Source organism: Solea solea, chromosome 17, assembly GCF_958295425.1.
Source record: "Solea solea chromosome 17, fSolSol10.1, whole genome shotgun sequence".
Lineage (NCBI taxonomy): Eukaryota > Metazoa > Chordata > Actinopteri > Pleuronectiformes > Soleidae > Solea > Solea solea.
The window spans coordinates 9,192,354-9,706,547 of NC_081150.1; the positions used below are offsets into that span (position 1 = coordinate 9,192,354).

The window sequence follows — 514,194 nt, forward strand, 5'->3', positions numbered from 1 at the left end:
TTGTCTTTATATAAAGAGGCCCGGAGAGATAATATTGAGGATTTTTGTTCAAAATAATAAATGAATTAGCCTCTAACTCTTTAAACAGGGAGGTTGTGTCCCGTTGCTGTTATTTCTCTAATGTATAAACATATAATGTGATTCATCAAGCTCAGACTATTGTGGAATATTATTGTGGGGAAAATAGAAAACGTCAGTTAACTCTTGTTTCATGTCACCTTTTAATCATAGAGTGTTTGTGATTGATTCACCCGTGGCTAACTTAATGGTGTAGTTATTATTCATATAGCGGGAAGCGAAATCTGTCCACTCAGCAGTCATATTAAGGGGTTTTCTTATGGGGGCCATAATAAAGGGTGCATTTTAAGGTTAGGGTTAAGTTTGGGATGAGCTTTATATTTTAAGGGTCAGGTATGGGTCTCTGTGAGGACCAAAATGCATATGGGAGTGAGTACATTTTGGGGACATTTTGGCTAAAATTGGCCTTTTTGAGGGTTAAGACTTGGTTTTAGGGTTAGGGTTAGGATAAGGGCTAGGGTTAGACACTTAGTTGTGATGGTTAAGGTAAGGGTAAGGGGCTAGGGAATGCATTATGTCTGTGAAGGTCCTCACTTTGACTGCTGTGCAAAAGTGTGTGTGTGTGTGTGTGTGTGTGTGTGTGCGTGTGGGCTACATTTACTTTTCCAGAAAGAGCTGTTGACCCTTATGTCTCATAGATTTAGTTGATGATTCATATATTACAAATATCAGGGGATTTCAAGCATGATTTAGGATTGATCAAAAACATATTCGTATGTGTTTTGGTCAAATGTAATCTGAGAAGAGTAATGTGTGATTTACTGGTAATGATGCGTTTCCGCTTCCTTGAACAACCAGGTCACACTTCCAAACTTCTCATATCGTTTGTGGTCATAATGCATTTTTCGATAAGGCTAGTGTGAACGTCTGCCAGACAAAACAAACCCCACAGAAGATGGCAAGGTAAGTCATTTAACTTAATAGTTCAATTCAAAAATAAACATGGGTTACTATGACACTGTGTGAAAATAATCTCATATGTCATAACAACATGCTGTCCTGTAAAAGATCTGAAATAGCTTGTTTGCGTTCATCTTGTGAAGGCTATTGTCTTTGGACGCTGACGGCAGGTAATCAACTTCACTTCCAAAGACAATGTTTTTAAGCACCGACAGTACATTCCTTTTGATTTTCTTTTTTCCGGAGAAAAATGCCTTTCTTGAGCCATCATTATGCAGCGTCTGCCCAATTTTGAGAAAATCTGACAATCCTAGATTATCGTTATAAACAACTTAAATTAAAATCAGCTGATGTGGCAACACAAACAGGGAGTTTTTTTGGACCACAACTGTAACACAGTATCGGAGCCAGCTATTGAAGAGGAAAGGAAATGTGCTTGTTACCAGAAGGTAGCCAGTTTAATCTTTAAGCAAGGCAACAACTCCTCTTTTTGAATTGGCATCTGTACCATGAGCTGAGGTGAAGCAAAATCATGGTATGTTGTCTTCATCATGCAAGTATTGAGAAAACTGCACATTCCCAGTCATTTGTTGCCAAACAGTATTAACCATCCACTCCTCGTGTGTATACTTTGCTTTTTTTTTTTTGCAGGATTCCGGTTCTTTTTTACACCGTTTTGTTAGATTTGCCAAGCACACGTTAAACTTAAGTGAAGGTACGGGTGTTTGGTGCTGCACCATCTGCATGCTGGAACCTTCAGCCCTCGCTGAGTCTGATTCTGTGTTGTCCACCTCATCATTGGGGCTGTCCATCTCCACTGAGGTTGATACTCACACAAAAGACCAGTAAAGGTGTGTGTTCTTGTGTTTTTTCTTTTCTTTTTTGGACAAAAAAAAAATTGACAGTGTCATGCTGTTTTCTACAGTATTTACAGCTTCAAAGAGCTGCTTATATTTAATAAATACTTGCGCTCCAAAGCGTAGGATACCACATTAAGGATGGATCAGGTGAAAATCCTTAATAGAAGAACCGGTGATTAAAAGACACTTAGCTTTTTATGACGTGAGCCCAGGCAAACGTGCTCACACGCAGGTAAATCACCAGGAGCTGATGAGGTAAGCCAGGGGAAATCACAACTCAGCGAAAACCCCTCCTTAAGGCGTGTCTGCATATGTGCTCACTCACACGTACGACATGTGTAAGGCTCCTGATCTATATTTGCCCCCGTTTCCTTATGATTGTGACACTGGGAAATATCCTTGAGTCATGAGGCAGGGAATCAGAGAGGTGTGGGGGGGGGGGGCTGGGTTATAAGTCCGAAATCAGTTTTAAGAAGGATCAGTTGAGCAAGGTAGCAAAGAGACTAATTGAGCAGAAGGGGGGGGGGGGGGGGGGTGATGGAGCAGAAGGGGGAACAGAGAGTCTGGGGAGCTGCACTGATGCTGTGTGGCCTCAGTTATACAGGTGGATGCTTGCCAGAGAGTGATATGAGGATGTGTGAGAATGTACTTTCCTCCTCGCTGTAAACCAAGAGCAGGAGAGAGGGAAAGAAAAGAGAAAAAAAAGAGCATGTGAAAATGTCTTCAAACATGCTACGAGTATAAAAAACATGTCTCAGTCGTTTACAGGGCTGATCAATTGTGGGTTTGCCAGACTGGTTGCACCCACTCACCCCATTACATGGGTGTAGTCCAGCTTACACTCATTACAACGGCATTAGCATTCACCAGGCATATCTGTGTGTGTGTTCTTGTATTTGTGGCTTTTTAAGGACCAAAAAGAAAAAAATGAAACTAAGGAGAAAAATAAGGAGTGAGGACGTTTTGCCTGGTCCTCACCTCTTTAAAGGACTTTTGGGGGTTAAGACCTGGGTTTAGGTTAGGGTTAGGGTAAAGGTTAGGGTTAGGCACTTAGTTGTGATGGTTATGGTTAAGGTATGGGGCTAGGGAATGCATTACGTCTATGAGGGTCCTTACTATGAATGAAGCGCAAACGTGTGTGTGTGTGTGCACCTGGTATTCCTCATGTTGTGGGGACATAAATCTGTCTAGACCGTCACATTTTCGAGACTTGGAGAGAAAAATCAAGCCTCCATAACGTAAGTTACTAGATTTTAAGTGTTTTAAAATGGGAATAAGTCTCCAGGAAATGAATGGAAGTCAATGCAATGTCCTCTTTAGTCATGGAAACCAGTGTTTGTGTGTGTATGTATTGGCCAGTGGCGGTGTTCATTGATTGGTTGGACACCAGAAAATATTTCTCCTTCCTCCCCCCTCTTTCATTACAAATCTGTCCACTTCTAGCTCACTAATTAACACATTATATATATATAATAAAATGTGTTAAAAAAAAAAAAACGTTTTTGGGCACACTATGAGTCTATTGAGAGTCTGGATTTAAACACCAACATTTAAACAAAGAACAAAAAAAAGTGGCATCACTTGTATCTGATGAAAATGCCACACTAACGCTTTCTTTTTCTTTTCTTTTTTTTTTGCAGAACAGAATCTAACATTTGTGGCGTTTGGAGCTGCAAACCCAGGAACAATAGAAAGGGATTCAGTGTCCGTTTTAACAATATTACAGCTGGGTACTGAGGGATCCAAATCATCCAACTGTGAGACCTTTTGAAAGACACTTTTTGTTTGGTTTTCTAAAGTAATTGTTTAAAGGCATTGTTGTTTCGAATGCATCTGCTGTGTATGTGCGAGATCTGAGGAGAGGAAGTGATGTGAGCTGGTGGAATTAGTGCAGATCTGGCAGAATCGAGCTGGATTTGTGATGTGTTCTCATATTAGACAGGCCTGGCCTTGTTAGAGAATCCACAAGGGCTCAGTGTTAAAAATTGGCAGCGCCATCCAACTCCTGATCAACCACAAATCACTCAGGAAACAGGCAGGGAGGCTGACTTTAAAGGAAACGATTAAAAATTTAGATTAATGCAGAACCCAACAAATGTACTTTTTCATTCATGAAAATTGAAATCGCCGTATGGAGAGTTGGGTAAGCTGACAAGTGAGGAGCTTTTGTTGGAGGTGTTGAAAGGAAGGCTCTCAAAGAGAAACTTGACTCCCATAATCCCAAAGTCCAAAAAGGGAGCTCTGACTCTGCAAGTGTGTGCACGCAAGTTATTGTTTGACTTCTTATCAACCGCACTCATGCTTATTTCTCATAACCTATAAAGATAATTTATCAGAGTCCGATTGTATGAAATGTGTCACACGTCCTCTTTTATGTGTCTAATGAGTATTGATCGTTTTTTTCTGCAATGAACCCGGGAATATAAGTGTGCAATCCGGCCAAGTTTGCGGTTCAATCTTAAATACTTTTGGAACAGAAATCCAATATCTGTGTTGTTTCACACAGTAGAACAAGCTCGCTGTGAATTTATCAAGACAAATAACTATAAATAATGTTTGCTTGACTTTGTTTCGAATGAGAAAATGTACATAACAGCCCTGTGTAAATACAACCCCCGGCTCTGTCGTACAGATTTCTCCTCAATGTAAACATTTAGCTCTTTCTCCCACATACACTATAAATCTCACATCTCCGCCCTCCATAACATTTGACCTACATGTCGGCTCCCTCATAAGGTGCTTTATAGAAGCATAGAAATGATAAATGATGCTGTTTCTATCTCTGATCTTGCACCGAGATTACATTCTCCTTAATTACTGTCATCTTTACGTTGCCCTTTAAAATGTTTAAAGGCAACTTGAAAGAGGCGACGCTCCCCAGATTTGCTCTCGTGTTTGACTGCAATTCGACCACTGTGATATAGTCATTTGGTCAAAGTTGGTTACTGCTATTCATCAACCTCTCCTTCTTTTAGTATCCTTTTTTTCCTCTCTCCATCTTCCTCTTTCCTCTGATTTCACTCTCTGTATCTTTCCTCTCTCTCTCTCTCTCTCTTCTGAATGACCGCAACAAACTCTGACCAGAACATTTCACCGGCATCTGGTGCCCAAGAGAATAAACATGCCGCTCCGAGCCTGCTTGACTTTTCCCATAGAGAACAGCCCTCATGACATCCTCTGACTGGATAACATTTCACCAACAAATCCCTCACTGTGCTGTGACGAGGGGTCACCCCGACTAGGGGGTATTTCTGCAGTTGCAACACCACGTGGTCTGTGGAGAAGCGTGAGCATACAGTAGTTTAAAGCAAACATAAAACAGCAAACTGGTAAACAAGTGGACGACTGATCAAACAACAGCAGTAAACTGGACTTTAACTGGTGGAAAATGTCGCTGCAGAGGAGCTCACGTGTATTTTATTATCACGCAATCAACGTGACTCTGTTCAGTCTGGTTTTTGCAAAATGTAGAAAAAGACCCTCCTAAAAGTCACAATGATGGCTGCTGCTGATAATGATGGGAAATGTTCTGCATTATATTATTATTCGATCTTAGCTCTGGTTTTAATTGTCTTCTTTTTTTGGAAAAAAAAAAAAAGGCTGAGCCACTTCATCAGGAATGTCTGGATCTGTGATTGGTTTTCATTTTTCTGTTGCCTATGATTCCTGTACTTAACAACTAAAAATGGTTTCATTCCAACACATTTGGCTGATCTGATGTTAGGGTTTACCTCCTTATCTTATGTGATGCATTTGGATTTTCGCTACCTTTATTCCAATAATTGTTCTACTTCTTTTTAGAACTTGCACTTATCTTAATGTAAAACATTCAGATTAAGTTGCTATGCAAAAAAAAAAGTCTACTAGAACTATATGTTACAGCTAAAGTAATTAAAGCTGTAGTGCGTAACTTTTAAATTAATCTGCACACGACTTTCACTGTGGCAGTGTTTCGTTTTCCGGGTTAGTCTGTGACGAGATTCCCACACTGTACACAGAGTGGTGCGTTGGAGGAAGGCAGAAGCATGCTGCTATGCTACTAAAAGGAGACAGCAAGTATTAGGAGAGATGGTGAGATAGCAGCAAGCGGTTGGAATATAGACTTGCAGAGACTGCAGGCTCATCTGAGGAATGGGGGGAAAGTCTGATGTCACTGTCCGCCTCCTTGGCCGAAAGCACCGAGGAAGCACCCACAAAAAGTTTCCTCCGAATCCTCATTTTCGTGACTCGAGCACACAAAGCAGGAAAAGATGAGTCTCAACTGCATGGCAGCGCTGCTGTCACTCACTGCAGAAGCTCATGTCATGTCTGTTTTTAAAGAGGCCATAGCCCGGAAGTGCCAATTAATGTTTGTGTGTATCTGCGTCGTTACCTGGTTTATGAAGCTCTAAAAGTCCATAACAATCAGTTCAGCCACTGCTGAGAGCACAGAGTTTACGTCACATCCGGGGACGTACTTTCAACCGTAGAAGAAGAAGAAGAACTACTCTCGTTGTAGCTGCTGAGCTCCGTACAACCGATACGCTCAGCAGCTACAACGAGAGTAGTTCTTCTTCTTCTTCTACGGTTGAAAGTAGCAATATAAAGCAGGACACAGCACCAAACTTCATCTAAAGGAAGGAGCAGTGCCAACAATACGTATATTACAATTTTTACAACCCATGAAACTGCTTTTGTGTGCTTGTTTTGTCCTTTAGCATTAGCAATAGCCGGCTACAGGCTAAGCTACATGATTATGGCATTACTCAACTCAACTCAACTCAACTCAACTTTATGAAGCGCTTTAAGCAGCCGTAGTTGAGACAAAGTGCTGTACATGAAAAGAAATAAAACAAAAGAAGTTAGTTAGTGAAATGAACCACTTGGGGCTAGCATTGTTGCCTCACAGCAAGAACATCTCATTTCAACTCAGTGCCTTTCCGTGTGGAGTTAGCACGTTAGCATGTGTGCGTGCGGGTTCTCTCCAGGTACTCCAGCTTCCTCCCACAGTCATGTGCAACATGCAAATAGGAGATTAGGCTTAATGACCATTGGTGTGAATGTGAGAGTGAACGGTTAGTTGTTCATTTCTGTGTTGGATTGGCGATCTGTCCAGGGTTTACTCCGCCTTTGGCCTTGTGTCAGCTGGGATCGGCTCCAGCTCCGGCTGATAGTAATAGTATTTCCTGACCACGCAAATAATGACAAATGTTGTCTTCATGTGCTTTCTATACATCATACCCCGCAGCGACCACAATGTTCAAGCAGCTTGACATTGTGTCATGGAGCCAAAACCAATGGCTGCGATTTTCAAAAGATATAGGTTCCTAATGAGAAAGTTTGGTGAACCATTGTTACAGTTCCACTCACTCTCCATTAGATGGCACACTTTTATTTCGCTCCCCTTCTAAATTCAACTTCGTCGCTCTGACCCATGGCGCCGCTAATTAGCCACGGCTAATTGTTGGTTACGTGTAGCACAAAGACACAGTTTTCCGAAGCAGCAGATATTTCTGAGAGATTAGCAGTTTGAGGGGCCAGTAAAAGTTGCAATTAAGACATTCCGGGCATGTTCTCGGTGAAAGCAGCCTATTTGTGACCACTTAAACCATTTACACGGGATTACTTTCTCCTCGCCGATGCTCGCCGGCCAGCAAAAAGGCTCAAGTCACCGATCAGGAGTGTGATAAAAAGCGATGATCTCATTTACAAATTCAAAAACCGAGCATTCTCAATGTTGCTCCTAAGTCGCGATGCGGGTTTCTTTTGATTTACACTGAAACCAGGAGTCAGTAATTTGCAGCCTCTTTGTTTGAGAGTATACAGCTGATTGGTGTTTACAGTGGAACACTGAAATGGATATGCTGAGCTATAAATGTTGTGTATACAGTTTAGTCATTTCTGCTGCGTTCACTTCTTCCTTTTGCCTTAGTTAAGTTGCTTATTTCTTAAAAGCCACCCATCATGTCGTATGTTAACATCATAGAAGAGCCGTATTCGCACAGTAGAAGTCTCATTGAGGTTCATTTGAATGACACAATGTGTGACCATGTGTGCATTGTATGTTTAATGTTGTGATCATGCAGCTTATTGCCTATACATGAGGGCAACAATCTGTAACCCTTATTGGATTAAGTGTAATCTTCTTACCGTGCCATAATTAAGGGTTTTCACATACATGGATTGATTGCTACTGCCAAATCCATTCAGGAACTCTCTCATCTCATCGCTCAAAAGCCATGCTAACGTGTAAATCTCGCTCCTGCATCATGAGGCCTTCTGTTGCATCACACGTCAAAGTGCTGCCTCATGAAATGCACACCTGCATCACGGGAACCAGGACTGCGAGGCCAGCAGAGAAATAAAGCAGAGCAGAGCAGAGCAGAGCAGCCTTTGCTGTTGCTGCTGCTGCTGCTGCTGCAGTGTCGGCTCACAAGCCAAGTCGAGTGTTGCGGCACCCACAAGCAGCTGGTGTATGTTAAAGAGGGAATTGGCTGCAGCGAAGTGAACTGTTGCATCAGAGGAAGAGACACAGTGAGATTAAGTCTGTGTCAGCAGCGAGACTAAATTGGAAGCTGTATGTAGGTCCAGTCACCCATTCACCACTGCGACACTATCAAAGGCACTATTATGGCTTAATAATGAGCGGCACGTTCAGATTTTAGACACTTACTTACCGTCATCACTTTTACATCATCACTGTCAGCTGTGGAGTTGCGCAACATTAAAGCGTAAAATTTCACAGTAGAAATACTCCTACATAAACTCCCTAACATTTCAACAGCTAATGTGTACGTAATATAAGATATGAATAATAATAACAATTCCGCCGTGGTTATCGATATTCCAATGATTCTGATTTAAACTAAATGTATATGCGCAGTTGAGAATCAGATATAATCTGTGATGATGGATTTCCACAGAGACAAACCTCCAATTATTCCCGTTCTCTTCAGCAACAGCGTCGTCTCTGTGAACGTGTAATTCAATCATCACGATGACAATCATGTCGTTTTGCTCTGACTGAAACCCAATTTGCTGTCTATATTTGGCCTCTTCCAAAAGGACTTTCCAGGAATTCAATTCCTTAAGTCGATTTCCACTGCATATGCATGTCGCTTTTTTATTTTTTTATTTTTTAATCCTGCGTTCCACTTTAGAGTGCAATATTTAGACAATGATGTTTCCCTTCTCAATTACTGTTTTATCACATCTGTCAAGGACAGTCGACTGTGTTGTCTGACTGTGAGCAGCACAACTCAACAAAAATGAAGATCATATTTTGTCCTGTCGACATGTTTTTGTGGATGTTAAAACAGAAATGATTAGATTTCGGTGTGTGTGTGTGTGTGTGTGTGTGTGTGTGTGTTGACACGGTGGGAAACTGAGAAGCCCTTGGTGGAGGTTTCACCTTCTGAGCGCTTTTTAAATTAGGACTGGAAGACGAGAAATTCCAGACAAGGATTATAGATTTTTGAATCAATGTACTTGCTAAAAGACAATGTAATTGTGTGGTGTTGTTATAGACGTGAAGGTGGTTGGTGGGATAAAGAAAACACTGGAGGCCTCTTCTAATTTCCTGTTCCCTATTCTCACAGCGAGCACGGTTTCTTGTTACCGTGACTGTAACGGCCTCGTCATTCCCAAACCAAACCATTATCTGTGTACGATCTTCACGTTGTGCTTAACCCTGACCTAACCAGAACCATGTGCAGGTAACACTACGCCAAACAATGCCAACCGACCAGTGATCAGAAATGGTTATATGCGTATGTCGGGACTCTGTGGCCGTGATGTAATTCATCTCCAATTATTCCTTGCTCTGTTCAGGAACAGTGTCATCTTTGTAACTGTTGTTATTCAATCATCATTCCGAAGAGAATGAATGTCGTTAGTTATGTAAGTCTGCTTAAACAGTCTTGTATAAAGTACCTTAAAGGGGAACTTGAGTAAAAGTACAAGTATCTTCACCAGAATTAAAATAGTAAAAGTCTGTGAAGTGTATGACAGTTACTGTACTTAAGTATCAACAGTCAATTTCTGATATAAAATGTACTTAAGTTTTAGAAGTAAAAGTATTAAAAAAGTGAAAAGCTCAGTGGTAGGGCGAGTAGTCTTTCAACTGGAAGGCTGTGCGTTCAATTCCTGACTCTGCTATATGCTGTCTATATCTGTCCTTGAGCAAGACACTTAACGTTAATGTTGAAGCGTGTGAATGGGTGAAAACTGTAGTGTAAAGCAGCTCATCAAGCCTAGAAAAGCCATTACCAGCTCTTTAACTCTATTTTATTTGGCAGTAACGAGTAACAAAGATAGTTAGAGGAAATGTAGTGGAGTAAAAGTAAAAGTTGCTTGTTAATTAAGTAAAGTACAGATACGTGAATGTTGTACTTAAGTACAGTAACGTTTCGTGCAAGTTTGGCATGTTTTAAAGGAATTTTAAGAAAGGCATCACCTTAAAAAAAAGAAAGAAAGAATAAAGCATGACTGCAACTGTGCTCTGTTTTCACAGGGTAAGTCAGGTCTGTCTGGCAGACTCAAGCTCAAGGACAGACAGATAAGAAGAAACCTTCACACACACTTTAGATTCCATGACAAAATCAAATATTTATCAAATCCAGGAATAAAACACTCGTGCCTTGACAATAAACCAAGGAGTGGGCCAGTATTGTCCATAGAGTATTCATTAAAAAAGGATGCTCTGCCTTCCTTGAACTCCTCAAGGCCCCTTTGAGCAAAGCGCCCTTCATGAATGTAACCAACCTATCAACAGTCGGTGGAGCTTTAATGATAGTCCACTTCCTGTGGTGTGTGCTCAGACTGTACACACAATGCAAAGTCAAACAAGGATAAAGGTGGCCTGACCGTAACCCCCTTCATTACCAAGGAGATAACAAGAGGGAAGGAACCGTGCGCTGGATTCACCTGCAGGAGTGAAGTAAGACGAGGTAAACATCAACTCACTTGTATCTCAATCCTACCTTACACGTTCCCTTCATCCTCCCTCTGACTCTCATACCTCCCATTCCTCGCACACTGTCCCCCCCCCCCCTCGCCGCCACTTGCCTGCCTCTAAGTGTATCTCATTTTAGCATCGGCTATCTGTAAACCAAGAGCTGCTGTCACCAGATCCTGCAGGGTTCCTAGGAATGGCATGTGTTCCCAATTGGCAGCTTAAGCAGACAAACCAGGGTCTTTCTTAGAGGCCAAGGTGTGCTGCACCGCGGGTCACGGCTCTCAGTTTATGAGTCCCCACCGTGCAGAAACCTGAGCGCTGCGATGCACAGGGGAGCCGTTCCTTGAGATTCCTCAAGAAAGCATTGCAACATCTGGGAGGCGGCTCTGTCACAGAGGTGCACGCAGTGTATCCGCAGTCATGTGACGGACAGGTGTTACCGCTTTGGTTTTCCAATGACCCCCTATCACTCTTTTCCACATACAGTAGATAATGTTAATGTTACTGATCGGGTTTCGGCCAGAAGTTGCTCTCACCATATGACATTGTTGACTGTGCCTATGTGGGTGTGATTTTTAGCTGCAGAGCTGCTCTCTGGTGAACACATTGACAAGAGCAGGGATATGAAATTAAAGGATTTGTTGTTTTTCCTATGGTCCTATTTTTCTTCATCGTTCCTTTGTCCATGAATCGTCTATTCTATTCTATTCTATTTCTATTCTATTCTCGTCTCCACCCCACTTGCACGATTTGAGCTTTACCTTCTCCTTTTCACCGATGGAATCGTGAATTCACATCCATTTGACCTTAAAATCTCAAAATATCTCATGAATATCATCAGTGAGTGAAGATGATGCTATATTATCGTTCCATCTAGCGCCATCAACAGGTCATAAATATAATGAGTCTACAGTATAATGACATTATTCCCAGCATCACCTGGTGCTGCTCTTGTGGGAGACGTGTGTTTAGATGCAGCCGCACAGTAACGTGTACTTTCAGTCGCGACTCAATCCATCCCTTGGCGAGGGAGAAGAAACTCCTGAGCTGCGGCTGTAAAAAAATGACATTGGAGCAAGTCCATGTATTTCTTAGAGAGCAGCCGGCTGCAGTACAGCTGGCTACATGACTTATTCAAAGCTCCCCCCTCGTCCTCTTGGGGTCGCTTTCCTGCCTTATGTCGAATTTTTCAGACCCACCCTGGAATGTATCTCCATGTCATTTTTTTATTTGTATGCAGCAGCAGCAGCAGCAGCAGCAGCAGCAGCATGTGCACTATTATTGTCCAAAAAATGCATTTCGTAGCAGGAGGTGAAGCGTGCAGCACCTTCATCCTCAAACCTCTGTCTCCTCACTGCTGCAACAGAGATATGCACACACACACACACGCAGTCCGACATGCATACACTCACAGAGGTAAGCCAGTAATTAGGGGTGCTGTAATTGTGACTTAGCATTGTAAACTGGCAGCGCAGAGTTGCCAGGGAAGGTTTGTTGACTATAGGATTATGAAAGGGAACTTAAATGGCAGTGTTTGTCCACATTCTACAGCGGTGAGAGCTGCCAGGTTTGCCATAATGGAGTTGGCTCCGACTGTAAAGTTTTAGCAGTCATCATCATTATAGTCATCATCATCATCATCATCATCATCATTGTAGCTGGAATCTGTCCGAATTTATTTCAGATTGGACAGCGGGATGTTGGACATGTGTGTGTCATGCACATGGCTTGACTTTTTTTTAAATGTTTGAAGTGTTTCCATTGTTTTCTTTTTACAAATGTTATGCAAACATCAGACTCAAGGTCATGACAAGTGAAGTCAACGTTATTCCTTGGATAAATAGCTGTTCCACACATGGGAAGTAATTAAGTTCTGGGGTTGAGATTTGTCTTATTTTTCTCATTTCACTGCTTAATGTTTAACATAAGTGTGTGTTGGGGGCCGCTGTGGTCACGGCTAAGTACTGCACAGAGTGAATGCCAGAACCAGGAGCCATGAAGACAAACCTGTTGGACAGAAAGAGTGAAATGAAACGATACCTTCAAATAGAACAAAACAAACCCCACTTACTTTTACAGTGGTTTTGAAAACATGCCGGCCAGACATCAGAGTTAGAGCCAGCGCAGCAAAACTTCCATTTTACATTCTTGGACAGTTAAAATAAACTTTAAATGGTTTAAATAAAGAGAAGTCCAAAAACCTGCTTCAGAAATATGCCTGCTCAGTGATACTGCCATGTTTTCTGGAATCCACTTTGTACTTCACTGATGTAACAGAACTTCTGTCTTTTGACATGATTTATTATTGCCCTGTCGGCTTCCTGGAAATAGTTGTATCTTTTGTTCATACGCCTGTTAATCTCTGTGTCAGACTTTAAATACCTGACTCCATCGTGATGTGACATGATGTAATCAAAACGCCAAGAACAACAATGGGAGACTTTATTGATCTGCATCCCTGACGGTGTCTCTTATTTCTTTTTCTTTTCTTTTTCTTATAAATACTGTGTATTACAAAACCACAAAACAAAGTCTCCTGGGAAATTATATCCTCTTCTGTGGCATATGAACCCTTCAAACAGGAGCAAATAAAGGGGGGTGCTGGGGGTGCTGCAGCACCCTCTACTGACAAGAAGTGGAACACAGCATGTAAAATAATAGTTTTCTTCTTTTTTTTTTATCAGAAATTGAATTTTTTTTTTAACCCTGAATTATAATTTGTTTGTCCGATAATATATTAAAACATGTTTTGAATTATGTTGAATTAGCACTCTAACGTGATGACACTTCAGCACACTCAGGTCAAAGTGTAAGGGTCTGTAATTGAGGGAGCTAAATGGAACTCGGCCATCGGTTGAGTGGACGCTTCTCACCTTCAGTGGTTCAATGTTTGCCAGCTTGACTGCACAGAGGATGGTGGTCAAGGAAGGGACACCTCGTCTTTGCCACTGGTGGCATTATTTCCTTGTTGCAGGACATGGGGAGCTCATAAGTAAAAACATTTATTTATATCAGTGACAATCATGGTCACATTTGTGTGGCGTGCCCTATCAGACTTCATGCTCTTTGCCAGTGAGTGCAGTTTGTAACACAGTGTGCTCTGCATGTAAATGTATTAACTGAAATATCAGATTTGCGACGCTGTGTGTGTGTGTGTTGGGGGGACCGATTTGTATTCCTCATGGTGTAAATGATTACATTTTAAAGTGAACAGATGTTGTATGGTTAAAGTTAGGTTTAGGATTAGGGTTAGTTTAGCGAGTAGTGGTTAGGATTATGGTTAAATTAAGTCTCCAGGAAATGAAATGAATGAAAGTCAATGTCATGTCCTCTGAAATCATGTAAACCACACTGTGTGTGTGTGTGTGTGTGTGTGTGTGTGTGTGTGCGTGCGTGCGTGCGTGTGTGTGTGTGTGTGTGTGTGTGTGAAGGGGGTCTAATGACCGGTGGTTGAAATGACAGTGTCAAGTATTTGACACAGGCTAATAGCAAAGGTAGTCTTGTAACTTTGTACAGCCATATTTCCTGAAGGTGTTGAAAATAAGGATTTTGTTCTATCCAGTGTTATGTTGTTAAACTCGAAATATGAATCTATACATAATCATACACACACACACACACACATGCATATACCATGTGTGTGCATGTTCATACTCCGTAACAGCAGGAAACACAGCATCAGATAGCAGTAAACTATATGATATTTTCTTTCTTTCCTTCTTTTTCCGATAACAATATTTCCATTCATGCCACTGCAAACATCCATCAAAGCTATGCATTGCCAGGCTTATTATTCCATTTCTATAAGACATTCTCATTTCCATATCCTTCACATGAGTGGCAGATCGGCAGAGATTTTCCCCACCCTGCTATGAAATAAACAATGGCTGCTTTTTCACGACTTCAAAGTGCTGGAGGGGGGAGAGATTGGCTGCCGAGTGGCATAAATATCAAGGTGAGAGATGGGGGGGGGGGGGTTATCAGAGATTCCCTTTCAGAATAAAATATTTCTCCCTGTGGCATCTGCTCGCCTGAGCCGAGCAGCATCCACTGTGTCATAACAGGGTCAGAGGGTCAACCGCAGGTAGTTTATTGTCTTTTAATGAGTTTTATGACTCTGATACTCAATATCTCTGCCTTCCATATTTATCACCATCTTTGCTGATGTGCGTTTGACCGAACGTACACTCCAAACTTTTCACACACTGCGCCACACACTTTTGAATGCCATGGCGTTTTGGAACCAGCATGGCAAAAGGGCAAAAAAAGTAAACAATATGATATCAGAACAGCCTCATGACACACGCGTAAACTTGCCGAGTCCAGTGGAAAGGATTCAGTTCCCAGTGTGATTCACAAGTTCCAGGCACTGGAGACAAGGTCGGCTATAACTGACGTGACTCCGGATGCCAGTCATTCACAAAGGTGTGGGTCACTCAGGCAGCAGTCATGTGGCGCTGTGACTTCTGAGTGGAATATTTATTTGGATCTGATCCACTGTCTATCATAGGTCAGATAATCCCCTGCTGCCCCCATGTGGTCGTGGGGCAAGTGGAAATGACCTTGAAAGTTGGGTCACTGAATGTTTGAGTAGTAGTATTGTTTCAAAACAATATATAAAAAGTGTTATTATTATTATTATTATTATTGAATAACACTACAACTACAGGGCTAACTGGTGTTCCTTATCGTTGCCCTAATGCCACCTCATATTCATACATACATACTGTATTTGCATAATCATTTTCATCTAAAGGCAAGACAAATATTTAAATTTGAGCAAAATGACGTCGCATTGATAACATCCTGTGACCTTGTTAATTATTCACGTGAGTGCTTACACTCTTCAGCCGAGCAGCGGGCTACAGTAAATCTGATTGTGTACCTGTGTGACATAACGGTGCCATAAGTCACGCTCGGCGTCGTACGTGACAACGTTCACACTTGATCCCGAAAATCTCTCCTGACATGGCGACACAGAGCAGGGGACTTTGACGTCACATTTTCTTTCTTTCTTTCTTTCTTTTTTTTTTTTTGACAAGCAGCTCTTTTCTTCGCCACACACAAAGCCCCGACTGTGCTCATAATGGACTGATCGAGCAGCTGCTCACATGTCAGCTCCAAGACTGTGAACCACGCTGGCTGGTGAAAAAGGGCCCCCCCGCGCGGCAGGTGGTAACGGTGGATGTGGCCTAAGAGGCACAGGTGGATTCCCAAGTGCAGGTGCACACCAGGCCCCAGGAGAGCTGGAAGGACTCTGATCAGGCTGTGCCAGTACAGCAGCTGCTTCCTGCACCCTGAACTCTGTTTCTCACTTGCACTGCAACTAAGCAATTATGACCAAGATTACAGATTACAAGCAGCAGCAGCAGCGGCGGCGTACTCTTCCTGCATCTGTCTGTTTTTTAGACGTCTTCTTACAGACTTTCATAGCATGCAACTCTGACTCCACACTCATGCACGCGCGCAGTGTGTACACAGACCATGAACACTCAAAGTCAGGCCATTTCCATTAGACTCAACTGTGCCCAGTCCCTTGGAGTTAATGTTTAGACGCTCTATGCCTGCTGAGATACGCGGTGAGCCCTGGGGGGGGGGGGCGCAGGGCTGAAGGTCAGCCCCACATGTGCTGTTTGATCTTTTCCAGTCAACGGCGAGTGAAATAACATGGATTTAAGGACCCGCGGGGGTGGGGTGGCTGGGGTGGGTTTCTGTGATTGGGGCGGGTGAGGGTTTTTACGTAAAGGAGACACAATCACCTCGGGAAATATAGGTCGACCAGAAAGAGGGAAAGTGGTAACATGTTGGGATGTATCCACCAAGATGGGATACTCAGGTGTGCCCAAACGTGTGTGCACTTGTGTTTGTTACGTTTTCACGACCTTTTCTGGCATAAACACTGACCTTGTCCGGACCAGTCTTCCTTATGGAGACCAAAACCTGGTCCTAACGAGGCAGAACCTAATTTCTGAGGAAGTTTTGAATTGTGGTTAGGTTAAGGTTAGGGTTAGACATTAACTGGTTATAGTTTTATGTTTAGGCTTAAGACTTTATTTAGGCTGTTCAAATGAATTTAAGTCCATGTGGTTTTCTAAGAAGACTAGCTGTGTGTGTGTCTGTGTGTGTGTGTGTGTGTGTGTGAGTGAGCGAGAGAGAGAGAGAGAGAGTGCTATTTTCCATTCACTTTCACAAGAACTGTTGCCAAGCAGCAGAGTAATAGACGCCTTTATTGTTGTTAACAACGTATCCACTAAATAAACAACAGCGCTTCATTGTTTCCAGTCCACTTCATAATACCTAGGTGTTCCTGTAGGGATATTTTTGTTATCGGAATTAAAAAGAAGACATTAAAATACTATTGATTGTGGCACATGTTGTAGTTCAGCATCAACAGTCTGTCATAAAATCTGAGAATTTTTTTTTTATTGTAGCTGCAGTCCTTTTATTGACATGTAAAAAAAAAAAAGAGAGAGTTGGTGCTCATGATAGCAGATTGTGAGCTGCTATGTGTGTGCTTTGGCACAGTGATGCTTTCTATATTGTACTTTATTGGAAATGCTTATTTATTATTTATTATCTTTACTGTCTTTGCTGCTGTGACGAGCTTATCTTATCTTATTTTAGAGATAAATGCAAGCATAGCATAACATGTTCATATATGTATATACTATGCACTCACACGTTTAGCAAATACGCAACCTGCACTTTCTGCCACGACGGATTGTCATTCGTTATGTCGTTTGCAACATTTGCGCCTTGTTTGTCTCCCAGATGCCAGCATTATAACGCGGTAACGCTCAGCCGGTACCATGCTCACCATCTTCCTTTGGCGTGTTAACATGCTGACATTTGCTAATTTGCACAAAACAAAAAGTACAGCTAGGGGTAATACGGATTAGCCAACGCAGCAGATTTACACTGTGGGTATAAGCCATAATTGGGCAGCTACATCAGGTGGAATTAGTCCCTTTCCACTCTGGCCTTTCAAAATCCCAACTCCAACAGGAGTCCGACCTCTGAGCTCATAACCTTTTCAGGCAAAATGACACATTTTGACAAAGACTTAAATCTCTGTACTGTTCGTGGCCCGTTCTTTGCACAGAATCAGCCGTTTTAATGACAGCACGAGGCCTAAAGGTCATTTAAAGTCAGTCAATTAATGAATCATCTGGGAACCAAATGAGCGTCTGAACAAAGTTAATTAGCCTAGCACTGGCCAATAGTGAATCAGCAGCGTGATAAACAATGACCTTTTCCTCAGGAGACTAAAGCAGTTCATCACAGAGCTACTGTACAAACAAGTGACAGCTTGATGGACAGTGAGACTAAAGTGGTCTTAATGACAGCCTAGCCAGCCGAGAGGGATGAGATGACAACTTTTAATGTCAGCGGCAACAATGAGCGCAGCAGCACAGAAAGGAAAGCCTAAACGCTGACAGAGGCAAACAAAAATAGAAACAGAAAATCATGCACGCGGATATATATTCACAGACCAATGTCAAGGTTACGAGAAGAATCGTTGACCGATCACGTCTCCATTTAGGCTGGCTGCCCCCACACATTAACCCCATTTTGCAGACTAATCTTCCGGCATCATGCTGTGCTTCATTATGAGCGTTTCACCAAAAATAGATGCACTATCAGCAGTGGCTCATATGGCACCTAACAAGTTGTTGCGGTGTGAACACGTATCGTATATCTGCTGGAAATCCAACATGCCTCTAATAGTGTGACTCCCAGCACATGCGCGCACACACACACGCACACACACCAACACAAATACACACTTGCCAAAGAACTCCACCTGCTCTTCTCTTCCCAGTCCTTTGCAGCCATTCTTCACCAAGCCAATTCAGACCAGATCCTGCTGATGTGTTGGCTCTGCTCTGCCCCAGCCAGTGAAAGGGAAGATGAGGTTTTGTTCCGTTGCCCAGAAAGACTTGTGACGAGGAAACCTCAGGCGAGGAATAGGGTGGATCAAAAAAAAATACAGTGAGGGACACACACGCACACACACACATACACATTCTTGTGCAGCATTCTTTGTGAGGACACTCATATTCCCTTATAAACCCTAACCATCACAACTAATGCTTAACCCTATAACTCTTAACCCTTAAAGGGCTCTTTTAAAGTTGTGAGGACCAGCCGAAATGTCCTCACAAGGTCATAATGTCCTTACAATGATATGTTTGTGGACTCACAGCCTACTAAGGACATGCACGCACACACAGACACAGGTTTGTGCGGGACATTGCGTTGACTTCCATTCATTTGGACAGCCTAAACAAAGCATTACACCTAACCATAACCACAATTTACATTACCGCTAACCTTAACCAGGGCCTCAGACATGAGGTTCCACCTCATTAGGCTTTGTTCCCAATGAGGACTACTGGCCCTGACAAGGTCAGTGTTAATGACAGAAAAAGGTCCTAAATTGGCAGCAACAATGAGCTCTCTCTCTCTTTTTTTCTCTCTCTCTCTCACACACACACACACATACAGACAGATGAAAGTAGTCCTACAGGAGGGTATACGTGGTCACAGTGACCCATGGGATCCAGGATGTGCACCGGGGGGAGCAGAGAGCGAAATGCAAAGACAAAGAAAAGAAACCCGGGATGTGTGAATCTCTTTATGGTGCAAATGTGTGCGCACAAAGTCAGGGGAGATACAGAGTTGAAGGGAAAGAATGAGATCATGACAGGAGGGTATGTGTGTGTGGTAAAAGTGAGAGAGAGAGAGAAAGACCGACACAGAGAGAGAGAGAGAGAGAGAGTTGGCTACAGTCTGCCTTTGACCCACACTAGCTGCCAGTAAGCAGGCAGCTGACAGCCTGGCCTGTTGCCATGCGAACCCAAACGCCTCAGCAACGTGCAGGCTGCCTCGTACACAGCAGCGTCGTGGAAACAGTTACCAGGCATGTCTGTTTTACTGAGTCAACAGCAGCCACTGGTGGACAAACCCAGACATTCATTCATAAAAACTGTAACCACAGATGAGGTGTCATAAAAATTTAGTGTGAGGGGCATCAAAGTCTGGAGGAATAAGCTGCTCTCCCGGGAGAGTCCTCTGCACTGATGCCATGTGAAGTTAATGAAATGATCTTTACAGCACAGTGTTGCCATCATCCAAATCCTTTTGCTATATGTCTGTCTGCGCCAGTGTGCTGTATTATGTACATGTCCTCACTCCAGCTGAAACAACAGCGTCTCCACACAGCCAGCAGGACATCCTCTGCTGTAATAGCATCCAGGGCAGAAAAAGGACAGAACAACCTCCACAAGGTGTCAAAAAGTCAGGAACCAAAATCAATTTAATGCCCCGGTACATTTGGATTAAAGGGGAGAGTAGATCAAACAATGAATTAGCAGCAAGCCTGCTGTCCTTTGCTGGGTGGGTCATCGAGTCCAAATGAGTCATGAGTCCAAAAGAAGAAATGCAAGCCAATGAGGCCAGAAAGTACGTATTAGTCTTTTACAAATGCATGAGTCTGTGAAAAAAGGACGTCAATGCCGCGTTGCAAAAGTGCAGTGGCAACAGAAAAATCCCTTTTAAGTAATACCATAATACCATGCAGACTTTCCATGTTTGCATAAAATAAAACTGTCCAATATGGACTCATGCAATTACTAAACCAGTGGCTTAAATAATAAAGCGGGGAGTTTAGACCAGAAGGTTAAGGTGGACTTTTAGTTTTATAAAAAGTTGCTAACTCTGACATAGGGAGAAAAAAAAAGTGCGGGAAAAGGTGGAAAATCATGTTTAAGGATATTTTATGAAACAAGCTATATATAATAATAAAAACACATGCATATTTCTTCAGACTGAGTAAATAAAATGTGTAAATAATCAGTCTGTAAAGGTGTCAATGAACCGATCACGCCTTCCAGGCTACCTGTCGACTCGGGCTCCAAACCTTTTAGTCACGTTATGAGTCAGCAGCCACGCAGACAGACAGACAGACAACACCAGATGCCACCAGGATGATGTCACCAGCATGGACAAGGGGAGCACAGTGGCATTGTTGGCAGTGCATAAGAAAATGTGTTCGTAGGCTTTTGCGTTGTGTCAGAAAGAAAACTGCAGTTTTCTGTGATGATGCGGCGACGTGACATGTCCGCAAAGACACAGAAGAAGTGCTGCTCAATGACTTCTTTTCTCTTTCTGTATCAGCAGCAACTCCCAGGGGGTGTTTGAGTGCGTTGCTTCCTTAGAGAGTATGCACATATTCTGACCTATATGAAAAAGCTCTGTTTGTATCTTAACAGATAACCCCCCCCCCAGTGCAGCTGCATGTGTTCAATCCCCAATTCATGTGAATTGAATTTTTAGAGGCACAAAGTGTGACTATACCAGCATGACAGCAACGCCTCTGTTGGTCAAAAGTGAGGGGGAAGAATCAACCGAACTGATTTAGAGGTGTGATTTTGGTGGTGGTGGTGGTGGTGGGGGGGCGTGGGGGGTGCAGTTGGCCAGTGGCACAAAAGACGAGTATGGCAACTGTGCCTCTGCAGCTGCGGGCGTATGTGAGCACTGGCAGGAACACTCTCCGCTCATCGTCTCAAGCCCGCCCTGACTTGTTCCCTCACCCTCTCTCTCATGTCTCCCCCGCACACGCCTCGTCTCTATCACAACTCCCTCTTCTCTCCTTCATCATGTTACCAAATGGCGTTGACCTTGACATTGAGAGATGCGTCGTGATCGCACAGCCAACGGATATCTGAGACAACTGAAAGGGAAAGACAGTGATGTATTTTCACACACACACACACACACACACACACAGAGCCAGTCTGGCCCAAAATGACCTGCTTGGGTGTGTTTGTCACTGAGAGTCATACATGCGCACATCATGCCAACACACACCCATGGGACTACTTCACTATATTGAGTGAGTGCAAACACAGGGCAACCAGGCCAAGGTCAGAGGTGCTACTATATGCCCAGTAGAATGAGAGGAGGAGGAGGAGGAGGGCGATGAAGAAAGAACGACGGGAGGAGTGAAGATGAGAAGGCAGTCTGAATGAAACTGTGAAACGTGAGAAAACGATGGGAAAGAAGAACACATCGCTGTACATGAGTTCACACATTCTGTTGTACCTGCGGGGGAAAATGGGGGAGGATGATGACAGAGGAGACACAATCATAACAGAGATAAAGGAGTGAGACAAATGGGCCGACTGTCCTTGTGCTGTTCAGCAGGTGCATTTCTTGGCAGGGTTTTGGGACAGGAAGGCCCGCGTTGCCACGTCTGTACAAACAGAAGAGCAGTGCTGACCTCTGCTGGCACAATGTGTCTGTGTCTGCCAGTTTAAATCTTTTAACAGGCACACTGTTGTTATTTTGTTGGGCTACAACAATGACAATTAAGTTCCATTATCTATGATGAAATATGTGATGCTTGTGATGTCTCATTAACAAAACAAGATCTTCATATTTATACCTTAAAAAACACACCACTAATCGTTCCTCAAACAGCACTAAGCCATTTTAAGCAAAGGTTAATCACTGATTTACCTACTAGTAGTCGGCATCTCTAATTCCCCCCGCGCAGTATGAGAGAGTGAAGTGAAACCATGAATTGAACAACATTCCATAACCGTTTCTGGTTTTAAAAGCAGAACTTAAACCTCTTTAGATGAATACAGTGATATAGTGAAATAGCACAACACAGCTGAACTGATGTCGTGCAGCTTCTTCATCAGGTTTACTCATTCATAAACATTCATTATTATATTCCTAATTTTGTGTCCACAGTAGGATCGTTGATGTCATTTCTGACGAGCGACGCTGTTGCAAGACTGTTACAGCAGCACACTGGTGGTTCTGAGAACAATTATTGTCCAATTATGTTTTAAGGGCAGTGAAATGCTTCAAAACATACCAAGACAGTTTCTTCACTGGAAAAAAACACACCATTTTATTCCACTAAAGACATTCATTGACTCATTTCTTTTTCATTTCTTAAACACAAACGTTAAAATTGACCTGAGCAGCGCAATGTCAGAATCTTGACAGAATAAAACATGTATCCTTAAAAACAAAAGCAATGTGCTTAAAAAAAAAAAAAAAAGTTGCATCCATTGGCCTTTGATAGACTTCAATGTTTTTGGAACAACAAAATAGAGCAACATGTGTCCCATATCAACTTCTTCATTTGACTCACGTTGCAGTGCAGAATTAGAGAGAGAGAGAGGAATCACTGACAATTTCAGTATTTTACACTGCTGTCATTGGACCTTAAGGGGGTTCATTGACAAACACATCCTTCCAGCACCAGATCAGAGACAATTATAAGAGGAAGTTAAGACAGTGGGAGGTCAGAGGATGAAAGAAGGAATGGCTTTTCCTTCATCACGGCTTCGGCCGCCTTTGTAGAACTGGCGGAGATGACGTTTGGCCGGAGAGGAGAGATACCACATGACCACACCGGAGGGGTTCACTGACACCACGAAGTCAGTGGAGTCTTTCAGCATCACAGTCTTCTCAGCGAATACATCAAAGGCCTGAAGAGGAGTAGAAATAATATGTATTAAGATGAGCTTTATTTGGTTTGATTTGATCAGGTCAGGACCGAGACAACCACACAAATGAAAGCGACTACTAACAATAGCCAGAAAACATCAAATGGCAAAGCTTTTAAACAATAAAAGGAAATGTACACATTTACATTAAAAGTTCAGTACCTGAAACTGGCCTTTAATTTCAGAGAGAGAGAGCTCTGATTTAAACTTATTTGTATGAGTCAGCAAGACCGATGTATGTATTATAAAGTTAACATTATGGCAGTTAAACTTAACTTAAACTTAAGCTTGACTCTGAGATTGAGTAAGATAGTATCTGTCGTTTCTTTGAGACCAAACCTTGTAGCTGCCAGTCGGGTAGTTGAGTTTGCTGAGGGACGTCTGGTAGCGGAAGGGCATGTCCTTTCGACGACTGAAGAACACCAGAGCGCTGGCGTTGCTTGACAGGGGGCGCCAGAACACCTCAATGCCATTTTTCTCCTGGCGGGACAAAATGGTTGAGACAACGTGAGTGTCTAATGATTTAAAAATGTGGAGTTTTACCCTGAGCAGTTGAAAGAAGATGCTAAATAAAGTGCATCACCTTTACGATCCGTCTTCCCTGAATGCCCATAGGGTCCTGGTTGATGGTGATGGCCATTTTGTTTTGCAGGATGCTGCGGGCCCCGCTGCTGATGGTGCGAAGGTCATTGGACATGAACAGCGGAGCAGCCATGATTGCCCACAGAGCCATCTGAGCACGAGACTGGTCCATGCTGAGGCCAAAGTCGCCTATTAACAGCTTATCAGACAACAGAGACATGAGATGGCAGCATCTCAGTTCAAATAATAGCCAACCTTTCCAACTGACCGACAGTAAACACATAAATGTGGAGTATTCAGTCAGTTAAACAGACCATGTCGGGGTCGTTCCATCTTCCAGGTCCTGCTACAGGTATGAGGACTTCCTGGTTATTAAAGAACCAGTCAATAACGTTCAGGACGCTGTCCCAGGAGTCCTGGATGTCGCCATAGTTACGCCACAGGTTGCAGATCTTGCCCAACTGCGTGTAGTTTACCTGGAATGGAAAAGTCCAAAAAAAAGCTCAGATTACAGATATGAAATATTTTTCACTTCAAAATTCACATTCAGATTATACCTTCGGGGGCAGACCTCCCTGGTAGGCGGGCCAGCTGCAGGAGTAGCCAATGGGGCGACCCGTCGCATTCAAAGCCTCTGACATAAGAGGGTAACCTGTCCATGAGAGAATTGTGTATCAACTGTGATCGAATCAAAGAAAAAAAGTCTCCGTAACAACGACGATAAAAATCCCTTCAGCGCTTACCCTGCTCCTGCTCTGTGACATTAGAATAACAGCCGTCGTATTTTAACATATCCACCTCCCAGTCTGCGAAGGTCTGAGCATCGATCTTGATCTTGTCCAGCGGGGTGCCAGGGTAGCCCCCGCAGGTGTGCGTGCCCATGTCCCCATAGATCCCCAGCTTGAGTCCTCTGTCGTGCACGTAGCGAGCCAGCTTGTGGATGCCTCCCGGGAATCTGAGGTAAGAATGATGACATGTTAAACTGGCAAACCAGCGCGCACCATGAAATCAACTGATTACGGAGGTACCACAATTGTTGCATGTTAACAGTTCTACTGTTTATTTGAATATTTCATTGTGTGAAGCTCTAGCTCATGAAAGCCTACAGTTGTTTATTCATGAAAATAACAATTGTGGGATTATTTTTTTTTGCTGAGCACGTATTTTTCACTTCCACTTGGTTTTATCACACGTATGCTGATGCTGCACTGAACACAGGCTGATGCAGCGACGCTGCACAAAAATTTAAACCACCAGTAAATGTTTTTGTGTTGGTCATATGATTGCATGACTGTCACACCCTCAACTGTTTATTTGACTTGACATGTATAGCAATGACTGATGAGTGTTTGCACAGAGGAGCAAGAGGCGTCGGAGTGTGTGTGCATGTTTGGGCGTAGGTATGTATGCACACCATACCTTTTCGGGTCAGACTGCAGCCGTCCCTCCTTATCTCTGTCCATGGAGGACCAGCAGTCGTCTATATTCACATAGACGTAGCCAAGTTCCCTCCAGCCGTCCTCTGCGAGTCTGTCTGCCATGTCAATGAACAGATTCTCACTGGAAGAAAGACGGAAACGTCTCGTTAGAAACTGGCCCGAGTATTTCCTTTAGTAAAATATTTCTTCCTCAATGATGACACTGCTGTATTTAATGTGGTGTTTGTGTTAAAATAGATGACGATTCTTAGATTAAACTCACTTTTGAGATTGATCAATGGTGTGGGATTAGATCAAGTAGAAATAAGCATATCTAAATTATTCAAAATTAACATTTTTTCAAAGAGAAATCTGATGCCAACTGACAAATTCACATTGTTAGGTGTGCATGCTTTCTGTTGTTGCCACACAACTGGTTTGGCTGTCAGAGCTCCACGCCCACTTTACACTATAGCAGAAAATACAGGGACAACATTTCTCATTACATATATACCTCAAATTCATTTTCAATCCTCTTAGATGACTTCAGTCGAGTACGTGCAGCTGACTACAGCCAGATGACTGAAAACCTTACACTGCTAATTTAAATATTTTAAGATTACTTCTCACGGAATAAAACTTAATCCACACCTTGAAATGGAAAAGCTACTCTGAATATGTATATGCATCATTTTAGACGAGGTATCATAGTATTTTTACTAAAAGCAAGATTCAATACATTATAGCTTAAGCTTGAGTGAGATTGTCTAATCTTCACATTATGTTATGCCTTACCTGATGCAGTTCTTGGGGTCATGTTCACAGTCAACATCACAGCGAAATCGTTCCCACGCCAACCAGCCCATGGGAGGGGTCTTCATCAGTCCATTGTCGAGGGCCACGATGGTCAGCGGTAGCGCCGAAGCAAACAGAAGCACCGCCACATGCATTCCTGCTGAGGAGACAAACATTACAGTAAATCAAGCGAATGAAGGTGAAACACACTGGTTATACCTGCCCTGTACGACATCACCTGCAGCAAGTTCAGCCAACCACCTCCTGGGATGTGCTGTACTGCAATGTGCACTGGGTACTTTAAAAGCCACCTTGTGTACATGCGACAGGGTGAGTCAGGTGAAACCTCCTGAGTCTCATATGACTGGGTGTGACTTCACACAGTCCTGTTATGTCCCTGTTGTGTCTAAATCAACTCAGTGCTTATAAAAGGATAGTAAGAGAATCACACAACTGCATTATGATTGTTGCTAAAATTAATATTTTAAGGAGGAATGATGATATGCCTTTGTACAAGTCCTAGTATGTATATCGTGTATGTGAGCATGTAGGGGTAAAGATAGTGTGGTGCATGTAGCTTATGAAAAATACCTTTTATTATTTTGAAGCCTACATATTTGTAGGCTACGTCCCAATACGCTGGAAATATTTCAATACATCTCAACATACAGGTGGACACTGTTTCTTGGAGCTCATGATAAGTTTTCTTTCTTTCTACCTTTTTTTTTTCCACACACGAATACAAAAAGAAAGGGAAAAAAATGGTAGTTTTGTCAACAGTCAAAGGTCATTTCTGCAGTTTCTACAATCATGTCAGGATATCGATATAAAATCAATACATTGCGCAGCCTTAGTGTGGTGTTGATATTAAGTTGTAAACATCTACTCAGTGGTTGTTGTTGTGTATTACCTTTTTCTCGTATTTGAATTTAGTTTTTTGTAACAGTTACTGTTATTTTGCTGCTTGTTTATGTAACTGATCATTTATAAATGATGTTCACACAACATGGCAACCTTTGGAACGTACATGCGTTGCCTATTAAAAACAATCTACCATCACCTTTCACAGTTAGGTTTATAGAAGTCAGTAGATGGACGACATATACTATAAACAACTGCCCAAATAAACTGAAAATATTCAAACAATAAACGGTGTGAAAAGACAAACTTACTGAAACTCAACGGCTCAAATGCGAAGCTAAACGAGGAAAGGAGGAGGAGGTCGCGTCCTGCACGTCAAATCTGTGCTGTTTTGGTCGCTACTTTAAATAAACCGCATGAACTAAACTGAAGACCGTCATCGACTACAGAATGTCGCGTGAAGCCGGAAGTAACTGTCATGTGAGACACGATCAGCTGACCTCAGACCAGGAAGCTGAGGAGGAGGAAAGTCCCAAGCATCCATGGTCCAAAGGCTGCGAACCGTGTATTATTTATACTTTATTTAGCAGGTATTATCCATTTATAATGTCACTTCGCAAGGGTTGCCAGGTAATAATAATAACAACATTAATGAAAATTATTATTATTATTATTGTTGTTATTATACTTGTTTACTCTATGTGTTTTTTAATGTAGAGATCCCCACAGTAAAATGTCAAATAACTATGAGCAAAATGTAAACGTAAGCTGTTTCTAATTAATAATAAACATACTAACAGGGACAGTAGTAGTCAAGGTTTAACTCTGACACTCTCCATAATGTTCTGGTTCTGGTTGGCTCTGCCCTCTGCAGGTTTAATATGACATCAACCAGGAAAAGGTGGAGCTTCACGCTCACACGCTGAGAGCCATGGCAGAAACAAGCCTAGGTAAGATCACCTCAGGAAGACACAGCAAATAAAAGATTAAGCATTTAACTGTTTAACAAACATGTTTACTGTAAGTAGAGGGACTGTGTCCTGACATGTCTGTTTCTGTTTGTGTAATTCAGACAGACTTTCTGGTTGTAGGTTTCAGCATATACACCTTGTCGGGAAGTTTCACTTTCTTGTTAAAGTGACAGCTGCAGAAAACAGTCACGGCATGGTGGACACATTTTTCAGATAATTGTCATGAAAGTAGCAAAAGCCCCACATTAAAAAGACCTGCACTCATGTCTTTTGTAAATATACAAATCTCAGTTCAGCTCAGTTGTTGTGGTTTAGGCATAAAAACAATAAAAACATCATCCATGAGCATGGTTCTGGTTATTAAACCAGCCTTTCTCTCTTCTTAACTCACCAATAAATGCATAAATAAAACCGTTGCTAGAAATATGTTAGGACTAAAGTGAACTGTATTTATATTATTGTTATAGTTGCTTTCAACCAGCTTTGAATTGAAATACTTGACTTGAATCCTCATGTCTTCATCCCTCACAGATGCCTATAGTGTGGCAACAACACTCCTAAAAAGTGCCGTGGCAGGTTTTGCGTTTGGAGAGGCTGCGTTAATTACACTTAAGCCTGCACTGATGGAAGATGTGGTTCTGCTGAATGCTGCAGCTCGGGCTGCTGGTCGAGCCAGTTCTACGGGTGTCGGAGTTGTGACCTCGTGCCTCATGTTCACCTCGGTGCTAATTTCCCTGGGAAGCGGTTTCCTCTTTGCCGCCGTGGTGATGAAGCTGTCGGCCAAAGTCGGAGGGAGGTTGCTGTGGTGGGCAGAGGCCACAGCAGGAGCCTCTGTTGTGGTGGGTGCTGTCACTACTGGAGTGTTAGTGGGCATCCTTCCACCGTGGATCTACTTTGCAGGCCAAGCTATTCTCGTCCTCGCCGTCTACTCATGCTCTAATATCAACGACATGACCACAGCTCTATTAATTATCTTCACCACTCTGTATCTCAGTGTCACATACGGAAGGATGGGTGTTTTAGTTGGACTCTTTTTTATGGGATTGACTATCAGTGCCCTCTGTGCTCTACGGAAAGCCCTGACAGAGAGGATGGCACATAGACCAAAAGCTGAAACAAGGTGCCAGCTGTTAGAGAGGATAGTCTTCTACTGTGTTTTTGTGGGGATACTGGGGTTTTCAGTGGGTTTAGTAGCAGGTGAGGCAAACGATGGGTCAGAGGCAGAGGTGGTATTGATGCTGCAGTCAGTCCTCTGGGTGGTATTTCTCTCTGCAGGGCTACTAGGAGGTGGACTGGGAACAGTGGCCATGGTTGGAGTGGGAACAGAAGTGGCTGGAAAGGTTGCCATGGGAGCTGCTATAATATCATCTGTGTCTTTGAGAATTATCCTCCAGTCGAGCTCTACCCTTGAGGCCCGTGGCAACATAGGGGGAACTTTAGGAGCAGCAGCAGCAGCGGGGGTGTCACTCGGAGCTGCAAGTGTCGCAGCAAAGCAGTCATTTGGGTCAAGGCGATCCACGTTACTAGTTTTATGTGCTGTTGTTGTTGGTGTGATACTGGCCGTGCAAGGTGTAGCACTGAAGGCAACTCCACTGACAACATGTGAACTTCTGACCGTCACTTTTGTTGCAGTAGGGACATTTGTTCTGGGCGCACCAAAGAGCCCATTCCACACTCATGTGAATCTTCAAAGGGGTCTTCTCACGGGGCCAGATCTAATAAAAGCGATCGGCATGGAGACTGTCACCGCAGCAGCAGCACCTATTGGAGCCGGGGCACTTGGGGCTGCAGTGTTAGGCACCGCAGCCCTGGGGAGACTGGGGAGTGTGGGAGTTCTGGTGGCTATACTGTTGGCGTGTGGAAGCACTCTGAGTGGCAGGATAGGAAAATCACAACCAACAGCAAGTGCTCACAGAGACTGACGGACATTTTACATCCTTCTCTCCTGGTCATTACATTTATGAATGCAGGAAAATTTTATTTTTATTTTTTGCAAACCCTATTTTCCCTATGTTGATGCCATTCTTACATCATACAGCTTCTTTTTTTTTTCTTCTCAAAATAGAGTAAAACTATTTTGCTGAATTCACCAATACAATAATGTATGGTTTCTCTATGTTCATTACACACAGTAATGTGTCCGGTATGTTATCATCAAAACTGTGACTGTGTTGTTTTCATCATCCAAATCCTTCCTTCATGCTTCTGACTTTCCCTCTGATGAACACTGGGAACAGAAAATGAATAAATCACTAAAAGACAAAATAATAAGTAAACAAAAAGTGATGACTATCGCTTTAATTAGATTAAATTGAGCCAATTATCGGATGCACTTATTAATCACAATCCACAGTTTCATAAATATGTGTTAATGTGTTGAATAAACATGAATAAACAACACAGATACATTGATGGCCGTGTTAATGTGTTGACTTTTTTTTCACAGAGTAGCTGTAATTATGTCTTTCCTTCACTTCTTCTCACATCGCTGCCCCATTTCCCAAGACGTGATTACAGACCAGCAGTTACTTTGGTTTCATCTTAGCAACAGTAACAGAGGATTTGCTGGATAGCAAAGGGAGGGGAGGAGTGGGAGGAGAGAGACGACAATCATCTTACATCTTAGACTAGATGTTTGCTTTTGTGGAGAGCTCACCAGTGATTAAAAGAAATATGAGTTTGTTCACCAGAGTATGGAGTCATTCTAACCCTGTCTGAAGACATGGAATGGACATCCACCTGTGGATCGTGTTTTTGTTGGTCTGTCGTGGCATCAAGTGGGACTTCAACTGTGAGAAGAAGCTGCAGAACGGTTTTCTACTGAAACAAACTCCAGTGTGTGTGTGTTAAAAAGTCAAATGGCAATGTAATTACATCAAGGAACATGGTATTTAAGTCAAAAGGTAAGAAACATTTCAAATACGCTATGTTGGATGTAAAGGAGGTGATGATTTTGGCTGTGAGTCTGTGAGCATCATATCTCACAAAGCAAAGGATGGATTTAGATAACGTTGTCTAAGGAAGCAGGTTGAAGTGCTACTTCACAATGCTACTTCACAATGTGGGAGACTGAAACCTGGCCTTGGCGCAGGTTTACGCCCTCTGGATGCTTTCTCTGATTATCTGCACTGAAGTTACTCCTGTGCATGATTTGTTTGCACCATTAAACATTTTGATCATGTAGTTAACTCCATGTGTAAACACTGAGATGGACCGCCTCACAGCTTTTCCATGGATCTGTGCGTTCTGTGCACTTCAGGATCAATAACGCAGTATTACATGAATCAAGAGGATTACCATTAATGATCCAAAATGTCCCTGAACCGGATTCCTACAACGGAGACGGATCAGTCTACGGAATGCTCTGTCGAGTATCCAGTGCAGATTACCACTGACCCGGGTCATGGAGCGGGTCGGACGCGGGAGTTGACCGTGGTGCAGTCGCGCTGCTGCAGGTGCCTGCCGCGCGCAGTGCGCCTCACCTTTACGCCCGACTCACTGGAGAGGCTTTACCAGAACTACTTCCGCCGCCAGAGACAGGATAACCTGCTGGTTTTGGCGATTTTTGCTGCTCTTTTCAACAGCTTCATCATCATCATGTGCGCGGTGGTGTACACCGACGACAAGCTGGCGATGGTGGTGGTGGCAGTCGTGGGTTTGGCCGCGGACATAGTCGTGTACGCGCTGTGCAGGTTCCAGAAGCTCCCCACATCACCTGTCTCCCGCGGAGCTGTGCCATACGTACTGTGGCTCATGATCAGCGTCCACGTCTTATGTTATATGGGACTGAACTATGAGCGTTTCTCTCATGCCAGTGACTCAGTGGGCTGGCAGGCCTTCTTTGCGTTCTCCATGTTTATGACCCTTCCACTGAACCTGGTGTCGCTCCTGCTGCTCACCGCCCTCTCCTCTGGGATACACACCCTGGTTTTAGGGGTGACCGTTGCTCAAAGGTTTGGTGCCAACCTGGAGGGCCCCATGTTGGTGAGACAGGTAAATACTGCGTCTGAAAAACGTGTCAAAAGCACATCACACACACCTGTGCCTGTTCTTGCATTATATCATCATCTTCCGAACTTTAAAATGATTTTTTATTGAGTTCAAGACACAGTGTTCAACATTTGGAAATGCATTGCCTTAAGCATTTTGGACCACAAAACATTCACACTAAATCCAGTATAACTCATTATATGATCTGTATATACAGTATAGCACTTTTTTTTAGTCTTGGTGACCCCTCAAAGCACTTTACACCAAGGTTCTCCCATTCACACATGCCAGCAACCTGGGGTACAGTGTCTTGTCAAGGGCATTGAACCAGGGAATAGAAGAACTAGGGATCAAACCCCCAACCTTCTTGGTTGGGGAAGATGACCTACTACCCAAAGCTATCCCCTGATGAAAAAAGATAAAGAAACTGCCCTTTCTGTATTTGTTTCTTTTCCGTCACATGTTTTATTCATGTGGATAAATTGCAGTTTGTTTGATTTAATACTGTACCTTTATTCTGAAAGGCCAAATCCAACCATGTTTTTGTGGCATCTTGGTTACATTTAAAAAACAACAACACCAAAAAAAAACAGTTAATCTGCGTTTTGCAATGTTTATGGGATAAATTATTAATTCAGTAGCTACAACAGTTCAGCATAAAGTTGTACACATTACTTTATTCTCATATACTTAAAACATTGGAACACGCTTGATAATTCAATAACTATTAACTATTAAAATAATAACAATTCAATAACAAATGTGAACATGCATCTTCTCTTATTCTTCATCCTTCAGCTTTTAGCCAACATCATGCTGTACCTGTGTGCAGCCGCAGTGGGTGTGATATCGTACTACATGGCGGACAGGAAGTACAGGATAGCGTTTCTGGAAGCGCGTCAGTCATTAGAGGTCAAAGTTACCCTGGAGGAGCAGAGTACCCAGCAGGTGAGTGGGACACACATTGAGGACATTGTCTTAATTTGGGTAGACTGTATGCACTGCACATATGCACAGGCACACAAATACTCCTGCAGGTAGAACACCCTGTGCTGCCCTCATTATGATGTGTTTTGCTCAGTGTTAGACTAATGGGTCGATTAGAGAGACACTTGTTTTCTCCGGCAGAGACACCGTCAGGGACCTGACACAGTTCACAGTTCAGTCATGTGACTTAAGAGTGCAACCTTCAGAAGAATAGCGGGAAAGTGTGGTTTGATGTTGTAAAGCAGTGTTTCCCAAACTTTATATCTGGGGACCCACTATTTAAAGATGTCTGTAACATTTGAATGAATAAACCAGATAAACCAGTAATTTCCAAAATATATCTGAGTAAATATGCATGTTTTATTTAATAATTCTTAAGTAAAATGCTTGAAGATTCTGCAATTTTATTTGGTGATGCATCTGTGTCTCTGGAAAAAAATATGGATTTCCATTTTTTATATATGTATATGTTATATTCATCTGCTCATTAGATAATGTAACCAGTCTGGTATAGATGAAGGCTTTCATTTTCATTATTGGGATGAAAGACTGAAGACACAGTTGGCGCTTCAATAGCATTTAAGTGGAATCAAATTGTCAATTAACCGAAAATTATACAGTTTTTCTTTCACGGCCATTTTACGCTAAATACTCTCATTCCCCAGTGGTGCTGGTATTTGAAAACTGATCTAATGCGTTATTTATTTAAGTCAAAGACAATGTAATCTATGCTGTCTCCAACCTCGATTATGCTCCTTTAATTCATACTCACTCACTTCTCTCCCGACTGTGACAATGTGAGGAAAGACGGGTGCAGACCCATGAGAGCTGTTTAGGTGGTGATATGATGGACAGACACAAAAGAAAGAGTGGAGGTAGAATTCCCAGACTGCCTTTTTACTGGGAAACGAGACAGATACGAGCAGCCAACCAGAAGACAATCTAACAGTTGACAGCATCTCCTGAGGATTCTATGCTGTGTATACACACTCGGGACAGTTTATTCTTGCTGTCATTTCCGAAACATGACACGCAGGATCTCACACTTTTCTTGACCTTGTTTCCATGTAGGAGGAACTATTGCTGTCCATCCTGCCCAAACATATCGCTGATGAGATGCTGCAGGGCATGAAGAACCAGGCCAATGAGAAAGAAGTTCAGCAGCAACAGTTCAACACCATGTACATGTACCGCCATGAAAACGTCAGGTCAGATTCACAAAATCATCTTTTTTTTTTAAATAAAACATTTAAGACGTAATGAAGAGGTTTTTGTTGAGTGTTACTTTGCAACATACGATCTCTCTTTGCAGCATCCTGTTTGCTGACATCGTGGGCTTCACACAGCTGTCCTCAGCCTGCAGTGCCCAGGAGCTGGTGAAACTGCTCAATGAACTGTTTGCCAGGTTTGATAAACTGGCAGATGTGAGTATCAGTATCTTACTTGATGTAGATAATCGTGACTTTATTGTTTTAATGGCTGAAAAATGCGTGTTTATAACTCCCACTCTTTGAGTAATAAATCAATTTAATTTAGCATTTTTGGCCTCGATTTACAGCTACATTACCAACTGAGGATTAAGATTCTTGGCGACTGCTACTACTGTATCTGTGGACTTCCTGACTTCAGAGACGACCATGCGGCCTGCTCCATAATGATGGGCCTTGCAATGGTAGAAGCCATATCGTAAGTAGTGAATTGTCTTATAGGTTAATTATGGAGCTCTGGGGAAAAAAAGGCAAGTGGATGCAAGGACAGCAATGTCAAGGGATTAAAATGGATTTTAAGTATGGACCTTTACACCATTTTACCGTTGGCTATCCTTCTTGTTCTAGTTACGTACGAGACAAAACAAAAACTGACGTAGACATGCGTGTGGGCGTCCACACGGGTACAGTGTTGGGAGGAGTGCTGGGTCAGAAGCGATGGCAGTTTGACGTTTGGTCCACAGATGTCACTGTGGCTAATAAGATGGAGTCTGGAGGGATTCCCGGGTAAGAGAGTAGAACATGCAGAACAGTCAAGTTCCTTCATGCGTTTTATTGAAATGGCACGTCTGCTGCTACACAGGAGAGTGCATATATCCCAGAGCACCAAGGACAGTCTGCACGGAGAATTTGAACTGGAAGAGGGAAATGGTGGAGAGAGGTGCGAGTACCTGTTGGAGAAAGGCATCGACACTTACTTGGTTCTAGACCCCAAACAGGAGGCAAATGTGAGTGCATTCTCAGTGCTGTTCTTTTTATGTAAAACTGTATGGAGTAATGTTTAAATATAAACACACTCCTGTTACATTCAAACCACTGTCAAATGAGTTCACATGACCACACTGCACACAGAAAACGATATTCTATGAGAAGATCTCCAGTCAATGAAGATGTATCACACACACACATATGTATTAAATGGCTAATCTTTATTAACTCAGCATCAACAGCTGATTGTCCTGCATCTCCTCCCTTAGACGCCCAGCAAACTGTCCAACAGAAATTCAAACCAGTTAATCAACACAACGGCGACCAATGGAAACGCGGCCTCACCCCAGACAACACCCACCGAGTCAAGACAAGAGGTGATCGACAATGAATGTCTTTATAACATATAACATTCATCATTAATCTGTGTTGAAAGCAAACCGGAGCTTCAAATCAGTGAGTGAAAATTTAAATGCCAAATGTAAAGATATTGCAGATGTTGTTTATAAATCACATTTAAGCCCTTGATAATTGCCCTTGATAATTGCCCTTGCCTGACCTGTTTTTCATACTCTCAGAGGAATAAGGTGATTGAGGAGCGAGCAATCAACAGACGACTGCAGCAGGAGCTACTGGACAGAGAAAGTCAACAAATGTAAGAAAATGTGGGACGTTTTAAATGAGTGAAATTAGTGATCATGGCATTGTAATGGTGTCGGCATAAAACTGTGAACCTGTGTTTCTCACAGAATGAAGGATCATCAGATCAACCCTGTAACTATGTGGTTTGTGGATGGAAAGCTAGAGGAGCATTACTCATCGGAGAAGGAGAAACGAAGTGGAGCAGCCTTCTGCTGCTGCATGGTGGTGCTCTTCTTCATCTCAGCAATGCAGGTGTTCATAGACCCAATGTGAGTTTGTCCACAAGCTGAACGGCCTTTATAATATTACTTTAATACACAAATACCTGCAAACACTGAGGTTGTCAGAAACTGAGTGAAATTTTTTTTTTCTTGTTCTAGGTTGGCTGTAAACTATATCACTTTTGTAATAGGAGAGCTACTGTTGCTAATCCTCACAGTGTGCTCCTTGGCTGCCATCTTCCCCAGGGTGAGGAACAAATTGATGTTGAATTGACGTCAACTCATAATCACACAGTATTCAGAAGATCTCTGTCATTGTACGCTCACCTTATTTGTTCAAGGTTCCTTAATTTGCATTTTCTTTATGTACTTCCATGGTTTTTAAAATTATATTTTAAAACATGGTCTAAAAATAGCCATCTATAGAACCTGTGGGGAGTGCAATTCAGTCAGTAGAAAACTGAAATGAGTCATGGTTTAAAAGTAAGCCAGGATTTATTTTTTATTTTTTTGTCGCTAAGTGCACAACACTTGATAACTTCAATCATGTTCTCACAGATGTTCTCCAAGAGGTTGGTGTCGTTCTCATTGTGGATTGATCACACGCGCTGGGCAAGAAACATATGGGCCATGGCGGCCATATTTGTTCTTACCATGACTGTGATCGCTGACATGGTAAAACATGACTAGATTCTAAAAACTGTAAATGTGTGTGTGTGTGTGTTTGTGTGTGTATCCATGTTTCAGAAATGTGCCAAAAACAGTTCTCACACGCTACGTTACAAAATAATATGCAACATTGTCATAGAAAATGGTCATTGTGACACAACTAGAAAAGCAAAATATAAATAAACAAACTAGATATGTGGCGTGCACTTTGGTTAATTAGATATTTGAATTTTAAAGGAAATGAATGCCAAAATATTGGACTCAGACCGTGCTACCACGCCGTGTGTCATCACATCACCCATCCCCAGTGTGCGTCTTTCCGTTTGTGTGGTTCTGCTTTTTTTCCACATCAAAATATCACTGCCTTTTATGTGTCTGAGTGTGTGTTCCCAGTGGGGTCCATTAGTTGTCTGTCTTGCTACATGCTGGTTCATGAGGCACGGCCCCACAGGAGCAGCGTGTTGCACACACTGCTGCCTTCAAGGTCTGACAGGAATAGAGGACACCGACATGAACATTCATTATTCTGTGTTAGAGCTGTCATGTTGAGGTGACGCTCACACTTTAAAATGTGTTCTATTTTGCCACGGTAATAGTTTTATTCTCAGCATATATACACATGTTTAGAATCGTATTACACAACATTACACTGTTTCATATATTCAATGTTCAATTAGAAATGTTTTTGTGCCAGGTTTATGTTTCAACAAATACACAAATTAACACTGCATTTGTTTTTTCCCCCATCTTGCCACAAACATGTCAGATTGTGACCTCGTCAGTAAACGGATAAATACACCACATCTGATACTTACTATTACTATTTCTCTTTCTATTTTCAATGTTTGCAGCTAAGTTGTGGCCTACCGTCCTTCCACGTCTTCAACAGCAGCTCTGGCGCCATTTTGGAGTCATTTGGTGACCAAACCTGTATAGCGAATCCAAAACACTACAGCTTCATGGCTGTGATGTCACTCATCGCCACCGCCATGTTGGTGCAAGTCAGCCAGCTGATTAAACTGGGCCTCATGGTGCTGGTGGTGACAGCAACTGGAGCTGTCAATATCTACAGCTGGCGGGACATTTATGACCTGTATGACTTTATACAGTTTGGCTCCTACAGGTGCGAAATAGATTTTTGAAAATAAATAAACAGGTATAAGGTAGTTGATAATGCCTCTGCTATGTGTTTGTGTCATGAAATGCAACATGAGATCAGTGTAATAAGTGGTTAATGTCTTTTTTGTACAGAACATTGATAGTGCCGTCTAAGTACCTGATGACCATTATGATAATCATCATGATGATTGGTTTCTACTTCTATGCCCGTCATGTGAGTAATTTGTGTCCTGCACACCTACACAGTGTCACTTTTAGTTGGCGTAAAACCTTTCTTTTGGGATGGAGATTCGGTATCTTGGAGAGTGTTTTTCGGGAGTAAGAATGACAGGAATTTTGGAGTAGTGTCAACAGCAAAGCAGATGATGTATTGGACTGTTATGGCGATCAGGAACCTGAGCTGGAAGGGAAAGCTCTCAGTTTAACACCGTATCTTCTGTCCAACCATTTACCTCTGCCCATGAGATTTGGGGGAAAAGAAAGACAGATTGCAGATACTATAGTGGATAAATGAGTTTCCTCCCCATGGGTAGCTGTGCTCAGCTCTAGAGAGAGGTTAAGGAGCTCCAATATCCAAAGGGGAGCTCAGAATAGTGTAGTCAGTTGAGGGGGTTCAGACATTTGATTCGTATGCACATTCTGTTAGACGTCTTCCAGGCACACTGAAGTGGTAGGGGTCCTCAAGGTTGACCCAGAAAATGCTTGAGAAATCATGTATGTCATCTGACCTGGGAATGCCTTTGGATACCCCAGAAGAAGCTGGTCCTACTTTTGACCTACTGCAACCATGACCTGGAAAAATAACAGATGTGGATGGATGGGTGGACACATACTCACGTGTCTTGATTAATTATTGTTGTCTTGTCTGTGTGTACAGCTGGAGCATCAGTCCAGACAGCTTTTTCTGTGGAAGATTGGCATCCATGACCAGAAGGAGAAAGTGTTTGAGATGAGACGGTGGAATGAAGCACTGGTCACTAACATGCTGCCAGAACATGTGGCCAAACACTTTCTGGGCACTAAGAAAAGAGATGAGGTACATATGAGTTACAGTATGGTTTAAATATGTGGTTGTTTCCTGTACGTCTTAGATGGAGCATGTATGTCATATGTGGGACAGTTTAAGCCAACCCACAAGACAATTAATAAATAATTAAGTCAATAACACTGAATATTTTCACGACAGCCCTTTATTGTAATAAAAGAAAACATAAAATAGTAGACTTAAATGGCTTTCAGGGTGGTCCCCGCTGGCTGTATGTTTGTTGGCTTACGGTCAGTGAGCAAAATATTACATGCCAGCACTCACATGCTTTATGCAGAGAGAGAAATGAAGGCCTTTTTTTTTCTTTTTATGAAGAAGTAAAACACAAGCCTGCCTCCTAACATAATTATTCATCTTAAAAGTCAATTAATGATCTAAAGTAACTTGAGCAACAACCTACATTTTTGCTAATTGCCTTCAAAAAAATAATGATTTCATACATGTGACACTTGCAATGCAAACTGTTGCATATTAGTGCCATCTTGTGGTGTATAGTATAATTACATGTAACTTACTGCTCATTTGTTTTTTTTTGATGTTCTCACTGCATAAGAAAGAACTAATATCTTCATTCATTACTCACAGGAGCTGTACAGCCAGTCTTATGATGAGACAGGTGTGATGTTTGCTTCCATCCCCAACTTCTCTGACTTCTACACTGAAGAAAGCATTAACAACGGAGGCCTTGAGTGCCTCAGGATTCTCAATGAGATTATCTCTGACTTTGACAGCGTGAGTGCTGCCAGTAATCCTATAGCAGTTTGCACATATTGAGATTTAACAGTGTTAATAACAATAACCGCAGAGTTTTAAAATCTCTGAGATTCACAACTCACTGTCTCCAACAGCTACTAGACAGGGAAGAGTTCCGATGCATCACTAAGATCAAGACAATAGGAAGCACTTACATGGCAGCGTCAGGACTCACACCAGAGAGCAACACAAATGGATATGGCAACCGCAAGGTGTGACACTTCTGCAGCTTCTATCTGTGCTGGCAATGTTAATAATGATTAATAATAATCATGGACAATATATGTTGTTGTTGTTGTTGTTGTACAGCCAGAGGACCAGTCAGTAGTCGAGCGCTGGCAGCACCTTTCTGATCTGGCAGACTTCGCCTTAGCTATGAAAGTCACCCTCAGCAACCTCAACAAACAATCCTTCAACAACTTTATGCTACGAATTGGTCAGTGCATCTGCCTGCCTGTCTGTCTATCCATCTGTCTGCCTGTGTGCACAATTGCATGCTTGTATGTTCATGTTTCTATGACGATGCCCTTCAGGTCTGAACAAGGGCGGCGTTCTCGCTGGGGTGATTGGAGCTCGTAAACCTCACTATGATATCTGGGGCAACACAGTCAATGTGGCCAGCAGAATGGAGTCCACAGGAGTGATGGGAAACATCCAGGTAGCACAAACACACGTGATATACAACAAACTGGAAAATCGTCATGTATGCCTTTTTTCTTATTTTATCTTTATTCTGCCCTCAGGTGGTGGAGGACTGCTATGATATCTTAAAGGAATATGGCTTCCGCTTTGTCCGAAGAGGGCCAATATTTGTCAAAGGGAAAGGGGAGCTACTAACTTTCTTTATGAAAGGCAAAGACAAACCCAAAAGCAATGACAGTCCAGTCACCACTACCCTTCCACACCAAGTCGGGGACCTTTGATGACTTTTCTCGTGTGGGGAAATGTAATTCACACAAGGACAAGTCTGGGCACAATGATCTTTTTCCCCCATTTCTCATATAAACTGTTAATTTACCTACATCTTTTTCATACATACTGTAGCAGTGTAAAGCTTATGGAAATAGAACAGTTCAACAAAATAATAATATGGCATATGAGCACAGAAACTGATTTTGTAGTTAATTATAATTCAGAAACACATGCTAATGTTTCACAAAGCTTCTGCATCAAGGATTTTATCACTTTGCACTTAATTCATAGAGTGTTATGTGAATTGCAAACTTGGAATGGACAAAACATGTCTTTCCTTTGTTGTTTTACAGAAAGCCCAGGTTTTATAAAGTAATGTAGATTGATCACTCTGTATTAAAAAATAATTGCACTATGTTTTGTGAGGAGGTCTGGTTGTAAAGTATAGTATAGAAATATTAATAACAATAATAATAATAACAACAATAATAATAATAATGATGATAAACAAATATAGAAATACAAAGTTGTGTTTTAAATCGAGGCAGCAGCCTAAAATGTAAAATGTGTTATTGCATTTTATTTTGGTGGGGAAATATTAAATGTAATTGTATTCAGTATTTATTAGCATCATACAGCATCACTCAAAGATCAAAGGATGAAATTAAATTGATTAGGTTAAAGCAGGGTCTTTGGAATGTAGGTTATGATCCAAGAGGAAATAATTTGATGGTGTTAGCGACCTGGATCTGGATTGAACATTTGTTTCTTTTTATAAAACAAATGACGTGATGGCAAAGTGAGCCTTGGCAGAGGTTTGTGTACTTTCTCTAGTTCATTCGTGAAGTGTAGCTGATATTTATAATAGTGTGCAAACTGATCTGATTATGAAAACTGTTGATGCTTTTATATTCAGTAGCTACTTGTTTATTAATTCATTAATTGATTCATTCATTTGCACACAGGGTCTGTCCTCAGTTAGTCGCCCTAAACCCCATTTCAAAAGACACAGGAACAATTAATAATTAAATACTTGCTGTTCATTTCTAACTTTTAAATAACTTACTAGATTTTTTGCAGACAATTATGTGGGGCTTACTTGTGAATGACAAGAACAAAAAAGGGGTTTCAAAAACTGTTTAAACATTCGGCTAATGTTAAATTCCGGATTTATTGTCAAATCTCTAGGGACGTTCAAATTATTTTAACGAGTGTGTTATTGTTGTCAGATAATTATTATGCTAACTAAGTACTTATGCGCCACCCAAGGATTATATTCTACCCGGAAGCTTGGTAGTGTAGGAATTTCCGGTTACGTCAGGGCGTGAGGACTCCATTAGAGCTGCAGCTGTTTTGAGAGAAACAACAACAAAAACGGGCTAACTGTCAGGGCTTCTGTAGTGACAGTCCGCTCACAGCCCGACAACGAGGCCTCAAATCTGGAAGCGTAACCTTCATTTCCCACCCAGAGCTCCGCCGGCTTCTAACCACGGCCGCTCTCGGTGAGGAAACTCTGGCCTCCGCTTCCTCCTCCTCCGACTCGGACACCGGCGGAGCGTCGCCGCCCCCGCGGAAGAAGCACCGAGCCTCGGCGGCGGAGGGAGCAGGAGAGCCCGGGGCTTCAGCAGTTGTAACAGGCCTCTCTGGAGTTGTTCTAGGACTTGCTTCGCACTCTCCACACTCTCAGGCCACCTCTGCCATCCAGTTTAACCGAAGTGTTGTCAATATCCTCAGCGGCAGCATGCAAGCAAACGGGGCAGGACAGGGACAAGAAACCTCGGAGCTTTCCTGCCTGAACAGCGCACAGAACGGGGAGTCATCCTCGGCCGGCGGATCCCATTCCAATGGGCTTCTTTCCAGCACAGACAACGGGAACATTGTCGGTACCAGTAACGGGTCTTCAACCGGGCCCGGTTCGGGGACTTCGACTGCTTCTACGACTTCGGCCTCCGAAGTCGGTTCGCTGAAAAAGAAGAAACGACTAACGCAGGCTGAGGAAGATGTCATACGATTAATAGGGCAACATCTCCATGGACTGGGACTAAAGTAAGTTTATTCAGTGTGTCAGTCGAGAGAATAGCCTCAAAAGTATGTAACATTTGCTTTGAACATATATGGTACTGTTCATATCAGCGGTGTTTGGTGTGAAACTGCGAAAATGCAGCTGGTAAAGGCGATGTGTGTGCCTGACAGACACAAACATGGGGGGATGGGGCAGTTAGTTAGCCTGTGAGCTCCGCAGTTGGTTGAAAGAAGGGGTCCATCTTGCACAATAAAGCAGTTAGCTTGATTGCTAACAGCATTAGCCTGCGCTGAGATGATACGTACAGCCCCGACTTTTAAACCCTCTCACAAACATGTAACACAGTCCATCTTTCTGCCTCAGGACTCCGTCGAGGAGTGAAAGATGACTTTAATGCGAGAGGCGCCATGTTGCGTTGATAAACGTTATACATTTAGCACAGAATCAAATGCATTACATCATCTAGTATTTATAATGATATATTGTTAATTGTTGAAATCAAGATCCATACACTGTTTCAGCGGTTGGCAAAGCATAAGATCAATGTATTAAGATTTGGAAAAACTGTATTAATTTTTTTTTTTTTCGATTATTCATTTGAGTACGCTAGCAGGATAGGATTAGTGTTTTTTGTTTTTGCGTTTCATGGGCCATTGCCGAGGTGATGTTAATGTGCGGTTTGTCAACGTCGTTTTTTGCGTCTGGTTTTCTTAGTTTTCCAGCTTTGGCATCCATGCGATGATCATGAATAGATCGGCCACACGGTTAATAATATCGAGCATGGCTATGAAGACTGGTGGTGGTTATTTTAGTATTCACTGCAGTCTCTCTGCACGTTTTTGAACTGTCATTCCGAGCAACTCTTTTATTCATCAGAGTAAGCACCATTTCATGACCAACATGATCCACTCTTAGATTAGCGTCTTTAGTGTGTCACTGTCACAGCAACGTGTCAACGATCAGTCCGTTTCAGTGACGGGCATGCATTTATTTTAAGACAGCAGCAGTCAATACCATGGGCGACAGTTGCTCCTGAGTTGAGCAGAATCGTTTGCTTTCATGGCGACTGAGGAATGCGCCTTACACCAGCTGTTAAAGATGGAAAGGCAGTGTTTGTATCTTAAATACAGCCAAGTGTGATTTTTGAAAAGATATACAATATGTCTAACCCTCTTCTTTTAAGTGGCTGTGTTACTTGCCACTGTTGGCTCGGCCTATGTGGGTGTCTGCTTTCCAGCAGAGAAAGTGTAGCTTCCATAATAAGGCATTATAAAAGCCAGCCTAACATTACTATGTTTACAAAGTGGGTGGGTTGAGGGGGGTGAAAGGCATTCCCTTCTATGAAACAGAGCCCCTACACTTCAGCTGGTTAAATGCAATCAAATGAGTATAGCAACAGCCAGCTGGATGAGAGGCTGCATACAAAGCTGCTGCGCCACTCCATTGATACCTGAGTATGATGTCATCATGCTGCTGAAGGTGTCAGCCCCCCCATTTCACTTACATTATCACACACCCCAGCAGCCCTGTTTGTGATGGTGGTGGTGTGTGTCTAGCAAAGAGGTGCTGTTTGGACAGATGCATGTGGTTCATGGTTGACAGGATCTGAGAGGGTAATTTTAACAGCAATGGAAGCCTGCTTCATGGAAGTGGACCTCCCACTGTCCACAAATAATGCTGTTGTGGCACCTTTTCATTGTCGCCATGCTGAAACTGCTGTTGCAGACATCAGTTTGTCATCCATAAAAACATGACCGTATTCCACAAGGTGAAATGTCATATTATTAAATTATTATAATTCATATTTGGTCTGGGAGTGCCAGTTCATATGATCACACTTTCAATATTATGTTGATTGAGCTCACATTCTCGGAATAAGGACTGACCTTTGATAGCTGAAATATAATTCTCAGACTTGGTTTTTAATGTATTGTGATTGTCTTTTGTTTTATAACACCTGTCTTGAGTCTTTATGTCTACCTAACTGTCTGCCCTTCTTTTCTCTGTGCCTGTGCAGTCAGACAGTGGACCTGCTGATGCAGGAGTCAGGCTGCAGACTGGAACACCCATCAGCTACCAAGTTTCGCAACCATGTCATGGAGGGGGAATGGGATAAGGTTGGTCTTGGTTTACTATGGTTACATAATAGTTTGATTAATACCTTCTCCCATGTTGTACTGCAAAATGGGCACCAAAACATGTCTATCAAACTCAACCCATATATAAGCTATCAATACATTATGATTTCTGAAAGCATCCTGTAAAAGCATAATCAGTGTACATTAAGTCGTAATCCGGTCACAGTTTATCACATCCAGACATGGCAGATCATAAGCCATGTTTTACCAGAACTTTGAATGTGACACAACAGACAATAACAGCTTCTCGTTTTTTTTCCTTGTTGGTTTGTGGCTGTTTGTCTCAACAACACATCAAGCTTTGCATGAGAATAGACTGCGGGTGTTGAAGAAACACTGGTCACAAAGGAGTGACGCTTTTCTGTCGCCCCAACCAGCTGACTGTCTTGTGTCTAGCTCCACCCGTATCATACCATTACTCTGGTCCCCCAAGGGAAGGGTACCGAAAAATGGAATGATTGGGGCTGGTTATTTTGGTACTATTCCTAATGGAAACGCAAACAAATATGTACCGTAGCAAGCTTTATCTTGCTCATATTGAAAATGAATATGACCACCTATATACACTTGATGCAATTTATGTTTTCCAGTGAACGTATGAAATCCGCTGAACTAACCTTTTTCTCTCCCTGTCTCTCCCCTCCACCAACCTCCCTTTGTTTTGGTCCAGGCTGAGAATGATCTCAATGAGCTGAGAGCGCTGATGCATTCTCCAAATGCTATTGTGGTAAGCTCCCTTTGCCCAAACCTGAACCAGGCTGTATGACAGTCCGTTTAACAAGCACAGCTTGATGTTCTAGAAACGTGTCATTTCAGTACAGAGCTGCAGGTTCTTGTTATGAAACAGTGAACACTAAAATGTTCTGGAAGATGCCTGGGAAAGTATAGTGACAGTAATAGATTTCACATCAGATTCAGAGAATGAGTGTTAGTCTGTTTGACACATAGCTGAAAAACAGTTGATGCATTTTTTCAGCAATAGAAAATTGAAACATTGATGATTCATATGTTACTGCGAGAGTAATAAATGAACAATATGTCATACCAGGCCATAGTTCTACCTTGGTTTTGAGTATGTGCTGTGTCTACTGTGAAAAATTAAAACGGCAAGAACAAAAACAATACATATAGAGACAAGTGTTTGCTGTTTAAGAGCACCAACACTTTGTCAGTGGTTCTCAGTGTAAGGAAGACAGTTACTGATGCTGACAATACCATGTCTCCAGGGCACATCTATAAATATACTCTAATAATGAGATTGTGCAGCCTCTGATACTACCACCATGTTTTGTTGACAAATTATCTTATATAAATGAATTCTCTTTTTATTTGATGTCAGTGCACAGCTTTACCCCTATAAAGTGATTTTTCTTTTCTTACTACTCCTATGTCATTCGTCTATGTCATGATGTGCCCTCTCAGACCACTGTGTTAGTGGTCTGAGAGGGCACATCACTGAGCAGGGTGGGATTGCAGCAGATTAAATTAATCGTGTCATGACTGTGGTTTTTGGGAAGGTGGGACAATTGAGACTCCATTGATGACAGATACTCAGAATTCAACAACCTACCACACCGGTGACCTTCAGGGGGCACCGTTAAACCGAGGATCCCACACAAACCAAAGAAACCAAGTTTTTTCTTGCTTTCTCTGAACGGAAAGATAGGGTTTCAGCATGTAAATGACATAATTTGTGGAGATAGTTTGCTCTCCACAACGTATGGACCTGAGAAAGGAGCAGAGAGCGCAGAGCCAGGCGTTGGCAAAAGGACCAGCACTTTGTCCCCGGGCCTGAAACTGACGCTTCACTGCTTTTTATGTCAAACCTCTTCATGCTACCCTGGGACCTAGCAAGAGCCTCTCTAGGCAGTGATGTAGCACGATGCAACCTTTCTCTAAGCTGCGAGACAAAACCCAGCACATTGATTTTTATCATAGGAACCCGAGAGGAACTGCTCCTTTTTGGGACTGAACACAAGGGACTCCTGCTTAGCTTCCCGTATGGCAAAAAGTACAAATGGTATTCGCTCATCCCATCCTTTTCCTTGGTCAAAGCAATATTTATGCAACATTGACTTTAAGGTTTGATGCCAACACTCTAATGCACCTTGTGACTTAGTGACTCAGTTGACCAAGTCTGCTTAAAGGTTTTAGACATAAAATTGGTTTCCTGCACATGTTTTGGTAAACCGAAAGTGATGACAAACTTTATTAAGGCTGGTGTTTAGATTTTCCGTAAAGGAATTGCCTCAGGAAACCTAGTAGCTGTGCACATTAAATTTAGCAAGTATTGGTTACCAGCCTTTGTTCGGGGCAAGGGGCCGACACAGTCAACAATTACATGTTCAAAGGGCTCACTAGGTATCTGCTCGGAGGGAGAAGAAAAGGAGGAGGACAACAGAGAAACTGACAATAACGTCTGTTTTTATATTTCTCTTCCTCTGCTCAGCGTATGAAGTTCCTGCTGTTGCAGCAGAAGTACCTAGAGTATCTGGAGGATGGCAAAGTCCTTGAGGCTCTGCAGGTGCTCCGGGGAGAGCTGACGCCTCTCAAGTACAACACAGATCGCATCCACGTACTCAGCGGGTATGTTTTCAAGTTCAATATCTCATCGCAATCATCAACCAAAGCAGCCTGCCTAGTGCCTACACACAGCTACTATATATACCAATGAAGCCTTACTTTTGTAAACACTGATATTGAGCCTCAACTGTTGAGATTTTATGTTTGTTGAATAGTTTCTTCCAAATTGTACATTTTTAGGTTGTTTAATAGCCAGATTTTGTAAGGTATGCTGTAGTATACCTCTATGAAATGATTTTTACACATTCAAAATCTGCTTGAAAATACTGTAATGTTCATAGGCATATTTTTTATCCTTGAAAGAGCCACCAGTGTCACACGGATGAACTCGTAGGAAGGGTGAATAGTTTTAGTATTCATGGGGCTTTAAGAAAAATTATTTTACTAATTTAGATCTGACCTTGGTGACATTAAATCAATGGCTTGAATCCATAGTTTTTCCTTATTATGAACTTGTGCAATATGCCATCAGTTTGGACTTTGATCATTGACTACAAGAGTTTGAGTAGCTATTTAGTGAGAATTGAGTACTGACATCTTAACAGTCTGTCTCTTGTTTATCATCCCATTCCAGTTTCCATATTTCATGATGTTCTGCACCATTCTGTAGTTCAGGCAGTTATTGTTGTGTAGCTATTTTTAACATAAAATGCTTATCCCATAAGTTCATGGACTTTGCTTCTGTGAAGTGTATATATTGTTTTGCTTGAAATGGGTTGTATTTGTGCAGGTACCTAATGTGTAGCCACGCTGAAGATCTAAGGGCCAAGGCAGAGTGGGAGGGCAAGGGCACTGCATCGCGCTGCAGACTGCTGGACAAATTACAAAGTAAGCTGTGTCCTTGTTTTCACTGACCCTTGTAGAGCTACACGCACAACTAATGAGTGGTGTCAATGAGTCTCATATCTTTTTTGTAGCGTACCTGCCACCTTCTGTGATGTTGCCCCCACGACGACTGCAGACCCTGCTGCGGCAAGCGGTGGAGCTACAGAGGGACCGCTGTCTGTATCATAACACCAAGCTGGACAGTAGCCTAGACTCAGTCTCTCTCCTGGTTGATCACGTCTGCAGCAGGTTGGTTTTGCAGGCTGCTCTGGTTCCTCAAGACCCTGCGGACTCGTACTGCAGCATCTTAGTTTTATTATGTTGTTACCAAACTAATGTGCTGGTCTTTGTTCCTTGTTACAGGAAGCAATTCCCCTGTTACACGCAGCAGATTCTGACAGAGCACTGTAATGAGGTGTGGTTCTGCAAATTCTCAAATGATGGCACTAAACTAGCGACAGGCTCTAAAGACACTACTGTCATAATTTGGCAAGTTGACCCGGTGAGTGTAAAATTGTCCTTATATACTAATGTTATCTTCATTGGCTTTAGATATTATCTTTCATTGTTTCAGATGCATCATAAATTAAGGTATGAACCATTACATACTGTCTATCAAGGGGAATTAACACTTGTAGCGGTTTGTCTGTTTGACATTTCACCAATGTGCAGCTTCAGCTTTGGTTGAACACTTGTAATCTTTGTACGGCTGCACATGAGAGCACAGCTCTCGTGGGTCGAGATACATTTTATCATAATCACCTTAATCCTTCTCCTTTGTGTAGGAGAGCCATCAGTTAAAGCTGCTGCGAACCCTCGAGGGTCATGCATACGGAGTTGCTTACTTAGCCTGGAGTCCAGATGACACTTACCTGATCGCTTGTGGACCTGATGACTGCTCTGAGCTCTGGCTCTGGAATGTTCAGGTAACATTGTTATGATCTGGGCTTTAAACTGTACAAGCGTCCACTTGTGATACCTCTTAGTGTTTTGATATGACAGTCCCTTTTTCTCGTTTACTTGATACAGAAGTAGAACATATACTGGCCATTTCAAAGAGTTGAGCTCTCTAATCGAAATTCAGTAAACAAGTGGAAGAGAAAAACAAACTGCAAGTGTTCAATAGATCGACTGTGTGAACTCGATGAACTCTCCTCTTCTATCCCATCGCACCCCTTCCCCTCCCCTTTCTTTTCCTACAACACAACCCTCCCCCACTCTTACCTAATGTTTCTTCTTGCTGTCTCCCTTCCCCCCTACTTTTATCTCTGCTGATTTTTTCACTGTCTCTGACAAACTCTGTGTTGACCAGACGGGGGAGCTGCGGACTAAAATGTCCCAGTCTCATGAAGACAGTCTGACCACTGTGGCGTGGAACCCCGACGGCAAACGCTTTGTCACAGGAGGGCAGAGGGGGCAGTTTTATCAGTGTGTAAGTTTGAAAACAACCTCTACCCTTTATTTTTTACTTGATAATGGCTTTAATGTGAAGTATGTTTTTCTATCGCAAGGTAATGTATGCTTTCTGTAGTGTCTTGTGTATATATATATATATGTATATGTATATGTGTGTGTGTGTGTATATATATATATGTAATGAACTATATATGTGTATATATATTTATATACATATATATTGTTAAATGTTTTCATTCCCCTGTCAAAAATAAGAAATGAGCGCAATCTGCTGTCTGTGTTGTCAGGACCTTGATGGTAACTTGTTGGACTCCTGGGAGGGCGTGAGAGTGCAGTGCCTGTGGTGCCTGGGTGATGGTAGAACAGTGCTGGCCTCTGACACCCACCAACGTATCAGGGGGTACAACTTCGAGGACCTTACCGACAGAAACATGTACGTGTCAATCTTCGTACCGCCTTTGTTGATTACATATGTACATAGAGATTTAATGTTTAAGATAATAGATAGGAGATGTGTTTTAAAATGTGTATTTTGTGCATTTACAATTGAAAAGGGGGATCAATTCAGAAAGCATGCATCAAATTTCAAAGAAAAAGAAAATCAACCTGCTTTCAATCTTGGATCCATTTGTCGCATAACATATTGTGAACTAAATGAACTGTTTCCCTTTCTACTACATTATAGCTGACTGTTTGATTTACATTTGCTTTACAGAGTTCAGGAGGACCACCCTGTCATGTCTTTTACTGTTTCAAAGAATGGAAGATTAGCTTTGTTAAATGTAGCAACTCAGGTAAGCCTTTTAACCAATTTTACCTCTTGTAATGATAGGTTTACCTGTTCTTAAATCATGGTGGCAGGATATTATATTAGCTTCAGTCACATCTTCTCTAACCTTTTTGTAGGGAGTACACCTGTGGGACCTTCAGGACCGGGTGCTGGTGAGGAAGTACCAAGGTGTAACCCAGGGCTTCTACACCATTCACTCCTGCTTTGGAGGACACAACGAAGACTTCATTGCAAGTGGCAGTGAAGGTACAGTCACAATATCAGAAGTTCTAAAACCATAATGCTGTTCAGACTAATACGCTGCAGTCTCACTTTCTGGTCATTCTTGAATTGTTCATTGTCTAAATTGTAGATAAAATAGAAAGTGTTTCCCTGTGATTCACTTGTTTGCTTTTAAGCTGTTGCATTTTTCTCTTCTCTCAAATTAAATCCCACATGTCTTTCCTTTTGTACTCAAAGACCACAAAGTGTATATCTGGCACCGGCGTGGTGAGCTTCCCATTGCTGAGCTAACAGGCCACACACGCACAGTTAACTGTGTGAGCTGGAACCCAGCCATCCCCGGGCTCATGGCTTCTGCGTCAGATGATGGCACAGTACGCGTCTGGGGTCCCGCGCCCTTCCTCGAATCGCAAGAGGTGGATGGACTCAACGGTAAAGCCCCTTTTTACCATAGTGTTTGGCTCAGAAATGATCATGGGTAGCATTGAATTAAGCTGTCAAACTGCCTTAAAGATCGGTAAAGCTGCACCATTTAAGAGATAAAATTAGTACTTTTACTGCTCAGGTTTTAACCACTAAAATTATCATGGCAGCTTAATTTACCTGACGTATTCTTTTCGTCCTCAGAGAACTGCAGTAACATGGACAGTTGATGGTCACTAATGGAGAAAATGACATCTCTCTTTGACAACAATCCAAGAATCCCACAATAAAATGAAATCGAAGCTGGCAAATAAAATCCAAACGAAGTCAAGAATAACAAACAAAAGCCACCAAGACAAAAGAGAAAACAAAAAGTGAGAAAAACTTGTCTCCAGACTGGCCTAGACTAAATGGTGGAGGTGATGATGGACACTCTGAAAATTCAAGTCCTCATCCAAAACCTGATCTTGACCCAGGGGCCTGGAAAACCAGTCAGTGCCAGTGGGATGTGGCGCCATCCTCTGGTGAGCTGTAACCGGCTGTTCTCCTCCTTCAACTGACCTTTCTCCCTATCCATCTTGCTGCATGGTCGCAAGCCGTGCCAGTTCCTCGCAGAGTTTCCCAGGAAGACCCGCCTCTACCTTGAGCTTGGAGCACATCAAGTCCCCGTGATGCCACCAGACTGACATGGCAGACGAGCCGTCTACTTATTGGACTACATCTGTCTGCCTGTACTGTCTTTCACGTTACCTGTATATGTCTCCATGGACATGGGTGGGCTGCTGTTGGGGGAGGATAATACGTATGGGGATATAGCAACACTTCTGTATGTATTTTTTTTTCCTTCCCCCATTTCTTGCTATACACTTTGCATTGGATATGTTGGACAAAGGCTGCAAATCCACCATAGAAACCCTGACCAATCAGTTGAAAGAGAACACAAAAACAAGGCTATGCTAAATGTTGGAATTTTTTATGATAGTCATAGCGTTTATTCTCATTTAAGAGGTGAATCTTAGCTTGAGTAGTGCCCGTGGAAAGCTTTAGTGTGAAGTTTCCACTTTCTGTTTCTCGACATTAGGAAAACAAATTTTTTATTCCTTAATTTAACTTCTAACAAGGACAGTCACTGTATTGTTTTCCAACTGACAGCCCCTCCTCCCTGAAACACCCTCTGTCGAGCTAGCTACGGCACAACTCCATTACATCTGCCTAAGAGGAGATGGAAAGGAGATGACCCTTCTCTTAAGACGAGCTTTTAATGTGAGAGGGTTCTGGTGTGATTGAGATTGTAGGCCGGTGACTGCTGTCCCTCCTGTGTGTGTGTGTGGGTGTGTGTGAGAGTGGCTGAGAGCAATTATGCATACACACATTAATGTGAGAGTTGACATTTGTGGGTGCGTGTTTTTGTATGTCTTAAATTCACACCAGCAGAAAATAATTCCCTCTCCCCGATGCTCCAAAACCCACAATAAAATTGTATAGAGGATTTTAAATCAATTCTAAGTTATCCAAAGCCCCATAAGGACCTCTATCTGTGGAACAAAAAAATTACTTGAGAGCCATTTTGTATAAGGAAGACTTTTTTTAATCTGGGGCTTTGATTTTTACATTTAACTTTTTTTTGTTTCTCCTTACTACATGGCATTCAAATGGCACTGTGTTATTGGTATCTTTTTTGGGGGGAAAGAGAGAAAGGAAATTAAGAAAGAGCAATTTGGTCAAAGCATGTTAAAAAAAAAAGTGTTGTGTTATTAGCAATGGGTCATTACATACGAGAAGTAAATGATTGTTAAAACTTGATGAGTAGTTTAGCACGGCCCTAGAGGGAAGAGGCACCAATAATCAGAACCAGTCTCTGAGCCCAGTGTTGGGGAATGTTGTTACAATCCTAAAACACACACAAACTGCCTTTCTGTTCATACAGTTGCACACAAAACACTTCAGTATGTATGACGCCCTTTCCTCCACCCAACTGCACTTTTGAGTGGTCTTTTTTGCTCTCTTGCACCTACTGCAGTGGCATAAATTCACGAGGTTTTCTTAGCCTCCTCGTGTCCTACCACACAGAAAAGGTTGCATTGGGTAAGATTTAAAACTGAATGGGAGATTGCTAAAGGAATGGAGCCCTCTCTATGCATCCCAATAGCAGTGACTGATTATCTTGTAGATGTCATAATACGCAACCTCTTGCAAATAAAGCATTAATAGAAGCATTGACTTGAGGGTATTGCTCTTGGAGCTTAGAGAGAATTCAGCATTAACTCCCCCATTTGCTCTCCAGCCAAGTTCTTCAGTGGTCAGTGCACCATTCAGAGCTTTCTTCCTCCCTTTTTCAGGGTATGTAATGACTATTTGCTACAGACTGATATACAGTGAAAATGTTTGAGGAAACAGTGCTTTTCTGTCTGTTTTTATTGAACTTTTTGTTACTTAAATTTTTTTTGTTCACATATATCATTTTTGGTTGACCTCTATCCCTGTATGATCATATTAAAATATAACCAGACACTTTGAGTCCTCACTTTTTTATCTTTACAATCCCTGTTTAACTTTCTTTTATACTTTTTTTTTTTGTTTGTTTTTCCCTTTGTCTTCAGTTGAATTTTATCTCCTATTACTTTTACAAATAAATATGCACAGTAACACCCATGCCAATAGGAGCGGAGAGATTCTTTTAGGAAGTGTGTTACCTATAATCAAATCAGGTTTGAAATATCCACCCCTCGCCTTTAAAGAGTTTCCTTCATGTGAAAATCTCCTTTATTGCATGTCTGTGTAATTGACTGAAACGGTGTGCCAATGTTGAATGATAGTTGTTACTTCTCTGACCCATATCAAAGCCAAATCAGTTGTCATGATCTCATTCACTCTGTGGAAACCTCAACTCCTGGACTGCAGAATTGACTCCTCTTCCACTCCCCACATTATTTCACGACTTGAGGCATGACATTCTCTCAAAGAACCCAAACAAGAGTTTCAGTAATGCCCATCAATCACCTGCTGATGGCAAATAATGTCTGTATGCAAACTGATGGGTGTCTTCTCTGTTTTTTTTTTTTGAGTTTACCAAGGGATTGTCTGATTTAAATATGTCTTATTTCTCTCTTTCTCTCTCTCTCTTTGAGGTAAAGGTGGTGGTTGTGGGTTGGGCTTGGTGGGGAATACTAAGGGCTTGTTGTAGCATCTTTAAGTTCCTCATTCTCGGGTGGGAAGGGGTGATGTGTGGGTTTACGTTCAGTGTGTTATTTACAAAGGTGATTGTACTGTTTTGTATCGTTGTGTAGGAAAAGTGTTATGTATGCATATTTTCAATAAAACATTCAGGGTTTTGAAAACAAAAAACAAAAAAAAAAAGAACACAGTCCGTGGAAATTTGATGGGGCAAGACATGATGAAAGTGACCCATCAGAAAACATCTCTCCCACCCCGCACAACTATGGGTGGACAGATCCAGGTTGTTCTAATGAAGAGTCCTGTTTTTAACGGAAAGTATGTGTTGAGGTGGAAAACACTGTGCTGAATCTGTGTCAAACCTCTGCTTTGTTTTCAGTCACCATTTCTCTGTCAGAGCAGCTGGTTTAGGGGTGAAATCCAATGCCAAATTTGGAATGAAAACAACAATTGTTAATAAACTAACGTTATTTTATGTAAGCCTTGTTGTTGGCTACAAGCGTTTATTGACACTAGATACTGGTGTAAGCTTGAAGACCTATGGAATAAATCACATGCATTGATGCAGACATGTATTTGAAATAAAATCATGAATCTGAAAAACAAACAAAAATCAGGAGATTTAACTTGTTTTTCCAGATAGTGAATGTGACTATTTTTTTAATGTCCTGGTTACATACTGTATTATTGCTGATGTTGTCATGTGATTCTTTCTGAATATATAGCAGATTATGTGCGCCACCTGGTGGTATATTTCCAAATCTAGTTATCTTCTAAAAGTATGTTATTTAAGGCATCCGTTTGGGTAATATCACATATTGAAATCAGTAACTGACGCACATAACCAGTCTTTCAGGTCTGAAGCTACAGCAGTTTTCCATTGTCTCAAGAGAATTCTGAAAGCTGTGACCAAACCTTAATAACAGAAAATGTCCCCTTTGTACAGGCCTGCATTTTCTTTTCTCTTTTTTTTTTTAATCTCCACAAAGCAAGTTGTGTTTTGCCTGTGTCTGTTTGTTTGTGAGCAGCATTAATCGACTTTTCTGGGGAAATCGGTTATTTTATTCACAAGAAAATAGGACCCCATGAATATATGCTATGATAATTAGAGACGTAATATTTTATGAATTACATTTTTTACTGCAGAAGCCCGTCAGACATGACGGTTTTGTTTTGTTTTGCTCCATCTGGAAGGGGAGGGGCGTCCCCACTGACGTCACAGCTACCCCTCAACTCTCTCTCTAGCTCTAGTAGTTCGTGACTTCCAGTGTCGGAGCGCCATCGTGGAGAATATCAGGCTGTTTACCCAGCTCCCGCTGTAGTTATGGCGGCGCCGCTAGCCCACTTCGATGAGGACTGGCAGGACTTTAACGAATTCAAGCCGTCCTCGGAGTCCGCCGAGCAGCTGGACCAGCTCAACTCTAACGTGGGCGACCCGTCGTCGGGCCTAGACGACTTCTCGGACCTGGACAACAGTTTCTCGGGGGAGATCTGCAGCTTCAAGTCGATGGAGGATCTCGTCCACGACTTCGAAGAGAAGCTGACAGTTTGCTTCCGAAATTACAACACAACGACGGAAAACATCGCCCCCATTAAACCTATCTCGGAGGACAACTTCTTGAAAGACGACGAGTGAGTGTGAATTTTTTCTGTGGGATTTTATTGACGATAACTTTTAATCTCTTAGCGAGCTAGCCGCTGTAGCTCCGCCGGGCTAACCTGCTGTGGATGTTAGCAGGTGAGGGTCAGGAAACCGCAGCTTATCTGTAAATCAGGGTCAAGTGAAAGTTTAGCTTTTGTGTTTTGCTAAAGGAGAGAACACTTAATACAAGACCGCAAATTTCACCTTTTTTTTAATTTATTCTCTTAACTTTAGCTTGAATTTACGAACCGTGAAGTAGTGTCAGGCTGTGAATGTCAAATACAGAGTTTAATGCACTTGTGCACATGTTTTTTTCAACTATTAAGTTTTTAATTGATTGTGTATCTGTTTACTTTCTGTCTCTGAGTGTCTGTATGTTTTGTTTTTCGTTTTAAAATGTGGGTTTCTGTGTTTTTGTTAGTGTATCTGTATGCATGTACCCCAGTGTTAGTCTCTGTGTATGTGTGTCTGTGTTTGGATTCCATGCCACATTGACTGCTGTTTAATCACTTTCATTAGTTGTTTTTTAATTCATTAAATTATTTGTGAATGTGCACTTCTGGTCAGATGAAGAGCTAAATATGTCATCTTGGACACCCTTTTAGTAAGTGTAAAATCATCATTGTTCAGCTCAAGCTTATTTCGGTTCTTTTTGATGGCTTTTAAACTGCTCAAAACATCTGGGAAGAAAACATCTATTAGAGGCTCAGATGCTGAGTTTTGTTCAAGTCAACAGCAAATTGTCCCCAGTGGGAATCTTAAATTAGAGCATGCTCATTATAGGTCTACATATTGGTATATGTAGACTGTATAATGATCTAATGTTAGGTTATCACCACAAACCAAATATAAATACATTGCAACATGCAATACCTACAACACAGAAATAAGCTGATTATTTAGATTTAGTGGAAGTGGTGCATACTGGGTGTGAAGTAGCCTTAATTGATTGGACATCACCTTCTTGGACATGCTTCACTGAAACTGGAGCAACAAGTTAATGTTCATACTGAGGAGAGCTTCTTGAAACAGCACTGAACTGTTAATGGTGTTCTTTTTGTCAGATGGAGGGGGAAAAGGCCTGTGTGCTTGTTACAGTTAAAGAAAGAGTGGAAGGACAGGGTGAAATAATTGGACAGAAGCCTGGTGAAGCTCAGAGAGCAGTGCCAGGCTCAGTTAGGGTCTTTTCTGGATGGCTGCGCCTTTGCACGACGTGCCCAGTTGCTTAAGTTCTCTAGTCAGAACAACAGAGGTTGATGATGATGGATGATGAAGTGGCTTTTGGTTAGTGTGTGTGTAGAAAGAGCAGAGTGTTTATGCAATAAAGTAAAGTTGTGCACGTTAATGACATGTTCACTTGGATGAGATGAAATGTCCGCAGCATAAATGTTTTCAAGTGTGTAATTCAGGCAAATTGGGACAGGGTTGAAATGGAAACAAAGAAATTGGTGCCATGAAAACTTGACTCCACTTTAAAAAATGCTCTCAGTGAAACTGAAGCTAGTGGGTTTTGTTTTTGGCATACACTCACGTGTCTAAGACAGAGTCGTGGCCTGTGGCACAATAGTTCCTGCCAGCATTTGTCCTATTTAGAAGAACCCAACTGCCCCTCACTCGCCAAGCTGTGCATGAGCACTTCAGGGAGAAACCTGCAAGTTACGTAAACATTTGTGTGTGCGTGTGCAAGCGAATGACGATGTAGAGCCACTCTGACACATGGGTTCACAGCATCCATCCTCCCTCTGCTCTCAGCGGTTGGGGCCAGAAAGAAAAAAAAACACACAGGGATTTGCATGTGTAAATGAATTTCATTTCCTGCACCTACTCACTTTTGTTTGTTGTTTAATTTGTTAGGGAAAAATGTGAACTACCTACCGTTTTTTTTTTCTAGTACCTGGAAGAATCATAAACTGTAGCCAGTTACTCTAGTAACATGCATCCACTTTGTGTTAAGTTTAACAAGCACTACATGATTTTGATATTTTACTATTTATTTATTTTTGACCAATTCATGTCACAACTTTAAAATATCTACTATGCTTCGACAAAGAAGCCTATCATCTCATTTAGACAGAATGTACGGCGAATTATCCCGTAAGGTCAATCAACTTAAAAGAGAGTTTGAAAAAATGATTGCAAATGTTAAAAAAGACTTCAGCTTCAAGGTTGAAGTACCAGATATGAGTTAAATATCCTCAGGGAAGCGTGTGATTAGAGAGTTGTTACATTCGTCAGTGGGTTGAGGCGACAGCTGTGAGATGCTGCAGCAGGAACTCGGTGAAGTGGTGAGGGGGTGTTCAGATAAGATGATACTTCCAACTATTGCTGTGTCACCACAAAAAGAGAAGAAACCGGGTTTGTCGTATACACTGTGTGCTTAAGATGAAAATTTAAAACTGTATTTTGTTTATTGTTGTCCAGTCCTGATTAAATCACACATTTTTTTCCCTTAGAGTGTGGAACGCTCTGACAGATAACTATGGCAACGTGATGCCTGTGAACTGGAAGACATCGCACACTCGCTCCTTACACCTGCCTGTCCTCAACCTAACGGAACAAGAGGTACAATACACACAGACATACACTGTAGCCTGTTCTAGTGCAATTTTCCAAGCACACTGACTGATTTCCATATCTGCACACTTTAAGAAATGCTTACCTCTTGAGGAAGAGCAAATACACAAAATATAAGCAGGCCGCTCTTCTCATTTCTACCTGTTTCATTACTCATCTGTTGTCTCACCCAAAGTTGTCTCTCCCTCTGCCTCTTCTCCATTCTTGCTGGGCAAAAGTTGGATAACCAGTCTCTGGATTTGTCGGATGACGAGGAGCTGAGGGAGCAGATGGATATGCACTCAATAATCGTCTCCTGCATCAACGACGAGCCACTCTTCACAGCTGAACAGGTGACACATTCACACACGCGTGTGTCACGTTTATGTTCGCACATAGTCCGTATGTTGTATCTGGGTTAGTTTAATGTCGTCTGCGTCTGAGCTGAGGGACAGGTGCACAGAGAGGGGAAGGTGTCATGGCTGTGTCTGCTGCCTGCTGCACGTACAGCCAAAGCAAAAACCACCACCGTTGGAAAGAAGTCTGCCTGCTAAAGACAGTTGAGAGAAGCAGCGCGATGTCCCCTTGTGCTGTTGACGGCCAGGTGGACTCAGACTGGTCAGCGTGTTTGTGAGAAAGACAGAAACAACTGCGCAAAGAGAGAGAGCCACATGCAGTGACAGGTGCATCTGAGACAATGGTACAAAATAATGATGTTGCCTCTTTTATGTGACATAGTAAGTGTTAACATTTTTAGTTCAAAGAAGCTGTCAGGACTAGAAAGTGGACTATAGGTCAAGCTGCTACATTCTAGATAGTTCATGGGAAATTCATGATTAGAATCTGGTGATCACAGGTTTGCAAGGTGTGGCCTCACAAAAGCTTCAGATTGAAAGAATCATCAAACAAAAACAATTATTATGACAAAATACACTCAAAACCTGAATGATGAATGTGTACTTTGTGTGTGTATTTTTGTGTGGCGTGGTCCAGGTGATAGAGGAGATTGAAGAGATGATGCAGGAGTCTCCAGACCCAGAGGATGATGAGAGTCCCTCCCAGTCCGACCTGTCCATGCTCTCCCAGGACCTCCACGCTCTGAAGCGCTCCGCCTCCAACACCAGCTGCGCCGACCGTGAGTATCAGCGCAGTGTGCACACTTAAAGTTGCGATGATGGCTTTTAAGAGAGCGACACAGTGGCAAGAAGGAAACATCGTAAATCTCATTGAGTTCTGTTTCTCGGCTGCTCGAGAGACTCGTGTGTGTTTGACAGTTTTCTAATTGACTCAATGAAGTGTGATAGGTCAGACAGTCTCGTACACGGGAAACAACTACGCACATGTGATACCAGTGTTATGTAATGTGTGACAAATACAAACAGACAGCCGTGTTGTTACTGTGTGTTTATGTAATCAACATCATTTACAGTATTTGGCTTGGATACTAATTCTTATTATAGAGTGATGTAGACGGAGCAGTTGCTCCCAGTTTACCTTAAGCATATAGATTTTTATCCCACATATTTTCTGTGTATTTACTACAGTATGGTACAAAAACTCATTTACCTTAATATGTACACACTGGAATCTAGTGTTTGTCACAAAAAGATCAGAACAAGAACATTATTTATAGACTTTTTCCAGACTTTGCTCAATGATAATTGTGTTGAAAGACTTACTATTAATTAAATCATTAATAGTTCAAAAATACAAGCTTGAACAAAGTGTCTGTATTTGTCATATTCATTGCGAGTAATGTGTCTGTACACCAATCCTCAGGGCTGCGTCAGCTGTCTGTGTCTGAATTGACCGAGACTCTGGAGGAGGTGGAAACAACCATTCGCCGCTTCAGTGAAGAGCTGATCCAGGCTCTGGCCCTGCGGGATGAACTGGACTATGAAAAGGAGGTATTTTAATCTGCCTCACTTAGTTGCCTCAGTGCCACTACAGCAAGGCGAGAAATATTAACTGGAACCATGTCTGTTGAGTTTTTGAAAAGCGGAGAATCAGAATAAAAATGACTCCATTAACAGCATTTAGCTGACTTTAAAATCACACATCTTCAGTGATGATTCATTTTTTATCAAAAATAAACACTTGAAAGCTGAGCCAAATTGGACATCTGTTGTACATTGCGAACAGACTGCAGCGCTCGAGGCTAATGAGAGAGAGAGAGGACGTTTTTGAGTATAGTTTTGCCTCGGTGTCTGCCATGGTGTCATTTTTAACAGCAGATGTTATTTTTATGGTGTTCTCTTTAAAACAAACACGATTAAACCTGAATTCCGCCTTAAAACAGGTGAAGAACAGCTTCATCTCGCTGATCATCGACGTGCAGAACAGACAGAAGGAGCACCGCGAGCTGCTGCGCAAGAGGAAGAAAATCAGGAGTATGACGACGACCATGACCAACGGCCAGAGGACAACCAGCACACACATACCAGGCACTGTGAGTCAAAGTGTGGGAGGCATGAACTGAGATGAGCACGGAACACTGAATGCATGCTGACGTTAATGACAAGTGAAAAAGATACGTGTACACGCAGCCACACACTTGTAGATAAGTGTGATGTGTTTGCAGTTTTGCATGACAAAGCTGCTTTTATTCTAGCACTCTAAGCTTTGTGCCAAGAGTTTCTTTTCCTTCTGTCTTTTAATTTACTCTCTAGAAACTTCCTTATCTCTCTGTACTCTTCTTTTCCCTCCTCCTTCTCACTCCTTTCAGCTCCTCACTTTGGAGGGACTGTCCAATGTCATTCAAAATGGCCTCCGTCAAACTTTTGGCAACACAGGAGGGGACAAACAGGTGCCCCTGCTCTTTCTCTCCACAGCAGTAAACAAAATAATGAATATTTTACTTTTCTTTCTTTCTTTTTTCCACTGTGGCGTATTTGTTTTCTACAGCTCGTGCCACCAACGGAGTTTTGTGCCATTTCTTATAGCCGTTTCTTTCATTTGTTCACTTTTTTCTCCAGTTGCTTTTGAAAATATGTTTTTTTCTCTCAACTTTCTTTCAACAAAGCATGACGCAATCACTCACCATTTTCATGTTTGCAGCTTTCACTCATGTCAATATACTGTTGCATAATCACTGCTTTATTTATCATCATTATCATTATTTTTTGTTGTTGGACTTTTGCTCCAAAAGACTTCGGAAACCAACTTACAGTTAAATATAAGTTTGCTGTCACTTATCACAGAAAAAAGCTTATTTCAGATCACTTTGGGATATTTTTGTGCCAAAAATAAATTAAAAGACTAGAACCAAAGTGATTAATGACAATAATTGTATGTTCTTGTTTATGATCTTTTCCCCTTAGTACCTGACCACAGTAATCCCTTATGAGAAGAAAGCAGGCTCGCCATCAGTAGAAGATCTTCAGATTCTCACAAAGAGTAAGTGTACAGAAACACACACACACACATTATGACATAATCACTTTGGTTTGTTTTTTTTAATGTAAACTAATGTACTGCTCTCTTGATAGTCCTCCGTGCCATGAGGGACGACAGTGAGAAGGTACCTGCCCTGCTCACAGACTACATTCTCAAAGGTAAATATCAATTTTTTATGCTTTGACCACAGAAAGTAAACAGCTGGCTGGGCGACAGCTGTCATGTCCAGTCACGTTTGTTTTGAGGATCAGTGAGCCTTTATTTCTAAAACGACATCCATATACTGCTGTGATTTCATTTTAAAAACAGCTTTTTCCCCTTAAAAACAATCTGCGCCCAGAATATTAATACATCTAGAAGTGTACAGTATGGGACCATTCAGGTACACTGGGCACGTGCATGCTGGTGTAAACAGGAAGTTGATTCCTTCCTCTGCAGTTGTTTGCTTAGCTTCAGTTGGTATTACTGACAAGATACAACAAAAGTGGAACAACTGACACTGAAATCAAGTTTTGAGGAAACTTGTTCACAGCCGAGAGTCGAGTCATGGCCGAGGTGAACCAATTAGGAAGTGAACGATGGTAACTGCGTCATTGTTTCCACCGTTTGTCCAACTAAACTAAAACACAGCCCCAGTGACTTCTGATTCTGTCACTTCCACCTGACACTCAGACACTCTTCCCTCCTCTGCTTGGAGGTGGAAGTAAATGTTCAACATTAACTGGTAGAAAAGGAGTATCACAAAAAAAACGTTCATTTAAAGGAAAAGAAAAAGCCATGCTTGTCGTGCCACCCTTCACTGTTGACCATGTGCCTTCCTTGTCTCTTGTCTGTGCTGCATTGTCCTTTGGGTAGCTCTGGTATGAGAGCAGTGGAAACTGAGGTTTGTGAGGCACTCACACATTAACAGACTTTTCACCTTCAGTCTTCACCCATGAGCCTTTCTCTTTCTCTCGTTCTCTCTCTCTCTCTCTCTCTGTGTAGTAGCACCTTCTCCCTCACTCGCTCTTCGCTGTCGCGCCTGTCGTGCCGTGCAGCTCGGCGCTTGTGGCTGCAGCGCACCTTCCCCCGAAAACACCCAAACCCACTTGCACCTCACTCTGTTTTCCTTTTGCCACAGTCTTGGCAGCAGCTCGTCGCTCTTCACTTTTTTGCTTCTTATCCATAGCTAGATTCCTCACCACACCCCTCGCTTCTCCATGTGGTAGTTGCTCTTCCACCCTTGAAGATCTCACTGCTCCTGTAGAACAACACAGTTGACATAAATATGCTTTTTTTTTGTTGTCTCCACAGTTCTGTGTCCCACGTAAATCCAACGGTGTCGCCTCGCGATTCCTGGACCTTCCACTGGACCATCAGAGGAGGGTTCTGGTAACCTGGAAGAATTCAGATCATGGATCTAAATCCAACCCTTTCTCCAAACTTTTTCACAACATATACTTTCTTTTCACTTCTTCAACTGTTGTTGCGAAGATTTTTAACTCTTAGATATAGCTCCTTGGTCTGTATAGTCATTTTTAATTTGTAATATTTAAACTTTTTATTGCCTGATAATTTTCCACCCTTTGCATGATGACTTATCTACAGATGCCAGTAATCAGTATTAATCTCAACACCTCACTTCCTGATATCCTAGTGGCTTGTGAACAGGTCAAGGAAGTATATCAGTTTTTTTTTTGTTTGTTTTTTTTAATTATCTGGTATCAACTGTCATTGTGTATTTTTTTTCTTCCTCTTCAGTTTAAGAACAAACCCTTTCATTTAAAAACAATCTTAAATTGTAGCTCCACCTGTCGTCTCTGCATGTTAGTTTTAACTTTACGCTCTATATTAGCAGTTTGTGGAATGTTAGAATGAAAAAATATTTTGGATATGATTAAGTGAATTTGCACAGTTTTGGGGAATGTTTTACGTCTTGGAAAAAGGGGAATTGACTTAAGTAAATAGCTAGATGAACAAACATGTAAAGCATATTTTTGGATAAGGAGTCTGTTTTTTGAATGAGATTAGGGACTTGCCAGTTTCCACTTGTAGTAAGTGCTGTCCATTGACCTCTGAGCCCTCAGGTAGTGACCCCAGCCCCAGCAACTGTATCACTTCCCTCACAATCATCGTCGCTGCAGATTCCTCACATTTGTGTCGTTGCATTAGTAGTGTAGTTATGTCAGATTGGAAAATTGTGTCGTTTTAAACTTTGTGAGTTGTGGGTGTCATTTTTCTGTGGTAGGACTTGCGTCTGTCAGTGATCTGGTCACGTCGTAACTTAAGTGTAGTTCTACCTGCATTACATTATTGTTAGATGAAGCGTAGAAATTTAGGATGCAGAAAACGTGTCCCGCGTGACATTGTTGCTGTCGTGCGTATCCTGCGCCTTCTCTTCACCCCTATTGTGAACCTTTTTAAACAGCTTTAAACCAGATCCAGAAACCACACTCATCAGCAACTCACATGGAGATCACCAGCTATTACAGATGAACCACACTCGTCTCTAGTTCAGCTCTCAGGTACAATCATTTTGTGTTTGAGGTTTAACATCGTGTTTTGAAAAGGTACTGACACGCAAATGAGCTTCCTGTGTTCCTGACAACAGCTAGACTTCAAGTTACTGCACTTTTAAAAAAAAAAAAAAAAAAAAAAAACTTTGTCACACTCTGAATACCTGGGCGAGGTGATCGGGGTAGCCTCGATAACGATAGTGGCGATAACTTGAACGCAGGTATAAGAGGAAGTAAAAGGTGGTGGGATGGAGATGAGGGATGTTGGGCGAGGATTGCACAAAGGGTTGCTTAAATGTGAGGGCTCCATTTATGATTTCATAAACGCTGAGAGAATCTCACTTTTTAATTATTTTTATGTACTGTTATGCCAGCTTTTGAAAACATTGACATTCACAGCCTAGCATGCGCTGCATGCACTTTACCGCTGCAAACAACATGTTCTTGTTTTGTACGTTTGTTTGGTTGTTTACAGATATAGTCATGTCACACTGAAATCTCAATTAGGTGTGGCAATGAAATATCAAAAAAACCTTCAAACTAGTTAAATATGAACAGAATTAAAGAGAACAAACACAGAAGCTCGGGCCTTTTTAAGAAAACGACCCTGAGCTCATCTTAATCTGTAAATCAAACGCTTCAGTTCAAATCGTTTTTGACACCGACTGTGTGAATTGTTTTATAATGACGTGGCAGTCAGCATGGAGGTCAGTGAAGGATCTCGTCCCAGACCGGAACCCCTCATCTGGTCTCTTAGACATATCAGTGTAACTACAGCTTAGAGATTTATATTTATATATAAGTACAACAGAGCAAGCAATAGATAAGGAGGCTGCCTTTGTAAATGCCTGAAAACCTTTTGTTTTTGTACTTAAAACTAGTTACTTTTTGTGTTTAATGCAGTATAATTCCCCAGGATGGGGTTTTATGTTTACTGTCACAAGTGGTACTGCAGTTCATTAATTTATTATGTAACGTTCATTCATTTTATTTTATTTTTTAACCATGTTAATGACTGTAATGGTACAAGTGTTTGTGCCCACATTGTATTTGTGATTCATTTCAAATAAATTAATATGTGAAGATTTTAATGTGGTCTCCGTAACGTGTGTGTATGTCTTTGTGAGGACCAAGCAACTTATAAACCATAGGAAGCGAGGACACTTTGGGACATTGAGGACATTTTAGCTGGTCCTCACTTAGTTTATGGGATATGACATGGTTGTAGTGTTAGGTTAGGGTTAAGCAAAGCGGTAATGCATTAATTCGTTATATTTCAGTTATTGTCCTTATGGTTAAGCACTTTTTCAAAAGCCCCTGGGTTAGAGCGTTGAGTTAGGCTTTTATTTTTGATGGTAAAAAAAACATTACGGCATCCATATATAATATAGAATAAGAATCTTCAGATGGGCCAGTTCTGCTATTCCAAAAACAAAAAAAGCATAATATGCAAAAAAAAAAGTTGATAAAAAAAGTAATGTGTCTGCGAAATAATAATAATAAAAAATGTTACAAAATGATCGACTCCCAAGAGGGGGGAAAAACTCAATTACGCTGGATCACCACACAATATTTTTATATCACAGTTTTTCATGAAAAAGTTTTCCCAGATGCTTCTTTCATCCACTCCGTAGAAAAGTCTCTTAATATTTAAATGTCAGACTGGTAACATTTTACAATCACCAGTTACTCCCACATGAATAATGGCTCCTCCTCCTCCTCCTCCCTGGAACTTCTCCTCGGCTCAGCTGTGGTTGACCTTCATGACTCTGGACCAGCGACAATGACACACTTTCATCTGGTGAGCATTTTGGCCGCAATCCCAACAAGTTCACGGACCGTCCCGAGGTCACAGGTTGGTGTCGGTGAACATGGTGTGCTCCTTCCTCACGGTGCTGAATCCCTTAATGGTGTCCACAAACTCTTCATCCTCCATGAACTACGAAGGAGAAGAACAGAGTCAGTGCAGGATACGGGATTCACCCCATTCACTCATCACCTGTGTTAGTGCTCATAGTTTTTCCACCTGGATGTTGTGCTGATGTGAGATTTGAATACTAGGCGTATGCAGCAGTGGTGGCTGTTTTCATTGGACAGGATAAGCATATATTTTTGGGGTCTCTCACCATCCCACTGTCATGGCCTGAAATGTTGGGGTCCCACGCTTCGTCGTCTCCCGTGAGGGACTTGCCGTCCATCACCTGGCTCACGCTGCGCCTCAGAGAGTTCACACTGAGGACACTGAGGACACCCAGCTCACCCTGCGGAGGTAGAGCCTCATCGGAGGGCTCACATTTAGCCTCCAGCACTTCCTGGAAGACGGAACAACCCAACCGTGTTATACACAAGCACAACTTAACAGTTGTTTCTGTGCTTTAATTATTAGTTAGAGCTGTACCTCAATCTTCATGGTGAAGCCCTTGAGTGTTACGCTGGTGGAGAAGCCTGTTGTGTCAGGGACAGTGTCAAACTGAGAAAGAGAGGGTGAAATGTAATATACTGGTTATAGTGTTTGTCAGTTATTGGAGGTTATGTTTTTGGTCGTGTTTGTCAGGGAGCAGCTTAACTCGAAAGGTAAAGAATGGATTTGAACTGTAGGTTGTGGCCCAAAGAAGAAGAAGAAGTGATTGGATTTTGGTGGTGATCCAGATTCTGTAGTCTTTGCAGAAGTGTGTGCTTTCTTTAGTAATTTGAGGAGGAGGAGGAGGAGGAGGAAGTGGGGGTGGCAGTGGTGAGCGGGCCGAGGGAGGTCAGGGAGTGCGGCCAGTCGCTCAGGAGCTGTGGTTCATCGTTATCTGGTCTATTTTCTATTTATAAATGCATCAATAATGTGTCTTGAAGATGTTTTTTATACTTTAATTGATAATAAGCTGTCATTTGTGCTGGTCTTTCTGTGTACAATGCCCCAGAAATCAGCCACTAACATAACATTATGCAAACAGAGGAAAGGAATCGGGCTTGTAACTGGGAAGTCACCAGTTCAAATCCCAGCACCCAATCTCTCATTGCTCCCCAGACACAGATAAATAGTTCCCACTGATCCTGCGCCTGGTTTGTATGTGTTCACTACTGGTGTGTAATAAACTAATAAACTAGTGTAACACACTAATTGGTGTGTGTGCACAAACACTTACATTATCCATGTAGGAAGCTTATGTACCGTATTAAATTGCAAAAAAAGTTTTAACCAAATAGTGATTAGTAAATATTCACTCACCAAAACAGAGTTACTGTGTGGGTAGACAGCCATGGGGCTCCTCTTCTGCATGGGCATGGCCACCAGTGGGGGTCTCTCCCGGGTGAAGGGGGGTTTGTTCAAGGCCTAGTGCAGGATGACAGAGAACTTCACTGAGATGTGATTTAAGGACGTGTGACACTGACCCATCACGGATGGCTCTCACCTTATGAAGCACGACGCCCAACACGACAGCCAGCACCAGCAGGGCGATGGCCGCCATCAGAACGATGAACCACAGCTCCTGAATGACCGGCCGCTCTCCCTGACCTCCCTCGGCCCGCTCACCACTGCCACCCCCACTTCCTCCTCCTCCTCCTCCTCCTCCTCCTCCAGGAGGAGTGGGGCTCTGTGAATCTTGAGTGTATACAGCACATACACGACTTGTAAGTTTATCCATTTTCCTTTCTTAATATGTTGTTAGCATCCAAAATGTTTGAATGATTCCAGTATTTGACTTTGCACACAGAAATTAAATTATTCCACAAAAAACAAAAACTACCACTGTCAAAATGATGACCCCGACTTAAGAACGGACCTTTTTATTGAGCAATGTCGTGCTGAACTTTGTAATGCTCCACATTTTTTAAAATCAAGTTAAAACTGAGGGTTTAATGCATTGGTTGTCTAAAGATACCTCATTTGCAAAAAGTAGAAGATGATTTTATATGACCATGGTAGAAGTTGAGGTCACTTTTTTTATAATATTACTTAAGTATAGGTCTTAAAGTTGACATGAGAAGTGAAAGTATTAAAAAAAGTGGAGAGTAATGGTTGAGCAATGGTAGCTCAGTGGTAGGGCGAGTTGTGGGTTCAATTCCTGGCTCTGCTAGTCTGTATTTGTCCTTGAGCAAGACACTTAACATCATGTTGCAGCATATGAATGGGTATGAAAGACGGCTCATTCGAAATGAGTAACAAAGATAGAGGAAAGATAGTGGAGCAAAAGTAAAAGTTGCTAGAAAGTAAAGTACAGATACGTGAATTTTGCACTTAAGTACAGTAACAAAGTGTTTGTACTTTGTTACATTACAACACTGGTATCACCTTATGCAGATTATGTATTTCTTTTGAATACATCTGAGTGAACCAATAATGAAGCCACATTTTACTAATTTGATTGTATTTTTTTGCACCTGAATGAGACAATTTCATGTTCATGCTTTAGACATAGGCAAAAAAGAAAGAAAGATAGAAAGAAAGAAAGAAAGAAAGAAAGAAAGAAAGATGATCACACATACACTGTGGAGGAGATAACAGTGTAACTGGAGACATACTGGCTTGCATGGCCTAGATTCTAGCTTGCAGATAACACCACACACACCTTAAAAAACCTTAAAAACTCTTATATCATTTATATATACAGATCAATAAGAAGTCTTGAATATGTCCAGACTGTAAATATTATATATTGTTATAAAAACTGTATATTGTTTGGCCCTGAAGGCCCAGAAAGGTGCCAGTAACTCTAACTATTTCATGCTCCTTTCCAGGAAAGACTCTCCAAGACAAACCAAGTTCAGTCCAAGATTCTTGTTATAAATTTACAGAGAGAGAGAAAACCTGTCAAAGCAATATTAGAAAAGAAACTGCTGAAGTGGACGTATGTCCAGGCAGACACTCACCAGTGCTGAGGTCCGTGGTTCTGCCTGTGGCGGGCGTTCTGGCAGCCCCTCGCTGTGAGATACATTGATCAGAAAGGCAGAGGCATTTAGGATCACACCTGTCAGCCCATCAATATTTTACACCTGATACTTTTACTTGCTCTCTCTTCAGCACCACACAGGTGAGACGAGAGTGGACGACGTATATCCCCGTGTCCTCTTTCCTGTCCCTGAAAGCACGACAAAGAAAACATAGAAATGACTATCTATTAAAAGAGCCTCAAACTAAGTGACAGTGTGTGTTTGCACACTTGATCATCTGTAAGTCCCATCAACCTTTGCTCTTCTCCAGCAGTGCCATGGAAACAGCCAGGTGTCAGGTTTCAGTTTTGCCCGCAGAGGCATGTGTCACCGTTCTGCTCCTCAGGTGCACCGTGTGAGTCTGTCCTTTCTTATAAGATGATGTCCCTCTTATTTACAGTATATCTACAGTCCAGGACAGTTTTTACATTTCACTGTATATATTTCATAGTATCAGAACAATACTAATACTAGTAATTCCCGGAGGCTGAATATAGTTGCATTTTTAAAGCATTCTATTCTAGGTGTCACATTTTTGACAGTGGCCTCGTTTATGTTTTTACATTCTGTCATTTTAATAAATGCATCTAAAAGTCTTCTAATCTAATCTCAAAAGTTTATAAAACATTTTAAGCTTGCAATAACATCTATCTATCTATCTATCTATCTATCTAATTTCCTTGTAATATGCTGTATAACCACATGATGGCGCCAGACAGCTGCAGCTGCTGGTTGTGTTGTTGTGAGGCAACCTCCAGCTTCATGAGTCAGAGAAATGAACTCATTAGTCTGTCAATGTTGTGCTCAAAGAATGCAAAAGAACAGTCAGCGATGTTCAAGTTTTGAACTTTAACCACTCGTGTTTCATTTTAGGACGGAGCAAAACAGTTCTACTCAGATAAAGGCCCTGAATCTAAAATGTGAGAAGCCGGATGAAGGTCTTTTAGGATTGAAGGTATGTTGCTGCTCTGTGGTGTCATGTTTTGTTCTTTTAAAATGACTGAACTGACATGATGCTTTAAAGTGTCTGTCCTGGAGAGGGTTTGTCATAGTGTGTTAAAAGAATTCCTCAACACAGAAAAGTGCTTTACATAGAAACATGATCTTTACTGAGCCCAAGCTTTAATGTTTTAATGTCTGTCAAATGCTGTGATCATTGGCATTTAGAGTGGAAAGTCGTTCTTATACATCAGCAAACTGCCAATGAGTTTAACTCGTACAACAGTCTCCCCTACCTGACCTCACACTCCAACAATCACACCAGTGAAATAAACCGTGAACTGCACTTTTGCATCACATTGTCGCACTCCACCACACGCAGTATCTTTTTCAGACTAATGGACACTGATGTACAATGTTAAGGCACTTGTTTACATGGTTTGCACTCACAGTTTAGGTTTAGGCTACAAGTTGCAAACATGTTATCTCACAATTAACAGTGACACAGTATTGAAAAGAAGATGTGTATGTCATGATCAAACTGGTGTAATAGAGCTTTTTCACAGCATGGAATAGTAGGACAAACACAGGTTTTTACCAACAGGGTTTCAGAGAATCAGGCTCACACTAAATACTTGACACTTTAACCTATAAAAGCTTTTTTTTTACCCCCCCCCCCCAAAAAAAATGGTCATTTAAAACTTCATACATTTCCTGTATTTTCTTGCATGTGTTCCAATAAAGTGATTGAGAAATAATTATACTGTACGGTCATTATAGCATCGAGTTTGACTCCTATACAATTGTACAAATGGGCTCTAACTTTGTGGCTCATCAGTGGTTACATGGTTATATTAAAACTTCCTGTATTCAGTCCTTGGCCTCAGTTCCAGACATCACCAGTCTGTATCAGAAGCCCCCCCGCCCCCCCCTGCATTAACTAACAGCTCATTTGATTTATTTTTACAGACCAGCTCTCCTCCGTCTAATACCCTAATCAGCATTCATACCTTGCCGTGATGATTCGGGACAATGCTTTTTTATTGAGGAAGTGATCTCACCCTTGAGTGCCAGAATCAGCCTTTTTTACAGCCCATCTCCTCGGGGCCTCATCCATCACCAAGGTGTCAGAGCGACACAGCCACGAGACACACACTAACTCATTTAGGGAGCGAGACATACGGGGACGAATCACTCAAGATCACTAACTCACTTACTGGAGGCTGATGTGGTGAAAAATGCCGCCGGGCCTCGGCGAGCTCGGTGAGTCCTAACCACAGGTAAATAAGGAGACTATTTTGCTCTTGCTGACAGATTACAAGAGTGAAGGACAAATGGGATCACTAGGATTTAGTCTGTCTGCCCATCCATCTTTATTCTATCTATTGTTTTTTGCCCCCCCCCCCCTTTCCCCCCCACCTGTCTGAGACAGAAAAGTCCATCCATGGCAGAGCACATCCTGGACGTGTTGACTATTTAAAACTTGATTTACATTGTTATTGTAAAAAATGAAGTAAATGTCACGCTTGGTGTAACAGATGCAGTCGTGACTGATTGCCAGTGAAAGCAGTGTGTCCCTCCAGTTACTACTTCCTTTATCAACTGTAAACTCAATCAGAAACCATGTAATCCAAAACGAAATATCTGTCTCTTCAATCACCACGCTAATAAAAGCGACGCGTTTTCCCAAATATCTAATCACATTCTCAAATAGATGCTGTAAAATACGGTGTTGACATCGATCAAGCTACGACAAATGTGCGGTTTATTCATTTTAAAAACCTCCACCAGCTTATTTGGTGGCGTAACTTTGTAATGTTTATGAAGCTCTTGCTTTCAGTTTTGTTGTTTTTCACCAAACTTTGTCTGGTGTCATTTTTTTTTTTAACAATTTAAAAATGAACTGAAGTAAAAAAAAAAAAAAAAACTGCAAAAGACATAAAAAAAAGATGAATGTGAGTTTAATAGCCGTCTTAAATAGAAGTCTTTAAAGTCTTTCAAGCTTAAATGAAGTTTTCTAACTGAGATTGTGCTGAAGTTGTTGAATTTCAAAGTGGTGAAAGTTTTGGAAAAATGAAACATTCCTGTCAAAGCTTTGAATATTTTGGAAAGTGTGAGATATGGATATTATTATATTTCTAATTAATGCTGAAGGTGTCTGGGCTCGTGAACGACTGTGTTACATTTCTGTGAATGTGGTAAAGTGTAAAAACCCTTAAAGGGCCACTTCAGCCATAAAATATAAAGGTTTTCTTTGTTTCTTTTGAACTAATTTCCAGAGATAAATGTGTTATTCGATCATCAGACATTCAGTCACATTCCCAAACAGCAGAGGACGTTGGGATTTAAAAAAAACAGTTATAAAATTGACAAAAAGTCGACGTCAAAGTCACTTCCTTCAAAGAAAATAAAAGCTCTACACTGCCCTACACCTAGTTTTATGAATGAAAGATCAGGAAACAATCAAATAAATTGGTCAGATTTAATCCGACTCTAGAATGTGAATTTAACAAACACAGCAGCATCCTACTGGTTTTAAGTTTATTCTTCATTTGGACCAAGTGGGAACAAAATGGATGATACGGCCCTCTAATAAATGTCTGTAAACGTGACACTGAATCATTAGAAACAAGATAAACAAACGTATTCTTGTACGCTGTGTATTAAGAACACTAACTCCTCTGACAGTGAATGAGTAAATGATGACTCGGCTGCATCTTTGTCATCTGATGACCAGCGCTCCCCGAAGCCACTGTTCACTTCATTATATTACAGCTGTTAATTATAAAACTCCGTCCAGCTGAGCTTTGGTGGCCTTAATATGACATAATGAGCCTTAGTTGGGGACGACAGTCTGTTGTCAGACCATGCAGAATAGACTACGACGACTTACCAGCCTCTTAATGAATTCGTTTCAAGCTTCCCCCTCTTGTCTCGTCATTAAAAAAAGAAGAAGATGACACTCGGAGATATAATGAGCTTTGCATTATGGGGAACATCTTTATTGCCCAAGAATCCACCTGAGAATGAAATAGCACGGCACAACTCATCCAAACACAGCTTATTTGCATCTTCAAACATCTCTGTTGGCATAGGAGGACATGATGTATATACAGCAAAAAAGTACAGAACATACATTTAACCTGCCATAGTGCTGCCCTCGCCAAAGAATATGGACATCACAGTACCTTGCATTAAGGAGTAGAACGAGGGGCCACGGCTTTCTGCAAATTTAAAACTCCTTCGAAATTGAATCCCTTCATTTAATATGTGCAGAAAAGGAAAAACTCTTCACACTAAACACACTAGATTTACACAGTGTCACCCCCCTACACTTCCCCCAAAACCTTATGGCTAAAAAAGCAAAAGTAGTGCACACGTTTTTATCCTACACACAGATTTCTACCATAGAAAGGATATCAAGTGCCTCCCTAATCCGGATTATACAGTATGGCAGCCATTTTTACATAGTTAAAGTTATATCTATGGGCGTTCACAACCCTACAACGTTATGGATCTTTAAATTCAAGTACAAGACTCCACTTATGATCATGTCGTCTTGAATCTCGTGATATGGTTTTTACGTACAGTAGGTATCAGTGCTGCAGCGGAGAAGCTAGTAAAAAAAAAAAAAATTATCTTACAATGATATCGTTTAAAAATCTTAAAAAGAAAAAGAAAGATCCACTGTAATTGCTTCAATAGGAAATAAAAACAGCAAAAGAACAAGAGACGCTTTTAAATAAATATCACATTGCTGTAGTACCGCTGTATCATGACATGTTAAGTCCCTGAAATGTTCTGCTAAAATCAGGTTATTGTGTGACGAGATTCTGATTCTTTGATTATTCATATATACGGTGTAGTGACTGGATAGATAGATAGATAGATTCGGGACACACGACAGAGCGGGGATGTATAGGTTAAGTGAATGTCGTGGAGGCCACGTTATAATGCTGTGGACGTTTGCTGGTATTATTCAATAGTATGAGTCTTTACTCTTTGGCAAGACTTTACTGTACCTCTCAGGACACATGACGTTTTCTATACAAAAGGACAAATCAAGTCACATTATGAAAAAAAGGCTTCTCTAAATGCACTAGGATGCATATTAACAGGCTTCAAGATGGGGGGGAGGGGGAGGGAGAGACATAATCCACGAGGATCTTCAAGTATCAGGTGGTCATTTGATGAAAGAAGCTCTACTTTTGGCATGAAAGTGTAAATATCTCTAGAAGGCGATTTCCTCTGCTTTAAACTGTCTGTCCTCTGCTTCCGATGCAGGTCAACACATTTAAATAAGTGTCACACACAGCACAGATGACAACGTCCATGGCGCCAAAGACACTAAAATGCGAATATGACTGTTTTTTTTCCCCAAATGTTCATTGGAAATAGGAGGGGTGGAGGGGGAAGGGGGGGTGCAGCTCTAAAAAGTACTCCAGCTGCCTTCTGGCAATTGCAAATTTGAAACAATACAGTCAAATGCAAGCTGAAATGGACAAATACATGGCGTTATACCCCACTGTTACCCGTTATCCTTCACTTCCTCGCACCCCGACCTCTGCACCGGAGGTCAGGAGGATGAAGCTGTGTTCGGGGGGTCAGGCTTTGGCCTCCAGCAGTTCGAGGAAGAGTTTGTGCATCGGCACGCGGCCGTCCTGTTTGATGCTGCAGAAGTGCTGGACGGCACGGGCAGCTGTCTGACGCAGGAGAGGGAGGGTCATGATCAGTTTGCCCGCACGCCGAGGGTCCTCCGGGTGGTGGGTGGCCTCGTAATCCTGGAGGGCCCCATGAAGGACATCCTGGAGTCTCTGAACTGCCTCCGAGTCCTCAATTTGCATGGAGTCTAATAAAAGAGATGGACATGAAGGTAAAACCATAACACACAGAAGACTAGAAATACACAAAGATAGTGTAGATAAACAAAGAAAATAACATCTATAATCACTAACAAGCGGCTGATACCTGAGTTAGAGAGTGCTATGGCCTTGAGGACCACAAACTCCTCCTTCTCCAGCCCCATGGTTTTGTACTTCTTCACCAGCTGCAGGATGGCGTTGTTAAGGTCGAGCAGACCTGCCAGCTTGGACTGCTCCTCGTCCATGATGTAGTCCTCAGCATACACCAGCTTGTCCTCCAGGGCCAGCGAGCGGAACACCACCCGCAGGATCAAGATCTCCATCCAGCCACTCTGCAGTAGACTCATCTGGTCTGCCAGGGAGAGGGAGGGAAAGCCTGAAAAAGAAAGGTTCAAATGGAGTTACAACCACTTTTAATTGCTTAAAACATACAGTATGTACAGAGTTTCTAAAAATGTGCAATATAAAGTGTCTTATATCCTTTTTTTCAGCACAACCTATAGGCAAAAAATCATTTTCACCAACTATATAACACAGACATGAGTAAAAAGTACTAAAAATCCGATTGAATTTGTGAAATTTGGAAATATGCCACAGTTCAAAGTTCACTTGGCTCGTTTTTATGAACAAAAAAGAAAAGTAAAAACGGTCAAATTTTGTGACTTCTGCACAATTATTGCTACTTTATATCACTACTGAAAATGTGATATAAAATTAATCATAACTTTGACTCAGCAACATATAAGAAGACAAATGAACACGTTTTTTAAAGCCTGAATATGTGACCCTCCCCCAGGATGTCCATATAGTTTTGTGTATTATTCCCATGGCAATTTACCATGCACCTGCGGCACAGATCAGTGCTGTGTGAGCACTAAGGGTTAATGAGTTATGGGGTACTGAATAGGGAACATAAACATGCTTTTTGCATAATTTGAATATGAGCTTATGGACCTATACTGTAATCCAAGACTGACATTTGTGAAAGATACTAGAGGTTAAGGGCAAAAATCTGTATTGTGAAGTACCGGTGACCTTGACCTTTGACAACCAAAATCGAATCAATTCATTCCAAGTGAACATTTGTGACACATTTGTGGAAATGTCTTCAAGGCGTTCATAGCTGAGAGCTCATCTTGTGAAGTCAAAGTGACCTTGACCACCGATGTGCTGATGGATGGATGGATGCCTCTGACCACAGCTGTCACCGACAAGGCATAAACAGGACAATAAACTCCAGGTATGAAGGTCAGTAGCAGGTAAGAGAGCATTCCCCTTTTTGAGGGAAATGTGGGATACAGTATTTTTAATCCATGCATTTTGACTTTGATTAAATCCTAATGACAACAAATGTGACGTGTAAATGACAGTGTTAGTGTGAGAGCCCTGAGTATCTTTGGAGATGCGGGATTTGTTTGTGGCAGAATGAATCATTTCACAGTCAGCCACACGCAGCAAAGGGCGTGACAAAGGACAGTGAATATGAGGTGAATTTAATTACACTGTGTGGGACACACACACACACACACACCTACTTTGATTGACAATTACACCCCACAGGAGCATGATTAAAAGTGATCCCCCTCCCCACATAAACCTGCATACACACACACACACACACACACACACACGGACTGTAATTAAACAGATGATTTTACAGAGCGAGGGGAGGAGGGGGTAGATGTTTATGTTTTTGACACCATCAGTGATTGTTATCAGGAGCCACTGCTCTTTACAATCACCACAGGGATGTCAGTGGCGCCCATTTCCCCACTATTGCTGCCTGATTGATTGGAAATGCTGTCTGTGCACAGTTTCATTGGTCGATAGGGATCAGTATTCTGGCACCAGGCCATCGATCAGCAGGAGAGACCTGTATGAATGCTAGTGTGCGTGCGTGCATGGGTATGTGTGTGTGTGGGCCACTGCAATGAAATCTCAGGCAATCCACTGATATATTTTAAGGTCAAATACAAAACTATCAATAAAGAGACGGATGGCAGCGGGGAGGGGTGTTGACATTTGGGCAGAATTGTGTTGCCAGTGTTTCTTATCAAGAACAACACGGAGCCAGACTCACTACAGTCACATTTGACAGCCAAACTTGCAGCAGCGCAGACTCTAAAAAGGCCAAAAGTGAAGAGGGCAGTTGGTCTTTAGCCAGCGCATCTGCCTGTCTGGCCCTCAGACTTCATACCGCATCACTGTCAATCTGCGTGATAAGAGCAGATGCAGAGGAGGGTGAGCAGCCAGGACAGTAGCCCCGTCACACTCATCTCCCCCTGGGCGGAGAACTCAGATGGCCCAGGCCACTTTGCCCTGGACCCTGGTTCTCACAGCGATAGGACCCCCGTGGCTTACCACTCATCCAGAGCTGATGTGACATGGCTATTTTGCTGCTAGGAGGAGGCAGCATTTTAATACAAATCTCCCTATGTATTTGTCTGTTTCACCTATTTTTCTTTGTCTTTGACTCTCCAAATATTTTCTTGTAGGACATTTTCTTTTTTATTGTTATTTTAATGTGTTTTTATAGTCTAATCAGTTTTGTCATCTGTAATTGGTGAGCCAAGGACAATTTTCAAGTTCTATTCTATTCTACATCAGGTAACTACATTTTTTTATATATCATTTGCCATCTGCCCTTTCCTCTCTTCCTCTCTTTCAATGTCTGTCTATTTTTATTTCTTTTTCAAGCAAACTGAAACAGCTGATCAGTGACACCAGCCAAAACGTCCCAGATACTGGATGTTTTAGGTCCGTAACAGATAGGACAATGACTCAACGCAGACTGAAATTACTATCAATTTTATGGATTGTCTCTGAATATTTTTATAGCTTAGTATAGTTTTTTTGTTTTCAATAAATGTCATGAAAAAACTTTTGAAAAAACAACAGTGACCAGATAAACCATTTTCTCCTTCATTTAGATTAAAATATGACTTTATCTTTAAAAAAAATTTCCTTTAGGATGTCATCCAAAATGCGACAAAAAAGTCATACTATAGAATGTCGTCCAATTTTTGACAAAAAACTCATAGTTTAGTATGCTGTCCAAATTTTGACAAAAAGTCATAGGTTAGTCAGTCAGTCAGTCATCATCTACCGCTTTATCCTCTGCTAGAGGGTCGCGGGGGGTGCTGTGCCAATCTCAGCTACATCGGGCGATAGGTGGGGTACACCCTGGACAGTTCGCCAGTCCATCGCAGGGCCACACACAGATAGAGACAAACAACCATTCACTCTCACACTCACTCCTATGGTCAATTTGGAGTGTCCAATTTACCTATCCCCACATCGCATGTTTTTGGACTGTGGGAGGAAGCCGGAGTACCCGGAGAGAACCCACGCACACACGGGGAGAACATGCAAACTCCATGCAGAAAGGCCCTTGTTCCAACCGGGGCTCGAACCCAGGTCTTCTCGCTGCAAGGCGAGAGTGCTAACCACTACACCACCATGTGGCCCTCATACATTAGTATGTCGTCCAAAATTTGACAAAAAAATCATACTATAGCATGTCATCCAAATTTTGACAAAAAAGTCATATTTTAGTATGTCGTCCAAAATGTGATAAAAAGTCATATTTTAGCATGTCCTCAAAATTGGACAAAAAAGTCATAGGTTAGTATGTCGTCCAAAATGTGACAAAAAAGTCATATGTTAGTATGTCGTCCAAAAATTACAAAAAAATCATACTATAGCATGTCGTCCAAAATGGGACAAAAAGTCATAGGTTAGTATGTCGTCCAAAATGTGACAGAAAAGTCATATGTTAGTATGTCGTCCACATTTTGACAAAAAAGTCATACTATATAGCATGTCGTCCAAAATGTGACAAAAAAGTCATAGGTTAGTATGTCGTCCAAAATTTTAATAAAAAAGTCATAGGTTAGTATGTCGTCCAAAATTTGACTAAAACGTACTCCTATAGCATGTCGTCCAAAATTTGACAAAAAAGTCATACTATAGCATGTCGTCCAAATTTTGACAAAAAAGTCATACTATAGCATGTCGTCCAAAATGTGACAAAAAAGTCATACTATAGCATGGCGTCCAAAATGTGACAAAAAGTCATAGGTTAGTATGTCGTCCAAATTTTGACAAAAATGTCATACTATAGCATGTCGTCCAAAATTTGATAAAAAAAAGTCATACAGTAGCATGTCATCCAAATTTCGACAAGAATGTCTATAGCATGTCGTCCAAATTTTGACAAAAAAGTCATACTATAGCATGTCGATAAAAATTTGACAAAAAAGTCATACTATAGCATGTCATCCAAATTTTGACAAAAAAGTCCTACTATAGCAAGTCGTCCAAATTTTGACAAAAAAGTCATACATTAGCATGTCGTCCAAAATTTGACTTAAAAGTCATAGGATAGTATGTCGTCCAAATTTTGACAAAAAAGTCATACTATAGCATGTCGTCCAAAATGTGACAAAAAAGGTAAAAAGTTAGTATGTCGTCCAAAATTTGACTAAAACGTCATACATTAGTATGTCGTCCAAAATTTGACTAAAACGTCATACATTAGTATGTCGTCCAAAATTTGACAAAAAAGTCATACTATAGCATGTTGTCCAAAATTTGACAAAAAAGTCATACATTAGTATCTCGTCCAAAATATGACAAAAAAGTCATACTATAGCTTGTAGTCCAAAATGTGACAGAAAAGTCATAGGTTAGTATGTCGTCCAAAATGTGACAAAAAAGTCATACTATAGCATGTCGTCAAAATTTTGACAAAAAAGTCATATCATACTATAGCATGTCGTCAAAATTTTTACAAAAAAGTCATAGATAAGTATGTCGTCCAAAATTTGACTAAAACGTCATACTATAGCATGTCGTCAAAATTTTGACAAAAAAGTCATAGATAAGTATGTCGTCCAAAATTTGACTAAAAAGTCATACTATAGGATGTCGTCCAAAATTTGACAGAAAAGTCATACTATAGCATGTCATCCAAATTTTGACAAAAAAGTCATACTATAGCAAGTCGTCCAAATTTTGACAAAAAAGTCATACTATAGCAAGTCGTCCAAATTCTGACAAGAAAGTCATACATTAGTATGTCGTCCAAAATTTGACAAAAACGTCATACTATAGGATGTCGTCCAAAATTTGACAGAAAAGTCATACTATAGCATGTCGTCCAAAATTTGACAAAAAAATCATACTATAGCATGTCGTCCAAAATTTGACAAAAAAATCATACTATAGCATGTCGTCCAAAATTTGACAAAAAAGTCATACTATAGCATGTCGTCTAAAATTTGACAAAAAAGTCATACTATAGCATGTCGTCCAAAATTTGACAAAAAAATCATACTATAGCATGTCGTCCAAAATTTGACAAAAAAGTCATACTATAGCATGTCGTCTAAAATTTGACAAAAAAGTCATACTATAGCATGTCGTCCAAAATTTGACAAAAAAGTCATACTATAGCATGTCATCCAAATTTTGACAAAAAAGTCATATTTTAGTATGTCGTCCAAAATTTGACAAAAAAGTCATAGGTTAGTATTTCTTGTTGATTGTTTACTTCATGTCTGTTGATTGTTTATTGTTGATTGTTTATTTATGTTTACTGCCTGTTTTGCACCGTGGGTCTGAGAGGACTGCAATTTCATATGTGCTGTATGTCGTACATATAGTACATTTGACAAATAAACTACTTGAAACTTGAACTTGAAAATGTCGTCCAAAATTTGACAAAAAAGTCATACTATAGCATGTCGTCCAAAATTTGACAAAAAAGTCATACTATAGCATGTCGTCCAAAATTTGACAAAAAAGTCATAGGTTAGTATGTCGTCCAAAATTTGACTAAAACGTCATCCTATAGTATGTCGTCCAAAATTTGACTGAAACGTCATCCTATAGTATGTCGTCCAAAATTTGACAGAAAAGTCATACTATAGCATGTCGTCCAAATTTTGACAAAAAAGTCATACTATAGCATGTCGATAAAAATTTGACAAAAAAGTCATACTATAGCATGTCGTCAAAATTTTGACAAAAAAGTCATATCATACTATAGCATGTCGTCAAAATTTTGACAAAAAAGTCATAGATAAGTATGTCGTCCAAAATTTGACTAAAAAGTCATACTATAGGATGTCGTCCAAAATTTGACAGAAAAGTCATACTATAGCATGTCATCCAAATTTTGACAAAAAAGTCATACTATAGCAAGTCGTCCAAATTTTGACAAAAAAGTCATACTATAGCAAGTCGTCCAAATTCTGACAAGAAAGTCATACATTAGTATGTCGTCCAAAATTTGACAAAAAAAAATCATACTATAGCATGTCGTCCAAAATTTGATTAAAAAGTCATACTATAGCATGTCGTCCAAAATTTGACAAAAAAGTCATACTATAGCATGTCGTCCAAAATTTGACAAAAGAGTCATACTATAGCATGTCGTCCAAAATTTGACTAAAACGTCATCCTATAGTATGTCGTCCAAAATTTGATAAAAAAGTCATACTATAGCATGTCGTCCAAAATTTGACAAAAAAGTGATACAATAGCATGTCGTCCAAAATTTGACAAAAAAGTCATACTATAGCATGTCGTCCAAAATTTGACTAAAACGTCATCCTATAGTATGTCGTCCAAAATTTGATAAAAAAAGTCATACATTAGTATGTCGTCCAAAATGTGACAGAAAAGTCATACTATAGCTTTGTCGTCCAAAATGTGACAGAAAAGTCATAGGATAGTATGTCGTCCAAATTTTTACAAAAAAGTCATACTATAGCATGACGATAAAAATTTGACAAAAAAGTCATACTATAGCATGTCATCCAAATTTTGACAAAAAAGTCATACTATAGCATGTCGTCAAAATTTGACAAAAAAGTCATAGGTTAGTATGTCGTCCAAAATTTGACTAAAACGTCATCCTATAGTATGTCGTCCAAAATTTGACAAAAAAGTCATAGGTTAGTATGTCGTCCACAATTTGACAGAAAAGTCATACTATAGTATGTCGTCCAAAATTTGACAAAAAAATCATAGTATGGTTTGTCGTCAAAAATTTGACAAAAAAAATCATACCATAGTATGTCATCCAAATTTTGACAAAAAAGTCATACTATAGCAAGTCGTCCAAATTTTGAAACAAAAGTCATACATTAGTATGTCGTCCAAAATTTGACAAAAAAGTCATACTATAGCATGTCGATAAAAATTTGACAAAAAAGTCATACTATAGCATGTCGTCAAAATTTTGACAAAAAAGTCACATCATACTATAGCATGTCGTCCAAATTTTGACAAAAAAGTCATAGATAAGTATGTCTTCCAAAATTTGACAAAAACTTCATACTATAGGAAGTCGTCCAAAATTTGACAGAAAAGTCATACATTAGTATGTCGTCCAAAATTTGACAAAAAAGTCATACCATAGCATGTCGTCCAAAATTTGACTAAAAAGTCATAGGATAGTATGTCATCCAAATTTTGACTAAAGTCATACTATAGCATGTTGTCCACAATTTGACAAAAAAGTCATAGATAAGTATGTCGTCCAAAATTTGACTAAAACGTCATCCTATAGTATGTCGTCCAAAATTTGACAAAAATGTCATACTATAACATGTCATCCAAATTTTGACAAAAAAGTCATACTATAGCAAGTCGTCCAAATTTTGACAAAAAAGTCATACATTAGTATGTCGTCCAAAATTTGACAAAAAAATCATACTATAAAATGTCGTCCTAAATTTGTCTAAAATGTCATAGGATAGTATGTCGTCCAAATTTTGACAAAAAAGTCATACTATAGCATGTCGATAAAAATTTGACAAAAAAGTCATACTATAAAATGTCATCCTAAATTTGTCTAATATGTCATAGGATAGTATGTCATCCAAATTTTGACAAAAAAATATTGCTATAGCATGTCGTCCAAAATTTGACAAAAAAGTCATACTATAGCATGTCGTCCAAAATTTGACAAAAATGTCATACTATAGGATGTCGTCCAAAATTTGACAGAAAAGTCATACTATAGCATGTCGTCCAAAATTTGACAAAAAAATCATACTATAGCATGTCGTCCAAAATTTGACAAAAAAGTCATACTATAGCATGTCGTCTAAAATTTGACAAAAAAGTCATACTATAGCATGTCGTCCAAAATTTGACAAAAAAGTCATACTATAGCATGTCGTCCAAATTTTGACAAAAAAGTCATATTTTAGTATGTCGTCCAAAATTTGACAAAAAAGTCATAGGTTAGTATTTCTTGTTGATTGTTTACTTCATGTCTGTTGATTGTTTATTGTTGATTGTTTATTTATGTTTACTGCCTGTTTTGCACCGTGGGTCTGAGAGGACTGCAATTTCATATGTGCTGTATGTCGTACATATAGTACATTTGACAAATAAACTACTTGAAACTTGAACTTGAATATGTCGTCCAAAATTTGACAAAAAAGTCATACTATAGCATGTCGTCCAAATTTTGACAAAAAAGTCATACTATAGCATGTCGTCCAAAATTTGACAAAAAAGTCATAGGTTAGTATGTCGTCCAAAATTTGACTAAAACGTCATCCTATAGTATGTCGTCCAAAATTTGACTGAAACGTCATCCTATAGTATGTCGTCCAAAATTTGACAGAAAAGTCATACTATAGCATGTCGTCCAAATTTTGACAAAAAAGTCATACTAAAGCATGTCGATAAAAATTTGACAAAAAAGTCATACTATAGCATGTCGTCCAAATTTTGACAAAAAAGTCATATTTTACTATGTCGTCCAAAATGTGACAAAAAAGTCATATTTTAGCATGTCGTCAAAATTTGACAAAAAAGTCATAGGTTAGTATGTCGTCCAAAATTTGACAAAAAAGTCATATTTTAGCATGTCGTCAAAATTTGACAAAAAAGTCATAGGTTAGTATGTCGTCCAAAATTTGACAAAAAAGTCATATTTTAGTATGTCGTCCAAAATTTGACAACAAAGTCAAAGGTTAGTATGTCGTCCATAATTTGACCAAAACGTCATCCTATCGTATGTCGTCCAAAATTTGACAAAAATGTCATACTATAGCATGTTGTCCAAAATGTGACAGAAAAGTCATACTATAGCTTGTCGTCCAAAATGTGACAGAAAAGTCATAGGTTAGTATTTCTTGTTGATTGTTTACTTCATGTCTGTTGATTGTTTATTGTTGATTGTTTATTTATGTTTACTGCCTGTTTTGCACCGTGGGTCTGAGAGGACTGCAATTTCATCTGTGCTGTATGTCGTATATATAGTACATTTGACAAATAAACTACTTGAAACTTGAACTTGAAAATGTCGTCCAAAATTTGACAAAAAAGTCATACTATAGCATGTCGTCCAAAAAAGTCATACTATAGCATGTCGTCCAAAATTTGACAAAAAAGTCATAGGTTAGTATGTCATCCAAAATGTGACAAAAAAGTCATATTTTAGCATGTCGTCAAAATTTGACAAAAAAGTCATAGGTTAGTATGTCGTCCAAAATTTGACTAAAACGTCATCCTATAGTATGTCGTCCAAAATTTGACAAAAAAGTCATACTATAGCAAGTCGTCCAAATTTTTACAAAAAAGTCATAATTAGTATGTCGTCCAAAATTTGACAAAAAAATCATACCATAGCATGTCGTCCAAAATTTGACTAAAAAGTCATAGGATAGTATGTCATCCAAATTTTGACTAAAGTCATACTATAGCATGTTGTCCACAATTTGACAAAAAAGTCATAGATAAGTATGTCGTCCAAAATTTGACTAAAACGTCATCCTATAGTATGTCGTCCAAAATTTGACAAAAATGTCATACTATAACATGTCATCCAAATTTTGACAAAAAAGTCATACTATAGCAAGTCGTCCAAATTTTGACAAAAAAGTCATACATTAGTATGTCGTCCAAAATTTGACAAAAAAATCATACTATAAAATGTCGTCCTAAATTTGTCTAAAATGTCATAGGATAGTATGTCGTCCAAATTTTGACAAAAAAGTCATACTATAGCATGTCGATAAAAATTTGACAAAAAAGTCATACTATAAAATGTCATCCTAAATTTGTCTAATATGTCATAGGATAGTATGTCATCCAAATTTTGACAAAAAAATATTGCTATAGCATGTCGTCCAAAATTTGACAAAAAAGTCATACTATAGCATGTCGTCCAAAATTTGACAAAAATGTCATACTATAGGATGTCGTCCAAAATTTGACAGAAAAGTCATACTATAGCATGTCGTCCAAAATTTGACAAAAAAATCATACTATAGCATGTCGTCCAAAATTTGACAAAAAAGTCATACTATAGCATGTCGTCTAAAATTTGACAAAAAAGTCATACTATAGCATGTCGTCCAAAATTTGACAAAAAAGTCATACTATAGCATGTCGTCCAAATTTTGACAAAAAAGTCATATTTTAGTATGTCGTCCAAAATTTGACAAAAAAGTCATAGGTTAGTATTTCTTGTTGATTGTTTACTTCATGTCTGTTGATTGTTTATTGTTGATTGTTTATTTATGTTTACTGCCTGTTTTGCACCGTGGGTCTGAGAGGACTGCAATTTCATATGTGCTGTATGTCGTACATATAGTACATTTGACAAATAAACTACTTGAAACTTGAACTTGAATATGTCGTCCAAAATTTGACAAAAAAGTCATACTATAGCATGTCGTCCAAATTTTGACAAAAAAGTCATACTATAGCATGTCGTCCAAAATTTGACAAAAAAGTCATAGGTTAGTATGTCGTCCAAAATTTGACTAAAACGTCATCCTATAGTATGTCGTCCAAAATTTGACTGAAACGTCATCCTATAGTATGTCGTCCAAAATTTGACAGAAAAGTCATACTATAGCATGTCGTCCAAATTTTGACAAAAAAGTCATACTAAAGCATGTCGATAAAAATTTGACAAAAAAGTCATACTATAGCATGTCGTCCAAATTTTGACAAAAAAGTCATATTTTACTATGTCGTCCAAAATGTGACAAAAAAGTCATATTTTAGCATGTCGTCAAAATTTGACAAAAAAGTCATAGGTTAGTATGTCGTCCAAAATTTGACAAAAAAGTCATATTTTAGCATGTCGTCAAAATTTGACAAAAAAGTCATAGGTTAGTATGTCGTCCAAAATTTGACAAAAAAGTCATATTTTAGTATGTCGTCCAAAATTTGACAACAAAGTCAAAGGTTAGTATGTCGTCCATAATTTGACCAAAACGTCATCCTATCGTATGTCGTCCAAAATTTGACAAAAATGTCATACTATAGCATGTTGTCCAAAATGTGACAGAAAAGTCATACTATAGCTTGTCGTCCAAAATGTGACAGAAAAGTCATAGGTTAGTATTTCTTGTTGATTGTTTACTTCATGTCTGTTGATTGTTTATTGTTGATTGTTTATTTATGTTTACTGCCTGTTTTGCACCGTGGGTCTGAGAGGACTGCAATTTCATCTGTGCTGTATGTCGTATATATAGTACATTTGACAAATAAACTACTTGAAACTTGAACTTGAAAATGTCGTCCAAAATTTGACAAAAAAGTCATACTATAGCATGTCGTCCAAAAAAGTCATACTATAGCATGTCGTCCAAAATTTGACAAAAAAGTCATAGGTTAGTATGTCATCCAAAATGTGACAAAGAAGTCATATTTTAGCATGTCGTCAAAATTTGACAAAAAAGTCATAGGTTAGTATGTCGTCCAAAATTTGACTAAAACGTCATCCTATAGTATGTCGTCCAAAATTTGACAAAAAAGTCATACTATAGCAAGTCGTCCAAATTTTTACAAAAAAGTCATAATTAGTATGTCGTCCAAAATTTGACAAAAAAATCATACCATAGCATGTCGTCCAAAATTTGACTAAAAGTCATAGGATAGTATGTCATCCAAATTTTGACTAAAGTCATACTATAGCATGTTGTCCACAATTTGACAAAAAAGTCATAGATAAGTATGTCGTCCAAAATTTGACTAAAACGTCATCCTATAGTATGTCGTCCAAAATTTGACAAAAATGTCATACTATAACATGTCATCCAAATTTTGACAAAAAAGTCATACTATAGCAAGTCGTCCAAATTTTGACAAAAAAGTCATACATTAGTATGTCGTCCAAAATTTGACAAAAAAATCATACTATAAAATGTCGTCCTAAATTTGTCTAAAATGTCATAGGATAGTATGTCGTCCAAATTTTGACAAAAAAGTCATACTATAGCATGTCGATAAAAATTTGACAAAAAAGTCATACTATAAAATGTCATCCTAAATTTGTCTAATATGTCATAGGATAGTATGTCATCCAAATTTTGACAAAAAAATATTGCTATAGCATGTCGTCCAAAATTTGACAAAAAAGTCATACTATAGCATGTCGTCCAAAATTTGACAAAAATGTCATACTATAGGATGTCGTCCAAAATTTGACAGAAAAGTCATACTATAGCATGTCGTCCAAAATTTGACAAAAAAATCATACTATAGCATGTCGTCCAAAATTTGACAAAAAAGTCATACTATAGCATGTCGTCTAAAATTTGACAAAAAAGTCATACTATAGCATGTCGTCCAAAATTTGACAAAAAAGTCATACTATAGCATGTCGTCCAAATTTTGACAAAAAAGTCATATTTTAGTATGTCGTCCAAAATTTGACAAAAAAGTCATAGGTTAGTATTTCTTGTTGATTGTTTACTTCATGTCTGTTGATTGTTTATTGTTGATTGTTTATTTATGTTTACTGCCTGTTTTGCACCGTGGGTCTGAGAGGACTGCAATTTCATATGTGCTGTATGTCGTACATATAGTACATTTGACAAATAAACTACTTGAAACTTGAACTTGAATATGTCGTCCAAAATTTGACAAAAAAGTCATACTATAGCATGTCGTCCAAATTTTGACAAAAAAGTCATACTATAGCATGTCGTCCAAAATTTGACAAAAAAGTCATAGGTTAGTATGTCGTCCAAAATTTGACTAAAACGTCATCCTATAGTATGTCGTCCAAAATTTGACTGAAACGTCATCCTATAGTATGTCGTCCAAAATTTGACAGAAAAGTCATACTATAGCATGTCGTCCAAATTTTGACAAAAAAGTCATACTAAAGCATGTCGATAAAAATTTGACAAAAAAGTCATACTATAGAATGTCGTCAAAATTTTGACAAAAAAGTCATACATTAGTATGTCGTCCAAAATTTGACAAAAAAATCATACTATAGCATGTCGTCCAAATTTTGACAAAAAAGTCATATTTTACTATGTCGTCCAAAATGTGACAAAAAAGTCATATTTTAGCATGTCGTCAAAATTTGACAAAAAAGTCATAGGTTAGTATGTCGTCCAAAATTTGACAAAAAAGTCATATTTTAGTATGTCGTCCAAAATTTGACAACAAAGTCAAAGGTTAGTATGTCGTCCATAATTTGACCAAAACGTCATCCTATCGTATGTCGTCCAAAATTTGACAAAAATGTCATACTATAGCATGTTGTCCAAAATGTGACAGAAAAGTCATACTATAGCTTGTCGTCCAAAATGTGACAGAAAAGTCATAGGTTAGTATTTCTTGTTGATTGTTTACTTCATGTCTGTTGATTGTTTATTGTTGATTGTTTATTTATGTTTACTGCCTGTTTTGCACCGTGGGTCTGAGAGGACTGCAATTTCATCTGTGCTGTATGTCGTATATATAGTACATTTGACAAATAAACTACTTGAAACTTGAACTTGAAAATGTCGTCCAAAATTTGACAAAAAAGTCATACTATAGCATGTCGTCCAAAAAAGTCATACTATAGCATGTCGTCCAAAATTTGACAAAAAAGTCATAGGTTAGTATGTCATCCAAAATGTGACAAAAAAGTCATATTTTAGCATGTTGTCAAAATTTGACAAAAAAGTCATAGGTTAGTATGTCGTCCAAAATTTGACTAAAACGTCATCCTATAGTATGTCGTCCAAAATTTGACAAAAATGTCATACTATAGCACGTTGTCCAAATTTTGACAAAAAAGTCATACTATAGCATGTCGATAAAAATTTGACAAAAAAGTCATACTATAGCATGTCGTCAAAATTTTGACAAAAAAGTCACATCATACTATAGCATGTCGTCAAAATTTTGACAAAAAAGTCATAGATAAGTATGTCGTCCAAAATTTGACTAAAATGTCATACTATAGCATGTCGTCCAAAATTTGATAAAAAAAGTCATACATTAGTATGTCGTCCAAAATGTGACAAAAAAGTCATACTATAGCTTTGTCGTCCAAAATGTGACAGAAAAGTCATAGGTTAGTATGTCGTCCAAAATATGACAAAAAAGTCCTACAGTAGCATGTCATCCAAATTTCGACAAGAATGTCATACTATAGCATGTCGTCCAAATTTTGACAAAAAAGTCATACTATAGCATGTCGATAAAAATTTGACAAAAAAGTCATACTATAAAATGTCGTCCTAAATTTGTCTAATATGTCATAGGATAGTATGTCATCCAAATTTTGACAAAAAAATATTGCTATAGCATGTCGATAAAAATTTGACAAAAAAGTCATACTATAGCATGTCGTCCAAAATTTGACAAAAACGTCATACTATAGGATGTCGTCCAAAATTTGACAGAAAAGTCATACTATAGCATGTCGTCCAAAATTTGACAAAAAAATCATACTATAGCATGTCGTCCAAAATTTGACAAAAAAGTCATACTATAGCATGTCGTCTAAAATTTGACAAAAAAGTCATACTATAGCATGTCGTCCAAAATTTGACAAAAAAATCATACTATAGCATGTCGTCCAAAATTTGACAAAAAAGTCATACTATAGCATGTCGTCTAAAATTTGACAAAAAAGTCATACTATAGCATGTCGTCCAAAATTTGACAAAAAAGTCATACTATAGCATGTCGTCCAAATTTTGACAAAAAAGTCATATTTTAGTATGTCGTCCAAAATTTGACAAAAAAGTCATAGGTTAGTATTTCTTGTTGATTGTTTACTTCATGTCTGTTGATTGTTTATTGTTGATTGTTTATTTATGTTTACTGCCTGTTTTGCACCGTGGGTCTGAGAGGACTGCAATTTCATATGTGCTGTATGTCGTACATATAGTACATTTGACAAATAAACTACTTGAAACTTGAACTTGAAAATGTCGTCCAAAATTTGACAAAAAAGTCATACTATAGCATGTCGTCCAAAATTTGACAAAAAAGTCATACTATAGCATGTCGTCCAAAATTTGACAAAAAAGTCATAGGTTAGTATGTCGTCCAAAATTTGACTAAAACGTCATCCTATAGTATGTCGTCCAAAATTTGACTGAAACGTCATCCTATAGTATGTCGTCCAAAATTTGACAGAAAAGTCATACTATAGCATGTCGTCCAAATTTTGACAAAAAAGTCATACTATAGCATGTCGATAAAAATTTGACAAAAAAGTCATACTATAGCATGTCGTCAAAATTTTGACAAAAAAGTCATATCATACTATAGCATGTCGTCAAAATTTTTACAAAAAAGTCATAGATAAGTATGTCGTCCAAAATTTGACTAAAACGTCATAATATAGCATGTCGTCAAAATTTTGACAAAAAAGTCATAGATAAGTATGTCGTCCAAAATTTGACTAAAAAGTCATACTATAGGATGTCGTCCAAAATTTGACAGAAAAGTCATACTATAGCATGTCATCCAAATTTTGACAAAAAAGTCATACTATAGCAAGTCGTCCAAATTTTTACAAAAAAGTCATAATTAGTATGTCGTCCAAAATTTGACAAAAAAATCATACCATAGCATGTCGTCCAAAATTTGACTAAAAAGTCATAGGATAGTATGTCATCCAAATTTTGACTAAAGTCATACTATAGCATGTTGTCCACAATTTGACAAAAAAGTCATAGATAAGTATGTCGTCCAAAATTTGACTAAAACGTCATCCTATAGTATGTCGTCCAAAATTTGACAAAAATGTCATACTATAACATGTCATCCAAATTTTGACAAAAAAGTCATACTATAGCAAGTCGTCCAAATTTTGACAAAAAAGTCATACATTAGTATGTCGTCCAAAATTTGACAAAAAAATCATACTATAAAATGTCGTCCAAATTTTGACAAAAAAGTCATACTATAGCATGTCGATAAAAATTTGACAAAAAAGTCATACTATAAAATGTCGTCCTAAATTTGTCTAATATGTCATAGGATAGTATGTCATCCAAATTTTGACAAAAAAATATTACTATAGCATGTCGATCAAAATTTGACAAAAATGTCATACTATAGCATGTTGTCCAAAATGTGACAGAAAAGTCATACTATAGCTTGTCGTCCAAAATGTGACAGAAAAGTCATAGGTTAGTATTTCTTGTTGATTGTTTACTTCATGTCTGTTGATTGTTTATTGTTGATTGTTTATTTATGTTTACTGCCTGTTTTGCACCGTGGGTCTGAGAGGACTGCAATTTCATCTGTGCTGTATGTCGTATATATAGTACATTTGACAAATAAACTACTTGAAACTTGAACTTGAAAATGTCGTCCAAAATTTGACAAAAAAGTCATACTATAGCATGTCGTCCAAAAAAGTCATACTATAGCATGTCGTCCAAAATTTGACAAAAAAGTCATAGGTTAGTATGTCATCCAAAATGTGACAAAAAAGTCATATTTTAGCATGTCGTCAAAATTTGACAAAAAAGTCATAGGTTAGTATGTCGTCCAAAATTTGACTAAAACGTCATCCTATAGTATGTCGTCCAAAATTTGACAAAAATGTCATACTATAGCACGTTGTCCAAATTTTGACAAAAAAGTCATACTATAGCATGTCGATAAAAATTTGACAAAAAAGTCATACTATAGCATGTCGTCAAAATTTTGACAAAAAAGTCACATCATACTATAGCATGTCGTCAAAATTTTGACAAAAAAGTCATAGATAAGTATGTCGTCCAAAATTTGACTAAAACGTCATACTATAGCATGTCGTCCAAAATTTGATAAAAAAAGTCATACATTAGTATGTCGTCCAAAATGTGACAAAAAAGTCATACTATAGCTTTGTCGTCCAAAATGTGACAGAAAAGTCATAGGTTAGTATGTCGTCCAAAATATGACAAAAAAGTCCTACAGTAGCATGTCATCCAAATTTCGACAAGAATGTCATACTATAGCATGTCGTCCAAATTTTGACAAAAAAGTCATACTATAGCATGTCGATAAAAATTTGACAAAAAAGTCATACTATAAAATGTCGTCCTAAATTTGTCTAATATGTCATAGGATAGTATGTCATCCAAATTTTGACAAAAAAATATTGCTATAGCATGTCGATAAAAATTTGACAAAAAAGTCATACTATAGCATGTCGTCCAAAATTTGACAAAAACGTCATACTATAGGATGTCGTCCAAAATTTGACAGAAAAGTCATACTATAGCATGTCGTCCAAAATTTGACAAAAAAATCATACTATAGCATGTCGTCCAAAATTTGACAAAAAAGTCATACTATAGCATGTCGTCTAAAATTTGACAAAAAAGTCATACTATAGCATGTCGTCCAAAATTTGACAAAAAAATCATACTATAGCATGTCGTCCAAAATTTGACAAAAAAGTCATACTATAGCATGTCGTCTAAAATTTGACAAAAAAGTCATACTATAGCATGTCGTCCAAAATTTGACAAAAAAGTCATACTATAGCATGTCGTCCAAATTTTGACAAAAAAGTCATATTTTAGTATGTCGTCCAAAATTTGACAAAAAAGTCATAGGTTAGTATTTCTTGTTGATTGTTTACTTCATGTCTGTTGATTGTTTATTGTTGATTGTTTATTTATGTTTACTGCCTGTTTTGCACCGTGGGTCTGAGAGGACTGCAATTTCATATGTGCTGTATGTCGTACATATAGTACATTTGACAAATAAACTACTTGAAACTTGAACTTGAAAATGTCGTCCAAAATTTGACAAAAAAGTCATACTATAGCATGTCGTCCAAAATTTGACAAAAAAGTCATACTATAGCATGTCGTCCAAAATTTGACAAAAAAGTCATAGGTTAGTATGTCGTCCAAAATTTGACTAAAACGTCATCCTATAGTATGTCGTCCAAAATTTGACTGAAACGTCATCCTATAGTATGTCGTCCAAAATTTGACAGAAAAGTCATACTATAGCATGTCGTCCAAATTTTGACAAAAAAGTCATACTATAGCATGTCGATAAAAATTTGACAAAAAAGTCATACTATAGCATGTCGTCAAAATTTTGACAAAAAAGTCATATCATACTATAGCATGTCGTCAAAATTTTTACAAAAAAGTCATAGATAAGTATGTCGTCCAAAATTTGACTAAAACGTCATAATATAGCATGTCGTCAAAATTTTGACAAAAAAGTCATAGATAAGTATGTCGTCCAAAATTTGACTAAAAAGTCATACTATAGGATGTCGTCCAAAATTTGACAGAAAAGTCATACTATAGCATGTCATCCAAATTTTGACAAAAAAGTCATACTATAGCAAGTCGTCCAAATTTTTACAAAAAAGTCATAATTAGTATGTCGTCCAAAATTTGACAAAAAAATCATACCATAGCATGTCGTCCAAAATTTGATTAAAAAGTCATAGGATAGTATGTCATCCAAATTTTGACTAAAGTCATACTATAGCATGTTGTCCACAATTTGACAAAAAAGTCATAGATAAGTATGTCGTCCAAAATTTGACTAAAACGTCATCCTATAGTATGTCGTCCAAAATTTGACAAAAATGTCATACTATAACATGTCATCCAAATTTTGACAAAAAAGTCATACTATAGCAAGTCGTCCAAATTTTGACAAAAAAGTCATACATTAGTATGTCGTCCAAAATTTGACAAAAAAATCATACTATAAAATGTCGTCCAAATTTTGACAAAAAAGTCATACTATAGCATGTCGATAAAAATTTGACAAAAAAGTCATACTATAAAATGTCGTCCTAAATTTGTCTAATATGTCATAGGATAGTATGTCATCCAAATTTTGACAAAAAAATATTACTATAGCATGTCGATAAAAATTTGACAAAAAAGTCATACTATAGCATGTCGTCCAAAATTTGACAGAAAAGTCATACTATAGCATGTCGTCCAAAATTTGACAAAAAAGTCATAGTTTATAGTACGTAATTCAAAACTTGACAAAAATGTCATAGTTTAGTACAGAGGTTCTCAATTATTTTCTGTAATGCCCCACCTGAAAAAAATTCTGTCCTCTGAATTTTTTTCACTCCATCCCTGAATTGAAATACTATTGAGAACCATATAAAATGTATTTAGTCATCTATATAAACCACTGTATGAGTTGTCCCGCCCTGCCTCTGACACCCCCCCCGACACCTAGTGACACCTTTCGTCTCTATTATTTGAAGAAACTCACCTGCTGGAAGTTCACCTTTAGTTGCACTTTATATTTGTGACAAGATTAATGTGCTCGACAGTTTGATGAAAACATTGCTTTTTTCACCACCCTCTCCCTCTTTCCCCCTTAGGTGGGTGTTTGTCTTCCACCACTGCTCTACCCTCACAGCCTAACCCTCCACTGGCAAAAGGCTACAAATACACCCATCAGTCGGACTATGTCTGGCTCATGCTCAGACAGTAAAAAAAAAAAAATGGCACGAGGAAAGGGACAGACAGCAACAGCCTGGAGGGGTGAGACAGCAGGACAATGGTGAATGGGGGGGGGGTTCTTTTTTAATAAAGCTATGGAAAAGTGATGAGGGACAACAAACACACTTTCTCAAACATTTTTTTCATGTTCTCTTTATAGAAAGACACATGGGGACACATAAGGTAAAGTAAATGTACTGAGACACACATACACAAACACACCTACTTTGTTTGTTTTGTAAGCATCTCAGAGAGAAGATATCAACAAAAAAAAAACGCAGGTGTTTCCCGGGTGATGTTTTGGGTTAGGACAACCTGATAAAGCGATCAGTTCTTCAGTGAAAGCAAAAACATGAAGATAATACTTGTGTTCCGGTCACTGCTCAGCTGAATTATCAGTGTTTTTTCAGTTCATTGTTTTAACTCCTAAACATTCAGCTTTTTTGAATAACTCAAAGTTTTGTGAATGTGAGCAATGTTTTTCTCCACAGCATAACTTTGTAACGCCTACTGCTGAAACAGTAATAATAATAATATTGATCAAAATTGCCAGCCTTGTATGATAACTGCTTCAAAACTCAAATACATGATTTATAATGATATAAATTATAGAAAGATTGGATATTGATTGGCTGATTTTTTAATTGATAAATAAGCTGAAAATTATTAATGCTGAAAAAATTGACAAAAATTTCACTGTTTCCACTGTCCCTGTTTAAGTCCTTTAATTTAAGTGCTTTTATCAGCTTAAGAACATTTCAAACAAGGCATCTTTGTGTTTTTGGACAGTTCGTGGAATAAAATCTGGCTTTTTCATTGTTTATGGAAATAAATGGCAGATAAACCAGTTGTGATGTAAATAACCAATCTGTTCAGCAACATAAATTCAACACTAGTATTTATTCTATCTTTCATTTATTAATTAATATCAGTTCCCCATAAATATGTTTTTAAGTCATGATCAAATTGTTGCTTTGAGAGAAATTAAATTTGATTCCAGAAATGACTCTGAATTTAATCTGTGAGTGTTTTTTCAAGCAGACCCTCTGCGACCGCTGCCAACCACGGTCAACATTGCTGCATAGCAGCATTTTAATCCCCCTAAGATGTCAGAACACACCTCACCTCAGCTTTCCACTGTCTCATCCAAAAGGGGGGAAAAAAAGAAGCTCTGAACATCCCCTCTGCTGTTCACGTGTCCAAGGAGAAACTAAAGTGTGTTCCAAGTGTCAGAAGGATTTCTGTAATTCAGACAACACAGGGAGATGGCTGCTGCCCAGGAAATGAATTAAAAGCTCCAGGTGGCCACTGGTCATCTGGTTGATATATTAGGAGCACACTCCTTGGCAAGGGCATGGCACGCACACACACACACACACACACACAAAAAGGCAGAGGATGACTGACAGATAACACCAAGCAGCACTAACACGACCTCCTCTGAGCATCCAGTGAGCATCTTGGCAACCGCTCGTAGTAACAATCTCTTCCTCTGATCTGATTATAGACTTAATGTCAGCTAATGTGTGTTATGGATTGTGAGAGTGAACTGAGTGAGATAAGTGAGACTTTGGTCCGAAATAGTACCTGGGATGTGTTTGGCCCAGCCGATGTTGACCACCAGCTCCCTGTCAGCCAGGTCACACAGTGTGGTCAGAGCCTTGATGTCGCTCTCGGGGACAGTGGGGTCCGGCATGGCGAAGATGCCCTCGGGCTCGGCCACCAGCAACAGAGACACCACCTTGTTCTCCACCATGCCACCGATAAAGACTACAGAGAGAGAGAGATTATAATATTTATAATAACAGTTTCAGTAGTGATTGCGGTAAATGTTTGAAACCGTAAAAGGTCACATATTTTCCATACACCACCCTTTTTTTTGCCAGGCCTTTTGTGACCTTAACCTTTCACCTTTGGCCTTGGTGAGTTCAAGTGCAGACAAATAATGATACATGATAAAGCACAGCAGGCATTTAAATCACAGATCTCGAGGAGACAATGTCCATTTTTACACACTGCCTCTGGTCCAAGTCAATGTCTGTGTCAAATTTGAAAGAATTTAATTGAAATTTATAGAACCCGAATGCCTCATCCAAGTGGGATGATGTAACTCCAATTTAGGTGATTTTTGAATTTTAAGCGTTCCTTTAAGGGTTGAGAAAATCGCCCCACTTTCAGCGCTACACAAACCGTTTGAAACCCCCACAGGATTTTTCCAAAAAGATGGATTTCATCATCTACTGTAGCAAAGCTGAAAGTGGGACAGTTTTTTTTTGTTTTCACTCAAGAAGAAGAAGTTGATGTGCTGGAGATACAGGTCGAATCTGCTGGGTTTTCACCGTACGGCAATGTTGTTTTATGTTTTCCGAGTGCAAAGTAGACTAGGAGTTCATCACAGCCATTCAGAGTGTCCCACTTTTCACTTCAAATGTTGCAGCAGGCAGTGATTAATGCCGGCTCATTAGCAAACACTGGCTATAAAAGTGATTAAGTGCTCTGATGGACAACGGTACAGAAAACATTATTGAACTGTTCTGAACTCACAGGCCACAATGCAGATAAAATAAGAGCCTGCCATAGCAACAATACACTCATCTGTTAATGTAGGTGTTATGTATTGTAGTCATGTTCATATTTGCCACAGCTAATAAAAGTGTTTTAATGATATAAAATCCCATCTCTTGTGTATACCTACATGTTTTTTTCTGGGGCAGGACATTCTGTGGGTGCAGATAAGGGCTGTTTTCTGCATCTATTCTCCTCTTGTACTTCTGCCGGCCGCCTCGCACTCGGTCCAAACGCACACCTATCGAAACACAAACACAGGATATTAATGATGCACGACCGTCGTGATGTAAATGTACACAAGCGTGTGTTGTTGTATAACAACATCACATCGACATATCATCACTTCAGCATGTGACATAAAATACCATTTTTAGTGAGCATACAAAGTGCATCATCTGCTAGAATTGTTGAGTAGAGCAATAAAGAGTCATTAAACAAAAAAAGGTTGTTCACTTGTTGGAAAATTCAGAAGATTTTGGAAATAAACAGAAAAGTAAATGAGTATTATTTTAAATGAAAAAAGACTTAAATACAAGTAAAAGTATTGGTCTAAAAATGTACTCAAGTTAAGGAAAAAAAAAAAGTAGCTTGTTTAAAATTTACTCAGAGTAAAAGTTACTTTGTTAACAAATCTCACATTAATTGTTTTTAATTAAAGACAAAACTTTACAAGTAATGTATCAGTCAAAATGGGTCAAAGGTCACAAATGCTTCAACTTTCTCACTCACTCACTCAGGGACCTTAATTAATGACAATTCACCCCATCATCATTCACCTGTCCTCGTCATTCGCCTGTCCTCATCATTCATCTGTCCTCACCTTCACTCATCATTCGCCTTTCCTTACCTGTCCTCATCATTCGCCTGTCCTCATCATTCACCTGTCCTCATCATTCGCGTGTCTTCACCTGTCATCATCATTCACCTGTCCTCATCATTCGCCTGTCCTCATCATTCACCTGTCCTCATCATTCGCCTGTCCTCATCATTCATCTGTCCTCACCTTCACTCATCATTCGCCTGTCCTCACCTGTCCTCATCATTCACCTGTCCTCATCATCTGCGTGTCTTCACCTGTCCTCATCATTTACCTGTCCTCATCATTCACCTGTCCTCATCATTCATCTGTCCTCATCATTCATCTGTTTTTTTTTTATTCAGGCCAACATTTTCTACCTTTTCTTTTACTCAGTATCAGATGTGATTTACAACGTAGGGAAGTACAGTACTTTCAAAAAAACATACTTAAGTAAAAGCAACATAACACATTTTAAAAATGGCTTTAAAAAAAAGTACACAAAAAACCTACTCAGTTACAGTAACGCGAGTCAATGCAATTCATTACTTTCCACCTCTGCTAAACAGATCATTTCACTTCATCTTGGATGTTCCTGAGGTCAGTGAAGTAAACTGAGGCGTGGACATTGCTTATTTTAATCAGTAAAGACCGTGATGACAGATTTAAATAAGCCATCAGTTATTAGAAATCCAAAAAACATTGGTCACTCATCTGCCCACACGTCTTGATGATCCCACGGAGACTGAACAGGACATGTCTGACCGGGGACGCTGTAACACGACGCCCAACTGATGACAACTGCTAATCTCAATAAGCATTGTGGCAACCTCATCACCAAGGCAATGGGGATTTAAGTCTCTCTCTCTCTCTCACTGTGTGTGTGTCATTGCAAGACTGAAAGTCACAGTCACCAAGTAAATCTCCAAAGAAAACACATGTGTCCAGTGAGTGTGAACGTGACTCAGGAAGCCTTCAGTAGTGGCGTTGGGTTACCTGATCTACACGGTGTAAATGGCCATAGTGGCCCTGAATAGATCTATAATGGCACTTGTGACTGTAAGAGACACTCTGAGAGTATTATTATTTGTCCACTTGACACCTTGCAATGATCCGCCCAATTCCTTTGAGACTGCGGCCTCCTGTGCTTATTCTCACTAATGCAGATATTTATGGAGAGCCTGCATCTGCTTCCACGGCATGGAATAACATAATGTCCTTTTAATCAGGCATGTTAATTGTGCTCCGGTGTCATATCAGTTTATGGGCAGGTCCTTCGTTTTTTGCATCGTTGGTTTGTAAAGCTATTTTCCTCGTTTTATAGTTTGTGCTATTAACATTACAACAATTTCACACAACTCCGGCTTTATTAATTTATGGTTTGTGAACAGGAATGAGAGAAAAGGTAAGGTGGGGGGAAAAAAGGAAGAAGCCTGCTAATAACAATGTAATGATGTGAGAATGTGGCTTGTGACCTTTGCTGTAAGCCAGTGTGGTCATCCATAAGACGACCTGTAAATGTCATGCTTGGATGTTGTGTGAGAGTACTCTTCCGTTGAGACTCCCACTGATCTACATTTACATTTAATATAGTTTTCAAAGTAAGTAAAGATGTACAAAGTACACACATCTGTACTTTACTATTTATATGTCTAGCAACTTTTACTCCACTACATTTTATAGTATTTATATAGAGCTTTTCTAGTCTTGATAAGCTGCTTTATACTATAGTTTTCACCCATTCACACATTTAATCATGGGGTGAAGTGTCTTGCTCAAGGACACATATAGACTAGCAGAGCCAGGAATTGAACCCACAGCCTTCCAGTTGAAACACAACTCGATCTACCACTGAGCCACAATGGCTCAATCCTAACTTCACACTTTTTTAATACTTTTACTTCAAAAAACCAAAGTACATTTTATATCAGAAAATTACTTTTGATACTTAAGTACAGTAAAGTCATAGACTTTTACTTAAGTAATATTATAAAAAGTGACTTCAACTTCTACTAAAGTCATTTTCTGGTGAGATACTTGTACTTTTACTCACGTATCCCTTTAAAGTAATTAATACAAAACAGCGTCCTGTTAAATAATTAAGGATGCTCCCTTGAGCTGAGATATTTTGGGGCCAAATAAGCTTAAAACCACATAAAATGATCAGCTCCAAAGGTCATATTGCAATTAATCCAGGGAAAGGTATACCTTCAAAGACAGAAAATACTACTATATTGTCAATCTACCCATCACTTTTGGGCAGTCTTGTATAAAGTACCTCAAAAGGGAAAGTATCCTACCAGCTGATTTTATTTGATAGTAGCGAGTAACAAAGATAGTTGGAGGAAATGTAGTGGAGTAAAAGTAAAAGTTGCTAGAAATATAGATAACAAAGTAAAGCACAGATATGTGAATGTTGTACTTAAGTACAGTGACAAAGTATTTGTACTGTGTTACATACGCTGGTGGGTAGAAGGGGGAAGGAGTGAGTTTGCATCTTTGGGAGTTAAGTGGGAAAACAGAAGAGTTAGCACTGGAGAAATCTGGTGTGGTATTAAGGGAGAGATTTGGCAGGTAAAGCCTCCCTCACACTTTGGGTTTTCACAAGGGGCAAAGAGTAAGAGTTGATCAGCACAGGCACTTGACAGGTGCCACTCTAAGGTGTGTAATGAGGGATGAGGGACTTTTTTTTTTTTTTTACTTGTGTGTGATCAGATTTAACACCAACTGTTGGCAAACGCTGGATTAAATCAAACTCTGGTTGTCAACGATTAGAGGAAGTGTGCTTTATATGGGCATATTTGTGTGCATTTGGATCTGACATTCACACACACACACACACACACACACATAAGTGTAACTCTTCACAGTGAAATGTGCTGACAACCAAAAGGCCAAGAATAGCTTTGGTGGATAACAAAACAGACACACACACACACACACCTCCTCCCTGTTCTTCAATACAGCCCATCAGAGGTCGATAAACACAGACTACTAAGATGTCGATCTATTTTTTCCCCCCCTTTCATCATACGGCCTTCTTTTGAGGGTGTCTGGGTGTTCACATGAGGAGCTTTACAGGTTCCCAAAATGCACATAGTGCAGCAGGAGGAGGAACATTGCACATCCACACGCTGATCCTGACTCATCCAGGCTACCGTGTCCAGTATCGTTCATTGCTGCTTCCGCCCGCCGACCAGCATGTGTCCACTGTAAACAATCTCACGCTTCTCATATATTGTGACAAACGTACACATGGCTGCAAACCAGCGCCGGTGTGGCGAAACTTTCCCTGCACGCACACACACACACACACACAGACACACACTCCCTCGGGTTAGCACATGAGAAGAGATTTGGAAAGTTGGCAGCGAAAAAGAGCACATGAAATCTTTTCTCAGAATGTAGAGAACAGCGTGATTAACGCACCGGAGACTGAATAACATTAGCTTAAGCGGACGCAGGGATGAGACAGTACAATAGATGGGAAGAGAGGAGGTTATTGATAAAGGTATTGATTAGGGCTGTGTGTATTGGCAGGAATCAGGTTATATGATGGGGGTAGCTATCATAGAACGTATATATATATGTATGTATATATATATATATATATATATATATATACATATATATATATTTAGGTGTGAAAGGTTTAATGCTAATACTTTTGAATAAAAGTCTATGGTAAAATAAGTTTTCCTCTCCTTAGATTCTACAATATCAGTAAACATTTTTGTGAGGCGTTAATGGTCTCAATTGCTAGTTTCAGGTTTTCTCCAATAGAAGTGATGATGTCAGTTTTGTAAATTAAAAAACAAAAAGACAATAAAGTACAGACACTTAGCCTGGCTGATAGCCTGGTTGCAGGCGTCATCTGTGAAGTCTTTCATTTGTAAAACGGCAACATTGTGGCGGCCCAATCGTGAATCTCAATGCTTCAGATACTTATGGGTGATGTCACGGCCGATAATCATTTGGTGATGATACAATATATTGGGCAAACTATGGAATGTGATATATTACTATCTTCTCCAATCTATGTCTAGTGAGAATAGTGGAAGAATAGAGTCAAATGGCCAAAAAACCTGCTGCCAACTAGTGGTCGGAGGCTCAAATATAATAATATTTGCATCATGTATTCGCAGCACTTCAAAGAATCAATACTGAAGAGGAAATTGCAATATTTTAGTGTATCTATACTCCCTGATAGTGATAGAATTTCTTGGCATTAGAAAAGGTGACATCACAAAGCTCTATACAGTAAAGTTATGTACTTAAAATATTGCACACCCTTTTGTTTAAACGCACGTTTTTACAGCCCTAAGAAGCAACAGCAACAGCAGAAATGGACACTAAACAGGGTTTAATCAAATCCTGCCCGGGGTCTACATGTCCTTTAGCTATGTATTTAATATGGCTCTGACTCTCCCCCCATTAAACCTCACATCTCCTCTGTCTCAGCCTTTACTGCCACCACTCTCCGGGGAAGAGGGGCATTACGAGACACGATGAAGCGCGTTAGGAGGGCGCTTACGATGCGAGTTATGAGGGGCAGTTCGCATTTCACGGAGGTCTAGGAATCCAAAAAGGCATCTGGAGGAATTTACGAGGGGGGAGGGAAAGCAAAGAGGGTGTCTATGGAGGTGGGGGTGAGAGGGGACTGGGATGCTATTGATGCCCCTGCCCTATTAAAAGCAGCTACTTTAGAAAAAAAGGCAGACAAACACGCACACTTAGGAAAACACACCGAGATGTGTGCATAAATGTGAGTGTAGCCCGACGTGTTTAAACAAACTCATGTGCACAAAGTGACGCGCATGTAAAAATGCTATAACTCCACGCATGCATAACTCAACACACACACACACACAGACACACAGCTGCAATAAACAGATGCTCCTATGTGTTTAGAAATTTGAAGGTGGCATTAAAGGATCATTCCAGTTTATTGCAGCCCAGGATTTCCATTTCTGTTGGTTATGATCCATTTCATGAATGTCATTGTTGAGAAGTGGGAACACGGTAAATACGAAGTCTGACAGGCCCAGAAACAAGTCCACCATCTAGTGTCCTTCGGAGGATGTTCAGTATCTTGTTCTGTATCAGTAATCCATTGTGTCAGACAACGGGACACTTTTATAAACATTTCACTTTGTCTATGTTCTCGCAGCTTTGCGGCAACAACAACCAAACACTCCTGTCACAAATTCTCCAACTCAACACTTCCCTACAAACTGCAACTACACTGGTTTGTCTAAATTATTGTTGGTGTCTTGTGGACATGCACGATATTCCACGTAGAGTGACAGCTACTTTCAGTGTGTGTTGTTTTCACAGCCGACCAATGCTGTAGACATGATAATACATAAATAAATAATTTTTCCTCTACTAGAAACCTTTCTAGAATTAGGGAAGCAATGGGGGTTGGGTACCTTGCTCAGGGGTCCCCCAACCCTCCAATTACAAGTCAAGTTCCCTTTCCACTTGGCCTTGTGCTGCCATGATAGTAAACTAACACTGTTGTTTTATTTTAGTGTAAAAATATTATTATTATATTATTATATTTATAAACTATCAGTGATCTAGACCACTTTTAAAAGATGAGGAACTACCACAAGCCAGGCCCTGACAGTTCTCCTATGACCCATCTAGTTAGTCCTAACTCTGGGAATCACTGGTCTAGAGTTTACCCATCCTGGTTTTCAAGGATCACACAATACTGAAAGATCAGCTTTTAACCTTTTAACCACCGTCTTTAATTAAATGGAGAGCCTAATAGAATAGAATAGAATAGAAGAAGCCAACTTTGGATTTTGTATTGATTTGAGTATTAATGAGTCCAAAAAGAGTCATGGTTTGCATACCACCATCAATATAAGTGTCATGTTTTAAAATGAATCGTGCCATCCTCTTTAAGAGCAGCATACTCTACCCTCTTAAAAAATGATGTATGATTCTGAATAAAAATGTTAAACTCTTCGTCTTTACATGTACTTTCCTTCTGTCCCACCGCACACACACACACACACATTTTTTATCCCCCCTTTCTTTCCTTCTTTATTATCATCTCTTGGCCCCGCACACCAGGCAGCCAGTGGCCGATACAGTAGGAGGTGGCTAATGTTTTCCTTTTTGAGTCACTTCTAAATCTGGACAACAATATGTCAGCAGAGAGGCACACGGTCAAACTAAAGGAGCACCTGACCACTGCTGCTGACTCTGTGGAATGTATACATGCCATTGTCATTTTGTTTTTACAAGTTAAACACTGGAGAACTCAAACTAATTTGTATGTTTAATTATTAGGCGGTTTGGTGTAGTCTATGTTTTTGATTTATTTGTCTCTAAAATGTTCCAGACTGGGGAGGTTTAGCAGCAGAATATAAAACTTACATTTGAATATTTGTTACAATTCCCCTAGCAACAACGTCCTGGCTGCTGAAGTGTTGCGCACACACACACACACACACACACACACGCAGACACACACACTCTCACTGGCACATTTCCAGAAGTTATTTCTGAGGAACACTGGCGAAGCGAAGAGCACTTTCTTTCTCTCCTCTCTCTCTCCTCCCTCTCAAAGACATGGCGAGGCATTGTTCCGCCGTGTTTACAACACACACACACACACACAAATCACAGCTGGCATGAAGGGCCAGCAGTTTAACTGTCACAAGGTTTAGGTTTCGCTGGAGTTTACAGTACATGCCATCAGCAGCTCATCAGGTGGGACAAATCTCAGCTGGAATGAACCACAGAGAAACAGCTGTCAAACATGTTACTCTTCACTCACTGGCTGCATCTTTTTGTTGTTGTTGTTGTTGTTGTCTAAAGTTTCCCACGTGATCACTCCCCAAAGTATACTTTAACTGAGGTGTAACAGTGATTTCACATTATAGGACTGACCTTCTCTCAACATGCCCACTGCCAGACACTTGACAAATCGACAGGCCTGGCAGGACTTCCTTCTTCTCTTGGTGATTTCACATTCGTTAGACGCAGGGCAGCTGTATTCAATGTTACCTGGAGGAGGAAAGAGAATAAAGAAACACATATTTAGACTTCTTTTTTTTTTTTTTTTTTCCTGTGCAGCAATAATGTAGTTCTCCCATGAAAATTGACGGATGCGTGGTGAAGAGCATGGAATTAACAGCGGTACACTATACTTCTTTTTTTTGTTGTTGTTTTAAATGCATCTTAACATGTAGCCCTGACATAATGTTAGCTGGAGTGTCAGGCTTATAGGGATGTCATCAGGTATATGTTGTTTGAGAGGAGATTGACTGCCTGACAGCAGCGTCAGAGAGAAGGATGTTGTCCAGGATTAGGTCCATACTGGACAACTCTCTCCATCCTCTCCATGATGTGCTGACCAGCCACAGAAGCACATTCAGCAAGAGACTCATTCTACCACGCTACACCACAGAGCGCCACAGGAAATCATTCCTGCCTGTGGCCATTAAGCTGTACAATTCTTCTGTATAATAAATAGGCTTATATTTCCTCTGTATATATTGTTAATATGGGGGGAGGGGGAGGTACAAGTTTTGAGGTATATTCTGGAAATTTTTAACCTTGTAAATTTATTCTTATTTTATTCGTATTCTTTTAACTTTGTAATTTTATTCTTAGGTTTATTCTTACTTATTCTTATAGTTTTTAACTTTGTAATTTTCCAAAAATTGCTGCTATAACATTCGTTTGCTGCTATAACACTCGTTACCTTTGTACACTGGAGCGCTGTGACGAAAGAATTTCCCGCAAGGGATTAATAAAGTATATTCTATTCTATTCTATTCTATTCTATTCTATATCACGGACGTCATCACTTTGTGTTCATAAGAAAAGCTTCCTACTTGCGACACAGATTATATTATTTAACGGTTTTAACAACTCCTCAAGGCATATCAGCTGAACTCCATGTGTAAAATTACAGAGTACTTAAATATTCTACTCAAGTAAAAGTACCACTATTCTGATAAAATTAAAAGGTACTGGTCTTAAATTGTACTCCAGTTGAAGTAAAAAAAAAAAAGTGAGAAATTTACTCAGAGTAAATGTTACTTAAGTACTTTCATAACAAGGTTGGGGTTCTTTCTTGGGGACACAAATCTCACATTTAATTAAAGGCAAACCTTTACAAATTAAAGTGCTGACAAAATAAAATATGTAAACACATAATGTATCAGTCAAAATGGGTCAAAGGTCACAAATACTTAGGGTTAGTAGTAACGGATGTGACTAAAAATGTTGTAGTATATATTGTAGTAAGTATATATATATATATATATGTGTATATATATACACATATAGATAGATAGATAGATAGATAGATAGATAGATAGATAGATCTGTATATTGTAAAGTAAATAAAGATGTGAAGGGAATGTTAAGCTCAGTGGCGTTCAGCCAGGTGCCGGCGCTCTCAGCTGCCACCCTCCATCAGAAGCAGGAAGTATCTGAGCCAGACATTAGATTTCCCTGTTTGATCTCGTATAGTCGCTCCATCATGTTCCACCTTTGAACCCACCTACAATAGCCAGCCTCTGGCAGCCTAAAGGCACCGCACTCTGCCAGGACCTTGACCCGGGCTTTGGGCCAATCCACTCAAAACACGACTTCCAGCGCCGGAGCAAACGCACACACACACACACACCTTCAACACCATATGTTATCTGTGGCTTTATGGTCTAAACTCAAACATGTTGACTATATACATGACGCGCCGCAAGTTGAACTGCATATCAGCTGTTTGCAAACAGGTCTTGACTTAAAGCTTATCTGCGGTTTGGGCGGCAGAAGCTGCGAGCAAACTGATCAGGAGTGTTTATACCAAAACAGACGCTCACGGTTCTAAAACTGGTTTATACAAAACAGGAGAGTATTATCAGTCATGTGTAAATAAAAAACACGTATAAGGTGCCTATACATTCACATGCCACTTTATTAGGTACACGGGGCACCTAATAAAGTGGCAGGAGAGGAACCCTGTGGATTCCCTGCTGCTGAAGCCCATCTGCTTCAACGGGCAATGTTTATTTGTGGTTTTCTCTAACCTTATTTGTAGGCATGGGACGAGTTTAAAAGTTTACGTCACGATTATCCTGACCAAAATAACTGAGATTAACGATATTATTGCTTTTTAGGTTCTTAGACAGGTGCGGCGTTCTGTCTGCACTTACAGAGGTCAGGATACATATTTTTTTAGTGAAAAATTATTTAATAAGAACATAGATGACGAATGAATGAATAATAAGTGATGAGGAAAGATGTAGCACCCCATAGACACATTAAGAAGTAGATTATAAGCACTGGAATTTCAAGTCACACACGTTTTCCTTCTTTTACGATTAACATGGTGATAGACCACAGCACGGCAATCTCGGGAGATCAGCGGCAAAACCATGCCATGTTCGTAGTCATTTCAAATGTTCTCAGTTTGAACTTCAGCGAGTCATCTGCCCCATTGACATGTGGTTTGATAATTAGATGTTTGAGATGTGATATGTGTGTGTGTGTGTGTGTCTGTCTTACCCTGGATGGTTCTCTTGAAAAAGGCCTTACAGGCCTCACAGGAGGCCACACCGTAGTGATAACCTGAGGCCACATCGCCGCACACCAGACACAGCCGCTTGGCCACCGTGCCCAGCATGAACTCACACTTCACTTGGCCTTCTTCCTCGCCAAACCTCCTGGAACCAGATGAAAAAACAGAAGGAGAGGCTTGTGCCATTATTGTGGTACCACTTCCACTCCAAGACCTTAAATGGAGTGAAACGCCACAAAATATGGGATGTCATGCTGTAAACACAAACCTGTTGGTCGTTCCGTTGTTGGCCACGGTGTGACCACAGAGTCCTGGGGAGTCCAGGCCATTGCTGAGGCTGTGGCCCTTTATCAGGGGCCCATAGCTTGAGTTTGTGTCCGAGGAGGAGCTTCCTGGGCTGGGCTGCGCCGGGCTGACGTCTCCTTGGGAGCTGGGGCTGGGACTGGAGGGCTCACACTTTATAGAAGAGGGACAGGTGGGGTCCAAGCCCCTCACTGACATCCTGCCGAGGTGACTGAAAGAAAAATGAAGAGATGTTAAGACATAATGTTATTGTGTATGCACATTATTTTAATACGTATTCCTGATGGTGAGAGATGAACACTCCGGTGCTCTTCATGTAGTGAGTCTCCTTGGTATTGTCTTTACATAAATATTAATCACTAGAAGTTCAGATCTGAGGGCTGTGATTAGTTTTATTAAACCAAGCATCATTTAAACAGATAGTAATCATGGGAAGTAATAAGCAGCTTGGGGAAAACAGGTTATTATTAAAAAATATGAGTTCCTATGTATTTTCAAAGCAAAAAAAAAAAAGCTCATATCAGCTTTTCTCCTTTTTGGACGACCTCCATGCCTTTATCTACGCATCCATCCATGCCTTGAGTCTTTTCTAAACCAGCCGTTTGTGATTTTCCCACATATGCAAAGCTGCTGTCTATTACACTGCTTTGTTTTCACAGAAGGGGATTGCTTAAGCAAACCTATGGAAATACCCAAAGCCACCAATCATCTGCAGTACTGTCACCACTATATTCAATCCAAACACGCTAATCTTTCTATTGTTATATATTCGTGTTTTTCAGTTACCCATCTCTTACCTGTCAAACACGGCAGTCTATGACAGTTAAGGGTTCACTCTATGTGGGGAAAATGTGACGAAGGGACAAATGCTTGGTAATGTAAAGATAAAAAATGTTAATTTTGTGTGTACTATACACTGGAAAACCAATCCCAAACTCACAAATTCACACTCTGTCACTTCACCAAAAGAGAAAACATATCTGGGACCAGCTGAGGTTTCACAGTCGGCTCCCAGGCGTGTGTATCTGCCCTCACACACATACTTAAAAAAACACACACACACACGCGTTGTGGCGTCAGACACTGTGAATGTAAAAATAAAAAAAATCATAGACAGTCTCCTACTTCCCCACATGCGCTTCACATTCACATGACCAGGGACATGTCAAAGTTCCCTGCACACACACACACACACACACACACACACACACTCACACTCTTATAGACACATTTTAAAGCATGTGTCTTCATAAACACCCCGATACATACTTGTAGTCGCCAGGCCAACCCTCTGCTGAGACACACGCACGCACGCACGCATACACACGCACGGTGCATACACACATCACATATGTCTCTCCCAGTCTTATCTTGGTGTGGTGAGGGTGATGTCCACGCTGGTCTGTTTCCTGCCATGTAAATCTGCGTGCTCTCAGCCACAAGTCATTTGGTAGGCAAAGAAACTGGCTGATTTAACCACCCCCAGAGTAAACCATGGTCATGCGCTGCTGACCCCTCTACAAGCCCACAATCACAGACATGCATAAAAATGAGAAAACGTAATTATTTATTTTTTTTAAATCTTTCAAAACCTGTTTAAAACTAAAAAATAATAAACTGAATTCGACTTTTTTTATAGCCAAATTTGACTGGGCTTCTCTGAGACGTCAGAAATGAACCAACTATAACATTAAACCACTAAAACTAAAACTTTCTTTCCAGGAATGCAAGTAAATAACTATAATTTAACATCTTAATCAAGAGATAATAATGTGCTTCACTATTATTTTGCATTTCGGTTAAAGAGCTTCTACATAACTGGTGTATTAACCATTACGGAAACATAAAAAATGATTTTAGTCTAATATATTTGTTACGCATTGTACACACACACACACACACACAGTAAGAAAACACCAGCGAGTGTCAGCGAGACGCCTCTATAAGAACAGCAAGCAGATGTAGTCACGTTTAGGTCGTAACCAATATCTTTTCGCTATATAAGCATAACACTGACAAATGGTGACTGACAAATAGTGAAATCCTGGGTGATTTTCATATTGAATGGTCACCATCTTGCCCACATAGTGGAAACGCTCTGTTAAAAGTCATGTAAGAACATATTGTACTCTGTATTCTGAAGGCGTAAGATAGTTTCATTCACACACTCCAATATAGCCTCGACTGTCTTGTTGTCCAACACCTTCTCAAGGAAACCTGTCTCTTAAAATGCGGCGCTATGTGGCTGCTACAGTTTTTTTTAGTGAGAAGAACAACAGCAAATGAAACTTCATTAAGAAAAATATGCTCAAAGAAAAAATGTTGTGTGGAGCTTTTTCATTGATTTTTATTGATCGGTTGCAGAAGAAACTCCCATTCTGAAGATTCTCAGGATTCACAGTTTGAACTGGTGTCTATGCATATTATGTGTCGTCTCCTCTAGATATTAACATGTTTTACAAAACCAGGAAAAATGTTTACTGATAATGTTTAAGTCAAGTCAATTTTAATTATATAGCCCAACATCACAAACAAAATTTTAACAGGGGAAAAATGGGAGAAAACCTGTGTAAGTTGTTGATGTCATTTCATTTTTAATTGATTTATTTTCATATTTGATCATTTTTTTATGTCTTCTATTTCAGTTGTTTCTGATGTATCTTGTCGCCTCCTGTGAGCTTCTGTGCCTTGGATTTATTGTGTCTTTTGTTTGTTATTCTGTACGGCACTTTGGTTCCCTGTGGTTGTTTTAAAGTGCTTTACAAATACAGTCGGATTGGATTGGAGTGGACACACTAATGTGTTCACTAATGAATCGTATGAGAGATAGACTCATTTTTACTTCCAGGCTTCCATTCAAACAGATCCGCCCCCCCTGGTGGTTAACCGTTACTACGTCCATTTTTATGTGCAGTTTATGAGCTGCTGGAGTTATTTTCATCAAAATAAAGAAACAAAAAGTATAATGTGTACCGTAATTAGTACAAGTGTCAACTCAACTCAAACCTGTCCCACCTCCATTTACTCCAATCCACTTTCGAGACCATAAAAACAGTACAGCGGTGAAGAGATTTCAGTTTCCTTTTAAAGTGTTGCTGGTTGCCTTATTGGCCATCAATCACAGGCGTCAATATCACAGTGTCAAGTGTGACAGGCGCTGAGTGAGATACGCTTTGTGTTCCCCCGTTATACTGCATCACGAGAGAGGACGAGGGGAGAGGGGAGAGGGGAGAGGGGAGGGGCTGACGTTTTGCTCTCATAATGAAATGGCATTAAGAGTGAGGTGATCACATGTGATGTGATATTCACTCTGACAGATTACTCATCCACAACTGTACATGAAAGGCCATCACAGGACAGTTGCTGCGTCTTCTAAAGGCCCATACAATGGGGATAAACCAGAGCTTGCGTGTGTGTGTGTCAGTGGTTGTTCAAAATGATCAAACCTTCCTCCCTTTGTGTCCCAGACAGTATCCAAAACAACTCTTAATTGCACCCTGGCAACAAAGGCCAAAATGCAGCGTGAAACGACAAGGAAGGAGAAGAGGAAGGAGGAAAGTGGGAGGAAATTACAAGAGAGAGGCAGACAGATAGAGGGAGTGTTGAGCGGGGAAGGGAGGGAGAGAGAGAGAGAGAGAGAAAGAAAGAAAGAAAGAAGCAGCCCAGCGGCTCATTAACCTGAGGGTGTTGAAGAAAACAGCCACGGCAACACTCACTTTCAAATGAGCAGAGTCATAATGCAGACAATGACCCACTGGGAGGGAGTGAGGGAGGGAGGGAGGGAGGGAGTGAGGGAGGGTCGAGTGAGAAAGGAAGAAAACAGTGAGGAAATAAAGACAAAAAGAAGACACTGACCGAAAGATATATATATATAAAAAAAGACAAAACAAGACCACAGGGACATAAGAAAATGAAACACAAGGTGACAAATATTCCCTCTGCAGTGTCCTAAAAGCATTTCATAGGTTATTCTAACTAACCCTTGGGCTCTATCTACAGTCCAACCCCAAGGAGCAGTTATTGAGGTCAGTGAGGTCTCAGTGGAGTTTTTTTTTTTTTTTCTTTACTTCTTTCTTTCTTTCTATTTTTTTTATTTTGTACTAATGAGCCAACAGGAGATGAGCAGGGATCAGTGGCACCCCCAGCCAGCAGTAAGAGTCTTAGTCAGGCTTTGGATGAAGCTGTTAGCTGGGAGATGAGGTGCCTGTGACTGGAGCTTGAACCTGCAGGCTGTGGAAACATGGATCGCGTGCCTCACGGGGGGGATCATCTGCAGCCGTCACCTCCTTTTCTACTGTTCTTTATCTGCTCGCATCTGTCACCGGCAATCAGCCGACGTGTACGTCCACATGTCTGCTCAGCCTGTGCCTCAGTTTTTCCTATCTGATCACTTCACGTTAACCTTCTCTGCCGGGGGTGGAGGTCATTTCAACCCTAAAATGCTCAGTGAGATTTGTTCTCATGTCTTTTCACGGGCCTTTATACGCATGTCCCACACCAGGACAGGCTTCCACCGAGCTGGTTTTACCCACTTACCATCACTATCAACAAACAAACAAGGCTGAACAATGACTATTGTAAGCAGAGCATGCAAACATCCACACCTGGGGAAAATGTCACCTTAATTAAACTCCCCAAAGCATGGAGGGAAAAGTAGTTTCTATTTTAACTTTTATTTATTACATTGCAGTAGAGGTTTTGCAGAGATCCATGCAGCAGCTGCATAATTTGATGCCAAATAATGTAAATATTCTGTAGTTTCAGTTGCTGTGTGAGAATGAAATGCTTTTCTACCAAGTTTGAACTGAATATTTTGGAGGGTTTGGGCTCATAGTTGGATAAAAGATTCATTTTTAAGGCATCTTCTTGCTGTGGCTGACAGCTGTGACACTGAGTGAATAATTAGATAAGACTTATTAACCACTATAAATGCCAAATAAGGAAACTATAAGCAACTCCAAATGAACGAGATTGAAAAATATATGCTCCTGTGCAATTTTCCTCCTCTGCACAGATATGATAATGATGCATTAAGAAAGACAGGAGCTGAAAAGTCTGCCGTGCAACACTTTTGTGATTTGTGTTCTTTTTTTCCCCACCGCACTCCGGATGAACCTGAGTCTCTCTCACACTTCCCCTCTCGTGCGTGATACGATATTTATAGGGAGAGTTTACACGCATATGTGATTACAATCTGTGGCAGAAGACGATCATAAGCAATCACAGGCAGTGTGCTGTGTAATGAGGCGCACAGCACACACACAGCACACACACACAGCACAAATAAATATAGACAGCAACAAAATAACCTGTGTTGGCAGATACAGGCACTTGTGTTGTAACGTAAAAAAAAAAACACACTCAAAAGACAATGTTCCATGACGCTGTCATTGTTTCACACTGAACCTTTCACACATAATACAATTCACAGCTGAGTGGCACCTCTTCACTTTTGAGTCATGCACCAGGGTGTCACTTTTCTATGAGAAAGTACTTACTCTGTGTCAGAGTGGTAGGTGAAACACCCTGGGAGGTAGAGGTCGACTAAATCCATGTGCTCTCTGCCACCATGCTCCAGGGGAAAGAGGGGAAATGACGCCTTCTCTGTCTCCCTAAACAGCTTTTCTGGTCTCAGGTGTGTCACTTTCTCTGTGCTCTGCCTCCAAACTTTATGTCCATGTACTGGCCTCTGCTCTGCTCTGTTCTGCTCTGCTCTGCTCTGTCACACTCTCTCCACTCCGCTCATTGTCCCACTGTCTGTCCTCTTGCCACTCACACTCCTCACCCACAGCCCCAGGCCAGCTGGCTTGCCTTTGAAGTCCTGACTGTTGTGACAAGGGTCTCCAAGCAAACACCCAAGCTACACCATTTGAATGGCCTTCCTCTCAGAAGGCTGAGCTGGCTGCTGATTGGCTGTCAGCTGAGCCAATGAGTGCCGGGCTGTCACTGGGGCAGGTGGATATGAGGAGTGAGGATGTGGGTTATGGGATATGTTTTATTTCTCAGCACACACGAGAGAAGACGATGGTGAATTCTCCCTTATTAGCTTTGCTTTTGCTTCCCAGGAGTACACACACAGTGGAAATGATTTGACATAGGATGTCAGAAACAGCTGCAAAATGTGCACTACATGTGTTTTAAGGTTAAAATCTCTCGCTTAATTCATTAAAAATTAAAAAACCTCAACCTGGGTTCATTTAATTGCATCTCGAAATTTGCACAAGTTTCCTGTGTGTGCAAAATATGTGTCTGCATGTAGAGGATTTTTGATGACTTGTTGGACGAATCATGTGTGGATCTGTCTTTTAAGTGGATTAGAGTCCGGTGTGCACGGGTTAGCACAAGACTCGTGTAACTCTGGGCAAGTTTATTGTTACTTCACTCTCAGAAATTACACAACATGCAGAATTACTAATTGCAGATCATTTAAAACCAAATATCTGCAGTAAATTCCATGTAATGAATAAAAAATCATTATTAAAGTGCTCTGTTTCAGCACTGGCATAGCAGAAAATACAGCCAGATATATTGATATTACAGTTTTTCGGTCATTTATACCCCATTACACCTGTTAACCTTTTTGTTTTTTGCACCACAGGCACGACTTACTATGCTTCTAATTGCGTGTGCACGTGTGGCTCGTAAGTGAAAAGCAAAAGGCATCACATTTGGCAGAGAGCCCACACAGGTCATTAGATCAGATAAATGTCAAAAAGCTGGTCGTCACTTAAGGTTTCTAACTGTGAGTGTGTTCGCCAATCAAAATGTGTAACACGCTGGGCTGGATTGGATAAATTAGGCTTATGTTGCAGGATTATATTTAACACAATGTTAAGTACCAGCGTCTGAATGGAGCATTTTCCCCTGAGCTTGGTTGTGAAATATGTTCTCTTTTCAAGCTCATCATGGGTTTTTGGGCAGAAAACCCTGCTGCTGCGAATGCACCCTACAGCTTTTCAACATATGGTGATGGAAGAGTCAAAACACCTTCCAGATGATCACAGTTTGAATTCATATATCAGTTGCACCTGTGGCAAAGGGAGTTTGATGCCCCCCTTCTTTTTTCTTTTTTTCCCCCATCTCCGTCTCAACCTGTCGCTCCCTCCGCCGTCGTCATGACGTCGTGACCCCCACTGAAGCAGTCTCCTCAGGAATGAAAGCACCTGCACTAATCTGCTGCTCAGATAAAAGCCAGACAGCAGACTGTGTGGAGTGGGGCCTTATCTCATTATGCACCGCATGAAACGCCCAGCCCAGAGACATACACACCGCATTCAGGCAGCCACACAAGCACAGCAGACCGTGCTGCATGTGCGGAACCAACGCAACGCATGTGCAGACAGAAAGGAGAAAGCACATAGATAAAAAAAAAGAAAGAAAAAAAGTGTGATTTGCAACGGCAGATCCTTTTTATCTCATCTGTGAAACACAAAAAGCCAGACAGAGTGCTCCTATCATATCAGAGGAAACGTTAATACAACACGTAAGAAATGATCTACACAGAGAAGTTATCTTCTATAAACCATTTAGGAAACTGAACGTTGATGTTAAAGTGAAGTGGCTCTTATCTTCCTCAGAGGTTTTTTTTTTTTTACTTAGCCGGCTCCTATCAGTGTATTTATTATTTGCTCAAACAAATGTGAAATGTTTTTCACATCATCATAAAGAGGGAAATGTGTGTGTGTTGAAATTAAAACATCAGCGATAAGTGATTTTTATCGGTGCTTGATATTTTCCTTGGCACCAGCTGAGTGGTCCTGAGGCGCTGCACGACAACAGTGGCGTCAAGTGAAACACTTGAAGGAAACAACGTGCCTGCACCGGTTATTTATTCTGATCATTTCCTGATTACTCTGAGCAGAATTTTGTTTCGACGGCGGTCTGTGTCACTCTGCAGTGGCTCTCTGTCAGAGTTTGATCTATAAACTATTAAGTAACAAGTATTAGAGGTGTGGGGGGGTAGTGTTTCACTTATTGAATTCCACATGATTTATCGTTTAATAAATCCAGAATGAATATAGATTACAGATAATTTCCCTATCAGACTTTTGGCTCCTGGCTTTAATTGCCATAAAATCTGATGCAGACATTCAGTGTGTGTCCCGAGGATGAAGCCTAAGGACCTTAGTGATTCTCTGACTTCAACTCTAGCACCACCATGAGGTGAACAATAAGGATTTTATATGGGATTGTTCCTGCAGGATACATTTCAATGCCTCTGGAGATTCCTTAAAAAATTCAACCAGTGAGAAATACATAATATCTCAGTGTTAATCAATTAATCAACAGGGGCCACATTTGATCTCAAGTGGGCCGGACCAGTAAAATAACAGCATAATACTCTGTAAACAACAAGAACTCCTGATTTTTCCTTTTTTTAGTTTTACAAAACATACTATGGACAACCAGACATTTGCTGAGAAAAATAAGTGCAACTTCAAGAATATTGTGCTTAATTTACCATGTGCACATGCGCATTACAACGTACAGATCACAGTGGATCTATAAAGGCACAGAGCATTTAGTCACAGGTATCTGGAACTGAGAAATATTTTCACAAATTCATCTTGCGGGCCAGATTGGACCATCTGGTGGGCCGGTTCTGGCCCACGGGCCGAACATTTGCCACCATCTGCTTTTACATTTAAAGAGATATTAACATCCTAAAGGCCCCACTTAAAAAAGTGACACCTTCAAACACACACACAAAAACAAATCCAGTACAGAGGACAACAACACGGACCAAAGCAAAAAAAACACTCAAATGAAAAGTAAGAGAAACAAACCAAATGCATCAAACCTATTTTTACCCTGCAGAGACCGTGTAAAAATGCAGAGGCTAAAATAAAGACAGGAGTTCAATAACAGCTCGCAGCTGCCAGCTATTGACCCGACACCAGATGCAACCAGTTTTCTTTGAAGAAAAGGAAAGATGCGAATGAAGAGGGACCGTACGTACACACACACACACACACACACACACACACACGTCCAGTTTTGGTAGTCAATTCGACAGCTGTCCCTGAAGGCCCAGATTTGGTGGTTGTGAGGAGAACACACATTAGCATCAGCCCCTCAGATCTAGTGAGCGTAATCTGCTTAGTTCATGCCTGAACTCACAGTCATCCATCAATTACTGAGACAGAGCGAAAGACTATTGACACTGTGTGCAAACACCACTGTCTCGCCGCTCCAACACACGACGCCTCGCGCACAAAAATGGTTTACAAAAAAGGGGCGGAGACAGAAGGGAGTGAGAGGTTTTACACTTAAAAGTCCCTTACATGGGCTACTGTGGATGAGAGGGATGTCATACATCAAATGATGCGCCAGACAGATGAGCACACACGGAATCAGATCGGTTTCACTCTATTGATCTGTAACGCACAGTGGTGGGATCAGAGGTCAGACGCACACATCCACGCTGGAAACCTGAGAAATCCTTTGGGAGCAGCTTAAAGCAACATAACCGTATAGTAATGTCACATAGAGACACTGGGGCCTCCTGCTGCTGCTGCTGCTGCTGCTATTCTCAGAGGGTCAATGGTCATCAAATGGTTTTCACTTATCTTTGGAGCCTATACGGTCCCACTGCGGAGGAAGTGAGTCACTGCAACGGGAAATATACACGCACAGGAAAAGCGTTCAGGCAGCCAGGGTTTCATTACAACTAATTTGGGATTTTGTTTTATGACTATTTGAAACGCAGAAAGAATAACTGTGCAGTTGTGTGAGCTCCCACAGCTGGTCTGCAGAGTTTTATATCACTCGCCTGCACTGCCGCCTAGTGGAGGACTTTCCTTGAGCTGATGAATTTCAAAAGCACCGTAAATGGAAAGAGTTTGAGACTGCGGGCTCATAAGCGAGGTCTGGATGGTCTTAAGGTGGTCGGGTAATCAAGGCTCTTCCTACAACATAAGGTGGATAACCATAGCAACAAGCACCATCAGATTATCTGGTCAGCTCTGGACAACAACATAAGCACCAGATCACCAAGCTCTCAACGATCCTAGCAGAATGTTGCACGCATAATTGCATTTAAATTTGCAAAGAAAATATTTAATTTAAACACTTTGAGGCACATATACTGTATACTCCACATAATCCATAATCCATACCGCTCATTGTTTAAGGTTCACACTCGGAGCTGAAGATAATCGCAACTAAATCCCAAATAATCCAAACCATTAATCTCCTGTGGGATTCCTCAGATTTATTCTGTGAACGTTTGCTTTGTCTCTGACCTTTGGGATGAGAACCACCGACTAATCCACCAAACTGTAAACACGGGGGTTAAAATTAGCTCGACCTGGAGTTATGACGACAGTAAAACACTCATGCTCGTGCTCTGATAAAACCAGAACTAGAATTAATCCTGACTTAAAAACAAAGAACTTTGATGGAGTTTTCTGGGGAATGAGGGTTATGGACCAAAGACGACATAATAAGATTTTAATTGGTGATGTGGGAGACTATTGTATTAGTCGCTGGGTCAGGGCCATTACTTTACAGGATAGTTTTTATTTTATTTTACTTTACATCACAAACACAGACCTTGTTGGTGTTATCCCTAACCTTAACCTAACCGCAATTCAAACAGTCCTGTTAAAATAAAGAAATTGTTTTCAGAGAGACACGTATTTATCTATGTATCTATCTACTGTATCTATCTGTTCCTCAGAAATTAGATTCCTCCTCCTTAGGAACAGGTTTTGGTCTCAATTAGGACTACTGGTCCTGCCAGAAAAGGTCCTTAAGAGGTAAAAAAGTATCCCTAACCCTCACCCACATGTTTTTTATACACACATATACAGGCCTAATGCATTACCTGGCCCCTTACCTTAACCTTAACCTTAACCATCACAACTAAACCACTTCCTAAACCCAACTATAACCCTTACCTAAAACCATGTCTTTTACACACACACACACACACACACACACACCTGCGCCTAGACATATCTCAGGTGAGGATCTGCCAGTATGGGTAAAACACAGTAAAAGCTGGGAGTCAGCACCACACACACATACACACACACCTACTGCTGATGTCAGGAACTATTTAAACCTCCAAACACACACACACACACACACACCATCTAAACACAGTCTATCTCATCATATTACTTTTATCTCCACAGGTGGTAAATTTATCCCTCTGGCTGATTGTCAGCATGTCTACACTAAACAAATCAACACAGACACACACAAACAGACAAAAACAGCTCCTCTGTCAGGGTTTTTTTTTTGTTTGTTTGGTTTTTTTTTTTTAAAGGTGCGCCTCATTCAGCTTCCAGCTTTCTTTATATCTTCCCATCCATCTTGGCACCCCTCTAAGGTGGCCTAACACATTCTGTCAGCAGCTCCACAGGTGAGCCAGTCTCATCTCACAACACCATCCCTCACCACAGAGAGAGAGAGAGAGAGCGAGAGACAGCCGACACCAGTCTGTCTTTCTCTCATTTCGTCATCTCCTTTTCTTCTTTTTTCCCCCGTTTCTTTCATGAAAATGCTGTCATAATTCACTCCCGTCTTTCCTCATCTTACGGCTGCACCCACGGGCGACGCCAAGAACAAATAAGCCCTCTTCATGGTTCCATTCATTCCATTCAACCCCACCCCAGCTCCAGGTTTTAGGGTGTCCCCTCGCAGTAACCTCGCCCTCAGCCACAGTCCAGCGATTCCTGGCCCTGCCAAGGTACACCAGTCCAAATGTAATTTTCTGCAAGATTACACATGATAATGACTCGCTTTGGAGGGTGGCCACGAACGATGACGTCCAATTATAGATGCATAACTATCGATCTGTCAACAAATGATGGAACGGAAGAGGGAAGAGAGAGGGGGACGAGGGCAGGGAGAGGGGGACGAGGGCAGAGACCGAGCTGCTGAGACGTACAGTAGATGTTGTCCGGCGACATATTTCTCTAAAACAACACACTTATGCACTCACAAGAGAACACGGTGGACCCTGTCGCAGACAAACTGGAGGAGCTGATGGAAATTTTGCCAAACTGCTTACAAAGTCCTGTATGAAGGCTTGAAAGCAAGTCCTGGTGGGAGTCAATAAAAAGCCTCACTGATGAGTTCACCTGGGAGCAGTGTAGACCTTCACCTGGTCAGGAACACACACACAGACGCTGCACACACACACTCAAACGCCACACTGGACTGTTTTTAAGCAGACAAGAACAAAGACACATTGGTCCATTTGCTGCAATTAAAACAAACTGTCTCTCCTTCTTCTTCTCACCATCATCCGCTCATCTTTCCTTTCTTTCTTTCTTTTTTTTTTAATGTTGCTTTTGCTCAGTACTCACTGTCAGTTTCATCCACTGGCTCGTGCTGCCTGCCTGCTCTCTCTCTCCGCTCTACAGCTGCAGTCAGTCAGTCAGTCTCAAGGACAAACGCTCCAGCTCTCCTCGCCTCCGGTCTCTGTAGCTCAGCGATGCAGCAGCAGCAGCAGCAGCAGCAGCAGCACACACATACTCACTCACTCACACAAACACAACACACACACGCGCTCCTCGCTCCGTTCTCTCCCCTCAGCAGCTCACTCTGATCCACTGCTGACTTCACCTACCTACCTGCCTCGCTTGCACACAGGAGGTAGTGGTAGTGATGCTGGTGATGGGGGGGGGGGGGTGTCCTGAGAGAGTGTGTCAGACAGAAAAGTGTGTCTCAGGGCTGGGGTGGTGGTGGAGGGGAGGTAGGAGGGTGGTGTGTGTGTGGAGGACACAGCCAGCATTCCCTCACATGCAGAGGGATGTTGGAGAGAGAGAGAGAGTAGAGAGTAGAGGACACACAGTGTATCCTGTATTCCTATGGATACACAGTTTGCTGTTGCAGCCTTGCAAAGATGGGGGCGGTGTCATATTTCAGCGATGTTGAGTCAGCGCGTGAATGTGATGAGTGTGTTGACAGAGTGGGAAATGTTAAAGGACATGTTCCTCAGAGCGGTTATGACTGGGAGCTCTCGCTGTCGATGCACGTGTTGCCTCGGGAAACACTTGAGACGACAGAGTTTTTGTGTATGTAACGGACGGAGGCTGCAAATGACACTGGACATGAAATGAATTTCAATAGGGTTCATTTTTACAGTCTTTTGTTTCTGTGACAGTGAAGTAATCAACAGGGGCGGGTTTTGTTCTCAAGTGTTTCAATCTGGCGAGTTCATGTTAGAACTCAGACTTGGGCAAAATTAAAACATGATGATAAAGGTGGCTGTTTTTTGTACAGTATTCAGTTTTGGTGAAAATATTGTCCAATAACAAGACATTACAGTTCAGACAATCTAACTTGGAAATAATGATTATGATACAGTTAACAAAAAAAAGTTTTAAAAATACATACATTGAGGCGTTAATGATAAAATTCTTATAATATTATGGTTTTTATTCTTAGGTTGTAAAAATAAGTTATTTAAAAACTAAATTCTTCATTTTCTTACTTTTATATTTACCTGATTTACCTTTTTTAATCAAAGCCAATTGGTGTTCTTTGGTGGTAAATATTCAAAAAAATCCTAACCCTAACACCTGTACATTTCCTGTCGCATCAAAATGTCTGCTGTGAGAAAAGGCCAAACACAGTTAACAACACTTACAAACAAGACTTCATGACAATATCCCAGAGTGAAAAGTGATAAAAATTAAGAAAAAAAAATCTTAGTGGTAGTACTTCTTCAGTTGCTTTAATTGTAATTACGTTTTTGCACATCATTTGTGTTCATTTGCATCAGATTAGATGCCATTCACAGTCTGTTTGTGCCCACAGTCCTGACAAAGGTCTAATAATCAAGCAAATCAAGTGAAAACACCAGTAAACTAATAATAATTGTGTGTATGTCGGGCTTTTTGATGCGTCTTATGACAGCAATTATACATTTTCTCAAATTCTGCACACACTGAAATGAGCTATTTGTATGATTTTTTTCCCCCCACCATTTGCAAACCTGGAGGGGAGGAAACCCTCCGAAGTCTGAACTACATAATCTGACAGTCATAGCTACTTGTTACATTAGTGTGTGTACACTCACTAATACTGCAGTCTGCAGTACAAACATTGGTCGGGGATAAAATACCAGACAACAATTGAGAAAACTGTTGGCAAAACATTCCCTCGCATATCCACGTGTGTTGTCTCTGTAAACATGAGCAGAGACCTGCAGCAGCCGCAGCTGCACATGCTTACATAGTGGTGGGACATGATGGGCGGGTTGTGGTTTTGATTTTTATCTTTTTTTTTGTTTTGGGGTAGATAAAGTATTTCTGATGACATTACACCAATCATTAAACGAACAATAAAAATGGATGGGAAAACTTTATCCCCAACACACATCCATACAGTGTGCCCTAATTTCATGACAATAAAAAGGAACCTAAAATACATCTTGAGGTACGTCTGAAACAAAACAGCCTTTCAGTTTCGAAAACATTCTCGCATCAATATTGGACACAACCATTTATCATGAAATCGATAACCAATACCGCCACCGGAAAAACAAACCGATCTGTCATCGCGGCTGCTCTCACTACAGGATCAACAACAAAACTCTCGAGTCTGAAATGCTGTAACGTTGGTGTGTGAGGTAACAGGTCTGAGGCAGCATGCCAGCTTAAACCACTAACAATGAGCCATCAATGTCATCCATTTCCTCCAACATGGAGTTTCTCAACAGGACGTGTTTGCAAGAAGTATTTTCTCCACCTCAGCTGCAGTCACTCACACCCGTGTGTGTGTGTGTGTGTGTGTGTGTGTGTGTGTATATGTGGATATCACAAGCTTCTTGCAGTTTCCCCAATATGGGAAGGTTTCTGTTTCAGGTCAGACTATGTTGCTAGGACGAGCCCCATTCGCAGATTTCTAGTTTTGATTCTTCATCGTCATCATCTAAGCAGCATTATATCTCTGTTACTCCTTGTCGCTCCTGGAGCATCTCGTTGAAGTCTGCTGTAGGTTCAAGATCCAGAAGCTGGGCGTTCAGTTGAAGCCTAAACCTGTGCCTTTGGGTCTTTGTGTGGCTCGGATGGGCTCCGTGATGCCCCTTCCCTCTGGACCCAAGCCCATCCCCGGGCTCCAGCCCATGCTCTGCAACATGCGGCTCCCCATGTTCGTGTCCGGGATGGGAGGAGCGCTCTCCCCAACCACACCTGAAAACAGAAAAAAGCCTTGGGTTAGATAATATGCAACATCACTGTATTTAAATATCTAAAAACCTTTTTTTTTTGGTGTTTTGAATGAGAACATACCATACTTTAAATTTAGAATCTATTTTTCAACAATATTCTATAAGCATAAATTGGATAATCAAGCAAATATTTCAAATTTGCTGTTTGTTTTCAATGACAGCGAATGTTGAGGCTGCCATAACCTTTGAAGGAGTCAATTTAGCTCATGGTTTATTTAATGATTGAGACATTATAAACACAAAATGCTTCTTCACATTTCACACACTTGTGACTGTGCGGCCTCAGCAAACTTGCTGCACCAACAACTTTCGTCCCAGTGACCTCATCACTCACATTAAAACTGTTAAGGTCCCCCGAAGGCAATAAATCCCTGTAATAAGTAACACCAATGCCCGTCTGAGAAAGACAGTAGTCGCTTTGTCCTCTCCCTTTGACTTTCTTCCTATTAAATTCAAGCGGCCCGTTCACTCACACACACACACACACACACACACACACACACACACACACACACACACACACACACAAACGATGGGTCCCTGGTGAGTTGATGCCAAATTGGCACGACGTAAATCTCCCATCTGACGAGCTTGATACTGAATATGTCACTCAAGAAGACGCAGTTTTTTAGACAACACACTGAAACAGGGACCAAATCTTTTGTGTTTCAGTTAGTGTTTGTTTTGCTAACAACTTTCTCTTTTTCATTTTACTATTGACTGATTTATTTGTGTGTGTGTGTGTGTGATGGTGAATAAACTGAAAAAATTCTGGCATCAGGTTGTAAATTATTAAGAATTGACTTCAACCTAACCGCATTAGGCTTTGCTACCTCAACCTTCCTCTTCGAAAAGCATCAACAAGCCCAGGAAAGTGGTTTAGGGGAGGGGGTGGTGATACATTAGTGTAACTGGCTAAGAGCTAATCCAGCATCTCTGCTATGACAGCTGACACATGTCCAACAAAGCTTAACAGGAAAGGGGGTTTGGAGCTAAAGCTGGGTTTAATAACAGGAAAACAGAAGGGCATTATAAATATTTACTCTTAATTAAGCCCTTAGAAAATATAAACTGAAACTTTCACTTCTAATCCAAGTCCCTTGTCCTTCAGCTTCTGTGTGATGCAGTCAAAGAGCAGGAATGTAGGCTGGCGAAAAATAGCAAGTTTGACCAAGAGGGGGGATGGGAACAAGACAGAAAACGAGAGCCAAAATACAATAAAGGGGCAGTTGGCAAAATGTGCCAGATGGTGTGTTAGGTGTATCGAGGTGTGCATCCAATACCTGGGGGGGCAGTGGAACCGAGGGGGGCTGCTTTTCGCCTCCGCTTGACATCTCCCGTACATAGAGAGCCCAGGTGCCCGCTGGTCTGTCTGCAAAACCAGCCAGGACAAAAATATGCCAGCATTAATGTGTGATCTCACATAACACTTTGCACAGTATCCATGTCCGTTTGATACACAAACCTATAAAAGGAGCCGTATCAATGAGAATGCAACGGAGAATAAAAATAAAAAAAAGTTAGAGACGGAAATGAATCAGAGGTGTTTTAAGTTACATGTGGTTCTCACCTGCTGGCTGTTTTTACTGAACAGCTTCTCCGATGCCCTCTGTCTGCCCGTGGGTCCCAGTGCAGCTTATGTGAAAAAACATGATATAATGTTTAAGCTGTTAGAATTGTAACCTTTCAAATCACACTTGTTTCACACTTTTTAACCAATCAATGCACAAACACATGCCTTACCTGTCCATGATCTCTCCTTGGGCCTGAGCTAAACCACGGCCTGCTGAAAAGATAACAGTGCTAGTGAGGACTAGAATTGTCATCAATACAGCATTTCAGAGACAAAAAAAGAACCACACCTCTATTCCAGTATTTACCCTATCATTGACCAACTGGGATAACAACCCCCTTACCTCTTCCTTTTAAACAAAGTGTTAAGAATTCCTCTAAAACCAAAGATGGCTATAATGAGGATGATAGCAGCTCTGCTAGTCCTGGGAGTAAAGCTGCTCCTGACAGCACTAGCAGCTCTCCTGCTGTTACAGTTGCATGCCCACAATAAGCAGACTGGCAAAGTGAAGCGCAAAAGTAAATACCGTAATGTACACTCAATTCAGCTCTATACAATCTCTATTTGGAAACACCCTTAGACATAACCTAATCTAAATTATATCAACCACTTTAGAGCAGATTAAAAAGAGCTAAGAAAAAAAACAGAATTAACAAGTCAGAATCAACTACTTATAGAAAGACAGGGACACACTCATGGGAATCCTGGGTTTGTCTACCCAGACGGTCATTGAAACCCTGGCCAGAGCTGCCCTGCATTCCGACATCAGACGCCTGCTGGTTTCCATGGAGACGGCTCAGTCTGGCGTGGAAACCTGACGAAAATAATATAGGAACATAACATAACAGAATTTGTGTTTTATGGAAAATAATAGTTTGATCCAGAACAATTGTTTCTTTTTGAATGTTTCAAAAATCCAACACTTCACATGCTACAATGTTTTATCTCCCTGTATGTACAGTAAAACTACCCTAAACCTTTGTTACTAAAATGCTGATCATTGCCTTGTTTGTCTGTGTGAAGGGGTTGCCTCCTACTGGTCAGGGGTGAAAGTGCAACAACATAATAACAGTCATGAGTGTACAACTCAACTTGGTCTTCAAATAATAACTTTACTGTAAATATTAACCATATATACATAATACTTCAGCCTCCACTCTACCTCTCTGTTGTCCAGGGCTCATGAGTGGGAAGGATCCCGTGAGAATACTATTGAAGACTGGGTCAGCGAGGTCCAGCTCCTCTGACCCCGTCTCCCTCTCCCACCACGGAATCACTCCTGCTATCCCACAGGCGCCTCCGGCTGCTGTAGCTGAGCCTGGGTCACCTTCATAGAACCAGTCGCTCTGCTCGTCGTCACCTAAGAGACCCGAGAGAGACCTCTGGTTAGTACCTTGCTGTAAAAATGCACAACCCCTAATTTACATATACCATTACACCAAATACAACATACATATGAGCTGAGTTTTCAATTTAACCTATAATCATTGATTTTTAATATTATCAGAACTCATTAGAAAGCACCTTGTCTCCCCTCATCATTGGTGTAGAGGCCACCGTCACTGCTGTTACTGACGCTGCTAGTTTCACTGCAAAGGAAAAACAGAAATAAGAAAATAATTATTTCTATTCTGAGAAAAACATGCAAACATTGGGCTGAATATTACTAAAGACACTTCGTATTTCATTTGACCCAGGAACAACCTGATTCTAACTTCTAATATTTGTGTTTTTGTCTCAAACAACCTTACCTGCTGTCCTACAGAATCGCACACATACTTGTACATACAAATGTGGAAATAGAGGAATTACAACCTCTGGAAGCACATGGCACTAAAAGAAAACAAAAGGCAAAACACTAACCACCTGTCACTCATCTCCTCATCTGAGCCCTTCTGCTCCTCCAGCTCCATTTTGTCTTTGGACCCTTCCACCGGGGAGGATATGGGGTCCTCACTTTCCACCACCACCCCTTCATCCGCAGCCTCCACTCCCAGCCTGATGGTGGCAAGTTTCCTCTTCTTCACCCTGTTCTTCCCTCCCATGCTTCCTCCACACAGCTCCATGGCAACCCTGTCCTCATTCAAACCAAGTCTATGAGGCCTTACACCAACACGGGCTTTGGGCACAGGTGGCGGCCCAAGCATATTGGAGGAGGAGGGTTCTGGTTCCACAGGTGGATCTACAGCCATTCGTTTGACCTTACGTCGCCTTCTGAGGCTGCGAGTTCCCTCTGCAGAACCAAGGACACCCATGTCATCCGGCCAAAGCGGTCTCTTGTTTCGGCCCACATCAGAAGTGAGGGGGGTACGCCTTTTGGGGCCAAGCTGTTCATCTGAGTCACTGTTGTCACGGCCATGACTGTTGGCAGCAGAAACACCTCCTGTACTTGCACGGTAGTCCTGCAACAGTATTGTTAATACTATTATTACTATATTATTGTTAATAAGCCCTGTTTAATAAACTCTACTTAAGAAACTTGGATACATTTACGCCACTTACTGTTGATTAAACAACAAAGAAAGACCAGTGAGTGGGCAACTGCAACTTATCCACAAAAAGTTTAATGTTTATCAGTTTATAAAAATTATACTGTTTGGAAAAAAAGTCCATGGAAAACTAGCCCACGTTCCACTTGATTGATAATGTAGTTTTCCTCAAGTTATGGTATTTATTGCTCGTTTCAGGTCTTCTTAATAATACATGATGTCATTTTTGTGATTTATATTCTCATTTAGAGGAAAGTAGACAATAAAGAATGGCACATATGCGTGTGACTGACAGCTGGGTAAATACAATAGGCACCAGATAGCAGGTGATGCCTTTGAACTTCATTGTGCAAAAACTCAACATGACACAGGATAAATAGCGAATATCGAGCTTCAAAATGGGAGGCCACATTCTTTATGGGTGACGTCATGACCAGTTGCCACTTCAATGTAAGAAATGTAATAAATAAACAGAAGAAATCAGTGTCTGTCAGCTCCAGTGAGACATTAAACCATGAAAAACAATTTATCTTGAAAAACATTGATTAAATCTGATTTTTATTTCAAAAGGCACAACACCTATGTCTCTCCTCTTACAGCAAATTGTCCATTACTTGTCCTTCTCAAAAGAGCACAGTGACTTAGACTTGACATCTTGTTATTTTGCTCGAGGGCCCCTCAGTTGACACAGAGGGTTAAAGTGAAAGGAATTATTATCATCATCATCATCATCATCCTGTCTCACCTTATGTTCTTCCACACTGGATTCTGAACCTTCACTGAGGTGGCCCGTCTCCCAGGGTGGATGTGGATTGTCTGAGCGCCTCTTCCTACCCCTCCTCTTCCGAGCCTGCCTCTTCAGCAGACAGCCCACTGCCAGTGCATGGTCTCCTCCATCTCCAAATCCACCACGAGCAGCTTGCTCTGAGCTCTCCTCCAGTGCCGACACCAGGTCATGGACCAGCTCGTCCATCGTCCGGTGAAAGTGCCTGAAATGTAAGAATTACAGGGGTGATGCTCAAAGCCTGGCGTATGCCCAAAGAAATCTGACAGTCAGAAATTTAGGATGACCGTCTCTATACTAACATGTATTAACGTAAGATTTAATAAGCATGATCAAACTTAAAGCCATACCTAAGTTTATTAGACCTACATACTGTGTACATTTCAGGAATTTAGTGGAAGTTGCAGTTTGACAGAAGCGTCATACAAGCACTTAAAGATAAACTTTTGATGACTAAATGACTAAATAGCGATGTGCTCAAGACGCCACTGGGATTGATTATTACAAATAGTACAAATGTAAGTTGACATGAAATCTATGTTAAATCCACTGGTGGAAGTACTAACGGACAGGAGTTGAGTTTACCTTCCTTAGCATTAGAGCTGGCAATAGTGATATTGACCGATTTACATGAACGAAAATCGGCTGTCAAACTAACCATTTACACAATTAGTAAATGATAACGTATTACACATTAAGAAATTATTCTCCGAGCCAAAACTAAATGAGGTCACTCCCATTACTTACACAAATAAATCCCTTAAGAAGTCTCGACTCTGTTATAGTTAGCGACTTTTGTTATTAGCTTCACATGCTAACGTTTGTTCGCTAGCTAGCCAAGTCCCCAACAACACACGGTCAACTGTAGTGTCATAAAAGATAAACAGCTGATAAAGCTACAGACAGTAGACAAGTACCGATAGTCGCCGTGTGATTGAGTTTTGACAAGTGTCGCCGGTTAATATACAACAAAGAAACACTCTGATTTTCAGAGTACCCTAGCTAGTAACCCGGCTAACACCGTTAGCTTCATTTCCTCAGCCGGCAGATTCACGAGAGTGGAGTGGACGTGAACAATATGTTACGTCTCCGTGATTTCAAAGACCACCTACCAGCCGGTTCCCGCTTTGCCGATGGTTTTTAAATTAGCTGCACGGGACATTAAAGCCGCAAAATGCCAGATACCTTTAGCCAGAAACAACCGACAAACAGTTACACACCACAGACACCATCCTGACTCAAAAGCTACAAATCAACTGACTGCTGGATCAATACGCGACAAGAGGACACCGTGAAGGCAGCGCAGGGTACTATGTTGCGTTCAGGAACCGTAGGAATTTCTAAAAATCGAAAGAATGACATAGCCAAGTATAAATAATGTGTCAGAGTTGTATGTATTTGCAATATTTGTTTTTTCTGTTTTGTAATTTTGTGATTGTTACTATATTTTACACATTAATTTTATTGCTTTATAACAGTTTTCTTGTCAAACTCAATTGGGTAATTGCTGTGTTATCACTACCCCAAACCTAAAGTGGATTTGCATGTTGGTATACAGTGAATTTAAGCTAGACCAAACCTTTACATTAGACATTTGCCAAGACCACTGAGCAAAGTCTGTTCTCTAATAAAGACTCATTATTACCTTGTGATCAATTAAACCCAAACAAAATTTGAGAAAACACTCAGAGAGCATAAACCTAATGTCATCACAACAGAGTTTTTACAATACTATACTACTGTAAAAAAGTTTTGATGCTACAAGTGAAGGCAACTCTGTGCCCTTTATTAGTTTCAACTCTGCTGTATTTACCGTTTCAGAACACTAGAGGGCGGTGTAGTCTAAAATTGAATGGACTCCATATCACAGATAGGATGACATGTACTTCCAAGCGATCAGCTGCTATGTCAAATAAATACAAAATGTCAGCAGTTCAAACGCATCAGTAACAACAGGGTTCATATTAATTGCAGTGGTCGTTGGAAGCATCACTGGGTTCAAGTGAGACTTGGACTTTAACCCGATGTAACAGGTGTTTTGGTGTTTTCTGAATGTCAGTGACTGGTCACACACTGACCGGTCACACATTGAGAGAAATTACACTGTGGAAACACAAGATTAATGCCAGGGTAATTCTCCATCTGATTGGGTGTTGAGTGGCGTGTGATCCCATGTAACTGAGGAAAACTAACATTCAAACCATTATTCTACCAGATGTCCCCTCCTTAAATACCTTAGAAGTCACGGGGTCTGGTGGTGACCTCCCCAGGACCGTCTCAGGTTTCTGACCCAGAGGCCCAGGTAAATTTAGTAAGACGCTGTCCACTTGTCCACGGCAGTTGGACACTTGACATGCTTCGAGAGTGGAGACTTACTTAACTAGAGAGGATTTGTCAAGTTTTATAGAGAGCGGTCGCAAAAGTCCATAGATCTACAGGTGGGATCGAACACATTATGGAATCATGACATCAGTAGAGGATGATGACGAATTAGAAACTGTGAATGAGACTGTTGAACACTATGGCAATGACACCACCTGGAGTTGGGTAAAGTGGATCTTAAATCATCTGCATGCAGGAAAGAAAAACAGATGCATGTCCTTTGGTGTAAAAGAGTCTCAATGGGTTTAATCAATGTACTGTAAAAGGTTTACAGGAGAAATGAGGAAAACTAGTCTACATGCAAACTCAGCTGCTGTCTTTTGAAAGACGAAAGGACTTAAGATTTAAGTTTGTGTCATTTAATATGTATCCATTAGTTTTCAGTCAAGCTTAACTTGAAGCAAAACAAACGAGGGACAACTTAAACTTAAATGTGGAGACTGATACCACAATAATTACCCTGCAAGACAATCTGTCTCAACTGAAACTTGGGAGGGAAGTGAAGTGGAACAACATGGGTGTGCTTTTACTGGAACAATACCTTTTGTCATATAAAATTACAGCTTGCAATATTAACACCTGATACATACGTGACAAACATGTATCTCATGACCGATAACTCCATGTTTTTGTAAGGCTGATGTTCATTTATCGGGGTAATTTATTTATAAGGATTTTTTTAATGTGTTATGAAGTAGAGACCATTATGGACGGACGTTTTAATTTGTAGTTCTCGATCATGTGGCCATTTGCAGAAGTAGATTTCTTCCTTTTTATATCACTACAGCTACAAAGCCACTGATTCTGCATATGGTTTAAACCCGTCACACATTTCTTAAATCAGGTTTCATGATTCTCAGGCCAGAATGGTGTGAGCCTATCAGAGCCTGTGATACCAGAGGCCTTGATATCAACCCACTGTGTAAATGAGATTATTATGCAATGAATTTGCAACATTCTTTCGCTGAGTCAACTCACATGACGTCCATACACAATGTCAAGTACTTACACATCCTGTTTTTGATAGCAAATTCTGTGGAGTTAGTCAAATTTGATGTGAAACTGGTTCCTAAATATGATTGTCAGTGTCATGTTGTTGGCTTTTTCAGTACTTTTAAAGTGCATTCACTTTTTCATGACAATGCAAGCAGGGATTTAACTAATAAAGAAGGACAAATGGTTAAATATATAACAAGTTGCTGGCTGGCTGAATTGTGTGGTTGTTTCTCTAAAAGGATACTTTTATCTAAAATGTAATTTGTGTAATTAGTGCTAAAGTTCTGGACTCAAATTTGAGTAAGTGAAAAACATTTGTTTTGTCTTTTCCATGCTGATAAATGCTGTTGAGTGGCGTAAATTATATCAGCTTGTTTATTGTAGTCTGATACCGCCTGTTAATGCACTCGCTATGTATGTGAGAAGTGAAATTGCCATCATGTGCTGTTTTGTGTACAGAGAATATTGGCTAAGTTTACATCTTCCTGGCAAAACAGTGTGTCCTTAGAAACATGTCAGGAGGGCAGCTGTGTGGCTCATGTATCTGTGAAGAATTCTGTGACGCTGAAGAGTGATATGGGGACATGCTGTATGTGGCAATGCCTGAGCGGGCTGACCACTGGTAGTACTTTGATATTATGGTATGCTTCATGCTTAGCGTTGAATCGTTGCTGCTGGAGTTGCGCAATTATTTGCAAAATAAACCGAATAGCACTTTGTTTTGTTTGACACCAGACTCCAGAAAAGTCGAGTCATTAGGATTTAGATTTTTCTTTTTAGTGAAAATGAAAGGCAAGATGCAAACATTATCAATCATAGCAAATTTGAATCATATCACAATCACTGTATCTGTCAAAAATGAGTGGTGAGGCATGATTTTTCACTTCACACAGTATGTCTCACGGAAAAGATCAAATTGAAACCCAGGTGATTTTCTTTGTCTTTTGTGGAGTCAAATGAAGAACAATTTCCTCATTCATAAAAAGGTCAGCTGAGGCTGCACGCTACACCAAGCTTTATATGTGTAGTGGTGAACTTAAACTTTATGCAAGAGTGATCATGTAAAGGCTTTGCACATTTATTTCCACTCGCCATCCATCCTAGTTACATCTCCATCCAGATATATCCCAGCGTCTCTTGGATCAGCAATACATGAAAATATTCCTTTGATTTTCCAAACTGTAGAAGACTGCTTCATAGCTTTAACAGTAACATAACGGTCAACAAAACCTTTTTCGAGCACATATCTACCTATCTATTTATCCGTCTATCATAGCTATCAAAGATGTCTATATTCCTCAGACACCAAGGCACGCAAGAGTCTGCATGTAAAGGCTTTGCCACATTTATTTCCACTCACCATCCATCCAAGTTACATTTCCATCCAAATATATCCAAATACCAAAGGCCCACAAGACAAATTCCTTTGCCTTTAAATGCAACTGCTCACTTATTACACTATAACATATAAACCTACATTGATTAAACTAAATCTAAACTAAATTAACACAATATTGGCTCCTACAATAGGGCTGAGACAGCAGCTGTCACTCAGTGCAGTGTGACTTGCTGACAGACACTTCCTGTAACACAACCTTTGGTTTTATTTCATGAGTGAAACGTGCTCTTCTTGGTATCTCTCTCTCTCACACACACACACACAGACAGACACAAATGTCATTCATGATAATGTCAACAACAGACAGAACAGCATGAACAGTTCACAGTTACACAACAATCCAGAAATGTAACAGATCACATAGCTCACCTTTGACAGACTGTAATGGGGAAAAAACCTCAAACACAAGGACTCACATTCTTTCTCTTCTGGTTTTGCGCAGAAAGTCTGGAAACACAAATACCTCCTGCACACACACAGCAAATTGACACATGTTAAGTAAGTCTATCAATCTATCAAATGTTTGGTCTGTTGCTAAGAGATCAACCATGAAAAAATGATTAAGTGTCAACTTTTTTTCTGGCTTCACTTTCATACATTAAGGACACGTGTCTTATATTATCTTTTTTAAATGGCAGTGTGTATTTGCACTACCTCTGTGCAGTGCTTCCTCAGGTCACAGAAAACCTGTAAATACAGTCATCAGTCAGGGTAACTGCTTACATCGCATGTGCCATCAGTCTGGCCTGTGATTGGCCAGAAAGATCACCTCACTGCACCAGCCTGACTCCGGTGAAGCTGCTGACGTGCTGTAGCAGCCACACGACTTCCCGCCGTCACAGCACAACTGTGATGTATCCGCTGCTGGTGCGTGCTGTTTTCCTGTCTACTGTTCCTTTAAATTGACTCTTTAACTAAACAGCGAGGCTGTCGCATATACTGTATTTCTGTTAGTGTGTGCTTCATTTTGTGTCTAGTGACACCAAAATAAAAAATATTACGAAGATAAGTCATGAAAACAGCCACTTTGGAGTGAGAAGTAAAGTAGTAATGTGCCGCTGAAGCGAGGAGTTTGGCAACGCAACAGCTCGACGCTGATTGGTCAGGAGGCGGGATTTCGCTGCAGGTGACGTCAGACACCGGCGAGACTGACATACAGAGAGAGAGAGAGGGAGAGAGCGCGAGAGACAGAGGGAGGGACAGAGTATTGCGTTCTCTCCGCTTGTCTTTTCATATTTAACTCTTTAAGTCGTTGTTGTTATCACAGTCCCAGACGTCACCGCTAACTGGAAACACCAAAAACTCGTCTACAATGGCTTGTTGTGCTGTAATACGCCACTGAAGAAACGCCTGCCTCTAATTGTATTCGGCTTTAAAAGGTAGGAATTGCCACTGTATTATTGTGCGTTATTGACAGCACTGTAGTGCGATGTATCTGTTTTTTATATGTGAATTCTCTGAGCTACACACATATTACATGATCAATACTCGTGTCCCGTAGTCATCAACCATTCATTTCTAAAACAGTATCAACCATTTTCATTGAAATAGGAATTTGGAAAAAGCTGTTTGTTTCTGTTATACGCGTGCTACTGTACGTGTCACACAAACTAATCACTTAAGTTAAGGTTTTTATGTTGATATATGGGTATTTAGAGGATGTGTTGATTGCATTTTGTGAAGCATATAGGTTTTGCATGTAGGAGTGAAGATTTTCTGCATGACCAAGACAAGTGGCTCAGAGCCAGATTCCATTCTGCAAGAACATCTTCACAAGTGCAGCTTGTAAAGCCAATTTAACTAATGAGCATACACCTCAGTCAAACACCTTTTTCTAATGTTGGACTTTTAATAAAAAATCTTTTTCTTTCGGAAACAGTATCATGGCTCTCTGTGTTTTGAGACTTTTTTTCCCCCTCTTTGTTTAATCTCATCTGTAAATCAAGTCTATTTTTGGAGGCGCCTCTTCAGCATGCAGCAGTGTTTTACAACAGAAGTCATCTGCTTTGAAAGTCAACAGAGTTGTCGGGCATTTTCTGTGCCCGACAACAGAATACAGTGAGCGCCACCTACAAGAGGCAGATCAAGATTCAGACATGGTTGTGTCTTCTCAAATTCATCTGCAGCTCTAAAATTAGTGTATTCTGTTAGGGGGGCCTCTTCTCAAGGGGCTGGTGTCTGTTTCCGGGTGCTGCATTCATTTTGGAGGGGCCCACTTCCAACTGAGTCAGGGTCAGAGTCAGAACACCTTCCCTGTTTCAGACTGCCATTGTGAAAACTGTAAACATGGGATGGATTGGAAGTGGGTTGCATCACCAGGAGAGAGCTACATTGCCAGGCCAATGTCCAACTCAATAACTGAGGAAATAACATAAACAACAAGGATTTAATTATTCAACTAATCAGAAATACTGTACATTTACATGCCCCAGAAAACCCAGGACAAGTTGAAGTATGACTCCTCTCGGGACAGCGCGGATGTTCTTTGATTAGATCTCCGTTTCAGTGACCAAACAACAACTGTCATCAGCTCCTGATTCAAGTGTTGCTTAATCCCAATTGAGGCCTGTAAACAGATGACATCACATTTGTCCTATTGTGTCCACCTCCACAAAAAGGCACTTCCAGAATGCTCTTAACATGAAACAAACAGAACTTAAGCGAAAAACAATTGTGTGTTAATTTAGGATCCCACCACTGTTACTATGTTGCTATCACCCACCCAGAAACAAATATCCAGTCCAGTGTTTGAATAAGAGAACAATCATCATACACTAAAAATGCTGGGTCATTTTAATCACCCAGCAATTTTTTTGATGCTCTGCTGTTCTCAGCTCGGAATAACCATCAAGCACAGACTGGTCTAACTTGGTATGACCTCTGGTGTCTGGATTAGCTGAATGGAAAACACTTCCAGACCTGTCAGGAAGTGTAAAGGAAGGTGGGAAGGTCAAAGTGCAAATATGTGCACTTTTTTTCTTTTACAGTATGTAGGCCACAGACAGTTAGAGGAGAAATGACATAAGCACTGAACAGGAACCGGCCTCCATGTCCTCTCTTCTTAGCCATACCAGTCATAGTGCTGCTCATTTCACCTTTCTCCACTGAGGTTACTGTTACTGTATATATCCTCAATGGTGACAAACAGAGGGATTGAGGTCACAACAGGTGCTGGATAATTAACACCTTCAACTTTAAAGGTGGCCTAAATTTGAGCTATAGTTATGGCCACTGGATAATTTAAAGCTTTAGTGCCTTTGGTGATTTTTGATGTTGTTGCTTCTGTGATGATTTAACAGGATTTGCATGCTGCATCCTTCATCTTTGTCCTTATTTCTCTTTCCCCTCCCTCAGACCCTTCAGACCATGAACTACGTGGGGCAGTTGGCGGGCCAGGTGTTCGTTCAGGTCAAAGAGCTGTACCGAGGCCTCAATCCTGCCACCCTCTCAGGCTGCATCGATGTCATTGTAGTGAAGCAGCCCGATGGCTCCTTGCAGTGCTCGCCCTTCCATGTCCGCTTCGGCAAAATGGGCGTCCTCCGCTCTCGGGAAAAACTGGTAAAGACATATCAAAAACAAACAAGTAATATGGCTTTTAGGTAAACTTTAAAAGTTCAATTTATTCACCTCTGTCTCTCTCTCTTCTCCCTCCTCCAGGTGGACATGACGATCAATGGAGAAGCGGTGGATCTGCACATGAAGCTCGGGGACAACGGAGAGGCATTCTTTGTGCAAGAAATGGAAAATAATCAGGTATGGCAGGAACTACTTTAGGGTAGTGAGAGCTGTAATTGCATCCGCATGGCAATGTAGCTCAGATGTTGATCAGCATTTCTGTTGTTGTTGACTGAGGAGAGAGGAAAACATCATTATTATTATATTTTTAAATGTGTGATAATGGTTTGAAATTATTTGTCACGTAAGTGGAGCCCTTTGTTTATTATCCGAACAAAATAAGCAGGAACCGTTGTGGCCTTTTTTGTATGGCAAATGAGTCTCTACCACTAAGTCATCTTCATTTTGGAGTGGCAACACTGGAAAAAAGTCAACTATTATAGTCATTTGTAATTCATAGCTACAAAAGACCTGAGGTGTTTTACACAGTGAAAATTGTTGCCCTCTGGTCACAATTAAGTACTGCTACTACACATGCTAGTACAAAGAGATTCAAATAAAAACAAGATTCAAACGAAAACACACATTATTCTCCACCTCATGATGCCTTAAAACCCAGACACACCCATGTTTACAATCGAGAAGCCTCGATATCCAAACTGTCTTTCTCCTCCCACTCTGTCATAGTATTTCAAACAAGGTCATGCTGTGTGCAGAGTTGGCACTGCAGCCAGGAATTTCTTCCTTTCCTTTTTGTCTGAACAGCAGTCCTCTGTTCGTCAGCAAGTGAGAGTCCTCTCAGTGTAGCGCTTTGACATCTAAGTCAGACAGTCTGCCCTATATCAAGTGTTGTGGGTGTGGAGGATACACTAAATGTATGTAAAGCTTATTGTGTTTATGAATTAGGCTTAAAAGAAATGATAAAAGGTTAAAAAGTACAATGGGTCAATCTGAAAATATTCATTTCTTTCTTGTTTCACAAAGCCATGAAAGCATTTGAACCTTTCTGGAAAACTATGTAAAACAGAGCCATTCAAATTAGTTACGAGCAACATGGTGTCTCCAGTGTTTTCGTTTGGTCGAGGTCTTGAGTAGCAGATTTAAACAGCCACGTCATGTGGTGCTGTTATACTGCAGGATACTGTTGTGGTTTCTTCTTCTGCATGTGAGGATGTGTGTGCGGCAAAAAGGCATAAACAAAACGGCGAGCTACTCGGGCTGGGGCTCCAACAAGGGAAATGGCTGATTTATATTCCCCAGAGTGGTGTCAAATTATTCCCAGGCCTGGAAGATAAAAGGAGGTGGGAAAGAATGCTGCGTCTTTTGAAAAAGACTTGGCACAGATGAGAAGAAAAACGTGAGGAAGTATATGATCGTCATAGGATTATAGTTTTTCCTCCATGCTGCCTCCGTGTTTTTCTCTCTTTCCATACGTCTGGCGCACACACACATACACACATACACACGGAGAGAGAGAGCGAGAGAGAGAGAGAGATTTATACTCCCCCCTCCCTTGCTCTGACAGCAGGAGCTGCTCCTGGAAAGCATTTTCTTTTCCTAGAAGGAGGGAAAATAAAAAAAGAACTAGTGTGGAAGGGTTTAGAGGAGTTGTTTGGGGCTCTACAGAGAGTCTTTCTGCAAACTGTTTGGCAGCGATTATACATTTTTGACTCTGACAACAACAAAAACAACAAGAGCAGAGTTGTATTTCAAGTTTCACTGCCTTGCATAAATTGTTTGCTTAAATAGTTAGAAAGACAGTTAATGCTAAAGGTAACACAACATACAGTTTTGAGATTTACTGACACAGGCTTGCTCCCATAATCCACAGAAACGTCCTGTAGATGCTATATCAGCTGGGTTGGACTCCAGCTTCCTCCACAGACTTAGACCAAGTCTATTCTTCATATCATACTTTATGAATTTAAAAAAAAAAAAAATTCTGGTTGCCTCCTCTTCTTAACAGGAAGTGGTTCCATCCTACCTGGCCACCTCACCCATCATGTCAGACGGAGCTTCACTCATGAGCGCCGGCCTTCGAGCCTCGAGCTCCGGGCCACAGGTACAGACTCTGGGCTCCACGGGAGTCCACGGAGAGAATGGCGGCGGAATGATGAAGAAGAGGAGGAAGAGGAGGAGGAAGGTTCGGGCGGACAGCTTGCGGCGGGAGGAGAGCGGAGACTACTCCGGAGACGATGACATGTTCACCATAGACATCAGCTCGGATGAAGGCGCGGAGATGGAGAACAACAGGTGAGAAGCGACGGAGAGATAAGTGTTGGGAAGAAAAAGGGTGCTGTGGTGGGGAGGGGGGGTTGGTAGATAATGGAAAAGCAATAAAATACATGTGAGGTGATTGTAAAGAGAAACAGTGATACACGTGACAGAGGAGGACAGTGAGGTCAAACAAAACGGGCCCTGAGAGCAGCTGTAATGGAGCAGGAATTTGTCTGGCATAAATAAGAGGCCTCCAGCCTCGTTTCACCATATGGAAAGCAGCTCTGTGATTTTCACTGGATAAGAAAGTTTTACAACTATCTTCACCGAGTGGTTCTGTGAATTTTTACTTTTGTTGACAGCCATGAAATGTGGAGTGCACAGGTCACGCCTGCAGCTCCAGTCATTTCAAATGTTGTCCGTTTTGAAGTTCTTTCATCATGCTTGAATGCAGCAGCAGTTGTTGATATGTGCCCAATGACAATGCCTGTGCTTGGGAGTTTCAATCTCAACTGCACATTTTTTGTGCAACATCGATCCATATGGTTTATATTATTCACATACATGTTTTTGTTGTGTAGTGGGGATATTTATGTTGTTTTGTGCTCCTTTGGTATGAATAAGGCTGCAGGCCACATTTTGCAGCAGACTTAACATTGAGAAGACGACACGTTGCGTTTAGAAACAGACAAGTTCAAGCTTGAGCTCCGGGGGGGTCTTAAAAGATACATACCAACATAGCGTACAGTTGTATGATGTAGCTTTTTGTCTGTGTTTCAGGTCTCGAGACGTCTTAAGAGACGAGACAACCGCTTGTTCAACCAGTGATTCCTACAAACAGGCTGGCATTTACACTCGCTCAGATGGTGACTGGAGTCCAGTGCAGAGGTGACCAAAAAAGAGCAAAGATCTACATTGATACGTGCCTACGTGATACAGTAAACAGAATTTAAGCAGATTTACTCTGATATAATGGTTGTTTATTTTCTCTTCTTTCTCAGCCCAGGAAACTCACGTCCCACTTCCCCAAAGAGTGACTCGGAACTAATGAACAAGCCGTCCGACAACCAGAATCCAGCAATGCACTGGGCGTGGGGAGAGCTGCCACAGGCTGCCAGGGTAACCAAACTGTCAACCGTGCACACACAGAATGACTCTGAATACATTTGTAGCAGTTTTAGATCTTATCTTTCATTGCATATCATCATCATCCTCGTTTTCCTCGTCTCTGCAGCCGTCCTTCCTCCCCGTGAAACCTGACCCTCCGCCAGTCTGTCCTGTGTCCATCCCTCTTTCTGAAAGCACACATTTCCGTGTGATCACTCGCGAGACATCCTCTGAGATACCAGCCCTCAGACTGCTGATGTTAGGGGAGACCACAGTCACGGAGGAGACGGTCATCGCAGACGGGATGGAGTCAGAATCCACGAGGCTCGAGTCACACACGGTAACCTCACAGGCGCAGGTCATGGCTGCGGAGAGCGTGGCTGCTCGTATGATGGCTGACATGGAGGAGACACTGCAGCGCCCTCTTGGCAAGACTGACTCTCCGTCCAAGAGAAAAGGTGACACAGCAGTCAAGTGCATAGGGTTGGGGGGCTTTCAGTTGTAGTTGGTTTTAAAATCACCAAAAAATTAAGAGTAAAAGAATAATGTTTTTGATTCTCCATGAACCAGCTGCAACTCCTAACAAGCAAACCAGAGCATTATTATTAGTTAAGTCATACATATTGCAAGCAATTATTTTGTATTTTTCCTTCTTTCTTTTTTTTGAAACAAGACTAACTTCTCATAAAAAGAATGTGAGAATTTCACTGAGTCTCACTGGTCTCACTGGGCTGTTGCAGACAAGAGGAGCCGCCATCTTGGTTCTGACGGCGTTTACCTGGATGACATCACAGAGCTGGAGCCTGAGGTGGCAGCTCTTTACTTCCCCAAGAGGTACTTGGACACAAACACAGACACATTTTTTTCAACACAGTTGTAACATAGTGAAAGCAACCTGCCTCTTTTCCCTCCTTTTATAGCGACGGCGGTGCAACAGTGAGGAGCATGTCCGACCTGGGCTTCCACAGCACCAGTATGTCCCCACAGTCGCTCAGCTCCGGAGGAGACAGCGAAGTGGACAGCTCCTGTGACCCCATGTCTGACCTGCCGTCTATCGCCATTTCTCTGTGTGGAGGACTCAGTGAAAATAGGGAAATCACTAAAGGCAAGACAGGATATAACTTTAGTCTATATATATATATATATATATACTGTATATATATCAATGACAGTGCTGTAATTTGTAGCAAGGGGACAACCAGTGTGACGTGTGTGTCTTTACAGAGCAGTTTCATGAGAAGATCATCTCCTATCAGCAGTTCATAGAGAACCCCGCCATCATCGACGACCCCAACCTAGTTGTTAAAATGGGCTCCAAGTAAGTTGTGACGATGTGAAGTTTTGTTGTGTTTTTTTTTTTACAGCCTTTATGACTTTGCTATAAATACATTTTATTTTGTCCCTCAGGTATTATAACTGGAGCACTGCAGCTCCACTTATGCTGGCTATGCAGGCCTTTCAGAAACCTCTGCCAAAGGTAAGACATCAATACATACACACACACACATACCGCAAGCATTTATGACTAAAGGTTGAATGAGGTACTTGAGTACCGTCTCCCCCTTTTGGCTGTAAACGGTACTGCACTGTGCATGCACATGCAGTGCTGTTATGTGATCTACCCCCGTCATTCCTAGAAAGGTGTGACTGGCAGATATTTTTGGGATTGACAAATAAGCATGCGGAATAACACATGTATAAATTATGTTGTGATTGATTTATCAAACACATATCTGTAGGGAATTGCTGGTAAAGCTGTTTTTAAAATAAGGCATTGCAGAAATACCAGTAAATAGTCAGAACCAGACTACAGCCTAACAAATAACAAAAATCCTCTGAATCTGTTCTTCTTGGGTGCTCATGTTGAACTTTTTCTCCCTCTCTGCTCCCCGTCCTTCTTATTTTATCACCCGCTCCTTATTTACTCCATTGCTACATCCATTCATCCTCTCATTAGTCCTCCTGGCTCACTTATTTTCACTCAGCCTTGGAGTTTCTTCTCTGTTGTCTGACTGGCGTGCTGCGCTACAGCTCAGTACGTCAGAAACAATCCTCTCAGCTCATGTTCATGTCATCCCGAACCTCCAGCGCACTCCCTCCCCTCTCAAACACGATCAACTCACTCCCATGTTGTTGTTTTTTCCTCCTCTTTCAATGTTCTTCCTTTTCTCAATTTCAGCTGCAGTTTTATTGTTGTTTCTGAGTTACAGTACGTTGTTTTGTGGTCGTGCTTCAGTTTTTTTAAAGTGTGTTTTTATTGTGTTGTGGCTGTGTGGGAATTGTGTGCGCTTCACTCCAGGCTACAGTGGAAAACATCATGCAGGAGAAGATGCCCAAAAAAGGAGGGAGGTGGTGGTTCTCCTGGAGAGGCAGAAACAGCAGCACCAAATCGGTATTTCATACATTTCTGTTGATAGAGTGAAACTTTTCTCTGGTTGACATTATTTCTGGGTGTGTGTGTGTGTGTGTGTGTGTGTGTGTGTGTGTGTGTGTGTGTGTGTGTGGCAGGGGAGTAAACCACAAAACATATTTAAGAAAGTCAATGAACTTCTGTTTGTACTGTTGTAGAATTCGATGTCTGAATGTGGGGCCTGTGGCTCCGTTGAGCAGGCTGTGAATATGACGAGCAGGTAAGAAGCTGCCTAAAAAGAGTATCACAGCAAGGACTGGACAGCACTGGCCTATAAATATCCCCCTCTCACTCTGAAAATAGGCATAAAGAAGAGACGTCCTCGAGTGATGAAGACCACAGAGCCACCAGCCAGTCTTCTCCCGCTGTCCAATCAGAGCCCGGGATCGCACAAGGAGGCGTGTCTTATAAGAAAACCCTGCGACTCACGTCAGAGCAGCTGGTGAGAAGTTTCAGTGTTTCCCACAAATTTTGTCCAGTCACAGTCTAATAATGAACCATAATTCTTTTTTACTGTTTTCATAATTTATTTAAATATAGTATATGATTTTAAGTTATATGAATAGATCATTATAACCTTTCCTCGGCCATAGCTGCAGTACAGGCAGATGACAGAGGAGTCTTCACTACTTTTCTTCTAAACTTTACTGAGGAATATAATTTATTTTATTTGCATGTCACGCTGCTTAAATGTCATATTCACTTTACTGCCGCTACTTTAGAGACAATAGTAAGTAAAGAAACTTTTTTGTCTGTCTCACTCTCTGTCTCTCTCTCTCTTTCTTTCACACACACACACAGATGTCTCTCCAGCTGCAGGAGGGTCCTAACGAGGTCGTGTTCAGTGTGACGACTCAGTACCAGGGAACGTGTCGCTGTCAGGGAACCATCTACCTCTGGAACTGGGACGACCGGATCATTATCTCAGACATAGATGGAACCATCACCAGGTGAGAGATCTGCTTTGACAACTCCGTTACAGATGATATATGTTCCAATGGCCCCCGAGAGTCGGCGGCAAACTGTGAACTGCTGTGGCCCAAATGACTTTTTAATGGATACAAGGATTAAGCACAACGAATCAATCTTTTCACAGCGGGGTCATTTGTCACTTTCATTCACTGCTGATAGTGAGGATTTTCATCGAAGGATTAAATAGGCAGATTCCTGCATGGCGAGATTTTCTCCAGTTTTATAAATGCTCTTCATCTAACATTTACTGTAAACATCTACCATTTTTTTTCTTTTATGCACGTGTGTTATGATCAGGACAGAAAGCTTCATATTAGTCTATTTGTTAATTACTTGTTCAAATATCACTTGTTTTCTCTCCAGGTCGGACACACTTGGACACATCCTGCCCACGCTCGGGAAAGACTGGACCCACCAGGGTATTGCACACCTTTATCACAAAGTCAGCCAGTAAGCACCCATTTAATCTATCGCAGCAACATTTTCTGAGCAAATTGTAAGAGAAGTTTAACATATTTGAAAGCAGACACTCGAATTCTGAACATGGAAGAAATTATTCACAACTGTACCTATAGTTATTGCCACCAAAAGGTCGATATTAATATTAATATTAATGCCTCGCTCTCTTTCTTGTTGTCAGAAATGGCTACAAGTTCCTGTACTGCTCCGCTCGAGCTATCGGCATGGCCGACATGACCAGAGGTTACCTGCACTGGGTGAATGAGAGAGGCACCATGCTTCCTATGGGCCCTGTGCTTCTGAGCCCCAGCAGCCTGTTTTCAGCTCTGCACAGGTTTGACATCTACATGCACATTTATATATGAAGCTGTATGTCTAATGGTGAGAATGTAGATGGTTGGATAGTAGAGGGAGACTGGTTCACCTCTCTTTATTTTTATTAAAAGCAAACTTCTCCCTCCTAAATGTCTTAACCCTTTAACACCTAAGGGGGCCAGAAAATGTGCCGTAAGTAAGTGTTTTTGAATAGAATAACCAATATCTGGCAGTTATTTACGGCATGTTTGTGTGTCCAATTTGAAATATGAACGGTATAAAACATATTTAAAATAACATTTGTTTGAGTCTTTGACTCAGTGTCCAAAAACAGACCAAAAAATGGAAACTATGTCCTCTCCTCTCTGGTGACAAAGACACTGAATCTCCAGCTTCCTGCAACAGCGCAAGTGCCATTACTGTAATAGTCTGCGATACGCTCGGTGTTAAAGGGTTAAATGTTACACTCCACCTTTAAGGGTTGTTTTTCTATTCTGATTGTCATAACATCCTTTATTTGTGTGTGTGTGTGTAACAGGGAGGTCATTGAGAAGAAACCAGAGAAGTTCAAGGTGGAGTGTCTCAATGATATCAAGAACCTCTTCTACCCCAACACAGAGCCTTTCTATGCAGCGTTTGGCAACAGACCAACGGTATATCACACACACTGTGCACGGTTATTGAGCACTATGTATTTGTATATAAATCTCCATCTAGTTAGATCAGATCGCTGTAAGTGAAGATCATTTTCAGCAAAAGTAATTATTTCTAAGACTGCATCGTCTTCTCTTACATGGTCATAGGACGTGTACGCCTACAAAGAAGTAGGCGTGCCGCTGAACAGGATTTTTACTGTCAACCCCAAAGGCGAACTGGTGCAGGAGCACGCCAAGACCAACATCTCATCGTAAGTGTCGTATCTAGGTGACATAAGATGTATATTTGGGGAAATATGCTCACACTTTAGTTTGATGTGTCCTGTTGTTGTGTCCTCCTCTCATGTCCTCAGCTACGCACGCCTCGGCGAGGTGGTCGACCACGTGTTCCCTCTGAAGATGCGTGCCTCGTCCTCAGATTTCCCCTGCTCCGACACTTATAGCCACTTCACGTACTGGAGGGATCAGCTCCCCCGGGTGGCTCATCAGGGAACTACACCTCCACACACTCCCGGCTCCAGGAGCTGACGACCTGTGAACCTGCTGAATGACTGAGTGACAGACACATGAGTGTAATTTATGAATGTTTGTGACAGACAGGAGCACTTTTGTAGCTCGCAGTAGAGAGTCACCGCAGTCGGCCATTCTGCTGTGAATAGTCTTATCATGCACAATATAATATATAAGAGCACTTTTAATCGAAAAAGATGGCAACGCTGTCATCTGTTTGTATATGAGAGATAATCATGAGAATATATTCAGGCAGCTTAGCACGTATATATTATTTTTTTTGTGAGAGATTGAGTGCACATTTCAGTAGCTAGACTTCAAATTGACATACGCTCATAGTTTCATACTTATATGTAAGAGTGTAAGCGTGAGAGAACACGATCATACTGTGCAGACTGTGCCAAATACAGAATTTATTTTCTTACTCATAACCTTTGTCATTAAAGACTGTTACAGATTATCGTCAATCAGCACGAACATGCAAGCGAATATATGCAAGATAGTTTAACTTTGTAGCGACGTACAGTACTGTATATATTCTGTTTGACAGAAATTAGTCAAGTCAGTATTTATTATTCTGAGTGGCAGTAAAAATGTATCGAATAAACAAGTATCTATGTAGTTTTGTTAGTTGACAGTTGTGAATGACTATTTATTGCCGAGGAAAGAAAATGTAATAAGAAAGCGCGGTTATCAAATCATGTTTTCATCAGAAACGAAACCTCTGCGGTGCGCTGCATTCCTATAATTTATTTATACGGAAAAACAAGCCGATCGTCTCACCTGTGTCACGTGATGAGCAACTGACTGATGGGGAAAATGTAGCTCAGCACTGGTTCTTTTCACCGCGTTGTAATTGCCGTCCTCTGCAGAATACGACTCAGATCCAAAGCCCTGCTTTAAAAAATCATTATCAGACTCCGACAGTGCAAGTTACAATATCACAGACAGTGTGAGGTCATTAATGTTCACTGCTATCATGACAGCCTGTGTCACTGGCTTTATATTGAACAAAAAAACATCATACAAATACAGTAGCTGTGAGTAAACCTATAGTTTATATGAAGATGTGTTGTATAATTGTTATTCTTTCCATGAAAGAGATTGAACAATGTGCCATTCTTCTGTCTTAACTGTGAGCACGATCAATAATTTGCTCTTTTGCTTATACTCCTCATCCTCTGTTGACCAGTTCACTGTTAAATTATTACAAATCATTAAAGAAAATACCCTGAAAGAGCAACACGTGTGTGTGTCTGTGTGTGTTTACTATTATAGCATCCATGCATCTCCAGCAAAATCCATCTCTACATTGGATCCTTTTTTCATGTTCCACCCTAAATCCTTGTAGATGAATGCTCAATGCATGGAGCTAGTCCTTTCTTAATCTTGCCAATTGTACACATTTCTATAAAGGCTGCAATTAATTTGATTGCCATTAGTTTTTCTTAACATTACAACATTTATTACCAACATAAAATACAATGAATGTTTTATTCCAGCCTGTGATTGATGCACAGTTCAAGACGTTTATTGTCATGTGCACAGCAAGTGGTTGGGCAAACAAATTCTTTCTTTGGAGTTTCCGTCACACTTCAACTAAAATAAAGGAATGACTGTAACTGTAAGCATAGAAAAATAAATAAATTAGAGTGAGTACTGTGTACAAAATGGAGTGTAGTCTGAATTTAAGGTGCAATCAGTTGTGCAATACTGTCACATATGCACACACAGTATTATTAGTGCATACATAGCTGGTTACATGTTGCATGTATGGTATAGTTATGCATGCATGCACAGCACATACTAACACCTCTGTACGTAATAATCATTATTATTATTATAGCACTTTTTCCAAAAACAAAACTGCTAAAACGACAAAAATACAACAATGTTAAATCATTTAAACAATCAAATTAAATGGGGGCATCTAAGAGTTCCACTGTCTATGAGTTTTAATAACACTGTACATTGGGTGTGCAGTATAAAGTACATTCTGTATGTTATTATCTATACTATGGAAAAAGTACATGAGGGTACTGCAGACAGCTGCTTCTCATGCACCTCACTACATAAACACCATCATGAGCACCAGTGTGATGTGCGGGGGTTATTACAGGACAAAAAAAACGGGCTGCACATTATAATATGCGGGAGGAGTTTCCAAAACGCAGCGACGCCATTGGCTCAGGCCACACACACACGCACACACACACACGGACTGGACGTGGATGGACTCGAAAGAGACCCGCATGTATAAGGCGCAGCTCCTGCACCTGACTGGAGTGCGTGGTCTCTGTGAAGAATGACGCACACGGTAAGGGACATGTCAGCCTCTCTGTCTGTACTATAGACCTCACTTGTTGCTTCTTTGTATAAAACGGTTGTGCGCGAGGAAGGCACGAACTAAAAAAAGTTATTTTCAGTGTCCAAACTCAGGACTTGTTGCTGGAACTAAGTTGGGTTTGAGTAAATGATACAAACTACCAAGCATGAGGCGGTCATAGTACAAAACAGACAGATAACGAATCAGTCTGTTTTTTTTTTTTCTTTTTCACAAGAATGGTTGCAAGAACAACCATATCTGACGTGGTTTCTATGCTGGTTTTAATTTCTTATTTTATAACTTTAAAGTTACATTAAAAAAAAACTGTTAAATCATTAAAAAAAATATATTATAAAATTACAAATATTGTTTGTTTAATTCAAAAAATTAACTAATGTCTCCCACTCATTTTGAAACGTCACAGGTGTAAATAAATAAAATTAAAAATGTTTGAGTTATATTTAGCTGCCTCAGGTTTAGTGTGTATTCTGTCCTGACACTCATTCCTATGTCGGGCTGTGCTTACATGTCTCAGACTCTGATTTAAGTGTTTTTTTTTTTTTTTTTTTACTGCAAATTCATGTGAACTCAGCCATGTAAATGTTCCCACTGTCTTTTAAACTATTCTAAAGCTTGTAATATAGGCCTGCAACTAACGATTATCTTCATAATCAATTAATCTGTCGATTATTTGTTACATGTTTGGTCTGTAAAATGTCAGAAAATGTTGAAAAATGTTGATCTCTCGTTCCCTAACCTCCAAATGAAGGCGTTCTCAAACGTCTTGTTTTGTCCACGAACCAAAATTATTGTGTTTTACTGATTTCTGTGTTATACGGAGCGAAAAAACATATTGATATAGACAGAATTGTTATATTCCATCCCATAGTTTTCCTTTCCATCAAAGGTGTCACTTGTCAAGCATGAACTTTCACTATAACATTAGCTTGGCTCCTCTTTCCAGTACAGAGGTTCAGGCAGAGCAGGCCTGTATCAGGATGAGGAGTTTGTGGACATATTGGAGGAGCGGAGGCGCACCAGTGACCTTGGCCATGCCCTCAGGAGCTTTAAGCCCCTCCCCTACCTAGGAGCTCCGCCCTGCTCTGTGGCTGAACTCAACCAAGCAGTGCTGGACTCCCACTTTCTACGCCATGTGGCCAGAGAGGTGGGCACTCTAATAAATCTGTAAAGCAAGAAGTTTCCAACACTTTATCGACATGGACTCAGGCCTCTTGTTGCATCCCTCCTTAGGTCGCCATGGAGACAGGGTCGTCTGTGGAGGAGGTGAGAGAGGAGGCTTGTGGGATTTTGGAGGAAATGTCTCAAAATTTGCAGCTGGGGTTCATCAGGCTGATGGGCTACACCCTCACCAAGGTGTTAAAGAGACTCTTCACCAGCGTCTTCGTCAACATGGAGGGCCTCAGCACGGTCAGGATCACCAAACATATAAGAAGACTGTATTCTTAAGTTGTTATTGACATATTTATGCATTATAAAGGTTGATATCTGTTCTTATGTTGTTGTACGTAATATTTTCTTACTGACATCTTCTACTCGTCCTCTTCTTCTCATCACATTCAGGTTAATTTCTTTTTTTATTCGTAAAATAGTTTGAAATTATCACCTTGAGGCCTGTGATATTTTCTACTGCCCTTCAACTTATATAACAGATACGAATGTTGTATCATTCAGTCAAGAAACTCTTGCTTTAAGAAAGCCTGCTGTTACTATTAAAATGGAGTCACTCATTTTATCAGTAAAACATGGAGAAACGCACATTGAAATATGTGCTTCAGTATTTTAATGTTTCTATTTCTATTTTTTTTTTCTGTTTTCACAGCTACAACAGGCCATGCAGCAGACTCGTGTCATCCTGATGCCCAATCACAGGAGCTACGTGGACTTCCTCATTATCTCCTACATCATGTTCACCTACGACCTCCCTTTACCTGTTATTGCCGCAGGAATTCGCAAGTATCTATTTGAGTTAGAACAGCATCATATCATTATAGATAAAGACTATTCTATTCTATTCTATTATTATTATGACGTAAACGTCTCTTCTATTTGTTTATTTATACGTTTTCCTCTCCTCTGTAAAGCTCTCGCAGGGATGAAGGTGATCGGGGAGATACTGCGTCGCTCTGGAGCGTTCTTCATCCGACGTGCCATCGGCTCTGACAAACTGTACTGGGCAGTGCTTTCAGAATACGTGAAAACCATTGTCAGGGTGAGATAATCGATTAAACTTGTTCACAATTGGAATTTCGTAAAGCTGTTTTTTTCCTGACCAACTATAAAAGGCACTTCCAACACTGTTTGGTGTGTTTTCTGTAGAACGAATTCGCTCCCATGGAGTTTTATGTGGAGGGTTTGAGGAGTCGCACGCTGAAGTCTGTGACGCCAAAGTTGGGTGAGTGTCCATATGTTATCACAGACTCTCACAGACTGTTTGTGTGTCACAGTGTAGTTTCCTTGTTGCCTCAGTCTCAGTGTAAGTATTGTTATTTTAATTAATTGAGGAAGAAACATTGATGAATACAAATGGTGTCCTTTTTCACACCCACTGGGTTAAATCACCCCTATAGTTGACAAAAGCTGCATTCATTTATTAAATAACATGACATAAAATGTAAAAACCACTATAGTACTTTTAATTTCATATTATCTGTATGTATCTGTATTATCTTATCTTCAATGGTGATTTTTGTTGTTATTGATAGAAAAGATGTCACATAATTTGTGTGCTGTGTCCTTCAACTGAAAATGGGCCTTTTCGGCACTTTTTCGCGGGTGCATCTTTCGTGTTTTCAGTGTCTTGCTTTATTCTTAGCGCAATGTGGCTGTTGCACCCATATGTATTGACTTAAAACAAATCACTTCCTGTTTGCAGTGTGGGACAGTACTGAGAAATAAATAGTTTGAACTCATTTGAGAACAGTTTTACATCCATTTCTTTATTACTACACTTTTTATAAACAATCCCATATTTTAGTGAAGATGTGCATGCACAGTATATGCTCCTCTGTGTCTCTCTGTTTCTACAGTATCTGTATATGTGTCTGCAGGGATGATGCACATGGTGCTGGAGCCCTACTTTAAAAGTGAGGTCTTTGACATCACACTGGTTCCGGTTAGCATCAGCTACGACCGAGTGCTGGAGGAGTCGCTGCTTGCCCATGAGTTACTGGGCGTCCCCAAGCCTAAAGAAAGCACCGCGGTAAGTCCCGGTCACATGATTTCACTGCAGCAATAATTCATAATCAGCTCATTGTTAGAGGCCTGACCACCCTCTGGCATTCACTGACATGTAAAGTTCTTTATACTGAAGGTAAATGGGGTTATTCCTGCCCGTTCTCAGTCTTTATTACTGTTATATAATAAGATAAATCTGTCCATTTGTTGTTTTGGCAAGTAACACGTCCACATCACTGTGAATAAGAGCAGATTGTTCTTCCTTGTGATTCTGCAGGGTCTGCTGAAGGCCAGCAAACTGCTTCAGGACAACTATGGTTCCATGCATGTGAACTTTGGCCAGCCTGTGTCAGTCAGACAGCTATGTGAGGGCAAGATAAACCGCTGCCAGTACAACCTCATCCCCAGGTCGAAAGGTTCCTCACACATCTGTTCACATCTGTTTTTTTTCTCTCTCGCGCACCACACTCATCGTCCTACATGCAGGGTTAAGCTGGGGGATTTTTTCTAGAATTGCTGATGAGGTCATGAGGTCACATTCCTCTATTAGCTAACAATCGAAGTGTCAAATGAGTTCACATCATGGTGATGAAGTCTATCAACTTCACGCAAATCACTCTGTGTTTAGATCTCAGGTCCCCCTGGCGACATTGGTACATTACTTGACACAACCAATTTTCAGATGAAGGACGCAGCAAAATTAAACATTCTACTCTTTAATTTGTTTGTATAATTTATAATTATTGTTTGTGTAAATTATACTTTTCTTTCATTTTGGTTTATTTCATTTCAACATATTAAAGTAAAATTAAAGTAAGACTCTCCTCCTCTGTAGCTCTTACAGCCTCACTGACTGCAGTAGAGTCTATCTGACAGCGTCCCCTTCCTCCTCTTTCTACTCACGCCCTCTTCTTCTTCTTCTTCGTCTTCTCCTTATCTGCCTGTTGTTTCTATTCACAGAGATCTCCCTCAAAAGCCCACTCCAGAGGCTCAGGCTTGTGTGAGTTGGCTCGCTCATCTCATGGTGCGGATCCAAGAAGAGGGCTCTGTGATCAGCCCGTGGTCTCTGATGGCGTGCCTGTTGCTCCAGGCTCCCGTTGCGGTCTTGACAGAGGATGGGCTGCCATGGCAACAGCTCACAGAGAGAACGCTCTGGCTTAAGAGGCTGGCGCTGGACTTTGGGGGACATTTGAAGTGGCCTGGTGGGTGAGGATCACTGTGCAATGCAGTTATCAAAAGCACTACTAGAACTTTACTTTTGGCAGCTCTGTTCAACAATAACTAAAGAAAGTGATTTATGACAATGTTGAAAACAAACCTGAATCCATTCAGTGGATGCCATAACTTCCTCTCCATCCATATCTGCTTTTGTCTTTCAGTTAATTTTTGTTTTTAGTTTTTGAATTCAGTGCAGTTGATGCAGTTGCGTCAGCTTGAGCACATGAGTGGGATAAATGTTCAGCTCTGCTCACACTGGCCATTTGAAAAGGATCACTTCTTACACATCCATTGAATGGCCAGTAGGTGGCTTCTTTAAGTCAGGCAGACACTTGAAAGGAGGAAAAAAGGTGTTTTGCCTCAGCGTCTCACCTGGACAATCTAAAGGCGTCTTCATTTGCTCCGAGGTAGATCACAACAGATTAAGTGAATGTGAGTTGGCACAAGTGTCTGGATTCACTTAGGAGATGTTCACTGGATTAATGCACTTTAAGTAACTTAACCTAAGAGGACTGCAGTGAACTCTCTCACTTTACAGGTGTCGAGTGTTTGCAGACTAACACATACACACAAACTATTCTGAAGCCTTACCAACCATCAGGAATAAAAGACCAATGGAATACTTGTATAGTAAAAGATCCCTAACCTTAAAAACTCTTTAAAAAAATACCTGGACACTGGGAACATGTTTCCAAAAATACAAATACAAAACTGGTTTAGTCCATAGGAGACGGTATGAGACAGGCAGAAGTTTAAAAAAATGCTATATATAATATAATGTATATATAAATACACAGGGAGGGAAGACACAACGAGACACAGGTGCAAGTCATTAGCAATCACACAAGCGTAAAACATGACAGGATGTGGGGAATGAAAACAGACTACCAAAATAAAACAGGAAATAACCAAAAGACCCAAAAACCAACAGAAACAAAACATGGTTTTGTTGACACAAGAGTCAGATTTCTATCAACCAATGCAATCAAATCCCATCTCTTTAGGACCATTTCCTCACTGGAGTGTGGCTGAGAGGGACAGAATAACTCATGGGTAATATTTCAGTACGTTAGAATAGATGTTTGTCAGAGTCCATCTGTTTTGTTTTTTTCTTAAAATGTCAACATTTGTGGCCAGCCATGAAAACAACAGGAACAAGTAGGCTGAGGAACATTTTGAGTTATTAACAGATTCTGAAAGTGTGATTTCTAAGCATTTGGGAGCTAAGAAACAGTATCCTCACATTTACATAGCCCAACTCTCTCCCAGTCTAGCTGTCATTGAAACTACTGATCAACACAAGTTTCGAAGTGTGTAACATTTGCATTTTAAAACAATACTGAGCGAGCTAATAACAATGTAGCCACATTGCATTCTGAAAGGCACAGTGGATTATTAAAAGACAGCGTCTAGCATGAAAAAACATTTTTTAATCCCTGTATGTGACTTGAATGAACACTAACGTAAAGTAGATTAACGACGTTGATGAAAACTCACCCCATAAGAAGATAGAAGGTTAATAAGAGGTTCTGGGTGCTTTATTTTCATCGCTGGCGTCATGTCGTCATCTCAGAAGGTGTCCAATTATTCTCAGGTCCTCCGTTGAACAATAATCCATCCGTTTGTGTATAAACTCTGGAGAAAGTCTGCTATCTTAAATGCTAATGCGTTAGCATAAAGTCAGCTAGCTTAAAAGCTAACGCGTTAGCATAACATGAGATCGGCTACGGCATGACCAGAAGCCTCTGTCTTCGTTGCCACGGTTTAGTTCTTCTGCAGTGTGTTTGTCCTTGTCCATTTTTATTCAACAGTGAACACACACGCAGCTTCTCGAAGCAGCAGTAGCAGCAGTAACAGCGAGGAGCGCAGCAGCTGCTGCATATTAAGTAGCCATGTGTTTCCTCTGTGACAAGCAGCTGATTGGCCATTCACAGCATCAAACAACCCTAATTCAAATACAATGTTTATGGCTTTAATACCCACAATACTATGATTTGAAGCATGTAGTGGCTTCTTGGAAACTTCAACTTGCATAATTTGAAAAAACGAAAATTCCCTCATTTTGAAAAAAACAACAAACTTTTTCCTTTGTTTACTTGGTTTGCACTGGGCCGACTTGTTGATACTTTTGCAGTGGCGGGTCACTGTTGTTTCATTGTCATATTTTCCTGCATAGTGAAAACAATATACTGTATGAATATGCATGTGCATTTATATAGTATACTTTTAGATAATTCACAGGTCACTGTCTGCAGGACAAGTCTCTGACTCAGACGTGATGTCATCCAGCGCGGCCATCCATCGCTCCGTCGTTCATCAGAAAGCCGGACGTGTCTACCTGGTTCAGGAAGAAGAGCCGGAGAGGAGACGTGCAGTCAGCGCAGAGGAATCTGTGATGAGGACAGGGACATCAGTGCTGATGTTGGCCTCGTACAGGAACCAGTCTCTTCATGTTTTTGTGCGTCCTGCTCTGCTCGCCATGGCCTTGGACGTCACAAATAGCACACACAAAGGTGAGGGATACTTTTTCAACTGTCTTTCAACTGGATAAAAAAAAATCTGTGACATTTTGTTATATTTTCATTGTGATCCACTCTTCTCTTCACAGACGAGCTCTTCGCCTTCTTCTCCTTCCTACAAGACCTCTTCTCCTCCGAGTTCATCTTCATCCCTGGCAAATTGTCTGAGGTAATGTACAGTTTATTGTACATTACATGTGGATCATGGCTCCTTGAATGACTTGCAGACCCAGGCATTGTTGTTACTGATATTCTGTCTGTCCCGCAATCAATCAGGACTTTGAGGAGGCGTGCTCTCTCTTGAAGAAATGTGGTGCGGTCCACATCGACCAACAGGAAGTGACCCTTTCCGATATGGGACGCGAGACGCTGTCCTTTCTGAAGGCTCTAATACAACCCTTCATAGACTCCTATCAGGTTTGGCATCTCCCGTCATGGTGCACAGACATTAAATCTCTCAATTCCTGTGTTTTTGGATGGTATATTGAAATTTGTTTCAGGTCAACAAAAAATTGCATAATAGATTTAAGTTTTATGTTGGGTGTTTTGTAATTTGTATGTAATTTATATGGACAAAAGGGTAAAAAACTACTACTATATTCTCAGTAATTGACATGAATAGAAGAAGAAGAATATATTAACTGCTCTGATTGATTGTGTTTTTATGTCCAGATGATGTTCAGGTACTTTTGTGAACAAGGAGCTCAGGTGATCACAGAGAAACAGTTCCTACCTGCTGTGAGAACTCTGGCTACAAAGCTCCTTCTCTCAGGTAAAACAGAATGTGTGAAAATGACCGCTGACCTCTGCAACCTCCTCCGCTTGTTCACAAAAATGATTGTTGTTTTTTGTGTGTGTTGTGCGCAGGTGAGCTTCCCACCTATGAAGCCCTTTCATCGGACACGCAGAAGAACGTTTTGTCGGCTCTGCAGAGACTGGAGGCTGTGACAAAGATGAGGTTGGAGTGACGAGATTAGTTCCTGCGAAGCTGTTGCGGTTTTAAGCTGTGGTGGTTCAGAAGCTGTTTGCATTCATACTGTTTGATTCTCCTGTTTTCTGATCACAGGTCCATGCAGCGTGAGTACAAAGTGAACAAAGCTGCTGTGAGAAGAATTGCTGATATACTTTGTAAGTCTGTGCATTTTTTTTAGATAAAAAAAAAAAAAGTTTTAAGGTTTTCCATTAGAATATTTGAATCTACTTTGTTTTGTCTTAAAAACACATTTTATGTTAATTTGCCACTGTAACAAACAGCTGCCTGAGGGAAATTTATTTTTCACTAGCTGGGAAAATCCCTGTCCAGATGCTTCGGACTCCACCTGATGCCAGACTTTAGTCTCCAATGGAACGGATCCAACTTCACAATCAGCCCACAGTCCTGTTTACCCGCACTTGACCTTTTCCTCTGTTCCCTCTGTGCATGTTCTTTCTTCCTCCTCCTCCTCCTCCTCTTCACGCTGTGCCTTTATATGCAGCCATGAGTAGTAGATCCACACCTGATCTCTGACTTTATCCTCCATGCCAGACTGAACCTGGCTGTTTTCCCCTCTCACATATTCAGTACTTCCAGCTCTCAGAAACCCCAATCATGTCAGTATAACTGAAAATTGTATTTTTTAAATCACAATGAGTTATTCAGGAAAGAAAGTTGATAAACAAAGATGTTTAACTGTGCTTCTCTGTAGGACTGAAGCATGGCTGTGATTATGATACTAAACTATAAATTCATTTTAATAAATAACTTAATGCGATTGTTCCGGTTTTTGAGGTCTGGGTGTAAAAGGTTCTTATGCGGAGTCAAGTGGGTTACATACATACGACAGTGTTCACTGTTTGGAGACAGAGATTTGAGGACTTGAGACTAATGTTGATAAAAGACTCGACTTAATTTAGACTTGAATAAGACGACTCGAAATGACTTGACTTATGGAATATTTAAATCTCAAATAGTGAGTGGTTACAAAATGTTTTTGAAGACACTGGGTGTCTGCTTTTGCGGCCCTGCTTACAAACCTGGCAACCAAGCAACGTTAACACCACCACATTAAATTTCATTCAATACTTCAAATCCTGCAAAGGAAGTTAAGACAGGAAGTCACTTAACTGCTATCTGAAGCTAACGCTAGTTAACATCTTGGTGGGTCAAAAGCTGGTTATGATAAGTGCGCGAGACTTGCCATTTTTTATATATTGTATATTTTATATGTATAATATTTGGAATGCATTTCCATGGTTTAATGTAGGCCTAATATCAGTATTCTTTACATTTTAGGCTCTGCAGTTTTATTTATTTTCATTTTTCATTGTTAATTATACCGGTGTTTTTTTTTTTTATTTATATATATATAAGCAATTCAGTTGTATGGGACCATGAAGCAGTCCTTACATTGTATGGGTAATACAGTGTTTCTGTTACAGATAAAACTCTTAGCAGTTCAAGCTGACTGTATTTTTTAAGCATATTTAAATGTGGAATATATGGGAAATCATCTTCATCTTCTATATTCATACGACTTGACTTCACTGCTTGATTCTTGAGACTTGGAGGTTAAGACTTAAGACTTTCTGGTGTATAACAATAGTGACAGGATCAAAACAACATGTAAATCGTGTTTTGGTTCTTCGGTCCCTAAACATCTCCACTTAAAAAACCTAAACTATTCCTTTATAGGTTATATTTTAAACATTAATATACTTACACTTACACCAAATAAGTGCTGTTATAATAGTAAACACTCAATAAAAACACATTGAATCTGCATTCATTCAAGAGTTTGTGACATGTTTATTTTTACCTCTGTGCAACTTAACACATGTAAAACAAGAGTAACAAAATGCACCATAGATTTTTCAAATTTACGTATCATTTCTCCTCTTATTCTGTTTTAATTATTTGCTCTGCAACCGTGAATTAACCCAGATTAGCCAATAGATTTCAATCTCAATTTGGTATTGGTCCGATACAAAGGAACCCTACATATCAGATAAAAGTTCATGAAGCACAAGCAGTAAAGAGAAGCTGTTTGTGAGAATGTGAGTGGCCTTTTTTTTTTTTTTTTTTAGGAAAAATCAAGTGTAATTTTGTTTGTAAACAGGAATTTACTGAATGTGGCTTGATGGTAAATGCATCAGCATAACATCATTATTTTACACTCTGCATTCACAGCGAGCTGCTTTGCATTTCTGCATATACCCATTGTTTCAATCATTCATTCTAAACTAGGGTTTGAATCAATGTTACATTCCTCACATGCATACTTGATCACAGGAGTTTGTTTCCATTTGTGTGTCATTAAATTCTTTGAGTGCTGAGTTGTGCATGTGTTGGTACATGAGTTTCTATGGTTACCTTTGTCTTTCAACTGAACTGGAAAGTGTTGGGAAGAAATGGCCACAAATAGAGAAAAGATAAGAAAAGTGTCACCTGGGCCCTAGAAGTGTAAAATATGTAAATTATTGGACTAATATCTGTATCAGTTGTACACCAAAAACGTGGTATAGAGCCATCCCATCCATCAGCTCTCAGCCTGCTCCTGTAAACCCCTCAGCAGTAAGAAGAAGGCCTCTTATGTGCCAATTAACAGGTGAATTGCTTTACATTGACGTGGAGATTATCTGTACACTGGCGGCGCGTCGACCTTGATGCGTAAAGCGCTGACTGGGTCTTGGCAAAACACAGAGATGTATTCCAACACTTTGGAGCTGAGCTTTTTCTCGCTCTCTCTGACTCTGTGTCGCTCTCGGTCCCATTTCTCCCTCTCGCCGTTCATCTGGGAGAAGAGGTTGACCTGGATGGTACGCAGGGTCTCTGCAACTATGTAGAAATATCCCTGCAGCGCGTGACAAAAGGCGGCGCCTAAACTCAGCGCGGCGCCCGTCAGGTTGGGCACCGTCTCGCACACGACACACATGCCCTCCAGCGCGTGCAGCATGGCTCTCTTGTCCGGAGACGGCTGACCGTGGGGGTGGCCGTGGGGAGTGCTTGGTTGCTGGGCATGGCTGATCAGGTACCTCACGCTGTCGGTGAAGTGGGCGGCGGCGCGGCGCAGTGGCAGCATAGCCAGGTACAGGTGACAAGCAGCTTTAGTCAGAGCATGGAAGAGCAGCCGCAGCTCAAGCACGGCGTTGCCTGGGGATAAGAGGGCAACGGGGTCAAGCAGAGTCGAATTTAACACTGTGGCTAATGTCAGCAACACTATCAAACAGCGTCTGCTACTGGATTAAAGTCTGTTCTCCATTCACGTGGGCGGAAGTCATCACCTGGGCACACTAAGCGAGTGACACGGTGCGTAATTACGCGTCTGAGCTGCACGGTAACCACCCTATTATTAAACAGAGACAAGTTTCGCTTCTCTGGAAGAGGAATTGACAAATCTCAGGATCATGACCTGAAGAGATTATGAGCACACGGACAAGTAGTGTTAACTAAAAGCAAAGAAGCTAGAATTTAAATATTTGAATGTAAGACATTTAAGAGCCAAATGTTAAAGTTTTGTGTATATGTATGTATATACATGTATATATATATATATGTATATATATATATATTTATATATATACACATATATACATATATTTATATATATATATATATTATGTATGTTTATATGCATATATACATATATGTATATATGTGTATATCTATACATATATTGTTTTTATGTATATATATGTATGTATATATATATATACACACACATATATATAAATATACATACATAAAAAAGGTAAACTTCCATACGTTTTGTGAGTGATATGTTTATGGTCTGTCACTGATAAACTGTGCGTAAAATAAGAACAATGTCTAAAATACCCACTGCGCAATGCAAATAAATTGCGCAATGGAACATAAACATAATTTGTGTTTGAAACAAAACATTTGGTCTTACCGTCTATAAAGCAGAAAATCCAGAGCAGGAAAGTACTCACTGCCAACCAACTACACCAATCCATGTAGTCTCCCAGTGTGTGTGTGTCCTGTCGTGGACCAGGCAACAACAAGAGAGGCAGCGGTGAAAACCCTGTGTTACGTTCTGGCAAAGACCTGTCCATCTGCCTTTACGCACTTAATACCTAAGAGAGTCTCATTCTCGTCCGCAGGTGTCAGGAGTGTTATAGCCTCTGCGGAAACCCCTTGGAAGTGCGCACGGGGCGTCAACACTCGCAGTAAAAGCAGAACTCACTGCACTCTTTGTAGCAGCAGATTTTCAGGCCCGAGGAAACTCGTCAGAGAGAGACACGAACCGTGAAAGCACACGGTTTAATTGGGAGCAAGTCGTAAAAAAAAAGGGAGCAAATATTTAGACAAAGAAAGGCTTTGGAAATTATAATTATAAAAAAAATCGTTGAATCTAAATAAAGTTGCAACAATTAATTGATTATTAATCGGTTACTATCATCAACTTTTTGGATTATCAATTAATCGGGAAATCACACACTCAGTGTGGAAATAAAAAAGAAACTGAACTGTATCTGTGTCCAGCTTTGAGTAAGAAGTCATTTCTTTGTTTTAAATAGATTAAACAGTCGTGGAAATTGAGCATTCACTAATATATAACCCATTAATATAATGAAATAAATTAACACTGGATTTGTTTATATTTTTTTTTAGGAGCGAGTAAACAATTAGAAGGATTATCAGTGGTGCTAAATTTAAAATATACTGTATGCAATAACTTTGTATGGATCAAATGTAGCGATTCATTAAATCCATTTTGAAAAAGGTTTTGAATAAAACCTTTTTTTTTTTTTAATCAAATTTAACTCCCACACACATTCTTGTGTTTCTTGTATTTCCACAGTTGTGTAATGTAAAATTGATCATAAATATACGATTATTTGAAGTTTAATTAAAGAAAAACTTCATTAATTTTTTAAAAGTCCTTTCATGGCCAAATTGCAGTATCACCACAGCTCACTAGGAGGAGCCGGTACTCTCTTTGGGAATCATTGCAGTACAGTCTGAATGCACAGTGCTGGAATCTGTGATAATAAAAAAAACAAAACAACAAGGTTTCAGGACCTTGATATATATGGTCCACATGCTGCTGTTATCCTCACTGATATTTTGACTTCAGAAAATAAACGCATGGTAAAGGATCAGGTAAGAATAAACCAACCAACCAACAAATCCCCTATGAGGTGCTGCACATGAAATGACTGATAGGATCGACCTCGACTGCGACCGCACTGAGAGATCAAAAGGTCACAGCACAGCACGGCACAGGAGCATCCTGAGAAAAAGCCCCTGAGGCTGTCACATTATTTCAGAAAAACACAAGAAAAAGCACAGAGAGGAAGGGAGAAGCCATCTTCACACCGATAACCTGCATCATGACAAATAATCTCCATAATCCTCTGTGACAACAGACTGTGCAAAATCTACAAAGTGAATAACCATGTGTTTCTAGAGCTGTGTCTCTGCAGTTTGTTTTCATGCAACGCTGCATCCACAGCGGGTAACATTCAGCGATATAAACCAGGAGGTATTTAATAGTTTGTTTGACAATCGTGAAATTCCAGCTGAACGTCATGTATAATCTCTTAAAGTGGAACTGTGTGCTCTGCAGACTGTTACATTGGGAAGTTAACACAGAAGTACAGGAGTGCTACTGTATCTGGAAACACTAAAGTCCACGAGCACCAGTTCAAATGTAAGGGCAGGAAAAAGGCACTGAGCCACAGTCGGGCTGCAGACGAGACACAATCTCTCACATGGGGGAACAGCTGAGGCCACCAACAGACATGACCAAGTGACTCAGTGTACGTGCTAACTTTGGCACTGTCCCTGTCAACTAAACAAATAAATAGGTATCAAGTGTGTGCATCCAGAGAAATACTCATACTCAAAAAAAAATGTCATTTCTTTAACTCAATACCACACAGTATGTGACCCCACCAGTTACACTTACCTATTTTTTTAACCCAGATCTTCCCCTCTAATCAGTTCTAACTCCCTCACAGTACCACACCTTCACAGGCATTCAGAAAACCAGGAAGAAAAAGTCTTATTTTATGTACATTTTATTATATTCATGCCATTTTCAGGATTTCATGGCACTCTTGCGTACACCATAAGGGTAACCTCTGACATTACATCGTAACAGTAGTGTGCAACATGGGAATGTTTAAAGTGTAAAGTGTGTAAAGTGTATGAGTATACATGTGGCAGGGCGAACGCATCACAGAACATGTTGAACACATGTTGGAAAAGCCGTATTCCCTCGTTTAGATTGAATTAGAATACAGATTTTGCACGTGCGATATAAAAATATTGCAATTTTGTATAGGAAAATGACTTGGTTGCATTTTAAGGCTGTTAAACATTCAAGTATTGGCAATTATAATCAGGTTTTCTTTTGCTGATTTGTTTGCAGTAAAATTCCCTTTCCCACAATAGGTGACTACCTCTGAGGACATTTCACTTGTCCCTTAATCCGTGTCAGTTTAAGGTCATTTAAAATGAGTCTGCATGGCTCAAGGCAAGAGCAAGGCAGTGATGGTAAAAAATCAGGAGTTTTTCATTGCAATGCTCTCCCAGCTACAAACAGGCACTTTTTTTTAGGCCGTTAGGTTGAAAATGTCTTTGGTTGATAACAATAAAAACGAATGTCTGTGCCTGAGGGTGGGAGGGAGCGTTAATCCGTCCACTTGTCCTCATTTAGTTGGCTCATACAGCTGTAGGTCTAGTTTGACCCACACTTCTCCAGTGGGGACTTCGTGCAGTAGGAGGCGTCGATTTGCGGCACCTTTGCTCTCCATCTCTTTTTTGATGGTTGCCACGGGAACTTCGGTCCGACCAAGGAAATCTGGAGGCAGAAAAAAAACGTCATTAGTGATTTTATTGTAAAATATAGACACCACTTTAAAAAGGAACTCTGGAAATTTTGAAACGGGCCACTAAGTTTAAAAATATGGGCGTGGAAGTACAGGCCTCTTTGCCTAGTTTCATGATGACTACAATGTAATCCTCCCTCTCATTGTAAGAGTTTGACATTACTGAGGCACTAGTCACTCAATTCATCGAGACCTGAGCTAGAGCTGAATTACAATCATTCTGGACATAATTTGAGCCATTCATTGGCAAAAATAAACACTTTTAATAGACATAAACACAGAATGATGCAGCTGCACCATAGGATTACATTGTTGACTTTAAACATCTTAAAGTACCAAAATCTGGTAACAATGTGATATAGAATAATCTAACAGTCACAGTGATGGCAAATAAGAGACTGCAGCGTAAATAAAAACCACAAAGAGGTGTTTGTGCCTGGCATCAAACTAGTGACTGTGTGTGTCCCCTTCATTCTGTACTGGCTGGACAAATTTGACCAAAAGCTGTAAAATCAGCTCTGTGAGTGTGTCCACTGACCATCTGGTGAGAACTGGTCTTTCTCAAACACAGTGATGCACAGGACGTCCTGGTAGAGGTCTTTGATGAAGAACTGACAGTTGAAGTTCCACTTGGGGTTCAGAGTGTCGCTGACGGGCCGCGAGGTGTAGCACTGAGCCCCCATCGTCAGCTCACAGTAGGGGTTACTCTTACCTGGTCAGAACACATTTAAGCAGGTTTAAATGAACTGGCCGCACACGTTTCCATACACCAGTGAACATGGCCTCACCGTTGGGTTTACAGGCCTTGAGCTCTTGAGCTTCAGTGACAGTCACCAGCAGTCGGCCGATGCCGCTGCTTTTCAGAGAGCGTGCTACAGTAAAAAAAACAACAACACAGAGCCTTTAGATACAGGAACAAAAAAACACACACCAGCTTTTGTCTGTTTGTGAAGGATGTGTGGATAACATACAAACAGGTGGACACGTGATTTGGTAGGAGACAGGGACAGCAGTAGGGGGACAGCCTGCTTGAACATAATCCAGTCTGTGGTATTAAAACAGCAGCTCTCTGTGCACTACTGCCGCTTTAAATCTGTTATCTGTTATGCCATTTTAACCTGATATCACCTGCTATCACCTGTTATTATGTGTTATTGCCACTTTAATCTGCTATAGTATGTGCCTTAAGATTATCTTATTTATTACATTTTCCTTTTTTATACTATCTTATTTTTACACTGCCTTATGTTTCATTTAAAAGGAGCTGTATGCAAGAAATCTATTGTATGAAGTCATACAATGACCATGACACATCATCAGAGATGAATAAAAAATAAATAAATAAATAAATAAATAAAACAAATTCTCTTAATGTTGTGATACCCGTTTCAAACTTCTTTGAAAAGTTACCTTGATAAGCCTTCTCTCTCTTTTTCTTCTCCGTTTCTATAAAAAGTTCAGATGCTGCTTTAATCTTCTGAACCCACGTTGCCCTGTGAAAGTAAAACAAGCGAACGAGTGAATACTCCACACAGAATAATCACAATAATCAGGGTGTTTGCTGATATGTATGCAGATGTACGTGTGTGTGTGTGTGTGTGTGGACCTCTCGTTTAAGGTCTCAGTTCTGAGTGTATAGACACGATCGATGTGCGAGACGTGGAAGAGCGGCTCATCGCTGGACGGGTCGGGAGGTGTTTTCACCAGAACCTCATTCAGAAACAGTGGCTACACAGAGGAAAACACACGCCGGTGAACATCACGACGCTCGGGTGAGGAGAATGATTGGAAATGAAATCTATAAAAAAGGTCTCGTCTTACTGTTTTGTACATCTTCAGTTGGATGCTGGTCTTGGGGCTGAAGAGCTTGTCCGGTCCTGAGGAGGAGAAGGGCTTAGCGCTGTGCGTCAGCAGGAGGAAATCATTGAAGAGGAAAGCCCACAGCTCCCTGCTGCTTTTGGTCTTGTGCAGCCGACCACTGCGGAGCAGCTTGCGAGGCCCGAGGCAGTTAGTCAGCGAGTTGAACACCAAGTGCTGAAAGAGAGATACAGGGGGAGACGGTGAGGACATGAGGAGGAGAGATGGAGGGAGGAGAGAAAGCCGGAACAACAGAGCAGGGGTGTTTAATTCATTGATTTCATTATTCTATGTTTTATGCTAATTCAAGTTCTCATCCTTGTATTGGAGATTAGATGTTTCGGCGGTATCATTTGTTTCATCACATTTTAAATCCATGACATAGTGATTTTTGAACTGAAGTTTGAATTAAATTAAAGAATCAGTCAAATCGCAATCACAAAATCTGTCAGAAAAAGTACAATTTGATGTTTTCTTTAACTCTTTAAGCACTACAGTAACGTGTTTCTTTGGAAATGTTGTACTGAAACAGATGCTGCAACATGGTCCAGTACTAATAACACAGCATTAAGAAACAACCTCTACTAATATGATTCATCCTGTATGAGTCAAAGTCAAGGTCAAACCGTATTTACATATGCACATTTAAAAACAACCCTTTTTGCCCAAAGTGCTGCACATGCTTCAAATAGATTCAAATAAAATGAACAATAATAAAGTCAAAAACACAATGATAAATGTGTTTACCTCTATAGCGCCCTCACACTGCACGTGGCTCTGAATCCACTCCAGCCGGTCAGAGTTCTCCTTCTCCCTGACCCCCTCATTGACCTGGGAGCACAGCTCCTCCGCTCGCTCCAGTGCCTCTCTCAGTGGCCCGCGGTCTGCATGGCCATCAGGCGTGTGCTCCAGGATCTGACAGACGGGAAGGTAAAAGGTGAGGGTGATTCGAGACAAAAAAGGACAAAAAAGTGGCATCGGGGATTATTGGAACAGACATACGTTCTTGATAATCAGGGGATAGCGTGTGATCCTCTGCATGGGCTTGAGGAGGAAGCTGGACAGTGGCATTCCTTTACAGCGGTAGTTCGTGGCGATCTTCTGCTCAAAAAAAGACAGTAAGCCTTAAACATTTACGTTATAGTTCGTCTTACAGAGACACAGTGTGTGTGTGTGTGTGTGTGTGTGTGTCCTCCGCATACTTAGTACCTTGAGGAAGTCTTTGAAGTCGGGCTGGTTGTTGGTTTTACTCTGCAGCAGGGCGGCGGCGTTGAGCTGACACGAGCAGAAGCGGATGTAGGGCTGCATGTGCGCGAGCTCCGATGCCAGCAGGTCTCCTATGAGCTGCACCGGCATGTTCTCTCCTCCCGTCTTCTTCCGCACGCGCAGCGCCCTGAGACACAAGTGGCAGATGGAACGCCACAATTTAGACTTTTGTTCCATCTTCAGGGACACAGATCTGTGTGCATACGCCACTGTCTGTGGTGGTCGGAGCACATTTTGTTTCAATATATTCACTGCGAGGATATGTTGATCGTCCAAGTGCCTTTAGAGGTTTTAAGACATTGTGATCCACAGACGACGGAGTCACAGGCTGTGGATGTGCAGTGCAGCTGACAATAGGTTTTGGTATTCTCCTTATGTTACGATTCACTTTCACTGTTAATCTTCAACAATCTTATTTTTTTCTCCCCCCCCCCCCCCGTGTCTGAACTCGCTGGGGAGAGGACGTGCTCTAGTGATATCTCGCGTCTTTTCAGACTGGTTTCAGTAATTGGCAACAACCTCCAAACACAAGAGTATGATGACAACCCAAAATGCCATTTACCTGTGGACAGGCCCTTATTTGAGAAATCTTAATTCTAAATTAATTATTTCTATTACCTGCACTATTCTGAATTTTGCTTTGTAGAGAATGCATCATGTTTCGTTGAGTGTGAGGAACCTACTTAAGAAGTTTAGTATTGCACATTATCAGCTCCCGCCAGTTAACGAAGATAACGGCCATCTCTGCTTCTGTGAAACGTCCTGACTCAGACATGGGCCTGTAGAACACCTGAGATACACAAACACACACAAATAAGTAGGAAAACAATAACAGAAATATTCTTACAAGGTCTTAATCTTAATTCATCCCTGAGTCTGTACCTCTAGAACCAGCTCCAGATCCTCCACATACGTCTCCTCAGTCTGGATGAGCTCATGGATATAACCCTGCCTCTTCCTCTCCTGAGGAGTCATGGTGTCCAACGTCATCAGGTTGGCACACCCTGTAGCATGCACACACACACGCACGCACGCACGTACGCACACACACACGCGCCCAAGCAAACAAACACATGCAGACATGCATGCATCCCATGCACACAGTGAGTCACGAGCGCACACGAAACACGGCACACCATCATCGGCATGTTAAAATCTCGTTTTTTATTATTGTTCAGTTCTGTGAGATTTTATTTACATTTAATGCACAGACAAGAGTGAGGCACATCGTAGTGGCGGTGCATGGGTTGATATCGGACGGACCAGGCAATGCTAATGCTAACAACAATGCTACCATGGACAGTGGATTAGAGAGAGAGAGAGAGAGAGAGAGAGAGATGAAGCACCTTTCATGGTGGAGTGCTCACTCCGAATGGTTGCATAGGTGTGACTAAATAAAGTAGCTCATGCTTGAGTTGACGGAGCAGTGGAAGACTTGGGTGGTGGTTCAAGTCTTTGAGGTTTAAACTTGGCAAATGTTATTAAGTAGGGCTGAACGGTTTGGACTAAATAGCTAATTACGACTGTTTTGACTGACATTACTCTCGCGATACGATTCAGACGATGAGAGAGGGCATACTAGTTTATACATAATTATTCTCATTTTCATTTGAATAACATATTTAAAATGATTACTGTGATATTTGCGCACATTTGTGAGAAACAAAGATGTTTTCTTCAGTCTGTAGCAGGCCAGGCCAATATTTCATCTAAAAATGGCCTTAAGATATGTTATTTATTGATTTCTGGCTTAACACATGTTTGGCTTTAAAGGGATAGTTAGGATTTTTGAACGTGATGTTGTATGACACAAACCACCAGGGGTAGAGTGGATTCGACGTTGTTAGATCATTCAACGAGGCTCCGGTTCAGAGCCGAGAAAAGTAGTTTGGGACACAAAACTGACGGGTTTCAAACCACAAACATGCATGCATGCATATGTTATGTTAACATGTTGGAGCAATACAACCCCTGCCCATCAGTATGTTAAAATCCAACGGGTTATCTTTATGAACCAGAGTACACACAGAGAGAGAGAAAGAGAAGCAATCTCTCTAGGAACTACTTTCCTCGGCTCTGAACTGAAGCCTCTTTAAATGATTTAACAACGTTGCATCCACTCTACTCCTGGGGTCTGTGTCATATAACTTAATTCATTGCAAAATCCGAACTATCCCTTTAAGAAACAATGCGCCTCCTGCGTCGGTGAATTGTTCAGCCCTATGACTAAGACGTAAATGTCAGCAGTGTGGTGTCATTTCCTCTGAATCGACTCTTAACGGTTGTTTCTTTGCTGGTGATGTTCAGTTACAGGATGAGACTTTTTTTTTTTTAAATACTCCGAAACATTAATCAATTGAAATGTGTGACAGTAACACAATCAGTATTAGTTCGAGCGATGTGTCAGCAAGCAGCACTTAAGTTTACTGGTGGTTTAAGCAACAGTGAGTTTTCACATTGGTCCATTTTCGCAAGGTTTCATGTTGTTAGTGCAAGACTGAGCGACCCTGTTATAAAACCTTATCGTACGGATTCAAAGCTTTAATTTAGAACGCTAAATTACGTCATTATGATGTCATTTACAATGAGGTTTCATAATGATGTGTAACCGAACAGCATCGGATCCATATTTCCACTCATCTTAAACAAAACCACACTGTCCATACGCATGTATCGGAGGGACAAAGGCTTTTAAAAGTCAAGTCTAGCTGCCTCTCCCTCGCTCTCTTGGTTAATTAGTTATTTCGAGAACCATCGTGGGAAACACAGGCGAGGAGAGAGCGAGGGGGTACGGGTGAGGAAGTAACGGGGAATTTTGGGGGGGGGGGCAGTAAAAAGAACAGATAAGAGAAGTGAAATAAATGAATTAAGAAAAGCACAGAACACCACAGTCCTAAACAAGTGTGATGAAAAGCGCAGAGCTGGGCTCTTCCTGCTGGCAGCTGGACTTCCTGTTGCGACAGGGCAATTCGGGTTGGCTCAGACAGAGGGGGTGAGGAAGAGCAATAAGAGGAAGAAGAGGAGGAGGAGAAGGAGGAGAAGAAAGGAAAGCCAGCATTACTGTCCTACAGAGGAAAGAAAAAACAGATGAGGTGGAGGCGCGGGAGAGGGAGGTGAGTGAGATGAAGGAGAGATGAAGAGACATTAATATAGTTTGAATATTAATGCCGGACACTTAACATGCAGGTGCATTAATAATGCATCTCTGGAAATGTAAATGTTATTGCTAGTCATATCAGCCGGAGCGTGATGGTCAATTCATTTCTGTAATGAAGCGCAGACCGTGTGTGTACTGGGGTGTGTATAAGTCATGTTCAGTGGATTTTTAAAAGTTCACTGAGTTTCGTCTACGTTGGCTTTAAAGGAATACTTCACCGATTTGCATTTAGCTTAGTATTAGTAGAATAAAAACTGTGCTTCCTAACCTCAGCTTCCCCTGAGTCGAGAAATATCTTCATTCTTTTCTTTGTTACGTGCCCACCAGTGACACCTGGTCTTGTTAGCGTAACTGTTAGCAAAGATGGCGGACACTGTTTACATTCTGGGAATGAGGTCCCGTCCCCCTACGAGTGTTAGCGTAACTGTTAGCAAAGATGTTGGACACTGTTTACATTCTGGGAATGAGGTCCCGTCCCCCTACGAGTGTTAGCGTAACTGTTAGCAAAGATGGCGGACACGGTTTACTATCTGGGAATGAGGTCCCGTCCCCCTACGAGTGTTAGCGTAACTGTTAGCAAAGATGGCGGACACGGTTTACTATCTGGGAATGAGGTCCCGTCCCCCTACGAGTGTTAGCGTAACTGTTAGCAAAGATGTTGGACACTGTTTACATTCTGGGAATGAGGTCCCGTCCCCCTACGAGTGTTAGCGTAACTGTTAGCAAAGATGTTGGACACTGTTTACATTCTGGGAATGAGGTCCCGTCCCCCTACGAGTGTTAGCGTAACTGTTAGCAAAGATGTTGGACACTGTTTACATTCTGGGAATGAGGTCCCGTCCCCCTACGAGTGTTAGCGTAGCGTGGAGCAAGGCTTGGAACAAGTGTCACTGGTGGGCACGTAATAAAAAAAAGAATTAAGATATTTCTTGACTCCGGGGAAACTGAGGATGTGAAGCACAATTTTTCAAAAACACAAAAAAAAAACCCTATTCTAGAAATACAAAGCTAAATGCAAATCGGTGAAGTATTCCTTTAACAAATTCACACTATCATCATCATCAACCAGTGCACCCGCAGCTGTGAGAACATGCAAGCTTTGTAAACCATTTCAAACACACACCTCTTTCATAAAAGGGGCCTTTTTTTTTTTTTTTTTTTTAAAGTGACTACAAACCCAAGTGGAATTACACGCATCCCAGTGTACTGTACACACACACACAATAGCACAATGTAGTGGATAAATACATCATAATTCACACAGACAATGAAGCTTTGATTTGCAATAAGTAGTAGTTGTTGATGATCTGTGTCTTTAATTTATTTACTGTCAATTAAGAAGTGTTTGAGTGAGGCCTTTATGTTCAAAAGGAGCCGTTTGTTTCCACTAAGTTTTACCACCATGTGTAGCCCAGAGTTGACAAATCAAACAGTGGCAGCAGGTAGGATTTTTCATGTTTTTACGATGCCTGAAGGCCACCATAATTCGTCTTCGGGTGGCAATAAATATATACTTGTGTAGAGTGTGAGGGAAAGGGTAATCAGACGGCTGCAATATGTAATTTCCCCCCTGGATGCCATTAATTTCCACACACTGTTCCTTTACATGGTGGCTTTGGGAAAACAGCTAGGTTAGATCAGAATATTTATTGTAAAATTAAATTAAATACATTTTAATGTGCTATTTAATGAGGTGCATTTCATTTTATACCTTTAAAAACTGGGCCAGGCTAACGCTTCCTCTGCTGCCATGTTTTAATGTTAATAAGCTACAGTGAGATTTAAGCGCTTCACTTTTAATTTAGAGAGTGGTGTCTTTTCATCGAACTCTGCAATCTCAAAAATGAAGACAATAGTCAAACAATTTCTTGACATAAAAACGGATGATTAAATTCCCAATCTATTATGTTTGCTTGGATTTGAGGGAATGTTTATTTCGGTAGTTACCACAATCGACACCCACTATGAAGACTTGACAGCATATGGAAGGGATTAAGCCTTTTAAGTGCAATGGGGTTTTTAGTTCACCAGTGATGCCACAGTGACTGACAAGAGACTGACACACCATTTCAAACTTACCCTCACTCTCTCCATGCTCTGACATGGATGAGGAATCTAGCAAACCTGGAGTGAGTCAAGTCAACCAATGAGCTTCTCATTGATATTCTCTCAAAAAAAAAGACACAACACAAAGAATTGTCCCTCTGAGAAATCTTGTCGAGACCAAAACAAAACCTTGAAGTGTACTCACATTGCTGGCTGGGATCCGATTCCGTCGTCATCTTGACATAATTAGTGGGCAGCAGGCCTGTGACCCCATTGGCTTCTCCCTTCCACCAATCGGGGTTTGTCTTGTCCAGAACGTTGATCAGCTGACCCTTCGTGAAGCTCAGCTCGTCCCGAGTGGCGGCGGTGTAGCCGTACATCGCAATAACTTGGCACACTGAGAAATGAGAGGCACAGAAGTGTTGTTATTAAAGGCCCGACAGCAATGGCAACAGCAATAGATCTGTAAATAAATACAGACTGGAGGGTTTTTCTCATTGTTTGTAAAACTGTGGGCGAGGATTTGTAGTCTCTATTAACGTTTTTAAAAAAAAAGTAATGTTTATATATTACTATAAGGGTAACTGCTTTGTGTTTGGCCATACATACTACATTTTATAAGGGTACACTTATTACTTATTTGAAATCTAGTTTTCAGAGGCTTGAGTTAATTGATAGGATATTACAGCGTAATCCCTACTGGATTTTGTAAAAGCACTATTGAGTGAAAACTCCGAGACTTTATATTGATTACAGTAGAAAAACTGCAACAGTAATTGGATATTAAGTACCGACAATGCTGTTCAAGTGTGAAATCATAAAATGCCAAACACTCCACTTAGCAATTTTGTGGAAGAGGGAGTGAACGTGTCTATTGGTTAATCACTTTTAGATACATGGAATTATTATTAGTAATTTAATGGCACTTGTTCCTAAGATAAAAAAAAAAATCAAAGACATAGAATCACAGCGACAGTTATAAGTGGGGTTATCAGGTAAAGTATAACCTTGTATTATCTCTTATCAATCCATTTTAAATGATTCTTGAGTCTGGTGGTTAATTACAAAAGCACAGGAATCCAGGAAAACTCGATGGATGTTGCTGACTCATCACAAACAGGGTGTTGTGTGCGCAGAGAGTGTCACTTATTACCGGGCAGAGGGGAGGGGGAGGACTTGTTGCACGTGGGACCCAGGAGCTTGACATGAGATGAATGAAACCAGCCTCTCTGCCGCTTCTTTCCCCGAGCCTGGAGGGGGAAAACAGCGAGTGAGAGGAAATCAATCTCGAGAGTTGAATCGATTTTGTTTCCGGGCACAGTGCTGAATCTCTAAAAATCTGACTAATGCAAATCATTTTAAAGCGAGAACATTTTTGTGTTGACAGCCTTCATATAGTCAGCCCAAAGCCTGAAGCCAAAAGACGAAATTCGCGGCCTCATCCTCTCTGATCGAGGTTTATGAAAACTGAACACGGCAGATCCACTTTTGTGGTCATTATTTAATGTACCAAAGTTGTGGAATCAATGAACGACACTACTGAAATCTTAAAGGCTGAACTCTTCACCTCTCGCTGCTGACTTGACTCCAGCCATCTCATTATTGCACATTTAGAAAAGGCAATAATTAGTGCTATAACTGCAGCCACAGCAGAAAAGAGGCTCATGCTGTAGATGGATAAAACCGGTTTTAACTCCTGTAACCCTGTGTCCAATTCTCACCAGCTCTTTATTGATCAGCACATACTAACACATGTACAATTCAGCTGTAATAAGATGGTAATATTAAATTAAGATACACATGCTTTCTACTTACTTATCGCACTAGGCCACCGACTAACAGTTATATTCCATTTTTGAATACTTTGGTGATCGTTTTTGTCACTACTTTACTATAGAGTGTGCTGTTAGTTTAACTCCTGACTTAGACGGTTGCTAGGGAAAAACCTCCCGCTACACCTTAGCCTGTATCCACAAGTATCCTCTCTGTGGACATCTCTGTGGTAGGAGGCTTTACAGCTTATGTTATGCTGTAAAGGAGAGCTTATTTGCTTTGAGAGATACTGCGTATTGCAATGTGATGCACGGTGTGTCTGATCTGGATGAAAAAACACTTCCACAGTTTTCTCTGGAAGGTGTATATTTGCTTAGGGATAGATGTGATAATACAATGTCTTGTGTGCACTAGATCCATGTCGGATACGCGCAGGACAAAAATTACACAATTATGTGTGTGTAAGTACTACATATTCTATCAATATTTGCTTCCTCACTTATTAATGAAGCATCCCACACACATTTTGTCACAAAATTCAGGACATTACGTTCACAAGGTTCACCCATTAAGCCAAGGACTGCGGATATTTAAATATTTCTCACTAAAAATGCGCAGTGGATTTAAGAGAACTGGCGTATGACGTAGTAACCATGGTTATATGACACCACGAGGTGCAACTGACCTTAAACATTAAGCCAAAATTAAAAGATTTGCACAGGAGCCATTAGGTAGTTATAGGTACTAATATTAATGTTATTTAAAAACTGCTATAATTCTGAAAGAGATCCGTTAGTGACCTGCAGTTCTCCCAGCCACCAGCCGGTGGAGTTCTTGGCCAAGACCACGATCAGTTGCCCCGGGGACAGATGTAGCTGATATACAGTAGGGTTAGCGGTGGTGGTGACCGCCTGGGCAATCTCTGAGAAGCAAACACACACACACACAGACACAGTCAGAGATGAAGTAAAGATCAAGACAATGATGAGTAATCACAGGGGGTGTGCGTGCACGTGTGTGTGTGACATGACTCACCAGGTTTCTTGATTGAAACTCCAGCTTTTGACACCTAAATTAGTAAAGTGGTAGATAAGTGCATTATTCAACCAGGGACTCAACACCAAATGATTATTACAGGTTTCCAAACTTTCAATTATTATTATTATTATTATTATTATTATTATTAATAAACTGTTTTAAACTGAGGTGAGAAATGTATGGATAGTACTGGTGACTGACCTCTGGCTCGACAGGCCGGACATAGTTGGAGGGGAACACCCCGGTCTGGTCCCCGATAGAGCCTCGCCACCACTCTCCTTCTCTCTCCGTCACCATGACAACATCCCCTTCAACAAATGTCAGGTCCCCCACCTCTGGGCTCTCATACGTGTACAAGGCCACATAGTCTGGACGACATTAAATATGAGAATATAAGGCAGAGCCACGAACCACACCGAGTTATTTGTGACAGGTCAACAGCTTATTATGATTAAATGGAATGATTTATTCACATTTGTTTTAACTATACTTACCCTCTAGTGGAATTGAGTCGCCCGCGTCAGACGCATCTACACTACAAACGGAACAAGACACAGTCGGTTAAGACCTACATTCAGCTATAGATATGTGCGTGTGTGCTAACGCGCGTGTGTGTGTGTGTGCATACTCTGTAATTCCGCCCGTCTCCAAAGTGACATAGTTTTGGGGGAACCATCCCTGCGTCCCGTTGAGCTGCCCCAGCCACCACTGGTCCCGCTGCTGCAGCACAGTGATGACGTCACCCTGTGAGAAGCTCAGCAGAGCGGTGACGGACTCACCGGAGCCGAGGCTGAGGTCGGTGTCCGAGGTGGCCGACCACGAGGAGACGGCACGGGCCACCGCACACGCCGAGGACTGAGGAGCGAGAGGAGAGGAGAACTCTTTATTTTTATGTATTAGAAACAAGAAAGCAAGAACAAAATGGGGTCTAACATGACATGAAGGACTTTTCTAGATTACAATAATAGTCTTCGTTTGACTTGAAAGATTCTCAGAGAAGCAAAACCTCTGTCTTCATAGATTTAAAATCCGAAATAAATCAAGACGTCTGCTTTTTAAACATGGCGGTGCCTTTAGTGGAGTAGCTCCTGGTGGTGCTGCCATGTTTTAAACTCAGCCCTCGTTGCAACAGGGATGTGACTTCACCCAAATCTTAAAATCCACCATAACCTACAAATGCCAGAACCAACAAACACTGACATTGTCTTTTGGGAGATGGAGATCAGTAAACGTCTGTGTGACCTGCAGAGAGAGAAAGAGAGAGAGGGGAACTCCCAAAAGAGAGAGGCTATAAATAGACAGCCATGCTGCTGCAAGAGCATCTGTGTGTGTGTGTGTGTGTAGCCAGGCCAGACCTAGTTCTTTGGCCACCATATACTACAAACATTAACCCGCAGGCATGAAATGATGAAAGGAATGTATGTATATATATATATATGCATGGTTATTTTGTCAGTACTGAGTGTTCGTCCAGACAGATTGCCCCGGAAAACTGGCACTTCTGAGGATAATTTTTAATCACCTTTCTTTCATTCTTTCCCCCCCAACATTAGCTCAGGTCTCCTGTGCCTCTTTCATTGTGGTAATAATAAAAACCATGACAACAGATGAGTCCGACAATGACCCTGAATAAATGATGGACTCTTCTTTTTTTTGAAAATGAATGCTAATCTCTAAAGTGACACAGCAACAAAGACCATGTCTGGGTTTTTTTTGTCCACTAGGAACAAAGAAAATAATCTTGAAAATAACTAAATCTACTGCCGAGAGCACTGTTCTCTTTACCTGTAAAGCAACGGATTGGACAGGAGCAGCATTATCGCCCGTTCCCTCACCACCAGGGATTCTGAAAAAAAAGGAGGAGAAAATAGATATCTTAATGACTGGAAAGCATAAAACGTCTTTGTTGGGCGCTGTCGAGTGCTGTGTCTTCCTGTGTGCTACCTTGCGTGAAGCGGTGGCGGACAGGAGGTTTTCACAGGTGAAGAGGGGACCGTCTCAGAAGAGGAGTGTGTGGTACATTTCTCTGCATAACTCTGGGGGAACCAACCCCTGTTTCCACGGTAACTCCCGCACAACCACCCAGGCTCACCGACAGTCTGTTCATCCACCTGCACGATGGAAAAAATCAATTGAAATTATCAATTTATTTTGCTGTGTATAATTATAAATAATAAACTGCTTCCGATGAATTTTAATTGGATGTACAGAATGTTATGGGCCACATTAAACGTGCCAATGAGGCAGTGAAAGTTAAATTAAAAAAAATAAATGAATCATGACTTATTTATGTGACAGGAAGTGCTGTTAACACAGCAGCTGCATGTAAACGTGGGACGGTGCGAGTGCGGTGTGTGCGTCTCGCGTACCTCGATGAGACAGTCCCCGTCTATACTCAGCTCATCCGCGTTGCGGGCGACAAATGAGTACAGGGCTCTGTACGGGGTCAGCTTCACCGACCGCTTTCCCACCGACACCAGCTGCTGCCCTCTTTGCTGCTCCTCCTCCTCTTTCCTCCTCCTCCTCCTCTCTTCTTCCTCTTTCCATTTTCTTTCTTCTTCCTCCTTTTTCCTCTTCTTCTCTTCCTCCTCCTCCTCCTCTCGCCTTCTCCGGCTCTCCTCTTCCCGCGCTTTCTCCTGGGCTGCTCGGAGGCAAGCCAGTGCCTCCCTCTCCTCTTCCTCCTTCCTCTGTCTGGCCCTCTGCTCCTCCAGGAGCTTCCTCTGCCGGGCCTCCTCCTCCTCTTTCTCCCTCCGCTCCTGTTCCCTTCTCTCCTGTTCCCTCTGCTCCTGTTCCCTTCTCTCCTGTTCCTTCCTCTCCTGCTCTCTCCGCTCCTGTTCCTTCCTCTCCTGCTCTCTCCGCTCCTGTTCCTTCCTCTCCTGCTCCCTCCGCTCCTGCTCCTTCCTCTCTTGCTCCAACTTGGCCTGTCTGTGAAGTAAATTTCAAATCTTAAGAGCCTTGGTAACCACAAAACAATGCAAATCTGCTGCTTGCACCGACGGTAAATCACACGTTTGCGGGCACTCACCTGGCCGCCTCCTCGTCCTCCTTCCTCTTCCTTTCTCTCTCCTCCTCCCTGCGCCTTTGCAGCTCCCTGAGTTTCTCCTCTTTGACTCTGTACAGGTCGTCCAGCACAGTCTGCTGCTTCACCTGCTTCTCCCTCAGCTCCTGATGCAGTCACAAGATCAGAGGGGGAAAAAAAAAAAACCCCGACACAAGCATAGTCATAATCAGTTGCAACAAGTACTGGACGTGCCAGCTTTGATTTCGCCACAAACACAAAGCAGATATCTGTATTTATTTTATCATTCCTGCTCAATCCACAGAAGGCGGCATGAAGCACAATATGGCGGTATTTGATGCAACTGAATAAATGCATTCCAAACATGCAAAAAAAACCTGTCTAACATGCAGATACGTGTACATGTGAAGTTGAGGTTATGTTTTCTCTTCGTTACAGTGTGTGTGTGTGTGTGTGTGTGTGTGTTTTACCCTCAAAGTGCATCCTGCTTACACTGTAAACACACGCTAGAACAAATCCATACGAGAGAAAACTAAAATGCGGGATGAGCGAACAGATTGGATCATCGCAGGACGAAAAGGAGACAGAGGAAAAACGAGAGACGCAAAAAAAGAAATTAGAAGGAGTGGTGAAAATGATTGCACAGTAGGAGGTGTAGAGAGAGAGAGAGAGAGAGACAGAGGAGGAGGAAGGACAACCTTGATGAGAAGGAAGAGCTGGCTGAGGCAGGCCAGGAGAGACAGAAGGCCCCGCAGGACACAGTCATCCATATCCCCAAGCTATGAAAGCAACACAGAGTGGTGATAGAGGGAGTGCGAAAATGGGGATGACAGAGGAAAAAGCATTCAAGGGAAACGCAATTGATGCACACGCAGATGAAGGAAGGTTGTGAGAGGAAAAAGAAACGCATCCAGTAAGTGGGAAGCAGAAGAAAGGGAGAGGAAGGAGAGAAAGGAAAGGGTTAAAAGCTTCAAACGGCAGTTAAGAAAAAACTGAAAACAATTTTACAGACTGAAGAAAATGGGCTTATTTATGCCAAAACTGTTAGTGAGACGGTGTGACATCATTCGTCCCCGGGGTCTAAAAAAATGTGACACTCTGCCAGACAAGGTGTGTGTGTGTGTGTGTGTGTGCATAATCATTATTTAGATGACATGGTTTTTGGTTGCCTGAAGGGTGAAACTCTAGAGCTACTGTGACCAGTTGAACAAGATCTCGTCGCAGTATTTCAAAAACTCCTGCGTTTGCTCTGTTACAATGAAGCCTGCACTGAAGCAGAGAGAGAGAAAAAGGCTCTTTTTTTCCTCATTTTTATGCCACTGACCGATACTGAGCAATTTTAAACGTCCCTTTATTAAGTTGCAGGCAGTCTTTTCTTTCCAGTTTTCTGCACTAAATGAAAATGGATGTAATTTGAACGTGACCTTGATGTTTATGGTAATGGCTTCCATAATTACAGCAAGTGTTTTGACTTTGATCATGGATGGAAACTCATGGAAACCCAATGAATTTTTTGTGTGACATAAATTTTCTCAATTCATTTATTGTAAATGATGTTTCTCTAAAGATTTATGGCGGACGTCACAGACCATAACTCTACATCCCGCTAAACACTGTGCTCTCTCTGAGGTGGTCTCAGGATTCAGTTATTTCATTTCATCTTAAGTGAATTTGGTCGTTCACCGACCTTAAGCTCTTTGTTGTACTGCTCCATCTGGGACAATTTGTCCGTCGTCTCCCTCTCCAGGGTATCGAGTTGGTCTTTCAGCCTCCGGCAGTTCACACTTTTCTCTGTTACGCTTGTGGTCAGATTGGTCAAAGACTCCGCTACAAGCCAAAGGGCAAAGGTCAGAGACGACGGAGAGCGGCACAGTGATGCTGTGTCTGTATATTTTGGAGGAAGGCATTTGTTACCCACCTGGGAGTTTGTTGACTGTGATGTTTCGCAGCTTCTCAGTCAGCCTCTGTTGCTCTGGAACCAGCTGTGAGAGCTTCCTCTGCCACTCCTGCGACCCAATCCATACAAACAGAAACAGAAAGTATGTTGACAGAAACAACTTACATTTTAAAGTTCGATGGGCAGGACTGCAACAAACAAAGTTCCCTTTGACCTCAAACTGTAGCTGCAGTGTGTTGATCTCCGCGATGCGTGCGTCCCTCTTCTGGTTGACGAGGTCCACCTCCGCCTTCTGAATCCGCCTTTTGCTCTGCGCGTCACGGAGCCGGTCTGAGATCTGCTTGTGTTTGGTGCCCTGCAGACCAGACGACACCGCTCTATAGCCATAGCTTCATGAACACTGGACATTTGTGAGCGTGCACACATGTGAGAGTCAACGCAGTCTCACCACAGCCTCCAGCTCCAACTCCAGACTTCTCTTTTTGGCCCTGAGGTGAGAGATTTCCTCCTGCTCCCCCTCTCTCCTCCTGCCCAGCTCCTCCTTTCTCCCCCGTTCCCACTCCTCCCTTCGCTGGCGCTCCATCTCCTGCTTTGCTGCCTTGACGTATCAAGAAAGAGAATCACAAGATAGAAGTATCTAATGTAGACGGCATTTTTATAAGCGAGACTACCTCTCCCACTCACCTCTTTCCTTTCCAGCTCCCGCAGTCTCTCCTCCTCCCTCTGTCTCTCCATCTCTCTCTGCCTCTCCAACCGTCTCTCCTCCTCCAGCCTCCTACGGTTCTCCTGCTCCCTGGCCTCCCTCTCCCTCCTTTCCTGGGCATCCCTTTCCTCCCTCTCCCTCCTCTCTCTCTCTTTCCTCTGTTCATCTTCCAGAGCCAGTCTCCGCTTCTCCAGCTCGGCGCTGCCTCGTGCAAAGTTCTCTTTCAGCTTGTCTTCAAAGGACACTAAGAGAGAGATACAGGAAACGGGTGAAGGTGAGAAACTCACAGTTGTGGCAACACATGCAGTGTGTGGAGCACGGCATACCACTGCTCTTGCCTTTTTGCAGAAGTTCTGGCTCGGTTGTGTCAATTAAACAGGGAGTTATGTAGGGCCCCGTTCCATTGACAAGCTCAGGGGACTTGACTCCTCCTCTGAAACAAGAAAAGGGAAATGTGTGCATGTTGTATATGAATAATAATTGAAGTCTTTGTGTCAATCCTGTGTGTGTGTGTGTTACCTGAGAGAAGGAGGCACCAGGTCTTGAGGCAGGGTGAGTGGAAGAGGTCGGCCAGTTTTCGCCATTTCCACCAGGTGCATGGCCAGAATGAACTCATCGGCTCGTAGCTGACCATCCCTGTCCACATCTGCCAGGGTCCTACGATGAGTCCCATAGTGACACATTTAACGCTTAGTGTCATGTTCAAATGACTTAAATTGACTTAAAATGACGCGTTTAATGTTACTTTAACACTGCAAAATGTAATATGTAGAAGAAGGCATGAGCGGTATGAGCACAGCATCCTGTTTGAGGTGTAACAGGTGATGTTAAATTTCACTATTTCTCTTGGCGACTGGCATCCAGTTACCATGGAAAATGCCGGTGCTGCTTCAGCGACAAGGTGTACTGAGAGTCGTGCTCATAAATTCATGCAAGGTATCATGTGGGGGGAATAAGGTGGATAGCTGTAATTACTGCGTTTTGGACCCAAGAACAAGGAAAAGGGAGTCAACTGAAGTAAAGAAAAAAAAAAAAAAGCATTTGATGGGAAAACAACTTTTCTCTGACAACATTTCAAGTCATACTCACCAGATGGTGGCTAGCTGCGTCTGCGTTAGGTTTGATGCAATCAATGCATTTCTAACCTGAGGTCCTGAGAAGTCAAAATGACATAAAAAAACATGCCTGTCAAGTTCTGTCAAGTCAGAAAATCACAACAACCCTTGAGCTGACCCTGATCACGCTCCGCCAAACTGCCGACAAGACCACCTGAAAGCAGCCAAGCGCTCCCAGAGAAGCTCGTCTTTATTCAGGTGAGTGTGTGTGTTTGACGCACCTGATAAGTAGCCACTCATGAGCTTGTCCAGCGTGTTGAACTGCTGACGGTACTTGAGTCTGGAGGCCTGCGGTACGGCCCAGTCACTTGCACCGGTCTTTGGAGAGCTACTGGCCAAAGACGTGGTCGAGGAAGAATTTGAACTACGGGCAAAGAAAAGAGAGAGACGTGTCAACGTGCCAGTATATCACCTACAGAGAAAGTCACGATAACACAATGTGGTCAGGATTTTCTCCCCCGTAGTCAAGCCTCGACTTAAAACCACTAATTGCTCCGAGACTCCCCGGTGTTATTTTCCAGCTCTTAATTAGCTGTAGAGGACGATAGTGCAAACAACCACATGATTCTCTGAAACAAGACAGCGCTGTACTCCCCGGCAAAGCTAATCAACCATTCTGTTTTTGTTATAAACAATGTGTCCGCAAGAATAGCAAAGCGGACAAGCTGGTTCAATCACGTTCATTCGACAAATATGTGTTATAGCTGGGTTGAAGCTCACACCTCTCCTCTGAAAGAGAAGAGGCTTCAGGGAGACAAAGGGAGATGGAGTGTGGGATCCTCCCTCTGCCCGGGGGCTTGTTCCCATGTGTGTCTATGCCTGAGTGCTGTACGTGTGTGTGCGCTTATGCATGTGTATAAAAAGAAAAATAGAGCAGGAATATGGTCACATATTAAAACTTTGTGGTGTGGAAAACCAGGCAAGGACAATTTGTCTAGCATGATGCTGGAGGTTAAATATTCAATACTAGAAGGAAATGGTGAGGCTACAGTTGTGCTGGATCAACCCGTATTTACTTTGTGGAGCTATTAATGCTTGCCTCACCACCTACACCCTCAGGTCAGGACTTTTTTTTTTGTATGAGCCATTCAAAACAATGAAATCAGACACTCCTCGTACCCTTTTTCCCAAACCAAACAAAACACCACAAGGAGGATCACGGACATTAGATACTACTGTTCCGCCTCGCTCCTTACTACATGCCACCAGTAACGTTTTCAGGTCGAGATGAAGAACTGGTATTTTCCTTGCACATGATGTGATGAATCCCACTGGTCTCAGGTTATTCCTGTTCCTTTGCTTAGTGAAGACACACAGGAAGCGCGCTGAGCTTTAAGCTGCGACACTAACAACATTATCACAGACAAAGCTAAAGTTAACATCCTGATGTTTTTTTTTACCAACATTTACACTGTTTACAATGTACACTATCTTGTTTTCAGCTTGTTTACATGTACACATTGGCTGACACACAGGGGGATATTATCAGTTTTGCAGATTTGGTCATAAACTAAACCAAAGTGTAGCTGAATTTCAATATATGGCTTGTAAAACTAGATGTAAAGCCAAGGAAGACATTAGGATTCGTTCTAATAGCTGTACATCATTTCATGGCAATCATATCAAGAGCTGTTCTGGTAAAACAGAAAAAGTAGAGATTAAGTACACCGAGTCAAAATGAAAAAATAAACAATAGATGGAAACCTCACAATTTTATCGATTGTATTCCCATTGATAAAATCATCCTAATAAAATGTCATTCGACTCCCATTTTCCTCTAATATCTCACTCGAGACAAGTCAACTTCCTACACTTGCCAACTTCTGATCTGAGCATCTGATTTCAAAATGCCCTTCCTGTTTCCTCTGTTATCAAAGTGTTTCATCTTCCTGTGTTCTCATTCTGGGTCTTTCCCCCCTGCAAAAAAAACTGATGGGCTGTCTTGGCTGTGTGTGACTCTGAAAAATCACTGCATAATAAAAGTAACATCTTACTGGAAAATGACATACTTGGTTCTTAATTTATATTTGTGCGGACGGAGGAAATGTGGTTTTGTGAACGGCTGATTCATCCTGAAATGTGGACACTGATCTTGGTATAAAATTAGCACAAGGGGCTCAACAGGCTATCTGGGGGTACTTAGTTATTTAGTGGAGAGTGGATACAGTTGGGCCTCACCTGCTGGATCCAAGGTCCAGGAGAGAGTTGGCTTTTGACATGCCAGTGTTTGGAGAGAAGGCCATGGGTGAGGAGAAGCCAGAGAGAGGGAGCACTGTTTAAAAAAAAAATGAAAAAAGGAGGTCAGTTTGCAGCGAGATTTTATTGTCACATAATTCCACTTGCTGAGAGAAAATGCATGAATGCCTCTGCAAATACGCGGAGTGCGCATGTGGTCTTTTTGCTTATGCAATCAATCTTTACCACGCTGCAGAGGGCCACCGCTGCCCTTGAACGTGAGCACATCTAATCTTATCTGCTCACACTTAACAGTCGCAGCACACAGAGCTCCGTCCGGCAGCAACGTTATTGACATCTGGCTGAAAACAAAGTGACAGTGGTAGTCTGCAAACGCCACGCTGAACAGGATTAGTCTACACTTCTGTGTAGACTAATTCTGTGTAGCACCAATGCTTAGTCTACTCATTTTCTTTAGAGTGTTCATTTCACCAGTTAAACACAGTGAGATTAAAAGAGAGAGCATCCACAGGAAGGACATAGAAGGTTAGAGGTAAGTGAGTTAATTAGAAATCTAGAGAGAATTAAAGATGAAATGACTGAGAATATACTGTATGTTATACCACACCTGAGATAAGGGAACTCTGCATTAATACCTTGTTCATTACGTTCTTGCTAAGTTGTTCAAGGTAGCTTCGATGTATTGACTTATTTGTTAACAGGGTTGGACCATTAAGATTTTAGTGAAAGTATTGCTCAATCTCAATTATTTTCATAATCCATTAATCTGTCGATTATCTTCTCAATTAATCCATTAATCGTTTGGTCCATAAAATATCAGAAAACCTTAAAAAATGTTGATTGGTGTTCGTCAAACCTGGAAATGATGATGTTCTCAAATGTCTTGTTTTTTTCTACAGACCAAAAATCATGCACATACATGCGCATTTCAAACTCAACATGAGAAAAGGTTCCACTGCAGAACCGACCTGCATTGTTGGGAACAAGTGGAGGGGTGAGGAGGTTAATGTTGCCGTTGGGGAGTCCAGCGTTTCCCAGGGAGGTGATGAGGGGCAGAGTCATTGGTGTTGGCATCAGGGGTTGTACAGGTACAGAGGGCATGGGGGGATTGGCTGACATGGGTGTTAGGAAGGACATGGATGACAGACCAATGGACAGGTTTGGCATTGAACCCATTCCTACAAAGAGGGAATACACAGGGTGAACAGAGTTAACACACACACACACATGGATGTTTTAGACACTGAGGTGAAAGTTGGATTATAAAATCCATGAAATTACTCGAAATCAAGAGAGTTAAAAATGTTATTTGGCTCAATCAAGGACCGCTGCATATAATTCCTTGAAAGCTACATTTTGAAATAACTATAGTATTTCTTGTCGTTTTCCATTGCACTAAAAACACCAGCAAGAGAGAGAGACTGTGTTTTAAAAGAAAGAATGAAACTGTAACGCATTATATTTATCAGCAATTTTACCAAAACGTGCGGATGAAGGTATGGTAGAAACCGAATTGGAGACAGGAGGCTGCTTCATGACGATCGGCAGGGAGGAGGGTACGTTCCGCCCCTGAAGCTTGAGTTTGATGAGCTTCATAGCTATGGAGAACTCCTGTCTGTCCATCTTCCCATCACCATCCATGTCAGCTAGGCTCCTACAGGAGAGGGAGGAGGAGGAGGAAGAAGAGGAGGAGGAGGAGTGGTCAAAACATACATTCCATGTGACTCTTTGTTTTGCTTAGAGAAGAAATAATACATTTACACGAGGGACAAAGCTGTGTGGTGGCTCTGCATTTCAGGGGTGTTGTTCACACAAACACCAAAACACACACACTTGCATGTTCTAATTACAATAAACACATGCACACTCTCTCCCCCCTCTAGCCCCCTCGCTCTCTGTCACACACACAGTTTACTAGGTGGGGCAGGCCTATAGAGGAAATGAGCACTCAGTAGGAAGTTCAAAGCACCAAACTAACTCTCACAGAAGGCACGATTGGAGCCATTCATTCACCTACTGTGGATTGACAATTCTGAATATGTTTCAGTGAGTTTGTTCTTACCAGATTTCAGCCAGGACAGAAGGAGGCAGGCCAGACTGGAGGAAGAATTTCCTTGCTTGTTCTCCTGCAGATGGATAAAAGCCATAAGAGAGACAGACATTTGATACCGCTCACAGGTAATGCAACATGATGTTGCTCATAAACAAACACCATGTCTGTTTGCTATGACAACAGCCTACCTGAGACATAGCCGAGGACGGGGGCGAGGGTGTCAAACTGTTTGTCGTGTTTCCCCCTCTCCTCCGGAGTGATGGCCCACATACAGGCTCCACCTGACAATACGAACAGATAAGGCCGGATTTTAAAGGGTTTTATGTTTACATTTGATCAGATTTGAGAGTCCCTTTTGTCCTAATGACGTATATCCTGTCATTATATTTAATGTGCAGTAACAGGATAAGGGAGCACTTAAAAGTGATGAACCAAAGGGTTTCCTGGTAGCCTTCTGCTTAAGTCACATGCCATATTATCACATCCATGGTTTGAAATTGGCCTGGGAACTTTTCCTAACCTTGTGTGTCCTTGTCGCTGTCTGCATTTTTAAAAAGTAAAAGCACAACATGCTCAGAAAAGAAAGTAGGGAGTAAATAAAAGCAGCACATAATATAGCGTTACATAATAAATAATAAAAGATAAATGAGAGAATTTGATGAGTTTTTAAAGTAACTAGAACACACTGTCAACTGATGCTGCTGGTTCAACTGGAATGTGATTACAAGATAAAGCTCATTATAACTTTACATTAATGCACCAATATCATTTGTAAGTATGAAGAATATTCTAGATTTTTAAAAAAAACCCTCCCCACAGACAGCAGAAAGGTTAATAATAAATTCAGTAGGCAGTCTTTTTCTACATCACCATCCAAAATGTCTGCATAATTTCCATCTCAAATGAGGTCTCCCTCTCAGATGAATCCACTCCTAACCACCTCCCGACACTGATTAATGTATAAAAATGTCCAGTAAGCAGTTTTGCACTTTGCTCTAATCTTGCATCTCAAGGTAAATTCAGGGTTGGCAAGGAATTAAACATAAAGTTAAAGTTTGAAGCAGTGTGAAATTCTTAATCATATTATAACCATATTGGGGTTTTGATAGAGGGGGTTTGATGATGATCAATCAGGCCATAATAAAAGCCTCTTCTGTCACGGTTTGTTCCCTTAACTTTAAAAGCTCTGAAGCCATTTTAAGAGCATACTTGATTATATGGACATTATGCACAGATCCATCTATATGACAGTAAGTGAAAGACAGGGATGTAGACAAGGGGACAGGCAAGTTGATCAGTTGTAAACTACATTCAAAATGCTTCCTCTTCTTCCTCACCACCTCATCTTTCGGTGGTTGACAGCAACAGACGGGCCTTTCCTGTCAGTGATTGTTACCATAGGAACCACAGCAGTACAGCCCTCAAACAAAATGCGAGCACAGACTCGTCACAACAGGGAGTAATGAGTTTGAGAATAAATAAAAATAAAATAAATAACCTGCGTAAAGAAAGGGTCGTTAGGGAGGAGTGGTTGTGTATTTTTCACTCTTTTAATCAATGAATCTAAAGTAAATCAACTGTAAAAACAATTACATCTGAGCTGGAAAGCAATATAATTGTCAGTCACTGTGAACACAAACAAAATTGATATTACAGCTCTTTAAAGTGATCGAATTATGATCATTATCTTTGCTAATAAATAACAGAAATAGGTGATTGCCTTTGATAATATCCTATTCACTGTTTGGACCATAGTACTGAAACGGTATACACAGCATAGCCATTAAATACAAACAATGTCTCTGCTTCTTATTCTTATATAAGATGTTTGATGCATTTTACATCTGAATTTAAACTTTGCACCTTTTAACTTGAACTTTAATACAGCTCCCTGGGAAAAGTGAGATTCCACTTCTTTTTTTTAATCTCTAGTAGGTGAAAAAAATCAAATACATGGGATGAAAACTGTCTGATTTGGATTATTATTATAAGTGGGAAAATGAATTTCTCAAGGATGTTATGGGAGTATGTCTTTTCAGACCAAGCACCCATGCTGTAATTTATTCACCAGCTTCAGGAAATACCATCCTGCCCATGATGGAACTTCCTCCCCAACACTAACCCAAACATTGTTGACTGCACACGCACACACATCTCAGAGAAATGACACAATGGAGGATTGAGCTTCATAAACAGTACAGTATGTAGTCAAGACGGTGAAACTGGAACAAGTTCAGGGTAGAAGAGAGAAATATTAAACTTTTCTGCATACAGTACGAGTAGATTATTTTTAAAACTGCCAGCTTCACTTGGAAATGTCTGCTGTTTGACAAACGGCGCTGACTGCCTTGAGCTAAATTCAATATCTCGACAAACTCACTCTGTCCTGAACCACAACAGCAGCACCTGTTCACATATATGCTTCTTTCCTGACAAAGCCAGTGTTACTGCCCGACCTACTTCTGGCAATGTCAGCAAAACGCAGCTGTTAAAAAATAGAGTAATTAATCTCACACAGAGATGTGAGTATTCTTCAAATTGTCTCACTGGCTTTGACATGCCTCATTTAAAAGCTATTGTGAGTGAGAGAGTGAGGCAATATTTAGCACAGTGCCTATGGGACATGTGGCTAGCATGGCCACATGTCCACAGACCTGTGTTGATTCACTGAGAGTAAGTGGGTCATTGCAGAGCTTCTTATGGCCATAGAGTCCATAGAGATCTTCTGTGACTTGATGATAGCGTTGGACACATGTGGCCACTCTGTGATACCATTCAGGAAAAGATGCCAATAAAGCTATAAGCTAATTATGATGAGAATTTTATGCAATTTTTTTTTTTCAAATGTGCCGTCTTATTAACTTTTACATTTAAATAACATACAGGATACAAATTGACCTCATGTCTTGCGACCTCAAGAACTTGAGGTCATCCTATGAAGAAGCCATTATACAGTCAGCGCTTTGATACATAAAAATAAAAATAATCTGCTTACTGACTCCCCAGATCATGTTGTCACAGTACCAGAAATGATTTTATTGTTTTTTTATTTATTGATTGTCTGAGCTAAACTAACAAAGCTCACTCCTCCTCCTCCTCTTATCTCTGGATATGCCTTTGATGTAGCTTATATGTGGCAACCAGTAGTGATGTCACAACTGCATGGCCACCACACTGGTGTCCACTCTTGTTTGCTACGTTTTACCATTTATTTCCCTCATAATTCAAAAATTGACATCCTGCTACTGAAGAAGACCTGAAATTAGTGATTGAGATCATTAACCCCCCATGAAAATGTTTACTAACGTTATAAAACAGGTGAGAAATGGGTTACTATTCAATATAATCTTACTTCCTGGTTAGCCTCGACTAGAAAAGCGGACAAATGATGTACCACTGGTGCTTATTGTCTTTCATTTTCATTTTATTTTAGGAAATGTCCTGCATTGTCTTGCTTTTTTCACAAGTGGACATTACTGAACTTCTACCCTTGAAGCTAAGATAAGCTAAGCTAAGCTAAAATAAGCCAAGCTAACTCCTTCTTTTTTGCTTATACCCTTTTAATGTAGCCTCTGCTGGTTTTTTTGTGTGTTTATTTTTACTTCAACGCTCACGACTAAATAGTCATATTGAAGTAAAGACACCTATGGCAGGCGGTTTTAACATTTAATCGGTAGACAGGATATTCACTATCGATATCTGCAACGCCATTCTACAGTTACAAATATCAACTGTCATTTTGACTTGTATAAACTGAATTGCAAATATCTAAAACTGTAGTAATGGTAATTCCAGATAGTCAAACTTTTAATTAAATGTGATTAAATGTTAAAAAGGCTTGCCATACATATGTCCCTGATGGCAAGCCATGACAGACTGGGTAATGGAACTCCTGAAAACAGCAGTCATACCTACTGTTGAATCACATAGAAGTACATAGAACTTTAGAATAAGTTTCCGAACATATTATTTTTCCTTTTATTATTGTTACCCACCCCAGGACCTGCTGTTGCCTAGCAATTGTGTTCTAATGACTTACAACATTCACAACTTGTTTCACAAGTCCCACTTGAAGACACCATGAGAGGAACAAATAAAAAAGCCTCCTGCATGGCAACCTTCGGCAAATACACCAAACTCTTCAGTACAAGACAAGAAACCATCCTCAAATCACTATTCCTGTACCAACTGTGCCGCATGTCAACTGCTTAGCAGCTGCACAAAGCTTGCGAGGCATTAGCTTGCTTTGTTAGCCTGCGGTGTGCTGTTGTCTTGGTGCTATTTAGTCCTTGCGAGATACTTTAGTCAAACCTCCAGGCACAAAGCGCACATCGTCTGGGGAAAACCCCGTCACTGCTTTCATAACCATTCACACTTTACTGGGGACAAGGTAAGGATTCAGATGGCTAGAACGCATCAACAGACACACTGCAACATTTAAGTCCTCAGTAGACACCCCAAACCCTATTTTTCAAGAACTACTGCATTCTGTCCATCTGTTTTGGAAATTCAAATTGCTTTATAATTGACACACTGCGGATTCAGAGTATTAATGAGTGCAATAACACAAAGACCTCATCCAACCATTGCTATACATTTATATGGAGAAAGTCATCACATACTAATGTTGGTGCAGCTTTCCCCAGTGTATATCTAATGGATGCGATTTAAGTATAGTTGGGCTCAATTCAGTGGCTTTGTTCCACTGCAGAATTATTCATGTGGACAAAATGCGTCCAACAAAACACACACATACACACATTCTCTCGATACAAACACACTTTCTCTGAGGCATTTAGTCCCTTGTGGTGCCACAAATCCAGTTCTGTGATCAAAGGCTGGAAACAAGAGGATTAACACACATACACATATTGCTCACCAGTGCTGTCCACACCAAGGACAAAACAAACGGATCACCTTCAAGACCGAGAAGTAGAGTCTCCTACGCAAAACAGACTGTATAGCCTACACCAAATAGCTTATGTAGTTTTAATCAAATATTACTACATGTTGCAGGAGATGTCATGGTATCAGAGATGGGTTCACATAAAGGTCTGATCTTATACTTCAGAGCCAGATCAATACAGCTTACAGGTAGGACAGGCAATCGCACACTAAAACAAAAGAAGTTTAAGAATCACAATGCCACACTGAAAAAAACATGGTCACACTTGCTTGGTCAGCTCCGTCTTATTTGTCATCCGTTCCGTTTTTTTTTCTTTCCCAATTCAAGTTCATTTTCAGCCTGATCAACCTCCCCTGGGTGCATATTCGCTTCAAATGGACAAATACGTGCACGTCATGAGCACACAGAGGGACAAAATCAAAATGTTCTTACCATTCATGGCTGCAGGCAGTGAGCACGGGCATTGAGGAAAGTCCTCTACTCAGCTGGCTCAGACATCTGCAGAGAAAGAGAGAGAAAGATGTGAGTGTAATTGTGTGTGTGTGTGTGTCAGAGAGCAGTGGGTAGATGTGAGGAGGGCAAGCAAGCATGTGTGACCGATAATGGGAACACAAAATAAAAATTAAATGCATCCAAGCCCATTCTCTCCCCCCCATCCAAGTCGGGGGAGAGAAAAAAAAAACTCATCTCCCCGTTAACAATGCAAGAATGGCACAGTGCACGGCGAATGTGGTGAGGTTTGATGGAGTGAGGGAGGGACAGGGGAGGGGGGAAATAAAGAGAGCAGGGGATGAGGAGAACACAGAGATACAGACAATGCAAACAGGGACATGTAGGCAGGAGGAGGACAGATAGTTGAGGGATACAGAGGAGGGAGGAAATGATGGTGGTCTAAGAGGAAGGCAGCATTTGTTACCGTCTGCTCTTAGATCACGAACGGCAGCTCAAGCCAGCAATCTTTTACAAATCATAGTGTCTTTATATTTCCGAGGGCAATCTGTCATCCGGGATTTTATGTCTGTGCCGTCTGATCTAGTTCAGCTTTTGTTAGAAACATAAATATTTGTCTTACCTTTTGGGGAATATTCTATATATATATCTCACATAATATTTATTTAGCTGACAGTAGAAATATTTGCCTAACTAGCAACATAAATATCTATCATTTATAAGAAATAACCACATTTGTCTTCATAATATACCTTATGGATTACTTTTACACCTTATTTGTGACACAAATGATGTTTTTCTTGCCTAAGTAGGCCTATTTGTGTAAGCAAGCATCTGTCTTATTAAAAACACTTTTGTACTATTACAAATACAAACAGACGTGTGGTTTGACAACTCAGTATTTATATATACACAATTCTCAAGGTCATTTGTTATTAGGGCTATAACTACCTTTTCTTAACAGGACTATAATACTAATGTAAGCCGGGACTCCTCTTCCATGAGCTCATGCAGGTTATAATATTAAACTAGAAAACCGTTCTATCCGAAATCTGAAAACATGAACCTGCACAAAAACATATTCAGCACTTTCCATGTCTGCTCCATCACTTGTCTGCTTGTTTTATCGTCTCCCTCGGCTGTATGGTTGTTGCTGAATCATTTTTTTTTTCCAACTCCACTCTTTCTTGATCATCCATACTTGCTACATGTCCTCATTGAAACCATACCCGCTGTTTTTCCTATTCCTACATTCTCTCGGACCAATTATTCGAATTCCTCTTCCAATCTGGTTGTTGGACACATCCCTGCATTGTCTCCTTTCATCCATCTATCCATCTAAAAGCCTATATCGCTGTATAAGTGAGGTTTCAACCCAGCTGTGATTCCCTTTGGGTGAGAGCAATCTCCTCTTCACTTTCACCAAATCATGCCATCATATTTTTCTCACTTCACCTTTCACTCTATCGCCTTCCATTTCTACTCCCCTATGTCTTATTCATCCCTCATTCGAACATGCATCCCCTCTTATGAGATTCACACCCAATTCCTGCCCCCCCCCCCTTTGCTCCCCTTCTGCTCTAGTTAGTCAACAGCTTCATCTCTCCCTCCCATTTTTTTCTCTGTGGTGGTTGGAGAATAAATCATTGTCTGCACGCGCTGGCACTGCCCATTACTTAAGAGCAATGAACTGCTCGGTGTGGCACGTGTGCGAGCTCACTCGCAAAACACACATGAGCAACATCAAAGCTGTAAATCCATGCAGGAAAATGCAAACAAATACAAGGAGATGTGTCAAAAAATTAATCGTGCCAATCATATGACACCCGGAGGTAGGGGTGGGGGGGAAAAAAATCGCGATATTTTGCGTGCCGATACTATATCGCTTTTGGGACAGGTTTCAGTCCATTAGATGGTGCCAAGCACTCACTCTCACTAGAACTACTATGTCAATATGATTTGCCATCAAAATTAATTTCCATTCCAATGTGCAGTGCTCTCTGCTCAGAATCCCACGATGCAATGCTCCTTACACAAATATTAACATTGTGTAACTCTGCAGCTGACAGCGATGACACAAAGTGATAATTATGTAGTTCGTTAGGGAGAACTTGAGCAATATAATCCGTGCGCTCTACAATAAATCCCGACTTCACGGCGGTCATGATTCATCGTGGTGTCTTCAGGGATTACTTTGTCCAACCCATGATGGTTGGCTAAAAAAAAACTGCAGAAAAATGCAAATGGAGAACGTCAGTTACCGTTTCCACCACATGATGGTGACCATCTTCAAAATGCATTTTTAGGAAGGTGTGAATAATATCCACCGAGCAGCAGTTTTGCAGAAGGAAACTTCTCATTGATGAAATAGTTCAGAAAAAACATATCTCAGATATATGGATGGACTACAACAGCAGAAAACCAAGTCAGATCCTGGTCTAATCATTTGGGATTTTTGACAAAGCCATGAATGAATTCCTGGACCAGACCTCCTTTGTGTTCAACAGTCTGGGCTGGTGGTGCAGTAGGGAGTGTCTATTTTGCATAATTTGGGCCCCTCAATAACATTTTTTCATTATTTATTATTTGAATTGTGGCGGACCATGATCATTCCTTTAGGTCCACAATTGACCACTTGCTAATGGCTACACCCAGCATGATAATACACTGTGTCACAAAACCAGAATTCATCTCAAAGTTGTCGTACTTCTCAAAGAAGTAAACATGGATAATTACGCAGCTGGAAAAAACGACAGAAATCATGTGACAAAGTAATGTCAACATGAAGCAGAGACCTTAAAGGAAACTTTAAGAACTACCCAGTACTTTCATGTTCAGAATGAAATGCCTTGACTGTGTTTCTGTCATGAAGCCAAGTAGGTAAGAACAATATTCTGCATACAGTGCACTTTTCATTTTTAATATGCCATAAGACCTATATGAAGAAATTAGCATTAAAGTAAAAGTGTGCATGTGGCATAGGTGTGTTGCCGTCATTCCTTTAGGCAAACACTTTGTCTGATCCGCCCTCATACACAAACAATTCTGTACCCTGAGGTGTGTGTGGTATCTAAATACAAGACACTAGGTCTCCTATTGGCTTACGTTAAGACAGCCTTTGTTGTTCAAATAGGACACATCCTGGATTAAAAACAACAGAGGACTCAAACTCTACATCAAACACTGACTGTACCTTCAGAGGTGCTCCACTCATGGCTCCTAAATACACCAGGAGAGCTCGACGGGACTTGAGCACTTGAGATATTGTAAGCAGTTTATTACGCAGTGTGAGCAGCAAAGTGCACTTCAAGTAAAACCGGCGCTCACTAAAATTATACATCTGTACAAACACGATGCACGGAAACACTCCTGTAATTTGAATTAAAGGTCCTGCGTGTGTGTTCAATGGGGGGAAATTAAATGTTTTATGTAGTGTATAACTGCTTTAAAATACAAATTGGTTGTTAGTTTTTGTAGCCCGAGTATAAACCTTCCATATGTACTTAAAGCCTTGCTTGATGGAGGCTGCTATCTGGTGTTGCCATGTTTCAGCAGCCTGAACGAAACAAGTGTCGCTTGCTTTGTGAGAGACGATAAGCGGCATCCTTTTTGGTATACAAAGGTCACCGTAGTTCCCTTACGCCTGCACCACACTTATCCTATAGTGTGAGGGGTTAACAGACGCGATATTAGCGTCATCGGACGCATCAGACTCTTCTCCATTTCGTAATCGTAAGTATTAGACATGTTCGGTATTTACGACTGAACAGCGATTGAAGGCGTGAGCAGAACCTCAGCAATGACCAACGAGAATGAGTTGACCGAGAAACTGATGTTGCACACTTTTGTTCAGTACCGTTGATATCGCCTTCTCAGCAATTACTTCATCCACAGTGGTTTTGCAGACAGTCCGCCTCTACGTCTGTTTATATTCTGAAGTTTCTGCGAGATCTCAAATCCGTGGAATCTCCGCCCTGAAATCGTTTGATTAGTGTGGTGCTGCGTCGTGACCGGATCGTCTAGTCTGTGCTTTCTCAGGATTAAAACATTGACAATCGGTTACGAAGTACGTTGTGTCTGTGGTCTCAAACGTTTTTTTTAAAACAAATCCTTTCCATCCATTCAATCCTTGAATATTGACAATAATCTTTCCACATTGACACATAAAACATTGGGCATTAAAAATGTGGTTCAGGCAAAGACAGACAGAGGCAACAGCAACATTACTCTAGTAAAGCGAGCTGGCTGCAAACAGGTGCATGCCTGAAAACATGAAGGCGCACCAATGAAAAGTTGCTGTCAAGTGAATTCTACTGCTCCAAAAACAAGGTTGTTTGACAGGGGAACTGCTTCTTATGGCGCTGCCATTGTATATAAATGCTCCCTCACTGCTTGAGGCTGAACTACGCAGCATACAAATAATATTCCATCTTTCTGTAACAAAACTGTACACGGTGCAGCTTTATTTCAAAGTTTGTTTTCTAACTTATCTTCCGGAGGGCACAACACAGAACAAAAGATATACCATCCATCCAACTCCTAATGTGGGTCGCTGTTGCAGTGGCAGCACCCTAAACAAAGTAACCCAGACATGGTGTACTGATGTGGAGAAATGCTGCACATACTGTAGCACACCCACAGTTTGTGATTTGGGGAACAGTGTGAGTCGCTATAAGGGCCAGTGATTGCTTTGCAGACCCACTGCACTGAGCGAGAAAAACGAATCAAAGAACCTTTGACTCTGCCCTGCATGCTGATTGACACCTGTGTGCGCTGCACTGGACCAGTCGGATGTGCGTATCAATGTGTCAGCCTGTGTGTGCGCGCACGTGTGGGTCTGACACACACTCCTCACACAGAGGGGGAGCCTGTTCTGGCAGACACAGCCCAGGAAGCAGCGCCGAGGCCGAGGAAAGAAAGAATCCTGTGTGTCTGTGTGTGTCCCATGTGTGTGTGCTCGCTTGTCGGCGCAAAACGCACAACAAACACACCCACACATACATAACATGGACACACATGCACCAACTGTAATCTTCCTCTGTTGTGGTGCAGGTGAAAAATCAGGGTGTCTCCACTCAAAGGTCCTTATATTTATCCGCCTGATGCATATGTGGGTCACCTCAAACAATGAAAGCCTCTGCTTGCTCGAAACTACCCTCCCCCAGAGCGCTTAAAAATGCACACTCATCAGTGCATCCTACCTCCGATTCTTACCTGAGTAACTTTGGCACAAAGGGTTTTACCCTTGACTCGCAGAACAACACAAAACGGCCACTAAAGGATTCATCCTTCGTGCCGCAATCACATCAAAGTACATCCTGAACGTCACACTTCCAATCAGAAAGTGAGTGTACATTATGTGCATGGCGTGAATTTGTCTGTGTGTGTCACACAGTGCTTTGTTTCTTGGCAGGTTGTGGATATGCAACAGTCTCTGTGACTGTGCCAGATGCCACGGGAACGGCGGTTCAAATGGACTTTGCCACTTCAGCAAAGAAAACCTCCCCTTTCTATTTTGACTGAGAGCAGCAGAGGGCACAAACACACACACACACACACACGCACACACACGCACACAAACGAAGCAATCTTTATAATTAGTCTGTACTGCAGTGAATGAACACTTAACAAGTCAACTGTGGTCTGGTCTCCCACAGGAACTATGAAACTGCACGACTGACGACTCCCCACATTCAACACCACGAGTAACCAATGCACCTGACAGGATTCAAACAAGGTGGCTGTTTAAACTTGAGTTACATTTAAAAGGATAAATCAGGTTGGGTTTTTTTTTTTTTTAAGCAGGGGTGTATCAGGTGCTTGAGTGTCATCAGTGTGTCACATACATATTTAAATCAGCTTTTTGTGTTCAGTTTTCAAAAGGGCTTTCTGACATGATGGTAAACTGCTGTGAAATGATTACAGCTGCTTTCAACACGTAACATACTGACTTTATGTACAAAAAAATGACAACAATATAAACATGACAACAATTACAAAAAGCACACGAAAGGATACATAGCGTTCCAAAAAGAGTCTCTGTGCTGGTGGGTAAAGTAAGACTATCACTCATACTCCTCTTCTATGGGAAAAAAATACTATAATACATATTTTACTTATTTTTAATAATCTATCTGACATATGGCAATCTGTAATATCCACTGAACCTTATGCGAATAAGTGAATATCATTTATTTCTGTTAGAAGCAAGAATAGATTAGAATAGATTAGATGTGTGTGCCATAAAGACTCACTTACACCTGCTTTAAAAGTCAAAAAAAAATATTCTAATATTCACAACAACATTCATGAAGACACTTGATACTGCTAATGGCAATGTATTATCTTGACAGCAGCCAATATCCCTATCTTTATTTTATCATTTATTTTATGTTACGTACATGTATACCGTTAATACATTTTTCTTCTATTCTTAATCGCATACAATGTGATTTAGGGTTTACCGGCAATCTTTCACATGTCCACACATTTTCATTGTACTACGGTTTTTGAAAGCGCGGTGTTAATCCAGGTACGCTGCACTGACTCGCTTTTTTTTTTTTTTTTTTAAATGTGGGATTAAATGAAGCAGAACACCGCTCTTACCTTGGCAGGAAAAGGTACACACAAGGTCAGCAGCGACAGCGTCAACAAGCAGAGTCATGATTTAGTCTCGCCCTGCTCGACGTTTTTTTTATTTATTTATGTTCATTTACCTGTTGCAGCAGCACAGCGGATCTGCTACGACATCCAGGCTGAAGAGTGGAGGAGACACTGCTGCTGCCTCTGCTGCTGAAGAGAGAGGGAGGGAGCCATCCGACAGCAGCTGCCAGGGCGGGCGTGGTCTGGGAATGGGCGTTTCCATCACGGAGTCAAGCCGTGCGTAGTTACGCACAGGGTTTCTCGGGAAGTCTCTTTCAAAATAAGACTCATGGTGGTACAGTAACATGCACCAACATGAGAGGTGTAGAATGTTACTGAGTCAGAATTTTTTTTGTTTTTTTACATTGCATTTTTTTTTTTTACACAAAAGAACATCACAACTATAATCCCTCATCCACTCCTTTGCAACACATCAAGCTAATAAAACAAAAACATGCAGAAGTGAAACACCTTCTCTCATGAATTGTATTTTGAAGGCAGGCACAATCAATGAGAATGGTGTTCAAATCAAGTTGCTGACAGAATTCATATTCCTTATGAAACAATAACATATCCATTTACACTAATTGCTGAGATTTACAGTATAGTCTATTGTTTTTTTTGCCCAATTTATCTTCGGAGGGCTGCTCTGTGAAATCAAGTGATTTTCAAGAAACCCAGAAAGATCTGCAGGAATGACAAGGCTAAAATGAGAAAACTTACCTTTCTCGTTTTTTATTTTTTTTTGCAACCAAGGAAATGTAATCTTTGGGAATAATTTCATACATAATGTGCATTTTGGATTGTCATAATTAGTCTTTGTACTGACCTTATGTTTACAGTATGTGCCTGTTTACTGTATTAGTAATATCTTTAGAATCATTACATCAATATTTATGTACTCTTTGTACAGTATTTTGACTACGTCACTGTTTGAAGACTGTTTTTCTTTTAAGAGTGAGTTTTCCTGTAAGACTTGCATCTCCATATCTGACATACACTTGTCCACACAGGTATGTGTGGTGCACGCAGACGCCTACATCTTTAGAAAAAGCAGATTATAAATAGTTTTCAGGGAGATGAAGCCATGCAGAAACACTCAGGATGTTTTTAAAAACAAACTTCCACAATTTGGAGACCACAACATCCAACTATTCCGATTCCCCTTCTGTCTCTGAACTTCAGTTCAAACACCATAGTCAAATTCAGTCAGCTTTGCCTCAACTTCACCTTCAACAGGAATACAAAACATACAAATTGCTACGATAGAAATACACCTGTTCTGGGGAAAAACACAAAACCAAAAGAGTGCAGGCTACTAGAGTTTATTTCAGAAAATAAATCAATCAGTTCACAAAATGGCACCCACTCTAGTAATTTACTCCAACGGGAAACTTAAATCGGTTGTATTGATCAGCAAACAGAACACAAAATCTTACAAATTAGGTTTGCAAGGGCAGAGAAAGTCTTTGAGATGGACACTCTGAAAACAAGGAGGGCAGCAGTCGAAACAGGCCGTCACACTGAAAACTTCCAACTTCCAACTTCCAAAGAAACTCTGGACTATAAGGACATAGTGAGTAATGTTGATATTTCAACACCTTAAAATAAAATTACTTATCAGATTAATGAGTTATGTTTATGCCATTTGAGTGGAAACAAACACATTTGACATATAACTACTCACTTCTTAATTGCACAAAAATGTTGTATCCTGAAGCTTTAACTTTTTGAAAGAAAACATTTTCTTTGTTCTGCATTAGCAGCATTACTGTGTAGTGCTCGTTGGGGGAAGTTTAGAAGGCTCTGAAGAGCTGGTTTGGCAGGTATCCGAGGTGGAGGAAGGAAGTTTGGGCTTCACTCTCGAGGCCAGCGAGCTCCTGGACCGTCGGAGCCAATGCGTCCACGTGACCCTTGTAGTTACCACCTGGAGAGAAAGGTCACAGGATTGTTCTTGTTCAAGTCACGATCATTTGCTGTAGTGCGATCGCTTGTCTTATTTTTAGGTCACATACCTCCCGTTGCCCTGCGCTGACCATAAGTGACCTTTCCATCGAACTCATCCACAGGTATTTTAAGGTCTGGCTCGCACTGGGTGATGGTGCACTTCAGATGCTCCTCGATATCTGACAGGAGCTGCGATCAGAGGAGAGAAAGAGAAAAGGACACAAACAGGATTGAGAAAGGATGATGTGGGGGAGTGGAGTGATGTCATACAACTAGAGAAGAAAAAGTGAGTGTGTGTGTGTGTGTGTTTTCAGAGCTGTCAAACAAGAACAGCACTTTAATGCCCACTGGGCTTTTTTCCTGTGAATGTGTTGATCGTACACACGACACACCTTTTAAGCCCCAGGGTGCCGTTTCTGTCTGGATAACAAATGCATCTGCTGCTTATCAAATCTAAAAGGCACCACTGCTGACGCGAGATGGAGTCATCATCTCCAACAAGCAAAACAAACACATTCACCTCTTTCTCATTGTACCAGATGGTGCAACCTCCGTCCTCCTTCAGGCGGGTGTTATAGCAACCCCTGCCTCGGTTAGCGCAAACATGGTACCACACCTGCACAAAATTAATTTTACTTTAAAAATCAAGAAACAAGATCAACATTGTGTGTTTTTAAATCACTGACCCTACCTTCTCTTTTTCCATAGCAACTAAGGAAATAGCCAGTCCCATTCTGTAAATGAAAAGAAACAGTTATAACTATATTTGTTTAAGTTCAAGTGTGTACATTTTAGGTGACATTATTATCAAATGACTACATAATGTTCTCCAACACAACTGGAAGGGCGAGGGGAGGGATATTCAACTGCAACGTGCACCAATAAATAAAACACACCAATAAATGTTGACATTTTAAGACATTTTATGGTGCATTATGCAGAGATTTGAGGTCACTGTGATGATACATTTGATTGCTTTACAAATCCACTTGATAGCAAACAGAATTTCACTCAATTATTTACCTCTCGGCTCGTCCGACTCTGCCGATGCGATGGACGTAGTTCTGCTTCTCATCTGGCAGAGTTACGTTAATCACTAAACGTAAAAACAATGTGGGGGTAGGAGGCAGAGAGAAGAGTGAATAATAATCGTAAATAAATCAGAATTTGAAATGGTACGCAAGAATAAAAGGAGATTTTACAATGCAACGTTTGAAATATTTCTGTTACCGTGAGGAACTCCGTGGATGTCAATTCCTCTCGCAGCTACATCTGTGCAGATCAGGAGCCTCACCTCTTTTCTCTAGAGAAATCAATCAATAAATCATTCAAAAATCTTCCAAGTTCTGATTACGTCTGCAAAAGTATCAATTAGTTTTTCTTCTTTTACCTTGAAACGCTCCAAGTTATTTTTACGCTCATTGGGTTTGCGATCGCCATGGAGACAAACACAAGACAACTGGTGGCTTTTACTATCTGGACCTGAAGAGCATAATTTTGTTCATATGTTAATATTGGGGGAAATTTTCACCATTTTCTATTCATTGATTCGAGTGACTGGATTTCAAATACGTCCTTCAGTGTTTCTTGGGTACACTACATTCACCCGATATCACCTGAGACGCGAAGACAGAAATACAAGTGGCCGAAATGGCTCCTACCTCCTCCTTGCTGGATGAAGTACTGTTCCATGTTGTCACAGTCGATCTTGGTGCGACAGAAGACTATGGCCTGGTCCATTTTGTGCTCTTTGATGGCCCTCACTGTGTACTCGCCCTTCAGCATCTTAATCGCTTCTGACCACATTTCTAAAATGCACACACACACACACACTTGCTTTAATGCCAGATTAATTCAATAAATTAGCCACAAAGCAATTCAATTTGTGTGTGACAAAATTTAAAGAGTCAGAGGTCTGCTGCTCATCTTCTCTTACCTGCAGAATTGGCTCCCGGTCTGGTGTTATCTTTGGCATGGACTTCATCAGTCTACCCACAGAACAATGGATCAAAGAAAAAGAAAAGCTTAATCAAAATCTTTATCTAAACCAACAAGACATGCCAACTCAGAGTAATGGATTATTTTTGACAGAACGTAAACAAATCCATGTGCCTCCACATGTGGGACTTACGCGGACGTGGTTTTTACCCAGACGCTCCCAGAGACGATCGACTTTAGGGTTCACAGGCACCACCACATGATGGACAGTCTCGGGGACAGAGTCCTCACCCTTCAAGTCCACCCATGTGGGAAAATGCATGATGCGCTCGGACAACTTCTTCACGTCAAAGGAGTGGAGAGTGGCCGAACAAACGATCACCTGGGAAAAACACATGAATCAAACATAAATCGCTTTTAACAAGTGACAAATACTGGAGTGCATGGTCTCTCTTCAGACTGGGTGTGAACATAGCGGTGCGCTTCTCCAAATCTGTGCAGAGTGAGTTTTCCCACTCAGAAATGCTCATGTTCTAGAGTCAAATGATTCACTTTCAAAATAACAGACACATGCCAAACATTTTTTATATTCAACTGATCTTCCAGCTCTTAAAAACAATTAAAAACACTTTTGGAATTTGTGTTACTATAATACCACATTTGTCCATTTTGTACTTTCTTTGTTAACTAGCAAGAGTAAACTGATTAAATATTCATCAAACCATCTGCTCATCCAACTTAAAAACACAGAATAATAATAATAATAAAGTGAAGTCAGTGAATTCTATGTTTTTTTCCAACATGTTTTTTGTCACACATGGACGTTTTACCTGCAGCCTCTTGCCGTCAGACGTCACCTGTGGGATTTGGTTATGGATTCTGTTGATAAAATCCGTATAGCCTGCTGAGAGGAGGCCATCCTGAAGACACAGAGAATCATCAATCAAGAGACGTTACTATTAACCCTCAATTAAAAACAGTAACTGTTCACACAAGGCTGTGACTTTCTATGCTTTTGCTAAACATACACACTCATCCAGGACCAGAAAGCGAATTTGGGACAGACTGAGTTTCCCAGTGGATATGAGGTCATCCAGTCTGCCAGGTGTTCCCACCACAATGTCAACCTGATGAAATGACATACAGAGGGTAGAAAGGATAAAAAAGAATTAGTAATAACACTGAACCGTGTGAGGAAAAGTGAACAAAATCCAATGAATGTGAAGGGACCGCACATCTCCCTTACCCCTTGTTCCAAGACAGACAGCTGCTCCTTTGCAGCCACACCACCAATCACCAGCAGTTCCCTGCAATAACAGATTGACAATTTATAGACTGAGCACTGACTCCATCTGCTGGTATTACATTGATATTACACATATGCTGGGAAAAGCAGGCAGACGTACAGTAGCTATAAAAGTAAAGCAATGACTTCTTTGAGTGAACACACTCTTACACATTTTAATAAACAAAAAACATGCTCTTAAGACTATTTGTGGCAAACAATGTCTATGCCAGCTCAGAACAACCTACCTGAGTTTGGGGTTGTCCACATATTTCTTAAAGTGTTTAACGTTGTTCAGGGTTTGCTCAGCTAATTCTTTTGACGGCTCGAGGATCAGAGCTTTGGGAGCATTGGATGATACTTTCACCTGACTGACTTTAGCACTGCCTGCACAGAAAGAAAAAGGGACAGATACTCAAATAAGCAATACATTTAACTGTGTGAATTTTTCTCCAGCATTTCATGTCTCTTTGATTGGTTTGAAATGAGGTCGCAGCTACACACCTGTCTGAGAGGATTTGACAGCGTGAGCCTCTGGTGCCTGATCCAGGGCAACAAACCCACTTTTGGGGGGGTTTTTAAAGGCCTCCCCTCCAAAGTTGAACTTCAGCTCTGCATTCTGACGGACACAAATGGAAGAAATTAAAATAACAATCTGCTAACAGACATTGGTATTTGTTCTTAAAAACATTCTATTGTGCTACCTTGAGCACACAGGAGGCAAAGAAGGCCTGATTCTTCAGATTCTGTGGGATTTCAAAAGCCACGCCGAGGTCGTTGCCTGAAGGAGGAAACCAGAAAGAAAGTGGCAAGATGCATAGGAAAAGTGGTATTTAAAATCCATTGCCTTTCTTACAATTTCGCAATAAAATATTTTGAACTGCAACGCACCATTTTTGGAGAAGGAAATTTGGCTTTTGTCTAAATCCAGGTAGCATCCAATTGTATCATGCATAGTAAACTCCTGCAAAAACAAGAGATAACAAGGAGAATGTGTATTTAATTATTACTAAATTATCTTCAGAATTATTGACAACCCCCAATACCAGGGCAATTCATTAACTCATACCTCTCCATAGCTGTCAAACTGCTTGTTGTTTGATTTCTTTCCAGTCCCTCCAAACCCAAAACCATATTTATCAGTTCCTGTAAAGAGAGGACTGTATTAGTGCTGCACTGAGAACACTGAGACTTGTTATATTTTACAGCATGGGCATTGCCACATAGGAAGAAATATGAGAAAAACAGACGTAAAAGAAGAGAAGACTCACCCAAGTCCAACGCTGCCTGACTGGTGGACCAGCCTATTCTACACAGACCCTGATCATGGCAGGTCACCTCATAATAGTACTTTCCTGCAAACCAAAACATGTTGAATAAATAGTCTGCACCGTTTGAAATGCATCAAATGCTAATTGACGTGCATACTGTGTGTGCACTACACACCTTTGGTGACACCTTTTGTAGAGCGACAGCCATGCCACTCTTTAAACTCCCTGCTCTGGCAGCACAGTCCATCTCCACCAATAGCTGGACAGGTAAAACCAAAAAGAGACGATTAGGCTTCAAGTACAAAGCAGAAACACTAACAGATACACTCAAACAGTTTCCTCTGTGCTGGATTATAACACCTGGTGCTCATTTCTCCTGCTCTTACCAAAGGCTGTGCTGCGGTCATATGGATTCATCTGCCAGTTGTTGAAAACTGAGACAATGAAGAGACAAAGAGCAAGTCCAACATAAAAAAAAATATATATTTTTTTTTACTTTATAAATCACAATCTGTAAACAAACGGCAATATTAAGATTATCTCACTTGCTCCCCCAGTCTTGATGGAGGCTCTGCCCTTCTTGCCTTCCTGCTGATCCTTCAGGGTCTCATATACAATCTGGATCACAGGGATACTGAAGGCCTATACGTGACGATTGACATCATTTAGCTTTGCTGTGCTGTTAAATCTAATTTAAAATGGTAATTTATAAATAAAATGAAATGCAACGTTGAATTCAGCTAAATAAATATAAGTACTTACTCCTGTTTTACCACTCCCAGTTTCTGCTGCCTAAATGAAACAAAGAAAAAAACACGTTCAAAAGCTGCAGAATACAAATTTAGTGTTTTGGACTGAAAGAAACAAGGAGTTACCATGAGTACGTCTCCTCCACCAAGAATAAGGGGAATAGACTCTGCTTGTATGTCAGTAGGTAGCCTAAAACCAAGTGATTCAAATAAAAAGGCATTACGTAAATGAATAAAAGGGCATTGTGTGAATAAATAAATAGCGAATCAATAATACATTAACACATGGACAACTATAAGCATGATTTAGCTAATCTAAGGTGCACGTTCGGTACACATTCTTGTCAGTCACTTACAGCCAGTCCATCTCTTCGACAGCCTGCGCGATCTCAGGCATAACTCCCATCTCTGTTAGGCAAAAGTCACATGTAAATACGTTCAATACAAATAGGAATGCGACAACAAACGAAGTTAAAATAAATGTCTCACCAGAAAACGCCATGATTGCTGATGTGACTGTAACCCAACCGGATGTGACGTGATCTCATTTTACAGCTCGGTGCCACATCTTTCGTGGTCTGTGGTACCAGCCATCGAACATTGGTTCCGGATAGCGAAGTAGCTCTTTAAAATACGTTCGAACACTCGTGTATTGTGTGTCTATATGGTATATACTATTTTATACAATATCATCGCAATACATTTTTACAAACTTAAGACGTCAATACAGATTGTTCTTATGGGCTATGTGCGTTTCCCAAAAGCGGTTTCCTCATATATATTGTCCCGTGTGGGTCGCCGTAGATCGTTGACAACTAGTTCAAGTAAACATGGCTGAAGAATCTCTGATTGACAGCGAAGAGGAACATATTTTGTATGACTTACTTGTTATTACCGAATGGCCGCCAGAGACGGACACTCAGGTTAGTCAGACTTCTGTTTTTTGACAATTGTCAACTGGCTGTGCAGAACGTGTGTTGACCGTTAAAGTGAAAATGTCCACTGAAACTCGAATACAGTAGTTGAGTTGTGTTAGCGGCACAAAGCCACGTAGCACAAACATATCAACTATTAGTTTACCTCTGTCTATTTCACTCGAAATGTATTGCCAGCACATATTAGTAATTAACCATCCCCAACTTGCTAAGTGTGGGAAAGAGACGAGTGATGAGCTCACCTGTCACTTTTTCAACATTTGCAGCTGCGAGGCAGCAAAGAACACAACACTTCTCTTGTTGCAAAAGCTGTAACAGGTAAGTTTTGTACCTTTACCTTTCAGTACATTTTCTATGCACACACGAGGAACTACATCATCATACTTACGTGTTTAACACCTGACAGTGGCCACGACCATTTCCAAACTGATCCAATCACCTGTAGGTCCATCACACAATCTATGTTTGCAGCTTGTATGTTTAGACTACTGGTTTCGTCCTCCAGAATAATGTTTACCACTGTAACAATTAGGTTATGTATTATACAAGGAGCTACAAAATGAGACAATATCACACATTTTGTGTTATTCTATATGCTAACTGGATATGATGAATTTCTTATAGGGCCGTTCCGCTTAATTCTGCACTACTTGTGGTACAGGTAAGTTCATTATCATGATGCTGTTTTCAGGGGTGCACTGGCTTTAAGCATATAAGAGATTTAATAAACACATGAGATGGCTATAAAGACAGGTACATTTTAAATTCTCCTCAGATGAGGCTGAACATGTAGCTTTGGGTCCCCCTGGTGGCTTGGAGGCATATAGCAAGAAACAGATAAACATTGGAGAAACTTGAGCACAACTTACAATGCTATTTTAATTATCTATCCTTTGCTTGCGTAAGTGTTATGTGTGTTATACAATATAAGAACTAGGAACGTCTGCTACATAAAAAAATGATCAAAATAGCAACATAATCTTTAGAACAGATTATTATTTGAATAAGTGGTCAAACAGATCACAGTCACCACAGGCATGAGCTCTGAGTGGCAAAGGTGGATGTAGTGTAATTGTTAGCCTCTAGGGGCAGTATGTATATGTTTATAAATCACATCATATATAATAATATATATAAGACATAATCTCTGCAATGAGTACAAATTAAGAACTCGTCTGGAGTTACTGAAGAATTAATGCAAAGATATTGATGATGTTTTCCCCTTTTATTATTCCACAGTGGATGTTGGTTTGTGCCTATTGAAGGGATTTTGTAATTATAATCATATTTTAAGCTTTGTCGTTAAAAAGCTGAGATTTTGTTTTTAGGCCAGTGAAATATAGATACATGGGAGGGCCTGCTCTTCATGTAGGGGGTTAACCAAAGGACATTAAAATGCCACAATTCTTAATCATTAAAAATGTCTTTATCAATGTTATGTTTAAATTCTTTTGATAGAGTGCCCACTGCCCTACATGCTAGTCACTAAAGGGGAAAGAACACCATGCACCACTACATTACTATTTATAACTTTTTGCAACAGATTAAATATTACTGAACTGTGACAGCAGCTCTACCTCCTTTACCGAACTCCATTTCCTATAAGATATACTGCACCAATGTCTCACTGGAAAAAATCTATGCACTTCTCCGTATTTTACCATTAGCATGAATCCTGAAGAACTGACCTTGTCGCTCTTCACAGTATTTGATTTACTATGGTAACAGATGGTTGGATGGGCCTGCAGTGGACTGTGTAAGGCCTGCTTATCCTCTCAGCAGGTGGTTGGCTGGAACCATCAATAACCTTGTTAAATATTTTAGAACTCCTCTAGCTATGCTTGTTTATCAGCCCTTCTTCTGGATGAATGAAGACGACTTAAGAGTTTTATTTCGATATAACCGAGAGAGAGAAGGCAGGCGGACCACACAAGCTGTGATACTAGAAGGAGAAAAACCTAATTTTTTTGTTTTAATCTCAGCCCGTCCAGCTCTACTCTGCCTCTGGGTCTGGTCCGCCTGGCAAACAAGCAGATCAACTGGCATGTGGTGCTTGCAAGGTGCAACACACACACACGCACACACACACACACACGTTTGCCTCATAGACATAATGCATTCCCTAACTCTAAAACCAGGTCTTAACTGTCAAAAAGCCCTTCAAAGATGTGAGGACCAGCCAAAATGTACTCACTTTTCCTTTACTTTTTCGGTCCTCACAAAGCTACAAATACTAGAACACACAGATCAATACCTGAGTGTGTACTACCTTATTGCTTGACACCTCTCCTGGTTTCCTCTCCCCTTGCGTTGCTCCCTCAATCTTAATTGTTCTTATTTGAACGGACAAACCACGTAGAGAACAGGTGGTCATTTAATTGTCTATACAGTGGATTCAGCCATGTAGTACGGCGTTAAGTATGGTGAGTTACACCCTTGTATCTCCCCTTAAATCCCTCTGAACCTTTGTTTGTTAAGTGCTTTTACTTATTATTATTAATATTACTTTATACATCCTGGTGTGCATTGTGCTGCCACACACACACACACACTTTCTTTCAAACCTTGTCGCAGCTAATAGTGACAATGTTTTATCACCGTTACTCACCTCTAATCTTTATTTCTGCTCTCACTGGCATTTAATATTGTTGACAATGACATTTGTTTGCCTGTTTTTCCCCCCATTTGCTCCTCTCACCGTCTGCTCGGTTGTGCGCCCTCTCATTTATTTCTCTTGTTTATTCCGTGCTGTTCTCTTGATTTCTCCACAGTAATGGCAAACTCTTGGCGGTGGTTCAGGACCAGTGTGTGGAGATTAGGTAATTATTGAACGCCATCCTTCTCTGTGGGATAGTCGGTGTGCATGCAGAAGTGCTACAGTCTCAGGCTCTGTCCAGAAAGTCATGTGTTTTTTTTTTTAACACGTTAAGACCTAGTAAAAATGTGTACAGTGTTGATTTGATACTTCAGGAGACATAACACTAAAGCTAACACTATGAAAATCTCTAAAATGTTTCAGTATTTGTTTGTGTGTGTGTGTGTGAGAGAGAGAGAGGGAGCGACAGAATAAGCACACACCAATGGGTTTGTGCTCATTCAAGTGGTTGTAATTATTTTCAGACATGTATCAATTTCCCTCTTACACAGAGAAAATATTCTCACGCAGCAGTTTGCTCTATTGACACAGTATAATCGTGTAAATGGAGCAAAATTGAAATGAGAGTCAATGGCAATGAACATGGTATACGGTGCAAATGCAGTGGCTGCAAACTGCTGTGTTTAGGCCCTTTTACTTTTAGCACACTTAATTATCTTGAGAATTAATCTTCACTTCATTTTATATTTATGGAGAATTGCAGTTTTTGCCCATTGCTCTACACACAATAACCCATTAAGACCGTGAAGTGGGGAAAAAAGGCTACTCATTTTCCGAAGCCACTGTATTTGTTGCGGTCCAGAAGCTTAATAGAGACAAATTTGTTTATATTTAGTCCTGATTGAAGATTCTTTTCCTTTTGCCCTCATGTAATTTGAAGTCATTTACATGCACATAAAGCTATGTATGTCTTTGTTGTTCACTGAAATCAGGGCAGTTTTTTGGGTGGCCTGCTTTAATTGAGTGCAATTGCTTGTTCCTCTATTCTCTGCACTTGTTATTGTGTGTTTCTCTCGAAAACTTTGTTTACACGACTGTTTTTTAATCACAGTGTTTTATGGCCTTGTTTCAAGGCATAAGTTGGAGTGACTGAGTGCTAACAGAGCTCAGTGGATAAGGCCTTGAGCTGACTTAAGAGTCTGTCCAAACACTGGCCACTCTGCAGCCCTTGTCTCTTTGATCCATCGAGCTACTTCAGTTGGCAGGCTATCAGTGGCTCTTATAACCCACCTTATACCAGGACATATGAGGCTACGCCTGTGTGCACTTGTTGCCTTTTGTTGTGTGATAGCCTTGTAACGCTACCGTGGTTTTCACTTTTTTTTCTTTTTGTGTGCGTTTGCTCCTCAGGTCTGTGAGAGATGACTTTGGCTCTGTCATTGGGAAGTGCCAGGGTAAGCCCCTCCCCATTGTTCCGTCAAACAAACAGTTCACAGTTAATGACAGGAGCATCCTCCCATGCAACTCAAATCACTTTAATAAACCCATGTGCTTTATACAGAAAATGCAGAAAATACTTGTGCCTTTTATGTAGTACATGTACATCTGTCTTTTTAAGTAATCTAAAGAAATGAATGTGTGTCCTTGCACTGTACATTCATGCTCATTTTTAAACTGAAATACACAATTAATATATTGCAAAGGCTGCAGTTTACACATACATGTTGTGATTTATATCTTTAGCTTAAGTAGTTAAATACTCTCAAGGTTCAAAGTGATTATTATTATTATTTATTAAACAACAGCAGTGGAAACACCACACTTTACTGTAACCACACCATCACAAATAACATTGATTTTCCAGCAGAACAATGAGATTTTCCGTCTGTTTGTCGTGCGTCTCAGCAGGTGTAATCTACAGCCATATGGTAACAACATGTACTCGTACAAAACAGGGTGACTTGGATCAGGAAAAAAAACAAAACCTCAAGCTTTCTGCACACACTGAGCCTTGTACAGGAGGGGAAGGTCGTTCAATGTGCTGCCTGCCTGAAGTTGTCTTGCACACATTGGAGATGCTAAATAGCTTGATTTGTTAAAGGCAGATAAAAACAGAGGGTGAGGACTTGGAAGGTGTCATGTGGTCATTCTCATTTGAGTGAATATTGAACTTAACCTTGACCTAAATTTTGCAGTAACATTATTCACTACAATATGGTGCAAAATGATTTGATGCTTTGCTCCAATATCATGGATGAAATCTGTGTTAATATTACCATTGTACAATAAACACTGAATACTTTTTGCTTGATAGAAGAGAAAATGATTAACAAATGACAATATTTCAGTCAGTAGTATTGCGTTTGGTCTCAGACACCCTCACATAGAATAAGATAATCAAAGGCTCCAGGCCACATTCGACTGCCTTGCAGGTTTTAATTAGCTTTTTTGTTTGTCCAACCATGTGAGTGTGTCTGGGCACGTTTGACCGTGATTGCACACATCTACTACTAACTCTTGTGTTTGTTTGAAACAGAAATATCACTCGTTGTGGCAAATTTGTTTGTGTCAGTGTGAGTGCAACAGCAACATTTCTCGTGCCGTCACACAGGCTCAATCTGCTTGATAAAAAAATAATAATAATTGCCCCGATTGTTTGACTGGAAATGAAACTGATTTGGTTTTAATTGCTCTGAATGAGGTCCAAATGTGTGTTTTTTATCCAAGTTAATTGACTTTAAGCTGCACTATTCAAAATGTCTGCGTTAGTGACTGAATAAATCCCTTTGCTTGATGGGAAGAAGGACATTCATAGAGGTGGATCCACAGAGTATGATCAGCTGACTGGAGATTCCCACAAGTCTGTGAAGAATTTATTGATCTGTTGTTTTGATTTTACAATCTACATCATTACTGCTTTGGTAGCAAAAAACAAGTGAAGATAGTGAAGCATTTAGCAACTGAAGATCCAGGACTTGGTGACCAAAGAAGAGCAATTATAGGACTTGCATTCATTAGGTGGCTGGAAATATGGCTCTATATTAATGCGAATTATTAAATTATCAATATAAATCAAATATATATCAATTTAAATCCACTTTTTAGGGATTTTATCCACAATAATTCATCGACAATACGTATTGCACTCCAATTTTCATCAATATCAATTCATTTTTTTCCGTGAAGTGAGTGGTGTTTTGTCCAGAAACCAAAAATAAGTGGTTTCATCAAAATCACACTTTAGTTATCTGACATTTTTCGTGGTAGTTTTTTGAAATTGACTAATTTGACTCATTTTTTAATTTGTTTTTCACTCTCTTTTGAATATGACAGGTAGTAGTGGCACCATAGAAAAACAAACAAACAAACTAAAAAACACTGGCAGATGGTGGTACAGTTCCGTAACCTGGAGGTTCAACATGACAAATAAACATTTTGAAGAAGCTATAGTCCACATGTATTGAACAGTGTCAAACTGAAACACACCCAAACGACCCCCCAGCAGTTTGCTCTCTGAATTTCTGTTTTGTATTCACATTTTCTGCACATACAGCCTCAAACACACCATAAAAACATTTTAAGTGCTTAGTAAAAAGCCCAGAATGGAATTCTCCACCCTTTCCCTTCTTCTGTGTCCTCTCATCTTTTATTTTTTGTTCTTATTTTCATCATCTCTCACAGCTATTCTCTCTCTTTTTTCTCTCTCACTATACTATATTTGTTCTGCTCTGGGTAGCCGTCATTATGGGTCGTTGTTTTAATGGTTCATAGTGTGGATAACAGTAGCCTCTGGGCCTGTGTAAACCTCAGCCTCCCTCCCCCTTTTTCATTCCATTTCATCTCTCTCTTCTTTATGTTACTTTTACTTCATTTCATTTCATGGAGATTTGTCGTAATGGATTTTGTGGTGATCCTGCCTTTTAATGGTATTTGCTTTTAATGGAGGAGCGTGTGTGTGTGTGCGTGTGTGCGTGCGTGTGTCTGTGTATCACTCTCTGTCTCTTTGTCGCTCTCTCCCGCCTCGCTCCCCGTTTGCTCCTGTGTGCAGTGGAGTTGTCTCCCACCCCCGTACATAATTCATAAGTGTTGAGCTCAGATAAAGGCGTCTTTCGTTAGAAGGCATATATTTGACGGTCATCTGGTGTATCTTCCGCCCCCACCGTCACTTAGGGGAGGACAAAACGACCCAAAAACTGGACAGTAGAATCCAATTTTCGAACTCCCTCGAAAAAGCCATCTGGAAATGTCTCTCACTCACAGACGAACATAGTGTATACAATACATAATGGAGGGGGGGTGAGATAACAAGGGAGGAAGTGTGAGGAAAAGATTGGAGCGAAGGAACATGAGGAGAGGAGATGCTTGAAACCTATGGCTGTCTTAATGGCTCCATGTTCTTCGTCCTCCTCTTCAGCAGAAAGAGTCTCAAAGGTGTGTTAAATTGCCCTCTTCCTGAGGTGCTCTCTGATTTCTTCAGCTTTAAAATTTGGGGGAGCTATTATTTCTCTCAGTGGGTGCTGGATTCATTGTTTCTCTCTCTCACTCCCTCCCGCTCTGTGTCTGTCTTGCCTCCCACTTCTTCCTTTTGTTCTTCATTTAAAATTCTAGTCATACAATATCCGACGCCTCCATTCGTTTGCGGTATTGCCCACCAGGGGTTGTAGCAGCTTTCCTTGGCTAAGAATTTTAATACAATTTATGCCAGTCACATTGTAATTTGATAACAAATAAACAAAAATGCAAAAAAAAAACAAAACAACACTGTTGCTTATCAGATACAGCGTCTGCAGCGTCGGCATATTTTGTTTTCCTCATAAAAATAAATAAGCCTGTGTTAGGGCTAGTTGCAAGAATACTTTACTTAGCATACATGCAAAGATCGTAATACTTTAAAATGCAATTCCATGTGTCATAAAATAATTAGGTATTCAAAACAGACCCGGGATCAAAGAGCTGTCGGAGTGTTCCAGCTCTTCGATCACAGAGAAGTATGACAGCAGAGCCTTGAAAAAGTGCCAGCAGGCAGGGGTGTGCTTCATCACAGAGATATGGTTACACTCACAGCACTGCTGAGCCAGCAGATTGGTGAAACAGTAGCCTACACTTCAATAAAAGCTGGATTTATGATCTCGCTTCTCCTCCCCCTTTTCTCTCGGCCTCACTCCTTCACCCCTTCTCTTGCATCTCAAGTGTGCGTGTGAAAGTGTGTGTGTGCACGAGTCTGAAAGACAATTATTGAGATGTATTACTCCACAGCTTTCCTTCATAGATGAATTGGATAGGTCCTTAGATATGCTGCTGATGTATGGCATTAGCTTTATCCCCCCTGTCCCCATCTATTTTCATTATATCATCGCATACTACAGAAATCCAGGGATTATTCTTTGAGAGGTCTGGTTTAACAGGCAATCCTTGGCTCGTCTTAATACCGTGGCGTTCCCTCTCCTTTTTCTTTTCTCTGTTACAGTGCCAAAGGACCCGAACCCGCAGTGGCGGAGAGTGGCATGGAGCCACGACTGCACCCTGCTGGCCTACGCTGATAGCACTGGCACCGTGCGTGTTTTCGACCTCATGGGCAGTGAACTTTTTGTCATCCCACCGGTAACCGTGCACCAGTCTTTGCTCTTTCACATTTTAGGGAATACTTTGTCCCTTCAGCCAATTTTTGTTTCTTGTGCATGCAATACTGTCACTGTAAGTGGAAACCTAACATTAATTTGGCCTCCTTTCCATGTTCTACTGATTTACTTTTTTACTTTTGAATTTCAGTGTGTGACAATTGGTGACATCTAATGTTGATACCGCAGGTGGTAACAAACGGCGGACTCCTCTGCTGAACCCTCTCTTTTTCAAGCACGTCAAGGAACTATGGTGGCCCTCATGTACCAAAACAAATGTCTTTCAAATGTGAAATACACTCTATTCTGGCTGCTGTAGACAGTTGGCACCTCCATAAAACAAGGCCATTGCCTAAAGTACATATACAAGGCTTTTCATTTAAAGTGATTATACACTGATACAAACAAAGAAAATCAGTTAAATTTTGCCAGTTTACCCTCCCTAAATGTTACACCATGGACTTTTCGCTGCAAATCCTCCCTGGTTTGATGTCATTGAAAGGTTCTCTATTCTGTTGTATTGTTTTGTTTGTGTGAATGAAATCATTGGACAGAGGGTGGACGACTCTGCTGTGGGAGATGTGACTGTATTTGCAGTTTCTCAGTGACACAGTTATGGGGCTTCAGACATCCATAATCTCGCCTCCAGAGATAAGTTGGGCCATGCTCTGCTGTTGTGGCACAGATTTACTGGCCACTTTGAGCTGCCTGTCACCTCTGAAGAGAACCTCTCGTCGTCAGCCCCCCTCGGGGCTCTGTGTCTGTCTCTCCTGCTTTCAAATTCATTGTCTTGTTGCTTTTTCTTTTCTCCTCTTTACTCTTTGTGTCCCATTTCTATTTCTCTCCCCGTCTGTTTAATTTTTCACACACCTGCTGCTCCTCCACTCTTCCCCGGATCCTTTTTTCTGCATCTCACTCTTACATCTCCCAGTAGCTCTGTTCACCCTGCCATTTCAAGTCTGTCTCGCCTTTCCCTATTCACTGTAATGCCATCTGTGTGCCACATATTATAATACCTCCGTCATTCTCTCCCCCCTCCTCCATGCATCAGATAATATCAGGGCAGACACTCGTCCTTCTCCCCAGCCACACTCATATTTCGGAGTCTGTGATCCTCATTCCTTTAGTGCCACTCTACTTTGTTATGCATCTACAGTGTGTGTCTGTCTGCACACTTACATTGGCACGCCCCCCCCCCCACACTCTTCTGTTCTGTGTCTCTTGTTTGTCACCGTTAAGTGCTCACACTGGTGCTATTTTAGGAGATGATAAAAATTCCTGCTCTCCCACCTCCCTTGCTTTCTGTCACGTTCTCTTGTTTTCTCCTCCCTGTCCAATAATGTTCCTCTTTTTTCCCCGTCTGTTCCGTATTCTTTAAGAAATGTTGTTGGTGTGATCTATCTTTGTTGTTTCCTCTTGTAAAAACGCGGTGCGGGCACAGACTAATAAATATTGTAGAGTTTTCTCCGTTTCTTTTGATTTCCCCTGTCATTTGCATCAGCCGATTTCCGTACGGCTCCTGACTTTTCTTTTTTCGTCTCTCTATTTTGACCCAGGTATCGAGTTTTCCGGGGGATCTCAGCTGTGCGGTGGCAGGTCTGATCTTCTTGGAGTCAACAGCCAGTTCTCAGTGGTCAGCCGAGCTGCTTGTTATCACATATGGGGGTACTCTCAAGAGTTATCTCGTCAGGTGAGAGACAAAAAACTACTGATTCACCTATTAGTGGTATTAATGTTCTCAAAGCATCTCTTTATGACTCTCTCGTGACATTAAAGGAAAAGTATACGGTAGTAGGTTCCTGATCCTCCTCTATGTCCCAAGTATGGATAAACACATTGTACTTAAGCTTATTACAAACAAACACTCATAATCTTTGTTCTATTTAGTGGACACACTCATTAAACATTCACAGCACTGGCATAAAGTGTAAATGGCCCCTTGGATTTAATAACTGGTGGAAGCTCCTTTGGCAGCACTAACGTGAAATAAGTACTCCCTGTATCTGTGGACCCGACGTGCTTAGTACTATACATATGATGTCTGATAGGAACGGCCCTCAAGGTCATTCTGCTGCGTCTTGTGGTGGATTGATGCTTTGGCTCCGACTTGGCTACTTCAAAAGCAGGTTTTCTTTGTTCAGAGTCATTCTGTAGTAGATTTACGTTGATGTTCAGGGTCATCGTCCTGCTCCATCACCCATCTTCTTCACCCTGACACCGTCCAATAAATGACTTACTAGATAAATGTGGGAGTTCAGTTTCCGCTTCATAATGACGAGGTGCCCAGGTCGGAGGCAGCAGCGCAGCCCCCAAATCATGATGCTTTTTCTTGCTACACTTTGCCATTTTTATGTTGGTATGCAGGGCCCCTGCAAAGTGCTACATGTTCTTTTCTATATAGGTGACATTTGTGTGATCACTGCTTAAAAAAATCAGTAACACTTTGGATTAGGGAACACATATTCACTATTAACCAGATGCTCACTAACATGCATAAATAGCACACTAGCGCTTTATTAGTAATTATTAAGCACGTATTAACACCTTATTCTACATAATCTTATTCTACCTCTATTACGACATGAATTAAGATTTTTCCTGATTAAGGTGTTAATACGTGCTTAATAATTACTAATAAAGGTCTGGTATGCATGTTAGTAAGCACCTAGTTAATGGTGAATATGTGTTCCCTAAAGTGTTACCAAAAAATCTACCAAAAATGGAGATTCAAAAGGTACTCTTTTTTTATTAAGTTCAAATATTAATACTGTTTTAATTGTAGATTGATGAATAGTGATATTACCCAGCAAGCAAACCCTTCTAAACTACATTCAGTGATCATTCAGTCATGTTCACACCTATATCAACCACTTGCATCAAATCATCCAGTTTAAACAACGACTCAAGAGTTTTCTGGTCTCTGAAACTAATCTCTGAAACTAATGCTGGCCACGTCTCAGTTTAAACGACCTCAGCCTTCGGTAGTTGTGTTGGAAGTGGCACTAATTTGCGGAGTTCCACTTTACAACTGGCATTTATCGCTTAAACTGACCAAATACTCTACTCCTGAAACTACTGTGTATGAAACTTCAGCTTGAGCTGAAAAAGCTGCCGCTTCAATCATTAACAATTCAACCGCTTTCATGTTTTACTCTTCACAGTTCTTCTTGTGGCGCTTATATTCACACTGACAATTCTACTGCCTACAGGGCTCGAAATTAAAATGACTACTTCAAAGGCTATGAGCTACTGTACTTGAACTCATTTAAGCTACTTTTAGCTGTTACTGTACACATGTCAAGTGACGCTTCTCGATGCCTCAGCTTCTGTTTGTGGTTCAGAATAAACTGCGTCTCAGATGCAAACAATGGAAGGACATTTTGCGCCGTCGTCACAGTGAAGCGTTTTACGAAATGTCGCCTCTTCGCGTTTCCTTGATATTCACCCTCACTTTTGAGCTTCAAAGCTTGAAACACTTAAAACACTGATCATCAACTTCTCTTAGTAAAAGTAATTCAATTGCCGCTTCGAATATAAATGTGATGTTCGTTTGTGATTCCACTCACATTTTGAAGATGGGGCAGAAAGAACAATTTGGAGCTGCTCTATTATTGTCTAATTTACATGCATGTGCTGTTTAATCTAACCTTTTATAGCACCATCCAATAGGTGGACTTTGATGATGTATTTGTTTGTATGTAAACAATACAGGGACTGGCATCTGTCTCTGAAAACCAATGCTACTACTTATTCAGAGACACATTTTTAATATTTGACATTTGGTTTTGTGTGTATGTGTGTGTGTGTGTGTGTGCTTTCCTCATGGGTGCCCACACTTTCCCCTTTTTTCCCATTTAACATTATTTAACAGGGCATTATTTCAGAGATTTCCCATTTCATTTTGTATGATTATGGCAGTCATACCAAGCCTGGGTGCACTGACACTCCAAGACACCGGATGAGATTGTGCGTGTGTGCTGAATCTCGATCAGGTGACACCCTGCACCCCATGAGTTTTGCTTCAGTTCTACAGACAAGAGAGGAAAATGTTGATTTATTTTTCTATTACAGGCAGATAAATGGTGTTAGCTGTCTGCTGTGTGTGTGTGTGTGTGTGTGTGTGTTATGTCTTTACGGCACATACACACTGACCTTGTCAGGACCAGTAGTCCTCATGGAGACCAAAATCTGGTCCTGGTGAGGCAGAACCTCATTGCTGAGGATCTGGTTTACTTGAGGGCTAAGATTTTAATTGTGGTTATGTTACATTTAGGGTAAGGCATTGACTGGTTATGGTTACGTATAGGGGTAAGGTTTTGTTGAGGCTGTCCAAATGAATTGAAGCCAATGCAGTGTCCTAAGAAGACTAGCTGCCCTGTGTGTGCGTGTGTGCCTGTACTCATATGCATGTCTCTCCATGGTTCACACATTTAGTTTAAAAAAGGTCATTGCTGTGACCTTTGGGAATTAATATGGTTAGTGTTGGTGTTAAAATTGGGGTTTTGCTTAGGGTTGCCATTCAGACTGTGGTTAGATAAAATGGTTAAGTTTGGGGTAGGAGCTTGTTTTATTGTGTTTATCCCAATCTGCTGTTGGCTTCTGACAGCTGTGGACCCCACAAGGGTAAAAGGGCTAAGGAATACATATTGCAAAGGATGGGTCCTCACAGATATAGCTTCACAAGTGTGGTGTGTGTTTGTGTGTGTGTGTGTGAGAGGGGGAGAGGAGGTAATTAAGATGTGGGAGACATTTGCACCAGATTTACTCTGAAAATGCTGGCTTGTTTTTCAAGGTTCATTTTCACTATGGAGCTTATCCTGCTCTTCTTTTTCATGTGACTGCATTCCAATATTGTCGCTCAAACATGTCGAATTACAATTTCGGAATTATAGCTGAGCCTTGACAGTAAATCATCTCTCTCATTCTCCTGCCTGTGCGACGCGTCTGTACGTATGGACAAATGTGAACTATGGGGACCTTGTAAATCTTTCAGTGTGTTTTCTTTTCTTACAGCGATTTCTCTTCCCTTTCTCTCCATACAGTTTACATTGCAAGGAGACATTTCCCCAGTGAGACATCTCACAAATTACACATCTACTCTAGTACAAATCTAATTTAGATTGCCCACTTAAATTTAAAGAATACATTTAGCCGTGCCTCATTTTAATTGCAGCTCAAACTGAAACGGCTCTGTCATCATATGCGACATCTCCGTTGCACCATTAACATCTCTCCGCAATGTCAATGTTTTAGATTGTTTTTGTGCCAGAGTTCACTCATTGTTGACTTGTCACGTGACTTTCCCCTTCTCTCAGTGTGGGAACCAATCAGAACTTCCAGGAAAACCACAGCTTCAGTTTCTCTGCCCACTACTCGAGTGGCATCACCTCGGCTGTTTACCACCCTGTCCACCGGTAAGAGAGTTGTTATCAACAAATTCTAACACCACATCAGTCTGGAGTGTTTGCAGAATATAGTTGAAACTTATGAATATTTTGGAAAATTACCATTTAGTCTGCATTAAAATATTAATGTTAATGCAATTTATTGGCTGAAGCGTTCACTTGAAACCCTCATACATTTTATTTTCCCTGGTTGCCACAGTCCAAACCTACTTCTCACTTCTTGGGTGGTGTTTCAAGAAGTTTATTTTTCATATTCAGACATCTTATGTTTACATACATATATGTATATATACACGGTCTTTGAATTCATTATAGGCTTAAACCCATTATTGATGATGCATTTAATATATTTGAGGAATTTGTCTGTCTCTTGGTATCTATGGGCTTAAAGAATTAAGCACCAACATGTTATCTTTAAGGCTGTAAATTTATATTATTCCTTATTTTGTTATGTATGTATTCTCTAAAAATGTTACCATGAAAAAATGTGAAATATACACTTTATTCTATACTGTATCTTCATTGGGATGTATACAAATCTTAAAGAGGTTCCTATAACCACATACTGTGGTCTGCACATGTGTGATGTTGCATTACTTAGGAATAAATGAAGCAATTACCTTAATGCACTGCCTGTAGGGACGCACTATAACCATCCAGAATGTCTGTGGCCTTTCTTTACCAAGTACCAGTCAAAGGTTTCACTCATTAGTGTCCGACTCACACCTGGTGACCTTACTGTTCTCCCCACGCCTTCACAGTCTGCACAAACCGGGTTTACTTTGGCGCGTGACGCCTGGTTAGGCAGCCTAATGGAATTTGGCAGCGACTGTCAAATATTTGCCAGCCGATAGACGACATGCAACTTTAATGGCCCCTGTGTGAAAACTGGGTCAGTAAAGCAGACAATAGGTTAGCGAGAAGATGGGGGGGTGGGGGCAAATGAATATGAGGGAAATCATAATCGGCCAAACCTTCATATGGATAAATGAATTGTATATTAAGGAATATATAACATATTTTATATGATGTGATACACCTGTGGGTTTACAAATGATTACAAATGTTTCCAAATGTGCAATTATGTGCACATATGATCATTTCATGATCATTTTCATAAGAATTGCTGACAGTAATTACAATACATCAGTGCGTGCAGGATATGTGAATCTCTATATCACATTATTCAGGAAATATAGCTTATCCTATCAAACTTGAGCCTTAAGTGCTTTCTGTCAGTTTACCAACTCATTTCTTGTAGCTCCTACTAAATATCTACCGTAGGTTTAAGGTTACTCTCTGCACTAGGGGGCAGTGTTGAGCTGGACAGAAGTGCTTCATCCACACCTCCCCCCTGCGTTCCTGGGCACTGTGGCATCTGCTCTGTTTCACTGCAAAAGACAGACCTGCAGATCACTGCGGTCACTGTGGTGTTGTTTGTGTCTTAACTGGGCTCGGCAATTGATTCCAATCAGACTTTTATCTGTGATAAATAACTTCAAACCCTGTTCTTGGCTAAATGGTTCCTCCGTTGTGTGAATACCCCAGAAACCTTGGCTTGAACCCAAGCTGAAGGATGAGCCTCCTTAATTTGCTGTCCATGTTATGTAGTGCTAATTGATCTGTTAGAGGTGCAGCCATGGAGGTGCTAACTCTGAGTGTATGTGTATACACAAACTTGTTTTCCAGATTGCTCCTAGTGGGAGGCTGTGAGTCTGGGGATGACACCGTGTCCAAGGCCTCTTGCTGTGGCATCACAGCCTGGAGGACTCTCTCGGGCTCACCGCACTACAAGCAGGTCACCAGCCATGAAGATGATGTCAATCCAGTGAGGAGACTACACACACACACACACACACACACACACACACACACACACACATGCACTGATATTCAAACAGCATCTAACACACTCAATCTTGTCATCTGTTAGAATCAGAAGAGAGGTTTTTTCAGGATCCCCAGTTTCAGGTTCTTTCCAAGACAAGGAGATGAAAAGGTAGCGCACTCCCTCTCTCTCTTTTTTCTATATGCCTTGTCAATCAAAAGTTTAACTGGAATACATTTAGGAGCTTTCTCTTAAGCTAAAAAATGTTGTATTTTTAAGGACGGTGTCTTCCGCATGAGCCTGAGCCCCGATGGTACCCTCCTGGCTGTCATCCATTTCTCAGGGCAACTGTCTCTCTGGGACGTGCCCTCACTTAGACAGAGGGCCACATGGAACCAGGAACAACAGGTACAACTTTAAGCTGCTTATGTTTACTGTACCTTTGTTTTATACCTGCATGTATGAGTTTGCTAATTCAGAATAAATCTCTGTCGAGCTTATATTTTGTACATTAGACGCCTGAACGGCTGTATGTACGTAATCTTGCTCTGGGCCAAATATGATTATGAAAAGAGAGGGATTCTAAACGAGGTGGCTTTGAGACAAGTCATATTTGCCGAGTGTTGTGTGTATATGTTCTGCTGTGTTGCCGGCCTGAGTTGAGCCGTGCGTCTGTGCTTGCTGCAAGTGTAAACAGGTTTAGCAGATTAATTCCTCTATCCCCCCCTACTCCTCTCTTCTTCTTCTTTTTTCACTCCCTTCTTCTTTGGTGCCTCTATCCTGCGGTCCTCCCTTTAGCCAGGATTTGAGGAGATCAACCCAGAGTGGAAGACATCGCTGGAGAGACGGAAGAAAATAAAAGGTAGTTTGGCCTCAGGAGAGCCAACCTTGTTGCTGACACAGCGGCACATGCTGGATAAAATTTAATGGTCTTTGACATGTCTTATTCACTGAATTATACAGTTATTTAGACCTGCAGCCATATTTCAAGGCTAGCAAATATATATTTATCTCCCGGTGTCCGTGCTCGTGAGTGAGTCTGTGCATCTCTTTACATGTGCCGTCGTCGTCTTGTTTCTGAATGTGTGGTTGTTTGTGCAGACATACACTCTATTTTGACAGTTTTGGGCCAGTTGTGATGACAGCTGTGACAGCTTCTGTATAAGACATAATCTGTGTGTAAGAGTTGATCCCATGCATAACAAGTGATACATACGACCACAGGTGCAAATGTGTCTCAGGATGAAACGCATTTTAAAATAGTCCAGAAATCTTAGTGCTAATGCATCCACAAGGCACCCTCATGAAAATCTTCTTTATCAGCCGTCACCCAGCTTCCTCTGGTGTATAATCACATCATTATACACCTTATGTCTCTTTATACCTTTTTCCAGATAAGGAACAGTACTACCCGCTGGTGGATGTGAGCTGGTGGAGTGACAACGTGTTGATTATGGCTCGCTGCTCCGGCTCCGTCACCGTCTCCTCCGTGAGGACGCTCCGCAACCTCCTGGGCAAATCCTGTGAATGGTTCGAGCCTTCACCTCGAGTCACCGCAGCGCATGACGGCGGCTTCCTCAGCCTGGAGGTAAACCGTCATGTGCCACATGCGCTTGAGACTCGTGGAAGCATCTTTTAGAGCTGAACATATATTACGAGTCCTTGTGGCGTTAAAAAGCAAATCATATATTCACAGTCTGCACTACCTTTGCTGTTCGGGGTTAGACAGTATTTAATGCCAAACAACAATTCTTTCATGGAAATGTCAAGTCTTTGGTTTCGTTAAAGGCTGGCAAGGAAAAAAAGAAAAAAAAGAAGTGCATTTGAGGACGCTCAAGTGAGTCTGTTGCACAGGAAAATCAATCGCGTCACAAATGTGTGCATTGATTTGTGATTGATCCTTTGTGCTGAGAGCTGATATGATTCCCCCCAGGACGTCTTCCTTTGACAAATAGAATCTTTTCCCGAAGCGCTACATGTTTATATTCATGCAGGCCTTTTTGTTTTTTAGTTTGGCAGCGACATCGTGTATGTGTGCATGTGTGTATATAATAGTGGAGGAAAGGCGTGATGATGAAATTTGTATCCCGGTTTATTTGTTCCCCACACACAAAGACCCTGATCACATCACCGCTTACTTTTATTCTCTCTTTTTTATCTGAAAGCATAGAAAAAAAGAAGAGGATTTTTTTTCAACTTTTGGGGAAAGGTTTCATCAGCTTGCTTTCACATTGAGTGGGGGGGGGGGGGGGGTGGATGCCTGCAGCTGTATCTACAGCTGATAGTGTGTTGAAATTATCGTGATGATGGGGGTTTATACTGTGTGAACGCCTCCGTAGATGTGGAATAACATGGCCTCTCATATATTAATGATGATAAGAACATGTGCATTTTCGGAGTGAGGACTTATGAGTGCATTAGTGCAGCACAGTGGGAACCTTCTTAGTTCCCTATTGATTAAGATGCTTAATGTTTTACAGGTGCTAAATGTTTCCCCCAGCTGGGGACAGAGCTCTGTTGAAGGGGCCAGCATTTTATTTTTCTCTACTGAGCAAAAAAACCCAGAGGGGCCATCGCTACGAAATATGAGGACTCACTACAGTGAGCAGATGAAAAATGGGCAAATGATTTTTTCCCCCCATCTGAGGCAATAACAAATGCGTAGAAGAGGGACAATAAGAGTTGGAGAAAGTACTTTTGGCAGCTTGGATTTAGGTTTTCTATTGAGCAGCTTGACCTTGCTGGTGTTTTGTGCTCAGACAGCCTGCTGATCCTGCATGAAGCCGTGAAATTAAGTGTGGTTACCAGCCTTAGCACAGCTAGATGTAAACTCTGCTTCATTGCATCACATGCTTCATTTTTTATTGTTCACATCCTACTGTGAAAAAGACTTAGCATCAGAAAGTTGCCCCGGACAAAGGCTGTATATCGGAGTCTCTCAATCAATGGGAACGATAGTGTACTCTCTTAATGATTTTGGTCCACAAGACGGATGTATTTTATATAAAAAGAAATAAAACTGGCTTTTTGACAGTATAGATAAAATGTATCTTTACATGTGCATTTATTTATGTGTTTCATTTTATTTACATACGTTTTATCGAACACATTTTTTATCCTCTTAATGTGTAATCTCCGAGTTTAACACCGTTTTGTTGTCCACAGTGTGAGGTGAAGCTCGCACAGAAGCGCGCGCGTTTGGAGAGCAACTTGAGCAGTGGGGCCAGTGACGACGAGGAGGGAGATGAAGGAGGGGATTCTGACTCGGACGAAGAGTCCTCCGCCAAAGCCCGCTACTTTGGCTACGTCAAGCAGGGCCTGTACTATGTGACGGAGATGGAGCGCTTCGCCCCACCGCGCAAGCGCTGCCGCACTGTGATGAAGAACTACCGTCTGGTTAGCCTGAGGTCAACCACACCAGAGGAGCTGTACCAGAGGAAGGTAGGGGGGTTGACCCCGCATGTAACTGACACATGATGATGAGTCTAAATATCTTGAAATGCTAAGCTTGTCTTGTTTTATGATGTTTAAAGAAAGAAGAAGAAGAATAACCTCTTTTCTACCTTAGTGTATGTGCTAGAGCTGGGTGAAAAAAACAGTCATCATTATAATATCGTTTTCTTTAATGCCAATATAATCAAAGGTCATTATGCTGTGTATATATATAGTTTATGCATTGTATAAACGCACACAGTTGCTTTGAATATCTTTAATGAGTGTTAGCCTTTTATGTCCAGATGTTTAAAACAGTTAACAGTTCAACTTTTACTTGGAAGCAAAAATAAATCTTTATTTATCTGACATTTAATGATAGAATTATCAATATTGACTAGTTTGCATGAGTGCTTTAAATATTGAAAGGGTTTGAAGAGATAAAGGGAGAATAATGAGCATTGTGGTTTTTCTCGTCCATGGTGAAGTAGTCTATGAATATAATCTGAGATTGTCTAGGTGGTAAACATTGTACCACTGGGATTCTTTATTTATTCCCCGTATTTATACTGTATTTCTGCACAGTCACAGAATTGCTGTGTGTGTGTGTGGCCTGTGTGGACAGGCCCTTTGATATGACAAGTCAGGTTTTAGCTGCAGTGTGTGAAAGTGTGTGAAAGTCAGTTTACTTCTTCATTACAGCGCACACAACAAAATGCTTATGTGCTTAGGCGACTAAAGATGTTTCAGTGTTCATGCTGTAATGCCCTCATGTTCCCGTTTGAGTGTTTCTTCAGCTCAGTAAGCAAATCATATTAAAACTGCTACATAAGTAACATACACCTCTTTATACTGCCAGTAATCGGGTTTTAAAGGTATAATACGTAACATTTTGTAAAAACAACAAGACTATATTAAAGGTAACAGACCTTTAAATGAAGTTGTACACGTTGTTGAGCTGCTGTGATGATTTACATAGGGTTTGCCTTTGAAAATCACCTCAAATAATACACTTTTAGATGCTCTTTGTACTCAATAAAATACACATCTGCTGGTCCAGATATTTCACAATAAAGCCTTGATGGGGAAAAAAGAGAGAATTAAAATTAAGTGGTCCTTCCAGGCAATGGTTATAGGACGTGTTGTGTTAGTGTGTGACATGCGACGGATATCGACATTGATAGCTGCTCAGTGGAGCTGGTATCCAGCTACTTCTGTAGGCTCAGTCACAGCGAAAGAGCGAGCAGTGAGGAATATATAAACATTCCATTTACCTTAAAACTACTTATTTATGCCACTAATTTTAGCAGCCACTGAACGTCACATGAATCAGTTTGGTCATTGACTGAATTATTGCACAGGCTGATCTGCAAAATTGGTTTCTGACTAAATAAATCTCTTGCCAGCTCAGTGAAGTGCTTTTGTTTTGTTGGATCAGCTCCAGAGTGCTGTTAAGGGGAAATGAAAACCAAGCAAGATGTTCAGTCTGCTTTAAGGCTATTTCTCAGTCTCATGGGTTCTTGTGAAATGCTAATTGCCGCATTAGAAATATGACTGTTGCTGCGACTCACTACAAATTGCAGCAAAGACAACAACATCCTCCATCATAAAGAACAGAGAGAGAGAGTGGTATCGGCTCTCGGTGGTCCCAAGTTTGATCATGATTCATCAGTCATTTTTATGACCCATCATCTGCTGCCTTCTTCATCATTGTCATCATCATTAGATGCCATTAGTCATCGCCATCTCTCCGAACAGTGGAGAGTTACAAAGTAATATATCATTATTATCTCTTTGTAACACTTGGTAGCCGCAACACTCTACCAGCTGCTTCTGCTGCTGCTGCTCTCCTATTGAATTGTATCCACGTATAGGCATATGAGTGAAGGTTAGGGGTTTCTGTATTATCTCCATGTGTATGTACTTCAAATAATCTGTATGTAAATCGATTCAAACAACCACAATAAGGACTGTCCTTTCAATCTCAAGAGAAAGTCTATAAGGTGTAAGTGGCAATGAGAGCACTACAATGTAGAAAGATATAAACGTCCTGCTGCTGTGTATTAATTCATCGATCTCTGATGATTGATTTGTTGATCTGATTACTGACTCAGTTTAATGTGGTTTAAAGGCTAGCTGACGTCTGTAATGCTGTTGTGATATCAACTCGCTGCGATCACAAATTGCAAATGTGTGTAAATGTTATTTATAAATTCGATGTGGCCCCCACAAAGATTAGCAACCACCTTTTGTGGAAGCTAATGGGATCCAAATAAACAATAAACCGCCAGCCCATTACTGCTTAGACAAGTCAACATTTGCTAAATGAGACGAGCAATAAAAAAAAAAAAAAAAAATGCCCGGACTGAGAATCACAATTAGAGTAATGGAGGAAAGTCTATTTCTTCATTCAGGCATGGAGACGAAGTGAGTGTGGAAATCCAAATTGTCACCTGTTGAAGAGACGGCTCTGTTTCTGTCTCCACTCGGCTCTCACTAGCGTGCTTTGGGGATGACTTCAATGCACATAACTTTAAAACTGTCTGCGTTAGTGAGGCTTGTAGTCGTATGCTGCTGCGCTATAGAATAGTCGTGGTGTACTGTGTTTTGAAGGCATATGTGTTCATGGCGCTTTCATAAAATCTCCACCGTGTCAGTGTACGCATTCATACACATTTTCTTTATGATGCGTGCCAGTGCCGATTTATAGCTGTACAGTTTGCCTACAGTACACGCATCCACACTCGCACAAACCCACACAAAACAAACCGCGGCGACCTCGTGTCTTCTCAGGTGACTTGATCTCTCTTCAAAGATTTACCTCAGTCTAGGCTTTTGTTGAACTGACTGAATAAACCGGGACAAGTGTCTCTGGGTTGTTTCCTCAAGTCAAACTCTTCATGTGTTTAGGAGTTTGATGATGCATTCAACGGCGTAACCCTGCCTGTGTGTGAGTAGCACGCTGGCAGGGCTGCTAACAGTTTTATTAGCTAAATCCGGCGAGAGAAGAAAGCAGTTTTTGATGTCCTCCTACGAGAGGTTTAACTGTGTGGGTTTCTTATTGCCCTCGAGGAACCACAGTCTGGCGACTGTGTTGCTTTGTACTCCTACACACAGAAAAGAGAGAGGGCTACTCGGTGTGTCAGTCAGACCGTTTGCACACATGTACTTTCATACAAACCGTGTGGGCCTGGATAAACTGAGGTGTCATGATGTTCCTGGATCAGATAATTTAGCGAGACACTGATGTGACACAGAGCCTGTTTTAGCATTATTATTTGTTGTTATGGGTTGCAACTTGCAAGGCTAATTAAGCATTGACAATAATGATGATGTCAACGGCAGCGAAAAAGAACTACTGCTACCTGATCGTACGATTTGGTAACGAGACAGCAGTCTGTCGCCGTGCTGCTGCCGCTGCAAAATTTTTAAATTACACCTGTGATTTGAGCTAAATGTTAACATGGCAACATGCGGAAATGAAGCTCTCCTTCACACATCCACGTGCAACTCAACACCTTAATATTATAGCGCTAACTACACATGTTGCATCCGCCTCCCTCATGTACCGCACATTACATAGGCTACATTACCTCCACACACTCTTACTTTCACAGCTGAGTAAAGGATGCTATAGTATTAGAGTATTTCTGTGTATGTAACATTCTATCTACCAAATATGAGTTTAGAAATCTGTATAATCAAAATGCATTAAGCACTTTGTGTGCTCGGACCCTATTGAAACTGAAGGTGTTATTATTATTTTAATATAGTTTTGCAATCTTCTTTTTTTCGCCGGAGCAGTATCCTCCTGTCGCCGGTTCACCTTTTACGCGTCTCCGTTGCTAAGCGACGCAGGGCTCGAGGGATGGAAGTTCAGACATGAGGAGAAATTTATTTTGGCTGTTATTTTTCAAATACGGAACAAATCCTTGTTTTGCAGAATGGTTGGCAATGTTTTATGGTTAGCACTACTTTAGATGTACATTGTCATCACTTATGTAGTTTCCTACAATCTATCTAATCCTCATCTGTCTACGGAAAACAATTAAAACAGTCAACTTAATGCAATTGATTTGTCGCTAAATACTATTAATCAATTTAAAATAGCTAGTCATTGTGATCATTTTAGCAGGACGATGGAAACATTTCAAGTGCTGCTGTGCTTAGTACAGCTGCGGGTGTGGGTGTAGACTTAAGTCTCATTATCATATTAGTAAAGCAGTCTGAACAACACTCTTGATATTAAGTCCCAGTTTCATGTATTTTCTCTTTCTGTTGACATCAAATTTTTCAAATTAGTGCCTTGTCAGTTCAGAAATCATTATCGCCAGAGCAGTACAGAAAATGATCTCAACATTGACGGAAGATTCTCAGTCAATTTATCCAAAATATGAAACCATAATATGGAATGCAGTGTGATGAAAGGCGTTAAAAAGTAATTATATCCAATTAAAATCTGAATCTTGAATTCGTAACATTTGAGGCTATTGCGGGATATACTGAATTTGTTTTTGTATTGATATATAAAATGTATACAAAATAAGAAAAAGTCTGTCCTTCATTTATTCCTTATATCCTTCATTCTATCTGTGTCAGATACTCTGTGCCACCGTGTACTCACTCTTTCATGGTTAAGTAGAAGTCTAATTTATTTATGATTTGGTGGTTTTGTTCCAGTGAGTGTGTGAGTGTGTGTGTGTCTCAACTCTTTGCTCCGAAGGGCCTTGTAATGTTTGCCGTGGGTGTCACTTGATTGAAGGTGTTTATAAAATTTGATGACATGTTTATGAATTTTAATTATTGAAGGTAGTGGCCAAGTTCTGCCCTTCATGTGCTACTGGCTGTGTATCTATGAGTGATTTTAACGACTCTGCATGCGGGGCTTCCAGTGACTGTTTTTATCTTTTCGGGATTATGGATTATTACTGAATTTACTCATTTTTTTTCAAGTTTTAATTCGAATGAAAATCTGAATTTGCTCATGTTTTTTTCTCATTCAAGTTTAAATTCTGTATGTGTAGAGATTTGCATGCCCAAATTCCTAATATGAAGTAAGTTTCAGAGACACTGAGTCATTTTTAAAAGATAATATTCTGGCATTTTCCATATGCTCAGGTTAATCTGAATTTGTGGAGGATGTCGAGGCTCAACTGTATAATAGATGCCTGGCAAGCAGAAACATTTGCATTACGTTCAATATGATTCTACCCTCTATGAGACTCTATGGGACTATCATCTAATATAATGGTGCATTTGGTGTGAATGCACCAATGTAATTGATAAAAGGGCCTCTTGTGCCAATTACTGTCAGAGGTCTTTTGGAAATCTACGAACCAATAAGAGAGTTGTAACGATAAAGATACTCTTTATTAGATGTGTGAAGATTATGCAGAAATCCAATCTGACCAATGTGGTCATTGAGACATTTTAATGTACAGCAGTTGATGCTGCAGAGCACATTGGCCATATAGCTGGTGATTTGTCCCTCTGTAACTCTGAGAGTTGGTTATAAATTAGTTGAAATAATGGTGTCATTCCACCTAAAGTTTACTATCATAAAATGTTTCATTTTCTCCCACAGTTAATTTTTCATCAGTCTCATCATACGTATCAAACTTTAAAATTTAAATGAGCACATTTTTGTGCGTAGTACAAAATTGAGAACACTCAACAAGCTGGCATCAATTTTTAACAATATGCATGAAAGAAATTATAAAATATTCTAGAAATTAAAAGCTAAGAAAAAAAAATGTTTCTAGGTGTAATTTCAATTTATTGTCTGAAGGGTGAAGATCTTAAATTTTGTTTTTGAAGGTTGATGGTTTGATTCCTGGCTCTGCTAGTATACATGCCGACGTGTCCCTGGGCAAGACACTTGCACAGCCTGACAGTGTGTGAATATGTATGAAAGATGTGTAAAAGGAGAAAAGTGCTATGAGTGTGTGAGTGAATAAGTGAATACTGCAATACTGTAAAGTAAAGTGTGGTCATCAAGACTAGAAATGCACATACAGACCATTTCGTAGGGGTTTTAAGAGGTCTTAAAGTCATTCTTGGTGGATTCGGCCCCAATAAGGTTTGAAATATTCAGGCCATATGTCCCAGTAATGTACAACCAGCTCCTCGTGCTCAGACTGACAGAGTTCCTTTGGTCTCGGTTATTCTTTCTTCAAATATCATTAAATATTTCATAACCCTTCAGTCATTTCTCTCATCCCTCTGTAGCGTCACATTGCTGCAAAGATTGATATCTGCATGTTTGAGTTTTTCCCCATTCAGTCTTTGAGTATTCAGTGTGTGCACGCAGGATTTTTGGAAGTGCTGTAACTACTCACATTAATTCAAAACCTTGGCGTCTTTGTATGTCAGCGTGATGATGAAAAATCAGGCCGTGAACTTTCCTCCTGTCGATTAATATTCATTTTTTCAATTTGAGAAATACGTGGGTTTTTAAATTCATTCATTTCTGTTAGGGAAGACTGAATTAGTAAATCACGCTGGGGGGGCTGATAATTGAACATTAAAAAAGAAAACACAAGAAGCATCTAGAGCAATCTGAAATGAATAAATTGCCTTGCAGTTATGTCTTTTTGTTTCCAACTTGAATTTTACATCAGAAAGCGTAACTTTGCTGCGTAATTAGTGGCTGTCTGCTCATTTCCTCAAAAAACTACCAATTAATTTTTCCTTGTCACACAACTCCATTGTTGCTTCCATTTTGCAAACACTGCTCTACATCATCCTCAAATTACTGCTTTTATGCCTGTCTTTTCCAGTCATATACACTTTTAGTGTTAGCCGTTGTAAAGAAAACAGGCTCATGTATTGATCAAATTCTCGTTGTGTGTGTGTGTGTGTGTGTGTGTGTTTTTTTTCCCCTTAGATTGACAATGAGGAATATGGTGAAGCCCTGTCTCTTGCCCACGCTTATAATCTGGACTCTGATCTGGTCTACCAGAGACAATGGAGGAAGAGTACCGTCAGCATCGCCTCGATACAAGATTATCTGGTAAGAGATGAGAGAAATAACAGAGGCGGATGTGAGGGAGTGATGAACAAATGAAAGATTGGGTATGGAGAAAGAAAGAATTCTTTCAGAGTTTTGGTGTTAATCACAGTATATTAGATGTCTGGTAAGGCATATACAGTGAGTGGGTTTGAGCGAGTGGGAGAAGCGCACACACTTTTGTGCGGCACGACCCCCTTACTCTATTTCACGCATCATTTTTACCAATTTGTAGCAAATTTTTCTTACCCTCTCCTCCAATTTCTGTGCCTCCTTTTTATCCCATTTTCTTCTGAACTCATCCCCGCTTTCTACATTCCACCCAGAGCAAGATCCGCAAGCGCTCATGGGTGCTGCACGAGTGTGTGGAGCGAGTGCCGGAGAATGTTGACGCAGCCAAGGAGCTGCTGCAGTATGGCCTCAAGGGAACCGACCTGGAGGCCCTGATAGCCATAGGGAACAGAGAGGACGGGGGCAGGTAGGAGCATCCGCGATGACATGACCACACACCGATTTAAATCCTTGCAAGTGCTATACGTTAAAGTTGCAGTATGTAACATTTGGTGGTGTTATTATGCTGCTCCAAAAACGATACAGCATTATTTACATGCTGCGTCCTTCATGTGAAAATGTTAAGCAATGCTATACTAGACCTGACTGAGGGAAAATTTGCGTGTATACAAGAGCAGCGCAGGCGAGGCGGGGCCAGGAAGTGTTTATCCAAATTTCTTAAGCAGTGGAATTCACTTCTAAAACTTTTTGTGGGTACTTCTTTGTGTTTTCACATACAACCTGTTTGCAGTTGTTTCTTTTACGCGTGCAGTGTTGCTCTTGCCTCCATGTGGCATCTTGACATACAATTGCACTCTTCTTGTGTGCAGTAGGGCTGAACAGGCACAATATTTGTTAAAGCCAAAATGTCAAAATATCATTTTAGATCAACTATTGTCTGGATCTGTACACGTCTTATTGTACAGACGGAAGAGAGCGTCGTTATTCCTCAGAGATCTGCACAAATATCACACAGTAATCATTTAAAATAATGTCTTTCGAATGAAAATGAGAATAATGATGTAAAAATGGCAATTAGATATGTATTCAACATCGTAGTGTGCAGTGTGGGAGTGTGGGAGTGTTGCTTGGTGGTAAGAGATCTAAACAGTGCTGTACTGAGAAACAGTCATGTGGAGCTGATTGACTTGATCATTGTTTGAACTCATTTGACAATTTGTTTATATTTAAAAGTTACGCACGGCAGTTTGAACTTTCTGTAAACCCTACTGGAAATAAACTTGCCTTCTTATTTGTGGGGCTCATTCTGCCTGCCTCATTTTGTTTATTCATATTTACTTCTTGTGTGTTTTTTTTTTTTTTATTGCCTTCTCCTAGGTTTATCATGCCAGGCGACGTTGACCTTGATGAGCTCCCCTATGAAGACATGCTGTCACATGAAGAGGAGATGGAGAAGAAGAAGGAGAGGGAGAACAAGAAGAGACGGGAGCTGTTAGCCAAGGTCGATTTTTGCAGGTACGCAGCCAGTGGGACGGTTGGTTAATCAGCTCGGCGGTTCAGTCAGACAGGAAGAGATGTCGACAGGAAGTCACAGCAGGCTGAAATGCTGTCAGTGTTCTAGATCGGCCGAGAAGAGAAAACTTAAAATCACTAGGATTAGCTAATGTTCATGGACGCCAGCCTTCAGTTGCAAGAGCCAGGCTCTGTTGGTGTGCATCTGTCTCACACGTAGTCAATATTGATAATTATCACGATAAATGTCAGACAGATAACATTTATTTTTGCCCCTAAAGTTGAAGTGTAAGCATTAAATTGATATATACTGAATGCTTCTTATATTGATATTGAAGAAAATTATAGCTCGGTATATATCTTTATTGAATTATTGTCCAGCCCTACCCCAAATTTGTGCATGTTAGTAAAAGTCTGTATTTATATTTGATCCTTTTTGCACTTTAGTTTAAAGTTTTGTATTTGTTACTTATTTATAATAAGGCTCGGTCCATCCTCCCCAGAGTCAGAACTAACAGATATACAAAGTTTTTCTTTGGTCCATGCACTCTCAACGCATTCAATTTGCATAATTATCTATTGCACTGTTCTTTATGAACCTTATTGACAGTTTTTGTAAACTGAGATTCAATTGTTCAAGGTCAAGTTTGGTTGTGCTACATATTGGAGCCTTTTCATTTCATTTTTTTTGCAGCGGTGTACCAGCACCACAGTAGCGGTTGGGTTGGGCAATGCCATCGAGGAAACTTGACACTGACCCATGAAATGAACCTTGTCAGCAGGTTGTTCCCTGCAAGATTAAATTAAAGTCATTGTTATTCACAGAATCTAGCGGGCATAGTGACAGCACAGTAAAATATAAATGAAAGGAGAAATTAAGGTGAAGGTTGTTTAAGGTGTGGGCAAGAAAAACAGGAGAAACCAGGGCAGAGAATGCTGCCACATTTAACACCGATTGTTTGATTAGGTCGCGCGGCGGGGAGAGGATCATAAAGGCAGGGACATTAATGAGGATGAGGGAGCTAGAGAGGGAGAAAGCGTTGGTGGAGATTAGTGGGTAATCTGCTGGAGGTAATTTATGCCTTTGTTGTTGAGTACCCAGGGAAAGACTAATGAAAAACCCTTTAGTGATCACTAATCACCTCTCATGTGCACACACACACACACACACACACACACGCACGCACACTTGAAAGCTTAAGTTCATAAACACATTATTACCCTCGTGTGTTAAAATGACTAAGTATTAAGAGAAAACTATACGACAAAATATGCACATATTGAAATGAACGGTGCACATTGCGAATGCATATTCATGCGGCGATCTCACATGTAAGCGTCGCACATGCAGGTATTTAAAGCGTGGGTTGCCAGATCGAGCTGCCTCTCTTCTCTCATCAGATACTTAAATAGTGAGCCTCCAGTCTGCATTTGAATGAAGAGGAGCTGGAGCGGCGCAATATAAATCCTTTTGTATCATTGGCCCCACAGTTCCTTGATAAGTTTATTTTTTTTGTTTTGTCCTTTTTTTTTGTGCTCATTTGATTTTCTTTCTGTTTTAGCTCATTGCAAAATTAAACCGTTAAGCTTTATTGCCAACCTGTAGACCATCGTAGATAAAGAAAAGATGGAGGCTAACAAAAAGATATAAAAAGGGTTTTTAAAAAAAAAAAAAAAAATCAATGATTTACAAACATTAAAGAAACCATTATGTTAAATCCTCTATGAATGACCTTCTTTAAATATGCCCATTATCCTCCTTTTTCTGTCTCTGAGTCAGGGTGTCAGTGTGCTTACACATGTGTCCCCCAAAATGAGTTTCTCTCTGTGTGTGTGTGTGTGTGTGTGTTTGGGTGCAGTAACCCTTCACTAATAGATGTAACCATGTTGCCTTGAGGCTGGCGGCCGAGGCCGGAGACAGAAAATAATTCTCTTAATTTCTTTTTAACAACACCACCATTACAGAAATGGCTTGGTATTGATCACAGTTGCCCTGGCTGTGTGTGTGTGTGTGTGTGTGTGTGTGTGTTTGTGTGTGTACTATTGACTTTGTCAAGTGAGTGCATCCTTTGCCCGTTAACATGTTTCGATGTTTTCTTCATATGCGAGTGTGTGAGCTTGAAAACCATGATCGGTCAGGACAAACTTTGATGGCCATACGGAAGAGTGAGAAGTGTAAGTGTGATTATTTTAACGCTAAATGTTAAGAATTAGGGCACACACGGTATGTGTAGTGGTTAGTACTCTTGCCTTTGCAGCAAGAAGACCCGGGTTCTCGACCCGGTCGGAACAAGGGCCTTTCTGCATGGAATTTGCATGTTCTCTCCGTGTTCGCGTGAGTTTTCACCGGGTTCTCCAGTTTCCTCCCATAATCCTAAAACATGCAATGTGGAGATTAGGTAAATTGGACCTTCTAAATTGACCATAGGTGTGATTGTGAGAGTGGATGGTAGTTTGCCTATGTCAGCACAGTTATGTTGGCACAGTTCCCCCCCGCGACCCTCATGTGGAGTATAAAGCGGTAAAAGATGGATGATGGTTAAAATTAGAGGAAAATAGCTTTGTGAGCCACTCTTAAACGGGCTATTTGTAAAATATCCAACTGCAGTTTAAAACGGGTGCTGCAATTTTGGAAACTGTGTAGATGCAGGAATCAGTCCTGAATGTAAACCGACAATCCATGAACTGAAAGACAAATCTGTGAGGAGCTACTGTACAATTATACCCTTTTTCCACATTTCTGACTTAATGAAACACATGTCATACATACAGCTCCTTGAGGTCATTGAGGTCACTGGATTAATCGAAAGGCCTTCTGTAATATTTGGCATCGGCAGGTCATTAACAGCTTCAGTCAATTTTGTTTTCAGTAATGTGGTAAATGTAAAAAAGAGTGGGTTTGAGAATGAATGGTCTCTATGTTGTGTTGACCCTGTGGTGGACTGCCTGTCCAGGGTGTACGCCACCTGTCGCCCTACGTCAGTAATGGCAGCTCCGGTTCCCGGTGAACTTCGTATGGAGGATAAAGGGATGGAACAAAACATAGAGCTGGTAGTTTTAGACTTCAGGCTCCTTTTTCGCTCCGTGAAACCAACGTGTAACCATTTCACATGCTGCTGATCTGGATCTCTGCATTCAACAATAAGATTGACAATACCTGCGTGTGTGCGTGTGTGTGTGTGTGTGTGTGTGTGTGTGTGAGAGAGGGAGAGAGAAGGAGAGGCAGGGGGAAAAAGTGTGAGAGTAATGAGTGTGTAAAGGTCACAATGTTCATCTGATCATATCCAGACCTCAGTCAGGAGTCTCATTTTCCCATTTGACTCACTCGTATTTTTGCTATCAAGGATCTTTTCTGGCATAAACACTGACCCTGTGAGGACCAGTCGTCCTCATGGAGACCAAAACATGGTCCTAACGCGGCGGAACCTCATTTCGAACTGGTTAAGTTCAGGGCTGAGATGAGTTCATTGACTTGTGGTTAGGTTAAGGTCAAAGTTAGGCATTAACCGGTTATGGTTGAGGTCAGGGATAATGCTACCATTCATTCGGAGAATAGCTGTACAAATGTGTGTGTGTGTGTGTGTGTGTGTGTGTGTGTGAGAACACCTGTGTATGATTGTACATGTGCCAGTGAAAGCATGAGCTGAAGTGTTTTTTGTCTGTTTATGCAGTCCAATTTTGTCCCTCACACTGTGATAATCATTTTTTTTTATCACACACCACATTTCTGTGTGTGTGTGTGCGTAGGCATTTGAGTGTGTGTTGCCCTGTTTATGCATTTCAATCTCTGTCCTTTACAGTCATATGCGAGGCGTTTGCAGAGAGATAGAGGAGCGATGCCATCTGCTTGTAATAACCTTCAGTGTGGATATAGCTTTGAAACAAGATGCACACAAACACACACACACACACACACACACACACACCTTGAAGCAATCAGTTTGCAATCTCTTTACATTAGACAGGAAGTCCGATGATGTGTAACAGTCTGAAGCACATTTCAAGTTGTGCACATTACATTTTAAACCTTACAGGCCTCAATCGCCATTTGGATGTGACGCAGTATTATTGTTCATTCTGGCCTTTTCTTAACCACATTTTCCCCTCCAGTCACTTTTTATTGTATAGGGCAATCGAGGGAACCAGAAGTTGCGGGCGCTCTTCTATAGCCAGGTTGCCATGCGGAGCAGTGCAGCACACACAGTATTATGTGCTGTACCTTTAGTTAAATTCGGTAGCAGGATTAGCAATTTAGAGACCTACATGTGAAAATTCAGCCGCCTCAAAACCACTGATAGCCATGTTTGATAATGAGCCAGCGCTACAAATTTGCAAAATCAGAGGCTGTCTGACTGGTGCTTTTGGTTTCTTTATGCTTTTAAAATATAATGTGACATATAATCACTATTATTGGCCTGTCAGACATTCATCAAAGGCATGTGCCTATGTTTATCTGCTGTTTATGTGCAGTCGCCCAATTAAAAAAAATCAATGGCACTACGACTAACAATTATTTTTGCAGTTGATTACCAGTTTATTCGATTATTTTGTCAATTAGTCAAGTAGTTGTTTGGTCTATAAGATGTCAGAAAAATGATAATTGGCGTTTCCCAAACCTCTAAATGTCTTGTTTTGTCCACAAACCAACGTTATTCACTTTGTTGTATGGAGGAATGGAAGCACAGACAATTCACATTTAAGAAGCTAAAAATCCCTTAAACCGTTTAATCAATTATTATTAGGATACTTGGCGATTATTTAGTGATCATTCACCGATAGCAACATACAAGTCGATAGTATGAAGCTGTAGGTTGTGCAGCATATTTAGCAGGTTTTTGTGAATTCCCTGCTGAATGCTATTGGGATGCAAAAGCTAACAGATTGTAATATTGGGTCAGGGTTTTCTTGCACTACCTGTCCCTCATGTCAGTGCACAAAAATATGCATTAATTTCCAACCTTATAGTGTGAAAGCAGAGATGTCGGTCTGCTTCTGTAAAATATTTTATTTATTTTTCCTCCTCTAAAAAAAAAAAGATATTCGAAAAGCCAACTTTGTATAGAAAAGAAGTAAAAAGGGCGTCTGAAACTCTTCAGAGAGAATCTTGAGGGAGATTCCTGTGAGAGATGGCCGTGTTGTTTCATAATTTGTCTGATTGAATTTGTGCTCAGTCAAGATAGATGACATGTAGGGCTAGAAATATTTGAAAACAAATCAGCTATTTTCTTTACGATTATCCGCTGGTTGCACTTTGAGCAAACTGCTCACGGTAACTATGCTAAACAGAAAGGCTTTATCACAATCCCTGTCAACAAACTTATGAATGAGATGCTTGTCAGTATGTCCGAGCATGTTCTTGCGAGAGTTTACGATTCAGCAATCATTCAAATATCCTTTGAGGTCAAGAGGAAAAATTGTTTTCTAACATATCGTCTCATCTCCGCTCCGTCTCTCTCTCTCTCTCTCTCTCTCTCTCTTCCCCCCATCGCCACTTCTCTTACTTTGCACTGAAGAGGCAGAGCAAACCAATAATTACCACGAGTGTGAGTGCTAAGCTGCTGCTCTTTCATGTGCCAGAGTGTACGTCCAGACGCCGTTAATCTCTGTTGGCCTTTGTAGAGGAACCCTGATAACGCCCGATAGCGCGCCCTGTAATGAGGGATTAAGGATTAAGGTGGCGGTGGAAAGGTCAGCTCCCCTGTGATCACGCCCGCTGTTGATTCTGGACAAGTTTGTTGAAGTTTGGGTGCCACTCCACCTGTTCAGCTTGTTTTCTTGTAGAACGGACTTGGAAGTCTGTGCTGAATGTTATTCTGCACCACTGGTCGTAGCTTTCGGCCCCATGGTTCCTTCTCCTTGGGCATAGTTTGAGTGATTGAATTGTAGGCAGATCCCATATAGCCCAGTGCCTTGGTGTTTGTGGTCATCCAATTTATTTATGGTTGTGATTAAATGACATTGAAAATGGATTTGATTCACGCGGGGCAGTCACTCACCTCGTTGACAACTAGCATCCCATACATAACTACTCAAGGGTTCTTATGGTTATAAGGAGTTGATTTGTTGCCCTTAGAAAATGATTAGGTCTAGAGGGCACTGTGTGGTACTGTAGACACCGGTCCCCAAGCATTGTTATATATTGTGAGTCCCTGTGGTCATGCTGTATAATTTACAGTTAATTTGAAGCTTGTGTGTTAGTACTATAGACTGACGTGACCCGACAAGTGATTTGACTGTTGAAAAGATAAGAAAAGACTATTCACATGATGTAATTTGAGCTGATGTTGATTGTGGTGCTTTGATAAAATACTTGTTGTTGATTTTTGCACGTGTGTGTGTGTGTGTGTGTGTGTGTGTGCTTGCTCATAGGCTAACTCTGGAGCAGAAGGAGCTGTGTCGGAGCCGACTGAAACTACTCTCCTACCTGGACCGGCTGGCCACATATGAGGTAACAAGAACCCCTCACTGACATTGTAGAGTAAAACACACATGTGCCTTCCATCAGAGGGCACACAGCTGATCTTTCTCTACACCGAAATTACATTTGCTCATCATTTGCTAAATGAATGGATTGGATCAGCTTTCAAAACACACGGCTTCAGTTGTATTTTCTCTCGTGAGCCTGTATGTTAATGTAAACAAACAAAACAAATAACAAATAAAAAAAACAACAACTCAGTTGTTGTTTGTCATCATTATTAAAACTTACTTCTAATGATGTGTTGATCGGTCCAGCACAGAGCCAGTAGACTCTGTGGAGGCTGCATGGCTATTTTCCAAACTACTGACTCATTATAAAAAATGGAGCTCATGAGATTTAGTCTTGTGTCTGTGAGACCTCATAGGAAGCACAAAGTGTTTGAAGCACTGTTAACTACAATCAAAATCAAGCTAATGTTAAGGTTTACTAAAAGACCATATTATGTGTTAATTTGCATGTTTACATGAGCCAATCTTTTCTCCACAGAGTTTGCTTCTTCTTTTTTAAACCCATTGTTAAATAACAACTTTCGCTTTTCTTGTCCAATCAACCAAAACACTTGAGTAATCAAGCATTCATTCTAACTTTCTCTTCATATGAGACATTTTACCTTTGTGAAAACTAAGTACAAGTAAAACAATATTTGTTTTGGTCATCTACTTTAAAAAAAGGGATCTAGATGTAATTTTTTTTCCTGTTTTTATGAAAATTAGACTTGCTAATATCAATCTCAATGTTTAAAGTCTAACTTGGACACTCAGTTAGATGCACACACTATACACACTTAGATATACGGTGACTTGTGTTGCACAAGTCTGTCACCCACAATAAATCACAGGCAAATCGGGCACTACTTTCTCTTATTTTGGAGAGAAGAGGTCAGATTTTACTCAAGTTGGACAGAATGACGCCTCTCTTTATTCAGACATTGTCATGGTAACTGCAGCAGATTCCTTTTGCCCCAATCCATTTTCCCTGGCTGTCTATGAATATGATATTAGGGTTTTTTATCATCCCGACTTGGGCTTGCTCAGTCTGCATATGGCCCATTCAAAGGCTATCCATCACACACACACACACATGGCTCTGCACCAACACGTACACACACACACACACACACACACACACACTCTGTCCTAGAGGATGCTACAGAGATATAATACACTCGGACCCACCTAGGTCCCTGTAAACCAAAGGCCATGACAACATAGTATGCACATGTACACACACTGTCGAGCCGTCCTGTGACGGTTAAAAGAAAAAGACAGCCGTGTGTTTGAAAGTTTAAACAGCAGCTCTGTTGACTTTGCCTCAGCTGATTCATTTGCAGTCACGTCTCCTCCCTCCACTCGTCTTTCGGTTGACTTTCTCTGTGCTCACGTCTGGTTCACAAATTTCTTTTTTATGAACTCCAGTTGCATTCCATCTTTCTCTATCTCTCTACCTCTCACAACTACCCCCACCCCCCTTCTATCTCTCTCTTGCTCACACTCTGCAGGAGATACTCGGCGGTCCTCATGCAGCGGAGCAGAAATACGATGCAGAGTTCTTCAAGAAGTTCCGCAGTCAAAATATTGTTTTGTCAGCAAGAAACTATGCCAGGGTAACATCAGACTTGCTTGTCTCTCTTTCACTCGTTTTATCTCGTGTAATCTGTTAATTTGATCTGTCTGCAGCTCTATTTGGCACCAATGTACGCAGACTAATACAACAGTCCTGCAAGAAATCTTATCCTAATACTGTTTTATGTTTGTCATTATTTTCTTCTCTTTTTGTACAGTTTAAAATCAGGTTGTTGTATCACAAATGTGTTTCTCTTACAGGAGAGTAACGTGCAGGCTCTGGACATTCTCTTTACGTACCATGGAGCAGATCTCCTCCAGCACCGGCTCGCTATCATTTACAATTTCCCAGAAACCACCTCTCCACACGAGTACACCATCCTGCTACCCGAGGCCTGGTGAGACACACAGACACACACACACACACACACACACACACACACACACACACACACACCATCATAGTCATAGTTACAGTTCTAGCTAAAAACAATAGACTAAGAATGACAAGTTAATCATTTTATAATGTGTTTGTGTTAGTACTGACATAATTCAAGGACAGTGATCACGTGGATGGTGCAGGAGTCCATGTACTGTAGTATCAGTGCGATGTTACTATCACCCTGTGGATATTAAGAGATTCTATGTTTCGTCAAATCTGGCACAAATATTTACTTGGATTCATGGACACATTGACTCAACTTTGATGGTTAAAGGTCTAAAGTCAAGGTCAAGGTCAAGGTCATGGGCTTGCTCACAGATTTGGCCTTAACTCATTATTATGAGTTATTTTGGTAATTATAAAAAAAAATGTGGATGTAAACTGCAAATTTGCTGGTGGAGGAAGCATACATTTGTCATACTGTGTAGTTTTTTTTTTTATCCTCTTTGTACAATTTCCCTTGTGAGCATATGCACACCATGCCTTACCACAGACATGCACCTCTTTCTGGGTGTTTGAAAATGAACATTTGCCCATTGCTGGGACGCACAATTCACACCTTTTGACCACATTGTCACATCATTAAAACCATTCAGCGTCTCCTATGGCGCTGTGTTCTTCAAAGCTTTTTTCCCACTGTGTCTTTTTCCTTCTCACCTTTACGGAGCAGGAATTGCCTTTTCTGCCCTTGGAAGTCTCCCACACATGTAGACATTAACAAGTGTTCATTCAGAGCTTAAGGGCAGACACTGGCGTTCACAACAAAGAAATTAAAGGAAATTGCCACTTTAAAATAAAAAAAAAAAAAAATTGGAATGCTTTGAAATGATACAATACTAGCAGCAATGACTGCAACAGTAGTTTTTGTTCTACATTTCTGCTCTGGGACTGGAAGAGCACTGAAGGGAAGGAATTTGGGAAAGGGTTTGTTAGAAAGGAAGATGGAGGAGTGTTTTGGAGGGGGAAAAAAGTCATTCCTCACTCCCTTATGGTTCACCCGTACATCTGACAGACTCTGTTTCCCCCCTCCCTTTGGACATTTGTGCATCCTCCCTTTAACTATTTAATGTATTCAAATACCCCATCTACATTTCTACGAATAAACACATGTACGGGGTCGGAGTCCCCCGGAGTCATGAGCAAAAAATACATTTACCAGTGTAGGAATAATTGCTCTTACAGTATACACACACACACACACACGCGCGCATGTGCAAACTACTGCACCCTTTTATTAGCCATGTCTGAGTTTGTATGGAGGTCAGGTGGCTGTGGCTCTGCAGTGGGCATCCATCATGGCTCTGCCGCTGTGGGGCAGTTTCCTATTTTCCCCAGCCTGTGAGCACCAACTGCTGCCTCAACCGCACTCGCTCCTATACACTGCAGCAGACAGAGCTGGCTCAAGCCATCTGTTTGGATCTCACTCCCTCTATATTAGAAGTCTTGCTTCGGTGGAGGGTAGGGGGTAGGGGGGCGTTCTTCTGTAATATTGATCAGGTCTATCAGGGGACCTCCACACATGGCAGAATGCATAAGAGTTGAAAAAAAACTAAAAACTTTGGCACAGTGAAAATAAGAATGAGCTTCATCTCCATACTCCTCCCCTCTCTCAGGCTAAGAAGAAGTAGGTTATGGGATAAGTCGTGATGTAATTCCTCCTTCCGTCATGTTCTAAGGTGCTCACACCAGTATTTACTCTCGACTGTCTGACCTGGCTGTCTTTAATAAAGAAAAAAGGACTAGGGTGTTAGGGAACCACGGAAAGAATGAATGAAAGAAGTTCACTCCTGTTAAAATGAAGAAACTTTCACTGCAGTGTTGGTAAAAGTCCCTCTTACTTTTGTGCCCTGATATAAATCAAAACAATTTCTCACACACCTATGTACATTGTATTTGATGGCCATGTTACTGCTGGTGTGTGTGTGTTTGTTTATGTATTTGCTCCTGAGCTGTAACTGCACCAAAGCGATTGATGATTTGCAGCCCAAACTGTCCGCTCAACAACGGTACATATTTTCTTGTCTACAGACAATTAGATAACAAGATGAAACGCTTTAATCGTAGAATAAGTGATAAAAAAACTGCTTAAACAGCCGAGACAACGTGGCCTCAGTTTGTGTGCGTGCATTATTTTTGCATTATTTCACTGCTCTCGCTCTAACTCGCTCTGTTTGTGTCTGAGTCATGTCACCAGTGACACACGAGGCTACAGAGTCATTCTTCACTTTGGTCGCGTTTCCCGCGCGTTGCCTATTTATCTTCCTCACACCTGTCCCATTCAAGGAGACCAGGAAGAAGTAAAGCCTAGTACTTAGAGGGAATTTAAGAAATAAAAGTCCTCACTTGACAAGCGAGGCACAGTTTTGTTTTGTTTTCTTTTAAGTTTTTTTCACTTATTTAATGATGTGCTTTTGGTTTTGTGCTCCACTACCTGTTACTTTTCTTACCATTATCCGTTGCTGTTTCCATTACCTTTCCTACAGTTTATGACCATGTTTAGTATGAGATAGTAAATGTCTTTGCTGATTTATTGGGCGCCTTTACAGGTGGGTGGGTAGGTGTGGTTTATTTTTTGACTCCTGGTCATTGATCATTGCTGTGCATGTATGTGTGTGTGTGTGTGTGTGTGTGTGTGTGGACACTGGACACTTTTTTTTGGTACACCATGCACTTAGCAATTTGGCAGGAGTGGCATGCGGTGTGATCCTCTGCTGTTGTAGCCCATCTGGTTCAAGGTTTAGTCGCTTTCCTGCATACTGTGGTTGTGATGAATGGTTATTGTAGTCCCTGTTAGTCAGGCTCTATATCATTTTGAATTACGCTGGTTATTCTCTTCTGACATCCGGCAAATGCCGCTCACAGTATATTTTCTCGTTTTTAGATCATTTTCTGTAAACCCTCGAGGGTTCACCTTGACTATTAAATGCATTGAGTTGTGTATTATTTTCTCTGAAATTTCATATTTTCTCCCTCTCTCTTTCTCTATATGTTACCCAGTCTGGACGACAGAGGTGAGTTGGTGTTAATTCCATGGGATGAGCAGAGACACAGAGAAATGGACTGGTGCGAGGCAGAGGAGTGCAGGTGAGCAACAACACTACGCTTTGGGGGGGGGGGGGGGGGGGGGGGAACCACACCATTTACCACCATTTACACCAAGATATATGTACTTAACGTATATGATCATAAACTCCTAATCTTCCCATGATAATAAAGCCTTGCGCAGTGTGGGATTGTTCAAATTCATGCTCCATACAGAATATTATGCTTGTCCTGGCATCACAGTGTGAAATAAAACATGGCATTCTATTATGTAACAGTTTAACCCTTAAGAGTTCCTAGGCCATTTTTCAGCTTCTGTTTTTAATTGTTAAGCCATTTTTTTTTTTATTATTCTTTTATTTTTTATTTATCTTAGAACAAAACAAGGTAATAATTATTATCAAGTAGGAAAAAAAATATTTTACTTGTAGTAGGAGGTCTAGTGAAAATCATCGTATATCATTATAGGCTAAGATTATTCAATTAGAATAAGAACAACTAAAAATGCATCAAAATCAATGTTTCTGCTAATCATTGACCCATCTCAGGTCTAATGATAATAATAATGATAACCAAATATTCCTTGAAATGTATTGTATGGAAATTATTGTTGTTGTTTTTTTTTGTTGTTTTTTTGTCGATTTAAAAAAACAGTGGAGTTGTGTAAACATAATGGCCTTTAAAGGGTTAAAATGCCCAAAATGTAATTAATATTTGATATTTATATTTCAGGCTGAAGTAGTTTTAAAAGATTGACTACTTTAAAATGAATTTTTAAAATAAAAATATTAACATAAAATGACAGCAGTTTTTGGGAAGTTGATATTTAAAAACAACAACACACCATTTACCACCATTTACACCAAGATGTCTTTACTTAATGTATATGATCATAAACTCCTAAACCCATGATGCCCATGATAATAAAGCCTTTCACACTGTGGGATTGTTCAAAGTCATGCTCCATACAGGACATTATGCTTGTGCTGGCATCACAGTATGAAATAAAACATGACATTCTATTATGTAACAGTTTAAACAGAAACATGACAAGTGACCAGCTTCATTTAGAGCTCTATTTTAGCAAGGTTTGTCTTCGTGGTCTTTAGTTGAGAGCCGTAATATCAGTTGGCAATTGTGGTCCATTACATTACATTACATTACATTACATGTCATTTAGCAGACGCTTTTATCCAAATCGACTTACAATAAGTGCATTTAAACAAATGCACTTATTCCACTTGCAGGGTGAATTTTTAGTGATGCCCTCGATGTTTAAGAATGTTTTTCCTCCACACCTCCTTCTTCTTTATATTATTCTACATATTTTATTGTTTCAGGTTTTATTTTTGTTTACATATTCTCTCTCTTTGATGCCATGGATACACCTAATACATAAATGTGTTTGTCTGCCTCTTAATGCTTTCTGACCCTAAATTGTGACGTTCAACCCAAGTTTTTAAAAAACGGATATATATTTGTTTCCTTTTTTATAGAAGTGAAATAATTTGCCTTAACAGCAATGTTACTGTCATTCGTAACAAAGCTAAGATTAGAATAATTGGTTCATCTGTTGGGGACTGTTTTCAGCGGTAGGTTTGGTGCTCTTGCGAGTTTTTAGAACAGCAGGCTGGTATATGTGCCATTGATTGCAAACAACAGTGCCATAATATACATTGTTACCCAGCACAATGGTGTAACTGATTTGTTTAGTATCTGCACGTGGTGTACAGGCCTTAAGATATATCACACGCTGGCTTTACAGATGCCAATGGATTTTTTAATCTTTCTTTTGATTAGAGAAAAACACAGAAATCCTCCAGCACAATCGGTTCTGTAAGAAATAAGTAGGAAAAATCTATAGTTTTAAATATAGAATACAGTTTTGTGATGCTATTTGTCGCCGTCAATGTATGACTAGGTCTTACTTGTAAAATGCTTTTTAATCTCAATGTAACACAAGGTTTCAAAGAATTAAATGTTAGGAAAAGAGTCAAAAAACACATCATTTCCTCGTGTCTTCCTCAGAGCGGTGCTGGACCAGAACTTATTCGACGACGACGGCTTCCTGTATGAAGAGATTCCAGAGCTGCTGAGGTTCCGCTCCGCCTCACCCTCCATTGAGCTGCTGACTGACTGGTACCAGAGCAGAGCCCGGGATATTGAATCCTGCTCCAGACAGGTACAAACACTCTCAGTGTGCTCCACCTTGGAGCGTTGAACCTCCTGGTATCACCCGGCGTTCAAAGCTGATGTGCAGAAGCGAGACATCAGCTCTCGGATATTTCTGTGAACAACTAAATGCAACATTATGAAATGTCTTTCAGAAGAGACTGAATGTTTCTCTGTGGTTACCGTGTGCCCCCCCCCTTTTTTTTTCTTTTATAAAGGCATTTTTTTTTTTTAATTCACCTCTGAGTTTGTTTCTGCTCTCTGAAAACATTTTGTAGGGTAATTATTTTCAAATACACCTCCGCCGAGTCTTCTAATCATGGCTTGAAACTATTAATAATTTTCACAATTAGCTAATCCCAAATGCTGCAATCTGTAATTATGCAAATTAAAAATGCAACACAGGAAGCAATCTCTTTAAGTCATCACATACATTTTAATATATGTAGAGTGGTTTATATTTTTCATTAAATACAGTAAATATCGGACTGAATCTTAAAAAAAATAAAAAAAATAAAAAATAATTGCACTATTTGACTGAAACATTGCAGTTAGATGCTTTCCCAGAATCTCACAGCCCCAAATTGAAGTGAGAAATCCCTCTGTTTGTATGGCTGCTGTGGGCAGAACAAAGCAGACACATTTAGGCTTTCCAACAACTAGCACTTGTACAGAATTATGGGGCTTTTAATTGCCCTCACTTCCACCTTGCAATTAGTCTGTCCCTTTTCAAATGAGCAAAAATCAGATGCAACTGGTTGAAATTTCCCTCATAAGGTGAAACTTTCCCCCCACACATAGCTGCAGGTCTTTTTTTGGGATTATTGAGCTTTATTGAAACTTACAGCGAGACAGCAGCAGAATGGAGTCAGTAGACATCTGGCAGTTTTCAAGATTATTGCTGTTTCAATTTTTTTTTTCCCCCTCTCTTTCTTCTTTTATTGAAGGAGAAAAAATGTGATGTGCAGGAATTCGGAGTGCAGACGAAATGTTGCCAACCTCCATCAGTCAAGGTCACTTTAATGCTATCTGTGACAGCCCTTTTCACGTTTGCCGTATGGACTTCTAATGAAGAGTAACCAAAGCTTCTGTCATCTGTGTTCTTCTGCTTTAACTGGAATATAGGACTTGATAGAACTTTGTTTAGTGGAGTAATGGGATGTAGCTACCGGAGCTGCCCACTCTCTCCGCCCACACCATCCACGCCACGGCCTTGTCCCTTTCTCTACCTCCTTCAGAGTGATAGATCAAGGTTGTCACAGTGCTCACTTTGTCTTCGTGAAAAGGACTAACCGGGGTGCAGTCGTGTCTTTTTCTCTGATTTCTCCAATTCGTCCTTTTCACCGGGTGAAAGGAGGATGAAGGAGAAGGATTTGGGGGTGCATTGCTCAACTTTAGAGACATCTGGGGAAATGGTGCCTTTCATCATCCTCACAAGAGAAAACGGAGACGCGAGTGACATAATGTGTGTAAAAAAAAATCTTTGTTAATCTTCAGGAATCACACTAGCCCTCTTCTTCATTCTCCCCCTTGTTCCTTTTTTAATTAGACCTCATCTCCTTTTGCTCCTTCACGCGTTACTCCAGGAACCTCTTGGGACCGTCTTTAACACTTATGTCTCTTGCTTTTTCACACACTTTTTTTTTTCTCTCACTTTCAAACACACAGAGATGTGACAGTGAGAGACAGTAGGAGTAGTTGACATTTGCCACGCACACGCGCACACGCACACGCACACGCACACGCACACGCACACACACACACGCACACACACACACACACACACTTCGTGCCCTCCTTACTTTTTCGTCTCATTTGTTCTCTCTTGTTTGTGCCCTCCCACCCTCCCTCATCTGGCCATGTTTATGCTTGGGAGAGCCTTTTAATAGAGGAGAATGGGGTTTGATTAAAAAGGAGCCACGTCAGAGGAAGCACAAGTGTTCCAAACCAGTCTAATAAGACTGGCAAGAGGCAAGGCGCTGAATGGAGTGATTGACAAGATGACTCGGAGAAAGAGATTGACAGGTTTGAGAAATGGAATGGTAATGCAACTGGAAAAAAAGAAAAAAAAAACACACACACACACTTGACTGATGCATTTGGGTGCGTTTCAAAAATAAAAATAGGGTGGGGGGTGAAATTAACAGATGTTGAGGCAAAATAAAAACTGCTGCATAAATCACCAGTTGTAAGCGGGTTTGAGGGTAGAAATGAAGGGTAATATAAACAAGCACCGCTCGAACACTGTTGGCAACAAACCGTCTCTAAATAAGAGGGTGGATTTGGAAAAACAGAGAGGAAGAAGTGAAGAAGAGACAGACATACAAATCAGGTCAAGGGCTAAAATTGGGAGTTCAAACAAAAGCCAACCAATTATGACAGTTCTGGAAAGAGGTGGGGAGGAGAGGATGGTTAGTTTTGCACAGTTGTAAAAACATGTGTTTGAAAGAAAGAGGCAGGAGAGGCAAAGATGGATAAGATTCAACTGCTGTAGCGGTAAGGGATGCACCCATCCAATACTGACTCTAATGTCGCACATCGGTGACAAAATGGCTGATGTGATGAATGATTTTGTAATATGAACCAATATTAAGGTAATACCGTCTTATTTGTGCACTAATTGTCAAGTAATAGCTTGGAAATAAAATATGTGTGGGACACGAGGGAGGAGGAGAATTTTAACATTTATAAATTCAATTCAATCAATTACCAGTTTTGATTCAATATCATTTTAAACTGAAGATAATACACTGATGGTAGCCTACACATTCTTATTACCAAGCTATTACCTGGATATTACTTGGGAAATGACATGGTATTACTCCTATATGATATTATCTCCTTATTACCATTATTAATACCAACCTTGAAGTCACAGCATAAATAAGATGGTATTAATATAATACATATTCAGAAATGATTACCATTACAATGTTGCTCTGAAATGTAAAAATTGTTACCTAGATCTTTTAAACATTTCCTCCACACAGTTTATACTGAAACACTAGCATATGATTGATACTCTCAGTACCAAAAAAAGTCAGATTGTTGCATCCATTTTCAAGAATAGAGAGTGACTAGGGGAGGGCATAGAGACGAGGTTGTAATTAAAGAAAAAAATTCGAAATTTTAATGTCTAAACCGTCTGTGATTAGTGGTTGGTGTCCTTGGGTAATCTGTCTCTGGAGACCGGGACAGAGATAAGTAAGGAGGGATGGAGGGAACTCAGAGGATCTTTACTCACAGTGAGATCAATAGATTCCTCTCTCTTGTTCTGTCTAATTGCTCTGGCTCTGACTCAAGGTGATTTCTTTTTCCCCCCTCTTTGTTTGTGTTTGTGTGTGTGTGTGTGTGTGTGTGTGTGTGTGCACACTTTACAAATGGAGGCATGTGGTTATTTAGTTTGGGAGAAATGCACTGAGATCAGCTGAAGATGAGGAGGCTGCTGAATCTGTGTTGTTTACATGTGAGACGCTGTTAGGCCAAGTATGGTGCTGCGTCGATGGACTTTCCTGTAAAAGGTGGAGAGAAAGCAATCATCGCTAAAGGGCCCAGCGGCTTCTGCTATTGATTGGCTAAGATCCACAGGTAGTCGAGCATCAATTGACTGGGCATGCTGCCAGCATATAGGTGGTCAGATATCGATTGGTTGCGCTTGTGGATGAAAGTTTATCAATTTGAGTTGTGTGAAGCTCAAATCTCCTCTTTATTATTGTCTAAAGACTAATGATTGAATATTAGGCTTGATGATTGGGCGAGATATTGTCGTTTTGTTCAGCTGCAGTTTTTAAATGGTGTCGCGCTTTGCTTTAAACAGGCTGTGTTTCTTTCTCCTGCTACAATCCCAGGTATTTTTCACTTGGTTAACTGCAATGTAACACGGCGGTGAGATAAGCAGTACATTTACAGCCAAACAGTGCAGTACAACAGCACAACAGCATCCATGTTAACCACCGGTGTAATTCAACAAATGTCACAGACTAAAGGTTTACAAATGTTCGTATTCTGTAGTGCTTATGTTTTTTTTTTCCTGGTTTGAAGTGAACCCTTTGCTTTATTTAGATACCATGCTGCTAGAAGTTGAATTTGACTGGGATTATTTCATTAATTCTATACTGCCCCTCTGAAAAATGTAGTGGCACATGCACTGCAATTGTAGACATTATAATATTTAGCTTTTCATGCATGTATTCTCTTTTGTTTTTACTGTCCATCAGGTGGACTGTGCACTATCGCTGGTGCGTCTCGGGAAGGAACGAGAGATCCCGGGGTTGAGGCTACTGGGTGATGACTTGGTCACCATGGAGACACTTGTGTACGAAACATCATGTGACCTGAGTCTGACACTTAAAGACCTGCAGCAGTTAAGCGACATTGACAAGCTCCGCCTGCTCATGAAAAATGTAAGTGGCATCATTTGCACCTTGTCTGACGTTGGGTTTTCACCTTCTCCCTGGTCGATGTTCTGTCATAATAGGATTCATGTCTTGTGATTACTTCACATTCATATGTTACTCTTAATAGGCATTTGCTGATATACTACTATCTGAAGTAAAAAAAAGATGAGTTACCATTAATAATAGTCCTTTTTGAAGGTTATGTTACCTGCACTGTGTACATGTGACTTTCTTATCTAGTTCACAGTTCACAACTGTTACTCTTCAGGAAAAAAAAATTAATGAATCTGCCTTTCTATTTCCCTGTGATAACATTCCATATTGTGTAAACTTCAATCATCCTTAAATCCTTGATCTTGTCCAGTTACTGGATAAATATGAAACAAAGCCAATGCGGGTTTTTTTTTTCCCCCTTTTCATTCCTTGACATTTTGACAACACAACCTCCAATTCAAAGTCACGTGGAGAGCTCTGTGAGCCAGTGTTTCACAGTTAGTACAGTTATAAGTCCCACTGGAGTACATAATATGAGATGTCCTCTAAATTGTTGCTAATAACTGCCAGCTTTAGCCTTTGAGGACCACTGCCAGTAGGATGTGCCATACAGGCAGGCAGCCAGCTAATGTTGTTGACTGCACTAACACACGCTGTTTGACTGCTTCTCCCTGTGGGCACTCGTTGTTTGTGTGCGCACTGTGTGTGTGAGTGTGAGAGAGTGAATGTTTACAGAACCAAGATTAAATCTCCCTCATTGCCCATGTCTGATGCCTTTCTCTATCTGAGACACAGTATAGCAAAGTGAAATGTTTATATGTGGATGTGCAAGTTTGCATTTAGCAGCTGAATACGTTTTCAATCTCATTTTACGTCTGGATGCTGAGCTGGCACAAGGTCAATGCAGGGCTGTGCACACATTTAAAATGCAGTAGCACAATATTGCAGCACAGCCCACGTACACCACTGCGGACTTTATAGTTCAATCACATGGCACTTTTCATGTAAAAGTACAATGTTGTAATGACATCACAACAGAGGAGATGCGTCCCTCCCCCTCAGGGTTTGCATCTGTTTTTTGTTTTTTTTCTCCCAGCTTTCACTCACACATACCCAGAGTTTACATTCCAGCATCACACTGCCATACCTCTCGTCCAACTGACAGAAGTCTCTGTCCACTTAACGCCTGTGGAACAAAGTTAAGAGGATAAGTTCTTTCATGGCAGCGTATACACTTTATGCCTGTATATTCTCTGGGTTAACTGGGCTAGACGCGACTTCAACTCAACACCTTTGACACAATGTGGGAGGAACATTTGCAGCATTGAGGGTACTGAGAACCCACAATGCAACACTGTATATATCTATACCGACGCCTCATTGACCGCCACTGCTCATTGCTACAGTACAGTACATTAACGTCACCACCGCATTGCAGACAATATACTCTCTGTATATACAGTGCGTGTTGTCAACACGTAACCGCATTTGTTTTGAATATGCAGGTATATGCATACTGAATATTCCATCAGAGACATCTCACTCATGTTACACAGAGGAACAGGGTTTAGTGTGTAGTGTTAAGACTTGTTTTTAATGTGTCTCTTCTTTTACATGTTTAGCTTTTGATTCAGTCTGGATTGAGATTTCATTTTAATCTAAATGAGTACAATTCTGCTGCTGTTGCGATAAAAGTTGTAGAAGTAAGCCTTAAAAGTGATTTACAGAAAGAAGTTCTCTTGCTTTTGGGCAAATTTGGTGCTTTATATGCAAGATTGACACTATAGGTGTTTAATTTAAAAATGAATGATGCACAACGACCGAGGGCTGCTGTAATGAAACCGTGACCAAGGAAACTCTGACCTTAGATCCTTTTCATCTTGTTGCAGTAGAGAACATACATTAACTGTTAAGAAAGACTGTTTTTTTTTTTTTTTGTTCTACGAAAGAAATGATCAGCAATTTGAAACAAGAGGAAACACTATGTCCAGGATAAAAACAGTCATGCTGATTTGTTGTGATTGTCATGTCTTTGTTGTTTGTAAGATGTTTGAAAGGATGGAAAGGAGGTTTTACACCATGACCGCTAGTAACGAGACAGCAGCGACCTTTATGTTAGGGAATTATCCCTGGTTCTCTGAAACATGAGTGAGGTGAAATAGATGTTGAAAGACAACCTTAGGTTTCTCTCACTAGAGGCGTGGTTTAAAACTTTAAAACTGCGAAAGAATTCACATAAAGTGACTTGTATGCTGTATGAACTTTGGCGATGTCAATGCTTCTCTTCTATCACCAGTCCAGCACAGAGCGCTACGTGAAAGACGTTTTCCAGTGGATGGTGCCATTTTTGCACCGCTGTGAGGGACAGAGAGAGGGCACTGCGAAATCTCTACTCGGAGATTACCTGGTCAGCTTGGCCCAGCAAGACCTCATCCTGCCCCTCATCATCTTCCAGCACTCTAAACCTGATGTAAGTATCTAAACACACACAAACAAGTGTAGAGGCACTACAGTAACACTTAATGGAGTGGCATTAAAATAAAAGTACATACACACACAGGTTTGAGCAGCTATCCTTTTAAGGAGTCACACTGACCATAACTAGTTACTGCCAAACCCCAACATTAACCCAACGACAATTCCGTTCTTCGCTGTTCCTTACTAGTTCCTTAGAAGGTTCTGCCTCATTGGGACCAGTGTCGTAGCCCTGTGCTGTAAATACTGTGTTCATGTGGCTATAAGGAGAGTGCAGCCAAGTAAGGATCTACTGTAACATGCATTACACAAACAAACGCTAAGAAAAGAAATCCTCAAAATGGTTCATCACCCAAGTATGTTTGTACAAGACGACTACAGTGTCGGTCATGCACACACACGCTGACCTCTTTTCTGCTCTTTTGCAGTGCCAGCAGAAGATCATTGGTGACCCAGACCAGCTGATGGCAGCCGCTCTGGAGTGCATCTACAGCTGTGAGAGAGATGACCAGCTCAGCCTCTGTTATGACATCTTGGAGTGTTTGCCGCAGAGGGGATATGGGTCAGACGCACACATGCACGCATGCACATGCTCAAAAAAATCCAGTGGCCAAATATCAACCCCCATATTCATGAGAACACATTACCCTCTTACCTCTGTGCCAGCTGTCAACAAACCTAACTATCATGTCTGTATTTGCCTCCCTCCATTTGCACCTTTTTGCCTCCTCCTCCTCCTCTTCCTCTCTCGCTCTCTTTCATGCTTGACTCTGCCTCCGAGGTGCCATCCGTTGGCCCAGCTTCAGTATGTAGTATTTCCTACCGCCCACCATTGCCCCGTCTGCCCTGTCTTCACTGACTCCTCTGTAACACATTTTATTTTAAATGTCAAGAGGGCCTGTCCTCTGAGGCTGTGTGGGTATGGTGTGCGTTTAATGGAGAGTCAGTGATAGTCAAAGACTAAGAGGGGGACAAGGCAAAGTCGTGGATAAAATAGACCTTTAGTTTAAAGTAACCCAAACGACGGGCTTTAAATGCATTATTCATCCCGTGTGCACCTTAATTGGAACGTTGAATTACTACTAGAAAGAGTGCTGCTTTTCTTGGCTGCAATGAAACCTCCAAACTTTTCAGCAAATCATCTTTTGACCTTTTCAACCGGCTCTCATTGCTCGCTTTAGCTGCTGTGTGTTGCACTGTGCTATGATAACATCTATTTCAGCTGCACACACACAGCAGGGGGTAACTGCTCTGAAACAAGACCTTATGGAACGGTCTGGGTCTCTCAGCCAAGCTGCCTTATGTCCTGACCTGAGCAAGTCTTTGCTGTGCTAATTCAAAGCTAATCTCCTGCAAAGTGGTTCTGCTGCTCTTATATAATGTTTGAAGATGTGTTCTACAAACTCGTCTTTTTACTCACAGATAGCCAATTTGTTTTCTCTCAGCTTTCCGTTGCCATGATAAGAGTGTTGCATTTGTGGTGTTCAAACTTTAATGAGGCAAACTAGTTAATCAGAATGCTACAGATGTGCATTATTGATACTTGCTTTTTTTTGCAATTAATGCCAGTCGGGATACGTGGATAGTATTCGTTTTAGTTCCTCATTATAAGAGACGTCTACTTTGTTGCCACCTCAGTTCAATGCACATGGGAGTGAAATGAGTTTGTGGCACTTGGTAAATCAAAAAAAAAAAAACTACATTTAAAATATTCTGCAGCATCCGTCTGCAGGGGAATAAAGTCCATGTCACTCTGAATATTTCACACTTTCTAACCCAAAAGATAATTCCCATTGAAACTGTAAAAATGTTGATCTCTCTGGGGACTGAAAGAGACCTAATGCGTTGTTAGATGTAGTGGTGCTTGGTAAAAGCCTCAAAAATCCGAGTGACAACACGTGTACGAAACCCCAAAAATGTGTGTCAAGAAAGATAAAACTCTCAAGCTGCAGAATTGAACAGATCCCGTTTTGTGTTCCTCGCAGCTGAACACGTCACTGCATCAACACCAGCTCCAACACTAAACTAAAGTATTCAGTACTATCAAGATGTAGTCTCTTAATTGTCATTTAACACTGAAGTTTAGCAGTTGAACTTATTAACGATTCCAAATGGGGGCATTAAAAATGCATGCCTCCGTATAATACTGACTTTTCCTTTCTGCAGTATTTGGATTAGCCATGCTGCAGGCTTGTACTGTATATGCAATGCCTTCAACTTCACATTTCTCACAGGAGTGATTTCTCCAACCTACTAAGCTCCAAAATTGCCACCGCAGCTGAGAATATTACAGATTTACGAGCAAGGAGAGAAATGACGACTTAGTAGTTTCCACCCAATTTTCTGATTTTTTTTTTTTCGAGATCGCTTAATTAGGTCTAAATCTGCTCAGAAGAATATAACATGCATTCACCCTGGGAGAGAGGGGAAATGCAGAAATGTGCAGGGGATTACGTGCCGAGAGAGAGGGGGAGAGAGCGACCGCGACGGAGCGAGAGAGAATAGGCGTTTTAAAGAGAGGAGGAGCAGAGAGCGGCAGACAGAGGAGACGAAGAGAATGATGCACAGAAATGGATTGCTAGGTCAAATTTGTCACTGTTTAAAAGGAAGGATGGCATCTCTACAAAAACAGAGATGCTCACACACACTGATATATGCAGAAGGTTGTTTCATCAGGGTCAGTTCTCCAGTGGGGTACAGGTCATCATGACCCAGAATCCTTAGCCTCAAGGCAAAGCACCATGGGGTTTTATTTTTAGTGGGGAATCGGTACAGCCTCATAGTGGAAGGCAACACCTACACACCGACTCATATGCAGCACACCGTGTACACTTCCCAAGCATTAATACACACTCAGGCATGAACTATTTCACCCTGCACACCCTGAAATTTATATTCAATGTTTTAAGTGTTTATTTACGTCAGTGACGTGAACACAAAGTAACCTTTTGCCGTGCTTTTTTGTGTGTGTATGATAATCTACAGGCCAGAGACGGACATCACCGCTTCACTCCATGATCAAGTGGACAAATTAGAAAAGCATCTCAGGTACTGAAGCATATTCCACACCATCTTTAAAATGTCTCTTGCTAGTTTTTGTACTTTGTTGTACTTCTCCCCACCTATCACAGCTGAATGAGCAGATTAGAGTCCAAACAGAAATTCATTTCAAGAGCGAAGATATGAACATTTGTAGTTTTTCCTTTTTGCTTTCAACTCTAATTGAATGCGCTTGAGTTCTGGACTATTGGCTGATCAAAATGGGCATTCAGCTCGACACTTTGCCCATATTTTTCTGTTGTAACACATTTTCAAAGCGCTTAAAGTGCTGAAGAGAGCATCCCTTCAGTTTGGTGATTAATGCTCCATTGCTTAGGAAGTGTTCACTTTGTAGCAGTGCTTATCACTTCCCTCCCCCATTATGAGCCTGATGAAAAATACAGGGAAAGTGAAGAGATGCGGATGCACAGTCAAAACACACAAACGCACACAGACTCAATATCAAAGGACTACTGTCTATCCCATGGTATTCAAAAAGCCTCCGGCATTTTCTCTGTTACAGGTCAAAATCACCTACATGTCTCGCTGTCTTTCTCTCCTTCTGTCTCCCTTATTCTCTCACTTTTCCCAATCCTTTCCTTGGGGTGAATGTCTGAAGAGTGTGAAGTGATGAGTTGGAGGAAGGCTGGGGGAGGGCGGTGGCCTATAGGGAATGGGCATGTACTGTAGATGATGAGGGGGAAGAGGAGAGGGAGGAAGCGCCAACAGGAAAGCTTGGCCTTTACACACAAATATCCACACATCTTTACACACAGGCAAACACAACAGATGCAAAAAAAAATAAAAAATCTAAACTAAAACAATGCCCAGGGAACCTGGAAAGTGGGTTCATGTATATGAAGCACTGCAGCTCACTCACTCACTCACTCACTCAAACTCACACAGATAACAACACCCAGACCCAGATGAATCACGCAGTAAATGTAAAGTGTCTGCTGTCTGAGCGCCTCCAGAATAAAAAAAGCTGTTTTTCAGCTGCTGCCACTTTCAGTCGCTGGCACATTCATGTGTGCACGGGGAACATGCAGACACACATTCACATTCAAGCACATAATATGCACACACAGTTGTAAATATCAAGTATTGTTGTCTCTGTCTCTCAAACACACACACACACACATAGACACACATACAGGCACCTGTTTACCATGGTAATGAGTTGCAGCAGAGGGCAAACATCTGTAGCAGCACGACCCTGTTGAGACTGAAGGAGGGGTGTCATGCTAATCCTACACCAGCACACTCGTGCACACACATACACTGACTCTTTTGGTCATATAAGACTGCCAGTCTTCCCACACACACACACACACACGGAGATGCACACAAACACTTAAAAAGGAGTGTTGTGTTGTTGGTGTGCATTTTATTACGTTGCACTTCAGTCTTGCTCTACACTTTCTCCATCTGGACTGTGGCTCGCAAACGACTGTCTGCTGCCAAAATACCGAACAGCTTAGAGCGTACACATCCTCTGTCTTGAACTCTGGCTTGGATTTTTTCAGACTTTCTTTTTCCCACGTTTCTTCTGTTCTGGCACTTCCTGATGCCTACTGCTGCCAACTAACCCATGAGCTTGATTAGTGTCCGTCAAAAATGTATGTGTCCGTATGTGTTCGTGCGAAATAGTGTGGTGGAGGTGCTGGAGAAACATGGTCTACAGAAACCCATCTCGTATGTGAAGAACAGCCAGAGCAGTGAGGAGGAAGCCCACCAACTGATGGTCAAACTGTGCCGCCACACTGGCCGCAAGTACGGAAAAAACAACAACCTTGTAGAACCATTTCCTTCGAGATCACATGAACCTACAGGGTAGTTACGTGTTCGTTTGTGCCTTCAGGAACCCTCCAGTGAGTGAGACGGTGTGGAAAGGCCTTCTGCAGGACCTGCTGGATATGCAGCAGAATGTCTACACGTGTCTGAAAGCAGAGACATGTCACCAGGTATTGCTCCCCCAACAAAACTGCATGACCTAAAGCTCTTGTGCGTAACTTCTGCCCCTATAGGAATTTTGAGTAATTAGCAAAACACTACACAGCGTCTCTACATGACGTATGTATAGGTGATCCCACACTATCCTGTCATACCTCAAGGTGTTTTAGCAGTAAAATCCACCGTGAAACTGTTTGTGTGCTTCTTGGCATTTTAGTTGTGATGTAAAGTTATGCACTAAAGCTTTAAAGATGCAGTGTGGTGTTTTTTGTTGTTGTTGTTGATGAAAATAGGCTCTGTCAAGCAATACTATCAGGGGTTTGTGTACATACAGCGGCAGTGCAGGAGTGGAAGGAGACAGGAAGTGTTTATCCTGTCAAACTGCTGAACGACTGGGTTTTTTTTGAGCTGTAGGATTCACTTGTGAATCTCTTCATGGGTGCTTCTTTGTGTTTTCAGTCAAACTCCATCCTGTTTGCACACAAATCTGAGCTTACTTGTGTAATGTCGGTTTTGCCTCCATCTGTCTTGACATAAAACAAATCACTTCCTGTGTGCGGTGGAAGGAATGTCGCCAGGCAAACTCTAAATACTGCTGTGCTGCTGAGAAATGCGGGCCAAACCGTGTGAAGCGCATAGTCTTATCAGCATTGTGTGAAGTCATTTGACACTGATTTGAATGTCATTTGCTTATGTTTAAAAGTTGCGCACTACAGATAACTATCTAGATTATATGATATCAGACAATCTCAATCTCAGATTCTTTTCACCTAAACCCTGGCTGTCTGTATAATACTGCAAGTCTGCTACTACCTCTTCTGCTCCAGGTCTTTGTTGAGTCCCTGTTGTGCTCCAGCCGTGTGGAGAATATACGTCTCGCAGGTCAGCTCATGCACTGCTCCAAGGTATAGTATATTCAACGTGGCTTGTGGCTCTACTTCAGATTTGCACTTACATGACCCACTGGGGGGACTCCAAATGTTAAACCACCGCATGATGAATTTTAATGCCAACAACCTCATTGATGTCTTGATTTTGAATTCATGTTTCCAGGTCAGTCAGGATGTTCCTGTCAGCTTGTCATTCCGGGGCAAAGGTTATGCTCTGAAGGTGGCCTATGACAACAGTGTGGAATTAGTGTTGGCTTCTGCAAGAGAATACTTCAACTCATCCACAACGCTGACGGACCCCTGCATGGGCCTGGCCAGGTGAGGAACGAAGTTAAACTTTGTGTTTTTTTTTTAAGATTTTAGCAATTAGAAATTCAGTATTGAGATAAAATCATGGATTGTAATTTACTGTATACATGGCGTTTTTGTTTACGATGCAGCACATTTCTTGTGTGTGATATGTGAGAAACACCGTTTATTTTTGTGTGGTATGTATTTGTGCTCCCATGGCTGATCAGGAAAAAGTAATGGTGCTTTTATTTCATCGTCTACGTGATGTGGCGCGGAATTTATACCGAGTATTTATATGTGAGTTGTGTGTGCGGCTGGTTTTAAATCTCAGAGGGGGGGAGGGGGGGGGCATTGGGTGTCTAACCTCACCGTCTGTTCCGAGTGGGGAAGTGGGACAGTAATTGGGTCGTCATTCATTTATAGCAACTCACACATAAGCTTCCCTCCACACACTTGGGCAACATCATCCATTGTACTACTGTGTATATTTTTTGCCTCTGGGTGTGAGATATAACTCAGAAAATAGTTTTCGGAACATATGCCTGTCATTCTGAAATGAATAGTCTATACTGACTGGAAGCCTTTGTCCTTTAGATTAAAATAACTGCCCCACAGACACATTTTATCCTTTGTACCCTATACCAAAGACATCCGTCAGGCTCGGAGGGATACACTAAACGTACCTGCCTGTGTCCTGAATGAATGCAGTCAATGGCACCAAAGCAAGAGTGTGTACAAGGACAAAGAGGTTCTTCTCAAAATAACGTGGGGAATTAATGAATGTGTTTAACGGCTGTAAACAAGAGTTTATACAAGGACAGGAAGGGTTGTTTTCTTTTTTTATTAAACAACTGTGAATTAATTATTATGAATTAATAGTGTTAAGCAAGAGTTGATACAAGGACGAAAAGGCTTCTTCTTTAAATAACATGGGAATGAAGGAATGCAATGACGCTTAGAGTTTATACAAGGGTGTAAATGTGGGGGATCCCCAGTTTGGCACACTGGCATAGAAACATTGCTTTACACACGCACACAAAAGAAAGCAAGGTTATGAAAGCGGGTTAGCAACAGGTTCTTAACAATATGATAATATTAAATCACAACGGATACAGTAAGCAACAAACTGATGAGAGCCAGGTGTTTGCCTCAGGAGAGGAACATAGAGTGCAAATAAATAAATATTATTTTTGTGGCTAGATCTGCAGCTCTGTTCAATAGTCAAACAATACAAGTTTAAGTCTTTGGCGGTTATTTGTTAATATAGAGTCCAGTTTCTATCTTTTATGTGTTTAGAGAATTAAAAAACACTGTATATTCAGTTAAGCAATCAATGTATTTCAATCAATTACCAATTTGGGGCAAAGTTTTTACATGTAAAGTTTATTATGGAACTACGACTTTGGTCCCAAGAAGTTTGCCCTGCATGAATGTCATTATGAGAGCTGGACCAGATCCATACAGTCATTTATATTTGCTTTAGTAAATGCAGTTATGGTTAATGTCAGATTTGATTAACTGTGGTATGGCCTTTTGCAACTCAGCTCTCTCTGCTCACTTTCTCTGTGTGCTTTAAACGTCAGGCCAGTGTCAGTGACTTGCTTTCAGCCTTGCTCCAAATAAATGAGAAGTTGTCTGAATGTTGTGGCTGTAGCTTTTTTTTGGAATTTGTGGAAATGGGTGACAAAGAGTTTAAAAGCCCATTATGCAGGAATAAAATGGGCAGAAGGCCTAAAAGGGATGATTTGTTTGTTTTTTTGTTTGTTTTTTGATGGTTGTCTCTCTGGTATTTGAGGAAAGCTAATCTTGTAAGACCTTGAAGTAGTCAAAGGCTGGAATAGAAATGAAATAGACATAAAGAAAGAAGAAGGGGAAAAAAAAACTAGAGGGCGATTGCGTCAGAGTGCTGCTTCTCGATGTGCGGGTGAGCAGCTTTGGTTTGGTGCAAATTCTTTACAAATGCTGATTTGTGGGTTCAACAGAGAATGTGAAGGAATCTGTAGATTATATTGCAAAGCAATGAGCGACTCTTGAATCCGTAATAGAATTTTTCACCATTGCCTTAAAAGCCGTCTTCACACATGCAGGCACATGTGCTAGCTTGCCCTTTACAATACAAGTACATCATCAACATGTCCTCTCTCCGTCTCTCCTTCACTCATCCACTACTCTCTCCTCTCCTGCCATTGCCAGGACAAACCTCTTGTTCCTGGCGAGAACACTAGCCACACTCAATGAGTGGAAAGCTGTGCGCAAAGTGTTTTGTTGAGTGAGCGAGTGTACTGAAGTTAACAATTTGGAGTCATACTAGTTTTAAGATACATGATTTAGCTTGCTCTCCTATACACTGAGGACTTCTTTCGTTCTTTTTCATTATTTGTCTTTTTTCACTCATTGTAAGGGTCAAAAGGGAAAATCTGGCTCAGTGATGTTTTTTTGTTTTTTTTTTCCCTTGAATTTACATCCCAAGGACAAGCTCCATCCTCCCCACTCCACTGATGCTGACATCACAGTTCCTCTTTAAGCTGCCGTTTTATGTTGGATTATGTTATTTGAAAATGAATCATTTGGTTGTTTTCCCACTTCCTTCTGTCTCCTCTGTATTTTGCTTTGCTGCATAATTGTGTGATGAGAAACCCGGAAAATGAGTGTGTACTTGAATTTGAAAACGACACGCTCACACTCACTAACGCACACGTTCATTCTATTGGTCTATAATCTGCTAAGTGATGTGCTCCATAATCCTATTAAGGTTAATGAGTCCATATTGTGTTTGCAAAAGAAGCCACCTTGGGTGTGGATCTGTCAAATTAGACTTTGTAAATAGATAACACAAAGGTGTAACTTCAGACTTGTCAGAATCAACCACCTCTTTGCTGAATATCATTAGTCCTTCCTGCTCACTTTGACACACTGTCAGAAGAGTAGCTCCTGCTTTGCAAACATGTTCTGCAGTATGATCAGATGAGTACGTAACCTGTTTAAAATGACACTTATGTTTAGACTGAAATAATTTTACCTTTTATATCATTGACCAGATTAATACTGCTCTCATTTAATTTATACCTATAGTCAGCGCTAATTCAACTTAGACTTTAAACTCTAATCACTCAATCTTACACCTGACGCAGAGCTACACACGGCACAAGTCAAGTGCTGTCGCTACTTTCCAACTGAGGCACTTTTCATGCCCCATGTCTAAAGGCAATCGCACAGTGTTTTCATGCTAATTTAAGTGCATTAGCCTTCATAAGCAGTTTTCATAATGCTTGTACTCTCTGGTTGTTACACACAGGGACAATCCTCAGCTCCTCCTCTTCCTCTTCCTCATCAGTTAAATGCAGTTTAAATTATTTAAAGGTGGTCTAATTCCTTATTCTATGCAGTCTAATGGAGTTGTTGATGGGATAGAGGATTGGTAAACAGCGGAGGAAGAGGGTCTACTGGCCAATATTAGCGTGGGGAGGAGGGTGCAGCGGGGGGGGGGGGGGCATAGTGTCAGCTCCCCTTATCTTCTGACGCTGTTATAATTGGAACAACATTTGCACGGGAAGTTGCACCATGCACAGTGGAACCAGTGGAAACACGAATACTGTAGCACTGGGGATATGAGCTGTTGCTTCATCATATCACATTAGTCTTTTAGTCTTTATCTACCAGCAGCCTCATCCCAACACATAATGGAAGTCAGTCTGTGCCACCTGAGACACAATGTGTGGAATCAACCACCTGAGCTGATCAGACTCTGACTCTAACCGCTCTTCCCCTTTACACAGACTGTGCCACAGACAAACAGGTGCATCCTTCAGATATCAATGGCAACACTAAATAGACATTAAATACAACCCCTTTGCACCCTGCACTTCACTTTGTGCTTAGGTTATGTGCCGTGTAACTTGCAAAAGTCTAATTGGCCACATTTGTGCCGAGCATTTCACACCATGAGCGGTAGATTGTTGAAATGGGCCCCATATTATTTCAAATATGAATGATTTCAAGTAACATATTGATTCATAGGGATTGAAGGTGCTTAGTAGTAAATGATGTTGCAGAACCAGGCCAGCTGTGATTTTAGTCCCAAGTGTTTGTGATAAGCCAAGCTAACTGAGAAGTTATCAGGGAATTTTCTTATCTAACTTTGGACGACATACTGGATAAGCATGTATACAGCATATATAACTTCCTATTTTGTCTTCTTCAGGGCGTGTCTCCAGCTCATCGTGGACTGTCCTCCTGCCATCCAAGAGGAACTGGACCTCATTAGCACCCTCAGCCAACTGGAAGACTTCAATGTCAGCATCCTCCCACTGCAAGGTAATGAGTAATGTTTGTGTGTGTATCTGTGATGAAAACCACTCGGTTTATGCTCCTGAATTTGTCATCTGTGTGTAACTCGCTCATGGTGTTTTTAAACTCATGATGTGAGGATCTTGTCCCCCCACTCACCTCACACATGGATCCACTTCCTCCCGCTCTCTGCTGTCAGTTCCTCAGCCCTCCATATGTCACTTCCTCTTACCACTATATCTAAATATATGGTTATTTATGGATCAACTGTTGAGCAAACAACATCTGTCTGATGGCCTAATTAGGATTGAAGTGTTTCTGCGTGTGCGCTCTCTCTCTCTCTCTCTCTCTCTCTCTCTCTCTTTCTTTCATGCGCACACACACACACTTTTCTTTATATATTTCTACTCCATCTGTAAACCCGACCAATCAGTATTCCCCTCCACGCTCTGTCTCTGTCTCCTTCCTGGCTCCACAACAGTGCCCTACCTGCACATCTCTCTGTAAGGAAAAATGTGCAGCTAGAATGAACCAGCTTGGCCCCTCATTGCCTCACCTCTGAACTGAGGTTTTGTTTGCCCCCGAGGCCTCCTCCCCATCTTTGCCCTCATCAAACTGAGCTGCCAGCATAAAACCCCAGGGACAGAGAGAGAGCCATAAACTGCCACCTCTCTCTGTCCTTTCTCTCGTTGCATCACTTATCTGTCTTTTATTATTTTTTGTCATTTTGCTTTTTTGTCATCTAATTTCTTTCTCTCCCCCCACTCACTGCACTCCGTTCACAATCATGACTTTGTGTGCGTGTTGTATGATTATCATCTAAGGCCTTTTCCACTGCTCAGGGACAGACTGTCTTCAAAACCTCTGTGCCTGCCTGTAGTGCCCTTGTATTCATTTGTACAAAAACTATACACACACACACACACAAATAAACAGTGTTTTTCTTTTCCACAAAAGTGAAAAACTAGATAAAGGCTTTGCACCTCAAACAAACGCAGACAAGTTTGAAGTGAAAAGATTTGAGCGTAGGTAATCCATCTAAGGCTGTCTCATACCGCCCTCCTACAGAGCCTAAGGTGGTGCTTCTTAGACACCACCCTCCGCACAATTCCCTCAAGGACTCCCCCAAAGCGATGCCACATGCCACGTAAAGATCCTCAGCGGGTTGCGTTGAAAGCACAGAGGCCTGTCAAGACGCTGAACATCCTAGATTTCAAACTCTCCAAAATAAATGCCGACACTGTTGATGCCAAAAACCGTCAACTGTACTGCAAACACTCAAGGAACACCAAGGAAAAGCAATACAGTCTAATACAGGGGTGTCAAACATACAGCCCGCAGGCCAGAGCCGGCCCACCACAGGGTCCAATCTGGCCCGCGGGATGAATTTGTTAAAATTTCACATCATGATTACAATCTAATCGTAATGGGAAATACTGTATTTTGCACTTCCAGATACCTGTAACTAAATGTTTGTGCTTTATAGATCCACGTTGATCTGTAGGTTGGTATGTTGTAATGCACATGTGTAAATTGGTAAATTTAGGCATAATATTGTTGAAATTGTACTTATTCTTCTCAAGAAATGTTATGTTTTGTAAAAAGATACGCCATTGAATGTAAAACAAAGGAAAACAAATTCAGAGTTCTTGTTGTTTATAGGTTATTATGCTATTATTTTAATGGTCTGGAGATCAAATTGTGCTGTATTTGGCCCCTGGACTAACTTTCTTACTTTCAGGATTGTTAAAATATTTAGTTTTTAATCCAGAGGTTTTGATTTGCATGTGCAAAATATCAGAAACATCGTTTAGCATTGCGTAACACAGTTCAACAGTACCTCAAACCACAGTCTTTAAATATGCATGAAGCTGCATTAGCGCCTCTATCAAACAGCTTTAATTAAAAATAAACTTTCTAACTATTATTAAGGGGCATTTACAGAACAGTTTTAGAAGACTGCCTTTGTTTTTTGCCTGGTGTAATACTATGGCCACTGGTGTGTCAACATATAAATGCAAGTATTATATTTAACATAATTATATAATTTAAAGTGTCATGTCAAAATATAGGTTATTGGACAGGAAGAGGCTGGAAAGACTGATTAAAAAAAGAAAGAAAAGCCACCTCTGTCCTGGGATGCCCCCTTGACCCAGTGGAGGTGGTGGGAGAGAGGAGAATGATTGCTAAGCTATCATCTCTGAAGGACAATCTCTCCCTGCAGGACTCCATCACAGCACTGGGTTGTCGTCGTCGTTCCTCTCACTGCGCTCTCGTCGCACTGCTCTCAGTCCTGTTTCAATCCCGTTTATGCTGTAAAGATATGAAGCTCATACTGTGTTTATTCTGGTTCTATGTTTACCCTTTATAGCCTTATTGTCGATATTTTTCTATATTGTACACTGATAGATGTGAAAATGCATGTTTAATATTTATTATTACCTTTTATCTTTACTGTCTTTGCTGTTATGAGACATTTACCCATTGCGGGACTAATAAAGGACCATCTTATCTTGTCTTATTATTGTTATGGTTAGGGTTAAAGTGATGAATATGATGAAGATCATGTTCCGATATTTCAGATCAGCCAAGCATTGCATTACCACACATACTGTAGAGTATATATAGATATGTTGAAGCATAGTAGTGGCAGATATGTTTGATAATTATTGTAATCAAATTTGAATGCATTGTTTTATCTATTTGTTTATCTGTTTTTTGCCTTCTAAGACTAAAACTAATGAGATTTTAGATCTAAAACTAATGGATAACTTAATTATTACTGATCAATGCAATGGAAAGTGAAGTTTATCTTGTTAAGCATGGTTATTGTTTAGTCTTTTAAACAGCAATTGTTGTTGTTCCCCCCCGAACAACAACAATTCAAATGTACACATAGGGAAATAATTTAGCTTAAAATGCTTTGAACAAATAATTGTTTTTGACTCAGTCATGCATGATTTATAGATGAATCATTGCAGCTTTCTTACCTCTTCAAATTGAAATTTGTAATGTGCTTTAATTAATGTTCTTTTGATGAAGTGGTTCTATTATTATTTTTTTTTACAATATTTTGTGCTAGATAACAAAAGAAATCATGTTTAATGATCTAATTTATTTGATTCAAGCATCGCCATCGAGACTGGCCAATTTATAGTGTTGTAAAGTGTTATAGGGCTGTAGTTTTATTTACTCGCCCACTGCCTTTTGTGATTCTCCTGGCATCTTTTTTTTTTTTTTACTGTACATCTCACTGTAGCTAAAACTGTCTGACACCCCTCCCCCTCTGCTGTCTTTGTTTCTCTCCCAGTGCGGCTGCGATCAAACCGTCTGTCTCTCATAGAAGAATGCATCGCCCAGTGCCCCACGGCCTACAAACAGTCCACCACTCTGCTCAATGTGGCCTCACTTCTCCGAGTGGCAGGTACCTAAAGATGCACACAGGACGACTCATTTTCTGATACCACTTTTCTTATCATGTCATTACTTTTTCTTTTTTTCCCCCCCAAACTCTTATCATGTAATAAATGAAAACAGACATTTTTTTTCCCTCCGATGGCAGCTGCATGACAAAGCTCATGAGATTAAGTGAGAAAGCACTGTGTGCACGAGGCACAGAGACGTATCCCAGCATGCATGGGCACTCTCGAGTACGCTGACAGCTCTCACACAAGAGTTAAGTTCATCTTGCCTGAGCACTGTTGCAGCTTGCAAGCGAAAAAAATCCATACTAAAGCACTTAATACGCACACACACACGACTCTGAATCCCTGTCTGTGCTCAACCTTCATGTAGCTTTGACTCTCACCAGAATTTGCATCTCAGATTGACAGTGAGATGTTTTGTCTGAAGTTATGATTCATAGGTTTACGGCTTTGCTGAATGTTCGAGTGTGTCATTTCATTCTGTAGTCAGACGTATTCTAACTTTAGCCTTGTTATGTACTTCCTTCCTTTGATCTAGTGAATGTTTAGAGGAATGCGATTTTTGTGTGTTTAATGGTGTTGTTTGGAATCCAGGCTACATTACTTAGTGCTAAAATATAAAAATATAACAGATAAGTGTTTATTTCCCAGTGCCGACTTTGGCCATTTGTACAAAAAATGCGAGCGATATTGGTGGAAATGCGACAGATACATTGCTAAAAGAGTTTTCTGCCCCTTGTCCAATGTTTCACTTGACAGACTTTAAACCTGGCTTAGGTGACTTACTAGGAACATTCAAGTTTCCTCTCTGTAAGAGTTTCCATGATTACAAGCTCCTGTCAGAGAACAAAATGTTTACAACACCTCGGTCACTCTCACCACTTCCAATCGGGATTACAAACTGCTGCACTGTATAACAATGAGGGGGGCGAGAGCTAACCTCAACAACACATTGACCGGCATATTAAGAGTCGAAAACCCGAGCTGCAATTTGTTTCTAGATTAAATCCATGAAATAAGAAAACCCTCAGACTATTCTGCCTCGAGCCAAGCCTTTCCAAATACCAGGATTTTAATCCTGCTTTATGTTTTTGTCCAAAATGACACGAGCATTTTTGTTTATCTGTCTATCTGTCTGTCTGTCTCCATGTTTGTTTCATGCCTCTTCTTGTCAAGACTGACTCGTCTGTGTCTGCCTGTTGCTCTGTTGCCTGCCCCTCTCTTCTCTCCTCCATCTTTTGACTTGCAACTTGTTCTGTCCTCTCTCTCTCTCTCTCTGAGGCCTGTCACCAGCTAACCGGCCTTGTGGCATTTCTGTGTCTGTGCCGCTCACATTCAGTCAGCAGGCTGCTCTCACTGTGTGGTTTCACAGAAGAGAGTCAGAGGGAGATGAGAAGAGGAATAAACACATTTTTAAATAAATAAATGCAGGGGGGAGGCTTTTGAAGGGCGCATAGCTGCAGGGCTCGGTGGTGAATATTTAATGCAGGTATCACCAGCACACCAGTTAAAACCCTCAGGATTTAGTTCCTGCCTCAGTCTACAGAAATGCCTTGTAATTCGTTCAGTCTTATGGGGAATGGGTAAAAAAAAAAAAAAACCTGTTGTTGCCTGAATTAATCAATAAATATGATGCCGCAAATGAGAAATAAATTGTGCTGACTTGGAAAGGATGCGGCGATCACGTAAAGAATCTCCTGAGATTATATGTTGTCTTTGCTTATTAACTTGAGTGTCTTCTGTTTATTGTTTTCCTGACATTTCTCACTTCATTTCACTCCACCCATCATGGGTGATTCATCATGAACAGGTAAAGGCTGCTGGCTTCAAATAAGGCTTGATAAAAGCATTTGGTATAAAAAAAAAAAGAAAGAAAAAAAAAAAACTGGCGGTAAATGAAGGAATGGTGACACACACCAACATCTATTAAGGTTTAAACAGCTTTAGAAGACCTTTTACTGTGCACCACTTTCCCCTACATTGAAAACACTGCGTTTCTGCACGTTGCTCATTCAACACACACGGGGCCATCCCATTATTTTCAAGTCATATGTCGCTCTTTGATCTTCAGTGTACAGTTTACCTCAGAAGTTCTGTTTTCACCCGCGCCTCTTTGATCGCCCTGTCCTCTCCTTTTTGTTTATCGAGCGTGCGCTGGTATCAAAGGTTTGTCCCGAGTCGCCGCATGAATGTTAACGCTGCAACCGACCAACGCTGAGACAGCGTACTTAAAGATTCATTCCCATTTAGCAAGACTGTGAAATCATTTTTTAATATGTATATGTTGCGTACTCTCTCTTTTAGATAAGCAGACATGGCAGTAACCTCGTTTATGCCACACACAGTTTAATATAAGCTTGGTCTGTGATGCAGCTAATGCATTCAGACATCCGTGCGGTTCAACTTTGAGGCCGTGTGTATGCACGCGTGTGCACATGTTGGTGGAGGTTTAATAAGAGGTTTATTAAGCCAGATGTTGGAGTGTACGTGATATGCAGGGTTGATGAGTTTTGCTGTGTTGGTTTTGGCGTGTTGATATTTCTCCAAATTTGAAATACAAATGTTATTTTAGTGTCTTGTGTTTGGGTTGCATCTCTCTGGTGTTAATGCCAAATTAAAACCTGTGTCTCTATGTCTAGGAGATGATGAGGCCACACGGAAAGGCCAAGTACTGACCCTGCTGGCAGAGCAAGCTCTTCAGTGTTCCGACTTCAAGACCTCTTACATCCACTGTCAGGACCTCATGGCTGCAGGTGGGTAGATAACATTGGGGAAAAAAATGTGTAGCAGTACACTTTACTCAGCCAGGTGTAGAGGTGTCACACAGTGCACTGAAGCCTGTAGAGGAGCTAATGTGACCATCCCTCCTACCTGTCTGCTATTTTTCTTAATCCAACTCGGAGGAAAATGCTATTTGAGTAGTTATTTGAGTTTTAACAGAAACCAGTTGCAGCCACCTCGTCTTATAACGAGCACGGCTGGCTGTCGCTGCCATTAAGAGTGATGATTTTCTGAAAATGTTACACACACACACACACACACAGTTTTACTGTTTGTAAGCTTTTCATTATATGTTCCTGTCCACAGCAATTTCTTGTCCACACAAAGTAAATGGTTTTTTGGAAGGAGCGTGTGTGTGTGTGTGTGTGTATGTATATATATATATATATATATATATATATATATATATGCTTTTCCAGATAACCATAACTGTAAAATATGGTTTAATTCTGAAGGAAACTGATGTTGAAAAAAAAAATTGAGATTTTCTTTTTTAGAAATACGCTCATCTGTAGCCTTGCCAAGAGTTAAGGGAGGTTGATAGCACGAACATCCCACATATGAGGAGCTACAGGGACATGGTCAACTACACAAGGTATGCATAAATAATGCATACCTTAAAAATATTAAATAAATATTTGAAATAAGAAATGGTTCTTACTTGAGTCAAGCAGACTCCAGTCATCACTAGGGCCAGTGAAACCACTTCTTTTATTATCTTACAAACTAATTCACGTTGGGTTTTACATCCCATAAGCTGAACTGCGTTGTTGAAAGTGCTCTTTACTCCTCTTATTTAACTCATGACATTATGAGTAAGAGTGTTAAGCCTATTCTGTTAAACTTACCCCCACTCAACTCATGAGTGAAACCTGAAAGTCAACCCATCCAATAGAAAGTTAGAACCACTGAATCAGGAATCACATTTTATTGTATTGTGTCGATGTGGAAATGTCAGCAGCACCAAATAATTGATTTTGGATAATACTGTTAAATTGTATACTTGTGAAAAGCCTTCCATAACACCCCATTCCTTCCTCCATGTTGTGTCAACAGGATAATTCAGAAGTTGACTTGAGTTGATATCGCAACTGAAGGGAATGATGGTAAAAAATGACAAAAGTGGAAACAATTTACCCCAAAAAATCCAAAGATTGTCCCATAACTTGGTGTTTTTTTTATGATTTTCCCTCTGGTTTTAAACACTTGAGAATGACAGAATTCGGGCCTCTTACTAGAAGACTAAAGTTGAGTGATTTTGTGTCTGTTCACGCACAGGAAACAATAATAAAGAGTGTGATATCGCAGGGATATTCCCCACTCTTCCCCTCAAACTTTCCCTGAAGGGATTTAAAGTGGTCACTGAGTTAATGGTATTTTGTTTGACCCAGTTTGACATTACGACACAGGAAAAATGACGGTGAATAGAATTTCACCGAGGCTTCCCACAGCACTGAGTAACTGGAGACTGTGCAGATGGGAGAGGTGTCGCGGAGAAAGGGAAGGTGTAATCAGATAAGCACCGGTGTTCTCTGTCTGAGAACACAGCGGGAATAATTGAATCTGTTTGTGTGAATGAAGTCGGGCCAGTGTCTAGGTTTTTGTAGCAACGTTATTAAAGTCTAATGTTTTTTTTGTTTTTTTTTTCCAGTGGGAAAGTGGCAGACTTATTTATATATAATAGATATTGATGTAGATATATATGTATACATGTATTAATATCTCAAGGTTGTGGAAGGTCACACTTTATTATTTTGTCATATTTCAGCATTATATCCTACAGAACAAGTGTGAGCTGTATTTTTATGGTTTTAGATTGACCTTGGTCTTCAATCAGAGTCATGTCGGATTTATAGAGCTGACAACAATTATTAATTATATGATTTATGTGTATATATTTGACCGTCTGACCTTGTGTTTTGTATCCTTTCTCTGTCTGATGTGTTTGTAAAATCTTTTACTGTGACGAAAAGCTTTTCGTAAAGTCAAGGAAGTGGCAAAGGAAGGGGAAGAGATGCAACATAAAACACCAGCAACAACTGAACGACGTATCATCCTTCTTTCCCCTTCTGCCTATCCTGCCTGGCTACATTTCACCTTTCCTCCCTTCCTTGTTTACCTCCATCTGTTCTTCCTCCAGGTTACAGTCCAGGGTGGGAGGTCTGCAGTCTGCTTGGCCAGTGTGATGGATACGGAGACCTGGAGGCCCGACAAGAGCTTTTAGCTTTTTCTCTCACCCACTGTCCCCCAGACAAAATCCATGGCCTCCTGGCTGCATCCAGTGACCTGCAAACTCAGGTTAGTCATTGATGCTTTTTCTATATATTTGTCAACGTATACAAAAAAGGGTGCTTGGTTAAAAAATAAATAAATAAAAAAAGTCACACACATGAACTGGAACTGATGGCAGAAAGCAACGGGGCAAACAATTACAGGAGAAACACTGAAGTGGTGAGCTATAGGAAAAGGGAGAGGTTAAAGTCACCGAAATGAAACAGGAAGTACTGCATTATGAAGGAAATCAAGGAGAATAGACGCCAAAATATTGCACAACTTAAAATACCTTTTGTCCAAAATGTGGATTTTCATTTTAGTGCGACTCGAGATAAAAATCCATCACATCTATTTGTAATTGTAGATCATAATTGAAACCATTTACCTTTTGTTCATGGCTAGTTTTATGTCCTAATTTACCCGTTTGCACAGTTTGATGATGAGTTTATCTAAGAAAGACTTGTACAATTAGGATTTTTTTTTTTTTTTTTAAATCTTAACAATGACACATTAACATAAGACTAGAATAAGAATAGTTATATGATCACTTGGTTTGACTGTATTATTCCTTTAAAAAAAACAAAAACAAACAACAACTTGAAATGGAAACATCTCTCTTTTCTTGAACTTGTAATTGCTCATATTCAGTAGCGACCTGTGGCTACAATTCACGAGTCATGCTTTGCTGTAAACTGTCACAAGCTTAAAAGACTGTAAAAGAATGCATTCTTTCTGCGGCTGACCTGCTGTGTGAAGTCCAACACAAATCAAGATTCAAAAACAGAAACATTCTCAGGAAATAAATCAGTGAGAACAAACAATAAAATGTTTCAAAGAAAAATAGCTAATACATTTTTTTTTTTTTTTGCTTTCTCCCTCCCTCTCTCTTTGGCTCCTGCAGGTGTTGTACCAGGCCGTTAACTATCAAATGGAGCCTGTTATTACAGAGTGTGGACGAGAGTCAGACGAGACGGATGCTGTGAAGGTTTGTGTATTTTATATATTTATTTTTTTTCCTGCACTAATGAAGTTGTTGTTGTTGTTGTTGTTGTACACCTGCTCTTCCTCTCAGTGACTTCCCACTATTGCGGTCAGGGCGTGTCTCTGTGCGTTTGTTGGGTTTGTGTGTTTTCCTATTGCTCCATATTTGATGAGGTGTAAATCTAGTGTTAAGGTTGCGCTGCTCTCTTGGTTTATTTATGCCTCCCCTTCTCCTCCCCTTCAGCACTGCCAGCTTTATGATGCCTTTAGAGGATGTTAATGTTTCATGACTTGCATTGCCTCCCCTTTGTGGGTGGATGGGTTCTCATTTGAAGCTGACTGCTGTCATTTTATTGTTGTATTGATGTCCCTAATCCTCACTCGTATATATTTAAGCCCTCTAGATGTGTGTGTGTGTGTGTACTCTTGTGATTCTGTTTTTCTTTTTGTGTATGTTTTTTTTTTACAAACCTCTTCAGTGTATGCACGTTTGGCGTTCCTTTCATTCCCTAACCCTCACTCCCCTTCCAGATATAAGGTATTGATGAAAGGCAGTAAACGATTTGGCTCCAGCCCACTGACCGTTTAAATGTGGTTTTAAAATGCTTTTCTATTGTGTAGTAACCAACATACCATGGAAATTAGTGGCGCCCTTTCAAAAACACTCTAATAATGCAGTTTACGGTCCAGTGCACACCCTTTTGTTATTTTTTGTTCATTTTAAGATAGCAAAATCACTCGATCTGCGAAAGAAGTCCTTTTTATTGGCCCTGCAGCCCCTTTTAGTTCCGAATGGATGAACAGTATAAGCAAATATCGACTTTACTTCAATGTCCTGTTTTGCAATACAGGAGTCATTTGACATTTGTAGTAAATTTGCCAGACGCTGGTTTGCCAAGTTTTGCCATTGTTGAACAGTGAGCCAAGCTATCTCTTTCCTGAGAGTTAAGTAAAGATAATGTGTTTGACAAACAGATAAATTCTGAATTTGTGATATTGATCTGCGTGTCACACTCTTTGCCAGAAGTCACTCAGTTGTCTTTGAGAAACAAGCAATTACACTTTCAAGGTGTTTCGAGTCAGAAAGGAAATAAAGATAGCGAGGCATTTTGTCACTACTGTACATGGCACACAAACGAGGCGACGCACACATGAAGTCGAGTGCTTTTTGAAGTGCTAATAGAAACATTCATACAACACGACGTGGTGGAGATACTGATGCTCGGAGAGATTGTGATCAAATCATTCCTCTGATGTGACTTTTCAATTGCAAAAAAAGGTGTGAGGAGGTCTCTAAAGTAAAACTTTAATACTTGTGTGATGTCTACTACTGCAGAGAGTGCTGATTAACATATAAGAGGAACATAATTGTCCAAACTTTTCTCTGTCCTTTTCCCTGATGTCACCTGCTTGGCCGTAGGCCTCTGCTTCCACCGCGGGCTCGCCTGTGGGGACAGCGGGGGACCTGCTGCACAGGACCACAGCCAAGACCATGGAAGTGCTGACCACCACAGGCCTGACCACCAAGGCTGTGCTGACCGCAGTGAGTGACCACCGCTGGTGGAAAGAATCGCTCAACTACCTCCGGCCACTTCAAGTAAGAACACATTCACTGCTGTTTTCACATCAGGGGCAATAAATAAAACCTAACGAGGGACTAATGAAGTCACTTGCGGGTTTAAAGGTCTGTGTTTGTTGTGTGTCCTGTTGACACATGTGCGGTTATGCATGTGTGATGAGTGTGCGGTAAAAGGCTCAGTCGAGCAGCTGAAAAAAGAAATTGATTCTCCAGATGTGTTTGTTTTGAGGCTTCCTTTTTAACTCCGTTGGACATCACTGTGTGAGTGAAAGACAGTCCTGTGTCTGCCTGCCTGTGCCCCATTTTTCACACAATCCTGCTCAGATGCTTTATCCAAAAACAACCAATCAAGAGCTCATCTTTTGCATAATTAACTGGCTTGCCCGCTGAATATTTCAATACGCGAAGGTTGCCAGCGGCTGAGCTGGTCCAGCGGTCGCCAGGGCGGAGATTAATGGCGTCGCTGGTCTCGACAGTTTTATGTATGTGTGTGTGTGTGGTAGGAGGAGGTGGAGGGGGAGTTGCTCGTAGTTACAGGTTTTGAAGGAAAGTGTGTCAGCTGTGGGACAGAGAGAGATGACAGTGCTGTGGGCATGTTGTGAAAGTTTAATGATGTTTTGATGGCTCCTCAGGGTCGCGACGCAGGAGCCACGACGCAGGAAGGCGCATGTGAGAACTCGAACCTGGAGCATCAAGGCTGTAGCCCCTTTTATCAGGAACTTATCGAGGATCGCTACGTAGACCTGGTGAGTGGTTAAGACTCAAGTGGCTCTCTCTTGGGTCATTATTGCCTTTCCTTTCACATTTTTTCTTTCTCCTTCTTTTTTTTTTTTTTTAAATCGTCCATCTTCTTATTATAGCAAAAATGTTTTAGTAGATTTATGACTTACGGCATTCAGTTAGATTTCTTCTATCACTTATACATTTCTTGAGAATTAATATTGATTTGAGGGAGCAATTTTTAACACTTTAGCAATTTGCTAGAGTGCTTTTCTGAGAAAAGAGGGATTCAACCTAAGGCTGATCGTATAATAGTTGAAATGAGGGGTGAAAAGAGGAATAAAAATGTGCACAGTGGAGGTAATGTATGTGTAGGACAGAGGTGGAGATCATAAAAAACGGGAGTTGTCGTGGAAGTAGAAAAGAACAAAAGTAAGGAAAGTAGTGGTCTGACCTTTATGCCTAGAATATGGTGGCCCCGGGTTAAGACGGAGCTTTTTACTCCGACACAAATCATGTGGATAGCTAAAAGAGTGGACGCAAAGGGAAACAGAGAAGGTCGATACATCTCTTCTCATGACATTTTAATAGGCCTCTCAAAATCCCTTCCTCTGCTCCATCTTCAGCGTCCATCCATCTTACATCATCCACCTACCAATGATGGCTCCACTTGTCTATCCGTCTATGAGCCGGCTGATCAATGGGATCGGGTTTTTTTTACCTTAACAGTTTTCGATGAAGGAAGAGCGAGAGGAGGAAGGGCTGATTGAAAGAGAGGAAGAGACAAATCCAACAAGGCAGAAAGATGGATCGAGGGAGAGTAGTAAAGATAGACAGGGAAGATCCCGTGATACAGTTAGAGCCCTGAGGCCCGTGAGAACACCAGCTTCGTAGTTCACCTCTGCAACACTTGAAAAATTACTCAGTATACAGGAGTCCTATAAAGGGATTATCAAAAGGTCTGATGTTGAAGAGCATTATTTGTCTGTGAAGTTCATTTGTTTACTCCGGCTCTCGACACTCCGTCACCTTAATCACATCTGCCTGTGTCATTTTCCGATCCGCCCCTCCTCCTCCTCCCGCGAGGAAGCCCTCAGTGTTACGTGTCTTCTCGTTCTGTTCTCTTGTAGAGTCAAGATGTGTACTCGTCCTACAAAGACCTGCCTCAGGAAAACTTTGCCGAGGTTTTGCTGAGGACTGGCAAACTGGCCGAGGCCAAAACAGAAGGAAAAACCCTGTTTCCTGCCACAGAGGGTAAGCAGCGTGTTGTGTAACGCTCAGTTACACGCATGCACACACACACACAGAGCCTGATTTGAATCCCAAGCTCATTAATCAAGACTTATTATAGAATCCGAGAAGAATTATTACCATAGTATTTTTTGGAGTCCCCTTTTTTTTGCATTTTGAACTGTTTCCCCTCCCCTCTCTGTTTTTCACACATGACTGATGTCAGAGAAGAATAGTGCTTCACATTATTGCCGAGGCACTCGTGAGACTGCGGTATGATAGAAATGAAACCGATCCCGCACCGCCGAACAGACAGACCATATTGTCTGCCATCTGTGGCTCCATATTATTCTCCTTGCTTTCCATTTGTAGTGCAATTGCACACGCTAACGCTACCTTTGTCATTGTTGTGAGCGTCTTTGAAGACTGATCATCTCGTTGGAATTGGTTTCAGTGCAGAGGGAACATGATTCTGAATATTAACCCCCCCCAGACTGTTGTAACACAGTGTATATTCACCGATGCACTTTAATAGGAACACCTGTACACAGGCTTTTGCATGCATTTATTCATCCAATTATGTGGAGTTAGTGCAGTGCATAAAATCCTGCAAGCTCAAGTTAATGTTCACAACAAACATTAAAATGTTATCTCTCGTAGTTTGACTGCGATACGGCGAGCTGCGTTGTGTGTTTTTATGAAATGTCGTTTCCCCCGGAACTTTCAGAAACGGCAACGCACGGAATTCGTTGATACGAGTTGAGTCTTTGAAGAGTTTGAATTACTGCTCCTTACCAAAACAGTCTCTTCACAAGACTCCACAGCACACGGCACCTTGAGGCAAATTGTCTCCAAAGAAAAAGAAAAAAACAACAAAAAACACAAACAACAACAAAAAACTAAGAACATCATTTTGCACTTCAGATCTGATCAATCCTTACACTGTGGGATGTGGTTGAATAGGAGAACCGCACTGGCTAGAAATGATGTGATGTAGTCCCGTCAACAAGGAGCAGAATATATTAAAGTCTCCAGGCTTTTTGTTGGAAAAAATGGCCTCAGGCTGTTTTGAGAGCAAAGCGATTAACTACCCTGGACTAGTATGATGTTTCTCATAAATGTAAATGAGTGTAGTTTGAATATTTTGTGCACTAACATTAATTATCCAACCTCTTCTTTAACAGAAGTGTTTGAGGAAAAAGTGAGTGCAAATTATTTAACTTGAACGATTTCTCAGGGCTTTATCTTAGTGAAGCTGCAGTATTGACGGAATGCATGATCCCTCTCCTCTCCTCTCCTCTCCTCTCCTCTCCTCTCCTCTCCCCTCCTCTCCCAGACTAGGGGACAACATGGGACGAATTGCCTCACACTGATTAATTAATGTATCCCCACGTGTCCCCCAGCAACAGTAAATAATGACACGTCACCGCTGCCATACCGGAGAGAGAGAGAGATAACATCAAGTCAAGTCGCCAGGGCCACATTGTGGGATGGATCACAGCCGCTCGCTAAAATCAATGCCACGACAAATACAGACAGTGTGTTTGTGCACGTGGACATGTTTGAGTACATGGACACTGAAGAATGCAAGGCATGCACTTTGACCCCGCAGTACCTCTTTGCAGACACACGCGCACATACTCACATGTGCGCCACCAAATCTGATCTCTGGTCTTTCAAATGGACATCTCTTGTCTTAAAAGTCACCTTTCCCTGCCGCGGTGTGCAACGTGTCGAGAAAGAGAAAAGCCCGCCCGGACGACATTTGCGCCGAATAACGACTTTCGATTAACGGCTCCCGTGTCGGCCCACCAAAGCCGGCTGTCCTTAAAAACAGACAAGGAGATGGCCTTTAAGAAAAAAATAAATAAAATGTATTTATAGATTTTTCCACCTGTCCCAGATAAGGTGGATATAATTAATGATGACACAAGTGGAAAGTAACTCGATTGGATTGAGCCGAGTAAAGTGCAGGTACGTGTTTGAACTTGCGCACGCACGACAATGGCCAAATGACGACCAGGCCACAATAACACACACACACACACACACACACACACACACACACAGTCTGATTTTCAGAGGAAATTACTTTAACTTACATTCATTTCCCTTGAGACCTACTCAACTAGAACTTAACCCTAACCTCATACAAACCATGTGTGTCTTCATCTTAAAATGTAATGATTTACATTATGTGGACTTGCTTTCTGTCCCCATAAGGAAGACAAGTCACCGTAATGTGACTGTGTAAACGTTTAGGTTCCCACAACTTGAGGAATACCTGGGACGCACACACACACACACACACACACACACACACACATGGTGTCTCTTAATCATTTTCTCTGTCCTCACACACACAAGCTAAAAATTAAAAAATGCCAAATGCTTTTAAGTCAGGGTTATCTATTCTGTGTGTGTGTGTGTGAGCGTGTGTGTGTTTACCCCTCAGGTAATTCTTGTCCCGATGGTATCAGTAGCTTTAGAGAGGCGTGTAATCAGCTCATTCTAAGGTGTAGCTCATTGAAACCCGGGAGGTAAGAGAGAACGGGAGGGGTGGAAAAAAAAGAGAAAAAAAGAAAGCGGGTGGGCGCTCTGTTTAAGGGAGCTGTTACAGCTCTTTAAACTGGTGCATCAATGCACCCCTGCACACACAGGCACACATTGAATCTTCAAACTGTATGTGTCAGACATTGGCTTGTGTGCGCACTTGTGCATATTAGTGTGCATTTTGTACTGCACTGTAGATGTCTTTCCCTTTGCCCCGGCTCGTGTCTCTCTCCCAGTGTCCATGCTCCACTTTTCTCTGTCTGTTCTATTTTGTCTCGGTCTCTTATCACCAACACAGGCTTTGTTCTCCTCAGGTCAGAGACTACAAAGTGATTCCGTCTCTGCCTCAAGTTCTCTCTCTCTCCCACTGCTTTCTTAGCGAGTTAGTGAGTGATTAACGTTGGGAGTCTTGTGTTTACAGTGCTCAGTGTTTGTCCAGTAAATCTACAGTTCCGTAGTTGCGGCGGATTGAGAAAGTGTTGTTTTTTCTTTGTGCGCGAGTGTGAGTTTGCATCTGCTTGTTCGACTGTAGAGACAGAAGCTCATCCCTGCGCCCCAAAGTTTTGTCGAGGCCCAAAATCCCATCTGTCACGAAACAGACTTCGGCCCATTTCCATACTGTCAATAATTCCACTATCTTCCCACAATGCAGTGCACAAAAAAAAAAAGCAGAGCCACTCGCAGCTGTAGAAGATTAAACTAATTGCAGATGATGGAAACACAGCTTGAGAAGATGTTTGACTATGTGGTGTAGCTGGCACTGGAATTTCCATTTGATTCTCCGTTTGCATAATTTTCTGTGTGCACACATTGATGAAGTGCATGAATTCCGTCTTTGTCAAATGCAAAATTGTATTTGATGTCAGTAAATATTTAGTTGGGGGGGGGGGAACGATTCCAACTTTGGGTCCATTGGCAGTCACTGTTTTGGAGCTTTCAGCGAGTGGAAACATTTGTTGGAACATTCAAAGGCAGCGACTAATGATTATTCTCTGTAACAGGTAAATGACTAGTTTTCCTCTAAAATAATCCACTGATTGTAAGATGCCTGTGTGCTATCTAAATCTGTTTCATCTGTTTAATTGTCCATTTGTCACTGTCGACGAAAAAACAAGTAAATTGGTGAATCAATTTTAAATCCCCAAAAATTTTTTCAAAGCTCTATAAACAGCAACTTAATGGATGGTGAGTCAGGACAATTGTACCGTGTAGAAGGTTAAGAATGCGTCGATATGCTCAATATACTCTAAAATATGTGCTTTGCATAGTTGGTGTCGTTGGGACATGGCTATGAATTATCCAGGTAATCATTCTCAGTCAGAATTTCCATATTCCCTGTGAGCATGATGCACTCAACCAGATCACGGATTCAAAACTTGCATAATTAGTGATTACGAAAATTAAGAACTGCTCTTCCCGCCTTTGTTGTCGAGAGATATACTGTACACGAGCTAATTTGGCATTCATGGGACACCACTGTAAAGTGCACTCAGATGAATTTGGGACTCATCTGGAGAGCACTTATTAGAAGTGGACATGTTCTTACTCTTTGAATAATACATGTGCAGGAAAGCGTACACAGACATAAACACACACACATGGAACCAAACCACTTTTTGTTACATGTTTGCAGGCACACAAACATGCAAACAATAGTCCAGGGAGAAGATGGACAGAATCCTTTGAACTGGGAGGGGATGGCTATGAATCTTAACATTATCTCCCCTACTTGTCTCCTCATCTCTCTCTGTTCCACCTTCCCTCTCTATTTCTGGCCTGCAGAGAGGTGTATTTTGACAGCCATTGTTGTCTGAAATCAACAAACATGGAATGAGAGTCATTGGAGAAGGGGGGAGGGTTTTTGTTTATCCTCAGTGCTTTAGTTAAAGTCGTTTTCTTCCCCTTCTTTCTCTCTCTATCTCTGTCTCTCCATCTTTTCCAGTTTTGCTGCAGTTGGCCAATGATGCATTTCCCAGGGACATGATGCTGGCTCTGTCCTACTTACTGGCCCTGCCTCAGGTAGGTGGACACACACACACACACACACACACACACACACACACACACACACGCAGGGCTGAGTGAATCCATATCCTACTATATATTGATCTCTGAAGTTGCTTGATGAGCTGCTCTGGTATACATTTGTTTTTTTATATTCAGTGAGTCAAAATGAACATGCAGCTTTGAGGTCACAGTTGCATGATTCCTTTACTTCAGTCGCCATTTGCACATGGCTGCTTGCTTCATATCCACTTCCACGTCCATGAAAATGAAAACACACGACAAAACAAAATTCACTCAACAGCAGTGGATTGTGTTCAAGATTCATGTGTTCATGAATCTTGACGCTTTCACACCAGTAAAACACTTTTTTTTCCCCCCACTGAAGAGGATTTTTCATGGATGCAACAAACTGATAGTGTTGGATGATTTGTTGAACACAAGCATGTGATTTTATTTTAACTGTCAGCTTATTTGTGACCTTTTTTATCATCTATGTGTCTCCTTTTATTTCTCTTCTATATTCAGTTTTCAGTGAATACTTAAAATGCCCTAATGCCAACAATCTCCTCTCTTGTTTCTTCGTATATATGTGTACATATGCAGGTGTTGGATGCCAACAGATGTTTTGAGAAACAGTGTCACTCCGCCTTGTCGCTCCAGCTGGCGGCTTACTTCTATTCCCTGCAGATCTACTCCCACCTCAAACCCTGCTTCAGGGACAAGAACCACACTCTCTACCAGGTAAGCATGAAGCAGACCAGTTCTGTGTGTGAATGCTGGCGTTGTCTGTATGTAATATGTTTAATGTTGTGTTGAGGTCACCTTCCAATTATTTCTTTACAGTCACGTTGTTGTGATCATATGACTGCACTTCCTGCACAGTGTCATTTATAGTCTGTAGAAGGTATACGATGTCTGAGTGTTCGCAGGAAAACCTAACGTCAACCACATCTCAGATAACAACTAACCAGCCAACTGGCTAATTATTTGTCAGAAGTTGGTGAGGAAGTTGTCAATAGTTTAATTCCCATTAAAATGTATCGCAAATTTTCACACAGCGCCGATAGGTCTTCCTATATGGTTACGTTCCGTTCCCGCTTCAGTTCATTAATGTAGTGATATTAGCTTCTTGAACTAAGTGGAAAAGCTCCTCTCACCTGCTGTGTCTGCTCTACAAAGAAATGTTAGCTACAGCTACTACATTTCCTCAGGTCAGATGTGAGGAACCGTCTTTAAGCTTTTGGGTTTTATCTCGTATATTGCATTTTTTTTTTTCTCTCATTTTCAAGAGGTTCTTTAAAAGGTTTTTGATATACGGTTTGTAATTAAAATACATTTCAGGTTATATTATGTCCATACTCGTGAAGCAAAAGAAAACAATAGGAGGGAGAAAGGATTGATGAGTGGATGAGTGAGAAATGGACGGAGGAGGACAGTGAAGGCAGGGACGCTGTGGCGTCATGAGTGGAGAATAAAGAGAAGAAATGGCTCTGACCTTTCCTTGAGTGTACTGTGGCTGCGGTAGATTTTACTCCAGGTGGAAGTAGGGCTGGTAAAATGTCAAAATAAAAGAATGGACGAGGGATAGAGGTCAGTAGAAGAAGTGGATAAGTGCGTCCCAGCTGACCGTCAAGGTCAGGCTTATGCACAGGCCTGTGTGGATGTGCAGTTGTACTTAACACATACACACACATACACAGATGCACTCACTCAGCCCCTCACTGTGACACATTGCACCATAATGGCAGTAATCTGTCCTCAGGTCCATTAAAGCATATACAGTCTTTCTCCTCTGCTCTTCAATTTGAGCAATTGTACCTTCATTTTTAGCTGATTTCTCCTCTTTTTTTTTTTTATCTGAAATTTCCTTTGACTTTCTTTTTAAGTGTGCTCTCCTGGAGTGAGTGCTTGTTATCATTGTGTTCCAGGTCTTGCCTCTGCCCAGCTCTTAATGATGACTTAGTGGCAACTTTTACTCTAACACGGATAGAAGCACGGGGGGAAGAAAAAAACCTTTCAACCCTGAATTTCTTCTTCTTCTCTCCTTCACTCTTTCCCCGTCCTTTCCTCCTGTTTTCCCCCCTCAGTTGAGTTTAAGGAATTGCTTTGTCGGTACGCCAATTCTGTTTCTAAGTGTCTGCACGAGACTCCTTCCTGTCCAGGTTATGCTGCTCTTTCTTTCATCACTCTTCACTCCCTATACACAGCGTTTATAGTCTTTTTCCCCTCAATCTCTGGCCTCTCAATCCACAATACTATCTTGACGCTGCATGCTTCATACATTTCTCATGCGCTTTCTGCAACTCCCTCGCTCTCTCTTATCTTTTAAGGGCACACATTGTACAGTGTGTGATATTTAATTTCAGATATGTAAGAATGTGGTGCTTGTGCTGCCTTTGCATCACAAATGAGTTAAGCTGGGGGAAGAAGAAAAAAAATGTCACTCACCCAAACATGTCTATAGTAAATTTATATGAACACTATGAGCATGTTGCAGTGTTATAATAATGTATAAATGCAGACTTTTATATGTTTGTGTGCATCGTTGTCATGTGACAGTGGGTGGTGTGTTTGTGTGTGTAGTGTCAAACTGTCACGGTGCGTTTTCCGACTCTCCACTTGAGTTGGAGGAAATGCCGCGTCTCAACGACTCTCGTGCTCCTTCAGTTCTCTTGTCACTATCACATAATTTCTCAAACCCAACATGCAGGCTCCATGCAGAAAGGCCCTCGTTTTGTTGCAAGGCAAGAGTTCTAGCCCCTACTCCGCCGTGTGGGTATTGCAGTTTTCTCATTAGCCCAGCACATCTGAAGTTGATGGAACATTTAAGGAAACAATTACTCCATAAACTATTTAAAAGGCACGGCTCAGGCAACACTCTTAGGATAACCGGAAATCTTACTTTGACCTCATCTCATTTGTTATTTGCACTCAAGAGTAATGCATCTCAAAGACAATATGCAGCTGCTTTAAATGCACCTTTCAGCACATTAGCTTTGATTATTGATTTATTGATACTGTCGTGATTCCAGTGGAGACATTTGACCTGTCCAGTCGTGAATATTCAGCAGCAGTGGGTAGCCACAGCACAGCTCAGGGACTCTTTACCTCTGGGTACATGCCCAGTACCCAGAGGTGCTTTAGTAAAAGTCATATAATCCCGCGTGTCAGTTAAGCACTTAAAATGAAATAAACTTTTGTCGAGCTTAACACCAAACATGGTTTAAACATCAAGTTTTTACAGCAACAATCTGTACATTAGTTCCTGCTCTTTCTTGTGATATAACGACTGTAAAAACTAATTGATTTGATCTTTTTTTTGGAATCATTAACATTAATATGCAGTATAAGTCTAAAACTACTGGGTCATCATGCATCTGTTAATGCTCCAGCGTTTCAATCGAGGCGACCGTTTGTTTCCATTCCAAATTTAAATCACTCCTTTTTCAACTGGAGTGCTATTTATCTATCTCGTGTAACTCGGCAAAGAGGCCCTTGAAGATTCTGTTTCTCACTATTGACTTTCAAGGTCTTTAACTGTTACTTTCCCATTCGATTACACCTCCCAGGCGTGACAGAGCAGCAGCAGGCTCGGTGACACAGAGGCTGGGTTTCCATTATTCCCCAAGGCAAAATGAGTCGATTTCCACTGCTTGCACTGGAAGTTTTCATTATACTGGCGAAAGTGCCGGTTTGTGAAATAGAGGCTCTCTTTACCATAATTGTACTGTTGCTGGTGTTTACACGAGACTGCACATTAGCCTGCATTTGGGTAAGTGCATTTACATGTTGGCACTGTTTACCTGTGCTTGTCATTGTTTTAATGTGTGAGATTTCCCCTCGATTTTGTGTCTTTGTGTTAGTACGTACGTACGTGCGCGCACGCGTGTGCTTTTACCATAATTGCAGATGTGTATGGGCAGCCATTCCGTGGCAATGTGCTGAGGACAGAGATTGAGATTATGCACTCAACCGTTTATCTTCGCCTGGAATGGAGTATTGATCCCTCTCACCAGTGATACACACGCGCACAAAAAAAACACAAACACGGTTAAAGTACCTCACAGAGCAAGAGTTTATCATGTAGGAATACTGCTTAGTTCTCTGGATCTTTATTATAAATATATTTGCCTGCAGTTTAGACACTCAAATGAAGTCACTGGATTTCTACCTCTGTTAAAGGAATACTTTAAAAAAGTGTGCTTCAGGGAAAACAGATTTTTTTCCCTTTCCAATTGCTTTATCCAGCGTAGGGCAAACGTCAGTTCAAGGTTTGAAACTACAACGCCAGTTCCGCACTTTTTAGACTCACCCATAGGGGGACGAGACTTCATTCCCAGAATGTAAACACGGTGTCCGTCATCTTTGCTAACCAACTAGCGCTGTCTGCTTCGAAGCTTGAGACTCTCGCGGGGCAGCGAGCACAGTGCATACTGGGAGTTGTTGTCGTTCATCTACCACAATGAAATTGTTCTGCCTTTCTCCGCCAAGAGGGCACTTGCTTCAAATATTATTTCACATTTCTACTCCATAGATGACCCAGTTTTAATAGACATTCATCTTTCCAATGGTGAAATACTGTATGCCTTTAATAATATACAGTATTGTGCCAAAGTCTTTTTTTAGATAATTATTTCTCAATAAACTTTATTGGAATATGGATGCAGTTTTAAAATAAAAAGAAATTCCAATAAATGAACTGCTTCTATTTAGTTTGAGATGAGTATTCAGTGTGACCTACCCTTGTACTTGAACAACAGCGCGACCATGGCTCTCTTAAAGCTGGAGTGGATCCCTAATTGATGTTATCAGTAATATAATGTCCTAGTATGGCATGCTGGAAAAATATCTGCTGTAAATAAAGGCCACGTTTATTCAAGACATGCTTGAAAATTACATACTCAACATTGTACGAGTTCAACTATTCAGTCAAAAAAAAAAAACGTTTAATACAACATTTTGGTCAAAGTCCTCCTTAAGTAGCACAGATAAAAGTGGTTTCCCCTGGTAGCAGTGAAACACTTAATAAAAACAGCACTTTGGTTACGTGTTGTGACATTTTGAAAATGGCTGTGGTCACTGCTGGTGCTTTTTAATTCGTGGCTACAACAGGATTTAAGCTGGCAGGTGCAGGAAGTGACCTCGCAAGTGCCGGACCACTGAGTTTGTTCGCCGCTGTTGAATTGAATGGAATAATGAGTTAGACTGAAAGACTTCCACATCACAGAGAACACAGCACAGTATCTCCCTCTTTTGGTACAAATTGTGCACTTGTACAAATTGCACTCTTGTACCACAATCATTGGCTGTCTATATTCTACCCACGGGAGTACTGAAGAGTAAAGCAGCCGCAGAAAGGGTCTTATTAGGCAAATATGCATTCTAAATGCACCGTGGCGGTTGAATGTTTGAGAGCAAGTAGTCTCAAACCCTTTGACTGTGTCTAGTTGCACTTGTTTGTATCTTTTGCAGTCTTCTCAGCAGGCTTGTATCTTGCTTGTGATCAGTCTCCTTCATGGTGTATCATGACCCTCGCTGCAGCCAAGCCTGTTTATGGAGTAATTATTCCTTGAAAATTGGTGCCCAATCCACCCCCCCCACCACCCTCGCTGGGTTCCTCCTAATTATGTGCACATACTGTATACACCATTTGATGAATTAGTGTTAATGAGGCCACTGACTGTAAAACTAAGTGTTAGGTAGGACATAAACACAAGCCATTAAGATCATTAGTAGCTTAATCTGTAGCGAGGGAAGGCATGACTCGTCCTCCGTAACCTCTATGTGATCTTTACCATGCAAAGAGGTGGAGCATTTTAAAATGGCTGCACAGGTTTGTGTACGTGTGTGTGTGTGTGTGGCGAAGTTTTAATAACTTGCTTAATATTCCATTTAGAATTTTGCAGACTTTCAACCAAAACAACCCCCGAGGGTTGTAAAAAACAACACATTTAAACTTATTTTGGTTTCACACTCTTGCTGGAAAAAATATCAGTGTAGGTGTAGGGGCCTAAAACACACTTTTTATGTGTTAACTTGGAATTTTGAACATTCATGGTCTCTAGAATATGAATCCCAAGAACGTCATTGTCCCTCTTTTCCACCAACAGTCACAAGTTAGATTTTTTTTGAAATATCTAAATAACTATTGGAAGGAGTTCCATGTTAGTTTCTCAAAGATTGATTTAAAAATAATTGTGACTCCCAGATTTGTATTGTTCTATTGCAGCCAACAATACACTTTCCCCTGTCAGGTTTTAATTACTCTGCAATAACGTTTTATGCAGACATTTATTGCTGAAGGTCCTCTGACATTCCTTTTCTTGTCCACAGTCTTGGTTCTTGGTGAAATGTGGATGGATTGACATTCATGATTGCCTCCGAGTAATTTGTAGCCACATATGTTGATTTATGGCATTTCTTTAAGAGCTCTTTTTTGTGACAGCTTCTGCATTTTAAATGTCAGTATGCTATCATATATATATATATATATATATATATATATATATATATATATACACATATATGTGTATATATATATATACATATATATATATATATTATACCCTAAGACTTGCTTTAGTTTACATTAACCACAAATAAGTATTTATGTTTTTCAGAGTTACTGTATAGCATGTTAATAAGTAACTAGGGATGGGCATTTCAAGCAGTATTCAAAAGTGTTTTTCTTCAAATATTTCTATATTCTAAACGGTGCATGAGAGCTAATGCAAATAATGCATAGTTCATAGCATGTGGAGCTGTGAGGAGCAGCTAATGAGATGCATTCAAAGACCCTGGCGAATGTTCTCCATTCTGTGGAATCTACAGAAGATGCATTCAAGAATCCTATTCAATTTTATCACTTCTGCAAACACTGACCAAATGCTTGCTGCTATCGGCGCTACCTCCTCACGGTAATAGATGCATCACAAATGAGGTGTTCATTGAGGTAGAAAGGATCATTGATGAAAGATTTCTTAGTTTTGAGCCTTTTTAATGAATAATTAAAACCATCGCATTCACTTATCAACGTTCTGTAATCAAAAGAATAACCCAATAATCCAGTATTTGTGCATATCATAGCAACTTTACATGGTTGTAAAACTGTGTACTCTGTGCTAAGATTTATTTACACTCGTAAACTGACTTACAACAGTTGCCGTCACACTATTTCACACACTTATCCAGGAAAGAGGCAAAATGATTTTAAAGGACACAGGCCATAATGTAATGACATGGGAAATAAAGACTGAACATGAGAGAATAAGAATGACTGAACAGTTTCGAATGAAATGAAATTATTATTTTTTTTTCTTTTTACACTGTTTCCTCTTAAGCGTCATCAAAGGAAAGAGAGAAATCGAGATAAAAGAGCCTATGGCTGCAGTGGAACAGCTGCAGGGGGAGTTGGGGATAGAGAGAGAGAGAGAGAGAGACACACACAGAGGGAGATTCGCCTGCTACCAGCTGGGAAACATCACACACTACCTTATGCAATTATACTTAATGTTATACATCCCCTTTGTAAAGGAAGAGTGTAAGAGTCTCTTTAAGACGCTTCGAAATTAAATAAGCAAGACATTGGATAAGATGGAATGAGTGTTGTCTCAGAAGAACAGTTATTAGAAAGCAAAAGAGGAGGCTAAAGAGATCCATAGAAATGAGGAACGACGGTTAAATAATTTGAGAGATTAAAGAAAAAAAAATAGTGTAGACTGGTAGGTTAAGGAAGGATATAATCCAGATATCTAAAAGAACAAAGCACTGAAGATGAATGACAGAGAGAGAGTAAGTGAGAGAGAATGCAAACAGTATTTCATCATGAAAGCCTTATTTCAATAAAGTTCTTCAAACACAGGCCTGTCCATCACAGTTCCAGCAGACTTTCGTCTCTCTCTCTCTCTGCCGTTCTTCGTCCTCTGAAAATGGCGTCCAAGACAGACCAAGCGTCATCATTTGCCACCCCGCACCCCCTTTTTTCTCCTCTCTTCCCCATTACTTCCTGTCTTCCATCTCCTGGCATTTACGTCCACCTCGCAACGTTCTTTCCTGTCTGTCTCTTTTACTCCCTGTCCCGCGCTCCTGCTTCTGAGTTTTGAATTTGCCCCCGTGACTGCAAGTGTGGGGCGCACATCTAACGGCCCCGAGAAACGCAGGACGAGGCGTTCAGAGACACTCACACAAACACCTCCGTTTTCAGTCCCAGTAGCCGTAATTACCTTATGCAAATTAACCATTTCATCCAGCATTTAAGGTGCCAAAGAAACGGAAGTCAGGGGCTCATTTAATTAGAACAGAGGTGATGAAAGAGATACAAATTTTACTTACCACTTTCTTTGTGTGACAATCTCCCAAATATGTTTCCCTGGTCATATTCCCCACAGGCCTGAGTCATGGTACCAATTATGTTTTCTGAGATATATTTATTTGTTCATCTATGTATTCATTTGTGTGTAGAACAAGGCGCACTAATTAATTTCCTGATTTAACAGTCATTGTCTTTTGTCTGCCTGTGTGGAGGCTATTTAAAGCTCAGTGTGTGACATAAAAGTAAACCAGAAGGTGTTTTGTGAGCACTAACCACTCAACGACCTACTCCCATTTTGCTTTATTCTACCAGCTTTCAAAACACAATAGGAATTTCTTTTGTTTTTAAGTATATTTTGTTTGTCAAAAGCCTTGAGAGGAAAGCGTGTAGTGTAGAAGAGAGGAGAGAATGAGCAAAGCTGTGCACAACCTGCGGCTGTGACTGATTTGTAGCCTCAGTGTGTGGAGTGCCTGCTCTAACAAGTGAGCTACGGAGCATCATAATGTGTATTTCTGATTAATGAAACAGCTGCGCAGCAACTGATTTAAGAATCCACCCTTTTTTTTTTAATAAAACTTAATTTGATTAAAATGTGGATTACTCTTTAGATCTGCATTAAACCTTTTTATAGATATTTTAGAAATGCATGAAACCTCCCCCAACCCAATTAGATGCACTCCAAAGGTTAATGGATTCTTCACTGGGTCATATAGCTCCCACTCCCACCAAGTGTCAAGAAATTGGGTTCAGAAGTCAAACCTACTGTTCAGACAAACGTTACCAAACGTACAGTATATCACCCATAGTAAAATAAAGATAGATAGATAAGAAGAGGGAGTGTGTCATTTTTTGCTAACTTTCCAAAGAGCACTAAACTAATTTCCGTCCACTTTGACTTAAAGGTCAAATGAAGCTTACTGTAAGTTCACAGGAGCCAGGACGATCACTAGCATGCGTAAAGAAACATCAGATCCGTGTGGACCAATCACAGACTCTATTACTTCGAGATGACTCAAACATGGCACCCAGTAGCTGTAATGAAAATTGCAAGCCTGCTGCATGAGCAGCCAAAAATGTTTTTTCTGGCTTCTGGGTTTTGCTTTCACATTTTGTGGACCATTGCACATGCACATTAATATTTCCCTCGCTGGACTCACCCCCACATGTTCCTACTTGACCCATACTCAGATGAGGTAATATTCCACGTGGCTTGCAGTTGGACATTTCTCATTAACAGTTATAAAGCAAGGTTGGTTTTTTTTCGGTCTTTGGGGAAGATGTTTTTTGGGCTGGAGATTTTTTTTTTTGGAGGAGGAGTTAACACAGGAACACATTGATGTAAGGGTGAGTGAAGTTATTGATTCAAGCTCGTGGTGTATACTGGATTCTGCCAGTTTTTTTTTAATTTTTGCTACTGATTTAAATGTATTGTGTGAAATATGAGAATACAGCATGTATACTTTTTTTTTTTCCCTCATTCACAGAAATGATTAGGCTTCGTTATTTATAAAGCATAACAAGAATTGTTTTATTTTATCATCATCAACAACCAGGGGATCCATGAGGAGACGGTGTTGTCCGTCAAATGAATATAAATGCCATATTTATTGACTGCACTAATGTCATTTTCCATCATTTAACTTTCAGTGAGTATTATTATTATTTATTTTTTTACTTGATAATAATTATTATACTAAAAATAATAATAATAATATAATATTATTTCCTTGTGAGTGTCTTTAGAACAACATGGTGGTGAGATGATGGTACAAAAGACAAATAAAGCATCAAGCTTCCTGTTATATACAGGATGCGTATTGTAAAGCGCGTGGTCTGACTGTCATGTGTTCAGAATACCCTTTTCCCCCCTCTTGTCTCATGTTTATTTGTTAATGTCCATCCTTAATACATTTCAGGATTAAACATTAGCTGTGTGCATACATTTCATGAGCTTTTCTACTGTAGTGGTTTAATGGTACCTGGCTTATAGTACCTGCCTGCTGGCAAGTATGCTACAGGTTTAATCAGCCAGCCAGAGCTGGATTTAGGAGGATTTATTGTCAGAAATTAATTACATTAAATTCATAACTATGTTTCCATTAGTGTATAATAACCTAAACATTGGAATTGATTGTAAATTCATTACCTTTGAATGAGTTCTTGGCACAACATGAGCTGTAGGGGGGCCTTTCATGTGTTTATGTTACCAGAAAGCAATCACAGCCTCACCTACATGTTTAGAAAGAGATATTTTGCTGGTTGTAACTTTGCTGCTGATGCCGCTCACTGGTCCTTTAAGTCAGCGACTCCAAAGCCACTGTGATTATTACCCTACATCAAAGTGTAGGGAAGCTGGGTTTTTATTTGCTTTAAAGCAGAGGATTGGGCAAAGTATTTCTACATGTTGCTAAATCTGTCCAATATTCTTGAACTATGTGACGCCACCAGCATGAAATAGCCCTTTCAGCATCTGTTTTTGTGTAAACCGGAACATTATTCCCCTTTCCGTAGGCTGACCCAAAGGAGCTGATTCGATTGGTCACACAGCATGTGTCTGCGTATTCGGGTTGGCCGGAGGAGCTGCAGAAGTTGATAAGTCAGCTGAACGTGTACAACGAACGCCTGACTGACTTCACCCAGGCCCAGGTGTTACAGGGGCTGGGCCGCGGTGTGGACGTCCAACGCTTCAGCTCCGACTCCAACTACAAGAAGGAGACCATCCTTGGCCTGACAGAGTAAGGGAATCAAAGGAATATATTGTCAAATCAAAATCACTATTTGAGATATAGAATAAGGAGCCTCACCTAAACATTTTTGAATCACAATCATAATATTTGTGAGATTTCTGCCTAATGATTTCTACAATCTCTACTGTAGTTAGCCAAGTGAGCTTGATTTGGTTTGAAGCATTTTATGTTGCACATTTCTGCTTCAGTGCGGCAAAATCTGATCATTATTTTCTCCCTCTGCTCATGTGTCTGAATGTTTTTTTTTTGTTTTTTTTTTCAGGACACTGGATGACAGCGTGTACAGAATCGCTCTGTCTCTGGCTAAGCGCTACAGTGTGCCTCTGTGGGAGATCTACATGACTCACCTCGAGTTCCTCTTTACAGATAGCGGGTACACGCACACACACACACACACACACCATCACACAAGCTGTTAGTTTTTTCATGTGAAATGCCCCTAATATGTGTTTTGGTTAACAAACATGTTTGGGTCATGGTTCCCTGTTAGGGGTTGGTATGTTTTGCTAGTGCACAAACCGTTGTTCCTCCTTTATTAAAATTGCCTTCATGAAAAGCATATTTAACCTCCCCCTAGGCAAAATCTAAGACGATGTGAATGTGTGTATATACGTTTCTATGTATTTTTTTTTATATACGCGAGAGAGGACGTGAGTGTGTCAGAGTCTATTTCCATAATTTATCTGCTCTCTGACTTGGGATCACACTAACTCGCCACCTTTCCTTGTTTTAATGGAATTTCTTTTCCGGCCGAGGCGAGGTGTGTGTATGCGCTGCTTGTTTTTGCGCGTGATAAATATCCCCTTGGCCACGTTCTGATACATAAGGAAAATGGTTTATGGACTGCACTTAACGATAAATTAAAGCCTATACCTGTGTGTGTGTGGGTGAGAAAGAGGGAGAGAATGATCAAGCTCATGACAAATGTGTGAAGAATATTCATACTACTTTTTGATGAGAAGCATCTGCAATACGTGTATTGATTTAACACACGAATGGACACGGTGACTGAAATAAATAGAGCAGATGGGGGGCCGGGGAGGGGGGGAACTGCCGACAGAAGCACAGGTGCAAGATGAAATTTAGACTTTTATTGATCCCTGCGGGAAAACACATTCACACGCACAAGTTTATCCTGGTATGTAACAAAATTCTGACAACGCTGCAGATATCTGCAGATATGGCAATAACATGGTTAAAGGGGAAACAAATGGAAAATCTTTCAAGTATTTCGGGTGAAATAATTAAAACGCTGCTGGAGAGAGGCACATATATACTTTAGTGGGGACCAAAGCAGGTGAATGTCATCAGTATTTGTATATATACTAAATTAATAGTCCTATTCAACAGACATGTAAAGAAATGACGGTCACCTGATTTGGGTCCCCTTAAGACACACGCGCACATATGTGCACTGTGCAGCAGGAAGAGAGGACAGCGCACCTCCACCCAACACACACACACTGGCATATGTGTGCTTTAGTGGGGACCCAACGGTGAACAAGCTTTGTATTGTAATCTGTATTTATATTCCGTACAAACGATTGTTTGCTGTTTGTACAGCCTCTATTTTCTCACATAAATAATGTGTGAGGAGGATAATCTCTGCATTTGCTTTACACACACTTTAAAGTGTTACAAACAAAGGGTGGAGAGGAAGGTCATGAATCAGCGTGCGCGACGGCTAGATGGGGAGAAGCAGAGATGGATGATAGAGCCAGAGTGTCCCTGGGACACTCCTGTTAACACAGAATAAACACTGTAGAGGAATCAGCACGCTGCGAACTGTTCTTTCCGTTTGTGTCGGCCTTTGTAGATGTACAGTATGCTGGAGCTCTTTAGGGACTTTGGTCTCGGTCAGTTTTAACGGCGGCTATTAAACTATTGATATAACTAGACTGACACAGAAAGATGTTTGCTTTTAACCAAACCAGATTCATATTTCTGTGTTTGGTACACACCTGCTCCGACACAATCAGCAGAAATTCAGTTTTACGTTGCCTCTCTTTGCCAACAGGAAACATGACACTGTCTTAGAAAGAGATATTATTATTAGACAAATATCTTGATTCCGGTTGGATTAACGCATTAAACCTGTGCTTTCGTCTGATTCTATTCATCGCAGCACCCTGTATCCGTAGTTTCATTGTAGTCGTTAATTTTTCAGAACATAAAACATGATTAGAGAATCACCATTTTTTGAGATTCATGGTTCTGTGGAGGTCGACCTTGAGCAGATTTTCTTTACTGAAATAATTTCAGCTTTTAGTGTAGTGGACAGACTCTTGTATTATTCAATATCACAATACTGGAGAATGACAGAAATACAAAAAAACTCAAGGATAATTTGTGCACATGGATGACCAAGTTGAGAATGCCCCAGATCTATAGAAAATACAGAAATTTACAGAATACAGAATTTCGTTTTATGAAAGATGATGTCAATATTGACACTTGGTCCTGTTAGCGTAACCGTTAGCAAAGATGGCGGACACTACATTTTGGAAATGAGGTTGGAATTAGCATTGCAGTTTGAAGCCTCAGACCAAATGTCACTGGTGGGCACGTAACAAAAAAAAGAATGAAGATATTTCTCGACTCATGAGAAACTGAGGTTGGGAAGAACAATTTTTCAAAAATACTACCCCTATTCTAGTAATACAAAGCTAAATGCAAAATATTCCTTAATTCTCGACAGACTTACCATGTTGCCCTTAAAGTATTTTGAATTTTTTTTTAGAGAAGTATGAATTATTAAAGGGTAAGTGGTACTCTTCATTTGGGCATCTATGAGAGGACGGCGATATACTAGGAGCTGTACAGCTGTCACCTGAGTGAAAATACACGGCCCTGTTTGCATCATACTGTTCTAGACATGGTACATTCAATTATCTCACATATTTGTCTCAAAATAAGTTGTTCTGCCGTTAACTGTCTTGCTGGGTGCTCATTTGAGGGTGACTATTCCCTGACTGGAATAAAAAAAACAATATGTATTCGGCGTTCAGTAGCAGTGTGGTCGATGTGGTGTGTCGTTAACACATACACGCAGGTTAGCTACAGTGCTTTCCGTGTGTAGCCACAGCTGTTTGCTGCCGCTACTTCTACTGTTCAGGGATTATCGATGTGCTGTCTAAAGAATTTCTGCAAGGTTCGGGGGCCCCAAACGTGACGATGTCCTCGAGCATGACTGTAAGCATTCTTCATGAAGTCATAGGGGAGAAGCACAGAGAGCGGGACCTGGACAGACAATATAATTGCATAACCTTTACTTGAGAAATGGCTCCAGCTCGACAAAAACTGTATTTCTGTCTGAACTGAAGCGCCGGGCTGCATTACACTTTAAGACACACAGCACATAGCAAATGGACACTGAAGACTATTCTGTATAACCATTCCATTCTCTGCCTTTATCACCTTCTTAATCCTGCTGTTGCTCTGTTGGAAATCATGTGCTCCATGTCAATTGCGCCTGAGAAGGAACACAATATAGGGCCCAAGGAATGGCAATATCATGGGGGACATACAGGTCATTTGTTCAGCCCACCTTATTGATTGGGCCTATATTGCATTAAACACCATCATGGGGTCTGAATTTTCTTTTTTTCCCCCCCTCCCAGCACTTACCTGAAAGACTGATGACATTTCCTGCCTCCTTGTCACCTGTGATCCTGTTGGCATGCTAACATGCATAAACCAAAATACTTTTAATAATCGCATACCACAGCCAGACAGAACCACTGGTGTAGATAGTGTAGTCACAATCAATTACCGTTGACAAGGAGTCTAAATGTGATTGTGGCTGCGTTAATGTCATCAATCTGGCGATAAACAACAGCAGGTGTAATGTGAAAAGATTGGAGATTTATCACCACCCTCTGTGCAGATGCTCCAAGACTCTTTCCTGAGAGTTGTAGCAACATTTAGGGCAATTGTTCCAATTTAACAGCCCATAGTGTTACTATTTTAGCTCACTCTCATTGCTCCTAGTCCCAGTGATGCAGCAGGCATCTGTTTTCAGAAAAGCCAAACAGTTGATTTCCCTCAGGGTTGGTAAAGAACCGAAAAAAAACTAGCTTAAAGATGATGCTGAACTTTGATTAAAATAAAACCTACACTAAAAGCTAATAATGCTACATGTCTAATGGATATTACACATGAAGGTTTTGCTGTTCTGTTGTTACAGGTTTAAAATAATATTTATGATGTTCTTAAGTGATATTAATGATATTAACACTTGTAATTACCTTGTTATAACAATCACTAAGTATTTCTGAGCTTTAGTGTTGTGTATAATATAGACAAAAACAAGTGTGGTGGCCACAATTTCAGCCTCTGAAAATTTGTTTTATAAAAAAAGGAAAGTGTGCATTTGTTGTGCACTGAACTCAACAGACAAACACTTTTACACCCGGCGGCCTGCAGTTTGTAAACAAATTAGTAGCACAGATCGTAAAAGAGAAAAATTACAGCTTGCATTAATTCAAACAACAATGATGTCCTGAATAATTATCACTGCTCTGCCAAAGCTCCCCCAGAGTTTTACTCCGGCTGTATGATTACCTCGGTAATTAAATAGGCCTCTGAATTTAAGAATATCGGGAGCTTTTTTTTTTGCTTAGACCTGTTGGAAAAGACAACAAACAGACGTGTGTGATGTGTGGCAGGGAAAGCAGAGGAATAGGAATATGCCACTCGATTGAAATGGTTCTTCATTCCCGTGTGAATCAGAAAAAGGAACCAAAAAGAAAGAAAAAAGAAGTGTTTGATATTAGAGCCACTCAAACACAGCTGAAACTGAACTGAACAGAAGCTGTTCAGAGCAGCCGGAGCAAAACATGCATGTCATAGAAAAGTGATGAAGCGATTAGGGACAGAGATACTGAACAAATGATGCTGGAAGCTGTAGAGAAAGTAGAAAAGAGGGCCTTACAACCAGAGACCAAACATCTTTTGTCAGTGGATAGAGAAGAAAAAAAAAATAAATGATGACGGCCTGTGCTGTGAAATGCTTCAGTGGCACAGAGCCTGGCCCGAACACTGGACCTAAACTGCTGTCCACAGCTGCCTGTATTCACGCCTGTGTGTGCACATGCCAAGTAACACTCATCACCTCCCTCCAACAGTCGTGTGCCATTGTCCTCTCGCCTTTTCTACTGTTGGTGTGATTAAGAAGTGAAACATCAGACCTTGATTGGGGTCTCAAGCCTCGTCTTTGTTTGTGCACTAAGGGGAAGTGAGTGGGGGAGTCTTTACTTGCGAGTCAGTTGTTGTGTTGACTCAGAGCCCCCGTTGTGAGTGTGATTAATGTTATTTACATTATTGAGTTTATTGTCAGCTGTGGCACGGCTGCAGCTGTCTATATTTTTTTCATTAGGCAAAGCCTCCCGGCCAGCTCTGATCGAGTGCCCAGAGGAAACATTGTCCTTTTTTTGATGCTGTCCTGTTCTGACAGATAAACATGCACACTAACACACTTGCAGACAGCCACACGTTGCTTCAAGCACCTCAGTGACTGCCAACAACTGGCCTTAGTTCGCCTCTGCCTTTTAATACTCTGTATCCTCCCTTATTCAGTGTTTTTTTAATTTTTTATTATTTTGTTATTTTGTGTTGTTTTTCACTCGTCCCCTCATTTTTCAGGCCACCTGCTGCTGGTGACTTTAGTTCTGTGGCAAAGCATGCTTTTTTTTTTGAAAAGCAAAGCAGTGCCACAAGCTTTGCACAACTTGCTGAATAAGTTTTCCACACAGATTTCCCCACTTTTTGCACTCTGGATTTCACCCTCATCTTTATTCCCTTGGTTCCTCTCAATTTTTTTCTCTCTCTCTGTTTTTTAAATTTGTCCCAATTCTGCCCTTTTTATATCAGAGCTTTCCAAGTTTTTAAACGTACTGTCAGTAGTAATCTATGAAATACTCTTTTTTTTCAATTAACTGTATCTTTGGTGATAAAGTTGTTGATTACTATGCTGTTTTTACTCAGCAGTTTTTTTTTTGAAATTCAGTCTCTGGAGCTGGTTGTCTGTATCCTTTGATTTTCAGCTAACGGAATTTTGGGTTGTTTGTCAGTATTTCTGTTTTGTGTTATCTTTCTCAGGCATGTTGGCGACTGCTTCTCATGCGAACAACTTAGAGCTTCATATGTTTTTTTGATTTTTTTATCAAACACATAGCCGTTTCTGAGCCCATAAACTTTCACATCTTGTAAACCAGTGAATATTTTCCACAGAGAAGACGTACAGTATCTCACGCAACTGTAAATAAGCTTTGAAAATGGGTAACTTTTAATGAACATGTTCTGTTCTTTTCCTCCAGTCTGTCCACCAAGGAAATTGAGTCACGGAGCGGGTCCCTTGGTCTGTTCGACACCTTGAAGGGTAACCCGCAGGACTTTTACAGCCACATGACCAAGTACGTGCTGCCAACTGTGGAGGGAACTGACCTAAGCCGCCTGCTCTACTATTACGCCCTGCTGGACGCCGCGGGCTGCGAGCCTTACGTCACCACCACCATCAAGCCAGACGTTCATGTCAAACTGCTCAAGAAGCTTCGAGCTGTCGCCAACGGTGAGAGACACTTTTCATTTCTCTGTCGTCGCGTTGCAGACGGCACAGCTGCTGCATAACTGGAGGGTGATTTACAGGAAGAACAAAAGTCGGGGGTAATACGTCTTTTAAATAAGATGCCTTAATTAGTCGAGTTTGCTTCCGAGTGTGTCAGTTTTGAATGCAGCAGTGAATGAAAACTGCAATGAGGATGTGAAACTAATCTGTTGAGTGTGTCAAATTCAATTCTTAATGAGGAATGTTGATTCAGCGAGGAGTGTCTTGAGATTGAGAGTAACTCTATTTCTAAGTGCACAAATTTGACAAAAGCCTCAATTGTTCAAACAAAAGTTTTGTTGTTTTTTTCCGGCAAAGAAACAGCTGTAGGATTCAAAGTACAGATGAGATTCTCATTTTTGTAACAAATGAGCCATGGGACTTAAATGTCAAGAAATCAAGTCCACCATTGGGGGACTTGAATGTAATCCATCTTGACGTGATTGATGACTCACGGACACATGGTGACATTTCTCCTGACCCGATGGGACCCACAGATGAGTCATATTTATATATATGTGTGCGTGTGTGTGTGTGTGTGTGTGTGTATATATATATACATATATATATAAACATATATATACATATAAACATATATTTATATATACATATATATATATATATATATATATATATACACATACATACATACATACATATATATACAGTACATTTCTGCTGCCAGACATAAAACGCCCAATTCTTGGCAAAAAAAACAAAAAAAGTGAGAAACAATCCACCTCTCTATTAGTTCTCTACCTGTCACACCGACCTCCTGATACTGCGACAGCATCACATTAAATTGCTGCTTCCACTCACATTTTCCTGTGGCTGCACCTACTCCAAGGACACCGTGTCCAGGTTGCACGGCGTCAAAGGTTCCGGGGGCTTCAGCTGGAGCGCTTAAACTTCGCCGTGTACAGGTGGAGGTGGTGTCACTTCTCGGCGAAGTTCGGGAAAGGTCAGCCGGCGTGTCAGCTGCGTTTTCACGCCTCACTTCCTCCTGCTGCTCCAGATAGCACCACAGCTTTTACTGGTGACACATGTCTCAGCTTATCTCATCTCCCCCCCCCACACACACACACACAAACAGAGTCCATCCATCAAGACTAATTAAGTTTTTTTTTTTTGATCAAAACACCATGGTTACATTTCATTGTCACTCAGACACCATTACCATGTCACATCACTGTTGTATATAAGATAACCGGTATAAACGAACTCCCATCTCTAGTTACTGCAGCCTTTCCCTCCTGTTTGGCAGATATGCAGTTTACAGTGATGTCAGTGGTGGATTGACACGTCTTAAATTCAGACAGTGACACACAAAGCTGTGTGCTGAGCTGTAGCTGGCAGGTTTGGTCAGCTTTAAATTTAGCTTTTGTTGCCGAAGTGTAAATATCCCTGAAAAAAAAAAGACAAACAGACCTTCTAACACCAAATTAAAGCAGCTATTCTCAACCTTATTTGTGCCCGTGCCCTCTGCTGTTATCCAGGCACCCAAACTGCACCGTTTTATCACTCTGCAGAGAAAAACTGCACCTGCTAAAAGGCCCACATGTCAGCTGGAAATGAGAAGACCAATGGCATGTGACTGATTTGTCGTAAAGTAGCATTTTAAGCAGGCGTAGGAATAAAGCCACATGAATTAAATAGTGAATAGTGAATTGATTTCACCTGAAGTCGATGGTTCTCATAATCCAGCAGCGTGGCCTGTCTTTTCAAGTTACATCGAAGCTAACGGGAAGGATTAATGTCGCACTTACTGTTGTAAGTGGTAAGTTTTAACCGATCACTCTGTGAAACTCCCCTCAAACGCTTTTTAAGAATGCCTCATTGCTCCCATCAGCCCATCACATAGTGTGGATGGCCCCTTGGGGGCCAGTTGTGTATTGAGTAAAGCCTTCCTAACCAGTAATGGCATCCCAAACGAGCCTCCACAACTTTCCTTTAAATACGACAGTAGGTGTGCAAGTCTTATCACACGACACCCCGCACACTGTCGTAAAATGATTTTTGTTTTCTTAGGCCTTAAAGAAAATACAAACATTAGATCTTAAACAAACATGTAAGCACGTAGGCAACATGGATTACAAGTCATGTACCGGCACATAAACTGAGTTTGCGTTGTTAACACTGCATCACACTCTTCCTCTCTCTCTCTTACACACGTATAACTGTTGAAATGCAACACATTCATACTCCACTAGAAGCCTTGACACACTGTCTGTTGCAGTGTCTCCAGGGCCACAAACTTTCTGCTTACAGTGTTCAACTTTGAGACACACACACACACACACTGTTAAAATTACTCATTTTCTACAGACCCACTTACTGTGGCATTCAGACAATGTAGAGACAGGTGGTGTGTGACCAATATTCATCACACTTTCAGACAAAGTACCAGGTGAGTTTCTGAGGGGACTCTCCTGAGGAAGAGGGGGGATGAGACGCTGCCGGTGTGTGGGTGAGACTTACATGTGTAAGTGCATGCAAGTCGTATCTGTATTTTAAGTGTCCATCTGGGCCTGTCTAAAAGTAGTTTGTGTGTGTGTGTGTGTGTGTGTGTTAGGGATTACGAGCAGCGTTGAGAGAGGCCTCCCCACTGGCAGACCATTGTTAAATATTAAAAGCCCAGACAGGCTGTGGTGTTGCCACATTAATGTGTCTGTTTGATTTCACTAGAGACCACATATGCCACCATCCCTCCCTCTTACACACACACACACACACGCACGCACGGCCTGAAGATCTGATCCACAGTGATGGGTCCGTAGATGAACTATCAAACTTTGCGTGCAAACACAGAGAGGAGGCAGCACTTTTACACTTGGGTCTCATGCGGTCGTCGGTGTTCATTCCAGCCTTTTACTGTCTTCTCTTACACAGTTGTCTTTGCACATTTTTGACATAGTGTAGAACCGTAAGGATCCTCTAAGTGCTGCATGGTTTGCACTTCATGTGCAAATACAGAGCTATAGTATGTACTGCATGGTATAACGTTTACTCTGACCAGACCTCTCTTATAAACCGCCACTGTAAAATGTCGGATATGCTGTCGTGGATTTAATGTTCTGACGTGTTTTTTTTATAATGAATATCTCATGTATCTGCATTGCAAAGAGTTGAAGAAATTATAATTATGTTATGTATGTATGATAAATAACTAGTGCTACATATTCTTAAATGTAAAGCTAAACATAAAACCTGGCCTCATGTCAAACCCGTGCCATCGTTTTACTCTTTAGATAGCTTCTTATACGTGCAGCACAAGGTCATGTGCACAAGGACATTGAGGGATTCTTTTTGTCTGCCTGTTATGTTTATGGCTATATGTGAAGTGCACTATAAGCACAAACACTCAATGAAATGGAAAACTCATTTTCTAAATTATTAGGTCCGAGAGCACAAAGTGTAGGACCCTAATCAACACTATTGGAACTCAAGGAGTTATTTATTATCACATTCATGAGTGCTTTCAGTGCATTCAACGTGTCTGTCTCTCTCTTGCAGGCTTAGACTACCGGAAGCTGACTGACGAGTCCTTGGATCCACTGGTCACTCTGAAGTCAGTGCTGACCAGTCAGAATGTGCTGTCCATCTCCAAACTTGCCAGCCGGCTTCCTCTGCCCGGTGGCGGAGGAGCAACGGTCTCGCCCAGTGCGGTCCACGCAGTTTGGCTGCAGAAGCTGTTTTGGAAAGGAGACCCACAGCTGCTGAAGAGGCCCCCAAACAGTGACCAGGACTACCTGCATGCTTACGACACCTGTGCCAAATATCTGGACAGGCTCGTTCCCGCTGACATCGTCCGCTTCCTGGACGGTATCACCTTTTCACCTGAAGCAGCTAAAAATGTGAGTCTGAATGGGGAACGTCATTTTCTAAATTGATCATCTATTGTGCTATGGGAGAAAATAGAAACTAGCGATGGAGATCATTAACTCCAGGGACGGGAAAATGTTCACCGGCGTTATAAATCACGTGCAAAGTTTTCCCATAAACGTCCGTTCAAACAGAGTTCTTTTTGCATCCAGCAGAATCAGCCCCTTGTGGCTAATTGTCCTACTTCCTTTTTCAGAGTGGAAGACTACCACCAGTTTTCCGTCCCTGAACTCGTCTTTGATTTTCAATCACTAAATCATATTCCTTCATTTACAGACTTATTTTGTCTGGCAGAGCATCCGTCATACGCTTGTGGATCATCAGAAACCCGTTCCCTAATTTCAAGCCCAGTGTATTATTCTGTTCACATCCACACTCTTGTCACCTTGAAGCACATGCAGTCATGAGGAATAAATGAAATTCGGAAATTGCTCAAGAAATATTACTCGTATAATTCATTTTGGAAAACTGTCCAACAGAGGAGCCTCAGCGTTCCATATCAATAGTTTTTTTTCCCCCCGTATTGGTTTCCTGTCACCCCCACCTCTCCTGACACTTCCTTTTCCTCCACAATTCTCATGCAGCATCTCTTTCCCTGTGGTTTCAAGTGAGCTAATTGATCCCTCTTTATTTCAGAGCCAATTAAACTCCCGCTCCCAGCAGGCATTGTTTTCCCACTGTGCTTTTTTAACATGCTGATTACCTCTCGGGATCCCACTGTCTACCTCGTCTCCGCTCACCCTTCTTCTCTTCCCTTTTTTATAACCTTTTTGAACCTTCAAATGGAAAACCAAGACCCATTTTATTGTTCAGAATGCATCTGACCTTTTGGACCCCCATTGCCCTGCATGATGGATTGATCCATTTCCCACAAGGCCAAGATGTGAGATGAATGGCAGGGGGGCTTATCTGGCCTTATACTGGACATATCTTTGAAGGAAAATAGGGTGTTGGTTTTTTTTTTCCGCCACCTCTGAAGAATTGATTTAAGATCACCACTTTAGTAAAGATCTCCTTGATTCCTCAGCCTTCAACCTGATTTCAGATTTTGCCCTAGGCTTGGACTCTGGTTGGCCATGAATACTTATATCAAGATCTATAGGGGAAACACCCTCTTACACATTAAACACCAGACTGTATGTGCTGTCTTGCACACATGCCCGGCTGAGTTGAAAAGAAACTGCAATGGTTTTCCAGGAAACACCATTTGTGTGATCATCTTCTCCGAATGTAGAAAAAGGCTGTCAGTCTGTCAAGATGACTAGTGGATACTATGAAGTGCGAGGAACATTTGAGGTAGCTGGAAGTGTGATTTGGATGATTTTCAAGTGTCCTTTTGGTGTGAATGTATGCGTAGGCTTTGTCAGTGCCTGGGTGCTTCTGAGAGAGTAAAACTTCTACAGCCCAAGGCGTGGAATCAGTTATTCCAGACTGGCAGCTATGATCTCTCTCTCTCTCTCTCTCTCTCTCTCTCTCCCTCTCCAATATGCTTTTTCTGATCCTTCCCCCTTCCCCCCCCCATTTTTCCACCTTCCGTTCTGTTCATTCATCCTATTCTGGCCCCAGCTGAGTGTCCAGGCAAGGATGGAGGTGATAAAGCGAGCCACCAAGCCTCTGCGGCAGCTGGCCGATAAGAGTCGGAAGAGAGGAGGAGGAGGCAACGGCAACTCGGAGCAGGAAGGGATGGCCCAAGCGGCGATGAGTTTTGACGAGGCTATCGCACATCTGCAGCAGTCACAGGCCCACCTGGACACTCTGAGCCATGCCTTCATTCTGTCATTAAAAGACAGCCAACAGGTAGATCCCGTCCTCCGCACACTATGTATCTTAGGCATTTATGTGCGGAGCAAAACGTTTGTTTAACACCTTTGTTTAATGATATAGACACCCAGATTGTTTGCTACAGTCGTGATTGTGCTGTTATAAATGATATAAAGAGACTAATGCGAAAATACTAGAGTGGCATAATTAGTAGTCGTAATAAATGTGCCCTTCAAGGGCCGCGGTGCCCCTGAGCAATGTACCCAACCACCATTGCTCCCCGGGCACAGATAAGTGCTGCCCACTGCTCCTACCTGCACCTGATATGTGTGCGTTCACTACTGATGTGTAAAAACTAAAAGGATGGGTTAAATGAAGAGGACAAATTCACGAATATGCGCATATAAATGAAAACTAAACGAATATGTGCGTTATCATTTACTAAGAAAACATGGTGACGTTTAGTTTGCATTGTTCAACAGCCATTCCCAAATCTTTATCCATTTACTACACAAGTCTTCTCCCACAGCAGTTTCACGTGGTCCTGTGTATACTTGTATGTGTAGGGGCTGGTACTCTCCCCGTCCTCACTTCAACCAGCCATGGGCTGGGCAGTGTAAATCTGTGGGCCGTATATAGTATGTACACGGTGCTGCAAAACTGACTAACCCCGCTGTCACCTCCCTGTGGCTGTCTCTTTCTCTCCTCCTCCTCAGTGCGTGCAAGTGTATACACAAACTGAAAGCAGAGATGGAGACAGGGGGCATTACGATTTGATGAGCACAGGGTTGCTACGCGACGGCGAGATACCCAGAAACACTGATCATTTCTGAACTCCACACCGAGCATGTTGATAGTTAATTTTGTTTAGCTCCTGCTTTATCTGTGTTTAAAAGCGAATAGTTCTCCATAATGGAGAGAAAGACACCAGTGCGAGCTGTAGGTTAAAGTCATAAGTGCGCACACGTGCACACACACACACACACACTGCTACCTAGACTATGTAACGTACCATCTCCTGGTGCAGGAAGCAATTGTGTCCTCGGAGATAGATAAAAAGGATATAAGAACCGAGAAAGGGCAGATAGGTAGAGAAAGATAGATAGAAGGAGCCCTGTGTGAGGTTCTGTTAGGCTTTCCCGTGGTCATTTATCAAGTGTACGTGACCAGCTGCTGGGAATAATAGTAGATCATAAAGGAATTCACCACCGGCACCTGAACCTGCCACAAGGACAGGAAATTACACACTGCAGTTATTGTACTAGATGTGGTACATTTCTTAAAATGTATCACTATTCAGTACCTGTACTAGGGCTGGGTGATTAAAACATGTATGATATGCTAGGGAAATCGATATCTGGATTTTGATACGGATTTATTTATATACAAGTCTTGGCACAAGATTTCACATATCTGCCCCAATATTCAAACCCCCCCCCCCCATCAACTACCTCTGGCTATTGCAGCTGCTCCCAGGTCAGCTGGGAGATCCAACACCAGCGGTATCCAACAGTATCTGCAGACGCTTTGCTCCCGCCTCTGTGACACACACATGCCGATCCCAATCTGATCACAACTCTCTGAACTCTTTGAGCGGCATCTGTTCTGACATCATGTCCACAGATTTAGTGAGAACATTAAAGAGTTATGCAGATGGAGTAATAAAATCTAATTTGCAATGAAAATGAAGGGAAAACATCATTTTAATGCTGAATGTTGACGAATGATTTTTTTTACTATTGTGAAATATTATTCCAAATAGTCACTCGTGTTTATCTATACATGAACAAACTGATATTCACTGAGCCAAACACCCTTTTCAGTTTCCCATCCTTTATTTATTTATAGAGAGGAAAAAAAATCAAACTAGAAGGCAGTAGAGAGGTGAGCAGGCTCAGGCTACCCTCCACACTCTGTGGGTGCTATAATACCTCACAAGGAACTTCATCCATTAAACTCTGCGTCTCCTTCACCACACTTCACCTCCTTCACTCTGCTTTCTTCGGTCTTTTATTTCTTTAATCTTTTGATCATACGGAGTGTCAGCTCCACCCTCCGATCACTTACTTACTGTTTCTCAATTCCAGGAACGGCTCCAGGGTTACAGTCAACTGTATGATTTGTCCCGGTCTGAGAGGTCAAATGTACGTGAGCTGGCAGTAACCATGGCAACTGATGGGCAGCCTCTGGACAGCATTGGGAAGCTTCTGCACGTTGCTGTTGGACCCCTAGACCTTTCCGTCAAAACTGTGCTTCATGATGCAGTGGCGAGAACAGTCGCTGCGCTCAGGTATTACCTCTCTAACCCTCTCTGTTTAGATGTTTATTCATAGCATACTGCACACAGTAGACGCCACAACTTTCACACACAGCACAAACGGATGTGCACAAAGACAAGATGGTATCACCAAGTCTTGTACACAAAAACTTCCTATTATTACCCTCTAAATTTCATGTTATCGTGCTGCTTTTGTTTATTTTTATTTTTGATATAATAAAAAAAAAATACAGAAAAAGAAAATGTCAAAATGAAGTAAATTAAATTGAATAAAAATAGAACGCATTCCATAACTAATAACCAAACAATATTTATTTAATAGTCCTAAATAAAACTGCAATTCTGGCAGGTACTTAATTTCCAATTAAAAATCCAATTTTCTCCAAGTCTTTTAAATTCATGTTCTCCATTCCTCAACTTATATGTAATTTTGTGTATTTCTTTGATGTGTTAAACTGTCAAAGTTCCTGCCCTAATTATAAAGCTGGAGAAGAGGCGATTTATTTTTCTTAGCACAAACACTGGAAGTGGGATTTCAATAGCTGGCCTAAATCTTTCCCCAAAAAAAAAAAACCTTTGAAGCTCAAAATTTAATTAGGTAACAGTTTAATCTATAAACACAACTTGCGTCGGACTGTAAGGGTCATTGCATGGGAAGTGAATACCCTGAGTTGACGCCTTGCACTTGCAATAGCAAAACAGTAGCTTGCGTGCGGCGGGCTGTACGCTCGACAATCTGAGTGAAACTATTTGTTATGGAAGTACAAGTGATGGAAATGGAGGTGCAGATCGACTCGTTAGTGTGACTGCTCTAAAAAAAGCGAGTTCCGACATCTGTGCAGTCAACAGCCCGGCGGGTGACACTTGTGGCCCAATGTCATATCTGAGTATGACCAACATTTCAAGTTTTTTTTTTTTTTTTTTTTTTTAAATCTGAAATCTGAAAATTCCTCATTCCGGATAATGAACAAAAAATATGACGCTTATGTACATGAGACTAGTATGGAGCAGCTGAACAAGCACGCCATAAGGAGTGAGTGACTGATTTACAGAGCAATTATTATTCAACGTCACCCACACAATGCACTCCAAGAGTCAGAAAGCTTTAAATCCTCCCCGTGCCTCAGTAGCTCGTGTTTACTTTTGTGTAATATCGCTTGTTTTCATTTGGTTTTAAATCATAGATAGTATTGCACACTGTTAGGCCCCTCTAAGCCTTCAGTTGTTCTGCGATCATTTAATCATAACGAAGTGTTGTAGGTTTGTGTACTGTGCTACTAAGGATCGCACCCACAGGGGCAAACATAACGAAGACGAGGAAATAAAAAAGTGTTAGTGTTTGTAATTCTCCTTTCCCCTCATTTTGAGCTTGTTTAGATGGCACATTTTCAACATTCTCATTCGAATGCGCCTCTGATATCTTCTGGTGATGACTGTATGTACAATATGTACATAAAACAATTTTAATTGAGAAGAGCACACAGTTTATCCGAATCTTGTATTCTAAAATATTGAAGGCCACCCAAACATACGACCAACCTGATCGCGGCTGGTTGTTATCTGAAAATATACTGAACCGTGTGTAAGTCGCCTTTGGGCTCAGCGTGTTGGCAGGAAAAAAAAAACATTGTCAAAATAAATGTGCAAAGTGTTGAATTGAATGTACAGTTGCTGCCTGTGGGAACTGGGCTCAAAGCATTTTATTGGTGCCATCCTGCTGTCTGGCTTCAAAAGGACGGGGGAGATGATTCACCTGACATGTTTGCAGCGCTACTGGGGTTTTAGGGGCTTCATGGGAAACCAACCATCGATGGTTAAGTAACAGAAAACGAAGCATTACTGAATAACAGGATGCTTTTGTTTGAGATAAACAAAAGCTTAAATGGGTGGCTTATTTTCACCGTGGTGGTTTTTTACTGTTTGTCCTTCATCCAATAGTGAGCATTGTTTTGCTGACACGGGCAGACGCGTATCATCGAGTCATCTGATTGGTTTGATGAATGAGTGCCAATCGCCTGCGTTTATGTCTGCCTCATTTCCTGGTTCTTTAAGTCTGCTCAATAGCGCATGGTGTTGATGCAGGAGATGATACCAACACACACACACACATCACTGATGAACACACACTCTCTCGCACACACACACTCTTCTCTCATCCTCTGATTCATTATCATCTTATAATTAATGCCGCCTGATACAGCTGTTCTTTTGCAGATCTCTCCCGGCTTCAACACCAACACACTCATACACACTGTGTGTTCACGTCTGTTGTAGGCTGTGAGGACACATTTTGATTTTAGCCTATCTTTGTAAGGACATTTTGACCTCGTGTGGACATTTTGGCTGGTCTTTACAGTTTTGAAGGCCTTTTTGAGGGTTAAGATTATTAAGGTTTTAGTGTTAGAGTTAGATTTGGGTTTAAATTTGAGTTAAAGGTGACATCCAATGCTTGTATCACACATATATGTTAGTTATGGAGGTCTACTTACATATATTAACTTGTTTTCATGGTTAAAATCCTCCTAGTCGCTGCAAACGAGCCGATCAAAATATCTCCTCACTGACGCTCTCGTCAGCTGCGCTGTTTCAGACCAAAATTACACCCCCAGAACGTGGATTGTGTTGTGATTGGCCAGCCAACGAGAGCTTTTCTGGCACGGTGGATGCTCTGCATCTCAGCAGCTACAACGAGAGTAGTTCTTCTTCTTCTGCGGTTGAATGTACGCAACCAGATGTGCCCGGACTAGTGCCCGCACCAGGAGGCGCTACGGTGGTGAGAGGAGTGGTGAGGTATTCTGATGACAACATTAACATACGGAAGTGCCGATCCGCTTCGCAGAGCCCAGGAAAACAATAAAACCCTATTTTCTCAGCAGTGGCTGAACTGTTTGTTCTGAAACTTTAGGGTTTCATAAACAAATAATGACGCAGATACACACACATACGCAGCGTTAATTGGAGCTTCCGGTCTGTCGCCTTTAAAGGAATACTTCACCAATTTTCATTTAGCTTTGTATTACTAGAATAGGGGTAGTGTTTTTGAAAAATTGTGCTTCTCAGCCTCAGTTTCCCCTGAGTCGAGAAATAGCTTTATTCTTTTTTTGTTACGCGCTCACCAGTGACACTTGGTCTGAGCCTTTGTCCGAGGCTTAAAAACTGCAACGCAAAGAAACATGTAATGCTACTCAGAGTGCCTTTTTCAAAGACATGTTTCTCAATAAACATATTTGAAACAAAACTGCAACGTTAATTACGCACTTTTTAGACCCACTCGTAGGGGGACGGGACCTCATTCCCAGAATGTAAACAGTGTCCGCCATCTTTGCTAACAGTTACGCTAACAGGACCAAGTGTCACTGGTGGGCACGTAACAAAGAAAAGAATGAAGATATTTCTCAACTCAGGGGAAACTGAGGTTGGGAAGGTTTTTCAAAAATACTACCCCTCTTCTACTAATACAAAGCTAAATGCTCAATTAAAAACTCAGTTGGGCTGCATTTTCAAACCAAGAAATTTAGCTGGGCCAGACATTTTGGTTTTTGGCAGAAGGTCATGACACATTTAAAACTTACATCAAAAAGTGCATTTAAAAAATAATAAAGGAACTAGTAACCTAAATATTTTGCTCACACCGGACCTTCGCACACCTCAAAGTGTGTAAAAAAAGTGCCCAGTATTAGCTGTAACTATTCTACATTAAAAATAAACATGTGTGTCAACTCGGGTGCAACTCAAAAGTGCATAAAATCAAAAAGGTACACGATATAAGCGTTTGTTTCTCTTTAAAATAATATGAACATACAAACATCTCAAAGTGCCTTTAACAGAATACAAAAGAACTTACGCTGCTATCAAACCTATTAGGCTACTATAGAAATGGATGTTGGAATCTTTGAGGGACAGTGAAAAGTGTTTCTCGAGTTAGTTCTGGTGGAACCACAGGCTGGGCCACGGGCCGCCATTTGAATAGACTGGGTCTAGGGAATGCATTACGTCTATGTGTGACTTCACTGAGAATGCTGCGCGCGTGCGTGTTTGTGCGTCTGTTGTTGCAGGACTTTCTCAAAGCATTGTGTTTGGCAGGTATGAATGAGCAGCTCTTGTTTTTAGCTCTATCTCATAGTCTTCAGTGTAGTGAGGCAGGAATACCTGAGGCTCACACTAATGGCCATCTTTTGTATCTGTCATAACGCCTCTGTGTTTGTATGCCTTCGCAAAGAAAATGTAAATGGTGAATTACAATGGGGGAAAAAAAGAAAGAAATGCTGCGTCATCTCTCTACCCCTGTGCCTGATCATTTGTATGTTGTAGGTATATACATTTACAGTGTGTATATGTGTGTATAAGTCGAGTCCGGGGAAATCACCCCCCCCCCCCTTTTCTGTCTTTGTGACCATTCTGACCATGGCCAGAGAATTGGCCATTCTCCTGTACACTCACAGACACACGTGTTTGTGCAGCTATTTGTGTTAGGATACTGCGTTGACTTCCTCTAATTTGGACAGCCAAACCATTCCTTTACACAAAACCTGCCTTTAATCGGGGTTTGATTTTTGAGGACTGCTGCTCCTGGAAAAGTCAGTGTTTATGCTAGAAAGGGTCCTAAAAGGCAACAAAGCTGACAACACACAGACACACACACACACACACACACACACTTCCTTCCTCACTCAGTCACTCACTGCAGCATATTCCACCGTCTCACCAGGAAACACATTAATGATGCTGTAGAAAAATCATTATTAGTTTTGTTTTAAGCTCACCCACTGAAAAGTGCCATTAAAACTCCTAACATATTACTCTGGATTAAAAAGAAAAACAAACAAGACCACTTTTATTATTAACAAATAGTTATATTACACACATGTTAGGATTTCACCAACATAATCAGAGAGCCTGGGAGCTTGTAATGTTGGAGACGGCTTCAATTATGTTTCTTCATTTTTTTCAAAAGTGTCTTATTCGAAACATTTAATTGTTGCCTAAGGTTAATATGTCTTTGTATTATTAATGAAACGTTGTCTTAGTGCTGTTTTGTGCTGTTTAGTTTTTAGTTTTTTGGCAAAACTGCACTTAATTTATGAAGATGTTTCTCCAACCATACTGCCAAACTTGTGTGCAGTAAAAAAAACTCTCAGAAGGAAGGAAGCCTTTCTTCTTCTATTTTTTTTTCTCCTCATTTCCCTCGATATTGTGGTAATTTGAAAATCTTATCTTAATTAGCATATTATGTAAGATGATTGTATTGATGTTCTTTGTTTTTTTCAGTGGAGACCCAGAGACCCCAACAAATTACTCACAACCCCTCCGGGTCCTGGAAGCCATGGTAACCGCTGTGCACAACAATGTCCAGAGTGGGTAGGTTGTCTGAGTTTACTCGCACACTATGACTATGAACACACTCATTGTACTTGTATAATCTTTCTCTTAGTGACATTTATTGCTTTCCCTAAACTTAATTGTCCTCTTAAAGCAGATTTCAGATAATGTGATCCTGAGCACATGTACATTATCGTCATTGTGTTTTTAAGTCTTACATTGAATTACCCGAGCCATTCTCGCTACCCTGTCCCTTATTTTTGCATGTATTCAGAGTCTGAAATTTCATACAAATGCCAAGAAGATGTCTATCTGGTTAGTTGAATGAATACCAATAAATCAGCGTAATCACCTGCCTATCTGTTTCTGGCTGTTGGCTTTTTATTACTTTTTTAATGACCAAGTAAATCAAAGTACAACAATGCGTATAGAACAAAATGGCTGCTGTTCTTGGGCCTGGTGTTAGTCCATTTAAGTTTCTTTCCTTGATGTGTGGATAAGGTTTGCAACTTTTTTATTCTAGAAAATGTCCCTCACAGTTTCCTAAAGCTTAAATTGACATCCTCATATCCTTTATCTCGTACAACTAACAGCTGAGCTGCACAGGTATTTACTTTAATATCACCAGACACTTAAGTCACATTTGAGAAGCTGGGCTTTTCTTTGCTTGAATATTAAATCGTTTGAGTTCTATTCTGAACTGTTCTGGTTGCACAAGGACGTGTGGAGAAAAAAAACATGTAATCTTCTTCTAGTTCTGATAATAAATGGCATTTCTAATGTAAGTGCTCTTATATCTATTGAGATAAATATCTTAGCACGTCAATGCAGTTTTTTATCACTGCCACAGATGAGCCATATAACAGGCTACAACTTTGGATTTGTTGACTATCTCCGTCTACTTATTTATCCCTCACCTCGCCTGTCTGTCTGTCTGTCTGTCTCCTGTCTCGCCCTTCTAACCTTCCGCTCTCAGTGACAGCGCTGTGACCTCAGATGACCTCCTGGCTTGGCTCCGTCCCTTCTGTGGAGACTCCTCGCTGCCAGTGCGGCCTAGGATCAACGTGCTGCAGATCCTGGAGAGCAACTTCAGCCTCCGAGACAGTGATGTTCGTCTGTTGTTGCTCTACAGAACTCAGGCTGTTCTCAAAGACAGAGAGGTAATGTGCACAGATGCTCTCACACATGCACGCGGCCCATGCACACTCAAGCAGCGATGAATCATCAGGATTCCCACTTGAGAAACAACTTAAATCCCAAAGTACTCCTGGCACTCGATCTGAAGGAGGCTTCTTTTGGGTTTTCATTTTGTTTCTCCAATGTCATCACTTCAGATATTGTGCTATACATTTTAAAAAGGTACTGGCAATCCAGTGTTTCCTACAGAGCTTACCGACTCAGGTTGTTGATTGTGATTGGCTGGTGAACATGCATGCAACATGCTCTCAAGAGGTGTTTTGACTCATCCATGGGTTTTGAGCGTCCACCATCATCATCATCATCATCACATCTACCATGCCTTGTCAAATAGAAGCATGTCCAGCACTCACATTGGAGAGGTTAGTGTGATATATGTGGTGAATAATTTAGTATCACCCAAAACAGTATGCTACAAAACTGGAATAGTCTATAATATTCCCCACCTCAGCCCAAAAGAAGGCACAATTTCAGCTTTGTCTCCACACTATTTACTCTTTACCAACACACCATAATAAGGCAGAGAGACAACACCATTATAATGTTTTGTTGAAATTGTTTTTTTGGGTGATTTAAATTGCATTACTTTACATTACCTTCAATTATATTCATTTAAAAAGAAGCAAATATTCAGTACTTAAGGAGGTTGTTCATAATTCTTAAAAGTATTCCTCACTAATGGAGAGAAATGTGCCTGCTTGTTGTTTTGTTAATGTAAAACCAGCACATATCATATGCACAAGTGTAAACATTCATTAGCCGTTGTCCTCTTGTACAAACGTGGAGTATACTGCGTCTATAGTACACAAGTGTTTGTATTTCTGCCTCCTCCTGTTCCCTCCCTGGTGTAACCTACCATTGAGTGGCTGGTCAGTAGGTTTCCTGAGTGACTAATTAATGGTCCAAACCGGTTAATTAATGCGTAAATGTATGTGCACAGCCGTAGGCCATTGTCAGCACAGGTAGACAGGTGTGTGGGCCCGGACTCTTAACTAATTGGGTGCACTTGCGACATTTGGCAGGCTCTGATGAAGCACACACACGCACACAGGCTCTCTCACACACACACACACAGGCAGGCACGCGCATGAGCTCTTGAGGGAGTGTACACTCAAGGGATCAGTTAATTAATCTTGTAAAAGAAGACTTGGTGTAAGAGCGAGACTCATTTTAGATGAAGTGCCACTTTCTCTTGTGTCTCCCTAAGGCAACCAAAAGGACTTTGTGTGTGTGAAAGGGGTTTTTGTAGCCAAATGTCTCATTTAACTTTGATTAGTCTATTTTATTTTTTTACATTTTTATTCGAAAAAGAATTTTCATTTCCACATCTGTAGTGACACACACAATTGAAGCTGTTCACATTTGCTCACTCCATTATTTATTACATTCTGCCTCCTAATTGGAGCAGCACTTCATTGTTTCCACTGGCTGTTGCCCCGGCTGAAAGCTATAGCACAGTAATCTCGTTGGCTAGGCTGGCATCACCTGTAATCAGAGCTGGCTCTGGTGGCAGCGTGTTGGTTCCCTGAGGCTGTGCCACAGACTTGGTAGTTGCCCCTCTCCAACCTCATCATGTCCTCTTACAGCCTAAAACAGTGTAGGAGTAGCGGGGAGTGGAGGGGTGGCAAAGAGGGAAAGAAAAGAAGTTGGTTTTGTGTCCCCCTCTGTCCCACTGGTCCCTAAACTAATCAGCACAGCTCTGTGACTGTGTCCCACGGAGAGACACACACACACTCACACATTATTCGTGCAAAAACCTCTATGTCCATCTGCACACCACGCAGACTCATACACACTGTGTACGTTTATTAACAGTTTAAGCATAACAACATAGTTGATTTAAGTTGATCATCTATTTATTGTTAAGGCAACTCGGGTAATTTGAATTTACAGTTTAATTGAATCAAGTTATTTTTCACTCACTTGTTTATAGTTTCTACAGTGCAATGCACCCTCACACACACACACACACACACACACACACCACCTGCTGTCATTTTCCTAACAACTGCTGTCGAGAGGTGGTTTGTGAGTGACAGTGATAGCAGTCATGTGTTCAAGCTGGAAATTCTCTCATCGTTGCTTTTTTGTGCATTTCCTGTGCTGACAAAGGTGGCTGATTAGCGCCGTTGTTAGCGACCGAAATTGCTGCACGCAACGACACGTCTACCCTCGCACACGCGCGCCCCGGAATACGAACAGCTGTGCACAAGTTCCTGCGCATTGAGATGCATACACAGACTCACACATGAGCATAAATCCTTTTATATATATATATATATATACATATATATACATATATATATATATATATATATATATATATATATATATATATATATATATATAAATCAGCTGTTTCTATGTTTTGATTCAGAAAAACAGAATTGCACAATCAGACGCAGAAAGGATATGTCACGGATTTCTGAAGTGACACCCTACCTTCTTTTTTTTTTTCTGAGCATACCCCTGTCTCTGATGTGCAAAGTGTTTACATCCACCTCTCCTCGCATTCTTTCCCAGCTCACGTTCCTCACTATGAGCGGCACTGAAAGGCCATTGATGAATCAAAAGATGAAAGTAAAACATACTTCACAGAGCACCGTGTTATTTTTTTTATTTATTTATTTCAAAATGTAAAAAAAAAACAAGGAAACTAATACTTCAAAAAGTTTTCCAGAGTGTGATTTAACGAATGAGCCTCGCAGAAATTAGTTCATTGATCAACTGAGAGAGGACGAGACAGGATGAAACTACAGGCTTTTTAGTTAATCATGTAATTATTCAGTATCAAAAATGCTTTCACCGGTACCTTATAATATGCTACAAAATGTCGCTGATAAATCACAGACATTAAACTAAACTGGCATTATATTCTATAATAATTTTTGATTAATGTGGAAATGAAAGCAATTGGATGGGCTTTCTGAAAATGCACTTTCTGAATCAGCTAAGGTGTGTGAGGGAAATAAACTGAAATCGGTTACAAATAATAAAGCCCGGCTGGTATGCTGAGTCACTGTGTCGTTACTGCTACAGATTAATTTATCTGTCAGTGTGACTTGACCCTGACTTCTGCAGTGGAGATAGCACAGAAATTGTGAAATTCTAGCCTAATACCATCGGATTGGATTGTTGGTGATCCCCCCCCCCAACACACTACTTTAGTAGGTAGAAAACACTGCTCCGAAGATTTCAAATTGATTTAAAAATTTTATTGCTCAGTTTTAAGGCCATCGATGGCCTCGCTGCTGCTGAAAACCTCTGATTTATTGACCTGGTATGTGCCCTCTCAACCACTGAAATCTGAGTCCTGCTGGATACCTTTATGTCACAGTTGCCACTAGGGTGCCTGGGTTTGGAATAGAATTTTATTACAGTATTTTGATACTATTAATATTACCTATTTTCTTTCTCTGTTTGACTTTGCTTCCTTTTAAAGCATCACATGGGGCCACACGGCATAGTAGCACTGTTGCCTTGCTCGCCTGCAGTAAAAAGACTCAGGTTTGCAATTTGCTCTGAACAAGGACCTTTGTGTGTGTGTGTGTGCGCGCTGGTTTTCTCCCACAGTCCAACACGAACAACCCTCTGTGTGCCATTTATGTATAGATGTGACAGTAACATCGTGCCACCAGTTTTTCTCATCAATACTAGTATATTAAAACGCCCCTACTTCTGTTGGTACTGATCAAATAAAATAATCTCAGGCTTTTACACCTGACTGACAAAACATTTGAGAAGACGGAGACTGTCCTCATGTCTGTAGCCTGAATGTATAATTAATTTAGTTTAACTGACTTTAGCACAAAGACTGCAAACAGTAGAAAACAGTTAGTCTGGATTAGTCCTTTCTAATGACATAATCCATGACATTTGTTTCCCCTGTTTTCTTTGTTAATTTCCTTCTCTTTACTCTACCTGACATTTTTTCCTCATTCTATCAAACTAAGCCAACTGCAGAAGCGTTAAGTCACCGTGCAAACATAGGAGTTAGTGATGCGTAGGCTGCAGTACCCACAGGTCATAGAAATCAGTATTTCAGATTAAAAGCAGAGGAGTTGCAGTGGGTTAGATAATGCATAATTAATGAAGAAAATATTAATCTGTACTTGCATATTCCACTGGTAAGACGCTAAGGGGAAATATCAATCATTCCCGATACCTAAACTGAAGAATATAATTATTCAGGGTGGGTAGATAATTATTATATGCAAGCAATTTAATGTGACAATAGAGCTGAACTGCACATCACTAATAAGGGTAGCATCAGTCCTCTTATTTAACTCAACAAGAAAGCATATCTATGTCCTAAAAAGGCAAACTATTCCTTTAAGTAGGATTGAATTAAGTTAACAGTTTATCTTGCAGCTACTGTTACAGCTTCGGCCGATCAATGGCAGCTCATGCAGTAAATTGTGTATTGAAATAATACACAAAATCTGCATTTGTTATCTGTTCTCTGTTGCTGCTTTTGTCTAATTAGCTGCCAGCATGCTGTCTGATCTCAGACCACAGGGCTCGCAGCCTAAAATAAAGTCATACCACCTTAAAAAAAGAAAAAGAAGAATATAATTATGAAGCATCCCTACCATGCTCACATCGCACAGGCCAACAACAGAAGTAATTCCAATCCGGATTTAAATTCAGCGCACTCTATCTGTGATTATCACAACTGATTTAGCTCCAACATTATTGGCACTGGTGCGTCGCCTTTGTTTTCCTCTCCCCAGATAACCAGGCTGTGTGTATTTCAGGCTGCGCTGTGCATTTCTACAGATCCGAATCATCCACTGTGTAAACGTCCGTCTGCGCCTCGTTGCCTCCTCGTGCGCGCTGCTTTGGCGACATGGGAAGTAATCCTAAGGCGCGGGTCATGCTTCGGCAGAGGTTCGTTAGGTCCGCTTGTCTGCACGACATGAATTTCGCCTCGAGTCTGTTACCGCAAGGGTCCGAGCGGGCAGTCTGCAGATGAACATATACACATTATACAACTTTGGTCAGTGAATAAACGACATACAAATGACGGTGAACACCTCACAAGATATGGCTGCTAACGGAATGGAACGCTGGAGTGACGTGGAGCCTTATATGAACAGAACATGCCCCGCTGAAATGCGTAGCATCCTTCCTCTTCCCCCCCCCCCCTACATACCCGTATCTGCATGTTTCTGTGTACACCGCCTCATTCCTGTGTCACACGGCCGGGGCAGACAAACACCAGCTTTGCCGGCCTGTGATAGAAGAAGATGAATACCATTATGATGGATGCTGTTCGGCTCAGTGGTGTCCAGACAGGGTCAGGCCGGGCCATGTCAATGGAAAGGCCACTGGATGATTCACAGTCACCGCATTGCACACACACACACACATGCACATATAGCGGAGGTTTGGAGAGAAAGACTGACAGAGCAAATCAGGAGAGAGATCCTGATGGATCACAGACATAAAGGATGATCGTACTGCATCCCAACACACAAAGGACACCCTAAAAATTGAGGTATTAATGAGCCCAATTGAAATGCTGACATTTGGTTATGATGGTTGGGGGGTCGGGGTCATTGTATGATCGTTGTTACCAGAGTGGAGGAAGAGAGGGCGTGAGAGGTGTACCCAGAGATAGATTTTGTGACTTCACTTTGGATGATTAGTCATAACAGTAGGGCATCTAAATGTCAACACTGTCACAAGTGGATGGTCTGATTTGTCACTTTGCATGGCTGCGTGTGTGTATTGTGAGTTTGGCCTTTTGTGTCACTAATGGCAATATGCTCTTATGTTTTGTTTTTTTTTGTTCACGACATTTCACAAACACAAAGGGGACAGCTGGAGGCAAATACGTGCGTATGTGTGGACATACATGCAAGCAATGCAATGCCCTCTCTGCTGGAGCCTCGTTTTATAGCGGGAAAGATAATAATTACCGCGCCGGATGGCATGGCAGCGATAGTTTAAATGCCTGGTCATTACATCAGTGTTCGCACATGTTGCAGAGCACAGGGGAAGGTTGCAGGGACAATCACGAGTCGTCGTCCGAACTTATCAGGAGCGATCGCTGATTCATGCTACAAGCCCCTTTCACTGCCCCCCCCCCCATCAATGTCACGGATCATTTGCTGCGGTGTTGTCGGTTTTTGGTGCTGTGCTGTTTGGCCTTGCAGCGTGCCATCTATCTAATATGGATGAAGTGAGCTGAGCCAGGCAGAGCAGACCGCGCACACTGTGTGCTACAGTTGTTCTCTGTGAGCTCCCGGCCTTTTGCTTACACGGCCTACGGAGCCCACACGTTAACCCCAACCCGACCCCTTTTTCCCTACTTTTCCTGAGGCACGATTTCAAGGTGTATTAGTTCAGCTGTCTTGAATTTCAAGGCATAGATTTTCATTTAACTTCTGGACAAAATAGCCAATTTTTTTCCCCAAAGGGTGCTGCCCTTTTTTTTTTCCTGATGATTGGTGATTCTTCTTTCTGGTCACATCTTCACGTAGGATACACAACTCTGTGACTTTCTTACCTACCTCCATATAGTGGTATATTTTCAATTCTACTTTTATTATTCATATTTATTTCTGCTGTTTTTGCACAGCCACCTATATTTGAAACTCTTGAAATGTTGCCAAAGTGATACACAAACCTATCCTCTCTCTTTACTTCCTAGTTAATCACTCCTTTGTTTCTCCACCAGTCATTTTTAGACAGTGTAAAAAGGGCTGAACAAACACACACACACCCACACAGACGGATATTGTGAGGTATTATATAGGTTTCTGTACATTCATACCTGTGTGCATTTCCCCCTCCATAGAGTATATATATATATATATATATATATGTATATATATGTGTATATATATATATGTATATATGTGTGTATATATATATATATATATATATATATATATATATATATATGTAAAGGCTGTATGCAAACCCATAGTGCCATGATGAGCCGCAGCCCTGACACATATTCCAGACACGCAGCGGAGGAAAACAAAAAAGAATTGCACAGATGGATGGTACACGGTTTTGTTGTTATGGCAATATTTGTTTGATACGACACAAATATAAACAGGAACACAAGTGGGAGTGTTGTTCCTTGACAGAACAATGTGTTGTCATTAGACCCCTGCGGTGCTCCTATCGCACACACACATTGAGTATTTCCATATGGGAAAGTTGAGAAGGAGTTCAAACCTCCAAGAGAACTTGAGCAGTCATTGTGCCGGGGGGGGGGGGGGGGGGGATAAGAAAGAGAGGACAGAGCTTTTCAGAGGTGAGGGTCGGGTGAAGGGTGGAAGCTGTAACAGAGATGTAGAGAAAGACTTGTCTGATTAAAGTGAGTGAGTCTGGACTAGAGGAAGAGAGAGCTCTACAACACCAGAGAGAGACCAGGGTCTCTTTCCAAGTCGATGAATAATAAATGTGATGAGGTTCAGGAATCTTACGGCCACGCTGTAATGCTACTGGTCAGGGGTCACCGTCATGATCGACAAGCCCCAGCAATTTTTCCCTCCTGTTCTGTCAGCTTTATTCACACCCACTTGGTTCCTCGTGAAAGACCGATTCATTTTGAACATGGAGGAGAGAAAAACACAATGCATTACCGATGCCGTTATTTTCGTGACATACTAATGAATGCGCTTTAGACACATTCGATGTTTTGTACTTCATCTCCCAGTATCTGTTGTACTGCGCTTTCCCGTGGCTTGGTCTTTGTTTTGTTTTGGTCAAAAGGAACAGCAAAGAAGACGACAACAAAGAAGATGATGAGGTTAATTGGTCCCCCACACATACACAACTCGGAGCTCAAACAATAAAGGACGTACAAAATGAGAGCATGCTTCTCGGAAAGCAGTAGGTGCTGCCGGAACGGAATGCGAGGTCAAGTATGCATGTGTGGAATGCGAGAATGACGTAGACCCCGTTTCTCCGAATAGAGCCATGGCCATGCACACACATGGTGTACACAAATGTGTAGCGTCTCTTCGGGGACACTGAATACAGAAATTGTGACCTAGCCCAAAGACCATTATTGTGTTAGGATCTGAAAACAGGCCCCACTGGTCACTGGCCGCTTGAATTGAATTGCTAGATAGACACACTACGGGCCGTACTGTGGGAACACTGTATTTTACATAGGTTGCTGTAAGTAACTTGCAATATTTTAACATAAAAAAAAAAAAAATACAAACCAAAAAAATCCATCAAAATCCAGTTTGGTAGCCTGGCTTCTGTACTTAATTTAATCATAATTTCAAATAGCGTTCCCACAGTATGAAGACCAGTGGGCATGAGGTAAAATATAATAGTGCAATGAAATAAGAAGAAGAATGGGAGACAGACACAGACGGTTGAAATGATGACAGTTGAGATGATGGGAGTGGGCAGCTCAGAGAAGAAAGTGCAGGACGAAAGACGGAGTTTTTTTTTTTTTTTGCTCGACTTAAAGTCTTGTCTTTAACTGTTATTATTCTGCTTGATCAGCAGTGCACGCGTGCAGCCAAGCTTGACATCCTCTCACACCTAGATCTGAAATCATGTTAAAACCGAGTCTAATTTAAATGATACATTGAAAACATCTAACCCGTTCTCGCCTTGGAGTTGGTTAACATAATCATTTCCCTTGCACCGCCCCCATCTGCGTTAATGTGAATGCATGGTTGGAGGTAATTTGTTTACATTAAACCGCGCTGTGAAGGTGGCTCGTGTGCATGCGTTTGATTCAAATACACGGCATCATGTAAAGCCGTTGTATGACAAGTTGGTTTCCAGCTGCATGTATTTGCCATCCTCCTTCGCTTGATCCGCCATTTTCTTTCTTATGACTTTGTTTAGTCTCTCAAACTCCTCTACGTCTCCTGAGGAGTGCACCGTTGTGTATATGCAGGTTTCACGTTACACAGTGTCGAGAGAAGGGAACAGCGTAACATATTCAGGTCGAGATAAGGACGCTGTATTTGTCATTGCACCTATATCGTCATGTCATACTTTGTATGCATTGAACCTGTGAGTGAGTGCGCGTGTGTGTGTGTGTCTGTGTGTGTGTGTGTGTGTGTGTGTGTGTGTCTGTGTTATCTTTGTGCTTATGTTTCCCCTGCATGTTTTATGTGTTTCACTTTCAAGTCGTAATAAACTCCCTCACCCCCTACACACCCCGAGGCTTTGCCCTTTTGCTGTTTTCTTTCTCTCCGCGCTCATTTTGTCTGAAACCTGCACTCTCTTATCATCCCCGCTCACTTCTCCAGCATCGCTCATTCTCTGCCTCGCTCCGCCCCGGCTCTCCCTCTCCCCCCTTGTGAAGTGTGCGACCTCTGCAACTTTATTCCGCCCATCGCTGGGGACATTAGCCGGAGCGGGTCAATGAATATTGATGAGCTTATTCACAGCTCGCTCAGTAAAGGCCAGACACAGAGATCTCTGGATCCCACAGCTACATACTGGCATTCCCAGTCTGATACACTGGCATGCACACATCCTGTGCGCTCCCCCTCTTCCTCTCCTCTCCTCCCTCTCCCTCCCTCACTCACTCCCTCCCGCTCAGGTCAAGGACTGGGGTAATTGCTAAGTCACTGAGAAGATTATCAGGCGTCTCTGTTGATGGGGGCAAAAGTTCACTTGTGTTTTACCAGCAGCTCATACACATTCAGGAAGAAACGGCACATCTTTGCCTTCACTCAGAAAGGCTAATGAACACATTATCTTAATTGGTGCCATGCTCACCGTGCTGTTGATATCCCTAAATACTCCTGGGTTATTGTGATTGTTCAAATTGATTTTGAGCAAATAAATAAGTCTTCGTTAATCTATAATTAGTATAATTTCGACAGATTTGACCAATTTTTACTCAATTTCTTCCTAATAACCTTATTACATATGTATATTTATATTTATACTTATATTTATATATATGTGTAAATAATTTCCTACTTGTATTACTTACTTGTATATTGTTTGTTTGTTTATTATCTATTGTTGAGCCGCTGTAACGCCGTTTTCTCTCCACTGTGAGATAAATAAAGCTATCTTATCTTATCTTAATAAGTTACTGTTATTTCTATAAATACATTTTTGTTTAGTTTGTTAAAACTTTGTGACTTTATTACTACAACTGGTTTCTTTGATTTACCATAGATTGTTAATAATTATTTCATAAACATACATGTATATCGATGTCATTATGGAATATAAAAATTTACTTTCTATTTTATTTTTGGTTTTGTTGCCGAAAATAAGATTCATGACACAAGTTTGCATTTCCCTAAACCTAATGTGTTAAAATAATCCTCAACAATGACTGCAACTTATATGATTTTTTTTAAAAAGCTAAATGTAATCACCAGAAGTCAAAAGCTAAAGTTCCGCTCTAAAGAAATGAAACCAGTGTTGCATGACTTCACTGTCACCAGCAATGAGCTTCCAACTGCCTCCAACTTTTAATTTGATTTTCCACACTTACCTCAAAAGCCTTTCTTTTTGGAGCTTAACTGTAAACACAACAAAGCTAATAAAAGGCATTGTGCTTGTGTGTGTACTGCAGTTCCCCTTACCCACTGTAAAGATTATCCAAAGGCAAAGTGCAATATCTGCATATTACAGATATTATATGAGGCAATGATTTTGTTAAAGGGGGGTTTGCCTTAAAAGGAACAGAATGAACTCTGTATGGCATCCATGCCAGTCTAAAAACTTTAAACCTCTTTTCTCTGCTTTACTGTCTCTCTAGGCTCTTCATATTTTTGGAAGACTTTATGCGTACATCGTGAAACATTTACTGCTGATTGCCATTTTGGCTGGAGGAAGGAAGGGTGGATCAAATATCTGCGTTTGAAACTGGTCTCTGTTCGTTCAAATCAAGGATGGACAAAAGGATTTATCTTTTACAAGTGACGGTCACAACATTTTAACGTCAAGTCATTTGTAACAAGACGCGACAGTCTTTAGTAAAACCTTGTAATTGTTAGAAAACAATTACCTGGTCAAGGAGCTGGATAATGGCCATTTTAATTCAGCAAACTGACAGCTTTGAATTATGTAGTTGACTCGGGAGCATTTTTTTGCATGGCATGATATTTAATAAAGGACCGCTATCTTCCATTTATGCAGCGCGTTTGAAAGAAAGGTGGAATTTGACGGCGCTCAGCGTCATGATTGGCAGCGGTAATAAGATGTGACGAGTGAGTGGTGGATCGCTGTCGACACGGACTGATAGCAGCGCAGATCGTTAACCTTTCCACCACAGTGTCGTGCACAGGGGCGACGCTTTGTTCACCACATACTTTCAAGAGTCGGCCACAAGGTCTACTCTTGTCAGTGGCTGGGAAGGCATAGAGCGCCAAGGTCCACGTGTGTGGCCTCATTTATTAACTGTGTAAATGGGACTCTTTTTTTGTCTTTGTTCCAAACGTGGGCCACACATTTTTTTTCCCCCAGTGGCCATACTAATGTGAAATGAATGGAAGGGCCTCACTTTGAATTATGAGAACACAGAATTATGAGCTCAGTATGAGAACCATTCTTAACAAAATATACACATCTGAGATTATGTGTATCTGTTATAAATAATATATAGTAACATTTAGTGGTCATTGGTACTGATACGTTGCACTTTCTCCTTCTACTTCAAAATAAAAGCATTGTCTCATGATGTAAGCATCCCTGTCAAATGCACCATAGTTTCATAATGCTGACTTTTATTGATTGTTTGTAGTTCATTCTGACCATTTTATTTATACCTGAAGGTAGATTTGGTTTACAGTGAAGTGAGTTGGCTTTCTCCACACACACACACACACACACACACACAAGCAAGCTTAACATCTTCTCACACCTTGGTCTGAATTCATGTTGAAACTAAGCACAGTTTAAATCATACATTTAAAAACATCTAATCTTTTCACGCTCAGGTTTAATAAAATCTTCTCTAGTCATGTGCTTTGACTGTACACATACATTATTTTATGTCATCCTCTCCTTCACTGCCTTGCACCTCCCCCTATCTGCCTTCATATGAATGCATGATTAGGTTGGAGGTTGGGGGTAAATCTTTTTACTTTAAAACATTATGTTAAGGGTAGCTTGCAGGCATACACACATGCCTGTGTGTGTACTTGTGTTTGTTACCTCTTTTTTGGCATAAACACTGACCTTGACAGGACCGGTAGTGCTTATGGAGACAGAAACCTGGTCCTAATGAGGCAGGACCTCATTCCTATGTCAATGGTTAAGTTTAGGGCTAAGATTTTAATGGTTAGGTTAAGGTTATGTTTAGACATTAACTGGTTAAGGTGAGGGATAACCCTTTGTTTAGGCCGTCTAAATAAAGTGTCCTAAGACGAATAGCTGTGTAAACCTGTGTGTGCACGTCCGTGTGTGTGTGTGTGTGCACCTTTTGATTCTGTAGAGAAAGGTAGTAATATAAGTGTCCTTTTCCATTACGTGGATATCACGTCCATTCCTGTGGGGCTTTGAGGCAATCCATACTGGAAGTCTGATTTGAACATTCCCATAGGCTTCATCTATATGTGCTTCCATCGCAAGTAATTTGGATCTAAAAAAGTGTTTTTAGTTTGCAGAAAATGAGCTATTTTGTAGAGGTATAAAGTAAGGCCAAATATCTGTGTTAGTAATGTGAGTGGAGTGGCTCTGTGGAGGGCAATTCATGTCTGTCCATGCCTGCATCGTATCTCATTTAAATAAAATTATGAGCAGCAATGATGCATTAGCTGCTTTTATTGAAATATGTACTGTACCCAGACCTGTAGGCACACAGGCACATGTGAAAACATGTGCATGCTTATGATGTGTGTGTATATATATATATATATATTCGTTTTTTTCTGGCAGACATAGAGGCTGAACTATGACTCTGTATTCTCTCATAAAACAAGCCTCTTATTAAAGGCATTGTTAATAAAAGTTTAGGGACTAATTACTAAACTTTTGAAGAAACTGCAATCAAGTGTTTGACTGACAGTGCTAATTGTTGTGTTTCCCTCCGTCGTCCCCTGCTGATTATTTGTTCTTTAACATTCCCAGGTTGATTGATTGATTGATTAATTGAATATTGACAGAGGCAGTGAGTTCATTCAAGGCAGTTTATCATGTTCTCTTCACACAGCTGTGTAGCCATTTAACGCAATTGCACTTTGAACGCCTTGTTAATGCTTAATTATGAGCACCGTGACTTTATGACCCCCACTTCCCCTTCGAAGCCCTTTAGAAAGGCCACATGGAATTCCAATGTTGGCGTGTTAAATGATTGATGACTTTTACCAAGCGCTCAACCTTATTACTTGGGCTATCAATAGATAAAAATAAAAAAAAGGATCGCAAACCTTGTAGCCAATCAGCAGGTAGCTTCCGAAGACCCGCCCATGGTCAGAATCATAAACAAAAAACCATGGCACAAAGAACAAATCAGGGAGTGTAAAGAACAAGTCTATTTTCAGTCAATAAAATACAATATTTTTTAATGATTAAATTGATATTTTCTTAATAAGTGTTTGAAAATATTGACAGATAGAAAGGTGGTGTGCACCTTTTTACAAGTTTATTTAAATATATAGACGCAGTAATTTGTTTTGCCAAAATGTTTTTGATTATTTCTAATGGGAGACTTGTGCTTTAACATGCCTATAGAGTGGGTACTAATATGTACTAGTATGTGACTATAGTTTTAGGGCAGGCAGTGAATATTATATTGTATTTTTTTTTTTACTGTTACATTTATTAGCCAAACTTTTCAAATTGAAGTAAAAAATACTTTATATGTAAATTTAAACAAAATTGCAAATACAAAAACAATGACTTAAACTGGCTGTGTCAAACAATAGTCTGTTCGTTATGGAAGAACAATAAAGGACGAACAATAAACCCTTCAGTCCATCAAGCCTGTGAACGACGCGCACTGAAGTCTGACATAGTTTATTTCACAGAGAATTCCCCAATGGTAATTGCAGCCAGAGAAGTATTTCAGCACCATGGACAGCGTCCATTTAAAGACAAGTGACAGTGCTTTACATGTGCATAGAAATCAGTTGAAAACACAAGATGTAAGCAGACAGACAGAATGTTTGCCAGTCAGCACCTTTCACCAGAGCGGTAATTACTCAGTGCAGCTCTGATGGGGCTTGACCTTGAACATTTTTGTCTTTCAGGGAGGTATTGACAATGGAACTTCCACTGAAAGCACATTAATGAAAGAGAATACGCTGTTTTTTGAAAATCCACTCTGCTTTTTATTCCTGTGAAGATTTTTGAAAAGGTGTTGTCGGCTGATTTGACTCGGCCCGCTAATGAGTTAAGGCTGATATTGCCTTAATCAATTAGTCAAAGTGACAAATTCAAGTCTGCTTCATTCTCTCTGTTGGTCTGTTTGTTTTCCCGTTTGTTCCTGTAGGACATCAATTTGAATTATTAAGGAAGCGTCCCAATTGTGGTTGTCTCTTTTGCCATTGTTAATTGATACTACATAGTTATAAAGACACAACACTATATTTAAGGACCTTAAATATGCATATTAGCACTGTTGTTGACAAACATCCTTATTCTTAGTCTTGAAGATTGACTGTATATATAGGGCATTCTCCATTCACACGGCATCTAAAATGATCTACCATATGACCATTGAGTGTCACCTGTGTGCTGAAAGCAGTTTGTATTCAAAGTACAGCAGTAGAGTGCTTTGATGCCACAATATTTATTCAGTGACAGAGTTTATTCCTTTTGGAAAGATGGCAACGTGGAGGAAATTATTTCACAGTTTATTGCATTTCATTGGCATTCAGCTCATTGTTTTTGATTGTGCACCTGCATTTCTGTAACAGTATAGTGTCTGTGTGTGTGTGTGCTCCTAATGCAGAAGCAGGCTTGTGTCACTATCTCTCGTGGGATCCCGATAACTCCACTTTCATCTGTTTAACGGTCACTTGCTCACCAACACACACGCATAGTTTTGCTTTATGAAAAGAAAACACATCATCTGGACTTGTCCACCGTGGTCCTTTTATACTCCGTATCCCTCGCTGAACTGTGTTTATGTAAAAGTGTGTAGAAGAGAGTAGTGTGTGTGTTTTCTCTCTCCCACACACATATCTGTCCGTCTGAGGACACTACATTGACTAAACTCAACTCAAACTTTATTTCTAGAGCACCTTTAAAGCAACAGCAGTCGACCAAAGTGCTGTACCCACTGTTTTTGGTTCTGTATTTAATATATAAATACAGAAATAAAAGAAGTGGGTTGTAAGGGAGCATTTAAAAGTATCTGGGGTGTGGGAGCGTTAGACTGTTCCAAAGTCTGGGGGCAGCCGTCACATCTAGACTTAAGTCTGATTTTAGGAACCTCCAGCAGCAGACAGAAGGCTCTGGTTGGGGTGTGGCGACCATTGAGGGTTTTAAAAACAATTAATAGAAGTTTAAATTCAATACGAAAACTGACCTGTAGCCAGTGGAGGGAAGCTAAGACTGGCGTGATGTGGTTGCGCTTTTTCTTGCCAGAGAGAAGTCGAGCGGCAGTGTTTGAATGAACTGAAGGCGGTTGATAGAGGATTGGTCCAAGCAAACGTACAGGGATTTACAAAAATCTAATCTAGATGTAACAAAGGCATGGATAACCTTTTCAAGGTCAATCTTAGAAAAATAGGACTTGGTCTTGGCTAAGAGGCGGAGTTGGAGAAAACGCTGATCTGCTCGTCAAATTTAAAATAGCCTATACAAAGCATTATACCTAACCTTAACCATAGCTATAATCACTTTATGCCTAACCTTAACCTAACCACAGTTCAAATCTTAGCCCTAATCATAGTCAGTTCCTTAAAATTCTGAGTCTGTGAGGTCAGGGTTTTTGCCAGAAACACTGCCTAAAGATGTAACAAATACAAACACACACACACCTTTTCTCTTTTCCCTGCTCTGTTTTATAGTTACATGCTGATATCAGGGTAAGATTCCATTGCTGTTTTTAATTGGATTAATTAATTGGAGATTAGCTGTCGGACTGCACAAGCATTTTTTTGGGGGGAAAGGGTACGACACCTTCTGTAATTGCTGTTCATCCTACAGAGATTTGCATGTGATTGTGTTCTCGTCACTTTGTGAAACTTGCCATCGTATTTTAGCAAATCACCTTTGTTCAGGGGGGTTAAAGGAGTGAAATGAAATCAAAAATGGGCCTTAGTGGTGTAGAAAATGTATTTAAACAAAGATAAATGTATGCCAGTGTGAATATAGTAAAGCTTAGTCTACACTAAACTCATGTCACGAACTACACAATCCACATAATCCCACACAGGCTCCCACACCTTTCCATTGTTCTCTGTGTTGAAAGATGTAGTGATAAATGCAGCCACTTGTAACTAGTTCTCATGTTTTATTTCCTTCTGTGTAGCCTTTGCTTAAATACTAGACTCAAATTCTAGATAAGGAAATCTATCTTTTCCCCTTATTAGGAAGAACTGTGAATCTTCTTGTCTCTGGCAACAAGTAAGCTCCAACACCAGGATGTCACTTAACAGAACAGCCTTGTCCTTGGATCAAGTTAGTGAGTGCTCATATTATTAGGAGCAATATGAGGATGTGTGTTTCAGTTTACCTTAACGCCAGCATGGATAGCTCCAGTAATTATTGTTTTTCTCATAGTAATCGTTCCCGTTTTAAGGTTACAAGAAAAGCTCATCTATGACAAGGACAAATAAGTGTTTTCAGATAGCCTCCATTTTCAACTTAGTGCAGAAATACTACAGAACGAATGGACCATTTTTTTTTTTTACGTTACATTTCCCTGCAGAGGAAGCAAATAAATAAATAAATAAAATAAAACGGCCTCCAAACTCTTTAAATGCTGAGTGTCACTCTTATGTGAACCGTGTGCGTAGCACTTTGTATTGCAGTTTGAGAGGTGCAAACTGTGTGAGGACTGATGTGTCTAGTTACATAATGAGCAGTGAAAGGACATTTGCTTTTTTTTTTTTTTGGAGTAGAGGTTTAGCGAATGATTAATTTGGAAGAAAAGAAAATGGCAGCAAAGTGGTGAAGGGCTATTTAGGATCTCATTTTACAAATAGTCTGTTCCATTAACATTTATCCCGCTGTCTAACTGATGGATCCTGCGTTAGGCAAATAGGGGGAGAGGAAGTGGGATTGAAAAAGGAAAGCTTTTCCATTAGATTAAAAGGCAAAAAAGGAAACAATATAACATAAAAAAGTGGTTAGACACGTGCATACAGTAGGTATAGTACATGTATAGATAGCTGATTGACTGGGGAACTGATCTAATTTGTCAGCACTACACTTTCTAAGTGTCACAGTATTGGCTGACTCTCTCGCCTCCCTCCTTCGTTCTGCCCTCCTGCCCTCTGCTCTTTGTACAACGCCACAGAGGAAATGTTGATTTAAATCGCTTGGCATAATTAATCACCATCCTTCCTTGTTAAAGAAAATAAAGCCTCACAGCCACACACAGTAGTAATTGTGTAGAATTTTGTAGTAGAAATGTAATCTGCGGTCTACTGTAGGTGAGTCTGTGTGCGCTTTTGTGCGTTAAAAGAGAAAGGATGTGGGTTGTATGTTTGTATGCATTTAAAGCGGAAACGTCTGTGTGTGTGTCTCTCTGCAGTTTGTAGTGTGTCCTTTCATTAAGAACACGAAGAACTAGAATCTTGTCCCGGAATCACAAGGCCTTGCATTTTCAGCGCGCGATGAATAAATGTGTCCATAAAGCCTGCGAAATGCTCAGGTAGTTATAAAGTGTTCAGTATTCCGCATTCATAACCTGGTTAGGCAGTAACAATGATGAAGAGGCTTTAGGTTGCGGTTTACAGTCGGTGTTGGATTTGAGCGCCTTAGATTGCAGTGAGGGCTTGTTACAGGTAGTTAAGATTCCATTTCTGTTTCCCAGATGACCTCCATTTTCAGAGGGTCCTGAGCTTCAATTTTACTGCTCCACTCCTCCCCCCCCTATCGTGAGGCGCTGCCTTACAGCACAGTTTAGCCTTTTTTTTTGTTGCATAAATTACAGGTTTAGGAGTATCTTATTAAAGACGTTGCCTTTGCATCCGCCAGACATTAGTTATTCGACGAATCTGTGACCTGAATACTTTTTATAGCCACCAAAACAAGAGCCGACATTCACGTTGCCGTACATGCAAAAATAAGTCATCGTGAAACATGCGTGCCTGGAGTAGTTGCCATGGAGCTCCCAAAAGAGGGCTGAATTCCCATTCGTCTTCACAGTGACCCACACAGCACTTGTAACCTTCTACTCCAGTTTGTAGCACGTGCACTTTGTGTACATGATTTGTCCAAGAGCTTTGTGATCCAGTTATGTTGAGACAACACGCCCATGCAGTGTTGTTCATTGTCCTTGTAGATGTTTATGTTTAAATTAGACGGTGTTCTTCACAGTGATAAAATATCACCAGGCTTTATATACAAATCCAGTCATAAATTTGAGATTACCACTGAGGCTGAAACGATGTTTTATGACTCTGGCTGCAAGTGATGTATGTGCTGTGCTGTGCTATGCTTGCGCGTGTGCGTGTGCGTGTGTGAGCGAGAAAGAGAGAGACAGAGAGACAGAGCCTGTCTTTGCAGCAGTCGTGCTTTGGCAGGTTGTAGTTTTCCCCTCAGAAATCAGCTGCTCTCTGAACTGTTAAATCACACTAGAAGCCAACCTTTGAGAAGAAAATTAATTACTTTCCCTCCACCTCCTCTTCCTTCTCTCATTTTTTTTCCACATTAACCCTCCTTCATTTCTTTTCACACTATTTTCTCACTCTCGGTGTCACTTTTTTTTTTTTTTTTTCCATAATGGTGTCGAGGGATTTCAGCCACATGTGACATTTATTTAGACTAACACTGAAATGGGCTCTTACAAGCGAGGCCTTGTTCTCTCCATTTGCTTCCTTCATTTCAAGTGTGAAGGTTTTGATGCTGTAGTATTTACCGTAGAATGACAGCGAGTGACTGTGCAGTTCATTCAGGTTCATTGAGTTGTTTTGCTCACAGACTCTGCAGCCATCATTAGATTGTAAAATGTATCGATTGTGCATTATTTAAAATCAATTAAAGCTGGTCTTCTTGGAAGAAGAACAAAACGTCCGGGAGGAGTTGCACTTCCTCGTGGACAGTCATCATATTTATTCATTAAATTTGTAGCAGGATTTTAATTTAATAACATTTACTTCATTTGTGCTTTATCCTCAGTGATGCGAGGATGTGTTTCTCACCTCTCTGCTTCCTCTTTTCTGTCAGGTGCAAATAGAAGATGTAGAGACTGAGGACAAACGATACACTCTCTTCCTGGAGCTACTGGAATCTGCTCAGAAGTGGGAGGACTTTCAGCTTCTCATGCTCCTCCTACAAGCATGGCCACCTATGTTGAAAGAGGAAGTGTGAGTTCCTTTTTCTCTATTCTTTCAAGGTTTAAGCCATTGTTTGTTATTTTGGAACTGATGCTCATTTATAATCTTGCTGAGGGTTAAATAAGCATTTTCAAGAAATGTCCAGCTCTTCTTGTGAGTAACTTTGGTACAATAATCATTTCAATTGATATAGTGTTTATTATGCTCACAATCCCATGTTGACAATTCATTAGCAGCTGCATCATTTTTTTTTTTCAAATTCACAGATGTATAATCAAACATAATGACATCTTGGAGGATAGAAAATGCAAATGTCTTTACAGATTGTGCACAGAATATAAACGGTGGAGCCGCTGACGGACTTTCTGGCTTTCTCACCTGTTACGTTGGGGCAGATGCCCTCAGCATCTTCACAGACGTCACTTTAATAACCGGATTCATCATTTCTGCATCCCCAAGTGTGCAAAGGTTCATCATGGTCTGCGTGAAGTAAATGTCACACGTGTGCGAGGCGGGTACACATGGAACCCTAATTAGACCATAGAACGTTTATGGAAAAATGGAAAATAGGACATAGTCTTCTGGGTTCCTCATGAAGCCAATCACAAAATGAGAAAATATTAAATAGCCACTTTTGGGTGACTTTTGAGTGGAAGTCTGGGAATAAAAGCACTTACAATAACTTAATCATGGTGAGTTTCTATTATCGTGTTAGTCGTGAATGAAGGAAAAACATCAATATTTCACACGAGTGACTTGAAACTACTGTCTAACTCGCCAGCGTACAGTGCTTGTGATCTATTTTTAATGGGCCCATGGGGAGCTACATCTTTCCTTATGGCTAATTATTAATTCAGTCGTCACCTATGATCTTATTAAATTAATTTCCGCTAAAAATATGTGTCCTATCTGCGGTGTCTCAGATGCTGAACTTTGTCAGTGCACTCCATTTCGTCTTCTACTGTTGTTGATTGAGTTGAGCTAGTGATGGTGATTATTACAGTACTACAGAAGAAAATAATAAACGGTGTTATTTTATATATGTTATATTAAAACACGTTTTTTTCCACTCTTTGCAATAAACATTATTTTGGTCATAATAAAATCGTCCCATGCCTAGTAGCTTGGCTGTGATGACACACACTTCAGAGAGCATGAAGGGCCTTTAACTAGTTTGGGCTGAATTAAAGCTTTCAACAGGGTTTTACTCATTTGTTGTTTTTGCCACAAAAAATCAGGAAATATGAAGACTTCTTTTTCTTTATTGTTTTTTTTCCCCTTTCAGCTAGAGTGAAAGTTTTGCCTGTAATTACTCATTGGCATGGATTACACATTGAATTACAGAGTTTGAAATTAATAGAGGGGCCTCACCAAGCTTCAGGCTCTGGGCTTTTTTGCACCAGCTGGTGTCTTATGAGCCGGCGTTAGCGGTATTATCGATAAGTGCCTAATGATGTGATTGCTCTTGCCTTGCTCCATTGTTCTCAATTAAAAGTGAGCGATACTCCGAGGACCGCTGAGACAACGCCGGGTTATGCTGTCTGGAGTTCATCCTTCCAGCTCAATCAAAGCAGACGGTGTTTCAAACCGTTTCAGTCAGCAGTGTAAAGCAGAGTTCAACTCCAGTAATTGGGGGAAACTTGCAAGGATGTACACGAGGATGTGTTGGGGTGACGCTTACACTCTGATGACTGTTGATGAACATAAGCATTTAAATGTATTCATTAATATGCTTAAATTAAAAGGCAAACCAACACAATCCTTAACTCTTTCAGTCTTAGTCTCAGAGACAAGTCTTTTAGGATCAGCGTTTTCGGCAATACTAGTCTCTCTGCTGCCATCCCATTAAGCCCTTCATTGATCAAATAACTTCTCGTACTGAAGGGCTGCAAGAACAAAATGTAACTAATCACAGTTTTCTCTTTGTATTGACATGATTTCCTCTTCTAGTGCTGTTTATCATGTGAATGATGTACTACATTTGCTAACTGCCTAAAGTGTCATCAAAGCGTCACACTGGGCCGTACCCATGCTGTGCCTACTAACTCAGGAAGATGTATGGGGTCAAACATTATGACCCAGGAGCTAAATTTAGACTGTAATCCATCCCGTTCAAATTCAGGGAAGACTCTTCTCGAGTATGGAATCATTTCCCAGCTGATGAAGTTTCATCTGATCCAAAGTAAGAGGAAAAAAGGCATTGTCTGAATGAGGCAGAAAATGTTTAGAGGCACTGTGTGAAAAGGGCACATTATTTATAAGAGTACATTTAATAAAATATCGATGTATTGTCATTGGGCTACTGAGAAGGGATGTTTTCTTTTGGCACAGTGCATATTCGGCTAAGACGCAAAAAAAAAAGAGAGAGAAAGGATAAGGTTTGGACAACAGCCACTTCAAGTTCACCCCCGGATTTCACTAACTCTTCTCCGACTTAATGAGTGTAGCAGCTGCAGTCAAAGTACCAGTGCTGGGACAGTCGATTATAATCATTTCCTTTTACTGCAGACTGAGTTCAAACTCAACCTCTCATTATAGATTAGTTTTTTTGGTTTTTTTTGCCGGTCTCTTGTCATCCTCGCTTAAATCTCTCAAGGTAATTTGCTTCAACGTACTCTTTAAATCGCATGAGCCTGAAATTTAAGGCTGATCTGTGTTCACTGTGCATTTTATATACAACAGTTGCTATATCTGGCGCTCGTTATTTGGGACACAAAATTCAGAATAATTTAACCTCAAGTAGATAGCTCCCTGAAGATGGCGAAGACCTGAGGGCGTTGTCTTTTACATGGTTAACCTGACTCAGCACTCCATGGTTAATGTGTGTGTGTGTGCAATTATGCGTGCGTGCATGTGTGAGTGTGTTTGTGGTTTCGGGTAAGGATTTATTCCAGTAAAGCTGCAAGAGGCTGTTTTGGGAGCTATACTGAGTGGTGCATCTCAAAAGCTTATCCTTTAGTCTGTCTGCATAAATTGAGTCATGATTCAAAGCACGAATGGGGGCTGGCTATGACTCACACTGCACCCTGTGACAGATTTGGCAAGAGCTCAGACACTCAGTCGTATTCAGCAGTACCTCCCCGTCCCTCTGGTAAAAGCAGAGGATGCAGCCGTGTGCCATCAGTGCAAGTGGACACTGTTTGCTCACATGGCTGCATCATCTGAAGGTGGAGCAGCTTGTCAGGATGAGACACTCCAGTAGCTGCATGGAGAGCTGGTCTGTCCACTGACAGACACACACTGGAGCATTGCTCTCTCTGCTTCTTCCCTGTTTGCAAAGCTCCCTTTATCACACACACACACACACACACACACACACACACACACACTGATACTGTATACATTAGCACACAGGATCTTACCACAGAGCCTCCTGTACCTCATCTGACATCAGTCGTCACCCTTTTGAAAATGTTCATACCCGGGCTGAACACGCCATTGTTCTCAAATTGAACACCACAGTGTGAAGCACTGAGGCTACAATGGTATTTTATGTTTTATTGAATGTGTAATACGTACAGAACATGTTGAAAACCGTTCGTGAATCGAAACTGTCATCCTTGCATGAGAACAAACGGTGTCAAATGGTAATGCTCCATCAACTTTAATCCTATTAAACAGTAAATACTGGACTGAAGCTTGACTTAAAAACGTGTACCACAAATCACATCACATTAGCCAAATCGCAAGTGGATATTCTACCTAAATTGTTCAGTGTTAATCCGTACTTCTTTTAAGATTCCTTCTCTCATCTTCATCTCCAACATCCTCCTTTTCCTTTCCTTGTCTGTTAAATGATTAATGCTCTTCCCGTCATGATGATCACATACAGTGCATACCTCTGTGCTATGTTGACACTTATTTTAAGACCACCCAATGCATGTTCATCCTTTACATAGGCTGTTTGCTGCTTTTTTATAACAGATGAGTGATGGTAATGTTCTTAGTCCATAACCGCTAACATTACTGTATACACACAGTATATAGGGACTTTAAAATAGTACTGACTCCTTGTCCACCAAGATTTAATTACGAGATAATGAGTCATTCTGTGGTTTGCCTGATATGTGTTCATAAAGATCATATAAGGTCATACTGCCCACTGCGTCTTAGGCGCTTGCCGGCCTCGGTGGGAGTCGGCGAGTGTCGGCGGCATTAGCAAAGATTTGGCAGAGCTCGTAAAAGAGCGTGTAAACAAAGTGACACTCCTCAATGCTGACAGCTGTTCCCTGGTGTTCTTGCAGAGAGCGGGAATATGCAGCACGCAGTTGTTCAATATTAACCGCGCAGAGATTTGTGGTGAAACATCGCTGCTCCTCACTTACACGTCAACATCAGAATTCATTAGATCGTCTGCAAACCTCTGGATGATTCCGTCTGCTTTTTTGTGTCAGGCTCTGATTTGATGCTGTTGTTCAAACGTGGCTGTTGTTTTTATGTGTCTTTACATTATTTATCATGTACATCTTCATGCTGCATGGTGTATATAGACACATAACAAGTAAGCTGCTCTGACATTTGTTATTGTCTACCAGGATTACATCAGGTGCAGAGTAATGAATGAATGATTGTTGTGTTTACTGTATGTTCTGGTAGGATTGATATTTCATTTGTATACACTGTACCAAGTGTGTCTTTTCTTTTTGTCCACGTACACACCTTTTATATTTGCAGCCCTGTCTTGCTCTTTGTCTCCAGGGCAGAGTCAGAGAGTAACCCCTGGGTTGTGCTGACCTCAGCCTTGCTGACCCACTGCCAAGGGTCAGAGGGCGAATTAGACCTGGGTCAGCAGATCGTCACCATGGTGCGGACTCTCTACAACACCAAACACAAGCTCCCTGTACAGGTAATTAGATCGCACAAGCTGAGAGCAGTCTTCCGTTTTTTGTTTGTGAGAAGAGATGCACCCTCTTGTTTTCAAGGGGGTCCTCAAACACGGAACATGAAAGTGAACAAATATAAACAGAAGTTAAAGACGGTAAATATCGGAAACAAGAACAACAGGAGGTAGATTTAAGGTAAACGAACAAACTCTTATAAAAGGAAGTGATTAATCGTCCTGTTGTGTGAATGTCTATGAATGTATAACACTTCTCAGCAGTAGTCTGAACAGTACTGCAGATGTAATTAGACGTCTATCTTTGTTTTTCATGTGATTACAGTCTGTGTAGTGTCTGATCATGATTAGAATATCATAAAATAAAAAAGAATAATCCCTCCACCAAGACAACACAGTGGGATTTAAAAAAAAAAGAAAAAGATATTTGCTTTAGTGCGTAACGTTTAAAATGTAAACAAACGTCCATTACATTCAAACAGTCAAATGAGTTCAGCTCCGCACAACTCTCTGTGTGATTTTGGTGTAGCGGTGTTTAGATCTTTTGAGCTGACATTCCCGCACTGCACACAGGAAGTTGTTCCCCGTATGTCAAGACACAGCTTACAACGCATAGCGACTGCAATCAGGTTGTAGAGTATGACTGAAAACACAAAGAAGCGCCCACGAAAGAGTTTCAGAAGTGAATTCCGCTGCTTAATAAATACCTCCTGCCCCTCACTCACTCACTCCTCCTCTGCCGCTGTATACACACAAACGCTCCCTCGGTCAGGTCTGATAGTATTGCTTGACAGAACCCATTTACAGATACTAAACGCTGCAAACAACAACCGCTACATTGCTTCTGTTCACAAAGACTGAAAAGCGACGACATAGAAATGACTAAACCTTACGCCCAAAAGAGTGACGCCATTTTTTCATCAAAATACAAAAGTGCAGCTGTTCACATTTAGTGTAAGTGTCACACCGTATTGTAATGCCACCTTTTACCAGTACCTGTATACAGGAGCCTAAAGCTATTACGCGTGTAGCCCAGGGCAACATGTTAGCATCAGCTCAGTGCTCTCTGTAATGTACAATGGGCATCAGCCACTCTTTGAAATCTGACGGCCCCTAATGCATTCATGCCCCGCTGAGCACCATGGACGTAGTAGGCCTAATGCCATTCGGTATGTATAGCTCCAGCTGACTGTGATATTAGTTTAGCACAAATGCTATTCAGTGTGAATAGGCCAGTGTCTGCACGGCTATCTAATATTAGTGTGGGAAGGAGGTGGGAGGTGGAGAAGGAGGCCTTTTACTCTGTTCTGAAGAGCTTTAATTTGAATCTGCTGGAATGAAACTGCCAGAGCATGGGGGAGTCAGATTGCATTGTGATATCCATATATTACTGAATGGGGACTGCAACAGGGCTGCGTGTCGCGTGCGTGCGTGTTTGTGTGTCGACCCTTTTAAAAGTATTATGTGGCTGTGTCTGTACAGTATATACTCATCTTTTAACCTTCACTTTTCTTCCCCCCCACGTTTTTTCCTCTCCGTCTTCTGCTCTCTTCTCCTTTTGTTCTCTCCTCCTCTTTGTAACTCGGTCCTCTGATTACATTTCCCTGTTTTCATCTCCCTCTCTCTTTCGCTTTTATCTCCCTCCAGTGTATTAAACACATAGCCGCTCTGCTACTTCAGAACCAGTCCAACCTCCAGCAGCCTGCGCTCAAACTGATGGCTGAAAGTGGTGATGAGGAACTGCTGCAGCTGACTCTGGATCAGGTCAACAAAATGACTGTAGTAAGTGGGATTCATGCTACTTTTTCTAATTGAAACCAAGTGGACTCCATTTTAGATTGAACTAATGACTGCAGCCTGTGACTTTATTTTGATTAGTAATAATTCAATATCTCATAGCAATTGTACAGAGTCAAAGGTGACATCTTCAGCTTACTTTGATTTTTTAAATCCGCAGTGCAAAATCCACAAATCTTCATTTTTCATTAATATAAAAATAACTACGAGAGCTCATCTATTACTGGACAAGATGAGCTAAAAATTATTAAACGTCTTTGCTGAAATCTTCTTTTTGATGTTCAAAAAGCCCAATCTTCATCCTCTCACTAACTGTCCGTTTTTAGAAGCCCTGAAATCAGATAAGCGAGTAATCGCAAGGGTCTGTGTGGTCTGCTCTCCACTGTTTCCCAATCAGATAAGCTGTTGTCACAAAGTAGGCCTCTCCGACCCAACAGACCCCCTCATTGTTCCTGGATCAGATAAGAGAAAGCCTCACTATTAAGTAAATGAAATCCCATTAAATGAAACCTTAAAGCTCCTACACTGGTCCACCTGAGCAACAGGCTGCTCTTATGCCACAGAGGAAGGAGAACTAAAGGTGGTGTTGAGAGAACGAGAGAGATGGAATGAGGACAAAGCAAATGAATGAAAATGTGGAAGTGGCCAAGACTGAGTTGGAGAGGACAGAGCATGACAGAAGAGGGGGGCAACAGAGAAGATTAATCAGGGAGAGATAAAGAATGGTTTTATGAACTCAGTGCGACAGGATATCGTGTCACACTGCTTTGAGAAATAATCTTACCTCTGCCGCTAAGAGCTGAACGTGCAGGGGCGTGCACGGAGCTGTGTGATCTGCAGATAACATCAGAAGAGACGGAGAGAAATTGTCGTACATCTAATATATCTGATAATGTGTTGGCTTAGTAGAGATGCATGCATGTGGCTATGGGTGTTTGTGTGTGCGTGTGTTTCATGGTTTGTTTGTATGGGTTATCATCAGGGTGATGGTGTTAAGTCATGTATTTGATAGTTTGTTTTTTAACCCTTTAACACGGAGCACATCGCAGCACAAGCACAAGCACACTTTGCATCACTGCAATTACACGGTCCTACGGTTTCTGTCAGCTGAGAAGTTGCATGTCAAATCCAACATGTGGTTATTATGGTAATTTCACTCGCACTATTGCAGGAAGGCGAATCAGCGTCTTTGTTGGAAAAACGCCTGTACATGAGTTTCCATTTTTTGGCCTGTTTTTGGACAGGCAAAAAAATCAAACAGATGTTATTTTAAATGGGTTCTATACTGTTTAAATTTCAAATTTCACACGTAAAATCTGGTGTTCATTTATAACTATAGTGTTCCTTCTAAATAAAACCTTTAGTGTTTCTTCATTTTAAATTGTTAATACAGTATGTATGCAGTCAATTGTAAATAACTGCCAGATATTGAAAGTTATTCTGGAAAAGTGGACAAAATCACTCACTCCCAGCACATTTTCTGGCCTTTTTTTAATTAAAATAAGCAAAAAAAATAATGCATTTTGAGGCTTAGGTGTTAAAAGAGCAGTTCACACAACTATTGTTTATAGTTTGTTTGTTTTTACATGCTTACTTTGTTGCTGATTTTATGCTGTAACACCACAGAATTGAAATGGTAAAGTAGACAGCTAGAGATCGAGTAAATCAGAAGCTACACTCCTTCATATAGCGTTTTGCTCTTTTATAGGTTTCACCTAACTGACAATTCTAGAAAACCTATGGGATTCATCCCATTGTGCCACTTAATGTACAGTATTTCCGTGCCATTTAAGTCCACATCAACAAGCCAGAGCTTGACTTTGGCCGCAGAGCACCGTACATTTTTAGATTCTTTAGCTCTCGATTAAGTACATAAAAAATAACATCCGTCCAAGTGATTGAGAGGTCAAGCACTGCCCAGTGTGTGTGTGTATGACATTGTCAGGACCAGTAGTTGTTATAGAGACTAATATCTGGTCCTAGTGACGTAGAACCTCATTTCGGAGGAACTGGTTACATTTAGGGCGGAGATTTGAATTGTGGTTGTGATTAAGGTTAGAGATAACTATTTGTTTAGGCTGTCTAAATGAACTGAAGTCAGTGGAGTATCCTAAGAAGAATGGCTGCACAAATCACTGTATGTGTGTGTATGTGTGTGTACATTATTTTCCTCACTCCCCACACGCTTCTTTTGATAGAGGAGATGCCCTTGAGATTGCAGTGGGAGAAAGATTAATTCAGGAGATTAGTTTCTAATTTAAAAAAAAAATAGTTGACATAAGAAGTAAATGAAAAAAAGGTAATTTGTTTCGCTATACTTGTGTGTGGTGTGTTTGAATGCTGCTTCTGCTGCAATATGGTAAATAGGTGTTCTGATGGAGGACACCACTGTGGGTGTTGGAGAACTGAACAAGGAAGGGAAGAAGTGGGCGGATGGTTTTGAAATGTGGACAAAAGAGTAGACGAGAGAAGATGTAATGGAGTATGGGCTTCATATTGTTCTTAATGATATTGTACCGCATACACTGAGATAAAAAAGAAATAAAAGAGTTTCTTTTCACTGGGGTTAGCACAAAATTTGGCCTCTACTCCTGTGTCTTTCCTCAAAGTCACTCCCTCTCAAGATTTCTTCTGTTTTTTTTCTTGCTCTGCTCCTCATGGGTAAGATGTATGGGCTGTGGAGGAGCAGAGGGGAGCAGGGCGTCGGGGGTTAACACCAGTCTGATTAATGGGAGACAGAAATGCCGGCTGATAGGAGCTGTCCTGCCAATATGAATGAGCTGTCAGTGCATCGTACAGCATAAATGCTATAGATCGTGCTTGATATGCATGTGTGTTTGCACGCGTGTGAACGCACAGCTGTGGCATGCAGGGACACACCAGGGCTTGCTCGGGGAAATGTTCTAGGAGAAGATTGCCATAGTATGCTAGTTAAAAATGTGGCTTCCGTTTGAGGGGATATGCTGTTGACAGTAGGTTATTTAAAACTGCAGTGAGTAACTTTTATTTTGATGGTATTATCCGACCTCTGTTTGGTCTTAAAAACAGAAATGATGTCTGCATCTGAAAACAGGCTCTGTCAAGTCATATCAGACCTGGCTGAGGGAGTGTTTGTATGTATACAGCAAATGCAGGGGCAGGTGGTGACAAGAAATAATCCCATCAAAGTGTTCAACGGCCAGGTTTTTTTTTTTTTTCTTTTTCTTTAAAGCAGTAGAATTCACTTCTGAAACTTTTTCCATGTGTTGTGTGTCAGTCACAAGTTTACTTCCACCTGGCTGACTTGAAACAAATCACTTCCTGCGTGCTAAGCCAGAATGTCACTGGTGACACACAGCTTCACTTAGAAATACACAGAGTCGCATGGACTGTGGGAACTTGCCTGTCAATGGTTTGAATGCAACACACGTTTGTTTGTATTTAAATGCTACACTTTAATTTTACCTTTGCTCATGTTCTGTTGGTTTTCAAATGGCTCATCAGACCTGCCATCTCTGCTCAGCTCTGATCAAACAATCACTGTTTATGACAACAGGGTTTCACTGATCTATTAGTTCATCTGCTGCACCTCTTTCATCCTCCTCATCAACATTTGCATGTACCACTTGTTTTTATTTGAATATGTCCTTGTGTGTGTGTGTGTGTGTGTGTGTGTGTGTGGCAGCGGGGGCAGGGGGGGGTGTAATCAGGTTAAAAACCAATTCAAGGCCTCGCAAAGAAACACAATCACCTTGTCTATCTGCCCAGTGAAGCGAAGACAACAGGCCTGTTTGTGTGTGTGTGTTTGATTGAGTGATTATGTGTCTAATTGCTTGTTTAAGTGGGCTTGTTTACAGTTTTGGTGCCATATTGGACCTGTTAATCTAACTGTGTTTGTTTGCAACCAATCTCTGATGTGCTCACGGTGTGCATGTGTGTTTATGTTTGCTCAGGTGCGTCACAGCCCCGCTTTTATTTTTATTTTTTTGGCTTCACTGCCTCTTCTCCTGTCTCTTTCAATCATGTCGCACTATAAGCAAGGACTGTTTGGTGCTGTGTAAGTGTGTGCACGCAGTTTGTTGCACCACTAAAGCCCAGGGACAGTCAGGATGGAGGGATGGGGAAGAAAACCATGAGAGTAGGAGAGAAAAGGATGTGAGGAGGAGAGAGGGATGGTTATGTGTTGTCTGGCATTCCAAAGAAGCGTTATGATTTAAATGATCAAAGAAGGCTTGGCCATGAATTATGTATAACAAATTGTACGTGCATAGTAATTCCAATTAAGCTCTCAGCCAGGTTTATTTCAGGGAGAGAGGGAGGGAGGAGAACGACATACACAGGAAATGAGAGATGTGCATAGCAAGAATAGAAAACAAGGGTGTGAAAGATCGACCAAATCAATCAGGCAACATTTAGCGGCCACTAAAAAAATTCAACCTTGGCTGTCTTTTACAGGGTGAGACGGCAAGAAATGAGACAGTAATAACAAGGAGCGAGAGTAGGGTTGGACATCTTATGGCTGCAGTTTGATGTGTCAGTTTTCTTGTCATGCTGAGTGTTCTTTCACTCAGCACACACCAGTTATGAGAAAGAAAGAAAAAAACCGAACACACGCACACAGGAGGCAGGAGATGGCTCTTGTTTTCACTTCACTGAAAAGTCAAGACAAGGTGTTTCAACGTTAAGAGAAGACTTGAAAGGGCTTTTAACCTGAGACACACACACACACACACACACACACACACACACACACACACACACACACAAAGAAACAATGTACACCTACACTCCAGGACAGGTTTTCATGTTTTCCAAGCTGTTGACCTTTCAGAGAGAGAAAGGTAGCGATGATGGATGTAGTCCCTCCTCAATCAGATTCTGTTTGCACCAAACTCCTAGTAAAGTCAAGGCCTGGGCCGACTGCTGAGGAAACTCAAAAACTCAGAAGGAGGGAGAGGGAGGAGAAGGAGTAAGGATGGAGGTGCTGGAGTCCACTTAACTGCTTTTTATATAATGTCAAAATCAAACTGATGTGGAAGCAAGAGTCAAACTGCTGAGGTGTCCCTAAACAGGATGCTACAGTCACCTCTTACTCCATTGCCACTGATTTACAACTGAACTTTACTCTGTATTCAGACATTAGTATACATTAAGCCAAATGCCAATGCTCCTAGAGGAAACAAATGAAAGTTTAAAAAGAAAAAAAAGCATTTTGCAAGCAACTTTGCTTAGTAAAGCTTAGCTTTGTGTTTCTTTCCCCTATGTGTTGCATTGCAGCAGTCATAGCTCGCCTTGAACAGAATGTGACATTCAGATGATTTTTGGTAGCAAGTTGTGTTTCCATCAGTGCACAGTTCGGTTTGGTACAGTAAAGCCCTGGGTCAGTTTGATGCCTAACATGACCTAGTTGTACCGGTGCAACAACAACAACAAACAATGGCAATCGAACGGGATACTGCAGCTAGCTTTTCGTCGCCCAGTCAGCGGACTCTTGGGTCAAGCTCCTCCCATACCGTACCATTACTCTGGCACCCCTAGGGAAAGGTACCAAGAAATGGAATGGTTGTGACCAAATATTTTGGTACTATTGCTCATGGAAACGAACTGTTCCACTCTGTGGGAACAGGGCTTAACAGTACACCTGTAAATGTAAAAAAAAAAACAGAATTGTATGTCTAACTCCTCCACTGACATGAAGTATGTGAGGGAAAAAAAAGTCATTTTGAGGAACTAGACGAGTTTACATGTTTACGACTTTCAGCTCAATATGAAGCTACAGCCTGCAGCTTAGCTTAGTTTAGCATCAATACTGGGAGAAGTGGCTCTGCTAAAACCAAAATTGATCTTTTTTTGAGCTTTTATTCGATACAAATGTGTTTTACCATATTAATTAGTGAGCTTTAGAGATGCTGGTAGACTGCTGCTGGATGGAGACAAGCTAGCTGTTTTCCCTCGCCTCCAGTCTGTATGTCAAGATAAGCTAATCTTGCACTGGCAGTAGCTGAATATTTAATGAGGGGATATGAGAGCGGTATTGACTTTGTTGTCTAACTCTGGACATAAAAACTATATAAGTGTGTTTCCCAAAATACTGAATTATTCCTTTAATTACAGCCCATTAGTAACATTAACTTTCAAAAAAACAATTTTGATATAATTAAACAATCATATTAGGATTTAATTCCATAGGAACACATTGATATTTAAATTGTTATTATTATCCTTATGTAACTTTATTAGTTAAAAAAAAAAGAAAAGAAGCAGAACATTGACTGTGATATTTACAAGGTAAACACAATAAGAAGTGCCATTTACTACCATACACTACCATATCACTGCATGGGTATTCCCTGAAATGTGACAGAGGTGTTGGTACTGTAAAAAAGGACAAGGTTATCTGCACCACTCTGATATCAAGGTTCCCCTCCATCACTGTGCCATGCCTTCACGTCTATTTTCAGCTCCACTGTCAGTCTGACTGCCTTAAATCTGCTGTCCATCTTGACACTGTCAAACAGTAATAGCCTGGCTAGTGAACGTGTGCGCGTGTGTACATGTGAGTGTCTGTGTGCATGAAGGACCAACCAGACCTGTGCCCGTGCTGTTGTTTTCTCTTCCATGATGGATCAGTAAATACAAGAAATGTGTGTGTCTTTTTGCAATAGGTATGTAAACCTGGTCTGAAATGTTCCACCGTGCACAGCATAGACACTGAATTCTTGTTCACTACATATCATGCAGCCCAAACTCTCTGCATGTGATCATTAACTGTATTGTTATGTTATTAATTCTTTCTAAATTGGTTTCCTCTGCTCTTCAAAAGGTGTGATATACACTATGAAGCATTCATAGCGCTAACAACTTTGTTTCCTCTCCCCGATGGAGCAATAGTGTGACACCGTTCCATTGCAGAGTTCCATAAATAAATGCTTGCATTTTACTTTTGGATTCATGTATGTAAAGAGCCGGAACCGTGTTTCTGTAAGTGTGAGTCCTCATTATAGGCAAACATTGATCACAGCTGATTTCAGTGATTAGCATTCCCTCAGATAAAATGTAGTCTTATGTAGTTCTACAACATTTTATTACACAAAGAGCTTTAAAAGGCAACAAGAAACCCCTGTTGCATCTTCTTGACGGACCGCCTTTGAATTTGGTCTGCGCAGTCTTTGGGGTAAGGGGTGGGGGGGTTGACTACCTCCCATCCCTTTACCTGGTCACCCATGGGTCGGCACATGGCCATCCCTGGGATTGATAGCCTCGGGTCTCCTCTGCCCTGTGGGTCTGCTGGATGTTCTGTGCATCTGGGTCCTGAGAGGTTTACTGTAGGGGGCTGACCTGACATTGACACAGTCCCAATTTGAATTCCTACCCACATGTATTGACAACCCCTACACACACACAAACACACACATTCTGCTACACTTTACTTCAGACTTCATTACTTCTAATATGATATTGTAGGCTGTTTCTCTCTTTCTCTTCCGTCTTACCCTCCTCTGGTGCGTCTATCAGCCCAAACATCAGATGTTTTTTTTTTATGATCCTTAAGTGATTCAAGTCAAACCTTAACAGCGTTCTTGATGTTACATTTGGACACAATTGCTTGCTTCCTGATTTTGTCAGGTTTTACAACATTGTATGATATTGGGCTTAAAAAAACAGTATTCCCTTGCAGCTCCAAGACTTCCATGCAAAACATTTGTTCAGGCCCAGTTTGAAGCTAAAGCTGTTAAGTTGTTTGAAGTGCCACTACTTGGTTTAAGTGTGCATTCTGTACTTGGAAACAGTTGGTGCACTCAAAAATGTATGTATGTATTCCAGTGCTTGTCTGCATTTCTCCTCTTCCCCGCTCCCCCCCTTCATCTTTCTACATCATGCATTTTCCACACTCCCAAGCCCTGCGGTCTCTCTCATCTTTCATTCCCTTAATTCTCATTATGAGTGGCTGACCTCCTCATCCACCCCTGTCTTGAGATTCAAAATTTCTGTCTGCCTTCGTTCCGTGGCCCTTCTCCCTACCCCACTGTGTCATCATTCATCTGGTTCCATCTCTCCCTGCGAGGGAGAAATTAAATTATTAGTCATGCATGACATACCGTACTGTATCTCTATAAGTGTTATAATGTCAACTGTCTGTCTTCTTTTTTTTTTTTTTTTCCTCCCATGAATCCAAATCCAAATTTAAACTGAAAGTCTGGACAGTTCCAGAATACTTTCATTGAAGCCGAAGCTATAAATCTTTGAGCACAGCAAAAAAAAATTTGTTAATTTTTTTACAAGGTGCAGAATAGGATCAGCAGCTCTGATATGGACACATTGTCTTTGCCAATGACAACTTTCGCTGTGTTCAGTTTCGATCATCTCAAGTGAAGCGGTCACTTGAGATGCAGTTTTTATGTTTTTAAGGATGAAATGTCCTTCAAGGGGAGAGCAATGGAGCGAGGCCAACACAGAGATGAGGGATATTAGAGGTGAGAAGCAGAAATTCATTCAGCTCTGTCCCTGTTTTCACTGTCACAAGAGAAATTGTGAGGGCCACGTACATAATTGATTGGCCTCTACTCCAGATGTTCTCCACAGGGGACTCACGTTTGTCTGTGTGTGTGTGTGTGTGTGTTTATTTGAGTAAGTGCAAGCTTAATAAAAGAGACAGCAAACTGGTGAAAGATGTAGCGATAAGTACAGGGACGTTCTTCCCTCCACAGCCTCACTACTCCATGGCCTGTAATCCACTCACTACAGCCCCAGCTGTGTGTAATGTGCATGCCCGTGTGTGTGTAAGAGGGAGCAAATCCAATGGGATGGCCATAGCCACAGGGTTAACACAGGATGTGACCCAGCTCTCTGGCCTCATCAGGTTTCTTCAAGCATGTAAGACTGGCATCACACACAGACTCAAAACTACAACCACTGCTACAGAAGTAACAATAACTTGAAATCTAGAGACTGTGACGTGTAACTGTCTCAGACTCGGGTCACACCGGATGTGTGAGCAGTATGTTTGTATCGCGGAACATCTAGCTTTTCATTTAGGCACATACATTATCAGATTAGAGCAGCCACACTGCCCTTGTGAGATGTTCGTCTCAGATTAGGCTCACTTGCTGTTCTTGCTATTTCTTCAGCAAGCTGTTAACAGCAAAATAGACAATTGAATGTATCCCAGCGTCTCAGTTCCTTGAATTCATTCTTTTTTTTCCCAACAAAGCTTTTATTGTGAAATGCTTGCAGGTTTCATCCTTATCATCCTTAAGGTGTAATGTGACTGACATAGACAGAAACCAAAGTTCTGGATGATTTTCCCGGCACATGTTCTTCACAGTGATGGGGGAGAAAGGCAATTGCCCTTCGAAAGAAAATAATTCTCCTGACTCCTGTCGCCACATGTCTGTCTCCTCTCTCATCCCTCTAGGAGACAGCTTCCTCCAGCGACGCCGAGCTCCTGTCACTGCTCCTGGATGCCGGGCTCTTAGTTGGCTGTGTCTCTTCAGCCCTGTACCCCCTGCTCAGTTCCCACATGCTGTCCCATCAGCAGGAAGGAGGCTGGGATGTGGAGAAAGCCGCCGCTGAGCTGCTGGCGGCAGGCCACGGGCCCGAGGCGGGCTCCCTGCTGCTGGCTTACCGTGGAACACACCAGGCCCAGTTCACCTTCAACTCTGCCTTGGCTGTTCTAAGGAAGTGGCTTTGAGGAGGAAAGAGGGGCTGGGGGGAGGTTGGACCTGCTTTAAGGAAAGAAGAGCAGGAAGACGTCGAGAGAGGAGCGGAATTAGGTTTGGAACGAGATTTGAAGCACTTATCATGAGCTGTGTATGGACGTGGTGTCAGAATGTACCACTGCATTTTGTTCAGTAATTAGGTTTTGGGTTCATCAGCTGAGGATATGTGAGCAGCAGCTGCCTTCGAGGTATAAGTAGACCCCTTTAATAGTGAAACATCTGCTCCATTAGGAACACACAGACATTAATGCACAAACCACTGCCGTCTCTCAGTCATGAATGACTGTTCAGAAAGAGAGCGAAGCAGAAAAACAATGGCTCTTTGCCTGTGGCGTGTGTACGTATGTACGTATGTGCATGTGTGCTGCGTTCTTGAGTGTGACAAAGCAATTGAGCAGTAGCTGGAAAGCAGTGGGTGGATATTATTAGCCTGTTGTTCAGTGACAGGTTTGCCTCTTTGACGTACCATCGTTAAACACGCTGCCTCCGCTTTATTGTTTCCCCCCATAATAACATCTAATTAATTCCCCCTAAACAAATTAGCCCTGCAGCTGCCCCGCCGCCCTGGGTGTGTGTGTAAATGCTCAAATACTGTATACAAAGCACAAACGCGCCGTCGTTTATTATGTTAGGCCTAATGGCGATGCAGACTGAAAGTGTATGCGTGTCTGTGCATGCTTTGTTTTCACCTTAAAATCTGTTCCGCCCGCCTGAGCTGAAATAAAAAACAAAAGCTTAAACGTGAGAAAATGATTTGTGTTTTTCATCTTAATTGTTTCCCATTTCTTTATGTTATTGTTTTGTTAGAACACAATTGGGTAAAAATGTCTGAGGATCTTTTGGGTGTGATTAAATTCATACTTTAGTTCCATCTCGTAATGCACTCAGAGCATTTGCATTATAATTACAGCATTTTCTCATTGTTGCGGGATAATTACAGCTGTCTGATCGGTGTGTCGTTTTTTTTGCTGGCCCTCAAATGCACTTTTTGTTGTTGTTTTGCAATCATTTGAAAGCAGTTTATTTTTCTCACTCGTCAGCACACACAACTCCACAGAGACTTTGGAGCAATCACTTGCTTTCATCTACACTTCAAATCTGCTGTCGCTAAAAGCATTTGTACTTTGTCTGCCTGATAACTGCCAACAGACAAAATTATATTTTTGAGAAATTAGAATTGGGGGCGAAAATGAATGTAAGTGTCTAATTTCTCTTGTTTGTCAAAGCAGTCAAGGTGTTTAAAAATGAATCGAATGGAGTGGTGCTGACTGCAGGTCCCCAGAGCTGCCGCTTTTGTTTAGTATGTACAAAAATGAAACCTGACCGGTGAAAGTAAAACATCATTTTAATGAATGGTGGGAGGGAGTAAAGGGTTTGGCTTTTCAAGATGAAAGATCAGCCTTTGTTCTCTCCTCGTACATTTTCAGAATATCTTCACACTCGTTTAACATTTTTGATTTTGTTGAGTCGCTTAAGGAAAATGGCAATAACGGATCGAAACACCGTGGTCACTGACATTAAAGGCCATTAAAAAAAGTCATTCCTCTCTCAGCTTCTCCGGCTGAGTGACGGCTCCCCGCATGAGTTCACTGGAAAACAATTTTTCACACAAGGTTTAAAACCAGTCATTATCACCAGCTTCACTGGCTGCATTGTACTTTGGTTAATCGTTGTGAGAACTGTAACTGTAGTTGACGGCCACTGTATGGAATCATGGCTCTAATGGCTTTAAGGTCTATTTAAATCTGTCCAGGCCACAATTATCAAATCCCGTTCATATATTTGCCTGTAAACTTTCTCCCATTGCACTTACGCTAATCTCTTCTTTATTGAACTCTGCATGTGTTTTTATTTTTATTTTTAATTTTTCAACAGGGGCGGTTTTCAAGAAGCTCTTGAAAACGCAGCTCTTCCAAGAGCATCTTCTGTCCTAGCACGTACATTTACCTCCCTCCACCCTACCCCATCTCCTTCTGCACTTTGATCCACCTCGGCCCTCTCACCCTCTATCAGTCCACTGTTCCGATCTAGTGGAGTTTTTTCCAAAACTTCTTCGATGTAGCTTATCCCTCTTATGTAAGTCGCCCTTGAGAAAAAAAAAAAACGTCTGCTAAATGCTTAAAACGAAAAATGTCAGTCACCTGAGGAACAGAGAGTCCTGTAAAAACACCCTCCAATCATAGCGACGCACCCCTCTTGGTGCACAGTTTTCGGAAAGCTACTTGCAAGAAAAAGGCTGATGCCGAGCGATCTGAGACCAGAGTGAACGTCGGTGGACAGGTAGGTTAACTTTATGTCTTTGTGAACTTAGTATTTGTGGTTTTCCATCATCACGTTTGACATTCGGACATGTATCCAAAAAATTAGAACCGTTTTTCCAGGATCTCCACCCTGACCTTTAAACTTCCGTCTGATATGTTTTCGTTTGAAATCCCCAAATCCTTTTTGAGAATGCAGTGGCACCTGCTTATCCCACTCTGTCATTTTCAATACATTCAGGCATCTTATTCAAAATAAGAATGTACTGTATGTAATTTCAACAATGTGAAATATTCAACAGTAATTCACTGTAGCGGGGAACATTTAAAACAGCTGGTGGTGCAGAGAAGCTTGTATTCCTGACAGGCCAGAAATTGAATAAACACTTGTGGCTTGGAGGTATTTACCCTGACAGCGTTATTACTGTGTTTTTGGAGCCTATTCACAAGAGATCGAGTTGGGGTGCATGGTTGGTCTATAGTAAATCAAACACGAAGAGATCAATCTCCCCCCCCCCACCTGTGGAGTGGGATACAGGAAAATGAGACGATGCTTGTGTCGGTGACGGGCCGCTCGTCGGCATTACACCACGAGACGAAGTAACACTGTGGAGATTAATGGGTCAATTTCACCGAGTCCCAGGTCGACTCTCATGACTCTGCCATTTCGTGTGGCTCCGAGCCGGTGTCAGACTTTCATAGTTATACTGGGCTTTGCAGACAACGCGCTAATGTTCATCCCCTTGTGTCAAACAAGTTCTTTGAGCTCTGCAAAATGAAATGAAATTGGTCTCCGATGGTGACTGACCCAGGTTGAGCTACGTCAGGAGACCACTTTGGTCCTGGGCAGCATGAACTCAACTCTGTGCGCTAAACTGACTAGATTACACGAAGCCTTGTCCTAAGTGGTACATGAGCAGTCATGATCAGGTTGAGAGTGCAACTACAGTTCAAAACAGGCACTGCAATAACAATTTCAAATATCTGACTGCAGATGATGACAAGTGAAGGACTCCTCTGCTCACCCCTCTGTTTTGTGGGCATGTCATTCTACTACAAGGACCTTAAAGTTCATATAAACGGCTTATTAGGTGACTTTTTATTATATAGTGTAATTAAACAAGCATACTTATGGGTAGTAGTTGAGTACATCACAGAGATAACTACATCTATGACCATGTGTGTGACCATCTCTGGTGCAGAAGGGCCGGATGCTGCGCGAGTGCCGGCAGGTTCGGGAAATCCCACATTGAGAGAGTCTTGCCGACTCGTGATCCCTTCCCCTTTAGAGAGAAAGTTCCCTGACTTTATAACTCTAGCTGAAGTGGCGCCGGTGATTGCAGTCTCAAGTGTGGCAGCGGAGCGCGGTTTCAGCCTTCAGAACATTAAAGCGGCCGTGAGAAGTTACAAAGACACAGAACCTAATGACCTCGCCTCTGCAGCAGTTTCTTTCTCCCTCTCTGTCTCTCTCCCTCGATGCGTTTGATTACGCTGAAGAAAACACCAAGTTGGAGTCCCTGTGGAGCAGGAGGGAGGTGTGAGTTCATCCGGGGCAGTTCTACAGAAGTTCAGCTGAGTTCACTTTCAGTTCTTGTAAATAGTTTGCTCACATTTTAAGTCTGATTGTCCAATTCTGCGTCTTTGAAATGTTCCCATTTGCTGACACCGTGCACTGCAGTGTTTTATTGGCCTCCCTCTGTCATTTTGACGGACAGCTCAAAAAGTGCAGCCGCTGTGTCGTATATTACATTTCTTCCAAAAAGTTACAAACAAAAAATATATATATATATAAATAAATAAGAAAAAAAGGGACAAAGGAAAAGGTCCATGGCAGGATGAGGTCCAAGTGGATAAGCAGTGTAGTATTTTCACTGGCAGAGTGTTTTGACCTGTCTTGATTAGTGGTGTTGACCCCCTACAAACTCCTGGGACCGTTCTTGGCTTGTTTGCTTAAAACAAACCCACCTGCAATACCAAGCAGCCTCTCAGTGCCTGTCCACACAGTCCATGCATCTTAATTTCCAGCAGTTGTCTCCCAGGCAAAGACACAGTTTGGCGCTCTGTGAAAGCCGCTGACTCAAGTGCAGACCATGTTCTCTTTAAAGCTGCTTCAACCAGTGTCTTCACTTTTTTAATGTTAAATGTCATTCAGGGACTTCTAGTAACATCAGGGAATCAGGGAATTATCACTCCTACTCTCTCCCTACTCTCCCCCCCCCCCATCTCCCCCAGTGTTTTTGCCTCTCAGCTCATTGTCTTGCTTTTATGGCCCCAAATTTGACACTTTTGCTTCCCTGTCACGGCTCTCACTGCGATGTTTCTGACCGCACTATGCAGCTGTCACCGGGAAAGCTTTAAAAACACATTATTCCTGGGGATTAAGGGAAACCATGACAGGGCTAAATCGAAGAATGACCGTTGGGACGTATTTGGAATGTGGCCAGGAACACAAATGCCAAATTAATGCTAATGTTGCTCTGCATCTGCCGGATGTGTGTGAAGTAGCCAACTGCTTGCTAACATATTCACCCTATCATCTCAGGGTTATAATATATTAATGGGCCAGTGGGTCCATGTAAAAGGCTCATTGGGAATTTCAGTCCAAATCATATCCACTAAGATTTAAGTGAAGCTCAATGAATTTCATGACCGTCAGGCACCGGATTCCATCAACCGATAAACGACCAAAGATGTTACTGATTACTGGCCGTTTCCTGTCGAGGTCCAATCAGCGAACGCCTTTCACGCACTCTATCACTTCTGATTTGCATTTATTCCAAGTGCTTTCTTCTTTTTTTTCCCCCCTCTCAATTGTGTAACAGGTTGGTCGTTTTTAAATGAATGTTCTGGCAAAGCTGAGTGCACTTTTATTAGGAGCGTTAACCCTTTTGAAACTAACAGGTTTTTGTTTGTTTTGGTTTCCCCCCCCCCCCCAACAGAAATCCTATCATGTCATGTCAGGCTTTTAAGAACTTGCCGCCAACAAAGCTGAAGAACCTGATGAAAGGGCTCCTGCCTGTGTGGATATCAGCCTTTCAGCTCTCACCACCCTGTAATAATTGTAAGTGTAATATTATATCATTATATTATATATGTATCGCAGACGACGCGCTTGCACGAGCGTACTTTGCATTACCGTAATTGCGTGATAGCTGAGAAGTTGAGGTTATTACGGTAATTTCACCCACGCTGTTGCAGGAAGTCGGGCGAATCAGCATCTTTGTCACCAGAGAGGAGAGAGTTGGAAAAAAACTGTACAAAGTTTAAATTTTTTGCCCTGTTATTGGACATTGACTCAAACAAATGTTATTTTAAATGTGTTTTATACTGTTCAAATGTCAAATTTAACACGCAACATCCACTCCAGTGTTTTGTTGTGTTTTTCTTCAGTTTAAACCGTTGATACGCTAGTTTAACACGCGGTAAATTGTAAATAACTGACAGATGTGGAAAGTTATTGTGTAAAAATGGGCAAAAGCACTCAGTCACAGGACATTTTCTGTCCCTTTTATGGGTAGATGGACATTTTGAGGCTTAGGTGTGTGACTTTTCACATGAATGTTTAAGTTTCCTTTTTTTTCCTTTTCCTTTTCTATTGGAGTTAAACGGTGAGTTGATTTAAATGCATTTCGACTGGAAGTTTTTCTTTCGGTAAGCATGATTTCAATAATTTATGTCCTCACACACACTAACACACACACACACACACACACACAGCAGTTTGGTAAACACAAAGTTGTCACTGGTCAAGTGCCGGCTTTACCTGTCAAACAAAGTTCTCGGGCGCAGGCGGCATGAGCCACCATCATGAATAACGAACCATCGGCGAGGGCTAGAGAGCGGACGGTGGGGGAGAGAACAGCACCGTGTTTCCCCTCCAGGGTAAAGCTGAATGTGATGGGATCTTACAAACCCTCTCCTCTACCGTGTGGAGGTTATTGCTTTGAAACACGGCATTTAACTCGCGCCTATGATTCCTCTGTGGAGTCTGCAGCGAGAGAGAGAGAGAGAAAGGGAAACATGAAAGGAGAATAAAATATAATGTAATAGTGGATCCAGGAAATTCCCTCAGACGCCTGCTGTGTGCGCGCCTTCCTGTCAACAGATTGAGTCTGGAGAAAAAATCATTCACCCTCCAAGGCCATGTTTGTTTCTTTTGCCTTTATTTTCCATCCATCTTGTCTCGCTTGTTTTGAACCCGTGACCTTGCCCTTTACAGAGTCACTGTCTACAAACTCTTGTTTGTGCTGCACACTGAGATGCTCCCTCCAACAGATGCTGGAGGCTTTGAAAAGAGAGAGAGAGAGCCATAATAACAATTTAATATAAAGCCTGGAAGAAAAGTGTAGCAAGTGGGAGATAAGGCACGGGAAATAAGGAATAACACTCTTGATAGACAATGGCTGATCAATAATATACAGAGCTAAGTGAAAGTTACCGTTCTAAAAATCTGGACCCGTGTAAGAACACTGTAGGATTTCAGATTTCTCCTTTAAATGCTCAAACACTGCAGCAGGTTATTGATTCTATGTTGAACTATTTGGACTCGGGAAGAATCAACACCAGTGACTCCGAAGCTTCTTTTTACCCAGGTCAGAAAATCCAATAACGCCCTGGATTATTCTGGATTTGGTCGTAATGGATACAACTGGCATTCACTCCCGGGGTCTAATTACTCTGACCACAGATGTTGCAGGTTTTCATCAGTGATGGAAACGTGACAGCCAGATGCGGTCTAGATGCTGACACTGCAGCTTCTTCTTTTGTTAATCGTTTGTTGTTCTTCCTGCTTGCGCCTCATTGGTTTACAGCTGCTGTTTCTACTGATGATGTAAAAGTAGTTAACTGCAGTAACTTGAGACACTTGAGCACTGATTCCAAATGAAGGAAAACTTCACTTTCAAACAAAATATCCGTATAAAAGTAGTCGATGCAGGGCCGGCCCAAGCCTCTATGGTTCCTGAATAATACCGTCAACTATGGTTGTGTATAATATATGTATACGCACAAGTGTTCTGATATTAATTTGCACTTCTGTGTGAGTGAACGTGAGAGTGGAGCGCTAAGTGTGGTGACGCTGAACTTGAATTAAACCAATGGACCCGTTAAATGACGTTTGCTTTGAAAACAGATGTGCAAATGTGCACTAAATGAGCCCAAATAACTGAAGGGCAACACTATTTAGATGCCTAAATACATCTAAAGATATGTAGATTTCTTTAATTATTTTCAAATGTACACCTCTGAGTAGATGATGATTGTGTAGCTGCTCCAGCTTCCATTCCTCCACGCTTACAGTGTATTATTGTGGCTCTAGAAGACGCACTAAAAAGTTGTTGGTGCAGTTCATTTTTCAGCGCTGACGTGCCTCAATGGAAAAGTTAGATAACCAGTGCAGCTATTGTAAAAAGTGACTCCGGAGCCCGCGTGTCCTGAGAGGCTCTCTGAGGCCATCGCTAACATCTGAAGTATCAAACTCTCCAAATCTTCTCCGGCTTCTAAACTTTCTTAAAACGAGCGAAACGTTTTTGTTGAGCCGTGGCAGAATGAGGCCGCAGCCAGAAGAGAAAAGTGACAGTTGATTCAATGAAAATTGATGAAACAAGTGTAATTTGCATTTGGGACACGTGCGTTTAAACTCCCACGGCTGGTGCGAAGTCTGACGGATTGTAACATTTAATAATAGATCAATATGGCGTGTTTGTGCAGTGTTTATGTCGAGGCGGCGCTCGAGCTGCCTGCGTGAGCGCCGCCGAGTTAGAATAATGAATGAAAAGTGGGAGAATTGTTTTACTCTGCGTGCCAAAAATATGATAAGACACAAGCGAACGAAGGCTCGTGATTCCAAAATCTCAGTGCTTGAGGAAACCGTTTCTTGTGAGCATCGCATTTTCCCATATCAGCTGTTCTATTATACTGAGGACGGAAAATGTCAGTAATGGTTTGTATTTCCTCTGTAGCAGCAACACCTTGTCGTCTTTTTTTATTTTTTTTTATTTTACAGGATATGAATACACACACATTCACACCACGGTAAGCTGTTGCCTGACTGCCGCACCTTTCTCAACCTGTCAGGTTGTTCGGCGGAGAAAAATTAAAAGAAAGAGCCGGGGATGAGGTGGAAAGAGCCGCTTTAAGACTGCGAGTGTGGGTGGAAGTGCAAAACCGGAGAACCTGGAAGTGAACCTGGGGTAACTGAAAGACGTGTGTGTGTGTGTGTGTGTGTGTTGATGAATAGAGCCGAAGAAAAGCAGGCGATGGAAGGAGAGAGGGTGTGAGCCAGACTGATCCGTCAAATCCGATTTCCACGTGTGTTTGAGTGGGCTGAGATCTGGGGAATGTAAAGGTGATAACATGGGATTTATATTCTTATACTAATGTAAGGAGATATTATTCTACTCGTGCGTGTGTGTGTGTGCGTGTGTGTGTGTGCTGGTTCTGCTCAGCACATCAAATGGAGGAGGGTAGAAGAGCAAGGAGAGTCGAGGTAATACTTCACACTAAGTGGAGTTTAAGTTCCATCAGCTCATCAGCTCCGTGTGTGTGTGTGAGTGTGATGTACTTCTGTGTGCATCCATGTACGTATGTGCCCATATGTGAGCTGAATATCAATATTGTGTGCACGTGCTTCTCAGTTGTGTGTGTGTGTGTGTGTACAGTAGTGTCTCTTCTCATGCAATCAGAGCTTCATTGAAGTTGATCTCCTTGCTTGAATGTGGAGAATTAGCAGCTTTTTTTCCCCCCAGCAACCTCCTCTGCTCCAGTGTTCGCCCATCTGGCCTTTGCTACACGTCGACTCCGCCTACAACGTCTACCTACTGCACACACACACACACACGCACCACAGTGAAAGAAGAAGTTGCTGTCTGTCTGACTGCAGGGCGAGAGATCACTTTTGAGAGAGTTGCAGGGTTGTGTGTTTTGTGTATTTGCTGTTGTGTATGTGTAAGGTGGATCTCTACAGACACTTTATGTGCAGCTTTATTGTTTTGTGTTTTTTTTGTCTTAGATTTTTGTATTAGATTTCCAAGATAAAGATATTTGTTTCATACATGGCAACATAATAAAAAACATGAATACAAACAAAGCACCTCAGAAATACAGAGACTAATAATGCATATGAATTACATGCAAGCAGCAGTGTGTTTAAAATACAGATATTCCGGCCTGGTTTTCATACTCTTGTTGGTGTTCATCCAGCTTTTATTGCACGTAACACACCAAGTTCTCACTTTCACTTCTCTATAGTGACCTGTGTCCCTTTTAAAAGAGCACCACTGTGTGCTGTGATGTGCCTGTTGTGTCATTTACTGTGATATCTAAGTTTGTGCAGTTTTATATCCTTTTACAGAAACAGAATCCCAAAGTGCTTCATGTCAACAGAAAAAAAATACACAGAAAGTACAACAAACAAACGAGGAGAGAGGAGAGTTTTTCCTTTTCGAACGTTTCTAGACGAAACAACGCATTCATTAAGAATAGTGAAGCAGGAACACGTTGACTGAGAAAAAAAAAGAATCTGCAAATGTCAACAAACATATAAAGGATTCACGTCATATACAGTTCACAACACACACGCATGGACCAACTGAATGGCAGCAACAGGAACAACAGGTGTTTGGGTTTTCTAAGAAATACCAGCCAGAGGAGAATGTAGCAATCAGTTACCATGGCGATGGTAAGGGAGGAGAGGGAGGAGGAGGAGGAGGAGGAGGAGGGGAACAAACGGTATCATTTAGAGTCACTTACAGGCTTTGATGAAGATAAGGGCTGCTGCCGCTGTAAACAACACGAGAGCGTTAAAATACAATACTGAGAGAACTGTGGGCTCGGGAGAACCACACACACACACACACAGTATTGACTCTCGTTAAATTGGACAACGTGTACTAACCCTGAACCCTAACCACGTAATGCATAACCCTAACCTTAACCTAACCACTTCCTCAGAAAGAAGGTTCTGCCTCGCTAGAACCAGGTTTTGGTCCCGACACAGTCAGTGTGGCAAGTAACAGCCAAGGCTACCTGTATGTGCCCTGCTGGCCTTGTGATGAACAGCAAGGATCAGTGTAACCATGGCAACACTCTGACACAGACTCCCATCCATGTGCAGGGTGGACATTTGGTCATATATTACTGTACATACACACACAGTGTGTGTGTGTGTGGTCTTGTATTTGTCGACCTTTCCTCACGGAGACCAACAACCTGGTCCTAATGTGGCAGGACCTCACTTTTAAAGGAAGCTTAGGGCTAAGATTTGACTTGTAGTGAGGTTAAAGTCAGGGTTGGGCATTAAGTGATCGTGAAGCTCGGATCAGTGGCTCATTAACGCGTCATGGTGTGTGTGTTGGGTATGTCACCCTGACACAGGTAGAATGATTCGCTCACTTTCACAGAGGGCGAGGGGAAGGGTGGGGTGGTGGTGGTGGTTGGGGAGGGCAAAGCGAGTGATGGACTGAAACCCAGTGAGGCAACAATCAGAGTGGCAGCCAGTGATGCTTCTGATTCCCATGAGGAGATAAAGAAAGAGAGGAGGGAAGAGAGGCCATTGGAGAAAAAAAGAAAAGCGGGTGTTGAGATAAGAGTCCTGGTGAAAGCGGTGTGGGAGGGTGATGTGGCGACGAGAAGTGATAGATTAAAAAAGGAATACAGTGAGAACTGCAAGAGAGATATGCAACGCATGTGTGTGTGTGTGTAAGAGATAGATAGAGACTGAAGGGGAAGAAGGGAGGGTAAGACAGAGAAGAGAGCAGTGGAGGATGCTGAGCCGAAATCTTAACTAACAGAAACACTGGCACCACACTGAGAGGAAGAGCTGAAACCAGACATCAGGGCCTTAGGCTAATTAAGAAAAGAAAGATGCTACGAGTGTGTGTGTGTGTGTGTGTGTGTGTGTGTGTGTGTGTGCCACTGTGGGCACAAATGCGACTATGAGAAAAAAGGGGAAAACAAGGTGAGAGTGTGTGCGTGCTGTCTCCCGAGGACAGCTTACCTTCCTCTACCTGTCCTCGTCCATTTTTAGATTCCTGTCTCCATGACATCTGTGTCAAACAGCCTTTTACCTGACTGTGTGTGTGTGTGTGTGTGTTTAGCGGTGTGTTTTGTAATCATCTTAATTACTCAAAGATATTCATCTGGCAATGGATTGAGCTCAGAAATGGCAGCAAAACAATATTTTCCCCTTGTTAGCTGGGTCATAATGGTGATTACTATGCAGCGTGACTGAACTGCAGTTAGTTTGCAATAATGTCGGATGACATTGTGAGAGCAATGATCCGTGTGCTATCAAAATGATAGTCCGCTTTTTTTGCACGAGCTAATTCCGATGCTTTTGGCCGGTATTGTTGTATTCATTTTAATGACAAGCAAAAATCTTTACTCATGAACATCGTTGCACCAGTTTTTAGGTCCATCACCACATCCACCATAATCCACCACATCATGGCACAGATTTACGTCCTCTTTGGCCCAGTTATGTCCTTTAAAAGAGAAATGTTGGACCGATCGCTCGTCGCAAATAAAATCCTGGCACGCAGAACCACAATAGGTCAAAAACGAATTCTCAGAAATGCCACAGGAATCTAATAGAAATAAATAAATAAACATCTTTTCACTTCATTATTTATTTATTGCTGTTAATCAGCAGTTATTATTCTGCCTGTGTTTGAACTTCACGGACAGAAATGATGTCACATGATTTGTGTGGTGCATCCTTCACCTGTAAACTAGCTCTGTAATGGCTGAGGGAGCGTTTGTGTGTATACAGCAGCAGTGCCGAGGTGGGCGGGGACATTGACTGCTGCAAAACTCACTTCTGGAACTCGATGTGGGAGCTTCACTGTTTTACTCCATCCTGTTTGCGGTCGTCTCGTTTTAAATGTGACCTCAGTCCAGTCACTTCCTGTGTGCAGCAAGAGAATGTCGCCGGGCGACATGAGATCTAAAGCACTGGTGTAGTGAACTGATCGGCTCAATCAGCATCGTGCGAACTCATTTGACAATAGTTTGACTGTAGCAGACATTTGTCTGACATTAAAAGGTTCAACACAAGTGTTTTGAAGTCTTTGATTCTGTGTGTTACTGTTTGTCTCCCTCGTGGCTGACGTGCGGCGTGTCTCTTCTGCGTCATCTGTCTTCGCTGTCCGACTGAACGCATTTGTCTGTGTGTTGTTGATTTCAGAGGTCCCGGCATGACTCAGGGCAGTTTGGGCTGTCATAGTGTGTCACATGTGTCATCGTCAGTGCCACTGGTCATTTCGAGTGACTAACCTCCTCTCACCTCTCATCCAAACGTCTGTCAAATCCCCTTTTCTCTCTCTTGGAGCGTCTGGAAGCATAAACAATTGTTTAATGACATTTTGTCTGAGCCAAAAAACAAAAAAAGGTTGGCAAGGATTTACAGGAATTTTGAGAAGACGATCACTTACCCTTCACGAAAAATCAGAACTATCTTTGATCTTAATCATGAAGATGAGACCAGCTGTGGCTTTGTTGATTGTTTTTGTTGTCCACTAGCCATAAGGTCAATGGTTTGATTCCCATCTCGTCCTGTAGTGTCCATTTGTGTCCAGAGTTACCATGGTCGATGAAAAATGTGGTGTGTTTGGTTTTGGACGCACAATTCCTTTCAAAATAAATTATTAAGTCCATTAAATTAAAAAAAAAAAAAAAAAAAAAAGGTGATCAAAGATCGATGTAAATTAGAACAAAACTTAAAACAGAAAAACTTTGAAAAAAATAATTGTATCAATTATATAAAAGAATTAAAGATTAATTTGATACCTTTACCATATTTTAAGTCAAAAAAGTTTAGCTTTAACTCCTCTCGTCTGCGTGTTGGTGTATTTAGTGTCACAGTTGTTGATCAGACTAGAAAAGAGCAGTACATTTATCATTTGACCTGTTTTTGACTAAATTACCTTTTGCAGCAAGAACGACGGAGGGGAAATGTTAGTAGAATACAATCTCAAACACAAAAGATCATTCTGATCATTTCTCTCGTGTGGATCACGTCCAAATCACTACTCCCACTTTCCAAGTTCTGTCGTAGGTTACTGAAAATAGCTCATAAACAGACATCAATATTTATTTGATTTGCCTGGAAAGGCTAACACAAAATGATCAATATTCATTCTTTATGGGCTTTGAGCTGCCGTATGGATCTGCATGAGTTACATTCAATTGCATTAGAAAAATAAATAAATAAAAAAAATCTTAATGCGTTTCAGACCCAAACACATTCTATTATTCCTCCTCACGCCTGTATTGCTTTCTAATTCTCCGCTTTGAATTGTTTCAATTAGACCAACCTGTGGTAAACAAAGCAGCATTAAATCAAGGAGGGGAATTAAATCGCGAGCTGTAAAGCTTGTGGTCGAAGAGGAAACACTTACTGTATTGTTTGGGTGAAGTCAGCGAGCCTGTGCATCCGACAGTGACGTCACAGTAATCTGACACACCCTAGATTATTGCAATAATATAAACACCAATTATTTTATATATTAAAGTATATATAACAAAAAGTAAATATGAGTTTGTGTTTGTGTCCATTAGCTTTTCAAGGACTGCATGATGTCTGTTGCTGCAACCATGAAGAGGGCACAACATGGTAAGTACAGAAATGTTTATTTAAAATGACAACAACAAAAAAAATTATAATTCACAAGATATGGACTCTGAACAGAGCTGCTTCTTCATTAGAGCCACGGCTGCGGCGACTCTAATGAGTGACAACACGTTAGCTGCTGAATTCAGTCAAAGCAGTGACAAAACAGCAGTTATTAGTCATGACTCTAATGGGGAAACAGACAGACTACCATGTGAGTGTGAATAAATGGAGTTAATGTTGTTCAAATAAAAAATGTCCGTCTCGCTAAGATAATAGTAGATAATAGTAGACTCATGGGGGACTAACATAAATAAATAAATAATGGACCAATGGTGTCATATTTCTCTTACCCTCACACTCAGATTTTAACATCTTAATGACAAGTTTTTGCACCGGGACTGCCAATTTAATTTTTACACTGACGCTGTGTAGCCTGAGTGACGATGCATGAAAAACTGTTGTTGGTGAGCGGTTGGAGAAAGGCCGTCGCGCTCAGACGCGAGTCTGTATTGAATCAGATCGAATTGGAATCGTCTCAGAATGGGATCAGATAAGGTTTGAACGATGTATCTGGTAACCTGAACGCGGTCGAATTATTGTTTTGCGTGAGCGAAGACAGCAGAAAATGTAATTGATGTGAGACTAATCGATATTGAAGAGGGAGATATATAAGGTTATTGATCACCTATAGTTAGGGGAAAAGACAGCCTGCGTCTCAATCTCATAGCAGCTGTATAGTCACCTATATTTGTAGGTGGGATTTAGCTCTTAAAGGACGACCCTCTCCTGTCAAATGTCAAAATGGGAACTTTGTGAGCTTTAAGTGTTGCTGTTACTTTTTCCACTGCTGCATAAAGATGTTGCTTAGGGAAGGAAAAAAAGTGAAAGAATGAAGTTGGGTGCTTTAATGAATGTTTCTTTTAAGCTGTGTTAAGCTGAGTAAACACTTAATACTATAACGTTAAATCTTCAGCCACAGCTTTTTTTTTTTTTTTTTAAATCATCACGTCCTATTTTGCCTTGAGACGAGTCCGTTTGCATCTGCGTCTCTAAAAATTGCAACAGAATCAGATTGAGTGTTAACATATAGGAGGAATGTATATTAACTGTAAAGCCATGTCTGGAACGATCAATGACGAGTGGTGCTGCTGCTGATTAACGGCCGCATCGAGCTCACCATGTGAGAGATATACGGCCTGACATGTTAGCACATGGAATTATTAAAAACACACCACAACAAATCAATGAGGGCACACATTTCAAACTTAATCTTCACCCGCCCGTCAATCAATGGTGCTCGGCCCGGCCCGACCGGTTGGAGCTGTGACCTTGAATTCTCCGGGAGCCGTAGCCATCAATGGGTGTCGACCTCAAATTATTTCAGCCATGATGGAATGAAAACATGGAACTTTCCACCTGCGTTCAGTACGGCCGAGAAAAAAATAAATAAATAAGGAGACGAAAACATAGGAGATAAATAAAAAATGGACTCTGGCTTGTTTTGTCGATGAAGTCTGAAAACTAACTGGGTTGAGCCAGATTAATGCAGCTCTCCGCTGACTAATTAAGTTGACATCTGTGGCGATTTGTGTACTTGTTAATTCATCCCCTCAACAAAACACAGTTTTTTTTTTTTCTCGTGGCGAGGCCTTTTCCAATATTTCACTTGTCATTAAAAAGCTCATTAATGGATGACACGCTTACCTGCAGTGTGTGTGTGTGTGTGTGTGTGTGTTAGACTGAAACTCTCCTCTTCTTCTTTCCGTGACAAGAATTATATACAGTAGATGTGTATATACACATCTAGAAGAAGACTATTTGTCGGATTAAACTCAGATCGGGCTTCTCTTCACACACAATGGCCACTGCAGTGGACACGCTAATGTGAAAGCTTTCTATCAATTTACTCCTCCCAGTTCATTGCCATAGAAACGAAGTATAAAATCAAGCCTGATTGTCTCATATGTTTTGCACATATTTGACTGATTGGGGGAAAAGAAAGTAAACAACATTTTTACTGTCAATTTATGGACCAAAGACAGTTTTATTGAGCACCATAAAAGCAAAGTGTGTTAGTGCGCCTCTGTTTGGAGGAACATGTCACTTGAAGAGAGACAGCGCAAGTCCCTTAAATCTATAAAAGCAGAGGTAGTCTGTCAATCCGTGTCCGTCACAGTGTGCTCCTTAGCCTGAAGACAGTTGACCATTGTCACTGGAAGTCTGTCCTCCAACTAAGGTTTAACCGTTAGACCACAGAGGATTTAGGCTGCTTCTTTTCCCCTGTTACTACGTTAAAACATAAGAATTTATGTACAATATAGAGTGTCTTATATCTTTGTTATATATCCTCCAGCACAACCTACCTATATAAACACACCTGAGCAAATAAATTGTTCAATTTAAAAAAAAAAAAAAATATTTAATCTGGATTTACTCCACAGTTCAAAGTTTGCTTGGTTTGAACAAAAATAAAAACGCTACTCTTGTTTTTTTTTTTTTTTATGCAATCTAAAAATGAATCATAACTTTGACTCAATAACACACAAGAAGACGGTAAAACACATTTTTTTAAAGCCTGAAGATGTGACCTTGTCTTTTATTCCAACAGCAATTTACCAAGGGTGCACTTGTGGCACAAATTTGTGATCACGAAGGGTTAAGGGGAACTAAAACGTATGTGTGTGTGTGTGTATGTGTGTGTGTGTTTGTAAACTTGTATTTTTTACTTCTTTAGAACCTTTCTTGTCATAAACACTGACCTTGTCGGGAGCAGTGGTCCTCAGGGGAGACCAGAACCAGGTGCTAATGAGGCAGAACCTCATTTCTGAGGAACTGGTTTTAATTTTAGGGCTAAGGTTTGAATTGTGGTTTTGGTTAAGTGTTCTAAGAAGAATAGCTGCACAAACCTGTGTGTGAGGAGCAAAACACTTTTTTGGGAAAGGACATTTTGGGAAAGCAGGTCTTCACATACTGTCACTCCCTTTAAAGCCCACACAGACCGGAAGCTCCAATTAACGCTGCGTATGTGTGTGTATCTGCGTCATTACCTCGTTTATGAAACCCTAAAGTTTCAGAACAAACAGTTCAGCCACTGCTGAGAAAATAGTGTTGTATTGTTTTCCTGGGCTCTGCGAAGCGGATCGGCACTTCCGTAGTTTGATGTCGTCACCAGAAATCCTCCCCACTCCTCTCACCACCGTAGCGCCTCCTGGTGCGGGCACTAGTCCGGGCACATCCGGTTGCGTACATTCAACCGCAGAAGAAGAAGAACTACTCTCGTTGTAGCTGCTGAGATGCAGAGCATCCACCGTGCCAGAGGGGGAGCTGTGTATCTGAGAGCTGGCCTATCTATTACGTCACTTCCAGGTACCTGGCCAATCACAGGACAGTGGGAAAGCTCTCGTTGGCTGGCCAATCACAAACACAGTCCACGTTCTGGGGGTGTGGTTTTGGTCTGAAACAGCGCGGCTGACGAGAGCGTCAGTGAGGAGATATTTTGATCGGCTCGTTTGCAGCGATTAGGAGGTTTTTAACCATGAAAACAAGTTAATATATGTAAGTAGACCTCCATAACTAACATATATGTGTGATACAAGCATTCGATGTCGCCTTTAAAGGGCTTTTTGGGGACTAAGACTTGGTTTTAGGGTTAGGATTGAGCTTAGGTTACGGTCAGGCATTTAGTTGTGATGGTTAAGGAGCTAGGGAATGCAACAGCAGCAGGATTGCGTGTTTTGCACTGGTGTGTGTGAGCATGTGATTAAAGAGTATCCGTCTAACATCAGGCCTCGGTGTGTTTGCGCGTGGGTGTGTATACTTTATTCCGAGTGGATTTTCAGTAAGTGTATTTGCAAGTCTTGCCTGACTGAAAGGATGATGACTGTAATCAAGCGGGTGCCTTTTTAAAACACACCAGGCTCACATGCAAAGATGACATTTCCAAAGGTGCAGGCGAGATGGAATATTAAAACTCCGTGTCACGCCAACTCTTTTAATGGCTTGTCTTTGTACCTTTAAAGCTGTTTGACATTTGCTATCGGGGTCCCTGGCAGTTTGGGCCAACTTTCTGAAGCTTTGCTACCGTTTAGGCAGTTAGTTTTAAACATGTTTTTGTTGTATTTGGCTCTTTCAGCTCTCTGTCGTAGGGGGTAGTTCTGGTTAAATGAGCTCTCAACAAGTGGCGGCACAGGCACTCCGCTAACTTCTCTCGTAGAGGGAAACACGCTAGATCAAGGCGAATGTAAAAAAGAAGCATGTGCATCTCTCTGTGTGTGTGTGTGTGTGCACTAGATAGGTCAGTACCATTTCATTACTCTCAACAATCATCCTGTTGACTGAAATGGAGTAGGACAAACCACACAAAATACCAGTGTGTGCGCGCACACACACACACACACATGCGTGCACAAACTCGTACCTGCCGACCTAATAAGATCAGAAGTAATGACATTAATGTCTGCCAAAAAAACAAACAAAAAACTCCCTGGGGCTTACAGCCAGTGAGACATCAAGCCTTGTCACAGCATGCTGCATTGTGTCCCTCCTCCTTCCCTTTCCTTACATTTCTCTTCTGCAGTAGCTGCTGTCCTCTTTTCTCTCTCCATCTTTCCTCATCCTGGAGCTCGTTTGCTCGCTGAGGCTCATCCAGGCATGAAAGACGTGCTCGGAATCGATTCCCTGATTAATACAGGAGACAAACACAATTAAAAATTGATTTGTGGCTCATTATTGACCAATGTGAATAATTAACCGAGGTCTCCATGGCTGCGCATGCAGCACTGTGGTTTTAAGTGTGTGCGTGCTCGTGATGGTGTGTATGTGGTTTTTTTTTTTTTACTGCGTTTCCCCGATATTGTTGAGATCAGATAAGTGTAGTGGCTCTTAAGGCAGCACACACACACACACACACACACGCGCACACACAGAGGTTTGCGCAGCTACTCTCATTGACTTCCATTCAAGTGTTATCCCTCACTGTAACCTCTACCCTAAAGCCTCACCCTAAACGTAACCTAACCACAGTTCTGGTCCTGACAAGGTCAGTGTTTATGCCAGAAGAGGTCCCAAAGAGGTAAACCGCACACGCACACACACACACGCACACGCACACACACACACACAGCAGCGGCTGTAAATCTTTAGTGGTAAATGAACTGCTGTGGTTTGTGTGCATATATTAACCGTGTGCACGTCTTAAATTTTCTGCCTTTAACGAGTGTTGATTTTCCTCGGACATTACGAGGGGCTCACCGCGTTGACTCTATTAGCACATGGGACTTTTTGATAAAAGTTTAGCTCCCAAAAGTGTCAAAGTATTTAAGCCTCTTGTAAAAAAAAAAAAAAAAAAAAAAAAAAAAAAAGTGTTAATTTCACACCACGCAAGCTTTTACAATCTCTGATTTTTAAGATGAGGCATGAGGGGGATGCTTTCAAGATAAATTGCTTTCCATTTAGTCATGACACACAATGCCTGAATGTTTCAGAACTCATTAGTATCATTTAGAGACAAAATGGAAGGAGAAACTGTGACACTTCTTTAGTGGTTGGAGAAAAAAAAATATCACACTGACAACAAAATGTGGGGTTTTGTTGACACGTTTTTGCTGCTGCAATTTAATACAAATGTAGGACAATCATGCATTATTGTTCTGTCATTTGTTCAACGGATACCAAATAAATGCACCTACACTGACGTGACAGACACAGGAATCTTAGAAAGTTTGGTAAAATATGGTGAGATGATGCACATTAGTTTTGTTTTGTCACAATAAATCGTGTTGGTTCTCGCTGCTATTTACCATCCACTGGATGAGCCAACTTCATTATGCATTCAGGCTTGGGCATGAATTACAACCCCCCCAAACAAATATTATACTGTCACTGTGAATGAAAAATGCTCACTGTTACAAAGCACAATGAAGCATTAGATTCCTTTCCTTCTATTCAATTTCATTTGCAGCAAAGACTAACCTTTTTACCTCCCTTGTTTCCCAGTCCATCAGAGCTGACATGGCTGCACTCAACATTAAGTGCACGTGAGAGATGGATGTGACGCTCCGGTTTGGGGAATGAAGCCTCGGAGGAAGGACAGAAGTAGCGAGTTAGCCACCAGGGGGCGACGTTTTTGGTTGCAAAAAAAAAAAACTGACTTTGAATAGAAGTCTGGGGGTCAGCACTTCTTCAGTGGAACATGATCATTTTGTGAATTATGAGTGGATCCCAGTGTAACTGACAGCTGTTACTGTTCAACAGGAGCCTGCAGCTGCAGATGACATCTTTGAACTTCTAGCAGAATTATTCAAGGTTTTTACCCTAATTTAACAGCTTTGAAGCCATTGTGATGGCTTGTTGTGGGGAGATCAGCGGCTGTCTCCACTCCCCCTAATGTCTTTTAGCGGAAAAGTAGCCTTGCAGGATCAGGACTGCCGACCCAAAATCAGAGTTCTGGTGAAGTCTAGGGTCTAGCGAAGTCTAGGGTCTTGTGAAGTCTAGGATCTGGCGAAGTCTAGGGTCTTGTGAAGTCTAAGGTCTTGTGAAGTCTAGGGTCTGGCGAAGTCTAAGGTCTTGTGAAGTCTAGGGTCTTGTGAAGTCTAAGGTCTTGTGAAGTCTAGGGTCTAGCGAAGTCTAGGGTCTGGCGAAGTCTAGGGTCGGGCGAAGTCTAGGGTCTGGCGAAGTCTAGGGTCTGGCGAAGTCTAGGGTCTTGTGAGGTCTAGGGTCTGGCGAGGTCTAGGGTCTTGTGAAGTCTAGGGTCTGGCGAAGTCCAGGGTCTTGCTAAGTCCAGGGTCTTGCTAAGTCTAGGGTCTTGGGAAGTCTAGGGTGTATTTGCACACAGCTTGTGTTCACCAGCACTGTTGAAAACAAATGCACATGGCCAGGAGAGGGGAAGGGAGGGAGGAGGGGTCGGGGGCAACATCAGCCGTGAGTTTTACGACAGTGAGGATAAAGCGTTAGACACAAGGTGGAGCTCTGGAGAGAAAAAAACCAGACTTGCAAAGTTCCACATTAAAATATCGTTCTGCAACTGTCTCTGTCCATTTCCTGCATAGCGTCTATACACTTAACCTATCCTCTCCCCGTCTGTGCAGAGTGGCAGCATGACATTTCATGAAAAGGGGCTCGACAAAAGGCCCTTTTAAGTCGTTTTAAGTCAAGAAAAAGATGTACGTTATGTCACTTTAATTGCTTTCACTCGTGCCCCAGAAAATGGACGGTGAACTCAAACTCACACACAAAAGTTGAGCCTTCACCCCAGGTGAAGTACTCAACTCAAGGAACTTCGCGACTTAAGCGGACACATCTGTCCCGTATTACTTAAGAAAGTTCCTTCACGTTCTTTGCGTCTCCAGCCCTACAGGATCTCACCCAACTGTCGCTTTTGACAATTTCCACCTCCACCTTCCTAACAATTACCCATCATTGCGTTGTCATTTGCTCCACCGTCTTATTATGAACAAATAGAGGAGGGAGGTTGACAGGTTGTCAGGCCAGGGAAGATAAGATGGCCATTTAGCAGGTGTTTGCTCTTCTATCATCCGTCTAGATTTAATTATACTGTTAGATCTCCAACAAGGAAAGGCATGGAAAATCACTATGTCAGAAGAGCAGCGATACTATACAGTATATGCGAGTGCACAGTGCAGATTTAGGAGACATTTAAAGGCACTGCGACCTTGTAGCTTTGATCCTGGAATGAATCGTCCATGTTCAGTCCAAATCCATTCTGCTGCTATTGTGCAGAATTAAAAGTGGGCCGTCATATTGAGACCATGGATTCATTACAAATCTGCAGCCCTGTGTGAGGCAGCTGAGGAGACGGAGTGCAGCACTCCCATCAGGACAGTACAGTCTGTAAAACACATGCACTGCAGTCACAGCCAGAGGCAAAAGACGAGCGACCCTTATAAAATGTGGCAATGCAATGTGAGCAGCTGGGTGGGGGTGCCCTGTAATGACAGAGGAGATTATTATTCAGCCAAGAATCATGGGAGAATTCCAGTAGGGATCGATATTTACGATTATGGCTCGAGCATTCTTTTTCAACCGTGAAGAAACCTGATTAAACAACTTTTTGTTAGACAAACACTCTTATATTCTTGTCTTAAATTGGAGGCTGTGAGGGGGGGGGGGGGCGTTTGTTTTTTTTTGTTTGTTTTTTTATCAGTGGATTGGTGTTGCCCTTTTCCCCCCTTGCACCTTCTTTTCTTGTATCTATTGTTTCGTTAGACCCAATCTGTTGTTGCATTTGCACTTTTGGGCTCCGCTCCTTTTTCTTTCCCTATCTGCTGTTCACCAGGTGGTGAGTCTGTGAAAGCTGTCTGATTTATAGCAGCATATAGCGAGCCATGCTGGACCGGAGTCTTCCAATGAGCATTCAGTAAATGTGTGTGTGAGAGAGAGACAAAGAAAGAGAGAACGTCATGTGTGTATGCAAGAGAGGAAGCAAGTTTACAGCTCGTCTTTAGGAGCATGAACACGTTGTGTTGCTTGTGTAGCTTATTCAACATTTTTGTTGATATGTAATGTCATTTTTTAATCAAACAAATGAATAACTTCATGTGCTGACTATAACCTACATCATTTTCAGCGAGTTTGTCTGCTAATGTTATGGTATGGTATGACAGTTTCATTTGACAGCCTGTCACACCTCTATATGTCGATATTTTCCGTCTTTGTCGTCAAATTCAAAACGTTTTTATGTTTTAAATTGAGTGTCTCAGCTCTCGTGAAGTCAGTTTTCTATTTTGCCTCAGGAAAGAAGAAAGTGGGGTTTGCCAAAGTGAACACTGGACTGATCCAACAGAGCTTGTTGGCTACAACCTTTGTTTCAGCCCAAAGCCTGTTAAATTCATAATTTCAGAATTTGAACACATGATCACATTGGGGAGGGGAGAAAACGCTGGGTTCTTTTTTACGCTAAAGCCCATTTTTGACATTTTTTACTCAACAGAAGAGTAAAACTGTGAAAGGAAGAGAGACAGGAAATGCAGACAGTCGGTCATCCGCACTGATTTTGCTGCTGGTCTCTCCAGTCCACACATGGGAATCCACATTAATTATACATGCAATTGTGTCTCTTACTGTCTAAAGTTACCAAACTACTCTCTTAATGTCTGTCTTCAGTTTATTTCATGGACAAGTGTGTGTGCATAATTTATGTCTGCTGCGTTTTAATTAGCTTTTATCCACACTCTCTGTGGTAAAGGTTTTCCACCAGTACACAATTTCCTCTTTGTCTTTCCTTAACTTTACTGTATGTTGCATCATTTTCTGTTTTTAAGAAACTCGGGCTCCTCTTTGCACTAATTGGGACACAGAAATCACACGTGATGCTGATCTGTCCACCCGCCTGCCCGTCCCCACTGCCGACCTGTCAGCCCGCTCTGCCTAACACTCATGCTCACTCTATTTCCAACATTTTCTCACTGTGATATAAAGGAACCAAAAGGTGCTAGGTTGCTAAGGTAACCAGTCCTCCTATCATTCCTGGGTCTGTCACAAGTGTGTTCAACAAGCCAGTTTAAGGTTGAAATTGGAAAAAATGAGTCGTCCTTGCAGTTAATGATCCTGCAAGAATATGAACTGCAGAGGTCGAGTGTAGGAAACCCAGGAATGATTGGAAGAATTCTCACAATCTAGCATTTTCAAAGTCGTGGGTTAAGCTATATATTCCATGGTGTATCGAGTGCATTGTAGCAGATAACGTATTCAGAATGCATTAAGGCCCTACTACTGTTTCTTTTTGTATTTACTATTATCAGGTTTGTGTTGAGGGCTTTATCTGAAGAACATATTATGGAAATGACTAGCCTTCATGTTATATAATGTCATTTATTACAAGAAGAAAAGGGCTAGAATAGTAGTGGAGTTCAGTTAAGAACTACTGTTAAAAAGAGAAATGACACTTATTCCTGCATTTGCTTGAAATGACCAGTTTATTAATACCTAACGACATGCTTCTGTCTGACCTGCTTCAGTATCCGGGCTAATGTGTTCTCCATCAGGTTATTGACCGTACTGTATCCCACTCATATTCAATAAGGATTATTGGTGATCGCTCGTATCCTGTGTTTTATCTTTTATCTTAGCTCAGCCGACCGTGGCTGTAGTTCAGCAGCTCGTCCTGGGAGTCTGTCATGCATGGGTGAGAAACTGTCACTCGGCCGCGTGACCACTGAGACCGAGGACACTGTACATGCTGTGCAGTGGACACAGTGACGAGCGCGGGTGTCACGTCCTACACGGAATCTGAGAATGAGACTCAGTGAAATGAGATGTTCACTGTGTGCATTCATCGCTTTGACAATTGTAGGGGAACTCCTGGAGGATTAACGGCTGAAAAGACAATGGAGAAAAGAGGAAAAAGCGTAAATGTCAATAGCGTCTAATACAAATTAACCAGTATAATCAAAAAATAAACAAATATCATTTTTGAATTAACATCTTAACCAGAGATTGACGTTGGTCCTGCAAGAGCACAGAACACACAGACACACACACGGAACACACGTATCTACACACAAGGGGAAAGTCTGGCAATTGTTTGGAGTTAATCAACCCGTTAATTGCCCCTCTGTGACAGGTTGGTGCTTTTGTTTTTATCTCTATCTCCCTCCTTTCTTCCTCTAAGATTCTGTTGCGGTAAAAACTGGACCCAATCAGTCTTTTGCAGAAGCAATTAATTGCAATTGGCCAGGGCTGGAAGGGAATAACACTCCACTGCTGTGTGAGCTCTAGTGACTTTACGTGACTTACTGTTCGCCACGTGTTCATTCAGAGAAAAATCTCTGTGTGGGTTCAAGACTTTTGTCAATAAAGAGATTGTGCTCACAAACTCAAAAACCTAAACAAATTTAAGAATTCCAGCTGCTGCGTGGAAATTATTATTATTATTACTTTCCAAGGTTATTCGAGTAAGTTCATTCTTACTTACTTTACGGTGAAAGGTTTTGTTTACTTGTCACTAACGTTGTGTTTAAAGCAGCGGTGCATAACCTTTGGTGATGTTTGTTCTTCTCACTCGAGCTTTGTGAACAGAATGACACATGACATTAGAAAATAAAACAATAACTGTGTTAGTCTGACTAACGCTGGCTTTTAACATGTTAAAACACAGACACTAACAATAATAATTATATTATATATATAAAAGTTATGCACAGCAAAGTTTGAAGTGAAAAAGTTAAAATACTGGACATTTTCTGGCAACATTTGTTTTGTTAATATATATATAAGGCTAGAACGCTTAGTCAAGCTGGAACAGAAAGGAAAAAAAAAAAATCAATTAAAATTCATTAGTTTCTCGGTTTCACATATTGCATTTAAAGGTCAAACGCACAGGCTGGAAAAAAAAATAAGCACATTTTCTCTCTGGGATCAAATTAGCTGGCAATTGCCTTCCAGTGTGATCTCTGCACCTTGACTGGAGGGGGAGAGACTTACTGTGCATATGTCAGCTGTTAATGTTATCACACCTGAGCAAAACAAATTAATTAAAGGTGTTAAAGACTACGAGCAGCTGTGGGCATCACTGCGGCGGAAAAACGGGGACTATTGTAAAGCCATGCACTTTAGATGAAATGACTTTGCCCTCGTTATTCTCAACAATGTGAGCGCATTTGAATTAAAGCGGCTGTTGTTCGGCACATGTTGGGTGTAGTTGAATTAAAACACACGTGTGTGCACGCAGACCAGCCGATGATGCGCGGATAAGGAGGCGTGTTGAACGGTTCCTCGCTGACTCGCTGTGAGTCTTTGCTTTGACGTCTGAAAACACATTTTTATTTCTCTTCTGTCACCTGTTGTCGTGTATTTGTGTGGAGTTGACCTCCGCTTGCAGATAAAGAAGAGAGTGTGTGTGTGTGTGTGTTTTTTAAACACAGAATATATCACACAATAAAGAGATTTGGAAAGTAGCCAGATATTCTGGACTGTTGAAAAGCTCTTCTGGGAAGCGGCTGGGATTTTTTTTTAATTTATTTTAATACTGAATCTTGCTTTTGCACAAAGACTACACAGTGCTTGTGTGATTTACTCATCTACTTACATGTGTTTGTGCGGATATGTGCGTCGTTGGCCCTTCATTTAGAATGCAGAAGTGCTCCACTTTTGTGCCTCACATGTCTCATCAATATTTCAATCCTTCTCTTCACATTCTCTCCTTCTCGGGCGTCAGAATAAGGCTTTGTCTACGCGTCACCACACGCCACAGAGACACTGGAATCCCGTTACGATTACACGAGTGCTGCCCTGAAACTGTTCCCGCCAGATGGTTGCAAACAATCCTTTAGCTATTCATTTCAAACCTTTATTAACCCCCGCAGTAGGTTGACAGCGTGTGACACCGCGCTCACATCATTTCCAGCTATTCACAGAGGAGTCGTCCACTGCAACCAATCTCTGTGACACAAGGTCATTCAGCCAGTGTGCGGAGCAGTGTCAGTCAAGGGCAGGTCAGCACATGATAGCGGTTAAATATAGGTTTGTCCAATTCTCCCACTGGGAATGTCAAATCAAACCCCCACCCCCTGCTGTGTCAATTCCTGTTGCCCCATCAACACTAATAGCACCACATGGACAGGAATAGACAGATGGAAAGTTAAAAGAGCAGAGAATCCATGCAGTGCGGCATAATAGCAACATGCTCCTCATATTGATGATACAGGGCAGATGCTCAAAACATAGCCGGAGCTTGAAATGCTTGGAGACATACTATCTGCAGGTGGAACAAAGTCTTTCCCTTTATTTCTCTATTTTCTATCACAAACATCCCGCTTTTAGTTATTGCACCAAGTGAAATAGATGTACTGTAAAGAATTTCTGACTTCATCATCATCGTCATTACTGCTGCTGCTGTATGAATTCATCAAAATATCCTCAGGGAAATGAAGAGACATATATTATTTTTAATTTGTGCATGGTGGGCATCAATTGTGAGGGTTCACACGTTGGTGTAGTGGTTAGCACTCTTGCCTTTGTGGCAAGAAGACCCGGGTTCTGCATGGAGTATGGTTGTTTGTCTCTATATGTGTCCCTGTGATGGACTGGTGATCTGTCCGGGGTGTGACCCCGTCTTTCTACTCTATGTCACCTGAGATTGGCACAGCGACCCTCATGCGGAGGATAAAGCCGTAAAAGATGGATGGATGGCATCAATTGTGTTTTCGTACTGCAATGATTGTTTCTTGTTTGTCAGGTAACTTGTGACTCCAGGCCTTCAGGATTTGGCTAAATCCCAAAATAGAATGTAAGAATAAGCCTCGTGGATTTCAGGCGTTCACACTATGATATTCTCACTGTCATCTGGTTCAATCTGCAAGGCCCTGAGACAGATATGTGACATCATCGTCTGACAGGACCGTTCTTGTGCTTCTATGCAGTAACTTTTTATGGATTTTTTTTCTGTTTCTACAATATAATGTGAGCACATATTGTTTTGTGTGATGTTCCTTACTTATACCCTCCTCTAACATCTCGCCTGTGTTGCTATAAATAGCCAGACGTTCCTTCAGTTAAGTGTGCTAAAGTCCAGTAGACTTCCGGCAAATGTGAGGAAAGTTGGCACAAAGGCTCCATGCTGACTTAATGAATTGTGGATCTGAACGGCGCTTAAAAGGGAAATGCCTTTCAAGTCTGCGAATCTGCGACTGTGCAAGTCCAAACATTTGGCTTCAGCCACACTGTGTGAAGTGGATGTGACAAGCGGTCTGCGAGCGAACGGAGCTGCATCTTTCATGACGCTCCCTCACAGCGTCTGTCAGTGTGTCTGTGGAAAGGGTGGGAAGTGGACAGTGGACTTGACTTTCTTCAGACTTGAGAGAGAACACACATGCACGTCTGGTTCATCTTTGCAGCTGCAGGAAACATCGTGACTCGCGTTGCTGGAGTTGTTGAAATGGTGATTTAATTTAATCATGGTGTGTGACTCAAAAAATCACTGCTTCAGTTTAGTGAATTTTAATTATTCAACTCACTAAACCCAAGAAGTTTGGCAAAGTTTCCACATATATATCAATTATTTATACCCCTGAAGTATGAGGCCCATGTGGAGCACTTACTTAACTGAATTATATTCTACAGTGCGCATTTTAGGGATGACTCAATCTTGATTTTTTTTTTTTGCAACGAACAATATCAGTCTTTCAAACACCTTAACTGTTCATAACACATTTGCACTGGCGCTTTTATCAATCCACTACAACCAGCCATTTTAAAAACACTTAACCTTTTATTAACGTTTCAGCCTCCCTGAAGCGTAAAACTCGAGTGCAGCATGTATGAGATTTTAGTTCATTTTCTCTTTCCATTTAGGTTTGCTTATGTGCAAAATATTTAGGGTTTGCAGATCATATCAGATTTGACTTTTTTGTCCAGTATCAGACGGATACCAAAACTTATTATTATATCAGCCGTCCCTTATTGTTACAACTTGTTCTCCAGACTTTTTGTTATGTTGTTAGAGTCACCTTTTTGTGTGAATATCATTTTTATGTAATCATTTGCCATTACCTGGTCATGTGTTGTTTGTGTGTGTGTTCCCCCCCCACACTTCACACAAGGCTGTCATTGTGGAGAGCATTAGCCCCTTTATCTGCTTTTATTAGACCACACATGAAGTGCTTTATTTCATCAGAGCCTACACTCTCACAAGGAATCATTTCTTTTTGCTATTTTCTGCTCGGTTTCATGTTCCATCACCGGCAGATTATGCTTCTTCTCAGTCTTGCACGTATACGTTCATTAACCGATGATCTCACCAACAAACATATTGGCCGCACACGTACACGCTCTCGCTCGCATATACATGCGCATTGTGAAGGCTTCACAATCCCGTTGCACTGTGACTGGACCACTGGTTGCTGAGTGGTGAATGTGTGCGTTTGCCTAGAGGACAGTAGTTAAACCAACATCCAATAGTTTTCTTGACAATAAAAGTAAAATCAATTGTAAAAGCCATTACCTGTACGGATGATTTGAAGTTGTTTTGAAAGAAAAGCTGAGTTCTTACTCCATTTCATCGTTATTTCCCTCCATATCTTTACTTACGTGCATGTGTGTGTAAGTGAAATTGTCATAAACCTCAGCATTATACCCTGTTGACTTATGGTGCTGAGTCAATATGTAGCATGATTCTTTTAAAGGGTTACTCCACACACAGATTTAACATCTGAATGTCAATGTACTTCTCAGAGTATAATATCATCTGTTATTGCTCGCTCCCTCTACATGAGAACCTCCCAGAATCCTCCCTTAAAACCCACTTATTTTCTCTGGCATTTCCTAAATGAAAATGTGATATTTTATTGTTTTTACTGATTACTGTCATTATTATTGTTTTTATTCTCATCTATTCATGTATTCACGTAACCTGCGCCCCCCCCCCCCCCCGTCTGTACAGCTGTCGTTTTAAAGGTGCTCTAGAACTAAAGTTTGAGTTGAGTTGAGTACAAGTTGAGTGCGATTGCTTGTCGTTTTTGTCCCCCGTTTAAAGGTATTTCTTCCAGAGAAGCTGATGAATAGCAGAGCATCTTTGCTGAGTGGGTGTCAGGTCTGATGTTATTCAGACATAAGAAAAGAGACTTCAACAATGCTGGATGCTGGAAAATCTATTACCAATCCATTGAAACATGAGCCAATCCGTGTGGAGTGGAGAGACCCACAAGACAGATAGACAGATAGATAGATAGATAGATAGATAGATAGACAGACAGACAGACAGACAGACAGACAGACAGACAGACAGACAGACAGAGCAAGTAATTTCTGTATAAATATCAGTTTGCCGAAGAATATGATTCACAATATTTTATAATATAACAAGGCTTCCTTGTGGTGTCTCTTCCCGTCGCGTCCAAGTCCCAGCCACAGCTTAACCGTCAGTCGCTGTCAGCTTTAAAACTTTGATCACCAGACACAGCCAGGCTGAGTTTGAACAAAACAATGGCAGATATAACAAGAGACTGCCGACGATGTATCTTTTATCGCACACATCAAAGTTCTTCTAAACATTTCCGAACAAACAAAAATAATCTCTTCAGAAGAATCAAAGCGTTCTAAATAATCCTTGCTCGACCTTAACAGAGACCAAACTTGTACATGCAGATATCGACGGGAGACAGAGGTGAGTGACGTCAAATCTCCTGTAACAGCATTATATTTATGAGGGAGGTCAACAAATCTAGCAATCTGAGCGAGTCTGCCGCGCGGTTGAGTCGAGAGGCTCTTCAAAAAGCAAGATAAGGAGTGTCTGGAGTCCTCGCCGGAGCTTTTCGGGATTATCGACAAGGATGGGAAGACATCTTGTATTTTTGCAGAAATAATAGTATTAAAAAAAAGGGAGTGAGGATATTATTCAGGGCTTTGTGCTGGAGTGGAAGCACACAGCTGATCCTGAACAAGCCACACACACAAAAAAAGAGAGAGAGTGAGATGTGCCCCACTTGTTCTCCTCCTGAAACCTTCACTCACAGATGAGGACATGGAGACCTTCTCCGAGGCTAGAACTGATAAATATTTGAACATAAACAACTTGAAAGAAGTCCTGCACTACATAGCGAGAGCAAACTAGCCCCTCTGTCCTCCACGTGTTTGTCAGGGCTGCTCTGGACTCGGTGTTCCCGCGCGGCAGCAATACTCAAAGGCACACGGGCTCTGCTGCTCCTTGAAATGTGCAAGTCAGGAGTCCTGCCAGCAGAGCCGGTCTTTTCATGTCAGCAAAAAAAATCTAAGACGCCGAAGATTACATCGCCGCAGACATGCTTCACATTTGGCTCTGCCCTTCTAAGCTTATTGAGCTCTGGAAAAAAAAATGGCACTCTTGAACAGACGCGTGTGCTGCTGGGACACATCCTCTCTCTGATGTGTGTGCAGGAAATACACACACCTTGACATCACAAGCTCTGCCGTCTACTGCAACACCTTTTTTAGGGTTAAGGAAAGACCATATTTGGATGAGAGGGTGGAGCTGTCCATCACACCATAGCCCGGCCTGGACAGATTCCCTCCTTCTTGCCTGGGTGAACCCAGCAGAGTCTGCCAAACATTTGATTTCCCTCTGCAGACACTGACTTTAGAATCTCCTAAAAAAAAATGGTACTGTCGTTTAATCAGGCTTCCTTCTTCTTAAAACAACAGACGATGAGTTGATGGTATAGGAAAGATTCTGCTGACACAAGGCTTGTATGAACAAAGACAACTTTAATGTTGCCAGCCAGCTTCAGTTCGCACCCTGCAGGTGTTTGACAGAGTTTCAGCCGAACCCTAGAAACCTCTGCCCCTGTTTTCCCATGACCACACATTTTCAAGCCTGTCTGACATCATCAATTCCATACATGTTATTTTTCCTATTTTGGTCCAATTCATCCAATTGCATACAGAGGCATTTGCATCTATCTCCATGGAGTCATCAGCATTGGCGTTAGCCAGACTACCAAAATTGAACATATTTACTTACAATATAAATCAAGTGACACTTTTACATACATTTAGGAAATAAGACTAACAAACAAGGGCTGTTTTTATGTCCAATCGCTGTATGCGAGCGTTTAAAAACCACATCGAGACAACATTGGGAGGAAATCAACAGAAAGGTGAAAATTACTGAAGAAATTAAAAGTTTAAGATCAAACACGTGAAAAGAATCAAAGACGATGAAAAGAATAAAACGATCTAATAAAGAAAGGCACGAGAAGTCATCTAATAAGTGTGTTAAATAGAAAACAGGATTGGAAATAGCACTAGTAATAAAAACCGAGTGGGGCGATATAATACAGATAAGATAGATATTCAAAAAAGAAATTCTTGATTAAAAAAACACAAGTAAGCATTATCACATACAGAAGAGTTTTAGTCGAGATTTAAAAACTACAATAGACACAGTATTTTTTTAAGGGCAAAGTGTCCTTGTTGTTTAGCAGAAAGTACACGTGTACATCTTGTAAATAACATAATCCACATCCTGTAAAAACAGCAGTGAAGTTGTGAGGGCTGACCTGCCATTTCCATTCGCCCTGTTCAATGTTATGTTTTGTTGTGACATACTCAGGTTCAGGTTCACTGAATGTCTTGTTTGTTTCAGGAAATAGATTTTTCTTAAACTATGAATTCCCTAAACATTGAAATAAGAAATGTAGAGCATCCTCCTGCATCTCAGCAAATATTAAGTATGAAAGTCAGAGTGTGTTTCCATTCAACTAGTGTCCTGGGTTGTTGCTGCAGAGTCGTTTATTCTTTTCTCAGCTCTGAGTGAGCAACTTTAGATTTCCGTATGTTTGGTTTCACGGGGATTTACGTGTCACAGGGAAAGTTAAATGACCTTGTACCCTAAAGGTCACTGTATCAAGGAAGATCAGAGGTCGTTCTGGATCCTGAAAGACGAGTCCTTCGCCCTCATCCCAGATCACAGTGTGAAAGGTCAGTGAAGTTACATTTGAACCAAAGAAAATGTGGCGATAACAGCTTTTGTGATTACTCCATGATGAAGATTTGTAAATTGTTGTTTTTTAAAAAAACAAAAAAAAAAAAAAAAACAGCCGCTGCTGTTACTTCCATCAGAATTTCCTTTTATTCCCCCTTTTTTACGAGGTTGATTATTGCTCTAAATTACAGTTTGCACAATTTAAGATTCTTTTTACAGGTAGCAGAACAAATGGATTCCACTTTTGTTCAAAGCACTGTTTAATCCCAAACAAAGGAATGGCAGAGAACGACCATGAAAGCTGCTACCTGACCACAAAGATATTCACTATTTTGTCCAATGACACAGTTGGACTGGACATGCTTTGAATTTGAATACAGTAACTTTAGAATACAGTACAATGCAATTGTTTTTTGTTGTTTTTGCCACTGACACCATTAGGTAAAAAGGGTTTTTAGAGTTTAGCGATCCATGATCCTTCAGATTATTCAAATGTATACATTTATACATACTTTTGCCAGATGATATTTGGATGAGATAGTAAAAAAAAATAGATGCACATATCAGTTTCCTGTTTTGGATTTAGTTGTTGATACTTAGGCTTTAAAACTTGACACTTTCATCTGAGCCTGACACCCATTTTCAAGTCGTGAGAAGCCAAAACACATATAAACCACTTGTTAACGCATATTAAAACCTTGCTATATGTACACCTAATCTAGCATAAACTGAAATACCGCAAAATTGTACTAAAGCAAGCCCTGACACATTTACCATGTTCTCAGAGAACCACACATGGAGGCGCCACACAGACAGCAGAGGAGACGGAGTCAAAGACAGAGCCGAGTCTCTTCCTGGTGCAATCATGGGCGAGAATAGAAACCATACCTGGGTCACTGAGAGGTGAGTGTGAGAGTACAAGAGCAGACAAGGAGTGATAGACGCTGTTGAAATGAGTGTGGAGGAATCGAAGGGAGACAAAAATACTCCAGTCAGATGGAGTGTTTAAAAACGTGGCTCACAGACTATGTTTTTCTTGGCAGGCGTATGTGCCACTAGGGAGACTCCTCCTATTATGTGTGTGTGTGTGTGTGTGTACTTGCATTTGTCACCATGGAGCGCAAAACCTGGTCCTAATGAGGCAGAACCTCATTTCTGAAAGGTTAGGTTTAGCTAAGATTTGAATTGTGGTGAGATTAAGGTTTGGGTTAGGCGTTAACTGTTAATGGGTACGGTTAGGGACAATGGGAATAATGCACAACTCCTTATATGGATATCGTGGGGTGTGTGTTTTTGTTTTTGTTTTCTTATGTGTTACTGTGACGTATTTCCACATTTCACAATTCAATCCAGTTAAAACCATTTTGAGTCCTTTCTGCTCAGGAGTGTTTATAAAAATAAAAGAAAAATGTCATCATATTGTGTACATATTCAGGTTGTGCTGAAAAAAAAAGGATATAAGACACACATTCTGAATATACTGTACGTTTTAACATAGTAATGGAAAAATCTAAGGGTTAGACTGACTGACTGACTGACTGAATGAATGAATGGAAATCAATGCAGTGTCCTTGTCCTCACTGACGATTTCCTTAAGCTCAGTTCAATTTAATAAGCGAGTGTCAGTGGTGGTTATAAGTAAATATGTTACAAGACAGCTGCGGTTCATTCTCACTGACACACATCAGTCATTGTTGGTGTTTGTTTCATCCTTGAGTCTGTTTTTACTTTCAGAGGAGATGCCTGAGGATCTTCTGAAAATTTAGAACAGAGCAATTTAATCTTGAAGATAGAGAAAATGAAACTCATCATTAGCTATTTCCCCCCCAGAGATTTTTAAAAAAACAACAACAAAAAAAACCAGCTGTGTCACTGTTTACTCCTCTGGGAAAAGATGCCAATGTAGGCTTTGAGATTATATTTTTATTGAAGTTTAAATGTTAAATCCTAAACTACTTCTGCTTTCCTTCAGCGATATGGGTTATATAATGAGACTCTACTATCTATTTGGTCTATTTTGGGTGATTTTAACTATGGTTGATGAGCAATATCAGCACTTGGAATTGCCTTCATTGGGTAAATGTAATGTTTTCATGGTGACCGTGGTGAAATGCCGCGAACCCTCACCTCTTCCTGTTTTAATCATGTCATAGTAAGTTTATATGTCAGAAAAACAAACCATCAAGATCAAGAATTTTTTAACACAGTATTAATAAATAAAGACCTTGTCTCACCATGCCAGTGGATATTGTATTTTTCAAAACAAGTTTTGAACATTCTTGTTTTGCTTTTCCAACCTTGCTGAGGTTTTTTTTTTGTTAGTCTGAATATAAAATACAAGTGTACATTGTTCTTTCTTGGGAATAAATGAACTTGCAGAAACTCCCCCACTGTTTTGAGGTGAAGCAGTAAGACCAGACTCTTTTTCACCGCATGCGCCGAGGGTTGCTGACTCGGCTGGTGTTGTTCATTAACATACGCTGCTACATCATCCATTTGGCTTTGACCTTGAATGACCCCTCGAGTTCTACCTTATGTTCACACACCTGACTTATTTGTACCATTCGTGCTTTTTTTAATTGAACTCAAAATGAGCCATTGTACCGAATATGTAAACACAGCGCGGTTGAGCTTTGTGCATATTTTCAAACCTCTTACCTCATTAATAGCCTTAGCAGGCTGCACACGGACCAGCCTGCAGTGAGATCCATTCTTTCATTTATTCATTCATCTTCTACTTTATCCTCCACATGAGGGTCGCGGGGGGACGCTGGTGCCAATCCTAGTCGACATATAGAGTGAAAAGGTGGGACAGGTCAGCGGTCCATCACAACCATTCACTCCCACGGTCAATTTAGAGTGTCCAATTTCCCTAATGCCTAAATCTGTATGTTTTTGGACTGTGGGAGGAAACTGAGAAAACCCACACACACAGGCAAGAGTCAAATAATAAAATACTGAACTGAGGACATTATTCAACACCGTGCAATTGCAGGAGAAGTGAATTTTTGGGCCTAAACATCAATCTTAGTTCAATGGTAACATGTAAACATTAACGTGGGAAACACATGGATTATGTTTACTTACAAAATGTGGAGAGAATGACATTTACCAGCAGGTTATCGAGAGCAGGGCAAGCAGGAGAGTTGTGAAAAATGCCCGTAATGACATTTACAGTAACCTTTTCCTGTGACTTTTTAAGAAGGGTTAAAACCACAGAGAGACGGAAAGGATTGCGGTGTGTTAGGTCTTTGCCATTAATCAAGCTGGGATTGCGCCGCGCCACAGCCTGGGGACACTTTCACTTCTTACTTGTTAAAAAGTGAAGAGGAGGGCGAGGGCTGCGCACATTAGAACAGTCAGGTGGTCACACTATTTGTCCTTTAACTGCTCCAAGTCAGGAGCGAGACCTGCGACGGTGCTGCTCGAGTGTCCTTCAGTCAGACAAAGAGCCCCTGCTAATTCTAACCTCCAAATAAAAGCAGCTCACTGTTATTCATAAAACTGAATTCAAACCAGGCCGGAGAATGTTTTCATAAAATTCAAATTGAATGAATGTTTTTCTTTTAGGCCTCAATTTGCTCGTTATTATGTAGAAATGTGTTTTGGATACTATGACTATGACAACATTAATTATGGGAGAAAGCGGCTGAATGGAGTCTGCATTGTAAGACACTGATTATGACAGAGCTGAGAGCAAATGTGATTGGGCATTTGTGAACAAGACCCACTGCTTTCAAAGGAATGGGAAATGACCTCTGTGGTCATTTTATTCTTGTCCAAATTAGATTTCCCCTCAACTAAATGACCGTAAGATGCCGCCGCAACGTTTGAGGAGCTTGTTGACAGTATGCTGCTGACATTTAGCGGCACTGAGGACAGAGAAAGTGCAGCTGTGGCAGAGCACATATCCGGAGGCAACACCTGCCTTGAGAATAGAAAATTTATGGGGCTGTAGGAAATGCTACGGTTGAGCGCTATCATCCAAGACCGCTTTTCCACCACTGACCTTTAAAAAATTCACCAAAACACATTGCTATACAAATAACTTAACACTTGATGGGACTTTCAAGGGTTTGCAACTGACTTTCTAAAACTTAGAAGCAATCACCACTGAAATTCACTGCCATTTCGTCACTTTAAATGCAACATAAATATAATTTCCACTATTGCTCCATTACATTTAGGGTTCTACAAACAAATGATCATCTTATTTGCACTAGGTTCATCTCGCCCACGTATAATATAGCAGTAATAACACTGAATTATAGCGCAGCTATTTGGGTGCTTCATGAATATAGTACTTAAGTCTGGTGAAGCTACTCATGGCAGAAAATATAGCATTGCAGTAAGTAGAAAAACATACATGCTTTTCACGGGACATAAAGGAACTATTTACCTTTTACACCAACGTATTTTTTCCCTTGTTTGAACTTCACAGTTCTTCTGTGTCGGGATATTAAGTGAACACAAAGCCTTTGACAGACAACATCATTTATCATTTAAGTGGTCAGGTGCAGTCAAACAAGTGTGTTTGAACAGAGGCATTTATTTGCATGTCAGTTATTGCACCTGTTGCACCTAAAGGGCGTGTTTGCGGGCAGGTTTTTCTGGTGGGGTGACTTCCTGTGACTATTGTTAAGCTGAATAGCAGTTGTTATTTAAATGCAGAGACATCCGTGTGCTTTATTTCAGAACACAGTTTAAACTATGACTTGCACAAAGCAGGGCTCCCCCCGTCCCTGACTTTTACACTTGTCAAACCACATCAACAGACAAGCAGTTTATCGAGATGTCATCTCAGTTATTCTTGCTTTTACTTGCTTCTGGCACAGAAAAAAAATGAGGTCAAGCAGCACTTTACTACAGCATGCAAATTTTTACCTTGTGTAAAAACTGAAATTGAATCTGTAGGTCATGACTAAAGCAGTAAAACACATCTGACTGAGAGAATCATTTCTGGTTCCTTCTCACTTCACAGAGTATACGGTGACAGTTTTTAATCTCATTAAAAATATTAGAATTAAGTTTGTATAAAAGCTGCATATTTATTCTGAAAAGGCACTGTGTTTGATTTAAACTATTTTCAAACACGAGTGAAATATGGGTGTGTTGTGAAACTATAGTTTTAGCTGTGGATTTAGTCTGCACAGTATTTACTAAAGCTAAATAGTAAGATGTGAGCGTCTATGTTCATCGTTGTATAATCTAACATATTGCCCAGTTCATCAGTGTAGCTCACTGATGATTTTTTTTCTTTTTTTCTGTAAAACCTGAAACTGAGTTGGTCTTTTCAGTGTTTTTTTTTCCACAAGAAGGGAAAACAAAACGACATTATCAGGTTTTACAATGTGAACGTACATTGGTGAATATATCCCAGTGATTAATAGTGACACTGTGAGAGACAAGGATGTTGTCTGTAGGTTGTTAAGAGCCACTGTCCAACAGCATGGCGTTTACTTTAGAGACACCCACCCGCTCAGTATGACGCACAAACAATGCCTGTTAGCCGTGTCATTTAAACAACAGTATTGTTTTACAGCGTGTCATTTCTTTCCAAATGTCACTGTGCACAGTGCAGTTTCAAACATACATGTACTGCACGTGACGTACGCACACATTTTACACCGTATACTTAGAGCAAACGTCTGCTTTCAGCTGTTTACACCATTAACCCACTTACTGGTGTAGTAAGTAGTTCATCCTAAATAATACTGGACAAGGAACAAAAGACAATGAAGTCTACAGGGAGATCCAGGCAAGTGTGAGGAGATCCTCTTAAAGGCATCACGCAGGCAGGATGGTCTCGTTTCCTTCCTCCCCACAACATCTCCTCCGGGACCACTGCTTTAGCTGGCAGCAGGCTAGCTGTGATCCACTTAGTCCAGACGCACACACACACACACACACACAGTTGTCAAACCCCATGAGAATGACATGCTTCCATGCCATTGCACAAAGGAACAACAACAAAAAGGTGCGTACAAGAGAAAAGGTTTTGTTGACATATGTGTTTCTTACATGAGTGACCACCAAGGCTAACAACTGTCTTTGTAATGAAAGGTTCCACAGCGCCACACACACACACACACACACACATGCATGCAGACACATGTGGTCCTGTAGCTCCAGTGTTTTATTTCACACTCTCTGTGATGGATGCAAAGATGCAGGCCCTCATAAATATACAGTGCATCCACACAGCATATGGTCGATATACTGTGTACACACACCCACACTAACAGACACACACACACACATACACACGCGCGCTGAGTTGTCTGAGCGCACACAAACAACCTGACATTCACAGCTTTTGGTATTTTTGTCTCACACTTTGACTCGCACACACTCGTATATAGGGTAGAATATGGAGCTGAAACTGAAATGCACACACACTGACATTGTCCTGTCAGACAGCAGAGGCCTTCCCTTAAGCTAAAAATGTGGTGGGCATCATCTGCCTGGAGCTCTCTCTCTCTCTAGAACTTATAGAAACTACTAAATCTTTCACTAAGGCCTGTTAGTTACAGACCACAACACACACACACACAAGCTAAAACAAGCTGCCCCAGTACCCTGATTTTTCAAATTCACTGGGGATGTCTGACACACTCTCACACATACACACACACACACACACACACACACCTGGAGCAACTTCAACTATCCACTGCACATGTTCACAATACTCAACAGACAAAACAGTGGGTATAAGACTGAAGAAGGTAAAGGAGAAAAACAGCAGTGACTGGGGGGGGAAAATGTTTTTGAATTACTTACATATATCTTGATTTTGAGTCCGTTTAATGGAATAACCAGTTTATGTTTAAACCTCCCAATCCTTTAAAAATAAATACAAAGAAAAATGTGTTTGGAAATTGAAGCACTGATTTTTATGCTTTGGTAATGAGAGATTGGGGAGTAAAGCAAGACAGAGCAATGATGAAGAAATACTGGTCAATCATGCACGGCTAGCGGCAAATATAGAGCACACCAAATAAAATCACCCCTACAGAGACGAGCACATCCCTCAACTCCAGGTGGTTTCAGCCATATCGACGTTATTCATGGTAAACATTGAGGTTGAACTCGCGCCTGTGTGGAGGTGCTGTATCGTGATGAAAGCACCAGCACCCTTCACGTGTCTATATGTGTTTGTGTGCTATCAAAATGAATAAGAACCGCAGCTGCTGGCAGCAGCATCATCAAAGAAGCACATGACAACAAAACATTTCCATAAATCTGCTCTGGTCCTTTAAGACTCAGTCGAGGTGAGGAGACAAGCGAGGTTAGATGGACGTCTCTATACCACGAGCAAAAGTGATTGATCCATAGCAGATCACTGCCACGACGAAAATGAAGATGTTTGACTCCCAGCCGCAACAACAAAGCCACTGCGGACTGATGCACACATGTAGCCATAATAACAATGTGTGACTTCATGATAAACATAAAGGAGATTATTTACAATGTAGGCACAACATGTGAACCAATAGGACATGAGTAGTGCTGTTCAGGAGAAATCAACATACATGCGAATGTGTAAACACCAGCATGATAAAACCCACGCAAGGAAACACAGCCTGTGGCCAAACACTGCATGTTCCCATTGAGTCTATACATTTGCCTGTATACTGTAGCTCCCAGATAACATATGGATTTTTCATAACGCCTTTATGGGCTTGATGCAGATGACCATTTTATTGCCTCCAAACACTGTGGAGATATATGAAGCCTATTTGACTTGAGGCATGGTCAGGAGGCACCAGAGCATCAATAATTCATACAGGAAATCCACCACCACATGTGTGTGTGTGTGTGTGTGTGTGTGTGTGTGATTGTTTGAGTAAGAGCCAGCGATGGTTCATGTGTAATTGCACATGTATGACCAAACAACACCTGCCGAAACCCAGTTCTTGTTTTTCATATTTCAACCTCCATTTATTTGAACCAAAAAAGAGATCAGGGTTAAATCCACTAAACGTAAATACAAAAATAAGAGACTCAAATTGAAATCAATATGAATAATACAATTTACACATACATCCAGTGTTGTGGTTCAGGATGACAGCATTGTGACAATGACAGTAGTCTTGATATGGCCAAAGAGAAGCTTGAACAAGCCAGAAATGCTTAGGCATAGAACCTGGGACTGTCACAGGTCAGTGTTTTAGTAAGTGGCTTGGATCGGTGTTATGTTCAGTTCCGGTCTTAAAGCTAACAGTAAAAAAATAGAAGGGAGACTTTTCCATAGCCACCCCAGATCCTATCTTTCACCCCACCCCTCTACCCCCAATCTCACCGTCTGGTCTGCCGCAGCAGGTGCCCTATGCAGAGAAGGGGCCATTTCCATTATCCCGAGAAATTAAACGGAAAACCAAACCGAGCCTTGTGCCCTATACGCGCGGGGTGTATATGTGGTTTGTGCAGGGCAATGGGCATTTAGTAGAAATCGTGTCCCTCCCAGCACGAATTCTGATCTGAAGGGGCGTTGTCTGTTTAAATGGCCGCACTCTCTCAGTTGTCAACACTCTGCAATTAGATGGAAATTCCTCTGGGCGCATGTGATCCAAACGCAGCTCAGCTCGCAGGCAGCTGATCCATCCATCCGTCCATCCACCCACGACAAGAACAGACAGTCCAAAAGCCAACAGGTCCTTCCTTGCATGTGTGTGCGTCTGTGTGCTTATGTGCAAGTACGTTCATGTGTGCGCAAAACTGTGCGTCCGCGCGCGCTGGCGAAACGAGGCAGCTGGGGGAGAGAGAACGAAAGAGAGAGAGAGAGAGAGAGGGAGGAGGAGGGGGGAGGAGGAGGAGGAGAGGATATCAAACGGAATCCATGATCACTCCTTGCCCCCGTTAACCAAAGACAGCTCTTTAAGAATTCCACTTGCGTCCACTCGCCTTCTTTCCCGGATCATGTCCTCCAGGCTGCGAAAGACCAGAGTGTGCACCCCGCTGCCAATCAGGTGCACCTTGAGGAAATACTGCTGCTCCGCGGAGTGTGCCTCTCCCCCGGCTTTGAACTCCCGTTTCCCAAAGCGACACCAGGCTGCGAAACTTTCCGAGTTGGTCCAGCATATCTCCTCGCTGCTCAGGCCCAGGTGTCCCACTGCGTTCTGCATCACCAGGTCGGGAGGAAGCGGTCGGTACCGGTACCGATTGTTGACTATCCTCCCGTGGCGACCGTTGCTGATCTCAAGCAGGCTGTCCTTGCGGATCTCGCCCTTGTGCAGATGAATGACCCGGTCGTCCTGCTCGTAGATGGCCCAGTGAGGGGCTTGCGCTGTGGCCACCAGCTCCAGCAGGTCCCCTGGTTTGCACATAGTCAGCAAAGTTTTGGCCGAGTAAACATTCAAGTCCTCGTTCTCCCGCAGTTTGGAGAAGATGCATTCCTGGGAGCAGAACGCCGAGTACTCCACCTCGCTGACCGAGAACGGTCCCTCCTCGGCCGGACTGTGGTCTTTGGTGAAGCCGCAGTCAGAAGGAGTGCGGTCGTCCACCTCCTCCTCTTCGTCAGAGAAGAAGTAGGCGACGCCGACCCGAAGCTCGTCCTTCTCTAGCCCGGACGGATCCCCCGTGGGCAGCTCGCTGTAGTTGAGGTGGGTGATCCGATCCAGTTGATTTCCCATCAATGACCTGGCAAGGCAGAGGCATGGACTGCGGTGTCTGAAAGCACGGAGAGGGGGGGGAGGGAGATATGGAGAGATAGAGAGATGGGTTTCAAGTGTGAAAGGCAACGTCAAGCAAAAATATAGTCACTTTCACGGGGCGCCACACATTACGCGCAAACGCCTGGCTGCATTTAAATCCCTTTGGTCAATAGATAATAGAGTAGGCTAAGACAGCTCTCAGCACTTCCCTACTGTACACAAGAGCTCTATCTTGTATTTAGCCGGAACGAGTACACGAACACAATCAATGATCCTCAGCCCTTTGCTCACTTCACTCCCATTTGTCAATCATTAATCCCGGTGGAATGTAAAAGAGAGCCCACAGCTCCCACGCAGAGGAAGCAAGATAAAGGAAATGATTAAAAGTAGTGTGAGAACGGCAGCTGCTGCAGAGCGAACGCGTGAGGAGAGAGAGAAAGAGCCGTAAATAAAGCCACTGCTGTGTCTTTACGCACGGCGCAAAATGGAAAGAAACTTGAGGTAAAATGAAGATACCTGTGCGCTCCCTGGGCAAATGGTTAAATATCCGTGTTGTCCATTGGCACAGAGGGCTGCACTGTCCCCCCTGTACTGCTCCTTCCTCTTCTTGTCTCCTCTCCCTTTCTTCTCACACTTGTCTATCAAGCGTTACAACGTGCCAACCGGGTGCTCCGGCTGCCGTGCGTGCTAGAACTTCACTTCTTCCACCGCCAGCTCTTAATAAGTACCACGGAGAGCTCCGCCTCGGCCGGCGCGCTCCTCCTTCACGGGGTTTTACTGGAGCTCAGTCACGGCTCCATTACCGCCGAGCCAATGGAGGCCGCGGAGGAATACGCCAGTCATCCAGACGAGCCAATCCAGCGCGAGCAAGGGCGGCTGGCGGCGACAGGCGGCTGTTACCGTGGCATGGTTTTTGTTGTCAGAGAGAGCTGTGGAATTCTGTACATGATGCCCGGGGTCCGTATATGTAAGTTCAAGGCAACAGCCACCAGTGATGAGACACCAGCACATCTCAGGAGGAGCGTAATGTGAGAGAAGCTGCAGCTTTTTCTTTTTTTTTTTTTTTACTGCGCTCTGGTGTGACATAAACATTTATGCTGTCTGGAAAATGCTCCAAAAAACTGCAGCCTGTTCCACGTTGCTGCAGGACATGACAAATGTGTCCTTACCCTCCTGAATACACGCTCGGTTACTTGTTCAGTAATTTCCACACTGCATCATTTGTTCTCGCACATGTGCCACTGTGTGTGTGCGCGTGTGCGTGTGTGTGTGTGAGACAGAGACTGGAGGGCGGAGCTGCAGGCAGGTGTTTGTTTGCAAGTTATAAACAAAAGACAGGAGTCCACAGAGAGGTTAATACAAACTCTATCTTTTTTTCCCCGTTCTTTTTTCCATTTTTGCATTTATGTTGCGTGTGTAGGAGCAAAATATGACTGGAATGAAATGCATATCAAATTTCATCGAGTGAGTCACTTTTGCATGCATAATGTATTGTACTGGGCTTGAAAGATAAATGTGCATGCACTTATGTCATCCACACTCTGCTGCCATATCTGCCCAGAGCAGAGAGCCACCTTGCTGTTTAATATCTTAATATCTGACCCTCATATGGAAGTGAATGCTCCGTCTATATCTAGAGCTTTATTTATTTATTTTTTTGTGTGCCTTTTCCTTCTTTTTTTTTTTTTTTTTGGCAGCATCAAGATCTCCAAAAGCATGTCTCTGTTTTTCTCTCTCTCCCAGACGGTTGCAGATAGCACTTCTCCACTTACTGATATAGAACAGTCCCATGGTCTGCGTTTCCAGTGGTGACAGGCTGAGCGGATGGTGGCTTTTTCAGTAGGTGAGATGTGATTGTATAGATTTATCACCCTCACACACACACACATACACACAGCTCTGCATTTGGACAGCCTAAACCTTAACCATAACCAGTTAATGTCTAATGCTAACCTAACCTAACTTTAAAACATGTCTAAGCTTTAAAATGTAGTAATTTACATCATGGGGACTTCATTTTAGTCCCCATGATGTAACTGTGTAAACAGTTGTAAATCTTTAGTGGTAAATTAACTGCATGGTCTGGTTTGTGTGCATATAATAACACTGTGCACGTCTTACATATTTGTGCTGTTAATGAGTGTTGTTTTTTCTCGGACATATAGCGAGGGCCTCAACACGTTGGCTGTACCAGCAGATGGGACTTTTTGAGAAAAGTTTAGTTTTGACAAGGTCAGTGTTTATCCCGGAAGAGTAGAGGTAACAAATACAAGAGCATACACACACATGCCCGCACACCTACACACACACACACACCAAGAACAAACACAGACAATTATTATGTGCAGCGTACGTCGATCTCGCTGATCGCCTTTTAGTTGTGCACTTTGTGTGACCTAAACGATAAAGAAAGAGATAAAGATCCTTTATCCATCGCCATGGGGGGGTATCAGGAGTTATTTAGCTCTGTATAATTAATGTAGGCTTAAAATAAAGACAAATATGAAAATGTACAAGACACTCACATAAGGTTTATACTGTAAATATACTGCTAATATAGTAAACACACAAAGTATTATATAAGTGCATAACTGTAGTAATATACCATGCCCTGGTAGTGATAAAAATCAGTGTCTACTGATGTAACATAATGATAAGTAGCATCATAACACTGACATACTATAAAAACTGTCAGACAGAGCATGAGATATTTTTTTTAATGCTGCGTTTCCATTACTCCATAATATCGGCCGACGCTTACTTAGACACAGCACACAAGGTGTCAGCAGTGGGTTTAGCTGCTGTCTCCATGGGCATGTGGTCTGGCTACCTATAATGTACAATGGGCAGAAATGAGTTGCCTTTGTGGACGTTGCTTTTTCTGGACACAAATACACTCTGCTAGCTCTCTCTCCCTCTCTCTCACACACACACACACACACACCTAATCATATATGCAGCTGGTGTAATAATAAGGCAGAGTGCAGACAGTACTGGAATAAGTTCTGAGACAGGGTGATATTTCACAGCCCCAATAATTGGATATGTCTCTATTCCCTAATTACTAACTAAATCATACTGCAGCATCACGCCATGCAGATAAAACAGACAGACACATCAGTTGTTCACAAATCAGTCCATCGAACATCAGTCTCACGCTGACTGTCTCACCTGTAAACGCAAGCTTTTCCCGTCTCTGTACATTGTGGTAATGTGACAATGGTGTGTTTTTAGCCGGGAAGGACCAAGATCTCTTCTTCCAGGGAGCCCTTTATAGTTTTATTGTGTGTGTAAATAAGAGAAGCCTTTGTTATACTGTATATATGCTATATAAAAGCTGTGTTTTCTCAATAACAAACCCCCCCAGAGCCTCGTGAGACGTTATTGTCCATGTGTGTTTGATGACAAACTGATGATTGTTTTATGTCAGCGTGTTTCCTCGTAGCTCTGTCCTCCACTTTGTGTGGGATTGGATCCTCAAACTACCCGGCAACCAGGGTCCCATGAGCCTCAGGGGAAGAAGAGGGGGAGGGGGAGAGAAGACAAGACACTCCGGTGTTTCTAATTTGGATGCGGGAACCATTTTAAACTCAAGTTGCACATATTTTACAATGCTGCCAGTCAAGATTCTGTTAGTGACATCTACTGATGAAACTGCAAATTGTAACAACCGGAGGGAGGGCTCCTCCTCCACATAACGTCGTACTTTTTCATTTGCGCGTTCTGGTTTGCTTTGTTCGTTCGTGCTGCCGAAGAAACATGGCAATGCAAGACGGCCTCCTCTGCAAAGTGAAGCCCTTCATGCCTAAAGTACAATCGGAATCAATATTTAATTGAATCCAACCCATGGTAATTTGCCAAAACTTCTTATATGGACGGGATGTGTGTTTATAGGTCACATATTCAGGCCTTTAAAAAAATCTGTTTGTTTTTTTTTGTCTTCTTATGTGTTGTTGAGTCAAAGTTATGATTCATTTTATTTTGTGTTTTTAGCAGAGAAATAAAGTAGCAATAATTGTGCAGAAGTCACAAAATAGACTAAATGTCTATTTTTGTTCATAAAGACGAGCCAAGTGAACTTTGAACTGTGACATATTTCCATATTTCTCTAATTCAATCTGATTTTAAATATTTTGAATACTTTTTGCTCAGGTGTATTTATATAGTCAAATTTTTTTTTTCCATCAGATTACCTATAGGTTGTGCTGAAAAAAAAAAATATAAGGATGCTCTGTAGTGCACATTACTGTACATTTAAAAATAGCAATGCAAAAGAAAACAGCCAAAAGCCTCTGTGTGACATACTGTCGGGTAGTGTATATAATTTCTCCTAAATTCTACACACTGTGCACAATGTAGATGATGTGGATTACCGTCAAGTATGCACTGCCCACGCTTAAATCACATTCTGTCATTTGACAGACTGTGTGAGGTAAGTTTGAGCGTAAAGTGGTTTTGGACAAATGAAATTGTGCACCTACAGTCATCACCATTCAAATCCCCTGTGGTGTTCTTGAAGTGCTCTCTGTGTGTTCTCACACTGGAGGAGCCACCACAAAGGTTTCCACCGAGTGGGGAAAAAAAACGAATAGTGAAAATGTAAGTATGGCGCCATAAATGAAATTAGTGCCTGGGTACTGTGTTTTCCTGACTGCAGAGGAGTTGTTGGCTCTTAAGAGGAACAGCACTGTGATAAATTAAGTACAGATCCTCACAGACAGGGGCAGCAGCAACACTCTGTGTCTATATTATCATAATAATGATAATAATAATAATAATTATTATTATTATTTGCACGTCACCTATGTAAACTGGATTACAATTATTCTCAACAGACACTTCTGTACAATGTTTGAAGGAATGCAATTTATTTGCACCCATGGATATGTACAGTAATATTGCAGTGTGTGTGTGTTGCGATAAAAAAAAACTGTCTGGTAAATTATCTTTATATATTCACTCATTTGCAAGGATGTTTTACTCTTTTTTTTCCCCCAGCATAACATTAAAAAAAAAAGAAAAATAGAAAAACAGATGATGTTTTTGTCAAAAAACATTGTATGAAAGTAATTATATCCTCCAGCATGTCTTTTGTTGATGACTGTAATTGTAGGTACTTAGGTGCTGCATGTGGTAGCCATCAACATCAGCACCATATCTATAATCACAGTCAAGGCTTTGCCCCCGGGGGGGTTATTTCTTTAACTGAGCACAGTCTTTATCTGTGTTGGACAGAGGAGCAGTGGAGCTCAGTGCATTTGCGTGGATAAAAAAAACGATGTATTTAAAGCAATGCATAAAGTTGGTTGGTTGTTTGCTTGTTGTTGTTTTTATGACAACTGGCTTCATCATGTTGCATTACTTTAATCATCCATTACTTCTTCCCTTGGATCCCTTTAATGCTGCCATATGTCTATATCTATGTCGTCACTCTGACAGTATCCTTTAATGCTAAAAGTCTTGTTGATAATGCATCAGACAGGACTTGCACATTAATTATGCCACAAATAAAAAAAAAGGTTTGGTTAGAGCATCACCTGTTTGTATGGATTATGTTGGGTTTTAATATTATGTGTTGTTTTTGGTCATTTTACACTATGTTGTGTTATCTTATGTATGAATGAAAAGGGCCTCGTTTAACTGTCATTATGCCATAAATCGAAAATGGCTCTTCTAAAAGCATCATTTCTTTGGATCTTTTCCTGTAATTATGTCACACATAAAAAAAAGCCCTTGTTAGAGCGTCAGCTGTTTGTATGTGTTACACTGTTTTTTTTTCCGCGTTGTATTTGATAGTGTTACATAAAATCACACCATTCTGTTACATTTTGTTGCACTGCATTATGTTGATTATGCCATAAATGGAAAAGACCTTGTTAAAACATCACCTATTTCTATGTCTTATGTTGGGTTATATAAATAATGCCATGAATGGAAAAGACATTGATAGAGTCATGTTTCTTCAAGCTAGATGAGAGCTGTGGTGTAATGTAAAATTTCAATTTTATGTACTTTGTTATTTATATTTCTAACAACTTTTACTTTTACTCCACTACATTTCCCATCGCTTGTTACTACCAAATAAAGTCAGAAGAAGAAGCGTTTGGTAATGGTCTGTATTTATATAGAGCTTTTCTCATGATGAGCTGCTTTACACTATACATTTCACACATCTTTCATATTCATACGCTGCAACAGGGGGTGTAGTGTCTTGCTCAAGGACACATATAGACTAGTAGAGCCAGGAATTGAACCCACAACAATTTTCTTTTGATACTTAAGTACAGTAAATGTTGTATACTTTAAGACTTTTACTTAAGTAATATTAGAAAAAGTGACTTCAACTTCTACCAAAGTCATTTTCTGGTAAGATACTTGTACTTTTTACTACTTTCAGGTACTTTATGCAAGACTGGATGAGAGGCATTCGAGTTAGTGGATACTCCTCATATGATATTAATGGTAGACGATTGTTTTATGTTATGTTTTGGAGCATTCACAGGCATTTGAAGCATGCGTGCCTTAAGTTGCAGTATAGCTTTACTGTAAGATGATCCGTAAAGTCCCAACAGTTGAGCCTTTCACTGACTTAAAGACCCTGGTTCACTTCCAGACAGTTACATGTGGCATCGTGTTGCCACAAAACATCTTCCAAGTCAGCAGTGTAAGAAATTGGACAAGGTTGGTCATGGAATGTTTCTTCTGCCAGTGTGAAGAATGGAATTGGCAGAAATGTTTCTGTATCACAAGGAGTACCTCAGCCAATCCTCTCATTGTAAAACAGCTTCATCTGCTGTACTGTGTTTTGTCTTTGTGCAACAACGTCTGTGATTGTGTGATTGTGTTCTCGATGTGATTTATCCAAGACCAAGTTTTCTTTTCCTCTTCAGCAACATTCATTAATTTAGTCAGGCTGTTTACCAACAGGCGTCATTTTCCTGTGTCCTTAAAACACATTACATTTTGCTGAGCTCCTTTGCTTTTGTCTAGCACTGCTTCTTTCTTGTGAGCGTATACCGTATGTCCAGGTTTTGTATGTGTGATGTGTTTTGTTCCAACTTTGTCTGTTTCCCTCAGCGGAGCCTTATCAGCTCTGCTCAGACTGTGACTCATTCAGGAAGCCTTCGTGTGACACATCAGAAGACCACCAGAGCAGCTGTGAATGTTAACTTCTGCAGATTGAACTCCCCTCCATCTCCAACTTAATGCAGCTGCAGTATTCTCCTCTGAAAAGACTTGTACCTTTTACAGAGCCGTGTGTGTGTGGACTGCTGAACTATCAGTAGACTAGAGTTATGGTCTAGTTTGATCTGACATAGTTATGAATATAGTCGTGTGTGTGTGTGTGTGTCAGGTCAATGTGCTGCGTTGCCAGGAGGTTATATGTGCAGTGGCATCAATCAGGAAACATCTGCTCACCAACTCTGTGTTTTATTAACTGCTCTGAGTGTGACCTTTAATATTTGCCCTGCTTTTTAAATTCATTTCATTCTCTTATTCTCGGTCCAATGAAAATAAATGAGATACTTATTTCCAATTATTTCCCACAGTATGAAAATGAGATAAACAAACAAAGCCCTTCCAAGCCAGACAAATATAGATCTGAAGTGTCACTGGACCTTTGGGGTTCTCATTAAAAAATCCTGTTAATATAATTAAAGTTGCATCAATGATACAATCTAGCCTCCGAACAGAACCTTGTCAACATTGTTTCATGTAGCAGGCTTAATTTATCTATGAGGAGGATAGCTTTTTGGAATGCATAATGGATTTGCCCCTTAATGTTGTCGTTTATTTAGTGTTTCTGTTTTCTCTTTACAGGCTTTTAAACGCTATTTCCCAAAAGCCCTGGACGTGGATGTGGCTTAGCCAACGAGTCGAGGACACATCTATCAAGTTGACAGCACATATCAGAACTAAACAACTGCAAAATAATCATTATCAACATCATCATCATCATCATCATCACTGCCAGAGTTCTGGTCATCATATTAGAAAAAGGTTAGTGTGTTAAAGTAATTAAAGTTTTTTTTTATAAAATAGCATAAAAACAAAATAGCAAAGGTCAAAAAATGAAATTGAACCCAGAATGTAGCCTTTAGCACAGATGGCCTCCTTGGTTAGCCAAGTTAACTACACACCCAATTAGGCTACTTTAGCGTAAAGGTCAGCAACAACAATTGGATGCTTTCAATGGGAACCTGTGAGCACAAGGTTATGGCGTGTTTAATTTGTATTCAAATGGTTAAAGGGGACATATTATGCAAAATCAACTTTTTAACCATTTTAATACTTATATTTGGGACTCTGGAGGCCCTACCAGTCACCAAAGTGTGGAAAAAGAATACTTAGTCCTTTTTTCGTGGTCCCCCTTAGTGTAAGTATAGGCGATAAAACACTCGATGTTGAATTCCCTGCGCTTATGACGGCAGCATGCGCATTTCACCGCGAATGTTACCGCCCACCAGTAAGTTTACTTCGAGAGCTCCACCTTAGCTCCACCTTGTCCCTGCGAGAGTGCAGGCGAGGGAGGAAGAGCGGTATTATGTCAACACGGAGGGACAAGTGTGCTGTGACTATGTGAATACTGCTGCTAGGCAACAGCGAGACAGATGCTAATATTTAATGTCACCATTCAGTTAGCAACCCAGTAGGTGGATAATGTAAATTCAAAAGTGTTTGTCCACATACATTTACCTGGGAAGATAACATTTCTGGAAAAGTCAGCAGCTCATGAACTCGTGGTCTCATTTATTCTGAGTTTTGACCACACTGGAAATGAGAATCAAACCTTCCAGGAAATAATGTTATACCTGTGAATTCCCAACTTGGGCATTTTGTTTGTGCAACCTTGGACACACTGACCCAGTTTGCAAGGTGCTGATGCAACTGTTGGGAAATGTATCCTCTGATGTTTTGGCACCCTGAATAGAGGCACATAAAAATGAAAAAAATAACAAGTTGAAATCAAGAACGATGCCGTGATGTTGACATGCGGGAGTCATGCTCTTAAACAATTTCCTATTAGCACAAATCAAAGCCCTTTTTCACCACATATATTGTCATCTTAACAGAAACATTAACTCGAATTGCATTGTGATGAACTAACATGAACTAATTTGACAAACAGTATTATAGTGTTGTTGTTTTTTTTGTTTTTTTTTGCCACACCAAAATCATTTCAAATGTCATACTGACTTAGCTCCATTTCACTTTCTCTTCTCCCTCTTTCCCTTTTAATCTCTTATCCTTTATATTTATTCTTCATTAATTTCCCCTCTTCCACTTTATCTCTTCTCTCTGTGGTTGGTGTAATCCATTGGTATGCAGGGTTGGCTGATGTTTGCAGTGGAAGGATAAAGGGGTAATCAGTGCCAGTGTAGCAGCTCTTGTCCCAGAGCACAAATGTGCCAGCATCAGCAACACCACCAGACCATGCATGTATGTGTGTACTGTATGTGTGTATGTGTATGTGTATGTGTGTGTGTGTGTGTGTGTGTGTGTATGTAAGAGTAAAGGGGCAGTGTATCAGAGGTCAGACAAAGGTCACTTTCTGAGACACAAATGTTAAGCGACTGCTTTTTTTCCACCCCGCTGTGCACAGTGCCAGCTGTGCAATATGATCACAGACAATGATTAGTTTTCCTTTCAAGGGTCCTGTCTCATTTTTGACCACATTGAATCAATCAGGAAGAAAAATTGATTCTTGCTGAGATTATGCCATGCTCAGCTCGGTGGTAAATTTTGCTCGTACAACCTCGGACACACGAGTGTGTACGGTTCCTCTGATGCAACTATCATTCCTTTTACAAGGATGACTGGGTTTTTTTATGCGTAATGACACCAAATGTCTCTGCGTCAGAACACAAAATACCAGTGGTGATTGCTCTAAGACAGCAAGGGACGCTCTGCTTCCTCTAAAATGTCGTCAAATATGTACTGTTTTGTATTTACATTTCAAACATGCGCTAGAACGCGATTAGAATGTGTCACTAGTCTGTTCAGAATCAGCGTCTTACGTGATTTTTGTATACCCGTAGCAGCCCTTGCATTAAAACCACTTCAGCTCCAACCAATTCTGATGCCATTACATTTGTCCAGTCACCGGCGAGCTTACCGCAGTGAGATAAACCAATTCTGTGTCGTCCCATAGATAACAGTTGAAGCTCGCCGGTGACTGGACAAATGTAATGGCACTTCCATGGAAGCTCAGCTTCTCTCTGAGTCAATGGAGCGGTGGGAGCGCGCGCTGCATGATGATTGGAGAAACTGTCTGAAAGGTGGAACCACTTTTTGACTGACTGCGTTGCAGAAACATACACAACAGCTGAGCCTTATCTGCTTCAGTCCTGTGTGGATTTGGCGAAGGAAGTCTGAAGACAAATAGCGGGTCGTTGTGTGTTATTTGCTCGGTGACATAGACTATTTTCTTTTGTACCTATATGTCATTATCGCATTTCCTTGTTCTTGTTGTTCATTTGCAGAATTAATGTAAGAATTTATGTATAAATAACTGAAATGAGCTTCCCCCGTTTCGAAGACCAGCACCCTACAGTTTTATGACATCAGGAGGCAGCATGGGATCATGGGAATTGAAGTCTTGTTTGGTTTACGCTTTATGGGGCAAGCTTCAGCAGCAGAACGCACAGACATTGTTGGCAGTGAGTAGTCGGGATCCTTTTGTGATGTGAACAATAAAATGAAAAAAAAAAGATAACAGTCTACCTAACTAGTACTCGCTAATATTTCATAGGGAATTTACCTGGAAGATAGCACAGATGATGTCATCTGTGGCCTTAACCATGATCATCCGTTTTTCCATTTCTGGTATCTCAGTAATAAATCTCGTATCTCGTTTCTCAATCTATAAGTTGTTCAACTGAAACTGTTGACAAAAGATGTGGCTTATAGTTTAGTGTTGACAGACTGAGACAACACATTCATGGTGTTTCATTATTTATAAAGGAGGGAAAATACATGATTTCTCATAATATAATAATAAAAAAAAGGAATTCATGAGATCTCAATGCAGTATTACACACAGGCATTAGCATTTTTATTCACCGACACTTTGTTCATTTTACTGTGTTATTCAGTAACATCCCACTCTGAATTGGGCGTAAAAATTACCCAGCAGTTACATGTTAAAGTGGTTGTTTCTTCTTTTAAATAATTCTGCACGAAAAAAAAACCCTAGTTTGAGTCACGGATTTAAATTAGTTTTAATGTCTCAAAGGCTCCAAAGGGTGAATATTTTCAGCAGGTCTTAAAGGAAGTAACAGAGGAATGGACATTCATGAATTTAAATTACAAATGTGGGTTTTATTGTCAAATGATGGATGATAGTGTTTTGTTCATTAATATTTGGTGATACAGTAGCACACAGCCAGAATGATAGGGAAGAGATGTTTTTATCTGGATGCATGGACTGTGTTCACACCTCCACGTGGTTGTTTTTCTTTATTATTGACTTGCTGTGAATTTGACTGCTAGGACAGACACACTGGGGGCTTGTCTGTTATTATCAGGCACCCAGTGCAATTTCATTGTCAAGAGCTTTTATGTTTTGCTTTTTCCACCTGCTTAGACCATACCCAAGGTGCACAGCACACAGCTTATGTTTTATTGACGAGGGCATGCGGTTTGTGCTGTTGCCATGGATTTATAAAGAAATGTGCACGTGAACATGCATCGTTTATTAAAAACTATATGAAACCATGACATGGATAAGTCAATAAGTCAAAGTGATATGCAGTGTAGTATGTTTATGTTGTACTGGAAATAAAGAACACTGCATTTACAGTACATGACATCGTTGTATTATATGAATAATTGATGTTTTTCCATCTGTAGGCATCGTAAATGGCTTGTGTTTTTTCCCCATTCCCATCGCAAGCTAATATTTGGCATATGTTGCTTTTCACCGAGGAAAGTATTTTCAACAAAGACCACGGCTCTCCTTAAGCCAGTGCACCGCGGTAAACAAAAACATTATCTCCCCAATTTAATTTAATTTAATTTAAGGTACTGTGCATCTGCCTCTGTACCTCCTGTACAAGGACATGGAGTTACCCTTGATAGCATCCTATGTGGAAGACCTGCTGAAGATTGTACTCATCCTTAAATAATTGCACGGCTTTTGCGGGGAAGAAAATAAGATGATAATAATGGGATTGGCCGTGATGATGAATGCCGCCCACTACCAAATTCAATTATTCCATTTTTGCCAAAATTCAAAATCCTTGAAATCTGCTCTGCAGCCCCCCCCCCCCCCATGACTGAAAATAGTTAACTGACTATGAATGAAACGAAGTTTGAAAAAGTCTGTACTTGGGAATAACTAATTGCAATACTACAATATTCCACCAGTTACTGCCGACTGTGACTGCCTCGCGGCGTTCCCAGGCACCACATGGATAGCCATGGATGGTTCCCTTCCTCTGAATGTGACTGTGTTTGAGAGTGTGTGCGTGCGCGTGATTAAGCATGTGACTACCTCCTGTGTGGCCTGGTCCCTTGTCGAACACGCCAACCTAATCTGCTATCAAACAGCTTTGCAGACCTTTGCCTCTTACAATTGCTGCTCAGCCCTGATTAGTGTGTGTGGGTGAGAGGAGAAATGGAAGACAATAAGGCGTGATGTAGTGGGTTCAAATCACGGGCATGGTAGAACACTCCGGTTATGGATTGTAGGGCCTATAGACCATACACCGCATGTGTGCGCACATGCTGAAACCCATGCATGCCTGCACACACTAGCACACAGAAAATAAATAAAAAAGCACAGCTGTACCGGAGAGTTAACTACATTTCACTATAGTTACTTCTGCTGGGAACAATGCAATAATTTCCCTGGAGCCCCCTAGTGGCTCAGTTATAAGTCAGGAGCATAGACTGTATTTTCACAGCTGCACAGGCAGCATATTTAAGAGCCGAACTTGTGTTTGCCTGCGACCCTTAGTCTTAATCATGTCTTCAAGGCACACTTGTTACATATGCAATTTCCTGCATCCATGCTCTATTTCACTGGGGATTTGTGTTTTTTTACTCCACATAAAATGTGGACAGAGTGATTCCCAGCTCTTCAGATCAGCCAGAACAGAGTAAACCATTTTTACCCTTTTTTAAAAAAACAACAAAAAAAACCCCAAAAAACTAAAACATTAATTATGATTGCAAATGTAAAAATGAAAGGATCCATGTTGTGGAATTCAAGGAAATATTATATGGCGGCAGTATTTAAGTGAAATGTAGATGCTTCATTCCCAGCATTCGCTTTATGTTTAGTCCAGTGATGTTGATAATGTTTAGATATTTCTCATCATGAGAGCCCATACAACCAGACTCGCATTTGGTTGTCAAGACAAGAAAAAAAGCTCCTTAAAGTCGCAAACATTTCCATCTCTGATTCAAAAGACGTATTTGCACAAACAAACCGTAATGATATTTTACAATTGTTAACTCTCTCTCTGGTTGTCCCATTTACATCAATGTGTATTGTTTTTGCCACTTCTTTGCTACTAAGACCTGGTGAAGTTATTGCTGTTTCTGTTTCAATTCCTGTTTCCTTTTTTTCTATCACTTGGCCTGTCCAGTTTTTGCTGTCTGTCATCTTCTAATGGAATCACGGCTAGAGAGGTAAAGGTAAACATTATATGCTCAGATTGGAGGACACCTCCGTGATTGTGGACTCTTGCTGTGATGGTTCTGTCCCTGACAGGTTCTGTCCCTGTACTCTTTGGTGCTCGTTGATTAGGGGGGTCGTTGCAGCAGACACAAATTCAATCCTCTTTGCTTTGCTGTCTTCTCTCTCTCCCGCAGAATCTCTCGCAGAATCACAGAATAAACAAACAGCACAAACTTCAACCTTCCCCGAAGATCTCTCTCTCTCTCTCTCTCTCTCTCTCTCTCTCTCTCTCTCTCTCTCTCTCTCTCTCTCTCCTCAGTTAACCTCCAAAAGTAATCTCTGTAATCTTTACATGCTCATAAATCCTCACAGGTTTCCTGTATTTATTTTGAGATAATCTGGCATTTAGCAACATCCTTAAATAGCTTGATGTTCTCTGTTCCATTTTAGATGATAATAGTGTTATAAATACTGAATTACTTTATTATATTCAATGTTATTATTATTATTTCATTCAGATTATGAATCTTTTTGTAGGCAAGATGGAGGCACTATGGCGACACCTTAAGGGACAAGCTGAAGTAAATCTGAATATATACACATATATATTCAGATATCATATATATGTATATATATATATATATATATATATATATATATATATATATATACATATATATATACATGCTAACGTGTACATTTGCTGGGGTTTTAGAGAATGTTTAGTTTGGGTTAAATGGGGTCTGAGCCCAACATCAGTGCAATCAGTGCAGCAGCTCTTATGCATCTCCCTGTTTTTGTTAATTAGAAAGTCAGAGAGGAAGTGGTCTATAGTCACCTGTAAAGACCCACTCTGTACAAGCACAGAAAAAGAGAAAGAACCTTTCTTACAGTCGTTTTTCTTCTTGTTACATCTCAGGGCTGGACTTCAACTCAGCCGTCTCCTTCTCACAAAGAACACATTCCATATGTCAAATAAGAAGGGAAGAATGAAAACATTTCACAATGGCAATCCTTTAAAATATCTGCATCACTTCAGGAGAAAGTCTGGTATGCAGTAGCTCCTTTGAAATGTTGAACCATTAAATGTCCGGTACAATAGAGTCTATAAAGTTATGTATGTGTTTGCCTCACTCAAAGTTCCTTAGAGGGAAATCAGAAACAATAGGAACAGCCGGAGTCTTTTGAGCAAACAGATAACGTGAAGGAAGAATGATTTGTTGCCTCAAGATGTGGTTAAAAAAACAAAAACACTTACAAAACGTTTATTTTAAGCATACTGACACCTCAAGCCATTATCACGAAGGCAGCAGTAATTCAAAGCTGTGTTAAAAATCAGGGGAGTTCTTCTTTTTTAACAATACAAGTCAGAAAAGTGCAGACAGTAGCTTAAAGGAAGGTGTGAAATCCCTTGCCTCTTACAATAAGAGCTGCACTAGTACAGTACAGTACATGACCTTCAATTTACCATCATCATCATCATCATCATCATCATCCCATTCTGAGCCTCACATTGAATGAAGGTTGTGATATGTAGGCCAGAGAACAGACCCTCTCCCACAGAGCTGGAAGGTAAAAAAATGACTGCTCTGTCAGTTGGAGGTCAGACATGGCCTGCATGAATGGATATTGTTTATTTTTGAACATTTTTATTCCACACTCAGTTAGTGGGGGAGAGCGCTGCCCTCTACTCTCCCCTGGGCTTCATGTAGCCTGTTAAAATGCTGTAAGCCAAATGCGGACACACAAGAACTCTCACATGTACACACACATGTCTGCGCAGCATTCGGAGTGAGGACCCTCATGAACATGATGCATAGCCCCTGACCCTTACCTTAATCATCCCAACGAGGTGCCTACATCCTAAAACCCTAACCCTATAACCTGGGCTTAACTGTGAAAAAGCCCTTTAAATCAAAAATGTCCTCACTTCATATGGTTATTTTGGTCCTTACAAAGCAACAAAAACAAGATCACACACACACACACACACACACACACACACACACACACACTGCTCAGAGCATCCTCTGATTTCCCAGGTTATCTCCCTCCACAGAAAAACAGGTACAGGTGCGTCTGTGATGAAGTCTTGAGTGGCTTCCTCTTCTAGACCGGCTGTCCTTGGTCGGTCCCCAGTGTTATCTTGAAAAACAAATGTTTCCCTCTTTTCTTTCACCTTTACTGCACTTGTCCTGCTTTGCACCCCCATCATCTCCGGTCCCTCCTCCTCCTCCTGCTCCTTTTCCTCTCTTGACTCCTCATCACACACTTGGTTCTCCCCCTCTTTCTACATTTTGACCCGTCTCTCCTTGCATGCCTTCGTCCATACATTACTTCAAGCCTCGCATTCTATTACTTTTCCCCCTCTCTTTACGTCTGGCTGCTTCTTGACTCTGAATGCTTTCCTCCTGCTGACAATTTTAGTCAATAATCTCAGGATATACCATGTGCTAGGAATCTTAAACAGCCTGTCATTTTGTGCAGCTTGAGGAGGCCCAGTCTGGCTTCTCTTGTCCATTTCCCCTTCTATTTCTACTGTCTGTGAATGTGTAAAAAAAAAGAAAGAGAAAAATAAGTCACTGGCAATGTCATATAGTATCCTTCAATTTCTCTCTATTTTTTCCTTCATTCACTCTTTCTACCGCCATCAATCCCTCCCCATTCCTCTCACTTTGTGAAGGAGCCTTTGTTACATGTGTAAAAGGAGCAGAAGGAGAACTTGGCGGAATAAGAATTCAATCAGTGAATGCCACCAAAAAAAGCACAAAAGGTGAATGTCGACTTACCCAGACAATAAATCCCAGCTGTACGGAAAGACAGTGGCTTCTTTTTCAAAACACCCCTGTACTTTGTGGCGATGGTGTCATCTACATGCATGGTGAAGACATTAGCCGTCCTGCTGCTATACAAACAGCATTTCAATTACTCTTTTTATGTGAGTTAACTGTTCCGCTGGAGGTCAAACAACATCTGTGGTCAGAAACGAAATATTCAAAGTACACGTTCTCTCCTCACAGTCACCAGAAGCTCGGCCCTGTTGTCAGAAGCCGAGATAAGAGAAGGAACACTTTAACACTTTGAAGAAGTAATGCAACACTTTTGTTTTGCTTTAATTCCAGTATTGATCTGCTATTAGTATTTTAGTGTTTTTGTTTTTCAGTTTTGCTTTTAATTGATCACATCAGTATAAACACTGGGGCAAGCCTATGGTGCTTATATTGATGTACAATGCCAGACTTTGTAATCATTGCAAATAAAGGCTGATTCATTTCCCTTAGCTGTTCTTATGCAGATCACTACTTTCTAATTACTTTAGATTGTTAACTTTAAAAAAAAAGTTTTTGTGGTGACAGTCTGTTAGAAAGTGAAACAATTGTGTATATAATTGAGCTGGGGAAGTTTCTTTATCATTGGCCTTTTCTTTTATGTTGTCGTACTGTACCTCGGTGCACCCACAAACACACACAGAGCCTATTGAAAAATTCAGTTTTCGTGCTGTTTTTGTCTGTAGCGCCAATAGCAGTCAGTCATAGCTTGTCTCCGCCTGTGGACTCCACTTCACACAGAGGCTGCCATGTGCGATGAAAGCTCATGATGAATTCTATGGCACAGTTTTCTATTCACCTTTCAGTGCGACGGTGTGCGGAGCGTCTTTGTGCGAGTACAAGGCGGAAACACTGACAGGCTTTTCTGGACTTGCTGTAGGGTGTTTTTTTTGTTTGTTTTTTTCCCGCTCATGAATGTGTTTACACTGGAGTGCGTATGAATGGGATTGAACGAGCATGCTCGCATTTGAATGTTTAATATCTCACTGTTTTTTTTTTGCTCTCCCCCTTCTTCTTTACAGCCTACATCTTTTACATTGCCCCCCCCCCCCTCCTTCAGCCTCTTTTTCAGTATCCTATTTTCTTTTCTCTGTGATATTTCATCACCGTGTTTTGCCTGTCATGGGTTTTGCTGTGGTGCTGTCAGTTCAGCCAGACTGTGGCCCTGTGCTACTGTATGCATATGCAATTTCATTACTGATGCTCCCCACTGACAGCGAGTTCAGCTCTGTATGGCCCTCAGCGTCTTTCTAATATCCCAGGAGATATTGTCTTGTGTAGCAGTTGTGGTGTTGAATATGCGTGTGTGTGTGCGTGCTTACTTGCATCCCTTCATATATGACTGCTGCAATAGTAATTGTACAATCTGAACGGAGGGCTTTGTGCATTTTTTCTTTTTCCCGGCGCACAATTAATTCTTCTCATTACATGAAACGAATGCATTGGTTATAATGTATAATGTCCACTTTAAAAGCATACTATGACATGAATAGATTTCCCTTGCATACGAGCTATACTGTCCTTTTAATAATGGATACACATTTAAAAAAGAAAAAACACAATACAATCTGATGTCACGCAGTTTTGCATCTCTGTGTGAAAGATCAATTCTCATTTTTGTATTGCTGTAAATTTGCTGATAAACTCTTTTAATTGAGTCAATATACAGTATAGTCATTTGTCTCTAGGAAAGCATGTCGCCTGCTGAGCTTTGTTTGACGGTTTGAGCAGAGCATGAGAAACGGCCACTTCTCAGCTACAGTAAATGAAAACAGGAAAAAATGGCACCTGGCAAGGGACCATCTCTTTATACACAGACGGGTCATCACCTGCCATCATTTAAAATAAGCAAAGGTGTGGAAAGTAATCCAACTATGTATATATATACATATACATATATATGTATATATATATATATATATATATATATATATATATATATATATAAATATATATATATATATATATATATATATATATAAACTGAACAGTTTTGGCCGAAGCCACCCAGTCCCTTCGTCCTACAGAGACCTTGACTCTGTGATTGGTTTTCCTGGTTAGTAATTCTACAGGCTGTGCTTGTGTGCCCCGAGTTGAATAATTCAATTCGGACTCATATATCCTCTCCTTTCTTTCGCCCTGCCTTCTCATATTGTACTACACGCAGCTTGATCTTATACCTCTCTATGGGCAACGTATCGGCTTGAAGTGTATCAATAACGCGGTGCGTTGCTTTGCTTGTTGATTTTGCCCCGTTTAATCATCGTGTGTGCATTAACTCATATTATTATGCAATCAACTCTCAATTGAAGGACAACACTAAAGCTCGCGTTATCGGCGCGCGAGCACAGAGCAGCTGTTAAACAGGCCGCCCACCTATGAGGAACCTTTCTCTGCAAGAATCAGCACAAAGCAGGCTGGTGCTGATGCTGTGGGCCAGACAGACAGAGATAAACACACAGAATGGACACTGACAGTATTTGAAGTAGACTATGTCTAACAATCGACATGAATCAGTGATGAGAACTAAGTCCCATTTTAGCCACATGGGTGGAACAACTTTGATGATTCATTTATTAGGCACCATCATCGGTCCAGTGCTTTTGTTGATGGCAAATACTTTTCAAAACATCAGACATCACTGGCAAGGCGTGTATGGCTCAAAGCACCACTGCACCTATAAGCACAGGCTCACAGAGCAAAGAGGCAGTAAACTCATTTTAGTTTTTAACATAGACTGTATAAAAAGAAATATGGATGCAGTAGATGTTGTGAAGCCGTGAAATTTGCTATTTGACCGGCAACATGTCATTTATTGCTACTGGAAATGCACAGACGTCACAAGCAACCGGGCGCCTGTTGGATCATACCGCCCATTAATCTCACTCATACTGTATGTGCCATGCTAAATAGGTACATCCATCCATCCATCCATCTTCCACCACTTTATCCTTTATCCAATCCCCGCTGACATGGGGCGAAAGGCAGTTTACCGCCTGGGCTAAATAGGAACATAATTTACAAGATGTATTCATCATTAATTCATCATTTTCATTCGAACAAGACCTGAAAGCAGCAATTGAAAATGTTTACTGAAATTGTAAATTAGGTGAGAAGTAGCAGTCTCCATTCAGACTTCTTTTATACAATTAGCCGAGTCGCTCCCTGGTGGCTAACTGCTACTTCCTTCAAACCAGAAGGCTACAACCACGTTTACATCCATATACAGCCTCACAGAGCAGAGATGCTGGGGCTGTAAACTAGCTGTAATCTTATTTTCATTTCATGTTTGGCATCATAAAAGTATTTTGTCAGCTGGAGGTGGGCAACACCACAAAAAAAAAAATCGGTCTCAATCCGATGTAATATATACAAGGGAAATTAAAGGATAATCTCCATGTTGGCTGCTGCTGCTGCTGTTGCTGCTGTCCTCCTCCTCCTCCTCCTCCTCTCCTACATCTCCCTCTTCATTAACTACAGCGTTCCCTCACGGACCCTCTCTTGCTGCATCAGCTGCCACAGCAGCGCTGCTTGAGCCCTGGAAATATTTGAAATAAATGAATGAACTAATCGTACTGCTTGTACATGTTCACACTGTTCAGCTTCAGTGTGTGTGTGTTTGATTGAGTTTGTAGCTCCTTTGTTTTACTAATGCCTCTAGTCCAGACTCTTCAAGATGAGGCGTTTCATTTATTTTTATTTTTCAGAACTCATGTGGATTGAGGCAGCAAACGGTTCCACTTACGATTGGATAATAAACATAAGCGTCATAAAGATTCACAAGCTCTTGCTATTGAGTAACAGCTACAGGTGTCCAGGGAAAGAGAGAGAGAGTTGTTTTTATTTATTTATTTATTTAAAATAGGAAGCAAGGGTAGGATACAAGATTATAGCTAGTGGCTACTTTCCATCTTCAGTCCATTGACGATGTCAAATAACAAAAACAACAACAAATAAGACGTGAGACGAAACGAAAAGAGTTACCTAGTTGCCTAAAATAAAAGTTCTGAGTATTTAATGCTAAAGTGCGAGCTTCCGACACAACAAATCACCATACAAGCAATTACACATGACGGGTACATTGCTGGTGAGCTTTTACTCATTGCTTGAGGCTGTGTTTGATTAATGAATAGTTGTTGTACATTCTCTGATGTTTACCGGTATTTTATTCCAGGACTGTGTGCCGCCTCTGATGGACGTCACCATATAACTAAATTTGGTCTTTCGCCTGAGTACATTGCAGTGTCCTCTGGTTCTGGTGATTCAGCTATGTGTGTGTTTTTTTTTTTAAAATGTTATAAATATAGGTATTTAATGGTGGGGGCGCAGGTCCATTTAGCACTTTGTAGACGAGACAGGTGTCCAGAAAGAGGTTTTCTGTCCATGATTTTAATAGCTCTTTTAAAGAGAGGCCTGATGGGTTTTAATGTACTTGCTGTTGTGTCAGAGAGGAGAGAGAGGCTGCATGTGCACACCACGAGCGATTGAGACCAAGCAAAGAAGGAGGAGCTTTATAGCCGAGCATGAGTGAGGAAGTTAGACCACCTGGTTAACTCTTAAAAAACAATGTTTGTCACTTGAGTCAAGCGTTTGATGCGAGTAATGCAACATGACATATCATATTATTATAATTAATATCAGTACTATTAAGTTAGTTCTGAACAAAACTTAGTGTAGTATTTCAGGTTAGAGTAAAGTTTTTTTCCACCACAAAATCCAAGTTAAACTCACTCATTCTAAAGAGATGATTTCTTAAACTTAAAAAAACATAATAATTCTGACCCAGTGACTCCTCACTGTGCAAAATGATTTGTTAGATCTCAGTGTAAGTGTTTCACTGTTGTACATCCAGGTCCATTCATTAAATCAGTTTCCTCGCTGCCCTCATGTCAGCTTGGTTAAAATTGGCCCTGCATTCAAAATGCCCTCGCTTTATTCATCATCTAATTATAGAGGAAATGTTGTCCCTGTGTTAATAGTGCTTTTCATTAGCCTTGACACAGCTAATGTCTCAGCTAATTTTATTCAAGCTTTTCCCAGTGCTTTGTTGTCATTACCACTCCATCAACTAATGAGTCACTTCTGACCGGGCTTTTGCACTCATCCCATTGTAACCTGTTGAAAATGTGACACTGCTCTGTTCTGTAGCCATGACTGCAGATTTTAACTTTCCAATTTTATTATTTTATTTTTGCCACCCCAAGTCTTTCTTGGAGCCTCATAATTCTGCTCCCTCGGTGCACGGAATGATAATCTTGTGGCCTTCGGTTTGTTGGCGTCTTTGCCCTCAACTGCACAGAGAATTAAGAGCTGTTTTTCATTCTGTCCATAAAGTCATTGATGAGGATCTATTGAGCCGTCTGTACATCACCCTTCACCTGAGGATTGTCACTTCACTTAGTGGCTTTTTTTCTGGGGTTTGTATTTGCTTAGGGATCCACAATTGATGTCCTTCAAATGATATCCTATATTATGCACACACATGACATAATGATCCTACATGCTTTTATCTCATCTCGCCTCGCCTTGTTATAATAAGAAGTAGCTTGGCCGTCTGCAGACTGTCCAGAATTCGGCAGCTAGACTTTGAACTCACACCAGTTGTTCTTTTAAAGTCCTTGCGACTACTTTAGAGCATTACATGGTCAGGCTCCTTCGTACAGTGCTGATCTGCACCTAGTCTTTGGAATGCTTTACCACTTACATTGCGCTGCGTAACATGTGTCCACTAAAAAGCAGCTGAAGACCTGGCTTTTTAAACACACTTTTAGTTGAAAGAGGGTTTTAAAGGATTGTCTTGTGTTTATAATTTTATGCAGTGTAGTGTATATTTTTATTGTGAAGCTCTTTGTGTGCTTACTTACATGCATAGACACACACGTCGTGGTAGCCCTTTTAACTCGGGCTCCATGGGAAGAATCGTTATCCGTGAAATGTCTGTTTCTCACACAAGCGTCGCATGTGCAGACCACACTGTGTGTTTATAGGCCAGTACATGTTGCACCTATTAGCAGTAATTACGAGTGAGCGAGTGAGCGAGTGAGCAAAAGGCCCATTCATGTGTTACTCACACACCAATGAGCACAAACAGCAGAGCACAGTGATGTGGGGATCTCAGGGAGAATAGGCAGCTCTGTTTGTTCCGGTGACACACACACACACACACACACACACACACAACTGAAGTGCGCCTGTGTTTGACCTTCCTCCATCTGACAAAAATAGGTGAGAGTTAAGACGAGTCCTTGGGAGATGGAAAGGTAAGGACTGCGAGAGGATAACAGAGGATGTTAGAAAAACGGACATTTAAATATAGCCATGAATGGTTATACAGTTTATCAGTGTCGACCCAACAGCAAGGCAGAGTGAAGAACGCTTACATTCATTTCCACCGTGTGACAAAATGAGAATCCGCTGTGATAAAACATGATAAAACAGAAGCAAGAGCTGTCTGGGGAGGGGGGGGGGGGGGACCTTTAGGAGGCCCACGAAAACATCTCCTTGTAAAAAAACAAAAACAAAAAACAACAAGACAAAAGCGGAATTCAAGATGACAAGACAAAGACAATACTGCAGTGGATAACAGAATCTAACTGACAGCATGAAACAACGTGGTGGGGAATAACAAGATCTATGAAATGAGCATCAGTGAAATAAACAATAATTAAAGTATAGCCACAATGCAGAAAAATAGTGCGGATCCCGAGGGAGCATTGTGTGGTAATGAGTGGTGTATATATATATATATATATATATATATGGTGTGAGTGTGGGGAATGTTTTCAGTGTATGTTGTGACAAATTACAAACACCTCATCAAACTAAATACTGTCAAATGATATAAAGATGCACATGATTTAAATTCACACAATGAAAAAGTACAAAACCAGGGTTCAGCGTTTATAACAGAAATATGTAAGAAATGTGTCCAAATGTGTCTCTTGGTGCCCGTGTGTGTGTATGTGTGTGTGTGTGTGTGTGTGTGTGTGTGCTGCTTTCAAAGCAGCAGAAAATACTGGATTGAGCAAATTATTACAGGCAAACACTGACAACCAAGGTTTTTTAGTCCAGCACACTTTTGAGAACTGCGAGAGCATGTTTACCTGCAGAAAACACCCACACAAACAAAGTGGGAAACAAACCACAGAAGAAATATGTTTTTATTCTCTCTCGCAGGTGCCACAGTTGGTTTTCACTGGAGATGTGTTTATTTCAATGACACTGGCGAACATAGTTCACGACTACCTTGAAATTATCGTAGAGAATGCAGGGGAAGCTCTCGCACACAGCAGCCAGCATATCTATTCCCTAACAAAGACAATGACCTTCTGTGACAATATTTTTATTTATGTATTTTGGACTGCTTCTTTCAAACGCCTCAACTCACGCCTGGCTGTCGAACCAGACAATTGTATACATCTTTATACATTTCCCTTGTATATATATATATACATTTAAACATGTATTTAAATGAACCTTATTCAATTCCATATCTGTGTGAAGGCTTTTAGCATCAGTGAGAACATCACGAGTCTGTCTCACGGCTCAGTGAAAGCCACATTTGCAATCGGTGTCAAAGCGGCATCCAAAAATGCTGCAGGGGATCACCTCAAACTAATTCATTTCCTGTTCATTTTAAAATCTTAATAGTGTCGCTATAGAGTCAGAATAACGTTGTGCTTTTTAGATGCATGAAATGCCATGCCCGCCGTGACCTATACCACAATCACATACAACACAAGAAAATAACAGTTTTTTACATATATCATTTAAACAAGGTTGCACTGGCAGTGAAACATTGGACTCAATTCATTAATTAATGTAATTATTTGAAGACATAAAACCTATTTTTTGTATTTTTTGTTATTTCAGCTGCCAGATAATGTGTGATTATGATGGTCAGAAAAGTATGAAACGTCACATAGATGTCGATGTAGTAGAGGTCATAGATGTAGTTTTAGGAATGTTTTAACTAGAAAATGTGTTTCTGTCATTAATCAGTGATATCAAACGCAACTAGTTAGTAAAAAATTGAGTGTTCTTTGCGTGGAGAAAAATGTGTTCTATATGCAGAATGTATCGCCAAAGGAAGCAAGAAAGGTCTTGACAAGGGTTGTAGGGTAAGGAATGACGCACATGCACAGAAAGGCACGAGATGATAAGAACATAACAGATTCTTTAATAATAATCAGGGAGATTAAGGGGAAACATACAGTAAGTGTGCTGTTTACAACTATTACTGCTGTTTTTATTTAGTACCCATCTATGGTTCGTCTCCTTTAGGAATTGAATCTGCCTTTTTCCGTGTTTGATTGTCGGATACCTCCATCAGGGCCCACAAAGCCCTGAGCTGAACATAATGTAATGCTGGATCAGTGTGGTGATGGTGTGCGTGCACCGTAGGTATCGATAAACAGAAGACAGAAGAAAGGGTTTTGCCTGAGGACATGTGCATAATATGCAGCGGTGCTCATGTGTAAGGGCTGCACATGTGTATATAGGCTCTTGAGTATATATGAAAATATCATCTGGAAGGTCTGCTGCTTCCTCCTGTATGCCTATAAGTGTTTACACCAACCACTTGACTATTGTGCCAGAAGAATACAACTGCCCATTCTGTTTTCACCTTCCTTAGTATGCACGAGCGTGAACGCGCGCACAAATGCACATAAAGGTTGTTCCATATGCGCCGCAGATGCAACCTTAAGCACGGGGGGAGCAAGGCGAGAGGCAGATAATGGGGGTTGTTGATGAAGCGATAGAGTGGAGGATGAAGATAAGTTGGAAATGTCCGGTGAAACTGCGGGACGGGACAGTTAGAGGGGAGAGAGAGAGGAGATGTGTGCAGGAGAAGAGAATGCCCTCACCTTCATTCTCTCTCTAGTTAGGTAATGCTTCTTTATCTCCCCCCCGCCCCCCTCATCTGCAGTAAAAGAAAACCTGCAGCCTGTTTGCTTCTCATGTCCTCAGTGGCTGATGCTCATCCTACTGAAGCATTACATTAACTAAGGACTGTGTGTGTGTGTGTGTGTGTGTGTGTGAGTGAGAGAGAGAGAGAGACAGGGGTTTTTAAGTCAGATGGAGGATTTCCTCCTTCGTGGACACAGATCCAGGAACAGCTTTCCCTTAAATCAAATCCTTATTCTCCCCACTCAAGTTGAAGCAGAACCACAGATTTACAGTTGCTTCACCCTCAGTCTGGTCTGTGGGGAGCAGCTGAAACACACACTGAGAGAGACATGATTGTGTTACCTTTTCCATCTTTGATGATATTTTTCCCATGGTGGCCACACCGACTACACAATGCTTTTCTGTTATTTTGTGTGTGTGTGTGTAGCAGCTCAATGCCCATCACCGTGCTCTGTGCATATGGCATAAAGCAACTTGAGAAGGGCAAGATTTGCATCCTGCCACCGCGATTAGCATCTTCCACCCACATTAACCAATTAATGTCGATGATCAACAGATGCCCAGATTCACTGTAACACGCCGCAATACTGTATCATACTGTATCCATCTGTGCGTGTGTACACGCTGTCAATGTGTGCCACCGAACTTCCTCCATCTGTCTCTCTCTCTCTCTCATCTCATCTTTCTTCATGATCATCACACATCACACTCTCATATATAAAATATTTGACACCATTAAGACAGCCGTGTGTGCAGACATGGAAATGTGCATGTGCACGCGTGACCTCGTCATTTACATGATAATGCACACGTTCCTCCAGGAGACGTGGATCTCCCGGATGCCAGTGACACCCTTCTGCACGTCTGTGTGTGTGTGCGTGTGTGTGTTCATCTGTTGACTTTTTGTGTATTCCTGTGCGTGTTTCTGGGTAGCTGGTGTGATATATGAGGAGGCTGACCTTTGGGCACACTGGTACTAGATGAATAGTTCATTAGGGTGCCGAGGCATTCTCAAACAGCGGCCAGCGGGCTCTCTGAAGAGACCAATTAGGATTGATCATCAGCTCCTATTAGCGTTGTTATACTCTGACGTGTCGGGATTGCTTAATGAGAAGAGTCTCGGGAGAGACGAGGGGATAAATGAAAGGGAGATAACGCGTATCAGCCTCCGTTGGGGAGAGTTTCCCAAAGCTCTCTCTGTATGATTTTTATTGGGTCATATAAGGGCTGAGGGGATGGATTAGACTACTGATTCTCTTACTTCAGTCATTTCAGTGTACATGTCTGTGTACGCTGATTGACTATGGCAGGACCTTTGTATTCACTATACTTTAAATTTCCCTTTGAAATTCGATCTTAAATGATGTAAGTGTAGAAACCACTCGTCAGAACCATCAGCATTTCATTTCAAACACTTTATCTCTAAATGCTGCTGGGCGTAACTCACAAAAACATCCCCCCCCCCCAAAAAAATGCAAACATTTTAAAGTGTCATTTTTTGCTTCAACAGACAAAGTGCACCAGCTTTCACTTGGACTTTTTTTGTATGATTAAATCCAGAAAGCTAATATCCATCCAAGCCATGGTAATGCTCTAACAGCGAGTGACCTATGCAGAAAATGAATAGAAAGCGCTTGTATGTAACTCCTGAAAAGAACAGTATGAGTCACTTACAGCTCCACAGGGCAGTGGTACAGGCAGGCAAAGTAAAGAAAGAGACACATGGAATGAAAAGTTTGACCCACGTGAATAAACAGATCATCCCATTCTGAAGATGTCAGGCTCTCAACAACCCCCCTTATCCACACGACTTGACTCACTGATGACACTGCATTTCCCAGTGTCTTCGGAAAGACGGCAACAATTCAAACTCATGTTTTTGTGTTGTTGAGAATATCATAAAGACAGACAATAAGATGGAGCTTTCCCCCAATGATTAGTGTGATATTACATTTTACTATAGGCAGGTTTTTAAAGCACCGGCATGCCTTGCAGCTACGCTTGGATGATTTCGTTAGCAAGCTTGTGGCGAGAAATTCACAAGGTGTAAAAAAAAAATATAGAAAGTCCCTTTCAATGTTTTTCATGACAAAGGAAGAAAAATTGGAAGCACTAGCGCAGATGTGAGAGGTTTTCTATGATCGTACCATCACGAATAACACCCTTATCATTAATCACCAATTCTCAGTTTGCATGGCGGTGTGTGTGTGTGCAGAATTCCTGCTTCGAAAGGATTTTCTGATAAGGGTCTTCAGAGCTCTGCCTCCCCTCTGGCCTTCCTCTGCTGTCGTGTCGCTCATTTAACCCATAATACCTCGTCTCTGGTCAACCTTATGGTGATGGATCCAAGTGGCACGGCTTATCCCGGCATACCGGAGCAGCTCTTTGGATCATCACCCTCTGTGCCGCTAAAACCTGGAGATGAGAGTGCGTAGTGCAGAACCCTCACCAGAATTGAAACGTATTACTCCCTCCTGTGCTTTATTCTTTTTGTGAGCACTCCTTTGATCCTGAAGGATGACTTTGACACTTATTGACTTAAAAACTCTTGGTGTTTATGTCTTAAACACCGAGATTGGGTGTTGAAAACTGTGAAAGCTACTCTATTTTGATATTCACACTCCATGTTAAAATGTGGGTAAAAGGCATTTAGCAAGGTGTTACCCTCACAGGTAGTAAAAACAAATGTAGCCTGTTATGAGGAGAGCTGTGATTTGTCTTTTATTTCAGCTCTCCTCTCATGAAACAATCAATAAATGATGAGCCGCACTTGTTTTAAATAATTAACCGTGCTCTGTCACATTTGTATTTCACCTCTCACTTCTTTTTCTTCATGCTTGGGCTCTATTTGTATTCCGATCGCAAATGATCCAATTTATCCCGCCATTAGATTAGGCTTTAAACAAGTTTGAATTTATCACTCGTATTTCTTTTGTCACGCAGCGTTTGATTCGAGCGGGCTGGCAATCAGAGTAAAGCTCTGTGGCATTTCGACGGGATTGACCGCGTGACCCAAATAACACACACACACACACACACAGTGAGGCTGATGTGAAATTACAGTGACACCAAATTACATTAATAACTTGTTTCCTGTGAATCAAAGCATGTGAAGGTAATTTGAAACCACAGCAGTACACAGTGAACTCTGCCACTGAAGGATGAACATTTCTACAGAGAGGTAATTACAGAATGTAAACACAATCTCACAGATTATTAACATTTCAGATTGCCGGGGATTTGCATTCACATCGGTGCTCTAAAGATAATGTGATTGCTCATACGTGTGATTCAAACTTCGAGTTGTGTTATTATTCTAATGTCAGGCACTGTTTACACCATGATAATGTGAATTAGTCCAATTTGACATGTTTTATGTCATTTAATAAACATAATGACATATTTTATGTTCAGTAAGGTGTCTCCTCCACTTTATGGTTTACTAAGTGCGTGGTTAGGTCCAGTCCGGCACTGGTGTTAATGTGTCCGTGATTTTGCTGCTGGTGCAGAAGGAGAAACGTGCACCACAGCTATTGTGAGGAGAAAATGCCCACTGTCCACTCTCAATGTAAATCTATGCAACAATCAATGACTCAATGACATTATATTTGTATAGACAAACAGGATTCATCATTGTGTGTCTTTTTTGTAAAAAATGAATCATTAAATTCATTTTGAATCGATTGTGAGCGTGTAAAAAAAGAAACCCCTATGATATAGACTTTGTGTGTGTGCCATTCTGCCTATTACTCTATTACTAGAATTTTCATAACGTCAGCTGCACGTCCTGAAATAATATATAATATACAGTGAGGGCTTGCATTCTTAAATCTTCATGCCTCTTTAGACAGGTCACAGATATTAAATTTAGCAATAAAGCCACTCCATTATTTCTTGGCCCTTTCAGCTGGGTCACCTGGAGGTTTGCCTCTGGTTTCCAGACACAGAAAGAGACAGAGAGACAGACAGAGAGAGGGAGAGAGAGACAGAGAGTGAGAGAGTGAGAGAGAGAGAGAGAGACCCCAGTAACGATGAAAGAACCCTAATTAAATTTTCATATTAGTTACTTTTTAAATCCAGCTCTAGCCATAGGCCCTGGGTGGTACCTTGGATGTGAGCACTAATGTTTTTACTCTCTCCCTCACCACTGGCTATGATTTAATAACACCTTCCCCAGTGCTATGTCCAGCTTTTTCTTTTTTTATTAGGGAGCTTTAATTAGCCTCAAGTTTGAGCTCCTCTCTATCACTCCACGCTTCCCCTTCTCTGTGTCTTACAGCCAGAAGACTCTGTCACTCTTCTTCTCCGCCTCTTTTCTTTTCTCTTCTCTTCTCTTCTTCTTGTTTTTTCCTCCTCACACCCTATGGTGACTCGCTCATATAAGAAATAACATGTCCCTGCTGTGGGCCATTAGGGTCTGAGTTATGTCCGTGTGGCTGATGGTGGAGGTATAAACTATATTGTTTCATTCATCAGCTCATCAAGTCCCCTCATGATTTCATAGTTGACAGTCGCCAAGTCGATCCACTGTGTCCAAAGCATTTCACTACAACCCCTGGAGACTTTGGTGCAACCTTTGTTGCTTTTATTTCAAGTGCTTTACAAATAACTTAGATAATACATTAGAAATTACCAGCCCATGAAGGTCACAATACAGAGTTGCTGACTTGCACACACAATGTTAATATTGCTAGTTTGTATATTGCACCACAGTCTTTTGCCACCAGAACCAATTTTGCAACTGAGGAGTAACTTGTGGAGTCACTCACTCCACAGCTGCACTTCTATTCTATTCTATTCTATTCTATTCTATTCTATTCTATTCTATTCTATTCTATTCTATTCTATTCTTATCACAGTCGCTCTGCACGAGAGTAATGAGTAACAGAGGCACTGGTCTGTTTGTGGCATGGATATATTCACAAATAACCGTCTTCTGTTAGGAAACTATACATGAATGTCATGATTTGTTCAACTGTTGCACTTCACTTATTCCTGGATCTAAATGCAATAGCAGGAAGGTGGAGCATCTTAAACTTATTGGCATTCTGAGGCACTGGGAAACAAAAAAAAAAAAAGTCACATAATGCCACACTAATGCCATGCTGGTTGTAGAAACTCTAGGGAGTAAACACGGGAAGCAAACAGATGATCTGAAACATGGGGAACACACATAAATACACAAGGGAGATAATGAACGGAGCCTTTTTTGAGAAACTCACCATGGCAACACAAATAAATAAAGATTAGCATTTGAATTTTTTATTTTTTTTAACCCTGTGTTATGTCTGTCACTGTACGATTAAAAACACAGCAGCTGCTGTGAACTAATCAGTTGGGGAAAAATAACATTTTTTTCAACATATTTTACTAAACCACATTATTTATAGACTTCAAAATTCACTTCAAAAATAAATGAACCTCTGAAACCCTACTGGATGTCAGATTTAATTTTTAAATATAATTTATTCAACTACATATAAGTTGATAGTGACCATAGTTCAAACAGATAAGACATTTACCTGCACAAGGCGTTTCATATAGATGTGAAAGCTACACTTAAAGGAATACGTCACTGATTTGCATTTAGCTTTGTATTACAAGAATAGGGGTAGCTTTTTTGAAAAATTGTGTTGAGAAATATCTTCATTCTTTTCTGTGTTCCGTGCCCACCAGTGAAGTATTCCTTTAATTTAGTGCGACATATCACGTCTACCTGTGTCTATAATCTCACATGCACACATGTCATCAGCACAATACACCATACAATTATAGATACCTGGGTGTGTATCATGATGCTCTTGTAGTGGCAACCTGTTTGCCGCTCTTGCAGGACGTGAAGTTTCTGTACTCGCGCTACTCGTGAGGCAATAAACTCCAAAGAAAATCCATGAAGGAAACAAGGCAGACGTAAACGAAAGTGCAGCGATTTATTGTCACTCTGTAATCCACATGAACAAAAATAAAAGTCGTCAAGCAAAATGCTTGGTATAAGGTCTGTCACCTAAAACTAATTGACAGGAAAAAATGAGTTTTTTAATGCCTAAATGAGAGCTACGGTCAGAAAATTGTTGCTCCCGTCCTGCTGCAAAACTTAATTAGATGCAGAGATGCCGACAGGTGCCCACATGGCTCATTTACTGCAGTTTACTACAACAAGCTGTGCTTTACGGCAGTACCAGTTTGTGATAGCAGGACAAAATAAGAGCATAACAAAACTTATCTAACTGAATAAACATTATTGATTAATTATTATAAATTAAAGCAAAATAGGTTAAGCTCAAAAAATGCAAACATAAGCCTTATATTTTCTATGGCTCTAACAGCTCTATTTAAGCTGTTAAACACATACCTACATGCAGAACTCCACATCATGATCAGCACGTAGTGGCTGAACCAACTCTTTATTTATTCCTCAGCTCATCATAGAGAGAAGTTAAACATTATTATCTTTCTGGTTGAACTTATAGACCATTTACAAGTGTTTTTAGTCGCCTGGTTGCTTGAGAACGCTAATGGGTAATAACCACCAGGGGGCGACGCCGCTGAAGTCTGTTGGATTGGTGGAAAATGAGCCTCCTTCTCACTTCATTTACAACATCAGTAAACCAGTAAACACAGTTTATGTTTTGGGTCTTATTCTATAGCACATGATGTCAATTTAGTAAATTGTGTTCCCATTTAGAGGAAGTTAAATAATAAAATATGCCTGGACACCAGTGTGATTTGACAGCTGTTATCGTGCCTCACAAAGCCTGTAACTATCCCTAACCGTCCAATCGGGAGGCTTCATATTGTGAGGTCATGTCCACGTGGGTGACGTTGCTACTTGGCTGAACTTTTCCCCCCTTATGTCCATAATAAGCCCTTGTGTTCGAAATGTATCACATGGATTCCAGTTATTTCTGTGTCAAGTCCCCAGTGGTGCGATCTGAGAGGCGGAAAGTGAGAATGATCCCTTGCAGCAAATAACAGAATTAACAATCCCAGTGATCCGTCACATGAGCGCATATGCCCCTGCATCCTGGGCTGCCTCGTGGTTCAGCTGCTGTCCGCGCCGATACTTTGACAGAGTCATTTCATACCTGTCACATTGTACCATCCAGGCTTTGTCACACGTATGTTAAGCTTTAGTCTCCGTAGGAAGTATAAATTGAAACTGAAGGTTTGGTCAGCTCTGACACGTCTTAATTAGGTGCCGGGGAGGCGTCTGACGTCTGCTGTCAGAGCCGATTCACAAATTGGTCTGATTTTCATATGAACTCTCTTTAACCTGCACATGGAGCACATCACAGAAGAAAATAACGTCAAAATTAGACTCAAAAAACACACACATTTGACGCATCTTTAACTTGGTAGACGTGCGAGGAGTTTATGCCCGTGGACACTGAAATGAGGACGGTGAAGAGAGAAGACAACAAAAAACACTAACAGGCAGACAAGAAGACAGACAGGCAGTGAGCTCTGTCAACAGGCAGGCAGGTAGACTGAAAGAGACAGAGAGACATTCTCCTCAGGCGCTTGTTTTTACAACTCGGTTTGCTGAGATAGCACCTTTTTACACACCTCCAAGACATGGCTGTGCTGGAGAACGAGACTGTGTGTGTGTGTGTGTGTGTGGGTGTGTGTGTGTTTGCCTGCCTAAGCAGCTGCAGATTAGTGGAGGTAATGGCACCATACTGTGGTTATAGAGAGAGTAAATCTGTAAAGCACTGCAATATCCAAGTTGGAATGGAAAACAGGACGAGGCATTAAATGGCATCGTGGCTGCGTCTCCTGTAGCTATGAACACATGAACTGTGAGTAAGAAGACCGCCCCTTAAATTTATACACTGGATCTTTAAAATAAATGGGCGTGGCTACAAATGATACGGGTGGTGATTCGTGTAAAAATAAAAACCCAGCAGGTTCGGGGGATGTCAACTGAGCAGGTGGGCTCTAATGTGTCCCGAGCACAAAATGTAGCCACGTGCCCTCAAACCAACTCTGAATGTGTTTTTTTGTGATTGGATCTGAGGATGCATTTGGGGCTTGATACCAGGGTTATTCAAAATGTAGTTGGTGTATAGTGTTTTTGAAATGGCTAGTTATAGTTATATGGTAAATACATCAGCACAGATGACTTAATAACAGCTAAGTTGATTAAAAGAGGTAGAAAACGATATCCAACTTGGTTAGATACTCAAGGATGTGATACTGGTATCTTATCGGACACAAAAAAAGCCATCCATTTTCACATTTCACAAACCTTTAGGCGGGAGAAAGTTTCAGTGTGATCACTTGTTACGTGATAAATAACGCTCTAGTTCTCTTTCTGATTACCACTCACAGTAACTAGGCTTATTGGAGCAACCAAAGTACCAGGTTACTCTACTCTGCCTTGATTGGAATGATTATAGTCTGCAAATGAACACATATGCACTTGGGTACAGATTAACCCACACGCGCACACACATAAAGTGATTGCATCTGCTGGAAAACAATTTCTCCCTATAGAGGAGACACTTGGTGCTGGTGAAAGAATAGGGGAAAATTACTAGTCAAAGGCAGCAGCCTCAGACTTGCAGCATGTGAAAGGCTTTTGGTGTAATTTGAAATAATACTAATTTATAGCGAGTCTTGAGGACAGTGTGTATTATCCCACCACACTATTGTGCCTGGAGAACCCTCCACTAATCAGAATTTGAGCAAAGTGTTTGTCTGCCTGCTCAGACCTGGGGAGTAAAGGGCGAAAGCTATTTCAGCCCACACATGTGGCCCCTCAGCGCCATTTTAATGGTGGCTCCTTGAGGTGTTCTGAATCACTGTTGAGTAGGATGTTCATCAGACTTTGGAGTTAGTATAAAATTAAAGTTTTACTCAGTAAGCTCAGGGAAAGGAGAGGTTTTTTATGACAGACTCCACACCAGCATTTCTTTGGGGAAGGTGAATGCAAAAGACAGATAAGATTTACTGCATCAAAGCTAAATTTCTTTGGGGTTTTTTCTGTTCTGAACATAAAAAGGGATAATTTTTTCTCTCTTAGTTATGCAAGTCTGATCTAAGTAGGACTAAGACAATAATTCAGTTCTCTTATTGTCATGTAAACATGTCAGTCCGACTAAAATCGAGCTAGTCTTAGTCGGATTAATATACTTGGATAATGTGATTCATAATCCAAGTACTTCTGCATGTATACGCTTAGTCGGACTGGAGTCGGACATGGTGTTCTGCACATGAAAAATCGTAGCTTTAGGTAAAACAAAGGTAAACAATATATGTGAAATCTAAAGACATTACAATAGAAATTGTTTTACAGTTGTTGCACACAGGGATGAAAGTATACCTGGGATTCCTTGTGGAATCTTTCAGCATATTGATTTGGTTTTTCTGGCCCACAACTTTCCTGTTCGCTCAGCCATTTTAAGGGCATTTTGTGAGTATTCAGCCTATATAGTCTGTGTTTTATGTTACACACACACACACACACACACACACACACACACACACGTCTCACTCTCTTACTATTCAAACAGTTTCTGAGTTTTTTGTTGTGGCTCTTATCTGCAGCCACAGCATTGAGACAGCTTTAGAGGAGATTTTTGTGAAAAAGGAGAAGCGTATGGACTTATTTTTGAAGGACCTCTCCAGGCATTGATACTTTTGTCTGTGCAGACAGAAGACATAAAACAGGAGGGGAAATGGCTTATATCAGCTAAAGATGTCACTGAATTGAAAATGAAAGGCTAGAAATGTACTGAAATACATCTCATCCTGCGACTGGTCGTGCTTTTTTTGTCACTACTTTATTTCTATTACAGTTGAGCCTTATTGTCAAAACATACTTTATTCAATTATTAGTCAAATGAAATCCTTCTCCATCCCTTTCCCCCAATGAGGTCCAAACTCTGAATTCAGTCCATCCCTCCCTGCTTGTTTCTGACCATAATGGTTGCAGCTTTGGCCATTTTGACCTACTTTTAAACAATGACACATTCGCCCCTCGACTTTCGCTCTCACAGACACTGGTCTCAAAGAGCAAGGAAAACATTCTATGGGGGAGACTTGTTCCCCTGTGTCTGAGGTAACCTATTTAGTTCAATTGAAAGAAAGTTAAACATGTTGTGGACGAGCATCAGTGCAGTTTAAGTTTACTGAATCTAAGCCTTTAACATATTTGTTGGCAGCAACAACAGGAGGAAAATATAGAGGATTATTCACTGTAAAGCCCCATATTCTCAGTTCAGGGCAGAGGCTGAAAGCTGGCTTTAAGGATGTTTTCAAATTTATGACAAAATCAATAGCAGTGCATGGATCATATTTAGTGACCTCCGAACAGAAAGATGTGAGTAAACTGACGAGACCGCGCTCTCCTTTCTTCTAACTCCCACTGATAGCATTACATTTGTTGTCACGTAATCAAAAAACGATTTATTGTATTTTACAGTCATTTAAGAGGGGGAAAAAACAGCTTAATTACATTCAAGTTGTTTCTTCACGTACAATTTCTCACTGTGACTCTCATACTAAAGTTTTCCTGCCTTTTTTTATCTCCTGAAGGTTCAGTCACACTAAAAACACAGGGAACTATCTCATTTCAGTGGCAGGATTTTTTTAACTTTTGAATTTAAAAAAAAATATATAGCTTAATATCAGACTTAATGACTTGTAAAGCTCCGTAACTGTTGCAGTAAATTGAGTTTTATGGCGCTGAGAAAACAGCGGGAGAAGAGATAAGGTGCTGGAGGCCAGCGAGAAGATTTTTATCCCCTGCATTATCTCTGGTCACGTCGTCTGCATATCTCGCACTATAAAGAGGGATTTCTTTCCCTGTTCTAGCCACTGACAGTCTTGCTCGGTGTTCCAGATGGCACTGTTGGCCGACCACAGATCTGACAGCAGAGACGCAGGATTGTTCTCAGAAATCCTGTCAAAATGCAACTTTGATCAGACGTACAGAAGGCCTCTCATATGCTTACAGTACGGTGCCACACTGTGGGAGATACTTTGTTTATAACAGAACATCAATCCAACGGGGGAGGGGCTATTAATTCAACACATAATGTCTTAATACACTGACACATTTCTGATGACTGTGAGCAACCACCGTATCTGACAATATTGATCCGGGGATGTAGGGGTATAGGTGCTAGTGAGGACACCGCAGGCTAACACGAAACAGCATGAGATCACCTTTAAAAAAAAACAACACAAAAACAAGGAAAGACAACACATTTTTACAGTGCACACAACTGGTGAGGCCTGATACTCGGGAAGAAATGCAAGAGACTTGCAGATGTTTACTTTTTGTTGCGGGGATCATGTGCTGCACATTACTGATAACATAAGAGTCAAATGTGTTTTTCTCTCTGTCTGTTTATCAACAGTTATCATGTCTGCACAGCAGAGCCCGAGCAACTCAAGTGTGTTCGGCAAAAGGGGGAAATTAATAAGATACAGTAAACATTAAACATTCATTTCCTTCAGGGCATCTGCTACATTCTATTATTCATCTAAGAGCATGCCGTATGTAAATGAACTAATTCTACTTGACTGTGACATGAAAGATGAACACTTGTATCCCTCTCTGCCTTGTGTGTCGCTTAAATGAAGGATTTGAAATGAGACGTCGTGTATATTTGTAGTTTGTAGATATTGTACATGACTGTGTGTACTGAAGTACACTGCTTCCAAGTCCAAGTGACATTTGGGAATGGCTAATGTAGTATTTTGGAGCCAGCAAGCATGCATGTTATTTTAAAAGTATAGGCATTAGTGATGCGGTGATGCACTCCAGTGTGCATTGTGCCATTGGGTCTGATAGTGAAGATGCAGTAGAGCCGGGAAAAACAGTCAAAGACTTGCTCTTTTTTTTAGTCTTTGAGATATTTCACGTCCTTGTCCTAATGAGCAGTGTACTGTTTTATTTCGGTGGCCTTTTAATGATGCCATCTGTTTTACCTGTCTCTGACCATAGAGGATTTACAGAACTCTGACTGGATTTTAACTCACCTCGAACTGCTCGACTTCAGGTTACCATAAAGCACAGGAAATGTGCAACGCCTGTAATACGCCAGTCGGTTGTGACTCATTGCCTTTTGATGCACGAAGCTCTCCTCGCACAACAATTCCCATGATTCCATGCTGCTTCACGAGAAGCTCACTGAGGGACCACATGGCTGCAGAAATGACATAGTGTGCTTTGAATGTTTGACAAATCTTCTATTTGTTAACGTAAAACACCTTAAACAGAACAACGTGTGTGTGTGTCTACAGTTAGATTAGAAGAATTTGTAATTTCCTTTTCGTGAAGTGTTCATGTTTATGAGATTAAGTCGTTAGATTTGTCGCTAGTAGCTTTTTTTTTTTTTTATTAAAAAAAGTGGGTGGGGTCTGTAAAGTCGCTAAATATTCACACGGAAACAGTACGAAAGGTAAAACAAACAGACATCATTTCCCTTTCTTTCCCCTGGCTCGGTTCATTCTGTCTCCGTCTCTGTTAGTATATTTAATGTTTACAACGTCTCTACTCTTCTACTTTTAATGTAACGTTACAGCGCAACAGCATTATGTACTACTGCGCTTTGAGTCGTTTCAGGGGGGTTCTGTGTGGACGGAGATATTTCCTGAAACGATGCAATGATTTGCGAGGAACTTTTTGAAAGCGGCAAAGAAAAAGATCATTTACTAAAAGCACCTAATCCAGAATCCATGTCATGCATCATTCTGGCAGTAATTACATATCTTCTAAAAATGTGTCTTGGTTACAGCTGTTTTACAGCTAAAGTTATATTATATGTTTGGGTCCCTGCACTGATATATATTCGGGGGGGATCCAATCCCTCCAGTAATATAGGCCAGGGTGTTTCAATCCCCTCAGCTCTAGGCGTTGAAGCCACGGGCCCGGCAGGGAACACATGCACCAAAAATACATCCTGCAGCTTGTGAAAGCCTAACACCAAATCTTACTGTTATCCCCAGCCGAGATTGCAGGAGAGCAATGACCCTGCGAAGGGTGCAGCAAGAAATACTGGAGAGAGGAGAAAAAAAAGGATAGACATTTTGCCTCTGGCTGTTTATAATGTTCTTTTAATCTAAAGCCGTCTGTGTCTTCACCAGATGCAAACATTTATCTGCTTGTATGGAGATCCACTTAAGTGGCTCATCTCACGCTGCAACATTGGGCACACTTCCACCGCCATGTGCCCTGTCATTGTACCTGGCAGCACATCCACTCACACCATTTACATTTCAAAGTCAAACACACACACACACACTTACGCACATTGTCACCATCTGGTATTTCTGATTTCTCTCACAACCTCCGTAGAGTGAAGCCTACATGGTGTTAGCAATGGTGGGGTATAGGCTTCCTAATAAGAGAGATGTTTTTTTGCATCTTTTGTTTTCCCTTAAGATGAAGTGTGGTTTTTGTGTGTACATGTGTGTTTAAGCACTTGTTTATACAGACAGTTTGCACACATCCAGCTGCGCATGTCACCAGCTCTTTCCTGCGTGTTCTGTATATGCACATGGGTGTTCAGCAGATCTACTATGTGTGTGTGTGTGTGTGTGTGTAAGCGCCTGTTTGTTTGTTGACTTGGGCTGTGGCATTGAGGAAGCCTTATCTGTCATGTTCAGAGAGGTCGCTCACACAGGAGATAGAGCTTTCAGCCGGAAGCATGTGCATTGCTGAGAAGACCTCTGACACACACCTACAGCTCTGGCTCAGGCAGCGAAAGAATTAACTGAAGGCAGATGTTGAGAAAATTCAGAGAAGCCAATTTCAATCTGAGTTGGAAGGGTGTGCGTGCGTGTGTCATCTCTGTAATGTATGAATCTAATGTACGTTGTTTTCTGGCTAATGCATTTGAATGTATGTTGTCTCAGTTTATTAGATTTCATTTATGACCACTCGTCCATCAGTGTGCCCTCCAGAGGTGGCGTGTGCATAAGTTACCGTGCGACATGTCATCATGCATGTGCCTGTGCGGGTATGTTTATGTTTGTGTGCACGTCTGGAGCATCCATAAGGCTGAATGTGAGTCAGGGGTTAATGTGCTCTCCCCTGGGCAGATGAAGCAGCTCTCACTCTCTATTAAACTGTCCTTTGTGTGGGAGAAGATGAGTCTCATTATATCAGAATCCCCAGCTAATGACCTCTAATCCCTCCAGAGTGAGGCAAAAAGCAAGAGAGAGGAAGTTGGGTCGAGGAAGCAAAGCTCTGAAATGTAAAGAAAGATGGATTGAGAGTTGGAGAAGGACGGAAGGAAGAGGGGAAATACTTTGACTAGAAGCTATCATTATTGTCCTAATGTTTAGCTGCCGCCATTGACCTCTGCTGCTCCTCTTGCACTTCTTACCCTCTCTGTTTCAATTGCAGCCACACACACACACACACTCAAACACACACCTCCCATTCTCTCTCCTTCATTCCATCATGCAGTGATCGTTGTAAGGGAAACGGACTGTGAATGCATTAGTGTCATCATCATCACCGGGGACACAAGGCTTCATCTGTCATCATCCTGCGACAGTGAGGGCATTTCTCCACGGGGCGGGCTATTATTCTCCATTAGCCATCTCACACACACACACTGAGTCTAGTAATGATGAGGTACATCGGGGGGCGTTCTCACTTTCCAGAAGCTGATACATTATGTTTTTTTCATCACTGTCTGGTTAAAAATGTATAAATCAATTTCCCTCCCAAAATTCTGCATCATCGACCAGAATCCTAAGGATATTTTTTTTTTTTTACCGGGCTGCTGCTTCATCTGATCCAGAATAAAATGAAATCGTCTTCTTCCAGCCTACATGGTTACAGTTATCACAGATGAAAAACACACACACACACACACATTATGATGAGGGAATGATGGGAGATAAAGGTGGTGGTGGTGGGGGGAGATGAGAGTGTGAAGATGGCAGAGTGAAACTGAGATTTTCCAGCTACTGTTATGATCAATATTTCTCTATTTTTCATTCTATTAGATTCACTCTAAAACAATCTTCTGTTAGACCTCACACAGCCTGGCATAAAACTTCTCTCTCACTCGGGTTTAATTGTCGTTGTCTAACAGAGTGAAATCCCTGTCATTAGTTACAGTGATAGTTAGTTATTATTACTAGCCGTAAAAATGTGAATCTATGAAAAAAATGCTTTAAAAAAACAGGCTACAGTTCAAATGCCTGCTTAGGTGACAGGTCATTATTAAATGCCATCTGCAAAATGAATGTCTAAAGCATTTTGCGGTTACAAACCATTCATGTGTGTAATCACAAGGAAAATGGAGTCTTGATAATATTTTTCACAGGTTCATAGGAAAAAGTACCCACTGAAATCTGGAGGTGGAAAGTAATGAATTACATTAACTCATGGACTGTAATTGAGTAGTTTTTTTTGTGTAATTTTTCAAATTTGGAAATACTGTATGTTTAAAATCATATCTGTTACTGAGTAATTTTTTTATTTTTTTTTTTATCAAAATAGTGGTACCTGAACAGAATATTTCAGTACTCTTTCCACCTCTGCTGAAATCCCGGAAAGTGATTTTTCTTTTTTACCCACCAACAATATAGCACTCCCCTACATGCCCGAGCTCCCCCAGTCAAGCCCCTACTATACTGCTGTATTTAATGTTATTGTATTTAAAAGTATTTAAGTATTTAGTTCATTGTGTGTCCAGATTGTATATCTTAATTTGTTTCCTAATTAATTCATCTATCTATTTATTACCAGTCTTTTCAACTATAATGCTGACTTAAATAGTAAGTAGTAGTCTTGATGACCACCCATGTGTGCAGACAGGAAAAGATTCCTGTGTATGGCAATAATTACAACTAGAGCAGCAGGAGTGTCCTTATATCCCACTCTGAGTTGAAAATAAAACATACAACAAGGAATTCATGCATATTCAGTTAGGGGAGTTAAGTCAATGTCATTAAACAAAGAGGAGTTTGGTCATCTTGAGAAATCAATAACAAAGACGTGTAGAAATAGATCTTATTATTTCCTGTACGACTACGTCTTCCAGCCAACCCTGCAGCCTAAAACTGGCTCTGACCCCTTGTCCTATTCTCTCTGTGAGCCTTTCCTTTATTGGCATCAACAGACCTTTCATGACAAGTGTCTGCTAGCGTCGTACAGCAACCAGTTTCCTCATGTGTTGCAGCTGTTTCGTCTTGCATCAGCTGTCACGACCCTTGGGGGGAACCTTGTTATAGCACTGACACTCAAATATCACAGGACCTCAAACAGTCCAAAAGTGAAGATTACATCGTGCAGCATGACATGACAGTAAAAGAGTCTGAAAGGCAGCACTTACTAGCTACAGGCACAACACACTTACCAATACATAAGCCACCCGCCCTCAGAGATTAGTCCCACACAGGGAGACACAAAGTGGGCACTGACTTCAAGGACCCATGACAATTTATTTTGGGATATTTCTGGAATGAATCGCTTTTTATGAATCGTAAAGGTTTCTGAAACACACCATGTGACCTTGGTCATTTGGTGTTTAGTCGTATGAAGAACGTTTGAACTGGTTCGGGTGAAATTACAAATGTCCTCCAACTTAGTTTCAGCCTTTCTAGTGGCGTGTGTGCCGGGATGTTTTTTTTACTCACCAATTTGGACGAGGTAAATATGCAATTCAATCCAATACAATTTCATTTCGTCATATCACAACATCCATTATCTTCTGCTTAAAGCACTGCTGTGACTACTACCAGCTACTATCATGGTTACACCCATAGCCTTACAAAAGTATTATTTTCACATAATTATATGTAAAGAAAATGATATATCTGAATGTCACATTTCTGTATTTAATTAAAAAATTTAAATCAAATTAATAAAAAACATTTAGCTCATACTTAAACAGTGTTCCACACACACATCTGATCTAATATGAGTTTAAGTAGTAGTTTCTCACCAGGAAAGTTGCCCTCAGTTGTGTTTCCTTGTATTCTTTGAACGACGAGTCGCACATGTGTGAGTACCAGCAGACTTCCTCATATAACCTCAAGCACGTTTCCACGGTAACGGTTGTCTTTGTTGTCTCCTTTGACCAAAACAAGAATGCGCCACCAACTAGACTGGAAAGTGTTGCACGTAGCATGCGCAGTCAGAGCTTACTGTACACACAGAATCAAACTGTCATGCAAGGATTTTTCTATGTTAAGGTCCAATGCGAGAATGGGCGGATGATGACATTCACATCACATGACCCCTAGTGGACACGGAACGTATGGCTGGACCCTTAGAATCATCTCCAGTGCAGCATATTACCATTTTGAATGAATATAACATTCACAACAAGGACAATATTCAAGAGCATAATCATGGGACGATACTTGCTTCAGAAGATTCATTTTTATTTATTTAAGTAATGAACACAGGGGTAACACTCGGTTGTAGCATGTATCCCTTAGGAAACGCAGTGGTAAATAAGCATTACTTAACCACTATTAGTTGATGAAACCATGTTTACACTTTACAATAAGGGTCCAAAAAGCATTCAGTAATGATTAACTATGGTTAATTAATGCTTATGAGGCACTTATTAAGGGTTAGGTCAGGTCTCATAGACACAGTTTACCTCTTTAAGTCCTGCTTTGTTTTGTCATGCCATCTTCCATGAAGGTAGAACAGAAAAACAACTAAAAATACACACAGATTTGAGGGGGGAAGTCACACTCATTGTGATATGTAAGGATTTTATTGAGAGTTCTCTTTGTGTATGGGAGGGTTTAAAGAAGAACAAACGAAAGGACCTAAAACAACTGGAGAGCCATTAAGCAAATGTTTACCATGACCGAGAAAGGGTAGAGAGGGAACACTAGGAAGAAAAAGTTTGTGTCTGTGGGTGGGTGAGCAAAAAAGTGGTGGATGAAAAGAAAGAGGCAGCATTGAGTGAAATGGTGTTTGCGAGGAGCTTTTGCACAGTATTGATCTGTTGACACAATGATCACTTTGATTTAGTGTCGCTCTATTCAACCAGATTCCGCGATTTAATTGGGAGCATTGAACTGATAGAATGTGACATCATGGATCAGAGCATCCCTCCTCTGTCAGATTCCTCCTTCCTTTGCAAAGCAGCCGGTTGAGTCTGCCATGCTCCATTCAGTTTAGTTCAACAGCCGTTCTCAAAACAACCAAGCCATCATTAAATCTGCAAGGTGCATCCAGGGCAAAGTAAGAGTCAGTCAGATTGGCTCTTTTGAACTTATCAAGTGAGAAGTTGGGACTGTGATACTCTTGTCAGAAATAGTGTTTTAGGTGTGTAATGAAACTTTTTTTTTTTGGATAACTGACTTTATAGTTCATCTTTTTAGCTTCCCTTCACCTTTCACAGAGGAGAAAGCTTCAATATACTCAGAATGAGAGTGTGGCACCTTATAACAGCGGCCATCATTTACAAGGTCTGTTTCTGGGGCTTCTTATTGTCACTCAAATGTCCTAATCTTCTGTGGATGCAGTGACCTGTGCGAGAAATCTAGTGGTCTGAGACCAAAGTGGACGGACAGATGGATGGACGTGCACAAGGATGCGTGAAAGAAGGTGCCCTGAAAATTGGATTTCTCTTGCCTCTGCCTCTTAGACGAGGGAGGCTAAAAACAACATGAAAATAGAGGGGAGTCCAAGAGTGAAGAGGGAGCAGTGATGGAGGGTTATCGCCAGGGGCCCTGTCAGAAAGCCCAGCATTTTGGAGTGGAACTTTTTTTTCCCTTTTCTGAAATTCCACACCCCATTACCTCCCCATGGTTATACCTACCTGTAACCGCAAAAGTGGAGGGGTGGCTTCACACAAACACACACACACACACACACACACACACACACAGACAAACCTTTCTCTTGAGACAAGCTGTAACAACGAGGCGGGACAGTAGAGATGAGGTCCCGGTCCACCACACGCAGGGCGCAGACGGAGCAACTCAAGTGAGTGAGAGAGGGAAAGAGGGATGGAAGGAGGAGGAAGAGAGGGAAGGGAATGGAATGCACTACTCATGATAAACTCATCTATCCTCATTATTGTAATAACCCGCCTGCCACGCACCAACGCAGCCTCTCTCTTTTCCCCTATCGCTGTCTCTCACATTGGTCTCGTCTCTCCTTCACTTACACACACACACACACACAAAAAGTGTCAGCAATACATTTTCAGATAGATGTTTCCAAGCACGCACAAAATACTGGAGTCCAGTTTCAAACATGGCCCTCTGCTATCAGTGCAAACGGCCTAATCATGCACTTCTATCAGTTTGAAGATTTTCCACATCAACACTTCTGCTGCTATGAATGAATGTGTCCTGTGTCTTCCACACTATGAGATATCCCTGCTCTGTCTGCATCCACGACAAGAGGAGAGGGAACCACAGGTGGAACACACACACACACACACAGTCTGGTTTACATGACTTTACAGGACATTGCTTTGGCTTACATTCATTTCCTGGAGACTTACTCAAATCTGAACTACAGTTACTACTACAATTTTAACCTAATCCTCATCTCAGCGTAACCTTAAAACAAGTCTTTACCTTAAAATATAGTCATTTACGTAATGGGGACCTGCTTTTTGGCCCCATAATGTGACTGTGTAAGCAGATGTAGGTCCCCACAACATTAGTAATACCTGGACCACACATACACAGGTTTGCAGGACACAGCAATGATTGTTTGGACAGCCTAAACAAAGGTTTATCGCTAACCTAACACTAACACTAACCTTAACCGAACCAGATTTCAGCCCTTAAACTTTACCAGTTCCTTAGAAAGGAGGTTCTGTCTCATTAGGACCAGATTTTGGTCTCCATGAGGACTACTGTTCTGACAAGGTCAGTGAAAAGGTCAGAGAGAGATAAAAAATAGAGATGGAGCCAGTGCCAGGAGAGATGATAGATGGAGAATAATGACTTTTTCCCCTTCTAACACATCTCCATTACCTGTGCCAAGAAGAAAACACCGGCACGAAAACAAGGACAAGACAGAAATGAGCCTGAGCCATGTAATAGAAATCATGTACACAAACAGAAAAAAAACATGTTCAAAACTAAAAACCATCTTGGTTGAATCAAACAAAAGGGAAGGAAAGCAAGAAAGCACACACTTCAAATGTTTATTTTTTGTAAGCAGTATTGTAAGTACTGTGCATGCAGACCATTCTTGAATGCTCTACTGGTTTTAGGTATTTCGATGCCAACTTTGACAACATCCATTTGTTTGTCTTCGGCTGTACTGCCTTTCTTGCGTGACATGCTGTAAATTTCCGGTGAAATAGTAAAAGAAATGAACGTTTTGTGCCAATCCTGTCACAAACATTGGAAGCTAATGGGTCCGGCAGCGGTTGTTTGTGCACGTTTTTTGAAGCTAAGTGGTTTGTCAGGGTCTGAGAGCAGTCGAGAGAGAACATTTTTGAAGAAAAGTTTTGTACAGCGCGAGATTGAGAAAGAGACAGAGAGTGAGTGCAGACACACCCTGTCGAGCCGGTTGGTGATCTCTCTGCTGGGGGTAACTGTCAGTCTGACAGCTGGTATAGATCCAATCCAGCCCCACTCCATCTGGCAGCTTTAGTAATTGTTCATATACAAGTGGTGCCGTCCAGGTAAAACAAGGTGTGCATGTATACGTGCATGTGTGCACTGAAGGTCGGACTTTGGATGGTTGTGCAGAGCACACGGAGGGCCAGCGGGGCGGCTGCCCTCTGGCATCAACGGTGCCAGGTGTTGAAAATAACCTGCTGTGTTTTGCACACGCCGTACACAAGCACTCTTATTTAGGCAAAGATAAGTGACAGCCTTTTCTTAGTAATAAACCCTGTGGAGTGTGGAGTTACAGACCAGCAGCACTAAGTGTAAAGACACACTACTCCTCCTGGCTCTTATTATTTTGATGTCTCTCTTTACGTTAGCAGGCAAGAATCAGCATATTGTGGTAGAAATGAAAACTGTTTTAAACAGTGGAAGTTTTCTTTCCCCCAGGTGTTGTAAAATGATGTATAATTCATTTTTGCTGCTTGGAGTACACTGGTATAAATTTACAAATTTATTCAGCCCAGTAGGAGAAAAGTTTTTTGGACTTTGCTAATGAGGCTGCTCCTCAAATCATGGACGGGAAAAAAAACACACACACAATCACAAATGTGACTTATTGCAGCAGAAATTAAAAGGCTGACGTAGAAGTAATCGTTACCCAATCAAAGTCATTTGATGAGGCGAAGAAAGACGGCAAGGGAGCGCGTGTCGAGTCCAGACCTTTCTTTAGAACCCAGACTACCAAAGAATGGCACCCAGAGTTACTACAAGACTTTCTCAGGAGGAGGGCGAGGAAGGTTTTACAGAGATAAGAACATAAATCCTGCTGTAACATAAAAGAAAGAAGAAAAAAAAACAAAAGAAAAAGTTGCCGCTACATAGTGTAGAAGCTTTGAAATACAAGCTGACACTATCTTCAGACTCATCGAAGTGTGGAGAAAAACTTGTTGGCAGGGCAAGACAGTAATACCGCTGGACAGATGCAATAAAGAGTGGAGATGCTTAAGGCTCTGCATACAGCAAATTTGATGGAGTCGGGGGAAGGAAAACTGGCCCACAAACAAAATCGCTGGGTGCAGAGAATTAACAGTAGGTCATGTGCATTTGGTTTTTATTAATTGCAACTGCAGTTAGATGTGTGGTGGGTTTAAAGAGTTGCTGTTGAGTTTTTGGAGCACAGTGAGGAAGACTCTGGGGCCTGTGATGAGTTAAGTTGATTATTTGGAAAATACTTGGCCAAGGAGAACAGAGGCAACGTCAAAGCGCTACCTCCAACTCAGGAGCTCAGTCCTTATGATGACATCATCTGTCTAATGACCTTTGACATATTTCTTTCGAATCAGACGGACACAAACTCTCTCTGGAGTAATCTGCTCTCGGCTCCATCCTTGTCTAATGTGCTTTGATTGGCTTCTCACTGGCAAGGAAAGAACACAACAGCTTTCTCTTGGAGACAACCTTGAAACTAGCTCAGCCTGAACATTAGCGTGCTCTCCCAATCAACTAGCAATGGCTCTTTTGTAACAAAAAAATGTTTAATAACGCTTAAGACTGACCGACGGTTATGAATGACCTTCTCAAAGAGATTTTATTTCACGTATGCCCGTGATTATGTAAGAACACATAGAACCTTTTCAAGAAACTAGAAAAAGACACAGCAGTTTAAAGTGACATGAACTGAATAAGCACCTCTGCCAGTGCTATCGAGGAAAGCGAGAGCTGAACTGTGGATGCATTGCTATAAAAAAAATAGTTTTCATCAGTAATGTTTCACTAACAGTTATTTTTTTTCCAATGGAGATGATGACATTAAGTCTTGCAGGGACACTATTCACCAGGCAACAGCCTGAAAAAAAACAAGTCTCAGACATTTCACTTGTGTACAAAGTTCCCTTCGAATTCGTCTAGGATTAAAATAATGTATAATAGCATGCATTTAAGAACTAACGGCCACATGCTGTGAGTTTGAGTTGCTGTTGTTGATAAAAGAGGCAGCTCATACTGTTACTCTTCACTGGAAAGACAATGACGGGCTCCTTATCTTTCCCGTGTAGAGTAACAGTATTACTACTACTGCTCTGAGGCTGCACATTCAACTCCAAATAAAGTAAAGAGGGGAGCAGACAAAGGTAGATCCTCGGAGGGGGGGAGAGTGAGCGCCACTGACTGGCTGTTGCTGCGGGCAAAGGTGCAGCAGACGGTACAGTTTCAGCAGCTCAGAAAACCACAGTAGACAATATGAAAGGACATTCTTAGCACCACTGAGTCTGCAGGAAAGCTGTACCCGCAGAGTCTGAAAGCTTCAGTGTTGTTTGGTGAGATTGGAGTGTTGCAAAGTCATCTTCAGCAGCGGCTAAAGCTCTGATGTGAGCTAATGAGATTCCTGTGAAGAAACTCACTGAACCACTGACGACTGAACGTGCAGGTGAGTTCACAGCCTGGAGTGTGAGGTAGATCATTTAGTGGATTGTCTGTCTGTATGCTCATATTCAAATGTCAGTTAAATGGTCATGTAAATCCCCTATTCCTGTAATAAAAGGGCATAGTTTTACACAGCAAGTGTCATTTGTAAAAACATAATATAATATAGCCTGTAAAAAACATTTGCAAAGTGCTTATGCTTATGTATTCCTCCAAGAAAATTCAACTATGGTAGTGCAGTATCCACCCTAAATCGTGGCTCATTAAATTCCATGCCCATGTTGTGGTAGAAACATTGTCACCAGACAACACAGGGTCCCCATGTAGTAATCCACCGGAATCCAAATCAATTTGCCCTGTAAAATGTCTCGCTAGGTGGGCAGAACTTTTAAAACATTTCAGGAATATTTAAAGGGAGACAACACCAGCCGTACTCAGTGGGTCTCAGCGATACGAGGAAGAAGGTCTATCATTTCAGGTGTGTCAGAAACATAAATCCTATAGTGCTCATCTCAGCAGCATGACTTGAATCTCCTTTATATGTACTGCGATGTTCTGCTGCTCACTTTTAAGCAATATTTCTCATTAATTACCTGGACTGTGGTGACTCTGACGTTTAAAATATGCCCTGACACGGTTTCATAATGATCCAAACATTTGTAGCATCTCCCATAATCACATAAAAGATCTCTGTTTGGCTCGGGTTCTTACTCTCTCTGACACTAGGCTAGCAATTTTTCACCATCACCATCACCGTGTGTGTAGCTGCAACATCTCAGCAGGCAGACCCGTAGAATAACAAATGTATTTAATCTTATTAAAGTATATAGTGTTTCGAATGAAGTAAACTAATGAAGTCTGTAATGAGGGACCGCCATCTGGTGGTCTGGAGTGCAACAGTTTGTTGTGGGCATCGTCTAATCTCTCCTGGTCTTTAGTCCCAGGTGGAAACACAGTTGCTGGGAGTGGATATATGACTGTATTTTGGGTGAAATTGGATTCATATTGCACAAACAAAAATCCCAATTAAAAGGAATGGTGTTACAGTGAAGTAAAACAGTGATAAGAGAATAAAATGTGGGTTTATTTGGAGGTCGCATGGTGCAACAAGTTGTTTCCTCACTAATGCAATGTATCACTGATGTGTAAATCACTGGCAGATGACAGCCTTTAGTTAAGCTTTGTATTTGCGGATGGATTTTAGATTTAAACCGCTGAGTGGGCTTTTTCAATCATCAGGGTCAGCCATCCAATTAGCCTGTTGTCGGAACTAATGGTGACTTTAGAAATTATTGAGTTTTGTGCGAACAAGCCGTAAGTCAAAGTGTAACGCAGAGTGTGTGTGTGATCACAGAAGCAGGGCCCCGATTCGGGAACATATTAATGGAGCCTGCTGCTGGTGTCACTGGTGTATCTCGGTGAAATATTGGTGAGGGGAAGTGCCTTCTTGATAACGCCACTGACAAATGCTCACTTTAAGGCAGTGTTTTTAGATTAGGGGGTAAACGAATGGTGTTGTTCACCACTGGGTCTTGTAGATCTGTATCCTGACGTCTGCCTGCTATAACCGTAAAGTGCGCAGAATAGAACATTGATTCTGAGCGGAACCCTGCGCTCTGTGTATTTTTGTGCCAGGGGTTGTTATAGATATTGACATTAAAGACAGAAGAAACAAAAGAACAAGATCATTTTTTTAAAAAAATGAAATGAATCATCGCCGTCCTCTCGCTCTCCTTCCCCTTTGTGCTCTGCGAATCTTTCACAGTCCTCACTGCACACATCCCCCGAGGGAATCCATGGCAGTAAATGTGAACGTGCAGCTGTGAGTCCCCTGCCATCACGACATTAAGAGAAAAAGCGGCATACCCCATAGGCTAGTTGTGTTTTTTTCTCCCTTTGGTAAGTGAATTCTGAAACAAACAGATGTGCCGAGATATCCTGCTCACACTGCATAACGGATACTATGAATCCTGAAGGTAATAAACAAATGTGTCAAATGCATGTTCCCACTCCGGATTGCCGCTGTGCACTGGACGTGTTCTCTCTGAAGCCCCATTACATCCACAAAGGTGTAAATTACTTGTTCTGAAGGCGCCCATTATTCATGTGTGCAAGATAATCGCGCACAAATGTGAAAAAATTGGATTCACATTTAATGAAACATGAAAAGGAGGTGATGGAGAGAAGCAGCACAGGTCCAAGCACTGATAGTGGATACGTATCATTGACTGAGATGTTCTGTGTTGCAACATAGTAGGAAAAAAAAAAAAAAAAAAAAAAAAAACACGTTGTAGACATGCACATTTTACACTGTAAGACACCCACACAGAAGACACTGTGTGTAAAATTTGCCTTAGCTGGAATTAAAGAGGCGGAAAAGCAAGATCAGGCACAAGACTGGAAATCTACCCAAGGGACACAATAAAAGTCATCCAGGATTTACCAGTTGTACTTATAAACATTCCTTTTTTTTTATGATGTAACGTGGCAGATTCACCAAAGGGGGCAAGTTCATTTGTAAGAAACATTGTTATGCTCTCTATGAAACATCTTCCACCACCACCCTTTATTATGTATGTCCATGAATAATGCACGTATTACAAGTTTCCTTCTGAGACTGTTTCACCTACTCAGTTAGTTAATCAGTCAGATGCTATGTGACCTGAATGAGGTTGAATATTTTTTATTTATTTATTTTTTTTGAACAGCACTGTGCTTTTTTTTCAGTGCTCCAGAATCTACAGCTATGTCAACACGTTTTAATCAGGAGAGGCTAATGAATAAAAATGAATTTATTACAAACTGAACAAAATAATGAGCCCACTGAAGAGAATCTTTTGTCTATAATTCTGTCTTTTTTGCACTTGGACACAAGAGCTGATATCCAAGCCAAGGACAATTGCTCCTGTAAGTTGCAACTTGTACACCCAGTGACACCGAGAATGATGCATCCTATGAAGACTTGGTGGGGACGCGGAGGTTGAGGGTGTAGCACATGATAGACAGAGACAGAGAGAGACAACATGTTTGTGACAGCAAGGAAGGGAAGCCAGAGGTATGAGAATGAGACTGTTGACTGAATGTTAATTTTAATGGATCTCTTTTGTTTTGTCTTTACCAGTCTACTAGGCTGTTTTAGTTTTGAAACGCTGAGGTTGCGACAACCCATATTTCCTTTTCTTAGCAGTTGTAAATCTACTACTATATTGGTGAATGTGAGCCATTGCTTATACTTACATTAACAGCTTCTCTTTGTTTGTCAGTCCAAGCTAAGAATTAGTACAAGATAGTCTTATCTTGGCCACACGATTGGTGTAGCGGTTAGCACTCTTGCAAGCAAGAAGATCCGGGTTTGAGTCCTGATTGGAACAAGGGCCTTTCTGCCTGTTCTCCACGTGTGTGTGTGGGTTTTCTCCGGGGTTCTCTGGCTTCCTCCCACAGTCCAAAAACATGCAATGGGGATTAGGTAAATCGGATTAGGTAAATTGGACACTCTAAATTGAGAGTAATATTGAGAGTGAATGGTGGTTTGCCTCTGTGTGTCCCTGCGATGGACTGGTGAACTGTCCAGGGTGTACCCCCCGTCTACCGCCCTATGCCAGCTATGCACAGCAACCCCTGCGACCCTCTTGTGGAGGATAAAGCAGTGGAAGATGGATGGATAGTCTAATCTTGTCCCGTTGCTGTATTTTGTGCAACTAAGCAAGCAACTGTCAATAGACCGTTTGCTTCCTGTTACTGGTGCAAACCTGGCACAGAGGAGAGGTACATGTGCATTTTCAAGTGGGATAGTATGGATGGTGTTACGACCCCAGGGTCGTGGCTGCTTTCTCGTTGTGTGTATGGAGGTGAAATGCGTGTTTCGTTGACATCGCAGTTGTAAGAACGAAATGAAAACCACACCTACTAACTAGACTCATGGTGTGGTTGTTTATTCCCAGTGACATTGTTCAGTTTGTTTTACACCGTGCGTGTGTTATTCACTTCTGTTTTGCCGCAGGTTGACCACAGTAAAAATACAAAATGAAATAAAATAAACAAATTCACTTCAAAAACCTCAAACCAGAAAAAGGAAGATGGAAGAAAAAGGTGTTTATTTTGAGGTTTGGCTCTCCTTCTGTAATACCACGAATAACAGATTCTCTTCTCGAGAAATAAAAGGCCTTTAGTGCCACACGTGGTCATCGTTAACCAGCTCAATTAATTGTCATTTTCATAATTCTGTTCGGCCCTATACCAATAACATACACACATACATGCACCCGCTGTAAATACGAAGCGTGCCTCCTTAAAAATGAGATAAATTCGATTTTATGTGCGACATAAACAAAAACAATATGAGCGTTTCCCATCTCGTAAATTGGTTGAGACGGATTCAGCTGACATGCTTCAAAATATCAACTCTTACCAATCCGTTTTCTTCTCTCACTCACTCCTCCTCCTCCTCCTCCTCCATTCACCCCATCCACTGTGCTGTCACTACACAAGCACAAACTCAATCTGCTTCTAATGATTGCTTTATTGGCGAGGCGAGGGTCTATTCACTCACGCAGGCCTGCAACAACTACAGGCCAAATCAGTTGGAAAGAGGAGAAAAAGCCAGTGATGGAGAGCCAGTGGGAGAGGATCTGAGCTATATTTACTCAGGACTAAATAATTTTGCGGGACTTGGCAGAGTTTCAAGTCAACACGAAGAAGTCTGGTATTTTAACCTCTTTCAAAGTCAACGTGTGGTTATTACAGTAATTTCACATGCAATGTTGCAGTAAAGACAGCAAATCAGCGCCTTTTCACCAGAGAGGAAAGAGTTGGAAAAATACATAGTTTCAATTTTTTTGGCCTGTTTTTGGACATTGAGACAAAAACTCAAACAAATGTTATTTGAAATGATTTATACTGTTCAAATTTAAATCTGGTGTTCATGTACAACTACAGTGTTTTGTTTTTCTTCATGTTGAATTGTTAATACACTATTTTAACATGCAGTAAGTGGTAAATAACTGCCTAGGCTAAGGCTAAGGTGTTAAAGGGTTCATACTGTATACCACATGTAGTCACACATCAGTTCGACAGACACTGCGACGCCACCTAATGCAGAGCGATACCGTCAATGTGACGAAAGCTTTACATCGTCTTCGGCACTACGTTTGCAGTCTGGTTTTAGCATGAAGTCAACAATTTTGTTTTGCACGTAAGGTATCTCTTCTCAGAATACATTATTTACACATCCATTTACTGTAAAGAGCCATTTGTTATTCGACTCCCCAAGACATTTCTCTTCGAGCAGAATGGAGTGCATTTTATTTGTTCAGGACATTTTTATCTCACCGATGGATCCTCTTGAGATAATTCCCGAGCTTGGATCATTTCTCATGAGGACCCAAATCTCTCTCTCTCTCTCTCTGTGCCGAAACTTTCAGGGTGAGCCCACAGTGGTTTTCATGTCTAAGAATAATTCTTGACAGCCAGTCTCAGCCACGATAACAAGATAAAATCTCCACGAGATGTTGGTTAAACTGAGCTCAGAGACTCAAAGAAACGATTTCTCACCCGTTTGGATTACACTTAAGTACTGTGTCTCCTCACAGGCATTACATTATCTTGTAACATCTTGGAACATATATATATATGCACACTGTCACATAGTTACAGCTGACTTTCTCAGTCGAGGTGCACAACGTAGATGCAACGCAACAGTCGTGACATCTCAAAGAAGGTGTCTTTTTTCCCCCCAGTACAGTGTCGCTTTAACCTGCATAATCACATTTTTATTCCATAAGCATAGACTATTCCGGCACATTCTGCTAAATAACACAGTTCAAATAACAACATTTGTCCATAAGACTCACTGCGTTGACATCAGGAGCATGGTACTAAATATAACATAAGAGAAACACTGCTCGGAACGCTGATTTATTCGTAAATCAACTTTTGGTTTCATTAGCATAGACTATTCCTACACTGTCTGCTAAATAATACAGTTCAGATAACAACATTTGTCCATAAGACGTATCGTGTTGACACCAGGAGCGCGTTACTAAATATAACATAAGAGAAACGTCGCTATAAAATGCTGATTTATTCAAAAATGGATCCTGAAAAGTGTCTCTCGCGCCTAGAAAGTGTTGCACAAACTCATTTCAAAGACAGTGATTCAATCTTTCATTTTAAAGGGTGGGGACTGGTGATCCCAACGCTGGAACCTGAAGTGAAGCTCAGACGTTCAAACAGAAAGAAAAAATACTAATAATCTCAAACCATCTGATGCTTTTATATCTCTGTGAGCCACAAAGACAGAAGCACAGACTTGGCCGCACAGAAGGAAATAGCTGGGAAGGAAATAAAAGCAATTTCTGTTGATCTGCTCTTTGTGTTGCAAGATGAGTTCCATTTGACTTTTTCCTCCAGAGACGTAAACACCTGAGCTCATGGCACAGGGGAGAAGTTTCCTAATTAATGGAGCACATTAGAAAAGTTCTTTATTGACATCTGTTTATTGCGGCTCGAGAACAGGCCCGCAGTGCAGTGAATTAAAAATACATTGTTGTTGTTGTTTTCGCGTGTGAGTGAAGTGGTAAAGGTCAAAATGCAGGGGAAAAAAAAAACAAACAAAAAAAGCCGAAATACTTCACGGATCAAGAGACGTAATTGTTGCAGTGCATATTTTTCATTTTATTTTACTTTTTTTTTTTGGAAACCAAAACTGTGCCCACATTGCATATCCACCCTCAGCTTTCACATTTGAATAATGACTAAGCAACACAAAATTGCTCGGTACCGTTTCTCCGCACGAATCTCCTACAGATGCCACTTTATAAACACATCACCGTGTCATCACTGTGTAATGTAGAGACTGGGGAAATGTCTTCTCCTACAGAAACTTTTCACGTCGTTTCTTTGTATCTGAGATGAAACGGCAACGCGTGTGCACATGCCCGTGCATTTGTGTGTGTGTGTGTGTGTCACTGCTGTAGACCATCACTGAGGCTGTAGAAAATGCTGACTGGCGCTGGAACAGGCTCTGTAAATCTGCTTTTATTCCCCCCCCTCCTCCACCTCCTCTTCCTCTTTGTCTCATTTCAGATGCATGAGCCATTCCAAGAGAGGATCACTGATTAGGGGTGTGTGTATCAATACTCTGTATACATGTGTTTACGTGCGTGACAAAGACGTGTTGGCAAACGCCTCTGTTTGTGTGTGTGTGTGTGTGTGTGTGTGGACGGGCTCTGTTCAGCTCGAGCAGATAAAGCCCTCATACATGCTGCTGTCTGTTTGCGTGGGTATTTGTGGTGTTTTGTCAAAGCGAGATCACCACAAATTCCTCTCCAAAGCTTCCCGTCCCGTTTCCCTTTGCGGTTTCATTTTGACGGCGAGCTCCGCCTGCTGCCAACAGATCCACTTTGTATTGTACGTCTTTGTGTGGAAACTCGCACCGTGCGTCTGCACATTAAGCTGTGCAACTTCAGAGCACTGTAGGTGTTAATACATTTTGTCCAGATTCAATAAATGAGGAAACTGTGTGGGTTTTTGTTTTTTTTTTGCAGGGAGTGTAAGGATCACTGTGTGGAAGACTCATTTGAATAACTTTTGTTGCAAATGGGCGACAAATAAAAAGGAATGAATTCTCATCATTTCCCCTCAATTTGAATTTGAATCATGGTGTCAGGGAGTAACAGGTTACTCTTTTGGCCAGAAAATCTCACAGGCGTTCAATTTCAATCACTACATCTTTCCTTTGACATATCACTCAAGGAGATTGTCTCATGAAGAAGTGGCAGCTGATAGTCCTCAAACTTTGTGCGTCATCTCTAAAAAAAAAAAGAGGCTGTTTTTTAGTTCAAAATTGCAAGAACATTTTCAAGAAAGGCCTCCAGGTTTTAGTATCTGTTAGAAGCAAAACTGAGAGAGTGATAGTTAAATAGTTCACAGTTTACCTGCTGTGATGATTACGCGTTGTAATAAAACTGCAATTAAGAATTTTCTACTCTGGTAAGATCCATTTGTCATTTTAGTAGTAGCACACATTCTCCATAAAACCCCAGCCATTTGTTTTGCTGTAAAAATGTTTGAAATATAATTTCTTACGCTGTGGGCGCACCACAAAACCCTGATATGTTTGTCCTTGCCTGATTTCATCCTCTGCACTTCAGTCTAAATGTTTTTTTATTACCCTGTCCTGGCTGTCAATTGTGCGCTGGATTGTTTTTCATGGAGACCATAAAGACTTAGATACCACATGAAAAGAGGGGATATTTTGAATAGTTTCCCATTTGTCACTTGTCAGAGTCGCCGGTGTTACTTCCCTCGGGATTTAGAGGTTGTCAAAGATTTGGGAGACGTTTGTCACCATGCTTTCGCACGCATGCAGTGGTCAGTCACGACTGATTCGCTGAACACTTGCTCATTCGTTCACCATTATGAGTGTGAGAGAGTGTTTTATTCATGCAGAGAGGTTTAAACGTCTTGTGTCTGATGGGTAACTAATGAAAGCTGTTTATTTCTCTATATCCACGCTTTGACTGTAGCCTCATCGGCATGATGGAAGTACAGATACAGGAGGTCTTTGTTACATTGCTAAGCCGCGTACAACAGGGGTCTCAAACTCACTGGGGGGGCCACCGAGTGTCTAGTCTGGTCAGTCGGGGCTGGTCCAGTGAAAAAAAGTCAACATTTTTGAGGAAAAGACATCGTTAATGACGATATTTCACATAATTTCAAAATAAAAGTGTTTTGTTTTGATGTGGAACAATCAATAGTCCACAATATAAACGTTTTTATGAGGCAAAATTAATCTATTAATAAAACAGAAACATACTGAAATAACTCATTATAACTTGATAATAAGTGGCGGGCTGCATAAAATCGATTGGGGGGGAGGGGGGGTTACTGCTTGCAGCTTTCGTGTGTGAGGGTGAGAACTTTTGGAGAGAAGGAGAGGGAAGATCTGACAATAACACATCAGCTTTGTGTTTAAACGTGTAACTAAACTCCCTCATCTGCAGCTAACTCCGCCCCAATCCCTGATTTGAAAAATGCCAAAAGAAGTGGGCTGAGCCCCGAGTCAGGAAGAGGAGGATGGAGGGAGACAGGGGGCGTGGTCTGGCGGTCAAAAACGGACCCCAGGTGGCAGCTGTCTAACAACATGTGTTTTGCATGATGGAAAGAGAGAAAGGCCACATAGCAACAGCTCCTGCATTTTGTTTTATTTTTTTTTAAAGTGGGAGGAGTCGGGGACAATGAGCCTCGCACTAATTGGACAAAGGAGAGGTGTAAGAGTGTACCAAGCATGGCCTAAAATAGCCATTGACAACATTTGAATGCAGTCGCTGGTGTTTGACCAGAGAGGCAGAGGATACGCTGATTTTCATCACAATATGAATCATTTCAATACTTACAACAAATAACATGACTAGATACACATACTATACACTGGCTGTGGTTTAGGGTCTCTCATGTTGACATGTGAAGACTAACGAGGTGTCGGAGGCCTGTTTAGCTTGATTGTGTACATATAGGTGATATTTTTGTTTCTGTTGATTGCTGCTCAGTTTGTGTGTGTGTGTGTGTGTGTGTGTGCACAGTCCTCGATAAAGTACATAAAATAACCGCATACATGAGCCTATTTATTTATTTATTTTCTGGACGTAGCTTATCGAACAGGCCTCGCTGCAGCAGCGCAGAGAGGCTGACTTTGCTCAATGGGACTGACAGCATGCATTTATCACACGACTCTTTGCAAATTAGCATGCTAGCATGCACAGAGCAGCCAGCACTTGCTCCTGGGGCACCTGAGTTGTTATTGTGCATTGAGTGAAAGCATTATCACTGCCCTGAGTGGGTGCTCTGACGCAGGTCAGGGCTAATCATTCCCTGCAGGAGAATCAATAACCAGTGTAATTCACTGGGAGGGGGCTGGAGGGAGACGAGAAAGCAAAGAGAGGACGGAGAGTAAACAGGATTTAGCACAAGGTTAGGTGTTGTTCTGCCTCTGTTTGGACTTCATGAACAGAAACAAGATAAGATTATTTGTATATTGCATCCTTTATTGGAAAACTGACTCTGTCAACCACCACACCTAACCCAGGGAGCGTTTGTGTGAGGGCAACAAGCAGTTAAACTTATGAGCCCCTCATGGGGTTTTCAGTCTCTAACATTCCTTATTTTACTGACTAATTCAATTAAAGTTAAATAATGACAGTGTCATGCTGCTTTGTTTGGTTTTTAGCATAATTTTTTATTCACTTTAGACTTGATGTTCCCATTCAGTAACGTTCTTTCAAAAACACTGAACCTCCCCCATTCAGTCAAACAGAAACAATCGGTACATTCTAAAAAAGACGTAGACAGCATACATCCAGAAGGATCACTCACCGCGGTGATGCTCGAGAAAGAGAAATTAAAGTCTGGACCAAAGACAGCACATTCATTTGTCAATTCATCCATGTATTTATTGAATTATTGGACGAGAAAGACAGCCCGGTGAACTTGGCAAAAAAAAAAGCACACATGCATTCAGAAACAGAAAACAGGAGAGTAGTGTCTCGCTCCCCCTCTCTCGCTCTATTCCCTTTCTCTCTGTTTAACTGCATTTGGGCAAAGTGCCTGAACCAAAGCAAATTAATTAGGCTAACAAACTGCATACTGGGGAAAATTAGACCTTCACTTCGGTGGTGCATTCATCATTTTCGCCTTTGTCTGTCTTTTTGCTGTTCCGGTGCTTGATGTTGCAGGAGGCACCCCCTACCCCTACAGTCCGCTGTTTGTTGGTGAATATTTTGTTCTGCCTCATCAGTGCAGTTTGTCAGTAGGAAGCCAACGAGAGTCTGTGGAAATACTGGCTATTTTAAGAATGAAATACTCCACGTATTCAAGTCGTAAAAACTGTTTTCTTGGAACTGCCTGATGCTGAAGATGGGCCAGAGAATAAGCACCATTTATATGTAATGATTTTATCATTCACAAAAAAAAGGAACCCGTTTACAATAGCATTTACATAAATGGTACTGAAACTACAGGAACATTGGGAGCTAAAAGAAGTGAAGTAAAGTTTAAGTCAAATGTAAACGCTTTTCTGTGTCGTGGGTCTAGCTCCATCCATACTGTACCATTACTCTGGTACCCAAAAAAAATGGAACGGTTATTTTGGTACTTTTCCTAATGGAAACACAGACAAATATGTACCGAACGCAACCGTGTCACTTGGCAGAAACACACAAGTGTCAGTGGTGTGACAGAGTGTGAAAGCTAAAACAAGAGTGACACATTAGAGCGAAGACTTCCTGCTAAGCCTCGGAGCGAACCAGTCTGAGACTGCGGCCTGTAGACTCGTGTCAATATTGAAATGTGGAAGTGAACATACGGTAAGGCGCACATTCAGCCATGTAATTACCATGTGTAATTTTCTCGCGGCACCATCCGTGCAGTGAAATCCCAGGGGGACATAAATGTTTGATGTGCAAACATGTCAGTCCGCGCGTGCATGTCAGGCTGACATCCGTGATATGTTACTCTTCATATATACTGGTGGTGTGTGTGTGTGTGTGTGTGTGTGTGATAAGCTTTACACACGCAAATCAATAGGAACAAACAGTGAGAGGCAAAAACAAGCCAATCAACTCAAGGTGGCTAAGATTCATTTGCAAACATCAGAGTCTCTTACAAACATCAGCTGAGAAGTAGAGAGGTGTGTGATCCTCTTTATAATAGAAAAAAACATTTCTCACCCTGGAGATGTTGCCAGTCCATCACAACACAACCATTCACACTCACGGTCCGTTCAGAATCTATCATTAACTTAACGCCAGGCTGCGTGTGTTTGAACGGTCAACGCAAAGAGAAGAACTCCACCCTCGACCAAGCCAGGACTTGAACCTGTGACCTTCCTGTGAGGTGACGGTGCTTACCGCCATTCCACAGCGTGGCCTACTCTTGAATATAATCTTACTTATTTGCTTCACGCGATTATCTCTGTGTTTTTCACCGTAGCGGTGTTTAGATTCTGGCGCTGCACACAGGAAGTCATGTTTTCTCATATATTCTTACATTTTATCGTTTCTCTTAAAACACCTGCTGCTGTGTTTAGCCAGAGAAACACAATTTCGTGTGAATGTGAATGACAATAAAAAAAATTTAATGATGCTGTCTAAAAATAATTAGCAACAAGAAAAAAATCAATCACCAAAAGTTACGCACTGGAGCTTTAATTTAGCATTTAGCCAGAAGAACCAGTCTTGTACTTATCTTTTAAGTACTTAAAAGGGATACCTGAGTAAAAGTACAAGTATCTCACCAGGAAATTACTTTGATAGAAGTTGAAGTCACTTTTTTGTAATATTACTCAAGTAAAGGTCTTAAAGTATATGACATTTACTGTATACTTAAGTATCAAAAGTAATGTTCTGCTCTAAAATGTACTTAGTTTTAAGTAAAAGTATTAAAAAAGTGAGAATTTAGCCATGGTAGCTCAGTGGTAGGGCAAGTTGTCTTTCAACTGGACGGTTGTGGGTTCAATTCCTGGCCAAAATGAAGTGTGTGAATGGGAATGAAAGATGTGTAAATGTAGTGTAAAGCAGCTCATCAAGACAAAAGCTCTATATAAATACAGACCAGTACCAACGCTTCTTCTTCTGATTTTATATGGTAGTAACGAGTAACAAGGATGGTTAGATAGTTGTACTCCACTACATTAGTGGAGTAAAAATAACGGCTTAGAACTGAACTCACTACAGTTTCAATAAAACTTTCATGGGAGCCCTTAAACCTCAAGAATCAGTCAGTCTGGCTTTCATACAGATTGCATCACATAAATTAATGTCCATAACTTAATGTAATATGGAAATACATGATGAGATTAGGAGTGAGGCTCTCAGGTTTTCCATTGAAGCTATAGCACACTTAAGAAATTAAGGACATTAAAACAGATTTCAGCCCTCAAAAAAAAAATGCTTCAAGTGAACATAATTACACAGGTATTTAAGTCGATTCCAGCTTTGCACAAATTGCAACTCCTCACCAGCTTTTTGATCATAATCCCAGGATATGGTCATTTAGAGGGGGTGGAAAAACCTTCCTCAGAGATGAATACTTTAATTTCAATCACTGGAGCATTTCCCTTTCCCCAAACACTGATCACATAAAGTCACAGTAAGTGAAAGAAATCCATCACAGGCTGATGCACAAACAGCCTCCATGCATCTCTATATATATATATATTATCCATGCTCGTGTACAGTATGAAAGACTCATCTGACACTAATGGGTCCATGCTGCCACTGAGCATAATGGCAGTGGTGTCACTTGCCAATTACATAAAAAAAAAAGAAAAATGTATATTAACACCAAATGAATTTAGATAATAGTGACTAGGAGAGAACAGCGCCAGATTACTTATGTGCTCTTCTTATCTCACTCAACCACCTTTAATCTCCCTGAGTGAGGGGGAAAAAAATATAAAATGTGTTTACCTCATAAACACGTCTAAGCTCATCTACTGTCTCACCAAAGAAATCAGGACTCATTGTGATAGCCATGCAGTGACGCAGCCTTAACTGTAGGTTTGCTTTTTTTCTTCATGAGAGATGATGTTTGCAGGAGTTCGGGCACATCGTCTGTCTTCGTTTGATTATTCAGACAGCCGTATTGTTGGGACATGACGGACTGAGGGCTGCAGACTTCCAGGCACTGGTGCGGCAAGATGTGTCACACACTGAAATAATGCCGCGTCGTATCAAAGCTGAAACGTCAGGAAGCTAATGCAGTCCAAGTAACAAGTGGTCTTTGATGTCACGTTCGATGGCGGAGGCAGATGTGCTGCAGATGTTGCTCCCGTGTCCAATCTTTCACTAAAAGCCGGGCACTTTCCCTCCATCTCCGTCTTTGTCTGCAGGTGTAAGTGCTGCAGCACAACAGGAGTCACAAATGGAAGATCAAAGGTAAAGGGAAGAGCGACAGGAGATGAAAGAGGGCAATCAGACTGAGATGAGTGGCTTTCTGCATCGCTCGTCGCCACTGCATGGAGTAATACTCAAGACTTGGCCTTCACGTTTCCTCATCTAGCGATAGATCTCTGACAGCAACTATCTGAAAAAGGAATTCTCATGTGTACACATGTCACAGCTCTGATTCAGCGGCAGCTCAAAGATTTGAGGATAAATGTCCAAGGCTTACTATTATCAACACCCTTTCTCTGCCCTTAATGTTTATGTTGACCTTTCAACAGAAGCTTTGTTTCAGCTTTACAAATGCTCTGAATTAGAGAAACGCAAGTGGCATCTCCTGTAAACACCTGAATGTTGAGCACTGATGTATAACCACACGTTGTCATTTTGCGAGGGATTTATTAGATTGGCAGTATTTTCCACACTCACTGTAATATTAATCTTTTCTCAGTCTCGCCCAATTTTCTAATTGGGCAGAACTCAAACTGCTTTATTTTTATTACAATCAGGGCAGAGGGCTCACCACATGAACAGGCTTTGTGAACGGAATATTCCTTTCTGAAAGTTTTATTAAATCATTTAGCAAAGGACTGATTAAACTGTCAGTGCTGCTATGAAACAGAGTGGTAAAAAAAAAAAAAAATAGAAGGAGCTGAATGCTAAAATCAATTCATTTACTCAGATGCTCATTAATTTATTTTCTCCCCTATATGCACCAGTGAACCAACTAAACAGTGGTAAAAACAAGTGGCAACACAGAAGCAAGTCAATGAGATTAAAAGTAAAACCAAGGGGGAAGAGTAGACAGTGAGACAATATAGTTTTCATTGCAGGTTTATGGCATGTTATATGTGCAATTTTTTGGTACAACAGCCAGCACATGATACCAAGCTGGAGAGGTAATTTGTGTGATTTATCTTGCGTTTGACGACCACAAATCTCTGAAAGCATGTCTGAATAACGTCTTTCTTTCAACACTTTCAAGTGTAGCAACCAATTGAGTTGTTTCTTTTCCATTAGAATTACTCAGTGTGAACATTTTCTTCTATCGCTGACTATAGTGGACACAATTCTCCCATTGACTTATTTACCAAAGAACAGGAGTTTATCCTCTCTCTGTTTTTTTGCAGCCTGTAAAGAAATTAGCTCTGGCTGAAAAACTGGTCGGACAGCTCTTGTCACAGTTCCTTTCTTGATCATGTTTATTCTGCTTGACCTTTGAGCATTTTTCTGTCACTCTTTATGTCAAGTCAAGTCAGTCTTATTTATATAGCCCACCAACAGTCTTAGATCCTCGCATGTCATGTTCAGAAACAAGTTCAGCTGATCACAAAAAACGTCACATAGTGGAAACATATAAATCACAGAAATGTAAAATGTAGAAAATAGAGAAAAATTGCAACAGAGGCTAATAGAAGAGGGGCAGATAGTCACACTAACCGTAAAATGTGCCCGTATTAGCGTTAATATTAATATTAATGAAGATGATTATTACATAAGGGATGAACTGTAAGTACAGAATCAGTTTGAAACCTAAACTACTCATTTTCATTCATCAAAAATCGTTAGTGGTCCACACACACACCAGGACAGTGTAATGATTACCTCTTATGTCTACATTACCCAGTTTCCTCCTGTGTAAGCATAAAGTGTTATTTTCGTCTCAGGAGAATCTTTTTTCCTGACTCACCGTGAAGAAAAAAGCAGATTAATGTCAAACTTTTCTAAGTCTTCACTTGCTCAGGGCATTTGTTGCTGTCTGGTTTAATGTTTAAGGCAAAAAGTAGGGGGCAGCAGACTTCCATTTTCTACCTTCACCTCAATCAATGTGGATTGCATAATTGGAAAAGAGTGCTTGTCTTTTTCCCTTTTTTTGTCAACAACAACAACATCCATAAACATGCATTTTAGGTCTAGTTTTGCATATGCCCAAAAGAAATGTAAGAAAAAGAAAAGAAAAAGGGGTTCCTCTCAAAGTGACAACACTTGATTGATCACCCAGTGGTTTTAAAAAAGTTTGAGCTTGAGGTAGGTATGTAAAAATGTACCGATGAAGCCTATGTATGAAAATCAAAGGGTCTGACCTCCTGGATGGATAGATGTGCCTTGAACAACGGTGTCATGGTTAAAAAAAACAACTTAAATCAGTCATTTCTGGCCCTGCAAGGCCAAGATCACTTTTTTGACAGGAGCAATTTCATACTTCCCTAAATAAATAAGGCAGCAGACTCCCTTAAGTAATAATAATCTAAACACAGTACTTGTATTGATCTACACTGAAAAATTCTGTTCACAGCCTGGAGTGGAAACACTGAAAGAGGAAGAAGGAACATCTCATTCTTACCTTGGATGATGTTAATGCTCAGTGCTCATTTAAGGACAACTGACATTTTCCGAGTGAAGGAGAGAATGAGACATTTTTAGCTCTTTGTTTAGGTCTTTGGCTCCTTGTTTGAAGCGAAGCCAGAGTGACGCAGATTATTGCAGCAAATGTAGCACAATTAGGACACTCCAGTTTGTGAAGTGGCAACGTTGTATAGAAATGCTGTTTGTTCTCAATGTAATTACCAGGGTGTTTATTGTGATTGCAGCCACTTTCAGGTTGTGCATGTGTCTGTCTTGTGTGTGTGTGTGTGTGTGTGTGTGTCATTCGCTTGAATTCATGTGTGTGTGTGGCACGATTTTATTTTGTAACATCATTAAACTGCACTTTAAATTAACGTTTAACTCGCAAGTTGCTGATAAGTGAGAGTGGTGAGTCACTTTTTTTGCAAGTTTTGCAACATATAAGCTCGTCCCATCTCTCGATTCATTTCACTTTCAGGGGGAAAATGATGCAGAACTCAATAATGACAATATGCAAAAAGCCCCAGAATCTAATTTCTATTCTATCCATCTGAATTACAATACCATCATTATTATTCCAGTGTTGGAATTATACACTCCATCAGCTGGAATAAGCAGTTTTCACCAATGAGCTGACTTTGTGTCTGCTTATTGCCCTTGTTCAAAGTGTGTGTACGTGTGTGTGGCATGTTTATGAGGGAGTAACACACAAGTTAAGCTTTAACACTCTCTCTCACACACACACACACACACACGCGCACACACACACTGTTACCTTTCCTTTTTTTTAAATTCAGGACTATGGTAATTATACCAAGGTTATTGCTCGTGTCAAAATGCACCTTACTCAAAATTTAAATTGTCAACTGTGCAGAAAATGTGTAACATGACATACAGTGAATATAAAATGTACTCAAGTTGATGGGTTTTCCTTTGGGAGAATTTAGATCCTACAGCATTGATTTGAATGAAGCCAAAGTTGGACACCACACTCAGGATGTTTCTGTCTCTGACCAGCTGTGTTTAAACGAGGACAGTGACTGTTGCTGTCAACCTGTCCTCGTGTCAGATTTGCATGTATAGTTACTAAAAGGACAGTGTCATAATTTTTCATCGGGCTGTTCCATAAATTAATGAAACAGTTGGCCAGTGAAACTGCCACATTAAGATTTTCCAGTGATCTCTCCCCTGGGTTCTGGAAACCTTGTGGTTAGGACACAATTCATGTGAAAGCGGAGATAGTGTGCTGCTGGCTGGGGTTTAACATGTACTGCAATTAGCTGTAACAGCTCCAAAAGATCATTTCATCCTACAAGAAAGAGACAAAGACTTTATTTCTTTACCACAGAGAATGGAGATATACATTGATGAGACGGTGGTTGGTTGTATTTTCCCAAAATATTGTGAGAGAGAGAGAGAGAGTGCTGTGTCCACTATTACATTCAGGAAATTTTGAGCTGCTTGGTGCAAGAACAGCAGCAACTACAATGGAAGCACATAGTCACGTAGCGCTTGATTTGCTTTGCATTGAATTGGTGGAGCACAGTTTTTCAATATCAGTTGATTGAGTTCATGAGAGGCCAAAAATCATTGATGCAGTAGAATCCATTTCTAAAACTTTTCCTGGGCACTTATTGTTGTTTTCATGAATCATTCATTCATTCATTCAAGCCAAACTGTATGCAACTTTTTTACTTGACTAGTTAGTTTGTGTGTTTTGGTCACAGGTGTTCACAAATAAATGCAGGTACATTTGTGTTGACACATTCTTAATTAAATAGTAGCGCAGCATTCTGCACAAAAGAAAATAGACCGAAAAGGAGTAGGCTGAAGCGCAAGCTTATTTTGCCTATAGGTACTAATGTTACCTGTCAGCATGTGATCTATTAAACAAAAACCCTTTATCAAGACATTTATCTCCAGTCAAAATATTACTTCATTCATTAATACATATATCTTCATGTATGTATTAATATAATTTTAAATATAGAACTATGAAGCAGTAGTGCATCTGCTTTATCTCCGTCAGACGTGATGTAAAAGACCTCACTATTATTGTTATGATTATTATCATTATTATTATTATTATAGTCTCCAAATGAATAAAACTTGGTCTTGCTGTCAGTTTATATTTACAAGGTCGTTATAAAGTGTGAGTAATTTAAGTGGCTCTTCAGTCATGCTCAAGAATTAATATTTCATAAGTGTCTGCGTCTTCTCCACCACCATCTGGCCTTGTTTCCTCAGTTTGCATTAGAATGCGGTGTTTTAAAGGTGTTTCGGTGACACACATGTATGTGCTCTGAGCGAGAAGAGGCTTAGCCCCCAAACTACCAGACAGAAAAAGTTTTGGCTCATGTTGGGGATTTATCTGACTAATCTGAGATTTACATATTTGTTTCACCGTTGAGTCAGTGGCCTGCATGGGTCACAGTGTCTTTTCAGATCATCTATAAATCACCCACTGTGGTTCGCAGGTTTAAGAACAGTACGACACGACGCATGAATGTACTGTGTTAAAAACCTGTCAGAAGCCTTAAAAACACAAAAACAACGTACCTGCTTATGTCATCACTGAGGAGCAGCAAAAAACGTTCTTGAATGAACTCAGACTGTTAAAAACAGAGATTGGCTGACGTTAGCAGGGCTCTGTGTGTGATGTGGCTTAATGCCATATGTGTCATTCATTTGGTGCTTTTACACAGAGTTTCTTGAGTGCATCCATTTAGCACGGATGCACCGAGTGGGAAATGATGCTCTAACCTTGGAGTGCTACCACCACCACAGTCTAGTCACAGAACACACTCACAAGAGCAGGCTGACAATGAAATGTCCTGCCCATTTGAGAAGAATAACTGACGTATGAATCATGCTATACACAGGAAACCAACTCAACCAAACTATGATCAGATTTCAAACTCACAAAAGAAACTCTCGACTTAAAAGCTTAACCCTTTGTTCGTATCAACATCTTTGTCCTGTCACAGCTACATGCATGTTTTCTGCAAGAATAAGAGAAAAAAAGATAAATAGATAAATAAATACTGGACATACATCTGTTGAGCGATCAGAACCTGAACTCTAAATGAATGTTTATGTGTGTTTTGACTACAGCAAGAGTAAATAGGACACTGCTACAAGGTTAATAATTTCAATAGTGCACTGTCCTGAAAGGACAAACACAAAAGAGTACCCACATCAAAGGAGAAAAGCATCCTTATCACTGATATAAAATTAAATATATTGCACAGAAAGGATAGTTAAGTCAGGTACACTGCCAAATAGTAAAAACATTTGGTTGCCAGGTGAAGTGTGAGGTGGCAATTAATCAATTACTAATTACTACCACTTCAGCGATCCATAAATTATTGGCAGCAGATTCCCATTTTGCGTGCCTTGCAAAGACACTGAACTCCAAATTGCTCATAATATGTGGCCCATATGAATCAGGAGAAATGTAACGAACAATGCCAGCCAAATGAATACAAAGCAACGCATTACTGAATACTTATTCACTTATCTACAATTATTCCCAGCGGATTCCCAGCTTAACAAATGTGGGACCGAGGAAAAATCCAGTTTTACATGGTGGTCTACTTTGAATAATTAGAGACTGATTATTGACTCTTTATGGTGAATGCATGACTGGTGCATTGTTGAAATGTATTTGCATCTTGAGAAGATGCCACAAAATAAGTCTCAATTAAATAAAGTAAGACATAAGCGAATCACTGTTTAAATAAATAATTCTTTGCAGCACTCAGCCTCAGAACATATCTTAGACGTGGTCGCAGTCATCCATAAACATGTAAGCACTCAGTGGTGTGTGTGTGTGAGGTGTATTGGCTTTAAGCTAAGCCAGAGTAAGCTCAGGTGCTTGTGCATCTAGAATATTTATAGTTGTATGAGTATGAACAGGATTAGAAAGACGCATGTTTTCTGCTCTGTTACACACAAATGCACAATATTTCCAGTGTCCCTGCACATTTATTGACTTGGTTCATGTTAGTAATGGTCACTACAGGCATTTGACATGTTTAGCAGAAAAGGCTAAATTCAAATATAATTAATTTGAGTATGTACACCTGCATGTGAAAGCTGAGCTAATGTGCTACTGGCTGTGTTTAAAATGTACTGTAATTAGCTGTAAAAGCTAAAACCTTGAGAGAGAAAGTGTTGCACTACAACATTATATTCAGATTTGGAGCTGCTTGGTGCAGGAACAGCAGCAGCTATGACGGAAGCACATAGTCAGGCAGTTGTTTAAGGAGCACTTGATTCGCTTTGCATTATGTTGGTGGAGCACAGATTTTCAATATCAGATATTGCGTTCATGAGAAGCCAAAATCAGGATTGTGATTAAAATATGATTGCAAAGTCCTGGTGAACATCCAGGTTTATTTTTAGCAGTAGAATCCATTTCTAAAATTGTTCCTGGGCACAGTGCTTACGCCCTTATGTACAGTCATGGAGTGGCTGACATGGCTGGAGAATCCAGTTTTAACCTAAAAGAACATTACTAGCAGAGGCCTTTCATTATTTTTGGTGCTCCCTCTTTTACACTCTGAAAATCTAGTCCTCTCCTCTCCTCTGTTTTGCAGTCACTCAATAGCCAGAGGGCACAATCACACAACCAGAAAGCCAATCAGGAAGCTTATTAAACATGACACTCACTGAGCACACTCAATATAGGCGAAGGACATCGGCTCTGAGGTCTACGTGCCAATTAGGAAAAATCAGATCAATCATACCAGTCAGTGTGAACTCTCTCCCTCACATTCATTTGTGCTCCTGTTGTACATTGCCTCCTCCGCTAGTCATTATCCTTTTCATCTGCTTGGAAAATTCTTCTATTCTTCCAGCCCCAAAAGCACCAGACACTTGCTATTGCACACAGTCACACACACAGCTTGTTGCAAAATAAACAGTGAACAGACAGTCGCCACCGACACGTTCACACGCAAACACACACCACCGAGCTATTCGTCACAATTTAGCCACAGCATTAGACACTGAGGGATGAAAAAACACCCTCTAGAAAGCCCGTCCACAACACAAACAGCTACACACTTCTCCTCCCATGACACTCATTTCCCCCTCCATTTGTCAACACACACTCTCACACATTTTTTAATTCCCGCTAAGCTGCCTGTGCTCCCCCCCCCCCCCCCCTACAAACGAGACTGTGACATCCAAGTGAATTGAAAGAGTAGATGACATACTGTTAACTATTTCCTTTCAATTTTGAGCTCTTTTCAACCGTCATCATCATCAGTGATGACAGTTTTTCTATATAGTAGTATAAGGGGACCACTGGGGAGTGTAATAATTAGATTGTACATAAAAGTTATGCCTTAAGCGGTTGTCACTGACATCAAGTTTCATACATCAACAGATAAACCAGCAAATGGCTGTTTGGCACTTTTTTATCCACTTATTATTAAATACATTAAAAATGTATACATTCTGGGTGCAGCTTCTTGGCATTCATCTCTCATCTTAACTTCTCCTAAATCCGCTCCTTCTTCATCATGCCACTGATGAAGTGCTAAAGGAAGGTGGACTTCTTAAGATCTTGTCAAAAGCTTGTTGGGAGGTTGTAATTGTTACTGGACCACTGATGAGAACAAGAGATCTGCTCACAAGATTTAATTTCAGAGCACTGATTTGGAATGCTGTTGGCAAAAGCTTGTTTTGTGTGTCTGAAGCAGGCTATTACGGTGCACTAGCACCACCTATAGACAAGAGCTGCCATAGCCACACATTCAATCAAATAAAAAATCCTAATAAAAACGATCCACTGTGTGAATGTGTATATATACACACAACCTCGGGCAGGTAAATTATAGGTTCAATCAACTATCTCAGAAAAAGGGAAGTTCATCCACAACAATGGAGACATAAAGGGCTACAATATCTCTGATGTGGCTGAAAGCTCCATGTAAGAGCAAACAAGTGGGATTTAGCATTCATTAAAATAATTAAAAAGCATAAATATATATAGCATTAATCAGGATGATTGTGTTTCTTAGTTGCAGTGATATTACCAAAGTACACTGTGGCTCTGAAACTTTTATTTTTGAACATGTCATGTTTGGATGATGTAGTTTTACATTGATGGAAATATTATAAATATGCTGCTTTTCCTGATACACTTTAATGCCTTAATCTGATGCAGAAATTACATATGAGCATTTGTGACGATCAACACTATGGCTGTGATTCTCACTTTAATCCAGCAGATGGAGCCCACGCTCTAAGTAAACCCTTAAAAAGTTTGAAATTAAGCTTTCAATATTAATGAAATCTATGAAGAGTCTCATGTTGAATTCCGCCTTTGACCGAGACTATTAGCAAGGTTAACAACAGTTACAAGAAAGTCTAAATCTAGATCTGTATCACCACCAAAATTGAATCATCTCATCAAAATCAGAAAAAAACACAAATGCCAGCAAAACGTGAAAAACATCAATCATTTATTTGACCACATTATAAAAAGATGAACACCAAACAACAGGTTGTGATGTAAACAAACAGCAGACAAAGTGGCCACGTTCATAACAGTGCTGTAAAGGAGACAGCCTGCTGGGTAGTGTGTGGAGTATGGCTGTTTTTCCAAATGTTTCCAAGTCTTTGTCAGAAGAATGCAGACAGGAGAGGACACAGGTATGTCACGATGATGACACTTCTCCACAACAGAACATCCAGAATCCAGCAACCTCAGTAGTTATCCAAACCACAGAGTTCCAGCTCTGGCAGAAAAAAAATAAATAAAAAATCACACAGGTAAATGATTACAAGTGAAATTATTTGTAAATTAAACCATAACTGAGACAATATCAAGTTTAACAGACATGTACTTTAGAGTTGCACTATAGAGTATATTCACTGTGATAATAATGTGCAAAATACACATTTCAAATGACATAAATGTAGATTGTTATCAATTTAAGACCCCTTCCGTCATATTTTAATTCAGTGACTGTGTCAGACGGAGTCTGTGGTCCGGTCATACAGGAAGTACTGAACTAATCTTTTTTAATTAACTGATTGATTTAAGGGCTGCTTTGCTCGTCACTGCCGTGTATAAGACGGCATCACGGCCCATGTTGAGGTAGTACCTTTTACTAACAGAAAACAATGTGGTTAGCGAGTTAGTAGAGTAGAGTAGAGTAGAGCCAAGTAGTGCTAGAACTGTATAAAGGAAAGGAGCCATTAATGCTTCACTTTGACTATGAAATGGCAAATTAACACCAGGCCACTTTGTGATTTTAGAGTCCTTTACATCTGGTTTGGTGTAAATAGCACAACTATATTTAATGTAATTTATAGTGTAGTTACATGTATATCAATAACAGTGAAGTACAGACTACTCTTAAATGGTGGGAGGGAGACCCCTTATCAAATTCTGCTTAGGGCCCCATAAAGCACTGCACCCGCACCGGCACCGGCACTGCTCCTAGTCCACTTCAACCTCATCTAAAAAACTCGTAAACGATTTTTTAAGTAGCTGGAAAATGTTTGAGTTTGTTGTTGGGACGACATTAATTTCTTCCAGTGTTTGCTTAGCAGTGGAGCGAGCCAAAGCAGAAACTGACACTATACGGTATATTTGATTATTTATCGCATCTTATATCGTCATTAAAGCGTGTTTTTTGTTTGTTTTTTAATGTCGTGCAGCGCTAACTCTGCTACACATTCACCATATAAACATAGCCCTGATTTACAGGCATACATTTGTAGCTAAACAAACTTCCCACGAACCATTCACGCTAAATCCAGCTTCTTCTGCGTCTCTGACAGTTTGTCCTGCAGTCGTTTCTTCCTCCAGTCCAGAAACTTCCTTCTCATCCTGTTGGCCTGCCAGCCCGCCAAGAAACCGGCGGCGAAAGAGACCACGACGGCCACCTGCAGTGTCCTCTCCGACACTTCTGCCATGTTCACCTCTGTCTGACAGCTGCACACCGTGTAGGAATCGTGGTGGTTGCTTGGCTCAAACAGGAAGTAAAATACACACGTCTCGCGTTACTACAGCGACGTTAATCTCGCGGTCCCTGAGTTGTTCTTGTAGTCTGGCCTCAACATGACAAACAGTCTCTTATAGAAGCTTAACCTTTGTAGTATATTTGCTACATTCCAGGAATAAATGCGTCCACTTTCACAAAATGCAGTAAAGCATGTATCCCCACCATTTAATATCATGTAGTAATGAAAACATGACCCATGACCTCCTCTTACACACTATATAAAACTAAATATTCATTAGTGTTTTTTTTAATTGTAATAAGACATTCAGTTGTAATTATCCCACTACGTGTGTGTGTGTGTGTGTGTGTGTGTGTGCATGTGTGTATGTATATGAACTTTTGTAGGTTTAATTACAGTTCTCCATGCCATTATTTACTAATAATAATAATAATTATGTGCAATTTCATAATGACCTTCATTAATTTTGATATCATGATGGAAAATTGTGTTATAATTTTGAACTCATATTGCCCACTTGCAACTAAACGGTTGTTGTATTTTTATTCCCACAGACCAGACTTGCCCCCATCTTATTTTAGTTTGAGACCTCCATTGTGGAGAAACTCATTTACAAATGAGTCCTTCATTAGACCAACAGGGGAAATTCCTTCTCTATATTTAACTCATCCTCTACTAGAAACATTCTGAGAAAAAGGCAATCAGAGATAGCAGACTTCACCACATTAAGGCAACAAGCCTCTGCCCGCCTCTGTTGGTCATATTGGCAAGGTCAGAAACACAAACAGACAGACAGACAAGCAGACAGACACACAGAGCCACTAAAAACAATAATTCACCCCCACTCTATGAGGCGAAGTAACTATAACATTTTTGGTGACTTTTTGGATGACATACTAAAGTATGAATATTTTGGCACATTTTGGACCACATACTAACCTATGACTTTTTTGTCAAAATTTGGACGATATGCTATAGTATGACTTTTTTGTCAAATTTTGGAAGACATACTAACCTATGACTTTTTTGTCAAATTTTGGACGACATACTATAGTATGACTTTTTTGTCAAATTGTGGACGACATACTAACCTATGACCTTTTTGTCAAATTTTGGACGACATGCTATAGTATGACTTTTTTGTCAAATTTTGGACGACATACTAACCTATGACTTTTTTGTCACATTTTGGACAACATACTATAGTATGACTTTTTTGTCACATTTTGGACGACATACTAACCTATGACTTTTTTGTCACATTTTGGACGACATACTTACCTATGACTTTTTTGTCAAATTTTCAACGACATACTAACCTATGACTCTTTTGTCAAATTTTGGATGACATACTATAGTATGATTTTTTTCTCAAATTCTGGACGACATAGTATGGTATGACTTTTTTGTCAAATTTTGGACGACAACCTAACCTATGACTTTTTGCACATTTTGGACGACATACTAACCTATGACTTTTTTGTCAAATTTTGGACGACATACTAACCTATGACTTTTTTGTCAAAATTTTGGACGACATGCTATAGTATGACTTTTTTTGTCAAATTTTGGACGACGTGCTATAGTATGACTTTTTTGTCACATTTTGGAGAACATACTATACTATGACTTTTGTCACATTTTAGACGACAAGCTATAGTATGACTTTTGTCACATTTTAGACGACAAGCTATAGTATGACTTTTTTGTCAAATTTTGGACGACATGCTATAGTGTGACTTTTTTGTCAAATTTTGGACGACATGCTATAGTGTGACTTTTTTGTCAAATTTTGGACGACATGCTATAGTATGACTTTTTTGTCACATTTGGGATGACATGCTAACCTTTGACTTTTTTGTCAAATTTTCAACGACATACTAAACTATGACTCTTTTGTCAAATTTTGGACGACATACTATAGTATGACTTTTTTGTCAAATTTTCAACGACATACTAAACTATGACTCTTTTGTCAAATTTTGGACGACATACTATAGTATGACTTTTTTGTCAAATTTTGGATGACATACTATGGTATGATTTTTTTGTCAAATTTTTGGCGACAAACCATACTATGATTTTTTTGTCAAATTTTGGACGACGTACTATAGTATGACTTTTTTGTCAAATTTTGGACGACATACTATTGTATGACTTTTTTGTCACATTTTGGACGACAAACCATACTATGATATTTTTGTCAAATTTTGGACGACGTACTATATAGTATGACTTTTTTGTCACATTTGGGACGACATGCTTACCTATGACTTTTTTGTCACATTTTGGACGACATACTAACCTTTGACTTTTTGTCAAATTTTCAACGACATACTAAACTATGACCCTTTTGTCAAATTTTGGACGACATACTATAGTATGACTTTTTTGTCAAATTTTGGATGACATACTATGGTATGATTTTTTTGTCAAATTTTTGACGACAAACCATACTATGATTTTTTTGTCAAATTTTGGACGACATACTATAGTATGACTTTTTTGTCAAATTTTCAACGACATACTAAACTATGACTCTTTTGTCAAATTTTGGACGACATACTATAGTATGACTTTTTTGTCAAATTTTCAACGACATACTAACCTTTGACTTTTTTGTCAAATTTTGGACGACATACTATGGTATGACTTTTTTGTCAAATTTTGGACGACATACTAACCTATGACTTTTTTGTCACATTTTGGACGACATACTAACCTATGACTTTTTGTAAAATTTTGGACGACATACTATACTATGATTTTTTTGTCAAATTTTGGACGACATACTATAATATGACTTTTTGTCAAATTTTGGACGACATACTTACCTATGACTTTTTTGTCAAATTTTGGACGACATACTATAATATGACTTTTTTGTCACATTTTGGACGACATGCTATAGTATGACCTTTTTTTGTCAAATTTTGGAAAACATACTAACCTATAACTTTTTTGCCAAATTTTGGACGACATACTAACCCATGACTTTTTTGTCACATTTTGGACGACATACTAACCTATGACTTTTGTGTCACATTTCGGACGACATACTATAATATTACTTTTTTGTCAAATTTTGGACAACATACTAACCTATGACTTTTTTGTCACATTTCGGACGACATACTATGGTATGACTTTTTTGTCAAATTTTGGACAACATACTATAGCATGACTTTTTTGTCAAATTTTGGACGACACTATAATATGACTTTTTGTCTAATTTTGGACGACATACTAACCGATGACTTTTTTGTCACATTTTGGATGACATACTAACCGATGACTTTTTTTGTCACATTTTGGATGATATACTAACCTATGACTTTTTTGGACAACATACTATTATGACTTTTTTGTCAAATTTTGGACAACATACTATAATATGACTTTTTTGTCAAATTTTGGACAACATTCTAACCTATGCCTTTTTTGTCAAATTTTGGACGACATGCTATAGTATGACCTTTTTTTGTCAAATTTTGGAAAACATACTAACCTATGACTTAAATGTCACATTTTGGACAATATGCTATAGTCTGACTTTTTTGTCAAATTTTGGACGACATGCTATAGTATGACCTTTTTTTGTCAAATTTTGGACGACATGCTATAGTATGACCTTTTTTTGTCAAATTTTGGAAAACATACTAACCTATGACTTTTATGTCACATTTTGGACGACATGCTATAGTATGACTTTTTTGTCAAATTTTGGACGACATGCTAACCTATGACTTTTTTGTCACATTTTGGACGACATGCTATAGTATGACCTTTTTTTGTCAAATTTTGGAAAACATACTAACCTATAACTTTTTTGCCAAATTTTGGACGACATACTAACCTATGACTTTTTTGTCACATTTTGGACGACATACTATACTATGACTTTTTTGTCAAATTTTGGACGACATACTATGGTATGACTTTTTTCTCAAATTTTGGACGACAACCTAACCTATGACTTTTTGTCACATTTTGGACGACATACTATGGTATGACTTTTTTGTCAAATTTTGGAAGACAACCTAACCTATGACTTTTTGTCACATTTTGGACGACATACTAACCTATGACTTTTTTGTCAAATTTTGGACGACATACTAACCTATGACTTTTTTGTCGAATTTTGGACAACATGCTATAGTATGACTTTTTTGTCAAATTTTGGACGACATGCTATAGTATGACTTTTTTGTCAAATTTTGGAGAACATACTAACCTATGACTTTTATGTCACATTTTAGACGACAAGCTATAGTATGACTTTTTTGTCAAATTTTGGACGACATGCTATAGTGTGACTTTTTTGTCAAATTTTGGACGACATGCTATAGTGTGACTTTTTTGTCAAATTTTGGACGACATGCTATAGTATGACTTTTTTGTCACATTTTGGACGACATACTAACCTATGACTTTTTTGTCACATTTTGGACGACATGCTTACCTATGACTTTTTTGTCAAATTTTCAACGACATACTAACCTTTGACTTTTTTGTCAAATTTTGGACAACATTCTAACCTATGACTTTTTTGTCACATTTTGGACAAAATACTAAACTATGACATATTTTGGGCTTTTAATGCATTTAATTGATAGTACAGTGAGAGACAGGAAATGGGGAGGCAGAGAGGTGCAATGACATTTAGGAAAGGACTGTCCTATGCGGGATTCGAACCGGGGCCGCCTGCATATAAAACTGTAATCTAAACATAGCGTGGCAGCTCTACCAAGTGAGCTAAACGCTGCACCACCTTTATGACATTTTGGTCACATTTTGGACCACAAACTAACCTATGACCTTTTTGTCAAATTTTGGACGACATACTAACCTATGACTTTTTTGTCAAATTTTGGACGACATACTAACCTATGACTTTTTTGTCAAATTTTGGACGACATACTATAATATGACTTTTTTTGTCAAATTTTGGACAACATACTAACCTTTGACTTTTTTGTCACATTTTGGACGACATACTAACCTATGAATTTTTTTCACAAATTTTGGACAACATACTAACCTATGACTTATTTTGTCACATTTTGGACGACAACCTAACCTATGACTTTTTGTCACATTTTGGACGACATACTAACCTATGACTTTTTTGTCAAATTTTGGAGAACATACTAACCTATGACTCATGTCACATTTTAGACGACAAGCTATAGTATGACTTTTTTGTCAAATTTTGGACGACATGCTATAGTGTGACTTTTTTGTCAAATTTTGGACGACATGCTATAGTGTGACTTTTTTGTCAAATTTTGGACGACATACTAACCTTTGACTTTTTTGTCAAATTTTCGACGACATACTAACCTATGACTCTTTTGTCAAATTTTGGATGAAATACTATAGCATGACTTTTTTGTCAAATTTTGGACGACATACTATACTATGACTTTTTTGTCAAATTTTGGACGACATACTATGGTATGACTTTTTTGTCAAATTTTGGACGACATACTAACCTATGACTTTTTTGTCACATTTTGGACGACATACTAACCTATGACTTTTTTGTCAAATTTTGGACGACATACTAACCTATGACTTTTTTGTCAAATTTTGGACGACATACTATAATATGACTTTTTTGTCAAATTTTGGACGACATACTATACTATGATTTTTTTGTCAAATTTTGGACGACATACTATAATATGACTTTTTGTCAAATTTTGGACGACATACTTACCTATGACTTTTTTGTCAAATTTTGGACAACATTCTAACCTATGCCTTTTTTGTCAAATTTTGGACGACATGCTATAGTATGACCTTTTTTTGTCAAATTTTGGAAAACATACTAACCTATGACTTAAATGTCACATTTTGGACAATATGCTATAGTCTGACTTTTTTGTCAAATTTTGGACGACATGCTATAGTATGACCTTTTTTTGTCAAATTTTGGACGACATGCTATAGTATGACCTTTTTTTGTCAAATTTTGGAAAACATACTAACCTATGACTTTTATGTCACATTTTGGACGACATGCTATAGTATGACTTTTTTGTCAAATTTTGGACGACATGCTACCCTATGACTTTTTTGTCACATTTTGGACGACATGCTATAGTATGACCTTTTTTTGTCAAATTTTGGAAAACATACTAACCTATAACTTTTTTGTCAAATTTTGGACGACATACTAACCTATGACTTTTTTGTCAAATTTTGGACGACATACTATACTATGACTTTTTTGTCAAATTTTGGATGACATACTAACCTATGACTTTTTTCTCAAATTCTGGACGACATACTATGGTATGACTTTTTTGTCAAATTTTGGACGACAACCTAACCTATGACTTTTTTGTCAAATTTTGGAAGTCAACCTAACCTATGACTTTTTTGTCAAATTTTGGACGACATGCTATAGTATGACCTTTTTTTGTCAAATTTTGGAAAACATACTAACCTATAACTTTTTTGCCAAATTTTGGACGACATACTAACCTATGACTTTTTTGTCACATTTTGGACGACATACTATACTATGACTTTTTTGTCAAATTTTGGACGACATACTATGGTATGACTTTTTTCTCAAATTTTGGACGACAACCTAACCTATGACTTTTTGTCACATTTTGGACGACATACTATGGTATGACTTTTTTGTCAAATTTTGGAAGACAACCTAACCTATGACTTTTTGTCACATTTTGGACGACATACTAACCTATGACTTTTTTGTCAAATTTTGGACGACATACTAACCTATGACTTTTTTGTCGAATTTTGGACGACATGCTATAGTATGACTTTTTTGTCAAATTTTGGACGACATGCTATAGTATGACTTTTTTGTCAAATTTTGGAGAACATACTAACCTATGACTTTTATGTCACATTTTAGACGACAAGCTATAGTATGACTTTTTTGTCAAATTTTGGACGACATGCTATAGTGTGACTTTTTTGTCAAATTTTGGACGACATGCTATAGTGTGACTTTTTTGTCAAATTTTGGACGACATGCTATAGTATGACTTTTTTGTCACATTTTGGACGACATACTAACCTATGACTTTTTTGTCACATTTTGGACGACATGCTTACCTATGACTTTTTTGTCAAATTTTCAACGACATACTAACCTTTGACTTTTTTGTCAAATTTTGGACGACATTCTAACCTATGACTTTTTTGTCACATTTTGGACAAAATACTAAACTATGACATATTTTGGGCTTTTAATGCATTTAATTGATAGTACAGTGAGAGACAGGAAATGGGGAGGCAGAGAGGTGCAATGACATTTAGGAAAGGACTGTCCTATGCGGGATTCGAACCGGGGCCGCCTGCATATAAAACTGTAATCTAAACATAGGGTGGCAGCTCTACCAAGTGAGCTAAACGCTGCACCATCTTTATAGCATTTTGGTCACATTTTGGACCACATACTAACCTATGACTCTTTTGTCAAATTTTGGATGACATACTATAGTATGATTTTTTTGTCAAATTTTGGACGACATACTATACTATGACTTTTTTGTCAAATTTTGGACGACATACTATGGTATGACTTTTTTGTCACATTTTGGACGACATACTAACCTATGACTTTTTTGTCAAATTTTGGACAACATACTAACCTATGACTTTTTTGTCAAATTTTGGACGACATACTATAATATGACTTTTTTGTCAAATTTTGGACAACATACTAACCTATGACTTTTTTGTCACATTTTGGACGACATACTAACCGATGACTTTTTTGTTAAATTTTGGACGAGATACTATAATATGACTTTTTTGTCAAATTTTCAACGACATACTAACCTTTGACTTTTTTGTCACATTTTCGACGACATACTAACCTATGACTCTTTTGTCAAATTTTGGATGACATACTATAGTATGATTTTTTTGTCAAATTTTGGACGACATACTATACTATGACTTTTTTGTCAAATTTTGGACGACATACTATGGTATGACTTTTTTGTCAAATTTTGGACGACATACTAACCTATGACTTTTTTGTCAAATTTTGGACGACATACTAACCTATGACTTTTTTGTCAAATTTTGGAAGACATACTATAATATGACTTTTTTGTCAAATTTTGGAGAACATACTAACCTATGACTTTTTTGTAACATTTTGGACGACAAGCTATAGTATGACTTTTTTGTCAAATTTTGGACGACATGCTATAGTGTGACTTTTTTGTCAAATTTTGGACGACATGCTATAGTGTGACTTTTTTGTCAAATTTTGGACGACATGCTATAGTATGACTTTTTTGTCAAATTTTCGACGACATACTAACCTATGACTCTTTTGTCAAATTTTGGATGAAATACTATAGCATGACTTTTTTGTCAAATTTTGGACGACATACTATACTATGACTTTTTTGTCAAATTTTGGACGACATACTATGGTATGACTTTTTTGTCAAATTTTGGACGACATACTAACCTATGACTTTTTTGTCACATTTTGGACGACATACTAACCTATGACTTTTTTGTCAAATTTTGGACGACATACTAACCTATGACTTTTTTGTCAAATTTTGGACGACATACTATAATATGACTTTTTTGTCAAATTTTGGACGACATACTATACTATGATTTTTTTGTCAAATTTTGGACGACATACTATAATATGACTTTTTGTCAAATTTTGGACGACATACTTACCTATGACTTTTTTGTCAAATTTTGGACAACATTCTAACCTATGCCTTTTTTGTCAAATTTTGGACGACATGCTATAGTATGACCTTTTTTTGTCAAATTTTGGAAAACATACTAACCTATGACTTAAATGTCACATTTTGGACAATATGCTATAGTCTGACTTTTTTGTCAAATTTTGGACGACATGCTATAGTATGACCTTTTTTTGTCAAATTTTGGACGACATGCTATAGTATGACCTTTTTTTGTCAAATTTTGGAAAACATACTAACCTATGACTTTTATGTCACATTTTGGACGACATGCTATAGTATGACTTTTTTGTCAAATTTTGGACGACATGCTACCCTATGACTTTTTTGTCACATTTTGGACGACATGCTATAGTATGACCTTTTTTTGTCAAATTTTGGAAAACATACTAACCTATAACTTTTTTGTCAAATTTTGGACGACATACTAACCTATGACTTTTTTGTCAAATTTTGGACGACATACTATACTATGACTTTTTTGTCAAATTTTGGATGACATACTAACCTATGACTTTTTTCTCAAATTCTGGACGACATACTATGGTATGACTTTTTTGTCAAATTTTGGACGACAACCTAACCTATGACTTTTTTGTCAAATTTTGGAAGTCAACCTAACCTATGACTTTTTTGTCAAATTTTGGACGACATGCTATAGTATGACCTTTTTTTGTCAAATTTTGGAAAACATACTAACCTATAACTTTTTTGCCAAATTTTGGACGACATACTAACCTATGACTTTTTTGTCACATTTTAGACGACATACTATACTATGACTTTTTTGTCAAATTTTGGACGACATACTATGGTATGACTTTTTTCTCAAATTTTGGACGACAACCTAACCTATGACTTTTTGTCACATTTTGGACGACATACTATGGTATGACTTTTTTGTCAAATTTTGGAAGACAACCTAACCTATGACTTTTTGTCACATTTTGGACGACATACTAACCTATGACTTTTTTGTCAAATTTTGGACGACATACTAACCTATGACTTTTTTGTCGAATTTTGGACGACATGCTATAGTATGACTTTTTTGTCAAATTTTGGACGACATGCTATAGTATGACTTTTTTGTCAAATTTTGGAGAACATACTAACCTATGACTTTTATGTCACATTTTAGACGACAAGCTATAGTATGACTTTTTTGTCAAATTTTGGACGACATGCTATAGTGTGACTTTTTTGTCAAATTTTGGACGACATGCTATAGTGTGACTTTTTTGTCAAATTTTGGACGACATGCTATAGTATGACTTTTTTGTCACATTTTGGACGACATACTAACCTATGACTTTTTTGTCACATTTTGGACGACATGCTTACCTATGACTTTTTTGTCAAATTTTCAACGACATACTAACCTTTGACTTTTTTGTCAAATTTTGGACGACATTCTAACCTATGACTTTTTTGTCACATTTTGGACAAAATACTAAACTATGACATATTTTGGGCTTTTAATGCATTTAATTGATAGTACAGTGAGAGACAGGAAATGGGGAGGCAGAGAGGTGCAATGACATTTAGGAAAGGACTGTCCTATGCGGGATTCGAACCGGGGCCGCCTGCATATAAAACTGTAATCTAAACATAGGGTGGCAGCTCTACCAAGTGAGCTAAACGCTGCACCACCTTTATAGCATTTTGGTCACATTTTGGACCACAAACTAACCTATGACCTTTTTGTCAAATTTTGGACGACATACTATACTATGACTTTTTTGTCAAATTTTGGACGACATACTATGGTATGACTTTTTTGTCACATTTTGGACGACATACTAACCTATGACTTTTTTGTCAAATTTTGGACAACATACTAACCTATGACTTTTTTGTCAAATTTTGGACGACATACTATAATATGACTTTTTTGTCAAATTTTGGACAACATACTAACCTATGACTTTTTTGTCACATTTTGGACGACATACTAACCGATGACTTTTTTGTTAAATTTTGGACGAGATACTATAATATGACTTTTTTGTCAAATTTTCAACGACATACTAACCTTTGACTTTTTTGTCACATTTTCGACGACATACTAACCTATGACTCTTTTGTCAAATTTTGGATGACATACTATAGTATGATTTTTTTGTCAAATTTTGGACGACATACTATACTATGACTTTTTTGTCAAATTTTGGACGACATACTATGGTATGACTTTTTTGTCAAATTTTGGACGACATACTAACCTATGACTTTTTTGTCAAATTTTGGACGACATACTAACCTATGACTTTTTTGTCAAATTTTGGAAGACATACTATAATATGACTTTTTTGTCAAATTTTGGAGAACATACTAACCTATGACTTTTTTGTAACATTTTGGACGACATACTAACCTATGACTTTTTTGTAAAATTTTGGACGACATACTTACCTATGACTTTTTTGTCAAATTTTGGACAACATACTAACCTATGACTTTTTTGTCAAATTTTGGACGACATACTATACTATGACTTTTTTGTCAAATTTTGGAGAACATGCTATAGTATGACTTTTTTGTCAAATTTTGGACGACATACTAACCTATGACTTTTTTGTCAAATTTTGGAAGACATACTATAATATGACTTTTTTGTCAAATTTTGGACAACATACTAACCTATGACTTTTTTGTAACATTTTGGACGACATACTAACCTATGACTTTTTTGTTAAATTTTGGACGACATACTTACCTATGACTTTTTTGTCAAATTTTGGACAACATACTAACCTATGACTTTTATGTCACATTTTAGACGACAAGCTATAGTATGACTTTTTTGTCAAATTTTGGACGACATGCTATAGTGTGACTTTTTTATCAAATTTTGGACGACATACTATACTATGACTTTTTTGTCAAATTTTGGACGACATACTATAGAATGCCTGTTTTATCAAATTTTGGACGACATACTAACCTATGACTTTTTTGTCACATTTTGGACGACATACTAACCTATGACTTTTTTGTCAAATTCTGGACGACATACTATGGTATGACTTTTTTGTCACATTTTGGACGACATACTAACCTATGACTTTTTTGTCAAATTTTGGACGACATACTAACCTATGACTTTTTTGTCAAATTTTGGACGACATACTATAATATGACTTTTTTGTCAAATTTTGGACGACATACTTACCTATGACTTTTTTGTCAAATTTTCAACGACATACTAACCTTTGACTTTTTTGTCAAATTTTTGACGACATACGATGGTATGACTTTTTTGTCAAATTTTGGACGACAACCTAACCTATGACTTTTTGTCACATTTTGGACCACATACTAACCTATGACTTTTTTGTCACATTTTGGACCACATACTAACCTATGACTTTTTTGTCAAATTTTGGACGACATGCTATAGTATGACTTTTTTGTCACATTTTGGACGACATACTAACCTATGACTTTTTTGTCAAATTTTGGACGACATACTAACCTATGACTTTTTTGTCAAATTTTGGACGACATACTAACCTATGACTTTTTTGTCAAATTTTGGACGACATGCTATAGTATGACTTTTTTGTCACATTTTGGACGACATACTAACCTATGACTTTTTTGTCACATTTTGGACGACATACTAACCTATGAATTTTTTTGTCAAATTTTGGATGACATACTAACCTCTGACTTTTTTGTCACGTTTTGGACGACATACTATATAGTATGACTTTTTTGTCACATTTTGCACGACATACTAACCTCTGACTTTTTTGTCACGTTTTGGACGACATACTATATAGTATGACTTTTTTGTCACATTTTGCACGACATACTAACCTATGACTTTTTTTTGTCAAATTTTGGATGACATACTATAGCATGACTTTTTTGTCAAATTTTGGACGACATACTATAGCATGACTTTTTTGTCAAATTTTGGGCAATATACTATACTATGATTTTTTTGTCAAATTTTGGACGACATACTATAATATGACTTTTTGGATGATATACTAACCTATGACTTTTTTGTCAAATTTTGGACGACATGCTATAGTATGACTTTTTTGTCAAATTTTGGACGACATACTATAGCATGACTTTTTTGTAAAATTTTGGACGACATACTATACTATGATTTTTTTGTCAAATTTTGGACGACATACTATAATATGACTTTTTGTCAAATTTTGGACGACATACTATAGCATGACTTTTTTGTAAAATTTTGGACGACATACTATACTATGATTTTTTTGTCAAATTTTGGACGACATACTATAGCATGACTTTTTTGTCAAATTTTGGGCAATATACTATACTATGATTTTTTTGTCAAATTTTGGACGACATACTATAATATGACTTTTTGGATGATATACTAACCTATGACTTTTTTGTCAAATTTTGGACGACATGCTATAGTATGACTTTTTTGTCAAATTTTGGACGACATACTATAGCATGACTTTTTTGTAAAATTTTGGACGACATACTTACCTATGACTTTTTTGTCAAATTTTGGACGACATACTATAATATGACTTTTTTGTCAAATTTTGGACGACATGCTATAGTATGACTTTTTTGTCAAATTTTGGACGACATACTATAGCATGACTTTTTTGTCAAATTTTGGACGACATACTATAATATGACTTTTTTGTCAAATTTTGGACGACATACTAACCTATGACTTTTTTGTAAAATTTTGGACAACATACTATACTATGATTTTTTTGTCAAATTTTGGACGACATACTATAATATGACTTTTGTCAAATTTTGGACGACATACTTACCTATGACTTTTTTGTCAAATTTTGGACGACATACTATAATATGACTTTTTTGTCACATTTTGGACGACATGCTATAGTATGACCTTTTTTTGTCAAATTTTGGAAAACATACTAACCTATGCCTTTTTTGTCACATTTCGGACGACATACTATGGTATGACTTTTTTGTCAAATTTTGGACAACATACTACAATATGACTTTTTTGTCAAATTTTGGACAACATACTAACCTATGCCTTTTTTGTCAAATTTTGGACGACATGCTATAGTATGACCTTTTTTTGTCAAATTTTGGAAAACATACTAACCTATGACTTAAATGTCACATTTTGGACAACATGCTATAGTATGACTTTTTTGTCAAATTTTGGACGACATGCTATAGTATGACCTTTTTTTGTCAAATTTTGGACGACATGCTATAGTATGACCTTTTTTTGTCAAATTTTGGAAAACATAACCTATGACTTTTATGTCACATTTTGGACGACATGCTATAGTATGACTTTTTTGTCAAATTTTGGACGACATGCTAACCTATGACTTTTTTGTCACATTTTGGACGACATGCTATAGTATGACCTTTTTTTGTCAAATTTTGGAAAACATACTAACCTATAACTTTTTTGCCAAATTTTGGACGACATACTAACCTATGACTTTTTTGTCACATTTTGGACGACATACTAACCTATGACTTTTTTGTCACATTTCGGACGACATACTATAATATTACTTTTTTGTCAAATATTGGACAACATACTAACCTATGACTTTTTTGTCACATTTCGGACGACATACTATGGTATGACTGTTTTGTCAAAATTTGGACAACATACTTTAGCATGACTTTTTTGTCAAATTTTGGACAACATACTATAGCATGACTTTTTTGTCAAATTTTGGACGACATACTATACTATGATTTTTTTGTCAAATTTTGGACGACACTATAATATGACTTTTTGTCAAATTTTGGACGACATACTTACCTATGACTTTTTGTCAAATTTTGGACGACATACTAACCTATGACTTTTTGTCAAATTTTGGACTACATACTATAACATGACTTTTTTGTCAAATTTTGGACAACATACTAACCTATGCCTTTTTTGTCAAATTTTGGATGACATGCTATAGTATGACCTTTTTTTGTCAAATTTTGGAAAACATACTAACCTATGACTTAAATGTCACATTTTGGACGACATGCTATAGTATGATTTTTTTGTCAAATTTTGGACGACATGCTATAGTATGACCTTTTTTTGTCAAATTTTGGAAAACATACTAACCTATGACTTTTTTGTCACATTTTGGACGACATACTAACCTAGGACTTTTTTGTCAAATTTTGGACGACTTACTAACCTATGACTTTTTTTTTCAACCTTTGGACGACTTTTTTCTCAAATTTTGGACGACATACTATAGCATGACGTTTTTGTCAAATTTTGCACGACATACTATACTATGATTTTTTTGTCAAATTTTGGACGATATACTAACCTATGACTTTTTTTCAACCTTTGGACGACTTTTTTCTCAACTTTTGTACGACATACTATAGCATGACTTTTTTGTCAAATTTTGGACGACATACTTTACTATGATTTTTTTGTCAAATTTTGGACGATATACTAACCTATGACTTTTTTTCAACCGTTGGACGACATACTAAAGTATGACTTTTTTCTCAAAATTTGGGTGACATACTTTTGACATAAAATTTGGACATCAGCTACATAAATATAGTAATGCAAGAAAACAACAGAAAATGCAACTGCAAAAATATTTAAAAAGAGAAGCAGGTAGATTTGGAGTACAGATGCATTTAATAAATGTGATACAAAACTTGTGGAAAATAAGTATTGTGGAGTCTTATTCCACACCACCCTTCTTGCAGATCATGGAATTCCATATATTAGACTGATTTATTACAATTGTTTGTTTGTTTTTAAAAAAAAGCAAAAGTTTAGTAGCTCACTTTAACAGACGACATCCTATTTCAACATACAAGCTGCTCATCTTATAAGTCTGACTGTGACACAAAATTTCAGAGAAAATTTTAAGTAAAACACAAAATATCATATACATATTTAGCAATGAAAATTCCACTAGGTTAATTGAACAAATCTCCATGAGATTGATAACGTGTGTCCAAACTGAGATTTGTACAATATTACATGACAAATGTAGGTTTTGTGTCTTTGATTACTGTTATTAATGCTGTCACTGTTAATGCTTATACTGAGTAGTTGGTCAGTTTTTCTTTACGATTGGACATAAAGTACTGCTGCATTGTTGTCTGGTAAAAAAAAAAAAAAAAACACAACTTGGAGAAATTCACAGCTAAAATAACTAGAGAGGTATCGTGTGAATAGAATAGAAACCATATAACCATAAGTGTATTTGTATGGATGTTGCACAGATAAGACCCCAGGTGGTGTTCAAGCCCCTTTTGAAAGACATTTTTATTTATGTCTTTTTGTGTATTCTCCTTTTTTATATGACCCATGGCATCATTTCTTAATTAAAACTGTGTAATAATGCCCCCCAAGAAATGTAAATATATAGTAATTCTGAGTACTAAACATCTGCATGAGTGTATGTTTATTGCAATAAATAAATATTGAGGATTGATGAGGCTGTATTCGCAGTAATGTTTTGACTGAGCACAAAGTCATATGGGTTCGTTTCCAGATGTCATCACTCACACAGTTCTGCAACCTTCTGGCACACTGGAAGTGTTGCAAGTCAAGACTGTAAAACCAGAAAGTGTAACATCACATACAATTTATGAGAGCATAATGAAAATCCATCTGCCTTGTTTCCTGCCTTGAGTGTGATTCTGAGCACATCTGCTTAGTCAGACACCGTATGGTTTCGCTGTTCATTCACTCAGCGCCGAGCTGTGGTTTGTGGTAAAAAAAAAAAAAAATGCCCCTGTTACTTTGTTTCACTTTTTCTTGATGATGAAATACAGTACATCTTTTATATCGAGGTGAAAAGAGAACAGATCTGAAGGATTAAAAATTTGAGTTTTTTGAGATTTTGAATCGCCTCCAAACGGATTATCTGAAAGAATTTCTTTGAATTTAAAAAAAACGTGTCAATAACTGAGATCTGCACATTTCAATGTACTGTCGCTGCCATTTATGTGGCACTATTTACACTGTAAAACCATTCAGATATGCAGTAAACAAAGATGGGGAGGAAAAAAAGACGTGAACGGGGTCCAATTTGTGAAAAAAAAGTCCAAAGGTGGTCGTGACCTATTGCTGATGGTTGAGAAAGTCTGTGTGAATCAGTGTGAAAGCAGAGGTGACCCGGAAGTTTAGCAGAAAATCACAACCGATTCTGTTTGAGCCTGTCGATGTGGTAACAGAGTTTGAGCGCGGGGCCCAGCTTCAGCCCCAGGTACTTCATCATCATCTCACTTTTCAGCAGCAGCAGAGCGTCTCCGTCTATCTCCTGAAGCACATCACAGAGCCACGGTTACATGGACAGTACACCATTATTATATTATGAATATCACATGGTGCATGGGATGTGCAAATCTATCCTAATACAGTTTGTTTGCCAGATCAGTTAAAGGCCAGTAGGACTGAGCAATTTAAGAAAAACATCAAGTGAAGACTGTGAAGGATAAAAGCCACAAATTACCACATGACACTATCACAACATTAGCTGCTCAATAGTATGTTCTATGGCTAAATGAGAATGTAAAGATTTGCAGTTTCCACCATCTATGCAGACAGGGGAAGTAATGAATTACATTGGTGATGATGGTTTGGTTTCATGCAGAGGAGAGATAGTGATTATGTTAGACAAAGGATGTTGAACATGGAGCTGCCGGGCAGGAGGAAACATTAAGACCACAGAGGTTCATGAATGTTGTGGAGGAGGACATGAGGACATGTTAGTGTAACAGAAGAGGACACAAGGGAGCAGACAAGACGGCGGTACATGATCTGCTGTGGCGACCCCTGAAGGGAGAAGCCGAAAGTCCAGCAAGTCAGTCAAAAATAGAATCATTCACTTGTTCAGCCCTTCAGTGTAGTAGTCTGGACTCACATGTTTCCTGAAGACTTCAGCGTGAGGTCCTAGTGCTTGAGGGTCAGCGTCTTTGATGAACCAAACCACCTCCTCCACACTCCAGTTAGATGGGTCCTTACCAGCAGGACGTTTGCACTCTCCAGAGTCTGGCATTGGACTGTAGCCTGTGAATGTGTATGAGTAAATACTGAGTCCCACATCTGTTTATAATGAAATACATTAGCACGACTGTGTTCCACTCATGCAAATAAAGAGAACAGAGCAAAGAAGAAAGCAGAGGCAGATGGATGGATGTCGGCTCTTCCTATCATTGTGAAGTAGAATTCACCAAGCGTTGGATTGTTCACCCACTAATAGGGAACGTGAGCTGGGTTTCGTGAGACAGGTTAGTTTTACCCTACTGATGATGTGTTGTTGCAATAGTAATCTTGCATCATTAATTGATTCGATAAATAAAGAAAACACAACAAAAGTTGTTTTATATCGCTATCTTCTTTCTTTTTTTAAGTTATACATCAAATTGTTCTCAGGAACTTGTAAAATGCTGAAATAACTTAATGTAAAGGTTTTTTTGTTTTTTTTTGATGACTTGTTTCATGTATTTAAAGCGACGCACTGTGGGATATCATCCTTCAAACAATGTCCCCAAGATTATTTTGATGGTACAGCAACTCATACAAAGCTTGTTAAAGCCTGAGCAACGTCTGGTTTCAAGTCCGGGCCATGAAGAGAACTACAGTGTTCTACTTTGGACGACATACGTCATACGTGAGCTTGCTGTGTTATTGGAGTTATCTCATCCATAAATCAAAGTACAGACAATGCAAGCTATGCAAACTCTAAACCGTAACCCTAATTTATTGGAGAAAAACCAGTGCAGACAACGAAATGTAGACTGGAGAAACAGACCATAAGTGTGTCATTTTGTTTGCTCTGACTTCTAAAGATTAAAAATGTTCATTCCTAATAAAGGGATCGAACGTGTAGCAATCTTTTTCAGGGGTTTCCCCCACACACAGCCTCACCATTTCTGTTTGTATCCTGGAAGCTGCCTGGGCATGACAATTGTCTGCACAAGCCCATTGGAGTGGAGCACCTGCTGCCACGGTAACCATACGAGCGCTTTGCTGGGTACTGTGACACCATGAGGTTAAACCCGGAGTCACTGGGGTCCACGGCGTATCTCTTGGACTCCACCGGTGGGTCACATAAGAAGTCGTCAGGCACTGGTGTCTCTGCTGAAGAAGCAGAAACAACGACAACAACAGGAAGTGACATATTTCCAGAGAGAGGTCAAAGGTTTCACACATTTACTCTAATACTAATTACTAACTTTTCTTGAAGGTTTATGTTTGTCCTAAATTTGAACAAATGAAAGTGGTTGTAAATGTGTGATCGAACACCTGCAGCGCGAGGTATTTTCAGACTACCTGATATTTTTAATTAACATATAGTTTGTGCACTTTAGACAGAATATGCACTCTGCACTTTGGGAATGAGTGTGAGTATTGTTATTATTGTTGTCCTACCCTGTGTGTGTGTGTGTGTGTGCGTGTAGCGATATGACAACGATCGTGATTTCATTTGATCCGTTAGGATTTCATTCCATTTGATGTGGTCTGGTATGATGATTTGATTTTTGAAGCTGTGAACATGTGTCTGAATGTTGTTTTCATTTGCATTCGTCTGCAGACTTAGCCAAACAGTGATGAACTAACTACTCTTATAGGAAAGATAATGTTAAACCTCCCCTGAGTCTGTTACTGTGAGGAAATGAAACAGCTGAGCAGTAAATCAGTAAATCCTGTGAATCTGCTCTGAGCCGTTATGAGTTTACCTGTGATGACAGAGCTTAAAGATGGAGATAACTACACTGGGTTAACTCTGAATCATTTTAACTTTATAACTACACGGGTTTGAAAAGGTCCTTTTCATCTGTACATCCAAACATCCTTTACGTCTCCACCCCTGACCCTTTTTTTGGGGGTCCCTGTTCAAAAAGAGGGTCAGGGATGAAGAGGATAAAATACAGCATGTACATATAATTATATAATAAGATAAAGACAAAAATACAGAGACTAGTGTTGAAATACCCGAAAAGAAAATGGCGAATCTGTCTCGTGGTGCCGCAGAGAGTAAACCGGTCTGTGTTTGCACACACAGTGTGTGTGTGTGTGTGTGTGTGTGTGTGTGTGTGTGTGTGTGTGTGTGTGTGTGTGTGTGTGTGTGTGAGCATGCTTTGCTTCTGTTTACAGTGTGACATTACAGTGAGGCCAAACTGCTGGTCCCTGACACATTAGATTCCTATTCCCAACTCAAATACACTGAAGGCAATCTTTAAATATTTGCTTATTCAGAGTAGAATAGATCAAGTCAGGAAACTGATAGGGAAAAAAAGAAAATGTCTGACTTTCTCCACAGACAAAGCAGAAGAGGGAGGCTAAGCGAGTGAAGACTATGTTTGAGAATGTGTCTTTCTCATAGACACTACTGGGCTGTTTTTGATTTAACAAGCACACAAACACAGGAGTCAGTGTTTTCTGATACCATCTAAAAAGCATAACCCCCCCCCCCCCCCCCCTCACAGACAACAAGTGACTAGTTAGGGAGCAAAGAACAAAGACACCGCGCTGACGTGTGTGCAAACAGAGGCATGTATTCAGTGCTGAAGTAAAGTAAAAAAAAAAAAGAAGAGAAGATGCAAAAGCAGAAGAGAGAGAGAGAGAGAGAGAGGGAGAGAGAGCACATGTCACACCGCAAAACACTCATCGAGCTGTGAGAGTCAAATACACCTTTTTAAAAGAAAAACAAACAAAAAAAACACCTTTCTACCTAATTAGACCTGATAATTCTGGGTGCAGAAGTAACTTTATAACAGTCAAAATGACTGTGTGTTTTTTGTGTTTTTTGTGTTTTTTGTGTTACCTGTTAGGACCTGTGGTGTGGACGACTGAGGGACGATTGCAGCGTCCTGTGGTACTGAGCCCATCTCAGGCTCTGGAGTGCTGCTGGGAGAAGAGTTGGCCAGTGGGGACATGACCATCCTGGGCTTCAGCTGCACACACACACACACACACACACACAAACTTGTTTTTCTATCTCTATGAGGAGACATAATGCACTATCACAACTAAATACCCAGCCCTGAGCCTAAAACCAGGCTGAAAAGGCCCTTAAACCTCGTTGATAGAACATGTGAATTATAGAAAGTAAACACGATATCTCTCTTGTCCACTGGAGAAATGATCAGCAGTGTTTTTTGGTGACAGAGGCTCCAGACTGGAGCTTAAAGCGTAACGTGTGTAATAATTAGTGATATTCAAATGGTGAGAGAGCAGAGTCTCTGTTTCCCAAGCACGTCAGGGAATTACGGCCTTCGCATACCAGTGATGATGTTCTTCTTCTTTATTTGCATAATAAGCTTCTGTTTCAAATAGAAAAACATAATCACACTCTGGCTGGTTTGGATGCTCTGGCTTCTGCTAAAAGATGGTGCCTAAATAAAGCTTTATTCTAAAGGCTAAAATATCCCATTACTATGTGAAAATAAAGTGACGGCTGACTGACCTTGAAGCCAGGTTTCCTGCCTCTCTTTTTGGGGACCTTGTGGGACGACAGAGGCTCTATGTAGTGACCCTGGAACTCCAGCTTACGGATGGGTGGCCGTCCTCTCTTTCTGCCAGGCACTTTACCCTGGGGCCCCATCATAAACTGTGGGCCAGGAGCGGCAGTCTGCATCTCGGCGCTGCCAGACAGGGCGCTCATCAGACCTGACGGAGACCAAAGAATATGATGATGAAAACCAAAAGTAACAGGAAGTGGCAGCTTTCAACCGTGCGCGTCACTGCCTCAGCACCGAAGTGGAGCGGAAGCTTTAGATGTATATGTGAGACCACTCCCTACACACACACACACACACACACACAGCGAGAGAGAGCTAAACTATAGGAAATAGAAAAAAAAAAGCCACAGAGAGCTTTGAAGACTGCTACACCCCTCCCCCTCTCCAGCTGCAAAGATTGAAATAAATATCATTACTGCAAAGAAAGAGAGAGACAGACAGACAGACAGACAGACAGACAGACAGACAGACAGGGAACACACACACACACACACACACACAACCTCATCTAGTGCACAGTTCTCAATCTTAACTTTGACCACAGTCTTGCATATGAGGTGCTGCCTCTTTAGGACCAGGTTTTGGACCTTATCTACTGGACCTGAAAAAGTCAGTGTCACTACTAGAAAAGGTCCTAAAAAGGTAACACACACACGCACCATCACTGTGCAACACCACAGAAGTTGTTTTTGTTTTTGTTTATTGCAACAGATGATAATGATGGACTAATTCAATGCCTTAGACCTATTACTATATGTTTGATGTTGCCTAAAAACTGTAACCAGCACAAACAAACAGGTTATAGAAAATTAAAAAAAATGATGCTCTTCCTCGATGACAAATACTGACAGAGGAGGAACAGGAACAGAGACAGAGACAGACTGAACACGTGAACATGTGGGATCCCTTCAAATCACACACACACACACACACACACCCACACACACACACACGCATCATTCTCAGCATTGCCTACCCTGCACACAGCTGCTGTCTGCTGACGCTTCACTCCAGCAGCAGGTCTCCTGATATTCCCCTGATGGATCTCCAGCCGTCTGTTCTCTACTGTTCTCTACTGTTCTGTGATGCTGCTGCTGCTGCTGCTGCTGCTGCTGCTACTGTACACTTTCACAACACTCTCTCTCTCTCTCTCTCTCTCTCTCTCTCTCTCTCTCTCTGTTCCTCAATCTCCGACCACCTTCCTGTGAAACCACCCCCTCCTCCCCAACCCCTCTTCACTATACCCCCCCCTCCCCTTTCCTCTGTGTCCCCTTTCAGTTGTCATAGCAACACGCTTCTAACATCCCATGGCAGCCTACAGACGTGCTGGGCTTAAAGCAGTGTGTGTGTGTGTGTGTGTGTGTGTGTCTGCCATAAGCTACTTCTGGAGACAAACCAGTCAATTGGGGACAAAAGATGGTTAGAATAAAGAATAAAGGGTGAGGGTTACACATGTGGTTATGATAAGGGGAAATTAAGACATTTTTCTCTATACTAAGGGTAAATCTATATTAACCCTTTAATATAGATTAATAGAGCATTTTGCCTGCTTTTTTCCATTAAAGCGTAGAGTATACACAGAGGCTATAAGAATGTCTTATATCCCTTTTTTCAGCACAACCTATAGGCAATCTGACGAAAAAGATTTTTTAAATCAGATTGAATTTGTGAAATTTAGAAATACGTCACAGTTCAAAGACCGCTTCGTTTTTAGGAAGAAAAAGAAAAGAAAAACGGTCTATTTTGTGACTTCTGCACAATTATTGCTACTTTATATTATATCACTACTAAAAATGCGATATAAAATGACTCAACAAAAATGCATTTTTTTAAAGCCTGAATATGTGACACAAGGACATTTTGAGGGAAGTGAAAAAACATATTTTTAGCTGGTCCTCCCTTTCTGTGGCACCTTAAAAGGGTATTAAGACTTTATGGGTTAGAATGAGAATAAGGTTCAGGCCAGGGTAAGGATAAGGGTTGGGGTTTGTCATTTAAGTTGTGATGGGTAAGGTTATAGGATATGGGGCTTGGGAGTGTCTACGAGTGTCCTCACAAAGATAGCCGTGCAGAAATGTGTGTGTGTGTGTGTGTGTGTGTGTAAGAGAGAGAGACAGAGAGAGAGAGAGAGAGAGAGAGTGTCATGTAATTACAGTTGCTGCAGCTCAGGATTTTTCTTGTCTGAAAAAAAAAAGCTCACTCAGAGGAATGATGGGGGATTCAAGCTGTGCCATGTTTGCACTCTGAGCACTGGGGGTCTACAAACTGTAATCTTCACTGAAATTATCTCTGAAGAAATATATATATATACATATATATATATATATATATATATATATATATATATATATATATATATATATATATGTATACAGAGGTGGAATGTAATGAATTACATTTAATCGCGTTACTGTAACTGAGTGGGGTTTTTGTGTCCTTATGTTTACTTAAGTATGTAATTAAATACTTCAGTATGTTTAAAATAACAGCCATTACTGAGTAATAAAATAAAATAAAATAAAATAAAATAAAATAAAATAAAATAAAATAAAATAAAATAAAATAAAATAAAATAAAATAAAATAAAATAAAATAATGTGGACAGGTGACTGGTGAAATGGCACTAGTTAAGGTCCCTGAGTGACATGTGTGACCTTTGACCCATTTTGACTGATACATTATGTCATTACATGTTTTATTTTGTCGGCACTTTAACTTGTAAGGGTTTGCCTTCAATTAAAAACAATTCATGTGAGACTAATTGTGTCCCCTTGTCCTTTTCTGCACGACACAAGAAAGAACCCCAACCTTGTTATTAAAGTAGCTAAGTTACGCTGTGTAATTTTAAATACGCTACTTTTTTGAGTATTTTAGTACTCTTTCACCTCTGTGTATATATATATATATATATATATACATATAAATATATATATGTATATATATATATATATGTGTATATATAAAACCAAAGGTACTGTACCTTAGGTAGAGGCCTTTCGGGAAAAGCTAATTTTTATGTGACTTCCTCTGTGTCGGCTCATGTATGTGTTTTTATGTCTGATAATGAAACACGCGAAAAGAGAAGACGACCCAGCCGAGGGTGGGTCTCTGTGTGGCTTATCTGCTCTTAAAAGCTACAACTGAAGAACAACTCAGCCTTTGCCCCTCGCCACCACTTATCGATTAGTTACGCTCAGGTTGCCATGCCGATTTCCATTTAGACGCCGTGTTTGTGGGGCTTGGACGCTCAATCAAAATCAGGTTAACCTTTCAGAGAGAGGATCAAAGGGCCCCGGTGCCCTCACCTCCACGCAGCACCGCTGAGAGCACGTGCAGAGATTTGTAAGGGGGTTGGCTTTAAGGAAAACACTGAATATGATGTCAATATGAAAATGTTTGTGTGTGTGTGTGTGTGTGTGTTTTTTTCTTCACTTTGATTTTTCAGTTTAAAGACAGAGACAGCTAAAAGTAGCAGATTCCAATTAACCTCTGTACTTTCTGTTCATTTTCATTTGAAGGCCCACATTGGCGCTGTGTCCTGTTCTGAAAGGCTCTTTTCATTTTGGCCAAAGGTTTTATTTTTTATTTTCTACTTGTTTGCAGAAAAATTCTATTGAATGTATTTGTGTTATTATCATTATTAGCAGGGACATGTATTATTATTAAAAGTCAGACTGACTTATTGACACGTGCATCAAATTTGGAAGTGTGACTTTTTGGGTTATTCCTCAAGCAATATATATCAGTCAAATGTGGTTAAGTAAGAAAAGAAGAACACGTTTATAAATACTATAAATACTACTTGGGCACACCAGTTACTGTGATTGAATCAAACTGTGACAAAAGCATATTGTCCCGGCCCTAGATATGACACAGCGCGACCACCGTCACGCGGTTAATTGGCAGTTACTGTGATGCCCTGTCTGTATCTGTGTGTGTGTGTGTGTGTGTGTGTGTGTGTGTGTGTGTGTGTGTGTGTGTGTGTCTGTGTGTAACCCCATAAATCATAAAAGTAATTACACAGTGAGATTAATCCAGATGTCCCTCCTCAATCAGTCCTGTCCTATTACACTGTTTCACATTACAGATGGAGACTGAGGGAGCAGATAATCATCTTTTACTTAAAAAGAACTGGGTGTGGGGGAGGGGATGTGGGGGGGCACCATTAACACTGACTAACGACATGAGGCAACTCCATTTTTTTTTTCTTTTCTTTATAGAGACAGGGGGGAAATCTTTGCACCACTGCACTACACCCTGTGCCTTTTGGACTGCAGCCTGATTTGTTTATAGCTAATTAAGCAATTAAGCGATCAGTGATCGACTCCTCCCCCATTTTATTGTTAAACTCGGGGACATAATCTCCCCGTATTGTTCCCCTTTTTGGACACCATGTGTGCAAAAAGCGTGTTTAAAATGCTGTGGGAGCGCAGTGTTATGATGCAACAATGATCAGCAATGATTAGCATAACTTAATTCAGTCGCCGCAGGCCACGGACTTTTAAATCTGTTTTCACTTATGCAAAAGGGGAAATTGCAATGGAGTCAGTTATGCTAATGCATCTGTGAAGTGCACACCTACACACATAAACAAAATGTCTTAACGTCGGCGTGCCACACACACACACACACACACACACACAAACACACAATGCACACTTTGGTTTCCAAGGCTTCCAAAGACAATGCATTAACTTACATCGATTTCCTGGAGACTTACTTTACCCTTAACCTTAATTACAGAAGACATGGGGACTTAGGTCCCCACAACATAAGGAATACTAGGTACACACACACAGACAGCATTCTTAGTGAAGACACTCATACTCATAATACATTCTCTAGCCCCTAGACTAAATTTAACCTTCACAATTAAATGCCTTAACCCTTAACCCTTAACATAACCCTAACATAAACCTAATTCTAATCCTTCCCCTCAAACCAGGTCCTAACTCTGAAAAAAGCCCTTTAAAGTTGTAAGGACCAGTTAAACGGTCTTCACTTTCCCATCATTTATACATTTTTGGTCCTCACAAAGACAGACATAGAGTAGAAACACACACACACGCACACACATGAAGATGTATGCATAAAATAATCACATTTTAACTAGAAGCTACAGTATATGCCCTTTTCCTCTGGGTCTGGGTTTGGTGTGTGTGTGTGTGTGTGTGTGTTCTCTAATCAAAGTAACAATGAAACACACACCCCTGAATTTATTTACAGCTCAGGCAGAGTGTCACCATGGTAACAGACAGCGAAATCGGATTCGGCACCGAAGTCATGCAATAAGGTGGGAATAAATAAACACATAAACAGCAATGTGTGTATTAAACAGGCAGGCACACACACACACACACACACACACTCTGCCCCTCCTTATCTCCACTATACTGTTGATAACACAAAACACTCCCCACGAAATGGAAGGTGAGGAATATTGCTCTTTTCATCAGCTCTGTGTGGGGGGTTGGAAAAGGAAGAATTTGATAAATTCAAAATAAAAACTACAGACATATAGCATGCACCTTTTACATTTTCAATTTAAATATACTACACACGTTTTTCTTGAATGTTATTTTCTTCTTCTTTTTTCTCCAACTAAAATTAAATTTAAAATGAAAGGTTTCGTTTAAATGTTAGCTTTCCAAATGTTTTGGTTTAGATTGCAGAGCCAAATTTAAACTCTAGCTGCATTGTCTTACATATAGGTCCATAGGCCATAGGAAGGAAGGAAAGGAGGGAGGGACTGAGGGTGGAAGACAGAAAGAAAGAAAGAAAGAAAGAAAGAAAGAAAGAAAGAAAGAAAGAAAGAAAGAAAGAAAGGAAACAAGAATCAAAATCACTGTTTTAAAGTCTCGAGATTCGTAATTTGACCTCCGCCATGTTGAGGCTCTCGTTGAAGGATACCAGCTGTCAATTAGCCCTTAGTGCCGTAGGTGCACCCATGGTAAATTGCTGTGGGAATAATAGACAACTATATATCCTGGGGCGTGTGTGTTTATAGGTCACATATTCAGGCTTTAAAAAAATACTTGTTGTTGAGTCAAAGTTATGATTCATTTTATATTGCATTTTTAGTAGAGATTTCAAGTAGCAATAATGGTGCAGAAGTCACAAAATTAGACCGTTTTTTCTTTTTCTTTTTGTTCATAAAAAAATGAGCCAAGTCAACTTTGAACTGTAACATCCAGTTTCTGTGTTCTAAGGGTTAAACTGGAGTCCACTCATGTGATTTATCATCTATTTTCCTTGAGATCATTAAATCCTCACTGATGTTACAAATCAAGTCATAATTTCATAAATTCAAACTAAATCAAACCTCATGTGGGTATCCAAGATATTCTTACTTCCTGGTTTTTATAGATTGCCAAAGGGTCGATTCTTTTCTTTTTTCAACCACACGTGCTTGCAGGCTCATTTTTCACATGAAGGTCACATTTTGGGTTCGATAAAAGAGATTTAACTTGCGCTCTAAAGCTGTCTCATCACCTCAAACGACACGAATCTGGCAAATACTGGCAAATGTAGTTTGACAAGTGGCTTAAAAGATGGAAAAAAAACAAGATCAACTATTCAGGGGGGGTATGTAAAAAAAAAAGAAGTGATTGACAAAATGGTGGTGAAGAGAAAACAAACCCTTTCAGCTTTTTCAGTGAGTGAACGTCATTTTCTGTCAGGTTGGAGATGAAAGAAATCTCCCTCCCCCCGACTGTAATATTTCATATTTACCAAGAGATCAGAAACATCAGACAGTGTATCCTGGAAAAATAAATATGAAACATTCATTCCCAAAGGACACAAGCAGTGATGGAAACCGAGTGAAAAGCTTGAGAGAAACTTGTTTTTATCACTGAAGGATGTTAATTTAATATGCTGTGCATTTATTTCAGGCTAAATACTAGTTCCAACATTTTGTTATCATGATAAACAGCAATAATAATAATAAACAAGAACATAGTGCCGCCACTGACGATGATATCATGAGGTATGTGGAGCTGCAGAAAATGGATGAATGAGATCATTATGTTGTCATCAGACAATAATAAACTGCAGCAGCTTCACAATAAAAGTTTTTTTATAACCGAACTGTTAAATACTGAAAGCGTGATTATCTTACAGAGGATTTAATGCTTCATTTAACATGTTTGTTTCTAAATAATCTCCTAGAAAGAAAAATGATTTGAGGTAATGCACCTGCACTTACTTGCAAATGCTAAATGATTCCAAAAACAGCAGCAGACCTAAATATGCAATATGTGTAAAACCAAAATAATCCACATTAATTAAGAGTAAAGGTCCCAATAATGAATGAATGTGAAATAATATTTACCGGGGTTTTAGCTGGGCAATTCATTTAATGGAAAACCATCTGCAAGTGAAAAATAGACTCAGTTAATAACAAACCAGTAGAATAAAGTGTAAATTAATTCATTTATTTTTTCACAGTTTGTCACCTTTATTATTATATTCATAGGCTGGTGAACCTTTAGGCTCTTGCAAAATGAAGTTAAATGTAAAATGTTTGTTGAACACAACAGTTTTATTTTGAAATTTCAAAGAAAAAAAAACGGTATGAATACTTATGGGTTTTTTTATTTTTGTTTTTAAAGTCTATCATAGTAAGACCTATTGTAAAAAAAAAATGACATCACTTTAGCTGTCCTTAAAACACACCTGCTAATAAATATTAATAATATTTTTTGAAAACCACATATATCCTAATGTTTAGCCTTAACACTGAAGTGGGAACAATATCTGAAAAGGTGAAAAAAAAATTGTTATTTGGGGGATTTACAGGGTATTTGTTTGGTTTCCATTTGTATAATATTTAATAGATTTGAGCAGGATTCTGGGGCTGCAGTGTCATCTTTAGGCCTGCAGAGGGCGACAGTTTCCCTGTGTAGTAAGAAGTCACTACTGATGCCATGCTGTGTTTAAAGTGTAACTAAAGCCCTAAACCGCTTTTCCCAGGTAAAGACCGGTGTATATGGATATCTAGCAATGTTGTTTATTAATCTATTTGCAAATCTTGTGTGAATTTCTCTGTGAGATGAATAAAGTATCTATCCATCTATCTATCTATCTATCTAAATCTTCATAGTTTTAGGTTTATTAACGCTTTAAGAAGCCATTCATTCTTAGCAGTTACTGCATGTGAAATGCACAAAAAAAACAACGACTGGCTTCATCCAGCACAGGAAGTCAACAAGAAGCATCTTTTAAAAGTTTTTATTTGAAATGATTTTAAATACAAATAATATATTTTTCCATTTACAATGACAGTTCCTTTGTAAACAAAAGTGGCAGATCGATCGATAGTCATTGGGTTGTCTGTCCAAACTTAGACGGCCTGTGGGGCCAGGAGCCTGGACAAGGTCTGTCATGGGAGAGATGGTGTTGTATTTAACCTCACTGCAGTTTGTTTGTTTGTTTGTTTGTTTGTTCCACACAGCGTAAATCACTGATGCTACATTCTATTGCAGAGCGATAAATACTCAGAGTACAATATAACCTGTTAGCATACACCTGCTTTGAGCACGAATAACAGGAGGGTAGAGTGCGCGCGTGTCAGTCTGTCTGTGTGTGTGTGCGTTTATGTGTTGTGTAGGGAGAGTGTGCCCACAGATATTCAAACCAATCTCTCCCACACTAATATGATCCTAGCTACTGAAATAATAAACTGATGGAAGGATATTCCCGGGTTAACTGTTATCTTTTGAAAACTGAACTGTTAAGATGTCGGCATACAGAGGCGGCCAACAAAGCCGTACAAGGAAGCTCTAATTTCCCCCCCCCCCCCACTCAAAAGGTTACAATGGAAGAAAACAAGACAACAAAAAAAACTGAATTTCAAGCCAGCGCTAAAGACAATCCTCCACTGAAATAGCAGTTTAAATGACCAGAGAGAAGAGTTGCTGGACAGGAAGTGACACGTCTAACAATACATGTTGCTTTTCCCCAACATGTTTTTGTTCATGACACTTCATCATTCAGTGTTTGACATTAGTGTGTCAAGGATGTCGTACTCCAATCCCTAAAAGAGCCACAAGCGGACTCTTTACAAAGCTGTTCTTATGAGAGACTTTGACCTGGTAGCATCAGTGATATGCATCAAGTCTGTGGAGCCATGGGTTAATTATCAGGATTATTTTTAAATGGAAACAAAGGGAAAAACACTATTAACTTCTTTTTATACTTTTTTTTTTTTTTTTTTAAATCAAACATAAAACTATTTATTTATGCTCTCCCAAGAACCACTGGTGCATAGCACCCAAACATATGTATGTTGTGGTATTTCAGTTGTATCCATAAAGGCCTTTTTGGACAAGGATTATACACTGGAATGTGCAAAAAATTGAGATAGAAAAAAAAAAAAAGAGGAAAAGATGAAGAGGAAAAACCACAAGTATGTATGTATACATATGGATATCGGTATCTGAGCCCCCGGGCAACACAACTTCCATGTCGTATGTGAAGAAAGAAAGAAACTCTAACACTGAAAGCTTTGTCATATGATTCATTTCACAAGTCGCCTGCTTTAAACTTAAAAAAAAAATGTTTCTTTCAGTTTGATGTGGGCGTAGGTCGGGCATCATTAACAGCGCTGACTTCATCTATCTGTAGACACATCCTCCTTCAACATATAGCGAGTACAAGCACGTACAAGTGAATGGCCGTCTAGCATGACATGGGTTTGAGTCTTTGATGTGATTCCTAACGTGTGGGGGGGCTAAAGCTCACACTTCTGCAGTTTTCAGTGTGCAACAGAAAGTGTCACTGATGTGGAAAATTGTTGGTGCCAAGAGAGTTAAAAAAACAAAACAACAACATGTGTTGTGCGAGAGTGAAGTCAGGACTTGCTTACAGAAGTTGCGTGTTCTTGTTAGTTATGCACACAGAGTTATTAGCAGGTTGCACGTCCCCCCCCCCCTTCTCCCGCTCAGGGACAAAAAGCCCAGATTATAGGTCCTCCAGTCCACAGTGTGACAATCTTTCATACCTGTACAAACACATACGAGGTAACAAACACGCGGCACACGCACACAACACACCCTCACATGCGCACACCAACACGCACACAGGGGGCCAGGTATAAGTATTCACAGAAATCTCTTCCGCCGGCGACAGGAAGTGAAAGAACAAGTCTCTGTAGAAAAGAGCAAAATGGTCACAGTCCATCAGTCCGCGTCACTGTCAGGGTAAAACAGACAAGAGGGAGGAGGGCTGTGTGTAGATTGACCCGATAATTCAGTGTGTGTGTGTGTAAGTGTGAGTTGTGTGGCAGGCAGGGCTTTGCTGCTCCTTATTCTCACTGCTGAGTGCTGTTGTGGGGTCAAGGATGGTTGGCTGTGTGTGTGACAGTGTGTGTGTGTGTGTTTGTGTGAATGGTGCGCGAGCACATGTGTTGATGGATCCCCGCTCTCAGTCGTTGTCCTCGTCATCGTCCTCGCTCTCTTCGATGCCATCGCTGTCCTCCTGCTCCTCGTCCTCCTCCTCTGTGTCGGGGATATCCCACTGTGGGTGGTTGTCCAGCATGGCTTTGGCCTCGTGGACCTCCAACTGGAGGAAAACACGACAAAACACGTCAAAGTTTAAATGTCGATGTCTACGTTCAGATTACCAGGCTGAAAGAACGTGTTTCGTATAAATCATAAGACACTGACACAGTAACACTTTTAGGTATGCAATAGACTTTTATTTTGATAAAGCAGATATTTTAAAAAACACATTACTGTATTAGACCGCAGCATGAAATCAGCTTTTTGTGAAGCTAGTACACACAAGACTGTAAAAGACAGAGTTAGAAATGAATAGACATTATATTGACTTGAATTCATTTATTTGATGTGGTCTTATCCACAAAACTACCTTAATGGCAAGGTGACGATTCTTCTTAATATTGAGAATTAGTTTTAAAAGGAAAAACATGAAAGCCCTAGGTCCCTCTTCATGGACACTGCAGAACGTGTGGAATTGTCTTCATCAATCTACTGGCTTTTATCTGAGAGACTGCTGATACAGGAGTCTTCCACGTCGCTGCAAGTAAGTTCATCAGACCACATCAATCCCGAACTACTTATTTCAACATCATCCTCTTCTTCACATTGTTTTGGGGATCCAACAGACGGAGGGTTATACGGTTCACCATTTTGGTTGACTTCCACTTCAGCCTCAGCATCTTCTGGGAATTGTAGTATGTCGCTGTCATCAGTGACGTACGAAAAACTGCTGCTATAGCAGTCGCTGGAGTTCTCCTGGTCGCCAACAACAGATTCATCCTGCCACATAAATCCTGAGCTACTACTCTCCTCATCCTCATCATATTCTCCTACAAGACACTTGTGGCATCCACGAGGCAGTGGGTCATCCTGCTCAGCTTTCACGTCGACTTGCACTTGAACCTCGGCATCTTCTGGGGATTGTTGTACGGCATCGTCGTCACTGACGTGTGAATACCCGCCAACATCGCAGTCACAGGAGTTTCCGCTGGTACACGAAAAACTGCCGTTTTCCTGGTCACTAACGGTAGATTCATCCTGCCACATGAATCCCATGCTTCCATCCTCGTCACATTCTCCTCCAAGACCCCACATGTGAGGCAGTACTTCATCTTCATCGCCACTCACGTTGACTCGCACTTCCACCTCTACAACCTCCTGGGAACTTTGCACTTCCTCGTCATAACTGGCACACAAACTGTTTTCCTGGTCGCTGACAGTAAATTCTTCCTGCCACGTGAATTCCATGTTACTACTTTCCTCATCCTCATCACATTCTTCTCTGAGACGCTTTCGGCACATGCGAGGCAGCAGGTCATCCTGCGCGCCATTCAGGTTGACTTGCGCTTGAGCCTCTGCAACCTCCAGGGATCGTTGCACTTTGTCGTCATCACTGGCACATGAAAAGCTGCCGTTTTCCTGGTCGCTAACAGTAGATTCATCCTGCCACGTGAATCCCACGTTACTACTTTCCTCATCCACATCACATTCTCCTCGGAGACGCTTTCGGCACATGCGAGGCAGTAGGTCACCCTGCACGCCATTCAGGTCGACTTGTTGCACATTGATGTCACATGAACATGAATAATTGCCGACACAATCGCTGTCAGAGGAGTTGTCCCAGTTATCTGGAAGTTGACCCCACCCACTGAATTCCACTTGTTCAGCATCTTGGAAATCCGAACTGAATCCACGACTGCAATGTCTGCAGCGTCCAACGTGCTTGTATTTCCTCTCTTCAACTACAGCAAATGGAACAGTATTCTGATCACGGCGATTGTCGACGCCGTCACCATTGCCATTACAGTTGATGGAAACACTAAAAAGTTCATGTTTCACATGAACAGTGAATTGACGATGAGATTGACCTCTTCTCTCCATTGTAGGCTCAAAAATCTTTAAAAATTGTGCATGGGTTTGAGGTATCTTGTTTCTTTCTGCATCCAATCGTCCAGTACACTAATCTTCTGATAATGTCCAGGCTGTAGATTGAGAAGTGTAACGCTGTCCTCTACAGTTTAAAGTTCTTACTTGTCTCTCTTACTTGGTCTCTATATACCCCCTTCTTTATTACACTTCAAGGGAACAAAGACAAAAAGTGCTTCAATTTGTCTTTGAACTATATTGTATGTGCAATAATGAACTGAGAGGGGCAGTATTACACCTCTAAGTGTACAGAAGAAGAGGTCACAGATCAAAGGACACTGTTTAGTTTTGTCCTTATGTCCGTTATTTAATAAAACAAACAACTGTGACGAATAATTTCATACTGTTTAACTGTGGCTTGAGAGCTTCCAACTGTGAAGGTGCACCGCCTGCCAGATATCATTAGGACTTTAGCACCAGTCACTTTACATTCAGATCCCTTAATCACCTTAAATGTTGTGGTCCCTCCTTTCTAGTTTGCCTTGCTGCATCAATATATTTTAATGTTCGTAGTCTGTCAGCCTATGCTGCTTCTCCGTATTTGTTGATGTTGTTATTATTATTGTCACGTTTAAGTACTTATTATTTTAATTACCTTTTCGTTTATGTATTTGAATGTTTCATCATGTTAATCAATCTATGGCTATAATCTAGCATATGTACACATTGAAATAAATAAATAAAATCTAGTGAGTTAGTGGTGTTTTATGGCAGTTGGCATCCATACTGTTGCATTACTGCCCTTCCAATGTGAACTCAATCTATAATATGTATGTAAATATATATGTATGTGTATATACATATATACACACATATATATACATATATATGCATATATACATATATACACACACACATATATCTCTCTCTCCATATACATACATACATACATATATATATATATACACACACACACACATATATATATACACACACACACACATATATATATACATACATACATACATATATACATATATATACACACACATACATACACATATATACACATACATATATACATACATACACATATATATACACACATATACATACACACGTATGTATGTATATATGTGTATATATATATATATACATACACATATATACACACATATATACATATATACACACACGTATGTATGTATATAAATATATATGTGTATGTATATATATATATATGTGTATATATATATATATATATGTATATATGTATGTGTGTGTGTGTGTATATATATATATATATATATATATATATATATATATATATATATATATACACACACACACACACACAGCGGTCAACTTGCTCACACACAAACACACGCACCTTCAGTGGTTTGATCTGGTCCAGTCCCAGGAAGGAATCAGAGCGAAGGATGACAGAATACTGGTAGTTCCCTGTTTTGGAAGGAGCTGGAAACTTCAGCTCTACCTGCAAACACGCACACACAAACACATTAGATCTTAATTAGAACTGGCTTACTGACACTACTCCAAGGAGCACTGTCACAAAGCAAAGCATGTATCCTAATATAGATAAGACATTTGTTGCCAACTATGTTTATGATCAATTTATTCATCCCCTACATGAGGGTTTCTGGAGGAGTTAATCCCAGCTGACATAGGTGGGGTACACCCTGGACAGGTCGCCAGTCCATCGCAGGGCCTTAAATCTATTCAATTAATCACGGTTATTAGTCATTGCAGCACCACTGACATGTAAAGATGATAAATGATTTAAAAAATAAATAAATAAATAACTCACTGATGACACATAATCTAGCTGCACCTGGATGTAGTGAGGTAGGTTATTAGAAATTACCCACCGCACAACGATCCCAACTGTAAATATTAGACCAATATAACCCCAAGCTGTGATTACCGTGTCGTACAATTACGTATCACAAACATCCAATTATTAGCACAACGGGGCTAATTATTATGCAGTGTGAGTGAGGGGAATGAGCACAGCTGCAATTTACTGCTCTGATTTATTTATGAAAGCAGCCCGTCTGTCTGCCCTCCCCAAAAACACATCAGTCAGACGCAGCACATGAGCAGTCGTGCGAACACAAACAGAAGGAATCACTGAAGTGACAGCAACGGACTGTGAATACGTAACATATGTGCGGGTCACCTCTCGCTATTACACTCCTTCAGAGCAGGAACAGCTCGTCAATCAGAGCAGGCCTTTATTAAGCTTTTACCTCACAGTCAATCCTTGCTGTTGCTGGAGAACAGCAGGATCAGCGGTGCAAATTAAAGACACACTTGGGTGTGTGAGAGACTATGAATTAAGCGGAAGAATACTGTATTGATTCTATGAAGTGCAGTATTCATATGGAAATATTCTCGACAGTGGTTATGTGTTGTGTTTAAGCCTCCAACCACTCGCTGGCAAAAGGCTTTCAAGCACTTGACTCGCTCCCCCTCATTCCATTCCTCACACAGGACAAAGAAAGCATTATATTATGTATGCCTAGAATTTGGTCATTTTTACAACAGGTTTTTCTTTAAACAGACTATTTTAGGAGGAAATATCTTAATATGAAGCCATTCTTATAACATTCAAACATATCGTAATGTCACCTGTACATAAGGGTATGTACACAGCACTAATGTTAATGCAACATTAAAAAAAGAGATGATTTAATCACAAATTATAATGCAAAACTGTACCGATCGTCAGTCAAGTCAGTCTACTGCTAAGTATCAACCTGTCCCAATAATTTGGGGATCTAAAAACCATACACACTCACCTCCTCTGAGTCTTTTAGTGTGCAGACATGGTAGGGAACAGAAACGAGGGTTTGATCCCGGCGGTCAGCGATGTAGAGCCACCACCACTCCTGCTTCTCCTCGGGGAAGTAAAGGCTGTAGACGGGGTGCGTCACCTTTGATTTGGTCTCGAGCAGGGCCCTTTCTCGCCGCTGAATGCTTTGCTGCAGTGCTTCCCACTCCTGACAAGAGATGCGAAGAGTGAAGGCTGACTTTCTTTTCCCTTTTCCACTCTGGGTTTATATGTGAATGACAATCGCGAGCAATGACGCATTCAAAAGCAGCAACAACGACAACGAAGAGTCTCATTATGATATGACATATAAAAGGGGACCATCATGGCCTTACATACAGTAATACTACACCGCATTCATAGCGTGTACACAATTGTCCGAGCTGTGATTTGACTGGTGCCATGACACTTTTTAGAACAAGAAATTCACCTGCACACACCTACTGGATGATACTAGCTGTCCACTCATATGTGCCATGCGTTTTCCTCTAAATGGGAACATAATTTACAAAATTGACCTGATGTTCTATTGAAAAAGACCTGAAACCACAGGTTGGGAGAATTAACTCTTCAGGAAAAAAGTAGGATGATTTCAACAGCAGAATCAGCCCCTGGCGTCTAACTGCGAATTCTGTTCCGTCACTTTTCAAACCGGACGACTACATCCCTTTTTATATACAATATATGATTACATTACAGTAAAATGCACTCCTATATAAAGTTCTCTGACCTCCTCGTCGTCACCAGCAATCTCATCCACCTCTGTGTCGCTCTGTTTGTCACTGTCCTCATCTCTTTCACTGGGAGAGTCCTTGTTAGTTTCGCCCTCTTCTGACTCGCTGCCTTTGTCTGAGGCATCCTCCTCCTCCTCCTTTGCTGGTGCTGGCGTTGCTGCTACGCTGTCCTGCAACATTAACGTGGACAGTAGGAATTTATCAAACAGGCAGTGAGTGTTTTCTGAGTATATGAGAGTCTTATCGAGTTGTCGCTGGACACGTACATTTCCTGCCACGTTGCCGTTGGCCTGTTTGGATTTGGCAGGCACGGGAGTTGTCTTCTTCTTGGTTATCTTTTTCTTCTTTGACTTGGCTGTTTTCTTTGCCCCTTTGCCCTTGTTCTGCCACACTTTGGTTTTGGCTTTATTAGCATCTGCTTGCTTCACATAAACATACAGACATACACAAAAAGGTCAGGAACACTAAATGACTGAGCTGTAATATGTGTGTGTGTGTGTGTAATCCTTACTGCTTCCTCTGTAGTGGCGGCCTCCTCTCCTGTACATGGTGTTGAATCATGTTCTTTTTCAAACATGTCCTACACACAGAGAAGCAAAAAAATGAAGTGTCAACAGTGCACTCTAGCGGTCAACCATGGAAATACATGCACAGGCCAACAGTATTTTTGTTTCATATAAAGACAAATAATGCTTTATTTTGACAAAATGTCAGCGTTAACAAACATTCCTTACCGCCATCCGTTTTCTGGTTAAGGTGACGGTCACTGTGACGATAGAGCCTGCTGTGATGTTATTGCTGTCTTCATCATCAAGGACTGCAGAGATAGAGAGAATAAAAGCAGCTTTCACAGTTTTCAAACTTGTCTTCATGTCCTAAATTATTCAACACGCATCAATAAGATCTTCACCATACTTTATAATGTAGCAGCAGACTATCTGTGCAAGTGCTGATGAAGCTGAAAGAGTGCTATGTGTGGATTCTGGGACTAACCTTGCAGTTTCGTGTCCATGTTGATGTGAGGGAAGCTGCTCAGCACAGCCATGACCTCATCGTACTTTTCTTCCCCGAGGAAACGCAACATGCTGCGTCTGTCAGAGTCCTTCAGACTCACCAGATCCTGAAGGCTTCGAACTTTATACTGGAGGAGTGGGGAATAACAAACATTTATTATGAAGGTCTCCATCAAACAGTATGTGTGCACCAGGCAGGTACGGGGCAGGTACCTTCTTAGAGATGCAGTAGCGGAGGTGCTCTTCCTCAAAGTGGGGCAGCTGCAGTAGTGGTGATTTTGACTCCTGTAGACCCTGCACTATCATCTGGGTCAGCTTCATACAATTCTCTATGGTGACAAGTCGAGGAGCATGGAAACCTGAAACAACAAAGATTAGCATTAACAGAGCATCAAATCTTGAATGTAAAGAAACATCAAGGTCAACGTTTGACACATATTTTCGTCGGGAAGCCACTTTCAGATGTACTTAAGTGGGCAAACTGGTTGACAGTAGTATTGCAGATACACAGGAAGTTGCGTGTTTATTTGCCACCACCAAATGTTTTTAAAGATTCAAATGTGTGACAATCCTATTGACAGGATTTAGATATATGTTTATAAAGTGCATTTACCTCCTCTACTGTTGGCCATCATTGTGAGCTGACAGCCAACGTTGATCATCTCCTGCAGGAGAGCCGGACTCTTCCTCACCACAAACCTCTGATCTGGGAGCAGAAAGACACATGCATACCATGTTCTAAGTAACATGTTGACTGTGCTGCAGCTTTTAAAGAAACAATAAATATTTAGAAAGATTGCGGTTATGAAGAAATCCTAGGGCTACTGTCTCAACATTCATTTGGGGCTGTGAAACCATGACATGGATTTCAAACCACTTTGTAAATACAGCTGTGAATGCCTTCTCCCCATAAATGAAACCCCAACCGCAGCGATGGTGCAGATTGAATGACAGGACGACTTTTTCTCATGTGTTTACATCCTTAAAAAGTGGGCTAATTAGCATCTTTTATAAGTATACAAAAAAAATAACTTGTTTAGACAGCTTGTAATAGCTGAGCTGCGGGGACTTTGCCTCTGTATAGCAGTACTCCTAAAAAGGTAAACAAAAGTGATTGTGTATGTTTTCTCGAAAATGCCTGTGCAGCAACTTATTTCCCCAACTCTGGAAAAGTAAATGAGTTGTTCATCTGCAGCCTTGGAGAAGTACAGCATCACATGGAGCTACACATGCAAATTTACAGTGAACACATAAACACACAAGGTTTAAAATTCTGAGGTAGACTTGTGTTGTCTCTCTGTTTCAATAGATTAAGAGAACATGTTTAAATTTAATCAGCTAGTGCCAAATAGTGCATGAAGACTTATATAATATAAATGGCAAATATCTATTTATTTTTGGTCTCCTACCTTCCTCCAACTCCTCTGATATATCCATACGAGCCAGGTGAGCAAGCACTAAGACCCTGGCCTTTAAACTGTAAGGATAACAGAATGGAGGCTCCTTCTTCTTTACGTTGATATTTCCTAATTCTCGGATCAACTGCAAAAAAAAGGCAGGACAGGTTTGGATTAAATGCCCTCTCAAATGATTTACTTTTGATTTGTGGACACACAGACCCAAAAGTCGAAGCACACAGTGCTGATGTTGTAAAATACCTGTGGCACTTCAATGTTGTCCGTTGGTCGTATGGTGGCTTCTTTATTGCTGCGGGGGTCAAACTCAAATGCTGCTGTCAACACCATACCCAATCCTGTGGTTCATATAAGGTCAGAAATTATGACAGGTTCCAAGAAGTTGACGAAGAAAGAGAAAAATGTCACATGTAAAGCGGATCTCGAGCTTTCTGACAAACACAATAATCATATTATTCTTAAAGTAAACCACTCAGAAAAGGTGATGATTGACAAATACAGTTCTAATCAAAACTAGAATTGATAATCAAATTATGAAATTAAACTCACGCTTCATGTTCATGTTTGGCGTCTTGTACATAAAGTGCATGAAGAGCTGAGTAGTATTGATGAGGATCTGGTCTCCACTGTAGCGGATGGAGCGGTACCACCATGTGCCCTAAGGTGGGAAAAACACACCGGAAAGCCGACAAAAGATATGAGGTATAAGAAGAAAACAGGCAGCGATTGAAAACCTTCTGTTGTATGGAGACTAACTTTAAATCATGACTTACCACAACAACAGGAAGGATGACCATAAATGCTAACCCATACACCAATAGAACCTGCAAAGAAAACGAAAAGAACCATCAGACCAAAACCTGAATTAAATCAAACTCAAATGAATGTCCACAGTGATCCAGGAATCATTAGTATCTACTATTCAAATACAAAATGTAGGCGAATGAAGGAAATGTTCAACTACAATGACATAATCAGTGCATACATACCAGCATTGAGTTCTTCTGGTCAACAATCCAGGCGGGCAGGGCAATACCAAAGCTGGTAGCTAGAAAAAGAGACACAAGAGACAATTGACCAGAAAATCCTGATAATGTTCAACTTCTTTTCCTCTAAATGCACACAATTTAAATAACAGAATCATTTCTCAGTAGCACAAATTGTATAAAAATATTACTTTTGGTTCAGTAAAAAAAAACGGAGTAATAAATAAGCTGCAGTGCTTCAGTTCATCTGCAACTGTTAAAAACAACCATGGCTCTAAGAGGTTGAGTGACTAACATCAAGCGCAGGAGGTGCGTCTATACATTAAAACTTGGAATCAAACAATACTCAGTATCAGTATTGGTCTGGCACTGGACAGATATTAGAAAAAGAAAGATCACATACACGTTCCACTAATGTCAGATGATAAAGATGCAAACATCATCCCTAATAAAAATGCAAAATCCAACTCCCACTACTTACCTCCTGGACCATCAGGGTTACCGTACATTTCCCAGTTCTGACGCGACTGTTCATTGGTCAGGCTGTGGGGGGACACAAGTAAAATGATGTTTTGAAACTAACTGCTGGGGTGCAGAAGGTGATCACTGTGATTACTGAAATCGGAAGCAGTTTGGCTGTCCAGATTATGAAGTCACGAAATGAATGACACTTACGCAGCATGGGCTTTGCTAATTCTCATGAATGTGGCCTCATCACCACCTTTGTCAGGGTGGAACTTGAGAGAGAGCAGACGGTACTGCTTCTTGATTTCTGACAGAGATGCACCCTGGAGATAAAAAAAATAATAACATAATTACAGCAGCTCCAAAACTACTGACAGATGCAGTCAAATCCAACTTTTTTTTGTAGGTCTTTACCGGGTCCAAGTTGAGGACCTCATAAGGATTGTACTCCTGGTACTCTCTGTCCAGCTTGGACACCTTGTACGCAAGCAGCAGGAACACGGCCCACCCAAATAGCAAGGCTGCTTTCCTGAGAACAGCAGCACACAAACAGGAAAGAAAATGTCACACACAAACATCTGCATGCCTCATTTTTGGTAGACATGTTCTTGCTGCGGTTCAAAGATAATACAATTATTCAGCAGAATCCATCCTGAGATGTAAACCATCTTTTCGCATTATAAGGCCACAAGCATGATGCTGTAATTTGAACGCAGATTAAGAAAGCTCATCATAAAGATACAGGCAGGACAGTTTCATACTGTTGTTTAGTAAATGCATCCAAGTTGATCTTGTTTCCATGACAATGGAAAAATCTGATGGCCTGCTCTGCAGCATCTGTTGCCATAACAACGGCACTCTAGAGTTGTCAAGAGTATCTTAACCAGAAAACACAGGATAGATGATCACCATAATTATGATACAGCTGTGAAGAGAAAAACCATACCAATACGTTTTATGATCTAAAGAAAACCATGTTGATTCATACCACTGAATAAACATGACACACACGCTTCAGTCAGAAATGCAACAATGTAAAGAAACATTTTACAAATAAAATAAGCAAATGACAGAACCAGAGCAGGAAGTGGATGTTTGAAGTTACACAAGTGACAAGGACAGGCACAGAACAAAGAGGATACTCAGACAGACGCACTGTAAAAGGAGGCTAATGAGTGAGAGAAAACAAGCAGAGCACTATAACACCCACACTTACATTCTGTAAGGAAATGGGGTCATGTTAAGTGCAACATTGAGTTTACACCAGCACCAGTTTACACCAGCACCATGCGTCAATGTTGAGGTTTACACAAGAGAGTAACTCAAGCCAGAGGGCTATGCACAACATGAACAGCATGGTCTATGGCTAATCTTCACACCAATTTGTCACCTCTTAATCACCTGGGAACACACACTGAGACCACGTTCATAACTGAGATTAACATCCGTCCTCAGCTATTCCATCACAGCAAAATGACGTTGTACAGGTCTGAACGGTCCTAATGTGTCCTGAGGGCATCCTCAGATCTGATCACAGAAACCACATTCCTAAACGTCCCTGCTTGGAAGTGGTTTGAGGATGCATTTGTCCACATTCCTGGGCATACAAAAATACAATCGGTCCTACGGATGGATTATAGACCACCTCCTCAGCTGCTGTCGCCTGACCAGTGGTAATTTCACTGTGTTCTTCTTACTCTAATCTATTTGCAGCCTCAACATTAGCACTAATTGCCATATGATTTGTTTTTTCTAATGGTTAAAACTTTTTTCAGTGTCAGGAGAGTTTGATTAACTGCAGCTCTTCTCCTCGCACACACACAAAAACATGCCGACATCAGACACGTTTGTATGATCAGACTTAAAATCTTGCAAACAGTCATTGCATCAGTGTGTATTTAAAGAAAGGGGCGTGGGAAGTGTTAACAGGAGACACATTCAGAAAGCATTTTAATGTAAACAGTCATACTTGGTGTGACATGGCCATGATCGGATCACACATGTTAATACCAGATCTGAATTGTGCCTGTGTGATGTGTTGCACAACCAGCGGCAGCTCCAGTGATGAGAGGAGGATCACTGAGATTTCCCAGTGCAAACAGACAAAACAAGGCAGGTCTCAATCAACAGAGGTGACGTGATGTTTGGCAACAAATGAGAAGGAACCAAACCTGTTATTACACTGAAAAGTGAGCAGAGGCAAACCACTCAAATGTCAAGTGGTAATCCATCTAAATTTACACTTTAATTAGATCTATCGTGTGAACATTGTTCCACAAATACCTATAAATAATGCAGAGGCCATATCAACTCAATTGAGTGAAGCGAAATTAAAGCTGCTGTCAGCAGTACTGTATTTTGGCTAACTCTATGCTAACTTCCTGTCCATTGCTGCAGCTAGCATTCTCCTCCTTCATTCTTATGTCACGCCATTAATGTGTTTAGTGAATTGAGGGTTTTTTTAGCAACAAACAGCCCAACTTCAGGTGTCAAGAAGACCACCACTTTGTTTTGGCTCCTGATTGGACGCAAAGCAGGGCCCAAGAGTGCTATGGAAGAATTTTTGAGAAAAGGAACCCTACGATGTTGACAATCATTCTCTTTCCCAAAATCAGCATGCATCACGTATAATTCCACAACAAACCACAAATTAACTGGACTTACTTTAGTGTTGGGACTATACTCTGCTGCGACTTCATTAACCTGAGACGGTACCACAGACATCTGCCATGTACCCTCCTCAGGCTCTTTAGACGTAGTTGTTCTGGAAAGGAAGGTGGATGCAAAGAGATTATTTCCACATACAGTCAAACCAGTCACAGTCAATACCCTAGAAATTTCTTTGGATTAGGTGTTATGTTTCAGTTTTGTCTAAATAAGCAGCATAACTCATAAGCATAAACGTAAAGGATGGCTTTAAATAAAATGTTCTGGGGATATAGGTTATGTCAACGGGAAGAAACAACTACATTTAAGTGACAATACGTATCAGGATTTTTTATAAACCATTTTTAACCTCGGAAGACAGGGAAGTGTAATATGGGGGTAGCCTTGATGGAGATTTTCAATCTCTTGGTGCTTCTTCTAATGTGGAAGTGCAGTTTGAAATCAAGGTAAAATTACATTTCTACCGAGTTGTGGATATACGTTACCCAGGCAGGATAAGGAAAATTACTTCTTTCAATAGTAAAAAGTAAGTCAAGAGATTTTAATACATTTGTTCTAGATCGACTTGACAGAATATGTACTGACACAAAGTCATAGATTATGATTTAATAATGTATTTTCATGTATTCATGTATTTTCAATACATGATGTGACTACAGCACTGTACTGTGCCTGTGACTTCATTTGTAATATTTGAAGTCAAGTTCCAATTCAATATTGCTGTGTAGATCCAAAACATGGATTAACCCAAAATATACATTTTATGATGTAATGCAATGGTGAGAATTTAAAGACATGAACTGTTAATAATATCAAATGCCGACCTGGAATAGAACACTGTTGTGCAGAGACACAGCAGATGACATAGGAGAAATGGGAGTTGCAAAAACCTGTTTGTGCTATGCTTACTGACTTTGACTGAAATGTCACCATTAATGAAACACAAGGCCTCGACTGTATTTTGGTGCTTTTGTAAGTAGCTTATACTCCAAGTAATGTGTATGTAACTCTGAAACACAGATCTCATTTTGCTTAGCCTTTCCAAAGCCAATCAGTTACATAACCCATATTGATACGTTCAGTTGTTGACAAACAGATGACCACACATAAAGATAAAGGCATATGCTAAAGCTTTACTTATTATTTAAACAAAATTGATATGAAGGGAATGTGTGAGTTAAGGTAGGTTGATAGCTGATAGTGGGTAAAGCAGAGTGTCAACATTGATTGACTTGTTCTAAGAACATCAGTGAGTGAGTCGTGGACTGGCTAACATCAAGTTAGTACATCATCTAGTTTAGCTGTGTAACCTCCGCGTGAAGCAGGCAACTAACCAGATTAACAAACTGCGCTGTGGTGAGCTTGGACGAGCCATTGTGTTGTGTAAACACTTCACGTTGGCACTGGCTGGGGTTAGTTTGTTAGTCAGTGAGTTTAGCTAAGTTAGCACAGAGCCAGACATTGGGCCTTACCAGCATTCTGATCCCGGGGCCAGATGTAATATGTGGCTGGGATCACAATAAGTCCGACGAAGGACGTTAGAAAATAGAAAAAGGTGTTGCCGCTGTCGTCGTACTGGAACTGTTGCCCGGCCATTTCGTAGCGGGGCTTGGGTCTCCCTTCTTCTCCACAACTGCGCTTCCCCTCCTAACCCAATGTGTGCGACTTGACAGACCGTTAGCTAGCCAGCTAGCATCCAGCCAAGACCGCTCTGTCTACTCAGTGGTGTACGTGGTTTACGCAGGCGCAGTGTGGATATTCTTCTTCGTTGTTGGCCGATTCACCTCTTTCACCCAGTCGTGCCGACACCTAGAGGTGACGAGGAAGACTGCAACGTCATTCTTATTAATCAAAACTACAGCTACGGATATCTGCAATTCAGTTTTTACTGGTCAAAATGACGTCACATATATCGGTAATTCAGTGTTTACTAGTCAGAATGACGTCCCTTTTGCCATTCATGTTTATGGGCTTTGTCATTATATCTACAATTCAGTTTCAGATATCTACATCATTATGACTAGCCATAATTCAAGTTCAATATTATTTATTTCAAGTTTATTATTCAACGATCCTCAATTGAAGATATCTACATTGACCTTTTTTATTTTGTGTTATGTGAGGGGCGATTAAGATTGTGTGTTGTAGGCCTTGGTTGTGGATTTTGAGGCCTTCAGGACGGGGGTAGGGGGCTGACAAATTTTGACAAAACAGACAAATGTAATGATTACTGTATGCATGGCCGCGATATAAAATCTAAAAAATAAATATTACAACTAAAAGTAGCCTCCTGACTAAAATGGACTATGCAACGATGAAACTGTATTTAGTGCAAATGATAACAGAATAAGCCACCCCCCTTTCATTATCTTTTTCAAGTAATTTCATTTCAAATGTTAAGAGGTTTTTATGTCCAGTTGTTATGTATTGTATATGTATTGTTCTGTGTAGCAGAGTAGCTCACAAAATAGTATCTGTGCTCCAGTTTCTGTGATGAGAAGTAGCACATACAGAGAGGTGTGTTTTCTCCTGTTGGCCACAAGGTGGAGTATCTGCTAAAGTGAGCACTGCTCAGGAGATAAGCACACGTGTATGGCTTAAGGGACTGAGAACTTCCACCTGGGACTGAGGTGATGAGAGGAGTTTAAGAAAGAGGAAGAATCCAAATGGATTAAGGAATGAGGATGAGAATAGAGGAAAACCTTGAGCTGCAAATGAGAACTTTGGACAGCAATGAAGAAGGATGGGAAGAGGCTGAGACAGAGGAGATAAGAGGATGAGAAGAATGATAATAATTATTGATAGATGATTAGAAGAAGAAAGATGGGACAACAGCCAGAGGGACTGACATTCCTTTAATTAATTGAGCAAGACCATATATATCATTTCTAAAACACATGAACACCAAAGATATTAGCATACATTACTGCCCTTTGGTGGTGGCATATGGTATTTCCTTCAAATCTATGAGTATAAGAATAAAGTGGATTAAACGGTAGCTATGATGTTACATCACTGCCATGTCTTCTTCATTCCAACTCGAAGTCTCTGGAACTGATTTTGTTCTTTTGATCTTCTTTGTTGTGATTTCTCAGCTGAAAAAATACCAGTGAAAATGGCTTAGCGCTGCACTGAGGAACTTTGAACTGCACTGAAGGACTCTGGACTGTGATGACGAAACCCTTTTACCTCACTCACTCAGCAAACAGTAAATGGCAAAAGGACAGTTTTCAGGGCTTCTTACAATTTATATGATTATTAATATATGTGCTAAATTGGCTCAAATCTTACTTGATAAGATAAGATTGTTGATTTCTTTGTCTCACTGGGTAATCATGAATCTGAGGGGGCAAAAATGACATGTGGGGTCCCCCAAGGCTCCATTCTTGGGCCACTTCTATTCAACATCTATATGCTCCCACTGGCCCAGATCATGGAGTATCATAACATCTCCTACCACTCGATGATACACAACTCTATGTTACAGTGTCACCACATGACTACAGTCCATTACAGTCGCTGAGTGAGTGTATCCAACAAGTCAATCAGTGGATGAGCCAGAATTTTCTCCAGCTCAATGCAGAAAAAACAGAAGTCATTGTTTTTGGTCCCAAAAATGCAAGGCTTGAGGTCAGTGGCCAACTTGACTCAATGACACTAAAAACCACAGACCAAGCCAGAAATCTTGGTGTAGTTATGGACCTGAATTTTAACAGCCACATAAAGACCATCACTAAAGCAGCCTATTATCATCTCAAAAGCATTGCACAAATTAAAGGATTTCTGTCTAAACAAGACATGGAAAAACTTGTTCATACATTTATTCTTAGTAGGTTAGATTATTGTAATGGTGTCTTTACAGGTCTCAGTAAAAAATCAATCAAGCAGCTGCAGCTCATCCAGAAGGCTGCTGCCAGAGTCCTGACCAACAGCAAGAAAATGGACCATATATCACTGCACTGGCTCCCTGTGTGTCAAAGGATCGAGTTTAAAATCCTGTTACTGGTCTACAAGTCACTGAATGGTCCTGGGCCTAAATACATGTCAGAGCTGCTCGTTGGGTATGAAGCATCCAGACTCATCAGGTCATCACTCAGGAACAGGTTTACTCAGCGTCCCCAGGGTCAGAACCAAGCAGAGCGAATCAGGGGGACTGATTAGATGAAATGGGAAGAACAGGTAATGAGCACTTGGAGTCTTGGAGACTCGAGCTAAGTGGGAGTGTAAGCCCTGTGACTTATTTCATTTTCACATCGAGGACAAATAAGGGAGGGCAAACACAGAACAGATGGAAAATTTGTGTCTGATTTAAAAAAATGTAATGTTTTAAATTGTTTTATTTCTATATTTCTTGATTTTTTAAAAATTGATTTTGTTTTAATTTCCAATATATTTACTTGCTTCTGTAAAGCACTATGAATTGCCTTGTGTAAGAATGGCGCTATACACATAAATTTGCCTTGCCTATAAAATAAATTGCTTAAAGGAGCTATCATGTGGCTAAATGAATCCATTACATGCCAACACGACAACTCTTTTGTTACTGAATTATAGAATATTGCTGTTCAAAAGTCATATTTTTTTCCTCATATGAATCACTGACTCCAAGTCAAAGTGGAAACTATTGCTACATTAGACAAACAGCACACACATCCTTTGATTGGATTTTAGTGCATCCTAACTTTCAAGTGAATATTCACATTCCAAAGATTACATTTTTTTTCAATAGCTTCTTAACCCACCGAAGATTACAAAGAAGAATTAATTCAGCTTTTTTTCCATTAAACTTCATCCTATTTCCTCTGCACAGACGGAGTCTGTCACATGTACACGCCGATTTCACCCAGAGGCTTGCGTCCAAAATCAGGCACGGTGGCATCTTGTGCAGGGTAGCCAACAGGAAGCAGCATCAGCAGCTTCTCATTGACTGGCCTCTTGAGGAGCAGCCTGAGCCGGGGACCACAGTTGAGGGGAGTTGATGTGACAGTCACAAGACCCACATTCTAATGCACAAATAGAAACAAAAGGTAGTCATGTTTCGTGATCTTAGGGACGGCGCATAGTAACAAACATCAGTATACAATACACAATTGTATACTGAAGCTGCTCCTTTAAGTCCAATGTCCCTTGGCTTGGGATAACATATACATAATTTTTTTTAACATACAGCGGTTCAACAAATCACACGCTCATTTAAGAGTGGCTCATAAAAGTTTAGTGGCAGTAAAATGTAAATGTTGGTCTAAAGTGCATGGCATGCACTGCTTTGTACAATATATGGAATACATTTATGACCAATAAAACAGAGATAAAATGACCTTTGTTTTTATGTGTGATGTACAATAATACCTGCAGCGCAGCCAGTAGTATTCCGCAAGATATGGAGACACTGATTTCATTGTAGTAGTGTGTCTTTTTCTTGTTATTTGGTAAAATGCCGTATGTCTGCTTGAAGATGAGGATCAGGTACGGTGCAACATCCAAGTACTCCTTAACCCAGTTTGTCCTGCACAAGTAAATAAAGATGTGTGAAATTTACGTAAATTAAAATTCACTTTCGCTTCAGTGTGTAACTTCTGGTAGCTTTGTGAGAGGGGAGAGGCAGAGGCTGTGGCAGAGGCACAGCCTGAGGCTTTCGACTTGTCAGCCAAGAAGGCGGGCAGTGACATCAGTCTTTCCTCAGATGAGCCTGCAAGTCTGACTCCAGTCCGACTAAGCGTATCAGATTATCAGATTAACATGTTTACATGACGTTAAGAAAACTGCATTATTGTCTTAGTCCGACTAAAATCTGACTTTTAACATGTACTGAGTGTCTTTGTCTCCATCCTCCCACCATCAGTTGTGACTTAAAAACACATCACGCTGTGTGCAGCATTGGAATGTCACCACACACACACACACACCAATACAAGGCTGCTATGGTGAGAAACACAGAGCGTGGAGCTCAATCAGCAGTGGCTGAACTCATGTGACATCAAATATTACTGCAGCTTCCATGATCAGTTAATCTTTGTATATGCATAGGCAAAGGTTGCGGAAGATATTTTGGCCACTGAATGCTGTGAGTCAGTGATGTCAGTGCAATAACATACAAATGTGTGGAGTAAGTCTTACTTTATTTTGGACAAATCATGGACCCACTTTTCCCCCATCCTCTGACGGTAGTTCAACTCCTCCTCGTCCTCCACAATCAGTCTGATCTGGTGCTTCAAGTCTGCGTCGGATACCACGACAAACGTCCAAGGCTGTGTGTGAGCTCCACTGGGGGCGGTACCTGCCCACAGGAAAGAAAGGTGTGCGAGGGGAGTATTTAAAAAAAATAGTTAGAGGACTAAAAAACAACACATTTCAGTATTTATCTCAGGTTATAGCACATTAACAGTTATTTATTTTGATGTGCCTGCAGTGCGGATGACATTGTCAATGACGTCTTGTGGGACCATCTCTGGGCTGATGAATCGAACACTCCTTCTCTGATTCATCATCGTGTAGAAATCCTTGCTTCTCTGCAGCATTGTTTCCTCAGAGTGGTGTTGCAGGGAGTAGGGCACCTGTGGATGGTCCTCCTCGCTGCCTTGTGAGTCCACACACTCGTCTTCCTCTAAAACTGATGACAGACAGAAAATACATACCCACAAATAGTATCAGCATTTTCATCCTAATATTATGAGTTATCAGTTATTAGTGGGGAGTCTGATACACAATTTAAACAGAAATATTATTTTATCAAAGGCTTTTAAGTCTATCGCTACTCCCAATTGTACAGCCATGGAATATTGGCGGGTTGTCACTATTTAAAGTTTGTACTTTGTTCTCCCAGAGAGTCTAAACATTGCCATCTGAATGGCTTTGTTGACTTTGTTTGTTCTGAACATTAACATTGATTTACGGTGCACTGGACACAACTTTCCTGATGGACCAAGTCGCTTTTCCGTGATCATTGTCCAATATAATGACTTTATATTATGAGTAAATAATATATGCCAGTTTATTCTGAAGGTGTGTCTAACTCCAGATATGAATGCGTCATGCATCAACATTGATTAACCAAACTGAAGCTAAAAGGATTCTGTACTGGGATCTGAAGTAGCAAGTTTAGTCTACGTTAACAACAGTTCAAAAGTTCCTGCTCTGCTCTTACCGTCGTCTCCATCCTGTAAATCCTCATCCACCCACGGTCGCGTGTCTGTCTTTGTCTCCCGTGGCTTCACCAGCATGAAGCCGATAACCATGCACAGGATCAGCAGCAGCACAGGCGTGAGGACGGTGAGCAGAGCCATGACTGTCTGCGGTACAGTCAACTGCTGTTCGGTTGACCAGCCGTGGTGCAGTGAGTCGCGGTTGGATTACTGCTGCGCCTCTAGTAGCGTAAATGTGGTATCTGTGAGGTCCTTAAAGGTACATAGACATACACAGACCTTCCTGATTTCTTATTTTTTAGCATGTTTGTCACACTTAAATGTTTCAGATCATCAAACAAATTTAAATATTAGTCAAAGACAACACAAGTAAACACAAAGCAGTTTTTAAATGAAGGTTTTTATTATTAAGGGAGGGACAAAAAATCCAAACCTACATGGCCCTGTGTGAAAAAGTGTCAAAGTCAGGACTTTGACTAGGCCACTCCAAAGTCTTCATTTTGTTTTTCTTCACCAATTCAGAAGTGGACTTGCTGGTGTGCTTCGGATCATTGTCCTGCTGCAGCACCCAAGTTCGCTTCAGCCTGAGGTCACAAACAGATGGCCGCACATTCTCCTTCAGGATTTTTTGGTAGACAGCGGAATTCAGGGTTCCATTTATCACAGCAAGTCTTCCAGGTCCTGAAGCAGCAAAACAGCCCCACACCATCACACTACCACCACCATATTTGACTGTTGGTATGATGTTCTTTTTCTGAAATGCAGTGTTACTTTTACACCAGATGTAATGGGACACACACCTTCCAACTTTTGTCTTGTCAGTCCACAGAG

General features: G+C 40.7%; 19 protein-coding genes across 34 annotated transcripts; 7 read left to right on the forward strand and 12 right to left on the reverse strand.

Annotated features, from left to right (window-relative positions):
- Positions 1-22,671: 22,671 nt before the first annotated feature.
- Positions 22,672-27,412, reverse strand: naga (N-acetylgalactosaminidase, alpha). Of its 4 annotated transcripts, none has more exons than XM_058613930.1 (9): positions 27,271-27,412; positions 26,099-26,258; positions 25,305-25,445; positions 24,629-24,840; positions 24,443-24,537; positions 24,200-24,361; positions 23,887-24,084; positions 23,643-23,783; positions 22,672-23,285 (listed from the first exon to the last, which is right to left on the reverse strand). In XM_058613930.1, exons 2-9 carry the CDS (start codon positions 26,251-26,253, stop codon positions 23,100-23,102), a joined length of 1,290 nt encoding a protein of 429 aa, XP_058469913.1. In that variant the 5' UTR covers positions 26,254-26,258; positions 27,271-27,412; the 3' UTR covers positions 22,672-23,099. The 4 variants fall into 4 exon arrangements, with proteins under 4 accessions (XP_058469913.1, XP_058469914.1, XP_058469915.1 ...); XM_058613931.1 differs by having other exon boundaries at positions 26,099-26,255; positions 27,271-27,407; XM_058613932.1 differs by lacking the exon at positions 27,271-27,412 and adding an exon at positions 26,337-26,411 and having other exon boundaries at positions 26,099-26,255.
- Positions 27,413-27,468: 56 nt separating this feature from the next.
- LOC131443875 (uncharacterized) lies at positions 27,469-30,342 on the forward strand. Of its 2 annotated transcripts, none has more exons than XM_058613929.1 (3): positions 27,469-27,549; positions 27,834-27,909; positions 28,462-30,342. In XM_058613929.1, exons 2-3 carry the CDS (start codon positions 27,891-27,893, stop codon positions 29,850-29,852), a joined length of 1,410 nt encoding a protein of 469 aa, XP_058469912.1. In that variant the 5' UTR covers positions 27,469-27,549; positions 27,834-27,890; the 3' UTR covers positions 29,853-30,342. The 2 variants fall into 2 exon arrangements, with proteins under 2 accessions (XP_058469912.1, XP_058469911.1); XM_058613928.1 differs by having other exon boundaries at positions 27,471-27,589.
- A 198-nt stretch (positions 30,343-30,540) lies between these two features.
- Positions 30,541-40,868, forward strand: LOC131443874 (adenylate cyclase type 3-like). The gene is made up of 20 exons (XM_058613927.1): positions 30,541-31,923; positions 32,719-32,868; positions 33,979-34,115; positions 34,220-34,331; positions 34,466-34,593; positions 34,743-34,901; positions 34,978-35,122; positions 35,372-35,479; positions 35,681-35,757; positions 35,852-36,013; positions 36,125-36,212; positions 36,524-36,640; positions 37,486-37,757; positions 37,886-37,967; positions 38,631-38,789; positions 39,384-39,530; positions 39,647-39,763; positions 39,861-39,987; positions 40,085-40,209; positions 40,295-40,868. Exons 1-20 carry the CDS (start codon positions 31,243-31,245, stop codon positions 40,472-40,474), a joined length of 3,273 nt encoding a protein of 1,090 aa, XP_058469910.1. The 5' UTR covers positions 30,541-31,242; the 3' UTR covers positions 40,475-40,868.
- An 896-nt stretch (positions 40,869-41,764) lies between these two features.
- On the forward strand, positions 41,765-53,394 carry wdr26b (WD repeat domain 26b). The gene is made up of 14 exons (XM_058612680.1): positions 41,765-42,509; positions 44,504-44,603; positions 45,295-45,351; positions 47,074-47,210; positions 47,938-48,035; positions 48,125-48,281; positions 48,396-48,534; positions 48,818-48,958; positions 49,345-49,464; positions 49,736-49,881; positions 50,164-50,242; positions 50,355-50,484; positions 50,698-50,892; positions 51,088-53,394. The coding sequence occupies exons 1-14, from the start codon at positions 42,205-42,207 to the stop codon at positions 51,111-51,113; spliced, it is 1,830 nt and encodes a 609-aa protein (XP_058468663.1). The 5' UTR covers positions 41,765-42,204; the 3' UTR covers positions 51,114-53,394.
- Positions 53,395-55,300: 1,906 nt separating this feature from the next.
- On the forward strand, positions 55,301-65,234 carry fez2b (fasciculation and elongation protein zeta 2b). Of its 3 annotated transcripts, XM_058612682.1 has the most exons (11): positions 55,301-55,689; positions 58,153-58,261; positions 58,492-58,605; positions 59,246-59,387; positions 60,032-60,159; positions 60,552-60,701; positions 60,978-61,058; positions 61,573-61,648; positions 61,741-61,806; positions 62,504-62,531; positions 62,942-65,234. In XM_058612682.1, the coding sequence occupies exons 1-10, from the start codon at positions 55,382-55,384 to the stop codon at positions 62,512-62,514; spliced, it is 1,185 nt and encodes a 394-aa protein (XP_058468665.1). In that variant the 5' UTR covers positions 55,301-55,381; the 3' UTR covers positions 62,515-62,531; positions 62,942-65,234. The 3 variants fall into 3 exon arrangements, with proteins under 3 accessions (XP_058468665.1, XP_058468664.1, XP_058468666.1); XM_058612681.1 differs by lacking the exon at positions 62,504-62,531; XM_058612683.1 differs by lacking the exons at positions 60,978-61,058; positions 62,504-62,531 and having other exon boundaries at positions 55,302-55,689.
- A 340-nt stretch (positions 65,235-65,574) lies between these two features.
- On the reverse strand, positions 65,575-69,827 carry si:ch211-57i17.5 (usherin). The gene is made up of 8 exons (XM_058614154.1): positions 69,763-69,827; positions 69,140-69,212; positions 69,004-69,055; positions 67,545-67,735; positions 67,361-67,465; positions 66,542-66,613; positions 66,270-66,455; positions 65,575-66,082 (listed from the first exon to the last, which is right to left on the reverse strand). Exons 1-8 carry the CDS (start codon positions 69,825-69,827, stop codon positions 65,993-65,995), a joined length of 834 nt encoding a protein of 277 aa, XP_058470137.1. The 3' UTR covers positions 65,575-65,992.
- Positions 69,828-72,977: 3,150 nt separating this feature from the next.
- On the reverse strand, positions 72,978-120,547 carry LOC131443590 (estrogen-related receptor gamma-like). 2 transcript variants are annotated; one of them, XM_058613332.1, is made up of 8 exons: positions 120,129-120,547; positions 107,774-108,019; positions 107,493-107,650; positions 104,865-104,981; positions 97,287-97,397; positions 96,179-96,361; positions 74,971-75,240; positions 72,978-74,851 (listed from the first exon to the last, which is right to left on the reverse strand). In XM_058613332.1, exons 2-8 carry the CDS (start codon positions 108,004-108,006, stop codon positions 74,607-74,609), a joined length of 1,317 nt encoding a protein of 438 aa, XP_058469315.1. In that variant the 5' UTR covers positions 108,007-108,019; positions 120,129-120,547; the 3' UTR covers positions 72,978-74,606. The 2 variants fall into 2 exon arrangements, with proteins under 2 accessions (XP_058469315.1, XP_058469314.1); XM_058613331.1 differs by lacking the exon at positions 120,129-120,547 and adding an exon at positions 113,307-113,651.
- Positions 120,548-121,485: 938 nt separating this feature from the next.
- On the reverse strand, positions 121,486-129,137 carry gpatch2 (G patch domain containing 2). 3 transcript variants are annotated; one of them, XM_058613330.1, is made up of 10 exons: positions 128,957-129,137; positions 127,806-128,049; positions 126,438-126,973; positions 126,096-126,160; positions 125,734-125,931; positions 125,265-125,385; positions 124,742-124,784; positions 124,569-124,633; positions 124,282-124,370; positions 121,486-122,960 (listed from the first exon to the last, which is right to left on the reverse strand). In XM_058613330.1, the coding sequence occupies exons 1-10, from the start codon at positions 129,004-129,006 to the stop codon at positions 122,791-122,793; spliced, it is 1,581 nt and encodes a 526-aa protein (XP_058469313.1). In that variant the 5' UTR covers positions 129,007-129,137; the 3' UTR covers positions 121,486-122,790. The 3 variants fall into 3 exon arrangements, with proteins under 3 accessions (XP_058469313.1, XP_058469312.1, XP_058469311.1); XM_058613329.1 differs by having other exon boundaries at positions 124,742-124,781; positions 126,435-126,973; XM_058613328.1 differs by having other exon boundaries at positions 126,435-126,973.
- Positions 129,138-130,174: 1,037 nt separating this feature from the next.
- Positions 130,175-145,830, forward strand: lpin1b (lipin 1b). Of its 2 annotated transcripts, none has more exons than XM_058613611.1 (20): positions 130,175-130,391; positions 135,976-136,179; positions 136,279-136,374; positions 138,203-138,489; positions 139,234-139,341; positions 139,455-139,572; positions 139,688-140,018; positions 140,301-140,394; positions 140,481-140,665; positions 140,785-140,878; positions 140,968-141,037; positions 141,860-141,952; positions 142,129-142,190; positions 142,274-142,412; positions 142,772-142,920; positions 143,306-143,392; positions 143,583-143,735; positions 144,255-144,369; positions 144,520-144,623; positions 144,726-145,830. In XM_058613611.1, exons 1-20 carry the CDS (start codon positions 130,308-130,310, stop codon positions 144,898-144,900), a joined length of 2,748 nt encoding a protein of 915 aa, XP_058469594.1. In that variant the 5' UTR covers positions 130,175-130,307; the 3' UTR covers positions 144,901-145,830. The 2 variants fall into 2 exon arrangements, with proteins under 2 accessions (XP_058469594.1, XP_058469595.1); XM_058613612.1 differs by lacking the exon at positions 130,175-130,391 and adding an exon at positions 133,782-134,000.
- A 1,265-nt stretch (positions 145,831-147,095) lies between these two features.
- gnpat2 (glyceronephosphate O-acyltransferase 2) lies at positions 147,096-156,436 on the forward strand. Its single transcript, XM_058614390.1, has 16 exons — positions 147,096-147,199; positions 148,173-148,373; positions 148,460-148,636; positions 149,049-149,178; positions 149,311-149,438; positions 149,546-149,621; positions 150,277-150,428; positions 150,681-150,811; positions 151,364-151,605; positions 153,877-154,134; positions 154,230-154,309; positions 154,417-154,557; positions 154,813-154,912; positions 155,008-155,098; positions 155,207-155,268; positions 155,424-156,436. The coding sequence occupies exons 1-16, from the start codon at positions 147,188-147,190 to the stop codon at positions 155,474-155,476; spliced, it is 2,034 nt and encodes a 677-aa protein (XP_058470373.1). The 5' UTR covers positions 147,096-147,187; the 3' UTR covers positions 155,477-156,436.
- Positions 156,437-157,240: 804 nt separating this feature from the next.
- On the reverse strand, positions 157,241-159,241 carry LOC131444191 (uncharacterized). Its single transcript, XM_058614391.1, has 2 exons — positions 159,030-159,241; positions 157,241-158,269 (listed from the first exon to the last, which is right to left on the reverse strand). The coding sequence occupies exons 1-2, from the start codon at positions 159,190-159,192 to the stop codon at positions 157,752-157,754; spliced, it is 681 nt and encodes a 226-aa protein (XP_058470374.1). The 5' UTR covers positions 159,193-159,241; the 3' UTR covers positions 157,241-157,751.
- A 1,906-nt stretch (positions 159,242-161,147) lies between these two features.
- itsn2a (intersectin 2a) lies at positions 161,148-196,277 on the reverse strand. Of its 6 annotated transcripts, none has more exons than XM_058613361.1 (40): positions 196,169-196,277; positions 189,435-189,500; positions 184,285-184,377; positions 184,106-184,169; positions 183,522-183,697; positions 183,012-183,221; positions 182,026-182,119; positions 180,069-180,211; positions 179,822-179,885; positions 179,252-179,389; positions 179,071-179,165; positions 178,714-178,976; positions 178,478-178,627; positions 178,244-178,384; positions 178,051-178,138; positions 177,820-177,959; positions 176,831-176,911; positions 176,139-176,278; positions 175,483-176,038; positions 175,058-175,224; positions 174,899-174,959; positions 173,742-173,968; positions 173,608-173,648; positions 173,315-173,481; positions 173,111-173,144; positions 172,876-172,997; positions 171,456-171,552; positions 170,508-170,699; positions 170,336-170,380; positions 165,982-166,103; positions 165,783-165,889; positions 165,043-165,226; positions 164,836-164,934; positions 164,581-164,748; positions 163,798-164,010; positions 163,583-163,704; positions 163,387-163,469; positions 162,765-162,848; positions 162,515-162,688; positions 161,148-161,948 (listed from the first exon to the last, which is right to left on the reverse strand). In XM_058613361.1, exons 2-40 carry the CDS (start codon positions 189,439-189,441, stop codon positions 161,797-161,799), a joined length of 5,304 nt encoding a protein of 1,767 aa, XP_058469344.1. In that variant the 5' UTR covers positions 189,442-189,500; positions 196,169-196,277; the 3' UTR covers positions 161,148-161,796. The 6 variants fall into 6 exon arrangements, with proteins under 6 accessions (XP_058469344.1, XP_058469342.1, XP_058469343.1 ...); XM_058613359.1 differs by having other exon boundaries at positions 179,059-179,165; XM_058613360.1 differs by lacking the exon at positions 196,169-196,277 and adding an exon at positions 196,059-196,132 and having other exon boundaries at positions 179,059-179,165.
- A 1,126-nt stretch (positions 196,278-197,403) lies between these two features.
- Positions 197,404-203,869, reverse strand: ddx1 (DEAD (Asp-Glu-Ala-Asp) box helicase 1). The gene is made up of 26 exons (XM_058612750.1): positions 203,774-203,869; positions 203,641-203,692; positions 203,411-203,474; positions 203,298-203,327; positions 203,081-203,177; positions 202,922-202,969; positions 202,711-202,794; positions 202,536-202,619; positions 202,334-202,410; positions 202,156-202,228; positions 201,969-202,045; positions 201,769-201,883; positions 201,513-201,651; positions 201,226-201,286; positions 201,008-201,106; positions 200,810-200,899; positions 200,173-200,361; positions 199,978-200,029; positions 199,703-199,849; positions 199,432-199,523; positions 199,272-199,344; positions 199,065-199,137; positions 198,733-198,775; positions 198,562-198,657; positions 198,110-198,230; positions 197,404-198,021 (listed from the first exon to the last, which is right to left on the reverse strand). The coding sequence occupies exons 1-26, from the start codon at positions 203,784-203,786 to the stop codon at positions 197,891-197,893; spliced, it is 2,220 nt and encodes a 739-aa protein (XP_058468733.1). The 5' UTR covers positions 203,787-203,869; the 3' UTR covers positions 197,404-197,890.
- A 91-nt stretch (positions 203,870-203,960) lies between these two features.
- On the forward strand, positions 203,961-348,742 carry nbas (NBAS subunit of NRZ tethering complex). The gene is made up of 53 exons (XM_058612749.1): positions 203,961-204,207; positions 204,486-204,537; positions 204,844-204,880; positions 206,202-206,279; positions 206,991-207,038; positions 208,226-208,269; positions 212,283-212,416; positions 213,990-214,123; positions 217,749-217,847; positions 219,528-219,666; positions 219,772-219,837; positions 219,946-220,074; positions 220,465-220,528; positions 221,061-221,254; positions 222,832-223,107; positions 229,985-230,110; positions 230,434-230,585; positions 231,497-231,634; positions 238,001-238,079; positions 239,611-239,715; positions 239,936-240,072; positions 243,114-243,200; positions 245,187-245,340; positions 249,548-249,733; positions 252,018-252,191; positions 252,625-252,758; positions 255,182-255,244; positions 256,886-257,008; positions 257,097-257,199; positions 258,016-258,093; positions 258,242-258,396; positions 262,571-262,683; positions 265,967-266,080; positions 268,721-268,834; positions 271,003-271,160; positions 272,038-272,121; positions 273,538-273,714; positions 274,329-274,442; positions 275,547-275,670; positions 280,142-280,218; positions 280,810-280,947; positions 291,029-291,252; positions 291,527-291,637; positions 297,582-297,832; positions 301,382-301,722; positions 303,317-303,547; positions 305,599-305,801; positions 311,058-311,147; positions 312,085-312,268; positions 331,557-331,696; positions 336,365-336,512; positions 338,151-338,285; positions 347,695-348,742. The coding sequence occupies exons 1-53, from the start codon at positions 204,115-204,117 to the stop codon at positions 347,968-347,970; spliced, it is 7,128 nt and encodes a 2,375-aa protein (XP_058468732.1). The 5' UTR covers positions 203,961-204,114; the 3' UTR covers positions 347,971-348,742.
- A 39,431-nt stretch (positions 348,743-388,173) lies between these two features.
- On the reverse strand, positions 388,174-390,647 carry lratd1 (LRAT domain containing 1). Its single transcript, XM_058614418.1, has 2 exons — positions 390,452-390,647; positions 388,174-389,951 (listed from the first exon to the last, which is right to left on the reverse strand). The coding sequence occupies exon 2, from the start codon at positions 389,912-389,914 to the stop codon at positions 389,126-389,128; it is 789 nt and encodes a 262-aa protein (XP_058470401.1). The 5' UTR covers positions 389,915-389,951; positions 390,452-390,647; the 3' UTR covers positions 388,174-389,125.
- Positions 390,648-460,986: 70,339 nt separating this feature from the next.
- Positions 460,987-462,531, reverse strand: LOC131443862 (mitoregulin-like). The gene is made up of 2 exons (XM_058613904.1): positions 462,292-462,531; positions 460,987-461,279 (listed from the first exon to the last, which is right to left on the reverse strand). Exon 1 carries the CDS (start codon positions 462,463-462,465, stop codon positions 462,295-462,297), a length of 171 nt encoding a protein of 56 aa, XP_058469887.1. The 5' UTR covers positions 462,466-462,531; the 3' UTR covers positions 460,987-461,279; positions 462,292-462,294.
- Positions 462,532-477,992: 15,461 nt separating this feature from the next.
- scml4 (Scm polycomb group protein like 4) lies at positions 477,993-484,835 on the reverse strand. The gene is made up of 6 exons (XM_058612668.1): positions 484,696-484,835; positions 483,665-483,867; positions 483,023-483,152; positions 481,123-481,335; positions 480,116-480,261; positions 477,993-479,512 (listed from the first exon to the last, which is right to left on the reverse strand). Exons 2-6 carry the CDS (start codon positions 483,860-483,862, stop codon positions 479,387-479,389), a joined length of 813 nt encoding a protein of 270 aa, XP_058468651.1. The 5' UTR covers positions 483,863-483,867; positions 484,696-484,835; the 3' UTR covers positions 477,993-479,386.
- A 7,101-nt stretch (positions 484,836-491,936) lies between these two features.
- Positions 491,937-507,960, reverse strand: sec63 (SEC63 homolog, protein translocation regulator). Its single transcript, XM_058613707.1, has 20 exons — positions 507,694-507,960; positions 506,219-506,318; positions 503,969-504,083; positions 503,765-503,877; positions 503,571-503,632; positions 503,093-503,151; positions 502,877-502,927; positions 502,653-502,761; positions 502,347-502,441; positions 502,098-502,230; positions 501,302-501,394; positions 500,902-501,047; positions 500,669-500,816; positions 500,410-500,492; positions 500,187-500,255; positions 499,942-500,097; positions 499,672-499,845; positions 498,910-499,110; positions 497,478-497,582; positions 491,937-494,282 (listed from the first exon to the last, which is right to left on the reverse strand). Exons 1-20 carry the CDS (start codon positions 507,815-507,817, stop codon positions 494,145-494,147), a joined length of 2,274 nt encoding a protein of 757 aa, XP_058469690.1. The 5' UTR covers positions 507,818-507,960; the 3' UTR covers positions 491,937-494,144.
- A 1,097-nt stretch (positions 507,961-509,057) lies between these two features.
- Positions 509,058-513,563, reverse strand: iyd (iodotyrosine deiodinase). Its single transcript, XM_058612572.1, has 5 exons — positions 513,366-513,563; positions 512,625-512,831; positions 512,339-512,498; positions 511,571-511,727; positions 509,058-511,224 (listed from the first exon to the last, which is right to left on the reverse strand). Exons 1-5 carry the CDS (start codon positions 513,502-513,504, stop codon positions 511,042-511,044), a joined length of 846 nt encoding a protein of 281 aa, XP_058468555.1. The 5' UTR covers positions 513,505-513,563; the 3' UTR covers positions 509,058-511,041.
- Positions 513,564-514,194: the final 631 nt, after the last annotated feature.

Coding starts and splice junctions, on each gene's coding strand:
- ddx1 (XM_058612750.1), bottom strand. Junction 201,287..201,512: donor GTGGACAACCCCAAACTCAG/GTAGGTTGTTCT, acceptor CTGTTATTGCAG/GGAACTGCTGGTGATTGGTG. Junction 198,231..198,561: donor TCTGGTACAATGAGAAAGAG/GTGAATGTGTTT, acceptor CTCTGATCGCAG/CTCCTGTCAGATATCGAGGA.
- nbas (XM_058612749.1), top strand. CDS start 204,115: ATGGCTGAAGAATCTCTGATTGACAGCGAAGAGGAACATATTTTGTAT. Junction 280,219..280,809: donor ACTTACTGGCCCTGCCTCAG/GTAGGTGGACAC, acceptor GTACATATGCAG/GTGTTGGATGCCAACAGATG. Junction 291,638..297,581: donor TTCCTCTTTACAGATAGCGG/GTACACGCACAC, acceptor CTTTTCCTCCAG/TCTGTCCACCAAGGAAATTG.
- scml4 (XM_058612668.1), bottom strand. CDS start 483,862: ATGAGCGCCCTGTCTGGCAGCGCCGAGATGCAGACTGCCGCTCCTGGC. Junction 481,336..483,022: donor CACACCACAGGTCCTAACAG/GTAACACAAAAA, acceptor CTGCTTCTTCAG/CAGAGACACCAGTGCCTGAC. Junction 479,513..480,115: donor CTGAAGTCTTCAGGAAACAT/GTGAGTCCAGAC, acceptor GATGTGCTTCAG/GAGATAGACGGAGACGCTCT.
- gpatch2 (XM_058613328.1), bottom strand. CDS start 129,006: ATGTCCCGTGCAGCTAATTTAAAAACCATCGGCAAAGCGGGAACCGGC. Junction 124,371..124,568: donor TCAGTAAAAACAGCCAGCAG/GTGAGAACCACA, acceptor CTGGTTTTGCAG/ACAGACCAGCGGGCACCTGG. Junction 122,961..124,281: donor CGGTTCCACTGCCCCCCCAG/GTATTGGATGCA, acceptor TTCTGTTTTCAG/GTGTGGTTGGGGAGAGCGCT.
- si:ch211-57i17.5 (XM_058614154.1), bottom strand. CDS start 69,827: ATGAAGCTGGAGGTTGCCTCACAACAACACAACCAGCAGCTGCAGCTG. Junction 69,056..69,139: donor TGGTGCTGAAGAGAGAGCAA/GTAAAAGTATCA, acceptor TGTATCTCACAG/CGAGGGGCTGCCAGAACGCC. Junction 66,083..66,269: donor CAGGCCATGACAGTGGGATG/GTGAGAGACCCC, acceptor TCTCCTTCGTAG/TTCATGGAGGATGAAGAGTT.
- fez2b (XM_058612681.1), top strand. CDS start 55,382: ATGGCGGCGCCGCTAGCCCACTTCGATGAGGACTGGCAGGACTTTAAC. Junction 55,690..58,152: donor AACTTCTTGAAAGACGACGA/GTGAGTGTGAAT, acceptor TTTTTCCCTTAG/AGTGTGGAACGCTCTGACAG. Junction 58,262..58,491: donor TCAACCTAACGGAACAAGAG/GTACAATACACA, acceptor GCTGGGCAAAAG/TTGGATAACCAGTCTCTGGA.
- lpin1b (XM_058613611.1), top strand. CDS start 130,308: ATGACATCAGTAGAGGATGATGACGAATTAGAAACTGTGAATGAGACT. Junction 136,180..136,278: donor TCCGCTCTCGGGAAAAACTG/GTAAAGACATAT, acceptor TCCCTCCTCCAG/GTGGACATGACGATCAATGG. Junction 138,490..139,233: donor GCGGAGATGGAGAACAACAG/GTGAGAAGCGAC, acceptor TCTGTGTTTCAG/GTCTCGAGACGTCTTAAGAG.
- lratd1 (XM_058614418.1), bottom strand. CDS start 389,914: ATGGGAAATCAACTGGATCGGATCACCCACCTCAACTACAGCGAGCTG.
- itsn2a (XM_058613359.1), bottom strand. Junction 173,649..173,741: donor GAGACGGGCGGAATTACAGA/GTATGCACACAC, acceptor TTCCGTTTGTAG/TGTAGATGCGTCTGACGCGG. Junction 170,381..170,507: donor ATCGGATCCCAGCCAGCAAT/GTGAGTACACTT, acceptor GACTCACTCCAG/GTTTGCTAGATTCCTCATCC.
- wdr26b (XM_058612680.1), top strand. CDS start 42,205: ATGCAAGCAAACGGGGCAGGACAGGGACAAGAAACCTCGGAGCTTTCC. Junction 48,535..48,817: donor TAATTTGGCAAGTTGACCCG/GTGAGTGTAAAA, acceptor TCCTTTGTGTAG/GAGAGCCATCAGTTAAAGCT. Junction 49,882..50,163: donor GACCTTACCGACAGAAACAT/GTACGTGTCAAT, acceptor TTTGCTTTACAG/AGTTCAGGAGGACCACCCTG.
- LOC131443862 (XM_058613904.1), bottom strand. CDS start 462,465: ATGGCAGAAGTGTCGGAGAGGACACTGCAGGTGGCCGTCGTGGTCTCT.
- iyd (XM_058612572.1), bottom strand. CDS start 513,504: ATGGCTCTGCTCACCGTCCTCACGCCTGTGCTGCTGCTGATCCTGTGC. Junction 512,499..512,624: donor CAATGTCATCCGCACTGCAG/GCACATCAAAAT, acceptor TCCTGTGGGCAG/GTACCGCCCCCAGTGGAGCT. Junction 511,225..511,570: donor TACTACTGGCTGCGCTGCAG/GTATTATTGTAC, acceptor TTTGTGCATTAG/AATGTGGGTCTTGTGACTGT.
- LOC131443590 (XM_058613331.1), bottom strand. CDS start 113,362: ATGGATTTAGTCGACCTCTACCTCCCAGGGTGTTTCACCTACCACTCT. Junction 97,398..104,864: donor AGTGGGCATGTTGAGAGAAG/GTCAGTCCTATA, acceptor GTGTTTCGATAG/GTGTGCGTTTGGACCGAGTG. Junction 75,241..96,178: donor CTGGGCCAAACACATCCCAG/GTACTATTTCGG, acceptor TTTCTTTTTCAG/GCTTTCCCTCCCTCTCCCTG.
- LOC131443874 (XM_058613927.1), top strand. CDS start 31,243: ATGTCCCTGAACCGGATTCCTACAACGGAGACGGATCAGTCTACGGAA. Junction 32,869..33,978: donor AGGAGCAGAGTACCCAGCAG/GTGAGTGGGACA, acceptor GTTTCCATGTAG/GAGGAACTATTGCTGTCCAT. Junction 39,988..40,084: donor CAACTTTATGCTACGAATTG/GTCAGTGCATCT, acceptor GATGCCCTTCAG/GTCTGAACAAGGGCGGCGTT.
- LOC131444191 (XM_058614391.1), bottom strand. CDS start 159,192: ATGGACAGGTCTTTGCCAGAACGTAACACAGGGTTTTCACCGCTGCCT. Junction 158,270..159,029: donor GATTTTCTGCTTTATAGACG/GTAAGACCAAAT, acceptor TCTTATCCCCAG/GCAACGCCGTGCTTGAGCTG.
- gnpat2 (XM_058614390.1), top strand. Junction 154,310..154,416: donor TCCCTGGCAAATTGTCTGAG/GTAATGTACAGT, acceptor GCAATCAATCAG/GACTTTGAGGAGGCGTGCTC. Junction 155,269..155,423: donor AAGAATTGCTGATATACTTT/GTAAGTCTGTGC, acceptor ATTTTTCACTAG/CTGGGAAAATCCCTGTCCAG.
- sec63 (XM_058613707.1), bottom strand. CDS start 507,817: ATGGCCGGGCAACAGTTCCAGTACGACGACAGCGGCAACACCTTTTTC. Junction 504,084..506,218: donor AGTATAGTCCCAACACTAAA/GTAAGTCCAGTT, acceptor TGCTGTTCTCAG/GAAAGCAGCCTTGCTATTTG. Junction 500,098..500,186: donor CCGCCACTACAGAGGAAGCA/GTAAGGATTACA, acceptor GTTTATGTGAAG/CAAGCAGATGCTAATAAAGC.
- naga (XM_058613930.1), bottom strand. CDS start 26,253: ATGCATGTGGCGGTGCTTCTGTTTGCTTCGGCGCTACCGCTGACCATC. Junction 24,841..25,304: donor CTGCAGTCTGACCCGAAAAG/GTATGGTGTGCA, acceptor TTCTTACCTCAG/ATTCCCGGGAGGCATCCACA. Junction 24,538..24,628: donor TGTCACAGAGCAGGAGCAGG/GTAAGCGCTGAA, acceptor TCTCATGGACAG/GTTACCCTCTTATGTCAGAG.